At 43.3% G+C, this 435,971-nt stretch overlaps 3 protein-coding genes and 1 long non-coding RNA gene across 5 annotated transcripts; 3 read left to right on the top strand and 1 right to left on the bottom strand.

Annotated features, from left to right (window-relative positions):
• Positions 1-27,327: 27,327 nt before the first annotated feature.
• Positions 27,328-27,777, bottom strand: LOC123628275 (late histone H2B.L4-like). The gene has a single exon (XM_045537892.1). It carries the CDS (start codon positions 27,775-27,777, stop codon positions 27,328-27,330), a length of 450 nt encoding a protein of 149 aa, XP_045393848.1.
• Positions 27,778-83,429: 55,652 nt separating this feature from the next.
• Positions 83,430-201,078, top strand: WWC3 (WWC family member 3). Its single transcript, XM_045538429.1, has 23 exons — positions 83,430-83,712; positions 125,416-125,525; positions 128,072-128,275; positions 139,445-139,521; positions 140,608-140,687; positions 152,912-153,041; positions 156,197-156,334; positions 159,779-159,852; positions 170,794-171,036; positions 174,125-174,214; positions 174,943-175,508; positions 181,299-181,419; positions 182,333-182,407; positions 183,189-183,275; positions 184,266-184,458; positions 185,415-185,573; positions 185,947-186,098; positions 187,244-187,409; positions 191,069-191,233; positions 194,116-194,208; positions 195,918-196,145; positions 196,570-196,697; positions 198,412-201,078. Exons 1-23 carry the CDS (start codon positions 83,441-83,443, stop codon positions 198,476-198,478), a joined length of 3,618 nt encoding a protein of 1,205 aa, XP_045394385.1. The 5' UTR covers positions 83,430-83,440; the 3' UTR covers positions 198,479-201,078.
• Positions 201,079-211,369: 10,291 nt separating this feature from the next.
• CLCN4 (chloride voltage-gated channel 4) lies at positions 211,370-291,789 on the top strand. 2 transcript variants are annotated; one of them, XM_045538930.1, is made up of 13 exons: positions 211,370-211,641; positions 213,111-213,371; positions 241,477-241,631; positions 243,150-243,249; positions 250,369-250,556; positions 253,404-253,526; positions 263,783-263,989; positions 264,125-264,205; positions 265,345-265,890; positions 268,452-268,638; positions 270,969-271,367; positions 277,561-277,777; positions 287,620-291,789. In XM_045538930.1, the coding sequence occupies exons 3-13, from the start codon at positions 241,488-241,490 to the stop codon at positions 287,708-287,710; spliced, it is 2,283 nt and encodes a 760-aa protein (XP_045394886.1). In that variant the 5' UTR covers positions 211,370-211,641; positions 213,111-213,371; positions 241,477-241,487; the 3' UTR covers positions 287,711-291,789. The 2 variants fall into 2 exon arrangements, with proteins under 2 accessions (XP_045394886.1, XP_045394888.1); XM_045538932.1 differs by lacking the exon at positions 213,111-213,371.
• Positions 291,790-296,797: 5,008 nt separating this feature from the next.
• On the top strand, positions 296,798-311,727 carry LOC123628898. Its single transcript, XR_006731796.1, has 3 exons — positions 296,798-297,020; positions 301,075-301,323; positions 311,261-311,727. It is a non-coding gene; the product is annotated as an uncharacterized LOC123628898 (long non-coding RNA).
• Positions 311,728-435,971: the final 124,244 nt, after the last annotated feature.

Genomic DNA, 435,971 nt, shown 5'->3' with positions numbered 1-435,971 from the left:
CAATACCCAGAAGTGAAACAGCCCGTCTGAAGGTCTGTGCATTTTAAGGCTTTCGGTAAGTATTGCCAAATGGCCCTGCTGAAGGTTTTCACAAGGGTGTACTCCTGCCCGCACAGCGGCAGGGTCAACTGTCTCCTTTCTCAAATATAGGACTTCCCTGCTGCTACTGCTCACCCATGGGGGTGCTGTCCCAGACCCAAGGGTCCCAACCTCACCATGTCCTGTGTTGTTTGCAGTTCCCCTGAGCACGCTGCCACCATGCCCTTGACCATCATCAGTACCAATCGCCACATAGCAGGTTTCGCTATTGCCACCATAGGATGGATCCTGTCCTCAACTTCGATGGGCCTCGTGGACTGGCGAGTGTGGCACATGGACAACTCCTCGTTCTTTCCCACTGGCCTTGCCTACGTGGGAATGTGGAAAGTTTGCATCTATCACCATCACACCAACATCAGCACAGCCACAATTTGTCATCAGTACACCTACTATGATGACTTTCTCCCTCTCAATGTTCGTATTTCTCAATACCTCCTAGTGCTTGCCAGCATGCTAGGGCTCGTGGGGAAAGGCTACGGCATCCATGGAATTTGGAGCATGCACGAGGGAAATCTTCAGGAGTATAAAGTCCGCCGTTCACTTGTTATTTCGGGGGCTCTGGACATGACTGCTGGTCTCTCCATCCTAAGTGCTGTGTTTTGGAATTACTACTGTACCACAACCTTACAGGGGATTGCCTTCCCGCCATCTTTCCAACTGCCCTTCAAGCCAGATAGGCAGGAAACTGGGAATGCCACTGTCATGGCAAATCTAGGTGCCGCCCTGAAGGTGTTAAGCGGATTTTTTCTCTCTTACCGATTTTCCCGGGGCATCCCAGTGAACCCCGAGATAAGAGAAACATGAATTTCCTGGTTGTGTGGGCTTTGCAAATCCAAGATTCCCAGGACTTTATGGCAAGTATTACCAGGATGATCTAGCAAATATTTCCAAGGACTCAAGACCATGGCAAAGGTAGTTTGGGACAGAAGGTAGCCGCCAACTGTTTCATTCTGTTATCTTGTGTGTCTGAATGTGGTTCATTGATTGGTTACTTGAACTTTCATTAAAAATGTATCTTGCCCACCTGCCCATTGGTCTTATTGGATGGGGACTTTAATTATTTTTGGCTAAAGTAAATAATCAATGCTATAAACCTAGTGCATGGGAATAAGAGTTTCTGAGTGCATTTACCTCTCACATCTCTGAAACTTTTGCTAAAAATGATAATGGACTTAACTTCCTATGTCATGGTAATAACATCTCCCTACCATATAAAGTTTTCCAACATGCGCAAAAGTAGAGGAAATGGTATAAGGAATCTCCACACCCATTACCACACTCAACCATTATCAAGATTTTGCCATTTCAGCCCTCTCTCTTCTTTTCCCTTTTTAATCTATTTTTTCTAGGTATTTTAAAGCAAACCCCAGACACCATGTCCCTTCCTCCCCATATACTTCAATATTACTCTCTAAAGAGTAATACTCTCATATTGAAGGCCAATTGGTATATAGAACACTTAAATACAACTTTCAGATTAGAAGGACAAGACGTCACTATTTAGCGCTCTCTCCAGCATGGCTCGTGAATCTGTTTATTTTTTTCTCTTTGTTGCTCCGGGCTCGACTTCATGCCCCTCCGCCTTGTCTTCAGTCTGCCAAAATGAAGGGCTCGATCTTCAATCTCATCGGCTTCATTTTTAGTTATTTGACCTGGACTTTAGGAACAGTCCTTGTGAACAGCAGATCCTGGCTTGTGCGGGCATTTGACAGCCAGACTGTTCCCATGGTGTTCCTTGGACTTTGGGACGCTTTGCATTACCAAAAAGTTAACATCTCTAATATAACAGTGGATTTGCCCAGACACAGCAGCTTCAACAAAAGCTGGGTCGTTTCAGATGAAATTGAGTATGGGCAGGACCTGATAGTGTTGGCGAATTGGATGAAGACAATGGTCCTGATTTTCAGTTCAGTGGCCACTTTAGCCAGCTGGAGCGAAGCCAGATACCCGGATGGCCTCTGATGGTGCTACTGCATCTCTGCATTTTTGCTTTTCTTCAGCTCTTGCTGCACTGCAGGTATAGTGAGCTGGAATTTCGCTGTGGATTTTTATGGCCAAACCACTCTTGACTTCCCACTTAGCTTTCCTGTTAAAAAAGAAATGCTGACAAAGAAACAGTTCCCCTACGTGTTTCCAGTGCGAATCTCAACTGCGCCCTTTTGCTAATCGGTGCCGGCATATTCCTTTTTGAGACATATTTGATAAAACGGCACAATAGAGTGAATCCCAGGACTGTCGCCAGCTCTTCAGAAGAACAGGGCTAAACTGAGGACTTTTACTTTTTGGAAAGGTTGCCAATAGTTTTCTTGAAGAAATTTCCTATATGCACATAACACCGTTGTAATCATCTACTCTGATAAAATTAAATATCCTTACTGGATTCTTCAGGGTGTCTTTGAATTTTATATTCTCCTCTTCTGCTCCATTCTGTTCATCTATTCATTTTGTTGAAGATTTTCACTTTTTGAAGTCTGAAAGCAAACATCTTCTGTAATACACTTCCAAAAAAATCAAAGGTGTGGAAAAGTACTGGCATAAGGCAAGCAGGCACCAGTGAACACAACCAACTCCAAGCTGAGTGAGAGTTTACCAATAAGCTCACATACACACAGAGAAAAATGACCACGGTTAGAGCTTAGAGATCTTGAAGTCATTATAATTGGTTAGGCAAGAGCAGGGTTTCTCAATCTGGGCCCCGCTGCCATTTTGGGCTGGGTTCTTTTGGGGGTGGGGAGGCTGTGCTGTAAATTGTAGGATGTTGGGCAGCATCTGTGGCTTCTGCCCAGTACATGCCAGTAGCACTTCCCTTTCCCTCCAGTTGTGACAACCAAAATGTCCAGACATTTTCAAATGTCCTCTGAGGGGCAAAACTGCCCCCGTTGAGAACCACTGTGCTAGTAGATGTAGCTAATGATGACGCCACTGCACTCCAGCCTGGGTGACAGAGTGAGACCTTGTTAAAAAAAAAAAAAAAAAAAAAAGAATGAGGACAAACTAAAGGCAATTTCAGATAAAGAACTTAGGAAAAAAGACACTATGGGAAGAAAAGTAATTGGACCCAGAATAGAGTTTGACCCAGAAGCAATGATGAAGAAAGAAACTGGTAAATGTGTGAGTAAATCTAAACCAGCACTGATTATAATTTTTAAATGTCTGTATTATGGGTTTGCATATAATATGTAAAGCAGGAGAGGGATAATTAGGGATAAAGCTTTTTGATGTCTGTGCTTATTCTGGGTCATTGATTATCTTTACATTTTAAGTGAGTACATATGCTAAAAATTTAAGGGTAACCACTAAACAATCAGAAAGAGAATGAAAAGAAATGAAAGGTGGAAGGACTGACAAGGAAGAAACAAAACTGGTATTTTTTTAGGGCGATGTGATTGTCTATGTAGAAAATCCAGGAGAAGACAACACCATCATGATTCCTTTTGTAGGAATTTTCTAGAATAGGCAGCACTGCAGAGACAGAAACAGAGCAGGGATTGCCTGGTGCTGGGAGGGAGAGTGGGGAAGACTGCAAATGGGCATGACGGAGCATTTTGGGGTGACGGGTATGTTCTAAAACTGGATTGTGGTCACAGTCCCACAATTATATAATTTACTAAAACTCTTCAAACCATACACTCTAAATAAATTTTATAATATGTAAATTATACCTCCATAAAGATGTTTAAAAATAAAATCCCTATATATTCCTATGCAACAGTGACAACTTTTAAAAAAATGTGACTTAAAAAAATTGCCACTGGCCAGTGGCTCACGCCTGTAATCCTAGCACTTTGGGAGGCCGAGGCGGGAGGATCGCTTGAACTCAGGAGTCCAAGACCAGCCTGAGCAAGAGTGAGACTCCGTCTCTACTAAAAATAGAAAAATTAGCCAGGCATGGTGGTGCGAACCTGTAGTCCCAGCTACTCTGGAGGCTGAGGCAGGAGGATCACTTGAGCCCAGGAGTTTGAGCTTGTAGTAAGCTGAGATGATGCCACTACACTCTACTCACGGCAACAGAGTGGGAGTCTGTCTCAAAAACATAAAATAAAATAAAAATAAATAAAAATTTAAAAATGCCATTTACAACGAGAAAACCATTAATGGTCCAAGGAATAAATCTTAAAAAATTATGTGCAAGACTCCCGTGGGGAAAGAAAGAATCCATTTAAAGTCATGGAAGACAGGCCGGGCGCGGTGGCTCACGCCTGTAATCCTAGCACTCTGGGAGGCCGAGGCGGGTGGATCGCTCACGGTCAGGAGTTCGAGACCAGCCTGAGCAAGAGTGAGACCCCGTCTCTACCAAAAATAGAAAGAAATGATTTGGACAGCTAAAAATCTATATAGAAAAAATTAGCCAGGCATGGTGGCGCATGCCTGTAGTCCCAGCTACTTGGGAGGCTGAGGCAGGAGGATCGCTTAAGCCCAGGAGTCTGAGGTTGCTGTGAGCTAGGCTGACGCCACGGCACTCACTCTAGCCCAGGCAACAAAGCGAGACTCTGTCTCAAAAAAAAAAAAAAGTCATGGAAGACAAATTAATCAATAGAGACGTAGACTACGGTTATGGATCAGATGACCCAATGTTGTAAATTTGGCAATTCTCCATCTGCTACAGTTCCAACTGAAACCCCACAAGAGTTTTATGTTCATTTGGGGACCATTAGTTTCTGAGACAAAAGGTAAACAGCAGTGACAACACTATAAGTCTCTTTCCTACTCATGTTATGTCCGAAATGAGTGTTCCTCCTAGCTCTGACTCTCGATCTTTCCATCTTGTACGTGTCCTCCACAGGTGGGTCGCAAGGTCTCTGGGCTAATCTGCATCTACCCAGAAGTAAAAGGAGTTTGGAGGATCACTTAGGGAGATTTTATGGGCTGGCCCGGAAGTAGAGTGCAGTCTTTCTGCTCACACAATAGTGACTGATACCAGCCATGTGGCTGGGAAATTCAGTCCAGCTATGTGTCCAGGAGGAAGGAAAAATGGAATATGGTGAAGACATGGTAGTGTCCACTACAGTTTTTCATGAAGCCTGCTGAGCTGATCTTAACTCACTTGGAAGCATGAAGTAGTGCCAGTAGACAAGCCAGTTTGAGGTAAAAAATGAGACGGGTTTTATTATCAGATCAGACTTTCTATAAAGCTACCATTATTCAAATAGTGTGTGTCAGTATCGGGATATACAAAGAGGCCAGTGGAATAGAACAGAGCGCCTAGAAATAGGCCTAGCAGTCCATGATAGCTCGGCATATGACCACCGTGGCACTCAATTGTGGAGAAAGAACAGGACTTTTGAATCACTGGTGCTGAGACAATTAGTTGTCTATAAACGAAGAGAGAAAATTAGTTCCACACCTTAAACCATGGAAAAGAATAAAATTACCTTCCTTATGATGCTTTTAGAATGAAATACATAAGACTATTTCTACAACATCTTGGTAAAGAAGATTTTCTTAAACCAGACACACGTGGCCAGGTGCAGTAGCTCATGCCTGTAATCCCAGTACTTTGGGAGCCAAGGCAGGAGGATCACTTGAGGCCAGGAGTTTGAGACCAGCCTGGGTAACATAGTGAGACCGCCATTTCTACAGAAAATAAAAAATTAGCCAGGTGTGGTGGCACACACCTATAGTCCCAGCCACTTGGGAGGCTGAGGCAGGAGGATCGCTTGAGCCCAGGAGTTTCAGTTTGCAGTGAGCTATGATGCCGCCATTGCACTCTAGCTTGGGCAACAGAGCAAGACCCTGTCTCAAAACAAACAAACAAACAAAACAAACAAACAAAACAAACAAACAAAAAAACCACACACACACACACACACACACACACACACAAACCATAAGGGAAAAATGGACATGTTTGACTATACTGATTGCCCCTACAGAAGGTTAGCATCCAGAATATAAAAACATTTACAAATCAATAAGAAAAGAACAAAATTCAACAGGAAAATGGGCACCAAAGAAGTGCGGGTAGTTGGAATTAGCTATGCTCCCCGCAAAGAAGTATATGAGTAGGTAACTCACAGAGATGAAATCTGAATGGCTAAATATGTGAAAAGAAGCTAAACATCTCACATCAAAGAAACATACATAAAACAATAATGAGTTGAAATTTCACACACATGAGATTTCAGAATGAATGCCCTGGTTCCCTAACTTATGCAGACATTGGAGTCACGGGAGGACCTCTAAATACTGATGTCTGTGCCCCATCTTAGTGCCATTTTGTCTTGGCTGTCTTTCTCAACCTCAGCACTATTGACGTTTGGGCTGGATGTTCTTGGTGGGGACTGTCCTGTGCACTGTAGGATGGTTAGCGTCATTCATGGTCTCTACCCACTAGATGCCCCTCACACCTCTCCACCCCCAGCTGTCTCATAATTTAAAACTCACAGGCCAGGCGCAGGGGCTCACATTTGTAATCCCAGCATTTTGGGAGGCTGAGGGGGGGGGAGGATTGTTTGAGGCCAGGCGTTCAAGGCTAGCCTGGGTGACATAGCAATACCCCGTCTCTACAAAAAATATTAAAAAATTAGCAGGCGCAGTGGCATGCACCTGTAGTCCTAGCTACTAGGGAGGTTGAGGTGGGGGGGATCACTGGAGCGCAGGAGTTTGAGGTTACAGTCAGCTATGATCATGCCATGCACTCCACTCCGAGCAACAGAAGTGAGACGTTGTCTCTTAAAAAAATACATAAATTTAAACTTACCAAAAAACAAAGTATCTGATACATTCCTGACTGACTTTATTGCCTTATCTTTCAGGAGCGAGGGGTTGGGGGTAGGGAAGCAAGCTACTGTCTTAGACTCAATTTTGACTTTGACAATGAAGTCAAACTCACTGGAATCTTGGAAGATTTTGAGAATTTTGCAATAGCAGAAAGTAGGGATTGATCATATATCCGATACTTTAGGGAAATAAATTTCAAAAATAATCAAGGCAAGAAAGGGGGTGTCTCTGTGGCCCAAGACACTGCAGGGGTCTCTGTGAGGGATGTGGCAAAACACTCTCAAAATGGAACCGCACCACTCTCATCCATGACAGCAGCGGGATAGAACATGGAAGAAGCCAGAGGAAACCAAGGTGATGTCACTGGGCCACTCAGGTGGGAGCAGGAAAGGAGATGCAAAAAGATGTAAGGGACCCAGAGGCAAGGACCAATCTGAAAGCTTGGCCAGGCCTATGGTGACAGAAGCTGGGAGCATATGATCTGACCCTTGCAAAACCTAAAAGGACAACTCAAGATGGCATTTTTAGTCGATTAGGAGCAAAAGACACAAGATTACAATGAGTCCATTACTTGATTCTTAAAGCATAATATTAAGAGATGACAGACAGGAAGCTTTTGTCTCTCTGAAGGAGAGGTGACATTCACAGGAAATAAGTAAAACAAACATGCTTGAGAGAGAATGAGCTGGGCCAACGGCAGCTGCGTGTGAAAATCACCTACGGAGCTTTAAAAAGTACCGCTCCAGAGGCCCCACCCCTGACTGACTAAACGCACATCTCTAGGGTGACGGGGTGTGGGTGTCGCCTCAGGAGCCCCCAGGTGATTAGAATGTGCTGCCAAAGTTGGGGCCTGAGCCAGCTAAAGGGATGGTAAGAAAACACCTCATTGTTTTTGCTTCTGTTTTTTGTTTGTTTTGTCTTAGAAATTGTTCTTCACTTTCAAATTAGTAGAATGAAAAAGTCCAGTATTAGAGAAATGTATGACTTGGAGGCTTTTTTGTTTTTTAAATTTATTTTCTATGGATACATAATAGCTGTACGTATTTATGGGGTATATGTGGTATTTTGATACCTGCATACAACGTGTAGAGATCACATCAAGGTAACCGGGATATCCATTACGGCAAACATTTATCATTTCTTGTGTTGGGAGCATTCCAAATCTTCCTTTCTAGCTATTTTGAAATAGACTCTACACTGGTGTTAACTGTAGTCACCCTACTCTGCCATCAAACATTAAAACTTATTCTTTCTCTCTAACTGTGTGTTTGTACCCAATAACAAACCTCTCTTCATCTGCCCCCCTTCCCAAACTCTACTCTCCATCTCCATGAAATAAACGTTTTTAGCTCCCACACATGAGTGAGAACGTGATGTTTACTTTTTTGTGCCTGGCTTATTTCACTTAGTATAACGTCCTCCAGCCTCGTTCATGTTGTTGCAAAAGACAGGATTTCATTCGTTTTTATGGCCAAATAGTATTCCATGGGGTACGTATACCACATTACCTTTCTTTTCTTTTTCCTTTTTTTTTTTTTTTTTTTTTTTTTTACGTTTTTTACCGGGGGCACAACCCGGTGGGCTCCAGGGGCGCCACCAAGGGCCACGCAGACCCGACACCCGCACGCGCGGCAGAGCGGTCCCCGCCTGCCCACAAGGCAACAAGCTCGGGCGGGCGAGGGCCGCTCGTGGCGTCCGGGGGACCCCGACCCCGCTGGCGCCACGCGGCGGAGGGCGCAGCCGGGTCGGTTGGGATCCGCCCGCGCGCGGAGCGAGAGGAGCGGTCCCCGTCGCCAGCAGCGGCCTGACCCTCGCCTGGCGCGAGGCTTAAGGACCGGGAGAGCGTGACGTCACCGCATGGATCCACCACATTATCTTTATTCATTCATTTGTTGATGGACACTTAGGTTGACTCCAAATCTTGGCTATTATGAATAGTGCTGCAGTCAACATGGGAGTAAATATATCTCTTCGACGTACTGATGACCTTTCTTTTGGCTGCATACCCAGCAGTGGGATTGGTGGATCATATGCTAGTGCTATGTTTAGTTTTCTGAGGAACCTCCGTACTGTTTTCAGAAATGACTGCACTGATTTACATTCCCACCAACGCTTACAAGAGTTCCTTTTTCTGCACATCTGCACCAGCTTTTGTTATTTTTTGTCTTTTTTATAATAGCCATTTTAACTGGGGTGAGAGGGTATCTAACTATAGTTCTGATTTGCATTTCCCTGATGATTAGTGATGTTGAGCATTTTTTCATATACCTGTTGGCCATTCTGTATGTTCTTTTGAGAAATTTCTATCCAGATCCTTTGCCTATTTTTAACTTTATTTTTATTTATTTATTTTATTTTTAATTATGATTGGTATATCATAGTTGTAGGGTACATGTGATGTTTTGATACATACAAGGTGAATTAATCAAATCAGGGTAATTGGGGTATCTGTCACCTCAGGCATTTATCATTTCTTTGTGTTAGGAACATTCCAATTCCATTCTTTTAGTTATTATAAAGTACACCCTGACTTATTGTTTTGTTTTCTTTTTATTTTTTCCTTCTCTTCCCTTTTCCCTTCCCTTCCCTTTTTCCTTCCCTTCCCCCTTCCCTTTTCCCTTCCCTTCCCTCTTTTTTTTTTTTTTTTTTTTTTGAGACAGAGTCTCACTGTGTTGCCCAGGCTAGAGTGCCGTGGTGTCAGCCTAGCTTACAGCAACCTCAAACTCCTGGGCTCAAGCGATCCTCCTGCCTCAGCCTCCCAAGTAGCTGGGACTACAGGCATGCACCACCATGCCTGGCTAATTTTTTCTACATATATTTTTAGTTGTCCATATAATTTCTTTCCATTTCTTGTAGAGACAGGGTCTTGCTGTTGCTCAGGCTGGTCTCGAACTCCTGAGCTCAAACGATCCACCCGCCTTGGCCTCCCAGAGTGTTAGGATTACAGGCTGGCCACCGCGCCCAGCCTCTTCCCTCTTTTCTTTTCCTTCCCTTCCCTCTTTTCTTTTCTTTCTCTTCCCTTCCCTTTCCCCTTCCCTTCCCCTCTCCCTTCCCTTTTCCCTTCCCTTTTCTCTTCCAGTACACCCTGACTTATTGTTGATTATAGCCAGTTTGCTGTCCTATCAAATACTGTTCATTCTATCTATCTAACTATATTTTTGCGCCATTAACCATCCCCACTTTATCCCCCCTCCCCGCTACCCTTCCCAGCCTCTGGTAATTGTCATTCTACTCTCTGTCTCAGTGAGGTCAAATGTTTTTAATATTTAGCTCCCACATATGAGTGAGAACATGTGAGATTTGTCTTTCTGTGCCTGACTTATTTCACTTAACATAATGTTCTCCATCTTGTTGCAAGTGGCAGGATTTCATCATTTTTTGTGGCTCTATAATATTCCATTGCACGTATGCACGTGTGCACGCGTGCACACACACACACACACACACACAATTTCTTTATCCATTCATCTGTTGATGGACACTTAGGTTGATTCCAAATTGTGGCTATTGTGAATAGTGCTGCAATAAACATGAGAGTGTAGATATTTTTTCGATATACTGAATTTCCCTCCTTTGGAATATATATCCAGCAGTGGGATTGCTGGGTCACATGGTAGTTCTATTTTTAGTTTTTTGAGGAACCTCCATACTGTTCTCCATAGTGGTTGCACTAAGTTACATTCCTACCGACAGTGTATGAGGGTTCCCCGTTCTCCACATCCTTGCCAGCATTTGTTATTGCCTTTTTGATAAATGCCATTTTAACTGGGCTGAGATGATATCTCATTGTAGTTTTTATTTGCATTTCCCTGATGATTAGTGATGTTGAGCATTTTTTCATATACCTGTTGGCCGTTTGTATGTCTTTTGAGAAATGTCTATTCAGATCTGTTGCCCATTTTTAATTGGATTATTTGATTATTTCCTATAGAGCTGTTAGAGTTACTTATATATTGTCAAAATGAGTTGGCTGTATGTAATGTGTGGGTTTATTTCTGGATTCACTACTGTGTTCCATTTGTCTGTGTATCTGATTCCATGCCAATACCAGGGTGTTTGGATTACTATACTTTTGCAGTATATTTTGAAGTCAGGTAGTATGATGCCTCCAGCTTTGTTCATTTGGCACAGGATTGCTTTGGGTATTCATGGTCTTTTGTGGTTCCATATACATTTTAGGATTGTTTTCTATGTCACTGAAGATTATCATTTGTATTTTGATAGGAATTTCATTGAGTCTGTAGATCACTTTGGATAGTATGGTCATTTTCACAATGTTAATTCTTCAAATTCATAAACATGGGATGTCTTTCCATTTTTGTGCATCCTCTTCAATTTCTTTCATCACTGTTTTATAGTTTTCTTTGTAGATATCTTTTAACTCCTTGGTTAAATTTATTTCTAGGTTTTTTTTTGTTTGGTAGCTATTGTAAATGGGATTGCTTTCTTGATTTCTTTTTCTGCTAGTTCACTGTTGGTGTATACAAATGCTACTGATTTTTGTATATTGCTTTTGTATCCTGCAAATTCACTGAATTTGTTAGTTCTAAGAGTTTTTTGGTGGAGCATTTAAGGTTTTCTATGTATAAGATCATGTCATCTGCAAACGGGGACTATTTGACTTCCTCCTTTCCAATTTGGATGTCCTTCCTTTCTTTCTCTTGTTTAATTGCTCTAGCTAGGACTTTCAGTACTATGTTGAATAAAAGCTGTAAGTTGTCTTGTTGCCAATTGTAAAGGAAAAGCTTTTAACTTTTCCCTATTTAATATGATGTTATTGATGGGTTTGTCATATGTGGCCTTTATTGTGTTGAGGTACTTTCCTTCTACACCTAACCTGTTGAGAGTTTTTATCATGAAGTAATGTTGAATTTTATCAAATTCTTTTTCTAAATCTATTGATATGAGCCTATGGTTTTTGTCCTTCACATTGTTAATGTGGTATATCACATTTACAATCTGTGAACTATCTATAAGGGTTGAACCATCCTTGCATCCCTAGGATAAATCCCACTTGATCACCGTGAGTGATCTTTTTAGCATGCTGTTGAATTGGGTTTGCCAGTATTTTATTGAGGATTTTTGCATCTATGTTCATCAAGGACATTGCCTTATAGTTTTCTTTTTTTGTTGTGTCCTTGTCTAATTTTGGTATCAGGATAATGCTGGCCTTGTAGAATGAGTTTGGAAGATCCCTCCTCTTCAATTTTCTGGAAGAGTTTGAGAATAATTGGCATTAGTTCTTTAAATGTTTGGTCAAATTCAGCAGTGAAGCCATCAGGTCCTAAACTTTTCTTTGCTGGGAGGATTTTATTACTGATTCAATCTTGCTACTAGTAATTGGTCTGTTTGGGTTTTCTGTTTCTTCTCAGTTTAATCATGGTAGGTTGTATATGTCCAGGAATTTATCCATTTCCACTAGGTTTCCTAATTTTTTGGTATATAGTTGTTCATAATAGTCCCTAATGATCCCTTATATTTCTGCGGTATCAGTTCTAGTATCTCCTTTTTCATTTCTAATTTTATTTCCTTGAGTCTTTTTTTTTTCTCTCTCCTTGGTTAGTCTAGCTAATGGTTTGTCAATTTTGTTTCTTTTCAAAAAACCAACTTTATATTTAGTTAGTATTTTGCATTACTTTTTTAGCGTCAATTTTGTTTATTTTTTCTGTGACTTTTCTTTTTAGAGATAGGGTCTCACTATATTGCCCAGGTTGTACATGAATATTCTGATATTTGTTATTTCTTTCCTTCTACTAATTTTGGGTTTGGTTTGTTCTTGCTTTTCTAGTTGGTTAAATGCATCCTAGGTTATTTACTTGAAACCTTTCCACTTTTTGATGTAGGCATTTATTACTATAAACTACCCTCTTAATACTGCTTTTGCTAAGTGCCATAAGTTTTGTTTTCTTTGAGGTGATGTATAAGTTAATTAGCTTATATTAATCAGTCCACATTGTACACATACATGAAAACATCACTTGTACTCCATAAATGAAATACAATTATGATTTGCTAATTGAAAATAATATAAATAGAAACACATAGCCTATAAAGGAATAACAAATAGCATGACAGTCAACCTTATTATATCAATAAATGGAAACCAAAAGCAAGATCTGAAAGAAAATAGCTATCCACGTAGAGTTGCGTTCTTAGCCAAAGTACCATTTAAGGAGGAGACTCTGATAGATTTTCAGATGGACCATTCCCCGTCAAGTACAGACTTCCTTTTTCAGCTGCTAGGGCTGCAATCGGGTGCCAGTCATCAGCTTTTGGCACTGCCTTACCAAGCTCACACACCCCTTCCCTAGGTGGCTCGTACTGAGTGCCTGACTGTGGAGGGAGTGTAAAGACCTGGCTATTTCTGCCCCGTGTGAAAGAACTCTAATGAGCCTCTTATCTTCATAGTTCCTCATGGGATCAGAGGAGGCTTTCGTTGGCCATGCATTAGCGATGCAATTCTCCGTCTGCCCACATCTGCCTCCTTCTGTCATTTCCTCAGCCATTGCTCCTGAACAATTTTCCTGCACACTAAATTCCATCTCAGTGTCAGCTTCCTGCAGAACTTAACTCACAAGTGGAGATGTGAGAGAAAATGAAAACCCATTGTGTTTATAGCAACAAATATCATGTTAAAGGATTTTCTCAAGAATGTCATTTAAGAAGATAGAATATGATCACAGAAGGATGGTTGGAGATACAAGAAAGAATGGAAATAGAATAAATGAGCAAATAGGGGTAAATGAAAAACAATTACTGTATAAAACAGTTGCAAAAATGCTTATTGCTAAGGTGAAGGAGAGAAATAACAAGATAGAAGCGAATACTGTCAATCTGCATCCCATGGATGATGAAAACATCTCATGAGAGCAGCTCATGCCCAGGTTTTCACTGGCCCAGCCAATGCGGGGCTTGCAGCCTTCTACTCCTACTTCTGAAGAGTAACGATTTTTGTTTGTGTTGTCTGTTTAGAGACGGTGACTGTGCCATTTCTCGTCTTCTAGATCCAGCGAGGGGTGATCGTAAGTGGAGGCAGGAGTTGGGCAGCCAGTTCCCGTTACTTCCAGGAGCGCTCCGCTGGCCAGGCCCTTGAGTTCCTGCTCAAGGCAGGGTGACTGAGCCAGGGATAACAATAGGTTCTGAGGAATGTCCCAAACGTGGCCATAGGTCACTTCTCTGGTATGATGCACTTGGGTACTGGAGGGCAGACTCTTAAGGAACTGAAGCTGAAATCGCTACACTTTTGGAGATTTCGGTGATGCCTTCCAAATGCTCGTGGTGTCGCATGGATCAGCTGATGAGGTCAGATGACCTTTTGCTGTGTGGGGCGTCCCTGAATCCAGCAACAGGAAGCTCCTAGGACTGCAGAAGCCCGCAGTGAGCGGTGGGTGCGATGCCCGGGCCCAGAGGACTGTCCGATCACCTTGAGGGCAGTGAGGCTCTCTGATAGGCTCACGGCGTGCCATTCCTGATCTGCCCCTGAAGGCACACAGACCCCAGTGGGCTCCTTCACAAATGGCCCTTCTGTGCCCCCTGGCAAGGCGATCGGGACCTGGCTGTAGGGGAACTTGTCTGCAGGCGTGTCCTCTGGGCCCTAGAGAGCAATCCCTGACCCTGCCAGGGAGAGGAGTGCTGGTCGCAAGTCACCCGTAGGGTGCCCAAGCTGGATCACTGTCTCGCCACCTCAGCACGTGCCCGACTCTGCTGGAGTCACCAGGCAAGCAGCACCTGGGAGGGCTGGCGGGTAGGGGGCTCACAGTCCAAGTACCCCTCAGTTGGCCACAGGGCCCCAGAAGGAAAGGTCCTGTTCCCTGGGGATGCCTCTCGGTGGTGGCTAAGTGGTGTCTGTCAGCAGCTGCGGCGAGGGGAGGGGAGAAGGAAGCAATGTGGCGCCTGCCCATCGGCTCGGGTCTGCGGTCGGAGGTGCCCTGTCCGCAAGGGGCTCCCCGCTCACTGGTGACAGCGGTCTCTGGGCTGGCGTTGGCAGGTGTCTCCCACCGCTCAGGAGCCCGCCAGCAGTCCGAGAGGCAAGCGAGGGGAAATGTCACCCCTCCACCTACCCTTGTGGCTGGCCTCCCCGCCGCGCGGGGTTAGACCCTGCCGACGCCTTTCTCCTTCCAGTTCTGCTCCGCAGCGTCTTCCCGCGGGGCCTCCTGCAGTTTCAGGCACCTTCCTTCCCACGCTCGGCCGATCTGGGTTTGTCTGCCTGTTTATTTTTTCCACTGTCTTGTAAAATCAATCTGCCTTGCAGAGCCACTCTGGATGGCGGGTTTTCCTAGTCCGCCAGCTTCCCCCAGTCTCTATTGGAGGGTTATTAATTGGCTCAATTTCGATATTGTTGCGACCAAGGGAACAGGGAGGCCCAAGGACAGGGAGAGAGAGTGGCAACAGCTCCTCTGCGGAGCCGTCAGGACACACGCAGCGTTTGCCCGTTAAGTTTGCCATCTTCTGTGGCTGTGGTTTGTGGGGCCCAAAACAATCACGACAGTAACATCAGAGATCACTGATCGCAGATCCACATAACACACATACTAGTAACGTACACGCCTGAAATCCTGTAGGAATTGCCACAGTGTGACGCAGAGACAAGAAGCGAGCGTGTGCTGTTGGAGAAATTGCCTTGGTGGATTGACTCCATGCCCGCGTGGCTCAAACCTTCAAACTGCAGCAGACACAATACCTGTGCAGCACAATAACACCAGGTGTGTGTGTGGGGGGGCGTCTGTGCATGTGCGTGTGCGTATAATGTAAATAATGTAAGTAGTATAAATTCAAAACAAGGCCTTGCTCAAGGGCTACGTGCATTTATGAATTTAGTATTTATTGGTCAATTGTCCTTCAGAAAGTGTCATCACTTTATGCCTCCCTGACAATGTGTGAGCACTCGTTTCCCAGTCCCCTGTCCTCAGACACCCCAGGTACCACCCAACATTTTCATCTAATTTTTGCTGTTTTGCAATGTAAAAAGTTATACCCTATTGTTGCTTTTGTTTCCATTTCTTTCATTTTGAGGGAGGTTTAACATGGTTTCCTTGCTCAGTGGTAATGTATGTTTCTCGTACCCTGTGTGCTATTTGATATTTTTTCTATTGGGTTCACATTCTTTTTCTTTGCCTTTCATTTTTCTAATTTTCCAGACAGGGAATCACTCTATTGCCCAGGCTAGAGTGCAGTGGTGTCATCGTAGCTCACAGCAACCTCAAACTCCTGAACACAAGCAATCCTCCTGCCTCAGCCTCCCGAGTAGCTGGGATTAGAGGCATGTGCCTCCAAGCCGGATTAAGTTTGCTGTTTATTCTGCAGGCAGGTTCCCGCTATGTTTCTCAGGCTGGTCCTGAGCTCCTGGGCTCAAGCCTGCCCTAGGACCCCCTTCATCCGCCCAAAGTGCTAGGACTACAGGCCACAGCGACCATGCCGGGCGGAGGTGAGATTTTACTCTCCTGCCGGCTACTTGGGCAGCTGACCTCACTTTCAAGTACATATGCTGACACAAGACTCCACAGCCCTGTTCAGTGACACAGACTGGTCCTTATTCACAGGAAAAAAGGAGCAGCCCCAGCAATCCTTTGGGTGCATACCCGACTCCCCAATTCCCAAAGGCCCCCCCGTGATGGCCAGGTGTTCCCCTGCACCCGTGAGGGTTTCACCACAGGACACGGGCCCTGAGTTAGGACGTGGAGCTTTTATCAGGGATGTGGGCGACCTGCCCGTCCTCCCCTGCACAGAGAGGGCCCAGGACCTGCAATGCCACTCACCGCCTCAGGGGCTGAGGGAAGGCTGTCCAGGGCTGCAGCACTGGAAGGGGACCCAGTGCCCTCGGGGAATGGCAAGGCTTAGGGGCTGGGAATGCCTCTGGGATCGGAAAGGTGCCCTGTCTTTATCGGGTCCGCTACGCCAGCTCCCAAGGCTGGTGTCTGTCCTATCAGCTTCCCACCCAGCCCCTCGGTGCCCTTTGCTCCCAACACCCACACCCTGCAGGAATGCCGAGAGTCCAGGGACAACTGTCACCCGACACTTCCCCCTTGCCACTTCAGGCCCGAGGTGCTGGGCACTGCCCACTGTTGGCAGCCTTGGGTACGGAACAGCCCTCGTTGTTTGTCCCCCACCTGCCCATGCTCGTGCAAACACCGTCGTCCACCGGTATCCAGGTGGGATTGGTCCCAGGATGCCCCTCCGACACCAACATCCATGGATGCTCAAGTCCTGATATAAACCGGCTCAGTATTTGCATATAACCTAGGCACGTCCTGTTGAAATGCCCTCTGCAGTTCTCAGAGCCCCTCATGCACTGTGAATGCCATGTGAGTAGCTCCTGTGGTGTACTGCTTAGGGAACAGCGACAGGAAAGCCAAGTCTGTGCATGATCCGTGCAGACGTGCTGTCACCAGAGGCCTAACTACACGATGCACCTCAGCAGCAACGGAATGCTTTCTGGCATTTAAACAACATTATTTTCAGTTATGGGGAACCCGCGGGGAGGGGGGGCCGTAATCCCTTTACTAACCTCTCCCCAAATGTCCAGCTGTGGGCATGCCACGGGCTTCCCGCTCTGGATCAAGAAGAGAGAAAAAAACTTACAAATCCGTAGGAAAAAGTCGAACAGCCCGACACACTGAGGAGCGAAGGCTCTGGAGAGGATCCCACGCAGCAAACCTTGTGGCCAACACGCACGAGCAGGGCCTTAACCTGGAGGATGCTGAGGCCCCGTCTCCGAGCACACGGCAGCGGCCACGACGTGAGCAAAGGGGCCTCTCGGTCACTGCTGGCTGCATTGTCCATCGCAGGGGCTGGAGAGTGCAGTTTGGCAGCATCTGCTGGAACCGAGGAGGCTCGTGCTTCCGAAGCATGTGTTGGCTCTCGCAATTTCAGAAAATAACACAGCGATGAAGTTTGCCACACTGAGTGACTCTTCCTTTCTCGAAAGATTTCCTTGTAGTGTGCGATGCTCTTTGATTGTACATTACCCAAACTGGACACCTTGGAGTCAGTCTTCTCCAACCCTGCCACTGCTTTATCAGCTAAGTTTATGTCATATCCTAAATCCCCTGTGTCATCTCAGCAGTGTGCACTGCATCTTCATTAGCAGTAGATTCCATCTCAAGAAACCACTTTCTTTGCTCATCCATAAGGAGCAACTCCTCATCTGTTGCAGTTTTATCCTGAGATTGATTGTAGCAGTTCGGTCACGTGTTCGGGCTCCACATCTAATTCCTGTTGTGTTGCTGTTTCCACCACATCTGCAGTGATTTCCTCCACTGAAGTGTTAAACCCCTCAAAGTCATCCAAGAGGGTTGAAATAAATTGTAAGTTTGCTGTCTTCTGTGGGTGGCTTTTGTGGGGCCCCAAAACAATTGTAATAGTAACATCAAACAACACAAATCACAGGTCACCATGACATGTACATTAATGTAAATGTATCAAAGGTGGAAAGAATTGCCGCAGTGTGACTCAGAGACAGGAAGTGAGCACATGTTTTTGGAAAAATGGCATTGACAGACTTACTGGATGCATGGTTGCCACAAACCTTCAATTTGTAAACTGCATTACCTGGGAAGCACAGTGATAAGCTCAAGAAAATGAGGTTGCCTGTATGTGTGTGTGTTTGTGTGTGTGTGTAAATATAATGTAAATAAAGTGCAAGCAAGGCCTAGCTCAAAGGCTACCTGCATTTATAAATTCAATAAATATTGTCCAGTTGTCCTTCAGAATGTTGCATTACTTTATACTTTTCTGACAGTGTGTGAGTACTCATTTCCCAGTCCTCTATCCTCAGCAACACCAGGTAACAGTCAACCTTTTCATCTATTTTTTGCCAGTTTGCAAGGTTGAAAATTACACCCCATTGTTGTTTATGTTAGAATTTCTTTTTTTGCAAGTTAGGTTTAACAGATTTTCCCTGCTCTTTCATAATTCATGTCTCTTTGTACCCTGTTGGGTATTTCATGTTTTTTCTATTGGGTTCATTTTTTTTGTTTGTTTTCTTCATTTTTGTTTGTTTGTTTGTTTGTTTGGGGGGTTTTATGAGACACAGTCACATTCTATTGCAGTAGCTGGAGAGCAGTGGCATCTTCATAACTCACTGCAGCCCCAAACTCCCAAGCTCAAGTGATCCTCCTGCCTCAGCTTCCCAAGTAGCTGGGACTATAGGCATGGGCTGCCATGCCTGGCAAATGTTTTTATTGTTTTTAGAGATGGATTCTCACTACTTTGCCCACGCTAGTATGAAGTCCTGGGATCAAGCAATCCTTCCACCTCAGCCTCCCAAAGTGCAAGGATTACAGGCCTGATCCATGACACCTGGCCATCATTTTTCTATTAGGTTTTTCATTTGCCTTTTATTTTTCAACTTTTGATATTGAGTTCTGCATCAGTTAGGTAAATCATCCCACTGTCATGTATGCTGCAAATATATTTCTCAGTTGTCATTTTGAAATTACTCATGTTTGGTTTTGATTTGTTTGTTTGTTGTTTTGCCATGCAGGGATTTTAAATTATTACATAGTAAAATCTGTAAGTTTTCATTTTTCAGTTTCTGCACAAAGGTCACTTAAAATTAAAAAACAAAATTGTAAATAACTGAAGAATCCAGAAAGCAGCCAGAGAGTGTGGCTAAAGGCAGGGCCTGTTGTCAGGCAAAGATGGGAAGACAGGTGTGGCTGCAGTGGGAGAGGGCAGAGTGAACAAGTCCACCCCAGCAGTTGTCCTCCTCTGCCCTGCCTATAGGGACAGATGTCAGAATTGGGATGAGACGACTCTGGTGGCCTAGCAGGTGCTCAAAGCCATGGTGAGGCAGAGGAGGGATCTCTTGCATTGGGCCAGAGGGCGGGTGGGCAGAGTGGGATGCTCCTTTGATTCTTGTAAAAGTAGTATATGAATGTTCAATAAAGGAAAGAAGAAACTGGATCAATGCATAGAGTATGAGAAAGTAAATAAAAACCACCTAGAATTTCATCACAAGTAATATTTTAGGTCATTTCCACCGCATCTTTTTTTAGCTCACATTTTTCAAGTTGGAATCATCCTTTGTATGCATTTTGATTTTCATTGTTCTTTGCTCTGCTTTTTCCCCATTTAATTGTGAAAACTTTCAAATATTCAACAAAGTTGAAAAAATTTTAGAGTGAACACCCGAATACTTACCACCTAGATTCTCCCATTTTACTATATTTCTTTTTTCACATATCTATCCATTATTCTTTGATGCAGACATCAGTACACATTTCCCTATGTATTTCAGCAAGCACACCACTAATCAGAAATTCATATTTATTTACAGTGGTTTTCTTTGGATATAAACTTTACATAGAATTAAATGTACCAATCTTAATATATGCAGGTTTTAGCCACTTTTTTTCATTTGCCATTTTTCATAAGCATTTTGCTTAGGGTTACACTAAGCCAGCAAATTAATCTAGTAAGGTGGAACAACTTTGCAAGATTTAATCTTCCCATCTGGGACGGGGCATATCTCCAAAGCTTCTTTTTGATTCTTAGTAACTTGAGGAGTTTGCAACTACAGGGTCTTGCACATTTCATATTAAGCTCATTGCTAGATATTTGAGAGTCTGTTGCTTTTGTGAAAGTACTTTGTTTCAATTTAAATGCCTGAGTAGTGTATGTATGTGGAAAGATTGATGATTTTTGTGTGTTTAGTATCCAGCTACGTTAGTGAACTTTCTGGTGGAGTGCAATAGCTTTTCCCCGGATTCTCTTGCTTTTATAAGTATAGGATCAATTTAGCTGAACAAAGATTCACACACTTCTTGAGAATAATTGTACCTCTTTTCCCTGCCTTCTGACTTACAACACCCTGGCTAGAACTTCCAGCACAATCTAATGAAACAGTGGTAATAGTGAGTTTTTGAGTCTGGTTTCTATTTTCAGGCAATTTCTCTAATGTGGTGATTCCCAAGCGGGGGACAACGAGGGTCAGGGAGGGGGTGCCTCGCTGGGGATGAGGCCTCACAGGCAATTCTGAAATGGCCTGTGCCACACCAAGGTTAGGAAACACTGCACTAATATTTCCTTCTCAAAGATACATTTATGTGTTTGTTTAAGACAGATATCATTGAATGAAGTATCTTTTGTTTCTTAATTTGCAAAGGGTGTTTATCAGGAATTGGTGCAGAGCTCTATTTACATGTGTGTGTATATATAAAACAGCTTTACTGAGCTATAATCCACATACTGTACAATTCACTTATTTAAAGTGTGCAGTTCGATGGCTTTTAGTGTATTTGCAGGTTTGCAACCATGACCATCATCAATTTTAGAAGATTTTCATTGCTCCATAAAAGACCCCCATCCCCATCAGCAGTCACCCCCAACTCCGTCCTCCCAGCCCCTGGCAACCATGAATTTACTTTCTGTCTCCATGAGTTCACCTACTCTGGACACTTCATAGAAACGGAATTGTACAGTTTGTGGCCTTTTGGGTCTGGCTTCCTTCTTCTGATGTCATGTTTTCAAGGTTCATCCATGTAGCGGTAGGAGAAAAAGCCATTTCCTGATTTCTTCCTATTAACTTCAGCTGTTTTAATGATTCTACGATGCACATTGTGCTGCAAAGATTACCCTCATGGAGGTGACAGCCCTCACTCCCTGGCCTGCAGTGTCCTACCGGAGCTTCATTCACAGCTGGGGCTTAATGACCTTACAAGATTTCTTCCGGACCTTTTTGTTTGGAATCTGTCACTACGTCATCTGTAGCCTATGGCTTACTCACAGTGACCCAAGCTCCATAGCAGCCAGGAAATGGAAGGCTTGAGGCACATGGACCAGCCGAGATCTAAACACGTAGTTGCAAGCTGCCTCCAGAGCTTGAGAATGACATGACAGTGAATGCGGGTTAATCTCTCCTCCTCATCTCTCCACTCACTCTGCCACGCCCTGGGTTCGGGCCATCACCGTCTCCCTGGAATCGCTGTCCCACCTGTAAGCAGCTGGCCTCCAGCTTGGCCTGGCCCAGGCCCCCATCACTCTGCAGCCTCAGGGGGCCCCTCAGCCTTGTCCCCAAGCCTTGTCCCACTCCACGTACCCATCCCCAGCTACACTCTGGGTCCATGTCACCTTTGAGAGAGCTGTTTCTCTTCTGCAAAACTTTCCATACACTTGGGCCCCCTCAGCCCCGCCCTGCCTGATGGTTCCTCTTTTTTCCAGGGAGAGTTTAGGCGTCTCTCCTGCCCAGAACATTTTCTGACCTGCTGAGGCTGGGCTGGGCACCTTGTCTGAATTCCTGTAGCAGCCTCTGTTTTCCCACATGGTGGCCCTTAATCGAGCTGAATTCCTCTGAGTGAACCAGGGACTGTATCTTCCTCACCACCCTACTCCCAGATCCTAATGTGGGCACATAGTAGGTCTCCAAGAAGAATTGCTTTCATCCTGGGTTGTTCAACCCCAGCAGTAGTGACATTGGGGGCCAGATGATTCTTTGATCTGGGGGCTGTCCTGTGCATTGTGGGAAGTTTAACAGCATTTCTGGTCTCTGCCAACCTGGTACCAGTAGCACCCCATGGTCAGAACAACCCAAAATGTCTCCAGACGTTGCCACATGTCCTCTGGGGGCCAGATCTGTGACGGGCTGAGAACTGTTGCTTTAAGACATCAGGGATGGAATGAAGGAATCCTGTTGAGATTGAATCCATTGGTGACACTGATTAAACACCTAGAGGCCACTTGTCCTTTCCTCCATTTAAATTGATCAGAGAACATGTAATGAGACCTGAGAGGAAGAAAAAAATCAACCATTATATTTATCCTGTCCACATCCTCACATCTCTCTCCAAGCAAAACGAAACAAAACCCACAATGCAGACCTCTGACAACTTGCTTTCCTTTTCTGCCCCATGCTGCTTCCACATATCTCCTCCTTGCTCAGTTATGGCTCTAGGCCGGGCGCAGTGGCTCATGCCTATAATCCTAGCACCTTGGGAGGCTGAGGCAGGAAGATCACTTGAGCCTAGGAGTTTGAGGCTGCAGTGAGCTATGATGACACCACTGCACTCCAGCCTGGGCAACAGAGTGAGACCCGGTCTCTAAAAAAATTATGGCTCCAACAGGCTGTCTACAGTGGCACTACACACCACTGAAACCATTTCCTCAAGGCCCCCAAGTCCTCCCATCCTCATCCTTCCCAGGCTTCTCAGACAGAGGCTCCCCTCCCCCTATTCTATGCCTGTTTCCCCCCAACTCCCGCCGCCCCTGCCCCATGCACAGGGCCCATCACACTAACCAGAGCAGGTGCCATTCCCTGAGCACTTACTGTGGGCTGGGCACTGTCCCCTAACACACACCACCTCTTTTCATTCTTCTGCAACTCCAGGAAGTCCTCTTATCATCAGCGAGAGAATTGAGGCCCAGAGAGCTGTAGCAATGTGCCCAAGGTTGCACAGTGAAGAAGTGGCAGTGGCAGAATGCCTGGGCCCTCGAAGCTGAGCGGTCTGCTGAGCTTCTCACACTGAGGCACGTTTGCCGGGTACCGCCCCGAGGGGGAGGCAGCACCCATGTGCATCTGTTCACATCGCCTTGCACTGAAGTGATCTCATTCCTTGCCACCAGAAACTTGTAACAAAAGCCCCTTCTCAACTGTGGCCAGTCGGACTGGTGCTCCCCACCCAGCTCGAGAGCGGTACAGGAAGACCATGGCCCCTTCCACCCCACCATAGCAGCTGCTGGAGTTCTCTGAGCTGAGGGGCCCCCTCTCAGCCCCGGGGGTGCGTTTCAGCCCCGAGCCAGCAGGGCAGACTCAATTTGTGATCTTCCTGCCCTCGGGTGTTTCGTGTGTCCGCCTGCTGATGGTGCAGGTAGCAGGCTGGGGAGGTGTAGGGGAGAGGTCCCAGTTTCAGGGTCTGGCAGCTACTGAGAGCCCGTGCCAATTGGGAAGGTGTGGAGGAGCACAGGACAGCAGGGGTCTGTAAGTGCACCCCCACCCCCCACCCCTGCCCCAGTAGAACTGCCATATTGGAGTTTACTGAACCTGGGGGACTCAATTTGCATAAGTACTGGTTCCCATGGCAACCAAATGCCCCTAGTGCCTCAGGCTGAATTGGAGCAGCTGCTCCCATCACCATTCACTTTAATAGGGAGTTCAGCTTGATCCAACAGCTCCTTGAGCTGCCACTATTCCCCTGGTGGGAACGTCTCCCCTGCAGAGTTTTCTGGGGATAGAGAGCAGACTCTCCAGTTGAGTGGGGCCACTTCAGCCCCTCCCTGCCAGCTTAGCCCAGAGGCAGGGAACAGACCTTTAATCCCTGCATACTCCTTAGTCGCATTTGTGGAGCTGGAGGGTAGGCTCACCCAACCTACCACCACCAATATCAAGTACCAAAATTGAAGCAGTAATAAAAAACCTTCCAAAAAAAAGTCCCAGACCAGATGGTTTCACACCCAAATTCAACCAGAACTACAAAGAAGAACTGGTGCCTATCCCACAGAAATTATTCCACAACATTGAAATGGAAGGAATCCTCCCCAACACATTTTATGAAGCCAACATCATCCTGATACCAAAGCCAAGAGAGGACCCAACAAAAAAAGAAAACTACAGTCCAATATCCCTTATGAATATAGATGCAAAAATCCTAGCAAATCAAATTCAGCTGCTCATCAAAAAAATAATCCATCTCAATCAAGTGGCCTTCATCCCAGAGATGCAGGGATGGTTCAACATATGCAAATCTATAAATGTAATTTCACCACATAAATAGAAGTAAAAACAAAGACCATCTGAAATAAAAAAAAAAAGACCATATGATCCTCTCAATAGATGCAGAAAAAGCATTTGACAACATTCAGCATCATTTTATGATAAGAACACTTAACAAAACAGGTATAGACGAGACTTACCTGAAAATGATACAAGCCATATATGACAAACCCACAGCCAACATCATACTGAACAGGGAAAAATTGAAAGCATTTCTGCTTAGAACTTATACCAGACAAGGTTGCCCTCTATCACCACTTCTATTCAACATAGTGCTGGAGGTCCTAGCCAGAGTAATCAGACAAGAGAAGGAAATCAAGGGCATCCAAATGGGGGCAGAAGAGGTCAAACTATTGCTCTTTGGAGACAATATGATCTTATATCTAGAAAACACCAAAGATTCTGCCAAGAAACTACTGGAATTGATAAATAAGTTCAGCAAAGTCTCAGGTTACAAGATCAATGTACACAAATTAGTAGCATTCATATACTCTAACAACAGTCAAACTGAGAACTAAATCAAAAACTCAATACCCTTCACAATAGCAACAAAGAAAATAAAATACCTAGGAATATATTTAACTAAGGCGGTGAAGGAACTCCACAGGGAAAACTATGAAACACTGAAGAAGGAAATAGCAGAGGATGTAAACAGATGGAAAACATACCATGCTGATGGATCAGCAGAATCAACATTGTTAAAATGTCTATATTACCAAAAGTGATCAATGCAATCCCTATTAAAATATCAACATGATTTTTCCCAGATCTAGAAAAAATAATTCTATGCTTCCTATGGAACCAGAGAAGACCCCATATAGCCAAAGCAACCTTAAGCAAAAAGAACAAATTGTGAGGCATCAATTTACCAGACTTCAAGCAATACTACAAGGCTATAGTAAACAAAACAGCATGGTACTGGCACAAGAATAGAGACATAGACCAATGGAACTGAGGACCCAGACATAAAACCATCCTCACATAGCCGTCTGATTTTTGACAAAGCAGACAAAAACATACACTGTGGAAATGAATTCCTATTCAATAAATGATGGTGGGAAAATTGGATAGCCATATGTAGAAGACTGAAACAAGATCCGCACCTCTCATCTCTCACAAAAGTCAACTCATGATAGATAACAGACTTAAATCTAAGGCATAAAACCATAAGAATTCTAGAAGAAAATGTTGGAAAACCTCTTACAGACATTGGCCTATGCAAAAAATTTATGAAGAAGATCCCAAAAGCAACCACAGCATCAACAAAAATAAATAAATGATCAAATTAAAAATCTTCTTCACAGCCAAAGAAACTATCACTAGAGTGAATAGACAACCTACAGAATGGGATAAAATATTTGGATGCTATACATCCGACAAAGAGCTAATAACTAGAATGTATATAGAACTCAGAAAAATCAGCAAGAAAAAAATCAAAAAACAGTATCAAAAAGATGGCCAAGGACATGAACGGAAACTTTTGAAAAGCAGATAGACTAATGGCCAACAAGCATATGAAAAAATGCTCAACATCTCTAATCATCAGGGAAATGCAAACCAAAAGCACAAAGAGATATCTCCAGTGAGAATGGCCTTTATCAAAAAGTCCACAAACAATAAATGTTGGCGTGGATGCGGAGAGATAGGAACACTTCTACACTGCTGGTGGGACAGCAAACCAGTACAATCTCTGTGGAAAGTAATATGGAGATACCTCAAAGAGCTACAAGTAGAACTACCATTTGATCCAGCAATCCCATCACTGGGCATCTACCCAAAAGAACCAAAGACATTCTATAATGAAGACATCTGCACTCGAATGTTTATAGCAGCAAAATTCACAATTGCAAACATGTGCAAACAACCCAAGTGCGCATGAATCCATCCATGAGTGGATTAATAAAATGTGGTATATGTACACCATGGAGTTCTACTCAGCCTCAAGAAACAATGGTGATCTAGCACCTCTTGTATTATCCTGGATAGAGCTGGAACCCATGCCTCAAAGTGAAGTATCAGAAGAATGGATAAACAAGCACCACATGCACTTACCATCAAATTGGCATTAACTGATCAACACTTACGTGAACATACAGCAATAACATCCATCGTGTGTCAGGCATGTGGGAGGGGGAAGGAGACGATGGGTATATTCATACCTAATGGTTGCCGTGGGCACTATCTGGGGGATAGACATGCTTGAAGCTCTCCCTTGGGTGGGGCAAACGCAATATACGGGACCTAAACATTTGTACCCATGTAATATGCTGAAATAAAACAAAAGAGAAATACACATAAACAATATAAAGAAAAGACTGAGTGAATTATGCATCAAGATCAGACTCCAGGGAGCTTGAAATGCAAATTATCTTTTCAAGGTTGGCTTAGCTATTTCCGTGCTGTGTGTATGCTCACTTCCATGTTTGCATGAATCTCCAAGGTGGGATATGTTTTTTTTGTTTTGTTTTGTTTTTTAATTTTTTTTTTAAATTTTTATTTCAGCTCTTCATGGGGGAAGGTGGGATATGTTGAAGAAAGGTTTGCTTAGGATATAGGTGACTTCGCTATCTGTGTGTGCACTGGATCTGTCAGCTGCTCTGTCACAGATGAAGCACCGCTGGAGAGTTCCCCCATCCGTGGGCGGGACGGCACTGGACACGTGGCCCCCAGGCGGCCTGGCGCCAACTGCCACCCACCACGGAACTCCGCCGGGCCCCCCGGGCCGTGCTACAGCTCTTTCGGGACGACTGGGGTGGCTCTTAAAAGAGCCTTTGGGTTTCGGTGCTCAGGCGGAGCGGAGGCGGCTACTGGCTGCGAGTGTGTCTGAGGACGGCCTTGATGCCCGCGGTCACGGCGTTCCTGCCGAGGTGCCCGGGCATCATCAGGCGCACGGCCGTCTGGATCTCCCTGGTGGTGATGGTGGCGTGCTCGGTGTAGCGGGCCAGCCGGCCGGCCTCCTCGCCGATGCGCTCCAGCATGTCGTGAACGAACGAATCCATCACGCTCACGGCCTCCTGCGACAGGCGGAGGCGGCCGGGGAACTGCCTCACGATCCTGGCGAAGTAGGTGGCGAAGCTGCCGCCGCGTCGGCTGGAGCGGCGGCCGCGACGCCTTGGCTGCTTCTGCTTCTGCTCCTGCTCCTGCTTGTGCTTCTGCTTCTGCTTGTGCTTCTGGGGCATCGTCGATTCAGCCTCTTCAGGCCCGGTGGCGCCGGGGCGGGCCTCGGTGGACAGCTCAGAGGAAGGCTCGGCCATGGCGGACACAGCCGTTACGGGCTCTGGGAACCGGAGATGGAGCTGTGGGCCGTTGGGGACCCATTTTTATGCACTGCGCTGGCCTATGTCACAGGCCATCTCGCCATCTGACTGGCTGGAATGGCACGCCGTGAGCCTATCAGAGAGCCTCACTGCCCTCAAGGTGATTGGACAGTCCCCTGGGCCTGGGCATCGCACCCACCCTCACTGCCGGCTTCTGCAGTCCTAGGAGCTTCCTGTTGCAGGATTCAGGGACGCCCCACACAGCAAAAGGTCATCTGACCTCATCAGCTGATCCATGCGACACCACGAGCATTTGGAAGGCATCACCGAAATCTCCAAAAGTGTAGCGATTTCAGCTTCAGTTCCTTAAGAGTCTGCCCTCCAGTACCCAAGTGCATCATACCAGAGAAGTGACCTATGGCCACGTTTGGGACATTCCTCAGAACCTATTGTTATCCCTGGCTCAGTCACCCTGCCTTGAGCAGGAACTCAAGGGCCTGGCCCGCAGAGCGCTCCTGGAAGGAACGGGAACTGGCTGCCCAACTCCTGCCTCCACTTACGATCACCCCTCGCTGGATCTAGAAGACGAGAAATGGCACAGTCACCGTCTCTAAACAGATAACACAAACAAAAATCGTTACTCTTCAGAAGTAGGAGTAGAAGGCTGCAAGCCCCGCATTGGCTGGGCCAGTGAAAACCTGGGCATGAGCTGCTCTCATGAGATGTTTTCATCATCCATGGGATGCAGATTGACAGTATTTAGTTCTATCTTGTTTTCTTTTCTCTCTTTCACCTTAGCAATAAGCATTGTTGCAACTCTTTTATACACTAACCCTACTCACCATCAAATTGGTATTAACTGACCAACACTGAAGTGCACCTATAGTTGTAACATTCATCAGGCAGATGGGCGGGGGGAGGAGGGCATGGGTATATTCACACCTAATGGGTGCGCTCCGCACCGTCTGGGGGATGGACTCACTTGAAGCTCTGACTCCGGTGGGGCAAAGGCAGTGTACATAACATAAACATTTGTATCCCCATAATATGCTGAAATTAAAAGAATTTAAAAACCCTACAGTAGCCTCCAAGTGTTCAAGCGACTCAGAGAGTCAGACATCTCTCGTGTCAAATCGAAAGCAGGAAATCATCAAGCTTAGTGAGGGAGGCAGCTTGAAAGCTGAGATGAGCCGAAAGCTACACCTCTGGCCCCAACAGTTAGCCAAGTTCTGAATGCAAAGGAACAGTTCTCAAGTGAAATTGAAAGTGCTACTCCAGTGAAGACACGACTAAGAAAGAGAAACAGCCTTATTGCTGAAATGGAGAAAGTTTCAGTGGTCTGGACAGAAGATCAAACCAGCTGCGACATTCATTTAAGCCAGAGCCGAATCCAGAGCAAGGCCCTAACTGTCCTCAATTTTATGACAGCCGAGGGAAGTGAGGAAGCTGCAGAAGAAAAGGTGGAAATGAGCAGAGCTTGAGTCCTGAGGTTTAAGGAGAGAAGCCGTCTCCAGGACATAAAACTGCCAGGTGAAGCAGCAAGTGCCGATGGAGACGCTGTGGCAAGTTATCCGGAAGATCTTGCTGAGCTCATTGATGGAGGCGGCTACAGTAAACAACAGATCTTCCATGTGGACAAAACAGCCTCCTATTGGAAGAAGATGCCATCGAGGACTTGCATGTGTAGAGAGGGGAAGTCAGTGCCTGGCTTCAAAGCTTCCCAGGACAGTTTCACTCTCTTGTTAGGGGCCAGTGCAGCTGGTGACTTGAAATTGAAGCCAATGGTCATTCATCATTCCAAACATCCTAGGGCCCTTAAGAATGATGCTAAATCTACCCTGCCTGTGCTCTATAAAAGGAGCACAGAGCCTGGGTGACAGCACATCTGTTTACAGCATGGTTTATTAAATATTTGAAGTCCTCTGCTAAGAGCTACTGCTTAGGAAAAAAAGATACCTTCAAAAAGATCACTGCTCATTGACAATGCACCTGGTCACCCACGAGCTCCGATGGAGATGCACAAGCAGATTAATGTTGTTTGCATGCCTGCTAAGACACATTCCTTCTGCAGCCCTTGGCTTAGGGAGTAAATTCAACTTTCACGTCTTCTTGTTCAGGAAATACAGTTCATAGGGCTACAGCTGCCACGGAGAGCGAGTCCTCTGATAGGTGAGTCTGGGCCAAGTCCATTGAAAATCTCATACTGAATGGAAAGGACTCACCTTGCCCGTTCACGTCAGTAAGGAAATTTGCACTTCATGGGATGAGGTCAAAATACCAACATTAACAGAAGTTTGGAACAAGTTCATTCTAACTCTGGTGGATGACTTGGAGGTTGAAGACTTCAGTGGAGGAAATCACTGCAGATGTGGTGGAAACAGCAAGAGAACAGGAATTAGATGTGGAGCCTGAACACATGACTGAACTGCTGCAATCCCAGGACAAAACTGCAACAGATGAGGAGTTGCTCCTTATGGATGAGCAAAGAAAGTGGTTTCTTGAGATGGAATCTACTGCTAATGAAGATGCAGTGCACACTGCTGAGGTGACACAGGGGATTTAGGATATGACATAAACTTAGCTGATACAGCAGTGGCAGGGTTGGAGAAGACTGACTCCAAGGTGTCCAGTTTGGGTAACGTACAATCAAAGAGCATCGCACACTACAAGGAAATCTTTCGAGAAAGGAAGAGTCACTCAGTGTGGCAACCTTCAGTGTTGTGTTATTTTCAGAAATTGGGACAGCCACCCCAGCCTTCCACATCCGCCACCCTGGTCAGTCTGCAGCCATCAGCAGGGAGGCGGGACCCTCCAGCAGCAAAAAGGTGCTGAAAGACTCGCTGAGGGCTCAGGTGATCATTAGCGTGTTTTAGCAATAAAGTATTTTTTGTATAAAGTTATGGGGTACAAGTGTAATTTTGTTCGATGGACACATTCCATGCATAGTGATGAAGTCACAGCTGGTAGCATTGCCATCACCTGAATAACGTACATTGTGCTGGTGTGGTCATTTCTCAGCATCCTCCCCCTCCGCCTCCCCCTCTCACCCTTGCCAGTCTCCACTGCCTTTCATTGCACACCCGCACTTGTAAGTGAGAACTTTCCCTGTCCGTCTTTGTGTGTCTGAGTTGCTTCACTCAAGAGAATGTCCTCCAGTTCCATCCATAGTGCAAAAGACACTATTTCTTTCTTTCTTAGGGCTGGACAGTATTCCATGTGTATATGTGCCACATTTTCGTTATGCACTCATCAGTCATACACCCTTAGGATGATTCCATATGTTTGCTACTGTGAATAATGCTGCCCTGAAGGCAAAAGTGCAGATATCTTTGTGATATAATGATTTCCCTTCCTTTGGGTAGACATCCAGTAGTGGGATTGCTGGATTGAATAGTAGTTCTCTTTTTAGTTTGCATAATGTATTTTTCATTTAGCTATGTACCTTTTGTGGACATAGCGCTATGGCACACTTCACAGGCCACAGTTTAGTGTAAATATGACTTTTACATGCCCTGGGAAACTCAAAAACTTGTGTGACTGCCTTTATGGCAATATTTGCTAACTTTTGGCTTCCTGGAAATAAACCACAGTACCTCTGAGGTATGCCATTACATATATGCACATACACACACACACATATAGAAATATATATATATATACACATATGTATGATGTTTATTGCAATGTTTTATTATATTAAGGAAAAAAACCTAAACCAACCAAGACTTTGGAACAAACTACTAGATATTCTTACAAATAAAGAAACTTGATTATAAGTAAACAAAGTGGGAGCCAAGTGTCAGAACCAAGTCCAATGTGAGCACCTAAATTTCAGAAAAGGTGACTTTATACTGAGAGAACTACTGCACCCTGATCATTATATCTCTCCTGCCTAGAAACGCATAAATTTGAGTCAATAGCAAAGTGAAATTATGGATAATTTTTTCCTTTCTCTGTACTTTCTTGAATTCTCAAAATTTTCTATAATGCGTGTGAGTTAATCTTTAAAAATAAAAGTTATACATAATATTTTTTTCAATATGTAACCGGCACATCTGGATTTTTATCAATTACTGTACCTTCATAAAGCATTCTTCCGTTTGTCCACGAGGAGGCAGCGTAAGCACATCAAACGGCAGAAAACAGTTTCAGCCTGCAGGATTTGGTCTGAAATTGAACACTGCTGCGGTTAATTGCTCAGTTTATTTCAACATGTTCCTTGCACAAATTATTCATTAGATTGTTTACTTTTCTGACGAAAATGACTATATGGTCGTTGTAAAATTGGTAGACAGTATAGGAAAAAAACACAAGTCACCTCCGGTGGCCCTAATCAGGTACAGGGAAGGATAACAATCTGACAAAACCATGTCCGCCACCAATACGATTGTTTGCTAACCTATCCTTTCACGACAAAGGTATCTTGAGCCTTTTCCTTGTATCCCCACATTTTTTGATAAGGTGAATTTTAGAAGGAGCACTGGGTTCCATCCTGTGGATTCACTGTGACTTCTCTGATTGAAATGAGTCATTTAGGCTGTTATTACTGCTTTTAAACTATACAACATTCTCCATAGACAGAATATGCTGAGAAACATATTACAGTCACCTAACTACTGACTCCTCAAATGTGATACGTGCTAATTGTTTGCCATCTTTGCTGCAGAGGTTTTTAAGAGATAATAGTTTACAGGTATAGCTGAAGGTTCCCTCTAACCAATTAATCCTATCCTTCCATCCTAAAAGTAACCTCTAATCTCAGTTTTCTTTACCGTTGCTAATCCTCCATCTCAGACCTTAACTATGAAAGTACGTTCCATAAACAACATAGCATCATTCTGAGTTTTAAAATTATGATTGCACAAATGTACATGTATTTTCATTTACCATTATGATTCATGATTTGGCAATGATATACACCTAGATAATTCTAACTGTTCTCTGATATAATCTATAAATAAGATATAATTTATTACCACACATTCCCCTATCGATAAACCCTTAGATTGCCTCCAATCCCCGGGAATGGATGCGTGTGCGGGCGCAGGTGCGCATGAGTTCCTCCTAGGGGGCGCGTCTGGACAGGAATTGAAAGCACCCACCTGGAGCTTGTGGGCTCCTAGCAGAGGAGCTGCTGCTTCGGAAGCACGAGCCTCCTCGGTTCCAGCAGATGCTGCCAAACTGCACTCTCCAGCCCCTGCGATGGACAATGCAGCCAGCAGTGACCGAGAGGCCCCTTTGCTCACGTCGTGGCCGCTGCCGTGTGCTCGGAGACGGGGCCTCAGCATCCTCCAGGTTAAGGCCCTGCTCGTGCGTGTTGGCCACAAGGTTTGCTGCGTGGGATCCTCTCCAGAGCCTTCGCTCCTCAGTCCGTCGGGCTGTTCGACTTTTTCCTACGGATTTGTAAGTTTTTTTCTCTCTTCTTGATCCAGAGCGGGAAGCCCGTGGCATGCCCACAGCTGGACATTTGGGGAGAGGTTAGTAAAGGGATTACGGGCCCTCCCTCCCTGCGGGTTCCCCATAACTGAAAATAATGTTGTTTAAATGCCAGAAAGCATTCCATTGCTGCTGAGGTGCATCGTGTAGTTAGGCCTCTGGTGACAGCACGTCTGCACGGATCATGCACAGACTTGGCTTTCCTGTCGCTGTTCCCTAAGCAGTACACCACAGGAGCTACTCACATGGCATTCACAGTGCATGAGGGGCTCTGAGAACTGCAGAGGGCATTTCAACAGGACGTGCCCAGGTCATATGCAAATACTGAGCCGGTTTATATCAGGACTTGAGCATCCATGGATGTTGGTGTCGGAGGGGCGTCCTGGGACCCATCCCGCCTGGATACCGGTGGACGATGGTGTTTGCACGAGCATGGGCAGGTGGGGGACAAACAACGAGGGCTGTTCCGTACCCAAGGCTGCCAACAGTGGGCAGTGCCCAGCACCTCGGGCCTGAAGTGGCAAGGGGGAAGTGTCGGGTGACAGTTGTCCCTGGACTCTCGGCATTCCTGCAGGGTGTGGGTGTTGGGAGCAAAGGGCACCGAGGGGCTGGGTGGGAAGCTGATAGGACAGACACCAGCCTTGGGAGCTGGCGTAGCGGACCCGATAAAGACAGGGCGCCTCTCCGTCCCCAGAGGCATTCCCAGCCCCTAAGCCTTGCCATTCCCCGAGGGCACTGGGTCCCCTTCCAGTGCTGCAGCCCTGGACAGCCTTCCCTCAGCCCCTGAGGCGGTGAGTGGCATTGCAGGTCCTGGGCCCTCTCTGTGCAGGGGAGGACGGGCAGGTCGCCCACATCCCTGATAAAAGCTCCACGTCCTAACTCAGGGCCCGTGTCCTGTGGTGAAACCCTCACGGGTGCAGGGGAACACCTGGCCATCACGGGGGGGCCTTTGTGAATCGGGGAGTCAGGTATGCGCCCAAAGGATTGCTGGGGCTGCTCCTTTTTTCCTGTGAATAAGGACCAGTCTGTGTCACTGAACAGGGCTGTGGAGTCTTGTGTCAGCATATGTACTTGAAAGTGAGGCCGGCTGCCCAGGTAGCCGGCAGGAGAGTAAAATCTCACCTCCGCCTGGCATGGTTGCTGTGGCCTGTAGTCCTAGCACTTTGGGCGGATGAAGGGGGTCCTAGGGCAGGCTTGAGCCCAGGAGCTCAGGACCAGCCTGAGAAACATAGCAGGAACCTGCCTGCAGAATAGACAGCAAACTTAATCCGGCTTGGAGGCACATGCCTCTAATCCCAGCTACTCGGGAGGCTGAGGCAGGAGGATCGCTTGTGTTCAGGAGTTTGAGGTTGCTGTGAGCTACGATGACACCACTGCACTCCAGCCTGGGCAATAGAGTGACTCCCTGTCTGGAAAATTAGAAAAATGAAAGGCAAAGAAAAAGAATGTGAACCCAATAGAAAAAATATCAAATAGCACACAGGGTAGGAGAAACATACATTACTACTGAGCAAGGAAACCATGTTAAACCTCCCTCAAAATGAAAGAAATGGAAACAAAAGCAACAATAGGGTATAACTTTTTACATTGCAAAACAGCAAAAATTAGATGAAAATGTTGGGTGATGTACCTGGGGTGTCTGAGGACAGGGGACTGGGAAACGAGTGCTCACACATTGTCAGGGAAGCATAAAGTGATGACACTTTCTGAAGGACAATTGACCAATAAATACTAAATTCATAAATGCACGTAGCCCTTGAGCAAGGCCTTGTTTTGAATTTATACTACTTACATTATTTACATTATACACACACGCACACGCACAGACGCCCCCCCCCACACACACACCTGGTGTTATTGTGCTGCACAGGTATTGTGTCTGCTGCAGTTTGAAGGTTTGAGCCACGCGGGCATGGAGTCAATCCACCAAGGCAATTTCTCCAACAGCACACGCTCGCTTCTTGTCTCTGCGTCACACTGTGGCAATTCCTACAGGATTTCAGGCGTGTACGTTACTAGTATGTATGTTATGTGGATCTGCGATCAGTGATCTCTGATGTTACTGTCGTGATTGTTTTGGGCCCCACAAACCACAGCCACAGAAGATGGCAAACTTAACGGGCAAACGCTGCGTGTGTCCTGACGGCTCCGCAGAGGAGCTGTTGCCACTCTCTCTCCCTGTCCTTGGGCCTCCCTGTTCCCTTGGTCGCAACAATATGGAAATTGAGCCAATTAATAACCCTCCAATAGAGACTGGGGGAAGCTGGCGGACTAGGAAAACCCGCCATCCAGAGTGGCTCTGCAAGGCAGATTGATTTTACAAGACAGTGGAAAAAATAAACAGGCAGACAAACCCAGATCGGCCGAGGGTGGGAAGGAAGGTGCCTGAAACTGCAGGAGGCCCCGCGGGAAGACGCTGCGGAGCAGAACTGGAAGGAGAAAGGCGTCGGCAGGGTCTAACCCCGCGAGGCGGGGAGGCCAGCCACAAGGGTAGGTGGAGGGGTGACATTTCCCCTCGCTTGCCTCTCGGACTGCTGGCGGGCTCCTGAGCGGTGGGAGACACCTGCCAACGCCAGCCCAGAGACCGCTGTCACCAGTGAGCGGGGAGCCCCTTGCGGACAGGGCACCTCCGACCGCAGACCCGAGCCGATGGGCAGGCGCCACATTGCTTCCTTCTCCCCTCCCCTCGCCGCAGCTGCTGACAGACACCACTTAGCCACCACCGAGAGGCATCCCCAGGGAACAGGACCTTTCCTTCTGGGGCCCTGTGGCCAACTGAGGGGTACTTGGACTGTGAGCCCCCTACCCGCCAGCCCTCCCAGGTGCTGCTTTCCTGGTGACTCCAGCAGAGTCGGGCACGTGCTGAGGTGGCGAGACAGTGATCCAGCTTGGGCACCCTACGGGTGACTTGCGACCAGCACTCCTCTCCCTGGCAGGGTCAGGGATTGCTCTCTAGGGCCCAGAGGACACGCCTGCAGACAAGTTCCCCTACAGCCAGGTCCCGATCGCCTTGCCAGGGGGCACAGAAGGGCCATTTGTGAAGGAGCCCACTGGGGTCTGTGTGCCTTCAGGGGCAGATCAGTGTGCCTGAGGGGCAACCCTCCTCCCACGGCAGGGCTGTGCTCCCAGCCAGGCTGTGATCCTGGGCAGGGACCCTCCCGGCCCGCATCACAGCCAGGGGAGATCCATTGCCTCGAGGTCCTGCCTGCTGGCAGAGGCCGGGGAGAAACCAGGGCATAGGGGAGGGTGGAAAGGAGGGAGGCCTGCTCCAGACTGCAGGTCTCACACAGCCCCACCCCCACACGCAGACTTTCACCTGAGTGGGGCCATTCCAGCCCCTCCGTGGCAGCTTTGCACAGAAGCAGAGAACACACCTTTGACCCCAGCTAACAGCATCTGTGGAGCTTGAGGGCAGGCTCACCCTACCCAGCTCCGCCCAGCCTCTCTCCCGCACCTGCCCTCGCTGAGGTGGAGAATAAGGACACACCTGGAAGTCCCGGGGCCACACTCCCCACCTGAGGCACTGGAGTGCCTCTCCAGAGGAACAAGAGCTGGTTATAGGACCCACCAACACTGAAGCTTGCTCCTCCCAGCAAGCGCCACCTACTGACAGGGTTGTCAATTTGCACACCCTTTTACTGCATCTAGTGACTCAGCATACAGGGTGAGGTCGAATCTCACCCGCAAACACTACCTACTGGCTCAGAGACTAAACTGCGCATGTCATAATCCAAAACAGAATCCAAAGGTAAGAAGCAATGGCTGATCCAAATGGGAAGGAATCAGCTAAACAATACTGGAAATATGAAGAATCAAATGCAAAGCACACCCCCAAAGGGCTACTCCAGCTCTCTAGCAATGGATATCAACCAAATTCAGAACACTAACATGACAGAAGAAATTCGAACATGGAAACTAAATAATATGCAAGAGAAAATGGATACCCAACGCAAAGAAACCACCCAAAAAAAAATAAAAAATAAAAATCCAGGACGTGGAGGAAAAATTCACTAAAGAAATGGAAATATTAAGGAAAAATCAAAGAGAACTTCTAGAAATAAAGAATTTACTCAAGAAATTAGAAAACTCAGTGGAAAGCCTCAAGAACAGGGTAGATCCAACAGAGGAAAGAGTCTCAGGGATTGAAGATAACACCTTTCAATTAAATAAGTCAGCTGAAGAGACAAAGCAGACAAATAAGAGAAAAGAGCAAAGCCCACAATAAATGTGGAATTATGTCAAGAGGCCTAACGGGAGAATCATAGGCATCCATGAGGGTGAAAAAAAAATACACAAGGGTTTGATAAGCTATTTGAGGATATAATGGAGGAAAATTTCCCAGGCCTTGCTAAAAACCTAGATATCCACATACAAGAAGCCCAAAGGCCTCCTGGGAGCTTCATCGCAAACAGGAAGACACCACGACACACAGTCATCAGACTGACCAAAATAACCACCAAGGATGCCCTCCTATAGGCTGTAAGGTGAAAGAAGTGGGTAACCTACATAGGAAAACCCATCAGAGTAACAGCAGAGTTCTCAGCTGGGACCTTATGAGCAAGAAGAGACTGGGGCCCCATTCTCACTCTTCTCAAACAGAATAATGCCCAGCCTGGAATCTTGCACCCTGCAAAACTAAGTGTTGTATACAAAGGAGAAATGAAATTCTCAGACAAGCAAAGACTGAGGGAATTCCTCAAGGTAAGAACTGTTCTCCAGGAAGTACTCAAAATAGTGTCATACAAAGGACGTGAACAGAAACTTTTCCAAAGAAGATAGACTAATGGCCAACAAGCGTATGAGAAAATGCTTAACATCTGTAATCATCAGGGAAATGCTAACCAAAAGCACAATGAGAGTATCTCTAGTGAAAATGGCCGTTATCAAAAAGTCCCAAAGAAAAAATGTTGGCATGGATGCGGAGAGATAGGAACACTTCTACACTGCTGGTGGGAGAGCAAACCGGTACAATCTCTGTGGAAAGTAATATGGAGATACCTCAAAGAGCTACAAGTAGAACTACCATTTGATCCAGCAATCCCATCACTGGGCATCTACCCAAAAGAACCAAAGACATTCTATAATGAAGACATCTGCACTCGAATGTTTATAGCAGCAAAATTCACAATTGCAAACATGTGCAAACAACCCAAGTGCACATCAATCCATCCATGAGTGGATGAACAAAATGTGGTGTATGTATACCATGGAGTTGTACTCAGCCACAAAAAACAATGGTGATCTAGCACTTCTTGTGTTATCCTGTATAGAGATGGAACGCATGCTTCAAAGTGAAGTATCAGAAGAATGGAAAAACAAGCACCACATGTACTCACCATCAAATTGGTATTAACTGATCAACACTTAAATGCACATATAGTAATAAGATTCATAGGGTTTCAGGCATATGGGATGGGGGAGGAGGGGATGGGTATATTCATACCTAATGGTTGCCGTGGGCACCGTCTGGGGGATGGACATGCTTGTAGCTCTACCTCGGCTGGGGCAAAGGCAATATACGTAACCTAAGCATTTGTAGCCATGTAAATGCTGAAATAAAACAAAAGAGAAATACACATAAACAATATAAAGAAAAGACTAAGTGAATTATGCATCAAGATCAGACTCCAGGGAGCTTGAAATGCAAATTATCTTTTCAACTTTGGCTTAGCTATTTCCGTGCTGTGTGTATGCTCACTTCCATGTTTGCATGAATCTCCAAGGTGGGATATGTTTTTTTTGTTTTGTTTTGTTTTTTAATTTTATTTTTTTTTTTAATTTTTATTTCAGCTCTTCATGGGGGAGGGTGGGATATGTTGAAGAAAGGTTTGCTTAGGATATAGGTGACTTCGCTATCTGTGTGTGCACTGGATCTGTCAGCTGCTCTGTCACAGATGAAGCACCGCTGGAGAGTTCCCCCATCCGTGGGCGGGACGGCACTGGACACGTGGCCCCCAGGCGGCCTGGCGCCAACTGCCACCCACCACGGAACTCCGCCGGGGCCCCCGGGCCGTGCTACAGCTCTTTCGGGACGACTGGGGTGGCTCTTAAAAGAGCCTTTGGGTTTCGGTGCTCAGGCGGAGCGGAGGCGGCTACTGGCTGCGAGTGTGTCTGAGGACGGCCTTGATGCCCGCGGTCACGGCGTTCCTGCCGAGGTGCCCGGGCATCATCAGGCGCACGGCCGTCTGGATCTCCCTGGTGGTGATGGTGGCGTGCTCGGTGTAGCGGGCCAGCCGGCCGGCCTCCTCGCCGATGCGCTCCAGCATGTCGTGAACGAACGAATCCATCACGCTCACGGCCTCCTGCGACAGGCGGAGGCGGCCGGGGAACTGCCTCACGATCCTGGCGAAGTAGGTGGCGAAGCTGCCACCGCGTCGGCTGGAGCGGCGGCCGCGATGCCTTGGCTGCTTCTGCTTCTGCTCCTGCTCCTGCTTGTGCTTCTGCTTCTGCTTGTGCTTCTGGGGCGTCGTCGATTCAGCCTCTTCAGGCCCGGTGGCGCCGGGGCGGGCCTCGGTGGACAGCTCAGAGGAAGGCTCGGCCATGGCGGACACAGCCGTTACGGGCTCTGGGAACCGGAGATGGAGCTGTGGGCCGTTGGGGACCCATTTTTATGCGCTGCGCTGGCCTACGTCACAGGCCATCTCGCCATCTGACTGGCTGGAATGGCACGCCGTGAGCCTATCAGAGAGCCTCACTGCCCTCAAGGTGATTGGACAGTCCTCTGGGCCCGGGCATCGCACCCACAGCTCACTGTGGGCTTCTGCAGTCCTAGGAGCTTCCTGTTGCAGGATTCAGGGACGCCCCACACAGCAAAAGGTCATCTGACCTCATCAGCTGATCCATGCCACACCACGAGCATTTGGAAGGCATCACCGAAATCTCCAAAAGTGTACTGATTTCAGCTTCCATTCCTTAAGAGTCTGCCCTCCGGTACCCAAGTGCATCATACCAGAGAAGTGACCTATGGCCACTTTTGGGACATTCCTCAGAATCTGTTGTTATCCCTGGCTCAGTCACCCTGACTTGAGCAGGAACTCAGGGGCCTGGCCAGCGGAGCGCTCCTGGAAGGAATGGGAACTGGCTGCCCAACTCCTGCCTCCACTTACGATCACCCCTCGCTGGATCTAGAAGACGAGAAACGGCACAATCACCGTCTCCAATGGGAGAACAGAAACAAATATTTTTATGTTTGAAAAGTATATAATAACATTCAATATTTACCAAGTTTAATACTGTATCTTAACAATAGTTAGCTCCTAAAAGTTGTCCTACCTCTTAGAAATGGTAAATACACATTAGAGCTGTTGCATTTTTAAAAATTCCTAAACTCTTATAAAATTAATTCTCAGAGAAACTTTCTTATGAGGAAGAAGGGTATCAATAATATGGAAATGTTTAAAACTTATAAGAATCTATGATAATACGTACAATAACATTTCCTCAATGTTTTTATGTAAAAACAAATTGCAGAAGTTGACCCCCAAACAGACTTAAGAACCTCAGTATTAATAATAATTGAAAGAATGGAGAACACCAATGACCTGTTGTCCCAAATGGTGAGGATTCCAGTGGTATTTTCCCCTAGACATTTAAAATCCAGCTAATTGTACTGATAACGAAAAGTGCTTAATAGGAAAATGAACCCAGATTATGAGGAGAAAAATGCAATTTTTATTTTAAAATATAAAAAACAGGAAGAATCTCAAAATAATAGAATGTTCATATCACTTAACTCCCTGAGAATAGCCTTTAACAAAAAGTCCCAAAAGAACAAATGCTGGAGTGGATGTGGAGAGATTGGAACACTCTTACATCTTTGGTGGGAATGCAAATTAGTACAACCCCTATGGAAAATAATTTGGAGATGCCTCAAAGAGCTAAAGATAGAAATACCATTTGATCCAGCAATCTTACTACTAGGCATCTACCCAGAGGGAAAAAAAGACATTCTATAATAAAGACATCAGCATCCAAATGTTTACGGCAGCACAATTCACAATTGCAAAGATGTGGAAACAACCCCCACGCTGAACAATACATGAGTGAATTAATGAATGTGGTATATGCATACCATGGAGTACAACTGAACTACAAAAAATAAGGGTGAACTAGCACCTCTTATATTATCCTGGATAGAGCTTGTGCCCATCCTTGGAAGTGAGGCATCACAAGAATGGAAGAACATACACCACATGTACTAGCCATCAAATTGGTACTAATCGATCAACACTCGTATGCTCATATGGTAGTAATATTCTTTGGGTGCCGATCAGGTGGGAGGGGTGGGGGGGTGTAAACTCACAGCTAATGGAAGTGGAGAACACTGTATGGGGGAAGGGGATGCTTGTAGCCCTGGCTTGGGAGAGGGAAAGGCATTACTATAACCAAAATATTTGTACCCCCATAATATCCTGAAATACAAAAAGGAAAAGTGCCATTTGCAAATAAAGATATAGACATCCTACTTGAAATATTAGCAATGAAATCCTTGTCAATTTGATGGAAGGATACAAGAGACATGTTCTGCTCCTAGCCACACAGAAACAGTCAGCTGACCACATCATCTGATTGATGAAACACGTTGACGAGAAGCCACCAAAACAACATGAAGTGTAGAAATTGCAACTTTGCCTGTTTGGGACAGCCTGACTTTCATAATCCACATCCATTATGCCAGGGGAATGATTCTGGCCATTTTGGCCCATTGCTCCTCTAACTCAGAATCTACTTTTGTCCTGGGCTGAGCCATGTAGCTTAAGCAGGAATTATTTGATGTGGTCATTGGAGTGCTCTTTGAAATCAAGGGAGATGGCTGTTCAAATACTGGTTTGGGTTCCTATCAAAACTCTCAGTAATTGGTAAAAGTGGAAACGAAAAAACACAGTGTCTATACAGAGAAAACAAACAGAAATGGAGACATTTTTAAAAAATGTAAACATCGTGAAACATTTACCAAGATTAAGTTTTTTCCTTCTCGTTACGTCGGTCATAAAAAATACTCACACATTGGAATGGTGAATATATATAAATTGTTAGTTGAAAAAGTAAATATCACCATAATTCTTTAAGAAAGTACCATAAGGAGAAAAACAAAACCAATAAGTGGAAAATACTTTGTAACTAAAACATATCCTTTTCAAGATTCTATGATAATACTTGCAAAGATATCCCTTAAATGTCTCAGTGTGTAAAGTTGAGTTACAGAAATTGAACCAAAAAATGAAAAATACCTACGAAGAAATGAAGAAATGGAGGTCATCTTTAATCATCATGCTAAATGGTCAGACTTCCAAAGAGGTTTTCTGTCAGACTTGTACGGAGTAGCTAATTATGCTGATAATAAAAGAGTTCCAGATTATGAAGCGAAAAAAGCTCATTTATTTTTTTTAAAAAATATGTGATGATAATACTACTGAACAAATCATGGTCATCTCATTTCTGAATAGTCCCTCTAACAGATGAGGACATAAAATCCTACTTGAAATATTAGCAATCAAATCCTTCTCTTAATCTGATGCAAGGGACAAGAGACATGTCCATTATAATCTCTGGATTTGTGTCATGAAATCACCGTGATTAAAACCAGGAAAGCAGGCAAGGCATGGTAGCTCATGCCTGTAATTCTAGCACTTTGGGAGTCCGAGGTGGGGGGATCGCTTTGATGTCAGGAGTTCAAGACCAGCTTGTACAAGAGCGAGACCCTGTCTCTACCAAAAATAGAAAAAAAAATTATCTGGTACAGTGGTATGTATCTATAGTACCAGCTACTCAGGAGGCTGAGGCAGAAGGATCACCTGAGCCTAGGAGTGTGAGGTTGCAGTGAGCTTTGATGATACCACTGCACTATAACCAGGGGGGACAAGTGAGACTTTGTCTCAAAAAAAGAAAAACAAAAACAACAATAAAAAATGGGAAAGCAAACAAACAACAAGGAAAGAACCACACCAATTTCCTCCACTATCGCCAAGGCTGAACATTCCAGGAAGCTCAATTGGTTAACCCTAGGTCACTCCCATGTATTGGCCATGGCAAGTCCTTCTTTGGCTGAGCCAGTTGAAACTGGGGAATGAGGTGCTCTTATGAGATGCTTTCATCATCCATATGATGCATATTTACAGTATTTAGTTCTATCTTGTGTTTTCTCTCCTTCAACGTAGCAATAACCATTATTGCAACTGTTTTATACAGTAATTGTTTTTCATTTATCCCTGTTTGTTAATTTGTTCTATTTCCATTCTTTCTTGTGTCTCGAACCATCTTCCTATGATCATATTCCATCTTCTTAAATGACATTCTTGAGAAACTCCTTTAAGATGATGTCTGTTGGTATAAACACAATGCATTTTCATTTTCTGTCACATCTCTACTTGTGAGTTAGGTTCTTCAGGGAGCTGACACTGAGATGAAATTTAGTGTGCAGGAAAATTATTCAGGAGCAACAGCTGAGGAAAGGACAGAAGGAGGCAGATGTGGGCAGAGGGAGAACTGCATCGCTAATGCATGGCCAATGAAAGCCTCCTCTGATGCCATGAGGAACTATGAAGATAAGAGGCTCATTAGAGTTCTTTCACACTGGGCAGAAATAGCCAGGTCTTTACACTCCCTCCACAGTCAGGCACTCAGTACGAGCCACCTAGGGAAGGGGTGTGTGAGTTTGGTAAGGCAGTGCCAAAAGCTGATGACTGGCACCCGATTGCAGCCCTAGCAGCTGAAAAAGGAAGTCTGTCCTTGACGGGGTATGGTCCATCTGAAAATCTATCACAGTCTCCTCCTTAAATGATACGTTGGCTAAGAACGCAACTCTATGTGGATAGCTATTTTCTGTCAGATCTTGCTTTTGGTTTCTATTTATTGATATAAGAAGTTGATTGTCATTCTATTTGTTATTCCTTTACAGGCCATGTGTTTTTATTTATATTATTTTCAATTGGCACATCATAATTTTATCACACCGATGGAGTACAAGTGATGTTTTCATATATGGGTACATTGTGGACTGATTAAAACAAGCTAATTAACATAGACATCACCTCACATACTAGGTATATTTTGTGGTGGTACGTTGGAAATTTACTCTTTATTATTTTGCAATGTGCAATACATTATTATTGACTATAGTCATTGATCCTGCTGCGCAATAGAACCCAAAACTTATTCATCCTGTCTACCTGAAAATTTGTACCATTTTACTAGTAACTCCCTATCGCCTCACGTCTTGACCTCCACAGCTCCCCCCGATAGCCTCTGGTAATTATTCTACACTCTATTTCTATGAATTTAACTCCCTTCACACTGCACATATAAGTGAGATCATGTGGTATTCATCTCTCTGTTTCTGGCTTATTTCACTTAGCATAATATCCTCTAGATTAATTCGTGTTGTTTTAAATGACAAAATTTTGTACTTTTTAAAGAATGAATAGTATTCCATTATGTGTGTGTGTGTGTGTGTGTGTGTGTGTGTGTGTGTATGCCACATTTTCTTCATTCGTTCACGTGTTGATGGACACTTAGATTGATTCCTTATCTTGGCTACTGTGAATAATGCTGCAATGAACATGGAGTGCAGATATCCCTTCCATGTACTGATTTCAGTTCCTTTGGGTGTGTACCCAGAACTAAGGTTACTGGATCGTATGGTAGTTCTATTTTCAGTTTTTTGAGGAAACTTCATACCACTTTCCATAATAGCTATACTAATTTAAGTACCCACCAATAGTGTACAAAGGTTCCCGTTTCTCCTCGTCCTCCACAGCACTTGTTATATTTCATCTTTTTGATAAAAGCCATTCTAACAGCTGTGATGAGATATCTCATTGTGGTTTAAATTTGCATTTCCTTAATTAAGTAGTGTTGCTGAGCACTGTTTCATGAACCCACTGATCATTTGTATGTCTTCTTTTCAGAAGTGTCTGTTCAGGTCCTTTGCCCATTTTTAAATCAGGTTATTTGTTTCCTTGCTATTGAGTTATTTCAGTTGCTTATATAGTATGAACATTACCCCTTGCTTGGTTTGAATGTGTCCCCTGAAAGCACGTATTGGGAATTGAATCCCCAAAGCTACAGGGTTCTGAAGTGGGGCCTAATGGGAGGTGTTTGGCAGGGCCTAATGGGAGATAGAACCCTCATGAATAGATTAATGACAATTATAAAAGGGCTTCAGGTTGTGAGTTCAATCCCTTGTTCTCTTGTCCTTTCTTGCCCTTCTGCCTTCTAGCATGGGAGGATGGAGCAAGAAGGCCCTAGCCAGATGGTGGCACCTTGATCATGGATTTGCCAGACTCCAGAACTGTGAGAAATAAAAATTTTGCCATAGGTTACCAAGTTGGTAGCATTCTGTTATAGCAAAACAAAACAGACTGAGAGAGACAATTCGTATTGAGAATTGGGGCTGTTGTTCAGAATGGGGATGCAGCTTTGGAACTGAGGCTGGAAGCATTTTGTGGAGCAGGCTAGAAAAAGTTTAGCTTTCCATGGAGGGAGCATTAAGGGCAATTGTGGTGAGGGCTTAGAAGAAGATAAGAGCTGTCGGAAGAGTCTGAATCTTTTGGGGGACACTTTAGTGGTCATTATCAGAATGCTGGGAGCAATATGGAGAGTTGAGGAGGTTCTGATGAGGTCTCAGATTGAAATTAGGGCAAAGTACCGGAAACTGGAATAAAGACCATCCTTGCCACACAGTTGCAAAGAACTTGGTAGAATTGTGTCCACATCTGAGGGTTTTATGGAAGACAGAATTTAAGAGCAATGAAGTAGGATATTTGGCTGAAGAAATTTTTAAACAAAACACTGAAGGAGCTGTGTGGTTACTTGGAACCACATATAGTAAAATGTGACTAGAGAGAAATTATTTAAAGATGGAATTTCTAATTTGAAGGGAAACAGGACAGAAAAACTTGGAAAATTCCCAGACTATCCACGTAAATAGTGAATAGGCATCTTTAGGAGAGTGAACCAAAGGTGTTGCCATGTGACCGTTTGCTCAATAGATTAGACTGGCAGAAGGGAGTCAGACGCTATTCACCAAGACAATTTGGAGAAGACATTTCAGAGATCTTGCAGGCAAGTGAGGGCCTTGACAGCGAGGTTTCCAGAGAGGCACAAGTAGAACTTCAGCATTTCTGCCCTGCACTGCCTCAAGTCCCTGCCCCCTGCATCCAGCACAGTGCTCCTTGGCTGCTGCAGCCTTGACCCAAGCAGACCCAGATGAGGCTCATGCCACCACTCTGAAGGACACAAGCCATATACCTTGGTGGCGTCCATGTGGTGCTAACACTGCAGATGTGCAAAGCATACACCCTATAGGGCCATGTCAGTCTTTATCCAGATGTTAAAAGATGTCATGGACCTTCTGGGAGCCCAAGCAGAGATTTGTCACAGGGGCGGACCCACCACAGAGATCCTCTTCTATGGCAATGCTAAGTAGAAATGCAAGGTTGGAGCTGCCACAGATAGCCCCCATTAGGGCAGGGCCTACTGGAACCATGGGAGGAAAGCCACTTCAGAGACTTCAGAACTGTAGAACCACCATTGTGCGGCCCCAGCCTGGAAAAGCTGCAGGCATGAGACTCCAACCCATTAGCTACTGGGTTCACTGAGCTCAGCAAAACCATCAGGCATGGCAGCCTTGGTGGCCCAATTCTTGCCTCAGCATGTGCAGAATTCTGGACACGGAATCCAAGGTTTTTCTTCAGATTTGAGACTTAATGTTGTCTGCCCTGGGTGGTTTTGAATTTACTTGGGCCCTGTTACTCCTTTCTTTTTATTTATGTATTTTTTAGGTATCATATACACATATCATTTACCATCTTTACCATATTTAAGTGTTTGGTTCAGCGGTAATAAGTAAATATATATTCTTTTTTCCCTTTGTTCTCCCCTCCCCTTCCCCTTCCCAGCCACCGGTAGTCACGAATCTACTCTCTCTCTTCACGAGATCCATTTTTCTTTTGCTCCCACATATGAGTGAGAATGGGTGAGATTTGTCTTCCTGTGCTTGGCTTACTTCACTTAACATAACGGCCTCCAGTTCCATCCTGTTACTCCTTTCTTTTTGCCTATTTCTCCATTTTGAAATAAGAATATCTAGTCTTATGTGTGTCCCACCATTGTATTTTCCAGTTAGATAACATGTTTTGATTTCACAGACTCACAGCTGAAGGCAATTTTCTTTGGGATGAATTGTACTCTTAGTCTCACCCATATCTGATTGAGATGGGACTTTGGACTTTTGAGTTGGTGCTGGAACGAGTTAAAATTTGGTGGCTCCCCTTCATGAATGGAAGAATGCCAACTGTAAAAGGACTTGAGGCTTCTAATTCAACCTCTTGCTCTCTCTTGCACATGCTCTGTTGCCTTTCCACCTTCTGCCATGGGATGACATAGAAAGAAGGCCCTTGAAAGATGCTGGCACTTTGACATTGGACTTGCCATCCTGTAAAACTGTGAGACAGACACCTAATTAATTTGTAAATGAATTACCCAGACTGCGGTATTCCGTTATAACAACGTTAAAGAAACTGACAGCCTATTCTTAGATGTATAGATTGTAAATATTGTTCCCACTCTGTGAGCTATCTCTTCAATTTGTTCATTGTTTCTTTTGTTGTGCAGAGGCTTTTTGGTTTGATGCAATCCCATTTGTCTATATTTGCTTTTGCTTCCTGAGCTTTCATGGTCATAACCCAAAAATCCTTGGCCAGACCAATGTTGTGGAATTAATCCCCTACATTGTCCAGAAGTTTTACAGTTTTAGGTCTTACATTTCAGCCTTTAATGCATTTTGAGTTGATTTTTAAAATGTGAGAGTCTAATTTTAATATTTTGCAGGAGGATAACCAGTTTTCCCAACCCCATTCATTGAATAGAACATCTTTTTCTCCATGGTGTCTTCATGGCTCCTTTGTCAAAAATCAATTGACCATAAATACATGAGTTTATTTCTGGCCTTTCTTTTCTGTTCCATTGATCAATCAGTCTGTCTGTATCTCAAGTAATGAAAACCGTGCTGTTTTGATTACAATTTCTTTGTAATGTATTTTGAAGCTGGTTACTGTAATGCCTTTAGCTTAGTCCTTTTGGCTCAAGATTATTTTGGGGCAGTGCATGTTTTCCTCAGCTTTTATGATCTCTATCTATTCATTTTTCTGCAGTTTTCCTATGGTGTATGCTGGTAAACATCCAAATCTAGGGACTGATGTCTTCCCTTAATTCTGGAAAATCCCGAGCTACTTCCTCTTTGAATATTATTCTTCTCCAATTCACCCAATATGTCCTTTGTGAACTATTGTGAGATGCGTTGTATGCTTTTTTGGTCCACTTCTTAAGTCTCTTCACCTCTATTTAATAATTTCTTTCTAGTTTCCTTTGTGTGAAGTGTTCTGAATACATTTTTCTTGCATCTTCTAGTACTCCAATCTCCTATCCAGCTGTTTCTAATCTGCTGTTTAAAATTCCATTAGTCTTTTGCTTCACTGATTACAATTTTCATTTCTAAAACATGCATTCGCCTCTTTTGAATAATTAGCCATTTATTATGCTTTATGTAAGTTGTCATTTACGTAAATATGTCAACTGCATTTCTTAATATCTTGAAATTGACAGTAAGTTAACAATTGCCTTTCGGTTTACTGGTTATACTGATAGTGGCTTGTTTTTATATTATATGCTTGTAATGAGGATTTTATCTGAGGGAATCTACCTTCAGCCTCAAATCCCTCCAAAAACAGTTAAATTTATATTTGTAATATGTCTGTGTTTGATAGAAAAAATTAATTGGACTATACCAATAGTATTAATTTGAACCCCAAAGCCACACAATGGTAGGTTTCTGAGAACAACTGCCCACATGAAAAATTTTCCCCACATTCAGAGTCAAGGATAGTGAGCACAGGAATCCTTGACATCTCCCTGTTCCACTAGGATAAAGTGCAGTTTTTCATTAATGTTATAGTTATTCAAACATACAGAATTATACATACAAATGTCTCAGCTGTCTATTGATTGCTGCCACTTTTAAAGGACAACTTAGAATTTAAAATAATATTTATTATAATTACTTTAAGTCCTTTAACATGCTTATGACTGGAAGATTTTACAATTTTTATACCAAATATTGTCCAAATGAAAGGTGTTGGTGACACTTAAAAATATAAACTAGACTAAGGTCACTCCGTGGTATTCAGTTGATGTCTTAGCTACCCTGCAAGCGTTGAGACAACTTGTACTGACATGCCTGGTGGCTTAGAGTGGGTGGTTGTAGGGCTGGGCTCAGGTGCACTCTGGTTCTTCCCCGTAGATTCTCAGAACCTCTCCATATGCTGTCTCCAGACAGATAGGCAGAGTGTTTACATGCCTGCTCAAGGCTCTTAGAAAACTATGCGGATGTCAATGGTCTCCTTCAATTGGCCTAACCTGGCTTCAACCATACCCCATTTGTCAAAGCAAACATGGGTCTACCCAGTGTCAAGAGGAGGGCGAACACTTATACCCTCTCAGTAGGAAGAAAATCCAGGGATCAGCTGCCTTCTGAATCTGATACATCCCACTGCACAACAGTTGAGATGCTGCTGGGTGCCACAAAGATGGTATTCACACAAAAAGTGCTGTGTTCACTGGACCAGAGTGGTAGACCCTTGAATGCTTTCACACTTGACTTATCCATAAGAGGAGGATCTCTCCCATTTTGTGGATTCCTATACTCTACGGCAGAGCTAACACTCTGAAGTGGCATGAAGTTTCTAACCCTTGTAGACCTCCTCTGTCAGTCATTGATTCCTTGACATGCACAGACACACAGACAGAATGGAGGACATATATAGTGAGTACTTGGTAAAGAAGATGGGCCAGAATCTGGTACTGATGTCTGATCTTCCTGATTTGGGAGCACCACTTTAACCATATTTTTCATCGACATCTTCTTTCAGAGATCCCTTAATGCCTGACACTTTAATTTCAATCCATTCCTCACCATAGTGCCTACAAGAGTGCATATGAACGGAGAAATGAGAGAGGCTGGTTTGAGGACCCAGAAATAATGTAGGGAAGATAAAATGCAGAAAGAACCCTGATGTCTGCCACCTGCCACCATTGAATTTTGGTTAGGGGAAATACATTTGTTTATGTATTTCCATTTGAATTAACTTCCAAAATGGAGGAAATCAGTGATGCATTTCCTTTTCTTTTAAGGTATTTCCTGTCACGTTGGTTAATTAAGAGGAGAATGGTTTCTATTAATCTCTGATAGGCTTTAAAAATCAAAAGCTAATCCCATGTCTGATGGACCAGACACTGGAGGGAGATTCAGATCAGCTGAGTCCTGGTGTCATATCTAACCCAGTAGCTTTCTGGCTTTGGGTAAGGTCCTTCAACTCTCTGGGAAGATCCTGTTTGAGAAAGGATTCTGAGTTCCTAGAAGGGATAGATTTTATTACAGCAGTCCAATTATTATAACAAGCACAGTAATTATACATATTATTGGCCCTTAAAACAGAATTCCCCCTGGTTCACGAGACAATACCTCTACAAGTATCAGGCCTACCCAGAGATATATGGTCCCTGCCTAACTTCACCCCCTAAGAGCTGAGGTCATTTATCACTATCTGTGTGCAGAAAGATCTCAGAAGCAGAACAGTGAAATTATGGAACGTTATCAGGATTTCAGAATATTCATGGGGGCAATAGCAGTGCCCTTGAGGTACATGACTGACCTGTCACTACCCTCAGATGCATATGAAGCATCTTGCAAGGACTGGATCGATGACTCTGTGGAGAGGACTCTGGATATTCTTTCGCTTTGCTAAAGTCCTCTTCAGGGTTTGAACAAATTCTGCTTCTGACCCAGGATTTGTTTACAAAGTCCCCCCATACTAAGGAGAAAGAGTAAATGACCACTTGTTCAAGATTCCTCCTCCCCACCTGCCCTCATTCTCCTCATTTCCATGAGTGTTAGGGCCATGATCAAACAGAGGAATGGCTGTGATGGGTCTGGAATGAGGACGAATCCCACTATATTGCGCTGGGAGATGGGTTTTTATCCTGTCAAGTAAATGTAGTGGGTTTTATTTTTTCAGGCACATGTGCTTGGAGGTCGAAAACTGTTAAAGAAAATCTGAACATTCAAAATTTTGAGGCAGACAACCTGGTGGGCTGCTGGAATCACTTTAAGTCTCTATTCTCTTATTCTCTTATTGATAGAATAGGCTGGGGACATTCTGACTCATAGCTCTGGATTTATGTACTTAAATCACCATGATTAAAGGCAAACAAACAATCAGAAAAAGAAACCGAAAGCAAGGAAATAAAAACACAAAATCTCTCCTCAATCTCCAAGGATGCACACCCAGAAAGACCTTTATTGGTTCAGTCCCTGTCACCTTTGCACCAGGGATCTAGTGGCTGTGGCTCAGGGGCTGCGAGTCCTTCATTAGCTGAGACAGTGGCCAATGGGACTTAGGCTGCTGTCACGGAGCACTGCCATCAGCCAGTGATGCATAGTTGCAGGTCATGACATGTTGTGGTTAAACAAAAAAGATCATCACCTGGAAAAGAACAGTAGCAGATATATGTAAATGAGTTAGAATACTAACTTCATTTTCCAGGGTAGTGTTAAAGGAGTTTTTTTTCCTTGAAGTTTTTGATTGAGGTATTTCTATAATGTCTCAGAATTCTCATTCATGTATTTAAATGAATTCCTTCACACAGGATATGTTGAAAAATGTTTAGGGTATGGTCGCTCTATTAATGATATTTTCCCTGAAATAATGCTTATACTTTGTCATTTGCGTTACTAAAATTTCTCATTTCATTGCTCCCTTGGCACCATGTTTGCTGATTCTGCTACTGAAGTGAAGTTGTACTCATTTCTCGATCTGATCTTCAACATCAAGGCACATTTATTCTCTTTTTCCTGGAATTGATTTGCATCAGTCACCCTTATATTTCTAGTCTGCATACCACAGCCAAATGGTGCATTTTGAAGGTCATTTTTCCACTGCTCCCATATGCTTTCTGAACTTACAGATTCAAGTGTTTAAACAGCAACAATGCCCATGACAGAAATTAAGTAACTTAGTGAAATGCAATTTTTGTTTGCCTGGCCCAGAGTTTTCTCTAAAAAGGCCCATGACTCTGAAAAGAAGCCTTGCCTTCTAAAATTTTGTCCAAATGTATCAGAAAAACACCATAGCAACATCCAGTGCTATTTCTCTGTGGTTGGTTCATGGTAGATGTTTTCAATCCCCAGCAAACTCTTTTTTTTTTTTCAAATCTTTTTAATAAGATTTTTCTACTAAATTTTCTACTAGAATAATAATAAGCAATAACTCTGATTAGGTGGCTCCATTGTCCTAAATCCTTACACCATTTATCCCAAGGGGACTTGTGAAGGTAAAATGTCTCGACACCCTTACTCTACCTTAAACATAACAAGCTAGACCTTTAGACTGAGTGCCTTCTGGATTAGTCCTTGGATATGTCCATTTTGTGAAGTTCATGACCTTGGGCTAGTAAGCTCCTACAGCTCAGGTCAGACCTGAAGGCCATGATGGCTGACAACTGGCAGCTGGCTGCTCTCCCAGCAGCTAAAGAAGCAAGTCAGTCCTTGAAGGGGTTCTGGGTGGTCCACCTGAGTGTATATCACAGCTTTCTTCCTAAATGATTCTTTGGCTAGGAATGCAACCCTAGAATGACAGTTATTTTCTCTCAGTGCTTGCTTGTGGCACACATAGAGAGGTGTGCTGTGAAACTACTTGATATCCCTTCGGAGGAATCTGTCGTTCTGTCTGCTATCAAGATCTGTGTTTCATCATCCTCAAGCTTAGTAGGACGTGTCCATATGTGCTTCCGGAATTTGGTGAAGCATGTCTTCCCTTAATTCTGGGAAATTACCAACCATTTCTCTTTGATTCTTCTTTTTCCACAATTCACTCAATTTTCTCCTCCTGGAATGCCTCTGAGGTGTACTTTATACCTTCTTCATGCATTCCTCGCCTCTCTTCAAGTCTCTTTCATATTTTCTTCCTTTATATCTAGGAGGAGTTCTGTATAACTTCTTTCAACCGTCCTCCATGAATTTAATATTCTCTATCCATGTGTCTAATCAGTTGTTTAAAATTACATTGATCTATCTTCCAGTGATGAAGATTTTCATTAGTAGAAATTTTCTTTGACTATCTTTGTCATTTACTCATTTCTTTCTTATATCTTTTCCTAGCCCCGTATTTTATAACCAACTAATTCATTCTTTTTAGTACTTTGCATCTCATAGTAAGTCATTGGAGTGCCACATCTTGGTTTACTGTTTTTCCTGAGAATAGCTTATTTGGATTGTGCACATGCATGGAGGGCTTTATATTTGTGGGAATGTCATTAAAGCCTCACTTGAGGGTGTGTCCTTCCAGAAAGGATAGGACTTGCATTTGCCACGTGTCTCAGTTTCCTACCCTAATTAATTGGATCATAAGGATAGTGTTAATATGAACCCCAAAGCTACATGAAAAATTCCAGCTTTTCCATAAAGATGCCATCTATTTAAGTGTCTAGAATAATTCAAGTTCTCAGTAGTATATTAATTGCCACCACTTTTCAGGCACAACGAAGCATTTTAAATACTATTTGTAATAATGTGGCCAATTAGTGTTTCACGATTGAATTATAGGACTTTTATTTGCTTTCCCCAAATACTGCCTAAGAATTGAAAGTGACTCTTACAAATATAAACAAGACTAGGGTAACTCGGTGGTATTCAGCTTAGCTAGTGGACGGCTAAGCTGTTCTCCACAGTTTGGGCACAACTTTCTATCAGAAGTCCGTTGTGTGGGAGGGGCTGGTTGGACAGGCTGGGCTGAGGTTGGCCCCTGTATCCCTTCATAACTCCCAGAGCCTCTCAGGACGTGTCTCCAGGAGGATAGGCAGACTTCTTACATGGCTGCTCAGAGCTCTCAAATAGCCAAGCAGTCCTCTTACGTTTAGCTCTTTGACAAGCCTAACATTACTTCCATTGTTCTTCATGGGTTAAAGCCATCACAAGCCTGCCTGGAGTCAAGAGGATTAGGAAAGAGACATGACCTGTCAGTCGGAGTTGTGGCCAGGAGTGAGCAACCTTCGTGGACCAGAGACTCCCTACATCCAACATATGCTTCCTGAGATGCAGTTGGGTGCCACATACATAGTGTGTCCATACTAAAAAGTCCTTGGTGCATTGGGCCAGAGTGGGAAACTCTGGAATGGTTTTATGCTTGAGTTGCACCTAGCAGGGTATCCTCTCTAATTTCGGGGACCCCTATACTCTAAGACAGAAGTTTATCTCTGAAGTGTCGTGAAGGTTCTAACCATTACAGACATGCTTTCCCACGTGTGAGTGCCTGGATTAGAGAAACAGACACACAGACAAGAAGGAGAACGTATGGAGTGTCTACTTGTTAAAAGGAACTGGGCCAGAACCCGGTCCCACTTTATGACCCTCCTGATTTAGGGCCACCAACTTTTCCCGTGTTCCTCATGATTCCCTTCTTTCAGGAGTCACCTAACACCTGGCACTTCCATCCCTATCCACCCCTCTTCATTGTGCCAACAAGAGAGCATAGCCACAGCCTCATGAATGGAGGAAGTTTGAGCCAGAGTAAGAAATTAGAAATAGGAAAAATCAGAAGCATCTCCTGTTGTCTGCCACTCCATGCTGTATGCATTGCGTTAAGGAAACACCTGCTTTTGTATTCCCTTTGGAATCAGTCCCCAAGTGCACATTGAGCTAGGTGAGACCCCTCAAGGCTGCATTTCCTTTTATGTAATTTCCTACCCAGTAGGTTAATATACGGAAGCATGGCTTCGATAAGGCTTTGATGGGCTAAGATACTCACAGGCAAATATCATGTCTCATACACCAGACACTAGAGTGAGATTCAATAAATCAACCTGTTTCCTGGTGTCAGGTCTAACACAAAACCTGTGGGACTTTGGCTAAGGTCCTTCACCTCTCTTGGGAGATCCCATCTGCAAAAGGACTCTGGGTTCCTAGAAGGGATGGTATTCAGCATAGTAGTGCAATGACTTTAGCAAGAACAGTAACTATACATATCCACTCTTCAAACAAACTTCCCAGTGGTGCATGACTAAATACCTGGTCAAGCATCACGTCCACCCAAAGGTATATGGTCACTGCCTAATTGCAACTCCCAGGGGTGGACATTGTTCACACTTAACCTGTGTAAAGGACGATCGAGAATGAAGAGGTAGTGTCATTATGGACAGGTTGCAGGATTTCAGAAGGATCACGGGGTAACAATAGAGGCCATGAGGGACAGGACTGGCCTGTCACATCTGTCTAATGGAAACAGGGCAGCATGCAAGGATTGGACTGATGACCCGGTGAAGAGAAGCCCAAGGGCTCTCATGTTGCAATAATGTCCTCCTCAGAGACCCGCCAAAAGGAGCCTGTGAGCCTAGGTTTTTTAAAGAGTCCCTCCTAATAAAGAGAGAGAGTAAACAGTACTTTTAAAGCTCCCTTCTCCCCCACCACAGACAAAGTCATTCACTTCTTACCCAAGGGTGCTGGGCCATGATGAAAGAAGAGGTGGGCAGTGAGGGTTCAGGTATGAGGACCAATCCCATAGTATTGGCCACTGCACTGGGAACCAGGTTTTCATTCTGCCAAGTTAATATGGTGGGTGTTTCTCTGTCAGGCACATTTACTTGGCTGTGAATAAATAAAATGTCTCAAAATGCAAATGGCCTAAAGAAAAAGACAGGGGAGGAAGGGGGTTACCTTATCTTTCATAAGGGATCACTACATTATTCTGAATATGATGTAATAGGCAAGAGATAAGTCCACTAACAGCTCTAGATACATATCCTTAAGTCAGCACAATGAAAAGGAAAGAAACAATTCCAAAGATAAACCACCTTGGCAATGACTTTTTGAAGATCACACTGAAAGCGCAGGCAACAAAAACACAAGTGAATAAGTGGGCTGTCATGAAACAAGATAAGTTCTGCACAGCAAAAGAGACCAAGCGGAAAGGCTGCCTTTTGGCAGTGAACATTTGCAAACCATATATGTGGTAAAGCATTAATATACAAAATAAATGGGATATGTCTATTCAGCCTCTTCAGGCCCGGTGGCGCCGGGGCGGGCCTCGGTGGACAGCTCAGAGGAAGGCTCCGCCATGGCGGACACAGCTGTTACGGGCTCTGGGAACCAGAGATGGAGCTGTGGGCCGTTGGGGACCAATTTTTATGCGCTGCACTGGCCTATGTCACAGGCCATCTTGCCATCTGACTGGCTGGAATGGCACGCCGTGAGCCTATCAGAGAGCCTCACTGCCCTCAAGGTGATCGGACAGTCCTCTGGGCCTGGGCATCGTACTCACCCTCACTGTGGGCTTCTGCAGTCCTAGGAGCTTCCTGTTGCAGGATTCAGGGACGCCCCACACAGCAAAAGGTCATCTGACCTCATCAGCTGATTCATGCGACACCATGAACATGAAGTGCAAGGTGAAGCAGCAAGTGCCGATGGAGACGCTGTGGCAAGTTATCCGGAAGATCTTGCTGAGCTCATCGATGGAGGCGGCTACAGTAAACAACAGATCTTCCATGTGGACAAAGCAGCCTCCTATTGGAAGAAGATGCCATCGAGGACTTGCATGTGTAGAGAGGGGAAGTCAGTGCCTGGCTTCAAAGCTTCCCAGGACAGTTTCACTCTCTTGTTAGGGGCCAGTGCAGCTGGTGACTTGAAATTGAAGCCAATGGTCATTCATCATTCCAAACATCCTAGGGCCCTTAAGAATGATGCTAAATCTACCCTGCCTGTGCTCTATAAAAGGAGCACAGAGCCTGGGTGACAGCACATCTGTTTACAGCATGGTTTATTAAATATTTGAAGTCCTCTGCTAAGAGCTACTGCTTAGGGAAAAAAGATACCTTCAAAAAGATCACTGCTCATTGACAATGCACCTGGTCACCCACGAGCTCCGACGGAGATGCACAAGCAGATTAATGTTGTTTGCATGCCTGCTAAGACACATTCCTTCTGCAGCCCTTGGCTTAGGGAGTAAATTCAACTTTCACGTCTTCTTGTTCAGGAAATACAGTTCATAGGGCTACAGCTGCCACGGAGAGCGAGTCCTCTGATAGGTGAGTCTGGGCCAAGTCCATTGAAAATCTCATACTGAATGGAAAGGACTCACCTTGCCCGTTCATGTCAATAAGAAAATTTGCACTTCATGGGATGAGGTCAAAATACCAACATTAACAGAAGTTTGGAACAAGTTCATTCTAACCCTGGTGGATGACTTGGAGGTTGAAGACTTCAGTGGAGGAAATCACTGCAGATGTGGTGGAAACAGCAAGAGAACAGGAATTAGATGTGGAGCCTGAAGACGTGACTGAACTGCTGCAATCCCAGGACAAAACTGCAACAGATGAGGAGTTGCTCCTTATGGATGAGCAAAGAAAGTGGTTTCTTGAGATGGAATCTACTGCTAATGAAGATGCAGTGCACACTGCTGAGGTGACACAGGGGATTTAGGATATGACATAAACTTAGCTGATAAAGCAGTGGCAGGGTTGGAGAAGACTGACTCCAAGGTGTCCAGTTTGGGTAACGTACAATCAAAGAGCATCGCACACTACAAGGAAATCTTTTGAGAAAGGAAGAGTCACTCAGTGTGGCAACCTTCAGTGTTGTGTTATTTTCAGAAATTGGGACAGCCACCCCAGCCTTCCACATCCGCCACCCTGGTCAGTCTGCAGCCATCAGCAGGGAGGCGGGACCCTCCAGCAGCAAAAAGGTGCTGAAAGACTCGCTGAGGGCTCAGGTGATCATTAGCGTGTTTTAGCAATAAAGTATTTTTTGTATAAAGTTATGGGGTACAAGTGTAATTTTGTTCGATGGACACATTCCATGCATAGTGATGAAGTCACAGCTGGTAGCGTTGCCATCACCTGAATAACGTACATTGTGCTGGTGTGGTCATTTCTCAGCATCCTCCCCCTCCGCCTCCCCCTCTCACCCTTGCCAGCCTCCACTGCCTTTCATTGCACACCCGCACTTGTAAGTGAGAACTTTCCCTGTCCGTCTTTGTGTGTCTGAGTTGCTTCACTCAAGAGAATGTCCTCCAGTTCCATCCATAGTGCAAAAGACACTATTTCTTTCTTTCTTAGGGCTGGACAGTATTCCATGTGTACATGTGCCACATTTTCGTTATGCACTCATCAGTCATACACCCTTAGGATGATTCCATATGTTTGCTACTGTGAATAATGCTGCCCTGAAGGCAAAAGTGCAGATATCTTTGTGATATAATGATTTCCCTTCCTTTGGGTAGACATCCAGTAGTGGGATTGCTGGATTGAATAGTAGTTCTCTTTTTAGTTTGCATAATGTATTTTTCATTTAGCTATGTACATTTTGTGGACATAGCGCTATGGCACACTTCACAGGCCACAGTTTAGTGCAAACATAATCTTTACATGCCCTGGGAAACCCAAAAACGTGTGAGAGTCTCCTTATTGCAATATTTGCTTAGTTTTGCTTTTCTAGAAACAAACCACAATACCTGTGAGGTACGCCATTACATACATGCACATACACACACAAATATATAGAAATATACACATACACACACATATATATGATGTTTATTGCAATGGTTTTTATTCTGTTAAGAAAGAAACATAAACCAAAAAAGACCTTGTAACAAAGTACTATATATTCTTACAAATAAAGAAACTTGATTATAGGTAAACAAATCAGGAGTCAAGGGTCACAACCAAGCACAAAGTTAGCACCCAAATTTGAAAAAAGCTGACTTTATACTGAGAGAACTACTACACCCTGATCATTATATCTCTCCTTCCAAGGAACGCATAAATTTGAGCCAATAGTAAAGTGAAATTATGTGTAATTGCTCCCCTTCTCTGTACTTTCTTATATTCCCAAAATTTTCTATAAACAGTGGGGGTTAATCTTTAAAATAAAAGTTATAAATAATATTTTTTTCAATATGTAACCAGCACTTCTGGATTCTAACAATCAGTGTACGTTCATAAAGCATTCTTCCGTTTGTACACCAGGTGGCAGCATAAGCACATGAAAGAGCAGAAAACAGTTCCAGACTATAGAACTTGGTCTGAAATTGAACACTTCTGCTGTTAGTTTCTCACTTTATTTGGACATGTTAGTTGCACAAATTATTCGTTATATTTTTCACTATTCTGACGAAAATCACTACATAGTCGTTGTAACATTGGTAGACAGTAAAGGAGAAAAACTCTAATAGCCTCTGGTGGCACTACTCAGGCATACTGAAGGATCTAACATAAATGTGTCCACACAGCCCCTACGAGTGCTTTCTAACCTATCCTTCCACATCAAATGCATCTTCAGCCTGTTCCCTGTATCCCTACATTCCTTGATATGGTGATTTTCAGAAGGAGCACTGTGTTCCATCCTGTGGATTCACTGTCACTTCTCTAAGTGACTGAAATGAGTCATTTAGGCTGTTGTAACTATCTTCAAGCTATAGAAGATCCCCTACATGCAGAGAAAAATACTACAGTGCCCTAATTAAACACTATTCAAAGTTGATACATGCTAATTTTCACCTTCTTTGCTTCAGATATCTTTAAGAAATAAGAGTTCACAGGTAGACTTCAAGGGCCCCTCCATCCAATTCATGCCCATCCTTCCATCCTAAATGTAACCCCTAATCTCAAGTTGGTGTTTATCCTTCCTATCCTTGCTGTCACACCTTCACTCAAAAAGTATGTTCGATAAACAACATAGCATTGTTCTGAGTTTTAAAAGAATGGTTGTACAAATGTACATCTATTATTCACTTACCAGTATGATTTCAAGGTTTACCAATGTTGGTATAGTGCTGCAATGCACATCCAAGTGCAGGTATGATATAATGATTTCTTTCATTTGGGTAGATACCCAGTAGTGGGATATCTCACTGCATGGCAGTTGTATATTTAGTCTGCAATACGATATTTCCCATTAAGGTATGGGCATTTCTTTTAGAAATAATGCTATGTCACATTGTGTAGGGTACACTTCAGTGTAGACATTTTATTTTCTTTTTTGAGAAATACTCTAACTCTGTTGCCTGGGCGAGAATGCTGTGGTGTAAGCCTAGCTGACAGGAACCTCAAACTCTTGGGCTCAAGCAATCCTACTGCCTCACCCTCCTGAGTAGCTAGGATGACAGGCATGCGCCACCAGGCCCAGCTAAATTTTTCTATATATTTTTAGTTTTCTGGTTAATTTCCTTCTATATTTTCAGTAGAGACTGGGTCTCCTTCTTGCTCAGGCTGGTCTCAAACTCCTGAGCTCAAAGGATCCACCCGCCTTGGCCTCCCAGAGTGCTAGGATTACAGACGTGAGCCACCGCACCCAGCCTAGACATAACTTTTATGTGCACAGGAAACCAAAAAAAATCGTGTGACCCGGGTAGTGCAATATTTGTTTTATTTGGGTGGTTTCCAACCCAGCCCACAATATCTCTGAGGTGTCCCTGTATATAGAAACAAACATACACATATATGTAAATACAAATATATATATATGACATTCATCGGTATGTGTCCTAATATCGTAAGGAAAAAAAAAGAACTTAATGCAACAAACACTTTGGACCAATCTACTAGATAGTCTTACAAATAAAGAAATTTTATTATAGGTGAACAAAGCAGGAGTCAAGAGTCACAACCAACTACAAAGTTAGCACCGAAATTGCAGAAAAGCTGACTTTATACTGAGAGAACTACTGCACCCGGATCATTATATCTCTCCTTCCTAGGAATGCATAAATTTCAGTCAACGGTAAAGTGAAATTATGTGTAATTATTTCCTTTCTCTGTAGTTTCTTAGATTCTCAAAATGTCCTATAATCAGTATGAGTTAATCTTTAAAATAAAAGTTATAATTAATTTTTTTTTCAATATGTATCCAACACTTCTGGATTCTAACAGTGTACCTTCATAAAGCATTCTTCCGTTTGTACACCAGGTGGCAGCATAAGCACATCAAATAGCAGAAAACAGTTTCAGACTATAGAACTTGGTCTGAAATTGAACACTTCTGCTGTTAGTTGCTCACTTTATTTGGACATGTTAGTTGCACAAATTATTCATTATATTTTTCATTATTATCCTGAAAATCACTATATAGTCGTTGTAACATTGGTAGACAGTATAGGAGAAAAACTCTAATAACCTCTGGTGGCACTATTCAGGCATACTGAACGATCTAACATAAATGTGTCCACACAGCCCCTACGAGTGTTTTCTAACCTATCTTTTCACATCGAATTCATCTTCAGCCTGTTCCCTGTATTCCTGTATTCCTTGATATGGTGATTTTCAGAAGGAGCACTGTGTTCCATCCTGTGGATTCACTGTCACTTCTCTAAGTGACTGAAATGAGTCATTTAGGCTGTTGTAACTATCTTCAAGCTATAGAAGATCCCCTACATGCGGAGAAAAATACTACAGTGCCCTAATTAAACACTATTCAAAGTTGATACACCTTCTTTGCTTCAGATATCTTTAAGAAATAAGAGTTCACAGGTAGACTTCAAGGGTCCCTCCATCAAATTCATGCCCATCCTTCCATCCTAAATGTAACCCCTAATCTCAAGTTGGTGTTTATCCTTCCTATCCTTGCTGTCACAAGTTCACTCGAAAAATATGTTCCATAGACAACATAGCATTGTTCTGAGTTTTAAAAGAATGGTTGTACAAATATACATCTATTATTCACTTACCCTTATGATTTCCAGATTTACCCATGTTTGTATAGTGCTCCAATGCACATCCAAGTGCAGGTATGATATAATGATTTCTTTCTTTTGCATAGATATCCAGTAATGGGATTTCTCACTGCATGGCAGCTGTATATCTAGCCTGCATTAAGATATTTCCCATTAAGGTATGGGCATTTCTTTTAGAAATAATGCAATGTCACACTGTATAGGGTACACATTAGTGTAGACATATAATTTTTTTTTTGAGACACACTCTTACTCTGTTGCCTGGGCTAGAATGCCATGGCGTCAGCCTACGGCACAGCAACCTCAAACTCCTGGGCTCCAGTAATCCTACTGTCTCAGTCTCCCGAGTAGCTGGCAGGCAATACAGGCATGTGGCACCCTGCCCAGCTAATTTTTTCTATATATTTTTAGTTTTCTGGTTAATTTCCTTCTATATTTTCAGTAGAGACGGGGTCTCGTTCTTACTCAGCCTGTTCTGGAACTCCTGAGCTCAAACGATCTGCCCGCCTAGGGCTCCCAGAGTGCTAGGATGACAGGCGTGAGCCACCGCGCCCGGCCTAGACATAACTTTTATGTGCATGGGAAACAAAAAAAAATTGTGTGACTCGGGTAGTGCAATATTTGCTTTATTTGGGTGGTTTGCAACCCAGCCCACAGTATCTCTGAGGTGTCCCTGTATATAGAAACAAACATACATATGTATGTAAATACAAATATATATATGATATTCATCCGTATGTTTCCTAGTATAGTAACGAAAAAGAAGTACTAAATGCAACCAAGACTTTGGAACAATCTACTAGATAGTCTTACAAATAAGGAAACTTGACTATAGGTAAACAAAGCAGGAGTCAAGTGTCACAACCAAGTACAGAAAATTGCAGAAAAGCTGACTTTATAGTGAGAGAACTACTGCACCCTGATCATTATATCTCTCCTTCCAATGAACGCATAAATTTGAGTCAACAGTAAAGTGAAATTATGTGTAATTGTTCCCTTTCTCTGTAGTTTCTTAGATTATCTTAATTTCCTATAATCAGTGTGAGTTAATCTTTAAAATAAAAGTTATAAATAATATTATTTTCAGTATGTATCCAGCACTTCTGGATTCTAACAATCAGTGTACGTTCATAAAGCATTCTTCCGTTTGTACACCAGGTGGCAGCATAAGCACATGAAAGAGCAGAAAACAGTTTCAGACTATAGAACTTGGTCTGAAATTGAACACTTCTGCTGTTATTTGCTCACTTTATTTGGACATGTTAGTTGCACAAAGTAGTCATTATATTTTTTATTATTCTGATTAAAATCACTACAGAGTCGTTGTAACATTGGTAGACAGTAAAGGAGAAAAACTCTAATAACCTCTGGTGGCACTACTCAGGCGTACTGAAGGATCTAACATAAATGTGTCCGCACAGCCCCTACGAGTGTTTTCTAACCTATCTTTTCACATCAAATGCATCAGCCTGTTCCCTGTATCCCTACATTCTTTGATATGGTGCTTTTCAGAAGGAGCACTGTGTTCCATCCTGTGGATTCACTGTCACTTCTCTAAGTGACTGAAATGATGCATTTTTGCTGTTGTAACTATCTTCTAACCATAGAAGATCCCCTACATGTGGAGAAAAATACTACAGTGCCCTAATTAAACGCTATTCAAAGTTAATACATGCTAATTTTCACCTTCTTTGCTTCAGATATCTTTAAGAAATAAGAGTTCACAGGTAGACTTCAAGCGTCCCTCCATCCAAATCATGACTATCCTTCCATCCTAAAAGTAACCCGTAATCTCAGGTCGGTGTTTATCCTTCCTATCCTTGATCTCACATCTTCACTCAAAAAATATGTTCTATAAACAACATAGTATTGTTCTGAGTTTTAAAAGAATGGTTGTACAAATGTACGTCTATTATTCACTTACCAGTATGATTTCAAGATTTACCCCTGTTGGTATAGTGCTGCAATGCACATCCAAGTGCAGGTATGATATAATGATTTCTTTCTTTTGCATAGATATCCAGTAGTGGGATTTCTCACTGCATGGCAGTTGTATATCTAGCCTGCATTAAGATATTTCCCATTAAGGTATGGGCATTTCTTTTAGAAATAATGCTATGTCACACTGTATAGGGTACACATTAGTGTAGACATATTTTTTTTTTTTTGAGACACACTCTCACTGTGTTGCCTGGGCTAGGGTGCCGTGGTGTCAGGCTAGCTCACAGCAAACTCAAAATTCTGGGCTCCAGTAATCCTACTGTCTCAGCCTCCTGAGTAACTGGCAAGCAATACAGGCATGTGCCACCCTGTCCAGCTAATTTTTTCTATATATTTTTAGTTTTCTGGTTAATTTCCTTCTATATTTTTAGCAGAGACGGGGTCTCGTTCTTGCTAAGCCTGGTCTGGAACTCCTCAGCTCAAACAATACGCCCGCCTAGGGCTCCCAGAGTGCTAGGGCTACAGGCGTGAGCCACCGCGCCTGGCCTAGACACAACTTTTATGTGCACGCAGAGACCATAAAAAATTGTGCGACTCTGGTAGTTCAATATTTGCTTTATTTGGGTGGTTTGCAACCCAGCCCACAATATCTCTGAGGTGTCCCTGTATATAGAAACAAACATACATATATATGTAAATCCAAATATATGTATGATATTCATCGGAATGTGTCCTAGTATAGTAAGGAAAAAAATGATAACTTAATGCAACCAAAACTTTGAAACAGTCTACTAGATAGTCTTACAAATAAGGAAACTTGATTATAGGTAAACAAAGCAGGAGTCAAGTGTCACAACCAAGTACAAAGTTAGCACCGAAATTGCAGAAAAGCTGACTTTATACTGAGAGAACTACTACACCCTGATCATTATATCTCTCCTTCCTAGGAACCCATAAATTTGGGTCAACGGTAAAGTGAAAGTATGCATAATTGTTCCCTTTCTCTGTAGTTTCTTAGATTCTCTTAATTTCCTATAATCAGTGTGAGTTAATCTTTAAAATAAAACTTATAAATAATATTATTATCAATATGTATCCAGCACTTCTGGATTCTAACAATCAGTGTACCTTCAAAAAGCATTCTTCCATTTGTACACCAGGTGGCAGCATAAGCACATGAAATAGCAGAAAACAGTTCCAGACTATAGAACTTGGTCTGAAATTGAACACTTCTGCTGTTAGTTGCTCAGTTGATTTGGACATGTTAGTTGCACAAAGTATTCATTATATTTTTTATTATTCTGATGAAAATCACTACATAGTCGTTGTAACATTGGTAGACAGTAAAGGAGAAAAACTCTAATAACCTCTGGTGGCACTACTCAGGCATACTGAAGGATCTAACATAAATGTGTCCACACAGCCCCTACGAGTGTTTTCTAACCTATCTTTTCACATCAAATGCATCTTCAGCCTGTTCCCTGTATCCCTACATTCCTTGATATGGTGATTTTCAGAAAGAGCACTGTGTTCCATCCTGTGGATTCACTGTCACTTCTCTAAGTGACTGAAATGAGTCATTTAGGCTGTTGTAACTATCTTCAAGCTATAGAAGATCCCCTACATGCGGAGAAAAATACTAGAGTGCCCTAATTAAACGCTATTCAAAGTTGATACATGCTAATTTTCACCTTCTTTGCTTCAGATATCTTTAAGAAATAAGAGTTCAAACGTAGACTTCAAGGGTCCCTCCATCCGTCAATGGCTATCCTTCTATCCTGAAAGTAACCCCTAAGCTCAAGTTGGTGTTTATCCTTCCTATTCTTGCTGTCACAAGTTCACTCGAAAAATATGTTCCATAGACAACATAGCATTGTTCTGAGTTTTAAAAGAATGGTTGTACAAATATACATCTATTATTCACTTACCCTTATGATTTCCAGATTTACCCATGTTTGTATAGTGCTCCAATGCACATCCAAGTGCAGGTATGATATAATGATTTCTTTCTTTTGCATAGATATCCCGTAGTGGGATTTCTCACTGCATGGCAGCTGTATATCTAGCCTGCATTAAGATATTTCCCATTAAGGTATGGGCATTTCTTTTAGAAATAATGCTATGTCACACTGTATAGGGTACACATTAGTGTAGACATATAATTTTTTTTTTTGAGACACACTCTTACTCTGTTGCCTGGGCTAGAATGCCATGGCGTCAGCCTACGGCACAGCAACCTCAAACTCCTGGGCTCCAGTAATCCTACTGTCTCAGTCTCCCGAGTAGCTGGCAGGCAATACAGGCATGTGGCACCCTGCCCAGCTAATTTTTTCTATATATTTTTAGTTTTCTGGTTAATTTCCTTCTATATTTTCAGTAGAGACGGGGTCTCGTTCTTACTCAGCCTGTTCTGGAACTCCTGAGCTCAAACGATCTGCCCGCCTAGGGCTCCCAGAGTGCTAGGATGACAGGCGTGAGCCACCGCGCCCGGCCTAGACATAACTTTTATGTGCATGGGAAACAAAAAAAAATTGTGTGACTCGGGTAGTGCAATATTTGCTTTATTTGGGTGGTTTGCAACCCAGCCCACAGTATCTCTGAGGTGTCCCTGTATATAGAAACAAACATACATATGTATGTAAATACAAATATATATATGATATTCATCCGTATGTTTCCTAGTATAGTAACGAAAAAGAAGTACTAAATGCAACCAAGACTTTGGAACAATCTACTAGATAGTCTTACAAATAAGGAAACTTGACTATAGGTAAACAAAGCAGGAGTCAAGTGTCACAACCAAGTACAGAAAATTGCAGAAAAGCTGACTTTATAGTGAGAGAACTACTGCACCCTGATCATTATATCTCTCCTTCCAATGAACGCATAAATTTGAGTCAACAGTAAAGTGAAATTATGTGTAATTGTTCCCTTTCTCTGTAGTTTCTTAGATTATCTTAATTTCCTATAATCAGTGTGAGTTAATCTTTAAAATAAAAGTTATAAATAATATTATTTTCAGTATGTATCCAGCACTTCTGGATTCTAACAATCAGTGTACGTTCATAAAGCATTCTTCCGTTTGTACACCAGGTGGCAGCATAAGCACATGAAAGAGCAGAAAACAGTTTCAGACTATAGAACTTGGTCTGAAATTGAACACTTCTGCTGTTATTTGCTCACTTTATTTGGACATGTTAGTTGCACAAAGTAGTCATTATATTTTTTATTATTCTGATTAAAATCACTACAGAGTCGTTGTAACATTGGTAGACAGTAAAGGAGATAAACTCTAATAGCCTCTGGTGGCACTACTCAGGCGTACTGAAGGATCTAACATAAATGTGTCCGCACAGCCCCTACGAGTGTTTTCTAACCTATCTTTTCACATCAAATGCATCAGCCTGTTCCCTGTATCCCTACATTCTTTGATATGGTGCTTTTCAGAAGGAGCACTGTGTTCCATCCTGTGGATTCACTGTCACTTCTCTAAGTGACTGAAATGATGCATTTTTGCTGTTGTAACTATCTTCTAACCATAGAAGATCCCCTACATGTGGAGAAAAATACTACAGTGCCCTAATTAAACGCTATTCAAAGTTAATACATGCTAATTTTCACCTTCTTTGCTTCAGATATCTTTAAGAAATAAGAGTTCACAGGTAGACTTCAAGGGTCCCTCCATCCAAATCATGACTATCCTTCCATCCTAAAAGTAACCCGTAATCTCAGGTCGGTGTTTATCCTTCCTATCCTTGATCTCACATCTTCACTCAAAAAATATGTTCTATAAACAACATAGTATTGTTCTGGGTTTTGAAAGAATGGTTGTACAAATGTACATCTATTATTCACTTACCATTATGATTTCAAGATTTACCCCTGTTGGTATAGTGCTGCAATGCACATCCAAGTGCAGGTTTGATATAATGATTTCTTTCCTTTGCGTAGATATCCAGTAGTGGGATTTCTCACTGCATGGCAGTTGTATATTTAGTCTGCAATAAGATATTTCCCATTAAGGTATGGGCATTTCTTTTAGAAATAATGCTGTTTCACACGATATAGGGTACACTTTCCTGTAGACATAATTTTTTTTTTTTTGAGACAGACTCTCACTCTGTTGCCTGGGCCAGAATGCCATCGCGTAAGCCTAACTGACAGCGACCACAAATTCCTAGGCTGAAGCAATCCTACTGCCTCAGCCTCTCGAGTAGCTGGGACTACAGGCATGTGCCTCCAGGCCCAAATAATTTTTTCTATATATATTTAGTTTTCTGGTTAATTTCTTTCTATTTTTTTAGTAGAGACAGGATGTCTGTCTTGCTCAGGCTGGTCTCGAAATCCTGCGCTCAAACGATCTACCGCCTTGGCCTCCCAGAGTGCTAGGATTACAGGCCTAAACCACCGTGCCCAGCCTACACATAACTTTTATGTGCCCGGGAAACCGAAAAAAATTCTGTGACTCAGGTAGCGCAATATTTGCTTTATTTCGGTGGTTTGCAACGAAGCCCACAATATCTGTGAGGTGTCCCTGTATATAGAAGCAAACATACATATATATGTAAATACAAATATATATATGATATTCATTGGGATGTATCCTAGTGCAGTAAGGGAAAAAAAAAAGAACTTAATGCCACCAAGACTTTGGAACAATCTGCTAGATAGTCTTACAAATAAGGAAACTTGATTATAGGTAAACAAAGCAGGAATCAAGTGTCACAACCAAGTACAAAGTTAGCACCCAAATTTCAGAAAAGCTGACTTTATACTGAGAGAACTACTGCACCCTGGTCATTATATCTCTCCTTCCTAGGAATGCATAAATTTGAGTCAATAATAAAGTGAAAGTATGGGTAAGTTTTTCCTTACTCTGAACTTTCTGGGATTCTTGAGATTTTCAATAATGAGTGTGAGTTAATCTGTAAGATAAAAGTTATAAATAATATTTCTTTCAGTATGTAAGCAGCACATTTGGGTTCTATCAGTGTACATTCATAAAGCTTTCTTCCCTTTATAGATCAGGTGGCAGCATAAGCACACCAAATAGCAGAAAACAGTTTCAGAGTGTAGTATTTGGTCTGAAATTGGACATTGCTGTGGTTAATTACTCAGTTTATTTTGAAATGTTACTTGCACAAACTATTCATTAGATTGTTCGCTTTTCTGATGATAATCACTACATAGTCATTGTAAAATTTGTAGACAGTATAAGAGAAAAACACAAGTCACCTCCGGTGGCACTAATCAGGCATAGACAATGTTAACAATGTGACAAAACCATGTCCGCCACCAATATGATTGTTTGGTAACCTATCCTTTCACGTCAAATATATCTTGAGCGTTTTCACTGTATCCTCACAGTCTTTGATAAGGTGAATTTTAGAAGGAGCACTGGGTTCCATCCTGTGGATTCACTGTGACTTCTCTGATTGAAATGAGTCATTTAGGCTGTTATTACTGCCTTTTAACTATACAACATTCTCCATAGACAGAATATGCTGAGAAACATATTACAGTCACCTAACTACTGACTCCTCAAATGTGATACGTGCTAATTGTTTGCCATCTTTGCTGCAGAGGTTTTTAAGAGATAATAGTTTACAGGTATAGCTGAAGGTTCCCTCTAACCAATTAATCCTATCCTTCCATCCTGAAAGTAACCTCTAATCTCAGTTTTTCTTTACCGTTGCTAATCCTCCATCTCAGACCTTAACTATGAAAGTACGTTCCATAAACAACATAGCATCATTCTGAGTTTTAAAATTATGATTGCACAAAGGTACATGTATTTTCATTTACTATTATGATTCATGATTTGCCAATGTTTATATACACCTAGATAATTCTAACTGTTCTCTGATATAATCTATAAATAAGATATAATTTATTGCCACACATTCCCCTATGGATAAACCCTTAGATTGCCTCCAATCCCCGGGAATGGATGCGTGTGCGGGCGCAGGTGCGCATGAGTTCCTCCTAGGGGGCGCGTCTGGACAGGAATTGAAAGCACCCACCTGGAGCTTGTGGGCTCCTAGCAGAGGAGCTGCTGCTTCGGAAGCATGAGCCTCCTCGGTTCCAGCAGATGCTGCCAAACTGCACTCTCCAGCCCCTGCGATGGACAATGCAGCCAGCAGTGACCGAGAGGCCCCTTTGCTCACGTCGTGGCCGCTGCCGTGTGCTCGGAGACGGGGCCTCAGCATCCTCCAGGTTAAGGCCCTGCTCGTGCGTGTTGGCCACAAGGTTTGCTGCGTGGGATCCTCTCCAGAGCCTTCGCTCCTCAGTCCGTCGGGCTGTTCGACTTTTTCCTACGGATTTGTAAGTTTTTTTCTCTCTTCTTGATCCAGAGCGGGAAGCCCGTGGCATGCCCACAGCTGGACATTTGGGGAGAGGTTAGTAAAGGGATTACGGGCCCCCCCTCCCTGCGGGTTCCCCATAACTGAAAATAATGTTGTTTAAATGCCAGAAAGCATTCCGTTGCTGCTGAGGTGCATCGTGTAGTTAGGCCTCTGGTGACAGCACGTCTGCATGGATCATGCACAGACTTGGCTTTCCTGTCGCTGTTCCCTAAGCAGTACACCACAGGAGCTACTCACATGGCATTCACAGTGCATGAGGGGCTCTGAGAACTGCAGAGGGCATTTCAACAGGACGTGCCCAGGTCATATGCAAATACTGAGCCGGTTTATATCAGGACTTGAGCATCCATGGATGTTGGTGTCGGAGGGGCGTCCTGGGACCCATCCCGCCTGGATACCGGTGGACGATGGTGTTTGCACGAGCATGGGCAGGTGGGGGACAAACAACGAGGGCTGTTCCGTACCCAAGGCTGCCAACAGTGGGCAGTGCCCAGCACCTCGGGCCTGAAGTGGCAAGGGGGAAGTGTCGGGTGACAGTTGTCCCTGGACTCTCGGCATTCCTGCAGGGTGTGGGTGTTGGGAGCAAAGGGCACCGAGGGGCTGGGTGGGAAGCTGATAGGACAGACACCAGCCTTGGGAGCTGGCATAGCAGACCCCATAAAGACAGGGCGCCTCTCCGTCCCCAGAGGCATTCCCAGCCCCTAAGCCTTGCCATTCCCCGAGGGCACTGGGTCCCCTTCCAGTGCTGCAGCCCTGGACAGCCTTCCCTCAGCCCCTGAGGCGGTGAGTGGCATTGCAGGTCCTGGGCCCTCTCTGTGCAGGGGAGGACGGGCAGGTCGCCCACATCCCTGATAAAAGCTCCACGTCCTAACTCAGGGGCCGTGTCCTGTGGTGAAACCCTCATGGGTGCAGGGGAACACCTGGCCATCACGGGGTGGCCTTTGGGAATTGGGGAGTCAGGTATGCGCCCAAAGGATTGCTGGGGCTGCTCCTTTTTTCCTGTGAATAAGGACCAGTCTGTGTCACTGAACAGGGCTGTGCAGTCTTGTGTCAGCATACGTACTTGAAAGTGAGGCCAGCTGCCTGGTTAGCTGGCAGGAGCCTAAAATATTGGCTCCAGCCAGGGCTGTGGCTCATGCCTGTAACCCCAGCACTTTAGAGCCCGAACGGCTGTGTCAGGTGCGGAGGATCACTTGAGCCCAGGTGGTGGAGACCAACCTTGGCAACATGGTGTGAACCTGTCTCCACAAAAAGCACAACACTCAGCTTGATGTGGTGGCAGGTGCCTGCATCCCAGCTATTGGAGGGGAGGCTGTTGCAGGAGAATCTCTTGAACCCAAAAGTTTGAAGTTACAGTGAGCTATGAGGGCTCTACTGCACTCCAGTGTGGGCCATAGATGGAGATACTGTCTCTCAAAAAAGAGGGAAAAAAAGGGAATTTCAGCTCCTTTACAGAGTCTGACTTTACAGGAATGAGCAGAACCGGGGAAGTGACCTCCACTCACAGGAGCTGAGCTTTGGTGGAGGGCCATAGCGCTGAGTCCATTTTGTGAGGCCGGCATTGCCATGATGCTACAGAGAATGGTGCTTACTGGGGCATGGGCAAGGGGCAAATGGGGAGATGTTGGTGCAGGGGTACAACTTTCAGGTGTGCCAGATGCACACGTTCTGGGGATCCCTCTTACGTCACAGTGAGCGTAGGTAACAATACTGTACTGTGTGCTTGAAATGGGCTAAGAGGGTAGATCTTGTGTTCTCACCACAAAGAAAAAAAAGGTAACTTTTTTTCTTTGAGGTGAGGGGGAGATGGGTATTAAATTAGCTTAATTGTGGTGATTATTTCACAATGGATGCCTGTATCAAATCATCATACTGTATGCCTTAAATGTATAATAAAATGTTTTAATTGAAAAGTTTTTAAAAATCTCCCAAACATTTTTTACATTTAAATTTTGATCCACCTAGAGTTTGTTTAGTTGAGAAGTGACTCAGGGAGATAGAGTGGAGGCCAGCCCATTTTAGAAATAAGATTTAAAAAATTCATTGGCTTAAATAAAGTACACCAGGTGTCCTAAGTCCTAGGCCAGAATCTGCACCTTTTACTTCTACCCGCACTCCATCAACAACTTTGATGTGTGGCCACCCCCAACCCCAGATGGGGCTGCTAAATGTATCCATGTTCCCTAGAAAAAAGGGAGAATGGATTCTGGTGACAACTACATCTCCTGGCTTCAAAATCCAGCCCAATTTTTCCCCACATGACTATGGAGCTGCTCGACACTATTGATTGCACAGTGCCATTTTCCACATGCATTTGCACTCCCATGTTGTCCTATCTTGATTTCTTATACCATGTACTAATTTCAGTCCATTTCTCCATTAGCCTATCTGCTTATTAACACTTCAGTAATATGCTTTTGAAATTATGCTAGCTTCGCTGAGCCCAGTGGCTCATGCCTGTAATCCCAGCACTTTGGGAGGCTGAGGAAGGAGGATCGCTTGAGCTCATGAATTCAAGACCAGCCTGAGCAAGAATGAGACCCTGTGTCTACAAAAAGTAGAAAAATTAGCTGGGCATGGTGGTGCACACTTGTAGTCCCAGCTACTCAGGAGGCTGAGGCAGGAGGATCGCTTCAGCCCAGTTATTTGAGGCTGCTGTGAGCTATGATGATGCCACTGCACTCCAGCCTGGGTGAGTGAGACCATGTCTATAAATAAATAACAAATTAAAAAATTCTCTCAAATTTTGTGTTCTGAAGTTTTAATATGACATGTAAAGGTATAGATTTGTTTTTGTTTATCTGCTCTGAGAATTCATCTTTTATCAGCTCCAGAAAATTCTCAGCTGCTCTATCTTCTACTACTGCGGCTTCTGCATCCTCTCTGTTCTCTCCTTTGGAGCTGATTAGACAAGTGTTGGAACCTCTCACTTCTGTAGTACATTCATAGTAAATTTTTCAAACCTATTTTTCTGTTTTACAAGTTTTCTCTTTAGCTGTTAAACCCATTCATTGACTATTTCAGTGACATACATTTTTCCCCTAGAAGTTCTCATTTGTCCTTGCTAACTTTCTTCCTATTTTTTTGTTGATACGGAATCAACCTAAGTGTCTCTCAGCCAATGACTGGATAAAGAAAATGTGGTATATATATATATATATATATATATATATATATATATACACAATGGAATACTGTTCAGCCATAAAAAAGAATGAAAGCATGTATTTTCCATTATGGATGGAACTGAAGGCCACTATTTTGAGTGAAACAAGTTCCATTAATTCCTCACCTTGGGATTTCCACACCACAAGGTCCGTGAGCATTCACACTCCACAACCGTGTTGCACCGGCTTAGATGTTGTTTTCTCATGGGATTGTTTCTCTCTCCCTCCCTCAGGGTGTCCACAAGAAACAAGCTTCCTTGCAACTTCCCTGGGAGTATGAGAAGTTTACCTAGTCTTCCCTTTCATGAAGAAGGTAGGCAGTCCCCATCCCAGCTCTATGCAAGGTTCTCAGTTCCATCCAGCTTCCTGTCTTGGGGAATCAACATCATGTCTTTGAACTCCTACGCTGGTGTTAAAAGCTCAGGCCCTAACAGTGAGTGTCTGTGTTGGGAACAATCCCCTTCGGACTCAGGAAAGGGACGTTTCTTTCTAGCTAGTCTGTGTATTTAATATTTGTATTATACTTTATGTAGCATGTCTATATGTTTGGAGAAATATAGAGGGCATGAGATGTATTACCTCAGTCTGTCCAACTGCCAGAACTACAAGTTGGAGTCTGTTTCCAATTTTTCAATACTATAAATAATACCATGATGAATATCCTTGCCCATTAATCTTTATGCACATCTCTGGTTATTTTCTCTGGATAAATGCCTAGAAATGGTCAAAGAGTATGAACATTTTTAAGGTTTTTTAAAATATATTAATATCATGCCCCATTGCCAACTCTAAGGAATGTACCACTTTACCTTCCCTGAGAATTCCTGCTTTCCTGTGCCCTTGCCAATATTTGGAAACTTAAAACAAATTGCCATTTAGCAAGATAAAAAATATAGGGTGAAAAAATATACAGTGTGAAAACAATATTTTTCATATTTTTAACCTGGTTAGAAAAAAATCAAGAGCCAGGTGTGGTGGTGCATGGCTGTAGTCCCAGCTGTTCCTGAGGCTGAGGTGGGAGGGTCGCTTGAGCCCAGGAGTAAGTGGCCAGCCTGGGCAACACAGCGAGACCTCGTCTCTAAAAAAAAAAGAAACGATCCAAAGAAAAATAAAATGTTGTGACATGCAAAAATTATATGAAATTCAAATTTTGGCATTGATAGAGACAGTTTTATTGGAGCACAAACATATCCATTTATTTTACATATTGTCTAAGGCAGCTTTCAAACTACAAGGGCAGTTTCAAGGCAACATGGATGAGCCTGGAGGATGTTATGTTAAGTGAAATAAACCAGGAGCAGAAAGATAAATCCGACATGTTCTCACTCATATGTGGAAGCTAAAGAAGTTGATCTCATAGAAGCAGAGAGTAGAATAGCAGTTACCAGAGGCTGCAGGGGGCAGGGAGGGAGAGCCAAAAGTTGATTAGCAGATACAAAATTACAGCTAGATAGGAGAAATGCATTCTACTTCTCCATAGCACTGTAGCATGACTATAGTTAACTACAATTTATTATGTTTTCAGGTAGCTAGAAGAGAGGATTTTATATGTTCCCAACACAAAGAAATGATAAATGTTAGAGATGATGTGTATGCTAATTACCCTGATTTGACCACTATACATTGTATATCTCAAAACATCACTATGGACCCCATAAATACATACAATTATGTGTCAATTTTTTAAAAAATATTATATTTTTTAAAAAACTACAATGGCAGGGATGAGTACCATTGGCCTTCCCCATCTGTGGGTTCCACATCAACAGATTCAACCAACCTTGGATCAAAAATATTCCCCTCCAAAAAAGGATGGTACATTAGTATTAAAGATGTACAGACTTTTTTTCCTTGTCATCGTTCCCTAATCAATATAGTAGAACAACTATGTACATAGCATTTACATTGTATTAGGTATTTTCAGTCATCTAGAGATGGTTTAAAATATAGAGGAGGATGTGTGTGGGTTATATGCAAATACTATGACATTTTATTTATTTATTTATTTATTTGAGCCAGGGTCTTGCTCTGTCACCCCAGCTAGAGTGCAGTGGCATCATTGTATCTCACTGCAACCTCAAACTCTTGGGCTCAGGAGATCCTCCTGCTGAGCTGGGACTACAGGCACCCGCCACCACACCCGGCTAATTGTTTCCTATTTTTTGTAGAGATGAGGTCTCACCCTTGCTCAGGCTGGTCTCAAACTCCTGAGCTCAAGCAATCCTCTTGCCTCGGCCTCCCAGAGTGCTGGGATTACAGGCGTGAGCCACCTGGCCCGGCCAGTGTATTCTCTTTTAAATGTGCTTCTTATAAGGCATTAACCTCCCATGAACAAATTACTCCCAAAGGCCTCACCTCCTAATAACATCACACTGGAGGTTAGGATTTCAACATATGAATTTTGGAGGTGTACAAACATTTAGTTAGTAACATCTGGTGAGGAAAAGCATCTCTGAGGAAATGTCCTTCAAGTTCTGATCTAGCCCAAGCAAAGGGTTAGATAGTAACTATTTTCAGCTTTGGGGACCATGGGGTTTTTGTTGAAACTACTGAACTTTGCCACTATAGCCCAAAAGCAGCCATAGACAATACATAAATGAATGGGCATGACTCTGTTCCAATAAAGCTTTATTTAAAAAACAGGCAACATGCAAGATTTGGCCTGCAGGCCATTGCAATCTAAAAGATTAATGAAAGTCAGCCAGACAAAGGGGAATGTGGTACTTTATGCTTATTTGGTGTGTTATAGACCCCAAGGTGATTTTCACATGTCTTATTATATGGTCAACTGCAATTTTTATCTATCATACATTCCCCATATTTTACTAATATGACATCTCCCTTCCTTTGGGGAGCCCCCATGGGCTTGTGTGAGTCCTATGTGGTTTCATCAATGAACTAGCACCCTCACTTCTGCTAGGGGGTGGGCGTGTGGCTGGAACATCGTGGACTGGACCCATGGGCTAAATGCTGGGAATCAAAGTCTTTCATCATGTTTTTACATACAAAGGCCAGTGTGGAGAAGCCAGCTCTGTTCTTTTGTAAAATAAGGTAAGCCTAGAGCTGTGTGGGGCCCCAGTTCACACAGCTACAGCATCCAATGAGCCAGAACTAGAACCTTATTCTAATGCCAAGTCTGTAGTGGCTCCCCGAAAGTATGAAATGGTGCCCTTGGGGTATCAGACAGCTGGAGCTAATGTGGGCCAGTTGGAAACAGGGCAGAGCTCACCTCAGAGCACACATGCACAATCTTAAGAATACAGCGTGAATAACGTTTACACATATGCATACTGTGTAATCACACCCAGGTAAAGAAATAGGACGCACCAGCACCCCATCCAAGGAGGCAGAGCACATGAAGAACTTGCCAAGACGAGCCGTGTTGTACAGCTGAGCCTAGGATTCTGGACTTAATGCGTGCAAGCACTTTACTTTCTAATCCCAATTTCTCATGTGCCCAGTGAAGAGTGCTATGGTCTGAATGTCTGTGTCTCCCCCAAATTCATATGTTGAAACCCTAACCCCCAAGGTGATGTTATGATATTAGGAGGTGGGGCCTTTGTGAAGTGATGAGGTCATGAGGGCCTCCCTCTTATGAATGAGATTAGTGCCCTTATAAAGGAGGTCCTGGAGAGCTTGTTCAGCCCTTCCATCACGTGAGGACACAGTGAGAAGGCACCCTCTATGAGGAAATGGGCCCTCATCAGACAGCAAATCTGCCTGAGCCTTGATCTTGGACTTCACAGCCTCCAGAACTGTAAGAAATACATGTTTGTTGTCTATATGCCACCCAGTTTATGGTACTTTGTTATAGCAGGCTGAATGTACTAAGGCAAAGAAATCAAATGAGATGATACATGTGAAAAGTTTCACACATGGCAGGCAGATGATAACTGAGCATTTTCTCCTTTGTTTAAACAGAATGTGGAAATCATAACAGGGTGTCTCTATTTTGAAATATTGATACATGTTTGATAAGTGTTTGCCAATCTGAGACACCTGGTCTGAATCACAACTGTGGTGGGCAGAATAATATCCTCCCAATGATGTCTGGACATGTCCAAATCCCCCAGACTATGAATATGTTACTTCACATAGCAAAAGGGACTTTGCAGACATGATGAAGTTAAGGATCTTGAGATGAGGAGAGGATCCTGGCAGATCCAGGTAGGCCCAATGTCATCACAAAGGTCCTCATGAGAGGGAAGCATGAGGGTGGAGTCAGAGAAGGAGATGGGAGATGGAGGCAGAGGTTGAAGGAAGGATGCAATTGGTGGAAGGGGCCATGTGTCCAGGAATGCAGGCAGCCTCTCGAAGCTGGAAATGACAAGGAAGCAGAATCTCCCCTAGAGTCTCCAGACAGAACCCTTGGCATTTGGGGCAGATCATCCTCTGTTGCGGCGAGCTATTGTGTGCACTGTAGGATGTTTAGAAGCATCTCTGGCCTCTACCCACTAGATGCCAGTAGCACCACTCTCCTAGTTGTGACAAGCAAAAATGACTCCAGACATTGCCAAATGTCCCCTGGGGGACACAATCGTCCCCCTAGTTGAGGGTCATTGACAGATATATAACGATTATCTTGGGCTTGTTGCTTTAGGATACAGTGAGGTTACCTGTGGCCAGAAATGGTTCCATTCATGCTGTGAAAGAGACTAATTTGTAATGCTAGTGTCATCAAATAGTAATAAAAAAAAAGATCGCTCATTTCTGTGTCAGATACATCCTCCTGCTTGTCTCTGCAAGCCTGGGCCTTCCGAGCTGCTCTGCTTGGCTCATAATGCAGAGGTCTGCAGTTTTAAGAAGCTGTTTTTCCAAGTACACAGGGGACCAGAGTCATAATCCTAAATAGTAGGGTCCAGCTAGGAGGAAGCCTCTTGTAGTGTGCTGGCTCATGGCAGCTGCATCATCCTAAAATTATGGTTTGCCTGGAATAAATCTTAAATTGGCTCGTTAGCATTTTGTTGAACAGAACCCGTGAGAAGAGAAGGAAAAGAAGTAAAAATGTAGCATTGGAAGGGGGGATCTAGAGAGGAAGGAAGTGGGTGACTCCAAGTTTTCTAAGTTTGGGAGAGAAATTGGTCTAAAATTTTATGAAATCTAAATTTTAGTAACCCAGGTACAAATTCAGTCTGCCTAAACATGACAGCCATTCACTGATTCCAAGGACGACGTTTGGCGATGAGCACCCAGACACAGAGCAGGATGAAGTGCCAAAATGAATCAAATCCAGACTGTCTGGCTTCTCCACGCAGCTGACTCTTTGGGGATACCCTGCCTCTCTCTGGAGGAGAAGATTAGGAAAAGAGAAAAGCCTTAATTTCAAAACTGGACACATCTATGAAAATCAAGGGAGTCCCACTTGAGAAAAGTGCTCCCAGAGTCCCCATCCGCACACAAAATCTAAACAATGACTTTTTTGATTACAAGTCCAATAAGTGTCTAAAGTTTATTCTTTACATAAAGCCTTGAAATAAAACATCCACAAGTCACCCCACCCCATCCCCATTCCAATTCCTGAGCCCAGGGATAGGTCTCCTTAGGGATCATTGCATTTCCCTTCCTTCCTTGCCCCTAAACCAAGACAGAAATGAACAAGAACAACATCTTCTAATCTCCTCCACAGCTTGTGGATTTACATTATTTAAATATATGAGAAGCAGCCATAATTGAGTAATTATCCCAACATCTAAAGAATGCCAAACAATGAACCATTTCTTCTTCAGATTTAATCCCACCCGTTTCCGGTTTCCTCTTAGCACAATGTGCAGAATTACCCGACGTGTCACTTCCTAGCACTTGATTGTTTACACAAGGTAGGCATGACTTCTCTGGCAGTATTTCTTTTTCTCATTTGAGACTTGATGACTACAGCCTTCACAGATTTTCCTTTTTTAGAACCTTGTCAAGTATTGAATGTGTATACATCCAATTTTGTACTTTCCTTTTAAAAATGAAGGTTATCCTTTGGGGAGAGGGGTGAGGAGAGAAGGCAGAATCTAATGGTAAAAGTCTTCAAACTCTGTCCTTGTCAGGGTTACTCCTTAGCAATGATTTTAAAGAAAGCATTTTGCAAGTGATACATCAGCACATTTTTCCAGCTTCAGAAAGGGGATTTCCCAGAGGGCCTGGGAGGAGAACAAAAGTATCTGCGACTCCTTTACCCAGAGCCTAAGTGGATTTTTTCCTGAGCTGCATTTCCATGTGAAATCGTGGTGGGAGGATGGGTCACTGCAATGTTCATATGCTTTTGTTGTTGGCACAGTTGTGGTTTTAATGAGGAGGAAATAAAGAATGCATAATTGGGCATTCAGTTAAGGCTAAAGACTCCTTTACCCTGCAGTGTTTTGTGTGTGTGTGGTTTTTAGTCCAACATGGAAAGCCCCGCTGTAAGAAAGGCCTTATTCTCCCTAACAACACACACACACACACACACACACACACACACACACACGACTTCCTAATTTATGGCAAAGCTGGGAAGTCAAGAGCCCCTTCATTCCCCTACCAACTTCTCTTCCTTCTCATCTCCATTCATGAGTCTTTAGGGGCACTGAGCAGATGCCTGGGGCGAACGATGCATGCAAGTGGAAAAGGACTAATGGTGCAATAAAGAGGGCTTGGTCACCCCAAGCACTGGCCTCTTCCTCTCTGGTCCAGTTCCTTTTAGGAAGAGAAATGCCAAAGCCCCACTTCAGTTGTCTCTGGTAGAGTGGCCCAGAGGGGATGTGTGGGCATGTGGATTAAGCTTTGAGGGTCTGCAATCTCTTTTCACTGGCATGCCTAGTCACATCCCTTTATATTAATGTGCAAATGAAATTAGGAATGCCTCTAGATGCTGTTATGATGGTTAAATAGCTCATATTTGCTGAGTGTTTAGCTGGGAGCAAGTGCACAGGAGATGCTCATAGGTCAGGCACTCTAGAAGCAGCACCTGAGATGGGGGTTCTCCTGTGAGTGACAGATTGGGAGTGTGCTTACTCGAGTAAGGGAGGCTGGACAGGGCAGGAGAGGAGGTGGCAAAGCTATGGTTTTGGGAGAAGTTTAGCCTCAGCCTGGTCCCATGGGGAGCTTTGGAGTATCAAGGGCATTAGAGTTTGTCCTACCAAGGCAAGGGGGCTGGGCTGTGCTACTTCATAGTCAGTTCCTGGGGTGATGGGTGTGACCTCTTCTACATCTATCAATGAAAAGTTATTCTCATTATCCTCTGAAGGGAGCCTGCCCCAGCCAAGGGGATCTGGGTGGTATGCTGCAGCATCTGCTACACAAATCAACAATTTGATGACAGCACCTCTATGTGCCAAGGGGTGAGAGCTCAGAACTCGGGAATCAGAAGACCTGAGCCTCAGTTTCCTTATCCAAGCCATCTTCCCTTTGGTCTCACAAAGCCTTTCCTGAGTCTCCAAGTTGAGGTTGACACCCTGGCTTCACTTGTGGACAAGTTACAATTGTATCATAATTGCCCATTTCTATGTTTGGTCCCGGGAGTGGGGGGTTGGAGCACAGACTCTATCCTGTTCTCAGCAGCATCTCCACGCTCAGCACAAAGTCTGCCTATGGTAGTCTGAATGGGTGCAGAAGATCTCACTCCAGGAAGGCTGTCCATCAGTGCCGGTCCCTTGGAGCTCCTAACTGGATGCAGCTTCCCCCACCCCTTGCTCTATGTGATGCTCTTTTCATCTTGCCCTTCCTTCCACAAGTCCTTTGATGTGTGGTGTCGGCCTCTTTTTCCGCCTCTCTCTGAAGGGGTTGGTTTCATTCCAACATGTTCCAGCCCCATTCAGGATAGTTTCTAGCGATAGATTTGTGTCCAGTTTGTGAGGTTCTGAAACGACAAGGTGCCCAAGAGGGTGGAAATGCAGCTTCAGAATGGCCATGTTGGGTGGTGAGGTGACTGCACAGTGGGCAGGAAGGGAGGGGGAAAAGAAGGCAGCAGCAGCCGCATTGGCGATAAATCATGCCAATCAGAAGGGAAGGTGTCATAGCTGGAACACCTAGCACCTGGGGACATTCCCTGACACATGTGACATCACAAAGTATTTGCTATTTTGACCCTCCCCCTCCATGTTTAACTAAAAGGACTCAAGTGGTGGAATTTCTAGCATAGCACATTCAGGTAGGGGTAGATACTTGGGGAGCAAGGAAGTTTCTGTGTCATAGTGGGAGGTGGGGAGGAAAGACCTTCTATAGTCTCCTGGCAGTCTCTATACCTTCATATCCTTTTTCAAAACCATTTTTTCCCTTTATAAAAGTAATATTACCATTTTACAAAAAATTTGGGCCAGGCTCCATGGCTCACACCAGTAATCCCAGCACTTTGGGAGGCTGGGGCAGTAGGATCGCTTGAGGCCAGGAGTTTGAGACAAGCCTGAGCAACATAGCGATACCTCATCTTTACAAACAGTCAGGAAAAATTAGCCCAGCGTGGTGGCGTGCATCTGTAGTCCCAGGCACTCGAGGATCGCCTGAGCCGAGGAGTTCCAGGATGTAGTGAGCTGTGATCATGCCACTGCACTACAGCCCGGGAGACAGAGCCAGATCCTGTCTCTTAAAAAAAAAAAAAAATCCCACCAAAGAAATACAAACTACTGTGAGTATAGAGCATTTTGGGACATTTTCCTTGAGTCTCTTCCCTTATGTATTTGGATTTGAATCATTTAGACTGTTTACTAGATATTTTTGTATCACTGTAACGGTTAAAAAACCTCCCTGATACCGTCCTGCATTTCCTGGCATAATGTCTTAACGGTGAGAGATTTGGAGCAAGACACAGCTCCAACTCTGGAGCTTCAGTTTCCCAACCTATGAGCCGTGAGTGGAACAGAAGTTACTGTGCAGGTTTAAAGTTTTAGGAGTTGACCTGGCCTACTTGGGTCTCTGCTCAAACAATCAGATCCCACAGAGCGGATGAAAAGCTCAGGGAAGGTCAAGGGGCCTCCATCCTTCTGGGGGCCTCCATCCTTCTGGGGCTCTCCTGATAGGGACGCAAAGTGGCCACCTTCCCAGCTGCCCGCTTCCAGGTGCGTCCTCCTCCGGCTACAGAGTTCCCTTGGCCTCCTCTCAGCGGCTTTACCCGCCTTTGCGCGACCAGCCTGGGTATTCGGGAGTCCCAGGACGAAGCCTCCACCCCCTAGTTGCGCAAAGTGGAGGACCCAAGACATCCAAAGCCTGGGAGAGAGTGAAGCGAGGTGACTGCCCTCTCCCCGGGGAATTGTTAGGGCCCCAAGAGTCCGCCCCAGGCAGGCCGTGCCTGCAGCTCGGCTGAGGCTGAGGCGTAGTCCTCACGGCCCTCCTTCTTCTCCGCGGTGGCCCGGGGGCGGCCTGACGCGGCGGCGCCCATCCTGGCCCGTGCGGTTTTCCCAAGGCCGGAGGAGGAGGATGAAGGAGGAGGGCGAGCAGCTGGAGGGGGTATCGGGGAAGGGGCTGGGGGAGTAACAGAGAGCCGAGGAGGAGCCCCCGCGCGAGAGCGGAGGAGGAGGAGCCGGCATCAAGAAGCAGCCAAGAGCGGGCGTGCGCGCGGGGGAGTGGGAAAGGGGCGGAGCCGCGGGCGTGGGTGCGGAGGCCGAGGCCGAGGGAGGGAAGGAGCCTCGAGGGAGACTACAGGAGGAGCGGCGAGCGGGCCGGAGCGGCGGGCGGAGGCGGGGCCTGAAGCTGCCCCGCCCCTCCTGGCCCGGCGGAGCCGGGGATCGAAGATGGCCGGGCGCGCCGCGGGAATGGAGAGGCCACCGGTAGCGGCGGCTGCGGCCGAGACTCCCGGTCTGTGACTTCGCGCGCGACAGCGACCCGGGCAGAGCGGGCGGCGCGGGCAGCGGCGCGCAAGCCCGGGCGGGCGCTGGTGCGCGGGCGCCGGGCGGAGGATGCGCCGGGCGCGGCGGGCGGCTCCCCGCGGCCGCCCCCGCGCCCCGGGCGTCGGGCCTTAGTGCTGGCGGAGGAGGCGGCGCGCGCGGGGCGGCCGGGCGGCGGCGGAGCCCGAGCCGTCATGCCCTGGCTGAGCGGCGGCCGGCGGCGACGGCGGGGACAGCCGCCCGAGGCCCCGCGGGAGCCGCCGCCGCCCGCGCAGCCGCAGCGGGAGCCACCGCCGCCGGCGCCCCCGGCCGCAGCCCCCACGCCCCCAGCGCAGCCGCCGAGGGCCCGGGAGAGCGCCGAGCTGCCGCTGCCCTCTGGATGGGAGGAGGCGCGCGACTACGACGGCCGCATCTTCTACATCGACCACAACACGCGCCAGACGTCGTGGATCGACCCCCGCGACCGGTAAGGGGGCCAGCGGGTGGCACTACCACCGGGGCAGCTGGCCGGCGCCACCGCGGATGCGCTGGCGACACACCCCGCTCAGCGCGGGGCCGTCAAAAGTCCCGGGGCCCGGGCAAGGATAGGGCGCTTCCACCCCTGGGGCCGGGAATTGCCTGGAACCCTCCTGTCCAGGCTACCATCGTGGCGTCCCCATCCCGTGGGCCCAGAGAGGGATGGAGGACACCGCGGGGGGGCCCTGGGTCTGGGTGAAGATCTTGCGTCCCCGGGGCCGGGTAAGAATCCGCCCCCCATACCCCTACTCCCAGGACTCTGACCGAGGATCGAGGTGCCCCCTCTCTGGGCCTCGAGGCCCCAGAGCGCGGAGGTCAGGCCTCCTCCCGGTCCCCCACCGCGGGGCGGACACTCTGACTTGATTCCCTCACGTCACCCGCTGTCCGGCGCCTAGGAGCTGGGCGCCTGGAATTTCCTCTCTTGGGGCTGACAGATGGCCCTCTTTTCCTTTTTTTGCTGCAGCCTCGCCCATCCCTGCCTGGGGCCTCTGCGGCCCACCACCGGGGCTCTGGCTCCGCAGGCATTCCGGCCTCGCGGTGGCAAGATGAGGCTGTCACCTTGGATCACAAACGTGCGCCCCACCTTCGGGGCGCAGGTTCCCTGCCTGGCGGGCTCAGCCTGGTTTTCATCCAAAGCCTGATGCCAGACAGGCACTTGAGGGATTCCCAACCCTTTTGGAGCTGGGCGAGTCTGTTCCCAAACTCTGTTGGTTGTTTCCTAGTGCCTTAAAAATCAAGCGAGTTAAAGTTCTGTTTGAAATAGCCTTCTGTACTGCAGCCAGCATGGAATATGATTAGTCCCATATGCTTTTGGAATAAACGAAAAACAAGAGCTGTATTTTAAATTTCTTTTTTTGTGCAAGATATGCATGGGGTACAAAGCTGTCTTATTCACGTGTAAAAATCGGATCAAATAAAAACGGATTCTTCTAAAAGCACTACCAGATTTCATTTAGTTAGTTTCATGTAGTGAAACTTTTCCTTAACTTTTTGCTCGATTGTCTACTGGCTTCAATGGTTCAGCTGCTTTTAGAGAGACGTATTTTTTGTGGAATTGGGAATTCTGTGGAAACCAAGTGTTTCCACTGGTTATCTGATATCTTGTCCTCTCTAGAGCAGTTTCTCTCAGTCCAGGGCCTGAGTGCCAAAAAGGAAATACCGGAGGCTTCCCAATGATTTCAAGACTTGAAAAGGCCCAGTGTGGTGACATTGTGCCTGCTTCCTCCTACCTACACAGGAAAGGCAGCCTGCATGGCACTGGCATTTGAAAATAAACTTTTGAGGAGAGAAGCTGCTGAAGTGTTTGAAGATTTCTCTGGGTTCAGATAGGAAAAAAACAGAACAAAACAAAAGGATCGTGGTTCCCTAACTTTCTCCCTGACCATTGCAAACCTCTGGACTCAGAAACTTATATAAATCCTAAACCAATTTCATAGGTTAAAAAGATGCTTAGTTATTTTGAAAATCAGGTGAGATCATATTATAATTTTAACCCAAGGCTAGAGCCCCAGCTGTTTGATCAAGCCTTGGAAGGTTCTGGAATTGGTAGAACTGCTTGGAATGCAGTCATTTTATACCCTATGTCTGTTAAAATCCCAAACGACTGGAAAATGAACCAATTAAAAATAGTGTTTTGCTTAGAAAAGGCTAAGGCTCATTTTCTGAGGGTGATATAAAACAGTTGTGTGTGTGTGTGTGTGTGTGTGTGTAGATTCATGCTGAAAGATAAAAATGTAAGTATTTTTGTTTGAATGGTATAACCTGCAACATAGTTGAGCAGACACTACAGAAGTCAACTTGTAGAATCTTTGTTTCCATGTATTTCATACATATTTCCTATGTTCCTTTTTCCAGAAATCTATTTGTTACTGAATAACATTTTTTCACTCTTTTCAGACATCACTTATGCTACAGATTTTTAAAAAGTCCTGTTTCAATGCTAAAAGTGTCGATTGAGTGAACAAAAGTGAATATTTTACATTTTTTATAAAGTAAAAACATGTGTGTACTTTTATGAGACATTGTTTTTATAGTGAGTGAAAATTCAGCAGGGGACAGCTTGAACTTCAGCTCCCATAATACCTTGCCCGAAATATGTATGGAATGTTCAGCAAGCCACAAACATTTAAGTGGAGTCTGCCAAAGGCTGTAATAGTCATTCTTCTTACTCTTTCAAAACAGAACATTTGCCGATTTTTATAGGTGACCTGTTATCCTTTAAAGTTGTAATTAACTTTTATTATATGCAAAGAACTGTATGTCAGAGTGCAGTGTTTTCTCCATGTGTATCTGACAGTTAAAACCCTTTTTAAGTCCAATCAGAAAATGTTGTTCAAGAAATGAAGACTTTCACCAAACAGCTTCCAAATAGAGAACTGACAGGACAGAGGCGAATAAATAGGAGTTTTAAAAAAGAAAATGCAATTATGGAGGAATAAATAAATGCATGTAGTAGGTTAGGTGAAAATTGTTGACGTTAAACATCATTTTATATATAATTTAGTAAAAACTGTATAGCATAAAATATGCTGCTGTAAGCAAAGTAACTGAGGGCCAAGGGTTGTATACAAAAATCTCTTCTAGAGTTTTATAGTAATTCCATTCGGTGCTTTGTTTAACAACATTTGATATTGCCAGCTCAGAGCATGTTGGTGAATAATTGTAACTCTACTTTTTAAAGTTGCAACAAAGGAGATATAAGCTTAAGGAAACATCTTTACAGATGTGGCTACAGATGTGTAAAAAATCTCAGTATTTTAAAAACAGAATTTTTTAGTTTGATTATGAACCTACCTCAGGTTTAAATTCTCTATTTCTGTGTATCAGTACTGTGCATATAATTTTCATAGTTTATTGGGAATCATACTCAAAAACTTTGTTAAAAAATATAAAGTTAACTTGCCATTTCTATGGCTGGTAGTTTCCCTCATGGGTCTTGTGTGGTTTACACGAGTGGCACACACGTATTCTACATATATTAACTCAGAGTACAATGACCACCTTATAAAAGGTATTTGCCATTTGGGCAGAAAATATGGGAAGAACGTTTTTTGCAGTGCCTTCGACAGTTGTGTATACGTGTGCTTCCTGGGTTGTTTCGATATTATCCTATAGATGGGCTGAGTGGTTGAAACTTAATGTTCTGTTTCCTATAACTCAGTTGGAGTTGTACGGTACTGAAAATACCAGCTTCTGGCAGCTTAAGAATGATGGAAAATATCACATTTGAGACCAAAGCAGAGTGTAAATAATCATAATGATGGTAGAAGCCTACGATTAAATCATGGTATAAACTTTTGGGGGCCCATTTGTTCACTAGATGGAATTTGACCTGTGCTACATGGAGGAATTCTGTGGTATCTTAAAAGTCTTCTGAACAGGCTTTTGCTTTAAGGAGAAAACAGTCCATGGCTCTGGAATTTGCCAGGTCGGAGCCCCATTTAACAGAGCCAGATAACATCATTGCTGCCTTCTTGGAATCTTTATTCAGTATTAACTAATAGGAGGTTTACTATATTTATCCCACAGAGTCTATTTCTTGATTATTTAAATTGTCCTGGTGGAGCTTTTTGAAAAACAAGTAATGATTTCTCCATTTTTTCATTTTTTAGATTATAGGTAGCATTTGTGTGAACATGGGGGAGCATCTTGGTTTTAAAACCATAAGGGTCAGCCCCTGGAAGAATCTTCTCTTGCTTCCATTTAAATCATCAACACCCACTTGTTGGTCTAATGTCTTGCTTTTCCTTACCTTTTTTTTTTTTTAAAGAAAAGTGAATGGAAAAGTCATTTCCAAAAATAGCTCCTGGATGTTTGGAAATCTCCAAGTTTCCTTCTCTTTCCTTTCACTCTGATTTGGGAATTGGAAATAACATGTATCACCGTCTCTGCTAGGTTCTACTTCAGGAGCCTGTGGGTCAAGTGATGTGTTCAAGGTCACTTGGTGAGCCTGGGGTGGGCTTTTTGACTTCTAGCCTGGGTCGTTTTTGCTAATGTTGACTGTCTTTCCAATAAATTCAGTAAAATTAATCTGGTGGAATATAATCAAAGTTAAATTCTACTGAGTTCATTTATCCCCATTTAAATCTAAAAAAGTGAAGAAATATTTATGAAGATTCTTGGCCTCCTGTGTGCTGGGACGGTATGTGAAGACCAAGTTTCTCTGGGAGACAGGAGACAGGAGACAGACACATAAAATGGAGACAGTAATAGTCACAAGGCATCCCAGGATTAATTCAATTCCTCAGGTGGTGATCACTTCCAAGCAGAGGAGGGAGGGCTCACTTGAACCTTGGGTGCTTTTTCTCCTTGTCCATTCATCTCCCTGGGTGAGGGTTTCTAGAGTTTTTACAGCAGCACAGGGCCAGATAAAGGGGAACAGGAGAAAAGTGCTCGAGGTGAGGAGGTGCTGGATGTGTTTGCAGTCAATGAGGGAATTGGCAGTGTGACCCAGGGTTTTCACATAACAGTGGTAAGACCTGAGCAATACCGTGTAGCTCAGAATCCCACAGCTTTCGGGTTAGAAGAGCTAGGATCGTGTGTTCAAACTCTTCTTTCCCACTTGAGAGCCACAACCAAGGGGTGTGTTTGCCAGTAGTGTTAGAAGGGTAGGGACTTGAACTCGGGTCTTCTGACCCCCGATCCAGTGCTCTTTCCAGTATGTCACCTAACTGCCCAATCCCCACTCATTTTTAAGCGTCATGCCTCTGTTCATTTGTTCATTCATTCCTCCATTCATTTATTCAACAACTCTTTGTGGCCTAGCCTCTCAGTCTAAGGCAGGGGTCCCCAACCTGTGGTGAGTTGTATAATTATTTCATTATATATTACAATGTAATAATAATAGAAAGAAATAGAAATAAAGTGCACAATAAATGTAATGCACTTGAATCATCCTGAAACCGTTCTCCCCACTCCCTGTCAGTGGAAAAATTGTCTTCCATGAAAACGGTCCCTGATGCCAAAAAGGTTGGGGACCACTGGTCTAAGGGACTCTTCCAGGATTCAGGACTCCAGTGGTGAGCAGCACCAGACAGGCACCTGCCTCCGTGGGGCTTACCCAGTGCTCGTGTCCTTTTCCATGACGCCTCACCGTGTTGTCCCTGCCTACGGGTCTCTCCCAGCTGGGATCCCGTGGCTCTGTGATTGTAGCGGACATATGCTGAGTGCTCTACATTTACATGGATGTTTTCATGGAAGGTCCAAGGTGGCTGCACGAGGTGTAGGCGGACCCATGATGGAACTGAGGCCAAGGGAGGTTGACTTAGTGGCCTCACTGCCAATGAGGGACAGCGTCTGTTTGACTCCTGAGTTGACTTCTGGTCCCCTGCCTGTGCTGGCCCCTCCCTTAGCTGGGTAACTGTGTGCCCCTTGCACCTTGTTACACTCACTGGTTAGGTTTTTAAATTTTTTTTATTGAGGTAAAATATATATACATAATTTACCATCCTTACCATTTTTAAGTGTGCAGATCAGTGGTAATAAATACATTTATATTCTTTTTTCCCCCTCCCTCTCCCCTTCCCCACTGGTTATTTTTATCTTGTGTTCATATTGTTTGATATTTAATCCCTCCTATGATATAATGGTACCTCAAAGATGTCCACGTTCTAGTCCCTTAAACCTGTTGCTGAATTACCTTCCATGGCAAAAGAGACTTTGCAGATGTGATTAAGTTAAGGATCCTGAGCTAGGGAGATGAACCTGGATTATTTGGGTGAGCCGGTGTAATCACAGGAGGCCTTACTAGGAGAGAGGCAGGAGGGTGAGGTCAGAGTCAGAGACAGAGATGTGACAGCGGAAGCAGAGGTTGGAGTCAGGTGGCCATGAGCCAAGGAATGCAGGCAGTTTCTAGAAGCTGGAAAAGGCGAGGAAATGGATTCTTCCCCGGAGCCTGCAAATGGGAGGCAGCCCTGCTGACACCTTGATTTTAGCTGAGTGAAACTGATTTTGGATTTCTGACCTCCAGAACTGTAAGATAATAAATTTGTTTTATTTTAAGCCATTTGGTTTGTGGCAATTTGTTTTGGCATCAGTAGGAAACTAACACATCCCCGTGTGGTGTTTTCCCAGTGAGAATGGAAGCATCTGGACAGCTTGGCGTCTTTGATAACAACCACAACAGCTGACATTTATTACATGCTTAGGCATGTCCTGTGTCAAGCATTTTACATGCATTTTCTCTCCTTGGTTCTTCACAATACCCCTGGTGGGTCCTCATTTCCTGTGGACCAGGCATGGAGTCTCATCACGTTGGAACTCACATCAGATGAGATGCACCAAATCCTATCTGATGAGCTAGCCAAATATGGGGGTGGGCGCAGGCTAGATTTCTGAGAGAAGAGGACAGTTGGAAACCATTGATTTTCTTGGGTGGTGACAGCCCTGAGCTAGAGAGGTCCGGGCACTAGGGCTAGAAAAGGCGGGGATTATGTCAGAGAAATTGTAAAGGAAACAAGAAGTGCAGAGGATTTACCTAGTGTTTGAACTAAGGCAGGTGAAACCAGAAGGGGCCAAAGGAATCTTGCTAACACCGGAGGAGAGGCTGAGACTCATGGGGCCAACCTAACTTCTGTTAACCTCACTGAGAAGCCTTCACTGTTTGTTGCTGTCATTGTGTGTGTTCTATAACTTGGTTACATGGAGAAACATGTGGAGCCATTAAAGTTACTGTATTGCTGATGCACAGTGTTCTAAAAGGTATCCAAACCAAGAAAATGTTACTTTAGACCAGGGTTTCTCAACCTCGGCACTATTGGTATTTGGGGTGGGGTAATTCCTTGTTGTAGGGGACTGTCATGTCTAGCATAGGATGTTTAGCAGCATCACTGGCCTCTATCTCCTAGGTCTAGATGCTAGTAGCAAACTTCCCCGGACCCCTGCAAGTTCTGATAGAATGTAGATGTTGCCAAATGCCCCTGTGGTGGGGGGAGGAGGTTGGAGTCAGGCTGGAGCCTTGAGCCAAGGAATGTCTCCAGACATTGCCAGACGTCCCCTGGGGGACAATATCTCCTGCTTGAGAACCTGAGCTACCTCTATCTACCTGGTTACAATGATTCATCTTTAGTAGCTGAATTTGTTTTGAGCAGATTGTTATTTCCTGAGACGCTACACAAAGGCCTGATTTCTGTGATTCCATGAAGAACAGATGTTAAATACATTTATATGAAAAACCAGTATATGAGGCTGGGTGCAGTGGCTCACGCCTGTAATCCTAGCACTTTGGGAGGCCGAGGTGGGAGGATTGCTTGAGCTCAGGAGCTCGAGACCAGCCTGAGCAAGAGCAAGACCCTGTCTCTACTAAAGACAGAAAGGAATTAGCCAAACAACTAAAAATAGAAAAAATTAACTGGGCATGGTGGCGTGTGCCTGTAGTCCCAGCTACCCGGGAGGCTGAGGCAGGAGGATCACTTGAGCCCAGGAGTTTGAGGTTGCTGTGAGCTAGGCTGACGCCACAGCACTCTAGCCCAGGAAAGAGAGTGAGATTCTGTCTAAACAAACAAACAAAACCAGTATATGAAACTGGGAACATATTAATATGCATGTATTCTTCAATTCTTAGAATACTCTCAATTGATAGGCACTTACTGACTGTCAAGAGTATACATGTATGCAGTGCAACAGAAGAAAATGAATCTGTTTACACTTCAGTGCTCTGTAGCAACCTGGAGAGCCGGCCTGGCCTTTTGAATGTGTGTGTGTGCGCACGTGTGCATGCGCCGGTCTGTGGGGTGGGGATGGGGATCAGGCTGCCTAAGATGCCCTGAGCTGTTCATTGCCCCCTTCTGTGGTTGAAGGAGGGGTGAGAGGAGTGCTTCTGTCTTTGCTCAGAAGATCTAGACATACAGAACAAGGACATTTCCAAAGGCCGCTTATAGAGCCATGGAATCTCCAGCATTTTCCATCTGGAGGGTTCTCTTTATTTCTTTAAAGCAGAAGGGGTTGAGGGAGAGAATGGGGATGAGGGAGGAATGATGATGTTGAGAGAGAGTACGGGGAGCTGACTGCACCAATCCCCAGGCTGCCTGCCCTGTAGTGTCAGTGAGTGGATCTTACCTGGGGAGAGAGCACCCACCAACCTGAGTGAGCATTTCCATTCCAGGCTGCCATTTTCAGGCTGCCTGGAGCTCGGCCAGGAAACCACATAGCCACTGCAGGAGACTCTTTCTGTCACTTAGAGCTCTGTTCCATGGACAGGTGCCTGTCCCTAGTGCGGGGGCGGCCTCAGGGTGTGGGGTCAATTGGATTTGCCCTGAAAATTATCTCTGTTTTAAAAAATTGAGATATTCACATACTATAAAAGTTACAATTTAGTGGGTTTTGGCATATTCATAAAGTTGTGCAACTATCACCACTATCTAATTCTTATCACCCCCAAAAGAAACCCTGTGTTCATTAGCGGTCACTCCCCATGCCCCTAAGCCCCTAAGCCCCTGGCAACCACGAATCTGCTTTCCATCTCTATAGAGTTGCCTGTTCTGGACATTTCACAGGGACTTCCCTGTATATTTCTTTGCACCTTCCTGTGAATCTAATTATTTTAAAATAAAAAGTTTAAAAAAGAAATTGGAGAATGAAGGAACCAAGCAGAGATACACTTATTTACAGTTAAAAAAATAAACCTTTGAATCATCTCCTTTCCTTTAACTCATTTCAATTTTATTCTGCTTTGTCTATATAGTACTTAGCATGTAGTAGGTCCTCAATACATGTTTGTTGAATGTAATTATGCATGTAGAGATAGGTTTTATTTATCATGATCATTTTGTATTAGTGTATTTCACTGAGTTTTTCTCATATACAGCATTCTAGAGTTCTCAAGAGCAGTCTCTCCTTGCAAGCTGTCAGAACCCCCATTTTGTTAGGGTAGCCACTCCTTGTCTTGACTCTAGGGATGTGACTCTCTCTGCAGCTCCCAAAGAAGTCCTGATTGCTCTAAGCCAATGGGTCTCTACTAAGGAGGATCCCCTCCCCTGCACCACAGGGGCATTTGGCAACATTTAGAGACATTTTTGGTTGTTATCGACTGGGAGTTAATTCTACTGGCATCTAGTGGGTAGAGGTCAAGGGTGCTGCTAAATGTCCTACAATGCACAGGGCAGTCCCCACCATAACAAGGAATGATCCAGCCTCAAATAGCAATAGTGCCTTCGAAGGCTCTAAGCCAGTCATACGGCATCTAGGCCTGCAGTTGGCTGAGGCAGGGGCACATGACCCAGACCTGTCCAGCGGGCTGTGAGGGGAGGTGTGGGAGGCATGGCTGGGGAGAAGGCTTCTTGTCCCCACAGACCTATGTGGAGGGAACCCCTGCTAATTGCTGCTCTGTCTCCATGTAAACCTGGAGCTAGGCAGCCCCGTTGCTGGCACAAAACCCAGGAGGGAGCTGGCTGAGAAGCTGAGGGTGGTGGAGTGGAAAGACTGAATTTTTGATAGGGTGGGTGTATGGATGAATTAAGCTTCTGGAGCTGTCTGCCCTCAGTATCTTTTCTCATGTGAAATGTGAGATAACAGCATCTCCTTATCCTTTAAGGCCGGCTGAATCAGAGTTTCTGTTTTTTTGAAGCCAGCTAAGGCTTTCTCACTCATGTGTTTTCTATGCATGTTGCCCCATAGATTTTATCATTGGCATTCTTATTGGGGGCGTAGGCTGCCACTGAGCAGCTATACACTTGCTTATTAAATATTCCTCTATTTCTCACCCTTTAGATTGTCCCCTGATATCTATGATTCTGTAAGACTATAATTATAATGCTGCTTATGTGCAGTTATTTTCTCTGTAGATTTTTTTTTCATGTTTGCCTTAGGAGACGGTTCTAGGCATGGGATAAATGCAACCTAGTGTTTTTTGTTTGTTTTAATACACTTGTATTTTGGAATGTTTTAGAGTTACAGAAAAGTTGCAAAGACTGGACAGTTTCCCCATTGTTAACATCTCATATCACCATGGTATATTTGTGAAAACTAAGATGCCAACCTTGATACATTACTGTTAATCAAACTCTAGACATTTGGATTTCCCCAGCTTTTCCACTAATGTTCTTTTTCTGTTCTAGTGATTTCTAAAACTATTAAATTGTTATTTGTATGGTTCAACCGAATATTTGTAAGTTTGTCCTATGTGTGTTTTGTGGGTATTCTTTCATACAATTGACAGCCTTACTAGACTTGCTCCATGGTTTCATGGTAGAGTGCAGGGATTCTAGAGGATTTTGGGATCATAGACCCTGGGAAATCTGACACAAAATAGGGATTCTGTGCAGAAAAAGGCGCTAGTACATGGAAGCTTGCATATGCTTCCAGGAGGGTTATAGATCTCTGGAAGCCCAGCTGTGGTTCCCAAAATAGTGAAAGCTTGGTTTGAAATGAGCAGACACCCCCAGAGATGCCTGCCACACACTCACTCTGTAAGTATTGTTGAATGAATGCATGCTCACGTATTTACCATCACTAGCCTGGCTATGTCATAAAGGATTCACTCAACAGTGATTCTGGGAGAACCTTCCATACTTTCTACAACTTTTTCCTGGCCTCACACCCAATCCCGCTTTAAATGGTCGTGTGCAGCCACTACATACGATCCCTAAGTACTAGATAGGTTTCGTATGAAAAGGGAAGCTTTGTGATGAACCTCAAAAATGTGATGCTAAGTGAAAGAAGCAGATGCAAAGACAACATAATTGTACGATTTGATTTCTACCAGGTGTCCAGAAGAGGCAAATTTATAGAGATGGGAAGTGGATTAATGGTTGCCTAGGGCAGAGGGTGGGAAGCGGTGGTGATTGCAGATGGGCCTAAGACAGGGGTCCCCAACCTATGGTAAGTTGTATAATTATTTCATTATATGTTACAATGTAATAATAATAGAAATAAAGTGCACAATAAATGTAATGCACTTGAATCATCCCCAAACCTTTCCCCCCACTCAGTCCGTGGAAAAATTGTCTTCCATGTAAACGATCTCTGATGCCAGAAAGGTTGGGGACCACTGACCTAAGAGATTTTATTGGAATGGTGAAAATGTACTAAACTTGGATTGTGTGTTGCACAACTAGTAAATTTACTACAAATCATTGAATTGTACACGTAAAATGAGAAGGGTTTATGGTATGCAGATTATACCTCAATAAAGTTGTTTACAAACAAAGTGTAAAGCAAACTTGCTTTTAAATTTAGGTGGTTGCCTTGATTTGGTAGTTGGAGAGACCAGACTATGTAGATTAGACTTGGCAGCCTGTAACGATGCTAAAAGCTTTTTTGGGCTTCTCGAAACATCCACACAATTGCCAGGGAAGCTTGCCAAGAAGCCACATGTTAACATTGCCCAGGAGTTTTGCCAACTGTAAGGGGAGAATAAATACTACCATGTAACAACCTGATAATTATTACTAGATTAAGAATATAGTTGGTTTTCAGTAAGGCAACTAGTTTTTTCATTCAGAGGCATTTATCTTATAGGATGACTCATTAGTACCACTGTTTGTTTTAGTAAAGTGGAAGTGATATCTGGTTACCTGGCAGTATTTGGAGTCAAATAACTTTTGTGGATAAAGGACCAATTGATACTTGGGCCTTTAAATATCAACTTTTTTTTCTTTCACACATTTTTGGAAGCACCTCTTAAAATTCTATTACATACTTTTTGTTTCTTCTTAGATATATTAAGATAATGTGATTTTTTCTTGATTATGTTTGTACAGGTGAGCATCGAAGTTGATATGTCCCAGAATTTACAACAGGTCCTTGAATAATGTTTTGCTATGACATTGATGAGTAAAAAAGAAATTGATTCCCAGCCAGGGCCACTGTCTGTATTGAGTATGCATGTTCTCCCCATGTCTGTGTGGGTTTTCTCCAGGTACTCCGGTTTCCTCCCACACCCCAAAGATGTGCACATTATGTGAATTGGTGTGTCTACATGGTCCTAGCATGAGTGAGTCTGGGTGTGTGTGAGCGTGCTTTGTGATGGTATGGTGTCCTGGCCAGGGCAGGTTCCCACCTTGTGCCCTGAGTTGCTGGGGCAGATAGGCTCCAGCCACCCACGACCCTGAACTGAAATAAGTGGGTTGGAAAATGAATGAATGAATGAATACAAGTTATTGTCAAATAAAAATTCATGAAGTCTCTGATAATCACGCAAGTACAGGACAATAAACAATGTGGCATGAAAGGGCTCCAGGAACCCACCACATTTGTGATTGTTTGTTTCTGAGACAGAGTCTTGCACTGTCACCCAGGCTGGAGTGCAGTGGCCTCATCACAGCTCACTGCAACCTTGGACTCCTGGCTCAAGTGATCCTCCTGCCTCAGCCTCCCGAGTAGTTGTGACTATAAGTGCATGCTACCATGCCCGGCTAATTTTTCTATTTTTTGTAGAGACGGGGTCTCGCTCTTGCTCAGGCTGGTCTTGAAGTCCTGTCCTTAAGCGATCCTCCCACCTCAGCCTGCCAGAGTGCTAGGATTACAGGTGTCAGCCACCGCGCCCGTCCTATGATTATTTTTGAACTGTGAGGTGGTAGGAGGTACTCCTGACAGTTTTGCTTTGCAAACATTTATTCCTTGATTTAATCCATCACCACTATGACCCCCGTCACTCACTGATTCACCAAAAATTGGGTAATAATCATTATCTTACTTGTTTTTATCAATCTTTCTTAAATGTATAGATAGCTCATGTTTATTTCAATATTTAATATTAGAAATGTTTTGGTCTTTATTTAGAAGTTTGGTGATGTTTTTGTGACTAGAAATATGCTGTAGGAACTTAACTCTTGTTTATATCAATTAGCCTATGGTAAAACTGGCTTTTTTAATATGTCGGTTCTCTTAAAGTTGCAGTTTCTAGGAACCCACTGATGACGTTAAGTGAGGACTTACTGTACCACTAACCACAGGGACCACCCAAGTGTCGGTAGTCCTGATTTCAGAGATGGATAGCCTTGAGTCTGATTCTCGGCACTGCCATTTGCTGTGTCCCCTAAGGCAGGTTATTTGGGCTCTCTGAACCTCAGTTTCCTCTTCCATAAAATGGGGGAAAAGTGTTTGTCTTGGAGGTTGTTTCAAAGGTTCAGTAAGATTAGGTAAAGCACTTAGGTCAGTGTCTAGTGTAGAACAAGCACTCACATGTTACTTGTTCTTGTCTTATTAAACAGTCATTCACCTTTGGGATTCTCCAGTATCTTTACCCTTCTGCCTTTTAAAATTTTCTCCCTCCATTATGTTACTTCTGCTGAGTTGCTTTGTTAGTTTCCTCTTAGGTAGGTAGCACTGGAGGCTCATCAGTGTAAAGACAAGTAAGTGCTCAGAATTCATAATTATTTTTCCTCTCTGCTTGAAGCTGGTCTTTGCATTCTCTTGGTTTTGTGGCTGGGGAAGTAAAGCTGGAAATGAAATGTTACTACAGAAATACAACAGATTAGAGTAGAGTCATCCAGATTTTTCTGTCAAGGGCCAGATAGTAAATATCTCCGGCTTTGCAGGCCATAGGATTCTGTTGCAACTGCTTAACTCTGCTGCTGTAGTGCAGAAGCAGCTGTAAAAATGCGTAAATGAATGGGCCTGCCTGTGTTTCAGTAAAACTTTATTTACAAAGACAGGAGGCAGGCCGGATTTGGCCTGAGGACAGTTTGCCACCCCATGATCAATGTCATGCTTGTTTGTTTACCATGTTGATACAGTCCCACAGTGACGGACTGCATATACAATGATGGTCCCATAAGATTATACCATATTTTTATTGTACCTTTTCTATGTTTAGATCCACAAATAGTCACCATTGTGTTACAGTTGCCTACAGTATTTGGTACAGTAACCTGCTGTACAGGTGTGTAGCCTAGGAGCAGTAGGCTATAGCACATAGGTTAGGTGTATAGTACGCTATACTATCTAGGTTTGTGTAAGTACACTGTAACATGCACAATGACAAAATCACTTAACGGCACATTTCTCAGAATGTATCCCAGTCATTAAGTGACACTTGACTGTACAACCAATGCTTTTGTGTCATAAACTTTCATTATTGTTGCATTAGCTTGGCTACAAATCTGAAAATACCCTGAATATATACAGAATTATTGATTTGTAGGTGTGGATGTCATCATGTTCCAGAACTTGGAATTTGTAGCACTCAGTGATGTTAGAGACTTTAAAAACATTCATATTATATAATTAAACCTTGTTCTCTAACTAACAGTCACTTAGTACTGGGCAGATGTTATAGGAGAAGCTGATTGAAGGTCAAGATCTTCAGCCACATCTTCTCAGTGTTCTTGTACAGTGTCTATGAGGCAGTCTTCATATGTGTATCAACAGATTTTGGATGCACATTTATAAGTGCAGGTGAACTTACTTTGGGGATAAAATGAAGTTTGCCCAGATCACTGTGCTGTTTGGGTCTTGGAAGGAAGCTCTCAGAGCACAGAGAAAGTTCTTGCTCTTATGGGGCTCATGTGCCAGTTGTGGGAGATGGGAAAGTGGGTGAAACAGGGTTAGAGAACAGTGGAGAACAGTTAACAGTTAACATCAACATTAGCTTAGATAGTTTCCTAGCAGCATGTGCCTGAAGCTGTAGAAGATCTTCCTACCCTTAGATTCACTAATTCCACTGAAATAGTGGTGGTTCTCAGCCAGAGGTGAGTTAGCCCCCAGGGGACATTTGGCAATGTCTGGAAACATTTTTGGCTGTCCCAACTTGGGGGCAGGGGTGAAGTGTATGCTCCTAACATCTAGTGGGTGGAGCCCAGGGTTGCTGTTCAACATCCCATCGGGCATAGGATGGTCCCCTCCACAGAGAATGAGGTGGCCTGGTGTCAGCAGTGCTGAGGCTGAGAACCTGCTCTGGGGCTCCGACAGTGAGCCATTCCTGGACAGCCCCTGCCTTTGCAGGGATGCCATCACAATGATGGCAAATAGCAATAACTGAGTGTGTCACTATGTTATAGGATGAAAGCAGGGTGAAGTTGATGGGAGTATGTGGCTGGGTGTGCGTGGCCATTTTGTGGAGGGCATCATGGGAGGCCTGGACATTCAGGTGGCCCTTGAGCCAGTGCCTGCAGCGGGTGAGAAGGGAGCCTGAGGTGTCTGGGGGCAGAGGCTTTCAGGGAGAAGGAACTGCAGGCACTGAGGCGAGAGCCATGGTCCTGGCAGGAGGGTGGTTGGGACAGGGCAGCTCTTGAAGTGCCTGTGGGCCATTGCAGGGACTCTGGTTGTGACTCTGAGCAAGCAGGGGAGCCATTCTATTGGGAGGACTTAACATTTTATTTTATCTCTGACTGCTGTGGGGAATTAGGAGGGCGGGAGCTGAGGCAAGAAGACTGGTTAGGAGCAGGCGGCTGTCCTCAGGGCCAGGCGATGGTGGCACAGGCCAAGGAGGAGGCAGTGAGGATACTCCCAGACCTAGGTGTGGTTTCCTAAGGACCTGGACCCTGCCATTTGTCCCCTGTCTGATTCACTCCTACTCTTGGGGCCCTCCCTCAGAATCCTTGCTGGCTTGAGGAATAAAGGGTTCTACCAAAGTGGATATCAAGGCTGTCATGCTTGGATCTGCACGGAGGAGCTGAATTTTTTTCCTGGACTGTTTCTCAGCTTTGCTGCTAGTGGTGTAAGGAATTCCGTGGAACAGGAAATGCTGTGTAGTACATGCATTATGTTTTTGTTATTTTAGCAGTTGGGCTGTGTACTTGAAGACAGTGTCTTTAGAAAAGATTTATATGTGCTTTTTGCAGGCCCATTTAATAAATTTTTGTGTTTAGAAACTGATATTTTATTATTGTTTTAAAAAATGGCAACATTTTAAAAATCAGTTGCTTTTAGATCGGTTGCTTTCTAATGGCCAGGGCAGTTTGAAATCTAAAATGATAGAGCTCAAGATCATGGTGGCCAACTCTACAGAGCTTTTCACATCCCCCCCCCCAGGAGAACATGAATTTTCTTCAGAAGTACTGTGGCACTGTTTTGTTTACTGTAGATATACTGCTTCAAAAGGCACCCCAGATAAATCATTCTGTGATTGACCTGGCCCAGGTTAACCCAAGATTGTCATCTTGTTAATCTCAATATTAAAAGCCAAGGCACCAGAAACTAACACTCCCACCCCATATCATAAACCTCCCAAATGTCACCATGTACATGGCATATTGACAAAAATGTCAAGGATTACCAAGAATAGCTTCTTGCATTCACATGTAGTTACAAGAGAAGGATAGAGTAGCTTTTGCATTTTAAGTTCCACTGCAGTGGCCAGAACCAACAATTCCTGTTTGAACAACTCCCAATGCTTAGCTTTACCTTGTGGCTTTAGACTGACTTACTTTCAATTTTTAAATAAGAACACACGTACTTATTGCTTTTAAAATTATTAATAGAATTCTTTTTGTTATGCCACTTATCACATAGCTCCTTTAAAAATGTAGATGACACTGAAGTTTCATGTAAACATGTGACTGATAAAATACTTATTTTTCCTGAGTCATTGTCAGTGTCTCAGCTCCAAACCTAGTGCCAGCTCAGTAAATATTTGATGGAATCCAAAGTCTGCATTTCCTTCAGATAGGCTAATTTTTCTCTTGTTATATAAAGTAGAGAAACATCACTTTCTTTCCACCTATTTAGGAGTGGTTAGTATTTTAATAGCTACTATTTCATTTGTTGGAGTGGTCATCCCTTTTCTGCATCAGTGAAAATAACACCCTAGCATTTCACTTCAGGCACAAACACTACTTTTATCTCATTTTTGAAGTTATAAAACCATGTGGATTAATCCCAACCAGTTGGTGGAGAGTCAGAGGTAAGCTGTTTTTTCACCTCCATGACCTATGAGATTAGTTTGTGGATGAACGCTGTCCAAACCCATGGGTAGTTCACAGACAACTGGGATTCCTTGGGAGCTCTTCATTGTCAGTGGTGAGATCTTCATTGATTGTATAACAGAAAAAATCCAGTATGCCTCTGTGTCTTTCCTTTCTTTCCCATTGTCTTTTTTATGTCTCATTGGTGTTGGGTTTTTTTGCCTCTCCACCCTGAGTTAAAGAAGATGTCTTGGCATATTCCAAACTACAGAAATAAATGAAAATCAAGAAATTTTCCATGAAGCAAACCAATGATGTAATTGTACCTCAAGCATAGGAGTTACTGGAATTGGTTTTGAGGAATGGTTGGCCAATAGTCTTTGCAAAGCTGGTAGGTATAAGAAGTGGTTGGGTTTTCTTCTCCCCAGGGAGACAGGCAGCCCCACATTAAAGTTATGGTTCTTGTATTAATTAATGAGTTTTGAAGAAACCGTTGTCCTTAAGTTCTTTTTTCCTCCCATGATTTGCTGTGAAAGTAAAGATGAAACAGAAATGTGACTGTTAGGCCATCATTCTGTTACTAATTAAGTCCTATGCTTACTGAAAAGATGGGATCAAAGTAAGAAATCTCCAGAGGCAGGAAGGAGAAGGTACTGGAGAAAGAGGTCAGTTGCAGCACAGTTTGTTTACAAAGGAGCAAATGAATCCTATATACAGTGATCCTTCATAGTAGCCACCTCTACGCCAGTGGAATTGTTTAGTAAAACAATGTCTCACCATCTCTGATCAATATTACTATTACAACCCCCGGTTTCTGAAATACCTGTAAGAACTCTTTGCAGTGAACAGAGTTGGAACATTGTAGACTGGAAGCCACTGGCATCATTTCTGTTTTGAGGTTAGTCTTGCTCCTCAGATTTCCTGTACACATCAAAGCATTGGCCCATCAGCAGTCACGTGGCCAGGTCTTTCCTGCGGAGCCACATCTCTGACCGAAGGTGGTAAGCCGGCTTCAAGTTAGACCATTCTTTCTTTTGTTGAGCTGGCCACAAAGCATTGTTTGGTCCTTGTTGGTTCTCCTGAGCCCGTTAATATTTGCCCTTATTTGGTGTTCATAATGAACACACAGTGGTCCTCTGGTTTTTGATGAGAGCTCTTCAGTTTGTTTGAAGTGTTCCTCTGTGCAGACTAAACTGTCTGTAGGCCCTTCCATCACCTGGGGGCATGATTTGAAATCCACTCTCTGTTCTGGATAAATTGCTCTTGAGTGCCTCATAGCTATGATTTTGCCTTTACCTTCCTTTTCTGAATGTTGCACATCTACTTTCATTATTTTAAAATGCATATATATTTTTTTTCAGGGAGAGGGAGGAGTCAGAAATGTCACACTCTGTCCATTATGAGTGTAGCGTCAGGTAAAACCCTGAAGTCTTAGCCACAGAAGTGCACCATTTTTATATTAATTGAAGGTCGTGTATATGTATGTACAACTTCGTAACCTGGTGGTTTTCAATCCTAGCTGCATATAAGATTATCCTGGGAGCTATATATTTGTATATATTTGTTCTTGTACACACACACACACACACACACACACACACACACACACAGCCCCACCCCAGGAGATTCTGATCTGCAGGGCCCGGAAGCCCCCTGATATTTATTTTCCCCCATTTTTAAAAATTGAGGTAAAATTCATATAAAAGTAATCACTGACCATTTTGAAGTGTACAATTTGGTGGCATTTAGTATATTCACAGTGTTGTGCAACCACTATGTTTATCGAAAACCCTGTACTGGTTAAGCAGTCACTCCCCATTCATCCCTACCCCCAGCCTCAGGCACCCTCAGACTTTGTGTCTCTCTGGGTTTGCCTGCTGTGGACATTTCATAGAAAGAGAATCATAGAATACATGCCTTTTTGTGTCTGGCTTCTTTCACTTAGCACAACGTGTTCAAGAATTCATCCACGTTGTAGCATGTACCTGTACTTCATTCCTTTTTATGGCTGAGTAATATTCCATTGTATAGATAGACTACATTTTGTTTATCCACTCATCCACTGATGGACATTTGGATTGTTTCCATCTTTTGGCTGTTGTCCGTAGCGTTACTGTGAATATACATGTACAAGTATTTTTTTGTGTCCCTGCTTTCAGTTTTTTAGTGTATATATGTAGGAGTGGGATTACTGGGTCATATGGTAATTCTGTGTCTTAACTTTCTGAGGAATTGGCAAGCTGTTTTCCACAGCGGCTGCACTGTTTTACATTCCCACTGGCAATGTAGGAGGGTTCCATTTTCTCTACATCCTTGCCAACATTTACTTAGTGTTTTTTTGTTTGCTTTTTTTTTTAAATTTTAAAACGGCTAACCTAGTGAATGTGAAATGGTATCTAATTGTGGTTTTAATGTGCATTTCTCAATGATTAATGATGTTGGGCATCTGTTCATGTGCTTGTTGGCCATTTATATTAATATATCTTTGGTGAAATGTCTGTTCAAGTCTTTTGCCTATTTTAATTTTGGGTTGCCTTTTTGTTTTTGAGTTGTCGGAGTTCTTTATATATTCAGACTAGAATATATAAATATTACTAGAATATGACTAGACCCCTATGAGATAAATGATTCTCAACTGGTGTCCTTTTTTGAAATGTGCCCCCAGTGGGTTCCATTAGCAACCAGGCTCAAGAACTACTGATCTGGACCAGTGATTCATTCCTTGGGGCTTCTTACAAAACACCTGGGAAGTTTTCTTAAAAAAAACCCAAAAACATAAAAACCCTTTCCCTTAAGCCACCCAGGTGATTCAGATAACACAATCCCACCCCTAAAAGGGAACGGACATAAAACTACATGGCAAAGCAATTGTTTAACGAAGGTGACTGATGACCTAACTGAATATGTTGGCCTGTTGGTGTCATCAAAAGAGAGAATCCGGTGGTTCCATAGAGAATCAGCCCGCATCAGCTCCCTACTCCCCCAGCCCCAGAATATTCTGTGCAGGGCATTTGGTAAATGTGTAGTAGGCTGCCCTTTGTCATGATTGCCCAGCCCCCGCTAAAGTACCGTCAAGACTTGTCATGTTGTCAGACCTCTCAGAAGGTAACACTTTGTCCACCTGAAGGGCATCTTAGCGTTCATGTGTAAGACCTTGAGCTGTGCAATTATTATCTCTTTTGGGTTTCTTCTGATTGGGAGAGCACTATTGGTGCTTGCTTGAAATGATACTTTAATTGTGTTAATGTGGAATATTGAGGTTTTCCTCTATGAAGAACAGTATCTTCAGCCTGCTTTGCTCCCACTTCGAGTACCTTTAATTCCAAAGGATGGCTGAGGGCTTGGCTCAACACTGAGAATGGGATGGTTCTGGGGCTGTTGGTGGAGCTTTGCAATGAAAGAAGTTCTTATCTGACAGGAAGCTGGGCCTGGAGGCAGGAGAGACAGGGTCCCCAAGGTTTTCTGTTTCATAAGAATCTCTTAAGAGCAAACGCCATCCACAGATGTGGCATCCATTTTCTCACAGCATGCTTTGTCACCCTGGTGGTTCCCTTCTGGCTCCTGGGTCCATGGTCCATGTGAGTCGTTCTTCTTTCCTGTGGCCTTCTGCTCTAGTCCACGTTCTGGACTCCCCTTCCCCCACCCATGTCTCCTGCTGGGCTAAAGTGCTTTATTTCCGGACAGGCTTTGGGAACAACATAGGGATTCTTAAGACCAGATATTAATGCGTGGGAAAGGAGAAAAAGATCACCTCAGAAGGCTTCAGTTCCGTAGAAGTGCATGTGTTTTATTAAATTCCATCTTGGGGCAAAAGGTACTTGTTTTTGTTTTTTGGGGGAAAGGTATTTTTTTTGCTGTGTGTTTTCTATAGGATTATCTTATGTACATCATATTCAATGTTATAGAGAAGAAGGCAAAAGAAACTGTATTGAATAACCTCTTGGTCAGCCATACATCTCATGTGTCCTATATCAGTTTTAAAAATTGATTGCTATTTCAAAGCCGTCACTTCCCTTTGAAAAAGGAGAGGCTGACTGGTGTAATTGTTGCATTTTACTGTTTACTGCATACAGAAGCATATCACGGGGAAACATATTTAGCTTGTGTATTTATTTGGCTGGCTTTTTTCTTTTCTATCCTCTCTGCCAGACTGTGCTGTTGGGGGTTGCCCTCGCTTGTCTTGTTTCTCAGAGCTTTTCCTGCACTTGGCAAGTGGCAAAGCCCAGTCTCACCGCTGGGTGGATGAATAAATAGTTATTTTTTTTTTAAACATTTCTGAAGATATTTTATATATTCAAGGTGGAATTCTCAGTTTGAAGAACAGATGCTGGTTAAAATAACTGATCACATGCTCTCCATATATGGTTCCTGTGTATAGTATAGGAAAAAACAAACTGTTTTGTTTCTGCATTCACACTCAACACAGAATAAATACTTTAACTCTGGTCACCAAAATATGTGTGGGTTTTTCCCTACACATCAAGCAGTTCTCTAGTGGATATCAGCTGGGTGTCCCATAACTCAAGTCAATTCTGACACTATCTACCTATAGTTAGAGTCAGATCCCACAGGTTAAGGGCTCAGTCCCACAAGACTGCCCCCTACTTCAGATGGCAATCACAAGTAGTGGATTGTCATCTCTATTTCTGACTGACCAGCTATAAATCGGGGTTCCCACAACCCTCTCCTTGGTTTTGATTAATTTGCTAGGACTGCTTACAAAATGCAGGAAAACACATTCACCAGTTTGTTATATTAATAAAAAATATGATAAAGGATACAGACGAAAAGCCAGAGATACATAGGGCAAGGTCTGGAAGGGTCCTGAGTGCAGGAGCTTCTGCCCCTATGGGGTCGGGGTGTACATGGATGTGTTTACCAACCCAGGAGCTATCTGAACCCTGTACTTTTGGGATTTTTATGGAGGCTTCATCACGTAGGCATGATTGATTATTAACTCAATCTCCAGCCCCTCTCCAATCTTCTAATCATGGCTTGGTCTTTCTGGTGACCAGCCCCCATCCAAGACAGGCCTCATTAGAACAAAAGAGGCTCCTATCACCTAGGAAATCCCAAGGGATTAGGAGCTCTGTGTCAGGAACCAGGGTCAAAGACCAAATATCAGAACAAAAGGTGTGCCTAACACCCTTATTGCTCAGGAAATCCCAAGGGTTTTAGGAACTCTGTGCCAGGACCCTGGGGCAGAAACCAAATATATATTTCATCATATGCCACAATATCACGTTTCCTGACCCTACTTACCTGGAATCTTCCCTGTCCATTTAGACACCTAGCATGCAGGAGAGATGAATATTTACCTGTGTGCGTCACTTACACTTCTCAACCTGGACTTGAAATTGGAATTCTCTAAAGAGCATTTTGGGAATGCCATTGCCCTTGCTCCACCACAGACCAGTTAAGTCCAAATCCACATGTCCCTGGCCAGGGTGGAGATCCGGGGCTGTGGGACTCCATCTTGCTCACAATAACCAGTGGATTTTGTTGATAATTTTGACCCCTTCATGAAGCTTGAGCAGGTAAGCCTTGACCTTGGAAACTAGAAACAGGGTGTGTAAAGGGGAAAGAAAGGTGGAATAGCTATAAATGCCATCGTATTATTTCTGTGGAGTGGGGTGGGGAATGAGGATGGGGATAAGGGTTGATGTTTTGCTGACCATGAACTAATTTGCTTGTTTTGAACAGCTTCCTCCTCTCAGCGCCTGTAGCTCTCTGTCTGTGTCCCTACTATTGAGTGAACCTGTTGGGTAGTGGCGATTTGTTATTTATTTGCTCCCTGGGTGAGCTGAATTCCTTGAGGTTAACTCCTGGCACTGAGCATCGCACGTAGCTTTCCTGCAGTGAATATTTAAACAAATGAATAGCACTTTGCAGTTTTCTTAGAGCTTTTCTGAGGGTGGGGTCCCCAAGCTCTCTCATCCTTAGCCAAGGTTGCATGCCCGAGGCTTGTGAGCATGATTTAGACCAAGCTTCATGCGTGCCTTGCCTAGTAGGAGCTCTGTGTGCATACCAACTACTTGCTGGGCTGTTCCCCAGGAAGAATTTTCCCACTTTTGCGCCTTGGTGTGGTCATTACAGACGAATGCCCACTATGGCTGGGCCCACTACCAGATGGCCAGATGTCAGAGGTAACAGGGAGTGGTGGGGACTGTTGCTAGCTAACAAGCAGCCCCTTCTACGAGGACTGCCCTGGTCAGTGTTAGCCAGTTTCTGTCTTTGGGGACTGTAATCCCTGTGTGCCAGCTCTTCTGATTTTCAGAAGAAAAATCTGTTCCAGATTTTGAAATGAGTCTTTAATGTTGGTAACCTGTTGAGGTGTTGGTAGAGCACCCCAAGGGCCAGCATAGCAAGCCGGACAGAACACCTCTGTAGGTGAAGTGGCTCCAGCTCTTGCCACCTGGCTTGCCCCTCTCTGAGGCAGAGAGAAGGAGAACTTGGAAAGAATTCAGTGATGGGCCCCACTTGTCCTCGGGGATCGTGGGAGGAGGAGGCCATGTTAGATTCTGGGTAAACTCTTCCTCTTAAAAAATGGCTTCTTTTATTTTTATGCACACACCGCAATCCCATCCACTCCCCTAATGACTATTACAGCTGTGTTTGGGTGTCTTCTTTAGTTTTTTTTTCTTTTTATAAACAAAGGAACCAAAAGTGTGATCGTATATCAAGTAATTTTATAGCTATCTTTTCTCCCTATTTAGCCAACGGACTTCCAAGTTACCACAGTATCTTATTAAGCATACTTTAAAATTTATCCCAGGTAGGCCTCACAAGGCCAGGAATTCTGTTTTGGTTTCTGCTCCATCCACAGCACCTAAGCAGAGCCTCCCATGTAGCAGCTATTCAATGCATAACTATCCACGATTGTCGGTATGCAATAATTTGTTGGATCACATCCTGATTGTTAGACATTTGGATTGTTTCCTTTTCCTGCTATTGTAAATAGTACTGTGATGCACCTCTTTGTACATCAAGCTCTTAACGTATTTTCGATAATGATCATAGGTGGTACTGTTGGCATTTGGGGCCGGATCCTGGTCTGCTGTGAGGACTGTCCTGTGCATTGAGGGTGCTGGGCAGCGTCCCTGGGCTCCACCCACTAGATGCCAGGAGCACTTCTCCCCTGAAGTTAGGGCAACCAAAAGTGTCTCCAGACATTGTCAAGTGTCCCCTGGGAGGCAAAATGACCCTGGTTGAGAATTGCTGGGCTAGTATGATTAGGGAACTGAAGGATGTCAATGTCTTTTAAGATTTTGGACCTTAAAATATATGCTGCTTGGGGAAAATATTCCAGCAAGCTATTGTTCACGGCCTCGGTCTACTCCTTTGTTTCAGCCACTCTCCTTCCCCTGAGGGCTCAGGTCCTCCCACTGCCCTTGACTCTCTGGAGCATCTCTGTATGTGTGTGGGCTTCCATAACAGAATACCATAGGCTGGAGGGCTTCAACAACAGACATTTATTTTCTCACAGTTCTGGATGCTAGAAGTCCCAGATCAAGTTCTGGCAGGGTTGGTTTCTGGTATGGACTCTCTTCCTGGCTTCCAGATGGCCTTCTCACTGTGTCCTCACAAGGTGGAGAGAGCGAGCTCTGGTGTCTTCCTCTTCTTATAAGTGCCCCAGCCCCATTGGATTAGGGCCCCACCCTTATAACCTCCTTTAACCTTCATTAACTCCTCACAGGCCTCATCTCCAAATACTTTGGGGGTTATGGTTTCAACATATGAATTTTGGAGGGATACAATTCAGTCCGTAGCATTCCACCCCTAGCCCCCCCAAAACTCATGTCCTTCTCACATACAAAATGCATTCTCTTGATCCCAGCAGCCCCCCAAAACTCCTTCCAGCATCAACTTTAAAGCCCAAAGCCTCATCTAAATATCATCAAAATCAGATTTAGGTGAGACTTGAGGTTGATCATCCTGAGGCAAAATTCCTTTCCAGCTGTAAACCTGTAAAACCAGGCAAGTTATGTGCTTCCAAAATACAGTGTTGGGAGAAGTATAGGATAGATGTTCCTATTTCAAAAGGTAGTAGGAAAAAAGGAAGGGGTTATGGGTCCCAAGCAAGTACACAACCTAGCAAGGCAAATTCTATTAGGTCTTAAGGCTTGAGAATAATCCTCTTTGGCTGGATGTCCCACTTTCCAGGCCCACTGGGGTGGCAGCATCACCCCGTGGCTCTGTGGGGTTACTCACTCACTTGTCTCTGCAAGGGCCCCATCACCTGAAACCAAAAAGGAAACAGCCTTGTCCCCTGGCCTGTGTTGGGAGTGGCAGTCCTGATGATCTCTGAATCACCTTCAGGGTCACTCTTTGATTTTCTTGAAGAATAGTGCACGTTCTCATCTGAATATCTGTGGTTGTATCCTGTAGAATCCAAGAAGTCCAACAGCCTGCTTTAATTCCATCTGATTTCTCTGTCCCCTGTAATTCAGTCTGGCAGTCTCTCTGCTGGCATAATCCCATCTCTATTCCTGGCTTCTGCTGAGATGGCTGATTAACATCATGGGTAACCTCCTTATGGAGTGATTGTCTAGCCACACCCCTGGTGTTTTCTCCAGAGCAAGCTCCCTCAGTTTTGGCATCCCTCCACCTGTTCATTTGTCCAGCCATCCATCCCTCTTTACTTTTCTTCCTCTGTCCTTCCATTCATCTGAGCACAGTGCATTCCAGGGTCTGTGCTAGGTCCTGGGGCACAAGACCTCTCTGATCCTTGACCTTGTGGTATGCAGGGTCTATTGGGGCATCTGAAGACACTTGCCCTTCAGTGAAGATTCAGAGCTGAGCAGAGTCTTGGGATCAGGATGGCCTGGGTGTGTGGTAAGGCAGCCTCTTCAGGGCAAGGGGGCTGTGGAGGCCTGGAGTGAGAGGATACCGTGAGTTAGGGTCATTTCTGGGTTTAGAGCACTGGGCTGGTTTCCGTAGGATGTAAAGACAAAAGGCCTGTGTCCTTGCAGTATTGTTCCCTGCGATTGGGCTGCTAGGCCATATATCTGAAAGCCAGGCTGGCCTTCCTTGGTCTCTGTACCTGGGGATTACTCCTTACTTCTGTCACGTTCCCTCTGCTGTCACGAAACAGACCTCAGGCACAGGAGGTGTGTGTCAGCAAAAGGAACTCGCTGTGGAGTCCTGATAAGCACTGTTGCAGTGGTACGGGTGGCCAGGCAGTTCTGCACATAATGAAGCAGGCCTGATTTACTTGCCGGTTCTCTCTGATGACAGTGTCGAACCCTGCTCAGACTGCCTCAGTCTCCACGTGCTGTGGGCTGGGTCTTGGGATGTGCGTTGACACGTTTGAGGGAGCATATGTATTTCAGAAAAATGGTAGGTTACTTGTTCTAAGTGTTGCTTTCAGTTCTGGAGACAACTGGGTGTTGTGCTTTTGCTTTGACCAGACAGCAGTCCTGGCCAGGGGTAGAGGTGTGACTTCCATTCCTGCCTCATGGCCACGTGCATCAGCAGAGAGAAGGAACTCAGGGCACAGCCACAGGGCCTCCCTGTTTGCATGGTTGATGGATGATTCCCAGGTTTCCTAGTGGTGGCTGAAAGACCGGAAGAGCCTTTGGGGAGGGCCCAGAGTGTGTCCTCTGAGGGGACTCACTCTAAACCAGCATACACAGCCAGCCTCGGGTTGACTTGGCCCAGTGCATGTGGGTCAGGCCAAGGATTTGCCAAGCTCTCTGAGGCTGTATGCACGTTTCAGTGCTGGTACTTGAGAGGCTCGGTGTGGACATTAATGGCCTTCCAGACTCTTTGGGTCCAGAAATTTCTGTCAGAGTGGCAGGGGCATATGATGATGTTTGCTGGTTTGGTTCTACATAGTATAGAATTTGGAATAGTTGTTATGATGTGGAATATTTACTATGCTTCTCCAGGTGGGGAACTTCAGCTTCTTTTCGGTTCTAAAGGAGAATTTGGGTCTCACTACTAAGCCACCTCATGGGGCTATTGATGGGTCTGGCCTCCAGGTGCTTTGAATCAGGTATTGCCCACAGTCCTCCTCTGAGGATTTTAAAAAATGATTCATGTGACTCGATATTGAGCAAAATGGCAGAGTCCCTGCTCTAGTGCCCACTATTTTGGGGTGGCTTCCTACATCCCAGTGACATCCTGGGTCCAGCCCGGTAACCCCTGGACTGCCTCACCCATTCATCTGACACACTGAGTGTCTGGCCCCTGCTAGTGGTCTGTGGTAAAGGCAACAGTGACCCTGTTCCTGCTTTCTTGGAGGGAGCCTAGCATTGTAGAAATCTTTACACTAATCACAACTTATCACTTCGATGGGCATGCACTAGTGCAGTTACACTGCAAAAGACCTTACACCCAGTGTCTTCTCGATGGAACAGAAATGGTTTCAGAGTAAGCACTAGCATTGCTGTTACTCTTGCCGTGGTGTACTGCTGACCCACTCTTGGTCAAGGTCCTGGTGAATGCCGCCACTCCCATGGCTGTTCCTTGGGCCCAGCGCTAGCTCAGGCCTCCTCATCCCTGGCCCTGCTCAGTCAGTGGGCTCCCTCATGCCAACACCTCAGCCCCTCCCTGCTGTCCACTTTCCCTGCAGCCTAAGTTCAACAAAGCAGATATGCTGAGGACACGCCCTGCTTCATGTTCCCAGTGGCATCCTGCCACCTGAACATCCCAGTTTGCATTCTTTATTGCCACACTCACCCTTGCCCCACATGGACAGGGCTAGGGCAGGTCCCCAGTCCATCTGGGGCTGGCCCATCAAGGCTCAAGCACCACCCCCTCCCCTTCCCCTGCCCTCTCCAAGCAGGTTAGAAGCAGCCTTGGTGCTTCTCTTGGGCCCACTGCTGCTGAAACCAGCCCTTCCCACATCGATCTGTGCTTGTTTACCTGGGTGGCTCTTCTGCCACCCATCTTTGGGAACAGGGTTCCTGAAACTGGAGTTCCCGGCCTGGCAGCATTTCGTGTATGTATGAGGGCAGCGTCTTGGGTGTAGTGTAGGCACATTTTTCTAGGGAGGAGATGGATGACTTGTCTCAGATTCCCAAAGAGATCCAGGACTTAAAAAGAACCGCTGTCCCTGGGAGGTTACTCTGCATCCTTTCCTGGCGTGTAGTTAATGTGCTTCTTGGATGACTGGAGGGCATAGATGTTTGGCATTTCTCCCCTATGCTTTTGTTCATGGATTCAGTTGGTGATATATGCAAGGACACATCTATAATTAGTGGAATTCTCATGCCCCAAAGAAAATGGGTTTAGTGACTGTTGAAAAGTTGTGTTTTTTACGGGGAGGGGTTGTAGTTAATGCAAAAAAAGGCAGGTTAGTTTAAAACCTTTTGCTCTTATTCTTAGAAGCCTAGTGCAGGACTTTCTGAAACTGGGCACCCACACAAAGGGGAGGAGAACTTGATCTTGGCAGTATTTGAAAAGTTTAAATTGAGATTACAGAGCCCAAAGGACTGTGATGTCTCTGCCCCTGTGTGCCTCTTGTCTGCATGGATGGCTGAGACCCGTCCTGGGTCGCCTCCCCTGTGATGCTATTTCTAAAGAATGTTATTGTTCAGCCCCTTTGCTCTCCTTGGCCGGTGTGGTTTTCCTCGCCCATTTCAGTTGTATTTACTTCTTCCGCCCATTGTTACTATTTGTTTTTTACCCCCCCCCCCCCGTAATCCTTCCTTAAAACCTCCCCTTTTAATTTTTAAATATCCCTTCCTGTTTCTTATATGCAGTAGTAAATTATGAACCAAAATATTATATATAATATTGTATTTTATTTTCACAGGACTATGTTAAGATTCTCACGTAGCAATTTTGGCTGTATTAAAAATAAAAAGCTGCCGGGCATGTTGGCGCGCCTGTAATCCCAGCTACTCAGGAGGCTGAGATGGGACGATCGCTTGAGCCTAGGAGTTCAAGATCAACCTGGGCAACATAGTGAGACCCCATCTCAAAAAATAAAATGAAATAAAATAAAAAGCTGATCGCTGACTATACTCTCACCAGAGTAATCATCATTGAAATTTGTCAAGAGTGTAAGGGAGACAAAAATTATGTAAAAGCAGAATGCGGTGCATATTATGCTTATTGTTATAAAGGGCTCTTGGAACCTTTTACTTTTGGTTGGAATCCTTTCCCTGAGCCCATCGTGGAAGTGCCTCCCAATCCTCGACCACCCTTGCCACATTCCGGTCCCACTACTTCTTAAGTGTGTGTCCCTGAGCTCACTTTCCTTCTGGGTAAAATGGGGGTGGTGAAAATGGATCTGCCTCTTAAAATTGTCATGCTTAAATGAGATTCTCCCTGTTTGGCTGAGCACAATGCTGGGCTTTGCTGCGGGGCTGGCGAGTGGGGCTGTACCGTGTTAGCTGTGTCTGCAAACCTGGCAGGGCCGTATGCAGCAGCCCTGCGCATTAGGTGCGTTAGTGCTTATACAACTGGGTACGTCTATGTATACATATGCCCTGGAGTACTGCCTTACCAAGTACTGTTGACTGTTACCAAAAGTAAGGAGACTATTTTATATCATACACACAACCAAAACAAAAGTATATGACATATATGTACTGTACTACCCTTAGGAAGTGTGGTGTGCTTTAGCATTTTCTTTTTAAAATAAAACACTGCTGGGGACCTACTCACTCGATTTCACTGCTCACTAATGCGTTGTGACTATAGTATGAGAGCCCTGATACAGAGAGTAATGTGATGAATGAATACGGGGGATTGGAAATAATTAGTTTAGAGAATGCTTCAACACTTGTCCAGATTTTTGGAAGATGTTCTGGAACATCTATCAGCCATGACTTGGAGTTTATGGATAAAACTCACCAGATGCATCTGACAGCTTAGTGAGTGAGATGACAGTGAAGCTAGCAATAGCATCCAAGCCGTCTGATTTTTTTTTTCTTCTCCCAAGTGTTTCATATGACTTGGAATCCTGACATTCTTTCTTCCCACTGTAAATGAAGTATTCAATAGGAATCTCAATATGTGTGTATATCTTAAAAATAGCTTTAGTGAGGTGTAATTTACATACCATAAAATGCACCCATTTTAGTATAGTTCCATGAGTTTTCATCAATTTATACAGCTATGCGACCATCACCACAATTAGGTTTTAGAACATTCCTGTTGTCCTCTGCTGTCCCCAGCCCTGCTTCAGCCCCAGACTACCACTGACCCACTTTTCTGGTCCCTCTTGGAAAAAGGCATGTTTCAGAATTTAGACCCTCCTGGTATTGTCATTCCTCTGCCCTCCCTGATGAATGACGTGCAGTGGCTGGGGTTGTCCCTGGTGGCCAGTCAGCCGGGTCTGGAGCCCAGTGAAGGGGCCCCATTCAGGTCCATCTGGAGCGGGCTGGGTACCAAGGGCTGCCCTGTGCGTGCATGGGGTGGGCTCATGAAGGCTCAGAGCTGACCCAGGGGCCTCCTGTGGGTCCCTCCAGCCTGCATGGCTCCTCCTGTTATCACTGTGCATCCAGATGCCGTTCCTAACTCGACAAGCCCGAGTTTCTGATTACACTCTGCTAAACAGCTCCCAAGCACTTGCTCTGCGGTGTCCCCAGAGAGGAAGCCCTGCATCCGTCACACTGCAGACTACTCTCACTCTGATCCAGTCTCTCAAGCCTCAGTTCTGGACACCTGCTCGTGAGCATATTCTGTTGAGACCAGCACCATCTACAAATAGCTCTAGAGCTGCTGCCATAGATGATGTATATTTAGGTGGCAGACTCAGCCAGTGTTGATCTGTAAATCTGACTCATCCTGTCTACACAGTGGAGCACCTACTGGACATGCCCTGGAGCCCTGTGGGGGTTAGGTCAGAGTTGGGGGAGATGCCCTTCTTGCCCTGAAGGAACTGAAGTACTTGAGGCGATACGGTTTGAGCAAATAACCACATTCCACGTATGGTTTTGATAAATGCCACACAAGAGATCAAGTTTTGGGGCTAGCCAAAGAAAGGACAGCTTGCTTCCCGCTGGGCTGGGCAGGATCGGGACAGGGGATATTTGGACCACGTCTTAGAGGAAGCATCAGGATTTGAATGGGAAGGGGGTGGGAGGGAGGCATGGCAAATAGAAAGAACGATCTAAGTTTGGGGTAACGGCTCCTGCGGGTTGCTGGGAATACAGATGGATGCCGAGGGCCCGAGGGAGGCCCAGGGCTCTCTGCACGAGGGTTTGTAGTCTTAGAAACCTGGTTCCTTCAGAATCCCTGTGGGGACCTGTGGAGGAAGATGGCATCTCAGGCCAGGTCTGTCTTAAGTGATCTCAGTCTCAGCAGGGTTGGATTTCGCTGTGATCATTGGTAGAATCAGATGATGGTAGAACTTAGGGGAGGCTCTAGAGTTGTGGTGTCCAATGCAGTAGCCACAACACATGCGACTAAGCGCTTGAATCATGGTGAGCCCCAAATGAGATGGGCTCTATGTGTAAAACACATTGGATTTCAAAGACTGTACAAAAAAAGAATGTAAAACATCCCATTTATAATTTTTACAGTAGTTACATGTTAAAATGATAGTATTTTCAATATATTGGGTTAAATAAAGTATGTTTTTAAAATTAATTTCACTAGTTTCTTTTTACTTCTTTAAGTGTGGGTACTAGAAATTTTTGAATTAAGTATATAGCTCTCATTGTGTTTCCATTGGATAGTGCTACCCTAGAAAATTCTTTTGACCAGGTAGGCTAAAGTTTGTCTTCATTTTACTCTAAATCATATCACTCAGTCTTATATATGGAGGTGAACAAAGTGTTTTCATGTCAGCAAAGGAGTGTGGCTTTGATGGGCTTGCTGAGAAATTCCTTTTCTCTGTTCTTTTGCGTCAGAGGGACCCTTGCTGGGTGGTGTGCTCAGATGATGGCTGCGATTTGGCGCCCCTCTGGGTGTGGTTTCCTTTGGCTGGTAGACTTGCATCTTGGCCCAAGGTCAGCTCACTTTTAAATTATGTTCCCTTCCTACAGTATTATGCTGCTAAATCAGGATAACGACATTCTACCAGTTTTTAGAGGGGAGAAAAATAACATGCAAGGAAAACAGACATCACTGGAGTTATGTAATAAGTTCCAGAAACCTTGACGTTAGTCCCAGGCTTTCTACCTTACCACTCCACAGTAAAGATGAGGAAACTGAGGCACAGTGAGACTGAGTCATTTGCCCAGGCTTGTCCTTACTAGGAAGTGCTTAAAGTATAATTTCCTCAGTTTAAAATTTTTTCCCCTTAAAGTTTTAAGTAATTATTGCCATCTATGTCTATATTTCAACAAAATATATACTGAAGGACCTTACATTTATTCAGTCACTAGCTGCTGTATTTGTCAGGTGTTCTGACTGACTTCCCATTGCACCAGTGCCTGAATGCACCTGAGAACCACTAGGCACAGGCTGGTTGGGGAGCAGAGCCTGGGCAGGTTCTCTGGTCTTTCTGAATACCTCCTGGGCTGATTTGTTGTAGGACAGTTTATTCTTTGCTAGAGGGTAGAACATCTTGCTTTTGTCTGTTTGTCATCTCTGGAAGACAGACATACATTCAGGAAACCGTATTATAGATCAGAAGTTGGCATGATCAGTAGAGAACAGAACGAAAGGATAGGGGAGGTCTTCAGTGATATTTCATCATTCATCTGGTAGCCTGATGAACCGCCTTTCTTCCAAGGATAGATCTGTCTAAAAAAAAGAGCTGTCTGAGTGAGGAATGACCCTGTTGTGTGTTGGCCTACTGAGCTCTGCATTTCTTATGATCTTGGCCTTGTGATCTCAATCAAATTCAAAATCCCCTTTTTTCCTATCCCCTTCCAATTTTTTCTTGACTGTTAATTGGCTCCATTCTGGTTTTTCTATGGTATCAGTTTCTGAAATTGGCTGGATTAATTTATAAAACACTTCAGTGAAGGCTTGTTTTGCTTGAGGGCTCTGGTTTAGAAAGGTGAATTAGAGGAACAGTGTCCTTTCTTTCAAGGAACTCACAGACTAGTAGAAGAGGTAGCCATGTCAAATAATGATTACGCTACAAAGCGAGAAGCACTGTGTGTAATAGGATTATGGGCAGTGGCCCTTCTTACCTCTTCCCCCTAAGACTCTGTAGTGTGGAGAGACAAACCAGTCCTTTCCAAACATATCTATATTTGGCTGACTTTTTTCTGAATCATTAAAGATGCTCACATCATCAAATGAGATTAAATATTTAGACTTTTCACAAATTCCTGTTGTTTCCCTCCTTTGTCCAGATCTCCAGTTTCGTTAGCCAGGCATCTGCTCTAACAAACAGCCCCAATGTCTCAGGTGCTTGGCAGAATAAAAGTTTCTTGCTCATGTCATTTCAGTATGGGTGGGACAGAGGCTTCCAAGCCCCCCTGATCCACACAGGCATTCAGGGTCCCAGCTTCTTCTGTGGTGTAGCTCACACATCTTTTGAGGCTTTGCCATCCTCCACTGGGTCCTCTGGTTTGGGCCAACAGGCAAGGAAGGAGAAAAGGCCTGGAGAATCCAGCCAGAAGCTTATGGGACAAGGCTGGATAGGGTGTGTGTTTCTTCTGCCTCCATTCCATTGGCTAGAGTGTAGTCATGTGGCCCCACCCAGCTGCAAGACAGGCTAGGAAGTGTGATCTTTGTGTGGGTCCCAGAAGAAAATGAAGCAGGAGTTTGGGGAACACAGAGCACTGCTGCTACTCCATTGCTTTGAGTAACAAATGCCAACTTATAGGAGGTAGCCTTTGAATATTGTCTCAATTGATAGAGCAGTACCATTTTTATTGTGACTATTGAAAGAGGCATGTGGCATGTTTCTCACTGGGGTTTTGTGACCTGAGTGGTGCTCCTGCTGGGATATCAATAACACTGACTTTTGAACTCAGGTCAGTTGATCGTGAACAGGTTCCCCTAGCTCCCTCAGGTTGGCGGGCCCATTGCTCCACCGCGAAAAGCTAGCACCTGGCTTTGCAGGTGGAGGTTCAGGAAGATGTACGTACCCGTATAGGAAGTTGTGTTCCTAAGAGAGACAAGGTAATTTGGAAAAGTCTTAGTAAGATGTACCTGGTTGAGGGCTAAAGTATAGTGCTATAACTTGTCACCACTGAGGCAGCGAGACAGATCTTGGTGGTGTGCCTTTCATTTTTCAGATTGAAGACTTTGAGACCAGAGGTCTCCTGCAAATGCAGTTTTGTACTATTCAGGCACCTGATTCTCTGTGGTTATTTGTCTTACGAATTTATTGCCATTCAGAAAACCTCTAAACATCCTTTTCTCTTGAGATAAGTTTTAGGAGCTGTTTGCTTTTTATATTAGTTTGAGAGTTTATCCATGAACTGTGATAGTTTTGTGTTAGAGATAATGAAAAGACTGACAATGTATAATTTTTTTTTTTGATTCTCAGGAAGACAACATTTTCACATGAAATCCCAAACATTATTTAAGAATGACTGGTTCTATGACTATCACTGACAGTTGGGGCACTTAGGTTACATTAATACATTGATGCAATGTTTAGGCTGAATTTTAGGTGTGATTATTCTTTACCTTAAATTCTAGAATTGGGACTTGATGACAAGAGCCAGTTCAGTTCTATGTGTATTCCAAATAAATATGTGGGGCAAAAAACACACATTTTAAGTGATTATTCCAAATGGTTTCTCAGGATTAAGGTGGCAGGTTTGTGTTACATTCGCTACTAATTTAAACTTTGACAGAGAAATGAGGAATTGTCTAAAAGAACCTCTCAACTTCATTTTTGGGGTGATGAGCGTCCCCAGGAATCTGCTCAATGCCGTGGACTGTGCTTATCAACATCGCTGTACCATTTCAGGGAGTTCAGGGACCCGCTCACTGCTCAGTGAGAACCCTGGCTCTGGAGTGTAATTGTCATGGTACCAAAAGCTTGGGGAAGCAACTAGTACAGCAAACATGGTCGAATTCATCACATAAGTAACCACAAGCAGACTGGTGTCCAAGTTCCGGCGGGCTTTGAAACTCACTGTGAGCCAGGTAGCTTAGAAAAGGTGAAGGAAGTCGTTATAATTTCCTGAGGATTGGTTTGGAACTGAAACCAACATTAATAGTATCCTCTCTGAATAGCATATTAAAAACAAGCATGAATTGGAAATATAAAGATTACCTTGTTCTCGGGGACTGGAAAGTGTAGTTCAAGCACCAAAGGATTACCCTGGCCTTCTTTGGATGAAGAGAATGTGTGAGGAATCAGTGTTTCTACTTGTCCTTCAGATTTCCTACAGTTAGGTCCAGTTGGTGCCAGGGAAGGAGGGCATGGGCTTCAAGGCACATGACTGCCACTGACTGCTCTGCCCACCCTCTCTGGCCCTGCAGTCTCCCTAGTTGCTGTCTTGTGGTCGGTGGAATAATGGCCCCCAAGATGTCCACATCCTAAGCCCTGAAACCTGTGATTATGTTGCCTTGTGTGGCAAAAGGGACTTTGCAGATGGGATTCAGTTAAGGATCTTGCAGTGGGGAGAGGATCCTGGATGATCCAGCTGGGTCCAATATCATTACAAGAGTCCTTATAAGTGGAAGAGGAAGGCAGGAGAGACCAAAGAGATGGCATCCTGAGAAAGACTCAGCTGGCCACGGCTGGCTTTGGCAATGAAGGAAGGAGCCATGAGCTGAGAACTGCAGGCCCTCTCACAGGAGCTTCTGCCCTAAAGCCTCTGGACGGAAGGCAGGCCTGTGGACGCATTTTACACTTCTGACCTCCAGAACTGTAAGAGAAGAAATTTGTGTTGTTTAAAGCCACCAAATTTGTGGTAATTTATGCAGCAGCCATAGGAAACCAACATGGGCACTCTAGTGGAGAAGTGAGAGGTGGCAGAGGGGAGCAAAAGGGAGCAGGTCTCCATGCTGCACCGAAGAGGCCACATCCAGGCACTGTGACACTGGGAGCCCTGATTATCTCCATTATAACAATTAGGAAACTGAGGCCCAGAGAGTGATGGAATGACTCGCCTGAGGTTTCATGGCAGTAAATGGCTTTCATTGAATTGGTGCTGAGATGACCGAGTGCCAGCTTTTAAGGAGCCCAGCAGGATGTGACAAGGCAAAAGGGAACAAGAAGAAGCCTGCATCTGTGCCGTCTGTTATCCTCTCTGCTCTCTGGCCCCACTTTGTAAGAAAAATGTATTCATTTGCTCTGCCAAGGCCAAGAAACGTGATTTGTTGAGGGAAGAATCTGCACTGGGCAGCTCTCTGATGGTGGTTGATGCTGCTGGGGGTGGTGTGAGCAGACTGTGGCTGCTGGCCTGGGTGCTGTGCTGCTCAGTTTGCTCCCAGTCTCCCACCTTCTGAAAATGCTATTGACTTATGCTGTACTCCCTGCCAGCTTGTTCCTGAAGGCCAAGCATGCAGATTCATCCTGAGCCTGTGAATGAATGCAGTAAAGATATCACCCCTTACTTCATGGGTGGGAGTATAGCGTGGTGGTAAAGCACTTTGGTGATATATATTAAACATTTACTGTAAGCTCATATCTGCTGTTACTTACAATAAAGAGCAGAAAATTGGAACATACCAAAATAGATGACCCCAGCTACCTGGTAAATAAATTGGGGTCTACTGCACGTGCTGGAAGATTCAAACATTGTAAAAAGTAATGCTGACAGAGCTAAAACACAGGAGGAATTACCCAACTGAAAAAACCATCAGTATTTGAAATTATATCAGTTATGGAAAAATGTAGGCAAAAGAAGGGTGCAAAATAAGCTAAAATGTGAATCCAGGGCTTCTGGATCATGAGTGGTTTTAGTCCCTGGTTTTTAGACTTTAATATCTGAGTTTTTTACATTGAATTTAAGATATGAGGGGAAAAGCTTCATGTCCCTTGGCCTTGAAATTTAGTTCTAGGAATTTTTTCAAAAATGTAAATATAGTTTATGAGTTTTATACAGACAGATATTCCTTTCATCATTTTTTTTTCTGGAGAGAGGGAGATAGTGGGAGAGAGGGAGATCATTATGATTTTTTAAAAATTGAGATATAATTCACATATGCCATAATACGATTTTAAAGTCTACAGATCATTGGTTTTTACTATATTCACAACTAAGTATGCTATCACCATTACTACTATCTAATTCCAGAACATTTTCATCCCCCCAAAAGGAAACCCTATGTCCATTAGCAGTCACTCCCCATCCCCTCTTTCTGCCAGCCCCTGACAATCACCGATCTGCTTTCTTTCTGTCTCTATGGATTTGCCTATTCTGGACATTTCCTATAGATAAAACCTCACAACATGTGGCCTCTGTGTCTAGCTTCTTTCACTCAGCACAGTGACTTCAAGGTTCATCTGTGTTGTAGCATGTATCAGTACAGTTGACCCTTGAAAATCACAGGTTTGAACTGCGTAGGTCCACTTATTCTTCCGCCTTTGTCACCCCTGTGACAGCAAGACCAACTCCTCTTCTTCCTCCTCCTCCTCAGCCTACTCAGATGAAGATGAAGACCTTTATGATGATCCACTTCCACTTAATGAATAGTAAATATATTTTCTCTTCCTTATGATTTTCTTAATAAATTTTCTTTTTTCTGGCTTACTTTATTGTAAGAATATAGTATATAATATGTATAACATACAAAATATGTTTTAATCCACTGTTTATGTTATTGGTAAGGCTTCCAGTCAACAGTAGGCTATTAGTAGTTAAGTTTTGGGGGAGTCAAAAGTTATACGTGGATTTTTGACTGTGCCAGGTGTTGGATTGTTAATATTATCAGAAGAAAATTGTCTTCAAATTTATTAAAAGCCTTAATGATGCTTTTATAAGAAGACAAAATTGAAGTGCTAATTTATTTGCTCAAATTGTATTATCTACTCTTATTTCCATGTATTAAAAAAGATTCTAGAATCAGAAATGAGAAATTACTCTAATCAGCTGATTTACTGGCCCTGACTATTCCAGAACACTCTACTTTTGGACTGTCAATGTGGGAATCTCATCACAGTTGGAACTAACTAGAAGTGGGGAGTTGGGGGTACCATGGTCAGGGAAATAGGGATCTTAGAACAGAGTGCTTTTCCTTTTTAGCTCTATTTTGTTAAATAATTGTGTCTTCAGCATTTGAACCAATAAAAGCAAATTTAATAAAAATTAACTACATTTACAAAAAATAGGAAATATTCCCCCTAGTGACAATTTAATCACAGGATTGCAGGTCCCATATCTTTGGTAGGTGCAAAAATAGCTTGGGGAATTAAAATTAGGCATAAATAAATTTATGCTGGTCTTTGAGAGTATGAACCATTGGATAGTGCAGTAATAGGAGAGTTGAGATGCTGAGACATCAAGGTCTTTTTTACTTTAAACCAAATGGCCTCATTTGATGACCAGTTTAGTGGTTTGAGCTCTTATGTTTTGTTGTTTGTAGTTTTCCTGTGTCCTTCCACTTATTAATAAGCCACTGTTTTCTCTATGCTGCTGCTTGTAATGATGTGCCCCCTTTCCACTTTTCCCCTCTGTTTTATTATAAGGGGAATAAGCTGTAATATTGCTATTCCCTTGCTTTTGTATGATAGGTGAACAAATGTGGGGAAGCTGAAAGACTTAAATGCATTGGGGGAAGAGGGGAGGAATGGGCTCCTTTCCTGGAGAACTGAAATGTATTTAAACACTCCAATTCCACCTTATCTGGAATGGGTGTGATGTTTAGGGAGGCAGATGAACAGACCTGTCTGCCTGGAAAAGATTGTGTGGTGGTGGTGGTGGTAGGTAGTCGAAGTAGAAAGAGCCAGAAGCTTTGTATGCGCTTGGTTTGGAGAGGACTTTTAACACCAGCCCAGGGGGGTTGCCCTGGCAAACTCAGTGCTGTGAACTTTTGCACAGAGAGCCACTGTGCTTGAAGAAGAGTCTTTGGACATTAGTGTCTCCGCCCAAGTGGGGGCATGGTCGTTGGCAGGATGAAGCCTACCACCTTGCTGAGGTGCTGACTATCCCCCAGCTGAGTCTGAGATCTCTCCCAGGTGGCTCTGGCCTCACCCTGACATGCAGGAACCATGCTTTTTAGCCAACAGCAGCCAAAAAACACTCCTTGCTGAAAAGTTAACACCAAAAGAACTCCGGTGTTCAACCGCCAGTATTGCCCTTCTGTCAATAAAAGAGGAGCTAAGATTTGCTCAGCTCTCCTCATTGTAGAAATGTGGCCAAAGAGATTCTGAAACTGAATAACTCCTCTGAAGTGATTTACTCATTGCTGTGGTCATGTTATCCACCAACAGCTTTTTTGGGAGAAAAACATGATTTGATATTGATACAGTACAGAATATTTGTGGTAGATAATATGTGCTGTGCAAGAGAAAATCACAAAAGTCCCTGGTCCATAAATATTATGGAATGAAAATTAGGAAAATAAATCTAAACATTCTCAATGCTATCATTGAAAATTGTGCCATAATTTGTCTGTATATGAAGCTGCAACTATCTGACCGTCTTGATGCATCATCCTCATAGGTGGATGGATGAATCAAAAGATTGGCTTCTTGAATAGGACCAATACATGTTCTATGCATTTCACTAGAGGACAGCCTGGATCATTACCACAAATGTCTGCTATAGTGTCTGATGAACTGTGAACAGATGTCAGGGCTTAGGCATTAGTTATCTGTTGCTGCATGATAAATTACCCAGAAATTTAGTGGCTTCAAATGACAATAAGCATTATCTTACATGATTTCTGTGGTGCAGAAATCTGGGAGTGGTTTAGGTGGGCCGTTCTTGCGTGGGGTCTCATAAGGTTGTGGTCAAGATGCTGGCCAGGGCTACAGTGATCTGAAGGCTTGATGAGGCTTGGAGAATCCATGTCCATGGTGGCTCCCTCACATGGCTGGCAAGTTGGTGCTGGCTGTTGGCAGGACGCCTCAGTGCCTCTCCATATAGGCCTCTCCACAGGGCTGCTTGAATGTTCTTGCAACATGGCTGCTGATTTCTCCCCGGAGCCAGTGGTCCAGGAGAACAGGTGGGCCCTGTGGACTTCCAAGACCAACTGCAAGAACTTGATCACGTCTTTATGGTTGTAGAGACCTTGCTCTTGGAGTTAACTGGCCTCTGAGAAGTGTGATTCCTCCTTGCCTTGCTTTGAGGCACTCATTCTGTGCGTGATCCCACAAACTCCATGTTTTGTTCAGAAAGGAAGTGGATTCATGAGACATATGGATTCTACATAAAGCTAAAATAAAACTCACCAAAATGGTAGAAGTATCAGCCAGTTTATTTTTCGAGCAAGTAGTATAGAAGTGTTATTAAGATAACCTGGTTACCTTTTAGAGAGAAAATGGAAAAATGTGAACTTTTAATAATTTTATAACAGTTCTGAATTGTAAAATAAGTGGATTGGGCTGAGCAGTGCTATAAGGATGGGTTTCCCACCTATATTTGTTGATTGAATGAGATCATGTATGTAAATGTGCTTAGAATGTGCCTGCATTTGGGCATTTTTCTCTAAGTTTATTTGTTTTTTCTTATTCTGCTAAAATAGCAGTGTTATGCTCAGGACTCAATTTGTGTTAAAGTAGGATTGTTTTTGGTTTGGTCCCATTCAGGCCTTCAGTCATGCAAAACACCCTGCCTTTACCTGCTTGACTTGGAACCGTGCCATGGGCATACCATTCCCTACTGGTAAAGAAATCGCACTGCAGACATCAGTGTTGTGGTATGAGACAGTGTGTAATAGGTTCATCTTGTGTTGTGATTTTTTTGAGTGCATTATGTCTGGAAGGATATCTGCAGCATATTTCATGCTCTACATATTTCTGTTTTCATATTGGCTCTAACTTCTTAAAACCATATGTTTGAAATGAAGATTAAATGAAGAAGAGTAAAATCAGTGTCATTCTGGTGGTGTTTACCAGTTTCTAACTGCTACTGGCAGAGACAGCCTTGTTGTCCAACCAGTTTGGGGAAATCACATGTTCAGAATTCATACTGGTCTCATGGGGCTTGGTTGTGGTTGTGTCTCACTTTCTTGGGGCCGGGGACTTGAACAGAAGTGGGAGGACTGAGTTAGTGAAATTTAGGTTATCAGATTCCCATGCATACCAATCAGTGTGCATTTATAGGGGCAACCCAAGAGATAGCTGCCCAGACTCAGACAATTATAGGCGTGTCCCATTTTATACACCAGCTGCTGTCCTGACACCGTCTTGTCGTCGGTGTAATGGTGGGGTGGGAGAGGGGAGGACTACTTACAGAATCTGGAAACCCTTTACTTTCTCTCCCCTGTCCAGCCCAGGTTTCCTTAATCAGATTTCCTTCAAGGAGAGACACCTGTAGACAAAGTGCTTTTGTTGTTCTCCCAAAAACCAAAAAAAGGACCCTTTGAAATTTCTGATTCCTACTGTGTAAGGAATACAGGAATTACTTAGTAGGCATCTCATTGTATTATTCCTTGCATGGCTCTTTGCATTTGGTCAATGTTAGATGTTTAATTCATTAACCTATGACCACTAGTAGATCAAAATATTATAAATGCATTTGATATGAATTTAAGCTGGTGTTCATGTGTAATGTGTGGAAACTGAAAGTTGCAAGTGGGGGACGTTTCTCAGGGAAGAACAGAGCACAGGTGCTCTCCCATTGTTCTGGAAGAGCTGCATTCCTTTGTCAACACCTCATTAAACAGGCTGCTTGGAAGAAGATGCTTGTTTTACCTGTTTTATTAGTAACTGTGAATGTCTATTTTGGCTGGTATTTAAATTTGCACTTGGAGATAGCAATGCTTTTAATTTTGGGTGTACTGATATAGTTATTGATTATTATTTAGGCAAAGCTGGTAATAATTGGGGCAAAAGCAGTTAATTAGATAAGATAATGTATACTTTGTAATTAAAACCTAATGCTAGAGTCATCAGACTTATACTGACCTTTCAAATTTGTTTTCATAATTTTATTTTGCAGGATAACAAAGCCATTGACCTTTGCCGATTGTGTTGGGGACGAACTTCCTTTAGGATGGGAAACTGTGTATGATAAACAAATTGGAATTTATTACATGGACCACATAAATAGTAAGTAGAGTGCCAAATTTGTGGCATTATATGTGAATGAGTTTTCGTGTTGAATCTCAAAGATGCTAAAAGCTTTGTGTAGAGTGAAACAGTCATTAATGACCAGTGCAGCATTGAACTGGGGTTTATAAATGTAATCTGAAGTTTTCATTAGCTGAGTTCTTTAAAAAGTGAAGCAGTTATGGAGCTGTGCTTTGCTTATGTCTTGCTGAGGACTGCATGTAATATGTTTGATGAAGGGTTTTTAATATCTAATATAATGAATAAATTCCCCTGCCAGTCGAAATAGAAATACCTCTCATAATGAAAAAGTTGTTTATTGCAAATGGAACTTACACATTCTTGGAACAATAAGTGCCCAAGTGGTTACTTTAACTTCATTTTTTCTTGTACATGTAACTTTAATACAGCAAACCTTTTTGGTCTTTTGTGTGTGTGTGTGTGTGTGAAGGGAGGAAATGGTATAAAGATTATAGCTAAAATAATGGGCCGGGCACGGTGGCTCACGCCTGTAATCCTAGCACTCTGGGAGGCCGAGGCAGGTGGATCGCTCGAGGTCAGGAGTTCGAGACCAGCCTGAGCGACAGTGAGACCTCGTCTCTATCAAAAATAGAAAGAAATGATTTGGACGGCTAAAAATCTATATAGAAAAAATTAGCCGGGCATGGTGGCGCATGCCTGTAGTCCCAGCTACTCGGGAGGCTGAAGCAGTAGGATCGCTTGAGCCCAGGAGTTTGAGGTTGCTGTGAGCTAGGCTGACGCCACGGCACTCACTCTAGCCCGGGCAACAGAGCGAGACTCTGTCTCAAAAAAAAAAAAGATTATAGTTAAAATAATGGATATTTGACCATGCCAGCTTCCTTTGTAGGACTGTCTGGAGCAGTGGTTCTCAACCTGGGGTGATTTTGCCCCTCAGGGACATTTGATAATGTCTGGAGACTATTTCTTTGATGGCCGTGCCTGGGAGAGGTGCTGTTGGCATCCAGTGCATGGAGCCCAGGGGTGCTGGTAAACATCCTGCACGGCACAGGACAGCCCCCTCCTCCCCAACAGCGAATGAGCTGACCCTAAGTGTCAGTAATGCTGAGGTGGGGGACTCCTGATTCTGAGGCCCTGTTTTATTCTAGATGTGTTCTCTGCCCCTCACTCTTGGCTTTCTGCCTCTTCCTCAGCCTTCCTGGATTGGGTCACAGCCAGGGATCGGTTTCTCACTCTCTCCTGTTTTCATCCTAGCTTCTCTCAGTGCGTTTGTCATTTTCATTTAATGACTGGGGACATAAAGCATGGCTCCCCTTGGCTTATTCTCTGCCCTTCGATTTATTAAGTGCAGGGAGGCTGGGGGTCTGAAGAGGCATGATACTCCCCACCTGAGTGGTTTTGAAGCTCTTTCTATGTGCTGGTCTTGTGGTTCCTTGGGTCCCCTTAGTGTAAGTGACCCAGGTTGATATCTTCAAGGCTGATTCCTGCATTTTCAGTTGCTGGCAACCTTTCCAGTTTTTTAGTCTTCCTGCCTCAGATTTCAGGGCAGTGGGATTTCTGATGCCTGCGCCCAGCCCTGGGTGCAATTGCAGCTGTTAGCCAAAGACTAAGTGGTGGTGATTGGAGACGGGGCATAAGTACTGTCCTGGCCCGCTGCCTTCCCAGGCAGGTATCCAAGGGGCAGGAGAACTTCAAGGTGGATCCACCACCCACTGGACAGGGTCGGTGCCTGTCAGAAGAGAAGCCAAGAGGCTCCAGCTGGCCAGGTGGCCCTCTGCTGGCCCAGCACCTTGCATCAGTATGTTTGGGCAAGTGTGGCCATCTTGGGCCTGGCTTCCCAGCTAATGGCCCAGGGGGCAGCTCTGGACACATGAGAGCCACTTGCTGCTCAGGGCTGCTGTATTATTGGCCTGGGCACACCTGCGCCATGGCGTCATCTCCAGGCTTCGTCCTTCCCAGGGTCAGGTGGTAGGGATGCTTACTGAGTGGCACAGGCATCTTCATACACAACCTTCTAGAAGGCCTGCTGGGTTGGGGCTGGGAGAAAGGTTGGAGCTGGAGGTAGGCAAGAGAGTTGGAGAGGGAGAAAGCAGGAGCAGGACGTGGGGAAGCCAGGTGGGAGGAGAGGACGTCAGTGAGGAGTGAGCAAAGACTGCATGGCCTGGCAGGGGAGGTGGCCTGTCAGGGAGGTGGCAAGTCAGTTCATAGGGCCCCACGTGCACAGAGTCAGTGAGAAGATGGCTGTAAGTAGCAATTAGTATGATGGTTCCAAGCTCATTTGGGTTCATCTCCTCCAACACTTAAAGTGTGGTCTTTATTGGTGCAAAATAGTCATGTGTTGTCTTCTCTCCTACAGTGGACTATTTCATCTCTGTAGGGTTTTCTTCTCAACTGTAGATATATAAATAGAAGGTATTCCATACTTTGGAAAGGTTCATGATGTAGAATCTTCCCTAATGTGCATCCTGGTAATTAATTAATTTTCATATTGGCTGATATGCATGACTATTGGTCAACCTAAAGATTTTACTTTTGAGTCACTTGTGTTTTTTCTCTTTTAATTTCAGAGCTTACCCAGATTGAGGACCCCCGAGAGCAGTGGAGGCGAGAGCAGGAGCGCATGTTGAAGGAATATTTAATTGTAGCCCAGGAGGCTCTCAATGCCAAGAAAGAAATCTACCAGATCAAGCAGCAGCGGTTCGAGCTGGCTCAGGAGGAATACCAGCAGCTGCACAAAATGTGTGAGGATGACAGCCGCTCATACGCCAGCTGTGAGTTGACTTGTCTCCTTCAGTTAGCGTGTGACTTTAAAAGCCATCTCTCTGGTGGGCTGTCTGAAAATGCTGAACTTGCCTTGGGCAGGACAGCTTCATGAAGGTTCTAATGGCATACTGTTAGGTAATCAGTATTCTGTACCAGAGTCAGATGGGCATCTGGTAGCCACTCCTGTAGCAAAGATTTATCAAGTGCCTACTTTGTGCCCAGGCGCTGGGATATGGTGGTGACTAAGAAAGGAAAGGTCCCTGGCCTCGTGGAGCTCACATTCAGGTAGGGAAGGTAAAAAAATAAGCAAGCCAATAAATAAAATTGCAGGTAGGGACATTAAGCAACCTCCTATCTCAAGTTCGTCCGTTTTGCAGAGGGCTTCCGTTGGAGATCTCTGCAGTTACTGCTGCTTGTCTGGGATGATCTCCTGGGAAATCCACACGGTGGTTTCATGAATCCTTGATGGGAAACTCAGGAACCTTCAATATTGTCAAGTACCAGTCTTTTTATAGAGACCTTTCTTGGGCTTTAGGCTTTATTGGGCAGTACCCTGAAGGAGGAATGCAGTATAACCCAGAGAGCTGGGGGACTCTCTTTATGGCCTTCGAGTAAGATGACTGTCTACTGCTCTTCTCCAAAGGAACCCTTCCTTAGTTTTGGAGGCTGCCAGAGTGGGCTTCTGTTTCATTAGTACTCATCAAGTGCTGAGGTATTAAAGGAACCAGGTCTGGTCTCAGAAGTCAAATCATTTTGCTATGGGCACAGCCAGCCACTGCTTGAGCCAGTTCTTTGCCAGCAGAGCTGTCACACTTGATAGCTCACCACAGGTGTGCATGGCCACCAGTGGCCTGGGTGCTAGTGAGCTTGGAGAGAATGTATGAAGTTGGTACTACTAGGTTGTACTTTATAAAAACCTAAGTCTAGGCCTGGCACAGTGGCTCACGCCTATAATCCTAGCACTTTGGGAGGCTGAGGTGGGAGGATTGCTGGAGCTCAGGAGTTCGAAGCCAGCCTGGGCAAAAGTGAGACCCCTTCTCTACTAAAAAAAAAAAAATTGAAAAGATTAGCTGGGTATGGTGGTGCACGCCTGTAGTCCCAGCTACTCGGGAGGCTGAGGCAGGAGCATCCCTTGAGGCCAGGAATTTGAGGTTGCCGTGAGCTAGGCTGACGCCATGGCACTCTAGCCTGGGCAACAGAGTAAGACTCTGTCTTAAAAAACAAAACAAAACAAAACAAAACAAAACGTAAGTCTATTAGAGCCATGGGGGAACTTTCCTGTGACATTACTGCCATGTTGCCAGGGCAGACGTTAAAGACATAGCCATAGCTTTGTTCTGTGTTGCAAGTCAGAATGTAGTTATAGCCAAGAGGCCATACGTCTTGTGCTCTGTCTTACTGCAGCTACTGTTGAAGGTGAAGAAGCCGTAGAAGCTGTAGACAGTTGTGGGGTTTACCCTCTGCAATAGGAATTTAAGATATTTCTATTACCATGTACCTTAAGGGAAGGGGGGACTCAGGTTTCATGGTGTGTTGTTTGCAAGTCATCTTATCTCTTATTCTTCAGCTATGGGTACATATTAGTTCTTTTTTTTTTTTAACTTTCCATCAGAATGTGATAGGTCAGCTCAGTGCTGACTTTTAGAGGCTAGTTTCTTATCTCCACAGTTTTCTTGTAATGTCTTTGGTTTAGGTATCAGGGTAATACTGGCCTCATGGAATGAATTGGGAAGTGTTCCCTACTCTTTTCTGAAAGAGTTTGTGTAGGATTATTAATAGTATTAATGCATTCTTAACTGTTTGATAGAATTCACCAGAAAAGCTACCTGGACCTGGAGTTTTCTGTGGGAATGTCTTTAACTACAAATTCAATACCTTTAATAGATACACAGCTAGTCAGATATTTTATTTCTTCTTGAATCAGTTTGGGTATTTATATGTTTCAAAGAATTTGTCTATTCCCTCTAATCTTAAAGTTCCAAACTTTTCTATAAAGGGGCAGCTAGTAAATACTTTCAACTTTGTAGGCCATACGATCTCAGTCACAGCTATTCAACCTTGTCGTTATCATGCAAAAGCAGTCAGAGACAATATGTAGAGAAATGTGTATGGCTGTGTTCCAATAAAAGCACAAAAATAGGTAACAAGCTAGATTTGGCTCATAGGGAGTTTGCCAACCTGTGATCTAAGTTTTCATGTCTATAAAGTTCTTTGTAGAATTCTTATTATCCTTTTAATGTCTGTAGGCTCTGAGGTGGTATCCTCTCTTTAATTCCTGATATTAATAATTTATGTCTTTTCTCTATTTTTCTTAATCATTATAGGTAAACTTTTGTTGATTTTATTTATCAACAAAACTGACTTTTGTTCCTCTGCAGCTTGTAGACAAAAAAGAAAAAAAAACTGACTTTTGCCCCCCCTAATTTCTTATCTGTTTTCTATTTTATTGGTTTCTCTTCTTTATTATTTCCTTCCTTCTACTTAGTTTGGCTTTAATTTGTTCTTCCTTTTCTAGCTTCCTAAAGTGTAAACTTAGATCACTGATTTTGGACCTTTCTTACTTTCTCATACAGCTGTTAAAGGTATGGATTCACCTCTAGGTACTACTTTAACTTCATCCCACAAATTTTAGTTTGCTGTATTTTCCTTTTCATTCAGTTCAAAATATTTTTTCATTTCCTTTGCGGTTTATTTTTTGACCTATGGATTCTGTAGAAGTAAGTTACTGGGGCTGGGCGCGGTGGCTCACACCTGTAATCCTAGCACTCTGGGAGGCCGAGGCGGGGGAGGATTGTTTGAGCTCAGGAGTTCAAGACCAGCCTGAGCAAGAGCGAGACCCCGTCTCTACTAAAAAAATAGAAAGAAATTAGCCGGACAACTAAAAATATATAGAAAAAATTAACCAGGCATGGTGGCACATGCCTGTAGTCCCAGCTACTTGGGAGGCTGAGGCAGGAGAATCACTTTAGCCCAGGAGTTTGAGGTTGCTGTGAGCTAGGCTGATGCCATGGCACTCTAGCCAGGGCAACAGAGCGAGACTCTGTCTCAAAAAAAAAAAAAAAAAAGAAAAAAAAGAAAAAAAGAAAAGAAGTAAGTTACTGGAAATTTTAAAAGATATCATGTTGTTATTGATTTTTTAATTTAGTTCCATTATGGTTAGAGACTATATTTTGTAAAATTTCAGTCTTTTGAAGTCTATTGAGATGACTTTGATGGCTAAGAATATGGTCTTTCTTGGTGATCTCATAGGACTGGAAGCCCATAGGCTTGATGCCTCTGGGTCACCCCTAGCTGAAGCATTGGCTTATAACTGGTTCTGAGATCATATTAGTCAGCAAGTCTAAATCTTTCAGAAAGCTCCTCAAAGAAGCTAGGTTGACCCATATAAAGTTGTCATTTTTGCAGCTAAAAAGGTCTGAATATTGAAAGTTTGTTATTTTATTTTATTTTATTTTTACCCCTCTCCTGCCCCGGTGCCTAGCAGTTTGTTATGATTCAACCTAATAGTGTGTTTCTTTCTAGTAGCCTTGAGGTGCTTTATCTGTTACATGCTTGGGTTTGGGTAGGTCTCCAAAGAGGTTCTCAAATCAGTCTTCCAAATAATGAAATGGAAGAAGTACATATCAGAAAAACTTGGCAGGAAGTTTCTTGCCAGTGATTGAAAAGAAAAATCGAGTCTAGAGAATGTGTATTATGTACTGGTTGCTACCAATGCATCCAGGACTTCAGTTGCTATAACCATGGGGACTCTGGACTGTATGTCCTTGAGGATGCAGATATAGGGGGGACCTTAGAACATCTTGTCCAATTCCACACCCACCCTGAGGGTGAGCAAGGGGGGAACCCCAATCCAGTGCCAAGCCTGTGAGCTAAAGGTATATGGTACTTGAAGTCCTTTGGAGCTGGGACATCCCATGGGATCAGGTTTTGTGTTTCCATGGGCTTTTTACTCCTTCGACATTTGGGAAAATAGGGAATTCTACTCAATTACATTCCTTCTTGTGCCCCATGGAATTTTATTAATGCCCATTAAAAAGAAATACTCGAGATGCTCTCTTTGAAGTGGTGTCTGTTTCTTCAGTAGAGGGAAGGGGATGAGTGTGATGTTGACATAAGATTCTAATGTGCTCACCAGATTCCATTTCCTGCCCTGCCAGAAGTCTCTGTGTAGATACTGTCTTTTCTTCCACTTGTGAGGGTTGCCTTCAAGTCTAGAATTGGGCCTGTTTTCACAAAAGGGCTGGACATGCCAGTGGATCTTCCCAGGGCCTATCAGCTCATCAGGCAAAAAGCCAACTATGAATGGAATCTAGGAGTCTATCCAAGTGGTTTATCAGCTTGCTGCTGTCCCTGGGGCTTCCACCAAGCTCTTTCAATCTGCCATTTATCCTGAACTACTAATTACAATGAGGAAAACCCTGCTAGAATTGACTCAGATGAATTCTTTCTGGCCACAGGATAAAGTTTAATACAGTGATCCTGTTGGCTTGAGTCACCGTGATCTAACAGATGGCTTGTACAGCCACACCAGAGGGGCTGGGCCCATGCTGGGAGCTGCTGGTGGCAGTATCCATAGCACACCTGAGCCTCACTCAGCCACATGGGTCTCGCCCTACCCGGATCTCTCTCAGTGCTAGTCATCTGAAGCAGGGAGGTGTCTCCTTTTTCTGGTACTGGGAACAGAACAACATCTGGACTTATTTCCCACTGTTTCCTTCATTCGTAATGACTTGAAGTGAAAGGTACCAGTATTCAATGAGCTCGTGGTTCATGTGAATTGTTATGATCACCACATTGTCAAGCATGTGCTGTTCTCTTCATTGTTAACATGAGAAATCAAATATTGGGGAGGCTAAGTGATATTCTTCAAGTTTACATACCCAGTAAATGATAGAATTTGGATCTGAACCCAGATCTATTTGTGTTGGTGGCCTTCAGTACTTTGTACTATTTCCTAGACATGGAAGAGGCAGCTGAGAAGAGCTGATCGTATCTTTGGAACCCCTTGCCCCTCCTCCCCCTCAATTTTTAGGTTATCTAAAAATCAAGACCAGTTATAAATTGAAAAGTTATCTGGCAATTTTGCAGCAATAATGGGGGCCGGTGGCCCAGGTAGGGTCACTATTCATTTACTTTTCCACAGATATTTATTTAGCACCTGCTGTTGGTATATACTAAGTATTGGGGACATAATTTATCTCTAATGGCTGATGAAAAGGAAAGATGAGGCAATAACAATAAAAGAAGGAATTAACTAGAACAGCCATTTCTAATGTTGGTGAAGGGTGTGGGGGAGGGCAGGAGGAGGGGAAGTGCATCTGGCCCACACCCTTCACACATTTCCCCTGAGCTATGGAAATCACCCGAATAAAACTCCATTCATTGGAGAGGAAAGATTTTTGTGTCAATATTGGGCCATCTGGTATCTAAGAATATCCTCTTGACCTTTTTTGTCCCTGTCCAGAGCAAATGCAGATGCTTTGCTGAATTTAAGCACACATGTCTCCATGAGCCTAGGAACTCAACTCTGCTTAATTCTATGAGTTTCTGAGCTAGCTGCCTGGTGCCCAGTCCTCTTTTGTTATGCTTTGTACACTGCTGGGGTAAAACTGCTCGACAATGGACTCATTCTGAGATACACCCTGTACTTTTTCTACAGCTCCATTTTGTAGAGTTTTCTCCTGCTTTCTTCATTGCAACATGTTATTCTATTTGTCTTCCTTTTAACACTGGATATATTCATTTTTTTCTGGAGTTACTCCTTCATCCTTTCTGAGAAACTCTATCCCCAGATGCATTCAGATGAACCACATGACCATTTGCAGGATCTTTTGGAAGAAATTCTTGCATGGGGTAGAATTGTAGTTTAAACCACAGGTCTACAAACTATGTTAGGCCCACAGGCTGACTCCTGTCCGTTGTGGGTGTTTGTAAATGAAGTTTTATTGGAACACAACCATGCCCATTCACTTACCTTTGTCTATGGCAGCTGCAATAGCAGAATTGAGTATTTGAGACAGACCGTATGGTCCACAGAGCCAAAAATATTTGCTATCTGGCCTATTACAGAAAAAGTTAGCCAACCTCTGGTCTATAGCAGTTGTTCTCAACCCTAGCTGCAAGTTAGAATCTCCTGGAGGCCTTTTAAAAACTGCTGGTTGGGCCACCCCGAGAGATTTTGATATAATGGGCCTTGGGTGGGGCCGGGCATGGTTTTTGTTTATTTAAGCTCCCCAAGTGATTCACAGGGTTAAGATCCACTGGTCTAGATTAACTGAGAATGGCCCTGGTAGCTGCAGAAGTAAGACTGTGTTATCTGGCTCTTAGGAACTACCCAAAGTCTATACTAAAAGTCTCTTTGGGTGGCTGGGAAAAAGAGTCAGCCTTATCTGGTGAGAATGTGCCGGCCCATCCTGAATTCTTGGGTTAGGTGGTGGTGAAGCTTGACCTTATCAGCCAACAGTCCTGCCAACATTCTTTCTGAGGCTCCAAGCCTGTCCCACAAAGACTGTCTTCCATTGGTACTCTGTTGAGGGGTTTCTCATCTGCTCTCTTGGTTAGGAGAAGGGCTACAGGCATTGCATTCAGTCTTTTGTTTTCCTTCACGCAAGCATGTTGCAGCAGGCAGGAGAAAAATGAATCAGGTAGCATTTTAAACGAGTATTACTCGACAAGGCTCAATCTTGAAGGTTGTAGCAGAAAATGCGTGATTCCTGAGAAATAATCCCCTAATCTGTCCTGGAGAGAAAATAATTGGTTAGGATTTGGTGGCATCTTGTGTTATGTCTGTAGATCACCCCCAAGTGGCTTTATTTGATGGGTTTTTTTTTTTTTTGGTCCTTTGCTCATAGTGCCTTAAAAAAAATCACCTTCCCTTTGCTGGATGTAGTTGTTTATATGTACGCCTCTCCTGTCACCCTGGAATCTGTTGGGGCTTGCTGGCCCCTCTCCCAGAGTCCTCCTTGGCTTCCTTGAGCAACTCCCAACAGCGCTGTGTCCTGGAGGTAGACACCCAGTCCTAAGGAGCAACCTGCCCCACAGCACGTCTTTGTGTAGGACTGCTGGTCTTTTAAAGCATGTCATCTCCCTGGGGTGACGTTAGGTTCCCACAGTTCAGAGGAAGCCTGTACACGAGCTAGACAGGGACAGGCACACAGACACATGTTTCTCCTTTTCAATAACCCATAAAATTGAAATCCAGAATAAGTACTGGGGTTTGCAGCATTTTGAGTGCTAAATACATAGGTCAAGTTCACTTGTTGAGCAATGGGCCTTGGGGGGCTGGAGGATCTTTCCTTCTTATGTGGGGAAAGCTAGTCTGATTAAAGGATCTTGGGCAGCTGACCTACAGGAGCCCAAATTTTAGATACAAATATCTCTATGAATGATGGCATAATGTCAATCAAGTCACAACATACTGTCTTTTAATTTATAAAATGGGCAAGAAAACATAAGCGTCATCTCACCTTCACAAAGATTTTATGAGAATAGATGAAATAAATGTGAAAGGCACCCTATAATAGCAAGGTATAATAATTTATATTGCTGTGGCCCAGCTAAGCTGTAACCTTGTTATTATATCATCTGAAGCAGTATTATATGCTAAGCAGACTCTAAACTATTTAATAGCTCTGCCCACACAACTCTTCAAGAGAGAAGAAAGCTTCAGAGCTGAAAGTCTGGTCTTTATCATAAACCTTGAGATTGGAGACTTGTCTTAATAGAGGAAGATACTTCTTTTTCTAAATGTTATGAAGTGCGTGCTGTTAAAAATGGGGTCTGGAGGGCTCTGTAAATGGTTTTGTTAGACTTATTGGCAGATAGAAGGAACTGAGAATTTTATTTATAAATTGAATTATATTATTAAAAGTGATGCCAGTGTTCACAGCTCTCCTTAGCATTTGAAGATAAAATGTATTCATTATCTTAGGAACTTGAGTGGGCTTTTCCCTCATCCCAGTCTTGGAATTCTTTTTTTTTTTTTTTATTTCAGCTCATCATGGGGGTACATAAGTTCAGGTCATATACATTGTCCATGTCCCGCCCATCCCCCCGAGTCAGAGTCCCAAGCGCGTCCATTCTCATTCTCCAGACAGTGCGCCTGGCACTCATCATGTAGTCATACCTCCATCCCCTCCCCCCCCGGAATTCTTTTTTTTTCGAGACAGGGTCTTGCTCTGTCACCCAGGCTAGAGTGCAGCGGCATCATCATAGTTCACTGCAACCTCAAACAGCTGAGCTCAAGTGATCCTCCCACCTCAGCCTCCCAAGTAGCTGGGAGTACAGGAATGCCACCATGCCCGGCTAATTTTTCTATTTTTTTAGAGATGGAGTCTTGCTATATTGCCCAGCCTGGTCTCAAACTCTTGGCCTCAAGCCATCCTCCCACCTCAGCCTTCTAAAGTGCTAGGATTACTGGCATGCGTGGCCTCAGTCCTGGAATTTCATAGAGACCATAGCAAAGGTAACATGAATGGGATCAATAGAAGTAAAACCTATTCTATCATTTTGGATGATTTCGCCTGTAACAGAGAAAACTAAATCCCACAGGCTTAGACAATAAGGAAATTCATTATCATATAACAGAGGCCTCTAGAGGTGGGGCAGGGTCCCTCATAGGTGGATTTGGTGGCTAGGTGGTGTCGTTGGCTTATCAGCTTCCTCCTCTAGGAGTGGGTACACACCAAGTCTCTTGGCAGAGAAGTGGCTACTCGACAACATCGTGGTTCTATTAGTTAAGGAGGAGAAATGGGAGAAAGGTTGCTGTGTACATAGAAGTTCCACAGTATCCACTACACCTCCTGTGTATATTTCAAGTCTCTTCACTAATTTTTCCTATGAAATTGCACAGACAGAAAAATTGTGATGGTGGTGATTTCAGGTCATTATTACTGATGTTTAACATTGCAGTTAACTTTGTTGAATTTTGATGGTGGGGTTGCTTTCTACCCTTAATGGGAAAGATCCCAGGTGATAACTTGGCATTGTCTTCCTCCCACTGCAAGCTGACAAGTTGACACACGTGTTATAGTGTCATGAGCCAGGAGTCAGCAAGCCCTAGGCTCATAGCCTCAGTGGCATATTCTCTCCATCGCAAGTGGGAGGTCCTTAAGCTCAGGTCTGGGAAACTTCAGTCCCAGGAGTTTAATGTGGAGATTTTCTTAAATGATTTGTGCTTCTTAAGGGCATTGTTTGAGATGTTGCTTTCATTACTGATCTTATTTATTTATTTACTTACTTATTTTTTTAGAGACAGGGTCTCACTCTATTGCCCAGGCTGGTGTGCAGTGGCATAAACACAGCTCTCAACAGCCTTGAACTCCTGGGCTGAAGCGATCCTTCTGCCTCAGCCTCCTGAGTAGCTGGGACTACAGGCATGCACCACCATCCCTGGCTAAGTTTTCTTATTTTTTGTAGAGACTGGGTCTCACTATGTTGCCCAGGCTGGAGTGCAGTGGTGCAAACATAGCTCACCACAGCCTCGAACTCCTGACCTCAAGTGATCCTCCCACCTCAGCCTCCCAGAGTACTGGGATTACTGGTGTGAGCTACCACATCCATTCCATTCATTACTGATGTTAAATGAAACCAGAGTCAGGCAAGATGGAAGATGTAGGATTTGGAAATAGGCAGTCTCTCTAAGAAATAATTGTGTTTTAAAAATATTTTACTCCATTTACTCTCTCTTTGAGAGATCGCAATTCTAAGAAAATTTGAGATAAAGCTGGCAAACGTTTAGCTTCTCTAGTTATTTATTTCCAGTAGATTCAGTTGTTTGAAATTCTGACTGAATGGAGAAGAAATAGACTTGCCATAAAACAGTTGTTCAAATGGGAGGTCTGACTGCTCAAACTAATTTTGGATGTAGTTCTAATTGAGGTGTTAAATAATCTTGCTATTTAAGCTACTTGATGGCTTTGAGCCATCTTTTTCCAATATAAAATCAGGAAATGATTTTGAATTAGTTTCTAATTGTTGGCTCCTAAGTTATCCAAATGACAGCCAGCCTTTGGTACCCAGGCCAAAGGAGTAAAAGGAAGGATGCTGGCCCTGCAGATGTGTCTTCTGAGCAGGTGATGTTAATGGCAATAATCAGGACGCAGATGACACTAGTGTGGGGTGATTCACAGATGAAGACAAAGGAACATTCCACCAGGTACAGAAGAGAATGGAAGCCAAGTTGCAGTAGTGTAAAAGCCCATGGCTTCAGAAGCCTAAAGAAAGGAGACAGAAACATCAAGAAAAAGCAATGCAGAGAAGTGATGGGGTGGTAGAAATTAGGAACAGCCACTTGCTGCTCCAGCTGCTGGAACACTGGAAAAGGCTTGCAGCTCTCTGTGTGGACAGAAATTGGCTGACTGTGCCTAGTGTGTAAACAGCTCTGTGGGTCTTATTCACCCCTAGGTATTGGCTATTCATGAAAATGATGCTGTGTCTATAAAAAGAGTTTAAACCATGTGCACTACACTGTTTAAGAAAGCGTTGAGCTATGTGATGTCTTTTAGTTAGCTAAACATCTATCAAAAACCAGCTGTGAGAATGAAAATGTGAGTGCCCCACTTCAGTTTCCATGGGACAAACAACTTGGGGGCACGGCTTTTTCTCAAGCCTGCCAGGTACTGACACAATACTAGAAAGTTGTCTTTTTTATTTTACAAATATTTAATGTTTTTTTGCTTGTGTCAAAAATTGTTCATCTGGAGAATATAGAAACTAAAAATAAAATCATTGGCAATGCAATCACTGAGAATAACCACTGTTAACCTTTTGGTTCTATTTTTCCAGTGACTTCTGTGTCTGTATTTTAAAAGGAAGTAAAAATGAGTTCATACTCCATATACTCCTCACATGTTAAGAACAGTTTTCTATACTATAATCATACCTGCATATATATAGGGTGTTTAACCCTAGTAGTTTTGTAGTAGAACTAAACCAACTTTTGATTTATCTACAGCCATGTATTTTATTATATGGGATTATATAATAAAGTCCTGATGCAAAAATCAAACATCAAGAAGATTTGAGGATGTGAAATGTTAATTCTTTGGGAGCCAGTGCCCACTTGTAAATCTGGGACTTAGAATTAATTATTTAATACAGTGCATCAGAAGTTCCTTATGCATATGTATTTATTTTAAAGGATCCATTATAAAATAAAATATCTTCTTTGTGTTTAGCATTCTCTGGATATTCAACAAATACAAAGTATGACCCACACCAAATTAAAGCAGAAATAGCAAGTCGTCGGGATAGGGTGAGTAAAACCAGTGTTTTCACAACTGGAAGTGCCATGTGCGTTTTTGTGTAACATCATTTATCATGGTTCATTTCATGGTAGTCAATGTCCCTGACGCTCATATTTTAGTAAGATTTTTGATTTCATGGATTACTATTGCATTTTGTTTTATTTTCTACTTTTTTCCAATAGGAGGAAAAAGTTTTATTTTAAAGCCTTAGCTCATCTAACAAAAAGTAGCTTGTATCCCTGTGCATGTTTCACAGGGGTGGGCTCACCAACCATTTGGAAGGGTTTAGTGACCGCAGGGCTGGATCTCACAGGGCTGCTTCCCCATGTCAGCAGGATGCAGCCGTGGCCCTCGGCAGCCTTGGAGCTGCTTTCTCCCCTGGTCTGCTAGTCCTAGAGGGATTGCTCCTGCAATGGTGTTTGACCAGAAGGTCAATGCTCCTTCCCTGGTGACGCCTGAATTATTTATGGGTTACCTTGCTTCATCTCTTCAGAGCCTTATCTTGGCTGTCTGGGAAGGGGGACACTTTTGTTTACGACAAAGCAAGCATCTGGCAATGAAGCCTCCTCCTCTCCTGGTGTTTCATTCCCTGAACCAGGGTGTACCTTTTAGTGCGGTGGTTCTCAAATTTTAGCACACCTAGGAAAAACACCTGGGGCGCTTGTTTAAAGTGTGAGATTCCAGGCCTACCCCCTGAGTTTTGACGTAGGCCTGGAGCAGGTCCCAGAATCTGTTTAAATAAGCACTCCAGGCCCGGTTGAGTTTCAAGTAGTCTGAGACCATGCTTTCAGAAACAGAATTTCTTATGTGGGATCCAGAGTAGTAAGTAGAAGGAAAGATGAAGAAAGTATTACAAAGTTTTTAATTGTAATGTGTAAATCATTATCTTGCAAAAGAGAATAGTTACTGGTTCCCCACTTGGGTAGGAACCTGTCAGCAGTCTGGGATTATGTATGTGAATGGAAATTCATGAAGAGAATAGACGATCCACTGAATTGCAAACTAATTAGAAACTTAGATGACAAAGCTAATAACAACTGTAGAAATAATTTTTCACAGCTTGTTTTTGGAAAAAAAATGTGATTTGTCTTTAGCTTTCCAGATTAAAGCGAGAGCTGACCCAGATGAAGCAGGAACTGCAGTACAAAGAAAAGGGGGTGGAGACCCTGCAAGAGTGAGTTGCCTGTGCTTACAGACGGGAGCACTTTTCTGTGATTTCCTCTTGTCCTGACCCGCCTGGTACCTGGACACCGGTCTCAAAGCTTCATCACCTTCGCTTCTATGCCTTTATTTATGCTCATTGTTTCCTAGTCCTAAGCATCAGAATCTCTGTTTTCCTTGATGATACTTCATTCCTTTAAATGGAAACAGTTGGGAAACAAGACCTTTATTTTTATATTTATGCACATTTTCTCTAGCTGCATGGTCCAAGACACTTATTGTCTATTTACATTTAAATTTGTTTTGTTGTTGGTTTTATCCTCCTGAATTTTTTATTCTAAAATTTAAATTTAAATTAATTAATGTAAAAGAAAATTTAAAATTTAGTCTCAATAGTCACATCTCAAGTGCTCAGTAGTCACATGTAGCCAGGACAGATTTTCTCCACCTTGGCACGAGTGACATTTGGATCAATCTTTGTCTTGGGGGAACTGTCCTGTGCACTGTAGGATGTTGAGCGGCTTCCATGGTCTTTACCCACTAGATGCCAGTAGCGCCCCCACCCCCATTATAACAACCAAAAATGCTTCCACACATTGCCAGGTGTCCCCTAGAGCAGCAGTCCCCAACCTTATTGGCACCAGGAGCCAGTTTCATGGAAGACAATTTTTCCACAGGCAGGGGGGAGGGAGGGATGGTTTGGGGATGATTCAAGCCCATTACATTTATTATACACTTTATTTCTATTATTATTACATTGTCACTTGCCACTCACTGGTAGAATTTTGATATGAGTCTGCAAGCAATTGATTTATTATGGTCTCTGTGCAGTCAAACCTCTCTGCTAATGGTAACCTATATTTGCAGCCGCTCCCCAGTGCTGGCATCATCACCTCAGCTCCACCTCAGATCACCAGGCATTGGATTCTCATAAGGAGCATGCAGCCTAGATCCCTCGCATGCGCAGTTTACAGTAGGGTTCGTGCTCCTATGAGAATCTAATGCTGCTGCTGATCTGACAGGAGGCGGAGCTCAGGGATGGGGGAGCAGCTGTAAATACGGATGAAGCTTTGCTCGCTCCCCACTGCTCCTGCTGTGCGGCCTGGTTCCTAACAGGCCACAGAACAGTACTGGTCCACAGCCCGGGGGTTGGGGACTGCAGCCATAGAGGACATACTTGCCCCGAGTTGAGAACTTACAGTTGAGGCTACTGACAGCACAGGTGATAGAGTTCTCTCATCACAGAAAGTTCTTTTGGACAGTCCGGTCTGTAGGTCTTTCTCCTGTTCTCATCTTTACAATTAGAACTTTAGCCCCACTAGACTTCAGAGATGAATTTTTTATAATTAGTGAGCTATATTAAATCAGCAATTTTAATGAACTAAAGCTATTTTACAAATGGCAATAGTGCTGGTCTGACAGAATTCATTTTCTTAATAAAGGGTATTGTCTGCTTGTTGCCCAGGTCACCCTCTCTTAGTTCACTGGCTTCACTTGCTGAACTTGGGCATGGGCTTCATACTCTCTGTGCCTACTTTTCTCATCTGTAAATGGTGATTGTCTTAGTCAGCTTAGGCTGCTATAACAAATACCATAGACTGGGTGACTTAAACAAGGAACAAGCACAAGCAAATCACTTGATTTGACAGGTGATAAAAATGACCAGAACTGCCTAGTTAAATTTGAGGTTGATTTCCTACTGTCATTGGGCCCCACCATAGCTGTCTCTCCTTACTCTACAGTGTCTGTGGATAATGTGTAGTTTTAATGCTAGGCATTGTGTGTGCTGGAGGTTGCAGTGAATTTAATTCTCACTTGGAGAAGCTCTGAGGAAGGTGACTGGGGTTCAGGAACAGTCATGGTTTGCGTGGGACCCCTGAGTATCAGAGGGGAGCCAAGCCTGGCACTTTTCCCTGCTGGCTGTGGCTTCTGTAGCGGGATTGCGAGCACAGTGCCTGTTCCTTCACCTGAGCTCCATCATTCTTGTGAACTCCATTTCCTTATTTGAAGAGAAAGGTTATATTGCAATGTTAGCCCAAGACTGAATAATCTAGAAAATAAAATGTGTTCGTGACTGAGAAACCCCCCTTTTCCTTGGCATTACTAGGAAGTAAATTCATCTTCTGTAGTTGCAGTAGTTTGAAGAATAGGAAAAGGCGGCCTTTGTTTCTCCAGGTGTATTAGACAGAGAAGCAGGAGGCAGTACAGGAAGAGTTCTGACTTTACACCTGTAGTCAAATGGAGTATGAGTTGTGCTCCTGGAAGGCAGAAGGGCCAGTGCCATTTGTATTTTCTTTCTGCTTTCGTTATCAAGATCCCATGCATGGGAGCAGTGATTGTAAACTTGCCCCTTGCCAAGAAGGAGGCTTCTGGTGCCTGCCAGAGCTCCTGAGGATGCCCGCCCTCCCTGGGGAGGCTGACGAGTGGCATGCAGGAAGGCCCTGCACTTGGCCTTGTTCCTGAGGGGCCCATCCCCAGCAGTAGCCTCCCAGGTGCCCGTGGGTATGTTGCCTCCACTCCGTTTGATGCTGTGTTGTCACTGCTCATGTTTACTTTATTCTGTGACACAGCCCCACTGGGAGAAGAGAAACATGGGCACTTCTACCACCCTTAAAATTCTTTGTAAATGAAAAAAAATCTAGTAGCCTTTCTCTGAGTTCCACAGGCTATAAGATAAAAACAGAATTATTTTTTTGGTATTGAAAATTGGGCTTTCATGTTTGGATCAAATCATGCAAATTTATATCACTGAGAAATTCCAAACACTTTTGTAAGTACTGAAAATGTGATGATCCCACTTCTACTGTGAAATCCTGACTATAAGTACAGACAGCATTAGAGCTGTTGCACATAAACATGATGCTTCTCTGATTTTATTACCAACATCAATTTAAGGTAGTGGCCCTAGATTTTCCTCCAGAAGATTTTCTGCTGTTCTTGCTTCCCAGAATATCCAGTATATTCTTTTCCAGAGCACCTCACCAGGAGTTTGGCCGCTTATAACATTTTAAACTTGACTTGTTTACCTTGGTGAATTTCCTGGCTAGCAAGGAAATCCATCATTATGCTTGGATCCAAGTGAGGAAAAAAGAACCTTTTGTGTTTTATTTTAAATCTATATACGTTGTTAATTGTCATAGAGGGGAGCTGGCCATGGATGCATTCTCTGAGTTAGTGATGGAACATGTGCTTGTGTGTGTGTATGTGTATGATATACCTATACATATATAAAGTATACATATGGACTTTTAATGATGGCAAATGTCAAACATAAACAAAAATAGAATAGTATAATGAAACCCTTGGGTACCCTTCACCCCATTTTACCCACACAATGGCCAGTCTTGGTTCATTTGTGACCCTGCCCCATCTGCTGAGCTTTCACTGCCTTAATTGAAGCAAATCCCAGAATCACATTTAATCTGTAAATATCTCTCCTAAAGTTATGGGCTCCTTTTGAAAACATAGCTATAATGGCCACACCCCACTAATAGGCATCCTATTTCCTGTGAACATTCCCATTTCTCTGGTTGTTTGGGTCCAGATTCAGATGAAGCCTACGCAGTGCATTTGGGTGATGTGTCTTTTAAGTCTTTTAATCTCTGCTCCCCTCCTTTTTTTTTAATGAAAACTTATTTGTTGAAGAAACTAATTTGCTTGTCCTATAGAATTTCCCTGATATTAGGTTTTGCTGCTTGAATTCACGTGGTGAATTGAACATATTCCTCTGTCTTCTGTTATTTATGCAAATGGATGTAATTAGTTTGAGAGGTTTGATCTGATTCAAGTTCGATTTATTTTTCTTTTCTTTCTTTTTTCCGTAAGAACGTTTTATAGGAAGTGGTGCTGGTGTTATTTCCGTCAGGAAGCTCATACTCTCTGGTTGTCTCTTCGTGGTGTGAAGATTATCGGTGGGTTCTGGCCTTGTTGGCCTGATGCTTCCATTTATCATATTTCCCAACAGGTTTTCACCTAATGTTGTGCATGTGTATCTTTCAGGATAAGTTCCTCAAAATGGGCTTGCCGGGTGAAGGAGTGAATGCATTTGTGGTATTACAGGTTGACTATTCAGGAATAGTCAACCTTATGCAAAATGCTTGGGACCAAAGCATTTTGGATTTTAGATTTTTTCAGATTTTGGAATATTTGCACTATGCTAAGTACTGGGGTTCAATACCCCTAATCCGAAAGTCTGAAATCCAAAATGCTCCAGTGAGCATTAACTTTCAGCATCATGTCAACACTCAAAAAGTTTCAGACTTTGAATCACTTTGGATTTTGGATTTTTGGATTAAGGATGCTCAACCTATATTGGATATGGCCAAATTTCCCCCTCTAGGGATTGCATCATTTTGCATTCCTGCCGCTAACATATGAGTTTTCACTTTTCCCATAGCTTTGCCAACAGAATGTGTTGATAAGCTTTTACATTTTTGCCAGTCTCATAGGTAAGAGAGAGTATCTCAGTGTAATTTTAATTTGCATTCCTCTTGAGGCCTTTTATAAAAGTCTTCAGAAAATAGAAGCACCTTTTACCATGAGTAATTAAAGTTTTTAGAAAAATTGAGCCTACCCAATGAAAGATCTGCTGGACTCTGTTGCCCTGAAGTTTCTGAAGGTGGTTTTGAAAAGCTACCTTAATGTAACTTATCACTAGTGTCCCGAGGCAAAGGGAAGGACTCAGAACCAGGATGTATACAGGGTTTCCAAAATGGGTGATCCATGAGATCAGGCTGAGCACACCAATAGTTATGGGCATATTCACTTCACTAGTTCCCTCCTGGAGATCTAGAATATTCCTTGTGTTAGATTCTGAGTTGTCCTGCAGCTAGGAAGCTCATTTAACATTGCCTCACCTCGAGTTTCCCATGGTTATGGGACATTGAAGCCCTTTCCTGCCATGATACCTGTCACATCCCTGAGCACTGGCTCAGTGGCAGATGGCGCTTTGGGGGAACACTGCCCTGACTGCCTTGTTAGTACATCCGTCAATCCATGGTGTGATGTTTCCACACCCGGCACCTGATCCTTCTCACAGCTTCCACCGTGACCACTCTGGGCCAAGCGCTGTTATGACTCACCATTCTCACGCAGTAGCCACAGGGATTCTTTTAAGATGTTTCCTCTGCTTGTGACCGTCCTGTGGCTTTCTCTCTCAGAACACAAGCCAGACTCTAGATGAGGTGGCCCCCTGGCCCAGCCTCACCTCCCCCTGGTTTCACCCTTCTTCACTTAGGCCAGCCACCCTGCTGACTGCCCAGCGTGCCATGGGCACTCTGCCTTTAACTCGGTACTTGCAGCTCCCTCTGCGTGGAGCACTTGCCCCCCCCCCCAGTTCTTGTGCGCCTGCTCCCTCCTCCGAGTAAGTCTCCTGCTAGTGACTCTCACTGAGACTCTCATTTAACCATCCTATCTGAAAAGGTGCTCTCTCTGTCACACTCCAGCCCCAAACTTGGCTCCATTTTCTTTCAAACACTGATCACTGCCTGACCTAACAGTGCTTTCTATTGTCTATCTCCTTGACTCATGAGGACAAGGACATTGCCTTGTTCCCAGCTTGATCCTGAGGTCCCTGATGGTTCCCAGCATGAGGCAGAATGAATGGAGGCCGCCTGGGTGCTGTGCTGGAGTGGCTGGTTTTGCTGCTCCTGTGCCCAGTGGTAGCTGTCACTGGGTCACTTCATTCTTGGGCACTGGGCCGTTCTGAGTGAGGGCAGATCTTTCCTGGGCCAGAAGCTTTGCCTGGGCTGTGAGGAACTCAGGGAGGTCTCTCTACATTGGCCCAGTCACCTTCTTAACTGTCCTCCAGCATTGCCTCTCTTCTGTGTTTTGTGTTTTGGCCTTGGTTTTATAAGGAATCCTGTTACTTGTTACTGCTATGCAAATCACAGAAAGGGGTGTTCACCGAACGTTCCAATGACCAGCTTCCACCAGCTACATTCTCAGCCACTGGGTGAGCCTCTTTGTCTCAAGCCTTTTAATGCTTGCTTAGCTTCCCCATTGGGGCGGTGTGAGTGAACTTAAACCCGTTTATCCCCTTCAATAAGAGCAGCTACATACTTCTAAGCATTCAGTGACAGAACAAGGCAATACTAGATATTATTAATAGAATCAGCATTTTCTGGCTGAGGGGATTTAGTAGTTTCGAAAGAGAATGGGATCATTCACAGTCAGTACAGGCTTAGATTAACCATCTTCCATTAACATATCACATAAGGTGCAGCCCATACAAACCCTGGCAATACTCAGATAATAGTAAAACATACAGACGGGGGTGGAAAACAAAAGGAGCATTGTTCTTGGTCGTGGGGCAGGTTTGGTGTTCCACACAGGACCTGCTGTTGATAGAAAGCCACCGGAAGCTTTCTGAGCTTCACCCAAGGCCCTCTGCCAGAGTTGCTGATGTAAAAGGTAGAATTTGTAATAAAACTTTATATTCTTTTGGGCTGTAATCTGTGATATTAACATGGAATATCTTTAGAGGCCTGGCAGCTCTTTTCTTCAAGATGTGGGGTTAAGAAGTTGTGTGATTTTACTCTTATTTTGACCAGTGCAATTCTCTTAACATCTTAAATTGAACAACAAATATGGAAACTGTAGGGCAGCGAGAGGTAGAGGTTGATGGTAAACATCTCAAAAATGCCCTTTCAGTGGTACTAGGTTCCTCATCTGAAGCTGTATTTTCTCCTTTTCTCTCCAACCTGTTTCTTTCAAAAGCAGACCCTAAAGAGCACCAGTTTACTTTGGGATGACCTTCGACTGGCTGTGAGTGGCCTTCAGGTTTGACGCAGTGGGCTGTTGGAGGCCTTGACTTTGAGCATATTGTTAACCCAGTGATGAAGAGGACAAGTACTGATGTTGGGGCCCTTGGCTGTGAACCTCACTGTACCTCCTAACTGGCCGTGTGACCTTGAACAAGTCACTTAACCTTCCTGAAGTTGTGTGCAAAATGTAGAGGGTGGCAAAGTAAAGACCGGGAGTCTGCACACTGAACTTTTTTTCACACTGAATAATAACTTTATATCCTTGTTTATTCTCCTTGAGCAGTCACCACTTTTCTATCATTTTATTTCTGATGTATGGTAAAACCACTGCCTTACACTCTTTTTTTTTTTTAAGCACGAAACAAGGTTTATTGAGGAGAGAAAGATAGGATTACAGAGCAAGAGCAAGATATGGGTTTACAGAGTAAGAGCAAGATACGTTCACCACAGAACAGCAAATGGGCCTCTTGTCTTAACAACAACAACAAAAGGCCTGCACTCTTAAGCTTAAAAACAGAATTAAGATAGTTCTTTGGCAGCCACAGATATTATGATTTTTTAAAACGAACTGGAATACATTGATATTTTAGAAAATGCCAAATCATTGAGCACATCATCTAAATTTGACCAAAATTCTATGGGGTATTTTTAAAAAGAGAGAGAGCTCTTAAATAAATGAATTCTGCAGAAGTAAAAGAAGAGGTTTCCTGTCCTTTGAAGTTTTTGTTAGATAGAAATTGATTACAATTGAAAAATGGAGGTAGTTTGAATTCTCTGAAACATAGCTTGACCTTGTAAAAACATCTAGACCCACCGTGACCACTCTCAGAGGGGTGACGGATGTCATGCTCAGCAGGAAGGGGCACCACCATGCCTCATGACCCTGTGCAGGCTTTGGAGTCAGAGCATGTGGGTTTGAATCCTGCCTCTGCCAGATATTTGCTTGTCATCTAGGCCACTTAGTTAATCACTCTGAGCCTCAACTTCTTCATGATAAATCTGAAAAGATTATGCTCATCTCGTAAGGCCACTGAGAGAGTTAAATTAGGTGACAAGTATAAAGCATGCAGCAAGACCCTGTCCCCTAATAGGTGCTTGATATACTGAACTGTTTTTAGATAATATTTATATAATATAATTATATAATCAAATAATATATACTATAAAATATTAACATATAACATATTTTATATAGTCATACTTACATATTATATATTATAATATATAACTATTTTTTTTTTTTTGAGACAGAGTCTCACTCTGTTGCCCGGGCTAGAGTGCCATGGCGTCAGCCTAGCTCACAGCAACCTCAAACTCCTGGGCTCAGGTGATCCTTCTGCCTCAGCCTCCCGAGTAGCTGGGACCACAGGCATGCACCACCATGCCCGGCTAATTTTTTTGTATGTATTTTAGTTGTTTGGCTAATTTCTTTCTATTTTTAGTAGAGACGGGGTCTTGCTCTTGCTCAGGCTGGTCTCGAACCCCTGAGCTCAAACGATCTGCCCGCCTCGGCCTCCCAGAGTGCTAGGATTACAGGCGTGAGCCACCGCGCCCGGCCAATAACTATTTAAAAATAATAATATTTCAGAGATTCCTAGCTTTGAGATCCTGTTATCTGATAGTTTTCATACTTTGTAACAGTGGAGTCTTTCTCCCTTTCCTTCCCTGCACACAACCCCTTATGTGGAACCAGAATACCTGAGACAGAGCACAGAGACCGGCTGCTGAAGCAGGGGTGAGGGGCTCCTCCCACAGCTACTCAGGCTGGCCACCCCAGGGTGCCCTTGGAACAGGGTCAACACAGCTGCTCTAGTACAGTCTTCCGCATTCTTCTTCAAGATCTCAGAGCCACTTTGGGAATGTTAAGGCCGGAGCCCAGGTCCCTGGCCTCGAAGCCACATTTTCCTTCTGCAGCACTCTGCAGTGTCCACTGATGGAGTGAATTATGGGTACTGATGGTCCTCTCCCTGATGGGGACTGGCACCTGTTTTCCTTGGGGTGACAGCTATTCCCGTCATAGAACCTGGAGCCTTGAGAGGCTGCTGGCTCAATTCCTGGGTTTACTGATGGCCCCACTTAGGCTTTATAGCTGCCACAAGACATAAGGAAATCACAACATTTAAGTATAAAACTGCTATGGACATGGTTAGCTTCTCACATTGCAGTCTAACAATGGGCAAGTGTCTATATTTCTGTGGATATTAGCGTTGATTTCCGGGTACATGAAAAATAACTGTGTTTAGTGTAGTAGAGTTTCATTTCTCTATATTGGGATCAGTGTCAGGTGATGACTGACTTGCTGTATTTTTCATTGTGGAGGAGCCGGTGGGCCCGGTTAGCACAGGCATTTGTCGTGACTATCAGAGAGCAACGAGGCTTTTCTGGCTGCAGGGATTTTGTCTGGAATTGCTGTAACCCTTTTCTATGGATTTCATCAGGCTAGGTGGATTGTGGTTTATGACATTGAAAAGCCTTTTATCAGAAGATGAATACAAGGAGATATTATTAGGTCAGCATGTGTAGATTTTGTCTACAAGAAAAGTTTAGCGACCTTGTTGGCAGAGTGAGTGCTTTGAGATGTATGGCCTTTTATTTCTGTTTGTGTTAGAAATTCTTGGTTCTCCACGCAGCATTTAAAAGGGGAAAAGCACACGGGCTTTCCTTCTGTTTTATGTTTTCCTACATCATGTATCTTGGTGTTTCTGAGATCACTACAAGAGACCTCACCCCTAGCCTGAGCTGGACATGGAGTGGAAGAATTTCATCTCTGTTTCTGGTGTTGCTTTTTCCTTGAGTGATTTCATGCTCAAACGGTTCTCTGTTATACAATTCTTTCTTCTGTTAATTTTCTTAGTGTTTGCAAGTATGTTGAGACCATGGAGTTCAGTTTAATTATAGCTAGTATATGATATCCCTCAGTGCATAATAATTAATGTGAGAAGAGGCTCCTTCAACTTGGTGGTTCTGGGACCTGGCTGAGGGATCAACAAACCTCTTAGTTCCACCTATAGAGGTCCACCTTCAGCAGGGACCCAGGAGTCTGTATTTGTTCTGGTGATCAGCTGGGTTGGGAGCCCTGTTCTGTCCCCAGACTTCTGGTTCCATTCCCTTTCCATCACACCATTTAGCCACACAGCAAGCACCCGCTGTACAACATTTCAGTGAATTACGCTTATTTTTGCTGTGAAGCTGTGACAGGTGAGAAAGTATAAGATAGATCATTGGTGACTATGGCACTTGACTTATATAGGTCTTGACTTATATAGATACTTACAGTGAGGGAGAAAGCCCTTTTGGTGGAAGTGGGGCTGGTTTTGAATGACAGACAAAAGAGTTTTGAATATGTAGAAGAGGCTTATGGGCCTACTACTGCTGCCATCCTTGTAATTGGCTCCCATGTTTTAGTAGCTACCAAGTGGCTAGCTGGGACTGTGCTAGGAACTTTTTGTATTTTCTTGGTGAATCTCGTGAGGGCCGTCAGGTGATAGAGTTAAAGCTGGCCACTGCCATCACGTGGGTGCTTGTGAAGGAAGGGACTTAATGAGAGCAGAGAAAAAAGAAAAAGACATGCCCACAGCCAGACATGAGTTCATGCTCACTCATTTTAACTTTCTGCATGGAACATTCTGTAGTTAAAAATACATGTACCTTTTTTTATATATATATTTTTAATTTTTATTTCAGCTTATTATGGGGGTACAAAAGTTTAGGTTATATATATTGCCCATGTCCCCCCATCCCCCCGAGTCAGAGCTTCAAGCGTGTCCATTCTCCAGACAGTGCGCATCTCACTCATTATGTAGGTATGCACCCATCCCCTCCCCCCACCCCCTACATCTGCCCGACATACATGTACCTTTTAATAAAAATGTATAAAGAAATAATTCTGCTTTGTAGGAACAGAATAGGCAGTGTGTGTCTGAGAAACCGGCAAGTCTGTAACCTAGCCATTATGGAAGCACCTATGAGATCAGGCCACACTGGGACTTAGGGGTGTCACATTCAATGCATGGGCTCCCACAGTGTGCCTCCATCTGCTCTCCACAGGACAGGGCTCAGGACCAGTCTTCATAAATATTTTATTGGTAGCTGATGGCAATCCCAGCAATACTGCTGAGCCTGGCAGCCCTATTCCGAAGGAAGGGAACGTTTTCTGGCTTGTTTCATGTGCCCTTCTCCTATTCCAAGGATGCTGACAGCTCAGGTCAACTCTGGTGCTGAGTTTTACTGTGAGTTATGACATATTTGGCAAGGAATTTGTTAATGATAATAAAGTACCGGAGTTGGCAAATTATTTACTTTTTCTCCCCTGAGTAAGTAGATTCCACACTATCCTGATAATAATAATAACCACCACAAACACTGCATGCCAGGCCTCCTGCTGAGTGAGCCCCTTCCTTGCATTTTCTCATTAAATCTCACACCTATGTCGTGGGAAAAGTATTTTCAGTGTCCCCATTTGAGATATGAGGAAGCAGGTAGAAAGAGGTGAAGTGACTCGCCCAGGGTCCCACAGCCAGTGAATGGCAGAGCTGGATGCCACTCACACTCAGCAGCACACCAGAGGTTTCTGTGAGTGAAAAACAAGGGAGTTTGGTTGGACTGGCTGTTAACACTGCAGATATTCAGGATAACGTAGGGGGAAATATTAGAACCAGACCCTGTGTCCTGGTGGACCTGGAACTGGAAAAGCAAGCTAGTTGCTTTCCAGAGAAAGAATTCATTCCGTTACTGGACCAAAGTTTCCCAAGTTCCTTATCCCTGAGGGCTTCCAAGGCTCAAGATGTAGGTATGGAAGACGTGACAAAGGACATGCTCCAGAGGCTGCCTGCTCTTTGAAGGCAGAGCCAAGTCTTGTCTTATTCTGTGTTCTGCTTCCACCACCCAGAGCCAGGCCTGGCGCACACAGGGGTTGGTGGGAGGGAGGGAGGTAAGGTAGGAGAGGGTGGGGGGGGGGGAGAGAGAGAGACAGAGAGAGAGACAGAGGGGAGATGAGACAAAGGAGTTTCCAGCTTCTGCACAAGGCACCATTATTAGAAGCTCACTGCTTACTGCTGTTTCCCATATATTCTCCTTGCACACAAATCTCATTCTTATGTTTATTTAATCAACATTTTGACCACAAAACTGGATGCTGGGAATAAATGAGACATGGTCCTCTTTTCAGAGAGGGGAGTTTATAATCTTGGGAAATTACTCAAGGCCATAATCTCATTTCCTAAGGGGCAGTAGGGGACACGGGCATCCCGACTCAAACAGTCGTCACCTGCTCGGGATGCTCCTGGCACAGGAGGAGTCATATTTACTACAAGGAAGGAAAGTTTCATGGGATATTTATTTTTCTTTGCCAGAACATTGCTTTTAGCTGTTTCTCACCTTTCTGTGAAGCTTTTGGGTTTTGTTGTTGTTGTTTAATGGAATGTTATGATTGCATGATGGCATGTGGAATGACTTATTTTTCTGTTTGAACCAGGATCGATCGGAAGATGTCAAGTGCTCACACCACCTACAAACTGGATGAGGCCCAGGCTATCATGACTGAGCTCCGGACCATCAAGAAAGCCATTTGTACAGGCGAGAAGGAGAGGCGGGACCTGATGCAGGTAAGAAGCCTGGAAGCCACCTGCCTACCTGCTCACCTGTCTTTTATTTTAAAATGTTTTAAATATACTTATTTATTACATATGTTATATATTTATTGTATATACAATTCATATATAATATTATGTTAATATACAATACATACACACATACACCACATTATATTTAAATAAGTGTATTATCGTCGTCCCTCAGTGTCCTTGGGGGATTGGTTCCAGAACACCCCTCGGATACTAATATCTGAGGGTGCTCAAGCCTCTGATACGAAATGATGTAGTATTTGCATGTAACCTGCGAACATCCTCTCATATACTTTAAATCATCTCTAGGTTACTTATAATACCTAATACAATATAAATACTATATAAATAGTTGTTATACTGTATTTTAAATTTTGTGTTGTTTTTTATTGTTGCATTGTTATTTTTTATTGTTTTTTTCCCCCAAATATCTTCTATCTGAGGTTGGTTAAATCTACAGATGTGGGACCCTTGGACATGGAGGGCCAACTATTTTAGTTTCCCGGGGTTGCCATCATAAAATATCATAAACTGATTGGCTTAGAACACCAGAAATTTACTCTGTCAGTTTTGGAGGTCAGAAGTCTAAAGTCAAGGTGTGGACAGGGCCACGTTCCCTCTGAAGGATCTAGGGGAGGATCCTTCCTTGCTTCCTCCAGCTCTGGCGGTGGCCGGCAATCCTTGGCATTTCTTGGGTTGTAGATGCGTTACTGCAACCTCTGCCTCCATGGTCACATGGCCTTCTCCCTGTGTCTCTGTAAATTTCCTCTTCTAATAAGGACATCAGTCATTGTATGAGGGCCCACCCTAATCCAATATGACCCCATCTTAAGTACATTACATCTATAAAGATCCTATTTCCAAATAAGGGCATATTCACAGATTCCTGGGGTTAGGACTTCAACAGATTTTTTGGGGGACACAATTCAAACCACAGCAATTGGTGATACATTCATATTGTTTAATAATCAGAATAAGTCCTAGGGTCTGTGATAAGAAGCCTTGCTATCACTCCATCCTCTTACCTTCCATAACTACTGTTATTAGCTTCTTGTATACTCTTCCAGTGTTTATACAGACACACAAAAATATGAATACATGTCCAACTGCCCTCACACAAAGCCAGAACTATACTACTGTTCTGCATTGGCTTCCTCATGGAAGATAATATCCTGTGCCTTTTCCCATATCTGCACACAAAGAGCTTCTTCACTCCTTTATATAGTTGCATAGTATTTTACTATGAATTATATAGCTGGGATCATTGCAGCTTTATATTGCTTTGTGTTTTTTGCCCCTTGAATCTTGTAGTTTCCATTATTTTTAGAAAAAGTTGAACTTTTGCAAATGGACACACACTGGTCTTTTCACGTGGTGGTGGAACGCATTCAGTGCTTTCTGTTACAGCTTTTATTTTTCACTCAACACCCTAAGTGAACACCTACACCTAGTAGGCATTTTTTTAGATTCTAAAGAATGTACAACACAGAGGACATGTAAAGCAAAGCCCAGGCTCCTCCAAAATGAGGCAGATGCGCAAAAAACTACCCTGCCTCACTGCTTCCTAAGGTCAAGGCCGTGAGTGACTGTCTCATGGTGCTCATGCAAATGCAGATTATTGGGCCCCACTCCAGATTTACCAAATTAGAATCTCTGAAGGTGAGGCCCAGTAATCTGTATTTTCAGATGACCTCTCCAGGTTATGCTAGGTAAATGGTCAATTGTTAGGTTTTGGGGGGCATACTGGTAGCTCTGAGAATAGCTACCATTTACTGAGATTTCTTTGTATGTGGCATTGGACAAGGTGCCCTATGTTCATTACCCATATCATACTAGCCAACCCCCCAGGGTGACCCAGGTGGTAATTTCACAGTGGCCATTAAGCAGGGATCCCTGCCTTGGCCTCTCTGAGGCCACAGTGTGCAGCGCTAGAGCCAGCCACCCAGTTGCCTTGCTTGAGTTCCTCCCCATGGAGGCAGGAGATAGAATTTCTGGAAGAAGCTTCAGGCCCCAGCACCTTCTTTGAGGTCTCCACAACCTCTCAAACTATGAGAAACTCTAGGAAGAGGCACAGGCAAAGTCCTCTTCCATCAAAATTGAATTGTTTTGTCTTTCTTAAATAAACTTAACATTGACCTCTTCCAAGCCTTTGTCTCAATCTTGAGCCAGTTACATGAGTTCTGCACTTGGGTGTTCTGGTGCTGGTGTCTGCAGTAATATCTGGCGAAGGTGGACATATTCAGAAGTCTAAAAGAAATGGTCAACAGTTTGATTTCTCTTTAACTTTTCACACAAAAGGGTTCCATATGCCAGAATATATACTTCCTCTAATTTTTGGCAAACTAACATTGCTGTGAGATTACTTTTGACCATGTAGAATTATGACTGAAAAATCAGGTTATAAAAATACATCTGTAATCCTAGCACTCTGGGAGGCCGAGGCGGGTGGATCGTTTGAGCTCAGGAGTTTGAGACCAGCCTAGCAAGAGCGAGACCCCGTCTCTACTAAAAATAGAAAGAAAATTATCTGGCCAACTAAAATATATATAGAAAAAATTACCCGGGCACGGTGGCGCATGCCTGTAGTCCCAGCTACCTGGGAGGCTGAGGCAGTAGGATCGCTTAAGCCCAGGAGCTTGAGGTTGCTGTGAGCTAGGCTGATGCCACGGCACTCACTCTAGCCTGGGCAACAAAGCGAGACTCTGTCTCAAAAAAAAAAAAAAATACATAAGCATTGTCTGGGAGCTATTTTCACCTTCTCTGTGGTTTATCTATAACAGTCTCAATGGCATTCATCTCTGTCAGACACATTTACTGATTGAACATTTTGCACAGCAATGCTTATTTTTTTCTTTAGGAAACACAAAGGTTTAAAAACCAGTAAAAACTGGTACTGTAATTGTTCTCTATTTTATTCACGTGCTGCCAGGAGGACTCAGTTGCTATCTGATTTAAATGACTAAGAATGTTATTAAAGGTGTATGGGCAAAAAGCTAATGAGCACGGGAGCTAGGGGTGGGACGACTCTCCAGTAATAAATGAAGTTGCAGATCTAGAACCGGAATGAAAGACCCACTTCTAAAGGGAAGGGAAACATTGCCATCTCTGTTCAAAGAGCGTGTCTCCTTCCATTCCAGAGCCTGGTCAAGCTGACCGATGGCTTCAAGAACAGCTGCTCCATCACCGACTCGCTACAAGATTTCCCACACGATCCAGGTGCGCTGGGCCATTCTGGTTTCCCTCCGCAGTTCTGCGATGCTGGCTCTCAGACCGAGGTATGCTGCCCGGGGAGAAGCAGAGAGAGATGAGGGCTGCTTTTGTGTTGCCATCAATCATTTGCTTTAATTTTTCATTTTCACTTCAGAAATGTTTTCACTTTTGTGCCACTAAGTTTGAAGAAGAAAATACCATCTCTCACATCCAGCCGTGTGATGCAATTGAATTGCTTATTACCTCTGTCCTTGTGATTTGGATTCTTAAAAACTCCAGGCTCCTCGTGAGAGTTGAGTTTAAATGTTTTGTTGACAGACATATGACTTTTTAGAGCATGGATCAGCAAACTTTTTTGGTAAAGGGCCAGATAGTAAATATATTAGATATTAGATATTTTAGGCTTCTCAGGCCATGCAAAACTATTCAACTCTATCCCTGTCGTAGAAACGCAGCCATTACAGGGATGATGGATGAGGGGTGGGCGTGGCTGTGCTCCAGTAAAACTTCACTTACAAAAACAGGCGGTGGGCTGGGTTTGGCCTGCGGGCTGTAGTGTTTACTGATCTCTGCCTTAGACCAGTGATTTCCAAAAGGCTTTGTAGCTGTGCCACCTTGGGTTATACTTTGTTGCTATTTCATATTCTTCTAAAAGAATGTCAGGAAATTGAATTGAATTAAAAGTAATCTTGTTTGAGACTTGGAGGAATTTCATAATACTCCTTTTGATAATTAGTGAAGCCTTGAGTTAGCCACATAAACAAAGTTGGGAAAGTCACCATTTGAAGCAGGGTGCTGGATATTCAAAGACACTACTATTGTAATGCATTGAGTGAAGTTTGAGATTAATTTGTTACCAAATGGAAAAGCAGTTTAGAGGGCTTCTTCCTCTTTAGGCTTATTAAGTAAAGGTGAGGTATCAAAGGAATGCACAATGCCACCCTCCAAAATTAAATAAATGAAAAGAAAGGAAAAAGGGGAAAAACAATTGGCGGAAAACTCTGGATTTTAAATTATTAGCTAACATTTTGAAATTTTGGCAAAAATGCCTCTTTGAGGAGAATGTAATGTAGTAAATAATGACTCTATGTCTTTGGCATTTTTGCCTAAAGATTTTGGAGAGGGAAGGAAAGGAGTACAAGACTCATTGATTTCCTTGAATAATTCATTGCTGCTTGCTGCTTATTATAAGGTTAGAATTAGAATTTAGAGACTCTTAACTAGTTTGAGAGAACCGGGTAAGATCGAAGGTTCTCTAGTGATGTAGGTAAACCATTCTAAAATGTCAGGTGGAGATTGGTGGCTGGTTATGCTACTCTAGCAGTGACTTGTCATTGTTTATGAGCCCCTGCAGTTTTTATTGGGGCTGGCCCTGGGTTGGCAGTTTTACAGCTGTTGGCTCAGTTTAAGTAGTTGTTCCCATCCTCTCTGACTTGCAGAAGACTGAGGTGCCAGGTTACCTAAGGTCATATAGCTGAGGAGAGGAAGGTCTGGGTTTGAGTGAACATCTCTGATCCCTAAACCCTTATACTTTCTACTACATTACATTATTATAGAAAAATATATCAAAAGGCTATAACTATATTAGTTTAGCCATTACTACATAACAAATGACCCCCAAACCTAGCATTTTAAAACAGCGCTCCTTTATTATCTCACACTATGTGTGGGTCAGGAGTCTGGGCTGGGTCTTTTTCTCCAGGGTCTCAGGAACTTGCCATTGAGGTGTCAGCCAGGGCTGCAGTCTTATCTGAAGGCTCACCTGGGGAAGGATCCACTCCCAAGCTCACGTGATTGTTGGCAATCGCAGGTCATTGGACTGAGGGCTTCAGTTCCTTGGCATGTGAGCCTCTCTAGCAGGGCAGCTTACTTAATCAAAGTATGCCAACCATGAGACTCTGCTAGCAAGATTGAAGTCACAATCTTTTGTAAAAACCTATTCACAGAAATGACTTCCCATCCCCCTTTGCTATTTTCTGTCAATTAGATTCAAGTCATAGACCCAGCCCACTCTCAAGGGGAGGGTATTTCACATGGGGTGAATCCCAGGACGTAGAGACCATTCATTGGGAGCCATCTTAGAAGTCTGCCTACCTCACTTAGTTCTTGCTTTGAGTCAATTTTGTGGGATAGGTGTCGATTATATCAGACATGCTTTTCAAGACCAGGGATTTGCAGCTACAGGTTTGTACATGCTGTAAGGCTGTACAGGAACTGTGAAACGGTAAACTTTTGGATCTGATTGGCTGTCTTTTCTTTTGACTAACACATCCATTTGGTTCTCAAAGAAGAATACACAAACAAAGCTTAGAGGTCCATAAATAGCTTTGAGAAGAGGTTAGAGAGATGACGTTTATTGGTCTTGATGAATGGTTGGCTGCAGGGTTGCTAATGAAGAGGGGATGAGGTGGCAAGTAGCTCACCTCCACTGGAAACAGTTTTGGGGGCTGGCGTGCTACAGCCTGAGTGTATTCATATTGAGGAAACTGTGGATGGGTCATTGGACAAGGCCATTTAAATGTCAAATTGTGACACGTCTCATTGGAGAATACTCAGTCCATCATAAAGGCACCTCTTTATCTTGCCATTCAAGGCAATACAGTTGTAAAGAAAGAAATTCCCCATCAACATAGATCAAAACTCATATTAACAAATTTATTACTAATCATTCAAGCCAAATATTTTCAAATATTTGTTGACATGAGATTATTTCAAAAACATAAAGACTTGGTGGTCATAATATATGGTCTAGTAAGGTCAGATCTACAGATGGAGCCCATTTATTGAAACTAGAGTTGTATGATGTTTCCACGAATGAAGAATTAACCAACGTGTGCTATAATTGCTTTCTGTATATGTCTTTTTTGTTTTGTTTTGTGTAGGATTTTGTTGCCTTCAATGTAATTGGTATGAAAATACTGAAGTACAACCACTGATCGCATTCAGAGCACCACACTGAAAGTCTCCAATCCCAGGCTTTTGGAGACCTTGCTTCCTGTCCTCCTGCCCTTGGTTCTGTAATGTGCCTCGTGGCATGTGCTAGCCCGTACCTCACACAGCTAGTCCAACTTATTCAGACCTTGAGACTTCAGACCTTTGATATTTATTATTGAGGAATTAGAGAATGTATTGCAGAAAATGAGATGACTTTTATTTTTTGCCTTTGTATCAACTTTTATTAATTCCCTATTTCTTTTAACACTTGGTTTGTTGTTATTGTTTGGAATTACATAATAGATGGATATACTGCCACTTTAAAAAAGAAAAAAAACCCACCTGTTTTTAGGAAAGCAAATGTCTTCCTAGCCCACTCCCAACCCCCACTGGCCAGAGGTGGCAGCAGAGTATTATTTGGTGTGTTTTCTTCCAGACCTTTGAAAAATTGAAAGTGAAAGACAAATTAAAAGAGTATTTTTCATTGTTGCTGAAAGTGTAAATGAATTTTCTATTTTGAAAAATATGTTTTTAATACGTGTTTCCTTTCTTTTTTTCTCTTCTGTTCCGGAAAGTTTGTCTTCGATGATAAAACAAGGCTCGTAGACCGAGTCAGACTTAATTGGCAGTATGAGGAAGCCAGAAAGAGGTAAGAAGTGCATTTTTCCAATCTTGCCTTTTGCTTACTTACTTTCTCCCATGGAAAGAAGTTTGGCAGACTTCCAATGTGTGATTGTCCACATTTTATTGGAAAGCCATGTGTGATAGAATACAAAGTGAAGGTTTTATATGTAGCTTCTTAATACATATGAAAAATTCCAAGTGCATTTAAAATGTGAAATTCTCAATATTGCAAACAGTTGTAAAAATGTGATTCAGTAAGAATAGAGACTTTCTTGGCTTTCTGTAGCATACCACGTAGTTCAGAACTCGTATCCCTCTTCCCATTCCCTCCTTCCAATAGACTGAGCGTCAGTCCCTTAGACCAGCATAAAGGAAACCATTTTATCTTTTACATATGTGGCTTCTAACTCCATAGGTTAATAGGCAAAGCCACATGTCTTGGTTAAAAGACATTTAATAAGTATTAGGTCAACAGGTGAGCAGGAACTAATTGATTTCGTTTTGTCGGAGAGAATTGATACAAAGTGGTTTATGTTGACCTATGTTGTAAATTAGAGACTCTTTTTTGTGCCTTCTGGAAAGAGTCTTAAAACCAAATTATTTCAAAATATGTGCTTCATAAAAGTGTGAAGCATATCTTTTTTTTAAAAAAAAGTTTCTTTAGTCGAAAATGAAATATTATCTCGTGGGGAAGGAACAGAATGCTGGTGGGGTGAAGGGGTCCTTTCTGGAAGCTAAACAGTTGGGCCTACTTAGTACACTGTACCATTCATGGATGTCTGGAAATCTACTTTGTTGGTTTTTTAGAAAATGTAAAAATAGCAACAAAAGCAAATCATATGACTCCCTGCTACAAGGCCAACTTAAACAGACATAGGCCTTCTGTTTGCTAGGAAGTTTTACACTCAGTTCCTCCTGGCTTTTTAGGATGGCCTCGTGGTGGGCTTTAAATTTCCCCATGGAATGTTTTCAAGTTCATGTATCAAAACTGGTTGTCTCTGTGGTCACATTCTTCATTTATCATGCATTCCTTCTCTTTAGCTTGCTGGAGTTTTGTGAAGGGCGATTGTCTCTGCTGAATATTCCTCTGCTCATTCTTGCATGTTTCTAGTGGAGCTGCAAAGTGTGGGTGCTAGAATTTGCTGTGCTGTATTAAAAGTAGCAAATAGATCATTTCTACACTTTAGGAGCATAATTGTTATTTGTTTGGCTGTGACATTTATCAAACATAGCAAGTAATTTCTTTGTTCTCTAGAGATGGTGTCCGTATGAAGTGAGTAACCTTTTAAATGTTGCGATAAGATGTTTAGAGGAAAAAGTCGAGTATTTAAGAAAATTATTTGGGGAGTGGGCACTGCACTTCATCAATACTTTTGAATAAAAGTACTGTATTATTTGAAGATTGCCAGAACCTTGTTAGGAAATGCACTGCAGCTACCAAGGAGGGTCCTGTCCCCAGCGTTTCAACCTTTGTGGGACAGTAGGGGCTTTTCAGAAAACCACCTTTTGGGCTGCATTGGAACATTTAAAAATCAGAGATGAGTTTTGAAGTTGACCTGGGTGGGCTCGGACAGGCACTGCCTGTTCTTTTCCCATTATCACGGTGGTTCTCAACACGGGGAGCAGGGACTTTACCCCCAGGAGACTTCTGACAGTGTCTGGAGACATGTTTAGTTATCACAGCTCTGAGGCAGGTGCTCCTGGCATCTAGCGGGCAGAGGCCAGGGGGGCCGCTAGACATCCTTGGTGCACAGGACGGCCCCACAGCATGTCACTAGAGCCGAGGTTGAGAAACCTTCCTCTGGGGCTTCTTCCCGTCTTACTCCTGAATCCTCACTGTGCATGAACAACAGGGGCCTACGTGAGCAGGTTGCCTGCTAACTCACAGGGGTCAGCTCGCTCCACTGAGTCCTCCTTGCTCATCTGTTCCAGCCACTTTGGCCTCCTTGGTGTTTCTCAGATATACTGAGTGTGCCTCCACCAGCCGGCTCCACTGCACCCCGCTGGGCCTCAGACCTGCCAGGCAAATGCCTGACTCAGTGCCTGCAGTCAGCAGGATAATGGCCCCTCAAAGGTGTCCACGTCGTGATCTCCTGAACCTGTGAAAGTGTTGCCTCCCATGGCAGAGGGAACTTTGCAGATGGGATGGTGTTAAGGATCCAGAGATGGGGAGAGGATCCTGAATGACCCAGGCGGGCCCAGTATCATCACAAGGGTCCTTATAGGAGAGAGGCAGGAGGGCCAGCAGCAGAGAGAGATAGACATATGAGGACGGAAGCAGGGGGCAGCCCCTGGGAGCTGGGAGAGGCAAAGAAACAGATTCTCTCCTGGAGTCTCCAGAAGGAAGCAGTCCTTCAGGCCCGTTGTTGACTTCTGACCTCCAGAAATGTAAGAGGATACTGGGTGTTGCTTTCAGCCATTGAGTTTGTGGTAGTTTGTTGGCAGCACCAAGAGCAAAGCCATGCAGTGCCCTTGGCCAAACTGCCTCCTCTGTGTGGAATGGAGTGCTTTTCCCCAGATTGTCACGTGGCCTCTGCTCTCCTTTTGATCACCTTGTTAGAGAGATTTCCTTGATCATCCTGAATAAAACCATACCACCCTGTCCTCACCCCGTCACCGTGATACCCTGATTGGTCAAGCAAATGTTACTACCTAGCTGGTATTTGCTTTCTTACTGTCTGTCTTTCCCTGTGAAAATGTAAATAAACCCCACGACTGCAGGGATTATAAGTCATTGCTATAATCCCAGTAGCTACATAGTCAGTGAACATTTATTGAATGAATAAGTGAGAGTCCCATTTGGTCACATTTGCTCTTTAGCCTTTGCCCCCGGGAGTGGGTGAATCAGAGGCATCCCAGGGCCTGGGTCAACTCCAGGCTCCCGGCTCTGCTCCTGGCTCCCATCCCCAGGACCCCCATGCGGGTATAAGCCTTGGAGTGGCTCATTCTTTCTGGGCCTTCATGGATATTCCAAAAGGCTAGTGGTCTTTGAACTCTCTGTAATAAATTCTCTTCTTGGGGGTTAGAGAAAATGGCATTGGAGCTGGGGCCCGAAGGAGTGCTGGGATTCCAGCTGCCCATCCACTGGGGAAGGACTTTCTCAAGTAAGAGGGAAGTTGGGTCTGGTGGGGGTGGGTCGTCAGTCCGCAGCAGTTGGACTGGCCCGGAATTGCAGAACACAGGCAAGCCAGGGGGTGGAATGGAGGCTGCCACGAGCAGGGAGGCAGGACACATTATGAGGGCCATGAGTGCCTTGGAAAGGAGTTGGAATTGCCGGGCACACTAGGTCTTTTGAGTTGGGAATGTTAAGTGGGAGCCATTCAAATGATGGTACGTCCAGGAGGGCAATTGGAGGTACCAATATAGGAATCTTCAGCACATAAATGACATCACTTAATGGCTGAGCTCACCCTGGGAGAGAGAATGCACGGAGAAATGAAGGGACTCCAGGACTGAGCCATGAGAAAGGCCAAGAAAAGGCCTAGTGCGGATGAGACTGGCCAGAGGGGTGCAGTAAGAAGTCCAAGAAAGGATGGCTGGGGTGGGAGGACAAAAAGAAGAGGAAGCAAACCTTAGGAAACACTTATCTCCAAGGGCCTGGCAGCAGAGGAGAGGAGCTGCAAAGGAACAGGAGAACAGCTGGAGAAGCTCAGCCAGACACCAGGCAGGCCTGTGCTTCCCGAGCACCAGCCCGAGACGTCCCAGGTCCACGGAGCACTTGGAAGGGGACAGTGTGGCAGATTTGCATAACGCTGACTTGCTTTTATCCATTTAAAGAACTCTGATGTATTTTTTCTGTTAAAACATCTTTCTCTTATGAAATGATGGTCGTTGATGTGAGTTGGGTTTTGTCAAAGTCTTTACTTGGCAAAATAAAAAATTGGCAGTCCTAAATTAGTCCCTGCTGCACCCCCTTTCTTAAATTATACTGGCCTGTGGGAAGTGTGACAGAGATGGTGCTCTGCCTGGGATTAAAGAGGAATGGCCCCACAGAGAGTTTCTGAGGTTCACGCTAGGATTAGGGGTCATTTAGAAGGTAGAGCTTGATTTTGACAGTGAATTTGGTGCTTTTAGTGGACTTAAAGCTGCTCAAAACACCCTGAAGTGCTCTTATCAGTGGAGTCCTTAGTGGTGATCACAGTTCACTAAGTCATTGATTGAAGCCTCCTCTGGGTTCTGGTCCCCTGATGTGGGGGCAGTGCATGTCTCCAGTCCCCTTGGAATAATTATATTCTGCCTCCAGTCATTCCAAGTTGGTTCTTAGAGTGAAGGCTTGACCAGTAAGGCAGAGCAGGGCCTGACTTGTAACTACTCAACTGTGGGTCATACGGTCCCCAGCACCATCAGGGCAACCTTACCTTCCCACCCCCATCTTTGTCCCATCCCTGTAGACAGGTTGAAAGTTAGGGAGGGTTAATGTCATTGTGTCTCACCCAGCATCAGATCAGGGATTTTATTACAATTGCTTTTTTCTGAGTGTTTTGTTGGGTTGCCTCTGAATGAGGCACACAATTAGAACAACATAGGCTTGGGAAGAGAGCAGCAAGCAGTTCTCCAGCAAGAACTAAATCTAGAACAGACATTAACATTCTAGGACCTGTGTGACGAGCACCACAGCCAGATCATGACGGCTTTGAGGTCCTGTCCGTGGAGTCTTCACTCGGCCCCCTTGATCAGGCTGGAACTCTGGTCCCTGATACCCCCGTGAGCATCACTGGAGAAGCAGTGTCCCACGTATAGGAAAGCATCATGTACCCCGTCCACCCCACAAAGCATGAAAAAGAATGCATTGCTTTCTGTAGCAGCATTAACAAAGAATAATGTGTCTTTCCCTGCTCTTTCACTCCAAGGCTAAGGACATAATGTGTCCTTTTCTTTTGCCCAGGTGGACTTCTATTATTTTAGCGCCACAATTCAGTGTTTGGTCTTTAACGAAAAGACCTCCTCACTGCCTCCTCACTCTTGGATGTCAGCCTCCCGGCTCTCATATCTGAAATCATTTCACCCTGCAAAGTCTAGCTTCCTTACTGTATTATTCAGGGTTCTCCAGAGACACAACCAGTAGGAATGCGGGGAGGGGCTGGGAAGGAAGGGAGAGAGATTGGTTTATTATAGGAATTGGCTCATGTGATTATGGAGGCCTGGAAGTCCCACCATCTATGAGCTAGAGACCCAGGAAAGCTGGTGGTGTAATTTAGTCCAAGTCGGAAGGCCTGAGAACCTGGGGGTGGGTGGTGCTGGTGCAAGTCCTGGAGTCCGAAGGCCTGAGAACCAGGAGCTCCAAAGTCTGAAGGCAGGAGAAGGTGGATGTCCCAGCTTAAGAACAGAAAGAGAATTTACCCTTTCTCCACCTTTTTGTTCTGTGAAGCCCCTCAATGGATTGGATGGTGCCCACCCCCGCTGGGGAGGGCATATCTTCTTTACTCAGTCTACTGATTCAAATGCTAAGCTCTTCCAGAAACACCCTCACAGACACAGCTAGAAATCATGTTTTACCAGCTATCCTGGGTATCCTTTAGCTCAGGCAAGTTGACACATAAAGTGAATCATCTTGCCTGTCCTCTGCATAACATGCTGTGCTTTGCCACTTCTACATGGTGGAGAAGTCTATGCCTTTATGCATTTTGGAGAAGTCTTTCCTTGTAGATCTATATTTGAGATTGCTTTTAAGATGCGGGAAATTATCAAAATACAGAGTTCTGGACAATGAGGGATTTCATATGCATTCAGATTTAAAGGAAGTTTATGGATGTAGAACTCATAATTCCAAGTGGTGGTGTGATTTCTAGAGAACTCTCTGACCGAACTACCACTATCATGGTGGCTGGTTTTGTGTTTTCAATTCTGGGTCACATGAAATGTACCAAAAGGGGCTGCTTCTGCCTTTCCCTTCAGGAGCATCTCTTCAGATTCCCAAGGTGGACCTTATGATAGGAATATTTTCACATTACTTGTTTAAAAATTTTAGAATTTCTTAAAGTGAAGTTGAAAGAGCAAGCCTTTTTGAAGCAATCTCAATGACGCAGATGGCTCCTTATTTTTAACCCAAGAGCACTTGTTCCAGAACTGTGCACAAACTGTAGCTGTTACCATAGAAACACTCAGTCTAGATAGGAACAAAACATTCGGTCCATCCAGTTTCTCTGCATCTTGGTTTTTGTTGCCAGGATCAGTCCTGCTGTTCATCAGTTGTCAGGAATCGGTGTAGTGTTATGATGGCAGTTGAATTTGATCAGTCACATGGATTTTACCTCCATTTCTCCAGTGACCTTGGATCTGGGTTTTGGGGGGTGAGGCACAGCAATGAGGAACAAGGAAAAGCATCTTTGCCATTGTAAGTTCATCTTCCCCATTTGGGTCCAGATGAGGAAGCCTGTGGACTTTCTGCTTTTTATTTAAAGAAGTTGCCTTCTAGCCAGGTGCTGTGGCACATACCTATAGTCCCAGCTACTCGAGAGGCTGAGGCAGGAGATCCCAGGAGTTTGAGACCAGCCTGGGTAACATAGCGAATCCCCATCTCAAAAACAAACAACCACACCCCCACAACAAAGAAGTTGCTCTCTGAAGATCTGTACATTCCAAGGGGAGAAGATGTTAGGGCAGGGAAGCTGAGGATGTGGTAGGATATTGGTGTATTAGTAGAGCCTTCTTACACCATGTAGTCTAGAGTCAGACTTAAATTTCCTAAATAAAGAGTTGAGTGGATGCTGGTTTATCAATGTTTAATCAGCTAAAATGATTCCATTGTCCATCTGACTTAGATCTCAGCTGCCATTTTTATTTATTTATTTTTATTTGTATATATTTATTAGGTACAAGTGCAGTTTTGCTACATTGATATATTTCATTGTGGTGAAGTAGGGTGCTTTTTATTTAAATGGATATTTATGAAAAGAAAGCTAAGAGAAAATGTAAGAAGTATCAAACTTGTAGCTGTAATTGAAATCTGAAGGCACCAGGCTCTAAGCTGGCACCATGTCCTGGAATATGGCATTGGGATGTGTTCCAACTCGTCACCATCAGGTGGGACTGTGGGTTGCTTGCAGTTCTGTTTGCTCGTCCAGAAAGTAGCAGGATTTTAGGAACATGAGAAATTACATACAGCAGAGTACAGATTTTGTATAAATTCAAATAATTGGAGCTTATTCTTGTTATGGCTCAGAAATTATTATTGAATGCATATTTTTCCTAGAAAAAATGCAAATCATATTTAAAATTTCCATGTGGTTGTGAGGACCTGAGTAGTTTCTGCAGCATAAATGCAGGTTTCCATTTATGGTTTAATGGTGCCTGCATTGTAACAGAAAAGGTGTTTGGGCAAAAATTACAAGGGAAAAATGATTCCTATTTTACATCTATCTACATTAGACCTGCTCAGGGACTAGAATTTGGAAATCACATAATAAATATGAAACCTGCATGCTTGATTGAGCATTTGCTTTCATTTCTTCACTATCAGGGCACAGGGACATATATTTTAAAGCTTTAAAAGCCATTTGTGAGAGATTATGTATAGGCCTAAAATGTATTACCTATCAGAAACAAGAATCACTAAAGACTATAGCTGACTTGTAGAAGGAAAAAAAAAAACACCTCTGATTTTAAGTTGCTCTCAATTCTCTTTATAAATAACCTTGGGAATTTTTTTTTTTCTTTGCAAATTGTAATCATGACCTTGCTTTGCTTCCATGTACTTAATTTCACTGAAATGATACTTCAAAGAAAAGCTTTTCTGGAAATTGTTTTTCCTTTAAAACCCAGAATTGGAATGATGGCACTCACAGGAGCGGGGTTCCAACCAGCAGATCAGCTGCTTGGCAGGGATATAGAAGAAGGTGCATTGAAGCTCAGTACATCTGTATTTAGCCTCAGGCAGGAAGTCTGTTTCTTCAAGTAAACCTAACATTCTAAAGATACTCCCTGCAGATGGCTTGTTTCCGGCTCACAGCACGGTAGACATGGCATAGTGTTTTAAAGCCTTGTCTATCCCATGGGGATGTAGGAGCAATCCATTGTTGAAGGAATCCTTCCAGTGCTTTTGGCTTCCAGTACAGACAGACAGATGTGCCTCTCTCAACCTAGCTGAGTCAAGCCCCAAATGTCTATATCCAGAGTGTGGAGACACTTTGCAGTATATGCCAGTAATCTTCTAGGTTCACATATAGCTCTAAAATGAACATGCAATCGTTTGCATTGTTGTGAAATTTTATTAAAAAAGCATGATTCTTAAGCACAGAAATGTTTGTCTAGTTCAGCACAGCTCAAACAACATTTCCAGATGGGTTGCAAGAAGTCAGCCTCATCCAGATTTTGCTTCTGCTGGAGAGGTTGTCCCTTGCCATATGTCCTTGTGTAGTTTTCCTGCCAGCCATGGAAAGTTACAGTACATGGTTTAATTTTGGCTGCTGTTCCGTTTATTTATGCCCGCAGTGGGCAGGCCTTCTGAAACTTGCCCTGTGCCTTTCCCTCCTATAATTCATTTTTTTCCCTCATTCTTTCTTTCTGATAGTGCATATTACTTGAGATTTTCCTGGAAAGGTTGTGATTATCTGGAATTGGATCTTCTGCCGCCCTCAGCAACTCAAATCATCGTAGACTAGCAGCTAACCTAGAGCTGGCAGACTCAAATGGAATCTTGTTCTCCTCACATTTAAACCTCAGAAAACTCAAAAGGAGTGCTTTTAAAAATATGTCTGTTTGTATTAAAAGTATAATAATTAGTATAAGTACAAAATGATCTGGCTAACTTTAGCTAGGGTCAGATCGACTTTCCTTTGGATCAGATAAATTGAAATTTAAAAAAGTATGCAGACACAGAAGATTTGCTGATTGTTCTCCAAGTCTTTTATAGTCATTCTTCACTTTTAACTTGTCTTGGTCTACAGTAAAATGTTCCAGAAATTTCACTGGGTATAATATCTGATTTGGCACTAACTTATTTATGGGTCTGCTTGGAGTATATTTTCCTTGGGCTTCAGTTATATGACTGCCATAAATTTTAATTACACTAATTAGACATAGGTGGACGCCTAAGCCCAGTTGGATTCCTAACCCTGTTCAGCTGCCTGTGTCATTAGTTTTTTCAGTGACATGGTTTGGCACCGCTTTCCAACACATTTCCCGGAAATTAGTTTTAAGTTAGAAAAGAACTTGTCTAATAAGGCTACTGACATTCAACTAGTTTCTTTATGTTCTTGGAGAATGGGACTTGAGTAAAATGCATACATTTAAACTATAACTTATATACCCTTTTCTTTTCATTACTCTGGGTTTTCAGATTGATTCGATAACCTGGAGAAGGAGTTGTGCCCAGTCTTCCAGCCAGGCTGATAAATCCCTGTGCTCATGTCTAGTTCAGGTGGAACCACCTGACTTGGTGCAGGGCTGGGCATCGGGTTTTAACGTGTGCCAGCGGTAGTCAACTGGGGGTATCCACGTGGAGCATGTTGAGAAGGATTCTGAGGAGCCGGCAGGCAGGAAGCCAGCCTTCATTAGTGCCATGCACTTGGGAACAGGAGAGGGAGTCTCAGGAGCACTCTGGCCCTGCAGCTGCCATGCCTGTTGTAGTGAAGAGCATCATATTGGTGCCCAGTGCAAACCCTTAAGAACTCTGAGGCCAGTTAGCAACCACCAGGCCAGGCAGCTTTGTCTGAGCGCAGTGGGTGTCCAGTATGAGCCAGCATCGGAAGCACCTAGCACCTGGAGGGCTTGTCACAACCCAGATTGCTGGACCCTACCCTCAGAGTGTTGGATTCAGCAGGTCTAGGGTGGGACCTGAGACTTGCATTTGTAACAAGCTCCCAGGGTTTACTGAGACTGCTGGTCTGGGGACCCCACTGAGGACTGCTCCCTTAGGGGCTACAGGGATATGTGTGCCTGATGCTTCCCTGTTCTCACAGCTCTCTGTGATCTCAGACAAGTCTTTGGATTTTGTTTTTGGGCCTGTGTTCCAAAGTGTGTCCTACACATTGTTGGGTTCAGGTCAAGTCTGGCATTCCTAGTTTCTGCCTGGAAACAGATATCCCGCATCTTTAACCTACGTACAGGGCTAAAAACATTCTACTCCTATTTTTAAAGGACACTTTAAAAATATAAGCCACATCTGTTTCACTTAATCTGCATTCAGCAACACTTCAGGACACAAAAAGTGAGCAGTCTGTTTGCCAGGCAAGCACAGGGAAATTTTGGGGTGTGGAAACTGACAAGAGTCTCTGTTTTTCCACCTTGAGGATTGTTGTGCTGATACATTTGGTGAGGTTGACTGGTTTGCATCCGCCTGGGATATCTAACACCAACATCCACGCTCAGGGGGCTGCCTCTCATCCTCATATGTTCACAGGAGTCACTGTTCAGTCACTCAGCTTTTGTTGAGTGCCCGCTCTCTGCAGGGCATCCTGCATTGATGCACGGGCCAGGGTCTCTGGTGCAGGAAGGAGCCATGGAGCATTGGGTTTCGGAGGCTTTCCCTTCAGAAGCCCAGTTGCTGGATGTGTTTGTCTCTTGCTATTTTCTCAAGGCTGCTGTCAGCGGTTAGGCACAGCTCAGGAGGCAGAAAGCCGACAGAATCTCTGAGGGCCGGGCACAGTGTTTAGCACGGATGGGAGTGGGCTGGGTGGGGGAAAGAGCCGGCTCCTCCTGCTCCGGGACAGTGTGGTGGGAAACCAGGACTGAGCAGCACAGGGCATGGGTGCGCTGAGGGCCGCTAGGCTTTTTGTCAGTTCTTTGAAACAGGCGTGATGTGGTTATCATCACCTTGAATCTCAGGCTGAGGGAGGTTCGCAAAGGACTCATGTACCACTTTTATGACCCATCATCATCCCCAAATCCTTTTAAGTTTAAGGTTCACTTGGTGCAGCCACTTCACTATTCAGCAGAGTGAGTTTACAGAATCAGAGTGGCGGTGCGGAGAGCGTGTGAGGACGGCTTTTTCAGTCCGTTGATTTTCCTGTCTCTCTGTCTCCTGCAGAGTTTCGAACATCCAGCAGCAGCTGGCCCAGCTCGAAAACGAGTCCTGGCCCGGCATGGCCGAGGCCGACCGGGACCGGCTGCAGCTCATCAAGGAGAAGGAGGCCCTGCTGCAGGAGCTGCAGCTCATCGTCCAGCAGCGGCGGCCGGCGGAGGACGTGGCGCGGCTGGAGCAGGAGCGCAGGCGGCTGGAGGAGGAGCTGCAGCGGGCGCGGGCCACCTCCGCGCAGGGCGCCACCGAGAGGTGGGTGGGCTGGCTCGCCGGATGGGCCAAGTGGGGCCTGCGGAGGGTCTAGATTATTACCCAGCGCAGCCACTGCCCGGGGCAGCCCCTTGCCAAGTAGAGGCTGGGTGGGAGGCTGGAGCACTGCCCCCCACATACCCACCCCCGGGGGCCAGCTGCTCCCCGGGCGAGGCTCCTGGTGACTGCTCCGAAGTGAGAGGTGATGGAAAAGGAGGAAGGAGCAGGGAAGACCGGTGACCCCGGCCTGCGGCCCACCCTTGGCAGTGCAGGTATTGGGTGTTTTGCCCTGAGCAGGCTGGGCCTGCCCGCAGAAGGTGGGGAGGCAGGCGGCGCTGCAGCTCTGCAACTGGGGCTCTGCTGCCTGGGGGACAAGTCCCTGTTGCTGCCATGGCAGCGCTGGGGATGCCTACCTACTGCTTTCATCTCCGACTTTGATTGCTAGTCAGGAAAGCCTGCTCTTTCCTCTGCAGCAGGAAGTCTGCAGCCAGGTGTGGGTCTTTTTCCTTGGTCTTGAGGCTCTTTCACTGCTCAGGGCATTCGATGCCAGCCTGGTGTCTTTTGTATTCTTCAGCACTGAGTCGTTCAGCCATGTCTTCTCGTTTCCATTTGCCGAGCGTGATCCAGATTGTATCAAAGGCTGGATCTGCTGTCCACACTTAACAGCTGATGGAAGGTTATCTGTGGATAGCTGCCAGGCTTGGGAGACCCCCATGTGTTAGTGCACTGGCTCCCTCAAGCTCAGTGTGTTAACCTGATCCTAAGCTGGCTGTGGGTGAGCATTCTCTACATACAGTGTAAGGGACACCTGAATGATGTCATCTATTCCTAGAACTAGTATTTCGTCACATCTTATGACTGTTCTCTGTATCTGTTGGGCATTCTTTATGCTTGGATATTCATTGGTTGTCTTTGTTTTGGGGTGTTTTTTTGAGACAGGGTCTCACTGTGTCACCCAGGCTAGAGTATGCATAGTGTCATCATAGCTCACTCACAGCAACCTCAAACTCCTGGGCTCAAGCGATCCTCCTGCCTCAGCCTCCCAAGTAGCTGGGAGTAGAAGCACGTGCCATCATGGCTGGCAAATTTTTCTATTAATATTTTTTTTGAGATGGGGTCTTACTCTTGCTCAGGCTGGTCTTGAACTCTTAGCCTTAAGCCGTCCTCCTGCCTCGCCCTCCCAGAGTGCTAGGATTAACAGGAGTGAGCCACTGCACCTGGCTTCATTGGTCATCTTTATGGTAGACGAGTATGGCTTGGCATGAAGGGCTCTCAGCAGCCTTGGTGGGAGGATGCCATGGTGTTCAGAGAGGAGTGAATTTGATTTTGCCTGAGATGACGGCATGCCCTGTCCTCTGAACTAAAAGTTGATTCTGAGTCTGGAAAGGGATTATACAATTAAAGTTTTCTTCTGTGCTCTTGTGCATTTGTATTTTTTTTAGTTAAACATTACCTTCTGTTTTGCCCTTGATGTTCTCTTGTGTATGTTCTGCATAGGAGGGCCTGGGAGTTCTGTTGGTTCTCAGTTAAGGGGGTGGATTTCATCCAACAAATGCCACCTGCTCCTCAGGACCCCATACCCACGCTCTGTGACTGTGGCTGCCCAACATGCTTGAGTACTGTGATCCCAGGGGACAAATCCGCAGACTCCACAGAGCCAGGGTTACCCTGATATCTGCGTTCAAGGGCTGGGACAACAAAGCTGGATCAGCTATGACCCAGATGGGGTCTCTTATGGGACCAGCCCAGGTGCTAAGTCCTGGCACTCAGCCCTCAACTGGACCAAATTGACCCAGGTGTGTTTCCTGAATCTGCCACTAAATGACCTTGGCCAAGGAGGAGCATACACATATGCTAAGCACTTTCATGCCGAGTATAACACCTGCTCCTGTGAGCGTCTCTGTGACCTCCACTGCATTGCAAGGAGGTGGGGCTCCTGCAGCTCTTGACTTCCTGGGCCAGGTGGATGCAGGGTCCATTTCTCCATGTCACCTCCCTTCATCTGAGGTGTGCTTGAAGATTGGAAGCATGGGACCACATGGTAGGAGGCTTCCTCTGGCACAGGCTGGGGGCATTAGAAGGAGATCCAGTGTGAGCCGGGCAGGAAGGGACCGAATGTAGAATGACATCAAAGAAAACCAAAGGCCTTAAAGGATGTTACCATACATCCTTGTGGTTTTAATATCCAACCATAGGGCTGGGCACAGTGGCTCACGCCTGTAATCCTAGCACTCTGGGAGGCCGAGGCGGGCGGATTGTTTGAGCTCAGGAGTTCGAGACCAGCCTGAGCAAGAGCGAGACTCCATCTCTACTAAAAATAGAAAGAAATTAGCCAAACAACTAAAATACATACAAAAAAATTAGCCGGGCATGGTGGCGCATACCTGGAGTCCCAGCTACTCGGGAGGCTGAGGCAGGAGGATCACTTGAGCCCAGGAGTTTGAGGTTGCTGTGAGCTAGGCTGATGCCACGGCACTCACTCTAGCCTGGGCAACAAAGTGAGACTCTGTCTCAAAAAAAAAAAAAAAAAAAAAAAGAAAAGAAAGAAAGAAAGAAAAAGTAGAAGGGAGGAAAAAAATTATTTCCAACCCCATGACCTAGAGACAGCCACAATTGCTATTTTATTTGCTTCTAATATTTTAATTCTATAGATTTTAGAATTCCATTTATCTTTGCCTAGAAGGGGCCCTAGGATGAGGGAATCTGGTTTGTTCCAAGGAATTCCTACGTGCTCTGCATTTGAACCCGTCTTCTAGGCTAGTCATCTGTTCTTCCACGCCACCCAGCCTCCTACCCATCCACGCACCCGTCCACCTGTCCATCTGTCTGCCATGGTTCACCCACCCGCCCACTGCCCGGTGCGCCGGTGGATCGAGCTTCCACAGTGTGGCAGGCACTGCTCAGGGTGCCCGGGGTGTATTTTTCAAATAGGACACAGTTTGTTATCTTGGGACGTAGGACCGAGGTGCTTTTAGAATTGACAGTCATGCCAACCTAAATCAGTTGTGGGGAATTTATAGTTGAATGTCTTGTTATGAAAATGTACTCCCTATCTTTCAAATCCACTAATTGGCTGTTTTCTTTCCTACAGGATTCTACTTCAGGAAAAAAGAAATTGTCTGCTTATGCAGCTAGAAGAGGCCACCCGCTTAACATCCTATCTCCAGTCCCAGTTAAAAAGGTGGGTTCTTTTAAAAGAGAAAACTGTACTTAATTATCGTGTTGCAGTGCCACGTGCATGAATGGCAGAGTTCTTTCTGGCTTGGATTTTCTCCTCCTGGAATGTGGAAGCTCAAGTGGTGGTAAACGCAGAATGGAAAAGTGTACACAGATTTTTAAGATGCTGATGTGAGACTCGGGGAACGTGAGGAGCACCCACTTTGGCTTCGGGATAAGTAACCAGTGTGAAGTCAGATTTATGCAAGGATTGCATAATCTAATTGATAGCTTCGGGAGGGTGCATATAGACACTGCACATTTTTATTTTGGGTTTTTTTTTAAAGGACATGAATATTTTTAAGATCAGTAAGATCTGGCTGTTCCTGAATAGCTCCATGTTCAAGTGCTCACTGCGGTGGGAAGCACAGCGTCAGGGCTTTATCTGTGGCATTTTCTCAGTTATTCCTCCCACCGGTGTGGGTGGGGCAGGGGGGGCAGGGGGGAGGGGGGACCTGTTACCCTGTTACCACCCCAGTCCCCGGGGCATGGGGGGCTCAGGCTGAATAACTTGAGCAAGTGTGTCCCGTGTGCCCAGCTAGCGTGCGTTTGACCTGGGACTCGAGCTCAGGCGCCAGTCTATCTGCCGCCCTCTGCCCTGGCCCGTCACTCACGTCACTCACAGGCGGCAGAGCCGTCCCGCCGCCCACGTGCAGGCCGTGTCTCTGAGACCGTGGCGCTCTGTCGTTTCAGCCTGTCCGCCAGCACCCTGACCGTGTCCTCGGGGAGCAGCCGTGGGTCCCTGGCCTCCAGCCGAGGCTCGCTCGCCTCCAGCCGCGGGTCGCTCAGCTCCGTCAGCTTCACCGACATCTACGGCCTCCCGCAGTACGAGAAGGCCGACGCCGAGTGCGGCCAGCTCCTGCGCTTCGACCTCGTCCCCTTCGACTGCCTGGGACGGGATGCCCCCTCCTCCGACCCCCCGGGCCACCCGGGCTTCCACAGGCAGAGGCGGTCCCTGGACACGCCCCAGTCCCTGGCGTCGCTGTCCTCCCGCTCCTCCCTATCCTCTCTGTCGCCCCCGAGCTCGCCCTTGGACACGCCCTTCCTCCCGGCCTCGCGGGACTCGCCTCTGGCACAGCTGGCGGATGGTTTTGAGGTGCCAGGCCTGGGTGCCCTGGACAGACTGCGGGCTCAGGCCTCCGCTTTGGGGGATGAAGATTCGCAGGCCACCGTGTCCCTTCAGCCACACGGATTCCCTGGGGACGGGGAAGGACTGCACGAGCGAGGACCCCAATTGGCCGGGGCTCCCATGGGTGGAAGTAAGTGTTAATAGGTCCTCCTGGGAAGGCACGTTTCAATCCAGGGAAGAAGAAATCGTGGGCAACCACGTTGAGGCTGGCTGGCTTTTCAAGCGCACAGTGAGCTTTAAATTTAGGAATATTTGATAGGATTAGGAAAAGGGAATACACCTGCTCTAGTCTTTCCAACCTGTGCTGGGGAAAGACAATTGAAATTGGCAAAGTGGTCTTTTCTGGGTGTTTGGCTAGTTTTTAGAATGTACTTAATTGTTGAATACCATGGTAAGACCCACACAGTCTTCCACATTCAGAGGCTGATGAAGATGTATTAGGGCCTTATCGAACTCTGCAGGCTGTGTGCCAACATGGAATATTCTGTGTGTGCCTGCCTACGACGAGCACTGGACTGGTGTCTGGTTGAAGCCCAGGAGAAATCTCTTATTTCATTTGTCCCTTTGACTTCATCTCTTAATTTTTTTGTTCTCAGAATTTTTTTTTTTAATTTTTGAGGCAGGGTCTTGCTCTGTCACCCAGGCTGGAGTGCAGTGCCATTATCATAGCTCACTGCAACCTCAAACTCCTAGGCTCAAGCGATCTTTCCTGCCTCAGCCTCCCAAGTAGCTGGGACTACAGGTGCATGCCAGCATGCCTGGCTAATTTTTCTAGTTTTTTGTAGAGACAGGTCTTGCTATGTTGCCCAGGCTGGTCTCAAACTCCTGACCTCAAGTGATCCTCCTGCCTCAGCCTCACAAAGTACTGGGATTATAGTTGTGAGCCATTGTGCCCAGCCCCTCATAGTTTTTAAAGATGTCATTCTTTCAAATGCAGAAGTGAAAGTAATTGTGTCATTTCAAGAGATGTGCCTGTAAGCACTGGTCATGTCTATCAGATCGATTTCTCTGGGAGTCTGCAAATCGAGGAACATGTGGCTACACGGAGCTTCATCTGGTTGGTGTTAATTCAGCTCCTCCTTGGTGCCAGAGTCTTCCAGCTTATAGCCACTTAGAAAACCAAACTACTGTTGGAGAGAATAGTGACCCTGTGCGCTTTTTCAAGCCAGCCCCTGGCAACTTTAACTTCCTTCAGTTTTAAAGAGGATCAAGAACAAGGTCTCCCATTCCTGAAGCTCAGCTCATTTAATCAACTTCCATTTGCACAGCAAAAATGTTTTAGGCACCCCATTTAGGCAAACACTAGATAATTTGTGTAGATCTTGGCTGATACATTGGATATCAACCAGGAGTGTTTTTGCCTCCTGCCCCAGGGTGGCGGAGGGCCCTTGGTAGTGTCTGGAGACGTTTTTGGTTGTCACAGCTGGCGGAAGAGGGGCTGCTACAGGCATCTAGCGAGCAGGGGCGAGGGATGCTGCCGAGCATTCTGCCGTGCACAGGACAGCCCCACAACAAAGAATGATCTGGCCCAAAATGTCAGTGGTACTAAGGCTGAGAAACCCTAGTAACATACTCCTGAGTGTATGGTGTATGCAGCAAAGGGTAGAAATCAAACTGGAATACAAAACCAGTGTGGTGTAGTGGAAGCAGCTTCAGACTAGCAGCTTAGAGGCCAAGATTCTGTCCCCTGCCCTGTCAGCTGCTGGCTGTGCATATCCTTGGACTTGGCCAAGTCTCACACTTCCCTGCCCTTAAACGAGGTGATCATTTTGCTGGTCTCTTCCATTCGCCACCATTCTGCTACCCATGAGATAGATCGATTAATAGATTGAGAGATACACTGATTGGTAGATTGAGAGACAGGCTCATTGATCTATGATTGATCTATCTGTGAAATAGTAGTCTGTTAGCACTTACGGAGGCCATTATGTTCTGGGGCTGCCCCATGGCTTTATGGCATCTCTATTATTTTAGTGTCTTTTCCTCTGTGTTTGCAAGCACACTTTGGTATCCCCATATACATTGTTTCTGTAATTCTCATGTACAGGTAACCTTCGTTGGCTTTGTTCTTTATAATCATAGGGCCATTGCTCCATGTTCATTCCTTTCATTCAAAAAAGAAAATACGTACTAAGGACTGAACTGCATATCTGTCATTGCTTAAGCTTACTTTTCTCTTAGTCTCCCTCCTCTCCCCATCACCGACTTCTTTTTAAAGGATGAGATTTAAGAATATTAGTCTGGGCCAGGCGTGGTGGCTCACTCCTGTAATCCTAGCTCTCTGTGAGGCCCGGGCAGGTGGATCGTTTGAGCTCAGGAGTTCGAGACCAGCCTGAGCAAGAGCGAGATACTGTCTACTAAAAAAATAGAAAGAAATTAGCTGGACAACTAAAAATATATAGAAAAAATTAGCCGGGCATGGTGGCACATGCCTGTAGTCCCAGCTTCTCGGGAGGCTGAGGCAGGAGGATTGCTTGAGCCCAGGAGTTTAAGGTTTCTGTGAGCTAGGCTGACGGCTCGGCACCCTAGACTGGGCAACAGAGTGAGACTCTGTCTCAAAAAAAAAAAAATATTAGTCTGGTTATTCATAAAATCCAGAAAAACAGGGTGGAAGGGAGAAGAGCAGACTTAATTTCTTATCCTGATTTCTTTATCTTTCCTTCCCACTTTGTGGCAGACATCATTGGTTCAAACTTCTTAGACTAGGACATCTTTGTATCACAACGTTTAGACACTGGCACCAGTAAAGTGGATATTTGTATGACATTGGTGGTGAATTCTTGTGTGACATTCCCATCTGGTGGTGGATTTTTATATGATGCTGATGTTGAATTCTTGTGTTGCACCGCCATCTCGTGGTGTATTCTTACATGACAGTTGTGGTGATTTCTTGTCTTAGCCTGCCATCTGGTGGTCATTTCTTATTATTACATGTATGGTGATTTCTTGTCTTAGCCTGCCATCTGGTGGTAGATTTTTATATTACACGTGTGGTGAGTTCTTATTTGACACTGCCATCTGGTGGTGGATTCTTATATTACACTTGTGGTGGATTTTTTTAAAATAATACTGCTGCCTGGTGGTGGATTCCTGTGAGACACTGTTCTAAGGACACATTGACTTTTATACTTAGAAACTGAAATAATTGACCCAGTTAATGGGTCTTGTTGGGTGCTTCCAGAGGGCTGGGTTGAGTAACCAGCTTCAGCCATGGACACAGGGGGCTCCTTGCCTCTCTTGATGCTTGTGGGAACTCCTGGGCCCAGAGTCGTAGAAGCTTCATAAAGTTAGATCTTGGTACCCATCGTATTACCCTGCCCCGTCATTTATCAGTCATGTTGGAAACAGTGCAGGCTAAGCTGAGCCCCAAGCAAGTTTTAGTAAGATAAAACTCAGAATCATCCAAACCTGCAAAGCAAGCTCTCAACGATTTCTTCCATTGGGGTTTAAATCAGTCAGAGGGGCCAGAAGACAGGACAGAGATAGGCAATGTGCTGTAACCTGGAACACGATTTACATTTTTACTAGTTTTGTCTTCCTTGGATTGCAATCAGATGTGTTATGATTTTGGAAGACTTTCCCATTTTCATTTACCCATTAGTATTTGCTAATCAGAATCCATAAAAATCTTGACTTTGCTCATCTGTTTATTGATATTTTTATTATATTCATACTCTGTTAAAAACCATTGGCTTAAATTGTACAGTTTTTTCACTTTGTGCTTTTTTTTAAATCTCTTTTCATGCAGCTTGACAGAAACATTCACCGTAAGTGGCCTTAGAATTCCCTCATTCACCTTTGTTGCTCTGGCTGTGGGGACATCTTTGTGCAGTGAATCAGTGTGTTTAGGATGGCCGGAGTGTGGCCAGGGAGGATGTATCATACAGCTTCACTTTCGTGTGACTTATTAGTTGTCATTATCGTCATTACTTCAACATTAATATTCACAATGCCTGCTAAAGTTGTGTAGAACTTTAACTACTTATTGCCTCTGTGTGTTTGTTTCCAGAATGTAATGGTGTTTAGTATTGTAATATGCCGGCTTGCGGCTTTGTGCACAATGTGGTTTTTATTTTACTTTTTTCATTTTGATCAAACAGTGCTCATGTCCTTGGGTCTCAGTGTCTGTCTGTCTGTAATGATGAGTAGCTCAGAGATTTTTTTAATGAATGTTGGAAGATTTCTTTATGCCTTGCTTCCTTGCCATCTCTCCCCATACTCAATCTCATTGCCTTGAAGGCCAAGAGCAGACTCGGGGGTGTGTGGTGTGGGGTCTTCATGTGCTTCCTTCTCCCCAGGGTGCTGCTTCCTCTCGGCAGCTCTGGCTTCCGGTTGCCCTGTGAACTCGGTGCCTCAGCCTGAGCTCCATGAGGATTACTCCTTTAATTTCCCTTCTCTCTTCATTGACTTCCATTGTAAAGATGAGAGGGAAGTGTGGTCAGAATTACACCATCAGGTTGGGTTAGCTGGAGGGGCTGAGGATTGTCACCTGGGGCATTTAAAGGCATCGTGCCGAGTGTCAGGACACAGAATGGAAGGAGTGGTCGGTTTTGTTTGCTCGGGATTGAGTCAGCAGACTGGCAGGTTCCATTTGCAGTTCAGGGCCAGGGGTTTGGGGTCCCTCTGTGTGGCAGGGAGGCAGAGGAGGGCTGGACTCGGGAGTCGCGGCCTGCAATGAGAGACGGAGGAGGGAGCCCGCTTCCATCCCGGGCTGACGGGAGAGAATAGGTAACACTCCCAGGCTGCCATTGCCGACTTTTGTCTCCAGGTAACATTGTGAGACCAGTGGCCACGGTCCTGCTTTGTGCTCTGTTTGATGTGCTTGTGTTTACTCGTTGCAAATGATAACTTAGTGGAAAAGAGGGGTGGTCATCCGTGGACTCACCATTTGCTTCAGCTTGGGAACGTACAGATGTCAGGACTTGGAATTCACGGAGCTTAGGTAGCCCGAGAGAAGCGCAGCAACCACAGAGGGCCCTACGTCATTAACGGTTTCATCAGGGCGGCGCCAGCTGGGCACTTCCTGTCTCGGTCTGCATTCTAAGGAGCGTGCCCCTCTGTGAAACGCTAAGACTTCTGTGCATGCATCCACGTTTAGCACAGGACGATCACGTGCACGTTTCCATTGGTTTTGTTAAAAGGAACTTACTGCTGTGAGGTAAGGGGTAGAAACGATCGACGAAACGCTAAGAGGGGAAATCTCAGTGGTCGTCTTTGCCTCTTGACTCAAATAGATGTGAAACATGACACCGAGCTGCCCAGTGGTAGTGCATCCTCTCCCGGGAAGCGAGTTCTGGAAGCAAATCTGGCCCCGGGCACCCGGGGAGGATACTGCAGTTACTGAGATAGCCAGTCTGAGCCCTGTGTCCTCCCCTGAGGGCCATAGATCTCTGGGGACATGTTTTTGAAGGATGAGTCTGGGTCCAACTGTGTCCTCTCCTTTGAAGGTCACTAAATTTTGGTAGGGCTTATTTGGGAAATTAACTTTTTTCCCTGATTATAAAAGCAGTATTTTATTGTATAAATGTGGAAAATGCCAAGCAGCATAAAGGAGTAAGAAATGCCACTGCTCGGCAAGCACGGTGTGTGTCCCCATCTGGCGTGAGAGCCCTTCTCACGGTGCGTTCAAACAGGCTTCTCACTGTCGTCTGCGTTCTCTGTGCTCACTGAGGGGGTGGAAAGAGATTTATACATCCAGGTGTCTTTCCAGACACTTTGAAAGCTCTTAAAGAAGTAGCCAGAAATCTATTTCTTCAATTTTTCAATATTAAAAAAAAAGTCGAGCGCAGGGTGTTTATATGTATGTACACATTGTGGTATGTCACTGGAACACTTAGTGACTTAGTATGTGCTCTAACTTAGAGGCCCCTGGTCCCCTGTGCCATTATCTCCTGACCTCGGGTATGTCCCTTGTTCGCAGCAGTGACTCTGCGAGAAGACAGTGCCAAGAGGCTGGAGAGGAGAGCCCGCCGCGTCTCCGCGTGCCTGTCGGATTACTCGCTGGCCAGCGACAGCGGGGTGTTTGAACCCCTAACCAAGAGGTTAGAAGCTGATCTTGTTGTTTCCTTCCCCGGGTGCAGACTTAGCACAGTGTTACTGTCAAGTGCAAAAAAGGTCCTTACTGAAACTGTTATGTGTCGAAACTGTTTCTATATCCAGGGGTAGAATATTTTTCTGCCTCCTTTCAACTTTGGGGGGTTGGGCCTTAGAGACCTGCAAAGCAAACCCCTCTGGCTTCTACGTGGCATTTGGAGGCTGGCTGTCATGCCGCAGTTCTGCGACGACTTCTTTCTCCCTGGCCCAGAAAAAGATAGAGCTGAACAAGGTGGATCAATGTATGGGAGAAACCTGCTGTTCTGGAAAGGACATTCGTTAGACATGAACTCCCTCCCGCCCTTCTTTCCTTAGATATAGGAATCACTTTGCAACGACAAGACACTTTTTGGAATTCTGTGCTTTATTTTGATTGGGCATTTCACTTACTGCAAGCTTTTTTAAAGTTAATTCTTAAACATTTCCCTGAATATCACATGTGGTTTTGAAAGCCATATAAAGTTCTTTTCTTTTTTTTTTTTTTGTAACAGACAGGGTCTTGCTCTGTCACCCAGGCTGGAGTACAGTGGTGTCATCATAGCTCACTGCAGCCTCAAACTCCTGGGCTTAAGTGATCCTCCTGCCTCAGCCTCCCAAAGTGCTGGGACTACAGGCATGATCCACCACACCCAGCCCAAAGTCATTTTCTTAAAACAAAACAACAACATAAGAAACACCAGCTGGTAGGCAGGTATCCACTGAGGTACCCGCATGGATCCCGGGGACCTACCATGTCCTTTCAGCCACTTCATGTCTTTATTTATATTGCATTATCTCGTCTTAAGACGAGAGAGCTTCTGCATAACCTGTGGTAATCAGTTCCCTGTGGAACCGAGCCGGGTGGGTTTCCGATTGTGCTAGGAGTGAAGATGCCGAGGAGTGCGCCTGCGGAGACGCGTGCGGGAACGAAGACCCCCAGATCCACGTGGGCGTCCTGTGAGTACCACAGACCCCCTCTCGGTTGTTCCGACAGATGGTCCGTAGATGGGGGCTCGCGCAGTGGTTCACACCCCTGCACACAGGCCAGGCGAGATGGGGGCCCACGTGGCCTGGGTGCTGCTCTCCCGCCCTCGATGCCCCGGCCCAGGCCTCAGATGAGGGCACAGAGGTGGCAGCAACTTTGTTGCTGTCTTTCGACACTGAGAGCTGGGAGCTGTCACCTCAGGGAGCTGGGGCATTGGAGCAGTAACATAGGTAGTCCGGAAAGGCCCGGGCAGAGTGCGGCTCCTGGGGACGTTGTCACACGCTGCTGTCGGCAGTTGATTCTGTTTGCTGCAGCACAGCTAGCGGGGCCCCTCCCTCATCCCCCAAGCAGATAACCGGGCGGCTTGCAACACAGCACTGCTTGGTTTCTGGTTGCAGTTTCAGTAAAGGCAGCGGGCGCGGTGCTTCTGCCAGCGAGGTGGTGTGTGGGCGCCAGCGGCTCCTTCTCTCGCTCTCGCTACTGCAGCCTGGGTTCTCCGCCTGGGCACAGCTGACGTTTGGGGCCCGATCCATCAGTCTTCATTATGAGGGCGTCCCTGACCTCCACCCACTAGATGCCAGCAGTACCCGGCTCCACTTGTGATGATAAAAATTGTCTCCAGATGTCACAGATGTCCCCTGGGGTAGGGTGGGGCCAATCCCCCTCAGTTGACGGCCACCGCGGCAGTTCAGTCAGAAGGATGCCTCCACCACGGGGAACTTGCTGTCCGTGAACTCATGGTTGACTTCCTAGGCACGACGGCGCCAGCGAGTGTCTCCTTGTGCACGTGCTGCAGCTGAAGAGCCCCGCGGGGCTGGCGGTGAAGGAGGACTGCAAAGTGTGAGCGACACCCCGGGGCCTCGCACGGCCTCCCGTGCGGTGCACAGCTTGGGGCGGGAAGGGGTGCTTTGGGAACCCGAGTTTACAGTAAAGCACCAGGCATGAATGTCTGCCTGAGGTCTGGAGGGTTATATATTTGTGAAAGAGTCTGGTTAACATTTGAGGCAGGTGAAGGTAACGGAATCAGGCTAAGTCCTATGCCGGCGACGCTGAGGAAGTCCCTACCCGTCATTGGCAGTACTTGGGCTGAAAATGTCTTCCTTGGTCCCAGCAGTGGGTGGGGCTGATGCCGCCACACCTGGCCCTGTGATCCTGATGTGCACTAAGAGGCCTCTGGCTGGGATCTGGGCGCGCTCAGCTGACGGGAGGAGAAGGAAGAGGAAGTATATGGCGGGGCCAGTCGGGGTCACCTGGTGACTTTGGCCTTGTTAGTGGGATCGCTACCTCTCTGGGCTTCATGGCCCCAGATGGGTGCCTGACAGAGGGTCCCACTCCCCCAGGCGGGTGACCACACCTGGAATGGCCCGTTCAGATCCCCGAGTGGGCCCCTTCCGGGCGTCTTCTCTGCAAACTAGTCTTCTACAGGCCTTGGGAGGCCCTGGTGCGAGCGGCTGACAGCCGCCCTGGGATTCAGCTTGGCCCGCTGGTACCTTTGCACAGCTCACAAATGTCTGGGCCTTCCTGGGCGAGTTCCAGGCTGGGGGCCGAAAGGGCGGGACACACAAGGTGCCCCAGCAGGGGAGCTGTGCAGAGAGCCGAGCGGCCCTGGCCCTCCACCGCCTTCAGTCCTGCCCGCCAAGTCTGTCTCCCCGCGGGCGGTTTCCACCCGTCTCCAGGGCACACCGCTTCTCTGGGCTTACTCTTGGTCGGGAGAGGAGCTTTCTCCAAAGGGTTTTGAAACTCTGCCCACGGGCACCCCCGAGGGCAAGCGTGTGGGTCTGTGCGCCCCCAGGGAGCACTGCCTGTCTTCCCTCCTCCCCCTGCTTCCAGCCACATCCGTGTCTACCTGCCCCCGCTGGACTCGGGCACGCCCAACACCTACTGCTCCAAAGCTCTGGAATTCCAGGCGCCACTGGTGTTCAACGAAGTTTTCAGAATCCCCGTGCATTCCAGCATGCTGACGCTGAAGTCTCTTCAGTTATACGTGTGCTCCGTGAACCTGCAGCTGCAGGAAGAGCTGCTGGTACGGCGGCGGGCCGCGGGCCTCCTTCCACCTGTCTCTCTCTCTGTCTTTGTCTGTATTCTGTTGCCACCCTCTGTTCCTCAGGTTTTGTCTGTCTTTGTCTTTCTGCCTTTCTCTCTCTTCTCTTTTGTCCCTGTCTCTGCTTCCCTCCCTCTTTCCCATCCTCTTTTCCCTGTGGCGGGTCGCTTAGACGTTGTCACGAAGCTAAGTGATCTCTGTGGCTGGGAACACAGGAAGGGATGTCTTATCTCAGCTAATACTTGCAAAACCCCATGAGGCGGCTTCGATGTTACCCCCACTTTCAGCAGGGCTAACAGATTTAGCAAATAAAAATATAGGGTGGTCGGTCCAATTTAAATTTCAGATAAATTATGGATACTCTTTAAGCATATTCCATGTAATATTTGAGAGTTAATAACACTTTTAAAAAATCCACTTTTTATTTGGAGTCCAGATTTACCTAAATGCCCTGTATTTTATGTGGCAGCCCTAGAACTAGGCCTCCAGAGAGCTGGCGGTGTGTCCTGGGTGTGTCCAGCCACCCAGTGCCCAGGCCAGGGTTTGGAAGCCGGGGGTGGTTTCTCTCCATGGCTGGAGTTTCCCCCTTAGTCCCATCCCCTCAGGCCCAGAATTAGGCCTCATTTCAGCAGGCCCTGAGAGAATCAGCGGCTCACCAAGTGGCAGAGCCCTGGCCCCGACCCAGCGCTCCAGGCTGCCCCTTCTCTGCCCCTGTTCCCTTTCGAGCACTTTCTGATTGGGCCAAACAAGTGACTGTGGCGCCACCCCCATTAGGATCCTCTGAGACCCCTTTCGTTGTGTTGCAGTCCTTTTAACATGAAGGAAATATCTTATGCCTTTTTTGGTTAAGATTAAAGGGTGAGCTTGGTATTTTAAAGGACTCCAGTTGTTACGGTGAAATCACGCAGTGCATTCTGATTCTTTTTGACACCCCCCAGGGCATTGCTCAGATTAACTTGGCCGACTACGACAGTTCCAGCGACATGCAGCTGCGCTGGCACCCCGTCCAGGTCTTTACCAGCCCCGAGCCGCCGAGGACCAGGGAGAGCGGGTGTGCGGGGGACAGTGTGGCAGGGGACCCTGACTCCAGCAAGACGGTACTTGGCTGTGCTTTAAGAAGCTATTGCTTTTGTGGCTCTGAGACTAGCTTTTACTTGGGGAAGTCATTCATATCTCAGAAGCATCAGTGTAGACTTAAAGGCAGAATGCCGTGGTGATGAAGAAATTGAGCGTCAAGGGAGGTGAGAAGCGTGGGACACGCCCATGCTCATGGCCATTGCATGAGAATGCCTTTTTCATGCAAACTTGTGCATGGTCACGGGTGGCACATTGGTTACTTTTACATTTGAGCCCTGAGAGCAGTAGAAAAAGGCAGCATGAATGTCGCCTTCTGAGCGGGGCGGGGGGAGGGGCGCGGTGGCCCACCTGCCACGTGGCAGAGCTGCGCGGCTGAGCGCCCTTCTCCTGCAGGACGAGGTGGCGGCGCTGCTGGCCAGAACCACGGCGCAGCTGCAGGCGGTGGAGAGAGAGCTGGCCGAGGAGCAGGTGAAGCTGGGGCGCACCGAGGAGGAGACCCTGGAGATGGCGCGGAAGGAAGAGCAGGGCGAGGCTGTGTCCAAGCGGTAAGAGCCAGCCCAGGCCGCGCCGTCCTCCCCACGGCAAAGGTGTGGGGAGCCCTGGGCAATAAGCTGTTGGCAACCTGCAGGGAGATGAGACGGCCGGAGCCGGGCAGCCGTGGCTGTCCCCGAGGTGTGGTTGCTTTTCTCATCCACACATCTCTGTAGGATGTGCCGGGTGGTTCTTCCGTCCTCCTGCCCAGAAGCTGGGGTTCTGGAGGGGCACTTACTGCTGACCCGAGCTGTCCCCCCGCTCTCGTGCAGGCTTTCCACCTCCTCCTGTCCTGTAGATTCTCTCAGGGCTGGGCTATCCGGTGACTTCCCTCCGCCAGGATCAGATACAGTAAGGTCCCTTGCAGTTCTTGGGGGTTTTACGAACAGCTTTATTGAGCTATAACTATCTGCCGTACAATTCACCCATTTAAACTGTGTGCTGTAGCAGTTTTTAGGACGGTCACAGTCACCACAGGACATTTTAGAGCATTTTCATCACGCCCAATGGAAACCCCACACCTGTTAGCAGTCACTGCCATTCCCCTCCCCCTGCCCCTGGCAGCCATGAACCTGCTTTCTGTCTCTGGAGTTGGCTGTTCTGGACGTTTCCTAGAGATGGGATCATGCTTCACCCGAAGCAGCCGTGGGCGAGCCCTGGCTCTGTGGAGACCTGCAGGAAGCAGCCGAATAGCTCAGGAGAGCGCGCTGCTCTCGTGACTGGCTTCTGTCGGTCCTCTCTGGAGCGCTGTCGTACTGCTTTACTTCCACGCCCGAGAAAGAGTAGCCTCTTTCCAGAGCTTCCCGCTTCCTCCCGGTGGCTTTGCCTGACTGTACGTTAGAGGGGACTTTATTTTCAGAAGGGATAGCACACGGCAGAGAGGGAGGGCATCGTGTTCAGGGATGGACAGGAAGTGGTTTTCTGGTATCTTCAGCAGCTGCAATTGGTGATAAAGAGAGCCTGGTTTAAAGAAAGTCCTTGAAGTGTTGTCTTCCCCAGAACAGACAAATGCCCCTTTACGTTATGAGAGAAGCAACTGTCTTCAATCTTTGGAAAGAAATAGGTTTTGTCACGTGCCTCTACCACTGTGCTCTAAAAGCTGCATGAAAGAAGCCCCTTGGATGACCATGTTGTGGGCTTTTGCAATGTCCCCCTTTAGGAGCTGGCAGGCCGACTCGGTGGATAGTGGCTGCAGCAACTGCACCCAGACCAGCCCCCCGTACCCAGAGCCCTGTTGTGTTGGCGTCGATGCCATCCAGGGACACGCATTTGCTGGCCAGGCAGAGCCTTACAGCCCTGAGCAACTTCAGCCCCTGCCTCTTAAGGTAAGTAGGAGACGTCAAGGGGTTTCACAGAGGCCCCCCCCCCCGACATTTTGCCGTAGGATACCAGGCACTGCCCTGGAAGGAGGGGCTCCTTGGCCCCAAATCCGTCATGGCAGGCCTGAGGGTATGGGCAGAGGAGAGGCTCTAAAGGACACCTGAGCTGATGGGCTCACAGGCAGGAGGCGAACGACATGGCTGGCCTGCAGACCCACCCGGTGACTTGGTGTTGTGGCATGTGGGGGAGTCATGGCATGAAATGGACAGTGCTGTTGGATTTGCAGGCAAGAGCTAAGGCCATATTTTACTGACCATTGAGGAAAAGAAGTGCATGGTCTAAGATCCGTAAAGGGCTTAAAATGAGCACAGCAGGTATGGCAGAAATGTCTGCACTTGAGATTGCAAGGAAAGGCCGGCTATGCTAAAAAGGTGGACTCTGACTCCTTCACACGCCTGCGTGTGCTGACCCAGTCCTGTCTTCAGAAAGTTTCCCAAGTCCCGAAGGTTTTGGACTCTTGTAGTTACTCTTCCTCCTTTGTAACATTGCGATCAGCAAAGCGTGCTTTTGCCCCTTCTCGTTGTCTGATCTTAGCTGTGCTTGTCACCACATCTTTAAGGAGGAAATCTGTCACGTCCGCAGTAACAAATGTCGGAGCCCAGTGAGGTTGGAAGAAGCTGTACCAGCGCTCTTTTGAAACTTTGTTTCCCAACCTGTTCAGCTCAAGAGAGCATGTTATCACCCTGGCCCCTGCCCTCACCCTGAAACACAAAGTAAAATCTGCCCCCCCGGGCGGCTTCCCAAGCTGCAGCCCCCACAGCAGGCCTGGAATAGTTGTTTTGTACCAGGCTGCCAGTGACTGTCCTTGTTCTAGTCTCTGAGACCTTGACAAGCAGCAGCCCAAATCATGGTGAGTGGCCATGGGAGGCCAGTGTGGTGTTTCCTCCTCCCTCAAATTTTAATTTCAAAAACCTTTAAATCGATGGAAAATTTGCTAGAATAACACAACGAATAACCCATATACCCATCACCTAGATGCCCCGGTTGTGTGTCCTTTAGCACATTTGCATTCTGTCTCTCTGTGGGTGTCACACATACCTCCCGCCCTCAGGAGGGAGGCCAAGATGGCAAGGATAAGTCGTTAGCATACCGGAGTGTTTAGGTAGTCAGAGTTGCTGCCGGAGAATGAGATGGGCGGTAAGTGGGGTTCTCAATTTAAGAGAGGTCTGCAATTTTAGAAAGGGTTTATATTTAGAGATGTAAATTTATATTTACATTTTAGAAAGGTCAGGATTAGAAAATGGTACAACTGCTATGGAAACAGTATGGCAGGTCCTCAGAACATTACAAATAGAGCTACTGTATGATCCAGCAATCCCACTTCCGGGTATGTATCTAAAAGAATTGGAAGCAGGATCTCAAAGAGATATTTGCACACCTGTGTTCATGGCAGCATTATTCACAGTAAGCAAGAGGTGGAAGTGTCCATCAGTGGATGAACGGATAAACACAGTGGGTCTGTCCACACGATGGTGTGTGGTTCAGCCTTTAAAAGGAAAGAAATTCTGTCACGTGCTATGCCATGGATGAACCTTGAGGACATCATGCTGAGTGAAATAAGCCAGTGTGATACTGTAAACTATGTATTTGATCTTTGACCCGTTTTCTGGCTTCCTGACCTAAAATCCTTAGAATGTCCAAAATAATGTCTTTGTGTATGCTAACAAGTTGACTGCTGGCTGGCAGCCCTAGGTAGCTTCAGGCTGGGGCTGGTCACCTGGAAAGACCCAGGCAGGACTAGGGGGTTGGGACTTTCAGTCCTACCCCCAGCTCCCGAGGAGGGGAGAGGGGCTGAAGGTAGAGTTGGAGTTGATCACCAATGGCCAATGGTTCAATGAGTCAAGACGCCTCCATGATTGATTGTCCTCCAAAAGGACAGGGTTTAGGGAGCTTCCCGATAGGTGAACACATGGAGGTTCCTAGAGGGTGGTGTGCGCAGAGAGGGTGTGGAAGTTCCACACCCCTTCCCACTCCTTGCCCTGCGTGTCTCTTCATTTGTATCCTTTATAATAAACCGGTAAACGTAAATGTTTCCCTGAGTTCTGTGAGCCGTTCCAGCAAATTAATTGAACCCAAGGACAGAGGGGTGGTTGTGGGAACTCTGATTTTAGGCCAGTTGGTTAGAAGCCCAAAATAACCTGGGGCTTGTGATTGGTTTCGGATGTGGGGGGCAGGCTTGGGGACTGAGCCCTCGCCCTGTGGGATCTGACACTATCTCCAGGTAGAAAGTGTCAGAATTGGGCTGAATAAAAGGCTCCCCAGCCGGCGTCTGCTGCAGAATTGACGGTTTGCTTGTTGCCGAGGAGAAACCCCCACACATTTGGTCACAGAATCTTCTGTGTTGATTGTTGTTGAGTGAGAGAATAGAAAAAACATTTTGATTTGTTTTTTCTGCTCTCAGAGCCAGGCACAAAAAGACGAATGCTATGTGATTCTGCTCATGTGAGGTACCTGCAGTAGTTAAATTCACAGAGACAGAGTGGAATGGTGGTTGCCAGGGGCGGCGGAGGGAGGAGGGAGGAGTTGCCTAAAGGGGCGGGGTTGAGTAGGGCCCACTCAGGCCCCTGGCTTTTCTCTGTGAGGTGTGGAAGACTGGTGGGCGGTTTTGAGCCCAGTGGTGACATGATCTGACTTACGGGTTTTTTGTTAGTTTTTTTTTCTAAAATAATTTATTGAGGTGAAATTCACATAACATAAACTGAACCATTTAAAAGTATACAATTTAGTGGCATTTAGTACACTCACAAGTGTTGCACATCCACCACTTCTGTCTAGTTCCACAGCACTGTCATCTCCCCAAAGTAAAACCTGTCCCCATTCAGCAGTCGCTCCCCATTCCCCTCATGTTACCCCCTGGAAGCCACCAAAATCTCACTTCTATCTCTGTGGATTTGCCCATTCTGGATGTTTCGTGTAAATGGAATCATGGCTCATTCCCTCAGCATGGTGTTTTCGAGGCTCACCCACATTGTGTCACATGTAAGAAGTTCATTCCTTGTCATGGCTGAATGACATTCCCTTGTGAGGATAGAACACATTTTGTTGATCCATTCACCCTTCAGTGGACATTTGGGCTATTTCCGCCTTTTGGCTATTTGAATAGTGCTGCTACAAACACTCGTGTGCAAACATTTATTTGAACACCTGTTTTTAGCTCTTTGGAGTATGTACCTAGCAGTGGAATTGCAGGGCCTGACTTCGGTTTCCCTGGGATCTCCATGATTGCTGTGTGGAGAACAGAATGAGGAGCAGCGGGGTGTGGAATAGGGGAGACCAGTGAGACCCCCCATGCACTGATCTGGGCGTGAGATGATGATGACTCAGGTGATGGGCTGCTGACAAGTGGTGAAAACCCACTTGATCTTGAACATAGAGCCATCAGGATTTGCTCTTGGACCAGAGTGGGCGAAAGAGATCAGGAGTCAGGATGGAGAAGTAGAGATCCCTGTGGGGGTGCTTTGGGGGGAATATCAGCGGTTCCATTCTGTATGTGTGACATGGGACACGCCAGTTAAACCTCCAAGTGGAAAAGTCAGACAGTGGTTCCCCGAGTTCAGTGCTCGTGTCACAGAAGCAGCCACGGTCATGGTGCACTACTCCCTAGGTTGACAAGGAAACCAACACAGAAGATCTCTTCCCAGAAGCAGCAGCCAGTCTCCTGCAGGAGCGGCCCAGCCGCCGGGCCCGGGGGGCCCCTTTTGTTCGGAGTAGCACGATCGTCCGATCTCAGACCTTCTCGCCTGGAGCACGAAGCCAGTATGTTTGCAGAGTAAGTTGGAATTCCTTTGGACCTGTCTGGAGCGTTGTCTTTTTTTATTCCCTTTGTTGTGTTTTCTCTTTTACTATTTATGCCAAAAGACACATGTACTCGCACAAATAACAGCAGCGAGTGAACACCGTGGGCACGTGGGCCGAAACCGTGTTGTGCAGGCACCTCCTGCTCTCCCGCGTGCTCAGCACATTCTGCATTTCTTCGGGATTCCAATTCACTTGCCCCCCGATTTTCAGTGTCGCAGATGCGCCGGCTCGTGCTCAGGAAGTGGGGTGAATTCTTTCTCCATCGGTCTAAGGAGCAAGTGGAAACAGGGACTATGTTGAGCCGAGGTCTGGGGAGCTGGGTGCTCCGGGTGGTGAGGAGGCCTCACGTGCAGCCGAGGCGCTGGCAGGAGGGTGGGCGGCTGCCTGGGGGGCTCTGGGCGCTGAGGCAGGGGGCTCTCACCCACGTGTAAGTTCGCAGCCTGTGGATGAAGGTGGGAGCCACTCAGAGGTTCTCGGCATTGGCTGCACCTTGCAGTCGGATCATGCTGGGGCCTCACCAAATACTGGTGCTGGGGGCCCACCCCAGAGATTCGCCGTGGGTCACTGGGGGGCCTGGGCAGCAGAGCTTTTGGAAGCCCCGGATGGTTCTAACGTGGGAGAACCACCCAACCATCAAACACAAGGTGGAGAACCCCAAGCAGGTGGAGGGGAGACCCGAGCCATGTGGTCATTAAAGGCAGGACAGCGTGGGGCAGGCCGGCCGACAGCGGCAGTGTGACAGTGATGGCACGGACTTGGACAGAGAGGGCCTTTAAGGATGACTGGTCATGACGCAGTGGCCTGGATGGGCTGTCTGGGTTGAGGGTAGCCTTGACCCCTCTTGCACCTCTGAATCAGGGCTGTTGACGAAAGTGTCTGCCCTCGGATGGGGCTGCCAGGGAGCTGGTTCCATTCGGGCACAGCAAACGTCAGGTCATTGGTGCGCAAAAGCCCCTCAGACCCTCAGAGGAGACATTGGAATTACAGTTCAGGGGTCTCCAATCCCCACCCACCCCCGCCCTTGGTATGGTAATTGGCTAGGACACACGGAGCTCAGAGAGCTGTCGTGCTCACGGGCACGGGTTGCGACAGCGAGAGGCACAGACTGAAGGCAGCAGAGGGAGAGGTGTGGCGGGTGCATTCAGGAGATGGCAGGGTTCCAGTTCTCTCCCGGCACGGTTGTGCGGACAGCTCTTATTTCCCCCAGTAACGGTGACAGCACATGCAGAGTATTGCCAACCAGGGACGCTAACCTGAGCCTTGGTGTCCGGGGGCTGGGGGCGGTGTTTATGGGGTGTTGGTCACGGAGGCATGGTGGTGGCCTGCATGGCTCGCCTCAGTTTACGCTCCCTCCAGAGATCGAGCTGATGGGCCAAGGTCCCCACCTAAATCACACTGTTAACCTAGACTGTGGGCCTGGCCCACGCCCCCCGGGTAAACCAAGACACTTACCAGGCAGGACATTCCGGGGCCTTAGAGTTTGCCCCCAGGAGCCGGGCAAGGTGACCCCTTTACTGCACAGGTGTGAACAGCCACTGCTGGGGGCCTCGATGGCCTGAACTGCCCCTGTGCCATGTTCGAGAGACCCGCTGCTGTTCTGACAGATCTGAAGTGTCCCCGCTGGCAGCTGCCCTGCTAGCACAAGGTCCAGGCCCTCCCGCCCTGTCACACTTTGGCCCCGTGGAGGCTGATGCTGGAGTGAATGGCTGGATGTAGATGGAAATCCATCCCCTCGGCCCTCCTCATCCCAGGCTCTTGCCGAGCCACCAGGGCGTGGCTCACAGCTGCTTATTGAGGAGGGGGCGGGAAAGAGGCCAGCGCTTTGCTTACCCAGAGAGAGGTGGCAGGGTCCTGTGCTGTGCTTTGACTTAGTGGCTGTGCTTTTAGAGGCCTCATTGTTTTTACGCATGTTTGTGTGAATGCGGGACAGGCAACCTGCCGGGCCAATGCATTTCCTGAGTGTGTCGGGTTAATTGGCCTAGGTTAATTGGCCCGGAAAATGAGGCCACGAGGCCAGGATGTTGGCTTTCACACAGGAACACACTGATCCTGAGGTGAGACCCTGCCACCAAATGAAGTCTGTAATGACTTGGTTCCCATAAAGAAGGCATTCTTTATTTTGCTTTTTAAAAGCAGACCTTGTACCTTGACTGACACAGTGGCTGTTGGTGATGTCAGCTTGTCTTACTACCAGGAGTGAGTCTCTCTCTTTTTTAGAAAGCCATTTTTCCAGTTCTGGCCAAAGTCAGAAATATAGCAAATAAGAACCATTGATAGGGGGATCACGTGTGGTTAGGAGTTCAAGACCAGCCTGGGCAACATAGTGAGACCCTGCCTCTGTAAAAAAATGTTTTAAAAATTAGCCAGGCATGGTGGCACGCACCTGTAGTTCCACCTACTCAGGAGGCTGAGGCAGGAGGATCACTTGAACCCAGGAGTTTGAGGCTGCAGTGAGGTACGATTGCACCGCTGCACTCCAGCCTGGGTGACAGAGCAAGACCCTGTCTCTAAAAAAAACAAAAAAAGTGAAATGTGCTGAGGGCAGCGCGGCCCTTCCTGAGAGCCGCGCACACACGATACCAAATTGTAGTTGGTGTTCATAAAATGAAGATTTTGTTGACTTGATTAGGCTGGAAATAGGGTGGAGGTTTTGTTTGCTTTTTGTTTTGTTTTTCATTTTACCTGAAACTCTTGTTTTAACTGGAACCCAAAGACCTTGTAGAAACACCAAAAGTCCTAAGTGTGTTTGAGTGCCTGGGAAGGAGAAAGGAAATATCCCATTCTGAGTGCACACAGGGAATGAATACTGAATTTCTGAGAAATTGTTTCTCAACATCATTCTTTCTGGTGCAGCTCTATCGTAGTGACAGTGACAGTTCGACGCTGCCCCGGAAGACCCCCTTTGTCCGAAATACTTTGGAAAGACGAACCCTTCGCTACAAGCAGGTGTGTGCCATATAAACAAATACGGAATCTATGTTTGTCCTAGGAGTTATTTTCACAAACTTTAAAAGATAATATTTTAGGTAATATTTATGGTCATATTAATTAAAAGGGGAAACATTTTAATTTACTTGTTTACTTAACAGATATGATGTTGTAATGTCACTAGTATTTCTTAAGATCATATCATGATTTCAGATAATTCATGATCTTTATATTCTTAAATATAATAAGTAGTCAACCATGTCTATGTAACTGACTCTTTCTTCTTTTTTCACAAAAGAGTATATATGGTTTAGAAAAGTTGAGTTTTTTTAACATATAACATTCTTCTACATAGGACTGCTCTGTGGTTTTTCGTTTTCTTTACTCACCACATTTTTTTTTCACGTCATGCTAGGTTATAAAGTTTTGGTGCTTTTAGTTTGTAAGCTAGTAGGTCCCTGTCTTTTCCAGGCATGGATCCTTTTGAACATGTATAGAAAAACAAAATCCCACATTTCCACGTGGTTGTTGTGCTCAGAGTAGCTGCTCGCTGAGAATTAGAAGAAAGTAAAGAATTCAGCTACAAAAGTGCTTCCACCCAGCCCCACTGTGGATGTTCTAGACTGGATCCTACTTGGCTGTGGGGCCCGCCCTGTGTACCGTAGTGTGCCTAGCAGCGCCACTGGCTTCGGCCCACTAACTAGATGCCAGTAGCACCCCCCACACACCAGTTGGGACAACCAAGAATGTCTCTAGACATTGCCAAATGTCCCGTGGGGGGCCAGATCGCCCCTGGTTGAGAACCACTGAGCTCTGCTATGAATTAAGCAGTGTTTTAAAATGAATTCGTATTTGTTAAATGGCAACCCATATTTGCATTTAAATTCTGTGTATGTGCAAGATAGTGTTGTGTGTGTAAAAAGCACAGTTATTCCGCCCACTGACCAGTGGTGCTGTGCTCGTGGGCGGTGGCTGCGGCGTGGTGACTGCCCTCGCAGGGTTCCGTTCCCCATTGGATGGTAAGCGCTGCTCTCCGCTCCACGGACAAAAGTCCTTTCTCCTCTTGGGGCTTGTTTGAACATGGCATATTGGCTTACTTGAGGCTTATATGGGGAGGAAAGGTTTTTTTGACAGCTTGTGTGGGTGGGGGTGTATACTTTTTAAACGGAAAGCACTCATGGTTCGTAACATGCCTTTTTTCTCCTTGTACAGTAGATCATTAACATTTTTCCATGTCAATATACTTTTTCAACTTTTTACAATGGCTGCACTTTATGCTGGCATTGTAATTTATTTAATCAGTGTCCTGTTATTATAGATTTGGGGTTTTTGTTTTCTGTCATAAACCTTAATTGGGCATGTTGACAGTTGTGCCTTTCAGATGCAAATTTGCTTTAGACATATATTATCAAACGGTACTTCAGAAAAATGGGGCCATTTTTGAATCGGCCAGCCCCATCCATATAAGAGCATCTACTGCTCCACACTTTTGCAAATACATGGGTCATCATTAAAGAAAAACAATTTGCTGTTATTAACCTTGATATTGAGCTAGAGATTTACATTCATCTTGCCCAAATCCAGGTGTTTCTGTAACCTTGGGCCATGCTTAGAGAAATACCTGTGGCTCACCTGTCTCCTGTTTATTGGTTGCAGAAGAGCCTTCTAGAAGGCTGGGCCTGCCCTGCGTGGGGCTGGGGCGCGCACTCACGGCCTGTCTCCTGCAGTCCTGCAGGTCCTCCCTGGCCGAGCTGGTGGCCCGCACGTCCCTGGACCTGGAGCTGGATCTCCAGGCGTCGAGAACGAGGCAGAGGCAGCTGAACGAGGAGCTCTGCGCCCTTCGCGAGCTGAGGCAGCGGCTGGAGGACGCCCAGCTGCGAGGCCAGACTGACCTCCCGCACTGCGTGCTGCGGGACGAGCGCTTCCGCAGCCTGCTGAAGGAGGCCGAGAGGCAGGTGAGTGTCCAGCCTGCCTGCTCGCGGCACAGCCTTTCGCCCAGTTGTGCGTGGGCTTTGAAGTGAGAGTCTCAGGTGATGAAACTGTAATTTGAATGGCCCAGGAACTCGTCTTATGGAGCCAGTGCTCTCCCTCTGTGGGCCGGGGGGGTGCCGTTTGCAGCACCCACATGTGCTTTGGGAGCTGGATGAAGGATGCACGGGCCCGCCCCATGTGGTGGGGGTAATGTCCTGGGTCCCAAGTCTGCCTCCAGCCACCCCTAGCGTCCCTGTGAAGAATTCCCCATGGGGCTGGGTGAGGGCCCCTCCCCCCCAACACTGACTGATTGGTTCTTCTGGGCTCCGGGACTGGGAGCAAACTCATTCATTCTTGCTTAAAAAATAGAAATAAAAACATCTTATTCATGAGGTGTTGCCATTCCAGACACGGCAGACCAAACTCGACTACCATCAGGAGCAGGCAGCGGAGAAGATGTTGAAGAAGGCCTCTAAGGAGATCTACCAGCTGCGGGGACAGAACAACAAAGAGCCCATCCCGGTGCAGACTTTCAGGTATGTGAGAGGCGCAGAGTTGTGCCGGCTTGCTTGTCACCTCTTTCTTCTTACTCCTGTACCTGTGCTGTGACAGCAAGTACAGGAAGTGTTGAAAAACCCGTGGGAAGTCGAGAACAAAACAGGAGTCCTTGTAACCAGCATCTCCACCACCAGTACCATTTTCTCCTGATCTTTTTTCTATGCACTTTTTTCAAGTCACCTGTAATCATAATGTGTGTTCAGTTTTGCATTTGGCATTTTTAAATTAAAAGATCCCCTGTTGCAACGTAATCCCTTACCTTGTTTGACTGTGATGTTTCCTTTAGTAGATACAATTTATTCAACTACTCTATTTTATAACATGCTGCTTCTTTCTAAATGTTTGCTTTTATAAATAACAGTGATTTACATACATATACATGTCACCTTTGCTTTTTAAATTAACTTTTGATTGAAGCAAAATCTATGTACAGCAAAGTGTGCTTATCATATGTACATAGTCCAGCAAGTTGTCAAAAACTCAACGTGATGAGAATCGAACATTCTCAGCACCCCCAGATTTCCCAGCACTCAGTGGTTATTTGAGTAACCACTGCCTTGAATTCTAATAGCATAGAGTAGTTTTGCCTGTTTTTGTTTTTTACATGAGGGGATTTGCACGGATATATCTGTATTCTTTGGTGTCTGAAAAATTAAGGTAAAATTCACATAGCATAAAATGAACCATTTTAAAGTGACAGTTCAGTAGCATTCAGTGCATTCACAATGTTGTGCAAACATCACCTCTGTCTAGTTCTAAAACATTTTCATTGCCCCAAAAGTAAACCCTATACCCATTAAGCAGTCCCTTTCCACTCCCCTTCCCCAGCTCTGGCAGCCACCAGTCTGCTTTCTGTCTCTAGGGATTTGCCTCTTCTGACTGTTTCTTTCTTTCTTGTTTTTTTTTTTTTTTGAGACAGAGTCTTGCTCTGTTGCCTGGGCTAGAGTGAGTGCCGTGGCGTCAGCCTAGCTCACAGCAACCTCAAACTCCTGGGCTTAAGCAATCCTACTGCCTCAGCCTCCCAAGTAGCTGGGACTACAGGCATGTGCCACCATGCCCGGCTAATTTTTTCTATATATATTTTAGTTGGCCAGATAATTTCTTTCTATTTTTAGTAGAGACGGGGTCTCGCTCTTGCTCAGGCTGGTCTCGAACTCCTGAGCTCAAACGATCCACCCGCCTCGGCCTCCCAGAGTGCTAGGATTACAGGCGTGAACCACCGCGCCCAGCCCTGACTGTTTCATATAAATGGGATCATACAGTACGTGGCCTTTTACATCTGGCTTCTTTCACTCAGCAGAATGTTCTCAGTGTTCATCCATATTGTAGCATGTGTCAGTGCTTCACTCTTTTTTATGGCTGAATAATATGTGCCTGACTTTTAGCCTTAATTTTTGTATACCCTTAATGTTCATATAGTTTCTCATTTTTTCAATCATTTATTAATAAAACAAATATTTCTGGAGCACCTGATATATACCAGACACCGTTCTAGGCACTGGAGATAAACCCCTGCCCTTATGGGGCTTCATAACCTATATTAAAATTTGGAGAATCTCTACAAACAGATGTGCTATTGGGGATTTAAACTCAACTTGTTCTTTGAGTAAGAAAAGTCATCACTGATGTGAGAGTTGACAGTTTTTGGTATCTTCAGATCTGCCACTAACCTGCAATTTTTTCCAATCCCAGGGAGAAGATAGCATTTTTTACACGACCAAGGATTAACATACCTCCTCTCCCAGCTGATGATGTTTGATGTAGTGCATTGTGCACATGAAGTATTTATCTGCCTGTTTATTTTCATGAAGTTCTTAGACTAGCTAAATTTGTCTTTAAAATATTTGTGCAAAGCTATTAATATACACATTTTGTAAAAAAAAAAAAGAAAACCACATATATCTATACATATATATTTTATAATAGTGACGGCAACAAGGCTTGGTTTTTCCTTGTTGTGAAATCGACATCTCTGAAGACAGGTTATTTTATAAAAGATCAACTATCATGTTAAGAATGTACAGTTTTTATGCTGTTTTATTTGACTTAAAGGCTGGAAGACAGAAACGAAGTGAGTTCAGGCAAATTCACTGTATTGTAATTTATTTATAGTACTTTTTTTCCTTGAAGGAAAATACTGACTTTAAGATGTATTTTAAGGCTGAAATTTTGTTCTTCAGTATTTGTCATGCAGTAGAATGGAGCTTGGGGCCAGTTTTGTTTTTGACACCTGAAATGCAAACACTATGTGCTAAATTTGTCACTTGTATCAGTTTCTCATATGTGCATTTACCACGTATATTGTACACGTTCACTTTCTTCGTGTTATGTCAAAATGTCACCTGCAGCAGTTCGATCGTAGTTCACGAGCATGTGTGCGTTGCAGAGGCCAGTCTCCCTTGTGGACTGCGCACCGACCGCTCCTCATTTCTGTGTTGTCTTCTGATGCATCTTTCTGTGCCCCCCGTGGGTCTGAAGCAGGCAACAGAGCCTGCACGTCCCAGGCTTCAGCCTGCCTGTCCACGGTGGCTGTCCACACTGCCCGTTCTCTGACCAGCGCAGCCTGCTTCCCACCCGCCCCGTCTGATGGCAACAGACTAGGAGGGTGGTGGGGAACTCCTGCCATGCCACTCATGAAGGAAAGTGAAAAGGGAACTGGGAATGCCCGTTTTCAGTGACTCTGTGGGTGAACATAGCAGTTACAACATAGACACGATCGCCTTTGAAGAGGGAGGGAAGGACGTGGGTAACTGGAGTTACCTGGTGAGCAGTTGCAAGGGAGTATTTGATTTAAATGAGAACGCTCCTGTGCTGCAGTCTACCCAATGTTCCTCAAGAAATCTAAGAACTAGCTCATGAGGAGAAAAAACCTTTTAATGTAATAAAAATATGCCATTCTTTTAAATGCCAAATGATATAAATATTTTGCCGAATACATATTTATTATCCATGAAATGCACTCTGCTTTATGACACCTCCCATGAGTGAACGTGGTGGGTCACAGGAAATGTCAAAGAAAACAGAACTCTCTTCCTGGGCCTTTCCTCCCTTGGAAATGTCCCTTTTAATCAGGTTTTTCCTCTCTCCCATCAGTCTATAACCTCCCCTTGTATAACCCACTTTCCTTTTTACATTTATTAAAAATGAATTTTGTAAAAGCATTTCATTGACACATGACCTATCACAGACAATGGAATTTGTCAGTGGTGGTAAGACTGAAAACTTTATGCTTTTCACAGATGCTGTCTCTTGCTATGTATTTCTGCCTCTGGTCTCGCTTTTTTTTTTTTTTTGCCAATTCCTTATTGTATGTGCCCACCACAGAAGTAGAGAGACAGCCTCAAAGTGCCCATGGGTTCTTACACGCTGTGGAGCAGCAGGCCCTCTGTCTAGGCCCCCAGCTGTTGAAACTTTCATCTCCAGCAAAGAACCCTTTCTCGCTGCACCCCAGGGTGTGCGGGGGGGACAGATTGTTTCTGCCTCAGGCAGGGCTACTGGGCGTGGGGCGAGCCCCTGGACGCCGAGCCTGTGCCGCAGGCGACTCTCTAAGCTGGCTGGGGTCTTAAGGCACCTTTTCCGCCAAGCTCCTTCAAGTAGCAACGTGAGGAAAACCCACTGTGCCAGTACAGAAAGCCGCACACAAGTGTTTTCAAATCAGTTTCACTGCCCAGTTGATGCAGATTTCTGTTTGGAGTGCCCCCCTCCCTGTCCCACTAAAGTTTTTCTAGAAGAATCCCACCGCTGCCCCGCAAGAAGCAAAGGCAGCCCGAGAGCATCGTGCTTGCCACCTTTCCCCTTTGCCTCTCCTGGCCCTGCCCGTGTCTGCTCTGCAGCTGAGCACAGGCCTGGGAGGGAAAAGCATCGCACTGTCAACGGTGGAGCGCGGCGGCGCACCCGCAGTGCTTCCCGTTCCTGACGCTTCTGCAGCTTCTGCAGCTTCTGCCTAGTTAAGACTGCCGCTCCCCCCCCACCCCCGCAAAATGTCCCACACGCCAGAAAAGGGAAGTCCTATGGGCTTCAGGGGTGTTTTCATCTGAGGTTTAAATTTGGCCATCTAGTGGGCCTTGTAATGAAAATTCTGCCAGGTTCTACAGCGGTTCTGGTCCAGAAACCATCAGAATTCTGCCCCCAGGGTTCTTCAGAAACAGTACTGCATGTAAAAGACAATTTGGCTTTCACTTCACCGAGTCACTGAATTGTCAGGCTTTGGTTGATAATCGCTGAAATAAGTAACCTTCTGTTGTGGGAATAAGTTATAATCAGTATTCATCTCTTTGTTTTTGTCACTGTTCTCTCTAATTGTGTCATTTGTATTGTTTGAAAGTATTTCTTCTATAAAATTAAACTAACTTGCCTTAAGAACAGAGTGGAAATGTGTGTTTTGTGGAAAGAATGTTTAATTATGGAGACTTAAATATATAAAAAACATGTTTTATTTATTTATTATTTTTGAGACAACGTCTTGCTCTATTGCCCAGGCTGGAGTGCAGTGGTGCGGTCATAGCTCACAGCAACCTCAAACTCCTGGGCTCAAGCGATCCTTCTGCCTCAGCCTCCTGAGTAGCTGGGACTATAGGCATGCGCCACCACTCCCTGCTATGTTTTAAAAATGTTTTAATAGAGATGGGGGTCTTGCTATGTTGCCCAGGCTGGTCTTGAACTCCTGGCTTCAAGTGATCCTCCCATTTCAGCCTCCCAAAGTGCTGGGATTACAGGCGTGGGCCACTGTGCCCGGGCAAAACCATGTACTTTTTAAATATGAAGACCAGAGGTATCAAATCGGAGAGAATAGTAAAATGAACGCACATGCAACCCTCCCTGAGCTTCAAATGGCCAATCTTGTTTCATCTACACCTCCACCCACTTCCCCTTCTTGTGACTTCAAGCGAATCCCTTACACTTTATCATTTCATCCTTCAATACCTCAGTATATATTGGTAAAAGAGAAAAACATATGCACAATGTCCTCATCACATCTTAGCATTTAATTCCTTACTGGTACTAAATATCCAAGGTATACTTTTCTAATTTTTAGTCCTTTGAACAGAATCTAAATCCCACTTATTGGGATTTCTTTATGTTTTTTTGGTAATAACTTTCTTGAGATATAATTCACGTACCATTTAAAGCATATAATTCACTGGTTTTTAGTATGTTCAGGGTTGTACAAATATCACCACAATCAATTTTGGAACATTTTCAACACCCTAAAAAGATAACCCCCATACCCATGAGCTGCCACTCCCCATTCCTCCCTCCCTGCGACAGCCATGTGACCAGACATATCTGACCCGGAATTGGTCATTTCCTCTGGGCCACCTGGTTTCTTGGTGCTGGGGGGTACTCGTTGCTACTGGCTTGGTCATTGTTTTTTAGACCTTTTCTTTTTTTTGAGATGAGGTCTCACTGCGCTGTCGCCCAGGCTGGCGTGCAGTGTGGTTTGATCACAGCTCACTGCAGCCTCACACCCCCGGGCTCAAGTGATCCTCCTGCTTCAGCTTCCTGAGTAAGTGGGACTACAGGTGCGCACCACCACGCCTGGTTAATTTGTTTATTTTTTTGTAGAGACAGGTCTCACTATGTTGCTCAGGCCGGTCTCGAACTCCTGGCCTCAGGGGATCCTCCTGCCTTGGTCTCCCCAAGTGCTGCAATTGCACCTTGCCAGACCTTTTCAATGGAAAGAGTTAGACAATATTTTATTTTTTAAGGAGAAAAAGGATGATAGAATATCACATAATTACTCATTTGCTAAAGCCCATAACACACACGTACACAAGAGTTTCAGAATAGCAATATCAGCAGTACCACCACCAATATACTGTAATTACTGAAAAACCATTGAAATTTTTGTTAGTTATTTCAGTCCTTAAGGTTTATCTCACTAGGAATGTGCAGTCAAATTACTGTGATGTAAAGTAACTTGGAATATTTCCTTTCTGTGTGGTTAAGCAATCAATGTGTGTTTCACTTTATTTTGGATTCTTATGGATTGATCTTTTTAATATTATTTTTAATGTAAAATATTGACATGACTTGAAAGACAAATATACAAAACAAGATATATTTAAAGGAGTCTAACTTTTATTCTTGCCCCTATCCCTATTCCTTTCCTGTCCTTACAGGTAACCATTTAAGAAATAATGTTTTTCCTTGCATTGTCTATTTTTTAAATAGACATATATGCATATATACACATATGTACATGTGGCTATATACACAAATATGTACACATCTATATTTGTGTTTCTCTCCTTTCTTGGAAAAACAGTAGCACAATAAACACACTTTTCTCCACCTGGCTTTTTCTACTTAAAAATATATTCCAGGCTGGGTGCGGTGGCTCATGCCTGTAATCCCAGCACTTTGGGAGGCCAAGGTGGGAGGATTGCTTGAGCCCAGGAGTTTGAGACCAGCCTAAGCAACATAGGGAGACCTGTTGCTAAAGAAAAAAATATATATATATATATCCCAGAGACCACCAAAATCTGTATTGGCTGCTGTAACAATTTAGCACAAGCTTGGTAGTGTAAAACAAGAGAAATTTATTCTTGGGCAGTTCTGGAGCCCAGAATTCCTGAATCAAGGTGTCAGCAGGGTACACTCCCTCCAAAGGCTCTAGAGGAGGGTCCTTCCTGCCCCTTCCGGCTTCTGGTGTTGCTGGCAATTCTTGGCATTCCGTGACTTGTCCAAGAAACATTGCTCCAGTTTCTGCCCCACCTTCATAGCACCCTTTCCTCTGTGTTTTTCCCTGTCTTCGCCTCTGTCTCTTATAAGAATACCTGTTGTTGGATTTAGGGCTCCCATGGTTAATCCGGGATGATCTTGTCTCCAGATCTTTAATTACCTCTGCAAAGACTCTTTCCAAGTAAGGTCACATTTCCAGGTTCCAGGTGCACACATCTTTAAGGCCACCATTCAACCCACTACAGTATGCCCTCTGGCCCCCTAAAATTCACATCCACTCCACAGCCCCGAAAGTGCTACATGTGGGTATTCTTTCTTCTGTTTTACTCTTGCACGCTGCGTTGGTACATGCACCATAGTTTATTCAACCACGTTCTGGTTGTTCCTAGTCTTCTGCTATTAAAAATAGCTCAACAATGAAAGTCTTCTGCAGACATCCTTTCACATTTTTGCCAGGGTTCCTGTGGGATAGGTCCCCCGAAGTGGGACTGCCGGGTCAAAGGGTAAAAATGAACATAAATGCACATGGCATCTTGCTGGGCATCACTGCATTTCCCTCCTAGGGGCTGTACCGTTTTGTATTCTCACCAGAAAAGTGTGAGACAGTTTCCCACAACCTCACCAATACAATGTCACATTTGTGAGTCTTTGCCACTCGCAGAGGTGAGAAAACATCTCAGCACAGTCTAAATTTGTGCTTTACTTATAGGCGAAGCTGCTGCAATCATAGAGGCTTGTTACTGTCAGTGAGAGCTAGCCCTTCTTTCTCTCTTCCTTCTCAGTGTTTCCCTGGCTATTCTTGCTTCTTCTTCCAAATGAATTTTGTAATCAACTTATCCAGCTCCAGGAAAAAAAATTACAGAACCTTACTGGAATTGCATTAAACTTACAAATTTGGGAGAATTTATATCTTTATGATGTTGCATCCTCTTATCCGAGAATGTATTATATATTTCCATTTGGTCAAGACTAATTTTGTGTGTTTCAGGAATACTTTATAGTTTTACTCATATATATTTTGGATATTTTTGATAGGTTTTTGCCATTTTGTTTTCTGTCTTTGCATAAAGGCAGAAAATAAAGTTAATATGAATACATATTCCCACAAGGCTATTTATCTTTTTTCAGACTTTAGCAAGAAAGCTTGTGTTGCCCCACGCGGGGGTGGGGAATCTGTGGCCTCAAGGCCACATGTGGCCCTCCAGATCCCCAAGTGCGGCCCCCCAACCGAATCCGAACTTCACAGAGCAAATCCCTTTATTAAAATGATTTGTTCTGTAAAATTTGGATTCAGTCAAAAGGCTTAAATAAGATGTTGGCTTTAGGGAGTGAATCTTACACACACACACACACACACACACACACTCACAAAAGGAAGCATCCATCAATATCTCTTCCTGAGTATTTATAACATGAATGGGTGTTGGATTTTTTTCAAATTCTTTTTTTTCCATCTACTGAGATGATCATATGATTTTCCTTATTAGCTCTAAGGACGTGATTGATTATATTAATGTATTTCCTAATAGAGGATCACCCTTGCTTTTGTAAAATAAACTCCATTTGGTCATTGTGTATATATTTTAATGTGCTTTGAAGTTGGTTTACTAGTATTTATGATTTTTGCATTGATACACTGTAATTTTTTTTTTATTTCAGCTTATTATGGGGGTACAAAAGTTCAGGTTATATATATTGTCCATGCCCCCCCCCATCCCCCGGAGTCAGAGCTTCAAGATACACCCACTGTAAATTTTTTTAGTGAACTCTTTGCCAGGTGGGGGATCAATGTTATCAAACAAATGTGGACGTTTTCTCCTTTGTCTTGGCTCAGGGGCTAACTCTGGGAGAATTCTGTCGCGAAGCCACCATCTGGGCCTGCCCTGTGATTTTTTGCCCACAGGGGAGCTCTTTAAATCACTTTCTCTATTTCCTCTGTGGAAATCGGTCTTTTTAAATTTGTCTCTTTAGGTCAATTTTGGTAAGTTGTATTTTTCTTAAAAGGTATCTATTTCATCCACTTTTCCCAATTTATTTGTAAAAAGCTGTATAGAGTAATTAAATCTGTTTTCTAATTTTCTTCTTTTTGGGATGGTCTTTCCCTCTTGTCATTTCCAACTTTCTGTGCTTGTGTTTTCTCCCTTGTTTTTCCTTGATTAGGTTAGTTATTGGGTTTAAAAACAAACAAAAAAAAACTTTTCACCCTTTTAAAAAAGAAAACCAGCTTTCGGTTTTATTTGTTGGGGCTCCTATTTTCTGTTTCATAACTCATGAAATACTGCTTTTATTTTTATGAATCATTCTTTCTGCATTCTTGTGTCTTAGTTGCTTTTCTTGTAGTTGTTTGAGTTGGGTGTGTTTATTTTTTTATTTTAAGATTTATATTGCGAAACTAATTTAGTGCTATAAATTTTTCTTTGTCAACTAATATGTTGAGTTTTCATTATCCTGATTCCTAAGAAATTCTATCACTTCACTTTGCATTTTTCCTTCGACCCAAGAGATGTTTATTACCATGTCTTTTAATTTTTTTCCAGATGTAAAGGTCTTTACAAATTTTTCTTATTAATTTCTAGTTTCATTGCAATACAGTCAGAAAATCCTGTTTGTGTGACTTTTGTTCTCTGGAATCTATTGAGGTTTTCTTCATGGCCTATAATATAGTCAGTTTTTCTGACTGTTTTGTGAAAAGCAGGCACATTGTATATGATTAGAGTTCAGAGGCTGATACATGTATATACACATATGGCACTAGTGCTAGGGCTGCCACAAATGGGTGGCAAAACAGCAGGAATTTTATCTCACTAATCTGGAGGCCAGAAGTCCAAAAATAAGGTATTGGCAGGACCAGCCTCCCTCCGGAGGCTCTAGGGGAGGATCCTTCCAGCTTCTGGTAGCTGCAAGTGTCCCTTGGTTTCTGGCCACGCCCCTCCTATCTCTGCCTCCGTCTTCGTATGACTTTCTCCCTGTGTCTCTGCCTCCAAATCTCCCTCTCCTTTCACTTATGCAGCCACCTGTCATTGGATTTCTGGCCCGCCTTAAATTTCATCTCAAGGATCCTTAATTATATCTGCAAACATGCTATTTCCAGATAAGGTTATATTGATTCTGACGTTCTGAGTGGACATGAATTTTGGGAGCAGACTACACATACCTCCCTACATATGTACATACCTGAGCTCTACTGATTATGGAGCATGTTGTCTGGGTTTTCTACGTCTTTGCTCAGGTCTTGACTACTTGAGCCGTCCTGGATGCATTGACAGGTATGTATTAGTGTTTCTATTTTTCTTCACATCACTGGTTTCTGCTTTTGAAAGCTGTTGCTCTGTCATGAGGTGCACAAATATGAATGACTTGTAAATCCTCATTGCACATGCAGCCTTGAGCATTGTGAAGTGCCTCTTTGTCTCTCTCAGTGCTTTTTGGTTGCAATTCCACCTTGTCAGGTTTCAAGAGTGTGGTAGCTACTTTCCCTTTATTTGTTTTTTCCTTGCATATCTCTGTAGGTCCTTTATTTGTGATCTTTTTGTGTTAGCTACATTTGTTCGCTTATCTTCCTCCGTCTTTAAGGCAGCAGGGGAGCATCTTCAGATCTCCCTGTCTCTTTGATCTCTTCTTCCATCCTCACATCTCCTTCCCTGACTCCTCCCCTCCTACCTCCCTCTTATAGGGACCCTTGCGATGACACTGAACCTACCTGGATCATCCAGGATTAGCTCCCCAACATCTCAGGATGCCTAATTTAATCACATCTGCAAAGTCCCTTTTATCATGTGTGGTAACATCTTCCTGGGATTCTGGGAATTAGGGGGTGGACATCTTTGGGGAAGTCACTATCCAGCCTACCACAGACACACTCGCCTTTGAAAGGCCTGTTCCTGTGTTCCCGTACGTCTGTGCTCTCACATGCATCTCAGAGTTTGTGTTGGAACAAATGATCGGATGCTCTTCTCTTTTCTGGGGACAAGATTTGCAAGCTCCTGGTGAAGTCCAAAGGCAGCGGCTACACATTCCTTGGCATTTGGAAACATCTTGCCTGAGACATGGCTAGAGGCACACAGCTCCTGGAATCCATGCCTTTCCATCCTCCCCACCAACAGATGCTCTGGCCAGATTGCTTTTTCTACCCTGCAATTGCAGGCAGAATCCCATGAGTAATAAACATAAATTGTTTTATTGCAACGGAATTAGTTTAAAAGAAATGCTTTACAGCACTGTCCAATACAACTGTCTGAGATGATGGAATTGTTCCATATCTGCACTAAATTACTGTAGCCACTAGCCATATGTGGCTCTTAAGCACTTGACATGTGGCTAGTATGACCGAGGGACTGAATTTTAACCATTATTTAGGTTAAATTAATCTCAACATCAATAGCAACTGTAATTGATAGCTACCGTATCAGAGCAGTGCAATTTTAGAAAAATCATATTTCAAATCCAAAGCAGCTAGACAAGGAACAGTTTCTCTCAAAGGCTAGGTCCAGGTGCATTAAAGCAGTTGCCTTCTGTTGTCCCGTATGGTGGAGATGCTGCATAGTGATGGCTACTGACCGTCCCTGTCCAACTCTCCACACGGCAGTTCAAAGCCATGAGAATAAGCACACGCTACAAATCAAGGCTGCAAATAAATTGGGCCACGTAGAGCTTCATATGTAGTTTCTCTCTCTCTCTCTCTCTCTCTCTCTCTCTCTCTCTCTCTCTCTTTCTGTGTGTGTGTGTGTGTGTGTGTGTGTGTGTGTGTGTGTGTTTTGACTGTAGAGTCTTTATGAACTTTTCCCACTTGGCTCAAAATGTAAGAGGATATTTTCATAATTGTGTCTAGGGGCACACATTTTTCCTTGTGTCTCAGGTTCCCATAAGGCACTGCTTACTCTTTTGAGATCTCTCACTTAAGCCTCACGTGGCCCAATTTATTTGCATGCCATTGTCAGCCCACAGAAACCCACCCTTCAGAGACACACTGGCCACTAGTCCCCAGCTGACTGGAAATGACTCGTCCCCTTGTACAATAATGCAAGGCTGTCAAACAAACAACAGCCTGCCTTTACAAAATTTGATATTTTGTGCATTGTAAATTTTTGCATTAATTTTGATTTTTATAAATAGTATATTATCTTGGTTACTGACTTTTAGTGTCCCTTTAAATTTTGCACCCATGGTGAGGGGGCCCTCACAATACCCCCAAACATTGGATACTATTACTGTCTTCTCTCCATTTTACAGAAGGGAAAATAGAGGTTTGCAGAGGTGTGGCAAAATAGCACAGACTGTAATATTGTAATACAGTCATGTAATGTTTCAAGATGGTATACGATTAAAGGTGCTAATTTTTGGTTGAGAACATTTGGGACTATTTTAGTTCTGGTGTAACAAACATTGTGCCCTGGAGACAATACTACATGCTGGGCTTTCAGACATGTAAATCCAGCTCCCCTCTCCTCTCCAGGAACTCAGAGGTTAATGTGAGCAAATGGTTTGGGTCTAACCTGGTGAGTGCTCCGAGGAGGGTCCCAGGGAGCTGTGGCTGGGCAGAGGGTTGGAGGGGATGGTCAGAGAGGTGCCTCGAGGAGAAGCCGGGGACCCAGCTTGACCACAGGGTGATTTAGCCAGGGAATTCAAGTGTCAGAGTGTCAGTGCTGTCTGTGAGGCTGTGTGCAAAATGAGAGTGGAGCATTAGACCTGCTCTACTCCTGTTAACAAGCTGCCACGAGAATCAAACGATGTACTGGAGATGAACGTACTTCGTACAAAGTGCATTCGCTGCATCAATGTAAGGGGACTTGGCTGGGCTCAGAGGCTCATGCTTGTAATCCCAGCACTTTGGGAGGCTGAGACGGGAGGATTGCTTGAGGCTGGGAGTTCAAGATCAGCCTGGACGACAGAGCAAGTCCTGGTCTCAAATATGTATATTTAAAGGGGGCTTGAAAAATGTCTGTTTTTTAAGTATGTAATGCATTCCAAATCTATGAAAATTTCCCACCCACCTCTATGCCCCAGCCACACAGTTCTCCTTCCCAGAGATAACACCCTTAGCAGTTTCCTGTGTCTCTTTTCAGAGATGGTGTATGCACGGATGGGCAATTACACTTCCCACATGCCAGTAGCACTACATTTAAGGGATTCATAAGGAAACAGAGCTTCCAGCACATTATATGTACAATGGGAAACTCTTAAAAATGGCTGGGAAATGGAACATTTGGGGCATCAAATTATACTTTACAAGTAATTCTAAACCAGGGTTTCTCAACCTCGGCGCTATGGATACTTTGGGCTGGATCTTTCATTGTCGCAGCAGAGGTGGGGGCTGTCACGTGCACCCATAGGATGTTGAACAGCAGCCCTGGCCTCCACCCACCAGATGTCAGAAGCATGCAGCTGCCCCCTTCCCAGTGTGGCAGCCAAAAATGTTCCCTGGGGAGCAACATCACCTCCCATTAAGAACCACAGTTCTATACTTTGTGTGACATTTGTAGAAAAGTGGCAGATAATCAAGAGAAAAAATGTAAAAGATTCAAAGGGATAAAAAAGAAAACTGTGAAGAAACTAGAATGCGCCAGCATAGAGAGATTAAAGCTCAAAGGTTATTCTATAACTATTTGAAGAATCTTTTCATGAAGGATGGGAACGACTGACTTTCTCTCTCCACAGAGGGCAGAATAGGAAGCGAGTTTACATGGAAGAGAAACTGAGAGTGGACATGCAGACTTTAAATGTTACACTGGTTCCTGAATCTTCTTCCCTAAAGAGTTGTGTGAGCGGAATAAGCTCAGACGGCTAGGAATTGTTCTCTCGGGGCTTTGTGGTTAAGATTTGAGAATCTTCAAGTAATGAAATCTGCATTAAAAATTAGCCAAAAATGTTTATTCCATGATCATGTCTACTGTAGTGCTTTTAAGAAAACAGTAACTTTTTTCTTGCTACAAAAGCGATACATGTTAGAAATTAGAAAATGTAGCCAAGCTAAAAAGAAGAAAAATTTAAAACACCCTTAATCCCACTAATCAGTGAAATACCAGGTTTGATACCTTAGTGAATTAACTTCCTAATTATTTTCTGTGTTCATATAATAAAGTATATGTGTAGATATAAGTATGTTACAGCTACGTGCAAAAAATGGGTCACTCAGCACATAACGTTTTTGGAGCTTCCTTTTTTCATTTTTCATTTTGTCCATAAGTACCTACCACCACATTAGTTTTAATTCTTCCGTTGTACAGATGTCTTATGATTTAACACATCCTCTGTTTTGGGAGCTGTCACTTGCTTCCGGTGCAGTGCTTTGAGATCATGAACAACACTGCAGCAAACTTTCCCTAGTCAGTTCTTCGCACACCCTTCTTTTTTCTCCCTAGGGCAAATTCCTGGATATAAAATTTCGGGAGCAAATGCAGCAACAACAGCTGTTGGGGCCCAGAGTAATTGGTCAAATTATGCATACTTGTAAGGCATTTGTAGGAATTGCTCAACAGCCCACCAGAAAGATTGCTCAATTTACATTCTCATGGGTGGTATCGGGTTTTGTTTTTTGTTTGTTTTTTAAATCTTTGCCAAATTGACAATGTGACAGGGGAGGGTGGAGGGTGTTGGGAGAGTTATCTCATTCTGTTGAAAATTGCATGGCCCAGTTTTAGGTCTTTTCTGAATTGCCTGTTTGCTGTAACGTTTTTACAGTTGAGCAATCACTTGGAAAAAGAGAAGGTGGAACTAACCTATTAACAGAAAGCTGCCCCAGGATGAGGAAGGTGCCTGTATTTAGTTGGTTCCGCCCAGCCGGAACACAGAGCCTGGCTGTTTGTACCTGCGGCCGTGCTCCTCAGACCGCAAGGGTATTTTATATACTCCCCCTCCGCCCCCACCTCCCATAGATTCTGGGAACTCGGTCACAGTGGACCCAGCAGCCCAGCCTCTGAGGGTGGAGCGTTCTGTCTCGGGCACGCTGGGCTCACTCTGGACATGAATGCACTGAGGGTAGAAGGCCAACGACATTGGCACTGAGGGCCTCCGAAGCCAAGAGGTGACCCGGCCAGCTGGGCACGGCTGAGTGGCTGGGCAGAGCACGTGATACTCCCAGCTGGCCTCCCGGGCCCTCTGGGTGCCTGAGGCTGAAATCGACATTTGCCTCTGGCAGGAAAATGAGCTTGTCAGTTTCCGCCTCCATCAGACCCTCAACCCAAAGGAGGAGGGGATTTCGATAGCATTTTAACTTTGTATCTCAGAATCTGAAAGCGGAAGGTAAGTTGCTTATCACTCAGAAAAACAAACTCGAGAGGAGTGACCTAGAAAACCACACTGCCACTTTGTTGATTTTTAAAACCTGCTGTTGAAAATAATAGATCGTTGTGAGAGGCAAGGGCTGTAATTATCCCCAGATTAGAGATTAACCTTCTGAACAGAAATTTAGTTAATCTGGAGGGAATGGTGGTGTAAGGGCCAGGGTTAAATATAGGATAGGAAAGCTGCAGGAATAAATAGCAAGTAAACTTAACTCCAGCTGCCTGTAAAACAATCTATTTCACGTCTCTTTCAGGGGTGTGAGCAAAGGGAATGCTAAAATTGTGATTTTTAACTCCAGTGAAAGTAAACTAATCTATTTGAAACTGGAATACAAATAAAAACAATTTCTGCTTTTGTCCTTTTACATTTCAAAAACGTTTATGTGGCAGGGGGTGGCTTGATGCAGGCACACGCGTGACTTGGGGCTTGGTGTGCCCACCCTGAGAAAGTGGGCAGGGGCCAGACAGGAAGGCAGGGCATCTTGCTCAGGAGGGGAAAGAAAAATAGAGTGACTGCACTGAGTGCATTCTAAGCAGAGAGAGAGGCTTTTAAGAGATACCTATTGACTGTCTTCCCACTGTCATTGTGCTTCTCAAATGATGACATGTTTATGTGGTTTGGCCAAAGAAAAGTTTATATGTGCACTGCTTAAGTTTGAAACATGCTATTTCAAATTTACAAAATGATCAGTTGGAATTTTCTAAATGCTTTCTAGACAAGGCTGTTTCATTTGTGAATGAGAAATGTTGACATTGTGCATATTTTCTGTGATAGTAAAATGACTCACTTCTTCAGAATGTGATAAAAATTAGAAAATGTGAAATAATGAGTTATTGTAAATTAACTCTTTCATGTCTGAGAGATTAAATGCCTTGCCAGAAGGTTTAAGAAAACAAACCCAGACACAACTACAACCATGCTCACGCAATAGTGCTTTTTTTGGTGTGTTATGCGGTAATAGAAAAACACAATAGTGCTTTAGTTTAAGTCATCAAATATTCAAGTAAGTAGTAAATACATGTGGTGGTCCCATTTTTTTCTTTGGCAAATACAAATTAATATTGCAATGCAGCTATTGGGAGTAATTAAAGCATGATTCATCAGTGCAATTAGTATACTATTCCATAATGAATTGCTTTGAATTAAAGTATTTGATATAATATTTGATATATGATTGAAACATTGAACATCTGCACAGTATGTCCACGCACGCTATATTTTAAGTGTCATTTTGATTTGCACAAAATAGATTTATTTCACCACTGCATTTGATAATTACTAGCTTTAAAATAAAACACTACATTATATTTCCTTTCACTATAATCCCCTTATTACTAGTTCTTTCGAAATCCTATTAGGCGCTTGGAGCCTGTAATAATTTGGATTTCTCCTGTGTGCCGTTTGTGTCTTGTGATTCTTCGGGGAAGGCCAGGCGAGCCGCACACGTCGAGCATAACGCCCTCCCGAGCGAGCGAGGGTTTGCGGCCACTCGCCCCGCACCTCCCGGGACTTCCAGGGTCTTTCCCTCGACCCCGCGCCGACCTCCTGCCTCGCCCCAGAGGCGTCACGTGGCAGCGTAGGGCCCGCCCCACTGTGACGTCACGGCGCTCGCAGGCGTCGCGCTGAAGAAAGGATGCTTTAGGATGCTGTTCAGGTGGGCGGTCGCGCGGCGCGATGCGGCACTGCAGGTAAGGGGCTCGCGGCGGCCGCACCCGTCCTCGGCGCCCCCGGCCCGCGGGCCTGCAGCCGCCCCCTCCCCGCCGGGAACCGAAAGCGGGGCCTCGGGCTGCGGCGGCGCCTGCCGCCCACAGCTGTGCTGCTGCTGGGGCTGCTGCATGCACCAGGCAGGGGGTGGCTTGATGCGGGCACACGCGTGACTTGGGGCTCGGCGTGCCCACCCCGAGAAAGCGGGCAGGGGCCAGACAGGAAGGCAGGGCGTCTTGCTCAGGAGGGGAAAGAAAAAGACAGTGACCGCACTGAGTGCATTCTAAGGAGAGAGAGAGGCTTTTAAGAGATACCTATCGACTGTCTTCCCACTGTCATTGTGCTTCTCAAATGATGACATGTTTACTGATCACAGTGATTGGCCCTCAGTAGTTAGCCTCATTTCTTTCAAAGCAAAAGCATGCCGGGGAATGGAAACTTCTTGGTTAGCAATTTAACAACTAGATGTGCAGCCTAAATCGGTTTGCATTATTTTGCAAGGTTCCAGCGTTTACAGGGCGTAGGTCAGAGATGTATTCTTTTTTTTTCTTGCAGGCGTTTTAAGTAGATTTAAAAATAACAGTATCCAATAAAATAAAATAAATTGCAGCCTCCAAAGATAACATGTTGAGTGTAAGAGACAGCTACATCTCTAAGAACAAAATGATCTTTTTCAGGGGCTGGGAGTGGAAATAACACCAAAACCTAAGAATTCCCAGTGTTGTTTTTAATTCCCTTGCTGAATAATTAGCTTGCTGAATGAAGGGACCTGGTGACTCAGCGGCAGATGGGGGGGGGTCAGGTGACTTTTCAGTTCTTGCATGACAGTGGGGGCTATTTTCCAGTTTCCAACCTGCATTTATATTCCTTTCTCAGAGTCAAAAGGAAACTGTAGCCAGGACATGTGTGGGCACCCTTAGGAGGAGAATGTGGCATTCTTTCCTGTAAAACCTGCCCCCTCTGGAAGCCTTAGAGTCAGTAAACCGTATTGTAACTCACATCATGATAAATTTGACCTACCCCCAGCAACTTTTGGGGAACTGGAAAAGCAATGCTATTTTCATCGATAAATGAAGAAGACCATTCTTTCAGGGTTTGGGACACCTTGATGTGTTGTTGCTGTAGTAATTCGGTAATGTATTTTGTGGCAGTTTTCTTCCTTTGGTTCAGATGGTTACAAGAATTAAGGTCCCCACCCTTTCTTCTCCCCCAGCGCAAACCTAGACAGAGCAAAGCAGATGATAGAGGTGGATATAACAGAGACTTGGATTCCACTTCTGGCTTTGTGACTGTAACCTTGGGCAAGTCACTTTGTGTCTTTGGGTCTCAGCTTTCTCAACCTCTATGTAACAAAGGGATTTAGGGCATGGTTTCTCAACCTCAGCCATTGGTATTTGGGACCAGATAATTCTTTGTTGTGGGGGCTGTCCTGTGCATTGTAGGATGTTTATCAGCATCTCTGGCCTCCACCCACTGGATGCTAGTAGCAAATCCCTACCCCCTACTAGTTGTAACAACCAAAAATGTCGCCAGACATTGCCAAATGTCCCCTGAGGGCTCCATTGTGTCTGGTTGAGAACCACTGATTTAGATGACCTCTAAATGTTTTTCTGGATCCAACATCCTAAAATTAATTTTCCTGTGATTTGTTTGATACCGAGCCCTTGATCACAAATCTGATCCCCATTCATAGTGTTGTATATATTAGAAAATACAATGTGAAGGCCTTTTTATGCTGTGGGTTTCCAGAAATAGCTTACATCACCAAGGATGGGTGCTGTTTGTATGCTGTGTGTAGCTGGGAGGCTGGGTTGGCAGAAAGGAGAGTGTAGGGGAAAGAGGGAAAAAAGGCACTGGATGAACGTGTGCTGAAGCCTGCTGGGACTTCGTGCTCAGCAGACCTGGAGAATGTCACTGTACGTGTTATCTCTGGCCCTGGGATAGACCTGGCAGCTGAGAGTCCATTTACTTATCTGTATGGGTGGAAATAACTGTCCAGTCGGAGGTGTTGTGAGGATGAAATGAGATGACGCCTGGTACAGGCACCGAATGTGATGAGGGCAAGATGGTGGCGGTGGCCCTGAAGCTAGGAGGAGGCAAACACAAACTGCCCTCAGGACTGAGACAGGGCCACTCCCTCAGGGCAGTGATGGTCGCATGCTCTAAGTATCAGTACAGGACTTGGATCTAAAGATCTGGCTGAGACACTTGGGAGGGTGACTATGGCTGCATCGTTTCACCTCTCTGAGCTGTTGCCAGATCTGTCACATGGGGCCGACTGTGCTTGCTGGTCCTGCTTCCTTGGCTTTTTGGGAGGACCAGATAGATGTAAGAGGGTCTGCAAGCTGGGAAACTCCTGAGAGACATGAAGCGGACCTGACAGTGGCGTTGCAAGGTGTGGGACATGTTATGGTGTGTGTGTGGGGGGGGGGGTGCTTGAAATGGCTAGAAAACATCTTCTTGTCCCGCAGGCCTGGGACCTTGTTGTGCTCCTCCCCACCTTCCCTTGCCATCGGCAATCTTTCTCCCTCCCTTTCTCTGTCCTTCTCACCCTGTCCTCCTTCCTGGCCCCATAAAAATTGGTGTCCTGGGAGGGCTTAGGAAAGCCCCCCTGGGGAAGGCTTGGCTTTCAGTGAGATAGAGCTGGAAGCAGCTGACCTCAGGCCCCCCCCCCCCCACCCAGGCCATCCCAGAGCAGGCCTCAAACTCCTGTGTGCCTTGGCATGGCTTGGCGCTCTCTGTGAGCCATCTGGCCTTGTCTCTTCAACCAGTCAATATTAAGAAAGAACATTTTAAAAAGGGAGGTACAGTATGTTACATCAAACAAGGCTTGAGAGACTGAATAGCCAGATATAACCTATGGTCCCTGATTGGATCCTGGCCTGAACAAACGTGTAATAGGCATTTTAGGGACACTTGGAGACATTTTGATGTGACAGGCTATTAGATGATACGAGGAGACTACTGTTGCTTTGATGAGACACGAGCATCTGTGGTGTGACCGGCAGCTCCTCACATGGACCCAGCAATCCCCACCCCCTGGCAGCCACAACTTGGTGTAATTCTCTCCCTCTGAGTTGTGCTGGACCTAGTGGTTCACTTCTGATGGCTACAATACAGCAGCAGTGATGAGATGGCGCTTCTGAGATGAGGGGCTAAAGGGACTCTGGCTTCTGCCTTGGGTGTGTTTTCTCTTGGATCGTGCACACAGTACGAGACAGCTACCATGTCGTGAGCAGCCTTAGAAAAAGGTCCCTCTGGTGTGGGGAGGACCTGAGGTCCTAGGTCCAACAGCCCTTGAACCCATCAACAGCGTGAGTGAGTTTGGAAGCAGCTCCTTTAACCCCACTGCCCCACTGAGCCTGGAGGTGGTTGCGGCCTACTGCGAGACCTGGAGTGGAGGTGCCCAGCTAAGCCACTCCTGGATCTGACACACAAACAGGGAGATAAGACATATTTCCTGCCGCTGTGTTTGGGGTAGTTATGCAGCAATAGATAGCTAATACACGTGTTTATGTAGAAGAGTCGTATTTTTTGGAGATGCATGCTGAAGTATGTAGAGATGAAGTGTCATGGTATCAATGGTTTACTTTTTTCCTTTTCTTTTTTGTAAACATTTTTTGACATCCCTTCAATTTATGGCTGAACAGAAGCCAGATGAGCTCTCATACCTTGTTCTACATTCAATGTGTTGCGATATCACGTGCCTGTAGCCTGTGGAAAATTCCACTGTACGCTCATGAGAGAACGTTCACTTTTAAATGGTTCAGTTCAATGAAGAAAGGGAAAGGGGTGAGGCAGATATGGCCAAATGTGGACAATTGGATCTGATTGCTGGTGCTTGCTGGATTCTTCTGTATAACGTTCTGTGTGATTGAAAATGTTCTTAACAAAAAGTTTTTTAAAAAGAAAAGAAATGTAGACTCTTGGGCATGTGGAGATTCTGATTGGGTGGGTCTGGGGGTGAGGCCCAGGGGAGTATTTTAACCTGGGGTCCTGGCCTTCCCTGCTGCCTACGAGGCCTGCCAGACCCACCAGGCCAAGGGGGCTTAATGGCCATGGCTCATCTCTTCTCCCACACCGGTAGGGGCAGCTGTGTGGGGACAGGACAGTTCTCCCACCTCCTCAACAAACTCTGGCTTGTTGGCCCTGGGGAGGGTCTTGTTATTAGACCTTCGCTTAACCACATCTTCAGTGGGTGGCTAGCGAGAGACTTTCCCTTCTATGTGCAGGGGTGGGTTTTCTTTATAGATTGTGATAAGTATTTTTTTTTTTTTTGAGACAGAGTCTCGCTGTGTTGCCCGGGCTAGAGTGAGTGCCATGGCGTCAGCCTAGCTCACAGCAACCTCAAACTCCTGGGCTTAAGCTATCCTATTGCCTCAGCCTCCCGAGTAGCTGGGACTGCAGGCATGCGCCACCATGCCCGGCTAATTTTTTTCTGTATATATTTTTTTTAGTTGGCCAGATACTTTGTTTCTTTATTTTTTTTAGTAGAGATGGGGTCTCTCTCAGGCTGGTCTCGAACTCCTGACCTTGAGCAATCTGCCCGCCTCGGCCTCCCAGAGTGCTAGGATTACAGGCGTGAACCACTGCGTCCGGCCGATAAGTATTTTTTTTAATGACTTGTACTTGTTTTTCATTGAAATAGGAATACATGCACATAGTGAAAATTTCAAGGTTATACAAAGACCCAGGAATGGGTCTCCTTCCCATCCTGGCCTTCTAATCCCCCTTCCAAAGGCACCCACCGATACCTTTATGACATATTCTTTCAGAAATTATCTGTGCAAATGTACCCCATATATATAATTATATGTATTGATTTCCTCTTTTTTGTCTTTATTGGGATATGATTCACACAGAATAAAATGCATGGGTCTTAATATGATTGGTGACAGATCAAGATAGACAGCATTACCAGTACCTGCAGAGGGTCTCATCGTGCCCCACTTTAGCCAAACTCTCTGGCAAGAGGTAACCCCCATTCTGAGTTCTGTCAGCACAGTTTTTGTGTGTTCTTAAACTCCATACATGTGGAATCACACAATGTGTGCAGTTTTATATCTGGCTTCTTTCACTCAGCATGATTTCCAGATTCATCCATGTTGTTCGTGTAGCAGTAACTCATTCCATTTTCTCACAAATAGCACTTTTAGAGATGAAAGGGGAGCCCTCAGTATGCCGTCTTTCTCTTACTATGAATGTTTGGAGACCATTTTGCACACAGCACATCCCATTGTGTGGACAGGACAGTCAGTTATTTAACCAGTCTCCTATCGATGGACATGAGGATTAGCCAATCTTTTGTCATCAATGATTATGGTATTATAAGAATGGAAAAACTCTAGAATTTATATGTTGGAAGTGAGCTTCAAAGTCAAAGCCACCTTTATATTTTGCATAGAGGAAGAGATGTCCAGAGAAGTCAAGTGACTTGCCTGAGGTCATGTGACTGATAGTGACAGCTGCAGGACAACTGAGGTCTCTTGATGGCCTGCACAGAATCTTCTTTTTTCCACCCTAGATTCTGGGAGGGCAAGATCTGTGTTTGCCTTATTCAGTACTGTAAACACAGCATATAGCACATAGTAGGTACTCATTAAATATTTGTTGAATGAAAAAATAAATGAAACAGTAATATCTTGAGAAAAGATCGTCAATATTGTGAGAACTGCAAAGGCATTTCTGTAAGACATGAGCCTCAATATTCATTCACTCATTCACTCTTAATTACTTCTTCATTCAGCAAATGTTCCTTGGGTCTCTGCTATGTGTCTAGGCCAGGGTTTCTCAACCTTGACACTATGGAAGTCAGAAGCTGGATGATTCTTTGTTATGGGGGCTGTTCTGGGCACTGTAGGGTGCTGAGCAGCATCCCTGGTCTCTGTCCAGTAGATACCAGGAGCAGCCCCCTCCCTCCCCTAGTCATGACAACCAAAACTGTCTCCAGACATTGCCAAATTCCCGTTGGCAGACAAAATTGCCCCCAGTTGAGACCTACCAGTGTAGGCAGTGGGATACACGGTGGAACCAAATGGACAAGGTTCATGCCCTCACAGAACTATCATTTGAGTTGAGGAAAGAAGAAATAACTGTTTGATGGGTTGTGCTATTGAGCGAAATATAGTAGGAGACAAAGTATGGACAACGATAGACTGTAAATGCCAGTTAGATAGGGAAGTCGAGAAGGCCTCTGAGCAGCTGGCCCTGGAGCAGGTGCCTGAATGAAGCGACAGAGCAGTGTATGAACACGAGGGGGCTGAGCGGCCAGGCCCGAAGGAACAGCTGGTCCAAAGGCCCTGAGGCAGGGCAGGGCAGGGCCGGCGCATTTGAGGAACAGCAGGGAGGTCACTGTGTGCAAAGAAGAGCAGCCCAGAGAACACGTGGTGGGAAAGGTGCTCAGAGGGGAGGGAGAGGAAGGCCATGTGGGAACTTGGCAGTTGTGGGGACGGCCCCGATTGTTCTCAGTGTGATGAAAAGTCACTGGTGCTCTTGTGTTGGGGAGTGACATGTTAGGACTGCCTGTCCTCTGAAGAGAGTCTGGAAGGCTGGGGTCAGGCCGTTACCCACACCAGGGATGAGACTGCAGGGTGGGTGTCTTCCTTTGAGGATGGTGTCCCCCTCATCCCATCAGTGGCAGTTGATGACAGCCATCCCTGTGCCTCATTCTGTGTCCTTCCTGGGAAAGCCACCTCCTTGCCCTGGGCGCTGTGGCCTGTGGCTCATCTCTGTGGCCGCCGCTGCTGCCCACACATGGGCTTGGCCAGCAGCTTCACGAGGCTTCTCGGTGGCCTGACCGTGTTTTCCTACCTGCTGGTTCTTTGTTTCCCTTCTGGTTTCTTTGGCTACATGTGAGAGTTATTTTTTTCCCTCCACCGTAGCGCTTGGAGGCGCTGGTTGGGTTAAAAGGGTTTTGTGGTTAGCAGATAGGAGCTCCAACCACCACAGTGACAGGCGGGTTATTTTTCCTCCTAGCTGAGTCATGCCTCGCGCTGGCACCCCTTTCCCCAGACATGCGCACTGACTGAAATGTCAGCCCTCACCTGGCCACAGCGCCTTGTTCTCTTCGCCGCGGCCAGTCTAAGGACACCAGGGGAACACATCAAAGCTGGCTGTGATGCCTTCCTGCGTTTCACCTTCACAAAGTTGCTTGTCATGGGTGTCTACTTAAATCGTTTTTATCCATGAGGGAGTGTTCCTCAGGTAAGCAGAAAATATGAATAGGTTGTTGTGGAGAGAAACCTGTCGGCAAATGGTCAAGGAAGGCCAGTCTGAGGAGGCCCCAGGAGACTGAGGATCACGGGGGGGTGTTTCCCGGCAGCACTGTCTTTACAGCTCCTAGGAGTGGAATTGTGTCCCCCCCAGATTCATATGTTGAAGTTCTAATCCCCAGTACTTCAGAAGGTGACCTTATTTGGAGATAGGGTCTTTACAGAGGTAACCAAGTTGAAATGGGGTCATTCGGTGGGCCCTAACCCAGTATGACTCGTGTCCTTATTAGAAGAAGAAATTTAAACACAGACAGATGCAGAGGGAAGACCACGTGAGGAGATGTAGGGAGAAGAGAAAGGCCTGGAAAAGATCCTTCCCTCAGAGCCCTCAGAAGGGACCAGCCCTGCTGACACCTTGATCTCAGGCTTCTGGCCTCCAGAGCTATGAGATGACACATTTCTGTTACCTGAGCCGCCTAGTCTGTGGCATTTGTGAGGACAGCCCTAGCAAACTCATACAGCAGCGTTTTCAGTGGGTGTGTGAGCCTTCCCTGCCCGGGAGGGCAGAGGGCAGCCCAGGTGCCTTTAATGAAGCTCTCTGGCACAGTTTAGGAGCAGCGTGGCCCTCTTGATGGAAGCCAGTAGCTTTCGGGTTGTGAGATGACAGAGGCCTGCCCAGCTGGAGTGGAGGGAGGCCCTCGGGCCTGGGCTTGATCCAGCTCCCCCCTCACTGTCTGTGCGACTTAACCTCTCCTCTGCCTCAGTTTGCTCATCTGTAACATGGGCCTGCAGGTGACAGTACTTCATTCCTAGAGTGTCAGGAGCCCTATCGACTTAATATATGTGAAGTGCTTAGAATGGTGCCTGGCACACCTCGAGCCCTGTCCAAGCTTGTTGTTACATTATTATGGGAAGGAGGCTCTGGGGAAATTCTAAATCCTTGCCCTTGGCACCAGCAACACTGGGCCCTCCTGGCCCCACTCTCCAACCCCAGGGTAGGGGTGTGAGAACGCCGAGTCCATTGCATCACCCAGGCACATGCGGTTGGCCTCATCCTGTTTCCTACTGGCTGAGTTTCTAAATGGGAGGGTTACCTGTGTGGCCCCGGGGCTGTAGGAACCTGCCATGGTCACGCCCCAGCTGGCCAGATTGTAGGAAGGAGGGTGCTGGGGCCAGGGAGGAAGTGGGAGGAGGAAGTGTCTCTGCCTCAAGGTGAAATTTTGGAACAGGCAGTTTCTTTCTGCATGTACTTTTGCTCTGAGCTTCCCTTTCTTTGAAACTCCCTGGTCCTGTGGCCCTTAGCCCTTGCTGGTTGGCCACCAGTGGGCTCCTGTCATTGGCAATGCCTCCCCGTCATCTCCCCTCTGGGGAGCCCAGCCTGGTGTTCAGAGGATTAGCTGGAAGAGGTGAATGAATCATGGCCCCTTCGCCATCCTGAAGGTGTCTGCCTTTTTAAAAGCAAGACTCTGATCTCAAATGAATTTGAAATTGCTGGGGTTTCAGGCAGGAAAGAAAAGGGAGGTGAAAAGCTTTGACTGGTGTTGATCCGGTCCCCAAGATGGGCCCCCATGGTCCTGCCTCCAGCTGTTCATGCCCAGGCACGGTCCTCTCCCATATTGAACCATTCAGGGCTGACCTGTGTCACCAATAGGACACTGTGGAAGCGATGGTGGGTGGCTTCTCAGGCTGGATCGTTAGAGACTCTCCTACTTCTGCTCTGCTCCCTCGGATCACCCTCTCTGGAGGAAGCCAACTGCCATATCAGGAGGACACTCAAGCAGTCCTGTGGGGGTGCCCAGATGGGATGGAACCAAGGACTTCTGCCAACAGCCAGCAGCACCTTGCTAGCCTTGTGAGGAGTCACCTTAGAAGTGGATCATCTGGGCCCCGTCACCTCTCAGATGACTGTGCCCTGGCTGACATCTTCACCATAACCTCCTGGGAGACCTTGAGTCACACGCACCCAACCAAGCTGCTCCCAAATTCCTGAACGACAGAAACTGTGAAAGATAATAAATGTTTATCAGTTTAAGCTGCTAAGCTCTGGGGTGATTTGTTATGCTGAGTTAGATAACCAATACAACTGTAAGCGTCCAGGGTTTTCTGGGAGGGGAGGGTCAGCTCCCTAGGCTGTGGCGTGGCTGCCTTCCTTTGGCCCCTTCTGAAGCTCCACTTTTATCTGATTGTTCCATATTTGTTCATGGTGTTCTCTCTCTCTCGCTCTCTCTCTGTCTCCTGGGTTGGGGAGGAGAGGAGCTCCATGCAAGGTTTAGGTATATTGACTGTAAGTTAGGGCATATCAAGGATGAGTTTGGGTACATTGTTTTTTAAATAAACAGGTAACTGTCTATATTTCACAAAAATATGTGTCTGCGTGTCTGTCTTCATAGCCTGGAGACTTTAGTAAAATAGCCCCCAAATGCCAATGGCGTCAGTCTGGCCATTGCTTCAAGCCCCCAGCATTTGCAAGTGTGGGGTGACATTTTCTCTCTGAGCAGCCCCTTTTCCTCCAGTGCCAGCGAAACATGCCTCAGCCTGTGACGCTGTGTGGGGGTGCCAGCTCCAGTGCCTTTGCTTTGTCAGATTCCAGACTTCTGACCTGAATTGTTTCAATGGGAGGTCATTTTTATAAGAGGGGGTGCAATGTGTATTTTAAGAGAGAAAGTATTTCACAGGCACTTCAAAGGAATATTGCAGCATGCCAATGAAAAACCTAACTTGTAAAGTGAGGCAGTGTGATTTAATTCTAGCTGATGGCTATGTGGATTGCCTTTAGTAAATTTGTAATTGAAATATATATGCAGAAAAGTGCATAAAGTGTAAGTGTGCAGCTTGATGAATTTTCACAAGGTACACACACCTGGGTAACCAGTGCCCAGCTCCAGAAATAGAACATGACCAGCTCCCAGCCACCCTCATGTCCCTTTCCAAGGGTAACTGCTGTTCTGAATAACTCCACAGATTCGTTTTGCTTGTTTGAAACTTACCGTAATGGGACCATGGATTCCTTTGTGGCTTCTTTTTTTGTCTCCTCTCCTTTTTTTCAGTTGACATAGGTTTGGGAGCTGGATGGATTGGTACTTCTACTTCGTTCATCTTCATAGTTGTTTGTAGTGTAATAAGTTTCCCTGGATGTAACGTGTCTTTTTCTCTCACTGCTTTTAAGATATCCTCTTTTTCATTAGTTTTTTAAATAATTGGATTATGATATGCCTTGGTGTAGTTTTCCTCATTTTTTTTTTTTGTGCTTGGGGTTCATTGAGCTTCTTATATCTCTGGGATTAAAGTCTAATAGTTTAGGCCGGGCACGGTGGCTCACGCTTGTAATCCTAGCACTCTGGGAGGCCGAGGCGGGCGGATTGTTTGAGCTCAGGAGTTCAAGACCAGCCTGAACAAGAGTGAGACCCTGTCTCTACTAAAAATAGAAAGAAATTATATAGACAACTAAAAATATATATAGAAAAATTAGCCGGGCATGGTGGCGCATGCCTGTAGTCCCAGCTACTCCGGAGGCTAAGGCAGGAGGATCGCTTGAGCCCAGAAATTTGAGGTTGCTGTGAGCTAGGCTGATGCCACGGCACTCTAGACTGGGCAACAGAGTGAGACTCTGTCTCAAAAAAAACAAAAGTTTAATAGTTTAAATCTTTGTGTAGAACAGGAGTTCCTATAATGAATGTTCTGGTCAGCTTATCAAAATTTATTTTAGAGAAACTTCTTGAGAGCTTAAAGGATTGTTAAGCCAACTTCCCTCCTGAGCTCTCACCTCCTTCACTTGGATAAGAATGGTGAAGAAGGGTTTGTCTTGCAGGGCTGCTCAAGGAACTGCCAGATTGTGGTGCTCTTAGCCTCTGTTGGGGGTTCAAAGTCCACTCCCTGGGGCCCTAGTGATTCTATGTGGTTGGTTATCAGCCAGATAGATGCTCACTTGCTGCACTTAGGAGGATACCTGTCTCTGTTTGTCAGCCACTATGGGTAAAAAGTAGTAAGAGAAAAATCAAGATGAATTCAGAAGTTAAAAAAAAAAAAAACAGTGGGTAAAAGCAAGTTATGCCCTTCAGACATGCATTGCCACAAATTATAAAACTGAAGAATGTCAGTGCATGTTGCAAAATCACTCACATTTTACATGTCCAATGACTTCAGTTTGGTTTATTAGTCTTTTGTCCTTTATATATGTGCAGATAAAACATCTTTCTTATATCGATTCTTGAGTGTGTCTATGCAGTGACGTCCAAAGCATTTAGCTGGCTGCTTGGTAGAGTTTTATACCTAGAGATGGCTATAGTATTAGTAACACTTTTTGTAGAATAGAGGTGGGTATATGTGGCTGGCTAAGCTTTTTTGGTAGCAGGGTTCAGCAAACACTTCTTTTCATGCAGGTGCAGATAGTAAATAGAGATGAGTCACACAGGCCTCTGCCCTCAAGGAGCTCTCAGTCAAATATGGGAGGAAGCAAGTTTGTAAATAATTATTCCAACAAAATGCAGTTTATAAATAAGATTGATATTAAAAATATTAATGATTAAAACACAATGGACAGGATGCAGGTAATGAAATAGAGTGCGAACTAGGAAAGGAACAAAAGGTTACACTAGGCAATGGCTCTCAAAGTGCAGCCCCTAGCAGCAGCAGCCTCCCTGGGAGCTTGGTAGAAATGCAGATTCCCTGGCTCCACCCCAGACATGCTGAATGTGAAACTCTGAGGGTGGAGCCTGGCGATCTGTGTTCCGGCAGCTACCAGTCAGTGTTCTGTTGGGAGCCTACGGCAGGCCATTTTGGTGCTCAGGTGGTTGGTTTCTCAGTTGCCAGAAGCCTCAACACAGCTTGCTTCCTTTTGCTGGGGGACTGATCATCCATTGCAATCATTAAACGATAATATCAGGGAGTTTTTCTGAATTCTTACATGGAGGGACATTTTTACTTTGCCCATTAGGAGAATTTAACCGATTTTTTTCTTTTATGGATTGTGCTTTTGGTATCATTCCTAGTAACTCTTTGCCTAGCCCTATGTCACAAAGATTTTGCCTATATTTGTGTGGGCCATAAAGATCACTCACATGAGTTTTACACAGGTGAAGGCATCACTGGTTGGTGAACTATAAAATGCCATGCGACACTGCCTTCATTTGGGTTCTCTCAGAAGTGGAACCTGAGACAAGGTTTCCAGTCCGTGCAGAGAGTTTAGTTGGGAGGTGCAGGGACTCCTGGGAGTGCGTGGGGAAGTGACACCAGGAAAAGAAGGCAGCCATTAGAGGCTGGGCTATTAATGCAGCTCACACAGTGGGCAACTGGAGCTTAACGCCACACTTGGGAAGCTCTAGGAAATGGACTTGCTGTGTCACAGGCCCCCAGGATCACCTTTGGGTCCAGCGATTCCCTAGGAGGGCTCACAGGGCTCAGCACATGCTGTGTTCATGGCTGTGATTATCATAGTGCGAGGATACAGAGCCATTCAGCAAAGGGAAAAGGCGCCAGGTGAAGTCTGAAGGAAACCAGGCGCATGCTTCCGAGAGTGCCTTCCCAGTGCAGTCACACAGAATGTGCTTAATTCCTCCCACAATGATTGAGACAACACATGTGAAATGTCCAGCAGGGAAGCTCCTTAGAGACTCAGCACCCAGGGCTTTTTTAGGGGCTGGTCACATAGGCACCTTCTGCCTAGCACATATCAAAATTCCAGACACCCAGAAGGAAAGTGGGCATTCAGCTCAAATCACATTATTTGAATGAACAGTTTAGGCACAGTGTACCATTCTTATTGATTCTGGGAATGGTGGGAGCCCTCCTGAAATCCAGGTTCCCAGATGCAAGCAGGCCTTTCTAAGGAGAGCAGTCCCAGGCCTGCTATGTTAAGTGTTTTCTGCATAGATACCAAAGCATATGCCTTGGAGTTATCCCATTCAAGGGACAAGTGAGTTGGGGTTAATGTATACACTAGGTCTTGAGAGTCATCAGTTAATACCTACTCCCAGTAATGCACTTCAGGCATGCTGTGTGAGTAGAGCCACCTTCTGTGGGTCCTATATCAATGGCCTCAGGCACAGAGATACGGTTGGAAACTAGGCGGAGCTTACCAGAAGGTTTTGAATGATATGAGTGGGGCACTGGCAGCATAGGATACCGTAGTTATTCTAGGAATTGGGTGGGGACAACAAAGCCATGTATACAGGGCAGTTCATGTGCATGTGGTCATGAGGCAGTATTACAACTGTGGGTGAAGAGACCAAGGTCGAGGTGTCCCTCTAACTTCCTTGGGGTGTGGCAGGAATGCCTGGTATAGGACATTGCTGGGCCTGGAGGTGCTGAGAGAGCCACAGATAGACACCTCCTTCTGGTGTCTGCCATCGGAGGGATGGGAAAGTGTACGTGTGCGTGTTATGTGTCTGTGTGTGAGAGAGAGAGCATTTCCAGGGCAGAAAATCCTGGTACGTTTTTTATGTTTTAAATTTCCACTTTGAATCTTTCAATTCTGAGCAGCATGAATAGGCAGATAAAAATGTTTGCTATAGCCTCAAACAGTCATGGCAGAAAATGTTTTTTCCTCTGTCCACATGAACAAATTAAGAGAACAGTGCTCTGTTGTATAATTTGAAGATAGCTTTTAATTTGCATTGGATTGTCTTCCTCAGGTGTGGCACGTTATATGCACAGGGAAGCAGATCTGAGGAGAGGCAGTGGGCATCCCTCTTGGATTTAAGCTCCTGTTACCCGCCTGCCAGAGAACGGAGTGGAGAGCTGGGAGCAGGGGCCCAGCAGGCCTGGCTGCCCTTGGGGAGGGCCTGGGGGGAAGGGTTGAGCCTGGAGCAGGAAGAAGTGAAATTAGACAGTCTGATGAGGACATGGTAATGCAGGCCTTGCACCGAGGTGACATTCTTTAAAGGCAACTAACTGCAAGGCTGCCCTCTTCCCCTTAAGGCTGGCTGCCTTCTCGCTTCCTCTCTTGGTATCTCCGATGCCCTGCTAACTGCCAGCTGCAGACCAGTCTTCCCAGAGCCTCCTGGAAATGGAGAGTCTCTGGCCCCACTGCCACCCTCCAGGATCAGGATCTGCAGTTTAATGAGACCCACAAGGGATTCATGCCCTGTCCAGGCCAGAGTCAGCTTCTCACCCGAGGCTGCACACTGACAGCACCTAGGGAGTTTTAAAAGTCGCTGCTTGTTCTTTTCGCTCAAGGTTGCTTTGCCTATAACTGGGTCTTTTCTGGTTCCATATGAGGTGTAGAATTATTTTTTCTAGATCTGTGAAAAATGATGTTGGTATTTTAATGGGATTGCATTGAATCTGTAATCACTCTGGGTAGTATAGACATTTTAACAACGTTGATTCTGCCAATCTGTGAGCATGATATATTTTCCCATTTGTTTACATCCTCTGCGATTTCCTTCCTCAATGTTTTATAGTTTTCCCCGTAGAGGTCTTTTGCCTCCTTGGTTATATATATTCCTAGGTATTTTATTTTCTTTGTTGCTGTTGTGAAAACTACAGAATAGGAGAAAATATTTTCATGCTATACATCCGATAAAGGGCTGATAACCAGAATCTACAAATAAGCAAATCAGCAATAAATAAATAAATAAATCAAACAACCCCATTAAAAAGTGGGCAAAAGACATGAACAGAACCTTTTCAAGTGAAGATAGACCAATGGCCAACAAACATATGAAAAAATGCTCAATGTCTCTAATCATCCGGGAAATGCAAATCAAAACCACAATGAGATATCACCTAACTCCAGTGAGAATGGTTTTTATCAAAAAGTCCTGAAACAACAGATGCTGGCGTGGATGCAGAGAGAAAGGAACACTTATACATTGTTGGTGGGACTGCAAATTAGTACAGCTTCTATGAAAAGTAATATGGGGATACCTCAAAGAATTAAAAGTAGACCTACCATTTGATTCAGTAATCCCACTGCTAGAAATTTACCCAAAGGACAAAAAGACATTTTATAAAAGACACTTGTAGTCAAATGTTTATAGCAGCACAATTCACAATTGCAAAGATGTGGAAATAACCCAAGTGACCATCAATCCATGAGTGGATTAATAAAATGTGGTATATGTATACCATGGAGTATTACTCAGCCATAAAAAATGGTGAACTAATAATCTTTTGTAACAACCTGGATGGAACTGGAAACCATTCTTCTAAGTGAAGTATTGCAAGAATGGAAAAACAAACACCACATGTCCTCAATACTAAATTAGAGCTAATGGATCAGCACTCATGTGCACATATAGAAGTAAAACTCAACGGAAATCAAACAGGTGGGAGGAGGGTGGAGGAGATGGGGAAATTCACACCTAATGGGTATAGTGAGCACTGTCTGGGTGATGGGCACAGTTATAAGTTTGACTCAAACTGTACAAAAGCAAATTATGTAACCACAATTTTTGTGCCCCCGTAATAATCTGAAATTTAAAAAAGAAGTTGCCACTGCCTGGACTCTGCCCCAGAGCCCTGCTTCATCTGCCTGGCAAGCCTGAGTGGCGGGCTTTCCAGAAGCTCCAGCCTGGCCCTGCTGACCACATCCCCCCGAAGCTCTCCTTCTTCAGCTTCCCACGCCTCTGCCTCTGCCCGTGACTTCTTAATCTCCTCTCTCTCCTGGCTCTTTCTCTATCCTCTGCTCCCACCTGTCTCCCCAGATTTCTGACTTTGCCCTGTCTCTTTTTTTTATTTGTTACCTCCTCCCCATTCAAAGTGTGGCCTGCAGACCTGCGGTGTCAGTAGGTGTCAATCTGGCAGTGTCAGCCTGGCTGGGGGAGCTTGTAAGAAATGGGGAGTCGCAGGCCCTGCCCCACACCTGCTGCGTCAGCACCTGTGCTTGACCCAGGTGCCTAGGGTATTCAGACGCACATTGACGTGTGGGTCACACTGACATGTGGGAATGCTGGTCACCGCTGCTCTAGGTGACATAGCATTTGATGGAACCCAGGGAACCTGGGCTTGGGGCTGGAACCATGATTTGTTTTCAAGGCCTCTGCAGCTGTTGCTTGTTTATTCTCAGGGTGTCTCAACCTGTTACTGTTGACATCCAGGCTGGACCATTCTTTGCTGTGGGGCTGTCCTGTGCATTCAGGATGCTGAGCAACATCTCTGGCCTCTACCCACTCGATGCCAGTAGCAGCCCTCTTCTCAGCTGTGGCAACCAAGAATGCCTCCAGGCATTGTCAAGCATCCCCTGGGGGACACAGTCACCCCTGGTGAGCACTATGGCTCTAAAACGGAGCTTGCCCACTATGGAAACCCTTGTTGGGGAGAACGACCTGTGGTTCCACATAGTTCAAAGGTCACCCCAAATATATCCCTTACAGAGAAATGCCTGAAAGTCTCATTTGATCCATTTTGGATTAAGGCAGAATTTCTCCACTTCAGCACTATTGGCACTAGAGCTCTGGCTAAAGTCTAAAAACTGAGGGCGGGATGGCAGTGGGGCAGGGCAGGGTAGGGAGGAGTTGGCCTGGGAGTTCCAGGTTGGAGTGAGATGAAGAAGGGCAGAGGCGTTCCTGGCACATGCTTGCTGGACCAGCAGGAGCTGAGCTAGTGGACTCCAGGGAACAGCCCCTGGTGGCCACGTGCTGCAGTGGACCACCCTCTGAGACCAGAGGCCTTTAGAGGATTGGACAGCACCAAGGAGCTGGCAGCCAGCAGACACCAGCCCCTGAGCTCAGCGCCTCTTGTAATCCACGTAGGTTGTGTAAGAAAAGGAACTTTATAAAGGCTGATTAGTCATTGGAGCTTCTGGAAAATCTGTAAGAAATGAAGTTTTTGGGGTGTTTAATTTTAGATGTCACCTGACCAAGGCCTATCTCTGAACTTGATGTCTTTGGGTCCTCTCCTCTGGCTGTGTGGTTCTAAAATTTCTGTTGTGTCTCATGCTTTTCATGTAAACGCTATGGTAACCTCTGGCTATTATGACCTTGGTAACCTCTGGCTATTATGGTATGGTGTCCTGTAAACACTATGGTAACCTCTGGCTATTATGACCTTGGTAATCTCTGGCTATTATGGTATGGTGTCCTGTAAACACTATGGTAACCTCTGGCTATTATGACCTTGGTAACCTCTGGCTATTATGACCTTGGTAATCTCTGGCTATTATGGTATGGTGTCCTGTAAACACTATGGTAACCTCTGGCTATTATGACCTTGGTAGCCTCTGGCTATTATGGTATGGTGTCCTGTAAACACTATGGTAACCTCTGGCTATTATGACCTTGAACACTTTGTTAGCACTATGGTATGATTTTTTTTTGAGATAGGGTCTCTCTCTGTTGTCTGGGTTAGAGTGCAGTGGCATCATCATAGCTCACTGTAGTCTCAAACTCCTGGGCTCAAGTGATCCTCCTCTCTCAGCCTCCTGAGTAGCTGGGACTACACGTGTGCTCCACTACACCTGGCTTGATGGTATTTTTATTCCTGAGCTAAGGCATCAGGAATCTTGAATAATTAGAATAGCTAATTAGTTGGAGAAACATTTCTGATTGTAAAGTCTCATAGAAACCTGAGAGACGAGAGAGAGAGAGAGAGAGAGAGAGAGAGAGAGAGAGAGAGAGAGAGAGAGAGAGAGAGAGAGAGAGAGAGAATGTGTGTATGTGTGTAATAGGAACTACTTTTTATTTTTCCAAAGCTTTAAAGTTGAAATGTTGCTAGCAAGGTCCTTTAGTTGCGTTTCTGGGATCTCATTCCTTCCCTTAAATAGCTGTGGCTACTTATTTATTATGTTTGTACTGTCTCAGTGAATCACGATGATTTGTTTGCAGGGTTCTGTTGGGAGGTGAGAATTGTAAATGTTCCAGTAGCTCTGGTGCCTTGGACAGTGGCCTGGCAGGTAGCAGATGTCCAATAAATGCTTGTGGTGTAAAGCAAGGGCTGGCATACCACAGCCAGCACGCCAAATCCAGCTTGTTTTTATAAATAAAGTTTTATCAGCACATAGCTACACCCCTTCATTTACATACTGGCTGTGGCTGCTTTGCGCTATAATGGCAGGGTTCAGTAATTGCAAGGGAGACTGTATAGCCTGAAACGCTGAAAATATTTCCCATCTGGCTTTTTGCAGAAACATTTGCTAGCTCCTGACTATCAGGTTAGTTACTATGAGGGGACAGGAAGGAGGTGGCAAGAACAGCTTGTCAGAAAGGCTCATGAGACCCGGAGGAGATTTTAGTAGCAGTTTCCACTGTGCCCACGTTGGCTGAGGATACTGCTGGTCCTTACCCCTGGGGGGGCTGGCCTTCCTTGCTCATTGGAGACTTTTAATCTTTTACTCTGAATTAGGACTTTATATTCCATCTGTCCAAGTCATCTGGGGATTAGCTGATAGAGCAAGTTGGCAAATAATATGACATGGTCTGATTTGGGAGAGGAGTACTGGCATAAAACTAGGTGGCTTCTATGGCACCTGGCCACTGCTGGGCAGAGAGGGCAGGGAACAGGTGGAAGGTCTTCGACCACAGTGTTTTATGGGCGTGTGTAACTGATGATGGCCGCACACTGCATAATGGCTCCAAATGGGAAATTACCTAAGTGTCCATCCTCAGTAGAGTGGATAACTGCACTGGGGCTTATTCCCACAGTCAAACACTGTAGAGCAGGAGTTGGCAAAGTACATCATCCCACGGGCCAAATCCCTCTCACTGCCTGCTTTCGTACGGCTCGTGGGCTAAGAATGTTTTTTACACTTTTATATGGTTGAAAAAAACCAAAAGAAGAATAATTTTTGTGACATATGATGATGATAAAAAATTTAGATTTCAGTGTCCATAAATAAAGTTTTATTGAAACACAGCCCCAGTCATTAATGTGTGCATGGTCTCAGGCTGCTTTTCAATGACAATGGCAGAGTTGAGCGGTCCCGACAGAGACCGCATGGCCTGCAAAGCTTTAAAGATTTACTATCTGGCCCTTAACAGAAAATGTTTGCTGATCCCTGTTATAGGGCAAAGAAAATGAACAAACAGAGAAACAGTAATTACACTCAACAACATGGATAGATCTTCCAACATAATGTAGAACAGAAGAAGCTGCAAACAAAAGGTTTCATTCATTTAAAGTTGAGAAACAGGCAACAGTAATGTCTGGTGTGAGGGTCAGGGCAGTGGTCACCCTCAGGGGTGGTGCAGGGACTGGGAGCTGCTCACATTCTGTCCCTTGATCTGAGTGCTGATCACGTGGGGGGCATTCCCTTTGCGAAAATTTGTGGAGCTGTACATTTGTGATTTTTGCATTTTTATGGATAGATGTTTACTTCGATGAGAAGCTTACTCAACAAAAGTGATTTCAGTCTGGCAGCTCCTTGGAAGGTTAAACATGGAGTTTAACCTTGACCTGACCCAGCAACTGCACTCCTAGGCATCTACCCAAGAGAAATGAAAACATGTCTATATGAAGACTTGTACACAAATGTTCATAACAGCATTGGTCATAATAGTCCCAAAGTAGAAACAGCCCACATGGCCGTCAGCTGATGAATGGATAAACAAAATGTGATATGGCCACACAGTGGAGTCTTATTCAGCAGGAAAAAGGAGTGAAACACTGATCCATGCTGCAACATGGAAAAACCTTAAAACCATTATATGTGAAAGAAGAAGCCAGATGCAAAAGGCCACCTATTGTATGATTCCATTTCTATGAAATGTCCAGAACAGGCAAATCCATAGAGACAGAAAGCAGGTTAGTGGTTACCGGGGGCTGGGAGAGGGGAGTGACTGCTAATGGGTAGGGGTTGCTTTTAGGGGGATGAAAATGTTCTGGAGTTGGACGATGAAGATGGTTGTACAATCTTGGGAATATACTAAAAACCAGTGAATTGTACACTTTGAAAAGGTGAATTTTATGGTATGTGAACTACCTCTAAAAAAAACGCTTAAAATAAACAGATTGCTGCCACAGTCCGGCTCTTTTTGGGACTGCTCTTTCTGCTGCTCTTCCAAGTGCAGGTAACTTGAAGGTTGACAGGGGAAAGGGTGACTTTTCCACCAGGCAATCCAGACCCGTCCTCTGGATCCAGGCCAGTTGAGTAGGGCAGAGCAGTTTCTAGAATATAGCTAAAATGGGCATATTAATTTTGCTACTTTTTTGTTTACTAAAACTGCAGTTCCCAGAAAAACAGGACAAACTGAAAAATCATAGATAACTTGCTTCCTGGACTTTTCCTGTGATTATGCTCAACCTTAGCCCTGTTTCCCTAATGTCTGTTTTCCTTTGGTCTGACTGGGGAGAAACGGGAATCTTTGTAGTAGCCACATTCCCGTGGCCAAGCATGGACTGTCGGCTCCTTGCTGGTCACTGCCAGACTCCATTGCTTACCTGCAGGTTGCTTTTTGTATATATTTATCAATCTCTTCTGGATTAAACTTTTTGGCTCTTCCTTCTAAGTGCCAAGGGCAATAATGATCTCAGATATCTTGATAGCTTTTGAGGGGTTCCCTTTTTGAGGATGTGAGATGATCAGAGTATCTCAAAGTTTTTAATTTCACTGATGCTGAAGGGTTTATTTTATTTTATTTTATTTTATTTTTTTATTTTATTATTTCATTTCCCTTCCCTTCCCTCCCCTCCCCTCCCCTCCCCTCCCCTCCTCTCCCCCTTCCTCGCCTCTCCTTCCCCCGTCCCCTCCCCTCCCCTTCCCTGGTCTAGTCTTTCTTGTCTTGTCTTCCAGTCTTGCTCTCTTGCCTGGGCTAGAGTGCCGTAGTGTCAGCCTAGCTCACAGCAACCTCCAACTCCTGGGCTCAAACGATCCTCCTGCCCCAGCCTCCTGAGTAGCCGGTACTATAGGTGCATGCCACCACACCTGCCAAATTTTTCTGTTTTTAGTAGAAACGGGGTCTCACTTTTGCTCAGGCTGGTCTTGAACTCCTGACCTCAAGTGATCCTCCCGCCTCAGCCTCCCAGAGTGCTAGGATTACAGGCGTGAGCCACCGCGCCTGGCCCAGAGTATATTTCTTATGATTTTCTGTTCTGTAATGACTGATAAAAACATCTGGCAGCAAAGATAGCTCTGAAATGTCTGGAAAGTCCCACAGGCCTAAATATTATCTGTGACAGAGACAAATAGTTTGATTAATGAAAAAAGATTGGCTCATCCCTGAGAAGGTGAAAGGGGCTGGTATTCAGTTTCAGTCTCTGTGTCATATGCTGAGCATCACCTGAGAAATGGCCCATTCTAGGACCCAGGCTTTTGAGAGGGGGGTGGCGAGGGTCAGCTGAGATCATCCAGCCAGACTGGGGAGTCACACAAATCTCTTGGTTACTGGTCTTGCCACTTTGAATAGAGGTATTTCAGATTTGAAAGAAAACAGTCTCTAATAAATATAAACACTTTTGAGGAGCTTTTAGGGAAAGATATTTAAAATGTCAGACATAGATTCATGTGTGAGTGGCCTCACTGATTCTTGGTAAACAGAAGCCCACAGAAGGTTCCTCAAAAGCTCAGTTGGACTATTGTGGTCTCCTTGAGCAGAACTGGAGTCCGTCAGGTCCCTGTGTCAGCTACAGACACCAGCAGGGTGATCAGATAAACTTTATAATTAGACAACATGCAGGGTGGTAAGGAAAAGTGTGTTTTCATGAAACATGCTTTTTGTTCTAACAAACATTCATGAAGCACTAACCACAAGCCAGGCTCAAAGTACTTTACTAATGTCAGCTCATTCAGTCTTTGTCATAATACCCTGAGGCAGGTGCTTTTACAATCCCCATCAATCCCCACTTCTTAGATGAGGAGACTGAGGCACAGTCAGGTTAGCAACTTGCTTGAGGTTACACACTGGGAAAGTGGCAGAGCTGAGGTTTGAACCCAAGCAGTGCTACTCCAGAGTCTGTGTTTTCAACCAATAAATGGTGCTGCCTCTTTTGTGATAAATGCTCAGAATATAGAGGGGAAAAGCACAATATTACAGAAGCAGATATACTATACTGCCAATTTGTTTTACAATATATCCATGAAGAAAATATGCCAACATGTTACAGCAGTTCTCTAGGGTATGATGACAGGTAATCCTTATTTTCTTCTCAATACTTTTCTTTTCTGTATTTGCCAGGATTTTTTTGTAAATTGGTGGTGGGTTGTATTTTAAAACAATAGCCACAGTGATACTTCTGACTTCTGGATGCTCTTCTAGAACCTTGTCATTCCCCCATCAGGAGGCGGAGTCTACTTCTTCTCCCTTTGAATCTGGGTGGGCTTTTGTGACTGTCTTAATGAATAGCATGTGGCAAGGGGATGCTGCCTGCCTTCTGAGGCTGGGCAATGCAAGCTGGTACAGCTTCTGCCTGGGCTCTCTGTCGATGCACTTGCTTTGGAGCCCAGAGCCTCTAGGTGAGAAGTTGTGCCACCCAAAGTCATCATGCTTGAGAGACCACATGGGGATGCCACATGGAGAGAGAGAGATGCCCGGGGAGCCCCAGCTGTTCTAGTGTCCAGCTGTTGAATCTCCCAGCCCAGGCACCAGATGTGTTAGTAAACAAGCCTTCAGATGATTGCAGCCCCAGCCCCTGTCTGACTGAAAATTTGTGAAATACCCTGGGTTAGAACAGTCTAGCTGAGTTCAGTCAAACCCCAGTACCAGGAGAGAGAAAGATATGATTGTTACTATCTAAGTCACTGTGTTTTGGTGTCAGCCATAGATAACTGATACAGCTTGTGTTATTTTTATGGTTACAATAACAGGACATACACAGTGGTATTGTAAGGAAAAAAGGGCAGAGAAATTGTGCTTAGCCCAGCTGGTTCAGGCTGAGAGAAACAAGCTGCTTGACCTGGAGCCATGCTCTTAGTCTGCCTGACCTGCAGCTGCACTCCCAGGCTGCTGTTAAGAGCTCGAGGGTTCCTCCCCATGGTTCCTAGTCAATCCATGTGGGGCTTGGCTGCTCCCAGCACCCTGCCCTGGGCGTTCGGATAATAGCAGTAAGTGGAGGTCCCAGCCCCGGTCTCCTTGCCCCACGTCTCTGACCAAGTTGGTGACACATGTTCTTGCTGACAGTGGTCTCTTGCTGGGCTCAGAGTCTCAAGGTCAGAGACTGACCCAGAAACCTTAGGGGTCAGCAAAGAGGAACATGCCTCATTAGTCCATTAGGTCCTGTTCTATGCTCACTTCCTGACTTCTGGAAATGAAATAGAGTGTAAGAAAACACTGTGAGAAATATGAAGGGCTATTTATATGTCAGGTGCTATTACTACTGCTACTATCACTACTTCCTTGAGCTTGAACCTGATAATCACTCCAATGTGGTGAACCCTGTGATTTCTGGGCCCTTAAGTACAAACAGATTTTGCTTTTTTCTGGAAAGATGAATTGTAGACCATCATGAAAACTGACTCACAGGTCAGAGAAAGATTACTTTTGAGCCCCTTCTCCTGACTGACAGTGTGTATTCAAGCCATTGAGCTCTTTTTGCAATCAGAGTCACAGAATTCCAGAGCTGGAAGTGTCCTTGGACCACTCATTTTACAGATCAGAAGACTGAGGCCCATGGCAGGCAGGAGGCCCTTTTCCATCATCCCATAGCTGGTTAGAGGCAAAGTCAGCTGTGGAACCGAGATTTGGCAAACAGCTTTCTGTACTGCAGGTGAAAAGAACGGTGACTTTGTGACCTCAGAGGCAGAGGAGAAGACAGCCTACCACATTTCTCCTAGACTATTCTCAAAGGAGTTGGAATAACACACAAAATTCTGCTGTCAAAGGAATAGCTCCATAGTACTTATTCTGAGTGCTTTATCTATGTTAACTCACTTAATGTTCATACACATGTGAAGGGTATGTGCTATTACTATAGCAGTTTTACATAGAAAGAAACTGTAGCACAGAAAGCTTAAGGCCCAGGCAGAGCCCCGCGGTGGGGCATAAGTTGGGACCGTCACTCCTGCATGTGGCCTGGTCTTTAGTTCAGAAGTCTGGGTTTCCCTGGGAAGCAGAACCAATCAGGCTTAAGAGGATGGACTGAAAACTGTTAAGATACTTTGGTGTAAGCCCGAAAGCTGATTTGTTTACTCAAAATAAGATACAGACTAGAGTTTTTGGAAAGCTGTTCTGCATGCCTTCTGTACCTGGGAGTGCTCCTGGATGCCCTGGGCACAGAGTCAGGGACTTCTTGGGATGATCTTGGTGGCTCCTGCCATCCTGTTCTGAGAGTCTGAAGTCTTCAAAAATCATCCTGAGGATGTCTTGGGGGGACTGGTTGGGACTGCCCTCGACTGAGCAGGGGCTGCACTGACAAACCCATTCTCTTTGCTCTCCTTTGTTCTAGGCTGTCTCTTCTCCTTACACTTTTAAAAAGTCTGTTTATCCTATTTATGATAAAATTGAGACCTCGACATTTTTGGTGGGTATATAGATGGAGCCTACAAAAATTCTGTAATGGGGGCCTTGCCTTTGTTGCCTAAGTGGTTCAGAGATATGCACATATTTAAATGAACTCAAAACACTTTATTGAATGTTGACTACATGCCAGGAACAGTGATGGAGATGCAAAAATGAGGAAGTCATTGTTCATGACTGCAGAGGTCACAGTGCAGTGAAAAGATTCTTGCTACCATAATGTGATAAGGAGTTCTGGTCAAGAGTGCTTTGGGATGGCTAAGGAGGATGCCCCCAGGACTCTCTCTGGGGAAATTAATGCAAGTTATACAGGTGGGATGAAACAGAATGAGGTTCTGGAGGGTGAATAGGAGCTTTCTAGGCAGAGGAGAGGAAAGCTGTTCAAGGTAGAAGGAACAGCACATTCAAAGGTACAGGTTTCTGCCTGATGTTTTGGTCAGACATGCTGATAACCATGATTAGGCTGGGGTGGCTTATTCTATATTCAGTCAAGCCTTGATTATACTTAGAATCCATTCTTCTTGATCTTGATCTTGGGTGATTTCCTGTTTTCTTTCATCTGCTAGAACCCGTTATGTTATTGCCAACACCCAACTATATAAAGTCCAGGTTTCCCGCTGGTCCAAGTACAGTGGTGTTTACAACTAATTGATCACAACTAGTTACAGTTACTTTGTTCCTTCTCCACTCCCACTGCTTCACTTGACTAGCCTAAAAAAAAAAAAAGAAGTCCAGGTTTCTTTTAAATGGTACAGATCCTTGTTCTGAGGGTGAGCCAGCCCATTCAGAGTTGCTTTCAACATCAAAGCCATAAATTGCATCACTGATACTGTCATAGTTAACACATGCTTGTCTTCTTTGGGCCCTGGGTAAAGTGACTTTTACTGGACAGGATCTGTTGTTATCACCTGCTGTTGAAGACGTTGACCCTGGCCTCTTGGGGTCTTCATGCTTACAGACCAAACCTACGGATACTTTCTTGCCTTGAGGTATTGGATAAATGACCTAGGTGTCCCTGCCCCATGTCTTCCACAGACTCTTTTCTCTTCTCCCTCAGAGCCCAAGTACATTCCACCTGTTATCCACTGTTATGATGCTGCTGCATGATGACTCCTTTAATAAATGCAATGGCTTTAGAACAGTAACCGTTACAGGTTGGATTGGGCCAAGGCTGGCTGATCCTGGCTGGGATCACTCCTGAATCTGTGGTCAGCTGGACCTAGATGATCTTTTAACCCCAACCTCAGAAGTGAAGCCAGAACTTCCTTCTGGGACCCCAGGGACACATCCCAGGGAAGCCCTCCAACCCCTGCCCCAAGGCTCTGCTGATCAGCTCCTATTTATTTGCCTTAGAACCACTACCTGTGCCATTAAAGTGTAAAGATGTAATTGTCCTCCAGAGGGACTTTTTGTTTCAAGCATTATTGCCTGGAGTAGTTGCTTGACTAGAGATATGGTTGAATCTCAGGTAGTAGCAACTCCTTTTTAGTGGACTGTCCAAGTCTCTGCAGTTCTTCCATCTGCTGGTTTCTCTGATGAGGACTTGCATTGGGGGTCAATAGCCTGTCATCTTATTTTTTTTCCCATCAGAGATTTTCTTTGCTACATATAATAAGATTATTATCATTTTGTTTGTGTAGAAATGAGAAATGAAGTCTTAGCTTTCTAATTTTACTCCTTCCCTTATATTATTTGTTATGTTATTGGTTGCTACTGACTTATGCAACATGATTCTTCCCTGGATACTCATCAGTGGGTATCGTTTTTGACTTGGCACAGCTCAAACCTCAAACTTCTAAAGTTTTAAAGCAGCTGGGTTGCACAGATGGCTAATAAATCAGTCACTGTGGCCACTTTATTGCTTGTAAGGTGATTACCCTACTTTGCCCATAGCGACTCTTCAATTTGCTTAAAATGCAGTTTCATCAGTTCATGGCTAAGTCCTCCAGATACATAAATACATAAGCAATGACAGAAGCCTGTGTTTTTATAACCACCCTTCAACTTTTTAACCATCTATTCCAGTACTTTTGTGGTCCTCATCCTATAATTCAAATTTCCATGCTCTTTGCCAGAGTAATTTTTATTTAGTGCATATTCCGACCTCTTGTTTCTGTAAGAGTGTATTATTTTTTCTGCTAACTTGTTGGTGAGCGCAGGTCCTGCTGCAAAGCATTTTATACATCTCAAATTATCTTCTATGCAAGCTGTAAATCAAGCTCTTATGGTGGGAGAACATGGGAGATGTGTTGGTTCATTTGCTATTGTTTTCCAGGTGAGGGGAGCTGGAATAGGGGTGTAGAATTATCTTAGACAGAAAAGGAAGAAACATTCAACTTTGCTACTGCTCTGGCAGCAGGAGCCCTTTTGACTATATTTTAAGACAAATTAAAAATGAGCATCCTTACCCAGCGCAGTGTGCTACCAACTTTGCGTGGCTGTTGGCTCATGGCAGGTTGTCTTCCCTCCGCTGTCCATCTCCATGGTGGCCCACTGATGCAGCAGGCAGGTACCATCTGCAGATCGCCTTGGCTCCCACCAGCTAATTAGAGTCTTGTCAGCATTTTCACTCTGCCATTGCTGCACATCTTGAATATCCATGATGACAACCACATAGGCTGCCTGCCTGAGTGGTCCATGTTATCTCACGTGGGAAGCGATTATCAGTTTTGTTGCAATTATTTGAATTTGAACCCTCTTTGCCCCATTTGTCCCTCCAGCCCCCTCATTTTAATGCCTCGCTTTTGCAGAATGTGAGGTTTTCCGGAAATGTATATAATTGATCCTCATTTGCAGATTCTGTATTTTCAAATTTGCCTACTTACTAAAATTTATTTGTAATGCCCAAGTCAGTACTCATGGTGCTTTTGAGGTCATTTATGGACACGTGCATGTGTAGAGTGGCAAAAAGTTTGAGTTTCCAGAAGCGCACGTTCCTAGCTGAAGTCTAAGAAGGCGATGCTCTGCCTCCTTGTTTCCACTCTCTGACTGTAAATGAGTGTCCTTTTTGTGTTCTATTTAGTGCCACATTTTTCACATTTTTGTGGGTTTTTTTTGTTGGTAATTTTGCATTTAAAACGGCCCTCAAATGCAGTGCTGGAATGCTGTCTCGTGTTCTGATGTGTAAGAAAGCTGTGTGCCGTGTTTTATGGAGAAGATACATGTGTTAGAGAAACTTTGTTCAGGCATGAGTCATAGTGCTGTTGGCTGTGAGTTCAATGTCAGTGAATCAACAATATATATTAAATAGGGTATCTTTAAACAGAAACACATAAGACAAGGTTATGCATTGATAGATTGACAAAAATGTGACCAGAGGCTCATAGAAACCTAACCCTGTATCCTCTTAGGAGCAGTGGTTCAGTATTTGCTAATTCATAACGTAACTTCCATGAATTATGAGAATTGACTGTGTCTGTATTTCATCACAGCAGAGATGCCTAGGCTGAAATAATTTTTTCTCATACAAGAAAATAGAGCAAGTGGATTACTCCTCTGCCATGACGTCGTGGAGATGTGCTGCTTACCTTTTTAATGACTGGTTTTCTCCCCAGGTGTAACTAGCATGGTCAATGCAGGAGCCATGAGTGGCTCTGGAAACCTGATGGATTTCCTCGATGAACCGTTCCCTGATGTGGGGACGTATGAAGACTTCCACACCATCGACTGGCTGAGGGAAAAGTCACGGGATACTGACAGACACAGGAAGGTAAGTGGCCTTCTGAGAGAACACACTGAAGGGCCCTGCAGATGGTACAGGGATCTTGCATTCAAGTTGCTGAGCTGAGGCTTAGGTTCATGTGTCATGTACTGGGTTAGGTTCTGAGGAAGAGGATGGCTGGTGGGAGAAGCAGAGATATGGGGAGATCGTCATGATACCAGGTGCTTTGGGTGGGAGGCTGTGTCTTATGGAGGGAGTGTGGTAAGGAGGGCAAGGAAGGGACTCGAGGGTGCCATTTCTGGATGCTGTTTTCTCATCCATGAGGATGGAGGTCATTATGCCTGAAGATTAAATGAGATTGTGTACATATGAAAGCACACATTATAGTGCCTGGCATCTAGTCGGAAATCATACATATATTTTAATGGGCTACAATAAAGTTTATATATCAAGTGCTTTGGGATCATTTATGAGGGACAGGGGAGGGGGACTGGCCAAGAGTGTCCCCAGAGAAAGGAGGAGAGAGAGTCAAGGAGGGGCTGCTCCCAAGGTCACCCTCCGAGGGGCGGTCAGGTAGGGGGTGTTGGTGACCTTGGAAGAGCTGCTCCACAGGAGGACGAGGAGTGCTGAGGAGAGTGCGACTGTGCTGGGTTATTTCCTGAAGGGTGGTGAGAAGGAGGAAGCAAGGTGTGTAGGGAGTGAGGTTCATGGCCGTGTGGGTGGGGTGGCCTGCACTCCAGAGCAGGGCTCAGCCTGTACTATGGCCCTGGGGCCAAAGCCAGCTGGCACCTTGTTTTGTAAATAAAGTTTTATTAGAACTCAGCCATGCCCAATCATTTACATGTTCCTTATGGCTCATTTTGTGCTATAGTGGCAGAGTTGAGCAGTTGCAGCAGTGACCATTTGGCCTGCAAAGCCCCGAATATTTACTCTCTGGCCCTTTACAGAAAATGTTTGCTGACCTCTGCTCTAAAGGGCTGTGAGGGGAATGGTGATCTCAGGGAAGTAGGATTCTGTGAGCACAGGGAGGCAAGGGCTGTTCTCACAGTGTGTGTAGTGTGCACAGATGTGTCCGTCTATGGTAGGCGTGATCTGTGCTAGCTAATTCTAAATTCATGCTGCTAAACTTTAACCTGCCATACCAAAGTAGGAGATGAAATCTTTGTTGAAGAGGCTTTTTAATGAACAGACCTAACAATGTAAGTTGGATAGTAACTCCCATCTGGTGTCTACAAAATGGGGACACCAAACCAACATCCGCCTTCCGCATGGCTATTAAATAATCAAAGATCAAATTATGTTTAGTATGTTTTTTAATTAAGTGAATTTTTTGTGCTCTGTTTCTTCGGGGACTATTATGGCATCTTTACCACCCTATGAACTAGAAAGTGCATTTTATGATTGTGGGGCATTACTGAAAGAATAATGTGATGGGATAATTTAGTGCCTTGATTACATTTATTTTATTTTTTCAATTATCCTGTTTCCCAAGGAAACAGTTTCAGGGAAAGAAGTATGAACTAGAAAATGTGTTCAGACGAGCTACTGTGTCTGCTTTGTTTCTAGATAACCAGCAAGAGCAAGGAGTCGCTGTGGGAGTTCATCAAGAGTTTGCTGGATGCCTGGTCAGGATGGGTGGTGATGCTGCTCATCGGCCTGCTGGCGGGTACGTGGGCGGGCACGTGGTGCTCCTGGGACAAGCTGGAGATGCTGAAACCCCATGACACTGATCTTTGCAATGACATTCAGAATATGGAGTGTTTCTCTTTGACCCCCATGCAAGGGAGTTGTTACCTGAAATATCTAAGAGCATGACCATGTTTAATATTTAACTTAAAGTCTGTCATCAATAAGGCACACCCAAGGCATGGGCCCACGCACGGCTTCTGGAGAGCTGTCATTATCGAGCTGGTCAGCCCTTTCCCTGCAGTGCAAAGGTTTATCACCGTACTGCGTTTTCCTGAAAGCACACATTTTACACTCTGCTGTACTTGGTTATGTAGATGGCAACAAAATATGGGACCATTTTCATTTCCAATAACAAAACAACATTCAAGATTGTCTTTTACTACTACTGGCAGGCCCTGGGATGAATTGTATGTATCCTGTGACACTCAGAATGATGCTAGATACCCACAGGACTGACCCTCCGGGACTCTGCACCCTTCCTTTTTATGGTGCTGACACCATGTTTTCAAGCAGTAGATGTTTCCAGAGTAAATGGATAAGTATCTAGAGGGGAAGCCTTTTTAATATCAAACACACCAGTTCTTAGTGGAAATTGTTCCCTGAAACTTATTTCCTTTGAGAAAAGTGTGATGGTTAATGTCTAAGAACAAAAACTTGAGCATGCTGAAGAGAGCCCTTGCATATAAGAACATGGCAGTTCAGTTCCATAGCAGACTTGATCATGGAATTGACTGTAATATAGGCAGAATATATATAGTAAGTGCTCCAAGAAAGAATGCTAATGGAGCATAGATGTAAGTTTGTGATTACAGGGGATTTCCATTTCCAGGGGATGTTTCATTTATTCCATAGATGACTGTAGGAGGGGCGTGGTTGCCAGGGAAGGACTCCATCTGCCTTGCCTGCCTCGGCATCCCATAAAGAGCCAAGAGGAACGCTTGGAGGAAGAGTCCTTTCCTACTAGTGACAGCAGCTGTCCACCCATTTCTCTGATTCTGGCCTTCCTTCCCCAGTGGCATTTCCCAGCATACACTGGCAGCAACCAGGGCAGGGAATTAGACTTTGCTGACACACGGTGTTCAGTCTCTAATTTTGCTTGACTGTTTCTATGAAGACCTTTGAAGGTGGGCAGGGTGGGAGTTTGCTATGAATTTTAATGCCCTTATTTAGAACAGATTATAAAACCTTAGAGTATATTATTATTTTTGGCTCCTAGAAAGGAGAAATAAATAGGGTAGATCAAGAAACTCAGAGTAGATGTTCTGGTGGCTTGCCTGAGTAAATGGCACAGCTTAAATTTATTCACTAATCTAGGAGCCCGATTGGGCTAACTCTAAAGTGATTTTGACCAGCTGGCTTCACTAGCAGCTCAACTTCTATCAGTTCTTGGCCAAAAAAATATATACTGTGGCCCAAGTTTCACTTAAACAGCATCTCTGGAGAGGACCCCTGGCACTGAGTAAAGACCTCTCCCGTCCCCTGTGTGACTGTAATGTGCAGCCAGGGGTGAGGACCGCTGGAGAGAGGAGAGCCTGCGGGCACAGGCAGCAGATGAACACACCAGGACAGTGTGAATGTTGTGATATCAAAAACGAAGCGGCTGCATGTGTTCTTTTGACCTGGATGCACCTTGAAGGGAAGCCGGCGAGCTGTGCCCCATTCACTTTCCCCTTCCCTGCTGGACTAACCCTGGGGAGGGCTCGGAGGTCCCTCTGCCTCGCCTGCTTCCCTCAGGGTCTCACTCTCTCATGGAGAGGCCCAGCGGCAGCTCCTCGGCAGTGCGTTTATCAGGAGTCACCACGGGGTGTCACTGTTGGACCACAGAACAAAGCTGAGGCACGCTGGCCACGCTCGGAACCACAATCAGCCAGGAAGATCGGGTGGGAATAGTGGGGTTGTGAATGAATGGATAAGGATGGAATTTGGGTGATCATTACAGCTTGTCTCTGGATATCTGCAAGACCCCTCCCTCACCCTCTTCAGGCCTTTGTTCAAATGCCATCTTCCATTCGAAGCATTCCTTGACCACCTTCTCTAAAATTACATTCCTGTACATTATGCTAAGGGAAATAAGCCAGGCACAGAAAGACAAACACTGCATGATCTCACTGATATGTGGGGTCTAAAACAGCCGATCTTATAGAAAGGAAGAGTAGAAAGGTGGCCAGCAGAGGCAGGGAGGGCTGGGGGCGGGATGGGGACAGGGAAAAAGATGTTTATCAAATGGTACAAGTTTCAATTAGACTGGAGGGATAAGTTTCAGTGAGCGATTGCACTGCATGGTGACTGCAGTTAATAATCATGTATATTTATAAATTGTTAAAATAGATCTTTAACGTTCTCACCACAAAAATGATCAATTGGTGAGATGTTATGTTAATTAGCTTGATCAAATCTTTGTATAATGTATAAATAAATCAAAACATGACATTGTATCCCATAAATAGACACGAATTTTACCTGTCAATTTCAGAAAGTAAAAAGAGATCAAGATAATGATCCCTCTGCCTTTGTTTGTCCTATTGATATTTCTAAATTTGACATTACCAGAGCCTGTGGAACGAGCTCACGAAATGCTAAATATTACGTTCTTGCTTGCTGCCACTAGGGGGCAGTGTTTACTCAGCTGCCTTTGTGCAGGCCCCCTGGGCTGAAGCAAGCCTTCTGGATCTGGAGAAAACCCTTTGAGTATGTATGATTTCTTTATATTGGGTTTTAGTTTCCAACTTTAAATTAGGAAATGTTTTTCACCATTCTACAAGGCATGTGTACTTCAGAACATCATGTTGCAATGTTACAATGTTATCTGTCAATTTAAAAAATAAAAATAAATCGGGAAATAGCTAATAATAGATCTAACTTAATGAAACTAATTATATGTATTTTTATATTTGTAATTAAGTATTTCATTATTTAATTGCCCTTAAAAAAGTTAAAACCTGCCTGGTATGCAAAATTAAAAAGAAAATTACATCCCCTCTCGGAGACTCATCCCCTGACCCACTGTATGGATGTAACAATTTTATTTAAATATATTATATTCAATATTGAATTATATAATATATTTAATATTATATAATATTGAAATTTATGTGAAGTAACGCACATACCATACAATTCACCCATTTGAAGTGTACAATTCAGTGGTTTTTAGTGTACTTATAGAGTTGTGCAACCATCACCACTATCAATTGTAGAATAATTTTGTCATCCCCCCCACAAAAGAACCCCTGTACCTTTTAGCTATCAAGCCCCAGCCCCCCACCCAGCCACCGCCCAGCCCTAGGCCACCATTCACCTGCTTTCTGTCTCTGTGGATTTGCCTATTCTGGGCATTTCATATAAATGGACTCTTATAATGTGTGGTCCTTCATGATTAACTCCTTTCAGCATAATGTTTTCAAGGCTCACCTGTGTGGTGTTAAATAGCACGTATCAGTGCATCATTCCTTTTTTACTGCTGAATACTATTTCATTATTTGGATAGACCGCATTTTGTTTATCCACTCATCTGTTGATGGGTATTTGGATTGTTTCTACTTTTTGGCTATTTTGAATAATGCTGCTATGAACATTTATGTACAAGTCTTCATGTGGATATATGTTTTCATTTCTCTTGGGTATATGCCTAGGAGTGGAATTGCTTGGTCAAATGGTAACTCTGTGTTTAACTTTTTGAGGAACTGCCAGACTGTTTTCTGAGGTGGCTGCATCTATGTAATGGGCTATGTTTTCTCTCTAGCACTCATCGCCTTTTAACAGAGCCTCTAATTTACTTGCTTGTTTTGTCTAGTGTCTTTCTCTCAGCTATAAGGTACAATTGCACAAAGGCAGGGACTTGGGTTTGCTTTGTTCACTGCTGTATCCCCAGGACATGGACTAATAACTGGCACAGAGTGAGTATGTGCTCAAGAAATATCCCTTGGCTGGGCGCGGTGGCTCACGCCTGTAATCCTAGCACTCTGGGAGGCCAAGACAGGTGGATTGGTTGAGGTCAGGAGTTCGAGACCAGCCTGAGCAAGAGTGAGACCCCGTCTCTACCAAAAATAGAAAGAAATGATTTGGACAGCTAAAAATCTATATAGAAAAAATTAGCCGGGCATTGTGGCGCGTGCCTGTAGTCCCAGCTACTCAGGAGGCTGAGGCAGTAGGATCGCTTAAGCCCAGGAGCTTGAGGTTGCTGTGAGCTAGGCTGATGCCACGGCACTCACTCTAGCCCAGGCAACAAAGCGAGACTGAAATATCCCTTGAATGAAGGAGTGGACCTGAGTTTTCTGATTTTTCAGTCATCTATTTATTGCCCTCATTCATTTAGCAAGGATATATAGCTCCAACTCTGTACCTGACATGAATACAACAGTGGACAAGGCAGATAGGGCCCTTGCCCACTTAGAGTGGACACAGGGCCTGGATGCCTGGCCTGACCCCCCCTGTGGCATGAAAACTATATAATGAAACTTTCCCCCTGCCACTTATAGGCCAGTGGAAGTACAAACATATATATCTAGCAAATCATGATGTCAGAATATGAGAGGTGTGGTGTTGGGGAAGGACAGGCAGCCACAGGAATGTCTGGGAAGTACACCTAACCCAGACTTAGGAAATCAGGGAAGGCTTCCTGAAGGAGGTGATATTAATATAAATGCTGGAATCTGGAAGATAAGTAGGAGAGTGCCCGGTGGGAGGAAGGCAGTGTTTACTGAGATGGTGCAGGGAGGAGAGCCTGGCACATTTCAGGAACATAGAGCAGGTGGGGTGCAGGGGTTAGTGAGGGAAAAGATGAAGCTGGAGCTATACATGGGGCTGGCTGTCAGGGTCGGCGCGTGGTGAGGATTCAGGTGTTCCCTAAAGAACAATGAGCAGCTGTGGCAGGGCTTTCCATGGGGAAGTGGTCCGGGTCAGACTGCCATTTTTGAAAGCCTGTCTGGCCACAGTGTGAAGTCATGGAGCCATTCCAAGATGGCGGTCTGCATGGCAGCCCAGGTGGGGAAGGTGGGAAGTGGAGCAGGTCGCGAGATTTCAGTGGTGGAGTTGCTGGGATGTGGGGATAGTCTGGAAGCGGGATGCCTACCCAGGTTTCTAGTTTGCACAGGACTGTACCTAGATGGCGGGCTCTCTCCCAGCTAGCACACGCTGGATACTTAATGCAGCATTGGATGCAATGAGTTGGAGTGGACATATCCAGGAGACCCAAGAAGGCAAACAGACTCATGTCCTTTGACAATTCCTGTTCACTGGCTTTGCCTGCCTGCGGCTCAGTTAAAAAGGTTTGGGAGGGTGAGTCCACACGACTGTGTCATGATGGATTAGTGGTGTCTGCCATGGACTTGTCAAAAGGGTTGTGAAGGCGAATCCAGTAGAGCATGTCACGATTGATTGGTGATGTCTGCCGTGGGCATTGGAGGCTGGCAGCTGGGCTACGTAGTCATTGACCCTGCAGTAGGCAGGGGGTTCTAGGTGTCTGGAAAAGGTATAGTTAGGCTTAGTGGCAAATAGAAGGACGTGAATAATGTTGCCAGGATGGAGAGTATAGTGTAAAAAGAGAAAAGGGTTTAGGGTCAAGCTTTCAGGAAATGTACCTTCTAGAAGTTGAGGAGAGGAGTAGGAAAGATCAGGGGAGATAGAGAAAACTGGAGAGGTAGGAGGAAACCAGGAGAGTATAAAATGCTGTGGAAGCCACAGAAGGAGGTGTTTCTAGAAGGATGAAATGGTCAGCAGTGTCAAACGATGCTGAGAGGTCTGGAACTGGGGTCAGCAAACTTTCTACAAGGAGCTAGAGAGTAAATATTTTCAGCTTCATGGACCATGTGGTTTCTGTCTCAACTATTCAATTCTGCCATTGCAGCATGGAAGTGGCCACAGACCCCATGTAATTGATGGGTGTGGCTGTGCTCTAATAAAACTTTATTTACAAAGACAGGCGGTGGGCCTGGGGCTGTAGTTTGCTGATCCTGTTCTAGAAGATGAGGACTGAGCAAAGGCCATTGCCCTTAGCTGTGCAGGCGTCTCCTGGTGGGCTGAGGGGGTGGATTGGGTGGAAGGGAAGTGAGGCCGGGAGGAGAAGGGAAGAGAGAGGATGGTGGCTGGCGGGGGGAAGTGAGACCAGGGAAGGTTTGATTTCTTTTTTTTTTTTTAGTGATTAAATGCTGATGGGAAGGAGCCATCAGAAAAGGAGAGGTTGAGGATACAGAAAGGGGAACTGGGAGAAGGCAGCCTAAGGAGGAAGGTGATCTTAGAGCTGAGCTGGGCGGCTTCCCACCTAAAGACAGGAGAGGAGGGAGGGTGAGCGCCGACGGCCTGTGGGCGCTTTCGGTGGAAATGCAGGTGCAGAACCAATACTGTAATAAGGATCCAGTAAAAAGTCCAAAAAAATAAGAAGCCCGAAAGCATTCCCTGCCTCTGCAAGAAGCTAGAATGGGTTATTCTGGAAGGAGACCCAAGGCCGCCTTTTGTGGCCCGCTCAACCACACATTCTATTTTATCCCACTTCTGTTGGTATTGAAAGTAAGTATTTACTTATGTAAACCGACAATCCTTTAGCCATAATTTTAAAAATACAGAAAGTTCTAATAAACAGGGTTTTCCCAAGTGTGGTTCCTATTTGGTGGCAAGACCTTACTCATTTATGCTGTGAGGCTGTCACAGTGGTCATGCCTTCACTTTGCCTGGATTATCCTGTCTCCCTGAGAAATATTAACATTAATGTGTGTGATTCCAGGATGCCATCCCAGCTGTTGAGAGGGTTGTGTCTTTTATGGTGTGTACTCCCTGTTTCAGAAATTTGGAAAGGGACGAGTTTCAAAAGTTGCTTGGCCCCAGGGCCTGAGATCAGAGTGTAAACCCGTATGTCTCTCTCCCCTACCTGACTGAAGCCACCAAGCCCTTCTCATCTCTCGCTGGGCTGCCACTGCCTTGCCACACCATAAAGGTTCGAGTGACTCAGGGTCAATGAGAGAAGCTTCCTTATGTAAGTGACAGTCCGCGTCCCATTCACTGCCTGCTCTGGTGCCTGGGCCTTCATTGCCAAAGTGATCCTGTGTGGCCACCAGGTTGCTGTTCTCCTTGTCACGTCATGGGGCAATTCCTTTTCTTCCAGGCACTCTGGCTGGCGTCATCGATCTCGCCGTGGACTGGATGACGGATCTGAAGGAGGGGGTCTGCCTGTCTGCCTTCTGGTACAGCCACGAGCAGTGCTGCTGGACTTCCAACGAGACCACTTTTGAGGACAGGGACAAGTGTCCCCTGTGGCAGAAATGGTCAGAGCTGCTGGTGAATCGGTCGGAGGTGGGTGTCGGGCAGGGTCCTGGCTGGGAACCCCTGCCATTCCACATGCACTTTGGAATGCTGCCGGGTGATTTGGGAATGTCTGTGATTTCACCTTCAAGTGTCTGTTCTAGCAATAGTGCATGGCTTAATGCCGTATGACTTTTCTTTGTTCTAGCTCATGCTACTCCTCAAACCTCACTCGGAAAACCCTTCCCCATTGTTTCATGTGCACAGTATATATTAATATGTGTCTTTTAAAGCCTCATGTTTGGCTTTATTTTTCTTAGCAAAGGTGGTTTGTGGATCATGCTGAAGAAATAGGGTTAGTTACCTTCTAATTGGAGAGAAAAGATAAGTTATCTTTTTTAAAACTAACAGCTTTAGTGAGATAAAATTTACAGTTCATATGGTTCACCCATTTAAAGTGTAGAGTGTTGAATGGCTTTTAGTATATTCACAGGGCTGTGCACCCATCACCACAATCTAATTTTAGAACATTTTCATCACTGCCCCCCAAACCCTGTACTCATTAGCAGTCACTCCCATGCTCCCCCAATCCACCAGCTCTGAGCAACCATGGATCTACTTTTTGTCTCTATAGATTTGTCTCTTCTGGACATTTCATATAAATAAAATCGTACAATATGTGGACTTTGTGTCTGGCTTCTGTCACTTAGCATAATGTTTCCCAGGTTCCTTCACGTTGTAGCATGAATTAGTATTTCCTTCTTGTATATGGCTGAATAACATTCTGTTGTATGGATATGTCACATTTTATTTATCTGTTCATCAGTTGCTTCTGCTCTTTGGCTATTATGAATGATGTTGCTGTGAACATTTGTGTCCAAGTTTTTGTGTGGACATATGTTTCGTTTCCGTTGGGCATATACCTAGGAGAGGAATTGCGGGGTCAGATGGGAACTCTTTAACTTTTTGAGGACCCGCCAGACTGTTTTCCAAAGTGGCTGCACCATTTCACATGCCCGCTAGCAGTGAATGAGGGTTCCGATTTCTCCCATCCTTACCAACACTTGCTATTGTCTGTTTTTGAGTATAGCTCTCCTAGTGGGTGTGAAGTGCTACCTCATTGTGGCTTTAGTTATCATCTTTCATTGTATTTTATGAGCACATTTCAGAGGATGTTCTGGGCCTTCTTCAAAGGGAATGTCCCAGGCACAGGAGATGTAGTGTTGAACCACACACCTAGAGATTGCCTCATGGCAATTAGAATTTCTGATCTTTATAAAGACCTTAGCTCAGGAAGGGGTTAACTTCTAGCCGAACTCAGTGGTTCACAGTGACTGTAGGTCACTGAGGGATCAGAACGCCAGGTGATGGGGAGCCGGGCTGCCAAGCTTCACATTAGGGGTAATGTGAGGCTTGCTTGAGCTAGAACTATTCTTGGAAGATGTATGTAATCTGTTTATACATCTCCTCCTTTCCCTGCTGGTTTTTTTTTTTTTTTTTTTTTTGCCTGACTGACTTACCACAGCTGAAGACATTTGGAATGCACTTTGCCATTTTGCTAAACCTCTTTCTCGGTGGAATTGAAAATTAATTCCTTCAAATCTCAGAAGTAGACAGGAATCTTGAAATCTCACACATTCTCAGTGCTCTCCATTACTTCCAAAAAGAAATTCTCTACTTGGGTTGATGGGCGTGGGCAGGCGGAATTGGCTGCGTGCCATGTTTTATTTCTTCTCTCCTTGCAGTGTGTGTTTTGGGGAAATATGATTGTCCATCTTTTCAGCTGTTTTTAAGATTTATTCTTTGATGCAAAGAATTATTGTTAGTAAGAATGAGAAGTTATTTTTAGTCTCCCAAAAAGTACATATTTAAGTGGGTGAAAGATATTCCTCAGTCCGATTTCTCACCACATAGGGTGTGAATATATGTGCTTGTAAAGGTAGCGCAGTCTCCTGGAACGTGTTTTTGCATTTAATAGGCACACACATGGCCATGGCTGTGGCCTGACTTGTAGGTGACCTTTCTTTCCTTCCCCCCTCACTTGGGAAATCCAGATGGGGGCGAGAAGCTGAGACGGAGAGAAACATGGCCTCCAAGACCAGGCCCTTGACCTAAAAGGCCTCAGACTGTGTGTGTGGTTGAGAAAACGTTCTCCACACATCAGGTAATTTGGAAGAAATGGTTCAATGCATTATCCTGAAGGAGATCAAGCTTTTCTCCTCTGGTAGTGCCTCTCAAATGTTAGCATGCATCAGAACCGTCTGGAGGGCCTGTTAGAACACACTTAGCCAGGCCGCTCCCACACTGTCTGACTTAGCAGCTCTGGCCTGAGTTCTGAGAGTCAGCACTTCTAACACGCTCCCGGGCGATGCTGCTGCTGCTGCTGCTGCAGCTGGTCCATGGACCACACTTTGAGGAGCATATTCTGAAATACGGTTCCAATCCTTGTTCATTGGCACTGCAGCTGCTTGTTGTGATGTGGGTGTGGCCTTAATGAAAGCTGAGAGAGACCAATCCACCGCAGACAAGACAAAACAAATCTGCCAGGGTCTCGAAGGCAGAATTTTCTGCGTCCCACATTTCATTAACTCTAGTGCAAGTGGTGATTAAAACCAAGCATCATTCACAGTTTCCATTACTGCTGAGATTTCACCCAGTAGAAGCTACATGTAAACAGCTCCTGGAGAAACACCCAGGGCGCTGTTTGTGTGTACTGACTGTAGCAATAGCAACAGCTGATAAAACCAACACCGGCTTTTTTGTTTACGTAGGACAGGGACCAAACCTGCCCAGTGCCGTCAAAGCTTTTGTTGTCACGACAGAGGGGGTAGGGTTGGGTACAGTGCTCAGTTCTGCTATGGCTAATGTTTCCTTTCTTGTTTTGTGTCTGTTGTTTAGGGTGCCAGTGCTTACATTCTGAATTACTTAATGTACATCCTGTGGGCGCTGCTGTTTGCATTTTTGGCCGTCTCCCTGGTGCGCGTCTTTGCGCCATATGCCTGTGGCTCTGGTATACCAGAGGTGAGTTGTGGTTGGGTTCTTTTGTGCCAATGGTAAGAACAGCAAATACTTCTGTGGCACTGTTGTGCCAAGCATGGTTCCAAGTATTTTACATGTATTAACTCTTACTCCTCGCAGTAAGACTACGAGGCAGGTGCTATTATTCTTCATTTGATAATTGAGGAAGCTCAAGTGCAGAGAGGGTAAGTAACTTGCCTGAAGTAACCAAGCTGGTAAGCTGTGAGTTGAACCCAGTGGTCTGACTTCAGGATTTATTTATACTCTATACTCGAGATTTCTGCTCTATTGCTTCTCAGATGATTAAAACCTTATCTTTGTAAACCAGGCATAACTCTTAAAGCCTGTGGAATCAGAGTTCATTAACCACCCACATAAATGTGGCACTGCACTCACTCATAAGTGAGTCTGTGATGTAATGTGAAAAAGGACAGTAGTGGAGGTTTGTTGCTGAGAAAGTTTGCTGAGGATTAAACTCCCTTGCCATATCTTGCTCTTCTGGTGACAAGGTAATAGCAATCTTTAAAAAACTTAATTCCACCTTCAGTGCATACACTGTGCATGTACCCTTGTGCATTTAGAATTCTTATACTTTTCAGCACTTTCATGTAACCAAAGTATGAGGCAAGTCACCTCATTGATCAAGGGGAATGCCGGAGACCAGGCTTGAGACCTAGGAGGATCTGCAGGGCAGAAGAACGATAATTGAGCTGATTCCCCAAAAGCCCAGACAGTAAAAATTTTAGCCAGAAGTGATTTTAAAGTTCTGATATTATCACCCTAATCTGGTTCAGTTCTCCTTCAGGTTGCTGCTTCAGCAACGCCCGTAAGCAGTGAGCTAGCAAGTTTGAAGATACAGTTGTGGGCTGGTTATGGCAATAGATGCACACCCTATGGGGATGCCCTTCAACCCTGACGCTGGACCAGGCAGTTCATGGAAAGGGCTAGAGTAATTGAAGGATAGTTAAAGGCAAAATTCAGCATGGGCTTGTTGCAGGAAAGAGGGAAAAAAGAAGTCTTAAAATATGCAGAATTTTTGATGGTTTATGCTAACATATTGCTCCAGGAACCTGAAAAACAAGCTATTATTACTATTTTGTTTTCTCAATGCAACCAGTTCTGCCAAAATGCGACATACATTCCTAAAAGTCACCATGTCTCACAGAATTGCACAATAAAAACCACAGGGCCTTAAGGGGAAAATGAGTTAGAGGCACAATGTGCAAAAACTTCATCAAGGGCACATATGTAAAAGATAGAAACCTAATAAAAACAGTAGCACAGTTTTACACATGTTAAATGGCTAAGAAACATATAAATACCACAATGAGTGTGTCATTTCTTGAAAAGAACTTGAAGTTTGCTTGGCAGTGGATGTCGGCAGTGCTGCAGCTTTTGTGTTATTATGAAGGGATAGAAAGAGGGCTGTCTGAAATCAAGGGGAAGCTGTGACAGCAGGCATGGAGGGGCCTGGTGCCCTGGCGCATATGTGAACTGGTAGGTGTTCAAGACGTGCATGTGTATGTTTTTTCTTTTCCTTCATGACTCGGTTCAGCTGGGTGCAGTTTTATACATCCACCTAGTATTTCTCCTGGAGGAAATGTATATACGCAGACACAAAATTTGTGTTATGCTCAAATTCTTCCCTAATGTATGAATGGCATTGGGACAAATATGTGTTTTCAAACCAAGTGTTATAGCAGAGCTGACTATTTTATTTGCTATCTAAAGCCTAAGGCTTCCTGGACAATGAAAAGAACAGACCATCATTGGCGTTTCAGTTTATGATCCCGTTGCCCAACAGTAGGCATTTCTGACTTGAGCATTTGCAGAATAAGGAGATGGCCAATGGGCGATCGGTGGAAAACAGAAAGCAGCAATAAGAGGCGTGCCTGGCAGTCCCATCTTCCCCTTCTGGAGATGCACTCAGCTCGTGACCTTATGGATAGACAGGGAGCTCAAATATGAGCTCTGTCTTTGAGGGGCTTCCTGGACATTGTCGTTATTCAAAGCAGGCATCTTTTTTTTTTTAATTTCGAAATATTAAGGGGGTTCAAATGTTTTTGTTACACGGATACCTCGTATAAGGCCTAAGTTGGGACTTTTAGTGTGCCCATCACCAGAATAGTGTTCATTGTGCCCAATAGGTAAGTTTTTACTCCTCACCGCCTCCCACCTTCCTACCTTCTTGGTTTCCAATGTACTTTACATCTCCTTGTGCTCACGTGTGCCCATTGTTTAGCTCCCACTCATTAGAGAGTACATGTGGTGTTTGTTTTCCATTCTCGAGATACTTCACTTAGAATAATGGTCTCCAGTTCCATCCAAGTTGCTACAATAGACATTATTTCATTCCTTTTTATAGCTAAGTAGTACTCCATGGTGTGTATATGTGTATATATATATACACCACATTTTCTTTGTCCACCCATGAATTTATGGACACTTAGGTTGATTCCACAACTTTGCAGTGGTAAATTGTGCTATGCCAACATTTGAATGCAGGTTCTTTTTGACTTTTCCTTTGGCTAGATACCCAGTAGTGGGATTGCTAGATCAAATGGTAAGTCTACATTTATTTCTTTGAGGAATCTCCATATTCCATGAGCATATGGTCTTTGTTTTTGCTTCAGTTTATGTGGTGAATCATGTTTATAGATTTGCATATGTTAATCTATCCTTGCATTCCTGGGATGAAACCCACATGAAACCCACTTGATCATGGTGAATTTTAGTTTTGATGTGCTGTTGAATTTGGTTTGCTAGTATTTTGTTGAGGATTTTTACACGTATGTTCATAAGGGATATTGGTCTGTAGTTTTCTTTTTTTGTTGTGTCCTTTCCTGGTTTTGGTATCAAGGTGATACTGGCTTCATAGAATGAGTTAGGGAGAATTCCCTCCTTAATGTCATAAAATAATTTCTGTAGGATAGGTACCAGTTCTTCTTTGTAGGTCTGCTAGAATTCAACTGCGAATCCATCTGGTCTGGGCTTTTCTTTGTTGGGAGATTTTTTTATTATTGCTTTAATCTCACTGCTTGTTATTGGTTTGTTTAAGATTTCTATTTCTTCCTGATCCAAGCTTGGGAGATTGTGTGTTTCTGGGAATTTATCCATTTCCTCTACTTTTCTAGTTCGTGTGCATAGGGGTTTTGGTAGTATTCATGGGTGGTATTTTGTATTTCTGTGGTATCAGTTGTAATGTCTCCTTTTTCATTTCTGGTTGACCTTATTTGAGTCCTTTCTCTTCTATTTCTGGTTAATCTGGCTAGTGGTCTATTGATTTTGTTTATCTTCTCAAAGAACCAACTTTTTGTTTCATTTTTTGGTCTCTATTTTATTTAGTTTTGCTCTGAGCTTTGTTATTTCTTTTCTTTGCTAGTTTTGGGTTTGGTTTGCTCTTCTTTTTCTAGTTTCTTGAGATGTGACATTAGGTTGTTAATTTGTGATCTTCCTGTCTTTTTGATGTAGGCATTTAAGGCTATGAACTTTCCCCTTAGGACTGTTTTTGCTGTATCCCATAAATTTTGAAAGCTTGTGCCTCCCTTGTCATTCAGTTTGAGAAATCTTTTGATTTCCATTTTAATTTCATCATTGACCCAAGGATCATTCAGCAGCAGGTTGATTAATTTCCATCACTTTGTATTGATTTGAGTGTTTCTCTTAGAATTGATTTTTGGTTTTATTCCATGTGGTCTGAGAAGGTAAGGTACATGGTATGATTTTGATTTTTCTGAATTTGTTGAGACTTGTTTTGTGACCTAAGATATGATCAATCTTGAAAAATGTTCCAGGTGCCAATGAGAATAATGAATATTTAGTAGTTTGGGAGTAAAATGTTTTGCAAATGTCTGTTAGGTCCACTTGTTCTAGAGTCCTATATAAGTCCAGTGTTTCTTTCTTGATTTTCTGCTTCAATAATCTGTCCAGTTCTGTCACTGGGGTGAAGTCTCTGGCAATAATAAACCTAGTATTTATTTCTTTGCTAAATTCTAGTAGAATTTGCTTTATGAATCTGGGAGCTCCTGTGTTTGATGCATATATATTTAGGATTGTTATGTCTTCTTGTTGAATTGCTCCCTTTACCATTATAAAATGACCATCTTTGTGGGTTTTGTAACACTGTTGATTTAAAGTTTATTTTATTTGATATGAGAATGGTTACATCTGCTCACTTTTTGTTTTCATTTATGTGGAATATTTTCCCCTCCCATTATCTTGAGTCTATATGAGTTCTTGTGAGTTAGATGTGTTTCTTGTAGACAGCGTATATTTGGGTAGATGTTTTTTTATCCATTCAGCTAGTATGTGTGTTTTAAGTGGGACATTCAGACTGTTCATGTTCAGTGTTAGTATAGATGTGTGGAACAGTGTTCTGTTCATCATGCTGGATAATACCTATTGTTTTGTTTTCCTTCTTATGCTATTGTTTTATTAGAGTTGTGAGCTTTAACTTCTGGGTGGTTTTACACTGGTGGGTATCTATTTTGCTGTTCTATGTATAACGCAGTTCTGAGTATTTCCTGTAGGGCAGGTCTAGTAGTGACAAATTCCCTTCATGTTTGCTTATCTGGAAAAGTCTTTATTTCTCCATCATTTGTGAAACTCAGTTTTGCAGGATACAAAATTCTTGGCTGCCAATTGTTCTGTTTAAGAAGACCGAAAATGGGGCCCTAGTCCCTTCTGGCTTGTAATGTCTTTGCTGAGAAGTCCGCTCTTAACCTGATGGGTTTTCCTTTGTAGGTTAGTTGTTGTTTTTGTATTGAAGCTTGTAGAATTTTCTCCTTCATTTTGACTTTGGCCAGGTTGATGGCTATGTGTCTTGGGGATGTCCTACTTGCTATGAATCTTCCTGGTGTTCAATGACGATCTTGTATCTGGATATCTGAATCTTTGGTGATACCAGGGAAGTTTTCCTCAATAATTCCCTTAAATAGGTTTTCCATGTTTTTTGCTTTATCTTCTTCTCCCTCAGGGATACCTACAATTCTTATATTGGCCCACTTTGCATAGTCCTATACTTCTCTGAGTGATTATTCATTCTTTATTCTTTTGTCTGTATATTTGATTGGCTGGGTTAGTTTGAAAGCCTTGTCTTCAAGCTCTGAAATTCTTTCTTCTGCTTGGTCTAGCCTGTTTTTGAAGCTTTCTGCTATATTTTGAAATTCCCCGAATGACTCTTTTATTTCTTTAAGTTCTGTTATATCTTTTATATTGTCTATCTCTTTAGTGAGTTTTTCATTTTTTTAATTCATGTCCTGAAACATTCTTTTGGCTTCTTTGTGTTGGTTTTCAACTTTCTCTTCAATCCCATTCATCTTATTTGGCATCCATATTCTGAATTCCATCTCTGACATTTCAACAATTTCTTTTAGGTTGTGGTCCATCACTGGAGATGTATTGTGATCCTTTGGAAGTGTTGAAATAGCTTGCTTTTTCATGTTGCCAGAGTTCTTATTCTGGTTCCTTCTCATCTGAAATCTCTTCTCTCAGCTCAAGACAGATAAACTTGTAGTGCACTTGTTCTCCTCTGCTGGAAACTCTCCTACTTAGGGCGAAGAAGGAGAGGTCCCTCGATGGTGCACTTGTGTCCTGCTCTGGAGGATTCACATGGCCCAAGATGGGCAGATGCACTGTGAGCATTTAACACTGTTGCTCTCCTGTGTCTCCTGCCTCACCATTCCCCTGTGGTTGTCACTGGTGGTCCCTGCATTACAGAGAGAGTGAATGCCCCACCTAGTTCTGTAAGCAGCGGTAATTGTTAGCCTGAGCCAGCTTGAGAGCCACTCCACTCAGATCTGCGGGCAGTGGCATTTGTCAGCCTGTGCCAGCTTGAGCACAGCCCTGCCCGTGCCTAAAGTGGGCATCTTTATTGGTGGCAACTGAGCTCAAAGGAATAAAATAGTGAGTTGAGCATTTGTTATGTGACAAGAGTACAAGGGACACATCGACATGGATGAAACTAAAAATGTGATGCCAAGTGAAAAAAGTTGCAGAAAAATACAGAAAGTATGATTCTATTGATATAAAGTCCATGAACAGCTAAAATGAAACAACATATGTGCAAAAACCGTATATAAAGAAAGGCAAAGAAATGATTGGAAGTGGTGAGGGGAGGGAGGAAGGTCCCATTGGGGAGGCAAGCACAGGGCTTTCAAAGGCAGCCACTCTTCTATTTCTTAGGCTTGGTAGTGGGCACATGGGTACTTCCTTTATTAATATGCTTTTAACCATATATAAGTATGTCATAGATTCATTTTGCTATGAAACAGTTCATAACAATCTTTTAATATATCAGGAACCAAATAGAGGCTTTATAATTAAGTTTGCTTATTATGACTCAACAGTAGCAGAGTTATTGCTGTTATTATAGTAGAGCTCAAAATTCTTAACCTAAGGATATAGTACCTACCCCAGTTCTTAGAGGAAAGGAGCAGAGTAAAAAGTAAATGTAAATGAATAATTCATAGATAAAAAGAACCTCCTCCAAGTCAAAACCCAACTAAGTCTTAATAAATATATAAACCAACTTCAATTGGGACACGAAGCTGTTCTCCTTCATTCTAGCAAAGACACTGACTGAACTGTTTAGAAGACAGATTTATCACTGTTTGAGGCGACTTGCTACAAACTGTTATAGGTGCGCCGCGTGAGGACAGACTGTGAATGCAGTGCGCTTATGTACATTTTTAAAAATTGCTCATCCTCCCCAGCATTTGCTTCCAAAATATTTTGATTACTTAGAATGAAAATTCCTTTGGAAACATTTTTAAAAATGTATATCTAGAGAAATTTTGTTTTTCTTTGTAATAAATGCTCCATGTAAGTTCTATAAATCACATTTAAAAGAGAATACTCTGGCTGGGCAAAGTGGCTCATGCCTGTAATCCTAGCACTCTGGGAGGCCGGGGCAGGAGGATCACTTGGGGTCAGGAGTCCAAGACCAGCCTGAGCAAGAGTGAGACCCCGTGTCTACTAAAAATAGAAAAATTAGCCAGGCATCATGGTGCGAGCCTGTAGTCCCAGCTACTCGGGAGGCTGAGGCAGGAGGATCGCTTGAGCCCAGGAGTTTGAGGTTGCAGTGAGCTATGATGACACTACTGCATTCTAGCTGGGGCAACAGAGTGAGACCATCTCAAAAATAAATAAAATAAAATAAAATAAAATAAAATAAATAAAAGAGAATACTCATAGTTTGTTGGGCTTGGGAATTTAGAGAGAACTGGGTAAGGGTGTCCTCTTTATACTTTGTTTTATCAGTAGACCCACTGTCTGCTATGTAAGAAATCGTATCTTCTCAGAACTTACTCTGTGTTGATGTTCCAGTTCATTACAAAACATGAACACTTTTGTAAATATTTATTTACCAGAAAGCGTTCTGGTTTTCAGGCTACCATCAGCAAGTCACAAATCCACTATATTATATCTTGTTAAAGCTCTGCTCACTTCAGTCTCTGTGAATTCAAATTAAAGCAAGTGATTGGATTTTGGCATCTACTGGGAATGAATTTGCCTTCTTTAGTCCCTAATTTGATCATGAGAATTTTATAAATCATTTTAGAGAATTACAATGTACCTATTACATTGTTCAATTCACCACATGTCATGGCTGGCAAAGACTCAGGTAATTTAGATGCTTGTAATTTTCTAAATGGTATTACGCTTTTAAACTGTACCCTGGGGTCCAAATCCACATTAACTAACTGACAAAAAATTATAGATAATTTTATTCGAGGCAACACAAAAGGGCAGGATTGTGGCAGGCATAATAAAACATCCCTTAAATAAAGGGATCTGAAATCCCAGAGCACAGGCTCAATTAGGCCAACTATTAATACCACTAGTTAAGGATAGATTTAACCACAGCTAGTTTGTCTGCCACTAGTTAAAGGCTAGTTCAAGAAAAACCATCTGACTGTATAGCTAGGAGACCTCACGCATATTCAGTAGGAAGGAGCCCATTGAGTCCTCTGGGATCACACACATGTGCCCTCCCCTCAACATACACTTGAATTATTGACTTCATGACCCTCCTCACATCGCCAAAGGTAACATGATGCTCAGTAGAAGGTGTTGGTGAAAGAACAAAGAGTATTTCAGGGCTGTCCCTTAAATACTCTTTTAAGAAATTAGGATTACCTATAATACTCTTTCCAGGAATGGAGCAGTGGCTGCTCTCCACCTGAGCTGCATTTTAGACTTACCTGGGGAGGCTGTAAAAATCCTCATAGCCTGGATGCACCTCAGACCAATTACATCAAATCTCTGAGGGGACAGCCAGTCTGAAAGCGTTCCTAATTCTGTGGGTGATTCTGATGAGCACCAAGGTTGAGGAAGACTGTAGTAGCTATTTGGGAAATTGATCACTTGGCAGAGCATAAGGAGGCATTTTCAAGTTATGCAAATTACATTGACAAGAAATACCATTGTCCCATTATGTATTACATAATGGTAAAAGAGAAATTGACCACGAATTTCATTGACTGACTCACTTGGTGTCTGATTAATCTATGATTACAGGCTTGTAAGTTGCTAGCTCAGCAGTGAGCATTCATTCCATTGTAGCCAATTGTGGAAGCGGTTGGAGGTAGAAAAGTTATTTAGCCATTGGTGATGCTTCTGTATCTAAAAGAACACCGTTTGGGGGGAGAGGACCTCAGTATATAAAGTTAGTCAGTGAGATTGGCACCCAGTTGAATTCTAAAAGCATTAGGCAAAGACTCAAGGGCACCTTTAGGAAGAAATCCATTATTTGGCATTTACAAAGTGCAGCAGGTCTGAAAATGGAGCAAGACAACTCTCCTTATAATCAAAGTTCTCTTCAATATACCAGGGGAGGATTTGACAGAAGAGAAGGGGTTGTCATGGATTCAAACATCTTTATACCCCTCAAAGGCGTATTATTAGAAAGTTGAGTATCTTCTTCATTTTCTACCATTGCAGTAAGTATATTTTCAAACATACGGAAATGTTGAAAGAACTGGACAGTAAACGCCTACTTATTTGCCTCCAGCAGACATCAGCAAACTTTCCCTATAAAGGAGAGAGAGTCAATATTTTAGGCCTCAGGGCCCAAGAGGCAAAATGGGGCAACTATTCTTACCAAAAGACTAGTAGTATTTTATATGTGTTACTTAAACAAAACAAAACAAACTCTGTTAAAGCCATTCTTAGCTTGTGTTTCATATAAAAATAGGCAGTGGGTCAGATTTGGCCCATGGGCCATAGCTTGCCAACTTCTGACTGAAGGTTCAAGTTACATTTCACTGTTGTAGGGGAGGCAAAATATGATGTCTACCCTTTTAGGGGTTTTGGCTGGGCCTGAGAATTAAATTGACATAAGACAGATCAAAAGGAGGAAAACATATAAACTTATGTAATACAAGTTTTACATGACATTGGAGCCCTAATAAGGAAATGGCCTGAAGAGCAGTTGGAGTTGAACATTTATATACGGAATTGGACAAAGAGGAGTAAGCTGTGCAAGTGTGAGAAGGCCCAGGGGCTTGGGCTGGGGCACTTAGTGGGGCGGAGGAGTGGTCAGGAAGATAAGGTTAGTCTAACAACATTTGTTTGTACAGATTTCCCTTGGCCTCAACTTTCCCTCCTTGATAAGGATGATACTTTCTTTTTAGTATAGGAAGGGTGTCTTTCACATGGGAATTTCATCTTCTTCTGCCTTTAAGAAACAATGAAGGTCAGAGTGATATTCTTGCACCTGCTGTTTTTCAAATGCCTTTAACTCAAAATAGTTTGCCACAGTGGCATATTTTGGGGTGGCTTATTCTTCACTCCTTCACTCTCTGTGCTTTGTCACATAGCTGGCCAGCTCTCCGTCTCTTTGTCTTGGATATCTTTCAAGAGTTAAGAGTTAGCAGTTAAGATCAATAGGTATATGTCTCTTCTCAATACAACAAAGGGTAACGTGAACAGGCTAAAATGCCATAAATAAAATGAGACCTTGATAGTGATTTAATGATTTCAGTCCTCTTTATGATCATTTGGTACTCTAAGTATCCTTTTTTTTTTACCATGCCTTAAATTTTTAATGTTTCTGTTAATATAATGTAAAGTTATATATTAATAAAAAATTCTGTTAATAGAATATAAAATTATAGATTAATTAAAAAGTGAAAATGTCCTTTCTTCCATGCAATTTAGTGAATCTAAACTTTTAACATGCCTCTCATGAATTGCAGCTATTTTCCTAGCCATGGATCGAAGCAGTTCATTCCCTCTCGTTCTCCATCCTGTTTCAGATAAAGACTATTTTGAGTGGCTTTATCATCAGGGGCTACCTGGGGAAGTGGACTCTGCTAATCAAGACGGTCACCCTGGTGCTGGTAGTGTCTTCTGGCCTGAGCCTTGGGAAGGAAGGGCCGCTGGTGCATGTGGCCTGTTGCTGCGGCAACTTCTTCAGCAGCCTTTTCTCCAAGTACAGCAAGAACGAGGGCAAGAGGCGCGAGGTGAGCTGGCTCAGCTTCCATGTGTGGCGGAGCTTTCTTCCTAAAGCCCCCTTCTCCCATGTCACCTGCACATGCTGGCACATGTTTTTTTTCATGGAAGGCCTTGAAGCTTACCCAGAACTATTTGCCTTGTAGGTGCTGTCAGCTGCAGCTGCTGCTGGAGTCTCCGTTGCCTTTGGTGCGCCAATCGGGGGTGTGCTTTTCAGTCTAGAAGAGGTGAGAATGGGCAGCTGAGGGAACATGTGGGTGGTTGGCGTAGCAGTAAGTCTTCATCTCCTGCCCTTTGAGGATTAGAGTCAAAGAAGTATTGAATAAAATTCTTGTGGTTAGTTAAGGAGCCACAATTTCAATTGTTAGAGATCTGTTTTCTTTTTTTTTTTTTCGTTGTTTTTGAGATGGGGTCTTGCTGTAGTGCCCAGGCTGGTCTCAAACTCCTGGCTTCAAGCACTCCTCCTGCCTCAGCCTCCTGAGTTGCTGGGACTACAGGCCCAGGCCACCATGCCAAGCTATATCTGTTTTCAAGTATTGTTTTAAAAATTTCCAATATAGCTTTTGGGGAAGATTTCCAGTATCCCTTCTCTTTTTCATAACCAACTTAATTAAGCATTTTTGGTTTTGGTAACCCAGGTGGATCATTCTAGCGGTTGGCAAACATTTTCTAAAGGGCCAGGTAGTAAATGTTTTAAGTCCTGTGGGCCGTACAATTTCTGTTGCAACCACGCAACTCTACCATTGTAGTGTGTGAAAGGAGCCATGGGCAACATGTACACGAATGGGCATGGCCTCTTTTCCCATAGAACTTTCCTTATGGACACTGAAACTTGAATTTTATATACTTTTTACATGTCACAAAATATTGTTCTTCTTTTGAATATTTCAAGTCAAAAGAATTTTTTTTCTTTTTCCAACCATTTAAAAATGTAAAAAAAAAAATTCTTAACTCATTATGCTGTAAAAATACATTTACTGGGCTGGAGTTGACCTGTGGGCCAGAGTTTTGAAACCCCTGATGTATTCTGTTGTCTGTAGAATCAAATCTAGAGATTTATTTGGTTTTAGAAGAGTCTGTGCCATGAACAGAATTATGATTTCATATTTTTATTCTTCTTAAAAACATGGCTCAAACCTACCTTGATTAGTATCTATTTTACTTTCTAGGCATAGATTCCTTTAAATATCTTTGTTGGTGCATCTTGGTCATATTAAACCCAGGCTGAAGGAGTCAGTGTGGCCACTCTTGGTCTTAGAATGTGTCTTTCATGCCAAGCGCTAGTAGGTGGTTGGCGACCCAAGGGGCTGGGCTCTAAGTAGCTCGTTGTCTGGCCAGCCTCTCATTTTCTACTTGTTTGTCCCAGGTCAGTTACTACTTTCCCTTGAAGACCTTGTGGAGATCGTTTTTTGCGGCCCTGGTGGCGGCCTTTACGCTGCGATCCATCAATCCCTTTGGGAATAGCCGCCTTGTTCTCTTTTACGTGGAATATCACACGCCCTGGTACATGGCTGAACTCTTCCCCTTCATCCTGCTTGGAGTCTTCGGGGGCTTATGGGGAACCCTCTTCATCCGCTGTAACATTGCCTGGTGCAGGAGGCGCAAGACCACCAGGCTGGGGAAGTACCCGGTGCTGGAGGTCATTGTGGTGACCGCCATCACTGCCATCATCGCCTACCCCAATCCCTACACGCGCCAGAGCACCAGCGAGCTCATTTCCGAGCTGTTCAATGACTGTGGGGCCCTTGAGTCCTCCCAGCTCTGTGACTACATCAACGACCCCAACATGACCCGGCCTGTGGATGACATTCCAGACCGGCCGGCCGGGGTCGGGGTTTACACGGCCATGTGGCAGCTGGCCTTGGCACTGATCTTCAAAATCGTTGTTACCATATTTACCTTTGGCATGAAGGTAAGTGAAAGTGAAGGAAGATGGGGTGAGGACCCGTGTCCCTCTGGGCACAGCACCTACTCTCCAAAATACAATTGTAATGGGAACAAAAGGAGAACTGACGTTTCTTGGATGTTGTCATGTGCTGGGCACTTGGCATTCTTTTAGCCAACAGGAAACAACTCTTTTAATAAACAATAAGCTTATGAAATAGAGATTCTAATCGCATTTTATAAGTGGGCAAGGTAAGGCTCAGAGACCTGAAGTGGCTTGATCAGACCCACGGCCCATGGGAGGCAGAGCTGGCATCAACCCCACTTGGTCACATTCCCAGAAGGGGTGGTAGCCACAGGTTTGCCTTCTGGCTGGGTGATGCCAAGTGGTGGAAACAGCCCAGGTTTGGCCCCGTTTGGATCCGTAAATGTGTGCTGAGCATCAGCTATATCTTAGGCACTGTGTTAAGTCTGAGGGATTCGGAATCCAAAAGAGAATGCCGCCCTTCAAGAGCACATGCTCTGTGAGACAGCCACAAAGCCAGAGTGTACCCTGCGCACTACCCTGGCACAGTGGCAGCACAGAGTGAGCGCATCCCAGTCTTGGTTGGGCTGTGCACAGCAGGGGCTCTTTGCACACATCCTCTCTCGATGCCATGTCCTTGTTCCTAAAGCCAGAGAAGAGACAGCTTCTTTCTTCTTCTAAACACTGTGTTAAAATCAGTACAGACATTATAAACCCTTCCTAAAGAGCTTTCTTTTATGGAGACTGGCATTAAGTTATTGCTTTTTAAAAAAAATGAGGTAAAATTCACAAAACATAAAATTGAGCATTTTAAAGTGTACAGTTCAGTGGCATTACCTGCAGTCATAATGTGCAGCCAATACCTCTATCTAGTGTCAGAACTTTCTCATCCTCCCAAAGGGAGATCCCTGCCCATTAGCAGTCACTCGCCTTCTCCCCCACCCCAGCCCCTGACAACCACTAATCTGCTTTGTTTCTATGGATTTGCCCATTTTGGACACTTCACATAAATGGAATCATGTAATATGTGGCCTTTTGTGACTGGCTTTTTTCATAGCACAATGTTTTCAGGGCTCATCCACATTGTAGCCTGTGTCAGTACTTCATTCATTTTTATGGCTAAATAGTATGTCATTCTGTGACTATCTCTCACTTTGTTTACCCACTCATCCTTTGATGACATTTGGGTTATTTCTACCTTTTGGCTATTACGAATAGTGCTATTATTGCCCACTTTGAAAAACTTTTATTAGAGTATATCATTCATGCAGACATGTGTATGGCTCGATGAATTTGAGCAAAACACACACATTTGTGTAACCAGCGCCCAGGACCAGAAGCAGAACATTACCCACCCCCAGAGCCCCCTGTTGTGTTCCTGTTGTGTGGTATTTCTATGAATCTCCTCTTTTAAAAAAGTCTAAGAAATTGTGTACCTGACTGTGTAGTGGCCAAACACAAACCTGAATTTGTGCCTTAAGAACAAGGATCTGTGGACTTATGAAACAGTTGACCATCTCTGACCCATCATCTCCTAACAGAGGGATTTATTCTCGTGTCTGAGGAAGATGCTAGAAGCATCTTTTGGTGCTTACTGAGAGAAGTCTACTTTGGAGTTACAGGGGTTTAAGTGACTGTGGAATGAGGGGAAACTCAGAAAGAAACAATGTCCTAAGCAATGTTCTAAACTCTAGAAATCACACTAAACTTAACTTGAATTAGGCTGAAGATCTGCTTCCACCCTCAGATGGGTGACCATCCAGGCAGGTGTAAGTGCAGCTGCTCAGGATCGGTGGCCACGGGTAATCTCAGTGAACAAGGGCATCAGGCATGTTCTACAGCACACGTATGGTCACTAGATAAACGAAAATATATTTTCATTCAGCAAAGTAGAAGACACGCTACTACCAAGATCTTTTAGTTTACATTGTCTATTTCTTTGCTCCCCCTACCCTGGCTTGAAAATATTCTGCATATTTCTTGGGAAATGCACTTTGTTAGGAAGAGGGAATTGCCTCCCTCGTCTCTCTCTGATAGGTGTTCGGCCACCACCTACTACAGAGGGCAGGGAGCCCTTGAAGAGCTTTCTGCAAGATCCAGGGCAGCTGTGGTGACACATTCAGCTTCTTTATTTTACCTGGGAGCAGTCGCAGGTCCTTCTTTTCCATTTCATGCTGTGGCTTGACATTTAATTTTAAAAGCCAGTCTGAATGACATGGCAAGGGGAGAGAGAAAGTGGTGTCTCAAGTGACAGATGCTCACTTTGAATGTGATTTGCAGTGGGGCTTATTCTTTAATCCACAGCAGGGAAACGGGCTAGCTTTTGAAGGAGAGGGAATGAAAGTGTCAAATTGCATTCTCTCCAAGTTGCAGTAGATACGACTGACTAAGCAGGTCAGATCACTTGTCCTACCTTTTCCCAGCTGACCTATTTTGCAGAGTTGTGCCTCCTTTGAAGACTGAAGCAAAATGCAATCTTGTCGAGGGGGACTGTGTTTCCCCTGGGTTGTGAAGCGGGAACCTGGCCTCTGTCCCTCACACTGCTTTTCTCTGTGTACCTCAAGATCCCGTCAGGACTCTTCATCCCCAGCATGGCTGTGGGAGCTATGGCGGGCAGGATGGTGGGAATCGGCGTGGAGCAGCTGGCTTACCATCACCACGACTGGATCATCTTCAGGAACTGGTGCAGACCTGGGGCAGACTGTGTCACACCAGGACTTTACGCCATGGTGGGAGCTGCGGCCTGCCTAGGTACGACCACAGGTGGGGCCAGGGAGGGGTGGGGGCGCTAATCTGGCTCAGAGGACTGGGAAGAAGGAAGACATGCACTTGAACATTTGCATTACTCAGGATAGGCTAGGTTGTGCTGCTGCTGTAACAAGTAGACCGCTAAATCTCAGTGGCTTAACACACCAAGGCTTATAGCTTGTTTCTCTCTCTCTCTCTGTATATATATATATATATATATATATGTAATTATATATATGTAAATATGTAAATATATATAAAAAAATATGAAATTGTTAAGTATGAATTGTCCGATTTCCTTAAGTACTAAGTTTGACAGTTATATCTGACATTTCACTTTGACACTTCTTGTTTTATTTTTATTGTGAAGGTACATTGTCATTCTTTCAAATGCATGCACAGTTTGGCTTGTGATTATCTTTCAAAAAGTTTTTTAGAGCCATTTCTGTGAAACCGTAGATAAGTCAAAAATTCGTGTTATTTTCAAATATGAGTTCCATCATGGAACTAATGCTGCACAGACAGCCCAAAATATCAATGGAGTGTTTGGGAAGGATGTGGCTAATGAAAGCATAGTATGTTGATGATTTGAGAAATTCTGTTCTGGTGATTTTAATATTGAAAATGAGCCAAGTGGGTGACCCGAGACCAAGGTGGATAATGATGAGCTGAAAGCTGTAGTGGAAGCGAATCCATCTCAACCTACGTGTGAATTAGCAGCAAGGTTTGACATTACTATTCCAGCAATATTGGACCATTGAAAACAAATCAGCAAGGTAAAGAAGCTGGATAGATGGGTACCTCATGAATTAAACAAGTGTCACAAGAGAAATTGTTTTGAAGCTTGCCTTTCTTTGCTGTCACAACATAAACGCAAACCATTTCTACACCGTATTATTACGTATGATGAAAAATGGATTCTGTTTGACGATCACAAGCATTCGGCATAATGGCTGGATAAAGACGAAGTGCTGAGATATAGTCTAAAACCGAATATTCATCAAAAAAAGCTACTGGTATCTGTTTGGTGGTCCAGTGCTAGTATTATCCACTACAGCTTCATGAAACCTGGTCAGTCAATTACAGTGGATGTCTACTGAAACCAGTTGGATGCTTGCGATTAAGCAGCCAAGATTGGTCAACAGAGACAGGCTAATCCTCTTACAAGACAATGCTCGACCACACAAACAATGCTGTTCAAACTACAGATGATGAGCTTGGAAACTCTCTGTCATCCACTGTATTCACCAGACCTTGCATCAACTGACTATCACTTCTTCCAAGCTTTGGACCTTTTTTTGCAAGGAAAAATATTCAATTCCCAACAAGCTGTGGAAAACACCTTTTGCGATTTCATCACCAATCACTCTCCAGGCTTCTGTTAAGATGGCAAAATTGTATTGATAGTTTAGGCACATACTTTGATTAATTGTACTACTTCTTATTTGAGATATAATAAACTAAACTTTTGATTCAAAATTAGAAATTTCATATTTAATGACATATATGTATATGTGCTCCTGGACTTACAGTGGGGTTACATCCTGATAAATCCATTGTAAGTTGAAAATATACAAAGTAAAAAATGCATTGAATACATCTAACCTACCAAACATCATAGCTTAGCCCAGCCTACCTTAAATGTGCTTGCAACACTTACATTAGCCTATAGTTGGGCACAATCACCTAATACAAAGCCTATTTTATGTTGAAGTATTGAATATCTCATGTAATCTGTCAAATACTGTACTGAAAGTAAAAACTAGAATGGTTGTATAGGTACTTGAAGTAGGGTTTCTACTGAATGTGTGTGGCCTTTTCCCCACCATAAAGTCCAAAAGTTGTAGGTTAAACCATTGTAAGTCAGGGGCTATCTGTAAATAAAAAACATGGATTAGTAGAAGACTCTTCTCCACCCATTCAGGGACACAAAGGTGGGTCCCTCTCCTGTCTATAGTTCGTAAGCATCCCTATGATTTTCTGGAGTGTAGGGTTTTGGGAGGGTGCCGTGCTCACTCAGTCAGAAGCCTGCAGAGCCCATGTAGGATCTACTTGCCAAGAAGCAAGGCATGTGGGCCTGGGCGAATAGACAGCCCAGGTGCCTCACTGGTGCAGAGCCCCCAGTCACATGCGACTTACAGCTCCCTGATTCAAAGCCGCGGTCAGCAGAGCCTGACCACAGTTCCAGAGGCCCAGCGCGGTCAGCATGTGGGAATGTCTCCTTGGAACTAGTGTGAGGAGAATTTACAGCCCGCCTGTCAGGGTCCTTAAATCCTACCCTCCTGAGGGGCCAGGGTTGTGTTTCAGAATCCCACTGTTCTCTTCCCTTGCAGGTGGAGTTACTAGGATGACAGTGTCGTTGGTGGTCATCATGTTTGAATTAACCGGTGGCCTGGAGTACATCGTGCCCCTGATGGCGGCGGCCGTGACCAGCAAGTGGGTAGCAGATGCCTTTGGGAAAGAAGGTATCTACGAGGCCCACATCCACTTAAACGGGTACCCGTTTCTCGACGTGAAGGATGAGTTCACGCACCGCACGCTGGCCACCGATGTCATGCGGCCCCGGCGGGGAGAGCCACCGCTGTCAGTGCTCACCCAGGACAGCATGACGGTCGAGGACGTGGAGACGCTCATCAAGGAGACCGACTACAACGGCTTCCCCGTGGTAGTCTCCAGAGACTCTGAGCGCCTCATCGGGTTTGCGCAGAGGAGGGAGCTGATCCTTGCCATAAGTGAGTAAAGAGCCGGGTGCTCAGGCTTTCCTGAGAGATGGGTGGCAGCCTTTGTACCCCTGAAATCACCCAAGAGGTTCACGAGAATGTATGTCAAGCTTTAATGTATCTGTGCCGCCCCAGGGTCTGGTTAAAGTGCAGGTTCTGGTTGAGCAGGTCTGGGCTGGGACCCAAGACCCTGCATTTCTCATTGGCTCCCCACGTGTGCTGGTACCGCTCATCCCCAAGTCACACCAAGGGACAGGGTTTAACCAAGTCTCGGGGTAGACATTGTTGGCTGGAAAATGACCGAATATTTACAAGCAGCCGCCTGGGACCCAATCCGTCTAGGATAGTGGACCTCTATCTTTTCAGTACCAGGGACCGTTTTTATGGAAGGTAATTTTTCTATGGACTGGGGTTGGGGGGCTGGTTTTGGGATGATTCAAGCACATTACATTTATTGTGCACTTTATTATTATTACATTGTAATATATAATGAAATGATTATACAACTCACCATAGATGGGGGGCCCCTGCTCTAGGAGGTGAGCTGCTGCCACTGCCTATTTAGGGAATTATTGGATGAAGTTAAGAAGGGAGGGAAGGTGTGAGATCCTGGAGTTGCCTGGGCTCAGCCGATCTCAGAGAGACTTTCAGGCAGACTAACCAACTGGCCGAGATTGTGAGGCCTTGCCCAGACAATCCCTCGCCACCATATGAGTCTTTTGCTTTACTTTCTGACATCATACCTGATTCTGCCAGTTAGAGGCCTGTGTGGGTGAATGAGCAGCCATTGCTAGAAGCCAGTAGCGGGTGATGACTTCCTTCCTTGTGTCTGAGCTACAGCCAGCTGCATGGGGGCAGGCTGTTCGGTTGCAGGAAGAGAGAAGGAGATGCTGCTCGGGGGTGGGGAGGACCCCAAAGACAGGTGATTCAGAGAAGCAAGCCTGTGGGCCCCATCAGCCTATGTAGGAGGATTCCAAAGACAGAGGGGCTGAGGGCCAGAGGCTTGGGTGTGAGTCTTGGGAGCCCCAGGCAGGGAGGAGCAGTGATCCTCAGAGGGTGAGATCCAGCTGGACCTCAATATGCAGCAGGGGCAGGGACCAGCAGAGCCCATCCACTGGCACATGGCAGACACAAATGCCATCCCGCACTGCATCCTTGCTCCACGATCTTCACAACATCCCAGCATCCAGTGGCAGACCAGGGCCTATGGCACGGCTCATGTATGCACGTGACGATTTTGCTATACATTCCATCTTCCAGAGTATTCATGAAGCCTGTCAGTGGGACCTTCCCCAGTCTGATTGTGGAATGCGTGAACACATCTTCACCAGACAACTGCTTGCTTCTTCTTGCTCTTTGTTTCTCATTTCTAAGGCACCTCTCTTCAATTTCTAAAACCTCTTGCCAATGTTAAATAGCTCTTAAAATATCTTTAAAGTATTTTGATCAAAGGCTTTATAAAAATAAGTTTAGATAAGTTATGTTCTCCAATTTTAGCTTGACAATCATTTTTACCTCCCCCAAAGCAAAAATTGATTTAATATTTTAGACACCATAGCAAGTTTGTGTTTAAGTGTTCAGTGATGCTTCTTTTTATTATAGGTCCTGTTGCTTAACAGGTAGGTGCCTTTAGGTGTAAATATTGCCTTATAAATAATGAGTTTTTGAAAATTGTTTAAGTAGGGTTGGGTTTGTTTTAAAATAGTGTAATCAGCAGCCTTTAAAAAATGTATTCAATCCCTAGAATCTTTTAAGCAAAGGTTGAATTTAAAAACTAAAGTAATAAATGTCACAGAATCCATTATCTATTGTATAGCTCCAGGCACACCTGCTAAGAGACAGCTTACTAATTTTGCTGAAACCCATTACTGTAATCAAGTGGGAAGCAGTAATTGTCATCAACTGGTTAGAGAAGAAATTGAAGCTTGCCAGCCGAGCACTCTCTGTGAAGCTATGTTTGGAATGTCTGAAGAGGCACCACGCAGTGTAAATAATACCTATATACTTTCAATCAGACCGATAATAGTATGGAAGCTGCTATTTATGTGGTTTGCAGAAAGGCAAGGAGTGTTTTGCCCTGAGGAATCAAAAAAGCTGTTTTCCTGGTCTGTGGAAATAGAAGGGTCCTTGTACTCTGGTGGAGAAATTCATGACTTGCATTTGAGGAATTTTATGCCATTTTATGAATATAGAAACATGACAGCACTTAGCTAGAAACTATCCCATGCCAATTTCACTTTTTAAGGGAACTGGGAGCAAAGATTATAAATAGTCAGATCCGAGATAGTGTGGATAAGAAAAAAATAGTAAGTGCAGTAAATAAGGATTTTTCTTACACATCATGTTTAAAATTGTAGCAACTGCTCACATGAAGCTGAAAATGTTTTATTTTCAATCCATCCCTGGAATGTCAAAATGTAGCCGTTGTCTTCGTTAAAGAGCCCCACCTAGGCAGTGCAGCCCTCTTGGCCATCACAGTTAGCACGTGGGGCCACGTGGGTTCCTGGTTCCAGGTGAATGGGCGTTCACCTACATTGCTCTTTGCAAATGTGAGGGTCCTTCTGTACTCAGCAGGGCTCAGGCTCTTGTTTTAAGTTCTGCAGTTAAGCCAGTAGAGGTTCCGAGAGGACTCAGCGGGAAGCCACAGAGATGATTAAAGGGAGGAAAAGTTAGAGTTTCAGGGAAGAGTTAAGGGAACTCACAGGTTTTTTTTTTGTCTGGTGGATGACTTAATAATGATTCTCCAGCATGTGGAAGATGCTTACTTGCAGAAAGGGATCTACAACCAAGACTGAACATGAAGAAAAGTGTCAGTTCTGTCAGATGAGCTATTTAGGGACTAAGAGGTTTCTGCCTAGGAGGGCTGTTAATTATTGGACTAGGTCATGGAGAACAGTGGTGTCATCTGTTTTATTCTGCTGGAGATGTTAAAATATATGTAAATATATATGCAGAGGGACTTCCCCATGCTTTAGTAGACAATAACTTGTCATAAAATAATCTGCTTTTTCTTCTATATAGTCTTTACTTTTTTATCATATAATCTTCGTATTAACCACTACTGTGATTGCTTCTAATTTTCTGTTTTAACTTTGCTCGTTTACTACATCTGCTTATGGAAGCATTTTTAGTTAACAGGATGATGGAGTATTACCTCCATAAAGACATAATTACTCTAAAGTAGGAGTTTTCAACCTCAGCACTATTAACATTTGGGCTGGGTCATTCTTTGTGGTGGGGGCTATCCTGTGCACTATAGGGTGTTGAGCAGCATCCCTGGATCCCACCCACTAGATTACAGGAGCACTTGCCCTTCCCTACTGGGACAACCAAAAATGTCTCCAGACATTGCCAAATGCCCCTCCCCAAGGGTGGGGGCAGAATTGCTCCCAGTTGAGAACCATTGCTCTAAAGCTACTCAGTAACTTATGGGATATGTGATTATTTCCAATCTTTTAAAATTTCTTGGCCTATCATAGTTTGTGAAATTCCTCTTACCAACACTTTATTAATTACCCTCTCTGTATTTGACATTATGAACGTATGACTGCTAGGAAGTGAAATGTCAAGTTGAATAATCTTAGCAGGTGCTCATAAAATCTACATTATTTTTCGGCAGCTGTGGCCACTGAGACCAGTGATAGTAGAATATATGACAAACCTTGTACATTAAAGACAGTTTTAAAAATAGTTTAACTACTTTTAAAACCTTTAAAAATGCAGTTTATTACATTTTTTAAAGTAAAAGTAAGACACACTCATAGAATATTGGGGAAATCAGAAGCAAAAGGAAAAATAAAAAAAGCACCCACATTCTCATCAGCATAGAAGACCATGGTTAATATTTAGTATATTTCCTTTTTGTCTTTTTAGGTCTTTTAAAAAGGTGCATTTGGGGCTGTATTGTTTTGGTTTCTTTTCCAACACAGGCTTCCAAGTGTTCCTGGGGTCTGTGAGTCTGTTCTCTCACAGCACTGGCTCATTCCATGGGTGAGGAGTTAGTTGGTTTATTCTTTCATACAAGAAGTATTTCTTCAGCATTCACCATGTGGTGGTATCATCCTAGAAGCTGGGAGCCCAGGGATGACAGTGTACCATCTCTGTCCTCTGTGAACTTACCTGCAATAGTCTTGTTGCAGGCATTTTAGTGACTGGTGAAGATTTCTGGTCCAAACTGGGAGTAGATGGTTCACCCTAGTAGAGAGTTGCAGATAGCTTTCTTGCTGGTTCTTCTTCCATTCGTCAGCTTTTGGCTTGTACATATAGCACCTCCACTTCCAAAGTTTGAAGCCTTAATGTATGTCTTTACAATAGAGTTCCAAAGTGGTTTAGCAGAGCCCCTCTGAAGAGATCAGCAGTTGCCAGGAGCAGCAACTCAGATCTCTGGCTCTGACCTCTGCTGATTCCTGTGGTTCTTGCTTGGCAGTGAATAGCTCATGGGCTTTCCATCCTAGTGCCTAAATCAAATAGGCTCTGTTCTAATGGCTGACAGAACCAGATGTGCTGCCATTTAGTAGACCTACTCGTTCATTCATTCATGTGTATATTTGCAAATATCTGTTTTGTGTCTGTGGTGTGCTAGGCATTGTCCAGGCACTGGGAGTGCACTGGTGAGCAAGAGTTCATTGAGCTAGCGGTGGTTAGAATCAGGGCTAACCCAATCAGTAGGTTGGTGGGGAAATACAAACTTATTATTTATTTTAGCAAGTGGATTGATGGTTTACTAAGTTGTATTTGGTTTTATAAGGGGTTCAGAAAATCCATGTGTTCAGTTCTTGTTTAGGGTTTGTGGCTTGATCCAATCTTGATATTCAATCTGATTGTTGAAATGGATGGAAATCCTATTACATGGGACTTTAAGAAAATTAATCGGTCTATGAAAATGAGCAAATAAGTATGTGTTGACTGTTGCCTCCCTGCCTTACTGCTTAAGGACAGAACCATCTTGGTTTAGAAGTGCACAGTGTGTATCATGCAGAATCCACATTTGAAAACATGTTGTGCATCAGTGTTATCTGGTTTTGTGGTTGAATCATATCCCATTTGATGTAAGTGGATTTAACCTGACCCATATAATGTGCAGATTTGCCCAGCAGGCCCTCCGTTCCTCTTAGAAACAGAGACCCTTTTTCAGACTCAGCCTGACCCCAAATTCCACCAGTTTTCCATTAGAGGACTCTATTGCACTTAAAGGCCTTAGAAGCAGCAGTTAGAATTTTATTTTTGAAAGAACCATATAGGTGAATAGTAGTCTTTGAGAAGGCAAGAAATGTATTATAGAAACCAGGATCCATTTTAAGGCAAGCTTTGCTGTACATTTTTCCTAACCTTTTCCCATGAACCAAAAGAAAGATTAAAATTCCAACAGAAGGAAAATCGCCTTGGAGAAATATCTTGAGACCGATGGATTTATTTCACGTGTGACTTAAAATAGCCTGGGTTTCTAGCACTGTGCTAAGCTGGATTTCTAATGAGTTCCTGTTACCCTACTTTTCTTCAGCTTTCTTTCACGTGGTCTTTTCGACAGACAGAAATAGGCTAATTGCTACCATAACAGTTTTACTATCTTTCTTTGAGACATCCACAAAATGGCCCATGTTTAAGGTGGGAGATCCAGGGAGTGAGGGTGCAGCTTTTCTGGTGTTGTTTCTTCGCTCTCGAGGGTCATATTCGGGATCGAGCTGCATTTCTGGCCTGTGAGCCGGAGCTGGTCATATTGGTTTCTTATTCCTCTCAGGATTCATAATACCATTCGGGCCAGTTAGAAATTAGTTTGTAAGAAGAAAAACAATGGATTAAGGTCACTGAGCAGCTAAGTGGGTTTCTTGTCACGTCAGACTCCAGCCTGTGATGAGGTGATGAGGTGACAGAGGGTTAGGAAAGCACGGACGGAAGCCCTGGGCTGTTTGGGTGCCCTGGAGTCCAGGCGAAGCAGGGAGGGGCCCCAAAGGACCATCTTGGTCAGGCCCATCTTGCAAGACTTAGCAGCACGTGATCTGGCCACAACAGGGGGACTCTTGCATGGCATTAGCCAAAGACAGATGCCAATTTCAAAGATGTTTGGCTGAAGCCCCTCATTAAGAATGTGTGGTTTGTCCTCTGAACCCCTCTTCTGTGGGATTCTAGATGCTGTGTGGGGGTTTGGGAGGGAGTCACTCAGCAAGGGACTTTGTGTGGCTCATTGTTTCTGCTCACCCTGTTCTAGAGAACGCCAGACAGAGGCAGGAGGGCATCGTGAGCAATTCCATCATGTACTTCACGGAAGAGCCCCCTGAGCTGCCTGCCAACAGCCCACACCCCCTGAAGCTGCGGCGCATCCTGAACCTCAGCCCTTTCACAGTGACAGACCACACCCCCATGGAGACGGTGGTGGACATCTTCCGGAAACTGGGGCTCCGGCAGTGCCTGGTGACACGGAGCGGGTGAGTAGCCAGGCAGTGTGGCTAGAATGTGTACTTTGGTGACTCTGGGGAGAAAAAGATGAAGAAAACATGGTCTTAGCCCTTAGGGAGCTTGAGGTCTGCGGGGTGGACCAATCCTTGACAGATGATGTCAGTAAGTTGTGGTGAATGTGTCAAGAAGGAAATATACAGGAAGCTTTAGACCAAAAGCATGGCAGCGGTGTAGCCTGGGAAGGGGGGAGAGGCTTCCAGGCTGGACTGCTGTTTGGGCTGCAACAGTTGAGTCAAAAGAGGGGGCCAGAGAAGGGCTTGGCATTCCTTTTCTACCACCCAGATGGTACTTGGCTCAGGGGGAAGATACAGCCAGTCTTCCTGTAACGTGACACATGCATTCCTCAAAATCATAGCACTATGTAAAAATGAGCAGTGCAAACCACAGGACTTCTGGGAAAAATGGAGTTAAGTGCACAACACTCAAAAACTTCCTCAGTAATACATTTAAAAAAAGAAATGGGAACCTAATAGGAATGGTAGTGCCATTTTATACATGCTAAATGGTTAAGAAACGGGGAAGGGCTGGAAAGAGGGTTATCTGAAAATGGAGGGGAAGTTGTCACCGCAGGTGTGGACAGATATGGCTGCTCACACACGTGTGAACTGAGGGAGCTCGTGGATGTTTGGGGGTGTGCATGTGTGCATTTTGTGTATTCCGATGCCACTGGGTTCTCCTGGGTGCAGTTTTCTGCATTCACCTAGAGTTTCTTATGGATGAAATGCATAAGGAAAGGTGAAATTCATATTAAGTTCATGTTCCTTAACATAGCAATCTATTTGAAACAACTTTATGTTTTCTAAACAAACATTATTGGAGATCTGAGATATTTTTTTCCTTTTTTTTTGAAACAGAGTCTCGCTCTGTTGCCCTGGTTAGAGTACAGTGGTGTCATCATAGCTCACTGCAACCTCAAACTCCTGGGCTCAAGCGATCCTCCTACCTCAGCCTCTCGAGTAGCTGGGACTACAGGCACATGCACACCATGACGCCTGGCTAATTTTTCTGTTTTTAGTAGAGACAGAGTCTTACTCTTACTTAGGCTGGTCTCAAACTCCTGACTTCAAGCAATCCTCCCACCTTGGCCTCCCAGAGTGCTAGGATTACAGGCATGAGCCACCGTGCCTGGCCGAAACTGAGAGATTTGATGACCCCATGGCATTGTCTCTACCACCACTATATTCTTATGCCTTGTGTTATCACAAACCAGGAAACCAGCAATGCAATGATCAAGGGTCCACGACAGCACCAGAGTGCAAGTTCCTAAAGGCCATTCTTTGGGCTCTGAGGCATGTCCCAAGTTCCACAGCCTCAGAATCTTGGGTAAAGGGATTGGCTCAGTCAGGGTAGCCTGGAACCTGGGGTTATCTGCTCATGTTATTCCTTTATGGGGTGGGGGTAGGAGATGGGGAATGGGTTTTGGAGACATCGGTAACCCATACAGTTTAGGCCTTTATAGACTCCAGAGGCTTAACTATCTAACATTGTTCACATTTCTGGAGCCAGCACACTCTAGTTTAACACAGTGGTTTCCAATCAGGGTGGTTTTACTTCCCAGAGACATTGGGCAATGTCTGGAGATAATTTTGTGTGTCATACTGGAGGCAGGGTGCTCCTGACATCTAGTTGGCAGAGGCCAGGATGCTGCTAAATGTCCTGCAGTGTATAGGACATCCCCATCACAAAAATCAGGCCCAGAATGTCACTAGTGCTGCAGTTGAGTGGCCCTGGACTGGATGTCCATGTATAGCTAAATGAATAATCCTGTTCATCCAGCTTTCTTCCTGCTGTTCTGGTAACAGGGGCACAGGGGCACGGGGTCTATAAGGCACTATGTTTGCACATTTACCCAGAGAGCACCTGGCTGGCAGGATGAGTGTCCTCCTTAGTTCTGACTGCAGCCAGACCCAGACCTTGAGGTCATTTCTGCTGGTGACTTTTAAAGCAGATCAAATGGCTTCTCAAACTTGAGCATGCATCAAAATATCCTGGAGGATTAAACCTCCAGGTTAAATCCAGATTTCTGGGCCCCACCACAGAGCTACTGGTTCCTGAGGTCTGGGGTGAGGCCCAAGAACGTGCATTTCTAACAAGCTCCCAGGTGATGCTGCTGCTGGTCTGGAGACCCCACTTTGGGAACCACTGAAGTTGATTTATGCATTTGAGTTTCCAGTGCTTGCCATAAATACCACTGTGATCGCCTGTGCCATCTCATGTGTATAGCAGTTTCTCCTTTCCTTTAAAACAACAACCCAGTGTCAGTTATCATTGGAATTTCCAGTTCAGGCAGGAAATTCTGCCCTTAACGCCCGCTCACACCTCACAGAGCCCCATGAGATCTTCTTGTGAAGATTTGGGTGCTGAAATTGGCTCTGAATGTTCTTCGAGAAAGCAAAATTGCACTTTCTCGCTCTGCATCTTTTAAACAAACACAGATGCCGATACGTTAGTGCTGGCAAGGGATTGTTTGTGGAGCCTTTCATCTCCTTGGGCTTTTTGCCAGGGCAGGCGTGTCTCCGGCCAGCTTGCTTTTTTGATGTGTTCCCTTGCCATGTGCCTTCCCCACTCGAGGTGGCCTAGAGCCTGGGCTCGTCCCGATGACCTGGGTCATCTGCAGGGTTTCTCAGGGCCCTGGGTAATCATAAACCTAGACCAGGAACCAGAGAATTCTTTGTCCCCAGAATGTTGGAGTCTAGGAAACCTCCAGTGGCTAAGAGTGAATTTGGGTGAGATTTTCCCTATGAAGGTTCTAGAAAGGAAAAGTGAGTAGGAGAGATGGTGTCATATTTTCCCCAAGTCCTGCTAGGTGGTCCACAGGGGCCTGGGCCTGGGCCTGGGCCGGGTAGCTTTCTCAGAAGAGCCCAGCTGCTCGAATCTGAATTATGTTCCTGGTCATAGATCTCGCTGTTTATAATTCAATGGATTCACTTGATGAACTGCTACCCAAAGGGGCTGGAAGTTCAAACACTTGATTTAAATCAAATAGGACATTTCATGCCACTAACGAAGCCTGCTGGATTTGATGTTGCCTCCTTCTGGGTTGATGTTCAGCTTTCTTCTTTTGTGATAATTACTGTCGCAGACCAGGGCACAATTTATGCATGAACCCAAGACAGCTCCTGAATTCATATTTCCCCAGTGCCAGTGTAACCAACTTAACTTTTAGGCATTACAGTCACAGAGCTTTTGGAGCAGATTTTCAGAACTGCAAATGCCTGATCTTTTGATACTGTCTCCAGGGTGAAGATAAGGAAACAAAACCCAGGCTTTGTAGATACGGGAGGGGTGTGTGTGTGTGTGTGTGTGTGTGTGTGTGTGTGTGTATGTGTGTGTGTGTGTGTGTTTCAGTAGCGTTCTCATCACTAATAAGTCATATTTTTTTCAAAGCGACATTGGTTTAATCAACATCTTATGAAGCATCTGTTTTGACTGAGAACTGGAGAGGGTTCAAAATGTGTTTTTAAAAAAGCCAAGGAGCTTGTCATCTACTGAGAAATGTGGACATAATCCAATTTAAGTTGTGTTACCCAAGGCAGGCACTCTAGAGGGGAACATCCTGAGCTAGGCTTTCTGGTGGAAAGTAAATGTCAGAGGACGAAAGAGCAGTTTAAGCTGTGGGACTGTCCACTAGTTGGCAGCAGCAGAGCCCTTCCCCACCCGAGGTGAGCACACTTTGCAGTGCTCTGCCGGTGTGCACGGAAGTGCTCACACCTGCTTTGATTCCTTTTCTGATCATGGCTTTCTTAGTGGCATTTAATAGGTATAAGCTGCTGGCCTTATAATTGTTCCTTTTTTACTTGAAAGGTCAGTTGAAATCTAAACACTTGCACATGCTTATTTCTTTAAACATCCTTCTGCTGTTCCCTTGCCCTTCATGTTGCAGTGATACTTTCTGAGAGTGAAATCACTTTTGTTCCCATCACTAGGTTCTTAGCATCTGGATGGTGAGTGGGACTTTGTATAGCACATGGGGCACTATGTTTATTCTATCATCTAGCTAGCTAGCTAGCTATTTATTTTACAGCTTTATTGAAATAATTCACATACTGTAAATTCACCCATTAAAAATGTACAATTCAGTGGTTTTTAGTAGAAAATGAGTTGTGCATCCATTACCACACTTTTAAAACATTTTCATCACCCTAGAAAGAGACCCTGCACCGCTTAGCTATCACCTCCCGTAGCACAGCCCCTGGCAGCCAGCCACTCGTCTACTCTGTCTCTGCGGGCCTGCCTGTTCCGGACCTTTCATGTAAACGCAGTCATATGCTATGTGGCCTTTTGGGTCTGGCTTCTTTTGCTGAGCAGCACGTTTTCAAGGTTCCGTGTTGAAAATGTTTTGGTACTTCATTCCATTTTATGGCTGAATAATCTTTGTTGTCTGGATAGACCATGGTTTGCTTGTCAGCTCATTAGCTGATGGGCCTTTGGATTCCCTTTATTTTTCAAATGTGGATATGCGACCTGAGGAGGCCAAACACTGCTCCGGGTTGAAGGGCGTCGGTAGCAGAGCCAGGCCCGTCTGGGCTTCTTCAGGTCTCCTGTTTCCTGAGACGCCGTCAGCTGCCAGGCACTGGGGCAGAGTGGTGTGGAGAGAGTACCTCAGGGGCCTTTGGTGGACACCCTGCCAGCTGACCCTGGCCCCCGAGGACTCAGTGCCCTCCACACAGCAGCCGCTGGGGCCAACAGCCATGAAGAGTGGGTCTGGGGGTGATGGAGGTTATGCAGCAGCGTTTTTAAGTTTACAGGTTCCTGGAATGTCTGCGCTTCGGAATACCTGCTCAATAAAATACTGAAGATGGGGCCACGTAATGGGATTTCTGTGCTCCACGCCGATAGTGTGTGTTGTTCACCCACAGACGCTCACTCTTGTTTGAAAGCTCCAGCCAGGACTGACAGTGAAAGGAGGGGTTCCAGATATTAACTAGCACCAGTTTGTGCCAGTTATGAATTTTGGGGAGCTGAGTGGAGTTCTAGAAGTCACATGACATCCTGGGGTGTCCAGCTCAGTAGCTATGAACCAACTGGCATAGAAATATTTCAGTACTTTTTAATCTGGGCAGTGGTTCTCAACCAGGAATGATTTTGCCTGCAGTCCACAGGAGACATTTGACATTGTCTGGAGACATTTTGGTTGTCACAGTGGGGGATGGGGGTGCTACTGGCATCTAGTAGGTGGAGGCTGGGATGCCGCTCTATGTTCTGCAATGCACAGAGCAGGCCACCTACAACAAAGAATTATCCAGCTCCAATGTCACTAGTGCCAAGGTGGAGAAACCCTGGATAAAGCGTTCCTGGGGCCAGGAGGTGTGGGAGGAGTGCTATAGACCCAGGTGGCCGCATTTCACTGCAAGTGCACAGGGGGGCCTCACTGGGCACACCCACCTGCCTTTAAATAGAGGCCCTGCCCAGTAACAAAGCCACCTCTCCACGCTATCACTGCTCCCTTGAAATTAATTACAGTCATCAGAGCTGGAACAAAATCCATCAGACCCTGGGAGGAAACCTCTTTTCCTTATGGGGCTTCTAAGCCCCCGACGTGCCTCAGGTCCGCAGGCCTGGGCTGCCCTTTGCAGCAGCCATGTGTGGCTGCCAACGCCAAAGGGCAACTCTAACGAGACAGGGCCTCACTGAAGCTTCTGCAGCCGTAGAAGCATGGTGATTCGGCCAAGTATTGGGTAATGGTGCCCTTGAGAAAATTTTTCTGTCTAGTTGATTGAATGTGATGGGTCCTTGTTATGACAGTTGACCCCCAAGCAACTAAGACAAATGAGGATGGAAAGAAGCGTTTCTAGGATCTGCCAGCTGGACCCAGCCACTTTCCTGTGTGAGCAGACCAGAGCCCTTGTTGGGCCCTGATTCCATCTGCCGTGTTCATACTTGCAGACGGGCTTCCCAAGAAAACCCAGCATCTCACTGCAAAGAAGAGTGATAGCATGTCTCCTTTAGGCGTGTCTTGCTGCAGGATTGTACCGACATGTGGGGAACAAGCTAGGTTTATTTAAATCAGTTCTATACATCTTACTATACATTTTAGAATTTCGCATGGTATACAAAGGGAAGCGTGCAGAGGGCTGGTTTTACTGCAGCTGTGCAATGCAGAGGGAGTGTGAGGATTATTATGGACTGAGTGCCCCCCACTTCCAAATTCCTGTGTCGAAGCCCTAACCCCCAAGGTGACTGTGTTTGGAGATAGGGCCTTTAAAGAGGTAATCAAAGGTAAAGGAGGACATAAGGGTAGGCCCCTAATCCAATAGGACTGGTGTCCTTACATGAAGAAGAAGAGACACCAGGGGTGTGTGCACACAGAGAAATGGCCATGTGAGGACACTGTGAGAAGGCAGCTAACTGCAAGCGAAGGAGAGAGGCCTCTGGAGAAACCAACCCTGCTGGCACCTTGATCTGGGACTTCCAGCCTCCAGAACTGTGAGGAAATAAGTGTTTGTGGTTCAAACCACCCAGCCTGGGGTACTTTGTTATGGCAGCCCAGCAGACTAACATAAGGACGCAGACTCTGCCTGGTAGGATTAGTGGAGCAGCATCTTGTTTTATGGGGCATCTTCAATTTTACTGCATTTTGATAAGTTTTATTATAGAAATGTATTTAAAGTAATGCATGAACATGGTTAAGGTCAAGTAGCCCTAAAGAGCTTGAATGAAAACCAGTAATTCCTGGCTCTGTCCCTTTTCACCAGCCCTCTTCTCCCTTCAGGCAACCACTTTTTTCTGCTTTTTTTTTTTAATAGACTCTATTTTTTAGAGCAGTTTTAGGTTTATAGAACAATTGAGCAAAAAGTAGAGAGAGTTCCCATATATCCCCTCCTTCCCCACAATCCCTCTGTTGCTGCCATCTTAGTGTGTCATATTTATTGCAATTGATGAACCAATACTGATACATGATTATAAGCTAAAGTCTGCAGTTTACATTAGAGTACACTCTTGCTGTTGTATATTCCTGTGGATTTTGACCAATGCATAGTGTCAGGAGTCCACCATTGCAGTATCACACAGAGTAGTTCCACTGCCCTAAAAATCCCCCATGCTCTGCCTATTTATCCCTCCCTTTCTCCCACCAACCCCTGGCAACCACTGATCTTTTCACTCTTTCCATGGTTTTGCCTTTTCCAGAATGTTGCATATATGTAGTTGAAATCATTCAGTACGTAGCCTTTTCAGACTGGCTTCTTTCATTTGGCAATACACATTTAGGGTTCCTCCATGTCTTTTTGTGACGTGCTAGTTCATTTGTTTTAATCACTGAAGAATATTCCATTGTTTGGATGTGCCATGGTTTGTTTAGCCATTTACCTATTGAAGGACATGTTGGTTGCTTCCAAGTTTTGGCAATTATGAATGAAGTGTACATCTTCTAATAATAAGGACATTCTTTTACGTGACCACCAAACCCTAGTTTCACAAAATTAACAATAATCCAATATGTCATTCAGTATCCAGTTTCTATTCAAATTTCAACCCAGAATTCCAGCAAGATTCATGCATTGTGTTGAGTTGTTTTGCCTCTTTCGTCTTTTGTATAGGCCAGTTCCCTGCCTTTTTTTGGTTTATTTTTTATGACATAGATTTTCTTTGAAGAGTCCAGACCAGTAGTCTTACATTCTTGATCTGTCCAGTTGGTTCCTCATGATTCTACTACTATCTGGTTTAAGTAATTTTTGGCAGCATTCCAACATAGGAGTTACTACAGCGTCAGCTTTTCTGACTTAGTTGATGGTAAGCTCCATCACCTGGATGAGATGGTGATAGCCAGAGCCCTCCATCGTAAAGGGACATATTTCTCTTTGTACATAATCTGTATAGCAATACTTTGAGACTGTGAATTTTCTGTTTTCCAGCAACCATTTACTCAATGGTTTGAGTATCCATTGATAATTATTGGCTAAATTACATTGGGGGTTGCAAAATGTTGATTGTCTAATTCTATCTTGCTTTCCACATTTATTAAGTATTTCCTTCCTATTTAAAAAATCATCACAATAGGCTGGGCACAGTGGCTCCCGCCTGTAATCCCAGCATCTAGGGAGGCCAGGGCTAGAGGATCACGTGAGGCCAGGAGTTCGAGACCAGCCTGAGCAACAGAGTGAGACCCTGTTGTGACAAAAATAAATAAATAAAAATAAATAAATACATAAATAAATAAATAGCTGGGGCCTGTAGTCCCAGCTACTTGGGAGGCTGAGACAGGAGGATCACTTGAGCCCAGGAGTTTGAGGGTACAGTGTAGCTATCCGCTGCACTCCAGCCTGGGCAACAGAGTGAGACCCTGTCTCTTAAAAAAAATAATCACTGTAGAATCAGGACATTTTCTTTCAATGTTTTTGCGATCCTTATCATCATTAATCTTTTTGTTTTGCATGCTTTTAAAGACCCCTTTTACTATTTTCCTCCCTCCTAAACATGTTCCTGTGAGGTGGAGGGGAAAGGGCAACACAAGAAATAAATAACTTTCCAAGATTGTTTAAGGTCTAGTGTGGTCAGAAACAAAAAAGTCAGAATTCTGTCCTGACAGTTTCACTAATCAGCATCCGTTTCACCAGGTGTAACTGATTTGAATACCACTTTGAATATTTACATGCACTCTTCGTAGTCACTACCTGTTAGAGGTAAATTCGACTAATTTGGCTTTACTTAAATGACAGTGTATTACAATTGTGTTTTCTAAATTTTTTTTGTATATCCTTTTACATAAACACAGAGTAGAAACCATCACTTTAATGGCTATACAGTATTCCACAGTGACACTGCCATCCTTTGCGTCCCCATTCCCCTTTTCCAGGATATGGGGAAGATACAGTGAACAGTATTTTGCAAACTCTCTTGGCAATGAAACTTCTTTTTTTCCAAAGAAGTTGTGCACGTCCCCTTCTTTTAAACCTTTCACTTTACCCAGGGGGCATGATTTGTTCCCCCAAAGGTGGTCGTTTAATAAAACAATGAAGCAAGAGTTGCTGTGAAAAGTTGTATAAATGTGCGCTCCAGGGGGCACTATTTTAACTTTGCATTGTTTGTGAACAGTGTTCCCTGGAGTTGTGTGATATACTGTCTAGGTGGCCTTATACAACGGACCCTGGTAAGTGCCATTGTTTTTGTAAGTTGAAAGCAATGGAATTTTTGAAGAGGAAGCAATTTACATATAGGGTCTGAGATCAGTGTCAAAGTTTATCCCTCGAGTAAGACAGAATGAAAAATAGAATCAATTTTAATGTTATGCTTAAAATTTTTTATACGTAAAATACCTTATACTTGGAATTTCTGTGGTATGGTCAAGTTTTGACAATGGCTTTCATAAACCCTTTTTAAATTAATTATAGTCTTGAAATTTAAGAGACTATATTAGTCATTGTAGGTTTACTGCTGTAGTAAACAAGCTTGCAATCTCAGTGGCCTAACGCAGCAAAGGTTTATTTTTCTCCCACGTCACATCCAATGTGAATTGCAGCAGGCTTGGGCTCTGGATCATATAGTTATTCAGGGACCCAGGTCCTTGAATCTGGTGGCTCCTGAGTCAATCCTCTGTGACCTCAGAGTCCTTTACTGGCTCCTCTGGCCCTGGCTGCCAGATGAGGGAGAGTATGGGAAAATACGCAGGAGACCTGGGAGCCCCATCTGTCACCTCCACCCCCAGGCCACTGGCCAGAACTCACACCATTGGCTCTGCCCAACCCCAAGGGAGGCTAGGAAACGTTGTCTGTTCCTGTCCTGTGCTCAGGTGGGAAAGGCATGAGGGCTTAGGGACAGGGATGAGGCCATATTGCAGTGTTGACCTCTTTTCCCTATTTTGTTTCTTCTCCAGGAGACTTCTTGGCATCATCACGAAAAAGGATGTTCTGAGACATATGGCCCAGATGGCAAACCAGGACCCCGAATCCATCATGTTTAATTAACAAGATGGCACTTATTTTGAGAAAAACACTGACTATGTCATTTTAAAAGAAATAAACAAATGATCCATCATTATCCCAATGAAAAATCATGTGCTGAAGACAGCAGAAACAAAAGTTTTGTTTGAAAGGAGGGGAAGAAGAATGAAATCTTTTTTACAAAAACAAAAACATCCATGAATAGGCATTTTATAGCTTTAACCCCGTATGAGTTTCAAACTGTATTTCCTGATGCGTTCCTGACTGCTGTGGGGGCCCGTGGGTGGGCATAGGTGGTGTGGTCTGTATGAGGACGTGGAACACGAATGCCCAATCGAGAAACTTTTACCGCTTCTGCTCAAGGCTGATGTTTGTAACTTACGAACACACGTGAAGCTTTGAGTCCAAAAGGCAAACGAGTATCAGCGTGTCGGTGTCCTTATTTATTGGTTCCTAAAGTTTTGCTGCTATGTTACTGAGTCATACAAAAGACATTTACACTTGCTTTGCTGGAAAAGAAAAAGAAATTAAATTTGAACACAGTGAAAGCTGTAAATATGCCAGTGGGTCCGCTCACGAACCATCCTGTTTCTTGCTCCTGTTCTTGGCCTCTTATTTGGCTTCTCCATCAGTGTCTGAACCAACATCAAGGGTGCCCGGCATGATGAGCGTGAAGAAATCATTTCTCTATGCGAGACCAGTGTCTTGGGACTGCACAATGAACTACTGGAGTGTGTAGTGCTACCCTGTCTCCTTCCGTACAAAGGAACGTGTCCTTATTTTGAGGGTGTACACACCCCATCATTGCTTTGCATCCCCATTGCATTTGCTTCCTTTATTTATTGCTGTGCTAGTGCATTCTTAAGTACTGATCAGCTCAGCACTTCCATGGGCCGCAGCCTGTGTGCCCCCAGCCTGCCATAAGTGTGCTTTAATTTCCAAGTAGCATATACAAGAGTCAAAACAGGCTGCCAGTGTTACTACTTATTTTTCCTCTCAGGTCTTATCAGATACAGCTGTGGAGAGGGCGAGGCATACGAGTTCTCAGTGGGAACTCCTCCAAATGGATTGCAAGAGAAATACTAAATTGATTCTCTATCTATTCCATTCTCTTCTCTGTAGGATGCAAAACGTCCAGTTTTAATGTATGAGCACGCACTTTTCCTACTAGCAATCACAGCACAGGAGGACAGCATTAACTTTTATACAACTGATTTGAGTACTGGGCATCTTCGTATTTGAACTTAATGACACATCTGTTCTTTTAGTCAGGACCACTGTCTTTTCTGCAAGAAGGAGTTAAGCTATGTCTTAGGTCCACTGTGTGATCTGTGTAAATAGGATTGATCCCACTTGCCCTTTCACTTTCGTCTTTGTCCCTTCCTTTTCACAGAATCATCCTCATCCTTTCCAATCTCAGTGTCATTGGTTAGTGACGTATCTGTGAGGTGTGCGTTTGCCCGCAAGTAGCAGAAAACCCAACAGAGAGTGAAGGGCTGAATAAGCATGGGAGGTGGACACTTGAGGATTGTTTCCGTAATGTCACCAGGGATCCACACTCCTTTGTTATTTCTTTTTCACCATCCTTACCCTTTGTCCTTCTGCTTATTGCCTCGTAGTCACCAGATGGTTGCTGAACTGCTGGGTGTCATGTCTGCTTTCTAAGTGGGGGGGAGGAAGAGGTAAGTCACAAGATAAAGTGTCTCCATCAGGAAAGCAAAGCTTTCCCAGAGGCGCTCAGCTCATGTCCATTGGCTAGAAATCTGTCACGTGGCTCCTCCTAGCTGCACACTAGTGTGGGAAGGAAAATTTTTAGCTAGGCACATTAGTCTCTGAAGGAAATTCTAGTACTCTTACAAGGAAGGGGGGTTGGTCCTTGGGAGGGGAAGATGTCTGCTGTACTGGAGGCCATCATTGTGTCCCTGTCATCGCCCTTCCTGTCTACTGTCTTGCTGAACCCTTGCAAATGCTCTTCTATCTAACCTGCCTGCTCCCCACCCCTTCTCTCAGATTTGACCTAGAATTCCTTATCAGAATCCATCATTTCTTAGCCCTAATGAGAATTTTCAATTTTGATAAAAACCTAGCTACAAGTGGGTTTCTATGAAACTTCTAGTTAACGTGCAAAAATATGTTTTCTCTGAGTTAAAAAATTTTAAGTCAGATCATGCTGACACACTGTGGAAAATTTGTTTCTGTAATTCATTGGCCCCCTCCAAAGTAACGTGAAATAGCCATGCCAGCGTGGAAATATCCAGGCAATCATAGAGAATTTAATCTTTGGTCCTATAATAGAATGAAATTCATTGTCTCATTTACAGCACGTATGCATTGAGTAACAGCTGCTAATGTTAGTGTTGTTATTGGGGTTACCACAGAACATTTGCAAGTGAAACTGGATTCTCTTGGACTTTAAATACTAAAAAGTCTTAAAGATTGCTCCATGTAGTCCTCCTCTTATCCCCGTGTGGTCCCCTTGGAGCCGCCTATAATGGGAAAGAAAGTATTAGTCATAGCCTGGCTTTATCGAATCCAGGAGGTCCTTTTAGCTGAAGCTAGTAGCCTCAAAAGGGAACACGAAACAGTGAAAAGATAGCCAAAGGTCAGTGAAACCACAGAATTTCCTTCTAATCCTGCTGAGGCCATGGAGGGGATGAGGGGATAGTTTATTCTGGGCCAAGGTCACTGAGGGGGAACTTGGGATTTGTGTCCTCCCCAGTGCTTAGTGTAGAGATGTCCATGAATTTATGAGAAGCAACTGGAAGGGTTACTTGACTGAAATAACCCAGTCCTATTTATTTTTGCAAGTTGAGTGAGCCTCTAGCTTGTTGTGGCGTTCAGACTCTCCTCAACAAAAGGCCAGGGTCAGGCAGGCAGGTGAAGGTCAAGGATGGGGAGTCGGCAGTGGAGACTACTGCAGTGAATGGCCTTCCTCACATGGGGCCCTGACTCAGCCATGTGGTCCACTCACCCAGGGGCCCACGGTCTCTTTCAAACTCCAAGGGGAACATGCTGCCAGCTCTTTGTCACTCTTTCCCATAGAAGTACAAGGGTAGGGATTCTGAGGGTATTTGCTGTATCCAAATGCAGAACTTCAGTCCACTTTACCTGGTAATGTAATGAACAAAACTGGGACATGGAGAGAAAATAAACATCTTTCAGAATAATTTTTTCTTTTCCAGAACCAAAGGCTTTAGACATTTGTCGAACTTTTCTGGATTCTTTCTGAGTCAGTCTTTAATGTATAAAACCATGAGTACGTCGTGGAGAGGAGCTCTCCAGTGAGGCCCGTTGCCTGTTTCTTGCTCTCCCTTGCTATTAACTAAGGAAATGTGTTGTAGTAGGACACCAAATAAACGGGATCCTGGAAGTGACGTGCATTTCTTGTAAGTGTTTTTCAGCACATCCCCTGGGAGTGCGGGTGCTTGCGTGGCCTTTAGGGAAAGGTAAATGTGCTAGAAGTCAGCCATTCGGTATTCAGTGCTTGCTGTTACTTGGAACCAGGCAGTCTCAAAGTTCTCTATTCAGTCCTTTCCAAAGACCTTACAAAGGAGAAGACGTGTAAATAGATAGATTTTGAGCCCTAATAAGTCACAGAAACTGAAAATTTTAGAACAGTTTGTTTCACTTAGGTGAGAACTGATTACTTTAAATTATCAACATGTGCAAATTCTGCTTAGTATTCATTATCAGATGCTGAGCTGGAGAAGATGAGAAACCCAAGGAGAACGATTGAATTACACGTAATTGTAATATTATGCTTTCATTTTAATTTCACATGGGCAGTGTTTTATCAGGCTAAGCTTCTAGCCTTTGAAATGATTTACATGAGGAGGGAGCCTGTATATCTGACTTGGGAAACATTAACCAGACCCCATTTTCACCAGCGCAGTAATAACTATTTATTTGCCATCCTAGAGGTGCTGGGAATGAGCCTGCGTGCGACTTTTATGAGATATATTCGCATTTGGTGTTGGAACGACCACATAGCAATGTGTTAGGTTTTTTATTGTAATGCTCTGTGTAAACGTTGGCACCTTATTAAAAATTAAATGTTTGAACTCTATTTTTAAAAATAAAACAAGCACAGAGTCCTCAACAGGCATGTTGTAAATGGAAGAGATACTGATTTCACAGCATGTTTCTACCCAATAGAACCTCCGGAAACCTGATCCTGGGGACTTGGCCGAAATATCCAGCAAAGTTAAAGACCCATCCTTAAGATTGTCACGAAGACTGTGACATCAATTTGGTGAGCTTTAAAATCCCTTGCTCTTGGCTGGGTAGGCTACCAGGGCTATCAGTTTCCAAGGCTGGGGTAGGCCATCTGTGTATCTGCCCTGTGTGTGGAAGCTGGGAGTACAGCTTGGGCAGTGGGCTAACATTCATTCATTCTTTCATCCTTTCTTTCAACAGAAATTTTTCTTTTTACTTTGGAAGCCATAAGGGTTTGAATTATGTCCTTCCCAACTAGTTTTTTATTTTGAAAACTTTCTACCTTGTGCTTTTTAATATGGGTGGTAATAGGAGTCCCTGCTGATTAGGGGCAGGAACTAGTTAAGGGCACAGCTGGGGAAAGACATCCTCAGCAGAGGGGACAGCAAGTGCAAATGTCCTGAGGTGGAAATGAGTTTAGCCTGCTGGGGACCCGCCCACCAGGAGTGAATGGCTGTAGTCTCAGGGTGGGAGTGAGGGTGTTTAAAGTTGGTTTTGTTTTCCCTTTGGGGGTAAGGTAGACAGCAAGCAGATGCTTAAGGGTCTTGAAAGGCCAGGTAAAGACCTGGAATTCAGAGGAGTGATGTGATTTGACTTCTGTTGTCTACAAACCATCTGGCTGTTGGACAGCAAGACTGGTAGCCAGGAGTCTGGCTAGGAGGCTATTGCAAATCGGTGAATGATGGTGGGGCTTGCCCTAGAAAAGTTCTTGAGTTCCAGGTATACAGTGGTCCCTCAGTATCTGTGGGCGATTGATTCCAGGACCTCTCACAGATACCAAAATCCATGGGTGCATGAGTTCCTTATATAAAATGGCATAGTATTTGCACATAACCTATGCACACCCTCTCATATACTTTAAATCAACTCTAGATTACTTATAATGCCTAATATAATGTAAATGTTATGTAAATAGTTGCTATACTATATTGTTAGGGAATAATGACAAGAAAAAAGTCTGTACATGTTCAGTACAGACACCACCATCCATTTTTTTTCATGAATATTTTTGATCTGAGGTTGGTTGAATCCATGGATGCAGAACTCATGGATATGGAGGGCTAATTGTATTTCCAAGGTAGAGCCAACAGATTTGCCAATGGACTGGATATAAAATGTTCCAACCAAGCTGCCATTTACTAAGATGGGATAGACTAGGCAAGGAGCTCCATTTTGGAAATGCTACTTGAGAGATGTCTGTTGGACATTCGAATTCAGAGTTCAGGAGAATCATTATGGTATGAGATGTAAATCAAGCCATCGGCATTGAATTTAAATGCCAATGGCTTTTAGAGTGGAATTAAAGTGGAATTTAAAGCCATGCCTGGAAGCGTCCATGGTCTAATGATATCCTAAGAGCAAACAGAACTGACTTCTAACAGAATTTCTATATTGACTCCTCAGGGAGTCACACCAAAGGCCAATAGGACTGCACTTGAATTCCAGCTCCATGGAGTCTTGGCTGTGTGACATTGTCAAAGGGGTTGAACCTCTCTGAGCCAGTGTTTCCCCATCTCTGTAGAGTGAGTTACTTCTCTTCACCCAACAGCATGGCTGTGAGAATTAAATGAGCTAATCCCTGTAAAGTGCTTGGCATGGAATATAACCATCCAAATGGTAGTAGATATCATCATCTTCCTCATTATGAAGCCTTAAAGTAGCTTTAATTGGAAATTACTTTAATTATTAAATAATTTTGTTAAACACTTAACAAAAGGACGTATGACACTTTAGTTTAATTATAAGGCCCCAAAAAGTAAACACAGATTGGATTGGCCAATTGCTTTTCTTTCCAAAACACAAGACAAATAAACAAAAATTCAGTTCTCTTAAGAGATGTCAAAAAACTTCTTGCTGACTCCAAATTAATGGGAAATTATAGAAAAGCAACATGGTACAAAATTCCATTTCCCTGTAGCTTGATACTGGCTCGGAGAGCAGGAAAGCATAAATATGCATGGATACTGAACTATTTATTAATTAGCTTGAAATTGGGAGCAAGAATTCATGTAACACAAGAATGTGTGTAACTTGCTTATTTTCAGACAATGTAAAACCCAATATATACTACACTTCCAGACAGAGAAAAACCTCTCCAGCATGGTGTTCATGTAGAAATGTCTGTTAGTAAAACTTATGAATGAACAGCCTTTGTGGGCCTTGGATGTTTCCCTTCGACGTGATGTCGTTAAAAGCCAGAGGGGGAGAATGAACAAATAGGATTTGTCTGAAAGGTGACAAGCCATCAGTTTGAATTCTGGGGGATTAGCTAGAGCTAACCAGGATGGCCTTGCAGATAAACGTCTGGGTCATGCCTGGGCTTCCTAGGCTTTCATGGGTTGAGACAGGACCAGAAACTTCCATCTCCACCCGGGACAACAAACTGCGGCTGAGCTTGGGGTGCCTGGCGTGCCCGTTGTTACAGCTCTTCCCCAGTTCATTGGCAGTCAATTGGCCAGAAAGAAGCTACCATATGTGAAGGTAGATAGGGAGCATCTATTTCTGGCAGTTCCTCAACATCGCATTTCATTAAAGAAATGTTTTTTTCTTTCCAAATGAACAATAAGCAAAGAGCACCTTGTGGGGATTTGCAAACCCCTTTAGTTAGGGTTTGGCTCACAGAACGAAGAGAGCAATTTATATGTGATTCCAGCATTTGTTATGGAACACATATTTCAAAGATTAAACAGCCGTCCTCAATCCAAACAGATTCTGTCAGAGAAATTGAAAACACATCCATAAATTCTCGTCCTGCAGCCTCCTAACAGGTTGGGTGCAGAGGATGGTTTCTGGTAATAGAACATTCTTTCCTTCTCCCGGCTCCATGTTCATTTTGCACATTCACACTCACTCTCTCAGGACTTCCACCTGTTTCCAGCCAATATGAGCCTACGCAGAAATTGGAGCTAGCTGCCTTTTGATGAACAGTTTCCTTTTTCGAATATTTCTCAAACTTTAGCCTGTCCCTCAGAAAGACATTTCTAGGAATGGCTGCTGGGTGGTTTACATGATCAGCAAGGAACTTTCTCCAGGGAGTTGCCCAGCAGAGCTGCTCTGGCAGGACTCTCAACGGGTTATCAAGGAGCTGGGGAGAAAGAGCAGGGCTGCCTGCAGTGGACATGCGTTCCCCAAAGTGCCAGGCACTGTGTTTCTGTAGGATGCTGCTAGGTGCCGGAGAAAAGTGGATTCTGTGGTTACCTAAATTTGTGGCCTGAGTTGGAGGGTCTAGGAAGTCTCCTTTTTAGTTTCTTTTCAGAATTTCTAGCTGAGTGACGTGGGAGAACTGACCACTTCAATGGACTGCAGCCACATCATCTGTAAAGCAGGGACCTTTCCTTAGGCTTGTTAATCAGAGTGTGATGGGGGCAGTGCCAGTCAGCAATGCAGAATCTCAAGTCCCACCCAGGTCTGCTGAGTCAGAATCTGCATTTTAACAGCCCTAGGTGATTTGTGTGCAAAGTTTGAGAAGCAGTGCCTTCCTTTGGTGACAAAGGTCTGAATCAGATGATCTACTCAATTTGCTTCCAGTTCTAAGATCCAATGTTCTCCAAGATTCTCTCACTTCCAAAGGAAGAGGGAGTGATGGCTGCAGTGATCGGGCCACTGAAGGAGAAACGAGGAGAGAGACTTGGCGTGAGGTCTCTGAGCGCTATTTCGCAGCTTCCAAACTCTCCCAGTCACAGCTGGCCTGCTGCAGCATGCTTAACTCAGCTAAATCGACATTCACGGCCGGACGAGTCTTTGCAGTGGGGATTGTCCTGTACGCTGTAGAATGTTGAGCAGCACCCCTGGCCTCTGCCCACTAGATGCCAGTAGCAACCCTTCCCCCAGTTGTGACAACCAAAAGTGTCTCTAGACGTTGCCAAGTGTGCAAATCCCCCTGTTCTGCTCTAATTGTACAGACGGGAGCGCTGTGATTTACAAAGCATGGGGAAAGGGACTACCCTTTGGTGTTGTTCTGGTGGATTTTCATAAAGCTGGGTGAAAATCGCTCGTGTCAGGCAAAGACTGATGGAGACTCCCCACCTGCCTTGGTGAGTGGGCGGTGTGGCTGGGGAAGAGTTCCCTCAGCCTTTAAGCAGAAGGGGAGGAGTGCACTTGCTTCTTTCTGAGAACTCAGTGGTGAGCCCAAGAAGAGTGCAGTCGTCTTGTCTGGGCTTAAGTCTCTCTCCAACTGGCGATTTTGAAGCGAATGACTTCACCCTATGCTGTCTTTGTGATCGCCCTATCTTCTCTCCCTAGTTGCACCCCCCGCCCCCGACCATGCACACTAGTGCATCGGCAGAAATCGTTCTATGCTTGTTACATCTCATTGGAAACATTCCCAGCTGCTTTCTTGAGTAGACTTTGAACATTATTGTGTCTTTATTGGAAGCTTAGAGGAGTGGTCCATAAACTACGGCACATGGCCAAATGCAGCCTGCCACCTGTTTTTGTTGATAAAGTTTGTTGGCACAGGGCCAGGCCCACCATTTACTTATTGTCTGTGGCTGCTTTTGCACAACAATGGCAGAGTTAAGTAATTGCAACAGAGACTTGTGGCCTGCAAAGCCTAAAGTATTTGCTATCCGGCCCTTTACAGAAAACATTAGCTGGTTTCTGGCTCAGAGTAAATTGGGGTCACCAAACCATTGGCTAGTCACCAAGAGTAATTTAACTTTCTTACACTAGGTGGAAAACATGAAGGAATGCTTTAAAAACAGAAGCAAGGAGACATGTACGTGTCGGTGAAATAAGATGGTTTTGTTAAAATGCTTTTCTCTCCAACTTTCTCCAGGAGCTTAACTTGTGCCAGGAATATCCTGACTTAGATATTAGCAGAGGTGTTAATGGGCTCTGTCCATGTTTAAATATGTTTTCTGTGAGGGAAAATGACACTTAACATTTGGATAGCACTGTGTCATTTACAAAGGGATTTTAATATTTATTTATGTGTATGTGTCTCAATAGTCCTGTGAGGTAAAAATTATTATACCCATTATTCAAAAGGCAAAGTGAAAGCATAGAAGAATCACCTGTGGAGATTTACACAACACCGATGCCCTGGAGCCCCGCCCTGAGATTCTGGTGAAGTCCATCTCGGGTGCAGTCTGCCGTCAGCATTATAAAAGGCCACCAGGTGATTCTGAGGTGGGGTCTGGGTTGCGAACCTCTGGGCTCCAGGGACTTGCCCAAGTTGGTGTAGCTAGGAGGTGATCTGGTCGGAGGGAGCTCAAACTCAGCTCTTCTTGGTGACTTCAAGTCTAGGAGCATACTCCTACAACATGATAACACACCTTAGCTCAAGTTAGTCTCCCAGTGGAGCTGGTTGGTCTAACCCAGTGATTCTCAAAATGTGGCTCTTGGACTAGGAGCAGCAGGGTCATGGGGCGATCTGTCAGAAATGCACATTCTCTGCCCCACCCTGGACCTAATGAAAGGGACAGTCAGGGGGGAGGGTCTACCCCTCCTTTATCGAGCCCTCCAGCTAGCTGATTTGGAGGCAGCTCCAGTTTGAGAACCACTGGTCTAAGGTCCTAAGAAAAAGGATAGATGCATTTTGATGGAGATAAGGTAGGTGCTAAAACAAGAACACAAACATACACACCCCTGTGTACACACATACGTGCACACACACATGCATACCTGGAACAGGCCCTGCCTCTGGGAAATTAGCCCTGGGTGTGGAGGAGCAGAATGAGGGTGAGTAGTGCTGGGAAAAGTAAGACTCCATGTGCTTCTGGGAGGTATGAAGACACCAGGGCAGCACGAAAAGAAAAAGGATCTCCCAAGGTGAGCCTCCGTGAACTTCATTTTCCCATGGGTGGCCCTGGAGGTGTTAACAAGAATTTGTACATTCCTTTGCTGTGCTGGCAAGTCAGAGGGTGTTTTTGTTTTGTTTTGTTTCGTTTCATTTTTGTTTTTCAAAGTTTTAGGTTTTTTTCTGAATCAAGCACATTGTTGAGATGAACATTCTTGTGTGATTAAATGAGCCCCCTTCTGCTTGGAGCCAAAGTCACATTCTTTGCTTCAATTTCATCCCAGGTGCTCCTTTTTAATTGCATTTCATATTCAACTGTGCAGCCATCCCTTTCCTGGAGAGGGAGGGCCTCCTAATCACTACAGTGCTTTTCGCCCCTGCAGCTGGGACTTCAAAGGCCCCAGAAGTCATATTGTAACATGAGCTCCAAATTGTCCCTGAGCCTGATTGCAGAGAGGCATCATCAGTCAAGACTCATCAAGGGGAAAGGATACCACCGTGTGGCACGGGGCGACAGAGTCCAGCCTCATCTTCAGCCTCTCTTGGAGTCTCCCCCTCCGTGGCATTGCCATTCCCAATCTGAAAACCGCACCAAGACATACATAATTCAAGGCTGTGCGCTGGTCGCCCAGAGCAAGGGGACAGATGTGTATGCTCAGGAAACAATGTTGGTTTCAAGCAAATGTTCGCAGTACCAGCTGCCAACGGCAGACTGACATGGGAAAGTGTAAACAATGACTACAAACTGCAAGACAGGGCTGTTGTGGGGCAAAATCACAGAATCTGATTTGGGTTTTGCTTTTGTAATTACTGGACCTAGAGAATGTAACTGCAAAGCACATGATGTTTCCAAAATGGGTAGGACCATGCAAGCTCGTGGATGACTTCAAGTCCTCACTTTGACATTCAAGTTTGACTCCAAAAGTTAACAAGAGCAGGCCCTGCTTTACAGAGTAGCTTAATTTTAAGTTCCAAAGCACATTTTGGAATTGTGGAAGCAGATGGGGTAACTTGTGGTTCTATTTTCTTTCCTCAGCCTGGAACTAAATAGAGTATTGATTCCTAAAATGGGAATTCTGAAGGCAAAACACCGGGGTTGGCTTTTTTGATCAAATCTATGAGTTTCTCAAGGTCAAAGAGCTATGTCACCATTATCTTTCTTCAGTGTCAGATCTAGTATCTTGTATATTGATGCTGAGCAATATACTGTATGCTTTTCAACAATGGATAAATGCTGAAAGCCTGTTCTTTAGCTGTGACCTTTTAGAATAAATCAGGAAAATAATCCTGGCTGAGTTTTCTGGAGACATGGAGCATTTCCCCAAAAGAGACCCGTCTGCCATTGTGTAAAATGTCACATAAAACACTAGGTGTCAAAAGAAAATGGTAATCGGCTTGGTGTTTTATGACCTGAGAGGAGCTGCTTAGTTCCTAGACCCTGAACTTCCAAAGAATGAATATAAAAGTGCAGTCTGAAGACTCTATGTGCCCTGGTGTATCTTTGATCAAACTGAACCTGCAAAGAAGTGTGGCAGGCTCTAAATGCCGTGGAGACTAACTGCTCAGGAAATCCATGCCAGTGACTTTACTGAACATGTCACATCAAAGGGAAAAAACGCCCTACTGACTGGAATGTTCTTTTGGTGTTCAATGTTGAGAGAGAATAGAAATGAGATTAAATTTCAGTATTTCTGGATTTGGTTAATAGATTCTATCTTCCAAATATAAGAACTTTAAGTGATTGTACTGACTTAGTAGAAAAATATCCAAAACGTGTATCTAATAACCTGGAGGGGAATAAAAACATAACTATAGATAAGAGAAAGCATCATAATCTCTAGAGAAGTGGTTCAAAAAATGATTTTCAGCTGTGACATCCAAGATAGCTGAAGTTAATCAGTGCAGACACTTCCATGGGTAGACTCCAGCTTTGCAGAATCTCAGGACACCCTTTGCAACGTGACTCTGAAGGAGTTAAGAATATACCACTCCCAAATATGCTGCTCTGTCATATTGGCTATTTTGAATTAAAGGCATTTAAACAAAAAAGTAGGTGCAAGAAGATCACTTTGACCGTTGTTCTGTTTCTTAAAAGCTGGAGATGAAATTCCCATGTGAAAGAGGTCCTTCTTATACAAAAGGAATAACTTTCTTATCATCAAGGATGGGAAGTTGAAACCAAGAGAATTCTGTACAGACCTTGCTAAAATAATTATCTTTTTAGCTTCCCTACATAATTTAGTTGCTTTTGCACAGCTCGCTATTCTTTGTCCAAATAAGTATTTAAGTGATTGACTCTAATTGCTTCTTTGGGTCTTCGTTTCCTTATGAGGGCTCTTGTGCAACATAAAACTCGTATTACATCAATTTGTATGCTTTTCTCCTGTTAAACCATCTTATGTCAATTTAATTCCTGGACTCAGCCAGGGCCCTAAGAAGATGGAGATGGAGTTTTGTCACCCCTGCAGCTCCTTTCTCAGGGATTCAAGGAGGTTAAAAGCAAAATGTTGGGGAATGATATTGGAGGGATAAATATCCTAATTTATATTTTATAAAAAGAAAAAATACTTTGTACATGCGAGTCCTTCATGTTGTTAACAAACCACTTGGGCCCCACTTTGCAGCTGCTGACACAGCTGTCTTGGAGGATGTCTGCTCTTGCATCCTGCAGTGGCTGCCAAGGCTCACGGCGGCATCTTGTACCCAGAGGAATCCATCCTTACTTGAGGCTCAGAAGACAAAAAGCAGCACAAACATTTCATTTATGTTCCCCCTAGTTGCCCTGAGTCAGAACATCAGGCTTTCCTGGTTTCTCTTCCTTTTCTCTCTCCCCACGTCAAGGTCCTGGCTCCACCCCATCATCCCTTCTATGCTCGAGATAGAAAATGTAATTTCCCTCCAGTCTGTGCCAGCCAAAGTGTCCCCAGTCGCCTTGGATACTCACATTCTTCAGAAGGAAGCAACTGCAAGTTCAATCATTCTCTATTTGCTAAAACCCTTCACTTCTCATGACTCATGTTGATGGATTCATTCACTAAAATTCCAGCCCTACCCACTGGGGACTAGAAGACTGAGAGGGCCAGACTGAGAACTGTGTCTTGCCAAAGGAGAATTGCTTTAGCTGGTGTCTGAGTTAGGATCCTGTAACTTCTGGCCACCATTTTTATAGAGGTGAAGCCAGGTAAAATTATCTATTGAAGAACTCTACTTTGTGTTAGGATGGATGTGGTTTTGAATCCAGGCTCTGCTACTTCCTAGTTGTATAGCTTTGGGCAAATCACTTAACCTCTCTAAGCTCTATAAAATATGTTAATTCATCTACCCATACAAACTTGTTGGGCACAGTAGCTGGCATAGCATGAGTGCTCAAAAATGTGATTGTGGCAGAGATACTCACCACATCCTTGTTCTCCTTTTCTTCCTGGGCCCACAGCTAGACTACATTTCCCAGCTTCCCTTGCAGTTAGTTGTGGCCATGCACTGGCTCTAGTCAGTGGGATGTGAGCAGAAGTGAAGCCCATAAATTCCATGTGCAATCTTCTGCAGTCTTCCTGTCTCCTGGGCTGGAATGGAGATGACCTTGGAAGCCATGTATTGAAGATAGCAGCTCTGCTGTCAACCTGGCCCCTGAATGACTATGGAGGACTTCTCAGTGACCTGTTTATCTGCCCAGTACTGGCATGTGAGTAAGAAACAAAGCTTTGTGGTATTGAGCCATTTTCCACTTTGGGGTCAATTTGATAAAGCAGATAGTCTACCAAGACCATGCAGGTATTACCATTATAAATTCCTAGAAGGCTGGACAGTGGTGTGTTGAAGCCAGCTTGTACCAGCTTGTAAGAGCTGATGGTTAAATTTGCAGGAATTTTGTGAGCTAGTTGATGTCATATTCCCAGCTTGAAATCAGCCACAGTGGAAATACACCACAAAAATTGGCAGATACTAGAAACCATGCTTTTTTTTTTTTTTGCCCCATTGGAACATTTACTAGCACACCATTGACTAGGAATATATTCTTTTCCTTTTTACCTTATCCCAAAGCCTCATAACCTAGTGCACTATATATTTGTATGACTCAAGATCAGACTTGAATAAATTAAAAGAGGAGGAGACATTATAAAAGGATGAAAGCTACGGGGCATACGGTGAAGGGGGAAGAGCAGTCTAATCTTTGCCATTCTAAAATAGGGATATCTGGGGCTAGGGATATGTTTTTGTGTCTTGGGTCTCTTTAGAAATTTCAGATCTTCAACCTCCTTTACCTCCCCTGTCTGGACCAGTTGTCGCTGGTCCATTGGCAAGTGGATGTCCTCCAAAGCCCAGTGATTCTCCCCTCACTCCCAAGCAGCACTCCAGAATGACAGACACTGGGGAAAGTGTCTCATTCTCTTTGTGCTCCTGTCCGGGAGGCTGTAGCCAGTACAGTGGGGGCTGTCTCAGCCTGGGTCCCCCAACAGCAGACCCTGAGATGAGGATTCTAGTGCACATCATTTGTTTGGAAGGTGATGCCAGGAAATGGCACGAAGAAGTGGGGAAGAAGTGAAGCAGAGAAGGGAAGGCAGCCAGCAAAGAGTGTGTTACCCAGCAAGTTGCCACTGTGGGCAGCTGGAGACACTGGGAGACAGTGGAGAACAAGTGTCTCAGAGTGATCACTCCAGAAAGGGACAAGGTGATGGGGGTATTTATCTATTAGCTCTCTTTGGTCATTGGTCAGTGTAGTGCCATATGCCTAGGATGACCATCACCTGTCCAGACAACTAGACTGTCTCTGTTCTTTCATCACCTAGCCCCTGAGAATCTCTGTACTCCACCAAGACTCCCTTGCTCATCAGAGGTGAGCTGACTCCTTTATTCTGACCTCTCAGTCTGGACTACACATGTATTCTTTTAGCTGCCCTTAACCATGACTTCAGTCATATATTCACCCTGACTGCTACACACTTACTTTCCTTCAGTGCATTCATGTATAAGAAGAATGATTTGGATCACAATCTCAAAAATGACCTACCTGGAGGGTTCTTCTCTCATGATCCAATGTGATCATGACTGTCTTGGATTAGACATGTTTTACTGGAATTTCTGCACTATGCTAAACACAAAAATTGTCCCCAAAGACATTCACATTCTAATCCCTGGAACCTGTGAATATGTGACCCTACATGGCAATGGACTTTGCAGATATGATTAAGTGGCAGAGCTTGAGAGGGGGAGATGACCCTGGATGATCTGGGTGGGCCACTGAGAACATAAGGATCCTTAGAAGAGAGAGGTGGGAGGGTTGGAGTCAGAGAAGAAGATGTGACGACAGAAGCAGACCAGAGTGATGTGGAGCTGCGAGCCGAGAAATGTGGGCATTTTGTAAAAGCTGGAAAAAGCACAGAACAGATTCTCCCCTAAAGTCCCTGGAAAAAATGCAGCTGTGCTAGCACCTTGATTTTAGCCCACAAGATCCATTCAGACTTCTGCCCTCTAGAACTCCAAAGTAATAAATTTGTGTTGTTTTCAGCCACTAAGTTTGTGGTAATTGATCACAGCAGCCATATGAAACTAATACCCCCACACATTCAAGTTTTGAAAATTACATATCTTTGAATTGCTGTTTGGAGATCCAATGGAAGTGTAATGTTCGGCTGTCTTTTTTTCAGTTGTTTTCAGAAATCAGCTTGTGTATTACCTGTAACCAAATCAAGGTCAGGGTTGGCTACTCTCTGAAACCTGCTCTCATTAATCGGCTGGTGGCTTCTCAGGGCAGAGACCCTGACCTTGCATGTAGGGAGGTTAGCTATTGCCGGGAGGGAAATCCGCTGCCGGTGGCACCCACTGATTGTGGGCCAGTTATTTCTGGATTAACTGCTGCTTTTGATTACCTGCACTATTTTTTTTGTGTGTGTGGCTAATCCTTCATCCAGATAATTGAAAATTCTCTGCCTACACATGCTCTGTTTTGGGGCATCTGAAATCCAAATGTTTTGTAGCTCTGTTCCTCTGGTAGTGCTTTCAAAGCATCAGGAATTTTTATGTTCTTATCAGATTGGTTAGCTAACTCTTGAATGTGCTTCATTCTGGATAATAATAGCAAATATTTCCTGCACACTTTTACTATGCCAGTCAAACTCTAGGCTGAGCCTGTTTTTATGTCTACCATATTTTTGAATACTTGGTCTGAGCTGAGCACATCATGGCTGCCTCCATTTTACAGATTAAGGGCATGGGGGCTGGAGAACTTTTGTGGCTTGAGGACACTCACACAGCCAGTGCACGGCAGAGCTCTGCTCCAAAGCCCACACTTCTAACCAGCTTTGGAAATGGCCCCAGTTTATTCCCAGAAATAGAGCTGAAGTGAGCATCTCACTTTAACTGGCAGTGGAAGAGGCCAAGAGTTGGGAGGCAAACACAACCTCTCTGTTGACTGTTGTACTTTCTCCTGGACACAGGCTGTGTGACAGGAAGGACTCCCTGCATGTGTGACGGTCACTGAGCTCCTTTCTATTTCTAGGATGGTGGACTTCACCTTCCACCTTGCAAAGAAGTGAAGATTATAATTTTCTTAATGGATTAGAGAGGGTTCCTGTTTATGTCCCATGAAAGAAAGTTACTGGTTATTTCTGCATTTCCACTCCCCCAGTTTAACTGCATTCCCCATTCACCTCACACATCGATGGTCTTGACCTGCCGTTCAGTGTGTGTGATGGCTGGGTAGCCTTCACACAGCTCAAGAATCCCTTCCTTTGAGATTGGAGGACATAATTCTCACGCAGTGGTTCTCAATCAGGGGTGATTTTGCTCCTTGGGGGACATCTGGCAATATCTGGAGACATTTTTAATTGTCACAACTGGAGAAGGATGCTACTGGCATCTAGTGGGTTGTATGCATTTCCTGATGTTGCTATACATCTCAAACTATGCAAACTCGGTGGCTTAAAATAACAGAAACTTATTCTCTCACAGTTCTGGAGGCCAGACATCCAAAATCAAGGTGTCAGCAAGGTTGGTCCCTGCGGCAGACTCTGAGGGAGAGTCCTTTCCCTGCCTCTCTCCTACGTTCTGCCGGCTGCCGGCAGTCCTTGGCATTTCATGGCTGTGGCAGCATCACTCCAATCTCTTCCTCTGTCTTTGCATGGCCTTCCCCTCTATGTCTCTACATCTCAAATCTCCCTTTCCTTTCTCTTATATGGACACCTGCCATTGGATTTAGGATCCACTCTAAATCCAGGATAATCTCATCCTGAGATCCTTAACTTGATTACATCTGCAAAGACAGATGCTATTTCCAAATAAAGTTACATTCACAAGTATTGGGAGTTAGGTCTTGGATATATGGCTTCAGGGGACACTATTCAACCTACCACGTGAGTAGAGGCCAGGGATGCTGCGAAGCATATTACAATGCATAGGACAGCCCCTATAGCAAAGAGGCTGGGAAACTACTCTGCCACGAGTGAGAAATTTGATTGTTGCACAGAATACCTCTCCCTGTACTTCAAGCCCTTCAGCCAGCTGTGGCGTGCAGTGCGACCCAGTGCAGGCAATGTGGTCAGATGCCAGCTGTTATTTCCGTCTTTCTGCAATGTGAACGATCGTTTCCAGTGAGTGGAGGCCATGTGTGCCCAGTAGGTGGCATTCAAATACCCCATATAACCAAGCCTGGTGTGGAGACGACACAAAAGGTAAGAAATTAATGCAGCTTTCAGAAGTGAGTGGATTCAGGTATATAAATCTATAGTTTGCATCTCTGTCTTAAATGAACATTAAGAACCTCTGATTTCCCAGCATAGGCTCTCGAGGCTTCCCCCTTCTCTGGCACCCTCTTTACTTTAATGATTAATCTGTTGGGATACTGTGTTTTATGGGAATTTATATCAAGGGCCCCAAACCTTTTCTGTAAAGGGCCAGATAGTAAGCATTTTAGGCTTTGCAGGCCAAGAGGCAACACTGATGTAGGTTCTGAGATAACAAGAGAGAGAAGTCCTGCGGTGCTCTGCGAGATTTGCTTGGGGTGTCTGGTCCTGGGTAGCAGGCAACTTTGTGCCCAGTTGCCATTGCTGTAGACTTTCTCTAGAGGAAGAATGACTGACCAGTCCTGAGTGGCAGGCAACTTTGTGCCCAGTTGCCATCTGCTGCACACTTTCTCTAGAGGAAGAGTGACCAGCTCTAGGGTCCTGACCCTAGGCTCTGGGAGCAAGAGGGCAGGGCTGGAATGGGGGGAGGCTCACCACCATGGTCAATTTCACTGTCTGGCCTGGTGACACCCAGGTCCTGGCACACCCTTCTCTTCTCTTGAGGAGCTGGGCCCTCTTAACTTTGGCAGCTGGCTGGAGGGTCCTAGACTGCTTGATGCCCAGCAGTTGCCAACAGCAGAGACCTCAATGTGTGAGTGGTGACCAGTATGGGCCCTGAGCGGCACCATTGGCCTGGGAGGCAGGTTGTGGGAGCAGAGGGGGAAATGGGGTGGGGGGTGATGCCCTGGCTGGTCTCCCGGTTCACAGTGGCAGCCTGCTCCAGCAAGGTCTATGGGCCGCACAAATACTGGATTTAGCCCGAGGGCCATGGTTTGCCAGCCCCTGGTTTGGCCACATGGCAGATACTAAATTAGTCCTTTTCAGCTTGACCAACTACATGACTCATTTGTGAAAGCATGATGTTGAAAGCAGTAAGAACCACCTGACACCCCTGTACTAAGCTAGTCCCTGGGCTTTTATAGATAACACATCAAGGCTCAGAAATATGGGCACTGCTGAGCTTCTCTTTGGAGATTAATATGTGGGCCGAAGAAATACTCAGGATCACAGAGCTGAAAGGAATGTTCTTGCCCTTTGCATTTTGAAGTTTAGCTCCTCTCCTCCTTCCACACCATCTTAGTAGAGTACATAATCCTGCAAAAATGCAAGCACCAGGGATCAGATTCTATTTATTCTTGTGATATAGAGTTTAGTTTTGGCAAACTAATGTTTTGGGAATGTTGACCAATGAATTTATCTTGTCTTTTACCACATAATCTTCAAAGACAAGAATTAGAAACAGTATGTTTAGAAAGAATAAAAGGGCAGCAAACTCCAACATCTAAAGTTTCAAATGTCATGAACTGCATGCCGCACACACCGACTGTCTGGCATTTGCAATATGGATGCTTTGGTTAAGTCAAAGCCCCAGAAAATTGTCTGTTCTCACAGTAGTGACTGGTGTCTGTCAGCAAGTATTCTTTCCTTGCTTAGAAACTTCATCAAAATGCCTTCTGAAAAACCAGCTGTCACCTCTCCTTTTATTCAGCTAACCTCATGCTGTATCTTCCCTGGGCTGCATACTTACTGATTCGCTCGCAGCCAAGTTAGATCAGGAATGTCAGCTCTTGTCCCCTCCTCTTTTAAATCCCTCCTGATGCAGTTTGAGCTTGATTGCAAAGCCTGAGGACCTTTCCAGAATCCTTCATTGTGCCCCAATTCAGAATGAGCTAAATTTCAGGTCTGCCACTCTGCTATGGGAGTGATCAATAACCACCAGAAAAAGAGGTTTTAATGGAGAAATGGGACATCTAAGATGACAAATTAGAGATTTGCATCTAGGAAAGAGGGCAAAAATTGGTTTTTAGACCTCCAAAACCGTGTTCCTGCCTCAGTCAATAATAGCCTTTAGTGACTTGCTTGATGCTGACGAGGGAAGTATCTTGGAGGGAAGCTTGGCACTCAGAGATGTGGCTGAAGATGCTAAAATGACTCATTTGCGCCCCCAGATCTAGATCTTTGCCAATGTCCAGACAGATGGGGTTCATGTATGAGGAAAGGGGCACTCAGTGAGGGTCCTGCTTCTTCCTGGATCCTTCTTCATCTCTGTAGGGCCTGATATTTTGCTGTTGAGGTTTCCTCTGAGCCTGTGTAACATGGCTGTAACTTTCAGGAGAGTAAAAATGAGCAATATCCTCCTCCCACCCATTAATATGGTTGTAGGGCTCCAGCCCTGGCCTTCTCATCTACACAAGTTTTTTTAGCTACCTTATCCAGGTTCTCGGTTTTGACCATCACTCCCCAATCTCTGGCCTTGGTCTATCTCCAGAACTCCAGATTGGCTTCTCTAACTTCCTGTTTGAATGCAGCTGAAGGTCCCTCAGGCACTTCACACTCAATGTGTTCTCTACAAGAGGCACACTTTAGATTCAAAGACACCAATAGGTTGAAAGATTTGACATCTGGAAGAGATTTGGCATCTCCAAGGAGATTTGGCACCCCCACACCTGTGGGAGCAGATGGATGAGGAGGAGTCAGAGATGATGCTTCACCTTACTGGAGGGTGGAGAGATGTTGAGAAGATGGTGATGGGGGTGATGGGGGTGATGGCGACTTAGAAGAGGAAAATGGGTTTTTGTTGATGAGCTCTTTTCTGGGTGCAAATCACAAAGACCTAACTCAAACTAGTGTAAACACACACACACACAGCCCACAGAAAGAAAGAAGAAAAGAAACTTTATAATTTTACTTAAGATTGCTTTCACTATCCGGGCTCTTTCCTGGTTCCAAATGAAGCACAGAATTCTTTTTTCTAGATCTGTGAAATATGACATTGGTATTTTGGTGGGAATTGCATTGAATCTGTAAATCACTTTGGGTAGTATGGACATTTTAACAATGTTGATTCTACCAATACATGAGCATGATATGTTTTTCCATTTCTTTGTATCATCTTCGATTTCTTTCCTTAGTGTTTCATAGTTCTCTTTGTAGAGATCTTTCACCCTCTTGGTTAAGTGTATTCCTAGGTATTTTGTTTTCTTTGTAGCTATTGTGAATGGTATGGAGTCTTTTATTTGACTCTCAGCTTGACTGTTATTGGTATATAAGAATGCTACTGATTTATGTACATTGATTTTGTAACCTGAGACTTTGCTGAATTTATTTATCAATTGCAGAAGTCTCTTGGTGGAGTCTTTGGGACTTTCTAGATATAAGATTATATTGTCAGCTAGATTCACTTTCATAAGACAATGGGCTCCACACAGCCAGGAAGATAAATACAGAGAGCACACACTCTCCAGGCAAGCCCATGTGCAGCCAAGGCAGCTTCTCGTCATGGAGGCATTGCCTCTGCATAGAACCTTATGTAGAACAATATGAATTCCAAAGATTACCCTCTATATAAGTTGCCTTCTGCCAACAGGCACACTAGGAAAGCGGAGGGAACTCCTTTATGTGGGGGTCGGACTTGCTAAACTGAAAATTCAAGGTCCGAGGAAGAGTAAAGAAACACGTTAAACCGAGACTTCAGTCTCCATCTCATGTGTCTCCAAACACCTGGTTTGTGCATCATTGGCTTTGGGTTTACAAATTGGAGTGAATTTTATGGGAAGGTGGCACATAAAATTATAGCTCTATAAATGGCTATCGTAAGCCAGCCAAGTAAAAGGCATAAATTCCAAGTCATATGGTATGAAGAAACCGAGCTGAAATTGCTGTTATTTTCACTGGCAGGAAAACAAAAAATGAACAAAATCTGTATTCTTCTGAGCATATAGGAATCAGAATGCATTCCCATAGTGACTTCTTTTGCCCTACATGCAAGGGAACAAAATAAAAGTTCTAGTTCACCAATCTGACTTCTAATCTCTGAGATTTGATGTGAATACAAATAATAATGGTTTTCTGTGGTCCCTTCACAGTATGCATCTCTGGCAGTGTCATAAAATTTTTCTCATGATCCTAAGGGGCAAATTTAAGGCAAGCACTATTACAATCATGTTTGTAGCTGGATAAATTTAACAAGCAAAGGGTTATGTGATTACTACTTTGTACTTTAAAGAACTGAGTTCTTTTTCTGTCTATTCCTGTTAAATCACAAACTACGACAAAAGTGAGTGACTTAGCTTTTATATAAATGTTGACATATATATGAATGACTTTTATATAAAAGTTGGACTGATTTTGGTAAGATCCAGAATTATACCAGGGTCGTCTTAGAGAGGGAGGTCTAAAAAGTGATTGCAAAATATTCCATCATGTAATATTCTTTTTAAAGCAAGTCTATTTCTTTCTTTAGATATAGAAAAAATTTTCCTGTGGCTGCAAGATGGTGTAGGTGCCCCCAGGGCAGAGGTCTTTACTGGTGCAGTTGGAGAGATGGGGGCGCTGAGGTGAGGTGCTAGACTGACAGTTTAGGCAATGCAAGGGAGTGCTACCAGGTTTGGGGTTTTTAAGAACAGAAAGGCAATTTTATTAATGTCATAAGAGATATTGGGCTCTTAGGAATTGACTCAAGCTAGTCAAACACCTAAAAGATTGAGGGATAACACAGAGCACAAATGCAAACACTAACATTATGCAGGGTTGGCGTATTTGTGCCAGCCACCCTGAAGCCTTCTGTCCTGGTGTCCAGATATCCAGGGAGTGAGATTAGAAATGAGAAGACCAAGTGGATAGCAAGAAATTAGAATTGAGGCTGGTGGATGGTCCCCAGGGCTACTCCATCCAGGTCATGGTGACTCTGATAAATCCCACAACTCTCTCAATGGTATTTATCTCTAAGGAATAAGAGTAACCATATTTGTCAGATTCAGCCTTTACCTCTTTCCTGTATAAACACCAACATATTTTCCACATATTTTTCTAGTCTGCAGGTAGACCAGCATATCCCACATATAAAAAATAGCTTTTCTTTAGAAATAATATTTAGTATAGCACAATGGAGTAGTTTACAATCACTTTCCAGAGCTGCCTTTCAAAGATGACACTGGTGTCATTCTGGATCTTACCAAGATCAAGGATAACTTCCTCTCCTTGATAGTCCTAATTATCTCACTGGCTTTTGAAAGGTTTTGAACAGACACTTCAAAATACCAAGAGGCAGGCAAACATAAGAGGAGTTTTTCTATAGTTTCTCGTATTTTCCCCATGACAGTATGAAGTAATAATCACATATTAACTACATTGGCCTTTAAAGCCCTCAATTGGTGAGATTTTTCTTTATCTTTCAAATATTGGAGCTGGGGGTGAGGGTGCCCATTCTAAAATGGAGAACTGGGCAAATGGAGGCATGCCAGCAGCAAAGCTTGGCTGGCATGACCCAGTGACTTTGTTTACCTGGGGCAGAGATGATGGCAATTGGTGACATCTGCTGTGACTTTACTGTTGTCATGGGAAGCGCTGAAGGGCAGGCACTCTCCCGCTTTTCTCTAATGGCATCATTAAGATAGTGAGTTATAATTTTGGAACAGAGGAAGCTTTATCTCAGTAATTTTACAATCCTATCTCCAGTTCTTTTCCCTTTCTGCAATATGTCTAAATTATATTTTGTGTTGAAATAAGAGTCTTGCAGCACCTTGCTGTAATGACAAAAGTGTCAGTTTAGAAAACCCTTCTTTCCCAGGAGGAGGAAAAATTGACACATGGTCAGTGACCTAGAGGCCCATGCCTATTAATCTCTAGATTAGCCAATGATTTTCCAGAGCACCATGGTGCTCACGGATCTCTCCCAGACTCTTTCATCACCCATTCACACACACACTCCTGACCTCCTAATTTCACCCAACATATGTGAATGTTGCCTGTTTAACCTTCTGAAAGTAACCTTATTCCCCTAATAAGGCAAAGATGGTTAATATTCATCAAGTTTACAATGTGTTCCCCTATATTTTCCAGCTTCCTTTGAAGTGAAGTGGAGGTCATCTGACAACTTCTACTGGATGAATTGTATGTGGAAATGGCATGCGACTCATGAACCAGGGAAGTGAAGAGCTGGTGTGCCTCTTCCATCCCTTTCTCTCCTAACCATGGCAACCTGGGAATTCACACGTTGAAATGGCAGCATCACCATACAGAGGAAGCTTGGATCCCTGAGTCACCAGATGGAGGCAAGATCTGGCCAACTTGCATTGGAGTTCATTTAAGTGGGAAGTAAACTTACATTGTGTTAAGCCTTTGAGATTTTTGTTACTGCAGCATAGCCAATCTTATGCTGACTAAACCTTATTTCCACATTCTTGTAAAAATACAGTCTTCTTTATGAACTCATTATAAATATAATGAAGATATCGAGAACTCAGACTCAAATATCTGAAGTATCAGGATAGGATAAGTGGAGAAACATTCTGGTCTGCTTCCTTTAGGATTCAAACTAAACAAGTAAATAAAAACAAACAAGCAAATACAAACTCAAGTTTTCTGCTCAAATAATCTCCTCTTCCAAACTACCTAGGATCCTAGAAGTTATGTAGTTTGTCTAATGCAGAACTGTGGAACACTATCTCTTCAGAAACATTAAGTTATTTATAAGGTGGGTCAGAGTTGGCCTGAATGAAGTGTTGAGGAGTGACCTTAATGGGCTGGAGATGGAGGGCTCTATGGAAAATTGTATATTTGCCACAGTTTTGTGTATTCCTGCCCTTTATCTTTTGGCATTTGTTCTTTAGTTACTGGGCTAGATTTGATTATCTGATAGGCAGACTATGGACACACACACACACACACACATATCATTCTGGGGAATTAAATATTTTTGAAAAACAAACCAATAATCATGGGAAAAATCAGAAATTTGTTGGACTTTCTTACATTTTTTCAAGGAGAGGGTGGTTCAGTATTGTTTTTATTTAGATTGACATTGTGAAAAGGGGTAAGATGTGGATGAAGTTTCTGTCACATCTTTTAGAGCTTAGGGCCTCTAAAGTCCTTCATAGGACCCTGCTCAGATATTTCTTCAGAATTGTATCTTGTATCCAGTTCTTCTCAAATGGCTACTAACAGGCATTAAATACAAATTAAGCATTTTTTTTAAATAACAGAAGATATTTACATTTTAGAAAGGTAACTATGGATTAGTAAGAGTTTGCAGCAGAGTCTGATTATTGCAACAAACCTTTTTGTTTCTTTCTAGGGCTTACCTGATAGTCTTCATTGAACTGTGACATGTATGAGAAATAGACCTTTAAAGTGTGAGACCACTGAGAGCTGGGAGTTGTTTGCTGCAGTAGTTATCCTACCCTGACTAATACAGACCTCTTAGCCAATCACAGTGTATTTTCCCTAAGAAATGTGCACTGTATGAAGCAGTTTTTTAGGTGTCCTAAATACCTATGCTAAAGCTCAACGGTTTGAGGATTATCACAAAGAGTTATTACCTTTATGAAGAATTTCCAGATTACATTCTTCCAAAAGTAGTATTGATTATTTCCTCTTTTTTGACAACATGGTAACAAATTTTTACCTCTCCTATATAACCTGTCACACAGTATTAAAATTGTTGTTAATGGTGTAACTTGATGACCTTAGGCAAAAGGAGGACTTTATTCTCTATTAAATGGAAGCAGGGTAGATAGTCTTCAAAGATGGTTGTCATCAATTCCTCTCTTCCATGTATGTGCATGTTGCTCCACCCACCAGGGGGCAGAGTCTATTTCCCCTGCCCTGGTATCTGAACTGGCCTTGTGACTTGCTTTGACAAATAGAATATGGGGAATATGACATTCTGGGACTTCTAACTCCAGACCTTGAGTGGAGTGGCCACTTTGACATCCTCTCTCTAGATGCCAGCTGCCATTTAAGAATTTGGGCTATCCTGAGACCACCACACTGTGATAAAACCCAAGCCAACCATGTAGAGGGCCTATGTGAAGAAGCACTTAGGCACCAGGTATGAGTGAAACCTTCTTGAGCCTTCTCTTCGAGTCCAGATGTCCACTAAATACAGCTGAGTGGGTGATTCCAGCCAATGCCAAATGGATCAGGAGAACCATCCAGCTGAATCAACCCACAGAATCATGAGAAAAAAATAAATTGTTGCTGGTTTAAGCCACTAAGTTTTGGAGTGGTTTGGAGATAACTTGAATAGGAGGGATTCTAGGTGTGCAGTTCTGATTGATTAAGGAAAGAATTGTAAAGTTTCCCTTGAGATTGTTCATTGTTGTGTTTTACGTCATGAAACATGACTTTCAAAGAGGTCTGAGAAAGGCTGCTATGCTCAGGGGCATGCAGTGGCCAATTTCCCGTGCTCATACTAGGTCCTTGGCAAATATTTGTTTAACAAAAGGTTTTTGAGTGAAAGTAATTATTCACTTACCTCTCTGTTTCCTGTTTTGGCCATGAACTCTTTTGGGGGAGCAATCATACACTGCCTGGACATAGAACAGTGGCTCAATAAGGTACCGGGCTTTAAAGGTTTATCGACTGAGTTAATGCTGGGCATGGGGAGGGAAAACTCATCCTTTGAGGGAATGAATAAGCTATGAGGAGGAGCCCTGGCCTCACCCCAAATGTCTCACCTAAAGGTCAAGCAAAGTGGCTAAATGAAGAAAGGTTTGGTGCACCTGAACAGTTGCAGTGAATCAATAAATACACCACTTGTGATGCAAAAGGGAATTCAGTTGCCACTCAATAGAAAAGGAAAGAAATTCTTTATCATTAGGCCAGAAACCACTATCTGAGGATAAAGAGCAATCAAGTTGCATTTAAAACACTCTTTGTATTGCTTTCAAAAAGCGTTCTTTTCTTGAGAAATGATTTAGCACTCACTATAGACAACGTGATGACCTCTGGGTACAAATAGCAGAGATAGCCCTGTACTAGGAAAAGTAGATGTCAAATGGAGTGCACCTGGACAGAAATAAACCTGGTGGAGACAAAATATGCAAGGGCTGTTGCTTACCTATTTTGCCCTACACTCTGGATATAGCTATTATTTTTTTTTTTTGAGACAGAGTCTTGCTTTGTTGCCCAGGCTAGAGTGCCGTGGCATCAGCCTAGCTCACAGCAACCTCAAACTCCTGGGCTTAAGCAATCCTACTGCCTCAGCCTCCCGAGTAGCTGGGACTACAGGCATGCTCCACCATGCCTGGCTAATTTTTTCTACATATTTTTAATTGTCCATATAATTTATTTCTATTTTTTTTTTTTAGTAGAGATGGGGGTCTTGCTCTTGCTCAGGCTGGTCTTGAAATTTCTAACCTCAAGTGATCCTCCCGCCTCGGCCTCCCAGAGTGCTAGGATTACAGGCATGAGCCACCACACCCAGTCTGGGTATAGCTATTTTGATTTCAATAGCCAGGTAGAGATAATTCAATTCATGTATCAATTTATAACACAGCCAGAGGGGTTGTTTATCCTGGGATTTTGTGAAGATAACAAAAGGATTAACTGAGAAAAGATGAACCATGCTATGGAAAGACAACTATATTTATGTTAATATTAAGTTGTATAAATATTTACCACAAACTCCAAAGAATATACTGTAGGGTTCTAACTTCCAGTTACTCCTTTTTTTTTTTTTTAAAGAGACAGGGTCTCTCTCTGTCATGCAGGCTGGAGTGCAGTGGTACGATCAGAGTGCACTGTAGCCTCAAATTCCTGGGCTCAAACAATCCTCCCACCTCAGCCTCCCAAGAAGCTGGGACTACAGGTGCATGCCGCTACACCCCGGTAAGTTTTCTTAATTTTGTAGAGATGGGGGTCTCACTATATTTCCCAGGCTGGTCTCGAACTCCTGGCCTCAAGTGATCCTCCCACCTCAGCATCCTAAAGTGCTGGGATTACAGGTGTGAGCCTCTGCACTCGGCCAATAGTCCTTTTTAAGGAGCTGATAAGAACTTTTAGTTTGTTTAACCAAAATACCCAGGGTGTTGGACTCAAGATTTTCTTATCATCTATCCATCCATCCACCCATCTACCCATCTGTCCATTTCTACTTACACAAGCACTTGCTATTTGCCTGGTGCTGTGCATGCCATTGGGGATATTAACAAACAGGTAATATAAACAGAGTGTGACAAATGGTTTTTACATGGGAGCCCACTTCAATATCACTATGCTGCTCTTCTGACTGAGCCCCAAACTGGTTTTGACCCATTCCTTTCTGTGCTTGCTTGTCTGTAGACCTAGTCTATTCTTTGTGGAATCCTGTTTTTTGCTTTTGCAGTTGACCAAAGTTTTCTTGAAGCACAAAATCTTTAACAGTATATTGTTGATTGTCTGATCTCTCTAATATGCTCAGACAAATACTGGAAGCCTGCTTCTCTGCTTACTCTGGTGTAACATGACACTGAATGAGCCATTTATTGTTTCCCATTTCACCTGAGGCCTCAATACTGAGACTATGTGGCAAGTCTCTACATTCTAGAGAGAGGAGTATATCATGTATGTAGGATAATGTAAGAGATTGTGTTTGTCCAGGGGTCTTTAGTCTGTTACTCACTTCAAAGGTGTGTGAGGGAGGCTGGGGGTTGATTGAAGAAGCTAGATGCTGTGTGATGGGTGGAGCTTGCCTCTACTCCACACTTCCCTCTGGATGCTTGTTGAGAAGTAGAAACACAGCCAGCTATAGCCACAGGACCAGAGGAGAGCTTGGAGTGACAGTCCATGGTAAATCTGGGCAAAGGACCCTCAGACTTCAGAGGGCACAAAGCCTGCTGTCTGATCCTTGCCTGGACATGTCTAAAGTCTGGAGGCCGGCAATTTCTGTGAGGACAGAGAGGATTGCCACAGGAGTGGCTTGAAGTTTGAACGTCCATCTCAGTAAAGGGGTGAATTTCCAGAGGGTAGCCTGGGTACTCAGGAAAGGACCCCTCTCCAAAAGACTTCCTGCCTAGGATAGAGGGTCCAAGTAGAAGGAGCCTGTGAATGGAGATAACCAGAAGGAGAGGTGGCAGGTGGCCTCTGGAGATGACGTCCCCACAGCAGGGCGAGAGAAGTGGGAAGTTCCCAAAGGAGGTGGATGCTGTGGTCTGAATATGTTCCCCCAAATTTATATGTTGTAACTTAGTCACCAAAGTGATAGTTTTAAAAGGTGAGGCCTTTAGGGGGTGATTAGGTCATAGGGCAGAGACCTTATAGAAGGGATTGGTACCTTATGGAAGGATTTGAAGGGGCAAGTCTGTTCCTTCTGTGCCTTCTGCTATGTGAGGGCACAATATTTATCCCCTCAGTAGGAGGCAACATTCAAGGTGCCATCTTGGAAGCAGAGACCAGACCCTCACCAGACACCTGCTGACACCTTGATTTTGGACTTTCCAGCCTCCAGAACTATATAAAAAATTTCTATTTTTTAATAAATTGCCCAGTCTCAGGTGTTTTGTTATAGCAGCCTGAATGAACTCAGACAGTGGGGTCACTGAAAAACACAGCGAAGCATCCTGTGAGAGAAAGAGCTGGATTTTGTGCATCTGCTACACCACCAGACTACAAATACATAGTCAAAGGACTTTTCCCCCCTTAACTCTTCTCCTTCACTCCTACCCACTTTGCGGGAGCCAGAGGTAGCATAATGAGGAGGGCTAGGAGTGGAAGAGTAAAGTGGAGAAAAATTAAAGCATTTCATACCCCATCCCCTCCTACAGGCTTCCTAGTCTGAGTCAGATGCAATCTTTGAGACAATGGGCATCTTGGAATTAGATGAGTGAATGTAACTTTGCTTTTAGGCTATACTGGGCTCCAGATCTGCAGATTCATTGGTGGAAATGAATAAAGTTATTTCTCAGCTAGGACCCTGCCAAGTGTAGCTCATTCAATATAGTGGGTGTATCAGGGATGGTTTTTATGACACTATTTCTCTTTGCCTTAATCTGAGTGCTCTGTTAGCTTATGACTGCTGGGTCCTTTGCTGCAATTGGCATTTAGTGTGGAGTAGACATGGGAGATGCAAGCTACATTCCTTTCTGTGGAGGGAGTTGGCTGAATTTTGAGTTAAAATGAATTTAACTATTAGGTATAAAGATGAGCACCATGATATATCCTTCTGGCATCCTTTAATATCCTTCTCTAAGATAGATGACAGGTTGCTTTTCTCTAGCCATTTCATGGCCGATGTTTAGGAGGCTGCATGAACCTGCAAGAAGGGCCAGGCTATGTTATATCTTAGACAAGGAAAGATTTAGAGGAAACTGGATTATGTGGGGGGAATCTCATAGTGGAAAGCAAGGTAAAGAATGGTAAGGACTTGAGCTAAGGTTGTGGCAGGGTAGAAAAATAATTGGGGATGGGTTAAAGGTAAAATTAGATATGATGTGGATGGAAGACCAGTTGGGAGACAGCCTCCCATCTCACTTAGTGACAACACTATCCATATACTGACCAAACTTGTTTCGTTGGAACTATCTTAAACTCTTAATTCTTCCATATAACTTCATATTCTATTGTGTCAAAAAGATTTGATTTACTCTTGAAATGCCTCTCAGATCTTATCCCTTATTTCTAGTTTCTACTGTTTCTGATGAACTTCACTACTACTTGCCATTCCTTTCCAAATAGTCTCCTCACTGGACACCCTGCTTCATGGCCCTTTTCCTTCAGGCCACACTCCACATTAAAGCTAGAGAAATCCTTCTAAAAATCCTTCTAAATTTTCAGAGCCAAAGATTGTGGCCTGAGCAAAAGTATTTGTGCACACTGTGATAGGCAGAATGCACCCCCATATCTAGGCCCTAATCTCTGAAAACTGTAAGGATGTTACATTATGTGGCAAAAGGGACTTTGCAGACATAATTAGGGCTATGGGTCTTAAGTTAGGGAGAGTATTCTGAATTATTCAGGTGGGTCCAATCTAATCACATGAGCCCTTAAGAGCAGAGAACTTTCTCAGGCAGGCTAGATAGAGGCAGAGAGATATGGCAGAAGAAGAAATTGGAGAGGTTCAAAACTTAAGAGGGACTCAACTCAGGGTTGCTGGAGAGGGCCATGGGAAAGCATGAGAAGGATTGTGGGTAGCCTCTGGGAGTTAAGACCACACCCCAAGCAAGCAAACAGGGACCTTTGTCCTACAACCATAAGGAACTGAATTTGGCCAACATGAATGAGCTCAGAAGCAGATTCATTCTCAGATCCTTCAGAAAGGAATGAAGCCCTGATGAACCTTGACTTCAGTCTTGTGAGACCCTAAGTTGAGGACCTCCCGAGCCACACTGTGCCAAGGCTTCTGACCTACAGAACTGTAAGCTAATACATGGGTGGTGTTATAAGTCACTAAATTGGTGGCTATTTGTTACAGCAGTGATGTAAAGCTAATACACCCACTCAGCTCAACCAAAAGAGATAAACAGGGAAGGGTTGGGAAGTGGGAGGCTCATCAAAGGAGGAACTATTTCACCAAATATCTTGGAGCTGTAAAGCAGAACCTGCAAAGCCAGTTGACAAATGGAAGAGAACAGAGGTCCCACATTTCAGACTCTCCAGTGAAAGTTGCAATGGAGCTGAGAATCAAATTATGTCTCACAAAATTGAAATGACTTTTGGGCTCAAGAAGATAGGTAAAAGATAGAGTGGGAGCAGGAAGTGAGGTTCAGATCCCAGGGGATTAACTGAAGCTGCACCTTCTCACCTCCACTTGGGGTAGCAACCTGGTTAGTACTTACATCTGGGTAGAATGAAATTTCTCTAAAGAAAGTGAGCACATCATCTTGCGATATCTATGGTTTATCTAGCAGTTACGATTCACGTTCATGCCTGGACCATCATAAAAGTGGCATCACAAGTGGGGTTCCAGCAGGTAGGGGAGAGTGTAACTGAGCAAAATGTTCATCTTTCAGAGTAGGGTGCCAATATCTACCACATCTAGTTGATAAGGCAACAGAGGATGAGCACTGTCTCATTTCCTTACAGCCCTTCCACCTCTACCTTAATTCTAGCCCTAGAGGTCATGACTTTTCCCAGTTGGAATATCTCCTTTCTGACATTTTTCTATGAGCTACTATTTAGATTTGGTGAGAAATGCTAGAAGAGCTAAAAACAGGACATTGCTTCCAGGGCTGAGACTGAGGTGGGGGTGGGTGACAGCAGGATTAAAGTAAAGACACTGCTTTTCGTTTCATCAGTCCTTACTATTTGACTTTTCATCACTTCAAGTCATTACGTCAATGAAAAAGGTCAAGTTATTTATAATGCAGAACCACAGAACTAGACTGAATCATTTTCCTTTTAAAAATCCCAGTGTCTCCCCACCACCAATCCTGGGAGCTTCCTCAGAACTCAGTCTCCTGGTTCTGTTACCTTGGTGGGTAACGATCTTCTCTTTTCTTTGTCTGGGAAAACCATATGGGGTTCTTATAGCCCAGGTCAACTGTTGTCACCCCTGTGAAGCCCTCCTTGACCCTCAGCACTTAGAGACTTGTTCCTATTGTACGCAGTGTGTGTGTATATTTCCATTGCTATTTTGTGAGTTTCTTAAAATATGTGGCAGTGTCTATTTCACTGTTGAATCCCCATTCTCTGGCACAATGCTGAGTGTTAGGAGAGGCACAATAATCCTTTGCAAACAAACAATTAAATATTGCCCTTTGTGACTTTTCCTATCTTATCTTATTTTAATCACAATTTTACCTCCTTATGATCCTGACATTTAAGCTCTGGTCTCTCTTGATCTGAGGGGGCTTTGAAGTTCATCTTAACCAGATTTTGCCTGAGGAAATATATTTTAGCAACGGAGGCCTCACTTATCCCTTGTGACTTGCCCCAGGGCCCAAAGCCCACTGGAGATAGTCCTAGGTCTTCGTGAACACAAAAAAGGAATTTTAATGCACATTCAACTGGAAGTCTTTATCAACCTTTGTCCTTTTACTTACCAAAATAACATGGCATTTACTGTAGAAAATACAATTTTAAAAGCTTGCAAAATTAAAAAACAGGATGGTGACTTGTCATATGTTCTGTGCTAAAGTCTTCATTTCTGTACAAGATCAAAAATTAACGAATGCACATATTTAGTTTTTCATTCTTCCATCTTACAAAAGAGTTGAGGCAGCCTGCAAACGTTATTATGACTGGTGTGAAAGAATAAGGACTTAGCAATAAAGTGGAAAATGATTCGCCACAAGCTTTATTCCAGTTGTTTGTTTTCATTGCTTGCTTAAAATATGCCTCCAGATTCAGAAATTTAATTCACTCGTCATTTTTCTGGACTCTACCTAGTGAATAAAGCGAGACACACCTATAGATGATAAAAAGGGAAACAGACTATCTTCAGCTGACTGGGCAATCAGAAACATGTTTCAACAGAAGCCACAAGAAAGAAAAAACCTGCTTTCTTTCTGGGTGGGAAAATAATGAGTCATCTTATCCTTGTGATACATAGAATTATCAATTCATAAATTCCAAGTAATAGGTTTTTACTTGTCAAGAACTAATGACCCATTATTTTACTTATGGAAAATAGCACTTTCCAGTTCCTGGTACGTACAGTTGCCAAATTAGATGACAGCATCTGCTGGTCTCGGACCATGCCTAAAATATGTGTTCTGCTTTTTGTGACGCTGCCTCTAAAACTGCTGCCTCTATTACTCTGAATATTAACCCTGAAATATTTATACTTTATACCAACAGCTGTGGAGGCTTATGTCTTCTTCTTCAAGGGAGGAATGAGCTCAGAATACATTCTCTTTTCAGCACAGCTTGCTCATGATAAGGCACTGGTAGCCTAATACAGGCTGCCTGACCTTCTCAAAATAGAGAAGGTCATCACAGCCTGGGTCTCCCAAAGCTGAACTGGGCACAGCCTTTCACAACTGGAAAGGTCTTTTTTCTCTCTCCATTCTCTCTGTAGAATGTGAACCATGTCCCAGATTACTATTTCTTTGACGCTTCAGCTTCAGAGATGAAAATATTTAATGATGTTGGATCCATTGATTACTCATCCAAGGAGTTTGTTTTGGCCCTTCAAGCAGTGGTTCCCAACCTTTTTGGCACCAGGGACAAGTTTCATGTAAGACAATTTTTCCATGGACCGGGGTGGGGGGATGGTTTCGGGATGATTCAAGTACGTTTATTGTGCACTTTATTTCTATTATTATTACATTGTCACTTGCCACTCACTGATAGGGCTTTGATATGAGTCTGCAAGCAATTGATTTATTTTGGTCTCTGTGCAGGTAAACTTGTTTGTTAATGATAATCTGTATTTGCAGCTGCTCCCCAGTGCTAGCATCACTGCCTCAGCTCCACCTCAGATCATCAGGCATTGGATTCTCATAAGGAGCACACAGCCTAGATCCCTCGCACGTGCAGTTTACCATAGGGTTTGCACTCCTGTGAGAATCTAATGCCACCGCTGATCTGACAGGAGACAGAGCTTATGCAGGGATGCGAGTGATGGGGAGTGGCTGTAAATACAGATGAAGTTCGCGCCTCACCTGCCACTCACCTCCTGCTGTGCAGCCCGGTTCCTAATGGGCCAGGGAACCACAGCCTTAGAGTACATGAAAATCTGTTGTATGGACCAATTTCCCTTTTTTTTTTTGCCTTTATTTGCTATAAGAAATGAACTATCAAACAAACAGATGTTACATCATAAAATTCATGCACTTAAAATGAAGAAAGAAATCTATGTACATAGATTCTTAGCTAATACTTGTTACAAGTAACTTTCTTTGTGCTAATGTAACCTTAGAAAGCTCATTCTTTCAAAGTCACTCTTTAGGTGTTCATGAATGTTTTCATCGTGAACCATGCACATTTCTTTCTACCTCCTGTTTCCTGTATGTTATAGCACCATACAGATATTCGACATGCTGGCTCCAGCTCTCATCTCCAGGCTGGAACTTCTGTTACAGTACATGCTCGCTTAACATTATCAATAGGTTCTTGGAAACTTTGACTTTCATTGAAACGACATATAGTAGGTCCTCTAATTATGTTGTTTCATTTTAATGTTGATAAGAAAAAAAGATTGGTTGCATTGTACTAACCTGGTGTGGGAGTTGGCATGCTAGTTATGTGTTTTAGACAAATATAGACCTGGAAAGTCTTTGTCTAGAAGGCTGGATAGGAGTTTACAGGGGGGAATCTAGAGAGGTGAAGGACAGGGGCAAACTGGCAGAAGACTAGAGTCCTAATTCTTGCACTGGTAATTGCTAATTTGTGACCTTGGACAAGTCACTTAGAACAATCTGGCCCTGGTTTTTCCCTCCATAAAGCAAAAGGATTTGCTCAGTGTTCTCTACAAGCCCATCAGTTCTACGATTCTGGTCTCTAGACTCTCACTTATCTAAATTCACCCAAACTAGAGGATCTACTTGTCTGGAACTGTGCAGTAGTAACTCCATGTTCCTGCTTCTGGATAGCATTATTCCTTAATTTGGAATGCTTGACAGATTATGTGTTTCCCAAATATCAGTCATTCCTTATGAACTTCCGATTTGTGCCATATCCCTGTCCCACTTCTATTTTTATTTTGTTAATACTTTTCTTTGAATTGACTCATTTTTTTTAAACTTAAATTTGTTTCAGGAAACATTATGTCATTTCATTAAAGGGATACATGGGTTAGTACTGATTGTAGCAGAAATAACTACAATGAAAAAAAAAACCCATTACCCAGGGGCAATAACCTTGAATTAGTGTTGCAAAGGTTCAGGCAAGTAGACTCTCTAGTCTGGATGATCACCTGTTGGTGCAAATCTAAAAACTATTCTAGCAGCACTATCCTTCAAAAATTAATGAGAAAGATGTTTTCAGATGAGCTGAGAAAATTCACTGATAGCAGGCCTAAACTATAAGAAATGCTAACTGTAGTTCTTTAGGCTGAAAGGAAATGACACTAGATTACAACCTGGATCATTAAGAAATAACTAAGATCAGTTCCTGGTATGTTAGCTGATATTGTAATGATTTATTTTAGACAGACATAGAGCTAGAATGTGGCACAAGGATCAATGTCCTGTGCAACATGATGTTGTACAAGGCAGTCAGCAGCTACACATGTGGTGCTTCTGTCTGATCTTGATTTTTCCCAGCATAGAGACCACATCTATAGTAGAACAGCAACCTCAGTTGGAGTTACCATCCGATTTTCCATGATCCGTCTGTCTTTTTACCCATCACAATGCAGAGTTTAGTGGAGATGAATAGGAATTCCCATCCTGTATCTTTGAAGTTTTCAACGGTGCTTCCAGTCAGTATGATTCCCCTGAATTAGTCGTGTTGGTCATAATTTCCTTTCTTTCCTTCCATACACTCAGAATTTGGGAAAACTAAACACAAAGTGGGCTTGGGGTCCCTCTGGACTTACCATTATGTTGACACAGATCAAATTCTGTTTAACTCCTTATCCCCATTAAGCCCCAACCCCTACTAATGGACAACAGAAACATTCTATTTACCTAGAAATCACTGTTAGCTCAGCATCCAGGAAGGGTTCAAATGCTGGCCACCAGAAGAAAAAAAAATCCCAAACATCTGCTACTTTCCTTGGTGTTGCATTCTCATTGATCTCTTTGATGATTATTTTCCTTGTCGTGTATTTAGGTCTTACCCCCCACAACTCCTTGTGAGCAGAGCCCTTGTCAGATACTTTTTGAATGCACTGTGTAACCCTGGATCAGGTTTCTCCAGAAGCCCCATACATACCCATGATTGATGCTTCATAGAGAGTTGACCTTTCATCTGATCATTCAAATCCAATGACTTCACCTTTAAGAAGTTGAATGGTATGAACAGTATATTACATTGCTATAGCAGGAACCCAACCACCACTGGGGTGATATCTATCTACTCAGAGTTCTTTCAAATGAACTTTTGCTGACAAAGAATTCACATCCCAGATGAAACTTAAAAAGAATACAAGACTGTCTCCATTGTCTTTCAGTGGCATTTATAAAGCCCCCACCTGTGGTAGCTCAGTGCTAAATGTCATATAAAGCAAGATCAAAAGGCATAGGCCCTGTGCTCCAGAGGTTATAATTGAAAACAGTCCTCTGCATTTACCCTGTTGGCCATGCTAGATGCTGCCTCCAAAAGGTTTCTTTCTGGTCCACAACTCTTGGTGGTAATGCCATTCATACATGGAAAGGAACCAGCCTCTCTTCTTCAGCAAAGCCCTGAGCTTCCATGATTTTAGCCCCAGAAAGGAGATCTGTAGAGGAATTGGCTGGTGGGCCAGGCACCCCTGAATCTATTCACCCTGATTATGAGTTGCTTCTTCCCTCTGGGGTTCTCTTACCTGATTTCCACATTCACCACCGTCTTGCTTTCCTTGGAAAAAATGGTGGCCTACTGTGGACATCTGCCCCCTCCTTGGTTCCTATTGACAGAGGTGAGATAGGCTTAACTCTGAATACATTTAATAGTAATAAAGAAATAAAATAAGGGAAAAAACAGAATTGCAATTCAGAAAAGACTAATTCCCAAAAGAGCTAAAATGTTATAAACACAGAAATACAACATGTATGATAACAACACAGGTTAGCAAAATTAGCTAACTCCTGTATAACCATTGCCTTCCATACGTTGTCTTTTGTTATTCATATAAAGCTTCTTTCAACCATTCCTTATGCTAAAGAGATGACTTATGAGGAAGGAGATGACTTATGAGGATAGATTCAGGATGGGGGCTAGTTGCCAGAGAAACTAACCACATGACTAGAGGGTTAGAACTTTCTGCCCCACTCCCTGACCTCTGGGGATGGAAGAGGGGCTGGAGTTTCAATTCAATCACCAGTAGCCTGTATTTTATCAAGAATGTTACATAATGAAACGTCACTAAAAATTCTGAACGAGGAGGTTTGGGGGAACTTCTTGGTTGGTGAACATATCAATGTACTGGAAGGGTGGCATGCCTCAACTGCATGGGGACAGAGGCTCCTGTGCTCAGGATCCTTCTGGACCTCACCCTATGTAACTCTTCATCTGGCTGGCCATTCGTATCTTTTATAATAAGCTGTAATCATAAGTATAGAGCTTTCCTGAGTTCTGTGGGTCATTTTAGTGAATTATCAAACCTGAGTAGGGAGCCGGTTATGGGAACTCCTAAATTTGTAGTTGGCTAGGTGGCAGAAGTGCAGGTAGCCTGGGGACCCCCCACTTGTGGCTGGTGTCTGAAGTGAAGGTAGTCATGTGGGACGGAGCTCTTAACCGATGGGCTCTATGCTAACTCCAGGTTTTTAGTATCTGAATTGAATTAAATTGTGGGACACCCAGTTGTTGGCGAATTGGAGAAAAAAATGACATAGTGGTTGACAGGACCATTGGGATGTCCAAAATGGAAGACATTTTTCTTCTGATGAAAGCCTAATTTTGGTTACTTACAACCCAAAAGGTATAGCGAAACTTTAACAAAGTTTGTCAAACCTTATGGAACACTTATAAAATTGTAGGATATTGATGGAGCATCATTAGGGTGTCATTGAATTTGATGCATACTTGTGCACACAGAGACAGCAACATTAATTCTTCTGATTTCAATTAGATGAACTAATTGTTGCAACAACTGGTTAAAACCGATGACTTCCCTGGTGGTATAGATTATGTACACCTATCACAAAAAATTCTGTGGCAAGATAATATTCTATTTTCCTTAAAATATTTTAAATATTCAGACAAATTGATAAGCCTGACACGTTTTGAAGGTGGCAGTTGTTATTTATAGAAATAGGAGAAATAGTTGGGGTGGAGGAGGAGAAGGTGCCCTTCCTTTGGTGGGTGCTCTCTCAGGGAGAATCTCTTCAGGCCCAGCGAACTGTGGTCTGCATGTAACCTGTAGCACATCCCAGTGAGTGACATGTCCCTAATATGGGACTCTTTCAGGGTGGCCAGGAACCTGATCTTACCCCCTGTAGACTGAAGACCCTTGATTGTGATAGCAGGACTGTTATTATTCTTGGTGTATTACTTTCCTATCACTGCTGTAACAAATCACCACAAACTTAGTGGCAGAAAACAACACGAATTCATTATCTTATAGTTCTGGAGGTCAGAAGTCTGAAAATGGGTCTAAATAGGACTAAAATCAAGGTGTCGACAAGTTCCTTCTGGAAGCTCTAGGGGAGAACCCTTGCCTTTTCCAACTTCCTTGGCTCATGGCCCCTTCCAGCCAGAAAGGGCATCCCTCTAAACTCTGCTTCTGTCTCACGTCTCCTCTGACTTTCCCACTCTGCTTTCCTGTTATAAGGACCGTTGTGATTATATTGGGATCACCCAGATAATCCAGAATATTCTTTCCATCTCAAAGTCCTTAACTAAATCACATCTGCAACATCCCTTTGCCATCTCTATTAGTCAGGGTTCTTCAGAGAAACAGAACTAATAGAACAGATAGATAGATAGATAAAGAAGAGATTTATTATAGGAATTGGCTCACACAATTATGGAAGTTGAGAAGTCCCACCATCTGCTGTCTGCAGGTTGGAGAACCTGGAAAGGAGGTGGTATAATTTAGTCCGAGTCTGAAGGCCTTAGAACCAGGAGCTCTAATGTCCAAGGGCAGGAGAAGATGGAAATCTCAATTCAGGAAGAGAGCAAAGATTTGCCCTTCCTCCACCTTTGTGTTGTATTTGGGCCCTCAACAGGGCTCTTCTTCCTTCCTATATCTCACCCCCCACCTTCCCTCCTTCTCTTTTCCTCCTCCCTTCTCTCTTTTCTTCCTTCCCCTTTTTCTTTCCTTCTTTCCTTCCCTCCTGTGTTATTTCTTCCTCCCTCTCTCCCTCCCTTTCATAAACATTCAGTGGGTGCTCTTAAAACTCTTCAGTCTCTAAGAATCCCCCACCTCAAATTAGTGAAAATATTTTAGAAGGGTTAGCTTTGAAGCTGGGGCAATGAAAAGGGAGGCAAAGTCAATGTTGCCGACTCTACCCTTTTGTAAATGGCCAAGTAGAAGAATGTGGGCTGTCCTAAGAATCTGACAAACTGGGAGAGTACTGGTCCTTTCACCCACAGCTCTTTTCCCTAGGACTTTACTAACCTCGCTTTCTGCATTGGTTAAAAGGGGACAATCATGTTATTTTTTAGGGTGGTATTAAAGATAACACTGGGAGCAATGTAAAATTCTCATTAAGTGGTGCCATTGTTGTTTATCTGAGGCAAACCCTGACCAAGGTCTCTTCTTAAACATTGAGAAGACAGAGGAAAGAGTAAAAATGATTCAATAAAGGAGTAAACAAAGTCAAAGGAGGACTGTGGCTTTATTTTGTCATTATACTTGGTGCCCTGGAAGTATCAAGATGGCCTAAAGAGGTACTAGTACTGCCAGGCCCCTCCTAGCAGTCGCAGGCCTGGTGTTTGTGAGCTCCAACTGTTCCCCACAGATGGCTGTTTGTCATCTGCTGTGGCTGTGCACGCAGGCTTTTAGCGACACACTCTGTTCGATCTGCATTTGGAATATGATTTCTATTGCCAATCTTTCTGCTTGGTACAATGCAACTTTATAAAAATCAAAATGAAAATTCTCATTGCTTGAAAAATCGCCACCCAGAGATGGCATTTATCTTGACAGAATGACTAGGGAAAGGTTGGTATTAAAGTGAAATAATGAATGTGAATAAAAGCCGTGAACTCTATATTGTAGTAGCCACCATCCTCAATAGCAGTGACATTTGAGGAAGGCTCTGCTGTTTGCTCTTTTTTTCTTCTACCGCATAATGACTTTAAAGTCCACCCTATACCTGAAAATGCCAGTGGCAATAAAATGTGACTTTAACCTGAAGATTATAAAATTGAAAGCAGTTCAGTAAAAAAAAAAATTAGGGGGAGGGGATGCATTTTGTGCATTTTCTCGGGTTTGTCGTCTGAGAAGGTGAAGTTTAGGTATTGTGTAAAGGTGTGAGAGGCAGCCATGGATTAACGGGTGTGGAAATAGTCATCATATTGATTGTAAAGCTCCCACATGGGTGACAACAGGCAAACTGTATGTATGATCCTGGGCCACCTGCTTAAGAGCTGCCTGGGGGGCTATTTAAAAATGTAGAATCTAGGGCTCTGTCCTGGAGGGTTACAACTCAGTGGGCCTGGGATTAGGTCTGGGTAACTCCATTTTTAAATACAACTCTGGATGGTTCTGCAGCTCACCTAGAGTGAACACATACTAGACCACACAAGGATGAGTGATGCCCTGGGGCTAAGCCAAATATCTTTGGCCAAATGTGATTTATTGGCAACCAAAGTAGATCAAGAGGGCGGTGAGTTTTTGGAGAAAAGTTAGAGATTCCAGAGAAAGGAAAGCAGCTAGCAGTTCTTGAGTACTTACTATGGGTCAGCTACTGTTCTAAGTGCTTTACAGACATGAACCCTCAGCATTTATTTACTTGTTTGTTTATTTTTAGCAAATAAGGAAACTGACGTTTAAAAAGCTTAGGCAACCTGCCCAAAGTCATACAATGCTGTTGGAGTGACAGTTTGACCCCAAGGGTGTGTAACTCCACAGTTCAAAGCCCAAGGAAACAGAGAAGTTGATCCCTTCTCCCCAAAAAGACATAAAATTTTGCTTTGGAAGGAGTTAGATTTATTTACATACAACCACTGCAAGGGACTGACAGAAGGACAGAAGATGAGTTTTAGTTGCTGTTAAAATTTTCATTATGTTTGGGAGGATGAATCTTGTTAAGTGTGGTACAAACAAAGAAACTTACTCCTATGGAAAAATTATAATCAGATATTAAACATTTGTGTGATTAATTTTGTGTGGTTGACACCAAAGGCCAGTGTATTTTCTGGGTATAGCCTTCAGTATAATAAATCAGTGTTTTAAATATAATACTAGCTGTATAATTTTATTCTGCTTTGTTAGCTTATGTTAGCCCAATAAAGTCTGACAATGGAACAAAAGACTCTCCTTGGGGTGATATTTTTATTGTCATAAAAATGTCATATAGATTAAGGGGCCAGCTGAGCCCTTATAGTTTCTCAGGGACTAGAGAAATCATTAAAAAAATGCATATGTTATTTCCGAGATAAAATACTGGCCGTGATTCCTGCTATAATGTTTTTTTTATGTGAATTTGCCAAATACAAAGCCATGAATTATCCTAATTCCCAGAAATCGTCTTCCAAAAGGCTTACATGTGGCTGCCTCTCCTCCTAGGTTCCACCTCCCAGCAGATAGCAGTCAGTCTGTGGATGCACCTCTGCCTGCGCAAGGCCTCGCCACGGTTCCAGCTCCCTCCACACTGCCCCAGCTCCTGGGCCCTGGCAACTCCACCTCCTCACTTTGATCCTCTAGTCCCAGAGAGGGTAGTGGCATCCTACTGATGCTCACACCCGTTCCCCAACCCTCCTGCTCTACTCAGAGTACATTTCTCAGGCCCTCTTTGCACTGGCTTCCAGTTGAGTTCAACCAATGGGAGAGCAGGCAGGACGCTGGATCGGGGGAGAAATGCCAGGGTATTTCTCCTCTTGGCTCTGCTTCAGCCTCTTGTGTTCTCTTGTCTTTACTGTGTTCAAACATAGCTCCATATCTCAGTTACCTCTGCAGGATGGTCCCTGACTTACCTTCTTGTCTTCTTCCTTCTTTTAATCCAAAAAATCTTGAAAGAGTTGATGTTTGACTGCTTTTCCTTCCTCACCAGCCACTTGGCCAGCTGGCCCTCTTATTGAATGTGTACTGGGCAGAATTCTCACCTTGTCACCCAACTCTAGGATGTTTCCTCAGACTTCCACAGTGTTCCACAATGTCAACCATCTCCTCCTTCCTAAAATCTCTTCTTTCATCTCTGCTTATTCTCCTGTATCTGTTGACTCCTCTGTGAGAGTGGCTCTTCAATCCATTTATGGCTTCAGGTTGTCTCAGGAGCACCAGACATTTCATTTAAATGTTCCACACACATTTCACACTCACTTTCTTTCAAACTGAATCTACAGCTTCATGAGGACAGCTAATTGGTCTTAGTCTCTGCTGAAACCCCAGTGCCAGATAGAGAAGGGATTCAATACATATTTTGTTGAATGAATTAATGAAGTAATCATATCTACATAAGATTATGAGAATGCATTAATAAATATACAGTGCTTATCAAGATACCTGGCATATGTCGTGTGATCAATAAATATTAAGACAACCATGAAGTATGTAGGATGAAGGAGGAGGGGCAGAAATTGGGACTAGAAAAGGTAGATTGGCAAAGATGTGAAAGATCTTATAAAGAGGGTGAACATAAAATTTATCTAAAGCAGATCTTTTGAGATTGAAAAGAAATATTAATATTATACCTGGAGAAAAATCATCACTTGGGACTATATTAGGCAAAGCAGGACATGTGGGCATCCTACTCACAGTACCTTAAGTAGCTTTGATGTCATTTTGTAGGTGCTGGGACATTCTGAAGGACTCACTCCAGTCTCTGGAGCCACTTTTCATCCTTAGAAGTCTGCTTTCCACCAGAGCATCATACCTCCCACCGTCATTTACTACTACAATTCTCTATGATCTTTTTCTAGCTCCTTGAGCTTTACTTCTTCCACGTTTTCTGAACTCATCCTCAGCTCACCAATATTCAAAAAGTATTAATAGAGTGGCCACTCAATGCCTTCAGGTGCAAGCCAGGTTCCATAATGAGTGATGTCACTGGGGACATGGGTGGGGACTCAGACAAATCAGAAAGCTGATGGCCCATCCAAAGAGATTCATCAGCTCCAGTGTGTTGTAGTGGAGTGTGTTGTAGCCATGTAAAGGAATAGTTTTTCTTTGTTTTATTTTTATATCTTTATATTTGCATCTAAATATAAAATATATGTATCAGCCAGGATCAGTAATATACAGAACAGTCAGGATTGTCTCGATTATGATGCCGTAACAAACAACCCCAGAATGTGCCTGGTTAAAACAAAAAAGCTTATTTCTCACTCATGCCACATATTCATTGTATGTTGGTTGCAGCTCTTTCCAACAATGTTCTCACTTAGGGACCCAGGCTGAAAGATCACCTACCATCTGGAATGTGTTGGTCATTGTGGCTGTGGGAAAGAGAGCCATCCATGGCTCTTAAAGCTTCTGCCTGAAAGTGACAAACATCACATCTGCTCACATGTTATTGGCTAAGGCAAATGGCATAAATGTACCTTTAAAGGGGCAGTGCAATCCCACCATGTGCCAGGAATCTTTAACACACAGCACTAATGAAATCCCCTATATGTGTTGGCTGAGTAGTCAAAACTATTTTCTAGGGATACCAATGATGGTTCCATTTAGTTTGAAAAATCTCTCTATACCAAGTCCTGAAAGCCATTCAAATGAATCACTGCCATAAGCAGACACACACACTTATAAAATACTGAAAATTTCCTCCCTCAATGGAATGCAACATTTCTAATATTTTAACGGGATTGCAATCTTGCGTTGTATTTAATGCAATTGAGAATTTGCTGAGGAATTTTCCTCTTAAGACTTTAAAAACCTTCCCTGTTTCTTGACATCATGTATACAAATCATTGTGTTCATGGAAAGAGCTAAAACATACCTGTCTATATCTAATTAGAATTCTTTTAGTTTTACACAGACCATTAAAAGTGACTTAAAACATGAGTAGTTGAAAGAAACAAAACAATGGTATTTGCATATAGGTAGAGCTTAGAGTAAAAAATTCTTAAGCGATTTTGCGGTCATACTATATATTATGCTTAAAGGCAGAACTCTCTCTGCCAGAAGCAAACACTTCTCGATTCCCATGAACATTTACTAGAGTCGGTGATGGTTAAAGGGTCTAAGTGATGTTTTTGGTGTTAATATTTACTTCCTGTGAAGAGTTATACTCTTCTGAATATGGTTTGTTCAATTTCCTCCTGTTGGCAACCGATTGTGAAGAGGGGGATGGTCTGCAGAGATATAGATGAGGGGTCTTCGAGCCAAATCTACCCTACTGCTTGGTTTTGTAAATAAAGTTTTATTGGAAGACAGCCATTCTCATTCATTGACATGTTGTCGATGGCTGTTTTTGCATTACAAAGGCAGAGTTGAGTAGTTGTGACAGAGACTGTGTATAGCCTGCCAAGCTGAAAATATTTACTATCTTGCCTTTTACAGAAGATGTTTGATGACCCTACTTTAAAAGTCTTTCTCATCTGCAGAAAGGGGTCTATATATAAATTATATACTTACATATAAATTTTGGCTGGGTGCAGTGGCTCACTCCTGTAATCCCAGCACTTTGGGAAGCTGAGGCGGGAAGATTGCTTGAGCCCAGGAGTTTGAGACAAGCCTGGGCAACATAGTGAGACTCTGTCTCTACAAAAAATAAAAAAGTTAGCAGGGTGTGGTGGCTCATGCCTGTAGTCCCAGCTACTTGGGAGGCTGAGGCAGGAGGATCACTTGAGCTCAGGAGTTAGAGGCTGCAGTGAGCTATGATGACACCACTGCACTCCAGCCTGGGTGACAGAGCGAGACTCTGTCTCTAAAAAAAGTTTTGTAAAACCTCTCAACCTCTCAACAGAACATGATATTATAGCACATCAATTTTATAAGGATTTTAATTATCATTAATTTTGGTACATTAAATAATTTTCTTCTCAGTCTTCCCGTTTTCCACAATACACCTTTATTTTCACAAAAAACCCAAAAATGGTCTTGGTTCAGCATTATTCTTTTCATCTTGAAATCTGTTTCCCTACTGTCTTGCATTTTTTCCTATTTCTCCAACAAACCCTTCTCAGTCCTCTTGCCATCCCTCTCTTTTTCATTATCCCTTTAACACTAGTGTCCCCCCAGGGCTCCAGCCTTGTTGCACTGAGATCTCACACATTCCTGGGTGTCAGCTACAGTCTTCTCTGAAGCTTCGGTTCACACCCAGATCTTTCTCCTGGGGACTGGACTCTTGGGTCTGGAGGCCTCTCTCTGGACATCTCCACTCACAGGAACCTCAAACGGTACATGTTCATAATTAGACTCCTTGCCTGGTTCTCCTGTCTTTCCTCTTCTACCCAAGCTAGAAACTCGGGAGTGGACATCGACTTGTTCTCTACCAATTGCTCCCCAAGACCCACTGATTCTATATCCTAAACATCTCCCAAATATGTGGCTCCCTCTCCATCTCTACTGTCACTTCAGATTCCCATCATGCCTTGTTTGAACGGCCTCGAAGTGGTCTCCCTGGTAACTTCCACTCCTGAAATCACCCTAATTGATGCCCCACACTGACACCACCTAAATCACAAATTTGATGACACACATATACTTAAAATTCTTCCAAGAGAAATCCTGGCAGGGGCCAAATACTGAAGGAGTTTGTGGAATCTCCTTATTCTGAGGCTGAAACTAAATTTTATTATCTGGAAAATGACTTCTATGTCTTTGCCTTAAAGCCAGGTTAGATAATTTGTTAGTATTAGTTTTTCTGTATTCCTGAAATGCAAAAAGGCTCTACTTCATAAATTTCTCAAACTCTTAGCATTATTAACCACCAGCAATGCTTGCCTATTTAATTTGGCTCAGGAATTGCTGCCAGAGAAGAGTTTGGTGGTATGTGACATGCAGCTTTATTGTGAGAACTGACACATGGGGTTCCTTGCCCTTTCTCATGTATTTCTGGAAGAAAAGATGTACTTTTTCTTATTTTAATAAAAAGGAATTTTATCTCCCCCAAATTAAGGAGCATGTCTAGTGTTATTTTTGGGTACAACCAGAATTAGAGATGAAATGTCCCTACCTATGTTCCTGTATCCATCCATTCATCCACCCATCCCTTCTATTAATACTCATCAAACACCTACTATATGTCAGAAATTGGGCTGGTCCTTTCTTCGCAGTATTTGTAACACTGTTCTTGGCTCTCCTGCAGCCTTAGCTCTGAGACTGGAATCCCCTTCAAACCTATCTTTTCACAAATCGCTGGCTATTTCACCCTCACAACTGTGTTGTCCCAACCTCTAATTCCCGGGCGAGCCAGGCATATTTTGTTGCTTTAAGCCTACAACTTTTTTTTCCTTGACTTTTTTCTTAGCAATAGCAGGCTCAGCATAGAAAGCTTAGAGTACGGGGGCAGGTCCAGAACTTAATCTGGGTCAGAGAAGCGCTGCTGTAAATTCTGATGCATTCATTCATTCATTCATTTTTTCTTTCTTTCATCCATTCATTTATGTTTGGTGGCTAGATATCTTCTGGCATGGCTTTGATTTTGTCTTTCCAGGCTCTCTGTCTCGGTTCATAGTGAATTGCAACTGGTGCTATTGCCACCTGGGTTGAATGGTTTCCATTTAGAAGCCTGTGCAAAACACCGTGCCTGCCCTTTGTTCATATTTCCATTGTGGATTCTGTCTCTGTCCCATTCTCCTGCCTTGTGGTGAACTTTCAGCCCTTAATCTGTTGAAAGAGAAATGGCCCAAGGCAGGTGGCCATGGAATGTACACCTTTGAGAATTTTTGAGTTAAAATCTGATGACTTTAATGTTTAAAGTTTCTTTAACATTTAGGACATTAAAATAATTTAAAAAATGTTGTTAAACATTTCCCATTGATGATCTGCTTAATTGCTTGGATGAAAAGATTTAAACTCAGCAGTCTCTCTGCAAATTCCACTTTCCTTCAATAAGTTACTTTTGTTTCTAACATCTGCTCCCTGAGACTGCCTCTCTCATCACAGGCTGCTAGTCTTTTCCTCACCACCTGGCCCCAGCTATCCATCCCATCATATGGCTTCTAGTCAAATAGCTGCTTATGCCCTGGCACTCTCAGACATGCATGTGTGCACCTACATTTCAGATCCAGAGCCTTCTGTTCAGAAGCCATGCATATGGCAGGCAGATATCCTTTTCATCCGGATCAGGTTCAATGCCATTGTTACATAAAGTTCACTGGATCATGCCCAGATCAAAGACTGGTTTCCTGGTCACTGATATCACCCCTGTTTCAACAGAATCATGTTCAGCCAAGTTGAAATTCTCTTTAGCAATTGGGGCCAAAGGGAATCAGGATGAAGAAAATGCTCAGTTATTCAGTTCCAGTATGTTAAGCAGTGAAATGCCTTCACTAAATCCTTAGCCATGTGGCCAATTAGGTGGCTGGAGTAACAATTTGTATTGTTTGTCAATAATAATCACAAACATGCTAATAACTGATAATGTTTATTCTGAACATCCCGGGCCAGGTCCTCCCTTGACATAGTATCTCATTAATTCCTCACTGGATGCTGGTAATGTGCCCCAAACAGCTGTGTAAGGGAGAAGAAAGGTAAAAACAAAACTGGCTGTATCCCTCCCCTCTACCCGATTTTTTGATTTTGTCTTTTGACATTCAATTTGCAAAAATTTTTAAAAGTTTTATAACTTTTTATTCTGAAATAGTTTTAAAGTTACAAGAAGTTAGAGAAATAGTACAGAGAGTTCCTGTGTAACCTTCACTCAGCTTCCTCCAATGATCATATCTTACATAAAGCTATTAACACTGGTACAATCCTATTAATGCATTCCTCTGTGGGTGTGTGTATTTCTATGAAATTTCATCATTGTGTAGATTCAAGTAACCATCACAACCAGAATACAGAATTGTTCCATCAGCACAAATAAACTCCCTCATGTTACCACTTAATAGTCACACTCTTCCCCCAACCCTAACATTTTGCAACTGCTGATCTGTTGTATAATTTTTTCACTTCAGGGTGATTATATAAATGGAATCATGTAGTATGTAACCCTTCGTGATTGGCTTTTTCATTGTTTTGCAGCCTTAATTTATAAAGATCTTTTATTTGTATCCTTTACTTATAAAGAGACTTTCTTGAAGAGTGCCCTAACCAGAGTGTTCTGAGTTCAGCCAATTGTTGCCCATTTCTTCAGCACATAATGGTCACCCATGGGGTAACCTGGCAGCCAGGAGGTTTGTCTTTGTAAAGACCCTTCTGGTTTCAAGCAACCTTTCACTTTTCACCCAAAGTGTATAATTTTCCTCCAGCACCTCTCTTTTCTCACCCACTTGGTCTTAGCCAGTAAGATTAGAGCCTGTGATAAGGACTCAGGTGCAGGTTTTTATTTGAGAGGTGACTGCAGGAATCAGAAGTGAGGGAGAGAGTAGGAAGAGGGAGGAAGACAGGGTGGAAAAATGAATAAAGAGCACATTAATGACTGGTTTACAGCTGTGGGCAACTGGCGCTCCCAGGGACTCCTAAGGAACCGTGTAGAATGTGCCTCAGAGTTGCCACTCTGCAACACGGGAGGAGGAGGCATTTGTCTATTAACTCCTGGCCCTCCTTAGTTGAAGGTTCTTCCAAGAACACTGTTCCTCTGCTTCAATCCACCTGTGTAGGCACCATCTAGAGGTGCAGGGCGTCAACGTGCTTGGAACAAACTGTACTGACCCCAATGTTTTATCCAAGTTCCCAAACTCTTATTTCTCTATATGGTTCTTTCAGCTTTTTGTGCATGCTGCCTTGTGTTACTGCTCATGGTGTTTCTCTGTTTCCTCCATTAAATTCCATGTCGGCCTTAGAGTTTTAATGTCTTTGTATCCTGGGCGACTAGCACAGGGCCCCACACATAGCTGGGGTCAATAAATACTTGCAGCTGATGATGGGGGGGTGGTGGTGGCAGATAAACTATAAAGGAGCTGCCCTGCTTGATTTGGTTCTGGTGAATTAGCTCCAGGCATGGCTGCTGCCTGCAGTGTGAGACGTGGGAGACTACAATCAGCCGTGCCCGTGTGTCAGCCAGGCTTGCTGCTGGTGGCTGGGGAGGTAGGTCCTGTGGCTTTGGGGATGAAGGTCCTGTCAGTGAAAGGGAGGCAGCATGGCATAGAGCAAAGAGCAAGGGTGTGGAAGCCAATTTAAATCTCAGTTAAGTAACTTTATGGAAGTTTTATCAGCACTCTTACCGACATTGAGAAAAGCTGAACTAGTTCACAGGGCTGGGTGAGGCTGTTGTAGCCCGCAGTCTCTGCTTCTCCCCACCTTCATTTGTGGCCTTGTTGGTAGGAATCTCCTAGACATCCATCTGGCTATTGTGCTTTCCTTATTTCCTTTTATGAAAAATGTTATTTAAAAAACAGACTAGCCCAGTGTTTCAGTAATCTTTTGCTGTGTAACAAACTAGCCCAAATTTTAGAACCTTGAAACAACAACAATTCATTATTTCTCATAATCTCATGGGTCAGGAATTTGGGCAGGGCTCAGATGGATGGCCCTTCTGCTCCACATGTATCAGCTAGGATCATTCTTTTGGCTGCATCACCTGGCAGTGGGCTGGGTCAGAACTTCCAAGAAAATTTTGCTTAAATGTCTGTGGCTTGTTTACAGGAGGAAGGAAGCAGAAGCTGTCAGTATTAAGCCCTGGGCTCAAGAGTCCCAGAATATGCCTTCTATCACATATATTGGCCAAAGCAAATCACAAGGCCAGCCCAGTTCAAGGGGAGGGGAAATAGACTCATTTCTCACTGGATGGTATGGCATGGAAATGTGGGGTGGGAAGAACTGTTGAGAGCCCTCTCTGCAGACTAGCTAGCATACTCATCTAATTAGTCCAGTCAGCAGGGATAAGCTTGACCCAAGGGAAGGCAACAACTAGGCTATCCAGGGAACTGCAATGTGGCCTGGCTTGACAGAATCTCCAGGAATAGTAGGAGCCGTGAAAATCCACAAGTGAGCTGGAGGCATGGGGTCACAGACATGCAAAGAGAAGGGAATATTCTGGGAGACATAGACCATGATGCAAGTGAGAGAGGCAGGGAGAGTTCTAGCTCTTAGTGCTGACTGGAGGCTCTCAGGATCCAGTGTTAATTCTAATTAGCCCATGCGCATTGTAAGGCACTCCCTTAATCAAGTGTGTTTATTTTGTTTCCCACAAAATGATTCAAAAAAGGATTTGAATTCCAGATCTGTCACCTCCTGGTTTTGTGTCCTTGGTCAGCATTACTTGTGTGATTCAGTTTTCTCATGTGAAAACGAGAATGATGATTATGCCTATGTCATATGGTTGTTTTGAGTATTAAATGGTTTATATTATAAGGATTAATATATTTGCATGCCCCTGGAACATGCTGGTATGTAGTAAACACTGTATAGTAATTGTTAAATTAGAAAATAAGATAATATGTAGGAGTCTTGGGGTGAGAGAACAATGAAGATTCTGCTTTGGAGAGCAAATAAAATGTTTTGTTGGGGAAGATGCATTATTTCCTTCTGTGATCAAGGTAAATCAGTCCTCCCATGCTGATATTGAGTGCCACTGAACTAAAAGCATACATCCTGAAAAATCTGGAGCCAAGGTGTCTTCAAGGTTAGACGAAACTGTGGCTATAGTAAATCACATAGGCTGAGGCATCTTGGTCCTTATCAGGAATGCAGAGCTTTGAGCTTCTGTGATCTTTTTTCCATCCTTTTTCTTCTTGCTCACTTCTCCCCTTCCCAAGATAACCCAATTTATAGAATTGCCTCAATATGTGCTGGTTGACATGACATTCTGAGTGGAGAGGAATGCCAGAGAGACCCAGTTGTGACCTGTTGATTTATGGTCAGTCCGCTCCACTGTCACTTTCTGATTTAACATCAAAAGAGTGGATTATGAATGCAATCATGCTGGGCAAACAAATATACTGTTGCAAATGACTTTGCAGATTTTTTTTTATTCTGTCCATGTATAAAATGAGCTAAAAGTGGCTCTTGGTATAATCATTCAAATACCTTCGGACCCTTGCACCATATGTTTCCCACTTTTTCTTTTATCACATGTGATTGTATATTATAATACACAGCAATTCCAAAGGGGAACCAGATGGCTGCGTGCTTCTCAGTTAAGGATTATCAGGCAGAAAGGAAGATGGAATCTGGGGCTATATTTGGTTCTGATGAAACTGACAGGCCATCCGAGGTGATAATCAGAGGTATTTAATGAAGGCTCCCATTTGCGATGAAGAGTTTAAGTGCTCAATCACATCTGAATGTGTCTTTAATGGGCATATCTTTTAAAAACTGATTTAATGTATTCCTTTACATCTGCTCAATTTGAATATGTTGAGAAAAGCAATATTTTGAACTAGTTATTTTTTTAAATGTACATGTTTCAGAAAAAGCAAGGAATTTCTTGGAGAGACAGTTCAAACTATGGCCAATCTTCAACTCTTGCTTACTTATTGTTTAGGCTACTAGAATCATTTGCTCAACAAAAAAAGAGTGGGCTAAATCAGCAAGAAGGAAGTATGGAGAAAGGTGACTAGTTTCCTCAAGGCAATTGAAGTGTTCTTGTAGGAGTTGCTTATGTTGTGCCTTCAGCTTCCCTGGAGTGAAAACAGTTTATCCCTGATGGGACAATCACAATTATGTGCAATTGGTTATGCAAATTGCACAAGATATGTTATTTGTCTTATTTGTTTTGCAACAGTGTAAAAATGATGAAAATTCCAAAATGAAAACCAAAAATAAGCACAATCTATGAACATTTTGGTGGACTAAAATGATCATGCTGTAGTCAGTTTATTCCTGCATGCCAGCTCTAGGCCTACCTACTCTTCCTAGTATTTGTTCATGTTGAAATCTGTGCACTGGTCCTTTGAACACTGGCGATGTTCTCAGTATTCCAGAGGTGAAATACAGATGTGAAAAGAAAGCATACATTTAAAAAAAAATTCTGTAGCTGAGAAGTAGAAGAGTTAGGATTTGAACATCAGACTCTGGCAACAATGGCTGTTAACATATGCTCTGTGCTGAGACCCCTGCTCTCTTCTTACCACCCACAAATGTCAGTGCTTGCTGAGATTCCCTCCACAGCCCATTTTGTGTCTGGCTCTGCCCCTCTGCCTTGAAAATCTCCACCATACTCATGATTCCTCTACTACTGGATCCCTGTGATGCTCCAAACTCAACCACTAAGCCCTTTCCAGAAAGCTCCATCTTCAGTCCCATAGGCACATCCAACTTGAAATGACCCAAGCTAAACTCAGCACCGCTCACTCTCTTTCCCCTGGAATTCCTTTCTTTGCTGGTGGTCTTATTACTTGTTCCATGCTGTAAGAATATTTTTTTCTAAAATAGAATTCTGATCATGGTGTTCTCTCAATCAAATCCTTCAGGGGAGTTGCATGATATTTAGGATGAGGTCCAAATAACACAGTAGTGCCAAGGAGACCCCTCATCATCTTATCCATGCTTATCTTTCCTTTCTTCTCTCCGTAAGGATCTGTTGAGCAAGCTATATTTGCCTTCTTTGTAGTTCCTTAGATATAGATTGCACATGCACATTTATTTTCACACTTCCTCTGAGAGAGAAGCTCTTTCTTTTCTCCTCCTCTCTAGTCATTTGTTAAGAACCCCACATGTCCTGGTATTTCCTATCTATCCCTTCCCTCTGAGTTGTGAGTTTTCACATCTAGTTGGCAGCACCATGTGAAGTTGCAACAAGGGTACCACATCCCCAAACAAAGAACATGCAGGGACTAGTCCTGGGGAGAAGGTGGGTGGTGGGCTGTGGGTGGGGAGACAGGGGAAAGGAGTGTCAGCAGAGTGGGAAGCAACAGGGAGGGTGACCAGGGTGGGAAACTGGCAATGGGGCTGGGGCTCTGGGGCCTCATGGACAGACTGATGGAGGAAGGAACAAGGGGCAGGCAGTGATCTACTCACCATAGTGCTATGACCACCCACACCACCCAGCCCTTCCTCTACATTTTTAAGCCCCCACAAAAAAGTGTGGACTTTTATGAGCCTAGACCCTATGCCAAGCACTTTCCTGGAATTGCCCTGCTTAATGTTCACAACAATCCTAGAAGTTAGGTACTTGTATTAGCCTCATATTTACTTACTTATTTATTTATTTTTGAGATATAATTCATATTCTATGAAAGTTACCATTTTATTTTTTAGTATATTCACAAAGTTGTCCAACCGTCACCACTACCTAATTCCAGAATATTTTATCACCCCATAAAGAAACTTAGTATCCGTTAGCAGTCACTCCTCATTGTTGCCCCCTACCCCTAGCCTCTGGCAGCTGCTAGTCTACTTTCTGTCTCTGTGGTTCTAGACATTTCTATAAGTGGAATTTTACAATATATAGTCTTTTATGTCTGGCTCCTTTCACTTAGCATAATGTTTCTGTGGTTCATGTATGTCATAGTGTGTGTTGGTACTTTCTTTCCTTTTATGGCTAAATAATATTCCACTGTATGGATACATCACATTTTGTTATGCATTCATCACTTGAGGGACATTGGAGATATTTCCACCTTTTGGCCATTGTGAATAGAGTTGTTATGAGCTCCATTTTATAGGCAAAGAAACTGAGGTCTCAGTTCAGGCTGCTACAACGGAATACCATAGACTGGGTGGCTTAAACAACAGAATTTTATTTCCCACAGTTCTGGAGGCTGAAAAGTCCAAGATCAAAGGGCTGACAGATCTGATGTGTGGTGTGGGCTGACTTCCTAGTTTGCAGATGGCTGTTTTCTGGTTGTATTTTCATATGGCAGAGAGCAGAGAGTGGAAGCAAGCTCTCTTGTAACTCTTAAAAGGGCACTAATCCCACTCATGGTGGCTCCACCCTCATGACCTCATCCAATCCTAATTACCTCCCATAGGCCCCACCTTCTAATACCATCACATTGGGGGATAGGGTTTCAATATACGAATTTTTGGGGGACAAAAACATTCAGTCCATAACAGAGAGGTTAACTAAAACACAATAATTAAAAGCATTGCTTTTTGGAACGAACAGACCTAGATTCAAAACCTAGCTGCTTCACTTACTAGCCATGTGACTTTGGAGAAGTTATTCATCCTTATTAGCTTCCATAGTCCACATAAAAACGGTAACATCACCTGAGTGTTAAGGTTGGTATAAGAACTCTTAATGGTTCATATAAAGGAGTCCTCTGCACATATTAGGGTTTCTATGAAGAGTAATGATGGGACCCTCTGCCCTTGGCCCTTCATAGATGCCCCATAACTAATTTTGAATCAACAAATAAATTAAAAAAAACATGATGTGAATTCTGATTTGATCATTTATTAACTATGTGACCTTGAACAAGTGACTCAACTACAAAACTGGGTAGAGTAATTGCAATTGTACTAAATGAGGGCAAGCACAAGTTCTAGCGGAGTTCCCAGCACATAATAGGGACTCAGTAAATGTCGGTTCTTTCCCTTAATGCCAGTTTAGTATTTCTTCTTTTATTATAATGCAACATACAACTTAACTCCAGAGCTAAGCTTTCAAGTGTGCATTTGTAGTTAACAATAAGTTTTCACTTTTACTTATTATTAATATTAATAAGGACAAAATTATAGCATTAAAATATAATTTAGGAGCTCCTTGTTTGGGAAAGTACGCAAATGTGTTTATGAAACATTATTTTGCTTTCACCTGAACCTTTATTTTTTAAATTTTTGTTAAGGCAAACTTCTCTAAAATCAATAATATAAAATTAAAGGCATCAAAACGTTCACTTTTGCAGAAAGGCCTAAGTGTAAATTGATTATTTGGCATTTTCAAGGTTTCTGCTTAGTGAGAGGGGCCAAGTCTTAATGGACAAGTCACTGCGATGGGCTCCATTCATTTTGCAAGGAATGAAATGTAGGTCAGGGGTCAGGGCAGGGTGAAGGGAAATATCTTTGAAAGAACTCATCAGATGTCACTCAGGGATTATTAATTTACTGAAAAGTTTACCTTTGGCCTGGGAATTTACTAAAGTTAGAATGTGCTAGATGTTTCCTTTGAACTCTGCATCCAGGCATCCAGAGGAATGCTGGCACACTCTTGTGCTGCGACCCAGCAAACCTGGCCTGCGTTATCAGCCAGCTCTGGCCTGCTGCAGGTTTTTTCTACACCTGATGCTGATGACATGATTCTGTTCAGACTCTTCAGTACCGTTAGGGTTTCAAAGATGAGGGGGAAAGAAAAAAGAAAAAGAAAAAAAAAATGATGGCCTTCATGGTATTTTGGTATTCCGCCGCTCTTACTGGATCATTAGAGTTCTTAAGTCTAAGGAGATGAATGCTACAAAGCCCACTTAGCACCTGGTGAGAAATGAGATGTGCAGTATGGGAAGAAGATAGAGGGTGTTAGGGTATTTACTTAATCACAATATCACTTAGTAGGAAGTTTTCACCACCAAGTGCTACTAGCTTTGATAAATTCCGTATTCATCCATCCATCTTTTCTATTCTCCTGCAAGTGGTTTATAGGTATATCTTTATGCTAGGATGGTTTAAAGTCTCAATTGGTTTGCATTTATCCACTTAGGCACTTCAAGAAATTTTAGCAAATTCATAGAGACAGAAAGTGGAATGGTGATTGCCTGACGCTGGGGTAGGGGGAAAGGGGAGTTATTGTTTAATGGGTACAGAGTTTCAGTTTTGCAAAATGAAAAGAGCTCTAGTGATGGGTGATGGTGATGGTTGCACAGCAATGTGAATGTGCTTAATGCTACCACACTGTATTTAAAGATGATTAAGATGGTAAATTCTATGTTATTTGTATTTTACCACAAATAAAAATAATTTAAAAAATTAACCTGCCAATCCTAAAGCTGTTAAAGATATTAAGTTCAAAAGCACCAGTTTTGAAATGAAGTGTATCACTCTGATGTTGTTTGTTACTACTTCTGCCACCTTGTGTGATTTTAAAACACAAGTTACATAAGAATGCATGTACGTTCTTTCCCAAAGGTATAAGTATACTTGTATGAAAAGTGAATAAAAATTTTTGCATTGATAGAAGACTGGTAAAATTTTTACTGAATATTCATACAAGAGATTCTAGTTGACACAACTAGCCAAAAATTTTTAATGGGTTCCATGGACAATTAATTCATTTGATCAGCTAAAAATAAGTTTAGCAGAATGTACCATGGCATAATTGTTATTCTTGATCACACAGCTAGTCATGTCAAGCCCTGGATGTTTTAACAAACCATTTAGAAATCTAAGATAAGTGGTTTTCAAGTGCAGCCCTGGACCACAACATCAGCACCACCTGGGAACTTTTTAGAAATATAAATTCGTGAGGTCCATCCCACCATTCTGAATCAGAAACTCTTGGGGTGGAGTCCATCAATCTGTGTTTTAACAAGCCTACTAAGTGTTTCTGATGCATGCTGAAGTTTGAGAACCCATTATCTAAGAAAAGAGCATGAAACCTATAGTGATCTAAGCTTTTTCCTCTGGTGCCTTATAGTGAGATTAAAAGGACATCTGCACCAAGCTTGGAGAACGAGAGCTTGCTAGACAGAAAAGACCCAAATAACCAAAAAAAAAAAAACCATCAATCTTTGAAATGGTGCATTAGAACAGAATATGATAAAATGATATCATGTTGCAGGAAAAACCTTACGATTCTCATCCTAGAGTGATTCAGAAGAAACTTTGATTCAGAATGTAAAGAAGGTCTAGAATAAAACTTAAATGTTTCTTTTGAAGAAGGAAGTGGTGTTTAAGTCTAGGAATAATTAAATATTATGGTTGGTTAACTTGCAGTCCCCAACCCCAGACCTGCGAGGAACTGGGCCTCACAGCAGTAGGAGAGAGGCAGGCGAGTAAACCCCACCTGCACCCACAGCTGCTCCCCGTCACTGCCCCATCCCTGCCCCCATCAGATCAGCGGTAGCATCAGACCCTAATGGGAGCAGGAACCCCACTGCAAACTGCACATTGGAGGGATTCAGGTTGCCTCCCCATGAGATTCCAAGGCCTGATGATCTGAGGTGGAGCCATGGCAAATACCTGCAAATACCCTTTCTGCCTAAACCAGCTCATTTTATTTTTGCCACATACAGCCAATACTATTAACAAATACAGTCTGTCACCATAATTCATTTTCCCTCCTTAGACATTTCAACCTTTGTAAGATTTAAAAATCATCCTAGTAAATATTTGTGTTAATTTGAATTAACTTCCATTTCTCTGGACTTCAGCTATTTTGCAAGATCTACTTGGCCACCTTCCATCATTTGAAAAGCAAAGCAAAGCAAAAGGAGCTATAAGCCACCAGCTGATGTGCACTCTTAAGCTCTGTGTATAAATTATGCCTTTGAAACATTTGTAATCTTCCTGGGAAACCATTTTTCAGCAGGGGAAGAAAAACTAACAAGTTTCAGAAGTAAACTGGAAATATTACTCACTGCTATGGAAAAGTGCAGCTTTGAAGTAACCAAAGAAATGAAAACAAATGAGTTATCTTTAGTGGCAGGATATGTAGTAGTCAAGAGTGGGGGACCTGGGACCTGATGACCTGTTTATAAGTCACAATCCCCCAACTAGAGGACACACGTTGTAAAACTAATGTCTGGGTCTTCTCTTTGCCCCTTCTGCCCCCAGCATAGGGTCTCACCTGACAAAGTATTCACAGATGTTTGTTGGGAAAAGGCTGATGAGAAAAAGGATATTGATGAAGTTTGGAGATCAGACTCACAGGGAAATTGTCTGGTTCCAGCATCCCTATCTATGTGACCTGGGATGTGGACTGAACTTGTCTGCATCTTGGTTTCCATTATGTTTTGGTTTCCATTACTCTAAAATGGGGATGGTAGTAGAGTTTCTTTCTAGTGCTCAGGGGAGTATTAAATGAGTTAATTTATGCAAAACATATAAATGCCCGCAAAGGAGGAGGCAAGCAATAAATGTTTTTAAATCATTATGTTGGTGAGTAGCTTTTCATTGTCATATTTTCCTTCCTTTTAAATTTGTATGAAAATGCTAGAAGGAAGAGTATTAGGAACATTTAATTTGACCTTTATAATAAAGATAGTAAAGAAATATATCCTTGTGTAAGTACATTAAAAATGTCTTTAATTGTTCCCAAGCAAGTGAAAATTTAAGGGAGAATATCAATATAAACATGACATGCAACTCAAAATTGTATTTTTAAAAATTTATTTAAATATATGTATTTTTCTGAGATAGGGTCTTACTCTGTTGCCCAGGCTGGAGTGCAATGACAAGATCATAGCTCATTGCAGCCTCAAGCTCCTGGGCTCAAGCGATCCTCCTGTCTTGGCCTCCTGAGTAGCTGGGACTATCAGTGCACCACCACACTCGGCTAAGTTTTCTTTTTCTTTTCTTTTTTTTGGTAAAGAAGCAGTCTTGCTATGTTGTTCAGGCTGATCTACAACTCCTGGCCTCAAGCAATCCTCCTGCTTCAGCTTGCCAAAGTGCAAGGATTACAGGTGTGAGCCACCATTCCTGGCCTGCAACACAAAATTTTATACTAAAAGAAACCCTCTAATTTTAAAAAGCTCACAACATGGGCCACATGAGAAGAAAGTTTTGGTACAGATATTACATCCTCTGTTTTCCAGCCAGAAATCTCAGTAGGTCTCTTTGGCTCAAGGGGATCAGCCTGGGTCTGACCTGTCCTGGTGGTTGTAGTGGGAGACACTGTTATGGTGTGAGGTGGACCAGGATCTGCTCCCCATGCTTCATTCTTGCCATGCCTGGTACTGATCCAAGGATGTTACTCACTACCTACCCCCATGAGTCCCTCAATAATCTGCTAGGAAATATTGCTTCTCATGTCCCTTTCCCTTCTGATTGGACAACTCCATCTTGAATTATTTTCTGCCATTTTTGCTGGAGATATTTATGTATTTGTGGCTCTTGGGCAGCTAGCCTCAGTGGAAAGGGGCTCCTCTGTTTCTGTAATGGTTGCCCTTTACTCCATATGTCATCTTTTGAAGGGCTTTCTGAGGATTTGACTGGGAATGCTCATTCTGTTGGAAAGAACACATGGTTATGTGATAGCAGGGGACCGGGCTGACTGGCAAAATGACTGTAACGACTGTTATTGTCTAGTTTGAATGGGCTGACTCATCAGGACTATGTGCTAATGAAAGCAAGATTGTAAGTTTAGAACCCACAGCAGTCAGATTAGTCTGTTTTATTCTACTTCCTCTTTTCTAAACTTTGGCCTTCCCAATGCCAACTATGTCTTTTTATATAGCAATAAGGTTAGAAGAGAGAGTACAAATGAATCAGGGACAATCCTTCCTACTTCCTGCACAAAGAAATCAGACACACTAGCACCATGTTCCCATACAAAGGATGCCGCATTGTGACAACACAGGATTAGTTCACTGTGGATGGTAAAGGTGGTAACTTGGCATGTACCATCCATCCCATCCTCCTTCTACATTGGACTGCCAAGAACTACAATTCCCAGACTCCCTTGCAGCTATAGTTTGGATGTGCCTTCAGTTCCCCTAATCAGATGTACTTATGAGAAATTTAGAAGGCAACAGTGAGGTGGTGCTGGCTTCTGCTCTTTATATTGGCAAAGCAAGTTGTAGACATGTTGGTGTTTTCAGTTTCTGCATTACCAAAGATCCCAGAGTGCAGGTTGATAGGTGGGGTAGAGGGTATTTTTCTTGTTTTCTTTTCTTTTTCTTTTTTTGATGCAGACCTGGCATGAATGCTGGAGCCAAGAGTTCCAGAAGTGGCAGTGAGCATGCTGGACTAGCTCTGCAGTGGGTTCCAGAGATGGCTCCTGCAGCCCCAGCCCAAAGCCTGCTCTTGCCATATAAGAACCCTGCTTGTGCTCCATGGACACAATGTAGACAGAAGTTCCTGGCACACAATAGTTTGCTAAGCAGCTGCTATACCAACAAACATTAGTAAATACTTAATTAATTCAACATATGTTCATAGGACTCTTAATGTTGAGAGGTTGCTTAGCTGGTTCTGGAATTCATCTTATCATATATTCTCTGTGTGACTTTGGCCTCGGTTTCCTCATCTGTAAAATGGTAACAATAATTTCACCCACCTCATAGGATTATGTGAAAGGGTAAATGAAATGATGCATGCAAAGGACCAGCCACGGTGCCTGGCTTGGAGGAAGTGCTCAATAATGTTACTTACTGAAATGGCATTTATTTTGTGCTAGGTGCTAGAACACAAGGATAAACACAACACACTCAGTTTCTGACCTGATGGAGCTTGCAGTGGAAAGGGGAAGGCAGTCATTTAAGCAAGGCTACAACAGTACAGTAATTACCCTGATAGAGGAGTACATGATACTAGGGGGCACACAGTAGGGACACTGAGACTGGGTTAGAGGAGGAAGGCTTGGAAGAGGAGGGACAGAAAGGTGGGCTCTAAGACAATTTACTGAAACCAGTTGGCCAAGAGCCACCTTGCTGAGAGCTAACTTGCCAATGGCCAAATCACCTAATGGCCAATTCATCAAAGTTTGTAAGTTTACTAAACATTTATTTTAAGAATATTGTAGAGAAAGAAAAAATAATTTTTTCCCCAACCCTCAAAAATTCTTTTTTGTTTTTTTGAGACAGAGTCTCGCTCTGTTGCCCGGGCTAGAGTGAGTGCCGTGGCATCAGCCTAGCTCACAGCAACCTCAAACTCCTGGGCTCAGGTGATCCTACTGCCTCAGCCTCCCGAGTAGCTGGGACTACAGACATGCGCCACCATGCCCGGCTAATTTTTTGTATATATGTTTTTAGTTGGCCAGATAATTTCTTTCTATTTTTAGTAGAGACGGGGTCTCACTCTTGCTCAGGCTGGTCTCGAACTCCTGACCTCGAGCAATCCACCCGCCTCGGCCTCCCAGAGTGCTAGGATTACAGGCGTGAGCCACCGCGCCCGGCCACCCTCAAAAATTCTTAGTTGGAATGTAACCCTGCAACAAAAGACAGATTAATAAGAGAAAAACAAACAGAAGTTTATTAACATGTATAGTTCATATATGAGTGGGATCAGATACCCAGAGAGTGAGCAGTTCTCAAAGAAGTGGCTTTGAATTCCAGCTTACATAGCATCTTCAACAAAGAACAGTGAATTTTTAGAGAATGACAAGACAAAGGAAAAAGACTTTGAGTATCTAGGAGCAGCAACTTGGGAGAAGGCAAAAAGGGGCAGATAAAGGCTAGTTACTAAAACTTGTTAATGTAGATTCCTCTGATACCATCTTTAGGTTGATAAGGGTCTAGAGTTGTCTTCAGTGGTTAGCCTTTGCTCTCCCTGGTAGAAGGACAAAATAGCTTTCCTGCTTCTTCTTCTTAATTGCCTTCACTCAACAGTCTTGCATATTTTGGGGTGGCATATTCTGGTCTCCCATAATATTCTTCTTAAGTCTAGTCAATTGATGTATTAATATTTTCCCTAGACACATTGACTTGTTAAAAGCTTTTAGTTTTAGGGTGGTTTCAACTTCATGAAGATATTTTTTCATTAATGTTCATAGTTGTGAAAACCATATTAATGAAGTTATTTATTAGATATATTAATAATCATGAGGATTTAATATTCTGAATATATTGAATATATTCTTGAATATATTCCAAAACATAATTCTTCAATATTTTTACTTACTATAGTTAAGAAGAATATGACTCTAAGGATAAAACATTTATTTTCATTGACTATATTCAAGAAAACTATTCCTTAAAGGAAGTTTTAGCCAATGAGTAATTTTGGCAAATTCAATCAATTGGTCATTTGGCAGATTAATCATTTTATAATTGATCCTTCAGTTAATGGCTTTAAACAAATCAGTCATTTGGTGTATTGAGTATTTGCCTAATTGGCCATCACTTCTTTCAAACTCTATTGATGAGTGATTACTATGCATTTGTTATTCAATTTATGTACAGACAGCAAAGCATGTAGTTTTGTTGCCTCCTTGTCTCCCAGTGGTAAACTCACAGGATATTACACACAATAGATAATTAAAAGAGGGAATTCGGCCGGGCACGGTGGCTCACGCCTGTAATCCTAGCACTCTGGGAGGCCGAGGCGGGTGGATTGCTCGAGGTCAGGAGTTCGAGACCAGCCTGAGCAAGAGCAAGACCCCGTCTCTACTAAAAATAGAAAGAAATTATCTGGCCAACTAAAAAATATATATAGAAAAAATTAGCCGGGCATGGTGGTGCATGCCTGTAGTCCCAGCTACTCGGGAGGCTGAGGCAGTAGGATCACTTAAGCCCAGGAGTTTGAGGTTGCTGTGAGCTAGGCTGACACCACGGCACTCACTCTAGCCAGGCAACAGAGCGAGACTCTGTCTCAAAAAAAAAAAAAAAAAAAAAAGGAAAAGTAAAAACACTGCAAGTGAAATTGCAGCCAGACATAAATGGGGTTACAGCAGGAATAGCGGAATAGCTGACTGGAAATGTTGATGCTGTCACCATTTGAGAACCTCTAAACTTGCAGCCAGAAGACCCTAGTGAAGGGAAACTTATCAACATAAATGAAGAATGTGGTTAGGACAAGAAGGATGAAGATGTCCCAGAGGAAATGATGCCAACAAAAAAATTTCACACTAAAGAAACTCTCAGAGATAGTTCACGATGTTGAAAGTACAAAGGATAAAATGTTGGAAGCTGATCCAAACTTAGAAAAGAATATGACAATTTTCCAAGGCAAGATACTTCATATTGTAAGTTATGTGATGGTGTTTTAGAAATAAAACACTTTGATTTTCAATGTTTCTTATGTTTTAAATTACAGCATACTAAATAAATATTAGCTTTACTATTTTTATTTCCCTATACACTTATAACTGACAGTAATAGAGTTTTTAATATTTTGACATAAATTTTATAATTTGCAGCACAATCATAATTTTCCCCATTGATTATTAAGATCACTTTGCACAGTTTCATCTTGCATGGTCATTTTTACAGTCTTGAACTACCATGCAAAAAATGACTGCTTGCACATAAAATTAGGCAGAAGGGGAGTAAAACCTAGGGCTATGGTTTGCATTCTGCATTCTGTTTGATGTTCCTACTTCAGGAAATATACAAAATTCAAATATTTTTGCATTATAAGTTCTGACTTCTGGGAAATTGCAGTGCAGTGAAATGTACACCATTTCTCTCCTCTCTTAGGCAGTTAATTCAAATGAAAAAGGTAGTGAGGAACAGAGTATTGTACTCATAGAAGATGAGAGAGAATTTTGATGGCATCTGGAAGAATGTTATCTGATGCTAATGCTGAATTTCTCCTGTGATTCATGATTGCCTGTTGGTGGAGCGGAGCAGTGCTCTTTATACTGTCAAGAACAATTTTCTCCTTGAGTGATCTTTTCTAAAAAGGTTCTCCCTGATTAGTTATTTTTCATTATTATTAGAATTTAAGTACTGCACTTAAGTCAGACTTCTACATTCTGGGATGTAACCTTTAGCTGTCATTGTAAAAAGATAAACATAAATGAAACTCTTATATACCTGATTAAATGAAAGGAAACCAAGAATGAGAGCTATTTATGCAAAGATAATAATATCATTATTTGTGTGCCTGCTGCACAAACCTCTAAGCTAGTTCTCCAATAGAATGTGCTAAAAATGTCTATGTTAATTTTACAACAATGTCTCTATTAACTACATGAAATTATTTCTATTAACTATTTATAAGTATGTTGATTAACTATAAATTGGACTAGTAGTTCTCAGGGATTTTTCTCTCTGAACATTCCTCAGGGCTAGAGCACTATTCTGTCAATAACAAGGGCTCCCAACATCATTGTGGCTTTCGCTCAAGGAGGACAGCAAAATCTCTGAAGGAGGTCAGAGTTTAAACCCTTATCCAGGTTGATCTGACATGGTGGCCTCCTAATGAGCTGTCCCCCTATGCACACACACACACACACACACACACACACACAATAGTTGAGAGTCACTGATCTGGAGTGTACAGCCAACAAAAGTCTAGCATCCTTCAAATTTGAAGACTTGGAGTCCATGTTTCAGCTTACCTCTACTTACCCTCTAATGCACATTTAACTTTGAACTCTCTATTTCCTTCCCTGAAGTGCCTCTGCCCTGGTTTAGCTAATGGATTAAATAAAATAATGTGCATGAATATGCTTGGAGCTGTTAATTGGAGATGTGTTTTATGTGAGATATATCCTTCTACCAAAATATCTACCTGTCTGAACCCTTCCATTAGGATTTACAAGTTTGGGCTAAATAATATCATTTATGTTTTATGTTAAGCACAAATTCCTTAGAAGGTTGCATTAATCCTCAAATTTATTTTTAACATTATTTAACAATGCCCCAAATAAGTGGGGTAGATAAAATGTCAATTTTAGTTCCTCTAGATACCTAAAGTAGAAGAAAAAAAGAAAAGTAATAATAAAGTTTTAAAAAGGTCAATTTTAGTGTTGAAGAAGGAAATAATAAATCTAGAAGATTATGGGTATGTTGCAGGAAAAATTTCCCTGAGCTGGATTCATTAATTTATAGCCTATTTCACTTTTCTCAGCACACCCAAACGATTCAGTTGAACAAAGCACTTTTAAGACTTGGGTCTTACAAATCCAGTCAATAATACTGCTTACTGATTGTGGGAACAAATTAAAGCAGAGTTGATATACTGGCTCAGGCTCAGCCTCAGCATCTCCTCCTCCTGATCCCAGGGTGGACACCCAACATTGTGTCTGTATCAGATGGATGATACCAGCTGGGAGACAATTCTCCGTGACTATTTTCATGTTTCCGCATGGTCCAGGTTTTCTAGCCTTGGAAGCTAGAGATAGTGTCTCCCTAAAGTTAGGGAGATTTAGGGATGAATCTCTTCATAGCCAGTTGCTTATATTCAGGGCAGTGAAGCTAGAGACCTTCCTCTATTCCCCAGAGGGGTAAGATTGCTTAATGAGTCATTTTTCTCTCTTTTTGGAGGGGAGGAGGAGCAGATGCACCAGCAGGTGATATTAGCTTCGGGTCTCCTAATTTTGAGGTTCTTCTTCAAGGCAGCAGCCCTGCTGTGTGTGTAGGTAACATCTGCCCTTCATCCCATCACCCTGTGGGGATTAGGGCTTAGGGAATTGGTGCTAAGGTTGCTCTGGCTGTTTCTGCCTTGAGTAATAAATTGTCTGTTCTCTAATCTAGAAAGCCTCTTGCTTCCCATTAGATAGAGTGGGATGAGATCTCAGACTTTTCAGTTTCTGACTTAATACATACTGAATGGGGTACATACAGGTACATATAGATGTTAGATCATAGAGGCATGGAGGAGCTAAAAATTTTAGTTCACTCTTACCTTCTTCAATGATAAAGGAACAGTAGCTAACTGTGATTAGGTTTTATTTTGTGGGCAGACACCATGTTAAGCATTTTCCGCACACATTCTCGTTTAATTCTCAGAACATCAGGAGGCAAGTAAACCACCGTCCAGATGTTTTTAAGATGAGGGTGTTAAGGCTCAGAGAGTTGAATGCTTAACTTGTTCAAAGGCACAAAGGCTTGTCAGTGGCAAAACAGGAATTCAACCGAGGCCCTGAGAAGGCAGAGTCTAAATCAGTAACCACTACATTTTCATGCCGCCTTGGATGCAATCTCTGATTCTCCCATAGGTTTGTAGAACTTGACCTTTAATGTAAGATTACAAAAGAACCATTCTAGCCATTTGATGCCACCTTATTAAATAGTTTATTTTCTCTTGTGCACATGGGTACTTCCTTATGCAGAGCCTAACCTATGAAGTTAGTGGGGGTGTAAATACATCAGAATCCCCATCTGCCAGCCTCCCTACTGCAGTGTGACATCAATGTGGTAGTAGCTCATTCCAAATAGAGAGTCTATTAAATATTCTCCAGGGCCTTTGCAAAGCTACCTGCAATCCTGACTATGTGCCCTTAGAAAATCTACTTATTCCAACAAAGTATTAGGATAAACCATTTATATTTGAGGGTTAGGAAATCCTATTTCAAATGGCTTAGTTAAAAGCTGAGAAGAGGCCAGGTGCAGTGGCTCATGCACTTTGGGAGGGCTGAGGTGGGAGGATCATTTGAGGCCAGGGTTAGAGCAGCTGGGAAACACAGTGAGACCTTGTCTCTACAAAAATAAAAAATAAAAAAATTAGCTGGGCATGGTGGTGCACACCTGTAGTCCCAGCTACTCAGGAGGCTGAAGCAGGAGGATCACTTGAGCCCAGGAGTTTGAGGTTGCTGTGAGCTATGATCACATCACTGCACTCCAGCCTGGGTGACAGAGCAAGACTCTGTCTCTAAATAATGATAATAATAATAATGATAATAAAAAGCTGAAATGGAGGGAGAGAGAAAGGGAGAACGAGAGGGACAAAGAAAGAGAAAAAAGAAAAAGAAGAAGTACCATGAAGGGGGGGGGCAGCAAGGAAGGAAGGGTGAGAGGAAGCTGACAGAGAAAATCAACAGGCCCTTACAGTGTATCTATGTGATAAAAACATTTGTGCCCCCTTAATATTTTGAAATAAAAAAATAAAAAATAAAAATGAATAAATAAATTAAAAAGAAACAAGACCAAAGAAAGTTGGTATTGATTGAAGATTTGAGGACATGGACCAGGGGACAGCAAATTAGAAATACATAATGCATAGAGAACGCACTTTCTAGACCAGTCCTAGATCAAAGATCCCACAAAAGGCCTGGAATCCACAAGTTTCCTTCTAATGCCAGGAAATCTTTCATAAAAGCATGTAGAAAAGCCTGGGAAATTTTCTTTTAAGATCACATTTACCCTGAAGAAATCAGCAAGGTGTTTTCCATAGTACCAGGCAGGACTTCTTCCAGATTCCTAATTTTCCAGGTTATTGTTTTATCAAATAACACCCAGTATGAAGAGAAAATGAGAGGGAAAAAGATCACTGCTAGGGAAAGGAAAGTAGGTGGAAATTCTTTTATCTTTTTAATTTTTTTTTTGTTTTTTTTAAAGACAGAGTCTCACTGTGCTGCACAGGCTGGTCTTAAATGTCTGTCTCCAAGTGATCCTCTTGCCTTAGCCTCCCAAAGTGCTGGGTTTATAGGCATGAGCCACTGCACCCAGCCAGTAGGTGGAAGTTCTTGAAAAACAGCCAAAGCAGAAAAAACCACCATGAGTGATTGGGGGTTATAGGGAACGATGACTTTTACAATTTGAGGTTCAAAACAAAATACTACCCTGGGAAAGAAAGTAGCTGCATTTGTTGGGGTATTTTTTGTTTGTTTGTTTTTGCATTTCCACATTGCCTTGGAGACCAGGAACAGTAGGTAGCTATTGACCTGAATTATCTCTCTGGTTCTTGTAAGTCCCGAGGAAATCAGCTCTGTTAAATAGCTCATCTCCATTGCAAGCAAGAGATTTTGCAGGCGATGATAGACATCTGTAATTCCAGGTAGTATTCATACAGAATCTTTGTTTCAAGATACCTTTATTTGCATATGTAATGACAGAGAATAATGCTGTGCTGGTGTTTGCTAGACAGTTCCCCAATACATCACACAGTTTCCAAACTGTCAAGGTACAGATGACAGTCACCAACTTCCTACTTTTGTTTAAAAGGAAAAGTATGAGGCCTGGCAGTTTGTTTCTAGGGCTCTCAGTGAGAGATGCTGAGTTATATCAGATTTCTGCAATGTGTTAGTTTCCTAGTGCAGTTGTAACAAAATACCACAAACTTAGTGGCTTGATAGAACACAAATTTATCTTGCAGTTCTGGAGATCAGAAGCCTAAAATAGGTCCATAGGACTGCATTCCTTCTAAGGACTCTAGGGGAGAATTTGTTTCTTTGCCTTTTCCAGCTTCTGGAGGCTTCTCACATTCTTTGGCTTATGGCCCCTTCTTCCATCTTCAAAGCCAGCAGTATAGCAACTTCTTTCCTCTGGGACTTTGCTTATATCACTCTCTCTCTCTCTCTCCCTCATAATTATATTGAGCTCACTTGGATAATCCAGGATGATCTCTCCATCTCAAAATCCTTAATCACATTTGCAAAATCTCTTTTATTAATACCATGTAAGGTAAAATAGTTGCTAGTTCTAGGGATTAGGATGCAAATGTCTTTGGGGTCATTATTCAGCCTGTCACATGCAGTCTTACATAAGGGCAACATGTTAAAATGTAAGGTATATGAACATATTTACCAATTAAAATCATATATATGTACTAATGTTTCATATATTTAACATAAAATATATATCTTCTTTAGTGCTTATTATAACTGTTTTAATGTCATTTGGGCCTTGGTTCTCCAGCTGAAAGGCATGGAATATGTAATCTAGAAAACGGAGGTGTTACTGTATTTTCCTAATTTCTTGACCTGCAATTTATTAGCTAATAAATCTTTCTCAGGCCACATGCCTGGATAAAAGAATAGTGTCAGGGTCCTTAGTTCTCAATATTGACCTACAGATATCTAGATATTGACATATAGATATTCAAATATTGACCTACAGAACTAGATTTGGTTCTAGATATTGACATATGTCTAGATATTGACATACAGAGATTTCAATAACAACAATGAAAATATAATGAGTATCCATAATTGATCACCAATTCTGCTTGGAACTGGACTGGGTGTTTTTCACACATTATCTCATTTATTACTTACCAGAACTTTCTGAGGCCAGGATACCTACCTTGATTTTATGTGTGGGGTACCTGAGGATCAGAAAGAATAAGTAACTTGCCCAAGGCCAAAAAACTGTTGTAGTTAGGTGCAATCTCAAGAGAGGTGCCTACTGTTCTTTCAGAGAGGGGAATGTGGAGACCCCGCCAGTCACAGACAGACACAAATTCCTGTGTTCCTTCATTTGGCTCGTGCATCTGTGGATGTTTGGGAAGTTCTAGTTCCTTCTTTTTTTAAGAGGTGTGGATAAGATCAAATCCAAATGAGAGTTAGCCAGTTGGATTTTGAAAATAAGAAGCATCTGGACATTAGATACTTCAAATGTAGGTCATCTTCATTACTCCCCAGTCCTCCCTTCTCCCCTCTTTATTTCATTATTTTATTTTATTTTATCTTTCAGTTGGCTCAGTTCTTGCAGCTGAAATGGCTTAATGGTCATTACTGTCGTGTACATTTGCTGTTTAATTCCATTGTTTCCTCAATTATTTCTCACAGATGATGGTAACCTCCCCTCGTTACATTCCTCTTTTCAACCTACTGAGAAAAGCTCTCCCTCTGAACATCATGCCTCTGACCCAGATTAAACATACTGCTTTGAAAGAAATGGGTTGTAGGTCACACCACTTGGGTGACAGTAAACTGGGGTGAGTGGGGACTCCACTGGTTAGCTCCAGGGGCTGAGTTGGTGGCCTTTGGTCTTATTCAGCTTAAATCCCAAAGATCATCAATAACAACGACGACGATAAAACAGCTTCAAAAAAGGGGGATAAAATAAAGACCTGTTGGATGAGTGGCTTTCAAAGCCCCAGGGAAATGAATTGATAATCCCTAGGGGAGTGCCCTCTATGGAGAGAAATTCTGAAAGAAATTAGCAGACTTCTACTTAGACCAGCTGCTGGGGGAAGAGGGGAAGGAGCAATGAGAGGCAGGAGATGGAGGGAGGAGAGGTGAAGTGTAGGGGTGCTAGTTCAAAGGAAAATTTTCTTAGGTTTCGAATCAGCATTCCAAAGTTATCACAGGCTTGTGTGTTTGCAACAGAGTCCTCCTTCCTGAAGCTTCCTTCAGGTGAACCTTTTTTTGACTTTCTGCATATTTGTGCATTTTCTCTAATTTCATTTAAAATATAACCAAAGGTGGGCTAAGAGAATCCACACATCATCCTGCTTTCACTTCCAGAGAGCAGCTGTTAGTTCAAGGCATCATGAGAACTGAGGCCATGCCATCTGTCCTATTGCCTTTGTCTGGAGATCAGGCCAAAAACTTGAATGAATATTCAAATTCTAATTTATATTCTTGTTCATCTTGTACAAAAAGACAACAAAGTATGTCCTCCTAGGTTTCTGTCCTGACACTGTAGAGAAGTGAAAACAGCATTGGACTTGGAGTTGAAAGATGTGGGTCCAACACTTGATACTCCTCTTACTAGTCATGAGATCTCTCTGAACCTCAGTGTTCTCATTATTAAAATGGGAAAAATAGTGTCTACCAGGAAGCATTGTTATTAAAATCAGATGTAATTGTAGTTGTAAAGGCTCTTGATAAATTATTTAGTAAAATACAGATGTAAGTATTTATTGTTACATCAAGAAGAAACTAAACACTTTTGGGGGGGACTTATAAAATTAAAAGGAATTAATTAGTTAATTAAACCTTGATCTTGGTCTTCTGTGTCCATCCTGTTCTTGCTGGGCCTACATAGCCCAATCTTAACAAGAATCCCCCACTTTTGATGTCTGATTATTCTTGCTATCTGATCAAGTTCTTCATCCTCCACCATTGATGTCCTTGACCTGCCTTTAGCAAGAATTCTGTTAAGTTGGTTTAGCAAGTATCCTCCTACCCTTAATGTGTCTTCTGAGTGACTTCCCATCCACTCACCCCCTCGCCCTGCTCCCTGGCTAGAAATCTCTATTGTCCCCATTATATTTGGAGTTGAGCCCAATCTCTCCTATAGCAATAGAGTTGACTCCTACTGCAATAGTCTTGAATAAAATCTTCCCATTTTAACAACTGTCAGGATAATATTTTTAGCAGGGTAGAGGATCCGCAGTTCTCCCCACTTTCTCTCTGTGTCCTGACTGAAAATCCCAGAGTGCGTTGACTATCCCATGACCCAGCCACCTGCATATTTCACTCTGTAGGCTTGAACCTAAACTGGGTCTTGAATATTTCCAGGCACTGATAAGCCCAAAACACTGAAAGAAACTGGCCTCGGTCCTGAGCCAAATTCCTTAAAGCCTCATATAATCTCCATACCCTGACCCCCTCGCTGTGGACATACCTAGATAAACCACTCCTTTTTCTCTCACTGTCCACCGTGTGGATATGCCACAGCACTTGGTATGCAAGTTCTGTTAATCAATGCTTTGGATGGGTTGCCCTGGTGTTTAGTGCTTCTTCCTTTGGAATCCCAACCAGCTCCATCTGGGGATGGTTTGGGGTTCTCTCTTGTGGGAACTCTCTTGTTGCCACTTTTGGGGTGATTCCAGTGGGTTTGGCAAAATTAAACAGAGGGGCTAACAAAACTCAGCAGAACTGAAAGATGGGGAGGTAGAGGACTGACCATATTTGAGATCTGGTGCCTGAAGCCAGATGCATCCAGGACTTTCCAATATGTGAGCCAGTTGTCTCCTTTTTGTTTAACCTGGATGATGTTGGTTTTATCTCACTTGTCATGGGAAAAGTCCCAATAAATATAACAAGTTCTTATTGCTCTTAGGAAATTAGACATAGACTAATTGAGTAAAGTAGTATTAAAGACAGAAATCCAAGAATGCCTAGATTTTCCTCAGGCTTTCCTCCCAATGGCAATGGAAATAACAGTGGGTTTTCTTTTGTCTTTTCTTTTCTCTTGTCTCCTTCCTTCCTTCCTTCCTTCCTTCCTTCCTTCTTCCTTCCTTCCTTTACAGGGTCTTGCTCTGTGGCCCAGGCTGGAGTACAGTGGCATGATCATAGCTCACTATAGTCTCAAATTCCTGGGCTCAAGCAATGCTCTGGCCTCAGCCTCCTAAGTACTACACGCATGTGCCACCATGCCTGGCTATTTTTTAGATTTTTTTGTAGAGACAGGGATCTTGCTATATTGCCCAAGCTGGTCTTGAACTCTTGGCTTCAAGCTATCCTCCCACCTTGGCTTCCCAAAGTGCCAGGATTATAGGCGTGAACCGCTGCTCCTGGCCAACGGTTGGTATTTCTTATGTGTATTTTGTTCTTTCAAAAAATTAATATTTTAAAACATCTGTTGGAAGGCAGACACTGTGCTATATGGTTTTACATAGGCCATTTTATTTAATCCTGCCTTTCAATGAAGTCCTTATTCTATCTAATACACAGATAAGGCATTGAAGTCCAATGTGTTCTAAAGAATCTTGGACTGTCTGCCTTCAGATCACAAGTTTTTTCCTCCACAACTCCCTAAATATACTTTGACAAGGAATTCTTTACATCATTTCTTTTTTGCTTTTAAAAAATTGTGGTGAAAATTTATAATTGTAACCATTTCACATTATTTCTTGATTAGTTTCTTCAAACTCAAGCAGATGTGCTAGAAAAGAATGGAACAATTTTAAATTTATCATACTTAGTTTCTGTCCTTCCTTTACATACAATGAAATGTATACCTGATCGTGTGAGGGGAGCCTCGATGGGCCAAGACGTTAGGCAAAGCTCTATGATGCTTGATTGCATTGATGTGGAAGCAGCCCAAAGCGTAGACATTTGCACAGCACAGGGACAGCATTTCACAGCCCTCCCCCGAAAGCACTTTTACTAACTTTCAAACTGGACAGGTAAGGTTTCTGTTTTGTGAGAGTTTTCTTTAGCCAAAACTTTTTTTGACTCATCTGGAAACGAGACAACCACCACTGAGAAAACCCCTTGAATTCTAAAGGCACGATAAGTTTCTCAATTGGATACCAAAATTATGTTCCCAATCTTAAGTCAGAATAAAGTTAGTTACTTTTAATCTAGCTGGGTTTCTAAAAAGATCAGTTTCTAATTCACTTTTCTTTCAGTCAATATATCTTTAAAAATAGTTTTCATATGCTTCCTTTAGAAGAAAAAATGCAGATTCATATTTGTTACCTTATAAGAAAGCCATATTCTTTTCATAAATAATGTCTGCACAAAAAGCACAATCTGGCATTATTATTAGCACCGCCAGATAGTTTGTTTGATATGGGACTGTGAGTGAAACATTGTTTAGATGGTTGCATAACTTGTTAAGCCTCTGAGGAGGTCTTCTAGTTCATTCTAGAAGGGCCAAACATAGCATTTATAATAGCATGGTGCCTTGCACATATTACACACTTAATAAATGAACAAGTAGGATTCAGTCAATTGTGGGTTTGTATGCCTCACTTTCACTAAGAGCAGAAAGCAGAAAGAAAAAAAGAAAAAGTGAATGAAAAGAGATATATCAGAGAGACTGACATTGTGATTGCAATCTTAAAAATATAATTTCAAGTACACAGTATCACAAAATCTGGCAACACTAACTCATCTGTGGCATTGAGTGGGTTGTTATTTACAATTGTTTCTCTTTTCTTGAAAACCAAAGCAATACAAATCAAAACAATCCTCGTCCATAGCAGGCTTTTGCAAACATGAATCTTTTCCCATAATAATGCAGTGTTAAAGTTTTAAATCATGGAAATGTATTATTCAAAATGGTTTATATCTCTCTTTCCCTCCACCCTATTCTATCCTTTACAAAATAAGTGTAAAAATATATTTCAAGCATGTTTCAGTATGTGTCAATTTTAGGGACAAACCCAGGGCCCATTAATCACTCCAATATGTAGTTCCAACATGAAACAAGAACCGAATTTCTCCCCCTCCTTTTTTTTAATAGGCTTAATTTTTTAATAGCAGTTTCAGGTTCACAGGGGAAATTGAGTGGAAAGAACAGAGAGTTCCCATATAACTCTTGCCCTCACACACCCACAGCCTCCTCCACTAGCAACATCCCCCATCAGAGTGGGACGTTTGTTACAATCGATAAATCTATACTGACACATCATTATCACCCAAAGTCCACAGTTTACATTAGGGTTCACTTTTGGTGCTGTACATTCTATGGGTTTTGACAAATGTGTAATAACATGCACCCGCCATTGTTGTATCATACAGAATTGTTTCACTGCCCTAAACATCCTCTGTGCTCCACCTATTCATTTTCTCCCCTCAGCCCCTGGCAACCACTGCTCTTTTTACCGTCTTCATAGTTTTTCCTTTTCCAGAATGTCATGTAGTTGGAGCAAATTCCTCTTTAAAGTAGCTCAGATCATCAATATTAAATACAATTGTTTTATGAATACAGATAAAACCAAAAATCCTTTATGTTTCTCTGCTTGCTAACATTATAATCATATATTGGACAGGTTAGCCACTTTGAGGGAGTTACATATTGACTTCTCATTTCTGCTTCCAAAATTGAGACATAATTAGTTCAGAAATGAATATCTAAGTCAACAATGTAAGTTTTTTATGAGAAAAATCAATTAATGTTGTTAACTAAGAGGTTGAAGGAGAAATGTCATATAACCATGCCAATACATGTGTAAAAGGCATTTAATAAAATTCAATATTTATTCATGCTAAAAAATCTTGGTAAACAAGAATAGAAGAAGACTTTCTTAATATTTTGAAAAGAATATTTACAAATAAATTAGAGCAAGTTTCACACTTAATGGTGACATATTAAATGTATTCCTTTAAAAATCATGTGTAAGAAAAGAATTTCTTACTGTTCATAGTTCTATTCATCATTATACTAGAGATACTAGCCAGCAAATATAGGAATTGGAAAGGAAGAAAAAAGAATGCTCGTTATTCACAGAAACATGATTGTCTATGTAGAAAACTCCAGATCATTTGCAAGTAAGTTTTTGCAATTGCTGAATACAAAATAAGCACACAAAATTAACTGTGTTTCTTTTTATCAGAAGATAAAAGAAAAAATTACAACAGCAATGTAATTTTAAAGTATTTAGGAATGATTTCCACAGAGCTTTATGGAAATTATTACAAAGCTTTATTGAATGTCATTAAAGAAGATTAACAAAATGGAGAGTCATACAATATTCACAGATATGAACATTTGTATTAATTATCTCCTGCTGTGTAACAAATTACCCCAAACTTAGTGTTTAAAACAACAGATTTATTATCTCACAGTTTCTGTGGGTCAAGTATTCAGGAGAAGCTTAGCTGTGTGGTTTGGTCAAAGGTCTTTTGTGAAGTTATAATCAAGATATCAGCTGAGGATTTAGTGATCTGAAAGCTTAACTGAGGCTAGCAGATCCACTTCCAAGCTCATTTTCATGGCTGCTTCCAAGAAGCTTCATTTCCTCACTGCTGTTGGCTGGAGGCATCAGTTTCCTCACCACACAGGTCTTTCCATATGGCAACCTGACAGCTGGCTTCCTTCAGAATAAGCGATCCAATAAAGAGAGTCTCTTAAGTCATACACTGTCACTTCTGCTTTTTTATATCTGTTAGAAACAAGTCACTAAGTCAAGCCTATACTTGAGGGGAGAAGAATTAGCCTTCATCCTTTGAAGATGTTAAAGAGTTTTTGCACATATTTTAAACCACCACAAAACTCAATATTATAAAGACATCTGTTGTCTATTAATTGACCCATATAGCCAATGCACTCTCAATCAAAAGCTTGACAGATATAGTCTGGAACTTGACAAATTGATTTTTAAAACTTATATACAAGTGAAAATGGCCAAGAATAGCCCATACATTCTTGTTTGAAGAAGAATAAGATCGGAGAACTTGCCTTTCTAGAAATTCAGTATTATAAAGCTCTAATAATTAAGACTGTGAAATATTGCCTAAAGATAAAGAAGTTGACTAGTTTTACATGAGAAAAGCCCCAGAGACAGAGCCACACATATGGAAATCTGATTTCTAGAAGAGGCAGCATTGCAAATCGATAGGGAAAAGGTGTACTTTTCAATAAATGATTTGGTGACAATTTGTTATCCATATTAAAAAAGTATATGCCAGTTGCTTATAAATGGATTACAGATCTAAATGAAAAAAGCAGATTATAAAACTTTTAGAATGTAATATAGAATAACGATTTCTTAAATAAGATACAAAAGTACAAATGATCAAGGGAAAGATTAATAAATATGGCTTCTTTTAAATTAAGAACTTTTATTTATCAAAAGACATCATAGGCCAGGCGCGGTGGCTCACGCCTGTAATCCTAGCACTCTGGGAGGCTGAGGTGGGTGGATTGCTCGAGGTCAGGAGTTTGAGACCAGCCTGAGCAAGAGCGAGACCCCTTCTCTACTAAAAAAATAGAAAGAAATTATCTGGCCAACTAAAATATATATAGAAAAAATTAGCCAGGTATGGTGGCGGATGCCTGTAGTCCCAGCTACTCGGGAGGCTGAGGCAGTAGGATCGCTTAAGCCCAGGAGTTTGAGGTTGCTGTGAGCTAGGCTGACGCCATGGCACTCACTCTAGCCAGGGCAATAAAGTGACACTCTGTCTAAAAAAAAAAAAAAAGACATCATAGACTTCTACCTTAAGCCATGACAGCACAACTGGTATCAACTTGCCCTCTCAACTAGAAAACTGAAAAAATATACAAAAGCAACCATTTTTATCCATTGGACAATAGGTGTAAAATTGTAATCCATAAAAAAAGAGAAATGAATAAGGTGAGTTCTATAATTGTCCTGGCTTTCTACCTATAGACACTTTCTGGAATGCCACACAGTATGGGGGAACTCAAGTAGGAAATGGCAGTCTCTGTAAATTGAGAAAACAGAGATCACAGTTCAGTTCAGGGAGATTGGGAAGCTGGAATTTGCACAGTGGAGTACTGGAAAGGAGATAATTATGCAGAGAAAGAGCTCCAGAAATGTTCATAGACTCCTAGAGGCTTTGGCTAAATATTAAACTGCATACATGTAGGGTGAGATTCCACAAAACTGAGAAAATTGCAAGCTGAACAATTAGAGTTCATATGAGACCGACCAACCTGAGTAGAAAAATCTCACTAAACACTTGGGCACTCAGTAGAAACCCCCCAAAGAGTCACTTCTTAGTAGTAGATTAAAAACTAGTCCTAGACAAAAGCTACTCTAAAGTCACCGTAACAAAATTTTAAAACAAGCCTCAAAAGCATGGAACAGGTTCACAAATAACAGCTTGCTGAATCAAAACTCAACATTCCTTAGAAGAAGACAACAAAATCCAGAAAACAAATGTAAAATTCACAATGTCCAGCATCTAATGAAAAATTACAACAAATGCAAAGAACATTTAAATGTGACCTATAATCAGGAGAAAACTCAATCCATACAACCCCCCAAATGACAGACATGATGTAACAAGCAGAAGATGAAGGCTTTAAAATATAATTATTATAAATATGGTCAGTAATTTCATAATTAACACAAAGAAGAGAGAAATGGAAGATATAACAAGAACCAAACAGAATCTCCATAGATGAAAAATACAATTTCTGGAATTCACTTGAAGGGCTTACCAGCAGATCAGACACTGTAAACCTTAGAGTAACCCCTAAAAACCAAAAACAAAGAGGAATGACTAATAAGCTCACCATGGAGACAAAGTAAGGCAGGAAAAGAAAGAAAAAGAAACAAATAACAGGTGAGATAAATAGAAAATAAATAGAAATCTCATAGATTTAAACCATATTTATGATTCCGTTAAGTGAAATGGTCTAAATATTCCAATTAAAAGGCAGAGATTGTCAGACTAGATAAGAGATGCACTTTAAATATAAAGACAGCTAGTTTTAACATGAGAGGTGAAAAAGTTGCCACGTAGAGTGTGAAATAAAAACCCCAAAGTTGGGAGAAGATATCTACAATGTAAACGATTGAGGAAGGATTATTATAAAAATAACTGCTACAAGTGAATAAGAAAAAGGTAACCAACCCAATAGAAACAAAACCCAAAAGATTTATAAAGAACTTCACAGAAGAAACAAAACAAAGCAACATATGAAAATATGTCCAACCTTGTTATAATCAGTAAGTACACATTGATCTAGGAAATTAAAATTTTAGTTTAAAATATACCTACAAGATTTCACAAATTAAGATGTGACCATATTAGCAAAGAAGTGGAACAATACCTACACTTCCACACTGTTGGTGAGACTGTAAATTGAATCATTTTCTTGGGAAAATAAACTTGCATTATCTCAGAAATGTGAAGATGCACATGTCCTATGACTTGTGTACCAAGAGACATGTAAATGAATAAAAAAAGCAGTATATTTGTAACAGCAAGAAAACTGGTTACAGCCTAAATGTCCATCAACATTGTAAAGATAAATAAAGTTGTAATATATTGATACAATAGGAGACCATAGTCCAGTGAAAATTAATGAACTATAACTACACTCAACAACATAAATGAATTTTGGGAACATAGTACTAATAAAAATAAATTGTGGAATCATACATGTAGGATGATTAGGTTTAATTTTCAAAAAATTTCTCTCATACATAATTCTCATACAAATATAAACTGAATATGTATCAAAAAATTATTCAGTTGACAAAAGAGAGAACCAGTAGGATGGTAAAGCTGCTTCAAAGAGCATTTGATGAACAGAGATTTATCTATTTAGTCAGGAAAAGAATGCTGAAATGTAAAATGAGAGACAAAACTGGTTATATCCCGCAGGGCAATGAAGCCATAATCTTTGGGGTTATCTTCTCTACCCAACAGAAATAATTTTTATGTTTACTGAACAAAATGTGTAAGTTTACATGTAACTTTCCAGAATCTGGGCTCTGGTCAATAGTAGATATAAGTCAAATTAAATTATATACTTCTAGAGAATTGAATATTCCTTGGGTGGGCCTGTTGTTTAATGTTCCAGTATCACATGGAAAAGACACAAGGTCAAGTGTAAGTTGTGTATATATTTTTCTTAACAATTATTAGGTTTATAAGAATTTCAAAAACACAAAACTAAAGAATATTTATGCAAATATAAGTGATAAAAACTACAAGCAAGAAATGATGGACACAGAATTCAGGCAAAGATTTACCTTTAGAGCAGTGGCTTTCAACCAGGTGTGATTTTGACCCCATGGGCATTTGGGATTTGCACACATGGTGATGTCTGGAGACATTTTTGTTTTTCATATCTGGGGGGATGCTATTGGCATCTAGTGGGTAGAGGTCAGGGATGCCGATGAACATTCTACAATGCATAGGACAGCCTCCCATGGCAAAGAATTGTCTGGTCCCAAATATTAGCAGTGCTGAGGTTGAGAGTGGGGCACTTAGGGAACAAAATAATGGTAATATTCATTTTTTAAAAATTGATTCAGTGATGCAAACACAGGGATATATTTGTAAATGATTTTTAAATCATATAGTGTATTCTTTTGTGTCTACTCAATAATTAATAAACAATAAAAAAGGAATGATGTTGAATCAACAGAACTTTGGACTCATTGGACATGGAAGGCTGAGGATGAACTTTCCGTTTTGAGCAGTTGGATAAATGGTGATACCATTTGATGATACCCTTTTTCTTTTTCCTAAGAGAAAAGGTGGCCCAGAACCTATTTCTAGATTCTTGGCATTTTATTTAGATGGAAAACAGCTCTTCACAGTTAATAATATTATACAATGACCCTAAATGCAAACTGCATTTGAGAACTATGACAAACCTATTAACTTTGTGATTTGTGAGTCAATGTTTGTCTTTTCAAGTCCTGCTGGCCATGAGTCATTGTTTCATCTTCTCTTGGGGCGAGTCAAGAGTAAATCCAGCAGTGAGGCTGAGACCTTTTAGCACTGGAAACCTCAAGTGAGCAGAGGCCCTCAAGATGTCACAGCTCAGGCGCCCCATTAGCTGGCTTCAGTGCCCTCCCAGAGCTAGCTGGCAGCGTGAGTCAGCGTCAGCCAGAGGACAGGGCAGGTGAAAGCAATTCACCATAAACCCAAAGCCCAGACCAAGCAGATTCTCTAGGGGGTGGGCCTAGGGCATCTCTAGCCTCGCTCTGAACTCCCACATAAGTTCATGGTTACCCCAGGCTTTAAATGAATGAAAATCAAGTTTTCCGTGATTAAAAACAAATGCTATATTTGGTGCCACAGTTGCAGAGAGCTGAAGGTCTGCTATGTGTATCTTATACTGGAATGAACTGGAGGAGACAGAATGAGAGATGGAATTTGGGGAAACATGTGATCTTTTTTACTTTTGGATTATGCTCTGATTTTCCCCTTAACCACGTAGTTGAGTTTTCACACATGATAACAATATTTTTCCTTGCAGCAGATGGGGCCTTTTATGAAATGGGTTTTTGCACCGTATTTTGTCTTTCATATGTCTAAAAATCATACATAAAAACCCCAAATGTGAGCAATTCGCCTAAACTCTGCCAACCCTTTGTGTTTTTAAACAGCTAACCAGGAGGCAGTGGGGCTATTCAAGTCTTAAAAGTGTGTAATGACCCCATTACAGAAATTTGAAATGCTGTCCAATCTCAGAGAACCCAATTTTTTGGGGGAAAAAAAAACTGCCTGATGTTAGTTTTGGGCACAGAAGGGTGACATGCCAAGCCAAAGGCCAAGCCAAAAACAACTCAACAAAAGGTGGCGCTTGCCCAGTGTTTGTCCCATTTTAAACGTCTGCCACTGGAGCATATTTTAACATGGGATCCTTACCTGAGCGAATTCCCCTGACAAAGGCAGCAGCTGTGGACTTCATCTCATATGATTCTTCTCCCAGATTTCGGCAGAGTTTTAAAAATCCTAATACATAAAAAGGTGATGAAGGGGCAAAGATTCTTTTCCAAAGTAGCCGTGATGCTTGGGAAGATTCTTGGTCACAGAATGGTAGAGATTGAAGAGGTCTCTACCCTGAATTTGGAGGACAGGAATGTGTGGAATAAAAGACTGGGCTTTAGGAGAATTCTGTCCCACCAGCTAACTTCCTGTGTGAGCCTGAAACTTTCTCCTCCTCCCTCTTGAACCAGTTTCCTGTTTTATGAGATGAGAGTTTTAGACCCATCATCCCTGGGGTCCCTTCCATCTCTAGCACTCCATGATTCTAACAGGTAATGACATTTCATCTGCCAGAATATTCTTTCTCCCATTCTCCTTGCATTTTAGGGTCCATATGAAACTATAAAAATTGTATCTATAAAGCTTACTGACTATAAATTTGCCGTTAGCTCAATATGTGTGAAAAGGCTCAAATGAATTTTGGCGTATTTTGGTATGGGTCATTGGACCCCAGAGAGGAGAAGTGGTGATGGAAATGGAAGAAATGAAGGGAGATTCAGTCCCTCTATGTGTTTGTTTAAAGACCAGTCAGTGCACTAAGAAAATGGTGGATAAATAGGACAGGTCTTTCCTAGACTTCTCAGAGAAAGACAGGATGGAACATGTGCTTGGTGCTGGGCAGAGGACAGCAAAACCATGCATGGGTTTTTATGGTTCATGGGAAGCTGGCGCAGCTGAAATTCATCATTGCCCAGTTGCATTGCTGTGTTTATGGTCTCGTGGCATGGCTTACTTGGGGCCTCTGCGAAGCTGCATCAGGGTGGTGGCCAGGGAGGTTGTCTCATGTGAGCAAGGTGCTCTCCCCAGCTCACTCATGTTGTTGGCAGCATTTGGTTCCTGACTGGTTGTCGAGCCAAGGGCCTCAATTTCTCCTTGGCAGCTGGCCCCCTGCCACGTGGTCCTCTTCACAGCAGGTGTCAGCATGGCACCTTGCTTCTTCAAAGCCAGCAAGAAGGCCGGGCGTGGTGGCTCACGCCTGTAATCCTAGCACTCTGGGAGGCCGAGGCGGGTGGATTGCTCAAGGTCAGGAGTTCGAGACCAGCCTGAGCGAGACACCATCTCTACTAAAAATAGAAAGAAATTATCTGGCCAACTAAAATATATATATAGAAAAAATTAGCTGGGCATGGTGGCACATGCCTGTAGTCCCAGCTACTCGGGAGGCTGAGGCAGTAGGATCGTTTAAGCCCAGGAGTTTGAGGTTGCTGTGAGCTAGGCTGACGCCACGGCACTCACTCTAGCCGGGCAACAGAGCGAGACTCTGTCTCAAAAAAAAAAAAAAAAAAAAAAAAAGCCAGCAAGAAAAGAGAGGGAGAGACCAGTGAGATGGGCTCTCCAATTACACAGTTGTGTACATGTAATCATGTTCCTCCTGTCACTTTGGCCACATTGAATCTAACCACACTATTAGTTAGAGGCAAGTTGCAAATCCCACCCATGCTCAACGGGAAGGAGTTACACAGAGGGTGGACACAAGGAGGTGGGGTCACAGGGAGCCACCCTAGAGTCCGTCTGCCACACCAGCTACTCCCAGCATGCTCCTTCATAATTAATTATTTAATCAAGTCATTCATTCACTCATCATAATCCTCTGGGTGTTTATCATAGCTTGGCCCTGTGCTGGGTCCCTGTCTCAGGAGCACCCAGATGAGTGGGTGATGCCGGCTCCCTCCCACATTTCAGTTCTGCTGACCTGTGGGTGGCCACTTGTCTTGGCCCAGCAAAGCTGCGCCGAGCCTGTGTTCAGCATCCCCCTCCTCTCCGGCTGCAGAGTGTGCTCTCCTTTCGGCTGGCACCGATTCACTTCCCTGCAGCCCGAGGGCCTTCCCCAGGGTCCAGCCCGCTGCCTCCTCAGTGCCGTTTTCCAGAAGCTTTGCTGGCTGGTGGGTCAGGCGGGGTGGGCGTGGAGGGGTGGGGAATGCTGCACTGTTCCTTGAGGTTTCTCTAGACTCAATCCATCCGCCTTTGTAAGTAATCCCTGCCTTGGGTCAGGTTCCTCAGAAGTGGAATGTGAGGTAAAGATTCGTGTGAGTGATTTTGAGGAAAAACCTACTGGGCAGAAGAGATGTGGGCCTAGGATGGGGGCCCGGCGAGGGTGTGGCGAGGGTGTGGCGGCGGAGTTATACTCAGGGCAAGGGACCGGGGGCCTCTACTCCTGCACCCATGAGGTGTTGCTGAGAAGGGCTCCTCAAGGTGACGTGCATTCCCTCGTGCTCCCCGCTTCCCTTTCTGCAGGCCAAGTAGGCTCCAGCAGCCTCAGGGCAGTTTTTTGACAGAGAGAGGTAGCTGCCACTTTTGAGTAAAAAGACTTGGGGAGCTGGTGTGCGTGAAACATGGTGTGGAAATCCCAGGGGCCGTGGGCGGGGCACTGACAGCACCTCCCTGATTAAAGCCTCCTCCAACTCCAGCATTTCACTCGGGCTTCTGTTTCCTGCCTGAACCCTGACCAGTATATGCCTAGAAATTAATTGCCCAACTTCACATATTGCTCTAAGATCGTATTTAAATTTCCCCCATGTACAAGTTCTAACTTATTCTTTAGAATTGAGGTTGAGAACAGGTTTCTCAATGTCAGCACTGTTGACATTTGGGCTGAATAATTCTCTGTGGTGGGGGCTGTCCTGTGCCTCGTAGGGTGTTGACTAGAACCCCTGGCCTCCACCCACTAGATGCCGGTGGTGCTCCCGTTGTAGTTGTAACAACCAGTAATGTTTCTAGACATTGCCAAATGTCCCCTAGGGGTAAAATCGCCTCTGGTTGAGGACTGCTGCTTTACACTGAAAACCCAGCCAGAGCTGGATGCCACATTGCTTTCATGGCTGCAAGTGATCAGGAAGGAGGCAGGTTTTCCATCTCCACTATTGTACTGGAAACCTTTTAAGGGTACATTTTTTGTGTCTCAACTAGTGCCCATACTGGTTTCAAAAAAGGTAAAAAATAAAGGAACTCTCCTATCAAGTACAGTTTTAATTAAAATCATCTACCTAGTTGTGTTACACAGCTAGACACCTTGGACGCTTGTTGTTGAATACCAGCTTCTGCAGCAAAGAGAGGCAAGTTTCCACTCCACACCAGTCTCCACCGGTTACTGAAAGCAAAGACAGTCCACTGCCTATTTCTAGAAACAGTGAATGGTAATGATGGAGACCTTGAAGGAATATAACCAACTGCCTCTAGATTCACAACCCAAAGCAACATGGATTTAAGAATAACCCAGATGGGGGACTTCTCAACTCCCATCTATAAATACTAGGATTTTTTACTGTGGCCACTCTCCCTTTTCCCACCGTATACACACCCTCTGCAAACAGAAAAAGGAGAGGTTGAAACTTGGAGACATTTTATCCTCATTGGCCATATAAGATTGATCACTCCAATAAGATCACAGTTGAGCTTCATGCCTTTATTTGACCAGGTAGAGTAGAATGTGAATTTTTATATGTACTATAAGGTTCCAGATCTTATAGCATATTCTTTTGACAGTAGATATGTATTTTAAATCAGCTTTATAACTCTGTGGCTTCATAAATCACAGCAATTACTTAAATGTATTTTCCTTAATAATTTTCACTTTTAACAACAGTGCTTCCTATGAATCAAAGTGGGTAAAATTATTACTTCTTTCTCCTTTTCTTCCTTTTTTCCACCCTCCTTCCTTCCTTCCTCTGCTTCCTTCCTTCCTTTCTCTTCCTCCTCCTTCTTTTTCTTCTTCTTTCTTCCTCTGCCTCCTCCTCCTCTTCCTTATCCTCTGATTCTGTTTCTCTGAACCAGATATTTAGATTTTTGCCCATAGAATGAATGTTAAGATCACAGATGGATTCAGCAAACTAAAACAAAATGAAACTTTCCCCATTAGATAAAGGTGGGTGGTGGGGAGAAAGCCATTAACAGTCAAACACCTGTGTGATAGAAATAACTTAGTTTCAACCCCAACGAACCAACCCCACCAAATGTACCCCTGAAGTGTTGGGTTTTCATAGCTAGAAGTGTTTGGAAATGGTAGCGGAGGTTCATTAAAGTAATTCTTTGTTCTAGTATCTTTTTAAATGCTTCTCTGGATTTCAGAATGACTACAAAAGAAAATGTAGGCATGAAAGAGGCAAAGCAGTTTTGAGGCCCTGTGTAATCCCCTCAGTAACATCACTAGGTGAAGGGCATGCTGGCAATATGAAGAGTGGGCCACATTTGCCTTCTGTGGCTATCTGGCTCGGGTGTCTCCACATCCAGGTTCTCAGAGCATTCAGCTCCTCTTGGAGAACAGATCTGAGTTTCCTCTCCCCTTTGTTTCACATGTTGTGCTTTCTCTTTTTATGCATCTTCAGTAGCCACCTGTGAAAAAGATGGTTGGTCAGGGGACAGCATTTGCATATTTCCTAATTATTCCCAGCAAGGGCCTCCTCTGCCTCCACCCAGGGCATGGGGTTTGCTGAATTTTTCACTTTTCAAATTTGGTGCTATGGATTACAAACTGCTAATATCGTTTCACTTTCTTTTAATAGAAAATAGAGAATCTGCTTCTTTTTATACTTGGTGTTTACAAAATATTTTAGAATTTTTGACTAAGAGAAACTAAATTGTGTAAAGAGCAGTTTCTGAAATGTTTCACGTGGCATTGAATTGCTGTTGGTGTATCATTTATTCATCCCTGCAAAAAATCTTTGAACATTTTTGTTTGAAAATTTATTGGGAAAAATTTTGTTGTTATATAGGGTAAGCATCACACCGAGCACTGCCCCTGCCCTGTAGCATTTTATCATCTATTAGGGGAGTGTCAGAAATATAAATACCCTTTAGCACCATTAGGAGCTCAAGGGCAGGGACTAGTGCATAAGAGCTCAAGCAATGTCTGCTAAATAGAGCTAGAATGATCTTAAAAAAATCAGGCTTGAATGGACACACACACACACACACACACACACACACACAAATGCCAAATAAAACAAAACTGCCAAAATAACAATACAAAGTTTGGAAAATGAGCATCAGTGACACACAATGAAGACAAAAAGACAAAAGAAAGATATTGAAAGCTCTTAGGTACTTCATCAAGGCAGAAAATTGAACCTAATGAAAGTTTTAGCTCTCACGGAAAGTTCCATCGGCATCCCTAGTTGAAGGTTTAATTATCTGAAGTATGATCCTGACCATCTTCACTGATCAAAAGAAAAGCCAGTTTTCATTTGGAATGAATTAGTAGCCTCAAATGTGAATTTATTGGAACACTGCATTCTATAATGTAGCCACTGGCTTCTCGATAACTTGGCCAATTAATGCCTTTGTGAAAGTAATAAGGGTTTGTTTCCATACCACCTATCAGACTGACTCAGAAGTGATCCCAACCCTAAATCAATTATCCTGCTCATAAAATGAAATGCCCATGTCTCCCCCTTCACTATTTTGGTTGTATATTCATAGTCTTTCATCGCTAGATGAAATTACTTCAGTATTCATGGCCAGTATGCAGAAAGTCATAGTTTTTGCTGTTCTTATTTCCAGAACCTTGTCATCCCCACAACTTTAATAAGGCCCAATACTCATATTCTTTTTAGCACATTTTCTTGCATACACTCAGAAAAAGCAGAGCAGTGTATTTAAAGACCCAAATCCCTAACTTTGCAAGCAAATAGCAACTATTTTCTTAAAGTTCAAGAAAAATGAATGTCTCTTCTTTTTTTTCTTTCTTGGAGGTTACACCTTTATAAATGGCTTGGCCAGAGGCCCCTAAAATTAATAGCACACTTGAGAAAAGTCTTTTCCATGGAAGCAGATTTCATCACCACCCTGACTAGATTTTCCTTTTCTCCTGAAGTCTGCATAACTGAATTTTCAAAGAATTGGTTTTGGAGGTGCCACGTGGGGTGAGATGGGGTATGTGTTTCCTTCGGTCTGGATCAGGGCTGGCATTCTAGAGGAGTCTTCCTCGTGCCGGGCTGGCACTGGAGAATCGAGGCTGGGTGCCAGGTCAAACTTTCACTCCCCCGTGCTGTGGCCTCAGGGTGATTATGGAAGGATGCTTTTTACTTCATGTTCAAGCTTCTTTAGTCCCATTTCTGGGCGTCCAGTTGTACTTGTCTCTTCGAGGCAATCTTTGAGGTAAACACCTGGTGTTTTATTTGAAGAGCTAGAAACTGAGCCCTCTTAATCAGTCTCCACATTTGGACTTTGCAGCTGGAAAGCATGTTCGCTCATGCTGCATTTTTACCATACAGGAAATCCTCTGGGGAATGCCGGGTACATGTGGTACCTTTGAAGTACCACAAGCAATTTTCTCTTTCCTACTTTTCCTCCGTGTTTTGTTACATTATTTTAATTGATGTATTTTGTCTGATGTATTGTATTAGGAGAGCTTGAAGGAAGATATGTTTAGCATACAATGTCTATTATGATTAAGTTTCTTTGCAGAAACACAGCACCTCCATTATGACTCTGCTCACTACCCCTGGTGCTGGGTTACAACGATGCAAAACAATGCTTTGCAGATCATGCAGGAAAATCACTCAGACACCCCATCTCTCACGTCCCTGCCCCAGAGCTGGAAATTCATTACTCATATTTGTTTCAAGTTTAAAAACTCCATTATTTAGGCATGTATTTCCTCCCTTTATGAATCCTGTATGTCTAGTGAAGTCTTTGATGATATAAACCTCTAAGTACATTCATATACAGATGTAGTTTGTGGGTAGAATCAGACCTCTTATTATTTATTGACAGAAGGGCTCCATAGTGCTGATGAAATTGACCTAATTAGCATGTAATTTAAGTCCAGGAAAGGTAAAGACAAATACCAACTAAGCTATATTTTAATATTGGTTTAAATTTCATTTAATGGTAACTCCTTGAAACTCAAATACACTTATATTTTCGTTTGTCTTTATAGCTGCATCATGCTTGGAAATAATTAATGTCCACAGGCAACAGTAGGATTCTCTCTGCCTTGTTACTTGCTCCAGAGAAGAAAAATGAAAAAGATCCCCTTCTTTTGCTACTAATATTTAAGTCCAACCAATTCACAAAGTCCCTAAAAGGAATCTGAAGAATAAAAACACAACACTTATTTAAAACCATCAGATTTTGATTTGAGAGAGAATAGCAAAGAAGTGCATCCTCAAATTCTATTTTAGAAATAATTCCTACAGAAATGAACACAAATAATTATGTATTTTCTGACCATTTTTAGCCTTTCTTTCAGAATTTCTAAGAGTTGTTTTTTTTTGCACAAGTAAAACATTGCCCTTTTAAAAAAATTTCCCCCTCCTGTTTTCCCTTATTATTTGAATTGTGCTTAAATGAACCTAGAAACATGCATTTCTCACTAAAAGATCCAAATAATGAATTTATGATGATCTTCTTTCTGCTTAAGTGGTCAGGGAATCTCTGACCTTCAAAAAGGTAGAATAGTTTTTGCTGTGTTAAGTGAAGCACAAGCATGAGACCCAATAAGCCAATTTATGTTTGATTTTATCTCAAGCATGTCAGAGTTGATTTATCCAATGCAGATTAGGGTGAGGGAGAGGCAGAGAATTGCTGAAATTGGAACAAATAAGAGTTGTTTGCAGTCTGAATAGTGCACAAAATCCATAAAGAATTCTTATCTATGTTTTCAGTGTAATGAATGAGATTCAGGAATTTGGTGCCATAGGTAAACATGAACTAGAGTTTGGACTGCACCACACAAGAGGTTCTAGAATCAGTGAGACAAATGGACGTGGGTAGTTCTATATTTACTGAGCTCAAAAATGGCCACTTCCCAGTTTGTGTTCTAAGAATAGGTGCATCTGGCTTCATCTTCTAGGATTTCAAATCTACACATTTAAGGAAAAGAGTAGACCTGTGAGAAAGCTTATTTTCTCACTTTTATCTTATTACCTGTAGTCCTCACGGTATACATTAGAGCTCTAGATTTGTTCATCCTACATATCTGCTACTTTGTATCCTCTCTGACTGACATCTCCCTATCCCCACAACTGGTACCCACTGATTTACAACTTTAGAAAGAAATTCTCTATTGGCTTATTTACTGTAAACCTAAGTTTGCTTAGGAGTCGATTAGTCATTTGGCACTTTTTTAAGGATTTGCTAGAATCAAGTATTCAACTGGGGACCCTTCTCTGCAGCCCTGAATTAATGATCTTGTGGGCCCCATTGGCCCTCCCAGCCCCCCACCCCCCACTGCAGCTCCAGCCTGCCCTTGTGCTTAGTTGGCAGGAAGCAGGACCATTCCAGGGACATCTGTGAAGATAAACTGCCAAAGCTGTTGGTTGCAGGTCTGAGTGTATCTGGGAGCTGTCGCAAGAGTAAAATAAGGAATCTAACAGAGTCAGGATTCCTGGTGGGGAGGGGGTTGCAGAAAGGAGGCCAGTGCAGTGGCATGTTTCGTGCTGAACCTATTTGAGTTGTTGCTGGCAGCAGTCCTTTTTCTTCCTCCGACCTCTGCTATGGCATTGGCCTTGGCAACTGGCCCAGGATGCTATGACTGAGAGGTCCTGACAGAGAGAGATAGCGCCACAGAGGGTCTAAGTCAATGGGTTTCCAAGTGTGCTGATTCTTTTTTATCAATAAGTTTATCTCTGTTCAAAACTATTGTAAAGGAGAAGTGCTTTTGTTCAGTTTTTCAATGATTTTAATGAAGCATTGAGTTTATTAAAAGATACTTATTAAATAACTGAAAGAGGTTAGCTTTTATTATAACTTTCAGCCTTGTTCTACAACCAACATGTTAGTTGAAATGAGGCTGAATTTCTCTTACCTCCTTTTTCCAGGGGACTTTAGAGTCCAGGAAAGGCTCCTTTTTGCAGGGGTGTGATAGAGAAAATGCAGGGAATAATTGGTTCCATTCATTTTGAAATTCCCTATAATACCATGCGGAATTAATTCATATTCAAAGAGAACTGAACAAAGCCTCAGAGAAAAGCATTATGTTTTCATAGACTTTTTCTTTTCTTTGGGGGGAGGTAACTCTTTTGCAATGATGGGTAGAGTTTTTCATAGAAAATTCATTCAACAGAATTTCACATATCACCCAAGAGTCTCCAAGCCTGGAGAAAAGTCACCATCTCAGGACTCACATATTTTGTCTTATGAATGCAATCCATACAAACATGTGTATATGTGATGTTCAAGTACATTTATATTCATGGTTCTCAATCATGGCTGTGTATCAGAATCACTTCTGGGAATGATTGATTATGAATGGGATTGGTTATGCTGCAGTAACAAATGGTCCCCAAATCTCATGGCTTTCTACAGCAAAGAGTTATTGCTCATAACATGTATTCATTGTGGTTCACCTGTGGCTCTGCTCCATCTTATCTTCACTGTGACACGAAGGTGACAGAGTAGTCTCTAGCCTGAACATTGTTGGTTATCATGACTGGAAGAAAAGAGAGAATCTGGCAAGGGTGGGTCACAGGGCACAGCTTAGTGGTGGGGCTGAAAAGTCTCCTTCTCCCCAGGGAGCAACAGTATTATTCTTTGTAAATAATGCCATCTCCCACAGGGACATTTAAGGCATGTAAATGCCTTGGTTGACTTCCTACTAAGTAAGAATCTTGGGATGGGACCTGGGGAACTGTATTTTTAAAATTTCTCTAGCAAGTGTGAAGAGTAGGCAAGATTGGGAAGCAGTGACTTACGTGAGAAAAGTCTATGTAAGGCCATTGCAGAAATCATTATCAGTTTTTGCATTTGTTATCTAAACCAACAGATTAATGTATATTTTATTCTCATTCGGTTATATAGTTAAACAATTAGGAAAATTGGAGGGGTTTTTTTTTTAAGTTTCAAATATTCTTTTCTGGTAAGACAGTCTTAATTGACAAGTATAAAATAGTCTCAACAGTGATGTTTGCTTAATGGATCACTGTGATTTATTTGATGATAAGAACACCCTCTGGTGATAAAGTATGAAAAATCCATAGGCAATGGATGAGATCAGCATATGAGTAAAACAATTCTAATCCATTCAGGTTCTGCCTGAGCAGCCAGTGGCCTTGCCCTCTGAGTGCTTGTCTGGGCTCAGTGATAACTTGGTAGTGGTATTTGCATCATTTGTGTGGGTGAAATAAACCAAGTGTGCTTGCTCATGTGTTTGCAGATATCGAGTGTTGGGTGTTGTGAGCTAATAGTACGTGGATTAATCCATTTGGATACTCATTGCAGGCACACAACCATATGAGTCACAATAATACAATGGAAAGAATCCTGGATTCAAGTTAAAAATGTACTTTCTGGATCAGCCCTAAATACCCATAATACTTTATTCTGCTGTCTCTTATGACAGTCTTCTCTTTTGTTCCGTATGTTAGATATTTATGCACACAAATACACACTGTACGGTGGGTATGGTGGTTGACTTCCCAATATCCATTCTACCCTACTCCATTGTGCAGGAGCTATTCTATTTGCAGTATTGACTCCACCCCAAGATTTAATGTGGGGCTCTGTTGGCGTAAACCAATCCCAACCCCATGGCTTCAGTGATTGGTGTAGGTAACCCATACCTAAGCCAATCAGATCATGGCAATCCCTAACCATAAGAAATTCATTTTGGAGTTGTCCCATCAGAATGAAGCTAAAGATTTTTGCTGATAATCCAGGGACTCCTTCATATTCTCTTTCTCTCTCTCCCTCTCTCTCTTTCTCTCCTCTCTGTCTAGTGTGGGGTGCATCTATGAAACCTGGAATTCTATAGCCATTTTCCCACCATGCTGGAAATGAGCCTTAGGATAAATTTGACCCTGCATAAAGTAGAGCATAGGGACAGAAAGAAACTGGATGCCATGGTTGAGCCACCTTCGAGCTTATACTACCTTTGGAGTTTGCAGAAACATAATTTGATAAATCCCCTTCGTTGCTTAAGCCAGTTTGAGGTTCTTTTTCTGTCACTTATTATCAGAAGAGGCTTACGTACACCATTAGTGTCTTGAGCACAAGCCTCAAAGGTTTTGATCCATTTTTTGATCCTGCACCTGAAATAGACTTACCACATGCCTTTGTACTCAGTAGGTGCTTACTAAATAAATAAACCCCAAATCATGGTCCTATATAGTGCTAAAGATTAGTAGATTGCATATGTAAATTGTATAGAGTTGTGAGTGTTTTCCACTATCCACCTGAATCGTGTGTGCTAGGTTTGCTGTGTGGCTGAGAGCCAACAGAGCTGCCCAGAGACTCCAGTGAGGTCTCCCAAGAATAGATGGCTGCCCATTCTCTGTTGCTAGCCATCTCCTCTTTGAGGATGGTTTGTTGGGTTCTGCTGTAAATGAGCTGTCAATGTGTCCTGGAGCATGTTTGCCTCACCTACTCAGGACTTGGTGATTAGAGAGGATCAGAACCTTCCTTCACAGCTTCCTCAGCTTCAGAAACACTGGCCTTTTGCTTGTGGTTCCAGAGCAAGTGTGAAGATTCTCTGTTAGCTTTCTCCTGCTAATGGCGCATATCTGGAATGACTTGGCCATCATATGCTGAGGTTGGCTCCCATTCACTTGTCTTATCATTCAGCTATAAGGCGATATGTGTGAGGAGCAACCATTCCATTCGTCCTTGAATCACAGGCACCAGCCTACTCTTGGACCTGCAGCTTTTCTTGGGGGTGGGTGGGGTGAGGGTAGGGAAAAGGGTGGGAAAGGCCCTTAGACAATATTGACTCTGGCCCCTTCATCTGATAAAGTCCCAAACTAATGCCAGAAAAATGGAATGTTTTACCCATATTGAAACCACCCTTTACAATTAACAAAGGGGTGCAAGGCAAGAAATGTGGTAAGGGCCTAAAACTCTGTGGAGGCCTAGCTAAAAATAAGAATAATAATCAGCCACTGTCCCCCTGTTTGCTTCTCCATAATTGCTACTCTAGAGTCACATAGCTGGTGGTCATAAAGATTTTTAACTTTCTGCATATATAACATCACCTTTTCAGAACCTAAAGGTAGTTTCTGAGACATCTTCCAGGCCCCACATTCCAGTGGACCAGCTGACCCACCCAGACCAGTGGCCCATACCAAGGAACTGACTCAATTGGTATTGTGACCCCCACCCAAGAACCAGCTCAGCAAAGAAGACAATTTCTACACCCTATGGTTCTGCCCCAAACACAGCCCATTAACAAACCCAATTGCCTAAACCTTTGCCCAACAAACTGTCTTTAAAAACCCTGTCTCCAAAATTCTCGGGGCAGTGGATTTGAGGAATTCCTCCTGTCTCCCCACTTAGGGCTCTGCAGAATTAAACCCTTTCTCCATTGCAACCCAGACTGTCTCGGTGTATTGGCTCTTCTCTGTGCAGTGGGCAATACAACCTGATTGGGTGGCAACAATATGACTATAGATCTAGTAATTCCAGAGATTATACTCACACATGTGTTCTGATTCCTTAGCTATTCCTTTTTGGAAATAGCACATACTGAGAGCACTTCAGCCCAGGGCATCATTGTCCCTTATCTGAACTACTGCCCCAGGTCCTAACCTCTGGCCCCATGTCTACCATACTGTCCCCATTTTTATGCAGAATTCTGAGGGAGCCCAATCTGTCAACATTAATCTGATTCTGTTGAAGATCTTTTCCTGGTGCCAGCATCCTGACCACTATAGCCGACCCATGCAGTCAATCCTGGCTCAATTCATTGCTCAACATTTTCTTTTTTCTCTGGGGCTACATAGGTCCCGTGGGTTCAAATACCCAGACAGGGGATACAGTTAACTTCTATGTACTATTTTAAATTTGGGCTGTCATTGGGTTCATGATTTTCCATTTGTTTGGAGCTGAAAATGGCCATAAGCAATTGTGCCCTCAAAAATCAATGAAAAAAATCTTCAAGTCAAATGCACCATGGCTAAAACATACGGGCATTGTGTAGGAAAATATGTCCATGATATTTTTATTTTTGAAGCCACTATAAGATTTCCATATGCAACAATCATAATTCTATTTGAGGCCTTCCTGAAACATAGCAACTTATAGCTGTACTCTAGATATTTCTATAGATGCTTTTATGGGTTATAAGAAGGGAACAATGTGACTTGACTGACACAAGCAAGCAGAAAGAACATGGAAGACTGGAGGAGTGAAAGGGCCAAGGAGTGTGAAGATGGGTGGAAAGAGAGAAACAGATGTTCTAGCTGGACCATGCAAGGGACAGAAGTGTGGAATTGTTACAAGAGTCCGTGATGACTTCCCTGAGGGGAAGTGAGCAGCAGGGGATGATGACACTGGGGAGGAGCAATGAGGCAGGAGCAGGAAAGGGGGAGATCCTGCAGCCCAGGGGGTATTCATCATCGTGCTGCACATTGAAGGCTCCTGCTGTCCAGGCACCGGCAGGCAAGCCATTGCCATCAGCAAGGTGCCCTCACAGCTGGAACCACTGTGGCTTTCTCAGTGTTGCAAAGCAGTGCTTTCAGGATTTTCTAAAGAAGGCATAGGGGAGTGGGAGAAGGCTGAAGCAGACAGAATTGGAGATCTTGCTCTCTGCAGGGCCCAGTAGAAGGACAAGTTATGAGTGCTGTAAGTGCAGGTGGTTCGGTATAGCTGATCAGCACACCGCCATGTTCAGAAATACTTGGCTTTTCTTTTCTTTCTTTTTTTCTTTTTGCCATTTTTATTTCTCACTTTGTAACATGATAATTTTTGAGTTAAACATTGAAGGTCCTTATTTTAAAGTAATTTAAAAGTTACCTCTGGGCTTTGTATCCTTCCTCCTAGCAGAGTTCTTTGGCACATCATAGGTGCCTGTTAAGTGCTGAATGAAGGAAAACCCATTATTATCCATTAACACCTTATCGGGTATTAATTCAGCACCTTAGATCACGTCTCATAACCAGACTAGGGAGCCAAAAGTGTTGGAAGAGGGATTCTTTCAGTGAAGCCAGGACATAAAACACACCAGCTGTGGGAGTCAGGTACTTAAAATGAAAAGATAAAATCAGAGTGGTCTCTGCCCTCCAGAATCTAGCAGTAGTCACAGATTTTAAACAATATTTGCAGGAACAGGCTTGGTATTCATGGACTTAGCATTCTCATTTTGTCTATTGGCTTCCAGAGAACGAAGACATGTTGGAATTTCTAATTGTGTTGAAGTGCAAATTTAAGCCAAACTTAAAATAAGGCTGGAGTGTGTGAACAGGCCTGGAGGCTTTGTTTTTCTTATGGCATCTGCTGTAACTCTTGTGATGCGATAAAATATTTTGTGTCTTCAAACACCCCCTCGCACCATGAATCAGAGAGTAAATTGGAACAGCCTTCAGGGAGGACAATTTGGCACAGATATCAGAAGCTTTAAAAGCATTCTTATCATTTGAACCAGTGATTGCTCATCTTGGTATTCAGGCCAAAGAGGCAGAGATGTACATACACAAAAGTATATCATCAAAGAATGTCATTGAAGCATTGAAAATTTGGAAGAGATAATCCAAAGACCTATGAAATAGGCTAAATTAGGTAAATAAATTATGGACCTTCATTAGATGAAATGCCAGGTCATAAAAATAAAAACATTTTCAAAAACCATTTAACAATGTGGGGTACTTTTTGTGATACTTTTAGTGAAGATGTAGCTTATAAGATAGTATACTCGATAAATTCCAGTTTTTGTGTAAAAATCAGAGGCCACAACATATGCATAGATGAGTGATTACTGGTGCTTCTCTCCAGGTGGTAGGAGAATATTTTATTTTTGTTTTTTTTTTTTGTGCTCTCATATATTCTGTAATTTTTTCATCAACCTGAGTTAATTAGGTAGTTAGAAAAAATTCTTTCAAAACTCAACTTTGCCTCTTTCCTAACTCTCTTGAATTCTGTGAAGTCTGAGAGAGGTGAGGAAGCTACAGAAGAAAAGTTTGAAGCCAGCAGAGGTTAGTTCATGAGGTTTAAAGAAAGAAGCCATCTCCAGGACATAAAAGTGCCAGGTGAAGCAGCAAGTGCTGATGGAGACGCTGCGGCAAGTTATCTGGAAGATCTTGCTGAGCTCATTGATGGCGGTGGCTACAGTAAACAACAGATTTTCAATGCAGATGAAACAGCCTCCTTTTGGAAAAAGATGCCATCTAGAACTTTAATAACTAGAGAGGAGAAGTCAATGCCTGGCTTCAAAGCTTCAAAGGACAGGTTGACTTTCTTGTTACAGTCTAATATAGCTGGTGACTTTAAGTTGAAGCGAATGCTCATTTACCATTCTGACAATCCTAAGGCCCTCAAGAATTATGCTAAATCAACTCTGCCTGTGCTCTATGAATGGAACTACAAAGCCTGGGTGACAGCACATCTATTTATAACGTGGCTTACTGAATATTTTAAGCCCACTATTGAGATCTACTGCTCAGAAAAAAAAGATTCTTTTCAAGATATCACTGCTTATTGACAATGATACCTGGTCATCCAAGAGCTCGAATGGAGATGTACAAGGAGATTAATGTTGTTTTCAGCCCTGCTAACACACATTCATTCTGCAGCCCATAGATCAAGGAGTTGTTTTGATTTTCAAGTCTTGTTATTTAAGAAATACATTTCATAAAGGTACAGCTCCTATAGAAGGTGATTACTCTGATGGATCTGGGCAAGGTAAATTGAAAACCTTCTGGAGAGGATTTACCATTCTATATGCCATTAATAACATTCATGACTCATGGGAGGAGGTCAAAATATCAACATTAACAAGAATTTGGAAGAAGTTGATTCCAACCCTCGTGGATGACTTTGAGGGGTTCAAGACTTCAGTGGAGGCTGTAGCTGCAGATGTGGTGGAAATAGCAAGAGAGCTAGAGTTAGAAGTGGAGCCTGAAGACGTTACTGAATTGCTACAATGTCATGATCAAACTTGGATGGATAAGGGTTGCTTCTTATGGGTGAGCAAAGAAAGTGGTTTCATGGGATGGAATCTGTTCCTGGTGAAGATGGTGTGAACATTGTTGAAATGACAACAAAGGATTTAGAATGCTACATAAACTTAGTTGATAAAGCAGCAGCAGGGTTTGAGAGGATTGACTCCAATTTCGAAAGAAGCTCTACTGTGGTTAAAATGCTATTAAACAACATCGCATACAGAGAAATCTTTCATGAAAGGAAGAGATAATCAATACAGCAAGCTTTATTGTTGTCTTATTTTACAAAATTAAATTGCCACAGCAAGCCGAATCTTCAGTAAACACCACCCTGATCATTTAGCAGCCATCAACATTGAGGCAAGACCCTCCACCAGCAAAAAGATCACAACTATCTGAAGGCTCAGATGATAACATTTTGTAGCAATAGAGTATTTTTAACTAAGGTATGTCTATTGTTTTTTAGACATAATGCTATTGCCCACTTAATAGAGTACAGTATAGTATAAACATAACTTTTATATGCACTGGGAAACCAAAAAATTTGTGTGACTCTCTTTATTGTGATATTCACTTTATTGCAGCAGTCTGGAACTGAACTCACAATATTGCCAAGGTATGCCTGTAAGAACTTTATAATCCCCATGAACATGGCATGTGTCCTAATAAATGCAGTGAAAGAATATTAACCATGAAAACAAGCTCTTGAATTTGAAGACAGGCCTTCACAAGTCAGTTAATCCAGCCCTGCAGTGAAACATGCAATCCATCCCAAAGCTGTTTCCGTGCAATATGAAAAGTGGGACTAGAAAGTTTTGTTGTCTGCTACTCAGTATAGGGCGTTTTGTACTCTGTGATGGATTAGGGGTTTTCTGCTTTGGTGCTTTCAACCTACACAGGTTGGCAAAACATAGCCTTGGCCTTCTACCAACTGATGTAATTGTTGACTAAGTTTGTAGCTAAAAAATAAAACCTTAAAACCTCTATACATCGTCTCTTTGGGACTCATTGCAACAAATACCCTTTTGTTAAAAATTTGCTAAAGATAAGAGTTTAGAAAATCACCAATTTTGATATTCTGCAAAACAAAGGATTACAGTGAAATCTTTGAAGACATTATACAACTGCAGCCTAATGTTCATGCCTAGAGCTGCTGTTGTTTGTGAAATTTTAGAAAATCATAAAATAGGACAATAAAAGGAAAATGTGACAAACAGATACACTAAAACCTAGGCTTAAAAAAGCCCTTTCCCTCCCCCTTAATTCAGCTGAATATAGTGATTTTCATGTTCAAGTCACTGACTTTATATGCTTAGAGATTCTCAGAATAAAAACTAAAGGTGAGGCTTTCGAAGGAAAGACTCCTGGCCTAGCAAGTATTAACACTTTATTTATGAGATTTTTGCCTAGTCTTCTCCAAGAAACAAACAGCAAAGCGTTTCTTGTATCATGTCTCTGAATAACATGCAAACTCTTTTTTTTTTCATAATATGGTTATGGGTAAACTCTAGAACTAGTGACAATCTCCCCCCATCCCTATGACCACTACCAACATCTGAATACACGCATGTGAGAGCTAGTTGGAGTCCAGCCAGGTCCCCCCAGAAACAGACTCTGGGACAAGGGTTTGAATGTAAGTTGTTTATTTGGAAGGTGCCCCCGGATGCTGATGGAGGTAAGGGGAAATGGGATAGAGAAGGGAAGGCAGAGAATTGCCGAATACGGTGTTTGACATCAAGCAGATTATCACCTTGACACACTGTGATTTAATCCTGCTAGGTACTCCAGAAATCTGGGCAAAACATGTACCTCGGAGTTATCCCACCTGAAGAATGAGGAACTTGGGGTATTGATACACCAACTCCGATCAGTCATTGGTTGTGAGAGGTTCCCAGGGGATGTAAATCATCCCAATTGCTATTGCTGCCCCAGTAACAACACCACCTCTGGCAGCCAGAGAATTCTCTAGGGCAAAAAATAACTTAGGTGCTGGCAGGTGGGAGTTGGCTGGTATGCATTGAAGTGGTAAGGGCCAGGGACACAGGTGGAGCACTGACAGCTTCTGCCACAGACTAATTCACCAAATTAGTATTTGGATCCAAAATATATTTTCTCCCACTGCTCTACAAAGCTAAGAAGCATACCTAGAAAACTTTGGGGGCTATTTAAAAAAAGGTAAAGTGGAAGGACCATGTTTGAGAGTCGTTTGTTGTCTAGAAGCATATCCTATGACCAATCAATTCTTTCCTAGCCTAGGAAAGCATCTCACTTGTGCACACAGAGACAAGTACCACATTTTTATTGCAGCATCTTTGGTAATGGAGGAAAAATGGAAATAACCATATGTTCTTTAACTGGAAAAGTAGAATGCAAAAAGGAAGGTGTTGAAGGATGGATCCAGAATATCATATATATAATGTTTAAAACATGCAAAAGGGTATTATCTATTGTTTATGAATGCTTACACATGTTGTAAAAGCATAAGGCATGCATAGGGATGATAAATGCCAAATTGTGGAAGGCAGTCACCTCTCAGGAGGGAAGGAAGCAGATGGGATGAGGGGGGAGAGACAACAGGGCCCTGAACTGCACCCAAAATTATTTATTTCTTTTAGAACAATTATCTAGAGCAAATATGGTGAAAGTTTACGGTTTGACATTTTCTTTGGTGGGTACATGGATGTTCTTTAGAACATGCTGTATACATTTCTATATGACTCAAACATACTAAAACAGAAAAAAAGTAAAAACACAAAAACAGGTTAAGTTTCTTGTAGCATTTGTATTTTTGTAATTTTTTAGAAATGGAGTGGTGGAATTTGGGATTTTTCCTACAATGGAATTTCAGTCTGAATTTTGTAGTTTCAACTTTGACTCATCTAGTTTTTGGTTTGCATTCCAAAGTTGTGCATGCTGTGTGATTGCATTCACTTAAAATCTAATTATTTCCTTTCTCTTTCCAGGTTTTTGGACCAAGGAATGGAGCTCGTGCAGCAAGATGTCCGGGGCTGTTATCTGGTAGTGTGTTTCCAGTCGAAGCTGTCAGTCAGTAGCACCAAACATAAAACACAAGGCCTAGGTAAGAGAAAGACAATTGCTGCTTTTTAAGACTTTGATTCTAGAATTTTGTATGTTTGAGTGTGCACTAAATTCTTGTCAAAACACAACCATCTGTGACATTCCCAATTTATGGGTGAAAAGCAATAAAACAAAGAGTGGTGGATTTGTTATTAGTTATCTGACCAAGTCAGGAGGCAGATCACACGGCTGATAAATCAGTACTAGCTCACCCAGTCTTTCTCCGCCAACCTGGCTTCCAGATTTCTCTACACTCTGGCTCTGCTTGGGGTGAGAACAGCCTTAGGCAAAACTGAGAAGAAAGCAAAGCTTGTCTTCCTCAGCTTGCCCTCTTCAGCACTTCCGTGTAAGGCCAACCACAAGCTGACAAACCCTTTTAAAAATAAACCATATATTCACATAGTTTAAAAGTCAAAAAGCACAAAGGGGTTTATAATGATGAGTCTCTTTCTCACCTTCCTTTTCCAGGCACTCAACTAGAGGTAGCAAACATTGACAGAATATTTTATGTACTGTTCCCAAAATATATTAGAGCTATGCAAACAAATATGTGAATATATAGTTAAAAAAACCCAGAGAATAATATATACATGGTTCTACACCTTATGTTTTCCATTGAATATATATTAATATTTTGGATATTGCATCATACCAGCATATTAAAATTTTCTCATTTGTAAAAATAATACATAATATTCTATCGTATGGATGTACTTCAGTGGTCCCCAACCTTTTTGGCACCAGGGGCCATTTTCATGGAAGATAATTTTTCCATGGACAGGGGTGAGTGGGATGGTTTTGGAGTGATTTAAGTGCATTACATTTATCATACACTTTATTTCTATTATTATTACATTGTAATATATGATGAAGTAATTATACAACTCACTATAGGTTGGGAACCCCTGAATAGTTCCCTCCTAATAGGCATAAAAGTTATTTTAAATATTTGGCTATTACAAGTAATGCTGCTATGGATAAGCTTCATAATTGCTAGTATTTGTAAAAAAATTCCCAAAAGTAGACTTTCTGGGTCAAAAGGCATATGTATTTATAATTGTGACAGAAATGGCTAGATTGCTCTCCATAAAAGTGTTACCAGTTTATACCCCACCAGCAATGTATAGGAGTGCTTATTTCTTCATACTCTTATCAACAGTCTGTTATCAAACTTATTTTTATATTTGCTGAATTAATACTTGAGAAATGGTATTTCAATCTGTATTTAACTTGCATTTCTCTTATCACCTTTTCAATTGTTAAAAGTCATTTTTGACACAGGAAATCTGCTTTCAAGGGTACTAGAAGCTCTAAAATGCCCTGTTGGTATGATGCATCTAGATTCTGGATAAATTATAACGTACTTTTAATGCAATGCTGAATCCTCAATAAAGGGAAAGAAAATTATAAAGGCAAAATGGTGATGATAATAATAATAATAATCATGGAAACAATAACAGTGATCAGACCAGGGAAGTGGGCAGCAAGCAAACACATTTCAGTGCTGTCTTGGACAGGAATGCCACTATTATGGCAGGCAGGCCTGGGTGGTGGGAGAAAATTGGATAGTAAACCTTGAGCTTCTAGAAAATGGGGATGCTGGCTCTGAAATTCCTGCATTGAGGCAGGTCCCTGGGAAGGAGTTTTGGGTAAAAATAGCATCAATGATAATAAAGATAATGATAATGATGACTATAACAAGGTCTCCCTTGTTAATCTGCAACCACTCCTGGTATCAATTAGATTCTGATGTTCCAATTTATACTAGTCCTAAATGTGGATAATTAAAGTAGTTCCAGATTAATAGCTCCTACTGTTTATCAGAAATCAATACAAATCTTTATTAAAGGAAATAAAACAAATATGAGCTCATAATAAAAAAATTACTAAATACACGAGGAAGCAAGCCAATATAAGTGAGCTAGCAAATTAATAACTAGGAGATGTTGACTCCCAGGATTTAAGATATTGGGATTAACAGGCTTTAACTTCTGGATCAGTAGAAGAGAAAATAAAATTTAAAAAACTCAAAGAACCTGAAAAAGCCCCAAACACCCACAATGCAATTGATTCAGAAGATAGGAAAAAAAGAAAAAATCAGGCAAGCATAAACTGAAGAAACAGAATAAAAACAGATGGTAAAATCATGAGACCCATCACCTATAGTCAGGACTCGAGCATTACAAAAACAATCCATGTAACCTAAAACATTTGTACCCCATTAATATTTTGAAATTAAAAAAGAAAAAGAAAACATAAGAATATGGGAGGGAAAAGAATGGGGAAAAATTTTCAAGGTATATGGCAATTCAAAGAAAGCTGGGGTAAATTAATATCTGATATTAATATCATATCAGCAAAGAGTGAGAGTTTGATCTCTTTCCCTATTTGGACACCCTTGATTCTGCTCTCTTGCCTGATAGCTCTCGCAAGGACTTCCAGTACTATGTTGAAAAGTAATGGGGACAGTGGGCAGCCTTGTCTGGTTCCAGTTCGAAGTGGGAATGTTAGAAGGTTATCAAAACAATCCAGGCACAAGATGATCGTTTGTACTAGGACAATAGTAGCCATAGAAGTGGAAGAAGTGGTCAGGTTCTGCACATGAGAATTGACCAAACTGGCTGACGGATTGAAGGCAAGGTGTGAAAGAAAGAGAGGAATCAAGCATGACTCTAAGTTTTTAGTCTAAACAACCACATTAATGGAGTTACCATTTGCTGAGATGGGAAAGATAATAGAAAGGAGCTGAATTAAAGGATACAAAGTTTGTTTTGGATACGTAATGTCTGACTTGCCAAGTCATGCTGTCTTGTTAGCAGTTGGACAGATGAGTCCAGAACTCAGGGGAGAGATCCAGACTGGAGATATACATTTAGTGGTTAGCAGCATATAGATCCTATTTCAAGCCATGAAACTGGATGAGAACAAGAACTGAGTGAGAATGGATGAAAATAAGAGGCATTAGAAATAAGCCCTGGGATACTCCAAAGTGAAGAGAGATAGGGATGGGTATGAGGAAGAATATAGGAGACTTGGAAGAAGCAAGCAGTGCAGCCACGGTAAAAGGAAACAAGGCATGGTTTGTTGGAAGTCAAGTGAAGAAAGTGTTTCATGGAGGAAGAAGTGGTCAGCTATGTTGAATGCTGCTGATAGGTCAAGTTGAACAAGTGTTGAGAATTGAACATTGGATTTAGCAAAGTTGGAGGTCAAAGGTATTTTGCAAAGGAGCAGGATCATGGAATAGCCTGACTGGAATGGGTTCAAGGGAGGATAGAAGGAAACCCTAGGACAGACCTTTGAGGCAGCTGCCATCGGCAATTATCCAACAAATTTATTCCTCTTAATTGCTGACTCAGTCCCAATTCCCATGTGACTTAGGGAATGATGACCCTCTCTAATTCAAGAGGTACATACTGACTGGTTTAAATCAGTAATTCTCAATCAGGACTGATTCTGCTCTCCAGGGGACATCAGGCAATGTCTGAAGACATTTTTGGTTGTCACAACTGGTGTGTGTGTCTCTGTGTGTGTCTCTGTGTGTGTGCATGTGCACACACATGCTATTGGCATCTGATGTGTGAAGATCATGGATGCTGCTAAACATCCTACAATGCAAAAGACATTCTGCCCTAGCACAAAGAATTATCTGGCCCAAAATGTCAATAGTGCCGAGACTAGAAACCCTGGCCTAAATTAATCACTGTGATTACATTTGCCTTGTTAGTGATTAATTTAAGTGTTTCTATGACACAATTTGGTCAATGAAATAATGAGAACTTTGCTGATGAATTTCTGGGAAAGGTTCTTTAGCTTTTAGAAAGAGATATAAGGAAGAGATGGTGCCTCTTCTTTGGAGAGACATTGTCAAATTGGATGTCATGCTTGAACCACAGTAACCTTCCTGCTATCTGCCTGAAGATGAAGGAGTACCTGAGAATGGCAGTTAGGAGAATCACAGAGAGACAGTACAGAGTTCCACTGCACTGGGCCCGGAGTCCACTCACCTCCATGCCTCTCAATTGGTGAAAAGTGGGACCAGGTGACCGTTGATGTGAGATCATAAATTTTCCTATTTTTTATGACAGTTGAGTTGGGGTTTCTGGTACTTTCAGGCCAAAGTATCTGAATTGACATAACCCCCAAACTTGGAAGGGTGCTTAAAGAGGTTATTTGGGTCACATCTCTTAGACAGGAATTTATTAGCCAGGTTATCTATTTAAAATCTGTTATAAGGAAGGGAAGTTATATCATATTTTTGAAAATGTGTTAAGAATGACTTCCTAGTATATAAAAAGACTCAAATCTCATGGTAAAAGTACCTACTTGAACATCATTACTACTGTCCCTCAAACTTAGAATTAACATTTGTTTTTTAATTCTCCAGTATTACCTAGAACAGTGCTGGGGAAGGTAGTTGATACATATTAGAAGTTAGATAACTTAGCTACATTGGTTATTTAAAAAAATAGTATTTAGCAGTTGGGTGGTGCTAATCAATTATCTAAAGCTAGGGAGACAAAACAGGAAACATAACAACTATAAAAGAGATGGTGTATAGTCAGGGTACTCAGTTGCAGACAACAGACTCTTCTTCCATACTAGCAGACAGGGCTTTATCACAGGCAGTAGTATTCTGGCAAATGTTTAGCAATCAAAAAAAAAAAAAAAAGAAACTTCTGGTTTGTAGCATTTTCCAATTTCTATGGTATAAATACTTTCCCCATGGCAGATTTCAAGCTACCAATATTATGTCACAGAAAAGAAATTAGAAAGAGATGTACACAATTGGCATTCATAAGCTGGTATGAGTCGGCTCCAACACACCACTGATTATATGGTATTAGTTAGCTCACAGAATCTCGAGGACCAGGGATGCTTTAGTAGCTAGGTGCAATACAAGGAGACAGGGGCCACCAATCCAGCAGTGTTCTAGCAGGTATTCCTATCCTTCCATAATAGCCTGTTCATGTTGCTAAGCTTCAAAGGGAACAACCTCATGGAAGTTGCCGAAGAAGAACCAAAAGGTTCCACTAAACAATTCTAGTTTCTTGTACATGTCAACCAAATCATGTTTCTTTTTGCTATCTTCCAAATCTTGGGCCAAATTGATTTGTTTGGCAGAATCCTAGGTCTCATGCAAAACCCTAGCTGCAGAGGAATCCAAAAAACTTTTCAGCTTTCCAGTGTCCATGTTACAGAAAGCCATGCTGGAAGTCCAATGGAATGAGCACTGGAGAGACAGCTTTCCTACTTCCTCTGAATGTTAATGGATGGAAGGAGGCAAATCAGAGTAATAAAGGGAAAGCGAAACTAGCCCTGTGTGTGTGTGTGTGTGTGTGTGTGTGTGTGTGTGTGTGTGTAGGAGGCAGGGGTGTACAGACACTTTAAATCCAGTTTAGGAATTGTCAGATACAAATGTATCCTACAAAAGACATGCAAGGTAACCAGGAAAATTATTGGCACTTTATACAAGTAATTATCTGTGAACAAGAGCAAACTGTGACATACGAATTGTGGAAGGATGAGGAGAGTAAAAACGAAGATTGGCCGATTTCATCACAAATTTGGGTCAGTTGCTCTAGTGAGCAATTTAACTACCAATGCCTCAAATTGCCTCCAATTTATATTGTCATCAATGTGTATTATTGATTATTGTAGGGAATATACATCATAACTTGTGGCTACCCATGCTCTTTTTAAGAGCCTTTCTATACTTGGGGAAATTCATAGGTTATGAGTGCTTGGTAGAGCGACTGATTGTTCCGGTTTGCCTGGGACTGAGAGGTTTCCTGGCATGTGGGACTCTAATTGCTAAAACCAGGAAAGTCCTGGCTGAATTAGGATAAGTTGGCCACCCTAGGTTTTGCCTCCTAGATGTAGAATCACAGCTCAAATTCCCAGGCTGCCTTGTCACTAGATGTGGCACATAACTAAGCCTCTGCCATTTAGAATCAAAAAGCCACCCCAGAGGGCCATTCAGAGCTGAGCTAGGAAGGAAACAAACTCAGCAGTGAGCTTCCATCTCGCCAGCAGGGGTAGCAGTCCAGCTGGCTGCCTTTCAGGGGCGGAGGCAGTGGCTGGGAGTTTGAGTCCCTAATGCAGAAGAGCCAGGGGCTAGAAGCGCTATCATTTGTAATCAAGCTGAGGTCCTGGCACCCAGGGCTTGCTGGTGGCAGCAGTAGGCAGCAGTGGCGTCTCCCCCCAAATCAGGCTAATTTGCTGCATGGTTTTGGCATTTTTCCTGGAAGCGATGCCTTGGATTTTTTTCACCAGCCCTCCCAATGATTCTGGAGCTACTTACTGAGTATCTTTCAATAAATCCCTTTCCTGCTTAAACTTGCCAGAGAGTGGATTCCATTGTTTGCCAGTCAGAATCCTGACCAATAAAATAAAATTTGAATATTTCATATACGGGATGAGATGAATATAGCTCCTTTTAATTATATGTTTTTTTACTGCCTTTTTCCATTAAAAAAATTTTTTTGTTACCATTTGGAGGGAGAGGACAGTCCAACTGCCTAAGGGAGATTTAGTCTTAATTTCATATTCTTAACACATAATTATCAAATTTCTGGAACTGCAGTTATGATACTTCATTCTTCTTTTTCCATTCTATTAATATTTTTGGCTTTTTGACACCATTGTACCCCACTGGGTTTGCTAAGCAAATAGGTGTATGCTGCTGTGATAGGATGCTAGAATGTGGCAAATGTATGAGAAGTGTGCTTATTTCCATTGCTCTATTTTTTTTCACTTTTTGTACATTTAGCTCTTTAAATAATATCATTCAAAAAATGTTTTTCTCTCCTGTTCCTAAATGGCAAGTCAAATTTTGTGTTATTTTTATTTATTGTTTTTACTCAAATAATTTTTGATTTGCAGAAAAGTTGCCAAGATAGTACAGAGAGTTCCTGTATCCTTTGGCAACCCAAAATAAGTGACTGAGGCAAAGATCTCAATCAATGGAGGTTTATTAAACCAAGGTTTGAGAACACGCCTGGGAAAAACACAAACCACAGACATATCTGGGACCGTTTTTCCAAAGGGGAATTTGGGAACTTCAGTATTTAAGGGAAGGCTTACAGAGAAAAAAAGGAGGGGGGGAGGTAAATGGTGACATTCTTGTGGGGCCCAGGACATCTATATTTTAAATAAGATAAGGTGAATGTTAGAAGAGAAAAAGGGAGTGAAGGAAGCATCAATTATATAGATGTCCCTGGATAGGTGGAAGAATGATTGATCTTGTCTTGTCTCTGTTCTGCACCTGGGAAGATAAACTTGTAATCAACATTATTAGTGTGGAATTGAATAGACTTTAGTTTTAGGAGCTAGTCTTAGCCTGTAGACCCAAAGTTACAATTTGCATGTCCTTGTTTATGGGAAGCCAGCAATGAATGATCTGTGGGGGCCGTCCTTCTCAGGTGCCTGAGGCCTTTTACCTTTCTGTGGGGATCTGGCTGATGCATAATGTTAGTTAGAGCTGTTCATATGGAAGGGGGTATTGTGTGACTCAGCCTCCAGGCTTGATCTTCCCTTTTGCATAAGGAATTGTTGTGGGAGTGGTCCTGAGATTTTTATTAATATTTTCCTTTATACTCTTCACCCAGCCTCCCCTTATGTTGACCTCTTATGTAATCACTACATTGCTCTTACTTTTTCATGACACTTGAATTATAAAGAAATGCTAGACCTTGGAATATCACTTACTGTCAGTACCTGGAGAGCATCTTCCCATAAACAGAGGGCATTTGGATTTTGACAGCAATGGCTTTCTTTATTCTTTGCACCCAATCTTACTATTTATTTTGACATGGAAGCCTCTGTTGCCTGCAGCCTTCCCTCCATGTAGACCTCATTCTGGCCTTGCAGTTTCTTATTGGCACCAGTGGCCTTGGATGGTGAGTGAAGATCATAGCTAGAACGTGAGAAGCCACTCAAAGATAAAGTTTGTTGGAGATAATCCCTAATGAACATAACCCCAGCATTTCAATACCTAGTGCACATAGGCTGGAAAAAAGAGGATGGTCTGGCAAGAAAGCCTAGATGTCCAATCCACATGGACTCACAGTATGCCATAGCACAGAGATTTTCCGATGTTATTGTGTATATGAAAGGTTCTTGTTCAAATACAGATTCTGATTTAGCAGGTCTTGCATGGAGCCTATGATTCTGAGTTTCTAACAAGCTCCTAGTGATGCTCATATTGTTGTTCAATGGACTATACTTTGAGTAGCCTAGAAGACTGTGTTTCATTAGCTGTGAGGCAGCTGTCATAGATGATATTAAAAGAGCTGTCTTTACCACAATGGGTGCTAATCCTAAGGCCAGAATCAAGTGAAAATTCAAAGTGACATTGTCTTTCTTGTAATATGGATTTGCATCACCAGCTTGTGTGTTTCTCTTCGTATATAGACAGTCTCTGAAAATAGTTAAATATTACAAAAAATATAACAGATTTAGATGACCAATTGTGACCATTTAATTTTAGCCTATAAGATCCTAGAAAGGAAGAAAAGTAAAATTTATGAAGCCCTTACCATGGGGCTTGGCCCTGGGAAAATGTTGGAAACACTTATGGGTTTGTTGAACTTCAGAGTTGAAAACAGCCTCCATAGTCACACATCACATGTGTGTTAGTCCTTTTTGCGTTGCAACAAAGAAATGCCTCAGGCTGGGTAATTTATAAAGAAAATAGGTTTATTTGGCTCACGGTTCTGCAGGCTGTATAAGAAACATGGCACCAGCATCTGCCTCTGGTGAGGGCTTCAGGGAGCTTCCACTCAAGGCAGAAGGTGACGGGGGAGCAGACTTGTCACATGGTGGGACAAGGAGCAAGAGAAGGAGGAGGTGGTGCCAGGCTTCTTTAAACAACCAGCTCTCATGTGAACTAACAAAGTGAAATCCCACTCATTATCACAGAGAGGGCACCAAGCCATTCATGAGGGATCTGCCCCCATGACCCAAACACCTCTCACCAGGCCTTACCTCCAACACTAGGGGTCAAATTCAACATGAGATTTGGAGGGGCCAAACATCCAAACCATATCAACATGGATTAGAATAAATTATTTTGGATTAAGACCTAACTTGAAATTTCATAGGAGACTGTTATGCACTTTGATAATATTCAGTGGCTAATTATTTAAGAAGACATGACTATATGCCAGTAGAGCAGATAAGGACAGGGTATTTGGGGACATTTATAAATTAAATCAGTTCTCAATGTAGTCAAAAGAATTGATCTCACTACCATTTTAGAATTTTCAAGCCAGATTGAAAGTTTAACTAAGAACAGCTCATGAGTCTTGAAATAGAAGCTGCTACCCATGATATAAAACACAATTTAAGTTTAGGACTAAAATGACTATTTTACATCAGGGCTACTATAACTTGTGTGTGTGTGTGTGTGTGTGTGTGTGTGTGTATGTATAATTTATTCTAAAGGACCAAATTTTTAAAACTGCATGCAACATTTTTATTTTTTGTAAGCGATTAAATCCTAAACCAAGGAAACCAGAATCTATGTAGGAAAACAACTCAAATGGCCCAAAACATACTGAAGGTTACAATTCTTCCGAATTCATACCTGCAGAGTCTCTTTACTACCTGAGAAAAGGAGAATATTTTCAGACTATAAACTTGACTGCTATGAGAGTTGAGAGTTGTGCTTGAGGGTAACTTTAGTGTAATAATTAATTGACCTGGATAATCACAAAGGAGTCTGTGTGGATTCATGCTACCCAGAGAATTGGTGGATCTCTGACCACGGGCTGCTAAGGCGGGTGCTGCTGAGGGATAGCCCATTCTGCCAAGGAGACCTCTCAGCAGTGTGAGGGTTATTTACAGGGAAAGAGTTAAGAGGGGGAAAGTCCAGGTTCTCATCTGTGCTCAATGTTAAAAGCCCACAGCGGTTTCTCTTTCTGAATAGGACATACCACATATTCTAATCTATTAGAGAATCAAGCTGATGATTAGTTATAATAATCATACTACCACTTAACACAGTGATGTATTGGTTTCCTATTGCTGCTTAACAATTTACCACAAATTTAGCAGCTTAAAACAACACACATTTATCTTACAGCTTCTTTAGGTCAGGAGTCTGGGCACAGGTGAACTGGGTCCTCTGCTCAGGGTCTCACAAGGCTGCTGTCATGGTGCCAGTCAGGTTGTTGCATTCTCATCAGGGGCTCAACTGGGGAAGATTCTGCTTCTAAGCTCCCTTAGGTTGTTGGTAGATTTCTCGTTTCCTTGTGATTGAAGGGCTGAGGTCCCTGGCATCTTCTTGGCTGTTGGCTGGAGCCTGGCCTAAGGTCCTGGAGGCTACTGGCAGTTCCTGGCCATGTGGCTCTTTCCATAGGTGTTTGCAACACAGCTGTTTGCTTCTTCAAGGCCAGCAGGAGAGTGTCTCTCTCCAGGCTGCTAAGATGGAGTAAAATTTATATAATGTAATCGCAGGAGTGATACCTTTCACCTCTGCCATATTCTATTGGTTAGAAGCAAATCACAGCTTCCACCCACACTCAAAGGGAGGGGATTATACCAGGGAGGGACCCACTGGGGGTCACCTTACAGTGTGTCCACCACAAATAGTGAGAAATGGGGACAAAAGTTGGGACATACATTTCTGTTTTTGTTGGAGTGCTTCTGTTTCATTCTACATCCCTTCCCCATGGTGCTCATTCACCTTTGAGTGCCTAGCTCATAGCAGATGTGTAATGAACTGAGGGACAGTGATCCTTCCAGAATAGGCTTCTTTTTGCTCTCCTCTCTGAGAGGTGATTCGGAGACAAACAGGAGGGAGTAAAAGGGAAAACATTTTTTCTCATGCTGCCTTTCAAACAAAACCCCCAAATATGACAATATTTGTAAAGTTATTTTAAAAACTTCAAAATCAAAAGAAAAATGTCAATCCCACTGTTTCTATCACCTCAGTGGTAGGGGGTGGGGATTGTTCTATTAGTGTCTGAAGAGTTTTCAAAAAAATTATTAACTGTGATACATAATCTTTTTTTTTTTTTACCAACTTCAATTAAGAACTCAGTGAATATGGTGGTGACTCTTGTATTTCTGTACCAGCTTTGAAAATATGTTCATCTGTGGCTTTTCAGATACCACCATAGCCAGGGCATGGGAAGTGAGGCAGCCCAGCATACAGTCATAGAGGTTGTGCACTGTACAACCCAAGAGTGCAATTTATAAAGGTGACACTGTCTGTCTTTCCCCCAGTTCTCCCTAGAGTCAGTATTATTCCTAGTAAGAATATTCTGCATATCGATGGGCCATTTCACACAGAAATTCAACTGAGCTTTTGAGCTTTGGAAGTATAATATATTATCTTGACTCTACAGATGAGGAAACTGAGGCTGAGAGGGTTTGCATCACTTGCTTAGTGTTTAACAGCATAAGGAATAGGGCCAGGCCTGGGACTCAAGACAAGGGATTTTCCCACAAAGTCCCACTTTACTCTTTATAGAGGTAGGCTTATATTTTTTTGAGACAGTGTCTTGCTTTGTTGCCCAAGCTAGAGTGCAGTTGCTTCATCATAGCTCACTGTAGCCTCAAGCTCCTGGGCCTGAGTGATCCTCCTGCCTCAGCTTCCCGAGTAGCTGGGACTATAGGTGAACACCACCATGCCTGGCTAATTTTTCTATTTTTGGTAGAGACAGGGTCTCACTCTTGCTCAGGCTGGTCTTGAACTCCCAAGCTCAAGCAATCCTCCTATCTTGGCCTCCCAGAGTGCTAGGATTACAGGCGTGAGGTACCTCGCCCAGCCAAGAGCTGGTCTTCTTGTTTTGTTTTATTTTGTTTTTACCTGTCCTTCCCACAGCTCTTCTCCAAATAAATCAGTGTCATCCACACAGTCTGTGAAGGTGGTTCCCTCCACAGGTATTAGAAGCTCTCGCACTGGTATAAATTCTTCAACCAACCCTAATCCACAAAAAGTGGTTGGGGAACTGCATTGCCCCCTCGTATGGAGTGCTTCTGCTTTGTTCTACATGTCCAGTAAATGGTGACTCATTCACCTCTGAGTGTCTCTGCCTCATGGCACGTGGGTGGACAATAATCTTTCTGGAATGGGCTTCCTTTTGCTCCTCTTTCAATAGAACACTGAACTTAGAATTTGCCAGTTTGCTCAACCTGGCATCTTGAGCAGAATCCATGAGTTTTCAGCTCAACAAACATTGATTGGGCCCAGTGTTCTAGTCACTAAGCTAAGGACAAGCTAAGGAAATGAGGGATCTCTTAGTCCTGTCATCAGGGGATTTTAAGTTGCCTTCTCAACCTCCTAGGGTATGACAGTGTTGTCCCCGATCCTGTAATGATTCTGTGCTGGATACATGATTAATTCTGTTAGTAGTGGCAGACTTCACTGTATCTTCAGGGAAGATATTTTTCTTTTTGGCTCTTGCCATTGAATGTGGTTAGGGAATCAATGATGGGAATCTAAGAGAGTTTTCTTTTAAAAAACACATTGGGAGAGAAAAATATTTGGTCAGCTTTTCAAAGTGGAAATAACCATGGGGGGAAATGCTGTAGCAGGTATTTCCCTTGATTTTTTAAAAAAAGTTTATACTGCATATGTTCTTTAGAAGTAGAACCAGAAAGGAAATGTGGACGGAAATACTTTGTCTAGGGTTTATCACATGAATATGAAAAGAATGACAAAAATTGTCTATAGGCTGACTGCTGCTTTCTTGAAATATCTGCAGTCCTCATTTGATTAGCATTGTTAGCTTAATAGAATTTAATTGCATTTAATAGCTGGCAAGGTCTACACTGGGTGTATTTACCCATTGTCCCAATATAGTCTATTAGATTTTTGTTCAGCAATAGTCTCTCCCTTTTCCCCCACCTCCCCAACAACTCTGTGGGAGGATATTTCTCTAACCTGTTGGGCTTGGTCATGTGACCAGATTGGGTCAATGGAATGAGGGCAGAAGAGATGATGTCTCAGTTCTGAGGCTAATTAAGATCAACTCTCTGGGAGCTTTTCACTTTTGCCAAGAGAATTATATGCCCAGGTAGTTGCCACCCCCTTCAGCCTGAGTCCCAGAATAAGATGTATGTGGTACAACTGGACTCAACCTACCATCTGAAGCAGAGATCCCCAGCTGGCTTGCAGAAGCCACGAGCAAGCCATGAGTGAGAAAGAACTGATTGTCATTGCATGCCACTGAGATTTTGTAGTGGCATATTTTATAGATACAGTAATACACCTGGTGATAGTGGGATCACAAAAGTTACAAGATAGCTGCAATCAATCTTTTCCAGCACTTCTCAGCCTGAAGTTTCCACTAGAGGCTCCTGGAAGATGTGTGCAACAGATTCCTGGGCCCACCCACAGGGAGTCTGAGTCAATTGGTCTGCACTGTGGCCCAAACTTGCATTTGTAATAAGCTTCTTGGTGCTGTTGGTCCAAGGACCCACTTTGAGAACCACTGCTATAAACCACTGAGTATTAATTGGATTAACTGTTTTCAGCAGGTCATGCTGCACAGCGAGAAATGCTTGAGCTTTTCAGAAGTAGCCAGTTTTTGATGTGATATAAGGTGGAAACGGGACCAATTACCCAGAGAAAAGAGACTGCAATGAAGGGAATACAAGTAGTACTGGTGGTGGGGTGGTGGGAGGGAGAGTCTTGTCATAAAAAGATTTTAACCTTTGAAGAAATGGAATACAAGGCTCTGAAGACAATAATTTAGAGGAGTAGCCTACACAGGCCCCGGCACTAAGAGGCCAGATTGGGAGTGGTGGTACATTTAATTTCCTTAGTAAACATTTATGTGTGTTCTATCCTAGTCTGGAGATATGGAAGATAGGATTGGAAGGCTTGGGTTTATTGGAACACTTTTAAAATATACAATAAAGACCATGAATGTAGGCATCTTTACATTAGAATGAAAAATGAACAACTTAAGGAATCATCTGGAAGTTTTCAAACATCTGCAGACTTGGCCGCATGTTGATTTGCCTGAATACAATAAGCATGTAATTTGGAAATGGGAAGAGACAAGTCTAAAACATTAACTGTTGGTTCGTCTGGCACAGTTTGCTCTCAGTGTAGATGAGGTCCCAGTGGCCTGATGCTGACGTATTTATTGATACAATGAGAGGCAGGAAGCTGATCACAGCTTGGCCAGGCACAATTCCCAGAAAAAAGGTAATGAAATCAGATCACTTATTTGTAAAATGCATCCAGCTTTGAATTACATGATTTCCCCTGGTAGCCTAAATTAGTTATATGAAGTAGAACATTTTATAGACATCACTTGATAGGTAGATGGTCAATTTGAGTTTTGAATTAACATTAGCCTTATTCATATTTACAAATAACCTCTTTTGAAAATAGCCATCACTGATCCAACTTCCCCTCACCTCCAGAAGTCTAGAACATTGCCTCTCAAACTTTGCAGCATATGAGAATCACCCAGAGAACATCTGGATGTCCAGGCCACATCCCAGAACGAATTCATCAGAATCTCTGGGGATGGGACCCCCTAGGTACCAGGATTTTTTATAACTCCCCAAGGGGTCGTGTGAAGCAGCCTTGTTTGGGAACCAGTGCTCATCGTGCTATTCCGAGTGCTGCTTGCACCAGCAGTATTGGCATCTCCTGGGAAGTTGTTAGAAACGCAGTATCAAGCATAGCAAATTCTAACAAGTATTCTCTGGACACACTGAATCAGAATCTACTTTTTAACTCAGTCCCAGATGATTTACTTGCACGTTAAAGCTTTGGCTAGAAGTCACACAGGACAGCAGCAGTTCATGAGCCACTGCTGTGTGGACCCTTTCCTGACTTCCAAGCAAAGTGGATCTTGCTGCTATCTCTGCACCTGGCAAGGAGCAGCACACTGATTCCCTCATCCGTCCTGTCTTCTCCATTTGTTTACTGAGAGAATATTGGAATTTTTCAAAGGGAAGGAAAGGAAGAGGGAAGGAAGAGGGAAGGGCAGAGAGAATGAGAGGAATGGTCGACAACACATATTTCTTATTCTGACTCAAAACCTGCCACATCAAGTCTTGGCCATCACAGATTAAAGGAAAATTCTAGTTCCTTTCTGCCATTTCACAAACCAGGAGAAAGGTAACTTAGGGTATGCATCATATCAAAATCTGAAGGATAGGGGTGGTGTTTATTCTATCCCAGGGGTTCCAACCTTTTTCTCTAAAGGGCCAGATATTTAAATAGTAAATATTTTTGTCTTTGTGGCCATATGGTCTCTGTCGCAACTACACAACTCTGCTATTGTAGCATGAAAGAAGCCATAGACAATGTGTAAATTAATGGGCATGGCTGTGCTCCAATAAAATTTACTTTCAAAGACAGGCAGCTATTCCACTTTCAGGTATATACTGAAAAGAACTGAACACAGATACTCAACCAAATACTTGTACATGGATGTTCATAGCAGCATTATTCACAATAGCCAAAAAGTGTAAACAACTCAAATGTCCATTAATGGATGAATGAATAAACAGATTGTGGCATGTCCATACAATTGAGTATTATTCAGTCATAAAAAGGACTAACGTACTGATCCATGCTACAGTGTGGACAAACCCCAAAATCATTATGTTAAGTTGAAGAAGTCAGACATAAAAGGCCATGCATTATATGATTCCATTTACATGAAATATCCAGAACAGGTAAATCCTTAGAAACAGAAAACAGATGGGTAGTTGCCAGGGGCTGGGGGAGGGGGAATGGAAAGTAACAGATTAATGACTATGGGGTTTCCTCTTGGGGTGATGAAAATATTTTGGAACTAGATAGAGGTGGTGGTTGCACAGCATTGTGAAATGTACTATATGCCACTGAATTGTTCACTTTGAAATGGTTCATTTTGTGTCATGTGAATTATACCTCACTAAAAAGAGTTGAAAACAAAATAAAGCAAAACAAAACCAGGCAGCTGCTAGGTTTGGCCCTGGGGCCATAGTTTGCTGAACCTGCTCTCTTCCATTCAGGCAGGCCCTGCTCTGGTGGTTGATAGACTCTCCAACCCTGCCAAGATCCTGTTTCCAAGTCTTCTCTGTGAGCAGACATCATAGCCAGATGGTGCAAATCTAGCCAGGTCCTCTCCTTTCATCTTTATAGCTACATGTACACTCTTGGTCCTGGCTTGGTCCTGTCTCCCCAAGTTGAGGAGGCTCCACATCTACTCTAAAGCATATTCCACTGGACTTTGTGAGCTTTAGAATTGACCTTGCAGAAGCCTCTTTTCTCTCCATGGACTCTTCATGCCTGAAGCACCTTCCCTAGCTAGTATGAGACTTGGCAATTTTCTCTGATGAGGCTCAGCATCTTCACTCTAGCCAGCTTTTAGTCTTTGTATCTATGAGCCTTGATGGCAGAGAAACAGACACTCAATACATCCCAGTTCTCTTGGGGTTAGTGCTGTCACAAACAGACTTCCTATTTTTCTTATTCCAAAGGGGCCCTAACTAAGTTCCTATTTCTTTTCCAAGGAACATTAGTTTGTAGGATGATGTTAATCTCTGTTGATACCCCACCTACCCCAAGCACAATGAATGGCCCAAGAGTTTCCTATGTCAGGGTGATGAGTCTGCTGAAATAAGGGGTAGGAGATTCAGACCTTAGTGTCAGCCCTGATAATTCTACCTTTGTGGTCTTCGTGCATCATGTAACACTGAACCAGGATTCTCTTTTAGCCTCTGAAGAGCACCTGATCCTCTTATCTATTTCTTCAGTTGGTACCTGAATGAAATGAGTTAATATATGTGTAACAGCTGTCTAAATGGTAAAACTCCACGCTAATATAAGTATTATCAACTCAGGGAGTCTTGAGGGTCCCAGGAAAGCAATGTATTGTGTTATATTAAGATTATATTCCACATGTACTGATAATAGACATATTTCCCATACTTGAGAGAAGTGTCATTCTCCCTACATTGGTTCGGATAGCACTATAGCTATGTTGTGCTAACGTAAACCTTGAAATATTAGTAACTTAACACAACAAACAACATTTTATTTCTCACTCACATCATAGACTAATGCAGATCAGGACACTCTGCCAAATGATGACTCAGGGATCTGAACTAGTTCCATCTTGTTTTTCATCATCTGGAACATAACCTAAGTCTTAGATTATTGCAGTAATAATCCCCAGTGAATTATATGCCTCCTTTTAAACTCCCTCCCTTGCTACTTTTTCTAGTCCCGTCCACACTGGCTCTTCCTGCTTGAATCTATTCCCCTACCATAAGAAACAGCCCTGGCTGGCCTGCTGGAAGATGAGGCCACATAGAGCAGAAATGAACTACCCCAGCTGAGTCCCGGTTGACCAACCTACCTTTCAGTCAATTCCAGCTGAGTGCAGCCACATGAGTGATCCCACACAAGGTCTACAGAAGAACTGCCCAGCTGAGCCCTTCTCAAAATGCTGAACTGTAGAATGATGAGCAAATAAAATGCCGTTGACCCTTGAACAACACAGTTTGAACTTGGTGGGTCCACTTATATGCTGATTTTTTTCTGACCCAAACACTGACTGAAAATACAGTATTCTCAGGATGTGAAACTCATGCATATTGAAGGCTAACTTTTGGTATATGTGGGTTCTGCAGGGATGACTGGGGGTCTTGAGTATGCGTGGATTTGGGTATATGCAGGAATTCTGGAACCAATCTACCCTGTGTATGCCAACGACAACTGTAGTTGTTTTTGTTTTAGGCCACTATGTTTTATTATGCAACAAAGATGGACTGGTAGATACAGCCTCCAAAAGTTTTTATATTCCTAGCAAGGAAGAGAAGGCTAAAGGGTTTTGTTTGATGTTTTTAAGGACTAGGCAGAAAACACCTTACATCACTTCCTATCACATTCTATTAACCAAAATTTAGTCATATGGCCACATTTAACTGCAAAGGTGGCAGTCATAGCACTCATCACTGAGAGAATCTTGGAAGCTGAATCCAGTTTTCCCTTTATAAACCTGCAGAAGGTGTTCTTAGCACCTTTCTGAGCTATATGGCCATCTCTTCTTGGGCCCCGAGGATGTACCTTACTTTAGTGTAGAAATGCTTGTTGGTTTGTTCCTCATCTGGGCCATGGAGAGAAGATAGGAGAATTATATGGCTGGAAGTGGATGCTGCCCATTCTCTTAGCCAAGTGGGCATTTCTTCAAAGGAAATATTATACAGGTGGTCCATATGGGCCAGGGGGAAGCTTGCTTTGGAAACGAGTAGCTGGTAGTGGGTAGACATCAGCCCGTTTTCACCCCCTGCATCCCCTGACAAGTTGCAGAGGAACACCATCCAGCCTCCTGGCTCAATTGCCACCATGTTTGGAATAGGAGACCCTCAACTCCCCTCTGCCCACGTATCCCCTAGGAATTCCTGAGAATCCCCAAAGGGGAGACTCATATGCAACCACAAAGCATTCTGTCAGCTGCAGTCCTCCTGGGAGTCTCCTATTTTACCTATTTGGCTTTGGATCTAACATATTCATTCATTGCTCATAAAGTCACATGGAGACATTTTATGGCTGCCAGTACCCCATTTTTCAAAGTCCTGTGTCTATACCAAAGGTATGATCTCCAAGCGCTCTCCAAATTTCTAATTCTCTAGAGTTGAGTTTATTTAGAGGTAAGGCAAAGGGATAAAATTATAGACTGTTAAGGGCAACAGAGGCCTTAATTCAATTCAATTTACATCAGTGAAATTTAATAAAATTTAATAATGTGGACTAAATGGGTTTTGGAAGATATAAGCAGGAATAAGCCCCTCAAGTTCCCCTTACATGAGAGAGCCTGCTCAAGGGCTTGCCATGCTGGCTGCCTGTACATGGTGCTGCTGAGCTTTTCTTTTCCTTTTCCCTCTGGTAGATGGAGCATGATCTTTGTTCTCTCCCCACAAGTGGCAATAGCACCGAGGAATCATAATCTCATCTCTTGAGTGAGGCATCTTGCTTATATTAATTTCAAAGACTCATCAGGTTAGTGTTGAAAACTCTCTAAAAAGTCAGAATTAACCACAATTTGGATCAGGCATTTCCTAATATTGATATCAGGAAATACAAATAGAAGCAAAGCTGTACAGAATTGCTCCCCACTCAAAACCAAAGCTGCTGCCTTAGTAATTATTATACCATTAAGTTTCCCCATTAACTTCCTGCCCACCTTCCTGACAATCTTAAGATAGTATTTCTTAGTTCCTATAGTAAGAGAAAATTTTATTCTATTTGCAAAAGTAACATACATACAGACATATTTACTGTAAACTATTTTTTTAAATTTTAATTCAGACAAAACAATGAACAGGAAACACATACTCACTGAAGAGCTGAAGTCAACACACTGCAGAGAAACATTTTGAAAGAGGCTGGCTTAAGATTCAAATTGCAGATTTGCTGCCCATGGTTTAAAGTTCCAAGATGGAAAACTGAGGGCCCTTATGCTTTCACATGTCATGATTTCTTCACAATTATTAAAATTTATTATTGCATTAAAATACTAATAGAAAAAGAATAAACCCTTTTTCCAGATACTGGAGCCCTGCCCTTCTTGTTCCACAGCACAGTAACTGGTACAAGGCTGAGGAGGCAAGGGAAAGAAATTATCCTGTCATTTCAGGAAAACAAAGTCTATAGACACACAGAAAATGGCTACTATTAGTATCTTTCCTGAGCAGTTTGCTTCAAAGAATAACATCCATTGGGAAGGAAAGATGAAAGTTGGTACTAAATCAAGATCAAGATGGTACTAAACTGTGAGCACTAGTTCCAAGCATCTATCAAAGGTTAACACAATGAAAAAAATACCACTGTAGTCTTCAACTTATTACTACAAATAATATTTCCAATATAAAGCCTTCTAAAAAGCATCAAAGAGAGAGCTGATAAGATACTGAGCAATTATTGGGCTGAGATCCTAGAGAGGCTGGGCACTGAAAAAAATGAGCAAATCACTTGGAGCTGCCTTTGCCCTAGGGGCATCTTCAGCTGAGGTTCTTAGCTGTCTTTTGGTGACCCCCATGGGATTAGGGGAACAAAGATCTAAATCCTCTTTATGGGGGGACCCAAAGGACTGTGCTCTAGAAGTAAATGTAAATTGAAAGTAAACTAACCTTTGCATCATCTGAAGCCTACCTTTGTAAAAATCTGGTTTTCCCTCAGGAAATCTTAAATCTAAACTTAGATCAAGATGGTACTAAATTGTGAGCACTAGTTCCAGGCACCTATCAAAGGTTAACACGATGAAGAAAATACCACCATAGTCTTCAGCTTATTCCTACAAATAATATTTCCAATATAATGTTCAGTACACAATCAAAGGTAACTAGGCACACAAGGAGACAAGACCATATGGGCAAGAAACAACAAAAATGACAGATAATAGAAATACACCCACAGACTATAATGATTGGACTTGTCAGATACAAACTGTAAAATAACAAAGATTACTATGTTGAAGATTGTAAAAAATATTTTTAAGAAAATTGGCAGGGAAATGGGAAGATAAAAATTGACACAGCAATTTTGTAGAAGAGCCAAATAGAAATTTTAGATCTGAAAAATATTAACAACAGAAAATAACAAAACTAACAGCAGATTGAGAATAAGCTCAAAGAAACAGTTCAAAATGAAGTACAGAAAGCCAGAGAATTAAAAGTTCATGAGAGATAAGAGACGGAAGATAGCGATAAAGTTTTAGAGAAGAGAGAGGAAGAAAGAGATTGGGAGAGAACTAATTTTGAAGAGATGAAGGCTGAGAAATTTTCAGAAATGATGAAAGACATCCATACACAGAAGCCACTGAATCCCAAGCAGAATAAAATATATCCAAATATAAATACATCCTGTTAAAGTTCAGAAAACAGCACTAATGAATCATCTTACTTTTGTTCTCATTGGCCAGATCTTGATCATGTAGATACAAATACTTACAGGAGAAGTTGGGGAATGTAGTTTTTATTCTGTGATTTATTCAGAGCCATGTGCCACAACAAACATTGAGAATTTTATTACCATAAGTGAGAAGAGAAGCATTGACCTTGACAGCGACATCTTTCCAAGGTCACACAAATAGTAAGTGGCAAATTGGATATATGATTCATTGTGACCTGGCTCCACAGCTTGTGTTGTCAGCCACTACACTATATATGTATAAAACTATGGTCCAAGGTTCAAGTTTTTAACTATTGACCACAAATTACCATAATGCATTGATTAAGCAAAAAGCCTATTTAAAAGTACATTGGCAACAAGATAACCACAGTAGGGTCATGCTAGCAAAAACACTGGCTCTTGCTAGTAAAAAATCTAGTTCTTCTCAAGCATTTCAATGTTGTTTGTGATCATTAAGAATATGCTGCCCATGACACAAGATCTGAAAGTGCACAATAAACTGGAAATATGCCAATGTCAGGAGGATTAATTTTGCATTGGTATAACTTTAGGTGCCTGATTAATGTCTATGGGAGCAATGAACAAGGTTTTAGTCTCTTCACAAGTTCATTCTTTAGGTTGTAAAATGAGAGTCCCAAGAATGCAAGTAGTAGGAGAAGGGAAAAGTTAATTCTATCTTTCGATATCTAAAGCCATTTTTTTTTCAAATGTGACCTCAAATATATATCAAATAGAGTTGGGTATTTTGTTAGGTAGCTCTAAGCCAGGGCCCATAGCAAACTATGGCCCATGGACCAAATTCTTCCTGCCATCTATTTTTGTCAATAAAGTCTTATTTGTACATAGCCACATTTATTTATGTATTGTCCATGTTTGCTTTTGTACTACAGTGGTAGAATTGAGTAGTTGTGACAGAAATCACATGACTTGAAAAGCCTAAAATATTTACTTTCAGGTTCTTCTCAGAAAACATTGGTCGATCCCCGCTCTAAGCCAATGACAATTTCATGGTATCAGGCAAAGATAAATTTGTCTTCATAGTCAGCTACATTATGAAGAAATATCTGGGGTCTCTTATCTCCTCTAATAAAATAAGGCCTTCTTTATTTTCAGGAGGGAGATTTTTGACTGTGTGAAATTTCCTCATGTTTAATGAACCCCAAGAGTTGAACTTGACTATTTTGAGTATGATTTTTAGTAAACATGCATTTCATAAATTCTCAATTTCTGGTTTTCTTGTTTTTTACTGAATGAAATAATTTTCAAAATTGAATTTGATCAAGTAGCTTTATAAGTGTAGACAAAATAAAACCTTCCTACACAATAAGAACTTGGTCCCCTAAAAGATCTGTTTGGTACAGGTTTCTGAAAAACAAAAAGAGTGTCATTTTTTCCACAAGGGATGACTGAATACCAAAGATATGTTTTTTTAAGGTCAGACCATAAGGAATCATAAAATCAATATTTCTAACATTTATGGATTTGCTCTCATTAGTTTTTGGCAATACATGACATCTTGATTTTTGAAAGAGGTTTACAAAATGGTGCAGAAAGCTTCTGGGACATGAATAAAATATATATTTTCTATAATTTTAGTGTAAACAAATTCCAAACATATGGATTACATTTCCTTTTAAAAATAAAGGGTTTTAGCATTTAATGGGAAAAGCGATTTGCAAAATATGCTTTGGATTTTGCCAAAATCGAATCACTCAAAGTGTGCAATTAACTCTAAATGAAACCAAATTCAACTGTCCTTGCTATAGATGACTAAAAAAGACATCTCCCATTGCTGTTCCTGCCTTTCAGTTCCCAAGTCGCTAAAGGGAAGTCAGAAAGGGCTGTGAAATGTACTGTTCTCCATACAGTCGTGCAGCAAATTGTAGTCATGCAGGAGAGTGTTTCCCAGGGGAATATGTGTGACCTTCTCAAATGTAAATCTATTTTGACTAGTTATGATGTTTAAGAGGAATGATAGAGAGGAACTGACGTGTTTCCTGGTATGGGATCAAGTTGTTAATTTCCACCGGCTATGAAATGCTTATTTTTGTCCTGAAAGCTAAATAATCTGACAAAAGTCTTCTACATTTTAATGACCTTTTATACTTGTAATGAGAGCAGTATAGCAGTAATAAATGCACTGTTAAAAAATACATTTTTTAAGGCTTTCCTTAGACCACATTCATTTGCAGAAGCAAACATTGCTATTTAAAAATCAAGGGAGACTGACTAATTGTTAGGGTGATACACCGAAGAGTACTTTTCCTACTAGCAGTTTTGTTACTCCCGGTTGCAGGAATCCAGCCGATTGTGGAGTAGGCACAAACCCAGACCAGGAGCCCAAGGCTCCTGAGGACTCTTGTATCTACGAGTCCCTGCTCTGTTCTTAAAATAATAGATGGACTTCCTTTGAGGAAACATAGAATTATGAATTAGGAGTGTTTTGGAATATGCAAGTAATTCTCATGAGAATTTAAATTTTAAATGGAAGTTATGGCAGGAGAAGATCTACAAGCCATTTGCAAAGATTTGAAGATGGTAATAAAATTGAGGAGTATATTATAATGATGTAAATAAATTCTTAGTTCTGGACAGACTAGGGGAAAACAGAAGGGGATTATTTAAATATTGAAATGTAGGAGCATAATTAGATGCAAATCCACTATATACACAGAAGTATATACATGGAAGAATAAACAATATAAATAAATACTCATGTGAGAGAGGAGGAAAATGATAGGAAAATAAAAGGAGGGAAATAAATGAACACTCTCCTTCCCTTCCTGCCTTGTACAACATATTAAAACATGCATTTTATTGTCTCACAAAGTCTTCCTTTTTCAAAGAACTATCCAGGAATGAGGGGAGTTTTATATTTTTATACATGTTTCTCCAACTCTTTGATGCCAGAGAAAGGGCACAATAATAGCAAAAGAAAACATGTAAATCTGGCATCTCAAAGGTCAACTTCTTTCATGTTTCAATAATATATTCTTATTATATTGGCACTTTTAGAATTCAGTGTGACTAACAATTCTTCATGCTATATGCCAATTTTTAAATTGCATGTTTCTTGCAAACATCACCGAGTCCATTAATATTTAGGGTTTTACATTTTCAGTTCCCACCAAAACTGATCAAAATGCGGAACCTACACTATTGACAGAGCAAGGGGCAATAATCACCACTGTTCCTTGTAAATCAAAAGCTTTTGCAGTTCAAGGGATTGGGCCCAGCAGTCACATCATTATTTCTTGAGTTACCCATTATGTGGTTAAAATTTACATAAATATTAGGCATACTCAGTCCCTTCCCTGTGGCTTTTCCAGAAGGACCACATTCCTGTATATTTATAAGCCACTTTCAAAGCTTCTTGTTATAACTTGCAGAAACGAGAAAGTCAGAAATATAAAGAAGTCTTAGATTTGTATAAATCAGTGTTGTGTTTGCAGAATCTTAGGAAGATTTCATAAGTGGATGCATAACTGAATTCTAGGAGGCAGTTGGGGCGAGAGTAGACTCCTCTATCTCTTTCTGGAAAATATTATAGGTTATCCTTCTTTTTGGTCATTACACACTTCTTCCCCTCTGCCTTTGTTTTGGGGGTGACTTTCCCTCCTGATATTATGTGACACATGACCCCTTGCCACATTCCATGAGATCCTTCCACCTCTCTAACCTTGCCTCTTACTTTAAACTTCCCTCTTGGTTTCCCGCCATTTTCATTTTATCAGGACTCAACTGCTTATTTCCCGTGCCTGATTTACTTTTCCATTTCTGGTGCTTGTGGAGGTATCAATACAAAGTTTACTAAACTGTTTTCATTTCTTCCTGGGCCCACAAGAAGACTTTTGCATAGAGCAGGCTGTGGGATGATGTCTGCATGACGGATTTGGAGCCAGGGTGCCATTCACCCCTTCCAGGCCTGGCCTCTTGGGAGTCCTGCAGAGGCTTCCACCTTCACCTGCCCTTCATGTATTGGCCAGTTAGAGAGGATTTGGCAGCGTGATTCAAGCCTCAAGGATTCTGAGGCTGTAGTGGTTGGTGAAACCACAAAATAGAAGGAGCATGGTTGAAAGAGAGCTGGCCGGGAGAGCTGTGTGGTGGAGACATCTGCACTGGACTCTGTGTCAGCCCAAAAACCTCTACTGTGTTAAGCCACTGGGATTTCAGGCTGTTTGTTATAGCAGTTTGCCTGTGCTGACTATTACAGTCATCTTTCTATGACCTTCAAGATTCATCTCAATCATCATCTACTCCCTGGAGTCTTCCTTACCATGGGCTTCCAGCACCTTGGTTTACTATAAGGACACACAATTTATCTAATCCTATAAATTGAAATTAATATTTTACCTCTTGCTCTCCTTTCTTGAAGACAGAACTTTGTATTCTAGCACCTATTACTGTGCCTGGCACAGAGAAGAAAGAGGCTCAGTAAATCTCAGTGGATGTCCTCCCTTCTTGAAAAGAATGCATCACACATGGGAGAATTTCAGGCACTACAGCCCTGGGGGATGGAGTTGGTTTGGGTGATAACTGAAGGTGTGTGTATGGGGGGAGTCAGCCACATGTCCCTCAACACCATCACTTCCTCTGTTTATTACACAAGGAATGCTTTGTCATCAGTCACTTTATAGGGAGTATAAATAAACGCAAGTTTATATAACATAATGACTGTGCTTCCATAATCATTCATTCAACAAGTGTTTATCTTTGCCCTGGCAATGTTCTAGGTACTAGGAGAAAAGGAGTGAAAATGACAGACCAGGTCCCTGCCTTCCAGAGCTGACTTCCTGAGCAAATAACTCAATGGTGAGATTCTACTATGATTATGAGGCTTTGCTCCCCTTTCTGCAAATCCTTGCCCACCTCCAGTTGTGTCTCAGGTAAGTGTTCGCATTCTTGCTCTCAGTTTCTTGGCTTCTTTTCTTGTAATACAGGTATTCTTAACTGGGACAATGTTGCTCACCAGGGGACATTTGGCAATGTCTGGAGACATTTTTGGTTGTAGCAACTGGAGAAAGGGGTGCTTCTGGCATCTAGTGGGTAGAGACCAGGGATGCTGCTATACATCCTACAGTGCATGGGACATCTCCTCTGCCTGTTCCAGCCCCTTCAGCTTGGATGGAGGTCAGGGCTCTTCACCTCCCACTGGAAAGCCATCCTTTGGGTTGCAAAGAATTGCATTCTAGGCAGTGCCACCAACAAGACCATTCCCTTCTGGGAAACCAAACAGTCATTTCTTTCTATGGTGCTTCCTTACTCTTTATTTAATGTACACTTAGCCCAGGAGCCAAGGGTAGGACCATGTGTGAGTTATACTATATTAGTCTGTTTTGTGTTGCTGTAAAAGAATACCTGAGACTAGGTTATTTATAAAGAAAATAGGTTTATTTAGGTCATGATTATGCAGACTGCAAAGTTTAAGGGCATGGCTCTGGCTTCTGGTGAGCACTTTTGTGCTGCATCGCAACATGGTGGAGAAGGTCAGAAAGGAAGCAGACACATACCTTAGGAGTGTCCTGGCTTTATAACAACCCACTCTTGTGGGAACTAATCCAGTCTCAAGAGAGCAAGAACTCACTCATTATTTCAAGGACCCCACCAAGTCATTCAGGAGGGATCTGCCCCCAAGACTCAAACACCTCTCGCTAGGCCCCCACTTCCCAACACTGCCAAACTGGGGACTGAATTTCAACATGAGTTTTAGTGAGGACAAACAAACCATATCCAAACCATGGCATATACTTAGCCCTCCATCCTACCTCCCAACATCTAGGGTAGTGGATGGACCTTTGGGTACCCATTTCTACACAGAAAGTCAGTCACAAACACACACAGAGGGTGGCAAAAACATTTTCTTCACTTTTAAAATGAGTGGTTTTGTAGTTAGGGTTATCAGATAAAATGCAAACTCCCAGTTGAATGTGAATTGCAGACAGACAATGAACAGTTTAGTATAAGTATGTTCCATGCAATTGTAGGATACCAGCAATGTCATAAGGCCATACTTGAGACATATGTATACCAAAAAGTTATTCATTATTTGAAATCCAAATTTCATTGGATATCCTGGTTTTTGCCTGTGTTTTTTGCTTGTTTTTGTTTGTTTGTTTGTTTTTTGGCTAACTCTGGCAACTCTCTTTTCCATACTTTCAAGGCAGCATCAGGTATGAATCTCTGAGTTCCTTCTCCCTCTGGTGGCTCCTTCTCACTTTTCTCTTCCCTGCCTCTGACTTCCCAACCCCTCCTCTGAAGACGAGTGCAACCTCTTTCCTTGCAGCACTTTTGACCACTCCTCTAAGCAACTTTGACACATTTTTTTAAAACCCTTTCCACCAAAAGTGGATAAGAATGAGGAGTGGTTGTTGGGTAAGCATGAGAAACCTCATTCTGAAAAGCCCTATGTTAGGAAAATGAAATGAATTAAAACTGAAAGAAAACATGCTACTATTTTAATCAAACCCGATTTTAAAAGAATTCTGCTTTACAACAAATATGAATAAGAAAATGATTGAATTCTTCATACAATTCCTTTATATACCAAAGTTTCCTTGGGCATGCAACATCTGATTTAATTTACTAATTGAATTATACAGTTTTTCAAAAATATGGACTCAAACAATGTGAGGGAAATAAATATGAAAGAAAAGATGAGAAAAAGAAATCTGGGACAAGTAAATATTTTTATAGCAAAAAGGAAGATGAGAAGTAAATGCCTCAAAGAAAGATTTATATTGTACTTGAAAGGAATTATTTGTAAGAAATATAAAATGATTTTAGAGGAGCCTGTAATGTTTTTCTTTCAAAAGAATTAAGTAGGTCATTGCATTCAGTAAATGCTTGTTGAACTGAATTAAAGACTTAGTCCCCATCTTCAAGGAGCTTTCAAACACTTAAAAGAAGAAAAAGAATACAGGTGGAGAAATTAAATTATAAAATATTTGTGACCTCTGTAATTAGATAACAATGTTCTTACAAATGAATAATAGCATATATGATACTGGTAATATGGCAGAGTATAGGTGTGTCTTTTTTTAAAAATAAAGACAGGATCTCACTCTGCTGCCCAGGCTGGAGTGCAGTGGCGCGATCATGGCTCACTGCAGCCTCAAATTCCTAGGCTCAAGCGATCCTTCTGCCTCAGCCTCCTGAGTAGCTGTGCACCACAATGCCCAGCTAATTTTTAATTTTTTTTTTGTAGAGACCCAGGCTGGTCTTGAACTCCTGGCTTCTTGCGATCTTCCCACCTCAGCCTCCCCAAGTGCTGGGATTACAGGCATGAGTCACTGTGCCCAACCAGTGTCTTTGAACAGGTGCAGGCAATACGTGGTAGAAGTTGAGAGTAAAAAGAGATCTGAGGGGTGGGGAGCTGGAGCTGTCAAGCATGACTTCATGAAAGATTTGAGGCTAGAGTTGAGCCTGGAAGAATGGACAAGAAGGGGGGTGTTTTGGAGGAGAGAGTCACATGTGCAATGAGGCAAAGATGAAATTGTGCTACAGTGGTTAGATCAGGCAAATTGTGATGGGAGGTTTAGACAAGAGAAAAATCAGATAAAATTCAAAGATAAATAAGGAGTAGATTGTGAATGGACTAGATTCCAAGGCTAAGACTTAGGGCTACAGCCTATAGGTGATTAAGTGTCTATTTAAGGACTTCATTATGCTATTGTTACTTAAACACAGATTTAGATGGCCAGGTTAGAATGTTTGACCCTCACTGAAAAAAAATTCTAAAAAACAAATGACTTTCTCAAATCAGTCCCAGATAAGATGGGAAAGAAGATGATAGGGGCTTTGGGGAGACCCACACGAGGCAGAATGGGCTGGTTAATGGTGGCTGTTTCAACAATTAGAATTAAGTTCAGCACAATGGTTCAATTTAGTTGAACAAAATCAGGTCTTACATTCAGCTTTTTAATAGTTTCCACTCCTCCAGTGAGCTAGGAGAGGTTGGTTTTGGTGCAAGTCACTGCCACTCATGTTTAGTCAGCAAATCAGAATGAGAATGTCCACGCTTGCGCTCTTGATAAGATAATCAAGTCACTAATGACTTCATCCCAAGCAACTGGAAGAAGGTGGGTATAGCTAGCTCATCCATTGAAATTAGTTATTTTTATTAATAGGTCAACAACATTTTGAAATTTCATTAAGACAAACAAACAAACAAACTCCCTCTTTCAGTTTATTTCATCTCTCTTAAAGCTTTGTTTTATAAAAAGGATATTTTATTATACAGGTGGATTTTATTTGATAGATGCTTGTTCCAGAACAGATAAATCCCACCCTCCCTGCACTGTCTGTTAGAGACAAAAGACTGCTGCTGACACAGTGATCTAAGGCAGAGTGATAGATTAGAGCCTGTATTCTCTAGTCACAGGTGTTTTCACAGAGACAAGATTTTTGGTCTAAAAGCATCTTTGTTCTCAGATTTACCTTCTGGGTTCCTTTAGAGAAAACCTGCTTTATGAAACAAAGGAAAAAAACAAAGGTATTGGCAGATCAAGGTCTGATACCATCTTCAGGATCACAGAGACTAGAGTAGGAAAAATGGGTTATGTTATTCCAATTGTCACCAAACGATTTAAGCTTTGGCTAAGAGTTCTTTGTCTACATTTTGGGGCAAAATTGGGGAAACCAAAGTACCCTTATTCTTATATTTCTATTGCTGTTTGAAATGTTTAGATGCAAAGGATCATTCTCTCAGATAAATGACAAGAATGACCTTTAGATGGCCAAGACCCATGAGTGGAGCCCCAGGCCACAAAAGAGCTGAGGAATGAATGACAAATGATTCTATACACAATAAAGTTGGAGCTAGCATGCCGTTCTTTTTGTGGTGCACTCAGTTTAGTATTTTTTGCTGTTTTGTTGCTGGTGAAGATGGTGGTGGTGTTTCAGGGGATGGAATGGAATTTAGAGCTCTGTTTGAATAAATGTCTTCAACTTAAAAATAGATTAGGAAGATTAAGAATAGAGATGGAATGAAAATCTATATATACAAAGAGCAATAAAAATGAAACCAATCATTTTATTGTTATATTGTGAAAATATATATATATATATATTTAGTATTTATCTCATTTCCGGACCTTTAAAATCTCCAGGGTGATAAGAGTGGCTTTTATATGCTAATTAGATGACTGGTGGCTGGGGTCTCCTAGGTAGCTGGTCACAAGAAAGACCAGCATGATCAGAAGCACAGGCTATAGCCTGTGCTTGTGATTGGCATCTGAAGTCAGGGGGCAGTAGTATGGGACTGTGGGATCTGATGCTATCTCCAGGTAGATAGTGTCAGAATTGAATTGAATTAAAGGACCAGCTGGTGTTCATTGGAGATTCAGCAGGAGCATTTCTTAGTGTGTGGGAAGAAAACCCCATACATCTGGTGTCAGAAGTGTGAGTGACTATGTGAGAGTGGAGAGTAGGAAGAACACTTTGGTTTTGTCTATATCACTACATTTACACACTTAACTAATCCATCTTTTCAGAGTTGGATTCTATTTTTTCTATTAAAAAGAAAAGAAAAACCCAAATTCTTGAAAAAATTAGTCTTTTTCCCCAAATAGAAGAAAATAGTAGTCAAAAAATAACATTTCTACTTAATATGATGGAATTGATATTATAGAATTTCAAAGACTAGGGCATAAGAATTTTTGCCAGGTTGTCTTGAAACTGTTGGTCTGGGGAAAGAATACCATGGTACTGGGAGGAAGCCTAAGCTACTAACCACACAGAGAAGCTTCGTGGGGAGAGATGCCTAACCAACTCCAAAAATCCTAGCCATCCCAGGCACCACACATGTGAGTGCAAAGGCTTCACATGATCCCAGCTCCAACCTCCAACCCGACAACTACTACCTGAGACTCTGAGCAAGACCTGTCAGCTGAGGCTAGTCCACCCACAGAACCGTAGGGATAATAATACATGTTTTTAAAGCCACTAAGTGTTGGAATGGTTTGTTGTGCAGCAATAGATAACTGGAGTAGTCCTTAAATGTAACTTCAACACACGGATTTGGTGGTAGCCAGATACGGAGGTGGCTGAGAGCCACAGCTTTGCTGCCAGACTGCCTGGAGTTGACTCCATCAGTTCAAATCCTGATTCCATCATCTTAGTCATTGCTTGCCCTCTCAAAATCTGAGCTTCTTATTTTTAAAATGTGGATAATGATAATATTAGTCTCTTTGAATCGTTGTGAGGTGCCAAGAAATTCCTATAACGTGGCTAACACTGCTTATCAAAGGGTAAGGACGAAATACATTTGATGTGTTTTTAGTATTAACTAAACTGGCCCATAGAAACTCAAAGGCTTTGGATAACTTGTTTACTTATTTGGATAAGTGGTTTCTCTATCTGGACAATTTATTCTGCTGTTTCCAGTGGACTGACAGACTCTGGAAAAGAATTGTCTTTAACATGGGAAAAGCAGAAAAGGAGCAGACACATTCAAAGATTGTTTTGGGGAAATGATGTGCTCTGTCTTACGTGGGTGAAAAGCTTAATGTTTCTTCTAAAAACCAACCAACAGAGAAGCAAATACAGAAATGAGTCGTAAGGCATCTGTGGCAAAGCTAACTCCACTGGGTGCTGGGTAATGTATACTGTACATTCCAGGAATGGTGCTGCCTTGGAAATTTATTATGTGTAACATTTAATAAAGGGAAGAGCTTAACAAAACACCCTGGAGACCTGTGTTCTAATTGAGTATCTGCTTTGATGTCTGACTCAGGGCAAGTCACTGGAGCTCTCTGTCTCTTATTTCCAACTACTATAAAACAGGATTATGAGCACATTTGGAGCACCCTCAGACACTAAAAAGTAAAGGGAAAGGGAGCAGAGCATCTGAAAACATAGATGCATAAAAGAGAATGGCCAGAAGGTATGCATGATAATATTGTTAGCATCAGGACAGTCTAGAGTTTCTCTGGGTTTCAGCAGGGGCAGACTGGGAGAAGGAACATGATGATGTCCTAGAGTCACAGACACCTTTCTAGCCTGTCACTTATTGACACCAGTATGTTCAGAAAGGACCATCTTCTTATCTGCAGAATGAAGAGGTATATATGGTATATACCATATGATCTATATACCACATTTATTATATATACTATATGGTCCATATTGTACATCCAGTTATATGGACACTAGGGTATCATTTAGAAAACTCTAGCTGAAATCATACCCACCTGGCTTTGATAAAATTCAAGCCTTCAAAATCAGTGGAGCCTGTGGTTGACACTTTCTATATGGCTTTGAAAACTCACCCTATAAAAAGTTAAGAGACTGGAGAATTTTCCAATGGCTGGGAAGGGCATGTCTGTTGGATATAATAATGAGAAAGTATCAACTGCAGAGAGCACTAGACTTGTTTCACAGGGAGGGACCCCTTCCACTTTGAGATAACTTCAATTCTGAAGCCATTGTTGAGAAATATTTGGCTTTTCTCAAGTATGTGTATTCAGATTACCATCTCCTATCTCTTGGTTTGTTGCCTAAGTCACCTTTATTATCATCATAATTCATTCCAAGTTTGGCACATTCTTTCACAGACTTTTAAAAAGCACCCTTATCCCAAAATCATATGTGAATTTAGAGGAAACCCAGGTCAGCTGATGTGGAGCTGGAGTAAATAAAAGGCACTTACATTTAAATAGCTTGTAGAGAAGGTTATTGGAATCCCAATTGGCCTCAAGACTATTAAATAGACTTAGAAACTGAAAGGTCACTGAAGGCAGGTCCAGGTGCTTTATCTTCTTTGCAACAGAAATTCCAGCACCTAAGACAGTACCCAGCATACAGTAGGTGCTCCATTAGTACTTGTTAAAAGGATGGTGACTTAAAGCAGTTGGGCTAGAGAAGCAGCTGTTTGGTGGCAGGTGGAGATGTTAAGGATATGTGACTTTCAGAGAATCTTGTTTCAGAAACAACATAGGACCAAAAAAGATAAGACAGGAACTTCTGTAGGGTCTCTGCCTTGGCTTTTGGGTCAGGGAAAGAGGCAAGGGCAAAGAAATCGTGTGGACAGACTCCTTGGGAACTGCCTGTTAAGGGTTTTGGTGTTTTGAGAAGAGAGTTTCATCTTGTAGTAAAACAAATAAAGGATATTACTTCTTCTGGAACATGAGCAGTTCTCAGGGTGACTTTGGTGTGGGAGCCATGACCACTGATGCCTGTTGTATGTTACACTGAGTCTGGTGGAAAAAATAAGACCCATCCAAGTCTCCACAGAGCAGTAAAGGAGCATTTGTTTCCTAAATGGCCAACTCAGAATGGTAACTAGGGAGGGAGGTTATTATACTAATAATAGAGGATGTGCAGAGGCCACTATCTTGGCTGGACCACCATCTGGGTTGGGCCATCATCAAGACATCTACAGTTCTTGAAGAAGAAATACATACACACACACACACACACACACACACATACGAGTTGTACAGTCTCTGTCATGACTGCTCAACTCTACATTGTAGCATGAAAGCAGCCATCACAACACATAAAAGAATGAGTAAGGCTGTGTTCCAATAATACTTCATTTATAAAAACAGGCAGTGGGCCGTATTTGGCCCATGGGCTGGAGTTTGGTGACCTCTGGTCTAGACTCTTGCTAATCAAAGTGTACTCCATGGAGCAGTTATACCAGCATCACCTGGGAGCTTCTTAGAAATGCAGAATCTCAGTCGCAGATCTCCTGAATCTGAATCTGCATTTTAACAGGACCCAGGCAGTGCATGAATATCATGCAGTTTCCTAAGGAACCAAGTCTATTTTCCTCCAATCACTGTTGCCCAAATCTACTGTGGTGTGTCTCGTTTCCCCATTGCTGTCCCACAAGATCATAGGTGAGCCCCTAGTTTTTTTGGTTTCTTCTGGGCATTCAAACAGTTTCATTTTTAGCTATTAAGAAGTCCAGACCAACCTAAATTGATATTTTATATCAAATGCAATTCAAGGATTCTCGGCTTTCCCGTTGCTCAGCTGCCTCGCTTGAAAACCTCAGTGAAGCAAAGGGCAGGGGCTGTTTTTCCCTACTGCCATCTTCAACCTTCTTTGGCTGTCTGCAGTTTCCGCCTCCTCCACAGGGGCAGCTGCATGGAGGAGGAGAGATGAGGGAGCAAAGTTTTCTATTTGTCTGATGCTCTTACAGCCTTGGGTGGGAGCCCCTTTGGGGCAGCCATCCAAAAGCTGGCTCTTTGTCACCTGGACAGTGCTCTTGTGGGATGTGGAGTACCTGACTCCTGCGGGACCTCTGTGTCTTCCAGCTTCCTGACCCTTCCCTTTGACCATGCGACCCTCATGTGTTGAGGTCATCTTGCTCTGGCAGCCGTGTCCTTGGGCAAGTCACACTAGCGCAGCTACCTTCAGCATCACTCTATTAGCCTCAAACTCAGCCCCTCTCTTTCTCCGGCAGGCTCTGGAGGTGTGGGCTGTGCCACCCCCGGTCTCTGACTTCTCTTGGCCATCATGGGCAGAGCCAGCCAGCCCCTCATCTTCCAACTTGCTCAGGCAAGTGTCAGGCCCCAGTCTTTGTGGCCCAAGTGCTGGGACATGGGGAAAAGCAGAGGTCGCTGAGGCCAGATGCTGCCCTTGCAGGACACAGAGGAACCACTCAGTGCTCTCCAGAAGGGGAAGAGCACAAACTCCAGAACCTCTCTTCTCTCTTTGTGCCGCCCTCTTCCCTCTGCACCCGGGCTCCCCTCGTGTGGAAACAGGTGGTAGGTGAAGAGTAAGAGCCACAGCGTTAGTATCAGGCCACTCAGCAAATCCTCCATGGAGAGTCTAGCATCATCTATTGTCTTCAGCTTCCAGCCCCAGCCAGAGTTCCAGACCAGGCAATTCCTAACCACAGCTGGTTAGGAACTCCTATATGCACAGGAGTTCATTGGCACAGAGTCAACTTAAGTGACTGGCACAAGGTGACTAGTAAGGGAAGGGCCAGAGATCTAAACCCCTGACTCCAAGACTCTTCCCCTCGCAAAGCTTATCTATCTTAGAGACAATTTCTTCCAATCCTTCCAATTGCTTCAATAGAAGCAAATGAAACCAGAGTTAAAATCAAAGTTGCTTGATTTCTAGCTAAGAAACTGCCGTCACACCATCTTTCTACTGTTTGTGAAGCAGAAGATTCAGCAATACTGTAGCAATCACATAAATAAGGAGGAATTTTTAACATTCAATCGCTTAAGAAAATTCTGCTTTTTACATATATTCTGTGCTGAGAAATCAGGAATAAATTGACAGGGGGAAAAATGTTTAGCATGTGAAAAAAGCAGAATATACTAAATGATTCCAGTTTTGTTTTAAAAATATACCCTCGTGTATATATAAAAATGTCTGGAATAATACGTCATGTGTTACCAGTTCTTGTTGGTCTCCAGGAAGTAGTTTATGAGCTCTTCTCTATTTCTACCTATTTCATGTTTTCCCATAGTGTTGGAAGTTTATTCCAATGCTCATGTTACTTTTATAATAAGGAGTAAGCCAGATATTTATTTTGACAAAATATAGAAAGGAGAGCTGTTTGTTTTTAGCCTTTGTTCCTATCAATTTTCCATTATTTGCAATTTCCTTGTCAACCTAGAGGATGAGCGATGACCAGCCTTTGGAATTTTGGCAAGTCCTCTTACCTGGAATTCATAATCTATGTCATGTGGAAAAAAATACGATTTTCAGGGAAATGTATGATTTCCGAAAACATGATTTATCAAACAAACTAAACTAAACTAAACTAAACACTTCAGGGAGAAAAATCCCTGAGTGTGTTTATGTAAATTTAGTGTTCATGTTGATTCTGTGATTGGCAGGGCTTTAGGATTAGAATTTTCTATGTATAGAATGAAGCAGGCAGGCATATGACCTGCCTTCACCTTTGATCTGCAGAGGTTAAGGTTTAGACTGGGAGGTTTGTTGATTCTCCTGCAGTATTTATTTCTTGGCTTTCTAATGGCCAATTTGAAAATCACCAACTCAGCCCCAAACCCACAAACTCAGTTCAAACTGCCATACTGAATGCTTTTAGGTAACAATCCAACTTGATCATCATGCACTTGAGATGGGTGAGTGCTCCTCCCCCCAAAAGTTGCCATTGATAGCACTTGATCTCCCATCCAAGTAAAAACTAGTTCCTCCTTCCTTTAGGATTCTTCACACTTGTGGCTATTGATTTATAAGTCTTACCTCCTCTGGGATGTAAACTCCTCGAGTTTAGGGACTACGTGTTATTAATTATTGGATTCCCCAAATAGCTTAGCACAGGGTCTGGCACATAACGCACACTCAGTGGCCTTTCTTTTGAAATGTAGTTATTTTTCTGCCACTTACGCAGGCACAGGGTTTAAAAAGTTATATAGTTCCACAGGCTTGATTTGAAAAGCAGCAACCTCCTCCCCTTCTCTCCACCTCTTATTTTCTACTGCTCACAGGCCATCCCTTTAATTGACTATTTTGAAATCATCTTCATGCCTCTAAGGAACATGTTTATGTCACTACTTAATTTTTCACTTTGTGCATTATCCATTGGTTTCCCGTTTTGGAGGTTGAGGATGGAGCTGTCATTACATCACTACCTCACTTCCCCCACCACCCACATGCACACCTCTTATCCTCTCATCCTCAAAATACAGTCATTCTGTAACTGTGGTCAGATCACAATTCAGACTGCATGACCACGAGAAGGCAGTGCTGTTGACAACGGAGCCGCCCAACTGTTTGTTCTCTCTGGAGATGGAAGTGGTCTTTTTGTTTTTTCCAGTTAGCTTAGTTTTCTATGCACTTATCAGATGTGTTCTCACACACTACCCTGGTTGCATAGCTCTCTTCTCATTATATTCAAACACATCAGAAATTTTATTCATTTCATCTTCTTGGGAAAAATCTCTCCCAGAGCTTCAGCCCGCTTTGCCTCTCCAGCACCCTGATGTCTCTCTTCCTCAATATCTTTGGGATTCCTGCAGCCCCTCGCCCTGGATCTCCTGTTTCCTCTTGTCTCCTTCTTTCTCATTTACTCCTTGTTGGGTGGAGTACATCCCCTGGTTGATTCCTGGGAGTGACTGGCTGGGATGTAATTTTTTTGAGACATTGCATGACTGAAAATGTCTTTGCCTTTTACTGATAGCTTTGTCTTACTATGGAATCCCATGCTGGATGTCATTTTCTCCAGAAATGTCAAGGCATTGCTTTGGTTTCTTTTAGCTCTAGTGTTGCTGTTGAGAAGTTCAATGCCATTTTGATTCCTGATCCTTTGAATGAAATTGTTCTCCCCCACCCCGCCCCGCCCCGATACTTTGATGATCTTCTCCTGGGGCTTAGTGATCTTACATCTCATGATGAGATATCTTGGTACACATCTGTTGTCAAGCATTGCACTGGATGCACTGCGGGGAACTCTTTCAAATTGAAAAATCATCCTGTCATTTCTGGGAATTTTCTTGGATTATTTATTTGATAATTTCCAACTTCCTATTTTCATTGTTCTCTACTTTGCAACCCCTATTACTTGAATTTTGTGTCTCTGAACTCTCCTCTCCTCTCCCCTCTGCAAATTTTTTTTTCTTCTCCCTTTTCCTTAACTTTGTCTTTTAAGACTATCTTGTGGCAGATTTCCTCAATGATCCTAATACATCAAGTCTTTCACTTCTGCTATTATATTTTGAATTTCTAATGGCATTACTTTTATTCTCCAAATAAAAATAACTTCTGTCCTTGTTTCATTCATGTGATATCATCTGTTATTTCTCCAAAGAATATTAATATCTTTTGAACTTTTCTTCTCTTTATATAGCTTCCTTTTGCTCCAAATTGCTCTTTAAAAGTTCTCTTTTATGTTACATGCCACCTCCCTCAAGTGTTTGGCAATCTTGGAATGCTCATGTGCAAGAATGGGGCACTAAGACTGATAGGAAGCTCTGAGCGTGTGGGAGGAGTCGTTTCCTGTGGGCTCCCCTCTAGAGAGTTACAGCTGGCTGGCCTGTTTTATTGGGAACCTTCTGATGTCAGTCTCTTTAGATATATTTCTCTCAAGCTGGCAAGACATCTCCGAGAGGACTCCCACACTCCTATCTGGTAGGAACATGCTAAGGTACCAGCATTGTGGGAATTGAGTGCGGGAAGCTGCCAGAATTTGTAGTGTTGGTGTCTCAGTGTTTAGAAGGCATATGTTTATTAATTCCATTCTTTTTAATGTGGAATCCTCACCCTAACCTAGAGTTTCTCCACCTTGGCACTAATGACATTTTGGGCAGAAAGACTCTTTGTTATTCGAGCTTTGCTGTGCATTGTTAGGACTCTAGCAGCATCCCTGGTCTCTACCCACTAGATGCCAGTAGCATCCATTCTCCAAGTTGTGACAACCAAAAATGTCTTCAGACATTGCCAAATGTCCCCTTGCAGGGCAAAATCACCCTGGGTTGAGATGCACTGCCTTAACGCTACCTGGGGTTTCCCAGACCAGAGGTTCTCTGTTTGTCCCTTTCCTAAGAATAAACATCTGTTTTTGTTCTGGGTTTGGTGGACTTTAGATCCTTAGTTGCTCAGAGGATCTGGGGATTTAATTGTTTTTTCAATAAATATTCCACTAACCCTTCTATGGTCAGCTCCACATTTGCCCTTTTTTGCAGCAGTACCTGGGCCAATCAATTCCTACGCCTTTGGGGGTTCCACAGTACTGGGTTTTTCTTTGGCTTTCTCCATTGCTGATTTACGTTCCCACTTTCTTGAGCCTGCTAAATCAATTAGCATATCCATCTGCTCACCAGCTGCTGAAATTTTGTTCTTATTATCTCTTCTCTTTTTCTTTGTTGTCCTGGATTCTTGCCTTTTGTTTTGCAAATGTCTTTACAGTCATGGGAGTTAAGGAAGGGATTTCAGGAAGGGGAAGAGGACACGTGTATTCTAATTCACTGTCTTTAATGGGAAGTTGAGTCAATCATTTTCAAGTTGTAGAATGTAGTCTATAATTTTTTAGGGGCAGAGGGGATAGGGAGAGGGAGCTGCCCTATATAAGGATTGTTGGAAGGAGCTAATTGGAAGTGGCTAATAGTTGGACTCAACCCACCATGTTTAAGTGCTAGTGTCCACTCACTGGATATATGTTGAATGGATGAATGAATGTTGGTTATTTTGCATAACATTTTTGTACTAGCTTGAGTAATTTAAAGTCAGCCTACTTAAGTATTCCCAAGACCACCCAACATGTCATGTTTTCACCAAATTATGCTATCAGCACACAAAGCACTTAGAAACAGGATGAGGTGGGGAGAAGCCACTTACTTGGCCCCCACTCTGGCTCCCTGATAGAGCTCTTGAACAGATGAGTTGCTCTTTCCTTTAGAATGTGGCTTACAGTGGTGTGGTGCTAATCCCCTCACATGTTCCGTGATTGGGTTTTGAAGGTCTGTCTTCATCTTTCCTGTCTGAGAAAAACAGATAAGCTGAACTGGGTCTCAGGGGAACATATGAATATAGTGGATGTGACACATCAATTCCAGTGGCCTTGGCTTCAGACCTCTGCCTGCTCTCCATGCCACACCCCCACCTCCTGTTTGGTACAAAGAGGATGGGTTGTTCTTCACTGACCCTTCCTTCCACAGCTCCAGATTCTGTCCTCTCCTTGGCTACTTTCCCCTCAGGCCAGTCAGAGCAGCAAAGGCGGGGATGGAAGGATGAGTCTATTTATTTATCTAACTTGGGAAACAGATTCAGCAAATCACTACAGTCTTCTGAGTAGGTTACACTGACTGGTACAAAGTTACCACTGATGTGGAAAACACTTTACTCCCAAAGCATACCCCTGCCTGAATTCTAAATATGATTAGTTTGACTTCTTAACCTCTCTTCTTCCAAAAGGGAGAAACAAAATAATATTTTGTAGGAAAATTCCTCATACAGGCTTTCTTCACCCTTTGAGATTAGATAATCCCAAACAGAACTTTGAGTAGCCTCCTATCAATCTTTGTATAAAACATATCTCACATGATTGTTCTTAAGTAATGTAAATATTATGGAGGTTATTTGTGTCATCATTAATATTCTAATTCTCTTCTCTTTCCTACCATGCCATAGGATTTCAGTCCTCTGCTCTGAATGTAGGTGTGGGCAGATGACTTGAATTGGTTAAAAATAAGTGAGGAGATGCTTTAAGAGTTGGTGTGTGATTTAGCATTTACCCTTGCCTGCCCTGTCCAAATGGATCTTCCCTCAGCTTGATTTCTTGAGTGACTGTAATGAGAACAGACCCTTGCAAACTTATTTTGGACATGTAATATGAGTGAGAATGAAATTTTTGTTGGGCAAAGCAGTGAGATTTGGGGATTGTTTGTTACTACAACATAATCTAGCATCTATTGACTGATACAAATTTGATGCTTGAGGGAGTTTGTATAATTCAGAAATATGCCTAATATTTTCCAGTGAAATCTGTGTGTGTAAGATAGATAAAAGTAAAACTTTGCTTGAAGTGGGGTTGGCAGTCTGGAGTCCCAGCTTGGCCTCTCCTTCCCTCCCGTGGACTCCTGAAACACCTTATCACAGTTTTATCAGAAGACAGTTTGAAAACCATTACCAAAGACCCCCAAACTAACATAAAGAAGTTTTTATGATTAAGAGTTTGGTGCTTCCTTTTTCATACAGCAGCAATGTAAAAAATCCATTCCATAACCACTAAATAATAAGCTAAAACTAATTATAATCAGGCAAATGAAATAAAAACTACAATTGGATCTTTTTCCCAAGTACATGTTGTAATCACATACACATGGGTTCAGTATGAAGACAGGATATGCGTTTGCATTTCCATATGAAGCGAAACTTTGAGAATGGGACTGAATGTCAGTATGGGAACCAGGAGACTCCATGTTAGCTTGTCCTACCCTGGGACTGCTTTTGTCTTGTCTTCCTCACCTGATTCCTCATCTCTATGTCAGCCCTGCTGTCAGCTTAGTGGTTACATTTTAGTCAAAGCTAAAGGTCCCAATGCTTTCAGGCATCCTTAAGTGTTTATGGTGTTCTAATCCTTTGAAAATCTGAGTTAAACCATGGACTCCAGAAAAAAATCAGATGTACACACTTAAAATGTGCATCAAATTGCAGGAATTTCAAGACCTTCCTAAACCCCAGCTTAAGAAATCCTGATCAAATCGTTCTCCAAATTTATCCAGAATGAATTTGGCCTCTTGTGTAGATTTCTGCATTTGGTTAAGATGCATGTGAAATAAGGACATTGTATTTAATAGTTTCAAAGACTAGTTAATATTTCAAGAGCATCTCAAAATGAAGAATTTTTAAATTCCATTTTTATTGTGGTAAAATGTACACAACATAAAATTTACCATTTTAACAAATTTTAAGGATATAGTTCAGTGGCCTTAAGTACATTCATATTTTTGTGCAATCATTACCACCATCTACCTCCAGAACTTTTCTCATCTTTTCAAACTGAAACTCTGTTATTATTCAATAATAACTTCCCATTCTCCCTTACCCCAGCCCCTGACAACCACCATTCTACTTTCTGTGTCTATGGATCTAATGACTCTCAGTAACTCATGTAAGTGGAATCATACAATATTTGTCCTTTTGTGACTGACTTGTTTCATTTAGCATAATGTCTTCAAGGTTCATCTATGTTGTAGCATGTGTCAGAATTTCCTTTCTTTTTAAGGCTGGATAATATTCCATTGAGTTTATTTCTTTATTGAGTTTATTTAAAGCATTTGTTTTATTTCTGGGATCTCTATTCTTTTCTATTGGTCTATATGTCTACCTTTATGCCAGTACCGCACTGTTTTGATTATTGTAGTTTTGAAATCAGAAAATGTGAGACCTCCAGCTTTTTTCTTTTTCAAGATTGTTTTGACTATTCAGGAATCCTTGGGACTCCATATTTATTTTAGGATGAATTTTTCTATTAATATTTCTGCAAAAAACATTGTTGGAATTTCGATAGGATTTGCATTGACTATGTGGGATCATTTTGGGTAGTACGAACATCTTAACAATATTAAGTCTTCCAATCCATAAACATGGATGTCTTTCCTTGTATTTGTGTCCTATTTAACTTGTTTCAGCAATGCTTTACAGTTTTAGTGCATAAGTGTTTTACCTCTTTGGTTAAGTTTATTCCTAAGCATTTTGTTCTGTTTGGTGCTACTGTAAATAAAATTGTTTTCTTAATTTTCTTTTTGGATTGTTCATTATTATTTTTTTTGAGACAGAGTCTCACTCCATTGCCCTGAGTAGAGTGGCCTGCATCATGAGAGCTCACAGCAACCTCAAACTCCTGGGCTCAAGTGATCTCCTGCCTCAGCCTCCCAAGTAGCTAGTATTACAGGTGTGCACCACGACACCCAGCTAATTTTTCTATTTTTTGTAGAGACAGGGTCTTGCTCTTGCTCAGGCTGATCTGGAACTCCTGAGCTCAAGCAATCCTCCCACCTCGGCCTCCCAGAGTGCTAGGATTATAGGCATGAGCTACTGCACCTGGCCTAGATTGTTAGTGTATAGAAACATAACTGTTTTTTTGTGTGCTGGTTTTGTATTGAGCAACTTTGCTGAACTTGTTTGTTTGTTCTAACAGTGATTTTTGTGGAATCTTTAAGGTTTTCTGCATATAAGATAATATCATCTGTGAACAGAGATAATTTTACTTCTTGCTTTCCAATTTGAGTGCCTTTTTTTTTCCCCTTACCTAATTGCTCTTACTAGGCCTTCCAGTACTATGTTGAATGGAAGTGACAAAAGCTGACATCTTTGGCTTGTTTCTGATCTTAGAAGGGAAGTTTTCAGTATTTCACCACTGAATATGATATTAACTATGGGTTTTTCATATATAGTTTTTGTTATGTTGAAATAGTTTCCTTCTCTTCCTAATTTGCTGAGCATTTTTATGATAAAAGTATGCTAAGTTTTGTCAAATGCTTTTTATGTATCATTTGAGATAATCATGTAGTTTTTCTTCGTTATTTTAATGTGGTGTATTACATCGATTCCATATCTTTTTAAAATACAGAGTTAAAAATATTCTCAAATAAAATCCAGGCTAAAGGAAGCTTTGATGTGTCACCTCGTTGTTATCTGTGTGCCTAGAGGTGGTCTCTCCATTCTTATTTCTAAGAAGTAACCTGGATTTCCTAGACTTCTAGCTTTTTTTGTTTTATAGAGACAGGATCTCACTGTGTCACCCAGGCTGGAGTGTAGTGGCATGATCATAGCTCACTGCAGCCTCAAACTCCTGGGCTCAAGCAATCCTCCCACCTCAGCCTCCTAAGTAGCTGGGACTACAGGTACATGCCACCACACCTGGCTGACTTCTACTTTTGCTCTTCACTTTCCTGTGGTCTTCTCATGAAAATATATTTTTCAAGTATAGAAATATTTACCTCTTAGAACATCTACAATGCAAATTTACAACCCCAAAATCATAGAAGGTTAAGACTGAAAATGTCTTCAGAGTTCATTTTGTCCACCTGTCACAAAGACACAGAGCTTGCTTTGTTTAAAAAATGTGCAATTGAAGTATACTTCAACAGTCCGGGTTTCATTTCTCATTATGTATTAGTATCTAAGGTTTGATACATGCATATAAACAGTGAGAAAAGTGATTACATATAGGACTAGCTATGAATAGATAAAAAGCTATTTCACTTCAACTGGAATATGTCTTTTTTTCCAGTTTTACTCTTGTGAAAGTCATGTGACTAGTTTTATACTCAGTATAAAATATGTAATTTACCAAAAGTGTTTCACTTTTATAATCTCACTGAGTCCTTCAAACAACCCAGTGAAGTAGATATTATAATTCCCAATAAACACATACAGGTCAAAGGACTGATTACAAAATAGTGTTCAGAAGACACTTGGAAAATTCTAGAGAGGAAGGATACGATTACAGCTTGAGAAAGGAGTTAAAAGTTTAAGTTGTTATGTTGTACAGATAATGCAAATTTGCATTGTCTAATACAACGTAAAAAGCAAAGCACAATGAATATTAAAAATTTAAATGCAAACAAACATTTCAAAGGGATTTATTAGTCTTAATATTAAAATGGTAATAGTCAGAGGAAGTCATGACCTTAAGTAGAAAAATTTTCCAGTTCTGTCACTAAAGTGACCTGGAAGTCAACTGCTGGCACTCAAGTAGAAGTCTTTAATGTGCGCCCCAAACACCCAGATTTGGGCTTCTAATTCTATTGTCCATTAAAAGAGCATTTTTTTGTGAGTATTGGATTTTATATCTTGCTGGAGGGAAAAACAAGGTGAGTATGAAACATTTGTTTTTACTACAAACGTAAGTCTATGGAAGGCTATGAGTCTATGATGAATACTAAAAGGGGAACAATTACTATAAAACATACAAAAGGGAGTCATAATAAAAAATAAGGATAACAATAGGAAATGTTTCATTCTATATTAATTTTATTGCATTTATTTTATTACTAAAAGAGTATTGATTTAAAAGGGTGCTCTATACTTCCATTAAGCATATGCTTATTTATATAGTATCATTTATATCTTTTTCCCCTATCTCTTATAGAGAAGACTAGATATAGGTAACTGCAAGTAAGCCAAATATTTCCAGAAAAAGTTAGAGCTAGACTAAGAGAGGTGGATTGATTAGCTCTGATGGTGACATTCAATAATCACATAGAAAGAGGATGTGAAAAAACAAAACCTAAAAAGCAAAGCACAAAATATACAAAAATTTAGGATCTAATGCTGAACTCATGCTTATGGGATTAGTCTTGATAACATGAGGTGGTTTTTGAAGTATTTAGAACAGTAGGAAATAATGTATTTTGCATGTAAAGGGTAACCATTGTTATTACTTACCAGTAACTAAGAGACACAGATGGGCAGTCCTGTCTGCTCTACTAGAATTGGCTATTGGGACTAGCTGTTATACTCGATGCAAGGAAGCTCCAGGACAGGAATGGGTTCGTCCTACATTCAGGACAAAATGAAGAAATGGAAATTTCTGAAAGCAAAGCTGATGAAAATCAGAAAAGGAGAAGATTGGTGAAGCCAGAGATGGCTTGTAAGTGGGCTGCTGATATGCTAGGAATTTCCCCAATTTTCATCAAGAAAATGAAAATAAACTGAGATTTTATGGAGGCAGAACCAGGGCAATGTTACCAGAACAGAGAAGGGATGGGCCACGTGGAGATAGTCTGTTAAAATTATGACGATTTTGCCTTCATGTCATAGTACAGTTGAGATGAGATGAGGTTCTTAGCATCCATCAGACATTCTGCTTCAGGGAAGGCCAAGACCTGGCCCTCAGGGAAGGCACGCCAACAACGTGTGCATACCTGAAGACTACATCTCAGCTTCAAGCTGGCGTCTCTCCCTCAAATAGAAATTCCCATCTTTCTTTGGGGAATATCCACACTACTTCTCCCCAGAGCAATACGGATTTACTCTGGCAGGGAACCTCATTGAAAGGAGAGGGATCAGAATTTCCTAGGGACATACGTATCATGCCAAAGCTCCCAAGTGATCCTGACCTCCATCCTACTTGGGAGAGGCTAACTCTCTCTGCTGTGAATTACACTTCTCACCAACTTCATTGCAAGGTCTTTAACTTTCACAACAGTAAAAGTAATACTCCGTGAAACAGCACAAAGTATCTGGTTCCCAAAAGGAACTTTTCATACGAACTCCAAGTTAAAGAATTTAAAACAAGGACATGATGATTTAAAGGATTAAAGTGGACTAATTAAATCATCTTACAGGCTACATTCCAAAGTCCCTAGTTTTTTTGGTATAGATCAAACAATTCCCCCAAATTCAGTTAAACTACTGAAGGCCATTACTATTGCCAATGAAAATAGTTAACTTGAAGAAAGATGTTTTGTGTTTTATTAAACTTAAGTAAAACGTATGAAATGCCAGTGATTCAAAGCAGCAATCTCTTATTTTTTCTGTAATGTGCCTAAGCTAACAATGAAGAACAAATTTTATGTCTTGTGTCGACTACAGTTAACTTCCATTACTGTATTAGGCAGGACGCTGAGACACACCTTCGGGAAAGAGGGCTTTAATCAGAGGAAAGATGTGTGCCCTGGGCACCAGCATGCAGTCCCACAACATGCTAGGGGTTCCTTTCTGTGAAGTGATTAGAAATTACACTCCCTAGGCTTGAATAGCTTCCAATCTGGTCTGGGAATTGAGCCCCCAAAAGGTGAGGAAATAGAGCATTTCTCAGGCAACATAGAAACTTCCATAAAGCGCTCCTGCGCCTCTCTTGTGGGACTAATTGCTCCTTTCTTGTTACTTCCATGAGCATTTTATGAGCACTGCTACATGACTACTGCCGTTATTATTGTTCTTACGTGATCACAGCTCCCCTGTTAGTTTGTAGTGCCCTCAAGGGCAGTGGCTGTGCTCCACTGGGCCAGCTCCATCGCCCTCTGAGCCCTCAGCACTGTTCTGTGCTGCCTGAGCTGAGGGGCCCTCCCTGACAAGGGGGTGAGCACACGGAGAGGGCTAAAGGAAATCAGATGAGTGGGGTGGAAATGCCAGGCTTTGCTCTCAGCATGTTCCCCACCACCCAACCCCCAGTTTGGGGGCCTATTTCTGCAGCCTTCCCACTGAGTCTATCAGCAACACTTTCAACTTCCAAAGGTTTTTCTCTTCTCTTTAAGTTCCCTAAGTTGGGTTTCAGCTTCCTGGGACAGTCTTCCACAAATCCCTGGCTTTCTCTCCCTTCATGCCCTCTGCTCTCGTGACCCACTTCCTCTATGATGTGGCGTACAACACGAGAGCTGGTGAAAATTCCCACTCAGTTGACTCTGGAATCAAATTCCAGTTCTGCCACCTGCTGTGTGACCTTGGGCAAGCGATTTCTCCTTCTGGGCACCTGGCTAGCCAGGATGAAGTGGACATAATGTCAACTTCAGGAAGCAGCTATGAGGGTCAAGGCAGATGCTAGATGCCAGGCTTACAGCCCTGTGGATACTACTTGCTCAGCTCCCCTATTCCTCTACTCAATTAGCAATAATTGAGGCATTGCCATGTTATCTTGTATCTTGTGACCATTTAAATCTTTTATTATTTATCTTCTTATATACTGATGCCTTATTCTCTCCGTTGCAGGGAAAAAGCCTAAGACTCCCACCTCCCTACCTCCCACCCCAGGCTTTGCAGAGTCCTATCCACAGTAGGTGCTCAATGTGTGTGTGCGTGTGTGTTGGTTGAGTGACAACTCGTGGTGGATATTCACAGCCACAGGGTGGGCTCATGGCTCATCTTGATTTAGTGCCTGACATCATGTGACCTGCTCTCCATGGTCTTGCTGACTGGTCAGGTTTGCTGTCCCTCTCCCAGAGGGGCTCTAGGAGTGTCACTGGACAAGTTAGAACTGCTTTCAGGGTTGCCTTGGTGCAGATCCTTGCGGACTGACTCTGGGCAGTGTCCATGTCCTCCAGCCAAAGGCCCCTAAGAGCATATCTGTAGTTGAATAAGTTGGGTTTCTTACTCATTGCAGCTGGGAAGAACACAGCTCTGGGGTGCAGGGGGGCATCTGGGGAAGAGGGTGCTGGAAAAGACTGTGCAGAACAGAGCTAACATAGCAGGCCTGAGACTGCTATCCTTCCGAAGTCCTGCTTGCAAGGTTAGCCTTTGGCCTGTGTCTGGGGACTTAGATTTGGGGAATGTTCCCACCATTCCCTACCTGATAAGAGTGGCTCACTGTGCCTAAACTATATGCACAATGTGGTCTTATGCCTAACACCTGCTTTCCTTCTGGGAGTCTGGGATTTTGGTCTTTGCTAGGCAGACAATGTTTATGTAATCAGCCCCCAGTAAAACACTGGGCACTGAGTCTCTAATGAACTTTCCTGATGGCAATATTTCACACTGTCATAACTCAGTGCTGGAGGAATTAAGCACATCTTGTGTGACTCCACTGAAAGCTTGTGCCTGGTTTCCTCCAAACTTCGCCCCATGCACCTTCTCCCTCTGCTGACTTTGCTTTGTATCCTTTCACTGTAATAAGTCTCAGCTGTGAGTGTGACAATATGCTGAATCCTGGGAGTCTTCATAGTAAACCACCGAACTTGGGAGTGGGTTTGGGGGCCCCTGACACACTTACTTTAAGATTTGAACTAATGTTAGCTGACCTTGGGGAGGGTGTAAGGGAGTTTGCTCTGAATCACATCATCTCAAGAAGCAGGGGTAATTCTATGATTGGGTATCTCAATAAATCCTATCTAGGAGGAGGGAAGACCAGAACAAGGCTAAAGCCATAATTGGTAAAGAAGCAGCAGTCACTTCTACTAGCCAGGATGGGGAGATATTTTGTATTTTGTGGCTTGAAAAATGTTCATGTTTTGTCTGTGCTCAGAAGTGATTATGGAGGAGACTTGTTTTTGTTTTGCTCGGTCATGGTCACAGAGTTTGATGTTGATGCTTGGTGAAGTTGTTCACATTCAATCGGAGAACACCCAGGCCCCACTGTGAAGGCCCACAGGCTCCAGGATGTCGGCAGCTGTTTTTCTCTTTCTCACCAGTAATGCAATCTCAAATTGTCTAGTTTTTGTGCCACAGCTTTCGCTTCTATGGAAAAGTTTCTCCATAATGGTTTTGGTTTCTCAAGTCTTTACAATTATAGCAGACCTCCAATTTCCCGTATCCATCGAGTGAAAATCCCTAACTGATGGAGACCATTTTATTGGAGGAGTGTCAACTCATAGGACACAGATCAAATGATCTTATTCTTTGTAATATCTGCTAACCAGCATGCTGCTTTCTCCTAGACAGCGGGCTCTCCAAATATTCAATTAAATCTTATTTCTTGACTTTCATCACTTGCAGTTATTATGACAGCAGTCTCATGTTGGCTGAGAAGACACAGTTGTGTGCACTTTAAGGCAACACTGTCCAAG

The sequence above is a fragment of the Lemur catta genome, chromosome X (genome assembly GCF_020740605.2).
Source record: "Lemur catta isolate mLemCat1 chromosome X, mLemCat1.pri, whole genome shotgun sequence".
Lineage (NCBI taxonomy): Eukaryota > Metazoa > Chordata > Mammalia > Primates > Lemuridae > Lemur > Lemur catta.
The sequence above is the reverse complement of the archived record's forward strand: the minus strand, read 5'-3'. Positions and strand labels throughout refer to the sequence as shown.

What these genes read in the sequence shown, in the direction of transcription:
- LOC123628275 (XM_045537892.1), bottom strand. Translation starts at nt 27,777, where the DNA reads ATGGCCGAGCCTTCCTCTGAGCTGTCCACCGAGGCCCGCCCCGGCGCC.
- WWC3 (XM_045538429.1), top strand. Translation starts at nt 83,441, where the DNA reads ATGCCCTGGCTGAGCGGCGGCCGGCGGCGACGGCGGGGACAGCCGCCC. An exon ending in AGAGGCGGGACCTGATGCAG is followed by an intron (nt 153,042 to 156,196) that starts GTAAGAAGCCTG and finishes CTTCCATTCCAG; the next exon opens with AGCCTGGTCAAGCTGACCGA. An exon ending in GAACCCTTCGCTACAAGCAG is followed by an intron (nt 194,209 to 195,917) that starts GTGTGTGCCATA and finishes TGTCTCCTGCAG; the next exon opens with TCCTGCAGGTCCTCCCTGGC.
- CLCN4 (XM_045538932.1), top strand. Translation starts at nt 241,488, where the DNA reads ATGGTCAATGCAGGAGCCATGAGTGGCTCTGGAAACCTGATGGATTTC. An exon ending in GTGGCTCTGGTATACCAGAG is followed by an intron (nt 253,527 to 263,782) that starts GTGAGTTGTGGT and finishes ATCCTGTTTCAG; the next exon opens with ATAAAGACTATTTTGAGTGG. An exon ending in GGAGCTGATCCTTGCCATAA is followed by an intron (nt 271,368 to 277,560) that starts GTGAGTAAAGAG and finishes ACCCTGTTCTAG; the next exon opens with AGAACGCCAGACAGAGGCAG.